At 43.6% G+C, this 576,716-nt stretch overlaps 2 protein-coding genes and 1 long non-coding RNA gene across 9 annotated transcripts; 2 read left to right on the top strand and 1 right to left on the bottom strand.

Moving 5' to 3' along the window:
* Positions 1 to 93,774: 93,774 nt before the first annotated feature.
* On the top strand, positions 93,775 to 95,956 carry LOC138299777 (uncharacterized). The gene is made up of 2 exons (XM_069238367.1): positions 93,775 to 94,164; positions 94,267 to 95,956. The coding sequence occupies exons 1-2, from the start codon at positions 93,775 to 93,777 to the stop codon at positions 94,894 to 94,896; spliced, it is 1,020 nt and encodes a 339-aa protein (XP_069094468.1). The 3' UTR covers positions 94,897 to 95,956.
* Positions 95,957 to 113,581: 17,625 nt separating this feature from the next.
* Positions 113,582 to 537,091, top strand: EFNA5 (ephrin A5). 7 transcript variants are annotated; one of them, XM_069226310.1, is made up of 6 exons: positions 113,582 to 113,653; positions 425,356 to 425,648; positions 503,873 to 503,938; positions 504,392 to 504,469; positions 515,763 to 515,888; positions 532,335 to 537,091. In XM_069226310.1, the coding sequence occupies exons 2-6, from the start codon at positions 425,360 to 425,362 to the stop codon at positions 532,454 to 532,456; spliced, it is 681 nt and encodes a 226-aa protein (XP_069082411.1). In that variant the 5' UTR covers positions 113,582 to 113,653; positions 425,356 to 425,359; the 3' UTR covers positions 532,457 to 537,091. The 7 variants fall into 7 exon arrangements, with proteins under 7 accessions (XP_069082411.1, XP_069082373.1, XP_069082391.1 ...); XM_069226272.1 differs by lacking the exon at positions 113,582 to 113,653 and adding an exon at positions 148,882 to 150,012; XM_069226300.1 differs by lacking the exon at positions 113,582 to 113,653 and adding an exon at positions 295,208 to 295,542.
* LOC138285862 (uncharacterized) lies at positions 303,674 to 338,746 on the bottom strand. The gene is made up of 4 exons (XR_011201653.1): positions 338,731 to 338,746; positions 315,706 to 315,761; positions 303,979 to 304,084; positions 303,674 to 303,884 (listed from the first exon to the last, which is right to left on the bottom strand). It is a non-coding gene; the product is annotated as an uncharacterized lncRNA (long non-coding RNA).
* Positions 537,092 to 576,716: the final 39,625 nt, after the last annotated feature.

Raw genomic sequence — 576,716 nt, 5'->3', positions numbered from 1 at the left:
GGTGCCCTATCAAGGGATAACACCTATCCCTTCAAAAGTTTACAAAGTAAACCAAAACCTGTAAGAATAATTACGTGAGGCACTCAAAAAATTAAAGACAAAGCATATATCCACGCAGTTATAATGAAGTATAATATAAAATAATTTTCAATCAAATTCAAAAGCCATTCTTGATGTGTAGTCCAGTCCACGTGATTTATTGAAGACAATCTTCCAACAGCTTGAATCCCAACAGTCCATTCATCGGAAAATCACACTATATTCCAAGCCAACACGTGTTTCGTCATGGGGAACTAACCCAAACGACTTCTTCAGGGCTGGAAATTGTAAGTAAATCACTTGAGTTAGGAACCGAAATGCTTGAATAATAACCTGGGTATTCAAGACCCATAGTTACCAGATAAGACCAAGGAACATAGAAAAGTAAGAAAAGAGAAAGAAAGTATTCCCCAACAATACACCTGAACGCCTTACAAGTGAAAACTATCCATAAAAACGTATTAAATTACACTATATCACACAGAGTAAACACCACCGAGGGGGATTTTTACTATCAGAAATGGTATCCCTTTCCAGTAACCACTATACTCCTGCAAACCACTATAACCATACCAAATATCCGTGAAAGAAATTATAAGCAATTCAAAAGCTGTTGCACTTACACCAAAATGAATATTTATGCCAATAAAGATTGTAAGGTGTCCATATTTGTGAAAAAATGACCCAAACATCATGCAAAACACCACATGATCAAATCGTGCTAGCACCCTACACGGTTGACCGAAACTAATTAAAATACCTTATTTACAACAAGAGTATAACACACTTGTATATCAATATCCGTGCAGATATCGTTCCAGTGCCATCCGTCAATCATAAACAACACAGTCTAAATCTGATGAGAAAGTAAACACATATACGTGATTGGTGGTATAATCATAAACAAACAAACATTATAAGTGTTTCTCAAGTCAAAAATTAATTGTGTAAATAATATTAAAAAAATATAGTCCATAATACCTTATTCCAGTTCTTGGTGGTTCAATAAATATCCCCAAGAACACATCACATTATTCTCCAGTTCACCAATCACTGACCCGATAACTACGAAAGAAAATCCCCAATGAATCTATTACGAGTGACCAAATGCCCGAACTGATTAGTCTACGCACTAATAAAACAATAAATATCTGCTCTCTACATACAAAAAGCCAGAACCAGCAACTTACCCTTGATGATATAAATCCTGGCATCTCCTGATCACCACGCCATAGCCGCGAGTACGCTGACTGCGGTTACAAAACCCGGAAGTCACTATAAACGCTGCGAACGTCATAAAGATCGAGAAAGGACAAAACTCCAAAACATAAAAGTAGGACCACTGGTCCTGTAATTTCCTATAGAAAACAACAAAAGTCATTGCCACTAACTGATGGTTAATAACCTCACACACCACCCAGATCACGATATTCTACAATTAAATATAAACTCCAACACCCTTTGGAGTTACAAATATCCCAATTTAAACTCTGCCTACAAACCGATGGGTGAGAAACTGATGAGCAAATTGAAAAATATAAATTTAAATCACCACCATAGTGCTCGTAATTCCACTATCCAAATATCCCACATGACATCATCTGCCACAAAAACGGTCATATTAAAAGTTTATTGACACCATCCAAGTGCCCATAAATATGGGGAAATAAAACCAAAAAAGAAAACCAACCATAGTAAAGATGCACAAAAGGAAAGATATAAAGAGAAAGAAGAAATAAATTCTAGAAATCAAAATGAAGAAATACATTTCAAAGAAAATAATACACATAAAGATGACCACAGTGATGTTGAAATCACATCACAACATGAGCAATATATAAATATAAATCTCTGTTTGAAAATTTTGGTTGTCCACTCAAGTGACCCAAGAAGAGGTGAAGCCCAATTGGTAATATCAACAAATCATACAGCTTACAAAGGTAATATATATGTTTTACAAACAAAACCCATTGCAAAAAACATCAAATTGTTGCTCTGTTTAACAATAAAATCGCTATTCACTTCCCAGAAAATACTCCAACTCTCTGTCGGAGTTGAGTCCCAATTCCACAGCCCTCAATCTCATTATCCGTAATGCCTCCTTTTTTCATAAGGACAATTCTCCATTGCCCCCCCTCGTATCCATAGGGACATGCTCAAAACCAAAAAATTCAAAACTTTTGTGAACAGCTTGTGAGTCACAGGTTAGTATATGTGCCACAATAGGATATCTTACATCAGAATTTTTAAGTACTCTAACATGTTCACTAATTCACAACGTATCATATAAATAACATATGAGGTGTTACAGTCAATTGTTGATTTAATTGTAAAAACACGCCCGACAGTAGAAAACTCTTTAATATCATGGCATGCCCAACGACATACCCCACACTGTCTGCACTTGAAAAATCCTGTCCCTCGTAAAGATAACCATGTACTATTGGGCATAGTAGTAGTGAAACTAGGACTCAGAATATTTTTCAAAGTTCTACCTTTACAATACGATGTAAGCACTTTTTCTGGTATTATATTCTTTAGTGACTCATCTTGAAGTAATATGTTCCAATGTTTCATCACACATTTCTTCAGAATCAAAGAAGCATCATTATAATCTGTTACAAATCGAACTTTGTTGGATTCCTTGACAAAATTGTTTCGATCTTTAACCTTTAAAGTGTCACTTCTCAAAGGTTGTCTAGCTCGATGTTGTGCCCTCTTAACCACATTATTAGAGTAACCTCGTGCTCTAAATCTCTTACCCATATCATCGACAATATACAAGAATTGTCCAAACTACAATTACGTCATGCCCTCACCAGTTCTCCGAAGGGAATTGATACAATCTGATGTTTGGCGTGTGCACTCTTAGCGTGTAGAATAGAGTTACACGCTGTGGCTTCGCGAAAAAGCCTACTTTTAATCTTACCATCGGCAATAAAAAGTTCAACATCTAAAAACTCAATGTTCTCAGAGCTAAATTGGTAAGTAAATCTTACGTTCATGGAATTTGAATTAAAGAACTCACAAAATTGAATCAGTCTGTCCTTGCCACCAGTCCAAATCAAAAAACAATTGTCTATATAGCATCCACAAAATAATATGTACATCTGCCATTGGACAGATTCAGGACCCCAAACCCATTTATCCTCAAACCACCCCATGAAAAGATTTGCATACGAAGGGGAGAATTTGGAGCCCATCGCTATACCCTGTTTTTGTTGAAACCAGTTTTTATTGAACAGTATTTTTTTTTTTGTAAGAATCAAATCCATCATTTCAATTAGCATTCCTGTATGTTCCCATAGGCTTGCTGATCTTTTATTAAGGAAATATCGTACAGCCTTTTGTCCTAAGTCATGATTAATGCAGGTATACAAAGACACTACATCCAATGTAACCAATAGCATATTGCTCTCCCAATCTATGTCACTGAGAATACTGAGAAAATGTGTGGTATTTTTAATAAAGGATGGAAGATTGTATACCAAAGGTTGTAGAAAACAATCAACATACTCAGAGAGTTGCTCAGTGGGACCCAATATACCGGATACAATTGGTCTACCCGGTGGAAAAGGTAGTTCCTTATGTACTAGTGATACAGAAGCTTCTGAGACACGTAGTATATCCGACACACAAGGGGTTGGTTTTTTACAAGAATTGAGAAGAATAAAACAGGGCAATTGGGAAACAAATCAAAAAAGGAACTGGCCAGGAAAACCAGAAAGGGAAAAAGAGGAGGCAAAAACCGACACATATTTGGGAATGAGGACAAGGTCACGAGACAAGAAGAGTTAAGTATATGTACAGAATTGGAAAATAATGTGGTTAATTTGTCCAATAAACAGTTATCGCATGACATGTTATCACTTTTGAATAAGGGATTGGGATTTTGCCCATCATCCGTGGGGGATATTTGTAGATCAAAAATAGACTTATTTAAATTTGTGAGAAGGCTAAAATTGAAGAAATATTTTGAAACACATATATCGGGCGCGGAGCATGCGCCGTCAGATAAGGTAGCATTGAGTAATTTGTCAATTCAAGACATTCATGATACTATGACAGTAATGACAATAGCAGATTATGAAGAATACCCAATAACATTGTCTAATATATTACAGGATTTGAATATACCATCAGATTTGCATATTACAAGTGGCTAGAGACAAAAATCCAACTGGATGCCAAGATCTGTATTGGACAGTAATATTGAGACATTTTTTTATTTAGTATGGCAAGATCTAGACAAGGAGGAGAAGAAGAAGAGATATTTGAGGAGACCTAATTTGAAGCAATCAGAAGGTATTGCACTGAAGACGCTAAAGTCGGATACGGATATAGTTATCAAAAGAGCAGACAAGGGTGGAAATATTGTGGTTATGAACCGTACAGACTATGAGCAAGAGATATATAACCAACTGAGTGACAGTAACTGTTATGAAAAAATTTCATATAATCCGATACCAATTCTGACAGGGAAATTGAATAGGATGTTAAAAGACTGGAGGGAGAGAAATTTACTAGATGAGGAAGAATATCAATATCTACTGGTACATCGTCCTAGATTCCCATGTCTGTATACTCTCCCAAAGATACATAAAGAATCGGAGTTTCCGCCTGGGAGACCGATTGTCTCCGGTATGGGGGGACCCACTGAAAGGCTCTCCGAATTTGTAGACATATTTCTGCAACCGTTGGTGTCTAATTTGCCCTCTCACATTAAAGATACGAAACATATATTGAGCTCATTATCAGATATCCAGTGGGAACCCGGAATGATTATGGTAACTTTAGATATAGTAGCGCTATATACTAGCATACAACATATATGTGGATTGAAAGCTATAGAATACATTCTGAATAGAAGATCTGCGAGCTTACTTGAACATACGCAAATGATATTGAGTATGATAGGTTTCATATTGAACAACAATTACTTTCTAGTAGGAAAGAATTGGTTTAAACAGAAACAGGGAGTAGCAATGGGCTCCAGATTTCCCCCCTCATATGCCAATTTGTATATGGGGTGGTTTGAGGAACATTGGATCTGGGGCCCTGGAACAGCGAAATGGCATTCATATATCTTGTACTGGGTTCGATATATCGATGACTGTTTTATGTTATGGACAGGAGATATAACAGCTCTAAATAGTTTCTGTGAATATCTCAATGAAAATGATGAGAACATTAGATTTACATACAAGTACAGTGAGTCTAGTATAGAATTTCTAGATGTGGAGTTATTTGTGAATAATGATAAGATTGAGAGTAGATTATATAGAAAGCCGACATCCTGCAATACTTTGTTACATGCATCTAGTGCACACCCTAAGCACCAAATAGAAGCTATACCATTAGGAGAGATGGTTAGAGCTCGTAGAAACTGCAGTAGAGACTCAGACTTTCGTGATGTTATTGAAAATATGGGTCAAAGGTTTGTTACAAGGGGATACTCCAAGACGGCGATAAAGAAATCTTTAGAGAAGGTTTTGAAAATTCCTCGCTGGCAGACACTCAAGCCATACACTAAGAAAGACAAGGGAATAAAGAAGGACTGTACTCAGAAAGTAAGGATTGTTTTAGATTATACAGAAAGCTCGCAGAGTCTATTGAAGATAATGAAGAAGCATTGGTCATTACTTACTTATGATGATACACTTAGGAAATTTATTAGCACTAAACCAGATGTCTCATTTAGGAAGGGAAGTACTCTTAATAATATTTTGAGCCCCAGCTATTTAGTGGATAAGAAGAAATCAGATTGGCTTACAATACGGAACACAGGTTTCTACAGATGCGGAGCCTGTGCAATGTGCAAATGGGCCTGGCAAGCCAAAAAAGAATTTGTAGATATGTATGGGCAGAGAGTGAATATAAAGACACACATAGATTGTAATACGAGATATGTTATTTATATGATTATCTGTAGATGTGATAGAATTTATGTGGGGAGCACGATACGTCCTTTAAAAGTAAGAATATCTGAACACTGGAGAGCGATTAGACAAGAAGATGAAAGATACCCAATTGCTTCCCATATGAAAACATGTGATGCACAAGGGAACCAAAAAACATTTAAAATTTTTGGTTTTGATCATTGTGAATTAAATCCGAGAGGGGGCAATAGAGAATTGGCCCTACGTAGGAGGGAATCAACATGGATTATGCGATTATGGGCGGTGGAGCAAGGGCTGAATACAGATTATGAGTTGGAGTACTTCCTTGGAGATAGCTAAGATGAGACATATAATCTGATATTAGGTTTGATTCTCTAGTGATATGTAATTTTCAACTCTAACATATTATGTTAGTATTGGTTTAGAATGAACAACAGATATTGACTTACCAAGTTCATTTCATCTCATTTCTCTTTGATTATTATTAGATATGTTATAGATATTATATCAATAGTGGGAAATGATGTTGAGAACATATGCAGGTCGTATAAATCATATGGTGAAATTTATGGGATGTATGGAGAATATGCATCATTATGTGGAGGAGATAGTAAAGCATAATATATGCAAATATTTGGATTGGCAGATGAATAATGTGAGATAGACCGATTATTTTATAAAGTATACACTACTAAAATGAACAAGGAACACGTGGTGCCTTTTAGGATAGTGACAGCCTTTTTAAGGCTATTAGTTTGTATTTTGGTTATTCGATAGATAGGAAGTAGCTAAATAGTTGGAATACCTTAGAATGCTTGGCAAAATATTGATTGAAATACGTATGCCAGTACGCTAGAAAATAGTAAGAGAAAGGATAGAATATAGCAGCAGTCCGTTTTCTATTTTGACAGCACACGGACGCAGAAGAAAATGTAGTCCGTCATTTGTGTCGACTAACCACGTGTACTTTAAAGGAAACCGAGTCGGGTGCACTCGGTTTGATCAGGAAGGATACGGCGAACCCGCGGTGAGGGCGCACTCGCTAAAATGGAATGAAACACGGTGTATATAGAGGTGGGGAAAAGGTTTGGGACTGAGAAGGAAACTGAGATTTAATGATAATATGGGGCTATAATCTGACTGATATATTATATTGTGACAGATACCATTTCACATGCGGCGATTTGCAGATATGTATACACACATGGAATCATTGCAGGAGAGGAGGTGAGTGGAATACTGATAAGAAAACAAGACGAATGGGTCGTGAGATAAAGAGAGCAGGATTGTATATATATAGACACACGAAGGTACTTATTTTTATTTTATTTTTATTTTTATTTAGTTTTAGTTATAACGAGTCGCGCTGTGGAATAATACAAGGATGTAATGTGTTGCAGATGATATAATTAAGGAGAGATAAAGTCCCCATGGTACCATGTGAATTATTTTGTGTTATGTAAAAACTTTTTAGCCAGAAGGGCTGTACACAACTATGATTGAAGTGTTTACAGTTAGGGACAGAGGAAGGCTGTTCTAAATACATTTAATAGAACTTGTTGTGTTTGGTATTTTGAGACTAGAATATTTTGAATATAATGATATATAAAGATGAATATTCCAATGTAATATATACCATTCTTTACTAGGAGAGATGTACACTTCCCACTATTGATTGTTGATTTAATGTTGTAGTATCGGTATTCTAACTTGGAATGCATTGTCTAGTTTGATTTAGGTTACATTACTCTAAACTGTATCACGTTGGGAGGTCCTGAAGAAGTCCAGGGGTACTCCCCGGATGAAACACGTGTTGACGGACATCTGTACAAGTAAGAAAGGAGAGACTATTAGGAACAGGTAAAACTAAGAATTTTTTTGGGAACTTCAACAAATGAATATATGATTGAATTTATGGATTTTCTTTACAAACAAATTGAAACCTTTTGGAACTATGAAGGAGCAAAAACCATATGGAACCGTTTACTATAACAATTAAAATAGAATTTGAATTTGGACAGCTGATTTCAATTTGGATTTGGATCTGGACTTAAGTGTAAAGGAATGAACTGTATAGAATATGGACAATAGATTTTGATTTGAGATTTGATTTGAACTTGACTGTAAAACAATTAAGCATCATATTTATAAAGTATTATTTGGTTTTGAAATATATTAATGGGATACTTCATATTGAGATTGTTAATTTAGTCTTTTTCACGTGTGCCTTCACTGTTGGTATGTATAGTGTTGGTTAATTAGTTTAACCTTTGGGGGTATTTAGAGGGTGTGACCCTAGTGCAGTGCACCGTGACATAACAATTTTGAGGTTTGGATAGAGAGTATTGGGGCGCCATTACTCCTTAGCATCACCCTCCATTATCAGTTAGTTCCTTATGTACCTTAGGTAACGTATAAAGGCAGGGAAACCTTGGATGGTCTACCTTAAGATAAAAATATTCATCCTTATTGAGTAGTCCCTGTTGTTGCCAGGCAAGTAGCCTACTATTGATTTTATGCATAAGGTTGGGAATGGGATTATCACTCACACTTTCATAGCACGTCCTGTCATTTAATTGCGACAGAATCTCATTATCATAGTCTAGTTTATTCATGATAACCACATTCCCCCCTTTGTCTGCCCAACTACACAGATGCTACACCAAGCAATGTCATTACACACCAGCACATAACAACACATACTGACAACAACATGTAACAACACCAGACAACCAATAAACAAATTGACACTACCATACAATGAGGCTAATTCCACAACATGCTAACACCACACACAACGCATAAGACATAGCCATCACCACAAACCTGAACCTAAACCCGGACACATTCACTACAATCACACAAGGGCACACAACACCACCATTACACATCTCTACACAAACAATACATAATTGTGCTACCGACATGCATGTAACAACGCAATCATATCCTACACACATTACACAGCTGACAGTGGAACAAATGGCAGGGCCACACCCACACCCCACACATGCAGCCCATGCACAACAGCTGTCACAACCAACACACACACATCATCATCACACAAACCAAAGTCCACAAACACCAAACTGCCATGTAGAAAGAAAGAGAGGACAAGTATGTAAACCACGAATCCAACAACATGTTGGTCCTGATATATTAATAAATAATAATATAATTAAAAAAAAAAAACTATGTACAAATAAAAGGCCAATGGCCAGTCCGAAGTGCCAAAGGCACAAATGGCACCTTGTACAGCCCCAGCTTGACTTCTGACTGCAAAATGACCTCCACATGGTAGGGGGCATTAAAGGGACAGGCAGGCACCTCAGGGATTGGAGGGGTGTGGAAGGGGGGTTGGGCTTGGGTTTGGGAGGGGGGTCCTTGGGCTTGTGTTTGGGTTTGGGAGGGGGTCCTTGGCCCTGGGCTTGGGATGGGTACACTTCTTGGCAGGGGGAGGGGCATGGGCACTAGCCGGGGGGCAGGGGAGGACTTGGAGATGGAAGGGCCCAAATTGGGGAGGGAGGAAGAATGCTTGGGGGGTATCATGGGATGGGAGAGTAGTATTGAACAAGGAAAAATCTGAGAGGAAATGTTTTTTGACACACAGGGTGGTCATGACAAAAAGGATTGGGAGTGGAGGGAGAGGAAGTGGTAGTAAGATGTGTGGGTTCGATGTTTTGGGTGAAAGTGCGTACATGGAATGCTTGTGGGTGCTGGCTGTCTGTTGAGTGGTTGAGTGCGGATGTTTAGGTGGCTTGGGAGGAGGGGGGGAGGTGCAGGGAGATGCCATGCTGAATGGGTTACTGTCTATTGGGGTGGTGTCTACAGGTATGGTACATGTGCTGCATGTGGGGTGTCAGTAGTTGTGGTGGGTGCAGATGTGGTGACTGGGGTTGATGTCTGTGGGTCTGATATTGTGGTGACTGTGGGTAAGACAGGTGTTGTGGCGGGATCTGCAAATGATGGTATGGTGGCTGCAGGCATGTCAGGTATAGTGTCTGTGAAGGCGGGGGTAGGAGGAGTCATTGTAGGTAGTGGATGTTGTTGTGTCTGCATGTGGGTGTTGTTTGTGTGCATGCTGGTGGTGGGTCTTGTGGTGCTTATCAGTGCTAACCTTGTCTGTTGAGGTGGATGCATGCTTGTGTGTATGTGTGCTTTGAATGGGTTTGAAGAGAGGGGTTTGGGATTGGGAAGAGGTGGGCGGAGGGGGGACGGTAGACAAAGGAACACTTGCTGCAGTCATTGAGGAGGCCAGAGCCTGAAAGGATCTCTGGAGGGCAGCCAGGGCACAGTGAATGCCTTCCAGGAATGCATTGCTCTGTTGGACTTGAGTTGTCAGTCCCTGGATGGCATTCACAGTGGTCGACTGACCCACAGAGATTCACCTCAGGAGGTCAATAGGCTCCTCACTGAGGACAGCAGAGCTGACTGGGGCAGAGGCAGAGGTGCCTGCGGCGAAGAAGATACCCACCCTCCTGGGTGAGCGGGCAACTGGGTGGGGAGCTTTAGTGAGGGCGGTATTAGTAAGGGGGTGGTGGACAATGATGGTGCTGGGGTGGTCTCAGATGGGTCCGCCACCGCCAGGGAGAGTCCACTGGAGGAGGATTCCGAAGAAGAGTTGGTACATCCAGTCTCCCCCATGGCTCTCCCCTCACCCTCTGTCCCACTGGGTCCCTCTGCCTCACTGGTTCCAGCTTCCTGGGTCCCGTGGGCTGCTGCTTCCCCAATTACCTCTGCCCCTTCTCCTTCTCCTGACGATGCTGATGCACACAAATAGAGAGAGAGAGGGAGGGAGAGACAGGGAGAGAGATAGGGCAAAAATGGGTTAACATATAGCTCTCATACACACTGGTTAACAAGCACAACTGTGACAATACTTATCCTGGCTAGGCCATTGCAGATGCCACTATACATTACCTACATCATATCACAACATTTCCCTTCTACCAACACCTGTATTGTAACCCTCACTCCTACATCAATACCTAAGTAGGACAGCACAATCGGAGTCATCCACATGAGGACTACCAAAGCCCTTTCTGCTGGCACAGCACTCCAGGGATGCAGTATAATATGTATGCCGGAATACATATCATACCTCTCCATGCCCCTATCAGCCATTGGATGTCTAGCTGACTGAACAAAACAATACTGGCCACTACTGCAACAACACATGATCAGACCATGACCTTTGAAACAGATTCAGAGCACTAAAGACAACTCTACTCACAGTCCACACTGCACATGCCTGTCACATTACATGCCAGACCAAACACTCAGTACAATGATACCAATATGGAGATCAACAATGATTTGGCCATTACAAATCACACAGCCAAAGCTGACATCTGATACCCATTAGAATAGTCTCACCCAATCATAGAGCTAGATCATCAGACACCAAGAACTGTATAGACCAACTGACCATACTGCTACACGCATCTAAAAAATCCCATATAGCGTCTATGACACATCCATACACAATCACTGAGGCACTCATTATGACATTTGTGGTAAATCCTGATTACCACCATGCCGACTGATGCCAACATAACGCTGCAGATAACCGCCAACCATATTATGACACACACATACCAATCCTTCACTATACAGCCACACACACAAGTCCTCCAGCCCAAACGTCAGTGATAAACTGGCAGTAGCAAATCCCACACTGTTACGCCAACAGAACAACAGAACAACGCCCACAGCATTATGACCCACGAATCACCGCAGCAGACATTCAATGGCGGTAAACCATTGTCGATACATACCGCCGCGCTCAAAATACACACACTCAAACAAAACAACACCACATTGGACAATTCAAACTACACACACCTGACACACATACACAAACCGCACCCACACCACTATAAAACAGAAACCCAAATTAACCACCACCCTTTACGACTAGAAAGAATTGATACCAGAGAGAGTCAGCAAGAGCACACACAGAACCAGAGCCATATAACATCATCACCTATACACCACCCACGCACTTTACATCACACACCTCAACACATCACCCCACACACCCTCACTCACACCACTTACACTACACCCATGGCACCACAACGACACCCCAGATTCTCTGAGGAGGAGCTGAGTGTCACGGTGGAGGAAATCATCCAGGTAGAGCCACAGCTATTAGGATCACAGGTACAGCAGACATCCATAGCTAGGAAGATGGAGCTATGGCGGAGAATCGTGAACAGGGTCAACGCCGTGGGACAGCACCCAAGAACAAGGGATGACATCAGGAAGAGGTGGAACGACCCATGGGGGAAGGTACGTTCCATAGCAGCAAGACACCAACTAGCTGTACAGAGTACTGGTGGTGGACCCCCACCTCCTCCCCCACAACTAACAACATGGAAGGAGCAAGTCTTGGCAACCATGCATCCTGAGGGCCTGGCAGGAGTAGGAGGAGGACTGGACTCTGGTAAGTCAAATCTCTATTACTATCACCTCCCCACCTGCATGTCATCACAAACCCCACCCCTACCCTCACTCCCATCACTTCACCACCTCCCACATACCCCAACACCACAACCCACTCATCCCAATACCAAGCTTTGCATGTAACACCAATGCATGGACACCCCTCACAGACTTGCATGGACACCTATCACCACTACATGCACACTGGAGAGAATCACCTAGCCCAACAAATAGCTACTCACTCAAAGGGAAATCTGCCAGGGCAACAACAACCATAGAGGGCAACACACCCATGCATATGATGTCACACGCAGAAACAAAAACACTGCATTTACATTCTCACAGGACCCCAGCCAATGTCACAGGAGAAGAGGTGCCAGCAACATCCAGTCCCCCCCCAGAAGCAGCCCACAGTGATCTGGATGACCAACCTGGCCCATCAGGGATCTCCGGACAGTCGGTTACCCAGGCACACTCTCACTCCACCACAAAGCCCCCCCCCTCAGGAAACACCAACACAGCACCCACCCAGTGGGCCCATACCTCTGTCCCCGGGACATGTCAATTAGCAGTGTGTCCACCACTACAGGGAGCCCAGGCCACCCCACAAACACAGGACGATCAGGGACCTGGGGTCAGTGACAGTGGGCACACGGTTCAGGGGACAGAGGGACAGGACAACAGGGAAGATGGGAGGACTGCTGAGCGACAGGGGAGGACAGGCCCAGGGAACCAACTCTCCAGGAGGCACTCACTGCGATCCTAGGAGCATACCACCATTCCCAGGAAACGATGGGCCAGACCTATGAACAGCCATCCACCTCCGCTGCCGCTAGTGGACAGGAGGCCCCGCCACAGGACCAACAGGCCACCAGCACCCCTCCCCCTGCAGAAGGAGAACCACCCCGCTAACGTTCCCTGATCCAGGCAGAAGCCAGAGACTGTTGCAAGACCCCGCCAGGAAATAAGACTCTCCTGATGTCACCCTTGTGTCCCACTCTGTAACCCTGTCCACCTTGAACTGCCATTGCTCCCCTTCTCATGCCCCCTTGGACAGTGCACCTGTGATACAAATAGACTGGACTTCAACATGGACTTTCCTCCATCATCCCCCCAGCCCATTGCACATCCCCTTCTACCTCTTAGCACTTAAATAAACACCCTTTGAAAAAATACAAGTATGGAGAATGTCAGATGATTTAAGCATGTATTAGTGTAACAAGGTGTAAACATTGAAAATCAACTGTACAGAAATGTATACATATGAATGACCTGTAGTTGGCTGCAGTCAACACACCAGGAGTGATAGTGGGGCACAAATATCTGCAAATAGAGATGCCAAAGTGTACAGTGAGCGGCCATAGAAGTGGGAAAATCAGCCTGCCAGTGACAATGTCAAACACAAAACTGTCAAATAAATGTGAAGTTACATTGTCTTACCTGTGTCTCATTGGAAGTATTAACTAATTATTGCACTTCTGTTGTCCTCATCCTCATTCTCTGCCTCCTCATCTTCACTGTCCACAGGGTCCCCTGCTGCCACACAGTCATCTCCAGCCTCCTCCTCCTGCAGAAAAGGCATCTGGCGACGTGAGGCAAGGTGGTGCAACACACAGCATGCCATGATGACCTGGCAGACGGGGCATGGCCTGACGCCATGGCGCTCGCAGCCTCTTCGTGAGGCACCCGCTCCAAACTCCCCATCCTCAGGTTTGCGACAGTCAAATCCGCCCCAAATGGGAACAACAAAGAGCGGAAGGTGTGGTGACCCCCACGGTCACTTCAAAATGAGATTTGGAGTTCGGGAATATCATTTCTGAGCTCCGAAACGAGCCAAGGGGATTCCGTGGCAGGAAAGAAGATGGCGGCCGCCATATCCTTCGCAACTCCACCGCAAGCATAGAATGGGAGGAAGAGGAGACCCCCGCCGCGCTCACTGCTAACCCTCTGACTCACCTCCAGCCTGCTGCGCCGGAGACGGCATTGGGACACAGCGAAACCTGCAAAGGGGACGGACCTCCAGAGCAGACTGGTCCCGGCAAGCTCGACCATATTGAGGTGAGCAGCGCTTACCCTCGGCCCCATACAGGGCGCAAGTGAGCGGAGCGGAGCTAATAACTTAAAAACCGGGAGCACAGCATGCGGGCCCCTGGCTTGGGGCCCTTGATAAACAAACTCAGGGGCCTCCACCTGCAGACCCGGCTGGGTGCCACCGGGGGCGTTTGGAAGTAAAGCCTTGCGGCCGGAAGGCCATAGGGAGGCCCCAGATAGCAAAGAGATGCACCCCTAGTACTGACAACTGCCCAGGGGTCACAAAGGGATCCGGACCCCGGCGGGGTCGAATTCCATGACCTTGCACGGAGTGAGAGACCCCGGAAGAGACATGGAGCGGGTGGACCCCGCCGCATCGGGGAGAGTTGCACACACCTACAGAACCCCTTGGGAAAAAGAAAAGCAGAGCGCTAATGTCCAGTTCGGGGGGCAGGGAACGAAGTTGTCGGGCCCCCCTGCTGGAACCCCCTGGAGAATGGACCCTGAGGTCCCCTTCCCACAGACTCAACAGTACACCAGCGGGGGCACTTAAAAATCAGCCAAATCAAACGCGTTACCAAGGGGAAGCCACAACTAATAACGTGATACACCCCCAATATTGACAATCTCCTGAGGGGAAAACAGAGATCCAAATCCAAGAGAAAATTACCTCCAAAGCTCAACACAAGAGAGGGTCACCGGGCCCACATGAGAACTAAAAGCGACCCTCCCAGATCATTTTTATCCCCAAAGGGAGCTTGTGGGTTTTGAAGATAGCATCAGACTCTGCCTCCTCTCTTGGGCAAATAACAGCGACCTGCAGGAAAACCACTAACATTGAGCACATCTACAGTTCTGTAAAATGGGCAAAACGGGCAGACGCCGCGACACAGACTGCAATACTGGCCATCCCGCCAAGGCGTTGTCGGAACAAGAGAACCCGATGAAACTTGCTCCAGGAGAGGAGAAAGAGAAAGAAGAACCTACCCTTCAGGACGTGATGCAAGCCATAACAGGCTCCAGAGTTGCCCTAGAAGGGAAAATAGACGCATTGGCAACTGACCTAACAGTGCTCAGGGATGACCATCGCCGCCTGGCAGAAAAAGTGAATACCACGGATAAGCGATTGGAGGAACTGCGGCCTGAAATAAAAGGCAATTCCAAACTAACACATCAAATGGAGAAACGAATCAGAGAATTAGAACTAAGGGCTGAAGATGCCGAAAATAGATCATGCCAAAACAATATCCGAGTCATAGGATTACCTGAACGATCTGAAGGGTCCAGCCTGGTAGAATTTCTTGAAAATTGGCTTAAGGAGAAGGTGGCAGACGATGGCCTATCCCAGTTCTTTGCTATAGAAAGAGCTCCCAGGGTCCTAACATGCTCCCCCCCACCAGGAGCTCCTCCTAGACCAGTAATAGCCAGATTGCTCCATTACAGAGATAGGGATTACCTACTAAGCCAAAGCAGGAAGAAAGGAGACTGCATGCTTGACAACCATGTGATCCGTATCTTCCTGATTTCTCTAAAGAAGTGCAGAAACAGAGAGCATCCTTTAGGGAAGCCAAACAAAAACTCCGTAAGATGGGGGTTCAATACGGGATGTTTTACCCAGCCAGATTAAGAATAGTAACCACATCTGGCGCGCAATTGTTCAGCACGGCGGAGAAGACTTGGAGCTGGATCGATGAACAACCGACCGGAGACAAGAACCACACTCCTGAAAATCGTCACTCGGACCGCAAAGGAAAACACAAGCAAAATAATTCCAGTAGACGGAACAGCCCATCTCCATTAGAAATTCTGAAAGAAAGACAAAAAGCTATGGAGGCGGCTGCTTCCCTCAGCGGCTCAGATCACGGATCCCCCAAACAATCCCAAGACGACATAGAACAATCTGAATCTGAGCAAGAATCGGAACTCTCGCTTGCATCCGATAAACAGGGTCCAGATGTGACTATGAGGACTTCAGACATCACCATCCGATGGACAATCAGGAAATCACAACCACAGAGACACGAAAACCTGAGGAGGAAAAAGCATGCTACACCTATATCCAAATCAATGAACACTGACAACCCTGCGGAGTAACCCACCAGGATACAAATAATTGAACAGAACACAGATTTGGGGATATGAAATCCCCGTGTGATAACCTCCCGAGGGTCGGGGAGAGGACGCCTTGCTATGCTCTCAACACCACCTCAGAGCACCCCCCACATTGATGGCCTGGTTAAAGTTTTTTCACTAGTTTGGGCGATAGAGGTTTCTACTTTTGTCCTGGGGTTGGGGAGTTGGATAACCACAGTTTTGGGGATTACTATGGGTTTATATATTTTTCGAGAACCCTTACTAAAATGAAGGATTTACTCATGGATACCAATATCATGAAGGAGAGATATGCGAGCCTCTACCCTCTGGGGCTCGCCCGAACCAGGGGGGAAAAGTTTCCAACATGACAACGCCAAAATCCTACAAGTTCCTTACGTGGAACATCAGGGGTATGCACTCAATGGTTAAGAGGTATAAGGTCTCTTCATACCTACAGAGGAGGGGAATTCAAATAGCCATGCTCCAAGAAACCCACTTAACACAGACAGAGGGTAAAGCCCTCCAGAAAAGATGGAGGGGTCAGGCGTACTATACCTCTTATTCTGCATACTCGAGGGGTGCTCTGATTTGGATCCGAGCGGGAGTCCCCTTCCAAATGACAGATAACTTTACAGACCCTGAAGGGCGATTTGTGGCAGTCAAGGGCAGATTAGAGGGCAGGGAATTAGCCTTGATTAATGTATACGCACACAACACTGATCAGGGAGAATTCCTTACACGACTAACTAATTTACTAGCACCATACCTACAATCCTCAGTGATACTGGGAGGAGATTTTAACTGCGTGGGAGACCCTAATATGGACAGATCACACCCTCCCCTACCCAACTCCCCCTGGTGAGAATAGCTAGACAGTTCACTACCTGGCAAACAAACTGGGGCCTAGTTGATGCCTGGCGGAGATTGCACCCCACTATTAGAGACTACTCTTTTTTCTTGCACCTTCATGAACTACATGTAAGATTAGACGCTTTCCTCTGCTCACCTGATGTATACTCACAAATTCCAGACACAGAATATCTGTCCCGCACAATTTCAGATCACAACCCTCTTTTACTAACCCTGAAATGGGGGTCCATTGTTCCCCGTATCGCCATGTGGAGGCTCAAGCCCGAACTATTAGAAGATGTCTCCTTTTGTGCTGAGCTTCGCCAAAGAATGGTGCAGTATTTTGAGGACAATGACGCAACCCCTGCTAATCCACTGATAGAATGGGATCCCTTTAAGGTGGTAATGCGTGGGAAGTGTATAGCAGAGACAGTGGGGATACGCAGGACTTTACTGGGTGACACGGAACAGGCTGAGGCCAAACTGCGGGAGGCAGAGAAAGATAGACCTGGGAATCCTCACCTACAAAACACAATGCAGGACCTTAGGACCGAGGTAGCTCTTTGCATTGAACGTCTTCGATGCTTTGATTACAAAAATTACCTCACCCGGGCACACGTAGAGAGAGATAGGGCGGGCCGACTCCTCGCGTGTGTGGTTTCACAGTCCGATAGATCTCCCCCCATTATGGACTTGACCTCGGATCTGGGGACCCACCTATACGAACCAGAACAGATTAATACCCAGTTTATGGCATTTTATGAGGGCTTATACAAAAAAAGACTCAATCTTAATAGAGAACAAACTGAAGACTATTTAACGGAACTACATTTAAAATCTTTAGAACCTGAGCTTACAGAACCATTAGAAGGTAACGTCACACTAGCCAAAATTAATGAGGCCATGAAAGGAATGGACAGAGGAAAATCGCCTGGCACAGACGGATTTCCTATCGAATTTTATACTACCTTTGCGGATATTCTTTCCCCAAGGTTAGAAAATATATACAAAACTGCTAGGGACCAGGGCCTATTGCCGGAATCCTCCCGCAAGGCAGTCATAGTTCCCCTTCTCAAACCAGGCAAGGACCCAACAAAGGTGGGAGCTTATAGACCTCTCTCCATGTTGAACCTTGACTATAAAATCCTTAGTAAGATCCTGGCAACCAGACTCCTCCCACTGATGCCCTCCCTGACCAGACAGGGGCCCAGTACAGCTGGTAATATCCGTAGACTAATAGCCATCATGAGAGACCTGGCTCCCAACGCCACGTCTTCGGGTATTTTAGCAGTAGATATAGAAAAAGCTTTTGATAGCCTGGATTGGGATTTCCTCTACACAGTTATGTCCAAACTCAGATTTGGACCCAAATACATCACCTGGGTGAAGCTACTCTATACTGACCCCTCTGCCAGAGTCCGCACAGGACACACAATATCCAACAAGTATAGAGTTGAGCGCGGAACCAGAACGGGTTGCCCTCTCTCTCCTCTATTGTTTGCCCTGGCAGTGGAACCACTGGCTGCTGCGGCTATGGTGGGAGAGGGAGGCCCGGGTGTACTAGCTATGGGCGAGAGACACCATATAGCCCTCTATGCAGACGATCTTTTAATATTTATGGATGATATCCAAAGAGATCTACCACTAGTACATCTAATGCTTTCCAGCTTTGAGGGTCACTCGGGATTAAAAGTGAATTGGGATAAAACAGGATTGTTTCCACTTAAAGAACAGCAGTCACCACCCCTGAACTTAGGTTTGGTTAGATGGACACCGAACGGTCTCCCCTATTTGGGAGTGAAAGTTTACCATGACTCCCGGGATATTCTAGATGGTAATATCGGTGGCACAATCCGTTCCATAAAAACCTGTATGGCATTCTGGCAAACTCTGCCACTATCAGTGGCTGGGCGAATTGCGATCCTCAAAATGATTGTGTTGCCGAGGTTGCTATACCATTTCTCAGTGCTTCCGATCTGGATTCCTAAGACCATTTTTAAGGGACTGGATACCATGGTAATTTCATTTATATGGGGAAAAGGTAGGAGGAGAGTGGCCCTGACAAAACTCCAAAGGCAATCAACGGATGGAGGCATGGCAGCCCCCTGACTTCGAGACCTACTATCTGGCGGCACAACTACAGTGGTTGGCGCACTGGATCTCAGACAGACTACTTGCAAAAATGAATGCGAGGGCATCCACCCCACAAGAGGCTAGGCTGTTTGAGATACTCCTGAGGACCCCTGGTGATGGGAAACAAGATTCTCCAGAATTAATAATCCTAAACCAGTGCTGGAAGACCTTTTTACGCAGGAACAGAGTAGAGACTCCCTACTCTACGGAGCTTCCCCTTATGTCCTTGCAGCCAATAACGCAGGGGGGCACTCGGATTGAGCTAGGGAACTGGACGGAAGCCGGGATTTACACAGTGGGCATGCTCTTTAGGGATAACAAACTGATGACGTTTGAGACCCTTAGGGTGGAATATGACATTCCAGTGAGACACTTTAAAGGCCAACATATGTAAACACTGGTGAGAGAAGGGCGCAGAACCCCCTTCACAAGCAATCTGTACATATCTAAGATCCCCAAATGACAAATCCAAAGTAGTCGCAACGCTCTAGGGGCTGATGAGAGTGGACAGTATAGCACCCTTGATCTCTCTCAAAGATCTCAGCCGAGATATCCCGGAAGAAGAATGGGGACACATCTTGAAGAACCTTCCAAAAGCGACTTGAAACGCTAAATTTAAACTTACAAATTTTTACGTACTGCACCAAGCCTTCCTGACCCCAGCCCAGATAAATAAGCACTTTGGTAAAGTGTTGCCCGAGATGCGGGTTGATCGGCTCTGAGTTCAGCCACATGTTCTGGGAATGTCCCACCCTAGAACCCTTTTGGGCGGAGGTATGCCGGACCCTGGCGCATCTCCTGAGTAGGGAAGTGAACTGCTCCATGGCTAATTGTCTCTTACACGCCTTTACTCACTCAGTCAAACACAAAACCACAGATAGATTCCAGGACTTAGCTTTAACACTGGCTAAGAGAGAGATTGCATCGAACTGGAAAAATCCCAGGGGCCCCAGAGTACCAGTATGGAAAAGCGAGTTACTTAAATGGGCAAACGCGGAGGGAATGCTTCTCCAGCGTGAATCTAGGAGAGGGATCAGACTTCCTGAAATGGCAGAGGGATGGGAAGTAATAATGGATACACTTAGAGCAGACACCGCACCCTAAGGTTCCCTCAGTTGGTAACACCACAGACAGGATAACACACAATGACAGGGGACACGGCTCTCAGCCGTTAGTCAAAGACCGGAATATATACCCAAAACTACGATGACGAAATAGTTGACCAAACTCTACCTAAATATATCTAATTACATTTAAATCATTACATGAGACACTTCGAGAACATTACCAACACTTGAACATGGTTCTCGGAAGAAGGGGTTAGGAAGGGACCGGGAGGGGGGATTGTTATTATTGTTGTTAATATTAATTCTGCTTAAACATTTAGATATTACCAAGCCAGATTGTTGGATAACATTGCTATACAGATAAAACATGTATAAGAATTGTACCTCAGAGGGAACATATGTATGAGAAGAATCGACTAAGCTAAAATCTTAAAATCTGTTAAAAAAAAAAATGGTGACCTGGCAGACCTTCTTGGATGAGTAGTACAGAGATCCACCTGTTGGATGGAGGCAACAAAACCTGGCCTTTAGGAGGCCTAAGGTCCTCTCTATAATTCTTCTTGTTTGCCCATGTGCCTCATTGTAACGTTCCTCTGCCCTTGTTCTGGGATTCCACACAGGGGTCAGTAGCCATGAGAGATTGGGGTAACCAAGGTCACCGAGGGACAACTGTTAGCCATACACCAACCCTTAGGGCCCACACCATACCCATACACCAACATCCACTGGGTGGGAACCAGGGCTCAACTATTAGCCACACCCAGTGCCTCTGGAATTGAGCCATCACATATGGGATGCTGCTATTCCTCAGGATAAAGGAGCATGCACATACCCAGTGTGGGAAAGTAGCCTCTTTCTAGCATGGTTACCCCCACTTTTGGCCTGTTTGTGAGTGTGTGTCAGTGTGTTTTTATTGTGTCACTGGGATTCTGCTAGCCAGGACCCCAGTACACATAGATAAAAACCTACATGTCAGTGTGTTTTGCCTGTCAGTGCTCATAGTTTGTGGCCTAATATGTATGCCTGTGTAGTCCCTAACTGTGTCACTGAGACTCTGCTAACCAGAACCTCAGTGCTTATGCTCTCTCTGCTTTTAAATATGTCACTGTAGGCCAGTGACTTAATTTACCAATTTCTATTGGCATACTGGACCCCCTTATAAGTCCCTAGTTTATGGAACCTAGGTACCAAGGGCATTGGGGTTCCAGGAGATCCATATGGGCTGCAGCATTTCTTTTGCCACCCATAGGGAGCTCAGACAAACCCTTACACAGGACTGCCATTGCAGCCTGCGTGAAATAGTGCACACACTATTTCACAGCCATATTCACTGTCACCTATATGTCTAACCTTCACTTGCTGAAGGTTAGGTGCAAAGTTACTAAGTGTGAGGGCACCCTTGCACTAGCAAAGGTTCCCCCATATAGTTCAGGGCCATTTCCCCAGACTTTGTGAGTGCGGGGACACCATTACACCTGTGCACTACATATAGGTCAATGCATATAAGTATCTTCACAATGGTAACTTCAAATATGGCCATGTAACATGTCTAAGATCATGGAATTGTCCCCCCATTCCAACCCCCAGTACTGCCAAACCAGCTCTCTGAGGCTTGCACTGCAGCTACAGCTGCTGCCTCCTCACAGACAGGGTTCCCAGGAAGGCAGAACAGTCCCAGGAAGGCAGAACAAAGCATTTCCTCTGAGAGCAGGGTGTTACATCCTCTCACTTTAGGTGTTACAGGCTGGGGAGGGGTAGCCTCCCCCAGCCTGTGGAAATGCTTTGAAGGGCACAGATGGTGCCCTCCTTTCATAAACAGGTCTACACCGGTTCAGGGACCCCTTGTCTCCTGCTCTGGAGGGAAACTGGACAAAGGAAAGGGGAGTGACCACTCCCCTGTCCATCACCACCCCAGGGGTGGTGCTCAGAGCTCCTCCAGTGTGTCCCAGACCTCAGCCATCTTGCTCTGCAAGCTGTATCCACTTTGGAGGGCTCTGAGTGACCAGTGCCAGCAGGTGACGTCAGAGACCCCTCTTGATAGGACCTGATAAGGTAGCCAATCAGGGCTATTTAGGGTCTCTCCCAGGAGGGTGTACATCTCCTTCGCCCCAGGCACCTAAGGCCCCACCCCAGTTAGCCCTGCTGCCCTGAGGAGGCTATTGACCTCCTGCGATCCATCTCTGTTGGGCAGTCATCCATTGTGAATGCCATCCAGGGGCTGGCAGCCCAAATGCAACAGACAAATGCATTCCTGGAGGGCATTCACACTGGCATGGTGGCCCAACAAATATCAATCCAGGCTCTGGCCTCATCTCTGATGGTAGCCATTGTCCTTGTTTCTAGCCTCGCCCTCCAACTTTCTCTACCCAATCCCATTCCCCTCAACCCCAACCTATCCCAAGCACACTGTAAGACGAGCAGGCACCCATGACAACACACGAGTGGACATGGCAAACACAAGCACCACACTTCATCCCACAGGCACTCACACAAACACCATCCAGATGCAGACATACCAACATCCACTGCCTCCACTGTGGCCTCCTCCTCGTCCACCTCCCTCCCAGTTGCGTCTACACTCACACCTGCATGCACTACATCCTCATCCTCTACCTCATCACCAGCACACCTATTAGCACACGCCCCTCACTGGCAGTCACTAACCCCCACTTCCATGCACACATCCCCTGTGTCCTCTTCCACTGTGTCTGTGCCCCCTCCTCCTAAAGTGCACATATGCAAGCACTCAGACACCCAAGAGCCACTCACCTCACAACAGCAACCACCCCATGCATCTGCACCCAAACACAGCAGACAGACACCTTCTACAACCACTCCCTCTACCTCCACTCCCAAACCATCTCCCTCTTCCTGCCCTAATGTCCCTAAGAAGCTTTTTCTCTCCACCTTTTACCTCTTCCCTACCCCTCTCCCCGTCCCTCACGTCAGGCCAGGGTGGTCATAACTCAGCCAAGCACCTCAGCCACCCAGTCCAGGGGCACAGTAGTGTCCACAGCTACATCAGGTGGGAGAGGATCCCGGGCACCAGGCAGCCACACTGATAGGGTGCCTCCATCAAGTGCTGCAAGGAAGGGCAAGGAGGCACCCCCAGCTGCTGCAAGGAAGGGCAGGAGGCACCCCCAGATGCTGCAAAGAAGGGCAAGGAGGCACCTCCCGCTGGTAAAAGGAAGGGCAAGGAGCAGTCCCCAGCTGCTGCCAAGAGGAGCAAGGACGCATCCCAAGCTGCTGGCAGGAAGGGCAAGGGGCCTGCACCAGCAGGCAAAAAGGACAAGAGGCCTGGTGCTGGGACTCAGCCGGAGCCCCCACCACCAACCATGGTGGTTCAGCCGTCCGAGGCCGCAGGGGATGGGCTGGATCCTCCCCCCACCACTGCTAGCACCGCCACCAGCACCACTGCCAGCAGCAACAGACCCAGTGGGCAGCCGTCCGAGGCTGCAGAGAATGGGCTGGAGCCTCCCCCCACCACTGCCGGCACCACCACCAGCACCACTGCCACCACTGAGCAGCCTTCACCGCCGGCGGACAGTGTGTAGTCCTGTGTCCATGGGCTGTTGGGTGGCCTAGCCCCTGCAAATCCTGGGGGTCTGACACCCAGGTGAGAGACTGTGACCTTGTACTCCCAAGATCTGCACCACGGGGCACAATGCCCCCTCTAGAACCAGTGGAAGAAGCCATCCACTCACCCCATCCTTCCCAGGAGGAAGCACACTGGGCACAATGCCCCCTCCAGAACCAGTGGAGAAGCCATCCACTAGAGAGACTGTGGCCTTGCACTCCCCAGGACCAAGCAGTGGGCAAGTCACCCACTTGAGAGACTGTGGCCTTGCACTCCCCAGGACCAAGCAGTGGGCAAGTCACCCACTTGAGAGACTGTGGCCTTGCACTCCCCAGGACCAATCACAGGGCATGTTACCCCTCCAGGACCAGTGGTGTTGTACCATCTTCTGGCTGATGTGTCCCCCCATTCCCCATCCCCCTGAGGTACCTGTTTATTTTCGACCTGATGCCCCTGCAGTGTTCTCTCCATGTTGTTGCAGGAGTGAGGTTGGGCCTTGGACTTTGTGATGTGGCCCTGTGGCCCACGGACATTGAGGACTGGGCAGTGTCCCTTGCATTGTAAATATGTATATACTTTTAGATTTGGATGCACAAATTTCACCTATATTTATCTTATTACAGCCTTTTTACACTATAGTAGTTGTCCTTGTATTATTCCTGAGGGGTACGGGGTGTATATGTTATGTTAGTGCATCTGGTTGTGTGTGTGGTGTTGGGGGTGGGGGTGTTGCGTGCTGCATATGTGTGTCATTCTCTTTTTCCTCCCCCTCCCCTGTGTGCTAGGCGGCAGTACTCATTGTGGCCATCTTCGCCGGCATTGGTGTTCGTAGTGGAGTAGAAGGTAGAAGAGCATGGGGAAGACATGCAACTTGGGCTCCATGGCGGCGTGGTTCTTCCTTGAGTGTCCAGAGGTGAGTCGTTTCCCTTCTGTGCAGTGTTTCCACCAGGCTTTTGATGTCATTGGTACTGCCCCGGAAAGGGTGGCGGATAGGTGGGTCATATTACTGTGGGTGGTACATTGTCTTCCGCCTGGCTGTTGGCAGTTACTGCTGTGGTGCCTGTTGGTTTCGCCCTGGCGGTCGGTGTGTCAAAGTGGCTGTCTGAGCGGTTTCCGCCGTGGTCATAATTTTCATATTTATTACCGCCGGCCTATTGGCGGTATTACCACCACTTTATCTCCGACTGCCAGGGTTGTAATGAGGGCCAGATTGCAGTGTCACACCAGAGGTTCCTCAGGAACACACATATTACACCATGGTCCACTTATAATGAAACCACATGGAGTCACACCTGTCAGACTGCACAAAATGACAACTCCACCCTCAAAGACCAATCCAGTAATGACAATACCATTCAAAGAGGTCAGACAATACACATTTCAGACTGTAAATGTCAGGATGCATTAGGCACAAATGGACCAACACCACTGCCTGTACACCATTTACACATCCTACTACTACATGAGCCGGCCAGGGGAGACTAAAAGCAATATTAGAATCACATCAACATGCTATGTGACATGCAATAGGCCAACCTCTCCTATTCTGCCACTTCAGCTTGGCCAAGGAAAGCAGAAAAGTCCCAGCCCATCAGATGTGCCCCCAACTTAACATTAGGGCATGATGTTGCCAGTAACTCTGCAATGTAGCACATCAATTGCTAGCCCATTGTTATACATCCCATATACATACCATGCTGACATATACGAGACCTGTCAAGGCACCTACCACCTCTAGTACCATTCCAAAGGTTTAAGGGTACAATCCCCACAAGTATTGCACCTAGGAATAAACAATGTCTCAACCAGACCTCAGCAGTTGTACATGTAACAGTTTCCCACTTAGTCTACCGTCACCTTACAGTCAGCAGATCACCTATATATGACAATGCAGCTATCAAATCAATGATCCAGTCCCATGAAGGCAAAATCTGTAGTGTAATTTTGATGGCAGACCCACATTCAGTTAAAAACATTACCAGTTTATGATGTATTCAGTCCCAGTGATTAAATTAGAGTCACACAGTAGCATATGCAGGTATAGCTACACAGATGGGAGTGGACTGACACCTCAGAGCCACAAATGCAGATGGATGGAGCTAGTTATACTCAATGCCTAGGGCGATACTAATACAGACATCCTTTGCATAGGCATGATGGTCTCACACATGTGGCAATGTCATGTGAGCATCTCCACATTCCAGACATGGAGAGGTACTTCAATGGAAGACATGCATCCACTTACAGTAAAGCATGCCAACACATCTACTATCTATACTCAGCCACCATGCATAATAGCTATTTCCAATAGACGATACACTGAATGTCAATACAACAATATCACTTTGCCTGCATTGAGGCCCAATATCCCTATTTAGGCCAGTCAAGTGCCAGGATCCAGTCTGTACTCACTCCATTGTGACTGCTGTGCTGCCTTCAAATGCCCATCCAACTCAGCTTAGGCCACTGCCAAAATGCGGGCCATTAGTGGAGTCAGGGTCTGACAGGCACCCCACCGTCGCTGGGAGGATATCACAAGCTGGGCCTCAACAGTCTTCTGGGCCCAAATCTCAGGTCCTCTCACTGTTTTTTGCAGTGGGTGCTCCACCAGCTGTGGGTCCCAGGGTCTGCACTTGCTTGGCGATGGCATGCCAGATCCCTTTCCTCTAGCGTTCACCTGCATGGATGACACAGACAGAAGGAGAAAGTCAGGTTCACATGCCCCATACCAACAGCAGTGGACAATACTCACCTGACTCACCAAGTGCCCACACATACCCTTCCTCTCAGCTCACATGCCTCTATTCCATGCCACCTGCATGCATGTGCTCCTTCCCTAGTACACTTACCCTTTACATCATCACACACACCCCTCTCACACATGACTATGGCATTGGGTTCACCTGTTCCTCTGGTGCCTCATACAGCTGTCCATAAAGGGGTATTACCCCGTCCACGAGCTTCACCAGCTCTTCTCGGGTGAAGGCTGGGGCCTTATCACCTGCAGGACGTGGCATTATGGCTCCCAGAGACTGGACACAGCAGCTCAGCTCATGGAGGTCTTGCTTGCAGGAGTGTCAGGAGTCAAGTGAGCAAGGTGGCAGAAAATGGCGATCACGGCCACAGCGTACAGGACCGCCACCACCGATGGCAATCGCTATTGGCCCCAATCCCCCTTAGGCACCAATGTTATCCAATGAGAAGTTGTGTGACGGTTGTGACCACTTACTGCCATGACGACATATGCTAGCGGACTTAGGTCACTTCCAACTGTCCTGTGAGCAGGCCAGGTGGATGCCATTCTGTGTACATATCATACCTTGCAGTTCCTAAATAAGTGCGTCATGCACATTTATGTGCAAAGTGCGGAGTAAGCCTGTGTTGTGCCATCATAGTTTAGCCAATACATGTGACATGCATGTTACTGTGATGCTTCAGCTTGCCCATAATGGTATGTGTCAGCAGTGCGACACATGTCTACAGTGTTTGGTGTGTGCGATGATTACATGTACTGCCTACATGTGGAAGTACTCATCACTCTGTACATTTTCAACTCTCTATCCTAGATACCCTGCCATGAGGAGAATGAGACATGCACAAGTGTACCAACCATTAGCTGACCTTGCTACCATGAAGGACAGACATATCATACAGACCTGAATCGTCAGACCGTCATGGATCTATGTGGGCAGTCGGAGCCTGATCCCATACCTCTCATACATAATCCCTATGCCATCCCTCCACAGTAGAAATCCTGTCATTGCTACACTTTCTTGCCACTGGAACCTTTCAGAATACAATGGGCTTGACAGCTGGGATGTCACAGCCCATGTCAGTCTTGTGTTGAAGGATGTACTTTGTGCTTTACTGAAACACCTGGACAGCTACATCAGGTTCCCCCAACGTGCAGATTTGGCCTATGTGAAGGCAGACTTCTAAGATGTGGGAAACATCCCTCATGTGATAGGGGCCATAGATGGCACCCATATAGCCTAGGTCCCTCCCAGTGCCAATGAACAGTGTACAGACAAAGTAAGAACTACCACTCGATCAATGTCCAGGTGGTGTGTCTCGCAGACCAGTATATCACACAGGTGACAGTCAAGTTTCCAGGATCTGTGCATGACTTCTTCATTCTGCGGAACAGCAATGTCCCACAAATGATGGCACGACTACCCAGAGAGAGGCCTTGGCTCATTGGTATGTATGCATTTGGATGTGTGTCTCTGGTATTACACCTGTCATCACATTGTTCCCTGTGGCTCTACCTGCACTGTAACAGGTTCTCCCTTTATGCACAGAGGTGACTCTTGCTATCCTAAAGTTCCCTGCTGTTGACACCAGTGAGGTACCCTGCCACAGAAGGGGAACTCCATTTCAATGAGACCCACGGAAGGAAAAGGCATGTAATTGAAAGGACATTTGGACTTCTGAAAGCAAGGTTCAGGTGCCTAGACGTGTCTGGAGGTGCACTCCTTTACACACCCCAAAAGGTGTGCCATAACATAACATGCTCCACAATCTTGCCCTGAGATGTCAGATGCCATTGCTAGCTGATGATGAGGAGGCAGCTGGACCAGTGGCTGGTGACGCAGACATGGAAAGTAATGAGGAGGCAGATGAGGATGCTGCAGCTGACTCTAGTACTGAGCTCATCAATCAGTACTTCCAGTGACAGACAGGTATGCTTGCTGTGTATTTGCAAGTGAAGTGTATCCACATTGTTTGTTGACAATGGTCCTCCTGATTAGTTTCATCAGTAGTGTTGTGATGTGTTTCTTTCCCTATGTGTGTGTTGGTGGAGGTGAGTGCTTGAATGTGAGGTGCTGAGTTTACCTGTATCTTATCCAACATGTGTACTCACTGCAGATTGCTAAATTCACATTTCCTATGTTCAGACCTGCGTTGAGCTATATGTCCTGCAGTCTCCTGTCATGTTATTCCACCCGCTGACTGTGTCTTGCATATCAGTGCCTCTGCTGCCTATGGCTTGAGGCATTCAAGCTCATTAGCCGTTGGTAACTGTATATAGAATGGAGTTTTGCACATAAGAGATGGCAGTTACAGTGTATTGTCATGTATTTCCAGTTATTAGGGATGTAGAAGTAATATCTGTTATGCCCTGCTTCGGTCGCAATCTACACTGGGCCTTCGATCCTGATGTAACTCTGTGTCATGGTCTCTTTTGCAGGTTGGATGAGTGAAATCACTGTGGTGTGTGCCTGGACTGGTAACTTCCTTATATCTGCCCTGGGACATATCTGTTGTACTGCGTCTCCTGCAGAGGATGCCTCCTTCTGTTGTCCATTACACTGCCTGTTGGATTAGAGGGGCATGCCCACATCACATTTTGATGACAACACATTTGTACATGTTCAAATAAAGACATTTATGCAGTTGCTGTGATCAATAGTGTTTATTGGGCATACAGGGAATATGTGAACAAACAATCTATGGTGCATATAGTGACAAACAGGTGATGAGTGGGGTCATGGTAGTTGTAATCATCAGAGTGGGTGGCACATCTGTAGGTAGCACAGGTCCAGTGTCCAAGGGCCATGGGAAAATTGAGTAATGTCATTGAAAAGTCAACAGAGTGTCTCAGTGGCACACGAGGGAGAGAAGTGAAGTTGATGATTTGCACTAATAGAGGTTTTAATAAGACATGACATCAGATTTGTGGATCAAATCAGCAATGGCACTCAGTATATTGTACTCGACATTGGACACTAAAGTTACAAGTCCGTTCATGAGTCACACAGATCCTCCAATCCAATGCAAACTCATCATTTAAAAGTTTATTGTTTCACTTTTTCTAGGGATAGGATCAAAGGACAGAGTGAGACAGCCAGGAAGCAGGCTTTATTCATTAGGGACTGAGGTAAACCATACAGCTTTTCAGCTGACAAGCACAATAGGTGACTCAAAGATGTTCAAAGTAGCAGGCTACTGAGTGGCACTTCATAGAAAACATCAAACTCTTACAGTAGTACACTTGAGTAACACACACACAAAATTGTGACTGGTGGGGGAGTGACTGTCACATGTAATGTGTGTGTAGGGGTGTGTGGGTATGTATGTGGGCATGTATAGCCCATGCTGTGAGGACCGGTTCGGTCCTCAATGCGCCGGTAAACACTGTCAGTTCCAGACAAACACTATCCTTGTGAGGACCGGTGCATTTTGAGGACTGGTTCCCAAAGTGTGTTTAAGTAGTTTTGAACATGTGCATCAAAAAGGATAAAAGTGCAGTCATATTTGTCTTGGTCATCTTTATAACATTCCCTACTATCAAGGCACGCGTGGAGTTAAAATAGTAAATGCACACTTCATTATGGTCAATGGCCAGTCCTCATAATTATAGGTTTGTCATGGGGGGGGAAGGGTGTGTGTCTGTTGGTGAGGGAGTGATCAGAAAGCAGAAGGACAAGTGAGGCTCCTGGCCAAAAATAGCGGCTTTAAGGGTGAAGTTCTTGAGCACCAGAAGAGAGCCATTGGTCATAGATGAGTATGGATAATGCTAATATTTTTAAAGAAGGTTCCTGTAAGGCCCTGTGGATGTTCATTTCCAGTCTCTGGAGGATTATAGGCAAATGGTGATGTACTCCAATGGGAGTGAGATGTGGGACAGCTGGATATAAGCAGTATGAAGTTTGCCACTCCAGCACATACAAAGTTGGCCTTTAGAGATGCTGGGGATGATGAAGTAGATAATGAACTATTTCATGCTGAATCCTGAATCATTTCAGGAAACCAGCTACCAGTCAGCACAATGAAGCATGGAGAAGGGTGTCAGATTTGTTGTGCTAAGTAGTGTAGGATGCTTTGTTGCAGACAGATATGGCAGAAACTGATTATTTCAGAAAGGCCAATGTGCTTGACAAGCTGTAGTTTCTGAACTGTAGAGACATAAACGGATAATGATCCCGAAAGTTGGTACCTGATGGGGCAGGGGGAAAAAGAGATGGTTTGTTGGGAATATAGGTGGGTGTAGGGGAATACATTGTGAGGAGAGAAGAATGAGGCTTTCCTTAGTGTCCAATGAAAAAGGCAAAATCAGTGGCAATTAGAGGAAAGAGAAATTTGGTAGAATAAGGCAAATACACAGATCCTCTTTGGCCATTGACAAGGGCAGTGAACTGGTCAGGTGGCAAGCTGGAGAACTAGTCAGACAGCATGCCGGATTCCATGAGTCAATAAAGGAATTCCAATGGTCTTTTGCTTGCAGTCAAGATTGAGAGGGTACGAAAGACAGTTGGTGAAAGCTAAATTCTCAATACCCACATACACCAGAAGTGTGGGAAGCCATTTGCTCATCCCACGCAACTACCCAGTGCTGGTGCAAATTCTCCTGTGTTGTACCTTTACGAGGCCCCAGTAGTACTGTAAGGATGCATAACGATTAGAATGTGTGCTCTGCCTCATTGGAAAATGCTAGACTTTTCCTGCCCATACTTTCACATGCCAGCTGCAAATGGCAGCTTGTTAGGGAAATTTTAACTGATCAGTCACTGCAATGGCCAGAGACCTCTGGAAATATTTTGGCCTTTGCATTAAATAAAGCACTGAAAGAATAGTTATTCTGGGATAACAAATGTAAAGCTGTAGGTGAACTGTTAATTTGTAATGAGTGCAGCATGAGCCTTTGTTGTGTAGCATGGGTAGTGCAGTGGATGGTGGATGTAGGGTGAGGAGATTCAATACAAACATTTCATATGTGTTCTCACATTTTGGAGTTGGTGCTGAGCCCTCCCATGACATTAAATGTGAGCATGCCAAATGTCAAGGCAGCGTAGTCTTGAGTCCTCCTCATGCTTCCACAATCCCCCACCAGACACTTCCTGCCTCTTATCCTGCTCTTGCAGGTTCCTGCTGTGACGGTTTTCCTGCCTTTCTCTTCCTACTTTTCCCTTTCTGGTTTTTTTTTCACTTTCTTGCGCTTATTAAATGTCTGCTGAGGAAAAAAAGGCTCCAGTCCCCAAAAATGAGTTCCAGTGTACCCCACGGGCAACCAAGGGATCACATTAAGCACTGGCAATGGCTTAAGACCACAGGAGTGGCACTGGAAAATAAATATCTGTTGCTGGTAGTTTGAACACGGGAAACTGCAGGTGATTAGTGCTTTGGCACTGGCAGGCTTCAGCTGCGGAAGGACATTAAAGAGAGCTGAAGTTCACACACAGAGGCTGAGGGAGAGTGGGGCCATGCTTGGCTGTGTGGTGGCACAGTTGCAGGCCATGCAGTATCCCCAAACTCGGTGTCTGCCGATGAAGGTAGGGCACAATACATGGAGTATGGTGTCAAGTACTCAAAAGACCACAAGGGCCATTGGCTAATTTATTTTATAACATCCTACGTCCGAAGCCCAGACTATCGACTGAGAGGCAACAAAGTATAGGAGAGCCCGAGTGGCTCTCTACATCCCTCCCCTATTTAAGTCATGAGTCCCCACCCTCACACAGGTGTTGCAACGAGAGATAGAGAGAAAGGAAGAGAGAGAGAGGCAGACAGAAAGAGAAAGAGAGAGAGATGGAAAACTTAAAACTAACATTGGTAGAAACCGGCCAAATCAGCACATAAAGGCCCTCGTTACCACAGGCTGGCGGTACTTACCTCCAAATTATGACCATGGCGGAAAGATCTCCGAAAGACAGCCAATCTACCACACCAACCGCCAGGGCAGAAACAACAGCCACCACGGTGGTAGCCGCCTACAGCCAGGCGGAAGTCAAAGTTCCGCCCACCATATTAAGACCCTGCATACCACCACCTTTTCTGGGCTGGTACCAATGACATCAGAAGCCTGGAGGAAACAGAGCACAGAAGTGAAAGGACTCACCATTGGAGACACAGGGAACAACCACGCCAGCATGGAACCCGAACTGCATGTATTTCCGATGATATTCTACGTTCTGCTCCACCACGAACACCAACGCCGGCGAAGATGACGATGGTGAGGACAGCCGCCTAGCACACAAGGGAGGGGGAGGAAAAAGGGAGTAACACACTTGCACCACACACACCCCATACACACAACCAGATGCAGAAGAAAGCAAGTTAATACCTCTAAATTGGCTGAATAATGCAAGGACAAAACACATTTACCAAAGTGAGTGTAATAATATCAACACAGTATAAAAATAACTTAGCCAATGTTACAGATATCTACAAATGTGCAGAAAAAGGGAAACTGCCCAGTCCTCAGTTCGAGTGGGCCACATTGCCACAGGGCAAAGTCCAAGGCCCCACTTGTCACCTGCATCAATACAGAGAGAACACTGCAGGGGCATCAGTTGGCAAATAGGCAAGCACCTTGGGGGGGGCACCTCAGCCGGAGGTGGAAACAAGACCACTGGTTCTAGAGGGGGCAACATGCCCTGTGCTTCGTCCTGGGGAGTGGTGGGCCAGAGCCTTCCGAGTGGGTGTCTTGCCCACTGGTTCTGGAGGGGCAACATGCCCTGTGCTTGGTGCTGGGGAGTGATGCGCCACAGTCTCTCCAGTGGGTGTCTTGCCCACTGGTCTTGCCCACTGGTTCTGGAGGAGGCAACATGCCCTGTGCTTGGTCCTGAGGAGTGATGGGCAACAGTCTCTCGAGTGGGTGTCTTGCCCACTGGTTCTGGAGGGTCAACATGCCCTGTGCTTTGTCCTGGGGAGTGATGGGCCACAGTATTCCGAGTGGGTGTCTTGCCCACTGGTTCTGGAGGGGGCAACATGCCCTGTGCTTAGTCCTGAGGAGTGATGGGCAACAGTCTCTCGAGTGGGTGTCTTGCCCACTGGTTCTGGAGGGTCAACATACCCTGTGCTTTGTCCTGGAGAGTGCAAGGCCACAGTCTCTCGAGTGGGTGTCTTGCCCAATGGTTCTGGAGTGGACAGGCCGCACAGCAGCCCAAGGAGTCAGGATCACATTGCATCTGCCGGTGGAAACGGCTGCACTGTGGTGGTGCTGGTGGTGATGGTGGTGGGAAGCTCCTGCAGATCCCCTGCACCCTCGGATGGATGCACTGTGGTGGTCCTGGTAGTGGTGGTGGTGGGAGGCTCCTGCATATCCCCTGCACCCTCAGATGGATGCACAACCATGCTTGGTGGTGGGGGCTCCGTGACAGCTGCTGGTGCAGGCTCCTGGTCCTTCTTGCCTGCTGGTGCAGGCTCCTTGCCATTTTGGGTGGCAGGTGAAGGCTCTTTCACCTTGTTGCCTGCTGGTGCAGGCTCCTTGCCCTTCAGTATATGTGGCCTGGAATCCTTTCCACCACGAGTAGGGTTTGTGATAGCATGGCCATCCGTGCAGGATGGGGGACGGGTAGGGAAGAGGTCAATGGTGGATAGGAAAAGTTTCTTAGGGACATTGGGGCGGGAAGAGGGAGAAGGAATAGGAGTGGAGGATGAGGGAGTGGTTGTTGGAGTTGTCTGTCTGCTGGATTTGAGGGCAGGTGCATGGGTTGTATGCTGTTGTGAGGTGGATGGCTGTTCCATGTACTTTAGGAGGAGGGGACAGACACAGTGGGTGAGGACACAGGGGATGTGTGCATGGATGTTGTGGAGGTGTCTGCCAGTAAGGCGTATGTTCTGCTTGGTGTGGTGATGATGCTGGTAGTGGATGCTGATGTAGTGCAAGCAGGTGTGAGTGTGGACGTGACTGGGAGGGAGGTGGTGGAGGGAAAGGAGGGGGAGACATTGGAGGTAGTAGATGCGTCTACAACTGTATGGTGTTTGCGTGAGTGCTTGTGGGATGAAGTGTGATGCTTGTGTTTGCCTGTCACACTCTTGGGTGTTGTCCTGTGTACATGCTTGTCTGGCTGTGTGCTTGGGATGGGTGGGGGGTAGAGGAGAATGGGACTGGGAAGAGGAGTTGGAGAGGGGACGGTAGAAACAGGGACAATGGCTGCCATCAGAGAAAAGGCCAGAGACTGGATCGATCTCTGTTGGGCTGCCAATCCAGTGTGAATGCCCTCCAGGAATGCATTAGATTGTTGCATTTGGGCTGCCAGTTCCTGGATGGCATTCACAATGGTTGACTGCCCGACAGAGATGAATTTCAGGAGGTAAATAGCCTCCTCACTCAGGGCAGCAGGGCTAACTGGGGCAGGGCCTGAGGTGCATGGGGCAGAGGAGATGCCCAACCTCCTGGGAGAGCGGGCATGGGCAATTCGATTAGGGGCTGCTGGGAGGGCGCTGCTGGTACAGGGGGTGGCGGCTGTACCTGTAGCTGGGGGGGTCACAGAAGTGTCCGCCACAACCAGGGAGCTTCCTTCGGAGGAGGTATCTGTGTCTGAATTGTCCCCTCCAGTCTCTGCCACAGTTCTCCCCTCGCCCTCTGACCCACTGGTGCCCTCACTGTTGGTGGACTCTGCCTCCTGGGTCCTGTGGGATGCAGCTCCCTCCATCGCCGGTGCCTCTGCTCCTCCGCCGGATGAGACTAATATACATAAGGACAGGATGACAAGACAAGAAAGAAGGGGAGAGAGACGAAGGATACACTTGTCAATGGCTGCACGAACACCACCATTGGCGTACACAGCACCCTCACACACAGGGACCAGGCCTACACACTATGCATTGCACCACCACTGATATCGCTAGCCACCAAGGCATGAAGAGGGGCACACACCGCCAACTGCAGCACACCTGGGGACCCATGCAGACCTGACCAGTAGTGGATGCTTACAAGCTGGGTAGGCCGGAGTATCCCTTCAGAACCCTAGCCACTAGAGGACCTACGCTGCTATGTCAGGCCTGGCCTAGGGGCACCCACTGACACACAGCCACCACCCAGATACCACCCCACCAGAAGTAAGTTGTAATGATAGCCACTGTACTCACCCCCTTGTGGCTGCGCCAGTATGCAGGCCATCAGGGGGATCAGGGTTCGAAGGGCATCACTTCCTCGTTGGGAGGCCATCTCCAGCTGGGCCTCCGTCCGTCTTCTGTGCCCAGCATCTCAAGTCCTCCCACCGTTTGGGGCAGTGGGTGCTCCGCCTGCCATAGACGCCACGGTCCGTACCTCCTTGGCAATGGAACACCATATACCCGTCTTTTGATGGGCGCTGACCTGCAGAGGCAATACACACAGGAAAATACCATTAGACAAACAGTCGAACCTGTTACACATATGGCCCACCATACCCATTTCCATCACCATTGGCACACACATTGCCCAGCACACAGCGTGTACACTGCAAGGAGGACATCCACCCCCCTTACACGTGGCCTTCACATACACAACTCCATGCTTTCATGACACATGCATCGTGCCCACAGTGTACTCACCTGTTGGTCTGGAGGCCCATACAGCAGTCCGTACTGGGGTAGGACCCCATCCACCAGTCTCTCCAACTCCTCTGAAGTGAAGGCTGGGGCCCTTTCCCCGGGCACACGTGCCATGGTAGGTTCCAGACACAGCTCACAGCAGCACATGTAGTGTAGGTCCTCTCCTATGGAAGGTCAGGTAGCAAGTGAGGAATATGATAGAAAATGGCGGTTATGTCCGCAGCAGTGCATACCGTCACCGCCAGCGTAGATCACCATTGGCCACTGTACCCCATAGGGCCCAATATTAACCAATGAGGAGTTGCACAGCAGTTCCCGACCTCCTTCCGCCACGGCACACAACATCAGAGGAAGTACCTCATTCCACCTGTCCCTCCACACAGGACAGGCGGACACCATTTTGGGGGGGGCAGCCCTATGGATTCGTGCTGCGTCACTGGAGAAATAGGCACATACTGGACAAATCACACTGACCCTTTACAAGTTTACAGATTGCAAACTCCTGTTGTGGCTCCAATGTTAATTTTGTGACAGCCTCCTCACTCTTGTGTCTCTTAGATACCTACCGCTGCGGATGAATAGGAGATGGAGACATACCCCTGTGTACAGACCCCTTGCAGACTTGACAACACTGGAGGACAGGCACATTATCCTCACCTATAGACTTGACAGGGCCACAATCACAGAGCTGTGTGCCCAATTGGAGCCTGACCTGATATCTGCTATCCGTCACCCCACTGGGATCCCCCCTCTTGTGCAAGTGCTATCTGTACTCCATTTCCTGGCAACTGGTTCTTTCCAAGTGACAGTGGGCTTGGAAGCAGGAATGTCACAGCCAATGTTTTCAATAGTGCTGACAAGAGTGTTGTCTGCCCTGATAAAACACATGTGCAGCTACATTGTTTTCCCCCAGGCTGAGGATTTGGCCACTGTGAAGGCCGAGTTTTATGCAATGGGACATATCCCCAACATAATTGGGGTTATTTATGGTAAACATATTGCATTTGTCCCCCCCCCAGCAGAATGAACAGGTTTTCAGGAATTGTAAGAGTTTCCACTCCATGAATGTTCAGATAGTGTGTTTCATGGACCAGTACATCTCCCACGTCAATGCTAATTATCCTCGGTCGGTGCATGATGCCTTTGTCCTGAGGAATAGCAGCATTCCAAATGTGATGGGCCAACTACAGAGGCACAGGGTGTGGCTAATAGGTGAGCCCCGGTTCCCACCCAGTATGTGTTGGTATATGGGTATGGTGTGGACCATATAGGATAGTATATGGATAAATGTTGTCCCTCAATATATGCAGGGGACTCTGGTTACCCAAACCTATCATGGCTGCTTATCCGTGTGAGGAATGCCAGGACAAGGGCAGAAGAACGTTATAATGAGGCATATGGGTGCACCAGAAGGATAATTGAAAGGACCTTTGGCCTCCTGAAGGCCAAGTCCCAGTGCCTCCATCTAACAGGTGGATCCCTGTGCTACTCACCCAAAAAGGTCTGCGACATAGTAGTGGCATGCTGCATGTAGCACAACCTGGCCCTGAGACACCATGTCCCTTTTCTGCAGGAGGAGAGGACTGGAGATGCCCATGTGGCAGCAGTAGACCCTGTAGACAGTGAGGATGAGGAGGCAGAGGATAAAGATGAGGGCAACAAAACATCAGTTATACAACAGTACTTTCAATGACACACAGGTAGGACAGTGCAACTTTTTCAATGACGTTGGTTGTAATCTGTGTGGCAGTAGCATGCTGATATTTCCCACTTCTATGCTCACTTACTGTTCCCTCTGGCAATTCATTTTGCAGATGTTGGTGACCTGACATATACTCCTGGTGTGATCACTACAGCCAGCTACAGGCCATTGATCTATGCTCATTCTATGTACAGTTAATTTGCAATGTTTGTACCTGTTTCAAAAAATACATATTTGATATTCATAACATACTCCAAATAGGTTTTTTTTCAAAGGGTGTTTATGGAAGTGCTAACATATAGGGGGAAAGTGCAATGGGATGGGGTGATGATGGAGGAAAGTCCAGGGTATTGTTCCAGTCTGTTTGTAGCACAGGTGCATTGTCCAAGGGGACTTAGGAAGGGGAGCAATGGCAGTTCAAGGTGGACAAAGTAACTGAGTGGGACACAAGGGTGACAATCAGGAGAGTCTCATCTCCTGGCTGGGGTCTTGGCAAGTGTCTCTGGCTTCTGTATGGATCACAGGGAACATTTGCAGTGTGGTTCACCTTCTGCAGGGGGAGGTCTGCTGGTGGCCTCTGAGTCCTGTGGTGGGGCCTCCTGGCCACTAGCTGAAGTGGAAGGCTGTTCAGATGTATGGCTAGTGGCGGGGGCCCACTGGTGTTAGACTGCCTCCCTCATAATGTTGGCCATGTCTGCCAGCACCCCTGCTATGGAGATCAGGGTGTTGTTAATGGCCTGCAAGTCCTCCCTGATCCCCTGGTACTGTCCCTCCTGCAGCCGCCTGTTCTCCTGCACATTGTCCAGGATCTAGCCCATTGTGTCCTGGGAATGTTGGTAGGCTCCCAGGATCTTGGAGCGTGCCTCCTGGAAAGTCGGTTCCCTGGGCCTGTCCTCCCCCTGTCGCACAGCACTCCGCCCAGTTTCCCTGTTGTCCTGTGCTTCTGTCCCCTGAACCGTGTGCCCACTGCCACTGACCCCAGGTCCCTGATTGTCTTGTGTGCGAGGGGTAGCTTGGGGTCCATATAGAGGTGGACACACTGCTGATTGACGTGTCCTGGGGACAGAGGTGTGGGTACGCTGGGTCGGTGCTGTGGTGTTGGATCCTGATGGGGAGGCTCTGTGGTGGTGGGTGACAGGGCTTGGGTAACCAGCTGTCCAGTGGTCCCTGATGGGCTAGGTCGGTCGTCCAGATCCTGAAGACAAGATTTACTGTCATCACTGTGGGCCTCTTCTGTTGGGGGACTGGATATTGCTGGCACCTCCTCTCCCCTGACATTGGCTGGGTACCTGTGGGGATGTAAATGATGTGTTATGGTTTATGTATCTGACATATTGTACATCTGTGGCTTCCCCTATATGGTTGGATTTGCCCTGCCAGCTTTCACTTGTGTATGTTAGTGTATGGTGGGATTGTTAGTTCTCTATGCTGTGCATGCTTTAATGATGAGTGTCCATGCAGGGCTGTGAGGGGTGTCCATGCATTGGTACAGCATGCAGGGCTTGGCATTAGGATGAGTAAGATGTGATGATGGAGTGTGTGGGATGGAATGGAGTGATGGAAGTGAGGGTGAGGGTATGTGATGGCATGCAGGTGGGAGGGGTGATAAAAGTAGAGAGTTGACTTACCAGAGTCCATTCCTCCTCCGACTCCGGCCAGGCCCTCAGGATGCAGTATTACCAAGACTTGCTCCTCCCATGCTGTGAGTTGTGGGGAAGGAGGTGGGGGTCCACCAGCAGTGCTCTGGATAGCGAGCTGGTGTCTTGCTGCTATGGAACGTACCTTCCCCCGTAGGTTGTTCCACCTCTTCCTGATGTCATCTCTAGTTCTGGGGTGCTATCCCATGGCGTTGACCCTGTCCACGATTCTCCAACACAGCTCCATCTTCCTAGCTATAGATATATGCTGCAACTGTGCTCCAGATAGCTGTGGCTCTACCCTGACAATTTCCTCCCCCATGACCCTTAACTCCTCCTCTGTGAAACGGAGGTGTCCTTGTGATGCCATGGGTGTTATGTGAGGTGTGTTGGTGAGGGTGTGTTGGGTAATGTGTTGGTGTTAGACCTGACAGCCTTAGGATGGACACCCCTAACTTTTTGCCTGCCTCCGTCCACTTTTTGGACACTGTTTTTGCTGGTTTTTAGACTCTGCGCACTTTACCACTGCTAACCAGTGCTAAAGTGCATATGCTCTCTCCCTTTAAACATGGTAACCCTGGATCACACCAAATTGGACTATTTGATTTACTTGTAAGTCCCTAGTAGAGTGCACTATATGTGCCCAGGGCCTGTAGATTAAATGCTACTAGTGGGCCTGCAGCACTGGTTGTGCCACCCACTTTAGTAGCCCCTTTACCTTGTCTAAGGCCTGCCATTGCAAGGCCTGTGTGTGCAGTTTCACTGCCACCTCGACTTGGCATTTAAAAGTACTTGCCAAGCCTAAAACTCCCCTTTCTCTACATATAGGTCACCTCTAATGTGTGCCCTAGGTAACCCCTAGAGCAGGGTGCTGTGTGGGTAAAAGGCAGGACATGTACCTGTGTAGTTTACATGTCCTGGTAGTGTAAAACTCCAAAATGTGTTTTTACACTACCGTGAGGCCTGCTCCCTTCATAGGCTAACATTGGTGCTGCCCTCATACATTGTGGAAGTGGTAGCTGCTGATCTGAAAGGAGTAGGAAGGTCATATTTAGCATGGCCAGAATGGTAATACAAAATCCTGCTGACTGGTGAAGTTGGATTTAATATTACTATTTTAGAAATTCCACTTTTAGAAAGTGAGCATTTCTCTGCTCTTAAATCTTTCTGTGCCTTACAATCCACGTCTGGCTGGGTTTAGTTGACAGCTCCTTGTGCATTCACTCAGACACACCCCAAACACAGGGTACTCAGCCTCACTTGCATATATCTGCATTTTGAATGGGTCTTCCTGGGCTGAGAGGGTGGAGGGCCTGCTCTCACACAAAGGACTGCCACACCCCCTACTGGGACCCTGGCAGACAGGATTGAACTGAAAGGGGACCTGGTGCACTTCTAAGCCACTCTTTGAAGTCTCCCCCACTTCAAAGGCACATTTGGGTATAAAACAGGGCCTCTGCCCTACCACCTCAGACACTTCCTGGAGAAGAAACCTGAACCAGAACCTGCACCCTGACAAGAAGAACTGCCTGGCTGCCTAAAGGACTCACCTGACTGCTTTCGACAGAGGACTGCTGCCTTGCTGTTGCCCTGCTGTCTTGCTGCTCTCTTGCTTTGCTGCAGAAGTGCTCTCCAAGGGCTTGGATAGAGCTTGCCTCCTGTTCCCTGAAGTCTCAGGACCAAAAAGACTTCTCTCTTGCAACTGGACTCCTTGTGCGGCGAAAGATTCGACGCACAGCTTGTGCCACGGTGAAAAATTCACCGCTCGCCGAACCGGAATGACGCCACTCGACATCGCGAGGAAAAGATTGACGTGGCGCCTACGGTGCGACCGGAACTTCGATGCAAGGCCCACCTGGGACAACGTCGCCCGCCTTCCAGAGGGGAAATCGACGCAGCGCATGCCGTGAGGGAGAAATTTCCCTGCATTGCCCACCAGAACGACGCAGAGCTGGTTAACTAGCCCAGGATTCCATGCACAGACCCCCGGGGCATCTGAAAGCCCCGCGACCCGAAGAGGAGACCCATCCGCACGCCGGAAATCGACGCAACATCTTCCCCGCATGGAAAATAACGACGCAAGTCCGTGTGTGAAGGGGCGAAACCGACGCACTCAACATTTTCCATGCATCTCCTCCTCGGCCCTTTGCGGAGATTTTTCACTCAAACCAGGTACTTTGTGCTTGAAAGAGACTTTGTTTGTTTTTAAAAAGACTTAGAACACTTTATATCACTTTCCAGTGATATCTTTACATTTTCTTATTGCATCTTTTATTGTTTTGACCTACAAATATCCAGATAAATATTATATTTTTCTAAACACTGTGTGGTGTATTTTTGTGGTGCTATATTGTGTTATTGTATGATTTATTGCACAAATACTTTACACATTGCCTTCTAAGTTAAGCCTGACTGCTCAGTGCCAAGCTACCAGAGGGTGGGCACAGGATAATTTGGATTGTGTATGACTTACCCTGAGTAGACTGAGGGTCCTTGCTTGGACAGGGGGTAACCTTACTGCCAACCAAAGACTCCATTTCTAACAGTTGGGGTATGTGATGTGGAGTGCGTGAGAGGTGTATAGGTGTGAGAAGTGTGTGGCTTTAGTTGAGTCAGTGGTCGGGGTGTCTCTCTGGTGGCAATGCTTTGTAGTCGTAAAGGGTTGTGGGTAATGTGGGTGAGTGTTTTCTAGTGGTGTGGGTGTGCTGTGTGTATGGGTGTCAGGTGTGTGTTGTTTGAATTGTCCAATGTGGTTTTGTTTTGTATGTGGGTGTCCATTGTGAGTGCGGCGGTATGTACCGCTAATGGTTTACCACCATTGAATGTCTGCTGTGGTGATTTGTGGGTCATAATGTGGTGGGCGTCATTCTGTTGGCATAATGGTGTGGGTTTTGATACTTCCAGTTTATCACTGACCTTTGGTCTGGCGGATTTGTGTGTGTCGCTGAATTCTGTCGGATTGGTGTGAATGTGTCATAGTATGGTGAACGGATATCCGCCGCCGCGGTAAGTTGGCAGCCATCAGCGTGGCGGTATGTGGGATTTAACACCAATGTCATAATGAGGGCCAAAGTCTCTTATCTGCTGACTAGGCACTGGGCTGGGCCGCAGGTTGTACCTCTCACATCATTCGGGCAGGCCTCTCGCTCTCTCATCACCACATTCGGGAGAGAGGGTCCCACCCTTTCAGGCGAGGAGGTGCTCGGTCTCTCATGTTGCCTAGCCTCTGCCAGACACGCTGCCTGCACATCTTTGCCTCTTGCGTCCTCCTGGCTTCTGTCTTGGGGCCAGGCATCAGCACCACAATCTGGCAGCACCACCCTTTGGAACCAAGACACATTTCGGGTGAGATGCCGCCGATTCCAACGGGCCTTGATCATTGTTCCTTCCACTTTCTCCACCACCCAGACGTCGGTCTTAAACAGAGTCCTGAATTTCTATCCGAAATGGCGTTCTTTATGGATGACCCGGTCCCTCACGCGCAGATTGGGTTGTCTCACCCATCGACTCTCACTGGCTTTCAGGTTCATTTGGAGTCTCTTCCTTTGTGCCCCAGCCACATCCAATGTCGCTGGTTGACAGTCTTCCCCAGTCGGGGTGCTGGAATAGCTCCGTCGTACTGTGGGGTGTCTGCCGATAGGCTCACAAGAATTTATGCAGGCAGCATTCAGTGTCCTCACCTTGGGCTACCCTTATCTGCAGGGCTCTGTTGAGTGCTTGTATAAACTTCTCGACGTCGCGGTTCACCTGAGGCCACTGTGGGGTAATCCTGCGGTGCCTTATGGCCAGAGACTGCAAATAGTCTTGGAACTCTTGCCCATGAAAAGGAGGTCCATTGTCCGTTCGCACGTCATCGAGTAAGCCGAGCATTGCGATTACCTTCTCAGCACTGGCCGAGCATGCTCAAAAACTCTACCACTGGGAACCGGGTGCAGGAGTCAATCATGACAGCTGTCAGATGGCCATCTGGGAAGCTTCCAATCTCCAGACTTATTCTGGCCCATGGTCATGTGCTCGGTGGCTCAGTCACCACAGGAGCCGGATTCCAGGTGGTTATTTCACATGGGTGGCATTTTCTCACTTTCTCGTTGACCAACACATCGATCCCCGAGAACCACACCTTGCTTCTGAATCTGGCTTTGGTTTTTGTGGCCCCTTGGTGTACTTGATGAGCCAGCTCTACCACCTGATCTTGGAGCGATCGCAGTATCACCAACCACTGGCTCCTAAGTAAAAGCTCCTTACAGCTCACCAACAGCTCGGATAGTACCCTCCAGACCAGTTGCATTTGTTTGCGCTCCTCGGGGTCAAGGGGCCTGGCACCATCTAGGAACCCGCTTCCATTGTCGATTCGGTAGTGCTTCCTTGGCCTTGCCAATAACCCTGCTTTCTTTACATGGATCAGTGATCTCCTGCACCAACAGGGCTGTGGGGCAGGCCAACTGGACCACCATGCTTATGGAGCTCTCCATTTTCTCCTCATCTTCTCCCTGATTATGGAGGGATGACGCTGGGGGATGTCGTGAGAGGTAGACTGCAGGGTTGTTAACCCTTGGACTAGATGACTTGAAACCTGTAGGGCTGGAGGAGCACTGATCACCTTTCGATCCTCAGAGGGGCCAGCCTGGCAGTGCCAGCGAAGAGAAGCACGAGTGGCTTGTGGTCGGTGACCACGTGAAATTCATGCCCGCATAAATACAGATGAAAATGCTGACAGGCCCACTTGATAGCGAGTGCCTCCTGCTCGATCTGGGCCTACCAGGCTTCTGTCGCCAACAGTGCTCTGCTTGCGTAGGCAATCGGACGCATTCTTGGTGGCGTTGTTCTTGGAGCAAAACTACCCCAAGTCAGAAGGGTTGACATCTATCACCAGTTCCGTCTGTTTTTGCGGGTGAAAGTAGACCATGGTCACTTTGTCCAACAAGGTCCTTTTGATGCCTTTGAACACGCTGTCCGCGTCAGGGCCCCACTCCCATTTGGGGTCAGCTCTCATGAGTTGTCGGAGAGGTTCGACCATTGTGGCCAGCCGGGGAATGAACCTCCTGCAGTAGGTGGCCATGCCGAGGAAGCTCTTTACTTCCATGGTGCTTGTGGCACTGAGGCTTCTCTGGTGGCATTTACCTTTTGGGGGTCAACCTGGAGTCCGTCTCTGGAGAAGATGTACCCGAATAACTCAACGGAGTTATGATAGAATGCTCACTTCTGGTGTAGCGTTAGGCCTGCCTCATGGAGTCTCTGGAGCTTGGACCTCAGGCTCTGATGGTGTTTTTCTAGTGTCTTTGAACAGATGAGGATGTCATCACTAAGATTGATTACACCCACCAGCCCCAACAGAGTCTCTCTGATTGCATTATGGAATACTTCAGCGGCTGAGGAGACCCCGAAGCTGAGCCGCTTACAGCGGCGAAGTCCCACTTGTGTGGAAAACGTGGTCATGTTGCAACTATCAGGGTGTAGCTCCAGTTGGTGGTACCCAGAGTTCAGATCAAATTTGGAGAACCACTGGGCTCCGTTGTGGTCAGCAATTATGTCATCCATGGTTGGGGTGATGTGGCGCTCTCGTCAGATGGCCTTGATGGGTAGTCGCATGTCCACACACAGGCGGATGGCTCCCGGTTGTTTTGGCTTCGGGGCGATTACGAGGGGCGACACCCAGGGCGTCAGGCCCATGACTTGTTTGATGAACCCCTGTTGTTCGAGAGTCTGGAGTTCTTGTTCCACGAGCGGCTATAGATGGAATGGCACCCTCTGATGTCTCAAGGCGGTGAGCTTGATCGCCGGGTCAACATGCATATAGAACTGTTTTCCTTTTAGCTTGCCCAACCCTTTGAAGAGCCTCTGGAATTCAGCCAGCACGGTCTCCGCATGGGAGTCATGCAAAGAAGACCAGCTCGAGGTCTTCAGCCTTGTGGCAGCGCAGCAAAGTTCCCTTTTTGCCATCCGCTACATAGAACCTCGCTCTTGTCGAGTGGCAGGTACTGCTGATGTCTACCTTGATTGCCCCACTCAGTGGTATCGGGTCTTGGCCCCCATAGATGAAGATTTTTGTGCGATACAGCAGGAGGGGAGGCGGGGCAACAGCTTGTGGTACTGCTCCATGACCATGACATTCACAGAGGCGCCGGTGGTGTTGAGGGCTTTTACCAGGGCGTAATTCACATTCACCATGCACATGCATGGTGACCTCCATTTTTTTTCTGGCCGCCGTGCAAACGAGATAACAAATATGTCCTCGTCCTCTTCATCCTCGTACTGTGCTCTTCCTGGGCAAACCACAGAGGCCAGCATACCGGTGTCTTTAGCAGGTATAACTTGGTGTAAGATGGCACTTCTCGCTGTTGCAGCTCCAGGCCTGGGCTGCCCCCCTCAGCAGACCTTGGCGAAGTGGTTTGGTTTTCCACACTTCACCAGGCACACACCTGGTGTTTTGTGGTCAGAGCCACAGTTTCCCCAGCCCCCGTCATTGAGCTTTCGGGGGTGAGGGAGTTGCCGGTTTTTCGGGTGCCCGTGGAGATTGTCGATTTGTTCCTCTTTTACCGGGGTCAATTTTGTCGAACTCTGCGCCAGGGTGGACCGCCCAAGGGCCACTGCCATGTCCTCTGCAGGGCTATTGGACAGTTCATGTGAGTGGGCCAGGATCAGGATTTCGTCCAGCGAGATGCCAGGCTGTCGCAGTATGAGCTTGCATAGTAGGTTGGTGCGACACCCTTGGATCACTTGGGCCCTTATTTCCCCATGCTGATTAAGCCCTGTGCACGTGCTTGCGAGTTTGCACAACCCCGCGTAAAACATGTCCACTGACTCTGTGTCGGTTTGCCTAACCTGTCTTAGCTTGAATCTCTCATAATCGGGGTTGAGCTGGGGGTCAAAGTATCAATTAAGAGCATCCACGGATGCGTCAAAGTCACCATCGCCGCCTGTGTTGGGCGGCGTCTCAAACAGTTCATAGAGCTCATCGCCTCTGAAATGTAGCATGAGGGATCTTTGGAGTGTGCCATCCATTTCCTGGCTGGCCCAGAAGTATTGTCTCAGTCTGCCGAGCCAATGGTGCCATCGTAGCACGGCTTTAGCGGGGTCTGCCAACTGTCTGAAGAGAGGCAATGCTGTGACTGATGTGCGTGCCCCCATGTTGGGCGCAGCATGTTGGTGGTTAGCTTGGGGTAGTGTGCTCATCTTTCTGTAAGTTGTATGTTTTTTGTTCCCCTTGAAAATATATAAATGTTCCACTCTTCCCGCCTCTTCTTACTGTTATCTGTTATTATTTTCTTCCTCTTTTTTCAGATTGTAGCCTAGACTTTAATTGTCATGTGTTATTTTTTTTTCACTTAACTCTTCACCTGTGTGCCACTGGGGGACCGCAGAGCAGCTATTGAGGGCTAGATATGGGTGGAGGCCTCCAATCCTAGCAGCGGGCACCATGGGAGGCAGGCTCTGGGGTTCTCTCAGGGAGGGTGTGCCGGGCTGCTTCCTGACCTTTCCCGGCATGTGTGGAACACGCTCCTGGCACGATGCAGCCCACAGCCACCTAATTCGCTCGACTGTACAGCTGGGCGGGGCTAGTGACTTCCAGTTATGCCAGCGCCTGCGAAGCACCAGAGTTTAACGTGTGGGCCATGATGAGGCGTGGCGCCAGCATGGAGTCCAGCCGCAGTTGCGAGGTTGTCAGGCGCACCCCTGGGCCAGCAGGATCGTGCATGGGCTGCTGTGCACCAGCGGGATGCCAGGGAGGGGCAGTGCGCCGGAGGACCGGGAGGCGGGGGTCGTTCTTCGCTCTCAGCGCCAATGTGGTGGCACAGCTGCAGGCCATGCGGTATCCCCAAACTCAGCATCAGCCGATGAAGTTAGGACACGACACAGGGAGTATGGTGTGCCATACTCAAAAGACCTCGAGGGCCGTCAGCTCAAACATCCTACGGCCGAAGCCCAGCCTGTCAACTGAGAGGCAACAAAGTATAGGAGAGCCCGGGTGACTCTCTACAGACTTGGAAGTTCAAGTCCCTTAGAGAAGGGACTATCTACCTGCAACTGTTACAGCTGTTCTGTGCAATGTTAAGGAGCAGATAGTTAGAAGAGGGATGGGCTTCTCGAACTTCGGCTGAGCAGGGGATTAAACACGAGGAAGGGACCACCTTTCTCGCAATAGGGAAAGGAGGCTGCGTGTCCTCTTAAGCAAGAGAATGCCTTCCTGTGCCTGATCCTGCTGACCTGTACAGAGTTTTGGTACTGCCAAGCTGTCTTTATATCAACGAGCTGCAGAGCGTGAATGACAAAGTGAATGTAAATATATTAAAAAATATACAAAAAACACAAACAGAAAACAAACAGATCGGTGTCTGTTGGATTATATCACCTTTACCAGAAACGACTCTGTAAGTAAAAACATGTTTTTCCAAATGGGTTCTATGTACCTGTTACTTATTTTGCCTATTAGACTTTTGTTTGCAGAGTGGTAGTAAGTACCCTGCTGTTCATGCTGTTTGACAATCGAGTAAGGAGAACCCAAGACAAATCTTTACCGCAAACGTATTTATTCCAACAGCAGTGAAAATGTTCATCCGCCAAAGAAAACCTTAATTGGATCAATAAAAAAGGTGCTTCCATTTATTGACAGTTTGTACTCTCGGCAACCCAGGCAGAGGCATCGTCTCTATTTCTCACGAACCGGAGGAAGAGGCTAAACACCACCTTGCCCACCATAAAAAGCAGATGAGACTGAAAAGGCAGACGGTGCGCTTTGCTATACTGTTAGTTTTATGCCCCTGAGGCATACACATATTAGCAGAAGTGATTCTATATTCCACACATCTTAGAATTTCCAAATTGGTTTGCGAAAGATAGAGTTCAAGGGAGAGTGCATTTGCACAGTAGAGCTTTGCTAAGACAGCCAATTATTTAGGTTTCAAATCTGTGTGAAAAAGAAGGGTCATACCCTCTCCCTTATCAATAGGAGGCAGACATAATTTGACCTGTAATTAAAGTAACACAAAATATACAGAAACACTTATTCTTGAATATAACGTGAGTATGACTTTTTTTTTTACAAATGATTCAAGAAAATCATTAACAAGAGAAATAAGTTGAATGCATTGAAGACTAGCACAGCTCTGTTCTCTTACACATCACATGAAAAAATACATCCCAGCAGCACCAACACAACAATCCTCTGCTCGGACATGTATCATGCTTTGCAAGATGACTGCTGTTCCATCTTCAACTGTAAGAACGTTAGCACCCCGCTCTCCTCCACTAGGCAGGAATGTATTTTTAACCACCACTTGGCGGAAGCTGTCATTTATGTAATAATTTGTATGGGCACTGGCGGCAGTGATAAATATGGACAAACCTTACGTTTATCCATTGCATTACCATTGTTTCGATACTGGCAACAGCGATAGTGTAAATATACTCTATCTTAGCGCACTACTTGGTGGGAGCCGACACATTTTAGGGACATTATTAAATAGCATCATTTATTAGCCTTTTTAACAACTAATTTCCTAACAGATTGCTAAATAAACACTGATGACTTGCTAGACATCCAACTGCCACTTATTAATACATTCCTATTAGGAATTTTAAGCTATATAGACATCCGATGAGGATATCTCTCTCCTGCGACTCAATGCATACAGATTGATAATTTTGCTGGATCACGAATGCCCGTTGTTATCCCTTTGGGGCCCATCCTTTAATTTGAGGAGGGTAAGAAATATTCCATTACAATTTGTGATAATTAGAAGTGAACATCTACACATTTCACAATTTTTGAGAGCACCAAAGGTGGTTCCACTATTGTGTTTGATTTTCACTGGCATACATTGATTTGCACCATGTGTTGTCATACTATTGTGTGATTAGTAATCGCTTCGTTCACTCTTTAGGCTTCTGTTCCACAAATGCCACATAGTTTACCATGACAGTGAGGATTACGTATGATTTTTTTCTAGTTCCCGATGAATCGCACTTAGATCTTTACGACTAGCATAGTGAGCAACATGTTGACATTTTCATGTCAGGCAGTGTAGGGATTCCAACTTTGCCCTCGACAAACCAAACCCCTAGATGATAGGGTTCTTGACACAAGACGCCATATTTGAGTAGGGAAAGAGAGACATTGCTCTTACTTTCCCCTCACCTTCTTTGTTTTTAACCTTGACAGAGGCTCACATTCTCAATAAATATTAATTATATGGTTTCACTAGTGAATTTTAACAGTTTAATTCCACCAATCCCACATTACTGCATTCACCACCAGCAAAGATCCCCTGGGGGGGCCCGTCAGGCATTGCAGTGCCGGCCTGACGAGGAGCAAAGCCGGATGATGAAGCATGTCACCGAATGGTGAGTGAGGGCTCTTGTTCCCAATCTGAACACTCACAGGGGCCTACTGATTTCTCCCAGACTGGGTAGGGATTAATCACCTCCACTGTGTAACTGTGCATCCATTTTTTAATAATTATCTGGGGGTATTTTGCACAGGACCAATTAAAAAATCTCCCAACAGATCAGCCCTTCTTTTACTGTTAAGTTTAAGAGCGGCCATCATTAAAAATCCCTTTTAGTTTGGTCAATATAGGATTTGAGTTATTCGCAATCATATCCTTGAGGCCGCTACTAAGGAAAACCCCTAAATATTTCAATTTTGAATGCAGCCGTTTAAATGGGAGGCCTTCGACAGAGGCTATAATAGGAACCGGAGTTAGCGGAAGGGCTTCACATTTAGTCCACTTGATTTTATAACCGGTGAATTTTGAAAATAAATTTAATTGAGAAATTACAATTTTTTCAGATGATATTCTTTAATTTCCCCAGCAGTAGTGCTGATGACCTTAATATCAGCATTAGATCTTATGGCAATAGCAAAAGGTTCCAAATCAAATAAAAACAATAATGGAGAAAGAGGACAACCTTGTCTAGTACCGCCATGTATATTAAAGTAAGATCATGTAAACCCACCACATGATATAGATGCAGTGGTTAAGTGATACATACCACTCGTTAATGTAAGAATACCTTTGCCAAAGCCCATCCTTTTCATTGTACAAAATAAATATCCCCATTCTACCCTGCCAAAGGCTTTCTCAGCATCTAATAAAAGAAGAATATTCTCATCTTTGCTGTTCCGTAATTGCCATAGTAAATGCAAAATAGTACAAAGATTATTAGTAGAGGATCGGCCTATGACAAATACAACTTGAGAGGGATGTGTCGTGGATGTGATTACTGACCCAAGTGGGCGCTCCAACACTTTAGCTAGAATTGTAACATCTGAGTTAATTAATGAGATTGGTCTATAGAGCATTCTAGGGGTCTTTACCTGGTTTAGAAATTATCATAATACGTGCTCTTAAGAAATCAGAAGGTAAATGACCCAGACACAAAGCTTCATTAAATACAAAGACCAATAATTGGACGATATGTATTGTAGTAATTTTATAAAATTCAATCAATAAACTATCCTCCCGAGTGACTTACCAGTAGCCAAAGAATGAATCACCCTCGATGCCTTTTTCACTGGTTACCTCTCCCTCCAATTCTTGTTTTTGTTCTAGATCCATTTTGGGAAGATTAAGTTTGGAGAAGAAGGCAGTTTCATTATAGGTATCTGAGCAATCAACAGAAGTGTATAAATGTTCATAAAATGTCTGAAATCTAGAAAGAATCTCTGCTGGGAGCATAATTAGGGTACCTTCAGAATTTCTAATGGCGGGGATTGTTCTAGAAGATTATTGTTGTCGTAACTGATAAGATATAACCTCCCAACTTTTTTCCCCTGTTCATAGTGAAGTTGACGAACATAAAATAAACAGTTTTCTGCAAAGAGTATTTAGTTCGAATTTTGCTGATAACAATTTTGTTAAAAGTGTAGGTCAGTGAGTCTGGGAGTAGATTGAGGTCAGGCGTAAGATTTCCTTTTCCAGTGTAATTCTGATAGCATTTGTATGTTTTTTAACCAGGGCAGTGTCTCTCATTATCATCCCTCGTAATACAGCCTCCGCAGAACTCCAAAGTGTGTGTGCAGAAGATACCGAGTTATTTTCCTTCAAAAAACAATTCTAGGTCTGAACATAACACTTGTTTCTCTTGTGGAGTTTTAAATGAGGAAATATTGAGTCTCCATGGAGATTTTGGGGCCGTGAGAGGCCCATGTCAATACTAATATTAATAAGATCATGATCTGAAATACTACAGGAAACAATTTTTATATCAATTACTAAATGTAAAACATTAGTGGATATCAGTAATTAGGCAATTCTTGTACAAATGGAATGAGGACATGAAGTAAATGTGTAATCCATTTCAGTTGGATGAAATAGTCTCTACAGTTCTTGCTAAGAGTAATCATTAATGGAATCTTTTAGCATACACCTATCCTTATTACGTTGTGTATCTGGTTTACCAGCTCTGTCAATGAAGGGGTTAATAGTGACATTCCAATCTCCCCCAAGCAACACACATGTATTTCCAAATACTGCTAGTAATCTGCTGACTTGGGCTATGAAGATAAGCTTAGAGACTATATGAAGATATATTGACCCCACTATTAAGAAAGTATTAGGAATTAACAAAAATATAACAACCTTTATGATCTTACAATGTTTGTGTTATTTTGTATGGTAGATGTTGACTAAAAAGAATAGCAACTGCACATTTTCTAGATGGTGTGTGTGTGTGTCATCAGAGATTTTGGGAGTAATACTTACATGAATTACTTGGCCTACCCAATAACATTTACATTTTTCACTTTCTAAAGATGTGAGATGGGTTTTTTGCAATAAAGCTACATCCAGTTAATATGGCCAATATATGTCAAACTCTTCTTTGTTTAATAAAATGTGTCAATCCATGTAAGAGTAGGGAAATCATTTTCAATGGTTTAGATTAAGGAGGTTCCATGAGAAAAAAATAGTGAGTTGTGAATAATAGATAATGGGAAGATAAACTTAGATGTACACATTATAATGTTAATATGAATGTGAAATGAATTTGGAACAACAAAAATCAATGTTGTACTGATATAAAAATAAATATGGTGTAATCTTATACTATAACAAAAAAGAAATATATTTAAAAAACAATGATCAAGACAAAGTCCAACAATGAGGGCTCAGACTATGTAGTACAGGCTACAAACTTTTAAACTATTAAAACATTTAACTGGCGTAGAGCGTGTAAGGCAGTGTGAGAAAGGAATACAATACTGCAAGCCTAGTAAATAATCAACATTAACATTCAGTGTATAAATAAAAACAATAACTTAATACACTAATTAGAAGTATTAGGCAAACCAAGTACATTAAATCTTATACATTCAGAATTAATTAACAATAATGTATATGTTGAATATAATGCTAAATAAAACATGGAAGGAAATGTGCATTAGTAAAAAGAAGCGAAAATTTGAAAAAAATCAAAAAAGAAGGGAAGGAGATTAAAGAAGAAGATGAAGACAGAAATAAAGGGAACAACATTATAATTCAAACAAAAAAAGCAGCATTATATGAAAAGAAAAAAGGACATCAAACAAGAACACAATCATTCAATCATTACTTCTGTGGCAATGCCGATTTTGCTCGATTGTTGTGAACCCTTTCCAGTTTTCAATTTACTACCAGAAGCTCAATTATGAGGCACAGTTTTCCATCCACCAAAATCATGTGATTCTGGAGGGGGGGGGGGGTCACTGCTCGAATCCTGAGTTGTCTCAGGGTGTAGATTTGTGTTACAATCATGAATCATCTTCCTCTAGATCGTTCAAAAAAGACAAATTGTGAGGATCAAAATATTCCTTAGTTTGTCCTTAATACGTTACGAGAATAGTCAAAGCTTCCAGAAGACCATACGTGATATCCCTTTTCTTTAATCTAGGACGTAAGGTCATAAATTGCTTCCTCTTAAGATTAGGGGGAGCAAGGAAATCAGCAGAAATGATTATCTGTGCACCATCATGATGGTATGGACCATATTTCCTTGCAGCCATTATGATTTGATGAGCCTGCTGAGAATGAAGACAACAAGCCAGAATATGACGAGGGTGAGAGGTGCGAGCATTATTCTTTGACCACACATGGCATGCTCATTGAAATTCGAGTTGTGGAGAGAAAGTGAGCTTCGTCAAGTTGGGAATCACATTAATGAGAAATTGCATCATATCATCCTTCTCCATCTGTTCTGGAAGACCAATAATTCTAATGTTGACCCTTCTGCTACGATCATCCAAATCAATTGTCTTTTGCTGGAGATAGCATATGTCATGACCATGTTCAGGTAGTTTATTAAGCTGTGATTCAACCTCATTGATTTGACATTCTACTAATTACAGACTCGAGTGGAAGTGAGCAACCTCGCTCCTAAGAGATTGTACTCCCTGAGTGTTCACTAATACAGCATTGTTAACCGAGGATATTGCATTTTTAATGTCCAAAAGCAAGTAAAGAGTCCATCGCTGTTGCAGGAGTATCTGGAGAAGTTGCCATGTTGGATGGAGAATCCTTATCAGATGGAACTGTCGTTAGGGCCTCACTATATAACAGATGTCTGATATGCTTATATTTTGACAGAGATATGACTGGCCTAAAACAAAACACAGAGTTTTCTCACTCATACTGGACCCTTTCCAAAAGATGGCCTTTCGGAGAAGTGGAGTATGTATTATGTAGTAAATAGAACCAATGGAGCAGCAAGTAGTTTCACCAACCTAATGAGCTGAGAAGCAAGATGATTTTCAGATAGGCTTCTCTCTCTTCATAGCATTTTTTCACCATTTCTCCAAGCTAAGACAACAACCAGTTTCGATCAGCTGTAGTATTTGAAATTGCAGCAAAATACATGCATGGGCAGCACCCATAAATAAAAGGGACCAGATGGAGCATCAAGTATCTACAGAAAGATAATAAATTGAGAAGCAATGTGGTTTCCATGTAAGCTTCTCTGCCCCCAAAGCATTGTTGCACAACTCTTTCAGCTGTATAAGCAAACAGCTCTGTTAATCTTTAATAGTGTATTGTAATTAACTGCAAAAGCCATGCAAGAGCAAGAATCATGAAACAGGCACACTCCCTCATGTACATGTCGCATGTCTAAAGAATTTTCGGACAAGTGCTGGATCCCGAGCAAGCTGAATCAAAGGAGCGATGCTCCAGTGAACTTGGCCCGATGAATAAAACATGTGCGTGCATGCAGACAGTTACACAGTAACTTAAAGATTGTGTGCCACACGTTACTGTGAAAAGCTCCATTACCCATTGTCATCAGACATGTAGACAGTGATCCTCTCAGGAACGCGTCTTTTTTTCCCCTCATGGTGCAGCGTAGCATGAAAGCGAATTCAGGAATCCTTTATAAAAAACGCATACCGAACAAAGATTAAGTGTTCCACATGTGCCGGTAACACTCCAGTCAGCATTTCTCTCACTGAAAAATTACCAGATGCAGAATTCTAATGAACAACGGGTCCGGTCTTGCTTCCTTCTAGGAAGCCTGACAAAGAAGCCACCATTACTCGTGGCATTATGTGTTTGAATGCTACCTTGAGTGAGTGTCAGTGGTTAGGCTATTTGCAAGCATTCTTCCCATCGTCTTTTGAGTGTTTGATTAACAGTAGTATGCCTGAAAAGCTAACATTGATACAGCGTTCCAAGCCTACTATTGCCAATGTGTTGGACACTGGGTTTTTGGTAAGGGCAGGTATGTGCCTACACTTAACAATAGGCCACAATCCCCCACTAGGCCCAGTCAAGGTCTCAATGAATTAATCCTTGCTCAACTCTTGTTAGCTTGGCCCACAAGCAGTTAGGCTCAACTTAGAAGACAGGTCTGTAAAGCATTTAATATCAACAAAATAGTGCATAAGTAAAACACAACACACAATAAAAATCCAAAACCAATGTATAAAAATATGAAATATATTTGTATCTTTAAAATGACACCAAAATGACAAACATCCAATGTAGGGAACCAGAGAAATGAATTTTCAAAGATCAAAGGTAAAACTTGCCCTTTTGAAGCAAAAGGCGTTCAAAGTGTTAAAAAAAAAGGTTGCACTGGATAGGGACAAAGTCCAGAGTTCAGGGTACCCAAGATGTAGCACTGTTTCACTTACTTTCAGAAGTGTTTCTTGATTCAGGAAAGTGGTCTACAGCACCAGTCAAGTGTTCAGAGGGTGTTCAGAGAGCACCTCTTCAACTTATGGAGCTTGCTGCAAACTTCTCCAAAATTCTGGCTCTTCTTCCAGAGGTCCTTTTGGGTCATTGAAGTGTCCACAAACTTGAACCAAGCTTCCATAAGCACGGAGATGCTCACTGGGGCTTGGGACTACAATTCCCAGAATGAACCTGGTTAGAATCCTTAAATGGTCACTTGACCCTGGTAAGCTGGGCTCTTCTTGCAGGACCTGATGCAGAGGACTCTGGCCAGCTCCTTTGTACCTGTAGCTTACAGGGAGTCCACCCCTGAAGGTGCAGAGGCAAAGTGCTTTTCTTGGTGAAGCCCAAAGTGTGCAGCTGGTGCAGTCCATGTGAGTGTAGTTCTTCAGCTGCAGACCAAGGGTTCAGCAGGGCAGTCCTTCTTCTCCAGTATCTTCTTCCAGCAGGGAATACTAATTGTGGGCCAGCTCTGCCATATTTATCCTTGCTCCTGGGTTCTGAAGCATGGGGTGCTCCCGTTCAATAGGGCCCAGGCCAACACCCTCTGGAGTGACCACTTTCTGTGAGGTGTGGCAAAATCAATCCCAGGAAGGAACATTCTCTAAGTATCTAACATGGAGAAAATTCCTCCCTGGAGGTTAGATCTTGCTAAGTTCACCTATTTGTGTGGCTAAGTCTCCCTTAATACACCCCTTCCAGCCCCTCACCTAATCTAATCATTCGGGCTCCCATCTGTCTGGGGGAGCAGGAAATGGAGGGGTCCAGTTTCTGTTCCAAATGGCTTTCCCTCCTTTGAAGACCAGTTTGGCTACTCTTCCCCATCCTGCTCTACCATCTGCTGCAACAGTTCACCTCCCATCAGATGCTTCTTTTGTCTCAGCCAACACCACTTCATACCTCATTAAGGTAGCCTGGCTCAGGCTGCCAGAGGCTGACCAATCTGGAAACGACTCTATAAGGCTGAAACTGGTAACTTTCAGAAAGGGTTCTAAATCTCTTTCCCTGTGCTAGTTATAATACATTCAACATTGGCAAGTTGTCAGATTTATCATAACATTTCATTTGGGACCAAACATGATGTATTTAGTTAATCTCTATTGGAAATAAGATTTTCTTATTTCAAAATAAAGAATTCTAATGTTAGCTTATGGAGCCTATGACTACAATGGGGAAAATGAGTTTGGCTGTTGTTCTCTCACCAGGGCTTTTAAAACATCTTTTATAAAGTCCCCGTTTAAATTTATACTGCACCCAACCCTCGGGGGCAACTAGGGCAGAACGTAGAGATGACACATGCAAAAATAAGGTAGTTTGAGAGTTTGGAAGTACTTTTAATTCCAAAGTTGAATTTGGGATTCATTTTAACTTAAAAGCATGCAGCAAGGCAGGCCTGCCTTTACAATGACACTGGTCACTACAGCAGTGCACCTATTGGAGCGCTAACTACACTGGGGTCCCTAAGCCTGCATGCCCTACCATGTAGTAGGGAATTACAGGGAGGTTATCAGAGCCAAATATAATTAGACCTAATTTGCAAGTATCGTTTTAAACAAATCACTGGCCCTAAGACTGCTTAGCAGTGCCCAGGGCACAGTCAGAGTCAGAAAACACAAGTATCAGCTCAATATGGGGGCAAAACGTGAGGGGGCTCCTGCAATCAGCCCAGTTTTCTCACACAATGTTTGTGAATTTCAGAAAGTGGTATATTTGAACCTATTCAAAGAGTACTTCTTTGGTTGCAGGTTTACTACATTTTTGGTAAAACCATCACTATATACTTTTAAGTTTCCAATCTAAAAACTGAGCAAGGTAAAACCTTTTAGTGAGAAGGGTGCAACGAGAAACACTAACACAGACATAGCAGACCTGACTCAGGGCTCCCAGACCCAAGTACTGTTGGAAAATGGATTATTGGGAATGGCAGGTAAGTACCTACACTTAGCAATAGGACACTAACCTCCACTTAGGTCCAGTTAGGTCTCAATAAATTAAACCCAGCTCAACCCTTGGTAGCTTGGCAACGAGCAACAAGGCTTAACTTAGCAGACATATGTTTAAAGCATTTAAAAATCAGAAAACAGTAAGTAAGTAAAACCCAAAACACAATAAATATCCAACACCAATTTATAAATATAGAATATATTTTTATACTTAAAATTACACCAAAATGATTAAAATCGTATAAGGGGAACTGGAGATATGAATTTGTAAAGAATTAATACTTTTTAGTGCTTAGAAACTAATAGCGCCAATCTCGACTGGGGCAAAGTCAAAGTTCGAGACTGACCGCAATGGAGCCCTGCTCGGCTACAGTTTGCAGGAGGCCTCAGTCAAAAGTTTACCTTTGGACTTAGTTGTTTTCTTGAAGATTTTCTTCAGTGGGACCAAGTCGCCAGTCCAATTTGACCTCCTGGAACCCTTCCTTGGATATGCGTCGCGGAACCCTTCGGTGGAAATTTTTACCTTTGAACTTAGTTGTTTTTTTCGAGATGAAAATCCTTCCACTGGGGCAAACCTGAATCTTGATCTGACGTCCCTGGAGCCCTCTTCGGACACACTGCCTGGGAGGCCCCAGTCAACTTCCCACGTTCGGCCTTAGTCACTTTTTCTGTGATTTTCTTCACTGGGACGAACCTGCAAGTCATGCCGGGTCACGGTTGAGGCAAGCCGCTAGAGTTGCCGCGGCAGGATGGTCCCTTTATGGGGCTTTTTTCCAAAAGTTCCCCAACCTTCTCCAACCTTCTGGATCTTCTTCCAGATGTTCCTTTAAGGTTCTTTTGAGGTCCACAGCTCACCCCAAGGTTCCAGAAGCTCGGAGATGCTCCTTGAGGGTGTGGCCTAAAACTCCCTACAACTCAACTGGCACAAACTCCTTTTTGGCCACTGGACAATGATTAGCTGGTCAGTTTCTTCAGGAGTTGGTGCAGGGAACTCTGGTTAGCAATTTTTCACCTGTAGCAAACAGGGAGTCCCTCCCTGAACCAATTGGAGCCAGGCAAAGTCCTTCTTGTGGTGAAGCCCAAGTGTCCAGCTGGTGCAGTCCTCCTGGGTGCAGGTCTGCCAGTTTTTTCCTTGCTCCTGGGTGAAAAACAGGGGGGTCTTGGTTCTCCAATCAAGTGCAGGTTTCTTCCCACAGGGATGCCCACTTCCTGGGAAGTGTGGCAAAAATCAATCCCAGGGAGCTGCATTCCTCAAAAATCCACCATGGCAGAAAGAGATTTTTGAAGGCTACATCTGGCTGAGCCCACCCACTGGTGTGGCTAAAACTCTTAAACACACCCTTCTACTGCCCTCTCCTAATCTAACCAGGGGGGCACCTAATTGTCTGGGTTTGCAGGATGTGAGGGAGGTGCTGGGTTGCTCCAAATGTCCTTCCCTGCCTTTGAAGGCTAGTTTGGCAGCCCTCCCCCTTCCTGCTTCCCTATCTGCTGAGGGAATATCTCCTCCCCCATGCACATCCTTTTGTGTTGAGCCAGGCCACTTCACACCGCATCAAGGTAGCCTGGCCAATCAGAACAAAGCTGCAAAACACTGCAGGGCTGAAGTTGGTAACTTTTCAGGTAAAGTTTAAAACTCTTTATCTGAACAAGTTGTATTAAATCCAACAATTGTAAGTTGTGGGATTTGTTATAACAATTAATTTGATACCAAACTTAAGGTATCTGACACGTAAGGGGACTTTATAAATTAAAGTCTCCCCATTCTAGCCTATGGATGCCATTTACTGCAATGAGGGAAAATTAATTTGGCTGTTTTACCTCACCAGGGCTTATAAAAATATTTTTATAAGGTCCCTGCTTATACTTACATGGCACCCAGCCCCAAGTTTAAGACTTTGGAACTTCTTTTAATTCCAAAGTCAAAATTGTATGTAACCTTAATTTAAAAGCAGCCAGCAAGTCAGGCCTGCCTTTAAAATGACACTGGGCACCTCAGCAGTGCTACAATGGGTGCACTACCTGTGCTAGGGTCCCTAAACCTACATGCCCTACCATATACTAGGGAATTATAGGTAGGTTGACTTAGCCAATTATAATTAGCCTAATTTGCATACCGATTTTAAACAGAGCACAGGCCCTGGAACTGGTTAGCAGTTCCCAGGACACCATCAGAGTCAGGAAAACACCAGCAAAAAGTGAAAAATGGGGGCAAAAGTTAGGGGGCCTCTGCAATCAGCCCTATTTTCTCACACTTACCATGCCAAGAATGTATTTATTTGATAGTGTCGCACCCCAAACGACCCCTTGAAGCTATGCCCCTGGCACTAGCACCCACTTGTCTAAAGAATTGCCCATTTTAGAGGATAACATGTTCCATAACACGCTAACCAAAACATAAATACTCATGGAACTCCCACCTAGGAAACAAAATGACTGGTTACCTGGTATTTATGCAGACATGGGAATAAGCCTAGTGGTATTTCCAGAAATGTGGAATAGTCACATGTGGCTTAATGAGAACAAGAGAAACAGGAACAAGCCATGTTAACAACTAGCGGACGTCCAACAAATAAAAGCCCTGAGGATGCTCCTTTCACTGCTCTTTTTCCCAAGAATCTAGAAAGATAGTATACGTTGTGTTTTACGACCAATTGCTAACACAAAATAAAATAATGTAACATTTGATAGATTATGCAATGATGAGGACGCACCACTTGCACTTTGAACAATAGCTCTAATTAATTGCTATGCTTAGTGACTAGTGGATGAATTTTAGCTGTGCAGATCGAGGAAGAAAATATGTTGACAATGCTAAGTTCAAATAAAATCCTCACTGCAAACCAGTCTTGTTTCCCAAGCGCTATCAGTTCAAACTACTTTTTCTGGAGCACATGCAATGTAGCTCCCAGAGGCAGCCTTGGCCCATCAGGCCTTCAAGGATAAGGAATGTGTCCGTACTTTCTTCAGTAAGAACAAAATTGCTTTCACCCCCATCAATCATTTTCCATCCTCTTTGAGCAGACCAGGTATTTTTTTCATCAAACTTCTGCCACTCATTCTACTGATTATTATGCCTTTTCAGTAGCCAAATTCTACTCTACTCCCAGATTAAAACTCCAGCCACACTTCTAATTTCCCCAACAGAAGTAAAATAGACCACCTTATCATAGACCTATGCTGTTACGTTTTGAGCACATGGAAACATGCATCCCCAGTACTGAGAATCCAATACATCCATATGTCACTGCACAGAGGCCTCTACTTAGAATTAATGAATGAAGCTATTTCTAAAGTGCACAGCTACTCCTGGGAGTGTCCTGGTGGGAGGAAATGGACACAAGCTAGACTTCAAATCAGTATGCTGCCACCAACAGCCAGGTTTTCAAAACCTTCTGAAAATGAAGTTCATTGACCACTGATGAGAATATCACCACATCGATTGAGGCAAGAAAAAAGTTAGCGTAAAAATAGGTTTTAGTTCAGAGTAACTGTCACTTCAGGTGGTGGGTTCTGTGGTATGTACCTGTACCACAGAACACTCCTTTTGATATATGTGGCCATCCTACAGAGATGGCATCCGACATACAAAGGCATGCATTGTACACTTACTACTATGGGACCAAACTACTTACTCACATATCATGGCATCCCAGGAATCAACACACTGTCTGCACTCACTCTGGGACTGTCATTTATGCAATAAACCAGCACAGGACAAATATGATCTGTGTGAAGGTGACAAAAAAGCTGTGGGAGTGAGGGACCTGTCATGAGTCAAAGACACACATTGACAATAATGCTAAAAGCACATATCGACTAGTTTAGGGATTTACCTCAGTACCCATTCTTAATCTAGTCAAAGGACTGAGGCATTCAGGGCAAGTTTTGTCTCTACAGCATCATATTGTCTGCATGCCAGGATCCGTTGGTGCACTGGGAGTGGGCACAGTGCCATTCTGGGAGATACATTTGATAGGCCCTGGTCTCTGCGGAGCACACAGAACCTACATGACACTCAATTGCCATCACTTACATGCATGACAGTACATCATATGGCCATCAGCAATTTGGCATGTGGTGTGTGTGGCAACCTGAAGGGCAGAGTGAGTCAGGATATGGATTCCAGACTACAGGTTGGCAAGGCCAGTTGTGTGGTAAAAGATCTGTGGTACTATACACATTGTTTACAAGAATCTCTCATACAAGATGCATACACAGCTCATGCTGTCAAGCATACATGTTGTCCAACAATTACAACAATCATGAAGGAAGAGATGTCATTGGATGGTACTAAATTCTCCTTAGCTTGTTATGTGCATCCAACATAAGGAGGATCTAGGACCCCAAAAACATCACACAGCACAGTTTGACTGAATTTAACATGTAGTACCCGCCATCAGTGCCTGCATATTGTCCATCCCATTTGTCGAGACGGGCCACTCACCTGAAAAGCAGGCGGTCTACAGGGGCGATGGTATGCTCCCCGACCTCCTGAGACACCTCTCTGCACTTCCTGGTGGACACAGAAACCCTAGCAGGTGTCCAAAAAGGAAAGGGGGAGTGGAAGAGAAAGAGAAAAAACACTGCCACGTCTTGCCGGTCCAGCCAGGCACCCTGTATCTTCGGGGTGCAGGTCGTTGTTGACAGAGTGATAGTAGAGTTAGTGCACTAAACTTCCTTGAAACTGATTCTGTCTTTCTGATATGGGCACAGGAGCGGTAGAAGAACACCGGGATGCTCCAGCACTTTTTTTGGACAATAATAAATGTTAGCACAATTACTAACACTGTATTACCAAAAACCCAAACTGAGTACCATCACAATAAGTACTGCAACACTAGGGCTGGCTTCACAAAAATTCACTGTCGTACACTACAATTAGAACTGTGGTTGCAGTTATCATGCACAAGGAAGACAAAAAAGGGCATTAATTATATCACATATAACTTCCTGCATGCATAGGGTTAAACTAAAAGGAACAAAAACAATCCAAGAAATGCAAATGTCCACTCGAGGTTTAAACAGTTAGGGTGGCACAGTTTGGTGTGGTTTCACTGTGTGTGTGAAAAACCCTTCAAAAGCAAATTCCTCAAACCTGAAACACAGGCATGAATGACACAATTTAAATCCAAGAGTTATGCTATTAGAGAAAGAAAAGTCACGTAAATGCTCTTTTAAAATTGCACTGTCACTTTTTGTAGTACTTGAGCTCAAGCAGATTTCCTGAAGCACATTTAGGCAAGTAACTACAATAATAATGTAGAATGTTCAGAAATGCATTTGTCTCTTCAAGATAAGCACTCTGGCAAAATACGAGGTATGAAATACACCAGGTGTTCTAGGAAAGCGTGGCGCTCAAAGAACAAAGGGCCAGATGTAGGAACCGTTTTGCATGGCACAAACTGCGAAATTCGCAGTTTGCGCCATGCAAAACAGGCATCGCGATGCACATTCACATTTTGCGAGTCGTTGCCGACTCGCCAAATGGGAATGCGACTAGCAAATAGGAAGGGGAGTTCCCTTCCTATTTGCGATTCGCACCACGATGCTGAATTGCTTTGTGACCACGAACGTGGTCGCAAAGCAATTCGCAGTTAGCACCCATGTGAAGTGGGTGCTAACTCATTCGCACAAGGGAAGGGGTCCCCAGGGGACCCCTTCCCCTTTGTGAAAGTCGCCAAAGCTATTTTTTCAGAGCAAATGGTTTCATTTTTTCATTTGTATTCCAACTCGTTTTCCTTTAAGGAAAACGGGCTGCAATACAAAAAAAAAACAGCTTTATTAAAAAAGCAGTCACAGACATGGTGGTCTGCTGTCTCCAGCAGGCCATAATCCCTGTGAGTGCAGGGAATCGCAAGGGGGCCGCAAATTGCAACCCACCTCATTAATATTAATGAGGTGGGTCTTTGCGACCCCCTTGCGATTCGCAGATGGTGTCATGGACACCATTCTGCATATGGTTTTGCGACTCGCAAATTGCGAGTCACAAAACCATATCTACCTACATCTGGCCCAAACTCCCTGGAGAATACTCGTCACTTAGCTGCAGTCTTTTCCGAAGTGCTGAAGGAATGCCTGGTGTCAGCTGGTACAGGAACGAAGAAAAGAATTGCCTCAAAAGTACTGAATATGAGGGTGACAGCAGGGACTGGACTGCCAAATCAGATGCTGAGATCAGGAAGCCAAACAAAGCCAAGCAGGGAAGCATGCTTCACTCTGCTATTTAGAGCCAATCAGGAAAGCAGTTGAGTTTCCACGTGTGGATGAGTCGCCACACCCAATTAGAAGAACATGTCTACACCCACTCACATTAGTAAACAATCATTGGTAAAACAAGCATTGATAAAACCACTTATGTAACACAGCACATTATGTTGACTTAGAAACATGAAGGTTTAACCAAAAACAGAGATATGATTTAACCCTAATCCCTGGGGATGCTGACAGATAACACAGGAGGCACCTTGGGGATTCCTGACACCATTGATGCCACACAGACTGCAACAACAGGCACACAAGAATTGTAACTGGCACACAGGACATCATTGTAGCCTGTGAGGAGAGGAAGGTTGGTGAAGTACAGAACAAATCATGAACATGAGGTATTTACCTGCTCCTCTACTGAGCCATATAGCTGTCCATACAGGGGTCGGACCTCTTTGACAAGCCTCTCCAGCTCCTTTGGAGAGAAAGCAAATGTTCTATCAACTGCTTGACATGGCATGATTGCTCCCAGAGGCAGCAGACAGCAGCTCAGGTTGTGGAGACAGCAGTGTCAGGAGTCAAGTGAGTAAATGTGCACAACATAGGTCGTCACCGCTGGCGGACACGGCCATTGAGCCATGACCGCCACAGGCAACAACGTTAGTCTATGGCTGTGTACACTGCAATTGCAACAACCCTGACATCTTACACTGGCGGTCACGGGCGGTTGCTAATGTCCAGTGGAGTAGGTCAGGCATCCCCATTTTGGCGTCCTGAAATGCTGCACTGGGCTTTCTAAACTGTGTCACACCTACAATACCTGTTTTGTAGCATCACAAACATCCTTATCATGTCTTGTCATGTAGGTCCTTCTGACCAACTACCATTGTAGTCGGTTCAGGGCACATATGGCATTTTACAGTGGTGCACAGTCCACCACCGCCGACAGTCATTTTAGCAGTTGAAATATACATTCACATTTCGAGGGGCAATAGTGTTGAACATCTATGAGTTTTGTTCAAATCCATGTTTTGGACACATGTCGAAAAGCATGGGGGTCACATGTGACCCTTGTGTAGTTTGCAGCTGTGATGTGCACTCGGTGTCATGTCTATCCAGTCAAAAATGCTTTGTCACATGATATCATTGGCATGCATCATGTATGTTGCTGCAGACACACTGACTAATGTCACAACTCATGTCTTGTCACAGATAGGTACCCTGGGAGATGGGAAAGCGACTACCGTCTACTGCCAGACCTTCAGACCATGGAAGAACACCATATTATCATGTACTACTGCCTGGATAGTCAAATAATAGTGGACTTAAGCCGTCAGTTGGAGCCAAATCTGATGCCAGCTATTAGTTATCCAACCAGCATATCACCCATAGTACAAGTCATGTCAGTATTGCATTTACGAGCCACAGCGTCCTTCCAACATACAGTGGCCCTATCTGCTGGTATGTCCCAACCTATGTTCAGTGTGGTGTTGAAGGATTTTCTCTCAGCAATGTTGAAACACATTGACAGCTATATCAGGTTCCCCCGACGTGAGGATTTAGCCAATGTAAAGGCTGACTTCTATGGTTTTGGCCCCCTCTGACATGTGGTGGGGGCAATTGATGGCACACATGTTGGATTGGTGCCACCGCTGGCCACTGAACAAGTCTATCGCAACAGAAAGAACTTCCATTCCATCATCGTTCAAGTTGTCTGTTTGGTAGATCTCACATCTGTGCCCATTATCTGGGTTCAGCCCTTAATTCCTTCATTATGAGGAACAGCACGATGTCACAACTGCACCCGGAGAGGACCTGGCTGGTTGGTAAGGCACGTATGTCCTGAATGTGTGAGAGCATTGTCAGGTGCTACAATCATGAAGTGAGTGACTCATTGTTGCACTTCTGTCCCATTCCTTGACAGGAGACTCAATATATCCAAACAGTCCTTTGTGATTGACACCGCTTAGGAATCCAATTACGCCATGGAAGAACACGGAGGCCAGTGGAGTGGGCTTTTGAGCTCCCGAAGGCCAGATTTATTTTTCTTGACCGGACTGGTGGAGCCCTCCTCTACCCACCCAGGAAAGTGTGCCAGATCGCTGTGGCATGCTGCATGCTCCATAACATTGCTCTGCGGAGGAATAGTCTATACATCCCAGAAGAGGGGGAGCCTTCATTGCCACCGGGTGAGACTTCTGAAATGACAAGTGAGGATGACAGTGGGGAAGAGGAAGGAGCTGACTTGCAGGAAGATCTCATCAACAGCTACTTTTCATGGGTGTAAGTATGTCATGTGATGTCTAGACTTTGACTGTACAATGAACTGTACTTGTGAGAATGTGTGGACTTGAGTGTTTTGGAAACAGCTAGGGAGCTGATATTGTCCAATATTCAGCCAAAGGCTGCTTGTTAAAATAGCTTTTGACACATCCCCACCTTGATGATGTTGCTTTGTCTGTGTCAGTTTCCTTGCAATGTACTTTGTTTCCCAGTTGCTTGCTATGTGCCTTATGTCATAGGTTTGGTTTCAAGCCTATACTCATTGTTTTGTTCTTTGTATAACTTGTTCAACATGGTATCTCCATGTGGCCATTTCAGAGTTGTGACATTGGCAGGTATCTGATGCTGTTCTGACATAAGTGGATATGGAGTATTCCAGGCGATGTAGGTTGCAGAGTTTGGATGTATGAGACCTGTACCAAGAGAGCTTGCACAGTATTTGGGTGGAGATACAGAAGTGCACATTAGACTTGTTTTGTGTCTTGTAGTGGGCCTGATGCATCATTTGTGTTATAATGTGTTCATAAGATATGTAGTCCTAGCTTTTGACCAAGTACTTTTCCATTCACATTGGCTAAATACTCTTTTTTCTCTGACCAGTATATAGCCGTAGATATTTTTCATAATTGTAGGCCACAGTGTCTCTGCCACAACACTGACATATGTTTGTGCCATTCCACCAGATGCATGGTCATTGGATTGTGATGGGCCTGTGATCAGGGACTGTTGTACTGCCATCTGTCTGTATCTTGGATAATGTGATGTTGGATTACTTTGGTGTGGTATGTGATAAGGCTAAAGCTGGTGACATCAACCACTTTAATGTTTTCCTATTCTACAGGACAATGTCTGACAATCCCTTTCCTTCCTTCCTGGGTCTGGGCATTTGTATCTTGAAATATGTTCTTTAACTCAGTATGAGTCACACATTCTTGTTTATAAAAGTCCTGAAATATTGACAGCCTATGTGCTGTACACAGGAATTACATTTTTGCTTTGACCAGACACTGGTACTAATGTGTTTGTGTGTAATGGTTGTAATCCTGAGCTGGACAATGTGTACCTGTAACACATCCCTCCTTGCACATGGTCTCACATCTCAACATGTGAAAAAGTTAATAAATTAAGCAAGCAGACAATGAGTTTCTGATGAGTGAATTTAGTACAATGCTAATGCCGAAAATACATTTGGGACATTGAAAAACAAAGCAGTAAAGTAAAGGTGTCAGTCATGGTGAGTGAAATCATTGCAGTAGATGCCACACCATAGGGAGTCTAAAGTCCAGACTACTCCTCCCATTTGAACTGGTAGGTGGTTGAGGATCAGTCAACACAGTGAATGTGTAGCACACAAAGGAGGTCCTTAAGTAAGTGGGTTATTACTGGCAGTGGTGGGTGTCTTGTCATCTGCTCCTACTGAATTCTTTGCTGGACCTCCCCACTTGCGTGGTGGGGGGATCTGCTGCTACAGAGGCAGGGGTGTCTGAGGCTGGGTGTTCCCCTGGCAGGGCATTTCTTCCAATGGCTGGCACTGATGTAGATGTGTCTGGTGTTGATGAGCCAAAGGAAAGGGTAGACTGATGTTGAAAAGCCCTGCTCAGGGTGGTGTGAATGTCCCTCAGCACCCCTGTCAGGGATGCCATGTTGGTACTGTGGGCCTCCATCTGTTCTCACATGTCTTTGTGCATGTCCCGCTGTAGCTGCTGATTTCCCGTAGTTCGGTCAAGACGTGGCCCATCACGCCTTGGGACTCCTGATAGACCCCCAAGACATGGCTGATGGTGTCTTGGCCAACAGCAGCCCAGTGGCCTCATCCTGCTGACCCACAGCATCCCTTTCACGCACCCTCCTCCCACGGGTCTGTGCCCTTGCCACAAGGTGCCCTCTCCAGCTGGTTCCTAGACACTCATTGTCGGAAGCGCTATGCTGCAACTCAGGATACAGGACTGGGGGTCACAAGATGGTAGACACTGTGCTAGGGACATAGGTTGGGGGTGAATGGTTGCCTATGATGTTGAGGCAGCTGGGCTGGCAGGTGTTGATGTGGCCACAGTGAGACTCACTGTTGGTGTCTGACCAGGTTGCCTAGATGGGCTAGAATCGTCCTCCACGTCCAGATGTCCAGAAATGTCTTCTTCACTGAGGTCTTTATCCAGTGAGGGGTAGTGGCAGTCTCTTCTGTGGCCTCTGTGTGCCCAGTGGCAGCTCGACCTGTACAGTGTTACTGGTTGTATTGTGACATCTAACTCCAACAGTTTATTGTTACAATAAGCAGAGACCTTGTACAAAGTTAACTTAATCCTATTGTGGCAAGTATCCATGGTATTAGTTGTATTGACATGACATTTGTGAAGCATGCCAATTCCATTTAAGTCAAGCAGCTGCTGAAATGTGCAGATCATTAGAACTTGGGAGGATGGCCTGAGAGATCCATCTTGCCACCAGTGCAGGCAAAATAGTGGCTAGGCAAGATATGGCTTTGACCAGTTTGAGACCTAGTTGATTGTGTTGCCAGTAGACCCAGGAGTTTGTTGTATATGTGACTGGAGTCGTCATGTGGTCAATGCAGTGTGAATGTGTCTGCTGTCAATACCATTCTGGTTATGCATCTTGAGGCCTTAGTGATCCTTGTTCTGCACACTGGGTAAGGTGTCATTTCTGTCCTCAAAAATGTAATCTTGGAATAGTAAGTCAAGATGGATCTATGTTGACAGAAACATCTGTGATTTGGGCATGATCTGTGCCTGATCTCTCCCTAGTGAGTATGCTTCATTTGAGAGTTGAGAAACAGATGCTTTGTAGCACATGACCACTGGTCTGGTGTTTGAAGTTGGAAAAACAGTGCCTCTGGGAGTTGCAGTCATGTAACTCCCTACACTACACACACTTGACAAATGTTGTCCTCCCAGGTGAGTACACTTAATTTGAAAGTTACCAAACAGGTATATTCATGCAAGTGACCACTGGGCTTGTGGTTGGAGTTACAGAAATAGGGCCTGCTGGGAGTTGCAGCCAGGTCACTCCTTCTACATCCCAACACTTGACAAATGGTATACTACCATGTGGGTACACTTCATATGATAGTTCATTTATGGATTTATTTGGGCAAGTGAACATTGGGCTGATGGTTGGAGTCACAGAAACAGGGCCTTCTGGGAACTGCAGTCAGGTCACTCCCTCTACTTCCTTACACCAGACAAATTGCATGCCCCCAGGTGAATAAACATCATTTGAGAGTTCACATATAGATGTATTTGGGCAAGTGGACAAGTGGACACTGGGCTGGGGGTTGGGGTTAGGGAAACAGGGCCCATTGGGCTCTGCGGTCAGGTCACTCCCTCTACTTCACACCACTTGGCAAATGGAATTCTCCCAGGTGAGTAAACTTTATTTGAGAGTTCACTAACAGATATATTAGGACAAGTGAACCCTGGTCTGGTGTTTGGAGTTACAGACACAAGGCCTCCTGGCCTTAGCAGTCATGCCAGACCCTGTTCTACACACACTATACAAATGTTATCCCCCCAGATGAGTACACTCATTTGTGGTTTACCAAACAATGGTATTTGGACAAGAGAACATTGGACTGCTGAGTGGACTAACAGTAACAGAACCTCCTGGTCTTAGCAGTCATGTCACTCCCTGTACTACACACACTATACAAATGTTATCCTCCCAGGTGAGTTCACTTCAATTAAGAGCTTACAAAAAGAGTATTTGAACAAGGACAACTGGTCTGGTGTTTGGAGTTTCAGTAACAGAGCTTCCTGGGAGTTGCAGTCAGGTCACCCCCTGTACTAAACACACTATACAAATGGTATCCTCCCAGGTGAGTCCACTTTAATTGAGGGTTACCAAACAGATGTATTTGGGTGTGTGACCACTGTGCTGGTGGTTGGGGTACAGTAAACAGGGCCTCCTGGCCTTAGCAGTCATGTCACTCCCTGTACTACACGCACTATACATATGTTATTTCCCCAGATGAGTACATTTCATTTGTGAGTTACTAAACAGGGGTCTTTGGATAAGTGAACACTGGTCTGGTGTTTGGAGGTAGAGAAACAGCGCCTCCTGGGAGTTGAAGTCAGGTAACTCTCTCTACTACAGACACTATACAAATGCTATCCTCCCAGGTGAGTACACTTTAACTCGAGAGTTGCCAAACAGGAGACTTTGGACAAGTGAACTCAGAATTAGAGAAACAGTGCAGCCATGTCACTCCCTCTACTTCCCACACTTGACAAATGGTATCCTCCCAGGTGAGTACACTTCACTTGAGAGTTTAGGAACAGGGGGATTTGGACTAGTGAACTCTGGTCTGGTGTTTGGAGTTAGAGACACAGTGCCTCCTGGGAGTTGCAGTCAGGGAACTCTCTGTACTAAACACACTATACACATGTTGGGTATTACATATCTGTACATAGACTGCATTTGGGTTTGAGCATACATTTATATTTTGGGACATACCATGGATCTTGGAATGTGTTTTTGTTATTTTGAGATTTTGCAAGCCCCATTTGGACATATGGCATGTGATGGACCTTGGTAACTGTGATGTTGGTCCAATGATACACACTGAGAGCGTTTAAGCTCAGATACTCTGGGTATTGAATGTTGGTGAGGTACATGAACAAGACTCCACTCCCCCAGGTATTCCTGTCAAACCCTTTTGATGCACGATGGCCGAGACCTCCTCCTCCCAGGGGAAGAGATGTAATGGGGCACTGGGAGGGCAACAACAAGTCTTCTTTGCCTGCAGCTGACGACTGGAGACAAGGGAACAGACCTTATCCCTGAGATTGTTCCACCTCTTCCTGATGTCCCAGTGCGCAGGGTGGTGCCTACAGCATTGACTCTGTTGACTATCCTGTCCCACATTTTGAGTTTCCTACTGAGAGGAGTGTGCTGGACTTGTGCGCCAAACAATTGTGGCTCTACTCTTATGATTTCATCCACCATGACTCTTAACTTATCTTTTGAAAAGGGTGATTTTTTAAATGTGACGTGGTGGAAAAAAACTATGAGCAACAGTGACTCACTAAACAGGGGAAGTCTAAAAGGGTGTGAATGGATAAAAGTGTGTGCAGGGTGTTCTATAGGATAGTGAAAAAAGGGTTGCCTAGTATATGTAATCTGTGTAAGAAAGGCGCTCTGGCTTCTGTTTTTTTCTGTGCAAATGCAAAGGATTGTGGTCTGTGAAGTGGTGTGTTTTATAGTGTCCTTTGCAGGTGGGTCAACCATGACAATGTGTGTCAACTGTGTTGTTTTCAAATTCATCCAATGTGCAGTCGCCGGTTACTTTGCTGACCGCAAACCTACATGGTTCGGACCACCATTGGCTGACTGCCATGGGGGACCACCATGGTGACTGTGTGCTTGTAATAAACTCGGTGGCTGGTCGCGGTGCTGATGGCACTGGAGGTCAGACTGCGTATACACACAGCCACTGCTGGTCTGCCTTTTTTGCTTGGCAGTCGGCGGATCTGTCTGTATAATTTGTAATATAAGCCGTCAGTCAGGTGAGTAAAGGAATTTTTTTCAAGGTTCAATTGAAACAAATTGTTTCTGTTTCTCAGTAGTGATAATTTAATTATAGTGATTCTAGCTATTGGTGTATCATTATAGTTAAATGCTATGTAGTGATATACACCATATTGTAAAGGTGCAGCACAGATTTTAGATGAAAACAATACCTATCAATGTTATAATATGCATTGCTCCTTGTTCGCTCCAGATTTATGCTTTGAGTCAATTTGCTGGTGTGTGCATTCAGCCAAGAAAGATGCCTTGTTGAAAGGAGTTGAGCATCTGCTGAGCAGAATGTCCTCTCTCGAGTGCACCAGGAGAAATGGGTTTAGGGAGCGCATTACTTTGAGCCTCATGAATGATGCCCAGAAGGAAGAGGATAAATGCATGGGTGAAAACAACCAATCATTTTAAAAAAATGACATCCATCAAAACATTATTCCATTGACTCTTCAAAAGGAGTTTATTGCTTCCTTAGTCTTGAAGGATACCTCCTTTCACATCTGAATCCTGAACGACCATGAGATATTAATCCGTTTTCCCATCCAGACACAACATCAGTCCTGGACCTTAGCCTCCTGTAAACATAGAGGCTGTTCATCGGGATCTAAATAACAAAGACATTGTTTTCCACATTTAACCAGATAACTTGATGATCAGTCTTTTTTCCAGCTCCCAGACAGATGTCCCTAAAAGGGATCAATGAAGGACTTTTGACCCAAGGAGTTCTAAACAAACAAAAATCTTATACTGTATCAACTGTATTGTTGATCATTCAGATAAGATTTGAAGATGATCTTTCTTCCAGAGACTCAAAAAGATGGCCTGTTGAATCTGGTCAAGAGAAATTAAACGTCTGCCTGAAAATGCTTGAGGGTAAATGGGAACATGATGTGTATGGCTGCATAGGGTGCTGAGTAGCACAATAGTTTAACCATAGGTATTCTGGCCTTACAGGCTTTACCATTGCCAATTCCATTGTTTCTTGCAATTAGACTCAGGCGTGATTTACAAAGGCAACTTACATTTTTGTGTATGTTTACACTTTTGTATAAGTTCACTACTTTTTGGTATTCACAAACTCCGCGTGTAAGTTACTACTAAAAAACATTAGCAGGTTCAGCACTACACAAAGCCAGACACTGGTACTGCAACAGACCCCCACAGAAAATAATGGAGGTAAGAATTTTAAGGATTTGAAATAATGTTTGAAAAATATTGAAGTTTAAATTAAATGAAAATATAAATTCCCTCAGGGAGGAGTGCTACTCCTTCAATTAAAGGAAATTCGTGCCTATCCTCCTAGCTATCAAGATGTTTGCTTTACCTGTCCAGGAGCAAGTGGTGGTGATAATGCGGCTCACTGATAATGTGCTGATTAAGGGTTATTTGAACAAATCAAGAGGCCACACATTTCAGGGCTGAGGCAGAGGTAGCATTTCATGCAGACTACTGAGCGGATCATAATTTAATTTTACTCTTGAGAGTACAAATCAGAGGTTATAGTGTAGGTTATAAAGCAGGGATTTTAGATATTTGCACCGTTGCGACGAAAAACCCCCGCCATGGCTCGGAATTTTGTGCACCCCTTCCCTGTGTTGGACTCTAAGCAATACTCTCTTTATTGTTAGTGTTTTGCCTCACCAAATATTTAAAAGTGACCATTCCTGGGTGTGAGAGGCTAGTAGTGGTGGCAGCGTGTTTATAGAAGAGAAACAAGGCTTTTAAGCCTGTTAACTGCAAAAGAGAATTAATAATATCCTCTGCTAGTAATTTTTGTACCAAGTTTCCCTTAACTGTATCTTTCATTCTTTCCACAATCGGCATGAATAACAAATAGGTGATTGCTCTGTCTGTATGTTGTACGATCATGTAATAATCACTGCAAGTCTGTAATCCTGCAACAAATATCTGCAACGTGCATGTTGTTTTGCTTACTGTTTTGAAGTGCATGTTGGTCCTGCCATTTATTTGGAACTTCTTGACCTGGTTTTGACTGCTTGATTTTTTGTCCTCACTTCCCATTATTCTTGGTGGCAGCCATCTCGAGCAGCTCTAGCTATAAAATGAAGCCCAGCCCTGTCTCACACACTTTTCAAAAGATTTTCCTGCATTCCTCTTGAAATTGGTCCCAGCAAATGCCACGCCACTTGAGGTGAGATTAAATCAGCGATCTCTGGTTGACAAAAGTGTAAGAGAGAACATTCTCACCCAAGAAAATAGAAGAGGTAATGGAGCTGCCCACGCACCTCATTGTTAACAATATCTTCAAAAACAAAAGAGAAAGTGCACCACCTACATGAGAAAAAGGGATCTACTGTTGAGCATTAGGTGAAACTATAATTATTATAATAAGAGATTTGTCATGCAAAAAAGAATAATGAAGAAAAGAACACTATTGAAAGAAAGGGTATATTTGGAGTTGCATTTGCAAATGAAAAAGACATTGCCGATAACATATTAGAAAAATATTCCAAGTTACCATATGAACTTGAATCAGACAGAGCATGTGTGAACAAAGAATTTCCTGCCAAAAATAACAAGCATTAGCAATTCCAATAGGTCTGGCTTTAAAGGAATGTTGTATGGTAATGTGAAGCACTACAAGATAGACATATCTTTGTTTGGAAGCAAAGAACTGTTGAATAATATTGGTGTAGGTTAAAAGGTCTGGTGACAGTTACACTGTCAAGCCAGACCTAAAAGTCCATGAAGGTTAATGATTACCCTGCTCCTACTTGTGCTGGTGTCAGAGAAAAATAACATAAATTATATAGTAATCTAAGACAACTTGATAGCATTCCAATGTCATGTTTGTGCCCATGAAAGTTCATGCTACAGGAAGCTGGATAAGTAAAAAAAAAAGAAATCACGGTTGTGTGGAGGGTAAGCAGGTTTTTGTGGAAGTGACAATTTTTCCAAATTCAAACATTTTCTCCTGGCTCTCAACATGTTGGTGGAGCCAAAGTTCTACTCTAGTGATGCTCACATAAATCTCTGGTGACAATTCGACTTGGCAAGTGTACCCACTTGCCAGGCCTAAACCTTCCCTTTTCATACATGTAAGGCACCCCTAAGGTAGGCCCTACCTACCCCCATGGGCAGGGTGCAGTGTATGTTTAAGGTGGGACATGTACTGACGTCTTTTACATGTCCTAACAGTGAAATACTGCTAAATTCGGTTTTCACTGTTGCAAAGCCTATCTCTCTCAGAGGTTAACATGGGGGCTGTCTTTAAATATTATTAAAGTGCAGATTCCCTTTGAGATCAAATACAAATGTGGAGTTTGGGGTCTCTGAACTCACCATTCAAAATTACAGCTGTTAGTGGAGTTGGTTTTTAGATTGTTGGTTTGAAAATGCCACATTTAGAAAGTAGGCATTTTCTTGCTTTAACCATTCTGTGACTCTGCCTGTTTCTAGATTCCCTGTCTGGGTCAGTTTGACTATTGGACTGTTTGTGAATCCCCTCTAGACAGTGGAACAAAGGGAGCTAGGGTATAGCCTGCATTTCCTGATGAGCCATCTGTGCTAGAGCGGAGGGAGCAGTGTGCTGAATGGGCTGTGCCTGCCCTCTCACAATGCAGTCTCCAACCCCCTGGTGTATGTCTGGGGCCTAGCATGGGCAAGGCAGGATCTTGTGAACAACAGAGACTTCCTTTCAAGTTTGCCAACTTCAAAGGCAAAAAAGTGGTATAAGTATTGGACCCAAAACTCCCTGAAAATTAGATCAATTCCGGAACCAAGAGGAACCTCTGTCAAGGAGAAGAGCTGAAGAGCTGAGAAGTGCTGCCCCTGCATGTGACTGTGCTTGGTTGGGCTATCCTGCAGTTCCTGCTTCTGCCTGTGAAAGGGGACAAATACTGGACTTTGTGGTATATTCCTGCATGTGAAGAAGCTCCAAGGGCTTAAACTAAGCTTGCCACCTGTTTTGAAGTCTCGGGCCATCAAAGACTTCCTCTGCCAGCACCTGGACTCTCTGCTGAGACTCCTGTCCTGCCCAGTGGTGCCCTATCCATTCCCTGCGCCCTTGAAAGGTGAAGTTGGCAGAACAAGAGCTAAAAATCCACGCACAGAACACCGTGCGCAGAAATTTTTGATGTACCACCTGCAACGCGGCTGATAAATGATGCGCCGCTGGCTTCGCTGCTAAAATCAACGCTCCTGCATCATGGATGGAGAAACAACGCACAACAACCGCTTGCGGCTACAGATAGTGACACAAACCCCATGCAGTGCAGTTTTCTAACACCGTACAACTGGATTTTCCACGCATCGTCCCTGGGTGTCAAAGTCAACCTGACTTTGTGGGGATTCGAGGTGCCCCATCCGGAAATTGATGCATCGCTCTTTTGCAAGGGAGAAAAACGATGCATTGCCAACTCGACCAGAGAAGAAACGACGCATGGCCTCCCTTGCGAGTAAGGAATTGACACATCGCTGCCTTTTGTGATGCACGCTCACCCGTGCTGCTTTATTTTTTATGCTAACCAGGTACTTTGTTGAAAACTACAGTTTCCATTGTTTCCTATGGAGTAGGACTCTTATTCTTTTGAAAAATTCATATTTTAGCTTCTGTATGTTGGACTTTTGTTCTTTTGGTCTTGTTTGATTTAGATAAGTATTGCCTATTTTTCTAAACTGGTGTTGTGTCCATTTTGTGGTGTTTTCACTGTATTACTGTGTGTGGTGGTACAAATACTTTAGACATTGCTTCTGAGTTAAGCCTGCCTACTCGTGCCAGGCTACCAAGGGGGGAAGTGAGGGTTAACCAGGTGTGATTATCCTTTGCCCTGACTAGAGTGAGGGTCCTTGCTTGAACAGGGGGTAACCTGACTGACAACCAAAGACCCCATTTCTAACATTGGTGATCAGCAGTGAGGATTGGACTTGTATTTGTACTCGACATACAGTGATTGAGTGTACACTACTGTTTTCAGTGCAGACCATTACGTGACCACATACTACTTGTTTTTGCTTTTGCTCTTTTGGGACTTTTTTTCCCCTGCTTCCATATTTTTGGTGATCACTTTATTGATTCTTGAACATCTCATTGGGAACAATTTTTTCTGCCTTGGAACTTTGCACTTTTGATTTGCCATCATGTCTCAATCTGGAGATTCACCGGCTGGAGCTGTTTTTGAAATATGGAAACTGGAAAGTTACACAGTTGCTCAATTGAAACAGTTCTGTAAGGACCTTGCCTGTCCCATTAAGAGCTCCACCAGGAAGGAGGAGCTGCAAAAGGCATGGAGGGCCTGGGTGACAGCCAAGAAAGCTGGGGGGCACACAGAGGAGGAGGGTGAGGATGAGGAGGTGCAGACTATACACAACAGTGTAGTGGGTGGACCTGTTATGCCGGGGGGTATCTCCCGGGCAGGTAGCAGTCTGTCATCCAAGGGTCTGACTCCTGAGGAGTTACAGGACAGACAGGCAGAGAAAAGTCACCAGATGGAATTGGAGAGGCTCAAATGGAGATGGAAGGGAGGAGTCTGCCCATTGAAGAGAAATTGTTACTGCTGGCTCATGAGCTCAGTTTGAGGGAGCTGGATGAGAGGGGCCAGTCCAGTAGGGATGGTGGCAGCAGTACCTCAGTGTAGCCTGAGAGAAGGATAAACATTCCTAAAGAATTAGTGAAGGACTTTATGAGGGAGGATAATGTATGGTTGTGGCTCAAAGGGTATGAGTCTGCTCTCCATATGAACCTGGTCCCTGAGGCACATTGGGGGGTGGGTCTGTGGAAGTACTTTGAGTTAGAGAGGAGGGACACTCTGACATCCTTAGGGAATCCTCAGGGACTCAGCTACACCATAATGAAGACTCCCTACTCACAAGATATGGTTTAACGCCTGAGCAGTATAAGAACAAGTTTAGGTCCTACAAAAAGAAAGATTGCCAAACTTGTTTGGAGTGTGTAGATTCCTTTTGTATGTCACTGGACGATTGGGTGAAGGGCAGTAAGGTGACAATGTATGAGGGGCTTTACCATTTAACTGCTTGGGAGCATTTATACAGTCTTTGTTTTCTAGAACTGCGCCAGCACCTGATTGACAGCAAGCTGACTGACCCCGGGAAGCTTGATCAGGAAGCAAACATTTGTGTGACCACCAGGGTCCAGAAGAGGTATGGGGGGGAGACCATGCCAAGGTTGGGCAGGATCCCTCTTAGAAGAAAGGGGGGGTAAGGGTAAGCAGGGGGAGTTCTCTAAAGGGCCCCAACCTAGTTCCCATGGTAAGGATTCCCAGCCCCCCAGTGAAAAAAAACATGGTTCTCCACAGACAAACCTGCAGAAGAGGGCCCCTGCAAGTGTTATGCATGTGACCAGGTGGGTCATGTGAGAGGGGATCCCAAATGTCCCAAGGGGACACTGGCACCAACTGTTGCTCAGTCACAGCATTTGGCCAGTGTAGCTCTTGGGGAGGAGTTGGTGCCAGGTGGGCCGGAGCTAGCTGAAAGGACCCTTGTCTCACTAGGGGACAGTGAGATGGTCCAGAGAACCCTTGTGCCTGAAAATACTAAGAAGTACAGGCAGTGGGTGACCTCAATGGGCAGAAGGTGGAGGCCACCAGGTGCTGGTCACGATTTACAGCAACCCCAATGCACAAATACCACCATGCATAGAGCGATGGGGATATGCCTCATGGACTGTGACTTCAACATAATGCACAAGCCAGGCAAAGAGCACAACCCAGCCTACTACATGTCTCTGCACCCTCTGCCCCGGGCACCAGAAACACCCTCCATAGCTGAGGAGTACCTCAATTTTGTGCTCCGACAGAACACATCTTTCACGATTATGATGGAGCAAATGGCACAGGAGAACACGGCAGATGCAACATTAAAAGCGGTCAAATCACTAATGCAATAACAGAGGTGGAGACGTGACCACCAACAGTGTAGTAGGGGAAGGGGTCAAAGAAAGAGGAACTATTAGCCTTCAAACAGGAGGAACTGAAAGCAACGAAACAACAGATATTGCTCTGTGGCACAAGAATAATAATACCGAAGATACTGCGACAGTAAACAGTTACCCTTGCCCATGAGTCCCATCGAGGCACAATGACAACCAAAAAAATGATGAGAGAAAGTATGGTTCCCAGGACTTGACTGTCTAGTGGAGGAGATGATCATGAACTGCCATTTCTGCCAAATCACAGGAAAGCCACCAAAGCCAGGGCAACTGAGCATGTCTGACCTCCCTGAGGCGGTATGGACCACATTAGTAGCAGACTTTTATGGTTCCAAGGACACTGGCAACTACCTCCTGGTCGATATTGGCGAATACTCCTGTTTCCCCTTATTACATCATGTCATCAACTTCAGCCACCGCCACCCTCCCGATTCTAGATGACATTTTCGCAGCATGGGGTGCCCTGCTGACACTAAAGACAGACAATGGAACCTCATTTTCAGGGGATGAGTTTCACAAATTCATAGCATATCTGGGAGTACATCATCAGAAGATAAGACCATTGTGGTCCCAAACCAATGGCATGGTGGAAAGGTTCATGGGCACCATAATGAAGGCTATGCAGCCGAAAAAAAGCTAACACAAACATCTGTAGGCCAAGCATTGTGCCAAGAACTTCTGGACTACCGTAACTCCCCGCACTGTTCCCCAGGGTGATGCCCATCAGAACGAATGCTGGGAAGAACAAGTAGGACTCGTCTGCCTCAACTGGACGTCAAGGCACCAACAGATCATGATAACATTGCTGCACGTGACCGAGAAGCAAGGAAAAAATGAAATGCTACGCTTATGTTCGTCATCATTCCACAGGGCTTGGACAACAACTTGGAGACTGGGTCCTTGTGTGCCAACGACAGGCACGGAAATCAGAAAGCCCTTTCTTGAGCAGGCCTCTGAGAATAACAAAGATCAAAGGGTCAATGATCACGACGGAGGCTGGGTCATACTCCATCACCAGAAGCAGCTCTCACCTCAAGGAGTTCAGGATCACCAATGATGAGGAAGGAGAACTATGGCCCACTGTCGGTCGGAAGGCCATAAGTGCAGGTGCTGGAGGGACAATGGAAATGGTGTTGTCAACTGGGGACAGACATCCCCGGGCTGAAGTCACAAGTGAAGACATTGGCCAAGAAACAGGGAGATCACACCCAATGCGAGGAAGCCCGAAGCCCAAAACACTGATTGAAGAGCTATGATGACTGCATTGTCTCGCTCTTTCTCTCTCTCTCTCTCACTCTCTCTCTCTCTCTCTCACTATATCCACATATGTCAGGTCGCCAACAAAAAGGTGGGGAATGTGTATATTTTGTCAACAAAAGGGGGAGATGTTGGAATGAGGCATTAGGACTAACCATCCACAGCCCACAGACCAGACCAAGAACTGGACACCACTTTGGGTCAGTGAGGGGATGGGTGTATATATAGGTGGAAAGAGGACACACAAAATAAATACAGAGGAAGAATAAAGGTTTCAACCAGCATCCACTCACCTGGTCTCTGTGTGGTTTCTTTTGATGGGACGGGACAATACTACACCTCTCATCTGTTGTTGGTTTGATGGTATGAAGATTGAGAAGTGAATATATGTGTTGTATTGGAGTAAGTTATCTTCTACAGCCCTCCCAGGGGTTTGGGTTGTTCAGGGAACAAAATGTTTTGTTGCATTTTAGGCAAACTGGGCTTGCCTAATACTAGTAAATATTTGAATGAGTTGAGTAATTAAGTTTTATCAGGAGGTAATCTAGCATTCCTCGTCATAATGTTCTCATAATTATGCTTATTTCCTCCATTCCTTTTTCAGCCACCCTACTGATGGAGTTGTTGGGAACACTAGTAACTCAAATGTGATCTTTTTGTGGTGTTTATCCTGCTCATAGAACCCAAGAGTATAGCTGATAACAATAGCAAGCAAAATGGAGTCATTTCTTCCAATTTCAGCCTTTTTGATTTTTCGGCATTTCTTTTTTGAAGCACCTCTTTAAATAATTTGCCACAGTATTCTTTCCCTCATGCCAGTACAGATGATTTCACGCCACGTTGTACTTGAATTTAAGAAGTGTGTTATGAAACTGGTATCTGTGGCATAATTTAGGTGACCATTGAAACTATTAACACCAGGCATGTCAGCTTTTTTTGCAGAGCCTTGGTCAGGCATTTTGTGCACAGCCCACATAACACAAGCACCTGTTTCTTAGTTAAGTATCCTCCAGAAAAAGAGGAAGCACTGTAGATCCAGCATCTAGCACCATCTAGCGCTATAGACCTGTTAGCTGGCTCTTCATGAATCAACAGGACAGGTTCCCTACAAAATCTATAAATAAACTTTGCACCTTCAGTGCAGGCACGTAACAAACATGGATCCCGCAGAATAATGCCTCGGTTGCTTATCCCTGTGATGGCCCTTGGTAACACTCCTTCTCCTATGTTAAATGAGTTATTTAAATGATTTCCAGCTCTAGTCTTGTATATTACTGCATCTTCCTAACATACTTATAAGCATGTCCTCTGGAATTCACTGGCAGCAGGGGACCAAAGAAAGCTGCAAGGGAAGACCAGTGCGGAATGGAAAAGCAACGTCAGCCCCACACTGAGCGAATAAAGGCAAATTATGCAGCCCACGCTGTGGCATTATTGTTAGCTGTTTTGCCATTTTAAAACAATGACACAAAAGAGAATCAAGTGCTATTAAAAATACCTAGGTTTCTGAGTATACAACGCGACGCACACCCAGCACGTCTTACTGAGCATATTGTTCAGCAGCAATTAATAGTGTTCTCTTGCATAGAAGCACACAGATGTCATTCTAGTAGCAGTGTCGTACCGCCCAGAGTAGAATCGATTGTCTAAAACAAATACATTGTTCAGCTCAGCAGAAACAATCTATGTGTACACACGTGTGATAAAAGGTGGCTTCAATTATTCTGCATGTTCCAATCGTTCCCTAAACCTGCCTTCAGTTAGATGAGTTTTGCTCATACTATAAGACACCAAGGACCACGTTTTTCCATGAGGCAGCAGGCCTGACAGAAAGCGAGAATCCTTTATATTCATGTCGCACAGCCTTTAGCATTAAAAAAAAACGACCTTTAAAAGAGTTGTTATGAATTCCTAAATCTGCAAGCCTTCTTGAAATAACTGCTATTTTGAAAGTATCTGTGATGTAAACATGAATGTGCGTGAACAGTGAAGCAAAATGCGCTCATGGCCAACCCTGTCTGAATTATCTTTAGGTATTTAAGGTAGCACAGATTCATTTAGAACTGAGCTTACACAACCAAAGGCCCTTTGGACAGGGTCGGACTGACCTATAAATACATGCCAATAGTCTCGATTCAGGCGGGAGATTCCCAATTTTTAAGCACAAAAGAAATGTCTTTATTTTGGCTTTCTCCTGCCTGAAATTGCCTCTGTGCCAATAGAAGTCAATTGAAGAAATACCTTCTCCCGATTTTGTTTTTTAAATCTCCCACTTACCTCTTCTAAAATGTTGGTATGTATGCCTTAAGGGCAATCAGACAGTGCCTGATTGCTTCTCACACATCAGAATGTGGGATTTTTTTTAGCAGTTTTGGGCCTGTTTTATAACCACGTGGGCCATTTTTTACTTTTGATTTTCCTGATATTACCACAAACATGGCCTGCAGCAAACGCAGTCTCCCATAGCTTGCAAAATGCTGATACAGAATGTCTACGAGTTCAAAACTTGGCTCATTTGCAAATGTGAGCCACTTGTTTTAGCAATCTAGTTTGCTAATAGGGGTCACTTTTATTGTGGTGCTGGGACTATTTTGTGTCCTAGTCAGACCTTGTCTCAGAATGAGCGAAGTTCCCACCTCAGTTTAGAGAACCTTGCCATGTCAGTGAGGACCTCTTTAGGTAAAGGACTTCCACCAGTGCACCATGAGCACTTCCAACATAATTTTTTGCAAGGTGTATGCATGTTGAGCATCCATTGCCAGGTGATTTTAATATCATTCTGCTACTTTTTGTTAAAGTCTAAAAATCGTTATGGAGAAAAGGTTGCAACCAAGCAATTATTTTTCTCCTTTGGCCCTTTATGTAAGTTAGTGCTACTCAAAGTACGGCCGTATCGCCTGGAGCTGCATGTGTTTACTTTATCAAGCACTAACATTCATAAAGATATTAAATAAATGGCAAGCGTTTATTTACAGGCAAAGTGAAGTAAAAAAAAAGAAAAGAGGCACCAATTTTTTTTAAAAAAAGTGTATTTTATTAGCATGCAGAAGCGTTTTGCCTTAGTACATCAGATGTAAATCAGTGCATGGAGAAGGTTTTTTTTTTTTCCATCACAATTTTCAAACATGAATTTAGAAACATTCATGCATCCGTCCAACCTGACAACAATGCCAACAGTGAGCTGAGAGGCAAGTCAGTGGTTATGTGCACCCTCTGGCTTACCTGGGTTGCTATTATACTTGAACAACTTTATAGTTTATGAAATCAAACACAAGAGACGGTTTTATACAAGGCACATCCTCAGTCATGTATTTCAAGGTCCTATTATATGTTATAATAATGAAGAAAAAGTGAACAAAGTGAAATAAAACAAGTGCCTAGGATCACACAATTTGGTCAAGTGGGGAAGCTGAGATTGGTCCCAGGTGCAATTCATCCACTACTAGATATACGTGTTTCGCTTCCCCTATCCCCACCTTATTCCACCACGCTTCTGACCTCAGTATGGCCCTCTGTCACACCACAGACCGTACTTTGTGGCCCCTGGGAAAATGTTTGTGAATACCTATGATATAAGTAAAGTCTGCATTACATATTTTTTATGAATGCAAATAACATTATTTTGGGTCCCCTCCCAGACCTTATAGTGCTCGAAATACACACTGGGATTCTCCTGTGCTTTCTATCCTTCACCAAAACAATCTACAAAATTAGTTATCACTGTGAAAAAACAGAAGAATAAAATAAACTTAAAAACGTACATAAAGCCAGGATTATCAGTTCACCCTGTGACCTTTTACTCACACATCTTGATAAAGAGATCGTACATGAGCTCAATGTTACATAGAATAATGTTTTCTCAATATTAGTCCTTGTGTGTGTCCCAAGCCTTTTTGTTTACTTTTCCACTGCTTTTCCTGGGACGCTTTACCACACATTCCACACATTCAGTACCCTTGGTGTTGCTCTAAGCCTCTCCCATCTCCTTGCAAATCTCAAACCGTGCCCTAGAAGCAGTCTTCCTTTGAAATGTATGTGCCTTGTGTCATGCCCTGCATTCCTTTAGAAATGTAAATGTCTGTTCTATCGCCCCTCTGCCTCTTTCTCTCCATTGTATTGAGATTCAAGAGTCTCCACTAACAGCTATATTCTCACCAATGCCCGGGGCTTTTCTACAGCCTTTGGTCTGCAATCCACTGAAAGGTCTGAATTCGGCGACTGGGATGGAACTGACCAGTTAAAATAAACAGCTATTGGCGACCCGGTGTAAGATTTAAGTGCTTAGAGCTTCCCTGGAAGTACGCCAGTAACTAGCTAGATTCAGAATTTGTAATGGCACTATCTTGCGTGTGAGACAGCTTGTTAGTGATTTCATTTAATTTATTCATCTGTAGTGGTCCTGAACAAATGATTTATTGTGTTGGCTTGGCTGCACGGAGGGAGAGGATAGTTAGGCAAAGAACCTTCTGTCCTTTTAGATGGGCCTATTTTTGGAACTGAGAAAGGAGCTTGCTCTCGGACGTTTTTTTCTTCTTCGAAGTTTTCTCTTGTAGAAATGTTTCACATGCTCGATGTGAGCTGTAATCTATGCTTTGTGATGGATATGTAGACTTCTCATAACAGGATGTACCCTGATGAAAATGTTTACATGTTCAAAATGACCTGCAACAGCTTTTTAGTCCCTGAAGTGGGTTAAACTTTCACACGAGCATCATTTTTCAATGTTTTTGACATGCACCGTGTGGCTGTAGTGCAACTGCGTTGTTTGTTCTGGGGTCACTCATCTTGACCAGTGCTGGCCACTCCACTTCCGATTGTGACCCTTGCATTGTCCTCTAATCCTCGTTTGCCCCAGCCCCTCAGGTTTCCTCGCATTGAAGTACCATTTTGGCTTGGTCACTCCTCCTCTTCTGCCCCTGCTCCAGCCTGGGCTTTTATATCCCATACTGTGGTGTCTTCCCTGTTGGAGCCTGCAAGTGAGTCCAGGGCCTGAAATCCTTCCCTTTTTCCCAAGATTGTGTTCCTCTCATACCCTCCCTCCTCACTTAACCTAACATCGTCCTCCTATAAGCATTCTAGGATGTTCCTGGGCTGACCACAGCAGCTACCTTAGTAAGTTAACACCTCATAGGCTAATGCAACGGTTACTACAATAATGTCCATCTCACCCTGTCCATACCACAATTTATACGTTGTTGTTATGTTGATTTTGTAATACACTAATCATGCAAGAGAGTATCCAGGTGCTTCGACAGGTGTGTAGGTGTGTGATCCACAAGTGACTTACACAAAGAGTTGGGTCTTCAGCTTCTTGCTGAACTCTAGAAGTGAGGAGGAGGTGCTGTTATGTTGAGGAAGGTAATTTCATGTCTTGGGTGTGATGTAGGAGAATGAGCAACAGCCAGTTTTGTTTTTGTGAATGAGAGGAGTAAGAGTGACTGGCATTAAGGCAGAGCATAGATGCCTGGAGGGTTGGTGAAAGTGTATGGGGTTCTTTAGGTATTCTGGTCCTGTGTTGTGTAAGGGCTTTAATTGGCTGTGCTCATAAATGAGGGCCTGTGAAACTTCCTGAAGTGCGGTGTGATGTGGGTGCCGCTTGGGAGGTCAAGTGTGAGTTTTGCTGCGGTGTTCTGGAGCAGTTGTTTGGAGATTACAGACTAGAGAGTGCTGCTGTAGTCCAGCTTGCTGGTGATCTTTGCTTGCATTATGATCTGTCTGGTGTTCTGAGACTGTGGAAGCAGGAGGGGCACACTGCGATGAATTGAGCTGTCATTCTGAGCTTGTCATATAAAATGATCCCTAGATTTCTTGCATGGTTTGTAGGTGTCCTAACTCCGACAACCCAACCACCAGGTAGAGTCCCATGGAGAGGTCCTGTTGCCAAAGACCATTTCTTTCATCTTGTCAGAGTTGAGCTTCAGACAGTTGGTTCACATCCAGTCTGCTACCATGGTCATGCAGTTGAAGTTCTTTCTGGTGGTGGTTGTCTTGTCCGTCAGGGAGAGGGTGAGCTGGGTGTCATTAGCATAGTGACAGTGATGTCTTATAATCAGATGATTTTGGTGAGTGGTATCATGTATATGCTGAAAAGGGTTTGGCTGAGGGGCGATCCATGTGGTGCTCCGCATATCAGTTTCTTCGTCTCTGATGTGAAGGGTGGCAGTCTCTCCCTTTCGGTTCTTACATTGAGGAAGGAACAGATTCATTTGAGAGCAGATCCTTGTATGCCAGTCTTGTGGAGTCTTCTGTTGAGGTTGTGGTGGGAGACAATGTCAAAGCCCTCAGAGAGGTCAAGCAGGGCAACTGTTTCTCCTCAGCCCAGGATGATTTGAATGTTGCCAGTGGCCGCAATTAAAAAGACGCTGTTCTGTTTTCTCTTTTATAACTCCTTTATTGTCATCAAGATATATACATCCAACCCTGGCAGATCAGAGTCAGCAACTGCTCACTGACTTACAATCTTTTCCACATTTCCTATTCTAATTCCATGTCCTGTTGCTAAGCAGTCTTTAGGACCTTAGTATTCTAATACCTCTTAATACAACATATCACCCTTCGAATATTAACAAAACTATATACATGAACTACCATAAACCACAAGAAAAAGAATCCTCTTTACACAAACTTTGCATAGCGTCACCTAGTGTATACCTAGTGTATTACACACTAACACACAATACTATATGTACTACTCTGTGTAATAATCTTTCAGATAACCTGTTTTTTTATCACTCTTTCTTCCTTCCTCGTCCGCATCACACCCCTCTCATCACTTCTTCCTTTGTTTCCATAACCATCCTCTCTCCACTCTTGCATTTTCAAATCATTACATTTGACTACACTTCTCATCTTCTATCTCCTTCCATCATCCAATTCCACAATGTATCTCCTTACTCTGATTACCTGCTTAGGCGTAGACCATTTGAATAAACCCTTTCTGGTTCCTTCCCACAGCCTGGTCCTCACCCAGTCCCCAACTGCAAACCTACACTCCTTCCCTCTACTCATCATTCTTCCATCATAATTTCCTTGCATCTTCTCAACCCGACTTAACAATTTCCTTTCATCTACCTCCTTTACCTGCTTTTCCCATCCAACTGGGTACAGATTTGGTACATGGTTTTCTTCATTTTAATAACATTAAAGGTGTCTCCATTGTATGGAATATGGAGTGGTGTGATAACTCCACAACAAATTCTTAATCTCCTTCTTCCAATTTAGCCCACTTTGAAGAGACAATTGTATATTTTCACTTAATACCTTGTTGAACCGTTCCACAAATCTATTTTCCCTAGCATGTGCAACAGCTGCCTTAATGTGCTTAACACCACAGCATACTAAATAATCTTCAAATTCACTAGACGTAAATTGAGGACCATTATCAGTCACTACATTTTCAGGACAACCTTCTCTTTTCCATATTTCTTCACAGAACTCTATGATCATACTTGACTTGATATCTTTCACCACACTAACTTCTGGCCATTTGGAATGATAATCCATCATGGCAATTTCATAGCTTTTCCCACTTTCATCAAATTCAAATGGCCCACACACATCCATACCTACCTTCTGCCATGGTTTGCACAGAAACCGCATGGGAACAACAGGATTTCTCTCACTAACAAGTCTTCTTACTACACGCACAACACAGACAATTCCTCACATACCTTTCCGCATCCCGATCTATACCTGGCCACCAGAAATCCTCCCTTGCTTTCCTCTTCATACCTGACATACCCCATGGCCTTCATGTATAATTTCGAACTCTTTCTCTCTTAGCTAATGTGGCACAATCAACTTGTCCCCTCTCCTTAAAAGACCATTCTGTTCAGATAGTTCCGACCACACATTCTTATAATTTGCCACCATCATGGCATCCTCCTCCAGTTTCGACCAATGCCTGTCCAAACTCTTCTTCAACATTTGCATTTCCATATCCTCATTCATTGTTGTCTTCCATACATCTTCAGGTATAGCTTTAGTTTTACATCTTGTATGTCCGTCACCAGCCAATCTTCATCTTTATTTTCAGTAGTCCCCTGCATTGGCAATCTTGACAAACAATCGGCATTCGCATTTGCCACACCCAGTACATACCACACTGTAAAAGTATACTCTTGCAATCTATATATCTACTTAGCAAGTCTCGAAGACGCTCGACTGGCACGCTTCGAGGTAAAAATGTAAATTAACGGTTTATGGTGTTGAAGGTAGGAAAGTATTTAAAGCTTTGCTGTTTGTGAGTGTTATTATGAATGGTGAGGGGGGATCGGATGAGGAAGTGGATGAGGAAGACGTGTATATTAACCCCCAGGGTGCCACAGGCGAGCTGGTCTCGTCCAGGCACGCGGTTCCCGTGTGCCCTGGATGAGACCAGCTCGTCCTGCACCCGGTCCACGGGGTGGAGCGCTAGTGCTCCCCCCATGGGCCACCCACCCACACCCCTCCATCAGGGATGAAAGGGGAATTGCCTCCCCTTCCACCCCGACCCCCCCACACACCCCCAGTGATGTCTGATGACGTCAGCACGGAAGCTTGATTCCAGTGCGATCCTGGAAGAGAAATGCTTTTGCATTTCTCTTCCGACCGGGAGGTGGGGTGGGAGAGACAAGAAAGGAAAGGAAAATCCCTTCCTTTCCTTTCTTGTCTCTCATAGCATTTCTGCTGCCCGATCGTGATGCGTATATATTTCAAATAAGGGGAGCGGCCCCTTGGGCAAGGATCGCTCCCCAGGGGGGCAAATTATTTCTAGGCCATTTCTAACCTCCCTGGGAGCAGATCAGCCTATTATTATTAGGCCGATCTGCCCCAGGGGGGGCAGAAAACCACTAGACATCAGGGCTATTTTTTTTTTCTTTTTTCTTTTTTTATGTTTGGGGAGAGACCCCTTAGGCAAGGGTCGCTCCCAGGGGGCCAAATTATTATTAGGCCATTTATACCCCCCCCCCCCCCGGGGGCAGATTGGCCTAAAATAATTAGGCCGATCTGCCCTCAGGGGGGGATGGGGAGGGGGGGGGCAGAAAACCACCAGACACCAGGGTTAATCTTTTTTTGTTTATTTTTATTTTTTATGTGTGGGGAGCGACCCCTTAGGCAAGGGTCGCTCCCCTAGAGGGTAAATTGTATTTAGGCCATTTCTGCCACCCTTGGGGGCAGATCGGCCTATTTTTGCCAGGCCAATCTCAATCTGACCCCAAAGGGGCAGAAACCTCTAGACACCAGGGATTTGTTTTTTTGCATATTTCAAATAAGGGGAGCGGCCCCTTGGGCAAGGGTCGCTCCCCAGGGGGGGCAAATTATTTCTAGGCCATTTCTAACTTCCCTGGGGGCAGATCAGCCTAATATTATTAGGCCGATCTGCCCCCAGAGGGGGCAGAAAACCACTAGACATCAGGGCTATTTTTTCTTTTTTTTCTTTTTTTATGTTTGGGGAGAGACCCCTTAGGCAAAGGTCGTTCCTGGGGGGCCCAATTATTATTAGGCCATTTCTACCCCCCCGGGGCAGATTGGCCTTGCGATCTGCCCACAGGGGGGCAGAAACCTCTAGATACCAGGGATTATTTATTTTATTTCACACTTGCACATAAGAGGAGCGGCCCCTCGGGCAAGGGCCACTCCCCAGGGGGACAAATGATTTTTAGGCCATTTCTGCCTCCCCTATGGGCAGATCAGCCTAATATTATCAGACCAATCTGCCCACGGGGGCAGAAAACCACTATACACCAGGGGTAAAACATTTTTGTTTATTTTAATTTTTTTGATGTTTGGGAGCCAAAATATTTTTAGCCCATTTATGCCCCCCTAGGTCTAAAATAATTAGACCGATCTGCCCCCAGTGGGGCAGAAACCACTAGAAACCAGGGATTATTTATTTTATTCATACTTGCGCATAAGGGGAGTGGCCCCTTGGGCAAGGGCCGCTCCTCAAGGGGGGGAAATTATTTTTAGGCCATTTCTACCCCCCAGGGGCAGATCAGCCTAAAATAATTAGGCCGATCTGCCCTCAGGGGGGGCAGAAAACCACTAGACACCAGGGTTAATTTTTTTTTGTTTATTTTTATTTTTTATGTGTGGGGAGCGACCCCTTAGGCAAGGGTCGCTCCCCTGGAGGGTAAATCGTATTTAGGCCATTTCTGCCCCCCTTGGGGGCAGATCGGCCTATTTTTGCCAGGCCAATCTCAATCTGACCCCAAAGGGGGCAGAAACCTCTATACACCATGGATTGGTGTATGTGAGTGTTTTTTTGGGGGGGCAGCCCCTTGGGCAAGGGTCGCTCCCCATGGGGGCAAATTACTGTTGGCTATAACTGCCCCCCTTGGGGGTAGATTGGCCTATTTTTGGAAGGGGGCAGAAAGCCCACCAGAGACCAGGGAAGATTTTTTTTTCAAAATAAGAGGTTGGGGGTTTGGCCATACCCCCACCCCAAATAAATGGGGCCAAAGTTGTTTTGTCCACCAGTAGGCAGATTGGGCAGTTACCCCCGATCCACACCCCGGTGGGACAGAAAAACTACTAGATGCCAGGGAATAAAAAAAATAAAAGAAAATAGTGGGGTGGTGGCTACCAACCAGTATGGGCCTGATTATGCCCCCACCCGAACTGAAGGGGCTAACAGTCTTTCAGCTCTCCCCCGCACACTAAAACATCATATCCCATGGCAAGCAAGAGGACATTTGATTGTTTTTGTTTTTTGTTTTACATTTGGGCCATGAGAGCTTGGTAATTCTCAAAATCGTCCCACTTGGAATGGTGAGTGCTGCTTTTTTTTTTACTTTGGGACGCTGCCATGTAGAAAAATACACTAGACCTAGGCACATCTGAAAACTAAACTTCTGGTTGATTCCATGGTGGTGTGCTTCACATGCACCCTGCACCATTTCCTTACCCACAATGCCCTGCAAATCTGCAACTTTGCTGGAAAGCACACATTTTTCCCATATTTTTGTGATGGAACCTTCAGGAATCCACAAAATTCCTTCCACCCAGCATTGTCTCATCTATACCGATAAAAATTCTGCTGCACTTGTCAGCCTAAAAATGTTTTTTTTAAACTGCTTTTTGGACCCACTTTGGTTCCCCCTCAATTTTGACATGTTTTTGGCTCTTCCCTGTCACAAGCACATGGCCCACCTACACAAGTGAGGTATAATTTTTACCAGGAGACTGATGGGAACGTTGGGTGGTAGGAAATTTGTCCCGGTGAGGTGATCCCACATAGAAATGTGGGAAAAATTTGATTTTTTAGCTAAATTTGAGTTTTGCTGAGGATTCTGGGTAAGAAAATATTGGGGGATCCACGCAAGTCACACCTCCCTGGACTCCCTCGGGTGTCTAGTTTTCAGAAATGTCTGGGTTTGGTAGGTTTCCCTAGATAGCTGCTGAGCCCAGGACCAAAACCACAGGTCCCCCCGCAAAAACAGGTAGTTTTATATTTGATCATTTTGATGTGTCCAGATAGTGTTTTGGGGCATGTCCTGTTGCGAGCACAAGGCCTACCCACACAAGTGAGGTACCATTTTTATCGGGAGACTTGAGGGAACGCTGGATGGAAGGAATTTAGTGGCTCCTCTCAGATTCCAGAACTTTCTGTCACTGAAATGTGAGGAAAAAGTGTTTTTAGCCAAATTTTGAGGTTTGGAAAGGATTCTGGGTAACAGAACCTGGTGAGATTCCCACAAGTCACCCCATCTTGGATTTCCCTAGGTCTCTAGTTTTCAAAAATGCACAGGTTTGGTAGGTTTCCCTAGGTGCAGCTGAGCTAGAGGCCAAAATCCACAGGTAGGCACTTTGCAAAAAACACCTCTGTTTTCTGTGGAAAAATGTGATGTGTCCATGTTGTGTTTTGGGGCATTTCCTGTCACGGGCACTAGGCCTACCCACACAAGTGAGGCACCATTTTTATCGGGAGACTTGGGGGAACGCTGGGTGGAAGGAAATTTGTGGCTACCCTCAGATTCCAGAACTTTCTGTCACTGAAATGTGAGGAAAAAGTATTTTTTGGCCACATTTTGAGGTTTGCAAAGGATTCTGGGTAACAGAACCTGGTGTAAGCCCCACAAGTCACCCCATCTTGGATTCTCAGAGGCTCTGATTTAAAAAATGGACAGGTTTGGTAGGTTTCCCTAGGTGCTGGCTGAGTTAGAGGCCAAAACCACAGGTAGGCACTTTGCAAAAAACACCTCTGTTTTCTTTGGGAAAATGTGATGTGTCCACATTGAGTTTTGGGGCATTTCCTGTCATGAGTGCTAGGCCTACCCACACAAGTGAGGTACCATTTTTATTGAGAGACTTGGGGGAACATAGACTAGTAAAACAAGTGTTATTGTCCCTTGTCTTTCTCTACATTTTTTCCTTCCAAATATAAGACAGTGTGTAAAAAAGAAGTCTATTTGAGAAATGCCCTGTAATTCACATGCTAGTATGGGCACCCCAGAATTCAGAGATGTGCAAATAACCACTGCTCCTCAACACCTTATCTTGTCCCCATTTTGGAAATACAAAGGTTTCTTGATACCTATTTTTCACTCTTTATATTTCAGCAAATGAATTGCTGTATACCCGGTAAAGAATGAAAACCCACTGCAAGGTGCAGCTCATTTATTGGCGCTGGGTACCTAGGGTTCTTGATTAACCTACAAGCCCTATATATCCTTGTAACCAGAAGAGTCCAGCAGACATAAAGGTATATTGCTTTCGAAAATCTGACATTGCAGGAAAAAGTTACAGAGTAAAACGTATTATTGTTATTTGCTGTAGGAAACCCTTGTAGGATCTACACAAATTACCCATTGCTGAATTCAGAAATTTGTCCACTTTTCAGAAATGTTTAGGTTTCCAGGATCCAGCATTAGTTTCACACCCATTTCTGTCACTGGCTGGAAGGAGGTTGAAGGCACAAAAAATGGCAAAAATGGGGTATGTCCCAGTAAAATGCCAAAATTGTGTTGAAAAATTGGGTTCTCTGATTCAAGTCTGCTTGTTCCTGAAAGCTGGGAAGCTGGTGATTTTAGCACCGCAAACCCTTTGTTGATGCCATTTTCAGGGGGGAAAAATCAACAAGCCTTCTTCTGCAGCCATTTTTGCCCATTTTTTAAATGAAATTTTCACTGTATTTTGTCTAGTTTCTTGGTCTCCTTCAGGGGAACCCACAAAGTCTGGGTACCTCTAGAATCCCTAGGACGTTGGGAAAAAAGGACACAAATTTGTCATGGGTAGCTTATGTGGACAAAAAGTTATGAGGGCCAGTAGTAGGAAGGGATACCTTTAATCACCATATTAAAAGTGACAGTTATCCCGCCCCGGATATGACGTCAGATCCGGTGGCTGGGACTTCCGTTGTCCCTGAAAGCCCTCCCCGGAAGTGACGTGTGTGCATGGGGTTGTCAATTGGGCTGGGCCCTCATGTTGTCACGTGTTAGCCCTGTGTCTGGGTCCTAGCCCCTGGGTTTTGGCCTATGAGATATGTAAAAAGTATGACTTAGTGATGTGCACGTGGTTTCAGAGCTTGAGAGGGACAGGTCTGGACATGTCAGACATTCATGCCCAAGTGCCAATTAGGGGCCCTCATGGTGTCACGTGTTAGCCCCCCTTTTTTTGAAATGTTGCATATAAGGAGCTGGTTAGAACCGGCTGTCAAACCGTGAACCAGGGTTGAAACAGTTTGGCAAGGTGCCATGAAGAGATACAATCCGATCGCAAGAAAAGCAGCCTCCTCAGGGGCCCTGAACACTATTGGTAGATATTACCGGACCCTCGCCCCTCTTACGATGGATGAGAATGCACAACAGGATGTCCCTGCCACCCAAGATACCGATGTTACCGGTTTTGAAGAGCAACTTTGCTACCGGCTTGAAAAGCTCAACCTCAAGGCTGTGTCGACCCAGATATCCCCTATTAAGGGGCCCGACAGCGACAGCAATGCCTCGAAAGATGAATTAAGTGTTGCATCTAACTTCATAGACATTGAAGATGTTGAAGAATGTGTAGCACCACCGAATTCGCCCATCTATGAAGACATGGGCGACCAGGAGGCCACCGAGTCAGAGGCCGTTATTGTACAGCCGTCAGGTGTAAGCTCCGGCACTGTTTCTGCCCCAATGGACCTCTGCGACTCCCAGGATTTCAGAGGAGCCTCTGAGTGTGATGCGAATATGGAGGTTGGTAATGACAGTTTTGTTATTTTTTTTTTTTATGTCTGTATACTCTAATGTCATACATTTAACTAATAATGTGTCTTGTGCTTTCTGTTTGAACCCTAGAACGTAGCTGAAGAAAGTGAGCCTCTAGAAGGGTCAACTCCAAAGGTTAACGCCGTAAATTTTTACTGCTTATGCTGTTCCAGACAGTCTGGAAGTGTTACAAGCCAGAACAAAGAGCCTCGTAAGAAATGTGTCTGCACCTACACTAGCCGCGATTTTGAAAAGGAAGCTCCGGGCGTACCCTGGGCCACCATATGGCCAGTTAAAGGTTTTGCAGCGGCCGCTGTGAACGCCTGTGTTAAACGGGATTATTATGATCTTTGTTACGGGCATAAAATTAATGCGCCTCAACAGGATGCTCATGAATGTTTATACGATGCATACACACCAAGAATAATTCGCCACATTTGTAGTCGGATAGACCCTCACCGGGTATATAGGTTGTTAAGGGTTGTGTATGGGCTGTCGGCTGTGAAGAAAGGTGTCCACAGTGATATGATTAAGGTCTTGGCTGCGGCTGTCAATGAGATCCGATACGCTGCTGAGCCCTGCTCAAAACTCGACCGCATGCATGGTATGTGTCCCCACTTTGACATAAGTATGTTAGAACGGGTTATAAAAAGACGAATGTGTGACATTTATCATAAAAACAGAAGAATGAAGTCTCTAGCCCCACGAAAGCTGTTTTAGAAAAAATAAAATAAATTAATTAATTAAAAAAAAAAAAAAAGTAGACCATGAATGTGTTACTTAACGCTCCATACTTACTCACTTTTAGGCGGGGAATCCGGGTATCGAGATGCAAGATGCCTATGAGTTACAACCGGGCTACATCTGTATCGGGAGATTGATTTTTGTGCTGGTTAAAGAAAGAATAGCTGAAATACATCCTATGACTCTGCGGTATCTGAACATTTCGGAACCTTCAGCCTTGTTGCAATGTAGCAGTCATTTGTGTATCGCCAAGTGGTGTATCAATGGGCGGCTAAACGCATCTGTTGAATGCCGGACCTCGGACAAAGACCACATTCGAGAGTTAAGACTTTCACCTGAGACGGGGATACACGAGGCGTTGGTGAACATGACTGAAGATTATGTCACAAATAAAGGTTCGGAATGGTCCTGGTTAGAACTGTATGAACTGTTGAATTTTGTCAGTATCCTGAGTGTTCAGAGTTATAGGCGTGGGGAGCGGGAAGTCCTGTCTAGAGCTATTGAGAGTATAGCCATAAAAATATCAAAGTTTGTGACGCTTAGCGTTTGTGAAAGGCCATACTCTGAGTAACATGTGTAGTGGGGGTTGTACTATGTATACGTTTGTAAAAAGACCACAGCGGTCCAGCGTTATGACATCTATAAACTCTGTAGCACAAAATGTCAAATACACGTTGGTTGTGTAGCCCAGCACCATTTTTTATGTTTTTCATGTTTAATAAAATGACCTTACACAAAACAAGCGTCTTTCATTTCGTGGTGTTGGTGGGAGACAACATGACGGATGCGGATTTAAGGAAGCTTTATTACGATAAACATGGGGTTGGAAGTTTCGGAGGTTCCGAAGCTCTATTTAGAAGGGCTCGAGCTGAAAATGAATCTGTAAAACGTGCCAGTGTGAAGACTTGGTTAGCTGGGGAAGAGGCTTATTCGCTGCACAAACCTGCCAGGAGGCGCTTTAAGAGGCGGGCCACCGTTGTTAACGCACAGCTCGATTATCAGTGGCAGGCCGACATAATCAGTCTTCAAGATCTAGCAAAACATAACGATGGCGTCATGTATATATTAACCGTCATAGATGTCTTGTCCAAATACGCCTATGCAGAGGCATTAAACGATAAAAGTGGTACCAGCGTTACAGCTGCTTTTAAAGACATCTTCGCTAGCGGGCGTGTGCCCCAGAAACTACAAACAGACGCCGGAAAGGAATTTTTAAACAAACATTTCCAAAAATTATTAGACCTGCACGCTGTTCAACATTTTGTAATGCACACAGAGGTAAAGGCTGCTGTTGTAGAGCGTTTTAACCGTACTTTAAAGTCGAAGATGTGGCGATATTTCACCGCCAACAACACCTACAGATACGTGGATGTTCTAAAGGCTTTTATAGATGTTTATAACGCCACCTACCACAGGACAATCAAAATGGCCCCTGTTAAGGTAACAAGGGATAATTCGTTAACGGTGTGGAGAACGGTGTACGGCGGGCGTCTCACGCCGAAGGTCAAGAAACCGAATTTAAAAGAAGGGGATCATGTCAGGGTTTCAAAGTTGAAGGGGGTCTTCACCAAAGGCTACCAGCAAACATTCAGCGATGAGATATTCATAGTGGAAAGTGTGCAGCTTAAAGAAGGGATATATATTTACAGGTTAAAAGACTACGCTGGGGAAGAGGTATCGGGTGTCTTTTACACCGAAGAGTTGTAAAAGGTGCCCTACGATCCGAACAGGGTGTACAGGGTTGAAAAGGTTCTGAAAAGGAAAGGGATCGGTGTCCGGAGACAGGCGTTGGTCAAATGGCGTGGGTGGCCCGAGAAATTTAACAGTTGGGTCCTGGCCAGCTCATTGCACGTTGTGTGAGGTCAAGCTGTAAGCGCCATGATGGAGAACTCCCCTTTTTATATCACGCTGCCATCCAATGCTTCGAAGGACATGTTCCCAGACAATCAGATTTCGAGTTATACGGTGAAACTTGCAAAACCAGTGGATTTGAAAGGTCCGTGGGAGGTGGCACTAACGGAAATACAGTACCCTAGAACTTGGAATACCTTTACAAAGGCCGATGTTAAATTTCATATAAAGCGCCCTCAGGATACCCTGACCTATCACCTGTCTTTCCCACACGGCTATTACCCCACCGTAGCGGCGGTAGTCGAGGCCATCAACAAAACTATAGGCAGCATCGAGACGTATGCGAATATATATCTGGTGTTGGATTACGTTAGAAGAAAAGTGTTTCTTAAAGCCCCTGAGCTCAGTACTGTGTTTAAATGTAGTGGTAAATTACAGCGGGTTTTAGGGACAGTACAACATCAACAGAGGCAGGTGGATCCAGACCCTACATGTCCCGATATTAACGGCGGCTTTTATACACTCTACGTTTATAGCGATATTGTAGAGCCGCAGAGGGTCGGGGACAGTTATTCACCTCTGTTGAGGTGGGTCCCTGTGCAGGGCGAAAATAACACAATGGTTAATATACAACATCACAAACTCGACTATGTTGCAATTTCTAAAAACCATTTTGACACTATAACCATCATGGTGTACAACGATCAGTCGGAGACGGTTGCCTTTAAATACGGGAAAGTTATTGTCAAGCTTCATTTAAGGCCACGGCGCGAAGGTGACTATTAGACAGCTGCAATGGTCATCATGAAAACCTACGGGGATCCCTCTATGTACAGGGACTATTATAGAGTTCAGGTGGGGTATGGAGGCCCCCAGCCCTACTTTCAAGGGGCTCCGGTTATGTATGGGGCGGGATTGGGTGGTTTCTTCCGGAGCATGTTTAGGAGAGCCATGCCCTTTTTGAGAAGAGGGTTCGAAATTGCAAAACCTCATGTTAAAGCGGCTGCTACAAACATCGCCCAGGATGTCGTGGGTCGTGTAACGTCTGCGGTAGCTGAACGCATGAATAGACAGCCCCAAGAAGGAGCGGGGTTGCTGTATAAAGCGCATGGTGGTGTTAAAAGGAAGCGCAGGGCTTCGAGGCGTCGGGGTCCACCAAGGCCCTATAAGAAGCGCCGGACTACTTCAAAAGGCACTCACAAAAGAAGAGCCGTAAGACGGAAGAGATCGACCAGGAAGAAGAGAACTCGTTCTAGTGCGAATATTTTTTAAAACATCGATCATGGCCTTCGTACACTGTGCATCGGGTGAATGCGCCAAATCTGAGTTAGATCTGTTTTCTCTCAAACCCACACAGACTAGCATTGAAAACAGTTTTTTCATGGAAGTGTCGCCGATGGCCGCTCTGACACCCCTTGCACCGATAGAGTTTTATGTGTCGGGGTCCACGGATATGTACCTTGATCTCAACAACACTCTCCTGCACCTCGTCTGTAAAATAACCAAAGCGAACGGTGACAACATCGAGGATGATGCTAGAGTGGCCCCGATAGCCTATCCCATCGCAACAATGTTTAATCAAGTGGACATTAACCTAGGCGATCGCCTTGTCACACAGAGTGATAACATGTATGCCTACAGGGCATACATAGAGAGTATTCTAAATTATAGTCGCGATGCGCTGGACACACATCTTTCAGCGGGGCTCTTCTACCGAGATACCGAAGCGCATTTGGAGAACGCGGCTTTGGACGGTGACAATGAGGGATTTAAAAAAAGAGCCAGCTTCGTCGCCGGCAGTAGGCATTTTGACCTCCTGGGACGTGTACATTCAGACCTTTTCTTCCAAGACAAACTGTTAGTCAACGGTATCGATCTTAAGATCAAACTCAATCGTAACAAAGACGCTTTCTGTCTCATCAGCGGTGATGCACACCAGTATAAACTGGTTATATTGTCAGCGAGCCTGTTTGTAAAGAGAGTGAAAGTGTCCCCAAGTGTCAGACTGGCCCATGCTGAAGCTTTACAATTATCGAACGCCAAGTATGCCATTGAAAGAGTTGCTCTGAAGATATTCAGCATCCCCGCCGGAACCCGATTAACGCAGCAGCAGAATCTATTTCTGGGGCAGTTACCGAAACTCATCATCATAGGGTTTGTGGACAATACCGCTTTTAGTGGCGCCTACAACTCAAACCCTTTCAACTTCAAACACTATGATATCAACTATGCTGCTCTGGTTCACGAGGGCGCCGTGATCCCCGCAAAACCTTTCACACCGAATTTTGGAGCATCAAATTTTGTCCGGGAATATCTAGGACTGGTCTCGATAACGGGGAAACAGCTGAGGGACTCTGGAGTAGTTGTTTCAAGAGAAGGGTATGCTGCCGGCTACACTCTGTTTGCGTTCGACCTGACGCCGGACATGGAAGATGGCGACCATTACAACCTGATCAAAAACGGAAATCTAAAAGCGGAAATACGTTTTACACAGGCGCTGGCGGCCAATGTGAACATGGTTGTGTTCTCGGTATTCGACAGCGTTATCCAGGTCAACCACGCCCGTCAGCTTATGTTTGACTACCATTGAAAGAGTGTAAAATAAAAAAAATAAAAATTTTAATTTTTTTTTAAAATATATAAAATGGACACTACGGAGATACGGGACTTCTTAAGTAGACATAAACATGCTAAGAAATACTTTCTAGGGGTATACCTTAGCGATGGACTACCTGAAAAGATAGGTCCAGAAAGGCCCCGCACCCTCGTCTTTAACACCGATCCCCATTACAGGGGTGGTGCACATTGGGCGGCTCTGTTTCTGGATGTGGACAAGGTTATAGTGTTTGATAGTTTAGCCGAATTCCCTGAGCATGGTATTTATACAAAGCCGATATTCAAATATGTAAAAAAAGCATCACCCACTGTTGTGTATAATAAACTTCGGGTACAGGATCCTATGGCCATCACATGTGGGGAACATTGTATATACTTTATTAGTAAAATGTCTGAAGGTATAACGTTTAGAATTTTTTTTAATCTGTACTCAGACGATCTAGTAAACAACGATGATGTTGTTATGAAATATGTGAATGAAAACTCTAGGACAATGTCGCACGTTGTTAAAGCAGAATATGGTCTTTGTCAAAAGTGTAAGGTACTGTAAAGCTGTTATTTGTACTTATGTGTGCCTAAAAGAAAAAAAAACATCTTAAACATACTTTCATCCGTGGCATTTTTTTTTTAAGACACACTGCGCACATTTTCAAAGCATTTATAAACAAAAAGATGGCAGACTCCTGATGAAAATTTAAAAGTGTTTATTACAAGCATGTTTCAACACTAACATTTACAAGGTTAAACATATAAAATGAAGCATAATTTTTCGAACCGTAAAAACTTTTAACAAAAACTGTACAAGTGTGCAAAATTAGAGCGGTAGCCAGGTGTTCATTTTGAATAGGCTCTTTTTAGGCTCCATAGGAAGAGCAGCACGGTTCCGAACGGGTGTTAGTTGTGGAAAGAAAGGTGGTGTCGATATAGCGGGGCTCCTTGTAAAAACAGCTGGGGCCGGATCTTTTAATCTTTCAAGCTTACGGCGATTCTCTGCATTACCGATAATCGTGGAGGGAATGTTGAGTTCCGCAGCTGCACTTAGGAACTGCTCCCAGCCTCTAGGAGCGTCTTGTGTCGATAGGGTTTTACCATGTGTGAGACCCCGGACCAGATCATACATATGGGAACCAGCAATCGGCTGCCCTTTGTAAACGAATTCGCCCCGGTCGTTCCAGGTGGTCAAATCTTTAGTAGTAGTCATTTTACTGAGCAACATTTGAGCAGCCCCTCTATATTTCTGACTGATATTTTTTAAAAGGTCTAAGACAAAGGCATCCGTTGTGGTTGTGTGGCCTGTGTCTTGAGACACCATAGAGGGTCCTGGCTGCTGTTCAGCATCTGGGGTATACAGCGTCAGTTTGTTTTTTTCAGAGGTTAGCTGCTTGTAGTATTGTAGAAAGTTTTGAAGGGCTCCTGAGTAAAGCCCTGCTTTGTCGTGGGGTTTTAAATCAGTTCGGTTCAAAATGGCTTTGATTTCAGCATCGAGACGCTGCGTTTCGTTTTTGCGTATGTCCCAGACATCCGTGGTAGAAGGGCCCAGATGTTCCAGTTGTTGCCGGGGTACGAGGTACATTTTGTGGGCGTGCTCCATCAGGACCTCGACAGTAGCCCTGTGATTAGGGGTATAGCTATACCTAGCAGCGACCCTATAAAACCGCCAGACTGTTTGACCAGTTTTCTTTTGGAAAGGAGCGATGCCCTCTTATTGCTGAGCTTCTTAATAATGTGGCGCTTCTTCTTCAGAACGCGGAACTGGCTCGTTGATATCGGGACATTACCTTTTAGGGTGTTTAGGGCTATTTCTGAAATGGCGGCCACTAGATCATCCGAGGCAGCGCAAAGGATTGCTTTTCTTTTAGAGGGGCTGGCTGTGATCAACATTTTTAGAAGGCCTAAATTACGCCGCAACCTCGCAGACATTGTGGTGTCCTTATATTACAAGGTTTAGAGTGTAAATGTTATAAGTATCTTTTTACTTGTTCTTTTTATAGGTTTTGGGCATTGTTTTAGGCGTGTAGGCGACTGGGAAGTCAGGGGGTAGTATGCCGGCTCGTAGTCTGTAGTCTTCAAGAGTGTTGGGTTTCAAATCCACCAGTAAGTAACCATGGGGTTTTGCTGTAGCATCGTTAAAGGCCTCCATGAAAAACGGGGTGTTTCCGGGGTACATTTGTTTAGCTATAATGGAGATCTGAAGTTTGTCTCTGGGGTTTTTAAATAAGACCAGGTATGAGGCGTTGAGAGTTATGGATCGGCTGCTCTTGCCCTTGTAAAACAGGTTCTGCACTATATAACATATGCTCAGATTACGGTGGTGTGAATATTGCGTAAAAGCCCGCTCAATCTCGGGGTGGTCCCCGCCTTCACGCATGAGGTCATCCACCACGACCATGTTTACAAGTTGTTTTGGTAGCAAATCATCGTTGTTGAGATTATCGGGGATACCCTCTATAAACCGAATGTGGGGGAACTTTAGGGTGAGCTCCGTGTAAAGATCCTGCCAGCATGAATAAAGCCACACAATGTTGTTTGGGGTCTGAGATAAAACACCGGGAGCATTTTCTAGCAGTTTCTTTATAAAAAAACTTTTACCGCTGTTGGAGGGACCTGCTAAAACGCAGGAGAATGGGTGTTGTAGTCTAGTGTCCATGTCTGGGTGGAGTTCGCGCCTCTAATGTCATTTAGTAACCGTAAGGCAGTGTTTTGTAGTCAGATGTGAGGACCCGTTTGTCAAACACTACTCTTAAGGTTTTATACATCGGTTGGGTTGTAATTTCCCATTTTTTCTTGGACCTGACAATGCCCGGCTGGTTTACAACAATGGCTTTGCTATTTTTGTGATCGCTCGAGGCGGAGTATTCGTGCACCAGACCCTTCAGTCTGTCAAAGTTTATTTTAATCGTATTGTTGACGTTTAAAGTGATACCTTTGACTTTCATGCAAACCTTGTTGTTTGAGGTCTTATAACTGTACGTCTTAGGGCCTGATGAGGTAAATTCCTGTATATACTCCCCCTTTTCGAGCTCGCTGGTCAAATCCCCTAGATAATCACCCAGCGGAGGATCTTCATCACCCTTTTTACTCACAAAGATAACCGAGTCAGTGTCATGGTACAAACACCGTTCCTGAAGCTTGTCCAGCAACCTGTAAAGCTCTAGCCTGGCGTGAGCGGTTGTGAAGCAGGCTATAAAGATGTTTATATTGTTACACGTTGTGGGGTACTCTTTGGCGTATTTCCAGCATAGAACGGCCGTCTCGTCGTCAATAAATTCACAACTGGATATGTCATAAACAGGTGTGAATATGTACTTAAAAAGCTCATCTGGATCTGTGACGATGGAAGTGTTTGACAAATTGGTACGTTGTGCGAACTTTCCCCACAAGGAATTGAGACAGAGCTTAGCTAGCTGACGGCGGGCGGGGTTAACCTTAATGAACGCCGGTCTCAGTTTAATACCCTCGCGAGCTTTGTAATCAGCGATATACTTTTTCTTTGAGGGCTCATCGACACACCATTCTGGATACCCCGAGGCCTCCTGCTTGTCTCTGAGAAACAAGTTGATGTACTCAGAAAAGAGCTGGGTTGTTGTGTTTGGAAAGTGCCAGACTTCCAGGATTTTACCTAGGCGATACCCTTTCTCTAGGGCCGTCTGCACCTCGATGGTGCACCATGTCCCCTCCAGCACCCTCTGCTCATCACTATGCCGACACTCGCTAAGCTGTTTACTTTCAACGCAGGTACGGCATAGGGGGAACATTAGCTTACCCTCGACTCTATAAGGGAGCACCGGAAAGTAAAGTTTCCGCGGTGGGTGAATCTGACACTTAATGATTCCAAAGTACTCTTTGAGAGGTTTAAAGTTCTGGTATATGATTGTAGGATGGCCCATAGGGTACAACTTCACCTTGTTCACAAACGGATACAGACTGGTGAAGTCGTAGTAATGTATTTTCTCACCAGGGCCAGCTACACGGTACAATTGAATGGCGTTTGTACGCCCGCCGAATAAGGCGTCACGGGGTTCCAGCGGTGAAGGTAACTGCTGGCTCTTAATAAAAGTGCTCAGTTCACCATCTTTCGATAGCTCAGTTACCCAATCATGTTCCCATAGAGTTCTCAAAACAAACCCACAACTCTCAATATACTGCGCCTTCGCCATAGTCCTGCGGTGCAGATGTTCAAACGAGGTTCCCTGCAGTCTATTAAACTCATGGGGCTTGTAACACTGAGGGCAGCCATGGTAAAAACACCCGTTGAACTCAAAGGCCGTTGGTACGCCGTTAATTAATGCATACCCGTCTAGATAGTAGCGACCCAGCCGGTATTCGCCACCCTGCAGAGCGTGCTGAATGAAGATGCTCTCACGCGCAGAGACGTACATGAGCCACTGAATAGAGGGGGTGGAGTAACGTTTCTGCTTGCCGTTATAGAGGTCGGGTGGTACTAAGGCGATAGTTTCAGGCAATAAAAACATGTGTTTATAAATAGACATGCACATTGAAGCCAGAGTAATGTTTTGAAATGGGTCCAGGTATACAGTTATTTTTTTTTTACTCTTGAGTGATTCGGTTTCAACAAACAGGACCCGCTTTGTCATCGCCACAACAACATCTCTGAAAAGGTTGCATGCTTTTCGCAATATCATAACATCCGCCTGACAGTATGCTTTCAATTCAGTTTGAAAATGAAACCATTTTTCACGGTTTTCATCGTACCACTGTAGAAAACTCTCTTTTTCAGAGGGCATCATGTACTCGCAACCATAACTGTCGGGCGGAGGCATAGGGCCGCTGTAATTCTGATTAGCCCAGGTGTTAAAAAAGTGAGGGAAATAACCTTTACAGCCTTCAAACCCAAAGGCTTTTGGCAGTTTGCTCAACTTCATGGGCAGAAAATTCAAGGTGTCTATGAACCTAATGTCAAAAGGTACAACCTTAAGCAGCATTAGTTTGGAACCTTGGGTTATGAGACTAATGGGCAACTTTTCATGTATCAGGTCACGGATAATGAAGAATGAGTCATATGCTTTGGAGTTGTGAGCCAGAAATGTAAAATCCTGGTATCGAGGTTGCATGAACGTGATGAGGAAATCATTCACGCAGGACCGTCCTTCAAACTCCCAGCTCTCATCACCTGTTAGATGGTGGGCGTAAATATAGTTTGGCTGGTGCACACCCGTCTCTTGCGTACACTCTATATCAAAGACGATATAGTCTTCTGTTTTTTTTGGGTAGTGACTTCTGAGCATGTAACACTCATGTGTTGTTCCGGCTATAAAAGCAACGGTACACCTAGGGCATTCCATGCCTTTACATTCATGGTCGACAGGTTTATAGCGATCGCACGCCCCACAGTCGGCTTTAAGAACACATTGGGCTAGGCCGATGTGCGTGATTAAGCAGTCTTGCGACCGACAAAACAGCTTACACTTTGTGCAGTTCTCTTTCTGAGCACTGTCATTGACACAACCGTCCCTCTGACACATTTTACAGTGAAATTCACACTGGTGTTTGGTCCGATTGTTGTATATATGATCGCAATGCTCGCACACATACTTGGCCCCTAGAAAACCCTTCAGGTTCAAGACACCGTAAAAGTGGTTTTCATGATGCAACACATACACGGTCTTGTTTTTCACACTTTCATTGGTAGTGAAGTACTTCCAAGAACCGGCATGGTATAGAACTTTAACCGTCACGGCAAAGTGGTTCTCAAAAAGGCCCAGATCCCCAAAACCGACCATTTTGTCAGTCGGTATCTGAAGTGCCTCATGTGCCGCTACAGCCATCGACATAATGACGGCGTCTGGGGTAGAGCGGTCCATCAATAAACCCGCAATGCTTGCGGCCAGACACATGTTGGTAGCTCCGGTATTAAAATCGAGCAACCACCGAGATTTCTTGCCAATGATTTTACTGTACATAACGCTCTTTAAGGCTCTGGAAGCACCACCCTCGCGACCCCTAACAACGAGGGCGATGATTCTAAAGGACCCGTACGCCAATAATTCAGCCTTGCTCTGTAAAAGTTTAGATAGGTTTTCTAAAAACGTTACAGCGTCAAACACATCCCGAGATGACCGTCTGGTAAACAGGGGACTATTGAGACCCTGTCCCTGAAAACGCATCTGAAAGAAATCATTAGGACCCACATCGTGTAGCAATCGTTCGATTAGCGCTTGCACAGCCTGATGTATAGCTATAATGCCATGATCTGAGGAGTGTAGGCGATCTAGGTTAACAAACCTAAACTCCTCATAGTGCTCTGTAGCGTTAAACCGCTCTACAACTCGACTATACCGTCTCACACTTTCCATAAATACTGGTTCTGAAGCCTCAGTTTGAGAATTACTGGTTGTTGGAGAGCTCACAGGGGTATGGTTAGATGTAGATGTGTTTTTAGACCTTCTGGTAACGCAGAGTCTGGCTTTCTTTAACTTTTTTATTACAGCCTTGCGTTTTCTAGAGCTACCAAGCCACTTTGGCTTCTTATGGGCCCATCTGTTTTTTGGTAACTGTCCCCCGCCGATCTGAACAATATTTGTGTTGTTTACAAATGGTGACACTGACCCTACACCTACTTCGGATGGGGCTCCTCCAGACTGCTTAAGGCTGAGACGGCTCGGACCGCCACCCCCAGAGGACCTGTAAAGACCAACAGCACCTCCTAACTCTATATTTTGAGGTCTTATGGGTGCTGGTTTTGGGGGTTGACATGACCTCTGACTATTGAGCGCTCGTAAAACTCTTAGAGCTCTACTAAGTAGGTGCTGTGGCTTCTTTTCATATTTAGACCTATGGCCCATTGAACTGGTAAAGGTACCTCTAACATTCCCCGTGTATGTACGCGCGCCTAGTCATGATGGTATGTTACCCATGGCTATAACTGTTGAAGCGCAAGTTTGGGCCATTGTGTTTCTACACCGAGCCATCAGCTGTCTTAAAGCCTTTATGCTAGCTCTGGATGTCGCTATATTACCGTCGTTCTTACACAGTTTTAAAGTTTTTAGACGGAGCTGGCATTTTAATTGTCTGAACGACTGATGGATTTCTTTAATGTAGCTGTCTAGAACTCTAGCACGGTTTGAAAGGTTGGTTTCAAGGCTCGAACTTATGACATTAGAGGTATGATTGCCAACTCCCTGAGCCACCCCGGTTATAGGACAATGGCTGGCGTTATCACCACCACTCACTGTTGCTGGACCAGGGCGGGACGTAAAAACAGGGTTCCAGTGTGAACACCCAGGAGTTTGAGAGTCCTGATCATCGCTCGAGGGTGTTCCAAAACTCTGATTTTGCGTTCCGCTACACCCTATACTGCTGTTGGGGTATATTGATGAGGATGGTGAAGACCATTGCGCACGGGCACTTGGCGCAGGACTGGTGGGGTCGTATGCCCCCGGGGGTGTATCGGGGGACATCAGACATGGGGATGCCGGGGCTTCAGAACTTTGGGTAGTACCAGCTAGAGCCTTAAGAAGCTCTATACAGTGGGAGTAGGGATCCTCTGCAGGGTGATCATTTTCCATGGAGGGGTCACATAACACAGAGGGGATAGTTGTACACCCTGTAGGGGTTGGGGTGTGGCCAGCCACCCCGGTATTAGAACTCTGGGCCCTAGGGGGAGCCGGTTGTACCTTAACAACATTTTTTAAAGACAGGTCTAAAGGTCCAGATTGCAGCTCTGGGGTCTGGAACTTCTTCCTACGACTCTTTAAGGACAACCGATTTATTTTAGGACTGTTGCACTGTTTTGGGGACCCTCCAGAGACCTCACACGGTACAAACAGTTGGGCGTTTGGTGTTGTACGATTGATACTGTCCGTTTGTCCATGCCCCATCCCCGGGATATCTGTTGCAAAAGTGTTCGCTGTACTAGGCATTCCCTTTATGACGGTTGGTGTGGGGCCGTTAATAGTTGTACCTGGACCATGATCGGTGGCTGTAGAGAGGTTGCAGGGTGGGTCTTGATGTTCGGGCTGGTTCACGTGTACCGATGACGCGGTGGGGTTTTGAGCAGTCCCAGTGCAGACCTTTAAAGACGACAGCCGCTGCTTAGGCTGAGGGCCGACGTCTCCGGAGCTCTGGGGTGATGATTCTAGGATGTAAAGATAGCAAAATACATATTAGGGTTAGTTATAGCCGGTATACCGGTGGGTGTGAAAGACGTTTAGACACACTAAGGACAGTATACATCAGCCTCTACATTTTCTAAAAAATCACCTTTGGTTTTTCGGCTTGAGGGGCCCTTCTTAATGGGCGGGCCGTCCTTAGAACCAGGGGACTTCCTTTTGCGGGGCTGGCTTTTAAGCTTTGCATCCAAATTCCGGATCGCTTCATCCACAGGGACCCCTCGGGATAAAAAACATAAAAAATAATGTTACACATACAAGATAATACATAGACTATACGAACTCACTATGATGACCAAATATAGGTCTGATTGTAGGGCTTGTTAGGTTTTCAGAGAGGGTTACAAAAAGAACCCTAATATTTACCTGCAGTAACGTTAGCCTGTGACAAGGTGTTTGACCCATCTTGAACATGAAGGATTTGTTGGAGAGAGGCAAGCGCACACCTGAGTTCAGCATCATAACCTATGCAAGCACATGGGTTCCCATTAGCAGTAAAATAAAAATAACATTCCTGACAACGTCGTTCAGAACGACCAAGGGCCTGTAACTCACCTTGCTGCACGGTCTCCATTTGCACAGGGGGTTCCCCAGACTCTTGACAGTCCTGTGTACAAGAGAGACAGATTTACCTTTAAGCACCCCACAATTCATCTTCTAGGGCAGAACCCTTCATAAAAGCACACCGAGTGTTGACATTTTTTTTTTTTTTTTTTTTTTTTTAAATTTGAGGAAAAAAAAAAAATTTAATAATTATTTTTTTTTATATATATATACATATATATATCAAGATTCAAATTGTTGAATCCCTATGTTCTGTAAGTATAAATACATATTGACAACTGTAAAACTTTTCTCAAAAACTATACACTGTTTAATAAACAAATTCCACATGGTGGCGCTCTTGCATAATACGAGCTCAAAGATTGTCTCTATAAGACATAGCCAGGAAACTGGATCCTAGGAGCCATGCCTGGTTTTCACCTTAGCTGAACAAGGCTGTGAACCATGTGTGGGGGGCGGAGCTCAGTCTAAACTCCTAGCTGAGCCAATTCCAACACCACACAGTCTTTGTTTTAAAAAAAAAAGAAAATGGCCGGATGTGGATGCAACATGTGTGAGGTCCTGGGTTTTTTCAAGGCAACAAAATCAGATCCAATGCCATCCTGAACTAAGGTGAGTGGGCTGGGGTACTTGAGGGGTCTGAAAAGCTTTTAGCAGGGATAGTTATTTTTTAATCATTATTATTTTAATTTATTTAAATATTTTTTTTTATTTATATGCTTTAAAAAAACGACCTTGTAGGCCCCTAAACCCCTGGTCACACTTGCTATATATATATATATATATATATATATATATATATATATATATATATATATATATATATTTTTTTTTTTTTTAAAGGCTGCCACATGGCGGCCTGGGGGTCTCTGAGCCCTGTGCTCAGGGCCCTCATATTTGTATTTGTATTTTTATTTTATTTTTTTAATGCTGCCCTATGGGGCCTTGGGGGCCCCAATTCCAAGGCCCCCAAAACGCTATTTATTTATTTATTTTTTATATTTGTATGGGCCCTAGGGCCCTAGCGCGCGAGGTCAGGGCCCCACAGACCCGGGCCTCGCGCCATTACTATATATTTTTTTTTTTTAAAACAAGCAAATGCCGCACTCTGGCGGCAAGCGATCGGATCCCCGAGACCTTGGGAACCCCACGAGGTCTTGGGGATCCGATCGGATGGTTTAATTAGAGAGAATGCCGCGCTGAAACACGCACGGCATTCTCTCTAATTAAACTTTCAACGCGGCTCTCAGAAGCCGCAGGGGTGTTCCCCAGCGGCTTCTGAGAGCCGCGTTGTAAATAATCCCATTTTTTATTTTTTTTTAAACTGCCGGTAGAGGTCTCCGAGGCTGTAAACGCTCGGAGACCTCGTTATCAAGTTAGGAGATCTCTTCACGGAGGCAGCGCGACCTCCGAGAAGAGATCTCCTAACTTGATAACGCTGTCTCCGGGCGTTTACAGCCTCTGGAGACACGCGTTATTAACTTAACCCGAGCTGCTTTCAGAGACAGCCCGGTCTCTGGGAGCAGTTTTGTTAAGTTAATAACGCGGGTCCCCAGAGCCCAGGACGGCTTTGGGGACCCGCGTTATTAACTTAACAAAGCGGCTTTCAGAGACCTGCAGGTCTCTGGGAGCAGTTTTGTTAAGTTAATAACGCGGGTCCCCAGAGCCCAGGACGGCTTTGGGGACCCGCGTTATTAACTTAACAAAGCGGCTTTCAGAGACCTGCAGGTCTCCGGGACCAGTTTTGCTAAGTTAATAACACCGGTCCCCAGAGCCCAGGACGGCTTTGGGGACCTGCGTTATTAGCCTAGCACAGCTGCTTTCAGAGACCAGCAGGTCTCTGAAAGCAGTTGTGCTAGGTTAATAACACCGGTCCCCAGAGCACAGACCGGCTCTGGGGACCACGAGTTATTAACCTAGCAAAGCTGCTTTCAGAGACCTGCAGAGACCTGCAGGTCTCTGGGAGCAGTTTTGCTGAGTTAATTACTCGGGCCCCAGAGCGCAGTATGGCTCTGGGAACCTAGTGATTAACTTAACAAAGCAGCTTTCAGAGACCTAGTGGCCTCTGAGACCAGTTTTGCTAAGTTAATCACAAGGGCCCCAGAGCTCAGGCCTGCTCTGGGGGGCCCTTGCTATGAACATTTTGGCGCTGCTCTCAAGAGGCCTCGCGGTCTCTTGAGAGCCACGCCGCAAAAGTTCATAACCTGGGCACCCCAGAGCTATGGTTGACCCCTTGGAGCGTAGTTATTAATTTTAGAGCTCTGCACCCCGGAACTCATTGCGCTGAGCTCTAAAATTAACAACTAGGCCACCCCCAAAAGCTCACCACTTAAACACACTATTGCGGCCATATAATACTGGCCCATACCATAAAATACACATAAAAAAATACATAAAGAGCCCCATAACATTTCCTGTACAAATTAAATACAGCCCCACCACTAATACCATTAGCTACACAACCCCTGAACCATGACGTACACAATAAGCCCACCATACTGCCATCAAAATAAGTGCAACCCCACAAAAATACAGGCCCCTACATAGTCCCAGAACCAATATGTACATATTAAGCAGTCCAAATACACCCCACATCGTAAGTGCACTCGCCCTGAAATACATGCCTATACATTGCACATTAACCCACAAGTACCAATTAAACAACCCCGCCCCACAAAACAAGTGCAGACTTTAAAAAATACCGGCAGATACACAGCCCCAGAATCAGCAAGTACACATTAAAAGAACACCATCCCACAAAATGAGTGCAGATTTTCAAAAATACATGCCCATACACAGGTCCAGAACCAGCAGGTACAAGTTAAGCAGTACCAATACAATCCCCAAAATAATTGCGCCCCCATAAAAATACAGACAAATACATAGCACAAGACCCTACTAGTACCATTTAAACAAAATCACCCCACAAAGTAATTACAGTATCTCAAAAATACACTAATAGCAGCTTTTACATTTTTTTATTTTTTATTTATTTTTTAAAAGCAGGCATTTTACATCTCTATGTATAGTTAAACAGATTGGTGCTAATGTCATTGTTAAACTTTAGTAAAACACATACACACACCACACTGTTACAGACCTTAAGTAGAAGATGTTCAGCATCACCAGTCTGAGCTCTGCCCTTCATGTTTCCAGCCATTATGTCCTGATACAGCCCTGCTTGCCACAAATGTCAGTATGTAGTTCAGAAAAAAGAGGTCAGTGAAGGTGGGGGGCTCTTATACCATGCTCACTGGGGTAATTATGCCTGGGCTCTATGATTGGTGGGACCTGGAAATAGACATCTGTTATAGGTTAGCAATAGTTGGCCTTTGTTGTGTTTCAACTTTTAATTACTGGGTCTGTTTTCTAATTTAACCCCACCTCTGTCACCCCTGGAAAGAATGTAAGCCCATCTCTGTTTTAGATTAGCCATGCCACAACAACCTCTGTTGTGTTTCAAACTTTTAATTACAGGGTCAGTTTCTAATTTAACCCCACATCTGTCACCCCTGGAAAGAATGTAGGCCCATCTCTGTTTTAGATCAGCCATGCCCCTCAACCTCTGTTGTGTTTCAAACTTTTAATTACCGTGTCAGTTTCTAATTTAACCCCACCTCTGTCACCCCTGGAAAGAATGCAGGCACATCTCTGTTTTAGATTAGCCATGTCACAACAACCTCTGTGGTGTTTCAAACTTTTAATTACTGGGTTAGTTCTGGGACCCCCTGAAAGAATGCAGGCACATCTCTGTTTTAGATTAGCCATGCCACAACAACCTCTGGGGTGTTTCAAACTTTTAATTACAGGGTCAGTTTCTAATTTAAACCATCTGGGACCCCATGAAAGAATGCAGGCCCACCTCTGTTTTAGATTTACCTCTCTACATTGATAGGCTGGCTCTAACATAAGCAGCATTTGACCATTCCCACTTTATTTATTTTTTGGATTAGCCAACAGTGTGGAGGTTTGACCAGACCGCCCACTTTGCAGCCCTGTGCAGAGGCCCCCTAACTGGCACTTGGGCATGAATGTCTGACATGTCCAGACCTGTCCCTCTCAAGCTCTGAAACCACGTGCACATCACTAAGTCATACTTTTTACATATCTCATAGGCCAAAACCCAGGGGCTAGGACCCAGACACAGGGCTAACACGTGACAACATGAGGGCCCAGCCCAATTGACAACCCCATGCACACACGTCACTTCCGGGGAGGGCTTTCAGGGACAACGGAAGTCCCAGCCACCGGATATGACGTCATATCCGGGGCGGGATAACTGTCACTTTTAATATGGTGATTAAAGGTATCCCTTCCTACTACTAGGGCCTAAACTGCCCTGCCCCAAAAAGCCAAAAAAGGCCTGCACCTGAGGGGGAAAAGGCCTGTCAGAGAAAGGGTTAAAGCAATGGGGGTGTTAGAAAATCATTACAGTAGAAAAACAAGCATTGTTGTGGAACGTCATGAGTTTGTTTTCAAGAAAACAAACTCCCCGTGAGTCTATTGATCAGTATGTCAGTGCATTGCGGACTTTGGCAAACACATGTAAATTCAACGATTTACATGAGGAAATAATTAGAGATCAATTGATAAATCATACTAAAAATATAAGAATCCAAGAGAAGTTGTTAAGTTTGAAAGATCCGTTGTGAGATGAAGCGATAATAGTTGCAAAACATATTGAAGATACTTCACGATACGTTAAGGAGTTAGAAAAAAAGATGCAGTTGACATATTTGTACAAGCCATTGAAAATGTAAATATTATAATGGAAGCAACAGTAGTGGGGATGTAAAGAAAAGGCGTTATAGGTGTGGAAGCATTAAACATTTGGCATCTTCAATGACTTGCCCTGCTATGAGTGCCAAGTGTTTTAAATGCAACAGAGTGGGACATTTCTCTAAAGTATGCTTCAACAAAGCCAGTTTTCTTTTAGCTGTAAAAATAGCCCCACCGAAAGCCTCTAAGTAAGTTTCAAATGCCTATTGCCAATCCTCCCAAGCCATACTTGGTTCTCCAGGCAATGCCAAAAATGTAGGTGGAGGTGCTATTGATTGCATAATGTGATCTTATATAATCAGTATATATATAGAAGAAAAAAAAAACAGAAGTAGTCACCATAGTCCACACGCTGTAGGCACACACAGGTGTGCCTGTCACCCTGTCTACTCAAAAGAATTCCTTGAAACGCTCCTCCACTCAAGTACAAAACTGACTGTTCCTTGTGGCTCTGCAACCGAAAACTAAACACTCTGTGTAAAAATCGTTGTGCGTTCCTCCAGCCAAATATAAAAATTGTTCTCTGAAACTCCACCACTAAAAATAAACTCTCCGTGTAATATCACTATGAGGCGTCATTATGAATCAGATGTCGATTACACAAACAATCAGTTTTCTAACGGCGATTCCCCTTGTTTCCCTGACGCCCTTCTGACGACGTTTCTTTCCACAGGTGATTCCTCTCACCACCATGATGTCAGTCACACTTGATGCACGGCTCGAGAATGTTGCAAGCACTCACTTCGAAAAACAACATGTGAGTGAGAGTAAGTGGTCCCTCACATTAGCGCGAGGTAAGCACTTCGTTAAAGTTTATGGGAGAGGTAAGAGCTTCGTTAAAGTTTGCATAATTTCCTTTCCTTTTTCCTTTTTCCCGTCTTTACGTGTTATTACCTGATTCCAGCTGACTGTCGCCCATAATTTTTTTTTACTGCAATTTCATGTGTAAACACCGTTCTTCCCACATGTACCACAGACCAAGGGTGTTCCAACCTGTACCTCCTCACTGTACTCGGTTTCCTGGATACACCTCTGCACACTGTCAATACTCCTACCACCTCTACGATAAGTTGAGGCATTTAAGCAACACGGCCAGTGTGAACACACAAGTTTCTGCAGCATTGCTTCAAAAAAATATATTGCCAGGGTCTGTTCACATGAATGGATCCCATCCTCGTTGCCACTTTAAAAAGACGCCTGTTCCGTTTTCTCTTATATAACTCCTTTATTGTCATCAAGATATATAGATCCAACCCTGGCAGATCACAGTCGGCAACTGCTCATTGCCTTACAATCTTTTCCACATTCCCTATTCTAATTCCATGTCCTGTTGCTAAGCAGTCGCTAGTACCTCAGTGTTCTAATACCTCTTAATACAACAGCAATGAGTGTCCTGGAGACTCTACCATACCTCAGCAGATGGGCTTCTTTCCCCCATGAGTGTGATCCAAACATTGTAAACTTATAGATTAACATTGCCATCATGGATTGGAATTCTGTTTCTTCTGGGGGATTCCTATAGTACTGCTTGCATCCTAAAAATACCTTCCTGGTCTCATCCTGTCTCACTCCTACTAAAGTCACTATTACAATTCCAGGTGGCTTAACAATACCACCAGGGTTCCATGGCGGATGCCATACATTACCTACTGGTGACTTAACAGTGCTTCCTGGTGCTGATTGTTATGACTTCTTGATATATTGAACATAGTACTTACTGGTTTGTTTAGCAATACCTTGAAGGCATAGGCTTATAGTTCTCGTTCACATTCTTCTTTTATCAATTCTAGGCATCTTAACAGTGTCTGCATGACAATACTAGATGGCTTAATAGTATCTGTCTTTGTCAGTCCTAGGTGGAGTCCACATTGCATTGTCTGGTTGCTTAATCAGGCATCCAGGGTTAGGGTCCTGGTGACTCCTAGCTAGACCCACATAATTTAACACATGCTTACCTCTCATCAAGGGTAGCTTCTTCCTTATGATGCAGATCACCGTACAGATGACAAGCATTTGTTTGTTTATCTGTGTCTATTCTCACACTCTCTGCGGTTCAGAGATATATGCTGCACAATGTTTGGAGCATGTCGCTGAGCCATGTGCAAAATAAAACACATCACAAGTGCAATGGCCAATGATAGAAGCCATCTTGGCACCCCTACCAAGTAATTAATCAATTGACCACAGAGAAATCTACCTTGATCCTACAGTGCAAATTAGAATGGATGAAGAGGCCTCAACCACTAGTTGTGTCATGCTACATCATCGGCTACCTCACCCCACCATTGTAGATTGAAACTACCTAGGGAGACTCAACCTCATTAAGAGGAAGTACTTAATAAAACGAAATGAACAAGAGGTCATGCAGGTAATTTAAAAGTACCTTTAGGTAAACCCAGGGTAATAGCTTTGTGTGGTTTTCACTAACTTTTGCCTTCAGACCTCCTGTTTTTGCTGACTTTGTTTTTGCTGGCCTTAAGATTCTGTGCTAAAGTGCTTGTGCTCTTCCCCTAAAATGAGGTAAGAATGGGTTATCACCAATTAGCATATTAACTTACTTCTAAGTCCTTAGTTGAGGGCACTACATGTGCCCAGAGGCTGTAAATTAAATGCTACAAGTGGGTCTTTTAAACATGACTCGGGCCTGCCACTGCAGAGCCTGTGTGTGCAGTATTAAATTGCCATGTTGACCTGGCAAAGTCAACCTTCTGCCAGGCCCAAACCTTCCTTTGTAATACATATGTCACCCCTAAGGTGGGCTCTAGACACCCCTAGGTTGGACATGTACATTTAGATTTTACAACTCCTAGTAGTGAAAACTCTTAAATTAATTTTTCAATACTGCAAGGTCTAAGTCTCCCATAGGATAACAATGAAGATACCTTGTTACGCCTTATAAGCGTAATTGTGAAATGGGAAGAGATATCAACCTCCCCCCAAGTCTGGTGTCCCTCGAATCACAACTTAAAATCTTAACTTAGGATGAAGTCGGATTTAAAATTGCAATTCTGAAAATGCCACTTTTAGAAAGTTGTAGTTTTCTCACTTTAGCCATTTGGTGCCTTCCTCCTGTCCCTAATCACATGTCTGGGGCGGAGTGGCAGCTGAGCTTTGTGTATTCCTCCTAGACAGCCACACAAAATGGGAGCTTAGGTCTAACCTGTTGGGTCATGGGCCGTGATGGGGCATCCTGGGCAATATGGAAGGGAGGAGCTGTGCACAACCTCACTTACACATGAATTGGCTGTGTCCTGTCCACACACAAAGGGCTACATAACGCCCTGTTGTGAGTTTAGAGCCAGGGCAGGAAGGACAGAGACTCTGTGCACTTCAAAGGTATCTCTTTGAAATCTCCCCCACTTCAAAGGCCCAACTGGGTATATGTACTGGACCTCTGACACTACCACTTCAGTACACTTCTGGACCTGTGGATACTCTGCCAGGAAGAAGGACGGCTGTTCTACTGAAGGCCTGTCACTCTCCTGAACTGCTGTTTGCTGGACTTGGACTCCTACTTTACTGTGCTAACTTCTGCCTGCTGCCCTCTTGCCTGGAAGTGAGAACAACTAGACCAGAATCTCTCCAACCCAGAACCTAGAATGAGTCCAAGGGCTAGTTGAGTGGCCTCCTGATCTGAAGTTTCAGAGACATAACAGATTTCCAACCACCAAGTTCCTGCACCTGGACTCTGCCATCCGTGAGTCCATCCTGCAATGTGGTGCCACCCCAGACCTGAACCTTTGGAGTGTGCTGAAGGTGCTCGCTCCAGTGAAATTGATGCATTCTCTGTTGAGGGAGCAGAATCATCGCATCGCCGCTGGCGCGTGGAGAAAATCAATGCATCACCTTTCCTACGTGGGTCAGAATGGGCACACACAAGATCGCATTGTTGACGTAGCTCGCATCTTGAAACCAGTGCATCCCCTTCAGAACCGACACTTTGGCACTTTTCTCGGCACATTGTCCTCTCACCCCATTGACAGCAGCCTTGGCGACGATGTCGAAAGTCTGCATCGCAGTCTCTGCGCTCATCGGAAACAACACATCGCCTCAACTGCCCAATGCATACTCACACTGATGCATCGGGAAGACATACTCTAGCCTCACCACATCTCAGTGCCCTCCACTGCACAGTTCAGAACCAACGCAACACAATGCAACCCAGATTTAAGGTACTTTGGTTCACTGGGCCCAAGTGGGTCGCAGTCGGCCTGAACTCTTCACGTTGTTCAAGTTTGGTGCAAACAGATATCCCCGGTTGACTCTTTTGGCTTCTAAGAGCTATTTTACAGTTTATTCTTTGAAAATTCATAACTCAAGTTCTATTTATTGGATTTGTGTCCTTTTGGTGTATTCTTTTTAATTAAGTTATATTTTTCTAACCTGGTGTGGGATCCTCTTTGTGATGTGTTTTTACTGTTTCTCTGTTAGGCGTGCTGCACAAATACTTTATACATTGCCTTCAAGTTAGTCCTGATTGCTCTGTGCCAAGCTACCAGAAGGAGAGCATAGGTTAATTTGTGGTTTGCTTGTGTTTTACCCTGACAAGAATTGTGGTTGTAGCTTGACCAGAGCTCACATGCCAGTCTACCAACAATCCAATTTCTCACAATGTTTATTTGCTAGTACTTAAGGTACAGATATAATCAATGATAGGGAATGCTACCCAGGCACATTGACCCGCACATCTTAATGAGCTGATATGTTTCTGCACACATACATGCCAGCACTAGTCAGGGGCATCAGTTAGGACCAAATCTCTATTCCTTGCACTAAGTTAGGAGGGGAAAAGGGCAGAGTTGTCAAACCATGAGTCCTACCTTGAAAAAACAGATAATCATGGTTCCCTAGCTATGGGAATCTACAGCTCCATAGTCTGGGAGGAGGGTGTATCCTCTGTAGTTGCACATTCATCAAGAGAAATACTGTCGAGAAACCTAACTCACCCCCATTATGCAGCCGCTCTTCTGAACCACATGCACCACACTCAACATCTCCCACATAATGCATGCTGTCTAAAGGAGTGCCTATGAATTGATGGATATCGAAGAGATTCATGGCCTCCTCTTGGAGGAAGTACTATAAAAATGCTTCAATACAATACAATTTAAAAAATGCACCATCTCAGAAACTCCGGTTCCAAATGTTTCTTATATGCCCTTTCTGCAGCTATGATCATTGAAAGTGACCGCTGTACTCTACATAAGTTATTACCATTGAAATGTACAGTGGAAACTCTGCCTTCCATGTGGTTGTAATACCATAATACATTGCAATATTTCTTTTCTAATTCCTGCATTCTAGTCAAGTTGTTCAGCCTTGAGAAAGTCACGAGATTGATGTAAGATACCCCTCCTTTTTGTTAGACTTTTTGTCCTCCAATTCTGCACTGCTTCTGTTGAATACACTATTACACTGCACGGCACTGGTGTTTATGGGCAATCTTCTTGACCAATCTAGCTGATTTATCATTGAGATTTATTGTTTCCGCTTCCCATCAGAAAGCAACCCTATTACAGATGTTTATATTGTCTGCAAACATATAAACCTACAAATGTCTACTTCTTTACCTAATCACAAGACGGGTACCCTTCAATGTGGCACCACACTGCCCATTCCACGAATATGTACAACTGTCAGTCTGGTCACATGAGTGTAGCACTTGTTCAAATGAGGGAGAGGGTATATTTCAACTTTTTTCAGAGGTCTTGGATATAAAACACACATTTATAGTTTTTGGGGCCTCACACACCCAGTTTGCTTTTTGGTACACTGGAATACTTTCTTTTTGGAGGGTTTAAAGTATGCATTTTAGGCCTGGCTTCAGAGTGACTATATTTTCTGATGCAGAGAAAAAGAGTTTTCAGAAGCACTACTGTGAGAGGGACTTTGGATCAGCCCATGGGTTGATTTCCATGAGTACATAATTTGATTAGGCAGAACTTATTTTCTTCTGCTTTCAAAAGAGTACTTGTATTGCTAATTTTGCCTAGATTAAAAACTTAAGTTCAGTACAGCAGGACAGAGTTGGATAGAGCGACAAGCCAATGATTAAAGCAAAAGGTCTGCTATACGTTATTACAAAGGCAGTAGTAGACCTGGTGTATTTATTATGAAAGCATTTTTAAAGCTAATAGGCATTTAAGGGTGGATTTCCATTGGACTGTGCTAAAGCCTGTAAAGAGATATTGGTGGTCATTACAACCCTGGCGGTCGGTGTTAAAGCGGCGGTAAGACCGCCAACAGGACGGCGGTAAAAAAATTGGAATTATGACCGTGGCGGAAACCACCAACAAAGACAGCCACTTTAACACTCCGACCGCCACGGCGGTACAAACAAACAGCTTGGCGGTCCCCGCCAACAGACAGGCGAAGGACAATGTACCGCCCACAATATCACAACCTACCAATCCGCCACCTTTTCCAGGTAGGATTCACCGCGAACAACAACACGGCGGAAACAGGACTTCGAAGGGAAAACGCTCACCTCTACACACCCCACGAGGAACCAGGACGCCATGGAGCCAGAGCTTCACATTTTCCCAGCCATTATCTTCTTGCTCCTCTACCAGGAGCACGAACGCCGGCGGCGAATACCACGGTGAGTACTGCACCATGACAGAGGGGAGGGGAGGGAAAAAACAGGGACACACACACGCAACACCCCCACCCCCACCCTCACCCACAACAGAACGCACACACCAGTTACACCCCCCAAACCCCCGGAAGAATGCAAAGACAAAAATAAATTAGTGTAACCATTGTAATCTATTAAAATCACGTACGCAAAAATATATATACACTATTAACAAATATATACACCAAGAATAGAAGTCCAGGTATTTCTCCATTTAAGTCCGTGGAACACTGGGCCCACACTGCATGGTCGAGGCCCACACAAGGTACCCGAACATGACGGAGAGAACACTGCAGGGGCATCAGATAGAAATAAAACAGGCACCTCAGGGGGAAGGGAAAGGGGGGCACCTCAGCCGGTTGAGTGCGCAACGCCAAATCCACGAGGGGTCCCCGTGCCCACTGCCCAATCCTGGGGAGTGCAAAGCCACAGTCTCTCAAGTCTCTACAGTGGGTGGGTTGCCCACTGTTCAATGCTGGGGAGTGCAAAGCCACAGTCTCTCAAGTCTCTACAGTGGGTGCTTTGCCCACTGTTCAATCCTGGGGAGTGCAAAGCCACAGTCTCTCAAGTCTCTACAGTGGGTGGGTTGCCCACTGAACAATCCTGGGGAGTGCAAAGCCACAGTCTCTCAAGACTCTACAGTGGGTGGTTTGCCCATTGTTCAATCCTGGGGAGTGCAAAGCCACAGTCTCTCAAGTGGATAACAGTCTCCACTGGTTCTGGAGGGGGCTTGGTGCCCAGTGTGCTTCATCCTGCCAAGGATAGGGTGACTGGATGCCTTTCTCCACTGGTTCTGGAGGGGGCTTTGTGCCCAGAGTGCTTCATCCTGCCGAGGACAGAGGTAGTGGATGTGATACTCCACTGGTTCTGTAGGGGGCTTGGTGCCCAGAGTGCTTCATCCTGCCAAGGACAGAGGTAGTGGATGCCTTTCTCCACTGGTTCTGGAGGGGGCTTTGTGCCCAGAGTGCTTCATCCTGCCAAGGACGGAGGTAGTGGATGCCTTTCTACATTGTTTCTGGAGGGGGCTTTGTGCCCAGAGTGCTTCATCCTGCCAAGGACAGAGATAGTGGATGTGATACTCCACTGGTTCTGGAGGGGGCTTAGTGCCCAGTGTGCTTCATCCTGCCAAGGATAGGGTGACTGGATGCCTTTCTCCACTGGTTCTGGAGGGGGCTTTGTGCCCAGAGTGCTTCACCCTGCCAAGGACAGAGGTAGTGGATGTGATACTCCACTGGTTCTGGAGGGGACTTTGTGCCCAGAGTGCTTCATCCTGCCAAGGACAGAGGTAGTGGATGTGATACTCCACTGGTTCTGGAGGGGGCTTGGTGCCCAGAGTGCTTCATCCTGCCAAGGACAGAGGTAGTGGATGTGACACTCCACTGGTTCTGGAGGGGGCTTTGTGCCCAGAGTGCTTCATCCTGCCAAGGACAGAGGTAGTGGATGTGATACTCCACTGGTTCTGGAGGGGGCTTGGTGCCCAGAGTGCTTCATCCTGCTCGTGGCAGAGTCAGTAGCGTCAGTGCTCTTGGCGCTCATGGGCCAGCGGTGCTTGTGGCGGCGGTGTCCTTGGCAGCGGTGCTTGTGGCGGCGGTGTCCTTGGCAGTGACTCAGCTGCTGGAGGTCCTGTCTGGGCCAGCGGGGCTGGTGCTGGCGGTCCTGTCTGGGCCTTCGGGCTGGTGCTGGTGGTCCTGTCTGGGCCAGCGGGGCTGGTGCTGGCTGTCCTGTCTGGGCCAGCGGGGCTGGTGCTGGCGGTCCTGTCTGGGCCTGCGGGGCTGGTGCTGGCGGTACTGTCTGGGCAGGGAGGTGAGGGAAAGAGGTCAAGGGTGGACAGGAAAAGTTTCTTGGGAACACTGGGACGGGTAGCTGGAGGGAGTTTGGGAGTGGAGGAAGAGGTTGTGGTTGTATGAGGTGTACGTTTGGTGAAGGTGCATGCGCTGGAGGCTGTCGTGAGGTCGTGTGTGGCTGCTTTTGTGTACCTTGGGAGGTGGCGTCACAGACACACTGGGAGAGGACACAGGGGATGTGTGAATGGTAGTGGGGACTGCACGTGAGCGGGGTGTGGTGGTGTGTGTGCTGGTGATGGAAGTAGAGGCTGTAGATGTAGTGCATGCAGGTGTGAGTGGAGACGAGACTGGGTGGGAGGAGGGAGACGAGGAGGAGGGGGACACAGTGGAGGCAGTGGATGTTGCTATGTCAGCATGTGTGTGATGTTTGCGTGAGTGCCTGTGGATTGTGTGGTGCTTAGGTTTGCCTGAGCTTCCTTTGTGTGTTGGGGTGTGTGCATGCTGGTCTGATGGTGTGCTTGGGGTAGGCTGAGGTACAGGGGTGTGGGTATGGGTGGAGGAAGTTGGAGGGGGGAGGCTAGAGACCGGGACAATGGCTGCCATCAGTGCTGAGGCCAGAGTCTGAAAAGCTCGCTGAAGGGCTGCCTGACCAGAATGAATGCCCTCCAGGAGTGCATTGGTTTGTTGCAACTGCCTCTCTACACCCTGGATGGCATTCAAAATGGTAGACTGCCCAACAGTGAGGGACCTGAGGAGGTCAATGGCCTCCTCACTGAGTGGGTGAATGGGGCAGGGCCTGAGGTGCCTGGGGCGAAGGAGATGCCCACCCTCCTGGGTGAGCGGGCACGGGGCAAAGGCTGAGGGGCTGCTAGTAGGGCGGTGCTGGAAGGGGGGGTGGCGGCTGTACCTGTAGATGGGGGGCTCAGAAGGGCCCCCCACCACAAAGGAGCTCCCATCAGAGGATGAGTCCGTGTCACTGGTGTCAGCTCCTGTCCCCGCCGTGGAGCTCCCCTCGCCCTCCATCCCACTGGTGAAATCAGACTCCGTAGTGTCGCCCTCCAGGGCCATGTGGGATGCAGCTCCCTCCTGCTCCGGTGCCACAGCTCCTCTGCCTGATGATGCTAATGCACAGAAAGACATGTTGAGTGCATGCATTACCGCTACCGTTGGCGGACACGACAGACACAGAAGCCCCCAGCACTACGCCGCGCACTTGGGATCCACTATGCAATCCCTGGGACATGGCCTACAAAGCTATGGTCGACATCTGCACACATGGATGTCACAGGAGCCTGACTAGGTGTAGTTGGCACTGTACCCAGGTGGGGTGGGGTGCCACAGGGCCAGCCTGAAAAAGGGGACCTAACTAGCACACTCACCCTGGCCTAGGGGAACCAACAGCCCACATCCCCCACCCAGACACCTCCACTGCGCGCAGAATTAGCAGAATGAGAGTGTACTCACCCCCTTGTTGCTGCTTTGATGCCCTCAAGCGCCCATCCAACTCCGGGTACGCCACCGCCAAGATCCTGAACATCAGGGGGGTCATGGTGCGACGGGCACCCCTCTCACGTTGGGAGGCCATCCCCAGCTGGTCCTCCGCCGTCTTCTTGCTCCAGCGGCGAATGTCCTCCCATCTCTTATGGCAGTGGGTGCTCCGTCTGTGATAGACCCCCAGGGTCCGGACATCCTTGGCGATGGCACGCCAAATATCCTTCTTCTGGTGGGCACTGACCTACAGGAATTGTACAGGGGTAAAAGAGAAGTTATTACCAACTGCACTGTCACAGTCATTGGCCCGCATCCCTACCCTTGCCATGTGGCACGTGCACTCACCGTCGTTTCATGCACGCCTCATTCTCCCCCCCCTGTCTTTCATCCACCCCACTCCACAGAGGCATAGCCCATACAGCATGCTCCCAGTGTACTTACCTGTTTGTCTGGAGGACTGTAAAGTTGCGTGTACTGGGGGAGGACCCCATCCACGAGTTTCTCCAACTCCTCCGATGTGAAGGCAGGGGCCCTTTCCCCAGACGCACGAGCCATTGTCTCTTGCAGACTGAGGTCACAGCAGCACTTGCAGTGTAGGGCCTCTCCTGTTGAAGATCAGGTATCGAGTGATTGAACAGATAGAAAATGGCGGTCACGTCCACGGCGGTGCGTACCGTCACCACTGGCGTACATCGTCATTGGCTCCTGGGACCCATAGGGTCCAATGTTAACAAATGCAGAATTGCGCCGCGGTCTTCGACCGCATACCGCGACGGTGTACAACGCCAGCGCAGTTACCTCATATCCCCCTGTCTCACTTTAAAGGTCAGGCAGCCGCCATTTCAGGGGCCCACATGGCTCTATTTTTAACTGCATCACACATACCTAGGCCTTGCCTCAACACTCATACATGCTAATTTAAGATTATGAATCGCGTTCTGTGTAAGCTGTGTGTACGTACCTCTGAGTTGGTTGACTCTGTGCTCGCTGTTGTCCTTCATAGGCACCGTCCGCTGGGACATGTGAGGAGATGGTGGCATCCTCCGGTGTACAGACCGCTGGTGGACCTGTCGACAATGGAGGAAAGACATGTAATCATCACCTACAGGCTTGATCGTGCCACAATCCTGGAACTGTGTGCCCAGTTGGAGCCAGACCTGATGTCAGCTATCCGCCATCCCACAGGAATCCCCCCTCAAGTGCAGGTGCTGTCAGTACTCCATTTACTTGCAAGTGGGTCTTTTCAAACAACAGTGACCATAGCATCAGGGATGTCCCAGCCTATGTTTTCCAACGTGTTGTCCAGAGTGTTGTCTGCCCTGCTGAAACACATGCGGAGCTACATCGTTTTCCCTCAGGTGGAGGATTTACCTACAGTGAAAGGTGACTTCTATGCCCTGGGACATATCCCCAACATCATAGGTGCCATTGATGGGACACATGTGGCCTTGGTCCCCCCGCAGGAGTGAACAGGAGTACAGAAACCGGAAGAGTTATCATTCAATGAATGTGCAGATGGTGTGTTTGGCAGACCAGTACATCTCCCATGTCAATGCCAAATTCCCTGGCTCAGTGCATGACGCTTACATCCTGCGGAATAGCAGCATCCCTTATGTGATGGGGCAACTCTAGAGGCACCGTGTGTGGCTATTAGGTGAGCACCTGGAACCAAATCAGTGGAAATAGTTGTCTGGGTCTGGGGATATCCCTACAGGTTAGTGTGTGTCTAACAGTTGTCCCTCACCTTTTTCAGGTGACTGGTTACCCCAACCTGTCATGGCTACTGACCCCAGTGAGGAATCCCAGGACAAGGGCAGAGGAACGCTACAATGAGGCCCATGGGCGAACTAGGAGGATTATAGAGCGGACCTTAGCCTCCTGAAGGCCAGGTTCCGGTGCCTCCATATGACAGGTGGCTCCCTATTCTACTCACCAAAGAAGGTGTGCCAGATCATCGTGGCCTGCTGTATGCTTCACAACTTAGCTTTGCGACGACAGGTGCCTTTTCCGCAGGAGGATGGTCCAGATGGAGGTGTTGTGGTAGCTGTGGAGCCTGTGGACAGTGAAGACGAGGAAGCAGAAGAAGAGGACATCGACAACAGGAACTCGGTTATCCTGCAATACTTCCAGTGAGACACAGGTAAGAAGACAAACCTGCCTACTACATGTAATTTAACACTACTTCCTGTCTACTGTCTGTCCTTTTCACCCAGTGTATGGTCACTGAGTACTCACTTTCCCTTACGATTTCACAGATGTGGGTCCCACTGTGTGACATCTGCTTTGTTTCCTCATGGACTAGAGCTGTGTGACATAGGTATGTTGACATTACAATTGAAAGAACATTTTGTCACTGTAATTGCTAATACACTATTTGGACATCACAGACAGACTCCAGATTGTTTTGTGCTTTAAGGGAGTTTATTTTAGTGCTCAATATTGAAGAATGCTGTAAAATGGTGAGGGGTGATGGTGGAGGAATGTCCATGGCAGTGTCCAGTCTGTTTGTTTCACAGGTGCATTGTCCAAAGGGGCATAGGAAGTGGAGCTGGGGCAGTTTGAGGACGGACAGGGTGACAAGGTGGGACAAAAGGATGACATTCAGGGCGGTCTCATTTCTTGGCGGGGGTCTTGGCATCGTTCTCTGTCTTTGTCCTGGATCTAAGGGACCATTTGCGGGGTGGTTCTCCCTCTGCAGGGGGTGGGGTGCTGGTGTGGTGGTCCTGTGGCGGTGCCTCCTGTCCACTAGCGCCGGTGGAGGTGGTGGGCAGTTCATCGTCCAGGCTAGTGTCAGGGGCCCCTTGTTGTGCCACAGTGTCCCTCCTGGTGTTGAGGACTTCCTTCAGCACCCCTACGATGGTGCCCAGGGTGGAATTGATGGATCTGAGTTCCTCCCTTAACCCCAAATACTGTTCCTCCTGCAGCCGCTGGGACTCCTGAAACATGGCCAGTACCGTTGCCATCGTCTCCTGGGAATGGTGGTATGCTCCCATGATGTTGGAGAAGGCCTCGTGGAGAGTGGGTTCCCTGGGCCTGTCCTCCCCCTGTCACACAGCAGCCCTCCCAGTTCCCCTGTGTTCCTGGGCCTCTGTCCCCTGAACGGTGTGCCCACTACCACTGCCCCCAGGTCCCTGTTGTTGTTGGGGTGGTGGGTTAGCCTGGGTTCCCTGTAGTGGTGGACACACTGCTGATTGATGTGTCCTGGGGACAGAGGTATGGGCCCGCTTGGTGGGTGCTGTGCTGGTGTTTCCAGAGGGGGGAAGCTCTGTGGTGGCCTGTGACTTTGTGTGGGGAACCGACTGTCCCGAGGTTCCTGGTGAGCCGGGCTGGTCATCTAGATCCAGTTGGACAGAGCTGCTGTCATCACTGTGGACCTCTTCTGTTGGTGGTGTGGACATGTCTGGACCCTCCTGTGCGGTGACGTTGGGTAGGGGTCCTGCAGGGGTGTAAAAGCATGATTATTGCATCTGTATGTGCCATGGTGTGCAATGGGTGGGTGACTGTGTACCCCAGTGCTTGCATTCCTGTGTGGGACCTTGTGTGATGATGGTTTAGGGGGGTGTATGGGTATGTGCAGTGGCCATGCATTGGTGATGTGTGTCCACGCTTTGGTGTTGCATGCAGGGCTTGGTGTTGGGATGTGTGGTTTGTGATATTGGGACATTTGTGAGGAGTAAGAGTGATGGGGGTGAGGGCGAGGGTGGGAGTATGTGATGGCATGCAGGTAGGGTGGGGGATATAGTAGTTAAAGTTTTACTTACCAGAGTCCATTCCTCCAGCTACTCCTTTGAGGCCCTCAGGATGCAGAATCGCCAAGACTTGCTCCTCCCATGTTGTTAGTTGTGGGGGAGGAGGTGGGGGTTCGCCGCCAGTCCTCTGTACCGCGATGTGGTGTCTGGATACCACGGAACGCACCTTCCCCCGTAGGTCGTTTCACCTCTTCCTGATGTCATCCCTATTTCTTGGGTACTGTCCCACTGCGTTGACCCTGTCCACTATTCTTCGCCATAGCTCCATCTTCCTAGCTATGGAGGTGTGCTGCACCTGTGATCCTAATAGCTGTGGCTCTACCCGGATGATTTCCTCCACCATGACCCTGAGCTCCTCCTCAGAGAACCTGGGGTGTCTCTGCCATGCCATGGGGTGGTGTGGGTGGTGTGTGGGGTGGTGTGTGTTGTGATGTGTGGGGTGATATTTAGTGGTGTGTTGTGTGGGGTGCGTGGATGTTATGTGGGTGATGGTGTTGTGTTCCTGTGGATGCTTGTTTGTAGATTGTAGTGTCTCTCTCTGTGCTTCGTTCTCAATTTGTGGTCGTAGGGGTTTGTGGGTGATGTGGGTGTGTGTTTTATATTGTATTGGATGTGTGGGAGTGGTGTGTGTATGTGTATCAGGTGTGTATTTGGAATTGTCCAATGTGCCTGTGTTTTGTAAATGTATGTGTATTTTGAGCACCAATGGAATACCACGGTTGAAAGACCGCTGCGTGGATTCGTGGGTCGTGATAGTGTGGGCGTATTCCTGTTGGCGTGACGGTGGAGGTTTTGTTTTCACTAGTTTATCACTGACCTTTGATGTGACGGACTTGTGTGGGTGTCTGGATTTTGGTGGATTCCGGGCTGTGGGTCATAATGACCGTGGCGGAATTCCGCTGCTGCAGCGGTGTGTTGGCGGTCTTCTGCACGGCGGTAAGGGGCTTTTACCGCCAATGTTGTAATGACCCCCATTATGTTAAAAGGAATCTCAGACATTACTGTAATAGGCAAGGCTTTTGGTGTTCATTATCGGAAACAATCTTTGGGGGACTTTTGAGATGGGGCATTGTCAATTGTAATTATTATATATATATATATATATATATATATATATCTGTCTGTCTGTGTGTGTCTAATTTTATAACTGTATGCCTGATTGTTTGCAACATTATGTCAGATGACACTGCTCTGTGTATTATGACATGTTACCAAAAAGGCAGTGAGACTGACTTATTAATTATGAAAATCATATGTTAAAGTCAATATGCCTCTAATAGTGGATGCTTAGTGTAGGAAGCTGGCCTGGTGTGGGATGAGCACCTATGTTGTTATCACCTTATACCAGGTCCATGTATCCCCTATTAGTGAAGTGTAGGCAGTGTCTAGGAAGCCTCTAGAGGTATCTGTGGATGAGCAGCCAAGACCTATCTAGGAGACACAGACAGCTTATGTAGTCACACAGCAGTTACACAGATGAAAGAACCACACAGTGTTACAAAAATAAAGGTACTTTATTATGGTAACACAAATACCAAAATATTTTATAGGCAATACCCCAACTGGAGGTAAGTAAACACACTATTATGTACTCATTAGGAGTCCGTGCTTAGCATAAAAAGGCAATAGAAAACAGTGAAAGGATAGATAATACTGAAAGCCTGAGGGTGACCGAACAATATACTAAATAATTGGAATGCGAAAGTCGGGCCCCCACCAATGAAGTGGCATTGATAGAGGGGAGCTGGAGGAACTTGTAAACCCACAAGGTAAGTACCAGAGCGCCCCCCCCAGCGACCAGGAGAAGAGAGGTAAGTATTCGTTTTTTCCCAAACCCACCAAAACGACTTCAAAGAAGGATAATGCAAGACCTAGACAAGACTGTGAGAAACCCAAAGTGGATCCTGGAAGAGGAAGACCTGGAAAGGAAGGGGACCAAGTCCAGTTCACGTTGGAGTGTCCATTGGTGGCAGGAGCCATTAGTCACCCGACTGTGGATGTAGGACTAGGATGACGGTGAATAAAGACAGTAAGTGGTGTAGCACTGAAGCAGCTGAAGGGTTCCTGAAGTGATGCAGTCGATGTCCGTGGCCGGAAGAAGAATTGCAATCCGTCAGTAATGTGGAAAAACCACCAACAAGCCTTGGCAAAGATAAATGTTGTTAAAGAAGAAATGCAGGGCTGCCGGGGACCAGCAAGGTCCAGGAAGACTCAACCCATGAAGGGGAATCTCGGGTGGCCCTCAGCAGTGAGGAGAGTCACAGGAAGAGGAGGCAGCACTCACAGGCGGCCCACAGGCTCCAAGCATAGGAGTCGAGGTTAGGCCCACGCAGCACACCTAGAAAGGAGACCCACATCCCGGGAGAAGCACGCAGAGGGCTGAGCATCACAGGGAAAAGTGCTGGGGGCTGGGGATTCACAGAGCTTGATGATCTCTTGGAGGAGATGCCAACAAGCCTTGGTAGCTGCAAAAGGCTTGATGCACGGGGGTACTGTCCTGCATGGAGACTTACCATCTCCAAAGTTGGACAGCAGGCAGAGAGGATCAAGCGGAACACTCCAGACCACCACCCGTGATGCAGGACCCACACAGCTCTGGAAGAGAGGAGATCCATGCAGCTGGTCGTCATTGCAGTTGGTGCCTGCGAATGTAGGGGAGTGACTCCTTCACTCCAAGGGAGATTCCTTCTTGCTTCTCATGAAACCTGAAGATTCCCACCCTCAGAGGATGCACAGCTGGGGAAATGTTGCTATAAGGAGCCGTGAAAACAATGTTGCAAGCAGAATTGTCGGTGTGGATGCAGATTGTTGGTTCCTGGAGGGTCTGGTTGCAATTCTAGTGGCCAGAAGATGAAGTAAACAATGCAGAGGAGTCCTGCTGGAATCTTGCACATCGAATCTGAGGACCCACCCAAGGGAGAGACCTTAAATAGCCCTGGAAGGGGGATTGGTGACCTAGCAAGGTGACCATCTATCAGGAGGGGGCTGTGACATCATCTACCCGATGTGGCCACTCAGATGCTCCCTGAGGCCTCTGCCCACCTTGGATTCAAGATGGCAGAATCAAGTGGTCACCTGGAGGTGCTCTGGGCACCACCCTTGGGCTGGTGATGGACAGGGGAGTGGTTACTCCTCTTTCCATTGTCCAGATTAGTGCCATAGCAGGGACTGGAGGTCCCTGGACTGGTGCAGACCAGTTTATGCAATGATGGCACCAAATGTGCGCTTCAAAGCATACTAGTGGCTTGGGGAGGCTACCCCTCCGAAGCCATGTAACACCTATTTCCAAGGGAGAGGGTGTTACCTCCCTCTCCCTTAGTTCTGTCTTCCTCTGCTTGAGCTGGTCAAGCAGCAGGAGGGCAGAAACTCATCTGAGGGGTGGCAGCAGTGTGTGCTGCCTGGAAAACCCCAGAAAGCTGGTAGGAGCAATGCTGGGGGTCCTCTAAGGAGCCACCAGAGTGCATGGAATGATACAACCAAAACTGGCAACAATATTGGGGTATGATTTCTAATACCAAACATGCCTATGTTCGGAGTTACCATTATGTAGCTGGACATAGGTAGTGACCTATGTTCAGTACATGCGTAAAATGGCGTCCCCGCACTTACGAAGTCCAGGAAAATGGAGCTGGAGTTCATAGGGGCACCTCTGCTCATGCAGGGGTGCTCTTACACACAGGTACCTGTTCCCTGCCCTCTGGGCTATGAGGGCCTACCATAGGGGTGACTTACAGTGACCTGGTGCAGTGACTTAAAGTGAAAGGGTGCATGAACCCTTTCATGCAGGCTGCAATGGCAAGCCTGCAGACACATTTAACTGGGCTACAATGGGTGGCATACATCATGCTGCAGCCAATGGGGAACCCCTGGTGTTCCAATGCCCTGGGTACCTAGGTACTATATACTAGTGACTTATATGGATGCACCAGTATGCCAAATGTGAGGTGTGTGAAGTCCAAGCAACCACATTTAGAGGTAGAGAGCACAGTCATTGGAGTCCTGGTTAGCAGGATCCCAGTGAACACAGTCAAAAGATGCTGACATAAGGCAAAAAGTGGGGGTAAGCATGTCAAAAAGAGGGTACTTTCCTGCACTTAGTACACAGTGTTGATGCCTATTCTTAATTCCATAACTACATACGTTGAAGTTACATATATCTTGAGGGTACACATATGTGGAGTTAAGTATCATAAACCAATACTTATCTCTATATACGTACCAGGTCGATATATTGTCCTTGATATGTTTGGCCCACGACATTTTTCCCTCGATATTCTTGTGACAAGCATTATGCACTAGAGATTTAAAGCCAATGGAAAAGGCAACTGCTGTGATGAGGACACAATTTAATTATGCTGGTCATTTTCCATGATTGACACAGAAAAACATGTTCCAGCCATAACTTGGGGCACAACAGCATTTGCATTCTCTTTGTTTAAGTTAATGTGGATTTATAGAGCGCACTGTCACCTCAGAAAGGTCTCCAGGAACTGAAAAAACATAGGTGGAGATGACCTGCTATAGACTGAGTAAATACTTTTTTTTAAAAATTCTGGACGATAAAGTGACAAAACTGAACAGAAGTTAAGAGACAAGGCATTCTATAGTGAAGGGGCTAGAATAGAAAAGGCTCTGTATTGGTTTTCTTTGGGATTCCAAAAACCAGGCCAGCTGCCTGGTTTTTAATAATCTGAAGACTATGTAGAACAGAAGCCTTTATTCCAGAGCAAACAGTACTGTAGTAATCCAGCCTAGACCCAACAAAGGCTGAGACCACTGACTTCATACTGTATAAGGCGAGTGGTTTGGCAATATGTCTAAAGCGGTGTAATTGAGAAGAACAAAGTGAAATAATAGCACAAACCTGATATATCACTTGGAGATCATGATTGATTTTGACCACGAGACTCTTGACAACCGGACTTGGGAGAAACACTTGCCCATTAAAGAGGGCCAAAAGGAATCATTCCAGAGCAACAGATAGGACCCTAGGACAAGCTTCTCTCTTTATCAGGATTCAATTTAGTTCAGTGATTTCCTATCACTATTTTAACTATTTTTATTTCCGCTATGCATGTTTTCAGGGAGTTGTCATTTGTGAAGTTGCCAGAGATTTCAATGAAAGTAAAATCCATTTAATTAATAACATGTATGAGGCAAATGTAGGCCTAACTAAATGCTGCATTTTAAACGTCCATTTTCCTTTCTAAACTTTGCATGACCCGCATTTGCTTGACTTGCTTGATTTGCTAATCTTAACAAATCCCAAACTGCTTTAGTTCAGCAAAAATGGTTCTATTCTGACTTTTGCACTGCCTTTTTCATGACGCAACTTCCTATGCGAACAAAGAATGTTAAAATGTATATTCATTATTAACAGCTTGACCTGCATCAGTATTTAGTGTGTGTATATATATATATATAGAGAGAGAGAGAGAGAGAGTATGTGTGTGTGTGGGTGTGTGTGTGTGTGTGTGTGTGTTGGTGGGTGTGTGTGTGAAATATACGTACTTTTCTTTTTTTAAAGAAAAACCACTGACTGGACAACAATTTATTGAGTGTTGTTGTTCTTTGTCAGGGACAGCAGCCCCCAGGAATGTTTTGTTTTAAATATTAACCCTACTTTTCCCAATGGACTGAATCCCTGAACCCGGGTAAGGGTTGCCTTGAGTTTAACCAATCTTAGGGCTGGCGCTTTTGCTCTTGGGCGCTGGAGTGAGTATACCTCTTGCAACAGTACTCTAAGTACAGTAAAAGACGAGGACGCGATAGAAGAGGTGTAGAGTCAAGTGAGGTCCCAGAAGCTGTGCGACAAGTGCAAGAAAAAGAAAGAGGAGGGAAGGTGACAAGCCACAGGCAAGGGACAACAGGCACATCCGAAGGAAGCGCCACTGCCCGAGCCAAAAAAGGGAGAGGTGATGGAGGAGGAAGAAGGGGCGGACCAAAACCTCTTACGACCGGGCAGGATAGGCAAAGGCAAAGGAAGAAGAACTTCTACACCACTAAGAAGAAACTCATCACCTCCCAAGCTGAGCAACAAATTGCATTACATTACAAATGTACATATGCAAGTAGATGGAAATACCACATTAATACAATGATAATGTAATATTGAAAACAATCAAAATCACCGGGAGCACTGCCAGAATTGAAGAGTATTATATTTCTTTAAACATTGAGAGTTCTCATTTATATTTGCCTAATTCAGGCAAGATCTCCTATTATCTGCATTTCCTCTTACCACTAAGGCCCCTAGTGTCAGTAGCCTGGATGCAGATAGGGGAAATACTGGGGCCAGAATGAAAGATTCCCAGATATATTGCCGGATGTTAATCCAGCCTTCACCTGTTTTGGTACCCAAAATGGGGATTAACTATGCAGATCCAGAAATGCAAGATCCTTTCCATATGTTTACCTCCAAATCAGGGAACAAACCTGACCTGATTTACCTTCTTCTCTGAGCTGGTGGTAAATCTGAACACAGGGGAGCAGGTGGTGGGATATGGAAGGTGGGTTGTTAAGACTCGAAATGCCTTCTGGGGGATTGGGCAGATCCTTGTGCAGGAAGGAGAATCACTGTGTCCTCCTCCTGTGGTGTTGCAAAGGGGCCAAGTGGGGACCAGGCTGTGCTTCAGCCATCAGCCCCATTCAACACTGGTGTTAACCAGGTGCGAATAAGCACAAAGTGAAACTGGGTCTAGTTTTCCAGCACCCTATAATCCCAGTTGTGTGAACACTGAGAATTTGTAGTCCTCAGAGTGATATTCCATGTGGGGATACCACTCCACCAGACTTAAAATGGAGGCCTAAAAGTAATAAGTTGTTATATGGCTACACTGACATTTAAATGCTGATTTCATTGTCATTTTGAAATTAAAAGGAAGAATATTCCATATCGGTGTTATAAGTAACTTGTTTCATTTATCAGATTTTACATTTGTTTAAGTCCAAAGATTACCACTTTTATGGTGCGAGACCCCTCAGTAATATGCATTCACTTTATAATAGATTTCAAGGTCAGGGGATGATCATTACAACTTTGGAAAGTTGAGAGCTTCTGTATGGCATAGGACTCCATCGCATCCCCAGAGCATGACTGTAGTGTCCCGAGTTCTCATCATCCAGGACATTGTGTTTCCATATCTGGGAAAGTGAAGGTAAACCCTGCCTGCTGTCTCCCAGGCAGGGAACAGAGCTTTGCTCCTGCCCAGGTGAAAGCAATTAAATATGCTGCTCCCGCCTGGGCGAGAGCAAAGCAATGGTGCCAGCTTCCCCCAGCACCCAGTGCGGTATTGTCAGGGGAGCCAGCAGGGGCCTCAGCGGTCTTGGGGCTCACACCACATCCTCCAATGATGAGTTGTAGATGGCCCAGGTGGGCACCGGGACACTCACCAGCAAGTGGCTGACTTCCACCAGGGGAGCCAGCTGGGGCTGCCAGGGGCCCTGGGACTTCCCTTGTGGCCCCCAACAAAAATGGAGTTGTGGGTGCCATGGGTGGGCACTGGAGCACCCACTTAATTAAAAAATGCCTGCTCCCACAGCGGAGGCTCTCCCCCATGCTCCCAAGGAAAATTATATATTTTGGTGCCCCAGGTAGGCCTGTGACACCCACAAAATGAACACTACATGAGGGCCTCTTGCCACTGATTTATTATGCACTGCCTCAGAATGATATGCTCCATAATGCCCTGCAAGGGCTTTTTAAATATATTTTTAGAGCCTGTTTGTGTCCCTGGAAGTGGTAGGGGTGCCATTAGTCCTTTTTCTAATGTTGTGGGGTGGCCGGAGGGAGTACAAAAAAGATGACAGTAAACATTCTGGGTCATTACACCCATGACCCCAGAGAGCATACCATATTTTTAAAGCAATCCTAGCTGTAGCTCTATGCTCCTCGGCTGGAGTGCAGAGGCCCCTTATGGTTTTTTTCTATGACTGCACTTGCTAGCTTGAAAACTGTTAAAAACGACTCAAAGATGTTTTTAATAAAACTTTGTTATACGTTTTTCATGACAAACATTTTTATTAAGCATTTCACTGTGTGATGAAATATATATGTGATTATGATTTCTGGTGTTTTTTTAGAAAGTGAATAGGTGTGCTATAAATATATGTTGATATGCTGACTAATTCATAAAGCCAATAGGCCCACTTTTTATATTTTGGTGTTTTGGCCTGTTGACAAAGTCAGTAGGTCTACCTTACGTAAAATGACTTTCTTAATACTGTGACATAACATAGTCAGCTGTGTGCACCTGTGGGGTTTGGACGCCAGGCCCAACCGCCACCCTCTGCCTGCCCCCCTCGCTGCACACAGCCCATTCGCAAGGAGAGGGTTTGACACCAGCAGGGGGTTTGGCTCAGGACCTAGATGTATACAGTCAAAACCACGTTGCTCATGGCCAAAGGCTGGGTGTGGGGTGGATTTGACTGCCCATGAGTGGTTGGATGCAGGGCCTGGCTGCAAGCTGGGCCCTGAGGCCAACCCCATGTCAAGCACAGGCCAAGGTCATGCGGTATGGAATTGGCTGATGGTGGGGGTTGGATGCCTTCAATCACCTGTGTACTGTGTGGGGTTGCATTATGTATTATGTATGGTAATAATTATTACTTTACATTGGAAAAAAAAACTAGAAATTCCATTAAAAAGTGACATTATATTTAGGTATGATAATAGTATTTAAACTTGCGTTAAAAAAATCCTTAGAAATTCCTTGAAAAAAACAAGGTTAAAAGGACATCATAGTTAGCTTAAAATGTCAGTTAAAAAATACCATTTGAAATTAGCAAAACCAGTGAGATTCGCCAATTACAGTTATCTCAAGGAACTATCATTTGTGAGTTTATAGTTGGTATATGGCAACTCTCCACATTCTGAGATACAGTGCACACAATGCAACCAGCAAGTAGGATACCATCATAATTTCTGAGACATGATCCACCTTCAAAATATGTTAACTCGTAGTCAATGATTGGTACATTAGTCAAATCAGTATGGGGTTTGGTAACGACATAAGCCCTCATTACGAGGCTGGCAGTCGCTGACAGGGCAGTCCGACCTCCCCATTATGACTGTGGCAGAGCCGCCACAGTCCAACCCTCGACACCGCCAGGCTGCATTCAGCCTGCAGCCTGGTGGTTGTAATCCGCCAGGGCAGCACAGCCAGCAGTGCTACCCTGGGGATTACAAGTCCCCATCCGCCAGCCTTTCCATGGCGGTAAACACCGCCATGGAAAAGCTGGCGGAATGGGAGAGTCGGGTGGGCCTCTGCACTGCCCATGCACTTGGCATGGGCAGTGCAGGGGCCCCCATGCGCAGCCCCATCGCACATTTCACTGCCCGAATTATGGGCAGTGAAATCCACAACGGGTGCTGTCGCACCCAACGCACCACAACATTGCCACCGGCTCAATTATGAGCTGGCATCAATGTTGTTGTAAGTGTTCCACTGGGCCAGCAGAACACTCCTAATATGGCGGGCAAAAGACCTCCAGTACTGGCAGCCTTTTGCCTGCAGTGGCTTCGGCGGCCCTGTGAAAGGATCGCCGAAGTCGTAATGAGGCCCTTAGTCATGAGGATCTACATCTTCACTAGTGGGCGGTAGAGAGGATGTGTTCAAAGCAGAACAACAGACCAGGGTGATAACAGAAGCCAACAATAACAGTATTTCACATCAGGATTATTGGGCGGTGGAGAGGTGCTAGCTTTTTGTGCTGAGGAGTGCAACCACAGAATGGGACATATTAGCAGTTAATGGGGAACTCAATACCAATACGATATTTTCATATCATTCAATATGATTTGCATATGTCATCCAAGATCGTAAACATGGTGACAGGCCAGTCATCAAAGGGTTCAAAGTAGACAAATAATAAGCTATGTGTTCCAGGCTGCCTTACATTATACCATCTATATTATGTGTACAACGGTTGTCATAAATATGCACAGGTATTCTCGCTTGGCAAATTGATTTGACTCAGTTTCATATACACAAATTAACATGTCATAGCTGTGTCTCCTTAAAAGATAATTTCCACATTTTTGCTTTGTTCTGTTCAATACTAGCAACCTAATTGCTCACGATTATAGATAGGAATTGATCATACTGTTACCACCCTTTGACATATTTACTGTAATATGACCAGATGTATAGAACCTTCAATGTTACTATTTTCTCTAACAGATTGAATAAAATGACCAACAATAAGTGTTCTCAATAATGGAGTTATTGTGATTATGTTCACTAGGTATGAGCTGTCTTCATATGTCACTTACTGGCACCATAATATTGATAGATTAATCTGGTGATATTGCACTTATAGGAGGATAGCTTACTAATCATTCCTTGTCAGTATCTGTCTTACTAATAGCACATTCAGTGCATGAATCAGCAATAATTAATAAAGAGAATCACCAAGTTGATTTTAATCTTTCACATTTAACTCCTGGATAACATTGGTTGAAATCTTTTTTGTCTCTTCTCTTGGATATTACCCATACTCCCCTCACAAGGGGATGCCCCTAATTGCATCTTCCTTTCTTATATCTGCATCGAATTCGCTGGATACTTCTTGGCACTCCTTCCTCCCTATGTCACATCAATTAATATGCATGACACAAAGCTCTTAGCTCTTTCAATAGCATTCTCACATATTGAACCCTAACCATCTATATCTTACAGCCTTGAAAAAGCCCCAGGTAGACCCACCACAGGGGGTGAAACACGTGTCGGCTCTTTGTCTTATTGTCTTAAACATTCACAACCCTTGTTTGAAATGGACATCAATAAATAACCTTGGACTGAAAGGCTCTCGTATCGAATGTCTACGAACTTTGCTTGAATTTGCAATCAATAAAAACTTGAATTCTTCCAGTGTGTATTCAATCTTTCTTAACCTCAAGACTGTGACTGGGGCAATATTGGCCCATAGCACATCTGATTACTCATGACATCATCAAAAGGGGCATTCTGAAAGGAAGAGAGAGTTGGGCCATGGCAACTTGATTTTTGAAATAATAAGCTATGGCCTTTTTCTGATCTTCATACGTCTGTACAAACACCCCAAGTGCAAATCCATTACATTCATGACAATACAAAGTAAAAAATGTTTGGTATAATCAGGAACTCTTCAAGCAGGTGCAGAAGTCAACAATTATCACAAGTGCATTTTTGGCATCACTAGACCACTGCAGGGTTCAAGGGTGTCTTTCCAAACATTTTTTGCAAATGCTTCACCATTTGAACATAGCCCAGAATCCACTGTCTACAGTACCCAACCTTTCACTAAACAGATTGTACCTGAGAAACAGTTACAGGGCATGGCAGCTTACAGAAGACTTCAACTAGTTCAGACAACCATTGTGGCTAGCCCACACAAATTTCATGCCCTAGATATCTTACCCAGAGAAAGTAGATCTGCATATTCAATTCTGAAGCCTTCTGCCCTTTATTAGCCAATTCAGTAAGGAGATAAACTGAGTCCTTCTTGCTATGATGTAGGGTAATGGTGGCAACAATACAATGTCTACATATTGCATTAAAGTAGAACACCATGGTAAATACTTCCTCAGAGTCTAAGAGAAGATTGAAGGGAACTCTGTAAATCCTTGACAGAGCTGGATCCACAAAAGTTGAGAACCTTGCAATATGAATGAGAAGGGATACTTGCTTTCCTCCTGTATAGGGACTGAGAAGAAAGCAGAGCAAAGGTTAATCACTGTGAATCATTGGGCATTGACGGGATGCAAGCAAGAATGGTGGTGGGATTGGGAACCACTAGGTAGCTAAGAATGACTCCATTATTAATGGCTCGAAGGTCTCAGATGAATTTGTACACATTGGCTTTCCCCACCCTACATAGTGGGAGAGGTGACGTGTTATATTAACTAAGAAAAAGTACTAAAACCCCTTGTTTAATCAAGTCGACTATTACAGGCAGATTCCCTCCTCTGCTTCACTTTTTAAGAGGTACCGGGGTATCTTAGGGAGCTTTTTCTGTCAACAAGGCTTCACCTTCATGGGTTCCATTGAGGAAACTAACCCCACAGCGTTTGCCCCTTTGGACCACACTGTGGGCTCTACTTCTCAAAGGTACTCGGTCGAATCAGCAGACATCACGACCTTGCTCCTTTCACATGGGCACCTTACGCTTTTACATAGGAACTGGAGTACTTTATGTTCTTGCTATTAAGGTAGATTTACAAACACCCCTTCTGGAGTACAACTGAGTTTATACAAAATGTCTTGTCTAACAAATTTGTGGGGAGGTTAGGCTTAGCCAAAACTATTGCTAATCACTAACGGGTCCTACAGAAATGGATATGTGGTAGATAACATACTGGGAAATGTGTTAATTGGAAATATTGACTGCTTTAGTAGACATGCCTGAGAGAGTTAAAGAGGGAAATTCTTAAGTCATTAGAGCTGAATGACTACCAACAGTGTCAATAAGGCAAATACTGCATTTACAATTAATGATACAATTGAAGTGAGAGTCCTTCTGATCTCCTGGGATAAGGGTATTCATCAAATATTCGAAACCTCTCGGGCTGTCCTAAAGTTCAGGGTAAGTGTTTTGGGCTACCTCATGATAAACAGCCTGGTAGAAACAACCTGATAAATTAGACACACTATTTGGATAATCTCATTTTGAATGTTCCAGCTAACCACAACAAAAACAAGACCTCCTGCTCCCAGTGCCTTTCCCCAGGCACTTCTGTTCCTTCTTCCAATTCTCCCATCTCCTGGTCCTCCTATCCCACCCCTTCTACCTCCTTTTTGGGACTCCTCGTCTTATTTCCTTGACTTGACCTCTGAATATTTTGAAGTTTCCAATACATTATTCAATATTTATTTTTGTCTTGTGGGGCCAAGCAATGGCTAGTGATTATCATAGGTTCAGCTAACTTCATTGGGGCTGATTCACAAACTGCACTTTTGAGTTGATTAGATTTACACTTTTCAGTAAGTTACTACTTTTTTTATGTTCACAAGCTGCACTATTGTGGTAAATTATATTTTTGTAGTAGCATACACTTTTGTAGTAAGCCCAGCATTACTTATGGCCAACCAACTTCTACTGCAACACCACCCCCTTAGAAATTCATGAAGCTAGGGACTTAAAATAAAACCCCAAACGTAATAGTGTTAAATGTCATTAAAGTAGTTACAAAAATAAATACATATAAATTAACGTCACAAAAAGATAGAAAGCAGTATATAGTTATTACTTTAATGTTTAATAACCTATTTTGTATTTAAAAAATAATGTGACAATAAATGTACTGACTGTTGGCAAACATTATATGCCAGGGCCTACCTTAATCAGGGATGGCTTGCTCTGTCATCATCGATTGTGTTCCGAGAATATGGCACCTCGAGCCATTTAACAAATAATGTAACAAATGTTCTAGCATTGTTACATTGTGTTTAATTAAAAATAGCAAGCAGTTTAGCAAAATAATTAAAAGACAACTGCCATTTCAGGCGACCAGAGCTGCCACTAGAAAAGGGTCTGATGGACTGTGGTGCTAAGGTACATAAAATTAGGTTACTTTCAATACAAGTCTATAGAACCTACCCATGAGCCAGAAATGTGTTACTTTGAACAAAAAAGTATGGCACTACTTTTAGGTTAAGGAAGACTCTTGGCCCCTTCCTAACCAATAGGGTAAAAGTTCCCAGGAGTACCATACCCACTTTTACAGCAGTGCCCTGTTCCACACAAATCCAGAGTGCCCCTCACTCATGAAATCCAAGATACAGAAAACTTTTCCCCTCTGCTTGTGACAGGGGAGGAACCTTTGAAGTAAATGAAGTTCCTGAGCACAGCCCAAGTGTTCTTTCTGCTAGAGGAACAAAAACACCTCCTCACGCCCAGGCCTTTGTCCCTGTTCTAGGAACAGTTTTCATAGCTCATTAGGACTACGTACTCACAGGGACACTACTACAGAACTAATACAAATTTAGCCTTCAGGAGATTCAGTCGGGAAAAGGTAACTTTCTAAAAGATACTTTTCTTTATTATTTATTAAGGGTTTGAATTTATCATTGATTTGGGCTTTTAATAAATATTAAAAACAGTGGTTTATTCATACTTTTAGCTGGTCCCAATCCTCTAATAGCAGAATTATTATGTAACATTACTTCCTAGTGCAGAGCTTCTCTATGAGCCAACAAGCCTTACTACAGTGAAAATAGGTTTTGGGTGATAGTCTCTGTAAGAACATATTCACTTTAAAATTTTTATATGTCCTACTTTTAAATACCATGTACCCTGCCTTGCGGGCTGCAAGGACTACATAGAGGGGCGTATTATTAATATTTGAAAGGAATGTTTTTCTCCTGTCAAAAGGTCTTCATTTGACACATCAGGCTGCTGGTTTATAGTGCAACTACCAGGCTGCAGTGCCAGGACTGGAGTAATATTTACCTGGTCATACTACTGGATGGCACAGTAGTGTTGTGATATTTAACGTTCCATGCCATGGGTGTATTTTGGGTGCCATATAATATGGCCTTATAGGAAAGTTAAGTGTGCCATTTAGGAGTTAGCCACTTTTGACATGCTTTTGGGGTAACAGCACAAGCACTGGGTCTGGTTAGCAATGTCCCAGTTTACAGGTAAAAAACAGCAGTATCAGTCCACACAAAATGGGATTTAGACATACCTGTTTGATATGGGCAAGACGCCCTTTGCTGGCAAGACCAAATATAGTCTGTGAAAACCCAGATGGTCATCAACCAGTGCCCTTGATCAAACAAGTTCCCATTTTCCTGGATGCAAGAATGAGTGCCTTTCTGTCCAAAAGAGCTAAAGACTAACTAATTGTACTGCTTTCCAGGAGAACCATGAGAATGGAGTTCCTGTGATCTCTAAGGTAGTCTTGTGTATGGCTTAGAGTATTCGATCAAACGTCAATTTTCATACAAATAGTTGATTGGAAAAGTATATATCTTCATCAGAGGTTGCTGCTAGTGTTCATGGTTGTATTAAAATATATTGTGATTGTCACAGCTCTAGGTAGGTCTCAATAAGTTATAATTGGCAAGTGACTCATCTCATGGTATAACTTAAATTAGTTTGGTGCACACCTCAACTCTTTGTTAGTATCTGAATATTTCTTTGAAGGACTGTCAGTTATGTTTTGTTCCTCTGGTTGCACTCAGATAATAGATGTGAGGAAGGTGATGGGATAAGACAAGCGAGAGGTGGGGGAGGTGAGAGTGTCAAACCCTCCCCTTTCCAATAATTATTACTTTGTGTAATTGTTGTAGTCAGTTGAGTGAATTATCAACTCACCATGACTGCTCTGACCTCAGAGCAGCTCTCCATTGCTGACATAGCCCCCTCCCATTCTAAGCCACACCAGACTGCCAGCCATCAGACACCACCAAGCCTTGCCAGTCTTCATTAATACTGTGCTTCACTGTGCTCTGATTCGCTTCTCAGGACTGCATTGTGTGAGGAGTTGCCTTTGGCCCCTCTGCACTGCCAAACCCACTGTAGGCCAAAGAACCTTGTGCTTAGGTCTCTCTCAAGCCTGCCTCAGCAAGCCAACTACCTGGTTCGACCGCCCACGCCTCTCGAGTGAGCTCAGAGCAGCTCTCCTCTAGGGCCACAGTCCAGTCTTCCCCGAGGCTCAGTGTCATGCAGGGAAACCTCCGGCACTACAGCTGATTTCTGGTATTCAGAATGTCTATAGTGGGAGCTCCAGGTTTCAGGGCGAAGGACTGGAAGTTTATTTCTGCCCTGCAACATATTATTTAATGTTGTATTATGTTATGTTGTGTTACTTTTTTCCAGCTTTCAGGATGTTGTGTTGTGTTATGTTATCTGTATTTGCAATGTACACTGTTACTTGGGAGGATATCGTCAGGTTGAAAGAGGATGCTGGACTAGCTTGCCTGGGACTGGCGAGAGGAGGTCTGTTCGATGAGCAATGTCTTCAGCTTCTTGTAGAACTCGAGAATTGAAGAGGTGACTCTTATGTGTAACAGCAGGCCGTTCTAGGCTTTAGCGGTGATGTGGCAGAAGGCATGACAGCCAGCTATAGTTCTGTGTATGCATATACATTTAGAGTTTCTCTGCAGGCTGGCAGCTAACAAATCAGATATCCCTAAGCACGTCTTTATTACATAATGGTCAACAATGTCTTAAGTGATTTGGGATGTAGATTGAGAAGAATCTTGTGGGATTTCTTAGAGTTTTGTGACTATCCATGTAGTAAAAAACTCGCTTTAAGCTATACATTAGTGTCTAAATGAGTGTATAGATTAAAAGAATACCATCATAATATATAAAAGTGAGAAAAACATTGTAATACAGTTATCTACACAATAAAAATGAAAGCAATCAGCATACATAATGACTAATCGGGGGTCTTTGGCCCCTGGCCTGAAATGGAACCAATATACACAAGAACTGGCAAAGCCAACAGGTCTTGCCTTTGGGAACTATTGACTTCGCCAGTGCTGTGTAGTATCAGCAGCAGCTACAAAATAAGAAAGAAAAAAAGGTGCAATGACGAACTTGCTGCTGGTAGCCATGTCATTTTGTAGGCATGCATGCTATAGCATGGAATTTAGGAAGTTTTATTTAAAAGTTTGCATCATTAATGATGCCCCTGGACCTGGACCAAAGCATTCTTTTGGAGGGCAGTGTGGGCTCTCTCCCGAGCCATCCAGTGGCCCTTGGAACCCAAACTCCCAGGTTTGGACGTCAGTGTCCTGAGGACCTCATCCTCTGAGACACTGTCTTGCTCCTTGCCCCAGAGAGTGAGGGCAGAGAATACAACTCTAATTACCTGTCCAGAGCCTTCACGGCAGGAAACATAGATTTGCAGTCTCCGGCAGGGTCCGAAGCAAAGGCTGCTTCCACCAGGTAGGAGCAAAGCAAGAGAGCTGGCTCATGCTGGCACCAAGAATGGGTTTTGGCTAGGGAGATAGCAGGGGTCGTTGGGGGCCTTGAGGGTCCCTTCTCTGCCCCCAACATTTTAGAAAAGCGCCCCCCCCCCCCCCAATATGGGGGGAGCGTGGCCCCTTAGAGGTCGGGGCTGCCGGGGGCCGGACCCTCTGCACTAGTTGTGCACGGGCTGGCCTGTTTCTTCCGCCCGCAAGTAAGCAGAAGTAACACGTATGAAGGTGTGTAGGACCTGCGTTGCCGATCCGGTCCGAACCGCCGCGCGCCAGTGGGGGGCTTTATAAGCGCCCCCCCCCAGAAGGCTCAGCCTTCTTCTTTTGGCACAGCGGAGGTTTAAGGGATAAAGGTAAACCAGTGTCTTGCGCCAAAGCTAACCTGTCCGCCATTCGTTTTTTCGCCAAACTCAGGGATCAAGATTCTCAGCTAAACTCTTTTGTCATTAGGCAGGCTCTGGCGGGTTGGTCTAGAACAGACGGTCCCAGGTCAGACACTAGGCGTCATATAACACCCCCCTTACTAGAAAAATTATTGTATGCAGTCACTGCAGTCACATCTTCGCCTTTTGAGGCTACCTTTTTGCAGCTACTTTCTCAGTGGCTTTTTATGGGCCATTCCTCATTGGTGAGTTAATAGCAGCCTCCAAGAGCGACCATTCAGGAGGACTCCAGTGGGCCGATGTGCAAATCAGTGCAGATTCTATAACAAGACAGCTGCGTAAGTCCAAAACGGATCAGTTAGGTAAGGGAGCACGTATTGGTCTCCGGGCAGCTTGTGGTTCACTTTTATGCCCTGTGGGCAACTTAGCATCTTACTTGGCGGTTCGTCCCCCTGATAGGTCCACCGCGCTCTTCATTCATGCAAATGGGGACTGCCTATCTCGCTACCAATTTGCAGAGATACTAAAAGTTACACTACGGGCAGCGGGAGTTGAACCTCCTGGGTACTCTCCCCATTCATTTAGGATTGGTGCAGCTACATTGGCAGCAGGTGCGAGATTGCCAATGTCAGAGGTGAAAGCCATTGGGAGATGGGCTTCTAACTGTTACAAGCGGTGCATTAGACCTGAGTTGGTATTATCAGGGGTCCTTTTCTTTTTGTTACGTCTATAATTCCAATACTGTTTCTCACGCAATTTTCTTTTATTACAGTCGACGGCACCTCATGTGGTTTGGGTCCTAGGGCATTCGTTCATTTGTCGGCGGCCTACAGGTTGCAACAGCTCCGTAAACCGAATCCGGCAGCAAGCCAAGACGTGCCTTCCGTTGGTGCAGGGTTGGCGGCAAAGGAATCGACCAGCTGCAGCAACTTGTCGCATTGGCCCGAGGACATGTGGGACTCCAGTCCCCGGACCTCATCATTATTCATCTTGGTGGCAATGACCTGGTGCGCATGGGACGGAAGGCACTCAGGGAAACTATCTTCCTGGAAATTACTAAACTAGCTAACCAATTCCCAAATGCAGCCATTGCTTGGTCTCATATGGTGCCTCACAGAAATTGGGGCCCAGGCATTAAAGCACAGACAATCAACGTGTCAGTTAGGAGACTCAACGCTGAGATGACCAAACTTTTCCCCGGTCCAGGCCGATTATGGAACATTCCTCAGAAAACTTCTGAAGGGTCCTGAGATGTTCCATAGGGACATGGTTCACTTGTCGGATGCCGGTACAGACCAATGTATGTCTGATATGTGGTTCTTCTCTCAGAGTTTGTTTTCAGGTGGGGAGGGCGAAGGACCTTTGGGGCCCTGGTCACCCTCGTGGCGGGAGAAGAAGTACTAAAGTAACCTGAAGCAACAGAGGGGTCCCCAAGGCTGGGTCCCCGGTATAACACCAGAGATAGGATCCTGAAGTCCTGGACCAACCTGCGGATGTACACACCAGATTGGGGGTAGGGAGCCCAGATCACTGGGGTGGTTACGGGGCTCCTGCCCTTGGCCGCCCCGTTACACCTCTTGGCTGATTGGTGTTTGGAGAGGGGGCGGAACCCTGAGCATGTGGGCAAGGAACGGAGGAAGCAGGGGTACCGCCCCCCTAGGGATACAGGTGACATCCAGTTCACCTGTGTGGTCCAAAGGAGGTTTGGGACAGGAAGGGATCCTGTCACAATTGATTTATGGTTACAGATAAAAATGTACGAATTCATTTGATATTATTTTAGATTTGCTGTGAAAAGTTTCTTGAAGTGATTTCTATGAAAAATATGTGTGTGATTTGGTTATTAACAAAGTAAATAAAATAAAAACTTCTTCCAACGAAATGACGTGTTGGTCTGTGTATGACCAGTGTTGGGGTAAGGGCCTGCTGGCGGTCTCCGAGTTCTATGGAAAAGCGCCCCCCCAATATGGGGGGAGCGCGGCCCCTTAGAGGTCGGGCCGCCGGGGGCCGGACCCTCCGCACTAGCACTAGTTGTGCGCGGGCTGGCCTGTTACTTCCGTCTGCACACCTTGCGAGGTGTGTAGGCGGAAGTAACACGTATGAAGGTGCGTCAGACCTGCGTTGCCGATCCGGTCTGAACCTCCGTGCGCCAGTGGGGGGCTTTATAAGTGCCCCCCCAGAAGGCTCGGCCTTCTTCTTTTGGCGCAGCGGAGGTGCAGATGGACTGCAGCGTTTTTGTCCCACCCACCCTCTCCCTGTTTTATTAGGCGGAAGAAGAAGCACTAAAGTAACCTGAAGCAACAGAGGGGTCCCCATGGCTGGGGCCCCGGTATAACACCAGAGATAGGATCCTGAAGTCCTGGACCAACCTGCGGATGTACACACCAGATTGGGGGTAGGGAGCCCAGATCACTGGGGTGGTTACGGGGCTCCTGCCCTTGGCCGCCCGTTACACCACTTGGCTGATTGGTGTTTGGAGAGGGGGGCGGAACCCTGAGCATGTGGGCAAGGAACAGAGGAAGCAGGGGTACCGCCCCCCCTAGGGATACAGGTGACGTCCAGTTCACCTGTGTGGTCCAAAGGAGGTTCAGGACAGGAAGGGATCCTGTCACAATTGATTTATGGTTACAGATAAAAATGTATGAATTCATTTGATATTATTTTAGATTTGCTGTGAAAAGTTTCTTGAAGTGATTTCTATGAAAAATACGTGTAAATAAAATAAAAACTTCTTCCAACGAAATGAGGTGTCAGTCTGTGTATGACCGGTGTTGGAGTAAGGGCCTGCTGGCGGTCTCCGAGTTCTAAAAAAAAAGAGTGGGTGCTCCAGATGGCACCAGGGAACCCACACATGAATAACAATGGCCACCACCTGATGGCACTCAGAAACTGTATTTCAGTACCCCTTTTTTCTCAGCCCCGGCTTAATTGATCACCCCAAAATTTTACAGTTTGGAGCTGAGGAGGAAGAACTTTTTGGAACACTTCTTGAAGTGTAAACTGCACCAAAGTTATAGGAAAAGAAAAAATGCTGCTCCCTTGGACACGTTTCCAATTATTGCTACCCAGTGGCCCCTGCCACTGGGTAACAGACAGACAGACAGATAGATAGATAGCGTCTCAAAAACGGGACAGGACAGACACAGAAGTAAGCCTAAAGACTTACTGTTGTCTGGTCTGTTCTGTTTTTTGAATCCTCAAAATCTGGTCACCCTACATCATTTAGTCAACCCTGAAGCATAATGTTGTTGTCCTCTGCCACATAATTCCAGTGGCTCTGCCCTTAACACTGCCTTGTTCTGGTCTCTACTGCCTCTGTACCCTCGTCCTTGACCCTTATGTACATCACTTAGCAGGAGCTTTAAGACCGCACCATGAACTCTGACAAAAAAATGTCCGATGTCGCTGCTTTTATACAGTCTTGCAGTGAGCCACTCACCAACATCCCTCGCCAGAGAAGGGTTGTTGTTCCAGTTCCAGTGCAAGGGGCTTATTTGAGGATCGGGAAAAATAAATAGCCACACAAATGCATCTTCTAAAGTGAAAAATGCATCAAAGAAGGCTGAAAAAGTGTTAAGCGATATATACAATAAACCAAATAATTATCTATTCTATAACCTGTATCTCTGTTTTATAATGATTTATCATTTTGTAACTCTAGAGCTTATGTATCTACGCTTGGTAATATTTGGTAATTCTCGAACGCTCTGTAACTATCCATGTAACGCCGTATGTCCTACTGTAAAGCACTCTGGCGCCTCTGGATAATATTCGCGCATTATAAAAAATGCATACATAAATTAATGAATTGTGTCTCAGTCACATCGATGCAACATTTTCTTGTGTTGTGTTTTTGCAGATCCCGCGTGCTGGGTGAGTCCACCACACTGCAGTCATGCGTAGTTTTCTTCTTATATACATTATTGTACTTCCTCTGTAATGCACAAACTGGATAAAAGTCCGAGGGTACGCATTTATGTAACAAGCACCCTTTTCAGGTCCGGCCACACATATGCGCTCTCGCACTCAATGCAACACGTTAATAAATAATAAAAAAGATGAATACAGACTGATGAATAAGGGGGCATTTTGAAGTGTTTCAACAAAATGCCCACTAGAGGGAGTCTGGGCGCTTTCTAAAAGACTAGAAGAGGCAAAAACACAAATCAGATACAGTAAAATAGCCGGTGTGTGATGATGAGCATGGGGGTGGGGAGGGATAAGAAGCAGAGATGGAAAATGAGACTGGAAACCGTGAGCTGTGCGTCCTCTTATCAGGGCTCCTGCACGGAACGGTTTCTAAAGGGATGCACGGTGCACACTCCCCCATTACAGATGCGCGCCACAGCGCTGCGCCCTTCAGTTGTTTTGCAATCACACGTCGTGGGCGCTTTGTTATCTACGGGGAGGGGAAGTGTACACACGCGTTACTCACTTGCTTCCACAAAGGCAGCTGGCTAGGTGTAAAGATTATAAACTCATTTTCAGCGGTGCATTGTAAATTGAGATAATTATCCTCATTGTAAAATTGTGTACCATCTTCACACACCTACACAGCGTCACATGTACGCAAGACAGAAGGTGCCTAATGGAAAAGATGCATAGGTGCACACCAATTTACTTTGCAGAACCCATGTGGACTACTTAATTAAAAAGCAAAGGCATACATTAAATGCACGCTGTCACACAAGGGTTTGTTGAAAAAGCTCAAAATTCACCCAGCTTTGGTGTTCCAATTTGCAAACGAAATTGCATTGATCCCGACACATCCTTTCCAATAGCACCTGATTAAGTGTCATCGGCTGTAGAGGTTAAAGAAATACATATGGGGCACTGCTCTCGGTGATTAATACGCCGCGCCCTCCAGGCTGCAGCTGTGTGTGACACCACATCCCCCCGACGGAGAGGCAACCCCCCGCAGCTGGAAGCCTCCAGCGGGTATGAACCATCCCAAATCGCTCTGTAATTCAATTAGTCATGTTTCAAGGAGGGAAAGAGGCGTGGTTTATTTTCTTTTTTCTGGGCGCTGGAAAACGCCTCTTTTAGGTCAAGCGGTCCAATCAGAACTGAGCCCATAGGAAAAGGCGATCTGGGAGCACAGGGCTGTTGCTGGCTCACAGATTTCTTTTTTTTTTACCCTTATGCGAGTGGCTGGTTGTAGGCAGTGTCCAGCCGTGTCTCCCCCCAGGGCAGCGGAGGGACAGCTCCCCGCGGCACTGGAATTACCTGCCGCCGGATGAGCCTGCCTCCTGGAGCCGGCCTGGGATTGTGAGGGAGGGACGAGGAGACAGACGCCTTGTTATCATTCTTATATTCAGCCCCTCATGCGGGGTCTCCGAGCCGCCCATTCAGAAAAAAAGAAGGCGTGTCACTGCGAGGATACAGCCTGCTTAACGCCACCCTCTGCACATTTTTTCTCCTCTCCAAAACTGACTTTTGCCCCTCCAATCACCAGGCAGTTTTTGATTTTCGTGGACTTTTTTTATTTTTTTGTGTGGAGTGGGCTGCCTTTTATCTTTAGCTGGTGTGCCTGTCTGCTGCCCGAGGAGGAGGGGTGCAGCCGCCTCACCCCCTGTGAAGTGCCGAAAAGGTTATTTATTATTTTTTTTGCTGCTGTTGTTGTTGCTGCCTCTTCTGATGTCAAGGATTTTATTTGGTGCGTTTCTCACAAGTTGCTGTCTCCCGGGGACTGAGCGCCTTTTGTAGCCGAGACTTTCCTTGCGCGCCCGTGGCTGGAGGAAGGGGCAGGGGAAGCAGCTCATCTTTATGCATGTGACTGGTGGCGGCCGGCGGCCAGGGAGCGGCGTCTGCCCCCGGAGCCAGCGGGGCTCGGGACGCCTTCTATAAAGGGACCCCTCGGCTGCAGAGGAGGGAGCGGGGCGCGCACACCCCCAGCCATGCCGCGCAGCGCGCCGCTGGAGCCGGGCGAGCGCTGATGCAGCCCGGGAGTCCGCGGGGCCGCTAACGGGGCCACCCCCAGCCGGAGGAGCCGGAGCCGAGGAGCCGGGGCCGTGAATGTGACAGGACAGCCGCCCGCTCGCCGCCGCCGCCCAGAAGCAAGGAGCGCCGCGATGCCGCACGTGGACATGCTGGCGCTGATCCTACTGCTGTTCTGGATGTGCGTCCGCAGCCAGGACCCCGGGGCCAAGGCGGTGGCCGACCGCTACGCCGTGTACTGGAACAGCAGCAACCCCAGGTACGGGCAGGGGCTGACTGTAGTGCACTGCGCACGGGGGTAGGCGTTCTGCACAGAGCATGCACTGCACACAGCGTAAGGAGCCAGTGGACGCTCAGATGGACAGATCACTGTGCACATGGTGCCTCTTCCGTGGTGCGCACACGTTTTACTGCACACGATCCGCAGAGCATGGTGTACTTTGCGCTGAGTAACTGCTGCCTTGTACACAATGCACGAAGCATCGCAAGTTTCACAGGCACTGCACACTGAACAGCCCGTCCAGTGGTTTAAATGTGAAATAAGTTGTGTGCACCATAAATGCAACGTTCTATGTGCACTTTGGTCTTGGCACATAGTATTTATGGTGCACATAGTTTATTTCGCATCTAGATCACTGCACGTGCTGATCGCGGTGTTTACTGTGCTCATCTCTTACTGCAAGACCGCACTTTCGCACAACGCAAAAAGCATGATGTACACAGTTCACATAGCATGTACGTTTAACGGGCAATACAAAGGGACACGCGCCACTAATATACAGCAGACAGTGCACATGGGGCCATACACATAATGAACGATAATAATCGGCACGTTATGCACACGCCCTGGGCATCATACCTAGCAGTGCTGTCCGCACACAGAAGGTTCATAAACACAGCTCGAGTCCTGCCCTTCTCCCAGCGCATGTGACAATTTATGCCGGGAAGTATTACACACACCGTGCAGTGCTCATACTATGGTCGGAGCACACACATTCCACATAGGATGCAGTGCGGCGCACGCAAAATGTTTGATGCGGTACACCTTGGTTGTGCATTAATACAAACAGCACTTCCCGGCCATGGCGCTCCACATACGCCGACCTTATGATCTAGCTGAGCTCCGTGCAGCGCAAGCCGCACGGTATACACAGCGTGCGTGTAGTGTACCCTGTGCACATCACTCGCGGCGTGCGGAACAACTCGGACATGCGGTCGTCCCACGCACACAACGCACATATCACGAACCCTCATCGCGCATAAACCTATTTCTGACTCCACGCTGCACATACTCCGTACACGCATTCTGCTGTCTTGCGCGCACTGCACAGCCCTGGGAAGGTGGACCGAACTCACTCACTGCACGGTAGACTTCCCATGTACCGCGCTCTGTATATGTCAGCAATGTGCGCGGTTTTTAACTCCGGATTGAGCCGTTCCACAGTCTGACCAGCTCTGCACGGCACAGAGTGTACATAGTCTTGTATGGCGCATACAATAACCGCACACCTGTACTCTCCCGCGCACTTTATGGACTGACATAGAAGGCTCAGGTGCAGACAACCGCTTCGCAGCGGCCGGCTGCACTCCACAGCGCCTCCACTCAGGAGGCGCCCGGCTCCAGAGGTACTGGGCACCCAGGGTGCCTAACAAGAGGCAACGTCCTGGCACTGCAGCAGGCATCTGTGTCCGACTTGCTGTGTATCCCGGCCGGGCACTTCAGATGTAATGTGCACAGTGACCCATCACTCCTGCGCTGCCAGGCTGCCTGTGCCATCGGGTGTGTGCACTGTACCATCTGTGCACAGGTACACTCGGGGGTACCATAGGCGACGAGGATATTAGCCCGGTGCATGGGAGGTAACAAAATTGCAACAAGTGCCCGCTTCTGCCCACTCACTGGACCCTGCTGGGAGACGGGGCGCACCGCTCCGTGCCTTGGGGTACTAGACATGTTTAGTATGTTGTTGCGCATCGTGGCGCAGTGATAGTTTGGAGCAAATTGGAGTAAACCAGCGCTCCGCACGTGGCACGGCGGGTCCAGAGCCAGCGTCGGAGGGGCCCCCCTGTTGCAGAGGTAGCTGTGAGCCTGTGCCCGCTGCCTGGCAGGGCGCCGGTACCTGACGTGGGCGCAAGTCTCCCAGAGTTAGATACATAGGAGTGCGGTGAGACCCAGTCATCTCCCGAGACACCAGTCGTCCTCCACCCCGCGCGCACTACCCTCCTCCAGGCACTCTCTGACTTGGGTGCGCTCACTAGTGCCGTTCCGTAGGCAATAACCTCCTAATGTCTCACGCTACACCCTGCGGGGTCCCCTCCACTCATGGCCCCCTCGCTGCATCGCTCCGGCTGCCCCACGCATTGCTGTCTGTGGTGCCAACCTGGACGTGAGGTGATCCAGGATAGACCGCGGCGTGGGCGCACACGAGGTGGCACAACAGGTGCCTCGCGGCAAGGCTGTTAGTATACCTTTTAAAGTAATCGTTTGTGCATTTACATTTTGAAATGTTTCAGTGCCACTACTTTGGTCCCTGGCGGCCCTCCCCACAGCCCCACTGTCATTTCTCTGATTGCGCCGGGCTGATGGGGGTCCTGCGCCTTGTCAGGGGTATTAAGCGCCGCATTAATGCCCGTATATCACGATGAGCTGGCGTCAATGTAAAATACATAAATTCCCACTGACCTCTTCCTTTCCTGCCTACATTGGATGTTGGCCACTTGGTCTCTGTGTGCAGTTATTTATTGCTTTACTGAGCCTGCCGAACACAAGTGCGAGGTTGGCTCGTTAGCGGCACGTGGGGCTTCTTGGCGCTTGGTAATAATCAGCCTATGCTGAGCGGTATGCGGGAGTCGGCGCCTGGAGTTGCGCTGTCAGCGCACGGTGTTTCCGCACGGTTCCTCGCCGGCTTCGAGGGGCTATTCAGCAACAGGCTGTGATTTTTTACAAATGGGCACCGCACATTCTGTGGGAAAGGGATATTCTGATGGCGAACCCGTCCCTTTCCCGGGATAGCTACTAGACGGCTGCTTAGCTCCATGCCCTCGGCTGGAGGGCGAGCACGTCATTTATTGAAACTGTATTTTTGTTAAACGTGGCCCAGTCGGGCCCTGACGTCGGTGGTCCGTTCAGGTCTGTGAGACTTAGTCGAGGCCTGTCTTTTAATTACACAAGTCAGTTTCTGACGAACTATCGGGAAGACATAGCAGCAAAGCACCTGAGTTTTCAAATTACATGAAATTAGGATGTTTCACATTTAAATCAGATACGTAAGTGCATCGATATTCTATATACGTTCATATGAAGTAAAAATCTGTGCATACGGTGTAGCTGCGCAGGCAGGTCTTGTATATATAAACAATCCGGCCCGAGTACTGTGCTTGAAATGGAAATAAAAAAAGCAGGTACTCACGATCCCAGAGTACCCGTTTGCAAATGAGTGCAGGTACTCTCCCACTATAAGCATTGCACCATTGCAGAGGAGTACAGGTCCCCCCCCCTCCCCCCCCCTAAAATTGAAGTGCAGGTTCTGAGTACCTTTAAGGCCCCGTCCATTTAAATCACTTCCCGGGTAATGTCTGGAACAGAATCTGTGCATCTTAGAAGCCTTCTGCCCATTAAAGGGCACACAAGCTTTTCCAGCTTTACACCAAGGATTTCCAACAAAACCCTCCCCACAAGAAGGACCCCAGAAACACTGAAGAGCTAGCCCTGGCCAATATCCGCGTGGAAGCCGTGTTTTTTCTCATTTTTTATACTGCCAATTCCCATACTTCAGCTCCTTCTACCTACCCACAGCACGTAGAGGCGCCTGCGACCGCTGCACGGGGCATTATGTGTGTATGTATATATATATATATATATATATATATATATATATATATAAAACACAAATATACATTTCTTTTCTCACCTCCTTCCACACACACATATTGTAAATATGTTACTTGTCTAGGTACTTTTATTTGTATAAAAATCGTATTTCACTGGTCCCTGTGAAATATGGGTTTCATCATCTGAATGGCAATCTGAAAGCACTCTCTGCACAGCTTTACTGTCATCTATTGATTAATCAGCATACTGTTCATAAAACATGAACAAAGCCTTAAAAATCCAATTCCTATCAGTGCCCAATGATAGCCATAACATTTTCAACAGTCTCTCCGTGCTACAAACAAAACATGGTTTATAACAAAACAAATAGTATTTTTTCTTTAAGTCTTAAATACATAAAAAAATTCTAAACACACCCAACCAGTGTAGTCCAATATTTCACATTCCGTTCTCAATAAACATTTACATGTTAGAAAATTACTCTGTTTTGAAGCTTACTGCCCCAAAATGACAGCGTAATATATCAAAAAAACATATAACAGGTAACATGTAATATGGTTCTTCTATAGTGCCATCTTAGGGTACGAGGACGTTTACAAACTGCCTCCCCTCGGCATTGTAACATACATTAATATACTGTGTGTGTGTGTATATACATACATATATATATATATATATATATATATATATATATATATATATATATATATATATATATATAATAATATATCTATATAGGGAGAGAAGAGGGCCCATGCACAGATATGTGTATAAACACAAACTATATGTCTGTACAACACTGGTAAATATCCTCTCACAGTTTACCTTTGAAATTTGAGTTTTACTGTGAAAAAAACAGCAGGTTTTACTGGCTGCCCTGCTTAGCTCCGGCTTCATGAAAGTGCTCCCCCTCCACCGCAATGGGATCACTATGTTTAAGGTCTGGTCACCTGGGTACTATTTTTTCCTGGTTGAAACCAGATGTGAAGAAAGCCTTTTAACCTGTTATGCAGTAGAGTGCCTTTGGTATATGTTGTAGCTCCTACTTTTACCGGCATGGCTGCCTGATGTGGCTGGTTGGTTTGAGATTAAAGCTTTGAGTTTTGTCACAGGTCACGTTTTGGTGGGTTCTCACTGCCTGTAGAGCAGCAGCCTGAGCTTCCCCATGGTTCTGGCTGCTGTCAGTGACTTTAAAAGAACACAGAAACATTTTTAACTCCATCGCCCAGTTTGCTTGCTGTAGTCTGAAACCGACACAGCCCTTTGCCTCAGTTTTTAAAAGATTAGAAACGGCAACATGGCGCTTGGATACTTCAAAAAGTGCAACATCTGATGCAGAGTAGCAATAAAAACACTTTTTTGTAGCTCATTGTCTTGATGAAAGTAACAATGAAATAGCACTAGTCATGTGTCTTGCTAGGACGGCTTCCAGTAATGTATCACAAAAGTTTTGAAACTGAACATTTTCTATGCACGGAATTGTAATGAGCAGTCTCATTTACTTTTGTCTGTAGGTTGTGACTGTTGACTGAAAACTGACCAGACCAACTTAGATAACTGTTCTAGTATTAGGGGTGTGTGAAATTTGCTTTTGCGTAATTGTGTGAAATCTCAGCAAAATTACAAGCAATTACCCAAAGTGGAGATCCATCATTTGGTGCTATATTTTAGCGTGAAATGTGTCCGTGTCAATTTTTGAGGCAAGGATGCATTCTTCAGTAAATAATGGTGCAAAAAAAGTGCTGCTAGCAACAGCCAATTGCGTTTTGGTTGTTTGTAAAACTTGGTGTCAACGTGGTAATTTTCATGTAACAAGCGTAATGCAAAATTGCTGAAGTTATGCCAATTATGAGGTGTAATTTAAATTTCGCTTGGGCCTACCTAGTATATCCACAAAAGTGACTGGGTCATTCATGTGCATAGACAGGTTATTTGTAGCAAATATCTTAAAACACTCAGAAAATTGGCCAATTATAACTAGCATTCTGACAGGCTTACTGCAGGATACTTGTTGGTTCTACATAGCAAACTGGCCACACAACACTAGTCAAGTACATCTGGCAAATTTGGGGAGTAAGAACGCCTGTGCTACGTGCTGCCAACTAGCCAGTTACATATGGCAAATTTATTAGGCTTTCACAGCAAATTAACTGGGAACACATATTACAGTGGATATGTATATACTACCCACTTGCTAGCTATATGCAATCAGATACTAGCCACAGAAGATAAACTGATGGAGTATGCATGTTACACTGGCTTGGTACACACGACATGCTGGCTCAGAACACAGAAATCTGTCAGGCCCCATATAGAAAAGTGACTAACTACGTATATCAGGTTGGCCATGGCAGAAGGGGCGCGTATGACATACGGGCTGGTTACTTCTGGCAATCAGACTGAGTAGAAATGGCAAACTGGCTAGGTACATGTAGCAATCTGCCAGGAGATGCACTGCAAACTGATATGCGTGGCACAACTGACCGAGCACTCGTCGTGGACAGGCTAAGTCTTCCTAGCAACAGCTTTGATGCTTTCTGTGTGATCACAGTCCTTCAGCCCTTGCGCTATTAAAAGCCCCTTGGTCTTTATTCACTATGAACTGCAGGGCACTGCTTTTATAATTTGTTAATTCGCAGCACTACCTTGGATTGATAACCCTTCTCGCTCTTCACTGTCCACAGTGTGTATTTCTAGCATCTCCTTGGTCTTAAATTGAAAGCAACGGCTTGACTGTGATATTTTTGGGAAAAATTGAGCTGAGGTAACTCAAGTGAGTGTGGGGTCTGACACTCCTTGTGTGCAGACTGTGACTTTTGAAGCAGTTCCTTAATCTGCAGTGAGACAGCAGAAGACAGGCACAATCCAAGCATTTTCTGTGCCCCGAACTATGGCATGACTATTTGTATTTTTACAAGGGCTTCTGCTATATCTGATAAAAATATATTAACAGTGCAGCCATATTTATTAAGAGTTCTGCATGTGTATATGTGTGATAGCTTGGTCAAACAGAGGACCCTCTTCATAATCCTTTTCCAAGTCTAGTTGAAATCCCAGTTCACCAGTTGCAAATATTTATTACTGGGTTCAGTTGCTGACATGTGGGCATTGTGAGATCCCTGGAACTGGCATGGATAACATTTTGGTTAAATCTACTTGCACCATAGAACTGGTTATTGGTGTCTAATACAGTATTTTGCTTTCAGACAGTATTTATATAAAACCAGTAGAATTCCCCTCTTTATTCTTTTTGGCATATAAAGGTCAATTCATTACATTATTTTCGGGGGATGTCTTACTTTAGGTGTGTGGTTGGCATATTTATGAATTTTTTGGAGCAGATGACATATATCAGCATTATGATGTCCGATGGCGAAGGCCCACTGTAATTCACCTGGATCCAGCAGCAGCATGTGCCTCCTGAGATCTTCACCAAGGTGACCACCTACATAGATGGACTTCACAGTTGTGGTCTTTAACAACCATGTGTGCTTCATAGACACTTCCTTTATGACTTTTCTGAAAAGTATTGTACTCTTCTTTTGGTGATAGATTATAAAACGTCTAAACAGCAATAAACTTTCTACTTTTCAGAGTAGGTTGGTAGAAACCATGGAATTCCATTTTTTGGGCCTGAGGAAAGAAAGGTAGAGTAGCAATGACTTGTGCTAGTGCCTCTAAATGTCGGTACTTCGCGAAACAAGGTTAATTACCTAACCGCCAAGTAAACTTTGTCCCACACAGCTTTTAATAGGATGAGCGCTGCAGACTGGTTACCTCTCCCTTAGGCGGAATTGACTCTCTTCCAGTAAAGGCTACGCTGATATTTGGAATGTTTACATGGATTTTTCTTGAGAAGCTGAAGTGCCTCTGGTGTCAAGAAAGTGCCTGCAGCCAGAGCTGGTATTCAACGTGGAGTGTGCGCACAGGGAGGCCATCTTGAACGGTTGCTTTGAATTCATTAGAAGCCTGCAATTAGCAACGCACAACAATTAAAAGTCGTGGCGGGTCACAGGAGGAAACAGAGCATTCTTTGTACATTTCATAATCGTTCAAAAGATTCTTCATGTGCACGCACAGCATTTTATTGAGATATTTTGAAATATCAGGTATATGCTCTACTTTTGGTTTTATGGCTTGTTAAACATTAGGCCCAGAGGTGTCAATATTTAAATTATTCCTGTACAAGTTTTCCAACGCTCTTTTAAGTTGGCATATGCTATTAAAGAGAGACTATTCCAGCTTTCAGAAAGATCGTTTAAGCTTTGGATTAACAGCCGTAATTTATTTGAAATGCATAATTATACATTAAAGTCATGAAAGTTAGAAGAAAATTGCTTCGGTGGAGGGCGTGCACTTCGTTGCAAACTTATTCGCAACAAAAACGTTTTAGACAATGTATCATTAAAGTTGATTTATAATTAAATGATTTTCTGCTTATCCAGTGTAATATACTTCGTGGCGTACCTTTTGGAGTTTGGTTCCAAAGAAAGTTTATCTGTGAACAAAAGTAATCAGACATTTAAAATTACAACGATAGCTTTGCTAGCTGAAGGGCAACGCTGAACACGATTAATTGAAATAATTGTGTTAGCAGTCTTTGACACTTTAATTATTTTTAGATTTTTGTGGCCTGCTAATGTCTGTACAACAAAAATAAGTCCCTGTTCGAGAACCGTCTTTCTGCATCAGACGCGGAGTGATATGTTGTGTCCGAGCAGTGGTCCTTGGGATGTATGGTGAGTGCCAATGCAAAGAGTTAGAGCGGATTCATGCCCAGGGACTAGGAGCCCTGTGAGGCTGGTATCGGGCTGATCGACAGGGCCTCATTGGCACAAAGCGTATTAGGCCAAGCGCCTCCGCGCCCACTTGTTTTACAGATATGCGTCTAGCATCGCGCGAGTTTCTGGGCCTGTGTTGTGTTACAGGCGTCAAGAAAGAGAGCTTTTCACAGTTTCATTATGCTCTGCGATTTGTTTCTCGCCTGCAGTACAGGGCCCTCGCGTCTAGAAGTTCGCCATCCGTGTAATAAGTGAGGCGCTCCTTCTTCTAGGCGCCTCCAGAAGCACGCCCGCCTCCGGACGCACTGTCCGAAGTTCATCACTCATAGCTTAACTGATTTTAATAGTGTTTCTCTAACCCCCGACGCGCTGACAGACTCCCCGGCTCTTTTCAGACGGTGCCTCGTAACCAACTTGCTATTTCCCCCTGTGAATCCCACACAATGAGCAATGCTTTTTACAGGCCTCGACCTCTGAAGGGAGGGCACATAGCGGAGGGGCGAAATCGCCCCCTAAAAGACTTCCACTTAATCTTTTGCAATGTCCCTAATAAAGGCGCCGCACACCCAGTGAAGCCCCCGGACTGCTCGAAATGCGGCGCTAAAGATGAGATTTTTCTGCTGCCCCGTGATGCTCCGACCCCAGCAGTCTGCGGCTCCACGCTGGGCCGGGAAGACGAATGCAACAATTACAGCCACACCACGGAGGTACCAGCGTCGGCACAGGCCGTATTTAATAATACGTTTGCTGCTCCTTCCCCCACGCATTTTATTTATATGCAGTATTATGCATGCATGTCACACGCTGCAGGCCAGGCACTTATCGAGCTTTTTGTCTCACAAGCATGATTTTAAGTGTAACCTCCAAGAAAAACTGCTGGATAATATTGGGAGGACCGAAGTATTTTTCAGCAAGCCTTCAAATCTTGGCATAGAAGGATTACTTCACAGGCCTGTTTTACATTTCGTGTTTTCTCGCAAAATTTAAAGATTCCCCATGAAAAAAGTGGCGCACACAATTTACGACAGCCTATTTTAATATTTTTTCCACTTTTCGCAGTTTATTTTCCGAAGCTCAAATCAAACTGGGTGGCAGAGAAGCGGATGTTGTCTTTAGTGGCAGAGACCATAGAATTGTTGTAGGTAAATTGCCTATGGAGTGTCGTGGTAGAGGTGGGTCCTGTGTGCCAAGAAGGAGTTTATCAAGGATGATGGGGGGGGGGAAAGGGGGGGAGGGGGAAGGAGTGTGGCAGATGTGACTGCGTGAATACAAAGGTGAGAATCCATCTTGTGATACTAGCATATTCAACAGAAAACAATATATGCTGATGGGTTGAATCACGTTATGTGGTGTGTAGATAATCTCGCAAACACTGTGACTGTACAGGATAACATACAAATGTACTATACATAGAGTCATGTACATTTTAAAGAATTTATTACTAAATTACAGTTCATATAAGCCAACTGGTGCCTTGAAAATTAATTGCAGTAAAGCAGGGATCTTCAAACTGGGGGGCCTCAAGTGATCCCAGGGGGGGCACCAGGCTCCGGCCAAAAGAAGCATTTCACAGATAACAGTGTTTTGTTTTAAGCAGAAACATGTTATTGCATTTTTTAAATGGCAACAGTACTTACCTGCAATGTTAAAATATATCTAGACATATTTAAACATTGCCATCTTTATAAAATATTTGTGAAACATTCTGAAGGGGGGCCCAGTGAATTTTATTTTTCTCCTGGGGGGGCGCAGCATTAAAAGGTTTGGAGACCGCTGCAGTAAAGTGTTTTACTGTGCCAAGAAAACCCCGAAAACCTGGTACACACTATATTTAAGAACAGCTATCTCAGAGAAGAAATAAGGTCTCATTTTGTTAATATCTCCATGCAATGTTTTTTAGACCCTCATAAGCTACAGGGCAGCATCTTTGTCGAAAGGCTCATAGATTTAGAACTGGCACATGCAGGTAAGAGTTGTTATTTGAAGATGTTCTCTTCCAGTTGATGAGATAGCAGACTGAAGATAAAGTTGCCACCATGCAATAAGTAGTGCCCTATGGGATCCACATTAACATAACACAATACAATATCATCACGCGGGCTTGAGTTGCTCTTCCATGAAAACTTTCATGGTGAAGAAAATTAAGGCAAGATGTTACAAAAACAATATTACAAGATTTCTATGATTACGGATAAATGTCAAGCTCCTTTTTAGCACTTTAAATACATCCATATGCTTCTTCCATTGTGAAGCATTTGTCAGATCTTAGACTTTTATGAGAGCTTTGTTACATGTCTACATTGCCTTAGTGAAAACATACGTGTATGTCATGTGTGTATCTGTGTTTAGATGGATTCAAGGTGCCTAAAATTAAGTCGGTGTTTTTTAAAAACAATGTTACAAGGTTTCTACATTTTCGGATAAATGGCAAACTCTTTTGTAGGACTATACAACATTATATACATGCATACGCTTCTTCCATTGACATTCTTTGTGAGGCTCGCCCTGCACAAAAAAATTCAAGTGCAGCAGCATTTCTACACATTTGAATTTCACTAACTCATTTTGACATCAAATGTCTAGACTAAAATTGTGCCGGTAGTAGTATCATGTTGTTATAGTCGTCACAATAGTTGCCAATTAATTTAGTCATTTATGAACACTTTTCAGACCAGCCCTTAAATTGAACCCCGATGGTAGTGTGAGCGGAAAGGAGCTGAAATACTTTGTGAAGATAGCTAATTTAAATGAATCACCTCAAGTTTTTTAGCATTTACTAATTTAAAGGATTTCAAAATATGGTTTGGAAATTCACTAGAGAATTATATGTATATCTTGTTCACAATCCTTGCTTCACACGTGTAGTGTGTGCATTAATTTTGCAAAAAATACATAGAGACGAAGGCATTACATCTGATGATAAAACATTTTTTAGGGCAGAAACAGATTACACTGGTGAATAAACAGTAACATGAAGTATTACTTTGCAGGGTTTTGTAGCAAACACAAAATTTGAAGTTCAAACGGCATTAGGCATTAATTTTTCTGTTTTCCATTCTGATTTCAGTTTAGCAACCAAAACTAAATGCCCACGCCCTCTTTCTGGGTTGAATCGCAAAATGGCTGCCGTGTTTTCTTCATAAAGACGGGGCGCTTCACTTGTACTGAATAGGCATTTCAAACTGAAAGTACATTCAAAAGTCCCTTAGTATTTCCAGTTATTCTGTACAGTGTAATGTCCTACAGTAAGCTTCTTGTAGCTACTATTTCCTTTGCTTTTAAAGGTTGGTCCAGCTGGTTATTAATCAGAAGACTTTGCATTCATTTAACGCAACACTATATCATCAACAGCCTATTATTAGGAAATTCAAGAGGCACCAGTTATCCATGTACATGCTCACAAAGGAGAAATAATTAGCTATCAAAATATTAAGTTTAGGCTTTGTTGGGAGGCGGGGCATGAAGACAAACTGGTAGGATTGTAGAATCGTGCTGGCAAACTGAATATTTTCAATAAGTGCTAAAACGTTGATACATTAACAATTTTTAAACTATTTGCACAAAAAGGTGATTTTAATTGCCGCTTTTGTCAATGTACTGGCAAACTAGCCCACTCGGTCTTGCAGAGATGAAAATACACACTCTTTTGTAATAAATGTTCAAGCCTTTATGAGGTTCTACACACATGATCACCTCTGCAGGTAGTAAATGGAATGTTCTTCTCTGTTACAATGTTTTTTTTTTATATGGGGGAGGTAGAATGTTAAAAAAACTATTATTAAAATCTATAAAAACCATCTGTATTTCCCTATTTTTTCATATCCTAAATATTCTCTGTTTTCTGGAGGGGAAACTACAGCCTGAATTTACGAAAGAACCTGAAGAGGAGCTTTCCTCTAGAAACAATGCCAAACCAATAGCACTGTGGTTATCGGCTCCCCAACCGGTCTCGTGAGTTCAGCAGTTTTCTACTTTCAGGTCCAGAAATCTAAGTTTTTAGCACATAAACTTGCCAGAGTTCTCATCTCCTGAAGGCAGAAGACAAGAAAGATTTTTTAGCAACTCCGTTTCAAATTTTTAAAATTTTCATTTGGATTTTATGCCTCCCGTGCATTCATGACCCACAGTAATCGGCATACTTTACCATGGATCTTGCGTTGGTTATTTGATACATGCCCTATATTTTCACTAGCCAGGGAGAAGGCTCATAAGAATATCATTTTACAAAATAGGAAAAATGTAAGTGTTGTTGAAGCACAAATCGCCTTGCTCTATTTCAACACATATACAAAAAACGCTGTTCTCAGTTCAAGGCTCATATTATTCAGCTCTTGCATGATGCATGTCAGGGAGGGCAGAGAGCAGGTTGGCTTCTCCCACTGACATAATTCCTGGAAGAAGAATTGTGATGTGTGAGCAAAAGCTGCTGCTATCAGTTCCTTCAAAGATCCAGCAGTGAGCATCCTGTTCATTGTTACTGCCCAGATGAGCAGTGGCGAGAAAGGCAGTAATGCAATTTTTACATTTAAATGATGTGCAACACACAGAATCATATGTCCACACTTAATTTTATATGCCATTACACGCTTCTGGATTCCACTCATGATTGACACCATTATGTGACATCTTTCTGTTGAATGAAATAGGTCAGATTATGCCTGCTGTGCCACAAGGTTAATAGTAGTTTTTTGGAATAGGAAACATTTAGGTGGTTTGTTTTACTTGTCGGCTCTATGGCCAATTCCTTTTTTTGTTGCCAGAGTGAAATAAACATAATCTTGTTCGCTGATACCAAGTGCCCATTTTAGTTACACTATTTACAGAGGTTCTACAGCTTTGTGGGTGATTGTGGGATACACACAAATTCAAAAACAAGCATTCATCAAACAAATACACAAATGATGAAATATCTTATTTAATTTACAAACAAATGTAAAAAATTAACATTTAAATTTTTGGGCAAAGTGCGGCTTTTCGAAATTTAACTGAGGCCACCCATCTTCCATGCTATATTCTGTTTGATGCATTTGCACTGCTTCCACGAATCCCAAGGACATCAACTTAATTTTCCTTCACATTTACGTTTACAATTTTTCATTTTCCATTTTGCTTCCTTATTTATACACACGTCATTGATCTGGTAATATTTTTTTAATGTCTACAGTCACGGACTACATGAGTAGGTGCAGCAGAAACCCAGTGGTCCCTGGACCACAGGTTAAAAACCACTGCTGTCAACAATCTGGCCTTGACTGCCGTATGAAAATTGAGAAGCACAGACGTTGTACATGGGTTCATGGGGAGAGAGTTCCAGTGACCAGCTGCCCAAAGCCAGAAATCTTTTCCTCTGAGTTTACTGTTTCATAAAGAGTTGCCAGATGCAGATTTCAGGATTCTCCATGTTACGCTTTTGTGGAAATATTTCTATAGGAACGCCGGTGGAGAAACATAAAAACTTTGCTATGTAAAGTACGGAGCCATAAATAGGATACATTTCTGCGTTGACAGTCATTGCAGGGAGCACTCCTAGAAATATGTGGTTGAGTGTCCTCAATTTTCGGATCAACAGACAATGGAATTAGCTCTGGTGCACAAGTACAGGGCATTGCTGAAAGCAAGTCAGTCAGAAACAAAGGCATTCACATCCAGCAAACGTCTTCCAGAGCTTGTGCCTCTTGCAGTGGATAGAGACATTTGCATCAAGGCCATGTGTGATAAGTAATTCCTCAAACACAGGTCTTTAGCCTTTAACTAGTTAATTGACCAAAAATGTCCCAGAAATGTGGTTGAGGGCAGAAGACTTAAACTCTTTCAGTTTAAATCTGTGAAACGTCCAAGCTACCCTTGGACCTCACTGTATTTAAAGTTTTCATCTATAACTTCCTGCAAGTTATTAATGTCTGTCAAGTTGGCAATTGGAACCACTTGGTTGCTGAATTGAAAATATAGCAAGAGGCTAAGCAAATTACATGTTTTCTTTCATTTTGCCCTAGAAAAGTCCCCTGAACCAATCACCTGTTTTTGTGTGAAACTGTGAAATGCCACTGCTTTGCAGCGTGTTGTACCTGGTAGGGGGCACCAATCATTGACATATCTTTGTCCTTCATTGATAGTAATGCCAGTGAAAGATCTTTTATTTGACATAAAGTAGTTTTGAGTAATGAGTAGTCTATGAGTTACACTCCCCTTTCTACTAAACTATTTTATGTAAGGCAGTGATTCGCAACCTGTGGTCTGGGGACACCTGGGGGTCCGCAAAGCTTCCTCAGGGGATCCACGACTGCTTAGAAAATAAAATAAAATAATATTAACAGATTAGATTCCGGTGGGGGGTCCCCGGGTTCCAATAATGATTCAGTTGGGGTCCACAGAAGTCAAAATGTTGGGAACCACTGATGTAAGGAATAGTGAAATTAAGGCTTATGCTTGTGCCACATGTTCAGGAACAGGCCTTCAAGAGCCTGCTTCTTGGGCAGAGAGCTAAATGTTGAAAGCAAAAGTCCTGACCTCGTGGCACTCATTGGCCATTCTGCTGCTTGCCCCACAATGCATAGTTGCATCTCTGCAGTTGCTGCTAGACCAGCTGGTCTTGGGTCATAGGAAACGGTCTGAAGAGCTCTTTACATGTTTTCAGTACACTGCCTCTTTAGTGTTGCTTCTTAACTCCATGGTCTAGACCTTCAAGAATAAGGATACGTTGTTTCATTGTGTCATAGCTTTTCTGCCACAGTTAGCAATGATTTCAAGACTATCGTCTGGAATTTTCTGGTACGTTTCCGTGAAGTGTGCTTTGTGCTGATACGCATGCAAACATGGTGGGCCTGGCCTTCCTTTATGCATCCATGCTTCCAGATGTGCTGTCGTTGGAGTCGCTCAAAAATCCACTCCTAGTACCGTAAGAAGCAGACCCTGTGCTCCAACTGTACAACAGCAACACTCGTCCCACTGGCCTGTGGCTGTATCTCACACAAGGCTTACAGATTGCTCAGCTATTGTCTTTTTTAACCATAGCCTTCCTTTCTATTTTTATCTGTCTCTTTGCTAAACCTCGTCATCCTTTTTGTCTGCTTTGCTTTCCTGTTGGCCAGTTAAATTAAATCCTGGTTTTTGGACGAGGAGTGGGACAGTTCAAAGAGTAGTTCTCCAACAAGTGAGTACTTTTGTGTTCGATCATTGGAAAGACCAGGAAAAGCTAGGTCTGCTAAAGATGCCAAAAACTTGTCTAACACTTACTAATTATTTAAGAAAAAAGCCCTCCGTGGCAGCGCGACTGCGTCCTTGACAGCATCGTTGGAACCTTGTCCGCTGAATGCTCGACGCAGCTCATTAATCCTGACCTCGCTAGAGGAAGCTTTAGCTGACGTTAGGGCACATGTTTCAGTTTTCTGTAAATTAAGAAATACATTTTTAAAAATAACATGTAAATATAGTCTTTCGTTTGATGCTGGTGGAACCACCGTGCTTAAATTGTGCCCTAATCGCTGGATATGACAACACTCCAAGCTCTCTCCCATCTTCTACCGTAGTAGGCTTCTCGTCGAGGCCTATCAATTAAGCATAACATCAGTAAATATGCAGGTTGTTGCTGCACTGTAGGTGATTGGCAGCAGATGAAATATTGCTAACTGCGCTGTTTTTTTGCTTACAGGCAGTTAGGTGTGCAGTAGAAATAGAAATAGCAACACACACAGATCAACAGCTTCACAGTTCATTGTTGTGGCAAGCCGTGTCGATGGAATGAAAAGGTTCCAGGGCACCTCTCCCTTCCAGAGCTGCCAGTCACTGCCGGGTAGCTTCCAAAATGGCTGGTGTACCTATAATGAAGCGATTGCCATTAGTTTGTTTTTCCGCACTATGTAGAATAAAGGAAGCGGGGGTGCTGGGCTAAGCTTTCAGTGTCAGGGTACATTTTTAAATAATTACACAGACTGCTGTCACTGCCATCACCTCTACTGTTTGGGTAAAAGACACAAAAAGAGTCATATTTGTGTGCTGAAAGAACTGCACATGCGCACATCACCTCCACAGCCCTTTCAACCCTTATTGCTCCATGTGACAGCCGTATTTTTGTTGCATGGATCTGCTTTTTAGAGAAGGAAATGTATATTTTATTCTGTTGACGGAACATCATGCCTCTCCGAGCCTGCAGTGCTCTTTGTTTTCTCTTCCTTTGTTTTGTGCCAGTTAGGCAAGTTAGGGAAACGAAAAACAATTAGGAAAGGTGGCAACAATGCTCAAATTATTGTCTACATGCCAAAGCTTGCTTATCCTGCCCCCTGGTACACATCTCAGGTTCGTAGGTATACATTTTTGTATTTCTTCGTCTGTAGAACGGTTCAGACTTTTTGTCACTGACTGACAATAGAAAAAAAAACAGGGCTGATCTAGTTTTTTTTTAAGTAGGACTCCTGGTCTCCGAAAAGCTAATTTTTGAAAGATCCTTCTGGCCAGATACAGCTGACTGTGCATAAATGCACTTCACAGTGCATATCATTTTTGTAATCAATTATTAATTAGAATGTATAGTTCAGGCCAGTTCTGAAGTTGGGTGCAGTCATTTCATGCCTAAAATTTCCAAAATCCCAGTGGTACCATTATTTGTGGAATGTAGCTTTCCCACTGGATTACCAGTCATAATGCCATGTAGACCCCCAAACAGAGTGAAGACTAGCATATGGAAATCGGTGTTGCTCTACTCATTTTTGTATGAGGTTCCCAAATTCCAGGCCTTTGTGCAGGGACAAATTCCACCAGGTCTGACCTGGAGAATTGATCCCGGTATTGCCAGTTGTAACTGCATAAGGGTTCATAGCACATTAAACCCTGCACATCTGCATATACTCTATGTTTATTCATTACACTTTCAGTATTTGAATAGAATGACATTGAACATGTATTGGAATGTACTTTCTGAGTTGAGATGAAGAAGCGTAGTCTCACTTGTGGTCTCTTATTTCTCTATATGTATATCTTAAGAACTCTCTATTGCCTTTTCACTTTCTTTTCAGAACCATATCCAGTTTTCTTTGTAATTGTAATGGAAGGTATTGCAGTTGACTTTCGATTGTTATTTGATTATCTTGTCTCCGACTGGGAAACTAGATTATAAGGGTATATTCTTGTACAAAGCTCCCCCATGTTAAAGGCGTGGCTTCTCTGTGCTTGGGGTTGTCCATTTAAATCACATAGGGCCTGCTGCTCTCAGCCATCAGCAGCACCAGGAGCACGATCATCCCTACGAAGGTCTTCTAACAGTAGCTGTCAGCCTTCTACTGTTCTGCAGTTAGGCGAGGATCACAGTGCCACAGGAGCCTTGGATTGTGGCTGATTTGCTTGTGGCGTGCTTTTATGCAAATTAGCAAATTGTGCATAAAGATTTTCACATCACTACATTTTGTTGCGGAATGGAAGTGGCCAAAGTGTGCGCTCCTGCTCCGCTGACCACCCTTCTACAATGGGTGGTAGGTAGTTATTGTAGCATTTTTATGTTCAGGGTACGTTTCTTAAAATGTGTTTGCTAATTACTTGTGTATTACTTGAGGTGCTAGCAGCTTATAACCCACTACGGATGGCAGCAGGTGGTACAGTAGGCACGTCTGTGGTGAAGAGTGCCTTGGAACAGCACATGCACGCTGCCTGCCCGCCCTAGCAAATGGTGAAGGAGCAGCTGCCTTCATAATGAACTCTAGAGTTGGTGCACCCACAATCCCTGAGCAAACAGCTTGGGCGGAGGCCTGTCAAAAAGGAAGTGAGATCGTCTGTCTTGAAAGCTTTTCTAACAATCTGTCTTATTTCATCCCTCCCAGGTGTACCCTTAATTTGCTTCAAATCTATTCTGTTTTTCTTTTATTCTGTTTGTGAGCTAAAGCAATGGAGGGAGAATTTATCTTCCCAATATGGGGCCCAGCTGCAAGGAAGAAGCCAAGTGGTTCATTTTACACTGGAATATAATTCCCGGATTTGTTTTGAGAGTAGCAGGGCCCTCGAGCCTCGGATCGATGTTTTCAGTAGATCCCTTATCTTGCGTGCCTTTATTTGTCTCCTTCTGTGGCCTCTTTGTTGGGTGAGTGCTTCTTGGAGGATGGCGTCTCTGCTCCTTTGCACTGACAGCGTTTGGTTCCAGGGCATTCTATAGGAGCCTCGCTCTGCATACTCCGTGATTGTGGTTGATAACCCATCAGCCAGTGGCTGATTGATGCTCTATAACTTAAGAGGTAATTGTACCCCAATAATCGAGGATATCTCCAAAGAGCACCAAATAAATCGACTTTGCTCTGCATATTCCTTGCTCATGCCATCCTCGATGCAGTGAGTGCTTCACGTGCTGAGGACATCTCACATTGGTCTGCTCTGAAGTACAAGTCAATATTCTGTGCCCAGTTTCCACAGTGACAAGTTTTCTTGATAAAAAACCAAAGATATGTATTATTTATTTGTAAAATGCTCTGTGCCATTTTGCTGCTGCTTCAAAGCACTTGCGTTTGGCGGATTAGGGGATGTCCAGGTCAGGCAGGCCCAGCAGATCGGACATGCTGGTAAGTGTCAGCTGCAAAGATCAATAATAGGGATGCAGAAGCAGTCTCTACAATAGCCTCCTAGGTTTGAGCTTCACGGTGATAATACTGATAGGAAAGCTTCTCATAAGAGAAGAGGGGATCCTGCCCATCAGGCTTGTGTGCAAGTAACTATTGGCCATATGACTGGCTGGTGCTGCAGAAAGAGTCGTAATCGCAGGGCACTGAATTGACCTAACATATTACTCAAAGGCAGTGCAGAACGGGTTAGTCTTAATCCTCTTTAGGAATACAGGAACTCTTCCTTCATCCCGCGGGCATCTGCACAGAATTCAAGAGTGTGGTGCTTTGTACATGTAGAGATTTACTTCTCAAAAGGTTGTATGTGCTTACGCAGAGGACGAGGAGGTTAAACGTGGCTGACTGGAGAGGATTCTGGCAGAATATTGTGCTTTAAATATCGTCCTAAAAATAGACAACATAAAATTGTGAAGGTAAATGTATGTGGGCACGTACAGATTTACTATTCTTTTCTCCACATCTACTTACCACAATGATATCTATCTATCTATCTATCTATCTATCTATCTATCTATCTATCTATCTATCTATCTATCTATCTATCTATCTATCTATCTATGTCTGCCTGCCTGCCTGCCTGCCTGTCTGTCTATACATATGTAGTGTAGGCAATATTGTGAAGGTAGGCTACTATTCCTAATGCCACATCTACCTATCTTGCGATATATGTATGTTTGTTGCTCTAACAGCGCCAGAATAAATCACTGTTTGACGCTGAGCACAGGTACGGCCGCAGTTTTAAACAGTTACCTTTCTCTAATTGGGAGACAATGAAGAGAGTGGGTGTAACATAGTAGTCAGGGAGGGAGTCATATTTAACACTTTCAATTATGTCTGCCACATTGCTTGTTCATGCAACGTGACTGTTATCTTGGAAGTATACAGAATAACAATCTAAAATGACCATTTGCCACTTTTGGTTTTGCCAGTGCTTTTGCAGCATTGGCAAAGCTAATACTGGCAACCAACAAACATTGGCTAAAGGAGACGAGGGTTTTTTAAATGTATGTATTTATTTATGAGGACCAGGAAGAAAATTGCTTGTCTGTCTTAAATGCATTTTTTCACAACTTCTGTATCTTTTTTGTTTACTTGCTTCTTATTCATTGGCATGTGTGGTCTTTCCTTTCTTTTGTGTTTGTCCCTTCCCTGGAGCACAGACGAATTACTGTGGTGTTACCCTGCTCTCTTTGTTTAAGCACTCCTCAAGAGTGCGTGCGTTTCCAGCTGTCTCCATAGAGTACCTTTCTTTCCCTCTCCACACTACTGTCTCTTGCCTCTGTGGTTCTTCCCTTCCCTCCTCCGTTATGGGCTCACCCTCATGTGCTCTCTTCCACCTGTGTTCCCCTTTTGTTTCACATTTGCCTCTCTCCCTCCCCCTCATTCACTCCCCACACGCTCCGCAGTAGCCTCCCTCTCACCCGTTGGCTCCCCTGCGCGCCCTCTGTATTGCTTCCCCCACACCTGCACCCTCCACTGCTTCCCGTCCCTGATGTTGCTTCTCCGACCCCTGCCCACGTTGCTTCCCCCTACCCGCTTTTGGATCGACAAACAAAAAAGATAAAACGCTGCTTCAATTTGTAGGCCCGCTTACGCATGCGTGATATGAACATCTGCATAATAACACACAAGGCTTTTTTTTTCTTATTTAGTCATGCTGTACTTTATTAGCTATGCAGTGCAGTGCCAAAAGATCCTGGCAAAGTCAATAGGTCCAAAAGATAATACGTTTTGGTTTTGACAATGCTTGTTATATAAAGTTTATAAACTATATAAGTGACATTGTATCATTGTACCTGTAACTTTTCCTTGTCTCTTTCATAAGCACATTCTGTAAAACGTGCAGCAGAACTAAATTGCTTATAATTTAGAAAACATTTCTAGTAAAACAGCCAGATATGAAACATTTTTATTGAATGCATATTTGGCTGCATGCTTTCATTTTTCTTCTTTTTATGTCACATGCTTGCACAAGAAAATGAACAAACGTAACCATAGGACAATCAAGCTAGGGGGGCTGCAAATACTAATTTGTTATATGCTTCTTCATTTTTTGTGTCTTAAGGTGACTAGATCATTTTGAAACTTGAAGGTTCATATCTTGTCAGTCAGTTGGCTTTACTTTTTAGTGAAGGGTGTGTGTATTGCTGATCTATCTTGGGTGAGTGTAGTTGTAGGGTAGTTTAGTATGTTATTAAATGGAATATGGAGACTGCACAACACATAGCTGGGATGTCACTGTACCACAGACGTGGAAAGGTATAGTTACATGGCATGTTCATAAATATCTCACTATGGTGACATAGGCTAAAATTCATGGAAAATACACTTCTTTTCCTGCAGAGGAAATACATTAAACATACATGAAACGTTCTCTTGAACTAGAGGTTTCCCATTGGCAGAATCTAACAACCTTTCCCACAATCCAAACTCCAACTAAGCAGGATATTTGCACACAGTTTAAATGTTCATATGCAGGCACCATAGTTTAAACAAAAAATTTCTTAAAGGAAAGGAGTGTAAGTTCTTGATGGAAAAATGTTACTTTCACTAAGATGAAAAATATGCACTGGCTCTGTCCTCAGTTTAATTGCTCCCTTCTGAAAAGGACAAGCAAATCCCGCCCCTTATCATTAGAAAATAGTGGTGACTCAAGCCGAAGTAAATCCATACGTGTACTCCGGCCACCATTTTTCAGTACTCTGTGATGCCAGAGGGGAGTGGGCAAATGAAGTGAGTGCTATTTTGATGAAGTGCTGTCGGTGATCCGTGAATCTTCCCTTTTGGGTGGGGGTGGGTGGAGTGTCTCTCTTCTCGTGAACTTCATAAATATTTTAATTGCCTAGTCTATGGCTCCCTAGCAATAATGCTCTATTAAGCTTTTTAGAGGATCTTGCTGGGATAGGAACAGTTATTCACTCACTTTATTTTTCAGACGTGGCTTGCGGTGCTGTAAAGGGGGGACAAAAAATGGAAAACATTAAAATTAAAATTTTAAAAAAGTACCTGACTCCCCACCGCTGCACCGCTCTTCTAGCTCCACTTGCAGGCACAAGCTCCCAGCCTGCCCTGCGGCCAATCGTAACGCTGCTGGCAGCATGAAAGCAGTGTTAAGATTGGCCAGAGCACCCTGGCCTTGCACTCCCAGGCAGACCAGGAGCCTGGGCCTGCAATCTCCAACCTGGCACTGTGTTGTCAGTGCGTATGTGTGTTTGGCCGGCCCGAGAGAGAAGTGCACAGCACCCGCCCTCCTTGCCCATCATCCCCAATGGCCCCCCTTTTAAAAACAAAGCGATAATAAACATTGTTTATTATCGTTTTATTTGTAAAGGTTTGCTGCTGCTGGCGGAGGGGGGAGGGAGGGGCGACGCTCCTCCACCGTAGCGGAGGAGCAAAACTGCTTATTTTTGGCAAAATGGGAACCCTTTCATGTGTGCTCGTTTTATTCATCTCTATGTCTCATCAGTCCGGTACAAATCAAAAATGGGAGGCTATTAGGGAAACTTGTAAAGACAAAGGGGGTTATTCTAACTTTGGAGGAGTGTTAATCCGTCCCAAAAGTGACGGTAAAGTGACGGATATACCACCAGCCGTATTACGAGTTCCATAGGATATAATGGAGTCGTAATACGGCTGGTGGTAAATCCGTCACTTTTCCGTCACTTTTGGGACAGATTAACACCTCCTCCAAAGTTAGAATAACCCCCAAAGTGTGCACAGATGTATAAATGGGAACACACTTTGGCAATGCCTGTGCAGTCACATTTTCACTGTCAAAAAGCAGCTGTCAAACATGCCTGACCTTTGTGACATTCTGAAGTTCATTCCCTCTTTCTGAGGTGTGGCTAGTCAAAGGGCGTGTGTACTTGCTTCAGTAAAGCTGGCAAAAAGGTCAAATGTAAAATTGTATTTAAACCAGCATTGTGGTTATTTTTTCCTCATGACCTTTTGTAAGCGATGTTATTTCATGATACCTTTTTTTCATTTTTCCTGAACTTGTCACTAGTTTGAAAACACTGGTAAGCCGGCAATGGAAATGTTTTAACGAGCAGTAGAAATAGTCACATATTTTCTTTCTTGAGCTACTTTTTTTAATGTTTCGCCTACCAGCACACTGAGCTGTCTGGTTGCGAAAAGACCCATTGCCTATTTACAGTGAGCTTAGAGCCTACACATTGTTTAACATTGGTTGGCTTTAGAGCCACACTCATTTGCTTGCTTTTTAATTGTTAGCTTGTGCGGTTCCGTCCCCTTCTTGAGCTGTCCCTCTTCTTGCACTTAGCACATTATTTGTGCCCTTTCACTGCTTACCTTTCAGACTCTACTTTTTAGGTCTCTCCTACTAGACAGCGCATGCACTGCCTGTAACAAGACCTATTGTTACCTTACAGTGGCCTTAGAGCCCTCAAATTGCTTGCCATTGGTTGGCTTCATTATGACTCATTTGCTTGTATCTTATTCATTAGGTAGTTTGGCTTTCCTTCCTCCGATTATGTTTGTCCCTCCCTGGAGCCTGGATTCATTATTCAGGCGCTACTTTTTTCTTTTCGTTTGAGCACTCTGTTAGAGTGCATGTATTTTCCAGGGGTCTCTCTGTTGTACTTCTTCCCCACTCTGCCACACTTCGTGTTGCTCTCTCTCACGTTTGTGCTTCTTTCCGGTCCTGCTCTGTAATGTAATGTCTTCATGTTTTCTCACCAATGTGCTTCTCCCCTCAGCTCCACGTTGCTCTCTTGCATGTTTTATTTACCTGCCCCCTTTAATGATGCTATCTTTCCTGTTTTTTTGCTTCCCTCCTCACACCCTCTATGTTGCCTCAATGTTGCTCCCCCCTGACAAGCACACCTTCTTCACCTCTGTGTTGCTTCCCTCGCCCTCGTGTTGTGCCCACTCACTCTGGTCCTACATGATTTCACCCCCTCCATTTTCCATATTGCCCCCCCCGTATTGTGTCCACCTCTGCTCCATGTTGCTGTTTATCCCTTGTATTTCTCCCTTTGCCACCTGTTCTCACCCTCCTGTAGCTTCTCACCTGCTCACCATCTTTCATCAACCCACAATCAGGACAAGCAATTCCTAACAGCTGCTGCACACACACTAACTAAAGAACGTGTTTCTGTGAAATTCATGCATTATTTTCTTTATTTTAAGTATGTCCTTTACGAGCCTGTAGTGTGGTGGCAAACTATATACTTAGTATTCTCAAGACCCTGAATTCAGTCACCAAGTTTGCACTAATTTCGGCTTCCGTGCCAGCTTCTTGACTCCCACAGAAGTTGAGAACCTGCATGACGTTTCAATCAACTTAGCCAGGGAACTAATACTGCAGCTTCACTTTTAAAGGGGTGCAGTGGCACCAAGAGCCCTGGGACGTACAAGCAAGCCCTAATGTGTCATTGTAGAGGTAAGGCCCTCTGCTTTCTTTTACTGAAGTATAAGACTCCCACCTCTGATACGCAACACAAACTGTGTTCCTGCTCTCCCAGATACATTGCAGCGTGAGTGCTGCAGAGGAGCAAAATGGTTGCTCCTTCTTTCTGCACCACAAGTTTTAGATTTGACCCCAAAGACGCCACAGTTTTACAACATCACAATTTTTAGGTCTTGCCTATAAGACAGCTTTTAGCTTTCTGTAGGTTTAAGCCCATTGTGGACCACAGTGCCTTAAGTAGGATGAAAAAGGTGGGGGGTCTCTAAAAGGGATGTGGTCCAAGTAATTAAGGACGTGGCTGAAAATGTGAACTACAATCCTTTGCTTTTCATAGCATGCTTTCTCATCAGCATTTAGGTGCCTCTTTGGGAGTTTTCTGTTATTGCATCTAGACATCACACAACAACAAACATATGCCTAAAACAAGCCATACCTACTGGCTTTGTGAGTGCTTAGTAACTGTTTCATATAAATGAGTAACAACAATTAATTTCTTGTAAATAATTAGAATTAGAATAATTAGAATTGGTAATTACAAATGGTACATTTGTCACCATCACTCTGCACACTGGAAAGAGGCCAAGGATTTAATGAGTATGTAATATCAACACTGTTGTGGCTCACAGACTCAGTGTCTTCAGCCTCAACCCGAGAGCTCTTAATCATGCGCCTTTAATAACACCTTCCACAACCAGAACTAACCTGGACACCTAAATCTTACTCAGCTGACTTGTACCATACACGCGTTGGGAAACTCAACAGCTCAGCCTTTTAGCTCGAGACCTTTAAGGTTTGCCATTACTTAGTAAACTCATTTCCAAGTCCAATAGAAAATTGCACCAAAGCAAAGAGAGTTTACAAATGCTAACAATTTCAAAGCTATTAAGTATGTAAACTATGCAATGTATATACAGTACCATTTTGCCATTTTTGGTTGGGCAGTCCATGAAGTTGCATGTTTTTAGAGGTGTCTCCCTTATGTACTTCTTTCCACCCTGGTGTTCCACGTTGTTGTTTCTCACTGTGTGCTTCTCTCCCCTAGCTCCATGCTGTGCTCGCCCTTGTGTGCTTCTGCCTCCTGAGTTGTTGTCTCACTTCTGTGCTTCTCCCTCAAGTGCTGCTTCCCCCTTCCACTTGCCTGCTCCCCAATGCTGCCCACTTCCAGCCTCTGCTCCCCATTGAGCACCCTCCCCCGCAGACTTTTAAAAATGTATTTATTTTTTTATGAGGACCAGGAAGAAAATTGCTTGCCTGTCTTAAATGCACTTTTGCACACCTTCATCTATATGTTTTTTTAATTTATTTAAGGATTCATCTCAGTTTGTTACATTTCAAAAAATGTGCATGGATCTTTTTGTAGGCACACAAGTGTAAAAGAGCATCCACAAGACTAGAAAAAAAAATGGCTGCACGACACATCATCTCGTCTTTTTTTCAGCTTTCCGACATTCTGCACAACATCTTGGCGATGCTGTACAGCATGGCTAACTGGCGTTGTCAAAGCCAATAGGTCCCGAAACTGCGTCCTACTGCCTTTGCCAATGCTTATTTAATATACCTTCAAGAGCAACATAAAGATCCAAACATTTACAAGTGAGGGAAAGCAGGTATGCGGGTATTATGATGCTAAATGCCTATTAGTAAAACATGTATTTTTTAATGTGTTCATTCATCTTAAATTTGTAGATTTATGAAGTTTCAGGTGGTGGAAACGCAATAACTCTAGGTTTGTCTTTTTTTTAAAACAATTTTTGGATGTATTAAGCGTTCCTTGAAACAAGCGCACTAAAAGAACTCATGGTTTGACCGAAAGTTGTGAACTGTTGGTTTCTATGGCAGACAGCCATACAGCTATGGCTGTCTCTCTCAGCCTGCAGGTCTAATGTAACAAAAACCAGTAGCAGAATAAAGAAAGCTGTTCTATGTGATGCAGGCACTTGGAGCATTTGGATTGTGAGGATTAGGAGATAACGGAAGGACATTTTGCTCTATCCAGTTTTTAGAGTATGTACTTTTCTAAGGAGTGTGTATGACTTATGGACAAACATGACAACCCATGACAAGCGTTGAATTCAATAATCCGGTGGATTTGTCAGCTCTACTTGTTTTACCCCCAACAATATTGGTACAGATAGCGTTGAGTAATTACTGAAATGTTTTTCCAACTTCACACTGCCTGAAGTACTTAAAAATAGTTGGAAGAATTTTCACCTGCAAACAAAGTTATGTAGAATATGCAAAAATGTGCATTCTTGGCTGAATGTGTAAACATGGCAAAACATTGCGTGCATACTTAATTTCCTCCCGCCCCTAGTTACAATCCATGTGACATCATTCTTTATCTCCAGGGCCACGGTTTAATGGTCGGTCCTATACCTTTTTGTTTTAAATAGGAACTTAAAATGCAGCAATGTCAATGTGAAATCAAATAGTGCTCGTCCACCATCTTTGAAGAAGGCATTGCAAGCAAGGCTCTTTGAGTAATAGTTGCTGAATCTCCAACTGGTACCAAAGACAGAAGATATTCTATTGTGCACGGGTCTTTGTCTGTCTCTCTGCCCCTCCAGTTTGCATCCCTGCTATTTTTCTGTGTAGAGGAGTGGATGGGGTCTTATATGTGTAGCTCTATGTTTTCTTCTTCTGAAATTCATCCGAGTAACTTCCCGTGACTCCCTACTGAAAGTTCCGCTTGGAGGGAGCTCTAAAACAGAAACTCCAAACTGCAGTAAATATTGACTGGGTCTTCTTGCTGAGCCCTTCTCGGAGCCTGCATTGGCAGCTTGAAAGACGGCCATTGTTCCCCCACAGCCATCACTCCATAGCCAGGGCTGAAGTATGCATGTGTTAGGAACCGAAGAAAGGCAGCGAGGGGAAATTAAACAGGGGGAGCAGCTGAACTCGTAAATGTGCAGCGTAGAGGAAAGAGAAGCCTACAACAAAAAGGGGCAGGAGCTTAGGCTGGCCTACAGAAAACCTTTGAGAGTCGGCTGAAAAGCATTGGCTGCCCTCTTTTGGAGCGCAAGGTGAAGGATACATGTAGCTAGCTGTCTGTGTCACTTAGTGCTTGGCGTGACTGAGCAACGCGTTCTGTGTGTGGCTCCTGAGGGGGCGGGGGTGAGCCCTTCAGAAGGCGGTATTTACTTTCAATATTCCATCTCTAGCAGGCAGCAGCAAAATATGTTTGTTTTGTTATTAGTTGGTCAAATCAATATGCTGCCTTATGGTGGATTCATTGCATTTTGAGATACGGTCAGCATACAGAAATACAGTTATTAAGAAAATAGACAGTCACAGTAAAAACGGATGATTTTGTGTGTCAAAAGGGTTACTTGTCATTAAGGGTGAGACGCATACTATCATTGTGGAAACCGAATGAGTTCTGAGAATACTAAAAGAAAAACTCCAAAACATATCCTTGCTGTGATTTGTGAACATCGAGAGCCCCATTCAAACAAGCATTTACTCATCTATGTTCAACTTAAATGTGTAATTTGCTTCATTTACGAGTGCAAATTCAGTTTTGCAGTTCACAAAACGTGAATTTCCACTCGTTAATTGGTTTATATAAAGACAACATTACACCAGTATGCAGAAATACCATGGACATTTGATAAACCCACGCATAAATGTGAGTTTGTGGGTGTTTATTTAACAAGGTTCTCTCTCATCTTGGATGCGGCTGGAAATTCACCTCTATCTTGGTTAGACATAAATCCTTATTTTGGATGGGAATGGTGAGTTACCACCCAAAAATGAGTGAGCTAGAAGCCGAACGGTTTATCCAAATGGAAAAATGCTTTCCCGGTGGAGAAGAAAAGGATTAACATGTGCAAATGCACTTGTAGTAAGCATTTACACATGCGTAGTTGCACAACATAGGTTCGGTACATTCAGTAAAGCATAGGCAGCCTTTGAAGCATGTGAGTATACCTGTAAAGGCGTGGCCAGGAGTCCTCGTGGGATCCTTTGAAATAAAAAAAAAAATCTGTAAATGTCCACCCAACTGTAGGTGTAAACTTAAGAGTGTAAATGTACTCTTGTTAGTGAACTGGGGCCTGCAGTGTCAAAATCTATTCAACAGCAGTAAACTGAATGAATATTTTTTTAAGGCAGAGGCAAGAAGCATTTTTTTTCAGTGATAAGTGATAGCCCCTTACATAACACATTTCTTAATGCATTGCTTAACTTCAAGTGACTGAAAAAATGGATATCCAGTAGCCATTGGCCTGCAGCATGCATAGGGGACTTGCCTCTGCCCCACTGTGTAAGCACTTTATGATTCTGCCGCAGTTCTAGAGCTCATTTATTCCCTGTTTGTGGTACAGTCGGAACTCCTAAATCTTTGTAGAGGAACCGAAACTTTGGAAATGTTTAGCATTCAGTTAGTTATAACAGTAAAACAAAGCTACATCGAAGAGCGAAAGGAAAAAAGTCACTTGATAAACCTGCTTGCATGAAGATCGTACTAATGTGTGCTCAGACAGGTCAGCCAGCATTGAGTGCAATAGACTAATGCACCTGTTAAACATCAGGGCGTGCTTTACATGGCAATAGACCCGCCTGAGCGGATAAAACCCAATCTAATTTATATACTGACCCCGAAACCTATTCCAGCATCCGTTCCCTCAGCGATTTCCAATTGCGATTCATCTTAATCAGTTCCTCGGCTTGATTGGAGCAGCTTCAACACATCTCCCGGGGCGGTGTGGGTTTTCATGGACCAATCGAAGGCGCGGGGCGCGATGAAGGATGGGTTTCGAGGAGGTTAGGGCTTGTTCGAAGGCAGGCCGTTTCTTCAAGGAGATTGATCGGGGCTCACCTCTGAAGTCGTTTCAGGCAGGTCCATGCACGCCCGGCTACGGCTGCCGCATCCAGCACTTTGTTAAACATGATCTGGGCGCATAATAACAGACCTTTATTTTCTGCTATCAGATTGAGCGAGGCACACTCAACTTTGACCTTTACTTCCGCACCAATCCGTCTTTTTGTCCCTTTCTGTTTGCCTTTGTGTGGCTAGGATGCTGACTTCCTTGTTATCCGACAAAATAACTGAAAAGAAAGGTTAGCTTCTTTTTATTTCTTATGTATGTAGCCCCGATGTGTTTTTGTTAAACAGTTTTTTCATTAACGACACTGGATTAAAATGACTCTTAAGTTGCTTTTAACCACTGCCTACTCACTTTCTTATCAGTCATTCATGGGTAGCTAGGCGTGGTAAACGCTATTTCTGTGTTTCTGTTTGCAGCGCATGTGCACTGCTGTGCATCCCTGGTGATTTAATCAGTTTTTTTTTATAGTCGTAAGCATTTGCTTTTTTTACTTCTATTAGCTGGTTATTTGGGCACCTTATCTATCGCTGTGTTTTAATATGCATCAGCCTCTAGTTTTAAGAAATAGTGTTTTACAACACAAACAGCGGCCCTTGTAGTTCCCAAAAACAACTCCATCTAACTTTAGTAGGGCATCAGCGATGCCAACAAAAGGTGAAGAATCATCACCATAATTCATAACCTGTGGATCGTGATTTTGAATGCATTGCACTCAAAATATGTAGCAAAGTTGCATCTTGTTTTATTTAATTCCAACCTATAAAGAAATGTAGCCTCCCAAAAACAGTACAGTATTGAAGAAGTAAAGCAAGGCTGAAATATTGTCACATGACCCACAGCATGATTGGTTGAATTAATTATTGAGACATTTTGTGTGAACGTGTGTGCATATCCATTTATAAACATATCCAAACATACATAGCTGACTGAGGTAGGGCCACTACCGTGATATGTAACTAATTCTGTAAGAGTACATATGGCCACTACCGTGATATGTAAATAATTATTTATGACACTATAGGGCCACTACCGTGATATGTAAATAATTATTTTTGACATTATAGGGCCACTACCGTGATATGTAAATAATTATTTTTGAGGCTATGGTGCCCTACTGTGCTACGTAAATAATTCTTTATGAGGATAATAGTCAACTCAAAAACGCATGAACCCAAATAAATGTTGCCATTGTAACAGTGTTAAATCCCTTTACCGTCTGGAAAACTAGATAATTTATCCATGCATGAACAGTGTAATATCATGTTTATTTCACTATTCACTCTGCTCCAGTGTCATTCAAAAACCAGAGCTTTGGTGCCGGGACAGCTCACTTTCTGTGCATTTGTGTCTCATGATCCTGGTGTGTTCAGAGCACTTGGAGCATGACAGAAGGGCTTTGGCCTGGCCTGCAGCCTAGTCCAAACCGCATTCAGACTGCTTATACGACTTCAGATGGTCTGAAAATATGAATCTCTATATCATAGGTTTCATCCCATTATTTAAAAAAAAAAATCAAGATTGGAATTTCTCTCTAAGGAATTACCTTTTTAGGGTCGAGTGCAAGTGCTCTAGCCTGTTTTAATCTCTCTGTGGGCTTTTAACCACGCTCACCGCACGCCCATCGGTTTCGTTGGCTCATGGGCTTTCCTTTTAAAAATCGCTTGATTTTATTTGTGAACGGCATGCATAGGTCATGCCTTTTCCAGTGTTTAGCCCTCCTCGAGCGCTCTGGCCAATTACTGAAAACATACGAGGCTCCATGTTTTCAGCATGATTTCTGGAATACTTTTTATTTCCTACTCAGCGCAATCTCTCTGCACATTCGCCAATACGTTTGACTGCGAGTGAACTTCTGTTTTATTTTGTGAGCTCCTTCATGCTCATGGCATTGCGCTTTAAATCGGCTCGTTTATGTAAAACTGTATTACTTTTCATTTTCATTTTATGTGGCAATAAAAGTCCGGTTAGGACTTTCCAACTCTAATAGCTTTAAGTTGAGCAAATGCAAGACCCATTGCATTGCAAATGCTAGTTTTAATTGTGTTTTGTACATTTTTTTAAACCACGTGTATCTAGTCATTCAGAAAGGCGCGTCTGAAACCTTTAGCATCACACACAAAGGTCTACCAGTCCAACATCAGGAGCAACCTTGAGACATGCTGTCATGCATTTCCTTTACAAAATAGTAAATACTAGTTCTTTAAATATATGAGCCTACTGGGTCTGAAAGTATTGAACAAAAGGCCCTACGGGTGTTATTGGCTAGACTGATTAACTTAAAGTGAGTGCGGAAATTCACTGGAAGTCATCTGTACCTCAAAAGTCATGGAGGATGTTGCTAAAAAGTGATCCTCGTGTTCCAGCATTTGATTTGGCTCTTCGTGTCCACACTGAACATTTTTTTTTATCAATACTAGAGAAGGATCTTATTCATTTGGTACACCCAGGTTGCTACTGAAGCATAGATCGTTGTCCAAATATTTTTGTCCCATAACCAAAGAAGGTGCAGTCCATACAACGTACTTTGACTTTGAAAAAAGAGAGCAGTGATCTGAATTATATGTTAAGGATTGGTACCAAAAGTAGTCATAGGTGTGCAGCTAGGTGCACAGCTTTGGAACAGTGGCAGACCAATTCCCTTCAATCAGAGTATGAGTTCACTGTAACCCAGTACCACGCTGCCCGTGCACCCATCAGCCTTCGTTTGTGTCTCTTTGGGGTTACATTTAAGCCACTTCTGCCCCATCAAGTGACTTCCCCTGGTCCCACACCCTATGACTTATCATCATGCAAGTGATCCTGAACAAAACAACATGAAACTGTGTGGCATAACAGTAGTAGAGGAGGGAAGTGAGCTCTGGGAAATGCATAGAACCCAAGACACCTTCAAGTCCTTTCCTGAACAGGTAGGTTGACTGCAAAGTGGTCATCTGATTCCTGGCAGGTCATATCCTTCTTAAGTCAGCCACTGTTGACTGATTGTGTTAAAGCTCTCAGAGATCTTGACTAAATGGGCAAAGATTTGTGCCTTGTTTGTGGACCTTTGGAAATCATTCAGTGTGTACTTGTGGGAAGTCCTAGTCTCTTGTCCATCACAGATGTCAAACTGCATTGCATCAGAGATGGCTGAAGCTGGGAGGTCAGAGACTGGGTGATAGGCAAAAGATTATCATCAAAACTTAATTTCTAAAGAAAGTGTCATGCAGTGTCTATTTGCAGTGACAAATACCCCACGTTGGAAGGGAAGACCTGACCAGTAGGACTAGAGATAGCAAATCATAACTTCTAAAGAAGATGTCATGCAGTGGCTATTTGCGGTGACAATCCATATCCATCCCCCACACGTTGGAAGGGCAGAGCTGACCAGTAGGACTAGAGATAGAAGAGTCTATTGCTGTCCCAAAGATAGTCTTGAAACTTGAGTTTTACAGCAAGGTTCTTTGAAAATTTGCAAAGAACATGCCTGTTGTCTCTTACCTAGTTGTGGTCTACACACCAAGCAACATTGTTTGTTTTACTCCTGCCTTCATCATGTTCAAAGATGTACATGTAGTGAATGGCTAGCTAAACATGAAATGCCATGCCATTCTACATTTCACACTATTCCTACAAAAAGGTCCTCACATGTTAAAATAATTCAACCTAAAAACACGGTACTCATAGAATTATGGGACCATTGCAAATCATTTGTCCAGAAATCTTTTTCTGTTAAACTGTACATCGATACTGTCACATGGTGTGATGTGTAGCGTCATTTTTGGCATTCAAGATGCAGTGTAATGATATACAGAATGCTGTCTGCAGTGCATTAGGAGAGGGTAGGATTACATGGATTTTTAACAGCAAGTCCATCAGTCTCCAATTCCTTTTGCTTGGTTTCTGAAAACATAGTGCGGAGAAAGAGTAAGACTTATACATGTACATTATAGTGCTTCATGAACACCAAACATGTAAAATTAAATAATGCTACATGAATTGGCGTTTTCTATACTCACTTTACTTTGTTTTATTTTATGTATAGAGCACCTAAGCCTAAATGAGGTGCATAAGAAACGATAAGCAAACATTAAAACGGTACAAAGTAAAGACCATAATACAAGTGCACAAAGACGGCAATTGAGCTGTGCTAGAAAAGCAAATTAGAAAGTGTCATGGAAAGCCACACAAAGGAGATGGGACTTCTGAGATACCTGAGAAACATGCCAAGAACAGGAGGAGCAAACAGCGGGACGAGTAGTTTCACAGCAAAATTTAAAATGAAATGGGGCCGGCAGGAGGATGCTGGAGACCAGTCTAAACGCAGAGGGAGAACAAAAGGAGTGAGAAGGGCTACAGAGTAAAACAGGAGGATTAAGGTAAGGAGGTGCCAGGTCTTGGACATATTTAAAGACAATGCATATGAAGCACAGGTGAATATAAAATTAGAAAGGTAGCCAGTGAAGAGAGATAAGAAGGGGAGAGTCTTGGAGTGGTGGGCAATTCAAGGAAAAGCAAATGGTGGGCTAACAATCGATTTTAGAGGAGTGAGTGAATAATAAGGGAGGACAATTCATAGGGTAAAACAATAGTCAGTGCAGGATAGAATGAAACTTTTAGTGGACTGGAGAGTTAGGGCTGATTAAATATTACAAAGGTTGCATAGCTGAAAGCGACAGGAGCAACAAAAAGTGGAAATGTGATGAGAGGCGAGAGTAGAATTATAGATAATGCTCAGATTATGGCAGAAGAGGAAAGATAGAAAAAAGAAAGAGGGCATAATGATGGGAGATTGTACAGAAGAAAAAAATCCCACTCCTCTGGGGATTGAGATGTAGTGTTGGAGAGGACATCCAGTAGTTAACTACTGCAAAAGAGATGAGATTGTGTCACTGATAGGATGGGTGAAACAGTAAAAAGAGATAAAGAGCTGGGAAGCACCATACAAAGATAAGAAAGTTTAAAGGGAGTGGTGATCGCTTAGATGAGCGGTCTAGACTGAAAAGAGATAAAAAGAGAAAGGGGACAAGGACAAACTTCTGGGGAATTCCCATTAGGACGGTAAAGATATGGGGAGGTAGCCCCAAAAAATAGAATATGTGCAAGCAGAGAGACAAGAGGACAAACAAGAAAGAGCAGTGCCAGAGATACTCAAAATAGAGAGCAGGATAAAGTGGGCGTGTGTGTCGAAATAAGCGGACAAGTCTAAGAGGGTGAGAAGTAGGGAACATTTTAAGTGACAATAAGACTACAGATAGAGATGACCTGAAGTGCAGTGTCCATTGAATGCACGTGACAGAACCCTAATTGAACAGAGCTAGAGTAAAGAAAGTTGGTGGTGCACAGTGCATTACGAGAGTTTAGTCAGAACAGTGGAAACAAGTGACGGGGTGAAGAAAAAGAAGTAATTAATTCTGGTAGCATGTTTCTTTAGCAGAAAGAAGAGCAGAATCACACTGAGTGAAGAGATGAGAGATAGGCCTGGTCACATAGAGCACGGGTTACCCGTTGCCCCTCTCCCCTATGGAGGGAAACCTGTCACGATTGGAGAGAAGACGGAAGCAGTGAAGACTATCAGAGGAAAAACACTTTACAGCATTGTTGAAGACTTGGTTAGAGCTGGTGTCATGTTCAGGCAAGGGAGAAGCGATAGAGAGGGTCAGAATAGGCCTACTTGTAGAAGTTTGTATTGCCCTCTCATCTCCTTCAAAGGCTGAATAATCTGAGAGTTCCTGAGTTGATTCGGCTTAATGAGTGTCGGATTTATTGCCAATCCCTGGTTTGTGTGTGATTTACATATGTTTCTGTTCGTGTTTACATGTGTGAGGGGCTTCTCAATTAGCAGCAAGAGAGGTCAGGAACTCTACGTGTGAACTGTCCCTTAGACTGGCTGACAGAAGAAACTACTTAAGAAGAAAGTTCATGGTGAGACAGTCCTCTGCCAAGAGAGTAAATTCTGAGCACAGCTAAGTTTTTAAGTGGGCAGTGGCTGACTTTTAGCCTGCCTATTCAACCCAGTCTGGGAGATCCATGTTCTGATTTTCACGAGTCCGGTTTGTCTCCTCCCAAGGGTTTGATGTGAGGATGGTGGATCTCCGTGTAAGGAGGCGCTGAAGGACTATGCCCATTCTTCAGGCAGTCCTGCCTTCATTTAGCGACTACATCAGCCATCACTCTGAGTAGAATGATCTTGATTTTTGGCGGGTTACAATGACACAACAAAGAGGATATGTTGAATGTAGGCCGCTTGCAACAGATGAATGACGACTCATTTTGTAGAACAAAATGCCATTTCGTTTTTTAAAGGTTAATTAAGGTTTTAAGCTATGAATCGTCAAAAGTGCAGAGAAGTAGTGATGCGAATTTTGTATGAACCTTTGAGCACGGAGCCTTTCCACGAGACTCGGAGAAATGAAATGAAGGGCGGAGGAAGTCATTCCCTGGGTAAATGCCTAGCACCGGTGTAGCTGCTTATAACATGCTCATTGAGTTCTATATCTGGAGGCGCTACTCCGAACTGAAAATATTACCTGCAGATTTCACGTTACCTCCTGTTCTTTTCCTTTTATGGGCGTTCATTTTCCACCACGATTGCGTATTGATAATCATTTACAGTATTTCTCTGGTGTGGTGAATTCACGGCAATCGCTAAATGTGACTTAATCGGGATGACAGCACATTTTTGCCCAGAAATCGCCTCACCTTGAACCATTAGAGTGCTTATGGATAAGCCTTCTTTCTACCTCATTAACCCCGTTATCCTAATGAGACAAAAAGACCCTTTGAGGATCCAAACTACACTATTTTTAAATGGAGCCGGTGTGAGCCCGGAGACAAACTTAACCTTGAGAAAAATAAGGAAATAGCGTATGTGTATTTTAAACGCACACTTAGTTTGAGGAAAATAAGTTCCTGCAGCTGCACTTGTTGCATTTAGAAAAATTGCAACATTATTAGAGGACGTTATATTTCGCTGCGTTTTCGTAAACTCCAATATGTGTTTGCATAGCTTGTATTTTTCAAAAATATATGTTCCTTTTTTTCTATCTGTTTCTCTCTCACTGCATTCTCCTGTCAAGCCCACTTCATAAACGGGAGCAGCTGGAGGCCTTTTCATTGGTATTCAGGGATTACCCCCCTTCAGGCTTTTAATAAGCCCTGATGCTTGAAATGGCGGTTAGGGTGCGCTCGGAGACAATGACGATTCAGTGCTGGGGGGCTGAGAGCTCTTCAGTGGCCCAGATGGCTAGGGTTCAGTGGGTTGGGAGCCCTCGTCCTCCCCAGAGCAGATCACTGGAGCTGAGAGTTTATTTGACTGTTGTGAGCATGGGGAGGGGGGCTGGGGTGGGCGAGACCTCTAACTGTGTGGGTTAGACCGTATCAATTTACAGATAATCAGCGCTGTAAAAGCAGCGCTTTAATCACCCCGCTGCAGCAGAAGTAATATAACCCCGGGACCGCATGGTGCTCTCGTGTGAGGGTGAGGCGCTATTTAGACGGATAATGCCATGCACATTCACAACAACGTCTGTTATATTGTTTTGTTTACTCTGAGCGATGGATGGTGTTGTGGCTGCCAGGAGTGGGCCGAACCCGCCACTGCTGAGGCGGCCTGCACAGGCAGACTGGGCTGAAATTGCAAGTGTTCCCGGGTACCAGATGGGCTGCCGGGGAGAGGACTCGAGCAGCAGAAGTGACCTTCACACGGCCAATTTTTAGCAGGAACAGATAAATGTTTCAGTCTGATCGTGGCCAAGGATGCTGCTGTGTTTTCAGCGTGCATCGGAAGGAAGCTGTGCGCAGTGGCGGGCTTCCGTTTCCTGTAGGGTCAGCCGCCAGGCGGGAGGGTTTGCGGGTGGAATTTCGGGTCAGTAAGTTGCCGCTGATTAGCCCGGTGGCGCGTTGATGAGGGGCACAGTGGCGCTTTCCATCGCCTGATCTGCCTGGCTGGGCAGTCCCGCACGAAGGTGCTTATTACCGAGCAGCTGTTCCCCGTCTGGGTGGACAGACATTCGTTTTTTTAATCTTTATTCCCCCTGATGGCACGGAAGCTAATTTGCGCCTCTCTGGATGAAGGCTAATGCTTGCTTAAACGAGCTCAGAAGTGCACTACATAAACAGACTGCTGGTCCCTGATCTCCTTTGCTCCAGCAAAGCAACCTTCTCACATCAAATTTGATCAAAAATATTGCAACGTTACATAATAAAAAATAAAAATGAGTAAAGTAATATGCACAGGAGACTCCATGTGCCTGATACAAAGGTATCTGACACAGCAAACACACATGCTGCAGAGGGTGGGGTTGCCAGAGCACTGGTATTCGCATATGCCAGATACAGCTTTTCCATAGCTTTGTTTAGAGGACGGTGGAGTTCGGGCATACTTCCAGTGGCTCAAACGGCCAAGGCGATGTATTATTGTAACCATAAAGTACAGACCCTGGCATCCTGGGCGTGGATATACTCTGCAGAGTAGACACTCACTGTGTTACAGAGCAACTGATTAGAGATATTGACCTCGACAACTGGGTGAAGCTTCAAGGTGCATTATCTTTGGTGCGTTGGCATTGGATCCGTGGCAAAGAAATCATGTACTGTACAGAACAGCCCAGCATTGCAGGGTGCGAGAGCTGATACAATGGCGGCTTCACTGCGAAGTCATCCAAACATTTCTCAGCGAGTCATGCACTTACTGGTAGCATCTTGCATGTATTGGCAAGTCACGAGTTGGAGTCTCTGGTGGGCCAGCACAGTCTTTCATCCTTCCATCTTCCATTACCATCACATTTAGTGAAACATTTGTTTTGGATGTTACAAAAAAACGTGTGGTAACACAATTTAATCAAAGTTATTATTCTGGCAGTGGTTGTAGCAGAAGACTTTTTTTTATGACAACAGAGTTATCGATTGATCATTGTGTTCACCTTTTCATCCTTTTAAAGATTTGAGACCGTTAATGGCTCTTAGCGGAGCTGCGATTCGCCCTTTGCTGTGTGCATCTTAGTTGTCTGTGGTTTGCATTTCTAGCTTTGCAGAACCATAACCACCCTGGTGTGCTATTTCTGCTGCAGTTTCTGCTGTGCATTTAAATTATTGAGAAATTAAAATTACTGGTACATTTAACGGTAAAGCACTTCTAAAGGCTCTAAAACGTTTATAATATAGTAATTCAATCACCCCTTACAGACTTCTTCGCAACTGCACATTCACTTAAGAGAGGCATTTCGCAGCAGGTTAGGGGACAATTTCAAAATGGAGTTCCTAATTAATGGGTTTTGTTACTAAGAAGAAACTGTCCTTGCATTCTGACTCTCCTTCATCAGCGGCCCATTGACGCCTATTATCATAGGACTAAAGACAGGAGGATTATCATACATAGATTACTATTGTCTTTATCTAAAGATTTTACCCCAAAATCAAGGCAGAGGAGGGCAGTCACTGATTTACTCAAATTACCGATAGTTGTGGTGGGGGGGCAGGTGTGGGGTGCATGTGTAGCGCCTCTCACAATTCATCCACCACTAAAACCAGATGCCTGATGTGTTGCTTGCTAGAATCAGGTAAAAGAGGAGGTTTGCAATGTGTACAAATACATGATGAAAAGCCATGACTGAGCAAGTCAACACCGCCCGAGGAGAATGGTTGCCACGCTCCATTTGAAATCTTTACTCCATGTCCACCCCTCCTCTCCTTCTAGTTGGCCTCATATTCCTGAACTACCCTTTGCAAGTTATCCCTCCGTTGAGGAAATGATTTGTAAGCAGGAAGTTTAATATGGTGAGACAGGCAGCCTACCTGCAAATAATGTTTCATTAGAGTCTCTCAAACTGACAACTGTGTCTGCAGCGGTGGCACGCTCCTCCGGTGAGGTCTAACGATCCTCCTTCCTGTCACAGGTCATGTTCACTGAGAAGTTTCCTCTTAGCGCTTATTAAACTATAAAGAAAAAAATGCCAAGAATAAAAAAATGCACGCGGTGGGAAGGTCTGCGTTAATATGTGTTGAATGACACTGGGATACCTCTGTTTAATTAGCTATCCAGGCAGGTAGTGTAAACATGTCCTTGCTAGGCAAACAGATTCAAATTCTGTTCAGATGCGAATGGCAGTTTGTTTTCCATCAACAAATAGAGAGTGCATCTGAAAAAGGGCATTTAGATGAGGATATTGCTGGTTGCACCTTGACTTGGAAGGGAGCGTGTGCAGGCCCTAAGGGGACTGTTGGTTTCCACGAGTGCGGTGGAATCAGTCAGATGTTTGTGTAGCATGTCCTACTGGGAGAGCCGGTTTATATGTGCGGACCAGTGGCAATTACATGTAACTAGGCACATGGAGATGGTGACCTCTCATGACCTCTAGGCCTGTAAGTGGGAAGCTGGGGTTTGAACCATCAGACCTTGTTTGCTAAGCCCAGACCATTAACCATGAGATTGCAAATGTATTTCATAACCTATAAGACACACTGAAACGTTTGTGAGACGTGTGTGCATCAAGTAAAAAGATGTGTGCTGGGACATGGTGCACCACAGATGAAGATAAAAAGGACACACAATGGATATATTTTAATCACCATATGTTCTCAGTGATACAGACCCTCTTACTTCTCGTGCAGCCAGTTATGGCTGGTGGGATCACCAGGGCAGTACTCCATATGGAGCGATAGGGGAAAGGGTGTCTATGCCAAATCAAAATAGTTTTTTATAGTGACCTCGACTGAAAGTAGCAGCACGCAAAGGATTCACAGTTTCTCTGCACTCAATGATTACAGTGATGTGAATTGAGGCCTAAAAGGCAGGAATACTTATGGAGAAATGGAGGTTTAGACTCCACTTTCCAGTTGCCAGGTCTATCAACCATAACAGTGTCAGGCAGAAACATGAATGTAGTTTGCTGCAGCTCTGTATATTCACTCGCACAGGTCGTAGAACACACCTCTCATTTTACAAATGAATTCCAGAGTTGAAATATATTTCTGGCATTTGTTGTTTTATTTTAACTTTTAACTTTCCATCATGAACATCGTTTTCAACTGGTTATGCCCTCTATTTTCTCTATGGCTTCCAGCAAGAATTCTCAGAAAGAACTCTTTGACACAGACATGATTTAGGTTGTGCCCACGTTTTTGGCTCAATTTTGTGACTTTTCACTTAAATTGTATTTCTTTTTATCAGCTTATGGATTTATTATTAGTTTCACTTTTTATGACCTTTTATCTTTTTTGTGATTCCAAGAGTTAGGAGATGTTACTTGTTGGGAAGTAATCAGGATCAAACTTCATATGATGTCACTTCCTGCGATATCACTACAGGACGTTCCCCAACAGCTCTGATTTTGCTGAAATGACGCTACCACATCCTCCATTTACTTCTCCAGCTCTACCTTTATAATGTCTACAGGTAACTCTCCTACTGAGGTTTCCCTGCATTTATAGAGCTCATGAGGTGGAGTGCCTCCTATTTTCTTCTTTTTTACATGGCAGGAATGCAGGAACCCTGCAAGGGTGGAGCTCCAGTCTGTTAGTACACCATCTCATTCTACCATTGGGGCTGGTATGTGACACCTAGCACTGGTGGCTTTGACTCTCATTTGGCCTTTTCCCTCTTCCTTGGCTACAGTGTACCCTTGCAATTACTGATTCATACTCTGGCATAATTTGAATTTGCACCAATAACTGCCAGCTTCACTTCTTTTCATTCGTAATTTAAATTGTTAGGGTTGCAATATTTAATGCACCGCCCACCATGGCTATGATGCTCTGAGGTCTAAGACATCCTCAAGTATTTCATGATAGAAAATGTAGTGGTAAAATATTCCTGAAAAAAATGGTTTCGTGCTGCTTTGCCCACATGTTGGGAGAGTTGGCCATTGTAGTTGCTGAATAAACTTTCTCAGTCACCACATTTGCACTGATTTTCTGTGATGTCATTTTCCTGCAGTGTTTATGATGCATTCATTCAGGCCACTGGCGATTCGATACAAACTTAATTTGCAATATGGAGGCCTCTCTGTTGATGGCAGTAAATTTGTTAAATCCAGCTTTACTTCCTGGGGCGGTAACATTTGGACGCATTCGTCCAGGACTTGTCCAGTGTAACCTTACCTTTATTTGCTGAGAGAGAGGAAGGACATCTGATCTGTTTTACAAGCTCTTCTGTGTCTGATCACCATCCGTGATCATGTTCAGTGAAGGGAGTTTAGGGCTGTTTCCTGTTTAGTCCCCTGTTAAAAGCACCAACGATTTCAGGGTTAGAAGTTCTGTCCCACTGGATGTGACATTTCTCAAGTTCGATGAATTCCTTGATCCCGTTGTTTCTCGCCATTCCACCACTTTCCAATGCTGTGTGACCTTAGTATTGTTAAAAGTTGTCGTCCTTTGGTGTACCGACGTGGTTATATTCTGCAAATTATGGACAAAAAGAGCCAGCAGAATAAAATGCTATTTAAAATGTTGTTAGTCGCTGCTAAGTCTGATTGAAAGGGTGTTTTTTCACCTAAGCTGGGATTTAGGAAGCCACAGTCTGCACGCTTAGTGTCCCTCTGCTACTAAATCTCTTACTGGTAATTGGCTTGATTATGTACACATAATACCCTCGTATCACGGTGCAAGAAAACAAAAAATCCTGTAATGCCTGTGAGTGGTGCTCTTGACAGAAACCTGAGCTGCCCACTCATGCATTATATGATGCAGATTTCTGTCTTTGGAAGGTACAGCAATGGAGCATTTATTGGCAGAGATAAAAATGTAATGCAGATTGGCTTATTTTGTAACATAATGCAATGCACAGAGACTAATATCTTAGGTTAATTGGACATTGCTTGCAGCTTGCTGGCCAGTGGAGCGTCTGTAATAAGAGCAATATTTTACTGAGTGCTCGGTGTTGCGGATGTGCAGCACACATCTCTAGTGTAAATATGATATTACATGTTTTGCTTGTAAATTTTCTAGTAAAGAAAATGCGGAGTGTGGATTGTATTTAAATCACGTTGCACAAAATACTCTCACACACGAAGCTGACAGATCTTGCTCCTACTTTTTGGACCCTCAGCGCATGCAGATGATTCAAAATGTTAAGTCCCCCAGCAAATGCAGATTTCACCAGTAGTCTGGAAGCAGCTGATTTTGACTTTTTCGTGACACACACATATGAAAAGGAGAATGTTATGTATTTTCAGTGACGCTGAGCAGGAGTACAGCCAGTCGGTAGTTTCAAACCTTTTCACCTATACTGCACTTTTAATGTTGACTAGCACTTGGAGGGCTTCTTTTTGTGCATCTTTCCAAATGGACCTCTCACATGCCAAATAAAAATGTCACTTGCCACCTGACACACTGTGTAGGAAACCGCAAAGTTGATGGTCCAATTCTGGGTACCGAAGGCTTTCAATGAACTCTCTCCTGCTAGGTTCCAGGTAGTCAGAGTTACAGATGCATCTAAGGCCCTTCGCAGACTATTTCCCATGAACTCTCCATGGCACCCTGACGAAACATTTTGCACTGGATTATTGGCCTGTGAAGGAAGTGATAAAACATTTCCTTGTATTGAATTTGAGCACGCTCTAATATTGTGGGTTGTTTACATGCCAGGCATTCACACGCATATTTGAAGGCAAAACTTGATGGGTGTCTATGGCTGCTCTGACGCAGTCTGTATTTTTAGGAGTATCAGCGGCACTGCACCCCCTATATTCTGACGTCCCCCCCCATTTATTTCTGGAGAATGACAGCTCATATCCCTCTTTTCAATTTTTTTCACATAGTTTTCGAAACTTAGGTGCAGATTCACCAAGGCATTAATGAGTACAAACGAAGTACTCCTGTAGTACCACTTCACATACCCTTTAATTTCTTCATGAACTGACCCCCAAAACATCTAAAATGGGATTAGAATGAGAATATTCAGAAATCAGTCAAAGTAAAAATAGAAAAGACTCTGCCCTCGCTGCGGTCTATTAGGAAGTTGGACCTTTCAGGCCTGAGTCACAAAGGTATTTATGAGTACTCCTGTAGGACTGCTTTGCATACTGATAAATGCGCTGGTGGATCGCAATTCTGCGGAAACTGCCCTGCTCCTCAAAATCTGCTGAGCACCATATGTGCGGTACTCAGAATTACAGCCAGGACATTACAGACGAGTGTTAATCTCTCGTAAAAGGCGCCACATTTTCTCAGCATTAGTTAATCTGTCTGATACTGTATTACACCATAAGGATTCTGTCACGTTGAGGTTTGGGCTCACTTCAGTCCTTGTTAATTAAAATGAGTTAATGTGAACCGTCTCGCTGACAGTCTCCCTCCTCCCTAAGGATGGATAAGGCTTGCCCAGTAAATTCGTTGGCCACTGTAATCTACCTCACCCCCACCACCCGCGCTATGTCCGCCCCTTGCAGGTCTGAATGCTGAGGTGGTAAAATTACATTGTAAGACAGCTTTGTCTGGAGCAAAGAAGCATTGGTTTCCATGTTGTATAGTATTTAGGACTTGAAATCATCATTGATTATCAGGACCATGAAGTGCACCCCTTTGGAATCCATGAAAAGGTCAGTTCTAATAGGACTGCTTTATGGAGAGCAGGGCCAGCCTGGGGCACCAAAGGCAAACTGGCAAAATGCTGAAATCCTCCCCATTGCTTCCTCTCCTTGCTCTCTCTGTTTCTATCCCTCCATTCTCTCTTTCCTTCTTTTTCTCTTCCCACTCTCTAGCTCAGGCCCTCAGTTTCTCTCTCTCTCCAAGCCCCCTGCGACTGTTGCATTGAACTTCGGGGAGCTCAGAAAAGTGACAGGGCCAGGAGTAGCGGCCCCAGGCGTTTAAAACTGGCCTCAGGTGGTTCCAGCCCGCCGTCCGTCCTAATATGCGCAAATCACCTGAAAAGGAAAAGTGCATGAGTTACAACATATACAGTAAATAAATATACCTTCCAATTTAAATGGCCCTTATTCCATACCAAAGATTCTGCTCAGACTGTGTTTTTTGAAACACAAGACAGGGCACAGAGAATAGCCTCTTAGGGCAGAGCACTGGGTGCTACATTGAAGCAGAAGACAACACTTGAGATCCTAGCGTCCTTGTTTGATCAGAATTGTGATTCTGAGCAAAACACTTTGTTGCTGTGTGGCAGAGCTTAATTCGAACCAGTGTTTGCCGGTTGGGCCCACTGGCACTTATTCTTGGGGACAGGATGTTACTTTGACACAGAGCAATAAAGGTAAAACCCACAAGGGGGAAAGTTGGGGAAAAAGAGACTGAAAAACCGCGCCATGGGGAGAAAGCGGGTATCTGAAAGAGTGAGATACAGTGGCAAAATGTGTCTGGGAGTGTAGTACAAAGGTTTGCGGTGAATCAAGACTGAGCAGCGTTGGCTTTAGGCACCTCTGACGTTGATAGCTCTGGCCCCGGGCTTCTGTGCTGAGTTTAAGGCCTGGCACTTATTTATATCATTTACAAATTAAGCACTGCTCTGTGCCACAGTTCTGATATCAGCCAACAGAATCTATTACAAACAGCTAGAGTTACTATTAAGCTCTGTGTAAAAGACAGAGGTGCACCGACTGCCGTTTTCTGCTGTACAAGTCTCCCCGTTTAGCTGTTTGGAAAGTGCTATGGGTTTAACCCACTTGCAGACTGTTTTCTTTTCCGAGAAACTTGGCCTCGTGTACTAATATTTGGCAGCGAGCAATAACGAACTCATTTTAACAAATAGCTAACAGTATTTTTGTGACTTTGGCTACACCAGTGGTCCAGCACGTATGGCTGTGATTAAGGGCGCCTGTTATTGTAAGCACCCCCCCTTACCTTCACACAACTGCATCCAATATATATATATTTAACCCGATTTTATTCATATTTTTTACCTCATGTTGATCGGGAACGTTCTTCGGGGACGTGGAGACCTGCGCCAGTTGCCTTTGCTGTTGTTGGCCTGTGCCTTGTGCTTTCCGCTCTCAGCTCCTTCTTGTTCAATTAAAATGACACCTTTACAATCCTGATTTATTTCACGATCTTGGGAAGAATGGCTGTTTGAACTAGGTATGGTGTTTGAAAAATAAACATTTAGGCGGCAAGGGCGGAGACTGGCTAGGATTCAAGCTATTGAGCCCCATTTCTTGAACCGTGTGCACAAACTGCTTGAATGGTACCTTTTCTTTTCTGAAATCAGTGACTGTTCACTTTACCTTTCTGTTCCTCACTTATCGTATAATACATGAGCAAAATACTTTTCAGCTAAAACATAATTTGCCTTCGTTTGAATGTATTTTCACTTCTCTTATGATGTCCTAGTATGGCTTTACAATGTTACCAGTAAGGTGCTCCTTTCTCTTAGTAACTGTTTCAGTTTCTAATAATTTTATGCTCGTTCCATATGCTTATATGGGGTGGTTTTGCTCAGATTTCTTTAGTTTCTTTATTTTGCTTGCATTTACTTTCACTTTTCATCTGCTCTGCATCTCAGTCCAGGCAGTGATAAAAAACACTTGTGTCTGGCTGTGAAACTCTTTACGCAGAGCAACAGTCTCTCAAATAAATAAGGACTACATGTCGTTCTCAGATTCTTGCTCCGGTAAGAACTAGGCCGAACCCGTGGCACCTGTCCCGAGGCTGGGCCTGCCCTATCAGCCCGGTACATCCCGCCGCCCCTTATATCACTGGTAAAAGGAGCATGTCACGCAGGTGTCTAAATAATTTACACCTATAATCGGCCTTTATGTTGCATTGCCGAGCCAGGCCTCTGTTATTCTAGTGCATAATTGATGGTGCTCAGAAGTGGAAAAGTTAGAAAAGCGGAAGTAATGCGATGCGAAAGTGCAGCGAAGCGGCTTCAGCTGGCGCGTCTTTTCGGGCCTAAGCTGGCCGGGATCGCGTGCACGCGCCCACCAAGGAGAAGGAATCAGAAGTAACAGATATTGACTTCCCATCTTGTTAGTTGTGCTTTTGGGGGGAGGGGGGTTCCTTCAGTCGAATCATGAGATTTGTTGCAGAAGCAAGTGTGAGAGTTGTTCAGTTCACCCGAAAGGTCTTCCAGCTTCCTGAAAGGTCACAGGTCACGTTTCAATGGGAACTGCGGCTCCGGGATAAAGTCTTTCTTGTCTTTGGCCCTGTTGGGGGTTGACATGCAAAAATAGGAAACTTTTCTCAGCAGCAAACAAAGAAATTCCATGAAGTAGGTCAATGGAAATATTAGCAAGGGGTCAGTTTATTAGAAATTAGGCCTAGTCCTTGAGTATTATTTTGATATATGTGGTTAATTAAATAGCAACCTTTCACCCACAACCTGTCATTCAAAAATGTGTTTTTCCTACCCTCACAGGGAAGCAATGATCTGCAGCTATAACTGAGTAAATGTGTTATAACACCCGCCTGCCCTCAAAAGCCTGAATAACCCATTATGCCACCAGGAGCCTTATTTTGCTTAAGAAGTGGCAGAAATCCAAATCTGCTACAAATGACCCCTTTCATTTCATGGCCTGACAAAAGCATAATGGTCGGGCTAGCGTTTTGTAGTTTTTCTGTTCTGCAGCATTCACTTACAAAATACAGTGTATACATACAAGTTATGTACAGCGATGACAATATTGTGGAATGTGTGGTGACAACGTGACCGTATATAACATGTTTTGTTGTTTGCTGTCTATATCATACATACGTTCCTATGGAGATTTGGGATCTATGAGACCAAGATTGTTATGATTGAGTGCACTGTTGTCAGAGGGGGCCTTAACCTTCTGGAAATTACTTGTGGGGTCTGGTTTGAAGGCATTCACAGGAGTCATGCTCCCAAGAGGGGAGCTGCATAGGTCAGACAGAGATTGGCACAAAGAAAAAATATTTCACTTGGGAGGTGGTATAGCAGTGTTTGGAGTTTGTGACGCATTCTTGAAATAGACAATATGAGATATGACGGTTTTATAGGAGGCACTCAACTGTGAGAAAAATGGTTTTAAAGATTAAGGATAGGTATGAATATTAGGGCTTTTTTCCTGAGAGCCAGTATGTTTATACATGTTTGAAATATGGTAGTGTATTTAGGAATGTCATGTAAAGTAAACGTTTTTCTGTCACTTGCTTCCAGATTTGAAACTTACTGCCACTGAAACTAAGATCCCACAAGAGGGTACTAAGATTACGTCTGTTTGCCATTGTTGACGTGTAACATATGTGTTCAATGTTGACTGACCTAGAAGTCAGAGCTTGCTTTGTGGACCCTAGAAGTTCTTAAAATAAAAGAAATATTTAGTGGTCTTTCACCATCAGTAAGGTGGCATTGACACAGAATGCACGGTACAATTTGATTCACTGGACGCAATGTGGGAATGTGTTGACAACAACAAAAATAAATAAATAAAAGTGTCAAAGTGAGATGGAGTCTACATACACCATTCAGAAAGAAAGGCATCGTCATAGGCTGGAGAAGTGGATAAATGACATTTAGCAGGAGAGTTCTCCCCAGACAAAAACAAGAAAAGGATGTGGAGTCCCTCAACAAAACGAAAAAAATAAAATATAAAACATGAAGTTAAATAATTGATATTTGATGAACGTTAATGTTATTAAATCAAACAGTTATTTGGAGATGATGATAAAAGTGTTGCAGCAGGATGTGCTACAATTAGTTTCCAGTTTTAACTTCGGGAGTCACTGCATTGCAAGCTGTACATCGGGAGTCATTACATCGGAGGCAATGTTTGCTTCAGTAACACCAGGAGTGACTACCTCGCATATATAGCCAAAATCATTAATATTAAAATGATATATATATATATATATATATATATATATCACGGCCTGACATTACAAAGGTAATAAAAATTTATATAAATTATAAAAAAAATGAATACTAATGAAATAAGGAAAAGTGTATAAAAATTCAAAATAGAAATATAAGGAAGGGTCATCTATATATGTCTGTATTTATATATATATCTATATATAAATATTAATATCTTTATATACATACACACACACATAAACACATTAATGTATATATATTTTTAGGGGGGATTAAGTCATAAATACATACATGTGTGTTTTTGAATATATATATAGTGTTGTTTTGGGGCAGTAGGCTGTAAAGTAATATGACAAAGGGAGTATAGAAAATGTTTACTCCTCATCACCGAAAAGGTTGGTAGGTTTGGGGTTACTCAAAAAGAGAAATACGTTCATTTTTTTTAACAAAGGGGGTGGTTGCATGCTTTACATCTCCATTAAAATACATACATATATACATATGTTTATTGAAAAAAAAAAACATTTAAAAAAAATAAACATAGTTATACGTGTATGTATACATATATATAAAATATATAACACTAATTCTAAAACTTAGCTGCGAAGCTACAATGTAAATGTACAACCAATGTAATGACTTGCAGTGTAGTGTCCACCATGTAATGACCCCCCATGTATTTGCTTGCAAACGAATGAACTAATGACCGGTAACCCCATAGGTCTTGTATGAATTCACTAGCAAGTGTGTGCTAATGGAAGGAACTGCTGCAGCCCTCCCACATGGGTGAACGGTTCAGCCGAGTGTCTGGCCTTTGTGGGTCCAGCATCAGTCATGTGTTTTTAAAAACTGTAAAATACACCCTGTCTTCCCCCAACTTATGCTGGATTACTCCTCTTGTGAACACGAGGACAACATATTGATCAAGTCAAGAACGGATAATCAGTACCAGAGGGAGGATGCTTTTCGTCCTGGGGATTTGGTCAGTGCTTTTTATAGACTATATTTTCCCAAGCAAGCCCCAGGAAGGTGTCGGTGAAGCTGAGCAATACTGTAATCGAGAGCATGCTGCTATCACGTACATAGAATGCTTGGAATGAGCATTGTGATAAAGGTCTCAGCCTGCTAAAAAGCTTTCTCCATCGCTGGGGTGTTTTTTCAAGAGGTCTTTAACTGATTAAGAACACAACTTGTGCAGAGCAGACACATCTTGGTGGGACTGTGTATCTGTCTTTTCATAATCCTTGACTATTCCTGCTGTGGCGGTATATAATGCAGGACCAGGCGAGGCGTGGGACAGTGTGCAGCCCTAAAGAGAAGTGCAAGATGAGCAAACACGTGTGCATCTTATCAAGAGCTCTCTTCTGTTTTTTGACCTGATTTTACATAATCCATTTTAAAATGTCAATAGTGTGCAAGTGACATTTTGTGGTCTTTCCAACAGAAAATGTCCGCTGAAGAGGTATCATTTGGCCAACAGTAGGTACTCTTTAACATGATATATTGTTTCTCTAATGGAGGTCTCTGCAAGCAAAGTCGCTACTTTCATTAAAAAAAAACCAAAACATTTATACACATTTGCCCTGTCCTAATGATGAAGGTAGTGAGGATTGATACTTATTTAATGGATACAAGTTTTGTCGACCTGCTATTTTAATTATCATACAATAGATTGAGCACCTGGCCATTCCATCTTTTTGGACCATCAGGAACAAAGGTTATTTTGCTTAATGCTATTTAGGGGCATTTTGCTATTTAAGACAAGGCCATATGCATAACGTAATAACATACCCTATGCCCCGCTTTTGTCTCATGCCAAGTGCTCCCACTCAGTGTTGGTGCAAACAGTAACTGTCCCTATCGTATTCCTGCGATTTGTCTGTTACTCGGTTGCACTTATGGCAACGGCTCTTATCGTACCCAAAGAGACAAGGAACGCACAAAAACATAAGAGATCATTACAGTATCTGGCCTAAAGAAGAGTCATTTTCCTATTCAGCATGGAATGGTCGTAATGAAGCAGGCTGCATCCACGCCTATGAAAACAAACATGGCCGCTTGTGCCAGCAGGCTGGGCGCCATTGGAATGGCAGTCGTCCATAGCACTTAATCTGAGTGCCACTGCCACATTGCCACATTTAGGCAGTGGTAACAGGCGAGATGTGCTTTCATCGAAGTAGGTGAGAGCTGGGTCTCATCTGTGAGCACGTTTTTGGCTTAAATATCATGATCTTTCTTCATGGCCTAAATACTTGCTCCTTATTTAACTAAAATATCTGCTTGCTACAACTCGCAATGGGGGCTTTAATACCGGCAGTTGTATGCTCAATGCGTCCCTGTGAGAATTCTTCCTGTGATGAAGTGGCTAATAACTTTTTATTATTGATCTTAAAAATACCTCATCCACGATTTTAGGGAGCATGAACTTTCATGACTCCGAGGTCCTAGTTTTTGGGATACACACACACACACACACACACACACACACACACAAACACTTACTTTTTAATTGTTTTTTTTTTATTTTTTATTATTTAGGCAAATATTAGGATGTAGCCAAAAACAAGAAAAATGTATCAAGAGCAAAAAAAGACCCACAAAGATAAAGTTACCCATACAAAGATTTTTATGACCGAAACTTGAGGACATCTCTCACCAAAAAGGTAGTTGCATAACTTTCAGAATGGTGCAGTAAATATTTTAATAGGCTTTAAAGAAAGGAGCCTCAATCCTCTTTTAAAGTAATAATTGCAGTGGAGTCCCATGCCACAGCACTCAAAAGAAAACAGAGGAGCAGTAATTAGACTCCCTGGAGACTAGGCCCGCACCAGCTTTTTTGCTCTGTGTTTCAACAAGTCGTCCTCTCACAGGGCCTCCGTGCAGTAACGGTAGCTGGCTGGTGCGCCCCTGGGAAGCCTCCTTAGCGATCAGAACCCTTGGGAATGCCTGTGCGGGATATTTTCAAAAACAAAACAAAACTGTTCAAAACAAGTATTGTTACATGTTGTCTCCATAGAGAAGCGTTCAACTCATCACGTTGTTTCGTTTTTGAAAGGCCTCAGACTTGCCAAATGAAAGTGCGCATCCCACATTCTGCACCCAACAATGACACGAGGCTCAGATTGGGACGTTGATTGCATGCAGTCCTCTTTAAGGGACCAACCAGTGAATGAGGCCACAATGTCCCTCTAAATCCAGCTAAGCGCAGTCTGGTATCTATGATGTTGGTGGTTGTTATTGATGCAACATTGACTCAAGAGAGCTAGATTGTTCTTCTGCTCAGTTTAAGTAACAGTTGTAAATATTTTGTTGGCATAGCATAATTTAAAATTGACACTACAGTCTGACAATTTCACTCACCAAGTAAAAAAGAAGTGAGACTAATTACTCTTTTTGTTAATTTTAGAAATCGTTAAATGTTTGTCTAGTGCATTTATAGCTATAAAATATAAAAAAAGTACATCATATGTTGTGATGTAATGATGACTTTGGGTACGAGCAATGTCTCATACACCTTAGCTCCTTTCTTCCTTTTCTTTTGTGTCTTCTCCCATCATTGTTGCTTTCCATCGCCCTGTACCAAGAGCATAATTATTAATTACTTTTACCCTCTCCAGTGTCTGTTAAGGTTCTTTTTATTTTGGTTTATATTTTATTTTATATCTTATAATCAATGTCTGCCATAAGGCCACAGCTGCATGAATTTATTTTTATTTTGCAGTAAAGCCATAGACTAGGTATGCCTTTCCACCTGGTGGTATGTGTCATTGTTGCGCAAAACCATTGCACAACAGCGTAAGCCAGGCATCACCACCATCACCACCTGTCCAGAAGGCACTGCAAGGACTCCAGCGGGCTATGCCACTGCCAGGCCTTTTCCATGAGTTCAACACACCCTTGGTGATTGCTTAGAGACATAGTCACCCTTGTACCTTACAGCAGACTCCGGTCCTCAAGAGCAGAGATGTATTTTCTATGGCCCGCAGCGTACTTTGTGACTATATCAGTTGCCTTTCATAATTTTTCAACACAATTAATCACTGTTCATTTGCATTCACATTCCACTTAAATATCAAAAACCAAAGAAATGTGGTGGAGAACTATTAAAGTTTAGAAAATGTAACTAGCATTAGTCAAATGATGCATACAACTGAAAGGTGATTCTAGGGATCTAGCAAATTTTCTCTTTATTTTGAAATGAAGTTACCCCTCCTAAGTTCCCTCCTCATTTATTTTTATTCATCTCTCAAAGAAGGGGCAAGGTGCATGGATCAGTTCTTGGCCAAGGAAAGACACCGGTACACTCACAGCATCAGGGCCTTCACTGGTTTTACTTTCGACAGTAATGCCCCCCTCTCCCACCTACTGCACCTTGTCCATAGTGAGCTGCTGAAGCCTTGCTGCTTGACATAATTTGCTTCCTAGGACACTAGTACTCTTTAAACTGTTTGGGAATGTGTGTTGTAGGCTTGAAATACCTCTATCGGAGCTGCCTTTAAGTCTGAGCTCAAGCCTGGTCCACAGCAATAATCCCTTTTTTTTAGATTTGATTTTACAGCTGAAGAGGTATTGGGGGTATTGTAGTGATAATGCATTTCTCACATGTAAAGAATTATCAAACATCTTCTTCCCTTTCCTTCTCTGGCTCTCCGGTACTCTTTGGTACATAATCCCTACAAAGCCCTGTGTGTAGTATATATTGCGAAGATGTGATAGAAACAAACGCTGGTGTATTTGTAGCTAGTAGGACATTAGAGCTTATCACATGCCATTGATTGCAAGCAATCCTTTATTAAATGTCTGCATTAGTTCAACATTAATTTCGACATTAATTCCTACGAAATCGCAAAACAGTTGAGAAGCGATGTATTATGGTTGCTTCAATTCCACCTGAGTTAATCATGTTTGTAAGCTAACTCGCATATTCCGTATTCCGAGCTCCAAATATTCATTTTAGGTGCATTGCTCTGCCAGTAAAGCCTGAAACTGTACACAGCCAATCGTCCAATAACCAGAAAATGTTTCTTTCTCAAAGCCTAACATACAAACCAAAATGTATAATTCTGCTTGGAGGTGACTTTGAAGTACATAAGATATAAATATGATTTCATATCATGTATCTTTGGTGGAGATTGCTAGAAATCAGCCTTCGCAATTCATAATCAAACCTTTTTCTAGCATGACTTATTCCGTAGTCCTTCACCTAATGTCTCTATTTGTGCACAGGAGATGGACACTCTCTGATAATTGAATGTGTGAATACTCTTACTAACCATACCAAAGAGCTCAACCATCTCTCTTTATCATAATCACCTACTGTTTGCATATTTGCGTATAGGAGACACATCCTGTCCTTTGTCAGCAGGTCAGCATGACCAATAGTCTTGCTCAAAATTCTCAGTCAAACATGTTACTTCCATTATCATTCATGTTAAACATGTGTAACTAACCACCAACGCAGCATCTTCAGTGGGGGCTACAATCACCTCAGTGGTTTTAGACATTCAATAGTTAATATGAAAATAGTTACACACACTTGTGTGTATATGTGGGTCACATGTAGAAGCTACCCCCGTTATAGAGTAGGTTTAATCTTGTGACTTAAAGACCATCTGAACTGGTTTCTCTTTTGACCTGGATGAAAATGTCAACATCCTTCTTCTCACCTTAGTTGTTGATGACCTTTGTTGAAATTGAAGGGCCACTGGGATTCATTCTGTTGGTTCCATGAGTTTTGAATTTCGAGATTTTTGTCTTCTGGAGGGGTTGGTTGGGATTGATTGTTGGGGGCACATTGATGAGATGAAGAGATGCTGATCGGTTGTGAAAGCACTGCCTAGACTTGTGGATATCCTACAAAGACGTGACCTTGGATTGCGGTGCCCAGATGGTCCGTGTCTAGGAGCTCAACTCATTCAACCATCACACTGAATTAGAAGACACTGCAGTTGTGATCCTAAGAGGTTGCGCCCTACTCTCAGTTGCCACTTTGAGTGCTCGAGCGCATTCAAGCATCAAATCTTTCCGTGATCCTCTGCCTACACTCTGCACGCAATCGGTGCTGAGGAAGAGAGAGAGGCTTGCTAGCATGGAAAATTATTTAACCCAGCATTCACCATCCTGAAACAAGCAAGCTAATAGCCCAGCCATGGTATTTTAGCACTCCAATATTCCATCCCGTCTAAGTCCTTCATTTTATAGATATGGCCTTGAAATCTGCTTTATTTGTAGAAATAATGCAATGCAAATTGAAACGTGAGGCTTTCAGAGAGAAGATTTATTTGCTTTATTTTTATCTGGTATTTTAGTTTAGTTTGAGTAGATTCTTAACAGCTGCAGGGAAAATATTACCGCCCTACTTGTGTCAGTATTTCTTGCATTATATTTGGTTTGCATTATAGCAACATTTGAATACATGATATTATCCGGTACACAATGCTACTTTCTAGTAATGTTCTCAGCCTTTCGTATTTGTTTCTGTTGTTTGTATCCTTTCGTTTGCTCACTCTCTGGTCAGTATATATCAATGTATGCATTTATGAATGGCTTTAATCTTAGCCTTCTCTTATTACATGTTCATGCGCATGCATATGTAAAATTCTGAATCTAGCTATATCTATATATATTTAAATAAATATGCATACACATCTGTGTCAAATTTAACTGCATTCCTATCCTGAGCATGTTTTTAGGTTCAAACAGATTATACTACTGAATGTCAACACAAACAGTATAGCGGTATACTAATATTGAGGACAGAATATCAAGGAAAATAATATCAATAGGTAAATTCATATTACTACTCCTAATTCCACATCTACGTACCTTGAAGATATATGTATTTCTTGGGCATATTTATTTGGAATTAGGCATAGAAAATCTTGACTTACCCATCTATATTTTATTTTCTATATTTTATTCTTGATATTCTATACCCATCGATATTGTTGATTCGATAATCAGGGAGCACACCGTTCAAGCAAACATGCACTCTCATATGCACTTGCTCTTCTCTCTCTCTCTTTTCCCACCTTCTGTCTCTCTATATCTATCTCTATATATGTGTGTGTGTATATATATATATATATATATATATTTATATATATATATATATATATATATATATATATATATATATATATATATATATATATATATATATATATATATATATATATATTCTCTGTCTTCATGTCCTTTGTTTGGTGTTAGATACACAAAACTGAACAGCTCTTCTGAAGAGAGCAACACATTGCGAGAGGAGAGGATCTGGTGTAACAACAAGGGCTGCCGACTTTGGAACTGAGAAACCAGGTTTGAGTCTTGCTGTTTGTTGGCTCAACACCCTGTGATTCTAGGCAAATCAATTATTCTCTCTGTGCCTAAAAAAACAAAAAAAAATAATGTGTTTTGTGTAATTTTAACAGGTGCTCACAGAAAGCACTCCAATCACTTTGTGTCGAGGTTGTGCTACATAGAACTGCAAAAAAAAATGCATTTCTAATTTTGATAACATGATCGTTTACTTGCAAGAATTTGTGACAATCAGATCACTTTCGGAGGCCCTCAGTGAAGACGTTTTTGGAAACTCACAAAATGACTAAACAAGGCATTTACTGTCTTCTACCAGTCGTCTGTAGGAGACAGTGTTTGTGTCTATGAGACATCCCTTAAAGTTATAAAGCCCCGTTAATAGCCTGCTTTGCTACTCAGTTAATGCGACTAGTGGGGAGAAAGTATAAAACGACATAGAGCTTTTTTCTTTTGTTAGATGTGAAAAAGTGTTTGTCTCATAATCACTTTGAGGCCCATTTCAGATGTGTAGGTTTTTGTTTCGCATGTGGAGTTCTTCCATTGGATAGCTGTGCATTCGGTAACATAGACCTCAGATTATGGGGCGGGGGGTGAAGGTGACACAGACTGAGCTGAAAGGCCTGTGGGGCTGGGGTGGAGTCGGTCACCTCAGATCAGAATGTGTGTAAGGGCAGAGTAATTTAGGTGCTAAGCTCGCCGCTGCGTCCTACATACCAGGCGCATCTTATAGGCGCATATTGCTTACTAGATGTGCCTGCTGCGTGTCATTTTGTCCTCTGGAAGGCAGGTATGGCTGGTGCACATTTGTTCAGGTGTCCAGTTAAGGCCCTGAACGAATGCCAGGGCTGAGGCAGAGCCCACCATGTGCCAGGTGGATGCTTTGTTCCGAGTGACGTGAAAGTGTTGATGCATCTGTGACTTGCTTGGCACCTGTCCTGCTGTTATTTTAGAATCCTCAGCTTGCTTGGGTTGAGTCTTTTCTTATTAAGTTCCTGCTTTCCTGCTCTGAGCGAATTTCAATGCAAAATGGTAATTTTAGGCCCCTAACACTTCGACCACCAAGCTGCACGAATGTTTGCATTATTGCTTCCATTATCAATCTAAGGAGTATTTCCTATAGATTAGCCTACGCAACCATAACTGCAGATATGCACGTATCAGCCCCACTCAAATCGTGTCCATCTACAGCCAGTCATAGTTCCTGTGTCACCCGGTGCTATGGCGAATGCAGGTATGACACAGATTCTGCACGCGGAGCCACTGTCTCCCTAGTGTTTCACAAACTAAACATTCTTTACGACCGTTTTTATCTCACCTGAGTTTCATTAACCAATCATTAGGCCTTACTTTCTGTTATATTACATGCGAAAAGGGGTCTTGCTGCTAGGAAATTCGTACGTTCATGTAAATGCATCGAAACTGTGAATTAGAGCCCGCGGTTGATACTTAGCATCGCTCCTGTGAATTACGGTTTGAAAACTGATGTTTACCAAAAAATACAGCCAAACACTTGTTATTGTTCCACGGTGATACATACATTGCAAGTAGCGGAATTTTAAGTTTCAGAATGGTTTAAAATCTTATTTTTGTACAATAGCTCAGAGCCGTAAATTATGCCTTGCAACCCGAATACGTTAATTTATTGACATTGCACTTCCTTTTATCTAGAAATGCATATACATCGACCTGCCTCTCTTATTGTCGAAACACAATTTCGAATGCAGGCAAACACATTTTCTACACAGCTTCAGGAAGACGTGCGAGTATTTGGACAGAAAGTTGATGTAACAGTCACAACATCTGAGCGCCCTCTGAAAGTGCACCTGCGCCCTCTGATATATTGTCTGTGGCCGCGGCTCCTGTTTCATCCTGCAGGAGTCGAGGCTGGAGGGGAACCCCCTTCGCAGAGGGAGAGCGCGGCCATCCAGGTAACCCCCTTCGCAGGCGTCACCGCGGCCATTGAACCCCCTTCGAAGACAGACGGACCTTGGCATCATTCGGAACAGGAAACCAGAGTAAACCACACCGTCTTGTGAAGCTCGAGCGTTTGTCATTATGATTTAGTGTGCCTGCAAGTATTTTTTATTGTTACTCTCTCGCAGTCTCTTTATGTTTTTGGAGGTAATATGGCAGAATTACGGGCTATCAATTAAGACCGTGTAGTTTTTCGGCGACCTGCCTCCAAATCTTTCTGTAGTTTGCTGCGAGTTATGTTTAAATGACTTAATGCATTGTTCGCTCACACTTTAATGGGCTGTTAAGTCTACAAACGCCCTTTAAGTATAAATTGCCACTAATGATTGAGGGCGAGGCAGAGAAAACACTGCCATATGCCGCCCGTGATTTATTGACCCACAGTGCCCTCTGCAGCCACGGGGTCACCGGCCGAACATCTGGAAATGTCGGAAACACTTTCTGCCCACTGATGTCATTTTCTGCTTTGATGGCACTAAGAACGATAGAAAACTATAACAATTTGTCTAGGCGGTCCGTCATTTGTTTCGTTTGTCCCAAAGGTTTTTTACGCGGTTATTGAAATAGCACAAATGTATTTACAGTGCTTGTTGATCCTATGAGGTAAGGCTAGCCATGTGTCTAGGCAAGTTTTTTTTTTAGTTTTTTTTTTTATCAGTGATTGTTGTTTTTTTCTGCCATAGGCATTGGAGAACATGTATAATGGGTTGGTTTCTTGAGTTTTTAGGTTTATGTGCACATGTTTATGCGCTTTTATAAAAATGAGTTGGTTAAGCTAGAAGCCCACAGAGAGAAGGGAGAGTAGAATACTCTTTAAGAAGGTGTCATGTGCCCTGTGAGTCCAGCAAGGGTCCAAGGAGAGATCCGTTGGGTGGGCAACCACAAGTCCAAAGGTGGGACTCAGTTGACATGTGTGATAGAAATATCTTGTCTAGCTTTCTGTGCCCAGATATATGCTGTTATCTGTGTATTGTGCGCTTTAATGAATATGGTAATTACGATTTCATTGTGGAGCTGTTGTCCCAGTTTAAATAGAGCCTGAGAGTAATTTTAAAAAGCGAAGCAGTCTTGGGTCAGTAATTGTGTAGTAGTTTGCAACACAGAAGTTGACAATTCCTTCTCCTATGACCGGAAGGATATATAGCTGTCTTTGGAAGTCAGTAAAGTCCCTTCAAAGGATGAGTGTCTTTATGGGGAGATATCAGGTCAGAATAGCTACATCAGTGTCACAACAGCAGCGGGGATTTCACAGCATGTCCTCTGTAAGTGTAACATACAATCAGATTTGCTGGTTGTGTTAAAGTTGTTGTTCAAGACGTAGTCTGTTACCAGAGGTCATAATAGAAAACAAATACCGAGCCAGAAAATGGTACAACAATAATAATGGTGCCTTCAGAATGCAATACAACAGTTGTTCCCCCAGACGAAAGTGTTTTTCCAACTCTTGGCTTGCTGCATGTACATGAGGGTACTAGTTAACATCTTCATAAAATGCAATTTGGATAGATAGATATATAATTGTCATGACATCATTTTAAATGTAATGAGTTGTTGGCAGCGGAGGTCACCAGAAATATTATTGTATGATTCAGAGCTCGTTGCAGGATAATATGGATTTCTATTTTGGAGTGCTCTGGTAGGCAGTAAGGATTTGGGACTGATAATTTGTGGAAGCGGGGAAATGGAATGGTAGAGGAAGATCTGGAGCTGAGTATGAACGCAGAGGAGAGTGCTGGAAATGGGGATGTGCTCTTGCAAGACTCGTAGATTCCTTAACACTCGTAGATTGCACAATATTATCCAATGAGTCTATATTGAAAGTGGCTAACTAATTTATGTTCAAAAGTTCGAACCCAGTTTGGAGCAAAGTGTAGATGAGCAATATCAGTCCGTTGATCCAAAAAAAGAACGGCGGAAGTAAGTAGGAAGTCAATTGAAATACAGCTGAAGTTAGTCTATGCTGCAAGATGTCCGCCTCGTTACATGTTAAAAGGATTTCTATAGTTTCCATTGCTGGAAGCACAAGTCTTGAGCACAAACCCATAATCATTTCTAACATTAACCTGCTAAACCGCAGACATGGATATTGTTGGCAGTAGTCTACAAAATGGACATGATAGGCTTCCAAACATTTTAGAAGTGTTTTTTTTTTTTTTTCACTTGTGAATAGCCAAGTAAAAGCTAACATCTTCTCAGGTTTTGTCGCCAGGGTTTTGTTTGCTCACCCATATTAGCTAATGATGAAAGGATGCATCCTCTGCGTTGAGATTTAGGCTTCCATACTATATGAGAAAAATACGTTTTTATACTTTTAGCACAGTTCATTCTTGCAATTTTGTTTCCAGTACCACGGTGTTTGAGATTTGAAGGACCCAGTACTCATTGTGAGTGGATTTTTTTTACTGTTTGTCCACTTAGCTTGATTTGATGCCATATATAATTCCAACGGGCGGAATATCGATGACGCAAGCATTCATCATAAATAAGGACTGCTGTTTCAAACACTTTTGCTGTCTCAATGAGACAGGCTTTGAAAATATAAAAAGCATGTAAGTTTCAGTAAAAACTTTTGAATCTGCCTTAAGTTGTGAAGGATTCATTTTCTACAGGCTATCTGCGGCCCTAGGTTTTCACAGAAGCTGTAATCTTCAATTGATGGCTTTTGAGTTGCCATTTTTAATCGCACCCCTGATTGGCTCCATTTATTTGACGGCCGGAGTGCTAAATCTAAAATGGGTCAGCAGCTACTCTGGAGAGAAGAAAATGTCTTCCTAATAATGGCTCAATTCCTGGTGCCTTATGAGGGCGCTTACTGCTTCTGGAAGGCGCGATAAGATTGATGAAGCAAGTTGTTGACGATCCCTTGATAAATGAACAGTCACCTGCAAAAGACTGTATTTTGGCAGGAAAGCCAGCTTTGGCCCAGAACCAGTGCCTGGTATAAAGCCACGAAACGGGTAATGACAGGGCACCAAGTATATTATTCTTTCATTCCGTTCTCGAATATAATTTGTGTTACCCCGAACAATAAATGGAGGTTTTTTTTCAAAGAAGTTCATTTTACAAATATTGCCCTATGCGCTATTCAGAATATTTCACGACTAAATGTAAATTACCCTTTCCTCACTCTGCTTAGGTTTTGCTCCATGGAGAAGTGAAGAACACTGTTCTGAACTATTTGAGTGGAAGTAAGGCAGCTTAGGCAATTTCTTAAGTTGGTTCAAACCATGAGGTCCCTTTTTCTGCTTAACTAGTATTGCAGCGAATGCAGGGTTCTAATGTATGGATGGTGTTTTCGAAAATCACTGCACCTTCTGGTCAGTGTTTTCTGTTCTTTGGTGTTTGTATTTTGTTTGTATCAGCAGTTGGGGAACTTTATTATGAGGAGCTATAGAGTATTATAAAGTTGTCAAAAATAGCTGCAATGGCAGCTAAACAACATTGAAATGCGTGATGGAAAATAGCAAATTAGGTGGGTCTATACGGGGAAGCATTTTGGTAGCCCATTTAAAGTGGTGGTTGGCAGGTTTTGCACAATGCTAGCCCATTTCGCCTCTAGGATGGTGTTTTAAGATCAGCACATGTTGGTACCAATTGAAAGTTTTAGTACCATCTGCTGACCTGCCTGCGGTTAGTGTGACTGGTAGGTGGCCTGTTCAGGTTCACCTAGGGCAGTAGCTGAGGTGATGATTTTAACAGAGAGGACAAGAACTGAATGGTCTATCGGGGTAGTACACATCCCTGTCTGCCAGAGCAGGGCGAAAGTATTTTGGATCTCTAATAAATTTCTTTAGTCGCTGCTAGAAACTGGTTCCAACACGGTCAGAATCTACTGCCCTATTAGTTGAAGAATCATACTTTCGAAAGGTAACTAAAACCAACTAAAATATTTAGTTTATTTCTTAATTCCTATTTTTCGTAATCTAGTTTGTGATCTTTAATATATCATGACATAGTATTTCAGCTGAATATTTTGTGATTACATTATATCCTACTTTCCATTATTAGGTTTTATTTCCTTGAAATATTGTAATTGAAATGACAAAAAAGGAAACCTGTATTTTGAAAAACAAAGTATTACCCATCCACCAAATACGTAAAGAGCGTTAACGTTGAAGGGGTATTATTAATAGTTGGTCCCCTTTTCACAAAAAGTTCTCAAATTTCTTGAACACAGTTTACAATTTATTGCTGAGGAATACTGCAGGTTGCTAAGGAAAATGCAAATATGATGAATAGAGTATTTGCTTATTGCTTCTGCAGTTAACTTTAAAAGACACTCATTACTGCACACATTTGTACACAAGAACCACCGCAATTTTCTCTCTGCTTAATGTAGGAGGATTCTGTTAATGGGGAAATTGCTCATAATGAAACCTCAATAGTATTCAAAATTAAAGGTCGACATTTGAAGGAAAGTTATTCTTAAACTATGGTCCAAGATTTGTGAGGAAAATATCTATTTTTTAGCGAACTTAAAATCCCAAGTCTCATAGAAGCCTTTGGAGAAAATACACGTCAGTTTCCACACAAGCGCCACAGACGTCAATTCTAAAAAAACACTACATTGTTAGGAGCTTTTTTTTTACCGTAGTTGGCTTATTTTTCTATTTACGAAGAAGTAGCCACCACCTCATTAAAAAGGGACATTTGATTTCCTTTGTGAATACTTTCCTGATCTTCTTACTGCAATCTTGACCCAAATGATGCTAAATAGAAAGAGGGAACGGTGTTAATCTGATCTCTTCAAGTACTCCAAGTTCCATCGAGGCATAAAGACAAGTGGAGTGCAAAAAATGTGTCTAGGCGTGTTTGTAGAACCCTGTGGTTTGGAGTTAATCTTTTTTTGTAAAGGTTTTCCTGATCCTGACTGTGGACAGGTGTTAGAATGGTTGCGCGCTCTGACAGGATCAGAAGGTTAGACAAACTGGCCCAAGACTTTAAATTGCACAGTTTTCGTATGTCAATTGAATTATCATTATGCGCTACGAAAAGGTCAATCAAGCGTTGGGGAACCTTGCTGAGTCTTTGGCTCCTATGGCTCAGAGGGCAAAGTTTTGATTGGGTTCGTTTGATGATCGTTCTTTGCACTGGGATTTAGAGCGAGAGATGGGATGTTAGCACCACGAGGCAGGCTTAATGCTGTAACCAGATTTAATCTCTGCGGTATCATTCTGTGGAACGGTGCCTCATAGCCAGAGTTTATTTTTGAGAATTTATTCTGTCACTAAGTAATCCCTGCTCCAGGGTTAGTACTTTGATTTTGACTCAGATATTTAACCCCTGAAATAGCAGCAACTGGAATTCTGCTGAGCGCCGTACCTGCACTCTTTGAAGCAAGCGGTGACCTGTTGAAATTGAAATTTTAGTTTCATGCAGGCGTACTCTTGAAGAAGGGGATAGAAAGCAGTTGTAGAGTACAATATTGCATGGTTGATTGCAACACTTAAAAATAAATTCTCATCTCTTGTGCATAGGCCGCTCACAGAGGGGAGACCGCTGCGGGTCCTTCACTGTGGATGGCTTCACGTGACCACATCTTTGCAGTTGTGACGTTCATGCAAAAGATAAAAGTAAAATCATTGGACCTTAAATGACCCATTTCGTTAACTCCCTGAAAGAGGCGGGCTGGCAAAGTAATTGCTAGGAACAAGCTGGCAGCGTGTTCCTTCCTTTATAGAGCTCTACAGATTTCACAGCCTGCAGCATCACCAAGGAGTAGCACAATGCATAAGCATCACATAAACCCAGATAATTGAAGTTTATGCCGCCGAGTGAATAAAGCTAATAAAAGCTACCTTGCACAAGGTTTTCCCTTATTGCTACTTTAATTTTTATTGCTGAAAAAAGTGTTCAACTTACCGAGGGGCACTGGAAGAAAAAATAAGAGCCCTTCATTGTAACAAACCTCGCTTTTTTATGTATTGCTACAGAAAATTACTCTGTTGTGTTATTGCTATGTTAAGTATTTTTTAAGCAGTTCAATTCCCATTATGGTTGTCTTTCTTTTCTTTGGTCATATAATGCTCAGGGAGATTTCTGAGAGCAAGCGGGAATTAGTATGAAAAAATTAAACATGCAGGTGGCTTTAATAGCTCGATACCTTCAACAGTGCAATACATTGAATAATGCAGTAATGATGCAGTGTATTGGATGGTGCCGTTCAGCCCCTGCAGGCGAGCAGTTTCATTTGCCAGGGTGGCTTTTGGGGTCACAGTCTGTTTTCTAGATTAAGAAGCCAACATTTAGCTGCAGATTTGAGGCTGTACCTTTTGTTGCCGAGTAGATGGATGAAGCTCCGCTCCATCTTGGCTTGTATGCTGCAGTGCAGATACTGCAAGACGGTTCCTTGATTGACGTATGTTTAGTTACAACATGTAATCGACCATTTGGGCAATTTAAAGTGAACATTGTAAAGACAATAAAAGAGAATTACAGAGGGTCTTGATCAACGCTGGTAAGTAAAATGTCCGCAGATTTTTGCTGATATAATCAGATTTTGAGCTGCACTTGTGAGTTTCGTTCTTTGAAAGATAGTTGACTATCGTCCAACACCATTATAATACAGTCTAATAATGGACCAAGTAATTATTGATGGTCTTTGTGCAGTGGCGTAGCTTCAGGGCTGGGGGGTGTTTGTGGTGTTACACCCACAATATAAATGTATTTTTTGATAAATAGCAAGGGGACATGTGCTTTCAGTCGGGTATGGGGAGGTGTCTTGGTTTTCACAACTCATTTTTACGCACACACTTTCTCCTCTTCTCCGTTTGGAAAGACTTAAAAAATGTTGGTTGTTTCAAAAAATCGATGTGCTTTTTCTCACTTAGTACCCCTACCAACCCGCATTTCTCTTCTTTTCCGCTGCCACTTAAGCCCCTCTTGTGTGCCCTGCTTACTGTATAATGTATTTAACATTATGTGCCAGCGTGATTGTTGGGAAATCTGAAGCTCACATCGCCCCATTCTTACTGACCAAGCTATGCCCTGGCCTTAAAGGAGTAAAATAGTTAACGCTCTTCTCATAAGCACGGCTTACTACCGACTTTCTACGGTAAAGTAATAGCAGCTGAAGACATGAGTCTCTTCTTGTTGAATTTCATGCGAATCACAAAAAAGAAAGTTGAGGGATCATTTGATATTGTTGGCTTTGTAAAAAGAGGTGTATACCCAATCATAAAAATGTAAAAAAACAAGTGCATCATGTAAAAATAAATACAGGACATGTTGAAATGTGTTCTTCCACCCGCAAGCAAAGGTCTGCCTTGACCTGTAAGATATTTACTTGGGCCATCCCATAATATTTTTCGTGCTATTTTATTTGGTAATTTTTTCCTTACAAATCATTGAATATGCTTGTGTCTCTGCATGAGAATGACATATTAAATACAGCAATTGTTCTTGTTGTAAGGTTTCTGAATCTAAATTGGCTTTAAACACGGTGAACAGGCAGCGGAGCCGTGGAGGGTGACAGCCGCTTTTTGCTTTTTAGCTTTTTCACTTGCTTGTGGAGACAACAACTGTAACCACATTATGATCACCAATTATTTTAAACGGTGTTGCTTTTGTATTGTTTTCTTTGATCATGTTTGCTGCTGAAAATCAATGGTCTGTATAGAGTTGTGCCTTCCTGATTGCAAATACCATATTGAGGGAAAATACATTTGTTGGTTTTTGTTTACAGATCAAGGAAGGAGATAGATTCCTGGCTTCATACAGATTCATTAGCATCCCTTCATATTATCTTTCATTTCTTATTGTGAGAATGGCTTTATGGAGCCTGCTGCTGTCCCTTTTCTCTCATTATTGTTGCCACCTAAGTGTTGTTCTCTTTGTCTCGCATTTGTGGCGAAAGAGTTAAATTTAAAGATGGGGGGGAAAAGCGTGACGAGTGCTCTTCTGCGTCTGTCATGGTTCCTCCTTCATGCTTCCATGCGTATGCCAATGACTTGAGACAGAATATGGATGGGGGCGGGTGAATGGGTTTAAGTGCCCAGGTCTTGTGACCATGCGCTGCCTGGGCAGGAGTGTCTCGGTGGAGCTCCCTTGCTAGGCTTGGCACGCAATGCACAGGAGGGAATGAGAGTGACACACAGACCGAAATATGCGCTTCTTGAAAATCCATTATTTGTCATAGAATATCCGACATTCCTACCCCACCAACAGGAGCAGTATAGAAATGTCTATCTTCTTAATGAAGTAGAGCCAAGATGCGGCAACAGTCTTTGCTGCAGATTTGCTGGTTGCCACAACATTGCTGGTCTCTCCCTTGGATAAAATAGAGAAAAGTGGTGGCAATATGCATTGCCGACACTTGGCTGCTTGCAGCACAACTGCGGGCTTCTGAGCATATTTCAGTTCTCAATATTTAAAAATGTCAGAGAATGGTTGTAAAAAGGTTGAAAGTGTCGGTCTGTTCTAAGCAGATGGTACACGTTGACATTGGATACGGATCCAGGTGATCCAAACTGCCTGTTCTATGGCAGCCGTTGTACAACTGAGTAACACCTACTTATATGTTGTAAAATGAGCACAATGCACCACAACAGTGGCCATCTGATGGTGTACTGGATGGTGCCTTACCTTTATCTGGATATTGCTAGACAATCTGTCCATTTATTTTGAAACATGTGATTCTGATCTTGGTCTTTGTCCTTGTGTAAAATGTATGGAAAAAATGTGGACTGTAAGACTTATTTTTAAAGACTTTATCAACTGTGTTTTCTTTATCCTTAAAGTAAATAGCATATTTTAATACAGTTGCTAAGTGAAATTCAATAAATCATGCAGATGAATTCATATGTCTTTACAATTTTTTTAATCTTCCGAAAAAGCTCCAAAATGTGAGTGGGAAAGAAGACGCAGCAAGTAGAAATTAGCAGTTCATGGAATTTGTGTTTCTTGTGACCTAAAATCTCTACTTTAGTTCGCCTCGTGTGATTTGCACTTAAAAGAATTGTGAAATTACACTGTATTTTAGCACGCAATGAGTTAAGGAACTTAACCTCTGTTCGTATTTGGTTTTGTATCTGTCTCCCTGGAAGATCAGACCTTGCTCGTACTCCTTTTCTTGATGACATACAGAAAAGATGGCATCTTTGTTGACTTAAGGTGTTATGCAGGTGGTGATCTTCCTGCATGAAACAAAAAAGGAATATGGTCTATCTCTTAATCCTGTGACATCAGATTGCTTCTTCCTCAAAAAAAATAATAATAATAATTCTTATATGCTCACTTCCTAGGATTTAGAAGAATTTTTGTTGCTTGAACCAACACATTTCTTTTACTGATCCTATTAAAGAACTAAGGCTGAAGGGACCTGAAAATATATTTATTAAATTCTATGTATGTTGAGACACCCCGTGCTTTCTGCTGCTGCTTGAATCGAGACCGGTGGATCCTCTAGCTGCTTCTTCTGCTGCTTAGCTTGGCAAATTATTTTTCTGCCAGACATGGAACTTAGTAGCGGATTGTTGGGCTCCACCTTCATTCCGTCCTCAAATTCTTTACCCCTCTTCAGGCTAGGTAATGGTAATTTCGCATTTGAACGTGGTGTCAGCAGATCATAGCTGCCTTCATTGGTAAAGTAGGCAGGATTTTTCTGGGCAGCACCTGGCAGATTTAGATTTGCTAGCATACCTCACTAGTACACAGACCACCCTACTCCCTAACCTGCACACATGCACAACTGAAAGGAATTAATGTGAGATCTTTGGTATACCCACCCCCAAGAAGCAGGCTATAGCAGGCATGTGAATGACAAACGCAGCAACTCAGAGGGATGCTTATACAACGTTTGTTAACCCTTAAATAACTTTAAAATGTAGTTATTGTATAATTGGCCCTTAGATTGCGCTTCTCTGGAACCAATGAGAATATAATTGGTGCAGAGACGTTTGTTATGCTTCAAGGGCGCACATAAAACTGTACCCATCAAAGGATTGAATTGAGACCCCTTGAACCTGAACCTGGCTCCCTGGAAGATGACTGTTATTAGCTGGTCTTTATTTATATATATGCAAACACACCAGAAAAGAAGCAGCATGATTCCATCATTAAATTAGGAAAGAATACATTTTGTTGCAAGTAGAGTGCATCCCGTATTGTAAAGTGATTAGCTACGTTTGTTGCGAGCACATTTAGCCCTTGCTGCAGTGTGCGTGGACGTGAGCCGCATTTCTCTGACCAAAGTGACCTTTCTAAGGGTTCTGTATACCCGCTGAATGACATGATGCAGCACGAGTGGTGATGCCAGTGCTGCATGCTTTGTGTGGCGTAATGCATTGTGGAATCACAGTATAGAAGTTACGATATTGACTGTACTTACATCGATTCCACAATATTGACTATCAACATACTTTTAAAGTAAGTAGAAGTGATCTTGGACGAGTAAATCTATACTTCCCTATGCAAGCTTACCCTGACATTAACATTCATGCAGCACACCACCGGTACTGGACTTTGGTTGTTGCCTCCTCCTCCTCTCCGCACTGGGACACATCAAATGCAGAAAACAAGTCCTTCCTATCAAAGACGTCATCCTAGGGCTTCGACCAGTTGGTTAACATCACACAGGCACGTCTTATTATTTTTGAATAGCTTGAATAGCCAGAAAGATATTCATAGTTTCCTAGACTATGGATGGAGCTGTGTCTAGCTGCTAATAACTATACTTTTAGTGGACAAAACTATTTGGATGTCCTAATGAAATGCTATCCAGAGTGTTGGTTACTTGGATTCCAGCTCTGCTGGACTGATTCAGATGAAAAGTAAAATTCCTTACGGCTAGGAACAGGAACATGGCCTTATTAAGTGACAGTTGATCATTTGACATTGTAGTGCCTTAAGAAATAGTAGATTAAATGCATGCCTTTGATTTAACATACATTTCACTCATAGTGTCAGATAGCAACGGCGGCCAAGAAATTATAGCAGGCTTTTACAACTCCAGCCTTCAGCTCCCATCTTTAGTCTCGGTTCCTTCAATAGGTGCTGTGATAGACCCACATTTTGAGAACTTATTCCCACTAAAACAGTAAAGCAGATCGAAGGTGTGCAGTGTGGATGTTTCCCTCTTCCTGCATGTCTTAGCTTTTTGTAAAAACGTTTAAAACACCTCTACCAGAATATTCATGTTCACAGAGGTTTCACCAATGACATTTGTGCCGAAACCATATTTTCTGATGTCACATTGTGGAATATTCATAGGTTCATCCAGCTTTGTGGGTTTTACCATTGTTCATTACAGAGCTCCACAGATTTTATTTCCTCATCTAGTGGAAGTAGGATTGGCAATGCCACACGCCCCAGAGGTATCAAATTTCCATATGTCACTTTCTCTGGCTACATTCAGCAGTCAGGATTCTGGTGCCATTCGTCCTGTTTTATTTGTATCATTTCTTAGTGCTTCATTTACCCCTCAAACGTCCCTCCGGCTGGCACCACTGAGGATTCGTCTCGTGGGCTCATCTGCTTTCCAAGTGGTCCCGCTCAGCCTCATGAGTGTGTCCTCTCAGTTGGTTGCCGATCAGAGGTTTTATTGTGATACTGAGTTATCACAATGGTTTTGAGTGAATGATGCTTGAGGGATGAGAAATCCATCTCTACTGAGGTTCTGCTTCTGGCCTTTTTAACTTCACTACTTCCCAGGAAATTCTCCTTGTGCTATCTCAGACAACGCAATATGTGCGTCCTTACACCCAATGAGAAATTAAAGATGGATGGTCTTACTGAAAGCGTGCTCCAACTAGCCTCGCCCATACTTCTTTGTTTGATTTGTTTCATAATCTGTTGTATTTTAATGGTACAAAATTAAGTATCTAGTTGTGTCACCTGTAACATTTCTGTTATATCCCTACAGGAAGTTGAGAAAAACAACATGGTAGTTTCTAAAGAACAGTTTTATTTGCATGCTATTTGGATTTTCTAGTTTATGCCCCTTTTTTCAAAAATCCTCTGCCACTTGTGTGCTTAAAAAGTATGTCAGATAATATTTTGTAATGCAGAACATTTTAAGAAGAATATCAGAATATCAGAAGGGGTTCATTGCTGCAAAAGTGACATGTTAAAAATAGAAATCTGTTATTCAGAACACCGCCTTAGTAATTGTGACGGTGTTGCTGCAGGTTTGTTAGCCTTTGGGTCGATGACAGAAGAAGTGTTTGCTAAACAAATGGCCAGTGAAAAAAAAACACACAACAGAAAACATCCTTAACCTAAAGATTATGAGGATTTTTTTATTGATATGTTTTTGTTATTATTTTTCAGCGATTTTGTTAAGGCACTGCTAAGCCCCGAAGAGTGGCCGGTGCTTTACAACAAACGATCATAGGATAAGAACCTGCACATCTGAAGTTGGTATATTATGTACAGTGGTTAGGTTAGGCTAGGTTAGGCTAGCGAGAGACATTTGTGGTTAGTACTAGTATAATCATAAGGCATTTAAAAGCCATATTCATTAGTAGTTGGCAGCAAGGTGGGGATTAACATAGCCTCAAGCCTAACCCCTTTTCTGCTCATTAATCATAGAAGAATTGTGCTTGGAACGTGCACCATAGAGTGAGTTGCCGGAGCCTGTACACTGGTAGTGTGGGTAGTAGACAATGAGTGGAGTCGCTGAGGCCAAGCAGATGCTGTTTGTACAGATGGCACACTGCTTCAAGCGCACCAACAGTGAAGAGGGTTGAACCTCCTATTTTGGAGGGAAGTTATTGATTGTTGGTGGAGTGTAGTGTGGTTTCATGCCAATCAGAGCTGTGCCTATTGCGCCATCCCACTGCTGCTAAACACATTGTGCATTCTTTGGCAGTGCACATACAGCCACGGGCATGGGCATTGGGTTTGTGAAAGGTTTTAATCCCCTAGTCTGCATAAAGGTGAGCGCTGTTTGCTGAGAGAAGGTGAGCTGTGCTTCTCTGATCATTACAGCTCACTGCAAATGTTTCTTTTTGACTTTGTTTGCTGATCTCTGTTAGCAGCGCTGTGTGGGGAGCACAGAAAACTTCCAAGGACGTTTTCTGTCTGAGCAGAACTGCACTTCTTATGTGCCCCAAAATCGTCACTTCCACACTGTGTCTGAAGGCCAAAGTCCGCCATTGATGTACCTTTCTTCCAGTGCAACAAAATGCCACCAGTGGCGATGAAGCACCCCATGCAGCATAAACACGTGCTGCTGCCCATGAATGCCGGACCACTGGTTCATATCTCAGTCTCTTGTATCCTGGTGGCATACAGACCCACATAAAGTATGTAAATAACAGCTAACTCGATGATGTACTCTGATGTGGATGGTACTCTCATGCCTTCACACTCTTCTTGTGGTTTTGCTTGCGGCTGATTCTAACATGTACAAATGGAGGTCAAACGCACACCTGTATTGTGCAGTTAGCAGTTTGCAATTAGGTTACCTCATGATCTGCTCCACATAAGATACAAATTTGAATTACACCAAGACCGATTCAAACTGCCATCTTTCGGACAACTGTAAATTGAGTACCACTGATTTGGGTATTAGTAGCACCTGTTCTATACAATGCTTAGAAGCGACAGGAAAGACTAGCTAAAAATGTCATTATTTTACACCACAAGCTTTCTGAACCTGCGCAGTGGAATATTACGCTGTTATTTAGCCAGTAATTTTTCAGTTGTAAGCGAGCACCACAGAGTAAACTGACCACGTAGAACACTACCTACCCCGCTGACATCCCTGGATTAGTGTGGCAGTGTGAGGGATGTAGCATGGTCTGATGCCGCTGCTTTCACAGGTTCAATGGGGCCCTGTAATCCCCTCCAGTGGGGGCCTCTGCATAGAGGTTATCAGATATGCACTCAATTGGAACAAGCAGCCTGTGCTGTGCATCATTCATCTATGTCGTCTCTTTTTTAAATTATCTGTGTCTTTGATACCTTTCCCATTCTAAACTGACCTGCATAGATATCAGTACACAATGGGGGGGCTTGTCCTGTATGGACAGGACAACAGTCCCCAGGGGACCTGGCTGTCTCTGCCCGATGAAAGGCGGACAGGTTCCCAAGTCATTCGCTACCGTGCCTTAAAAATAGGGAGGGGTCGTGAGGGGGCAAAGGGAAGGGGGAGCTGAGCACAACAGGGTTCTTCGGTGGAACAATGTCTCCTGTGTGCAGCCTTTAAATTGTAGACCTATTTTCTTCAGGGATAAAACTGAAACCTTAAACCTTGTAGAATATATTTGAATAAGCAAGACGCCTTCCCTACCTAAAAAAGGAAAAAGCCAGTGGCAGTTTGCCATTTTAACAGTTTGTGTCGATGATTTACAATGGCTTAGAAAAGCATACGGGCCATCAACAGCGCCCTCCAGAGATATAAAGAAGACCACCACCCTATTTCTAGAAGTTATGTTAACGTTTTAATATATTTGCACGATTACGCTACTTTTTGTTCCTTGTATTGCCACGTTTTAGTTTGATTTGTAGTTACTTTTTTTATTTATTTAAAAAGCTTTTTGTGTGCTTCAGCAAGTCACTCGTGGGTAGTTAGCTATGACCTGTCTGCAAGATGTGCTCGGGCCTACCCGAGGCGTCTAAAGATAAAGTTCTGAGCTTTTAAGGACGTTCTAGAAAAGCCAGCTCTATCTTTCCACCCCTCGGCTCCCTGCTCGGACGTTGTTTTCCTTTTGGATTACAGAGTCAGGATTCCACATAATATCCAGGGGTGGACTGCAGGATAAACAGAGAAACCACATCTTGACAGCTGCTTCCAGTTAGCTAGTTCCCTTCTTCCTTCTCTCCTCCAGCCTTTAAAAGTAACTGAGAACTTCTAATTTGTCCCACATGGCTCCGCTCCCCACGGGGCTGTTGTCTCCGTTGCCTTGCTGCTTCTATTTGATCCAAAGAAAACATCTACTGAAGAATAAAGCGGTTCAGACAGCCGCCCCCGCCCCACTGCTTTTCAGGTGTCCTGGCAGGAAGTGGAGCATAGATTATGTTCAGAACATACAAGGCTCTGGGTGGGAAGGTCAGGTCAGGGCTGAAGCCGGATGCAGTGTGCCTGGCAGAAAGGGAGGTCCTTCTAGCCTGGACCCTTGAAACCCACTTGCCTTTTCGAAGTAAATACCTGGCCACTAATTATTTTCCAATAATGCAAGCCGTGCATGACAGTAGCGCCACATGGCCAACATGCGTTCAGTTCAAACAAGCATCACGGGACCAAAACAAATGATTACCCTAGGAGCCAAGGCTGTGATTTTTGCTATCACTGATGCAGCCACTGTGGAGAAGAGTATGGGAGTGAGACGCAGGCAAGTATATCTTTGTGAACGCCGCATTCTCTAAGAGGGCTGATGTGGTGATGTGCAGGAGGAGGCTGAGCTAGAACTTTGCACAGACTTTGAATACTAAGGGCCTGATTCACAAAATCTTTGCTATTTGTAGGTGTAACCTATGTTTGTGGTACTCCTGGCTTACTCCAAGAGTTGAGGAGCACTCCTCGCATTCTCCTGGTTTACTTGTACGCTTATTTCACAAAGCTAAATCAATGTCTCCTCATTTGTAAATGTATGCCCACGCATAGGTGTAAATCTCTGCATAGATACAGTTTACTAGTTCTGGGCAGAGATTTACTTCTGGCAGGAGTATGTTACTGTTACCCGATCCCTTGTGTGAGAGGGTGGGGACATGTACAGTTCAAAATAATACCATAGGTTACTAGTAAAATAATGATATATTCTAAATGCACCTCACCCAGAAGTTATTAATATAGTGTAGACAGAGTTCTCAGCTTACACTATGTACAACTACAAATTGAAAAACTTAGAGAAACAGGCATCACCTCCAGAAGATAAGAACTCTGACTAACACTACTACTGGAAGCCCACAAAGGCCCCACTTTTGGCCCTGACTTTTACCCCTTTTTCTGCAAGATGTTGCAGGATCAGATTTCAACTAAGTTCGTGTTATTCATGAGAGACTAAGAGAGAGAAAGAGAGTGTGTGTGTGTGCGTTTGCATTTGTGGTATGCAATATATTATGATTAAGGCTCCCAATTTTCAATTTTTACTGATTTTTTACAGATAAATAGAAACAGAAATAATTTGTTTCCTGTCTGTATCTCTAAAAGCCGAAAAATACAGAAAAGTGGCCTTCTTTTGAGCGACTCCCCATGCTGCCTTTTATAAACTCCAGGCCACCAGCCCAGCAGCTAGACAGCATGTGGAGTTAAAAAAATGGATGAGATTTCCTTAAATGCAGGCATTTGTAAGCATATGTTGGTAATATTATGATAACATTTACCTGTGGATGTAATGTTTTGTTGTGTTTTGCTGCTTAATTTATTAAAACACAACACATAACGAAGTAGGAGTCCATGTATATCAGTTAAAAAATTGGAAATATACGATTTTACCACTGAACTCATTCTCAAAATACAAAATAAATATGGATAAATACCATTAAAATGGCCAAAAAATAAACATGGATGAATACTGACAGAATGTTGAAAAATAAACATCATAAAACCGGGAGCCATGGTTAAGCTGTTTCTTTGTGTTTGTGAATATGTGTGTCAGAGTGTGTTTGTTTAATTAATTAACACTTTACATATTTGTAATTTTTTGTGCAGTTACATCTGTTATGTTTACATTTTTATAATGTGACTTTTAAAGGGGTATGCAATGATTACAGTTGTATTACTTCTTCCATTTTTATTTTATATTGTAACTTTGTTAATGTTTGTCTAATGTGATGTGTATAAGTGTCTGCAATGTTAAATGTTTTTTTACATTTGTAATATCAAGTGCATATCTTTTATATTTGTGCAGTGTTATGTATATAGGTGTATGCAGGATCAAAATGTATATGCCTATTTTAAAAAATTCGTTTTATTTTTATGTCATTCGTTTTGTTTTTTTAATATATTTTGTTGTGTACATGAGTGCATGCAAAGCCTAAGCCAACATTTTTTTTTCTTGTATGTCGTTTTATTTTTTAATGTGTTGGGTTTTGTGCTGATAATAGTATTTGCTGCATTCATTGCATTTTAAGTGATTCCCTTGCAGTAATTTGAGTTGTGGGTGATGTACTCCAAGGTTTGCCTGCATTAGATTTGAGCTTTAATGGGCTACAGAGCTACTAGAATAGATGTGGATGTAAATTTACTGAATTGCAAGAGATCTACCCTTTTGTAGTACTCCTGAAATTCAGGAGTAAACTTTTGAGAATCAGGCTCTATGTGAATTTGGCTGAAGGTTTAGGACAGGCATAGTAAATCTCAACCTGCACCTTGGTGAAATGCATTTAGTGGCACTTGAAGTGGAATTCAAAGAGTATTATTCCCCATACTCAAAAATTGTCCCTAAGTGTGAGATGTGGCTTTGATGTCAGGCAGATGAGACATATAGCAGGCCTATTGCAGGCCTATAACTGAAGATACTTCTTGAGACACAGATGCAGTTGCTGAGCTGACTGATGAGTAAACACCCACTGTCCGGCTGGTCTTCTGATGGAAGCTCAGATAATGGCAGCTGGCCTGCCAGCCATCAGCATGGGTGTCAAGGAAAAATTCCATGGAGGCGTTTTGAGGAAATATAAATAGCTCATGGAATTACTAGAATGGGGCTCTCTTACATTCCCGATGTGCCACCTTCTGCCCATTACTATTTTTCTACATAAACCTAAAGGGCCATAAGTGGCGGGGCTGTTTCTGAATGTGTTGCAGTGCCAGGCAGTACAATCAATTGAAACTGTGGTTCAGGCCTCCTTTTATATCATTACAATGCATATATATTTCATTAACTTTTTCATATGAAACGAGAGCTGCAATCAGCCTTCCCTACAGGGCTGAATTGGGTGAAAAGAAATTTTAAAATGGTTGATAACAATTGGAAATTGGGTCTGAGCCACAAGGCAGGGTTAGTTTTCACATATGCCTTCTGGTGGGAAAATGCTGATAAGTCAGGGACAGTATCAACTAATTTTACCCCTTAAAATCTACTTTTGTTGCACAATCTAGTTTGGGCTTTTATTGTAAAGTCCATCAATGTGAGCTGCAAGCTCCAAATAAAAGACTTATTGCAAGAGAAGCAACCAGTTTGTATTAAAAAATATATTATGTCTCTTCTAAAAATCTATTATATTTTACCAACTCCCTCTTAAAAATGTTACTAGGACCCCCGAAATTAGGAGTCAGGAGTGCTTCGTACACAAGTTTTCGTGCTGCTGCAGAAGGTAAATCTAGGTAGCCAACGAGCTCGCCACAGCTCATCACGAGTAGTGACTGCGACATCTGGTGGGGCAGCTGCCACTCAAGACTTTGGTCGAAAATTGATTTTCGATAATAAAAGTCTTCTACAGACAACAGTTATGAAAGTGCAGTGGATTTCTGACCAAATGAAACAAAAAGTCTCGCTAAAGTCTTGAGGTGAGCTCTGCTGCCTGACTCATGGCCAAAAACAAACCGCAAAAGTAGGCGGCTAACTCCATTTTTAGAAGTGGCAAACTTACTCTTTCTCGGTATTTTCACTTTTTGCCAAGCTACTGCTGTGCCTTTGCATGCAGGACTTTGAATTTCTGCTCCAGCCCAGGACTGGTCATTTCTAATTGTCAAGCTGTCCGCCTTCCTCTCCAACGATTTGTTTGGGCTGAACAAAAATGAGAAAAGGTTTGATTACACTTCAGCAGTTTACTCGTCCATTTTATTCTGAGGGAATTTCATTATAAATTCTGCCGAGGCAGGCACTCCCTCTGCACATAATCAGCAGCTGAGGTTTTTTTCTGTTTTTTGCTCACTCAGGGCCTGTTAAAATGTAATATATTGTACATCCTCCATGCCAGGTGGAAATCGCCCATCTGGAGGCCGCTATCTTCTGAAAGTAGCAGAAGATCACACAGCGAGAAACCAGATTGCGCACAGAGCTGGAATATCTCACCGGGGTTCATTGTTCTCTTGGCAAGTAAGTGGTTTTAGATGTCCAAAAAGGGGTTATCAGAGCTCAGATAATGTGATGCTCATGGATTCAAATTCCTGTAGGTGACTCATCCTTTCACCTTCCTGATGTAGGTACAGCCACAGCCATTCTCACGAGGCCCCATAAAAACCAGTGTAGTTGACAGTTACAACTAGTCCTGCCAAGCTTCCGCTGAGTTTTTTTGCAAATCTACTGCTGCTGTCCTGCTTCAGAATCACGAGGAGCAGGACATTTGTCCTACAGAGAACATTAAAAATACGTAGTAAACCTACTTTACAGTGACTGCCTCCTCCCCTGAGCCTATTAAAGCTCTTGCCCACCCTAAACATGTATAGTTAAATAGAAATAGGAGAGACACTGAAAGCTCAAGCCTGATGCCTGCCTCTGGCTTAGTTTGAGGTCCCCTTGTATCCTCAGGCCCAAAAAGAGCTGCACTTTCATATGCCTTCTTCCTGCTATCAAGGAATTAAAAACAAAGCAGTGACCTTCGTTGTATAAAATACGAGAGAGAAAGAGAAACTGCTTGACCCCATTGTGTGATCCTAGGCAAATATTTTATTTCACTGAGTCTTTTTTTTTCTTCATCATCATGTATGAGAGCACTTTCAAATAGCTGAGTTCAGGATGTTCACCCGTTGCTTTGGAGTCAATATACTATAATGTTGCTTGGTGCATATTAAGAATCTGTGCCAAAAAAAGGGTATACATGACCACTGACTTGCCTCTTAGTTCACTATTGGAATTATCGTCTTTGGGGGTCATCATTGACCTCTGTACAGCTCTTGAAAGGGAGCTGTTTTCTTACCACTATATTGATTTTGTTTTGTATTATGATCGTTAAGCGTTTGTGTTCCAGGCCGCCCACATAAGCAGGAGACGCAGGTTCAGCATTTGTTGGATGTGAAATCAGCGTGAGGCATGACTATTGAGCAAGAAGCTAAAAATCCTCCCAAATTCTGCATGCAGCTAAAAAAAAAAGTCAAGGACTGTAGGTGTAAGATTTATGTTTGAAGCTGCGGCCATTGACAACTTTTAGGACAGCTCAAGTATGCCAACCAGTCTGAACACAACCATGGCCAGTATTTTTGTTTGGAACTATGTCCCAGACTACTTACCTTTCTCACAAATCACCCAAAGAAAAGCAAAGGGGCTTTTCTGAAGCTTAAGCCTTTATTTTGATGTCGCTAGTGCGTACATGTCCATATCTACGCAGCCACGCAGTGCATTTTCCAGATGGCTTTTTGCCAGAGTGTGCGTGATTTTGGCGAGAACCATGACCCTTGAACTCCTGCAGCGATCTGGTGTGCCACAAATTAATGACTAGTGCTTGCTCGTTGTTCTAGCTTCACAGTCTTTGCATACGAGGCATCTGCAGTTGTTTTGTTTCTAGTCACTTAGCAGCACTAATTTAAAGCAGCAATGCTATCAAATCTTGTTTTTTTTATACAATCCCATTGGCAGTTCAAACAAACAAAAAACGTCCACTTAACACTTATTCTCAGAATGGTTTCATGTTACCTTACATGATGAAGTAAGTGTTTGAGGGTTTAACTGTTCTCTTCATTATAAAAATGAGGTTGCTTGGATTTTTTGGGCGATTATCAAAACCTGATGGCATTTATTATTACCTCTGCCGCAAGCAAAAAATGCGCACAACAGTAACTGGTACGATTCCAAGAGGCCTAACAAGAAAACTCAAGAACAGTGTAAGAGGGAGTATATCGCTGCAGTATTGTATTGTATTGTGTATTGTACTGTACTGCAGCATTTATGTAGCACTTTCCACCTGTACGGGGGCGCTGAAGCACTTGCCTGCACGACTACCACGCTATGCAATGTGGGGTGTGTGTTTGGAAGATTGCTGTCTTTGTTTTGATCCTATGTGGGAAGTGTTTCTGTGTCTTGTGTGATGACCATCAAAGTGTGGTTATCATGTTATGGGACAAAGCGCATAGCAGTGTGTTGAATAACAAAGTGAGAGACAGATGCACAGTTTTATGGTTTTCAGTTTGCTGGTAGCTTTGAACAGTTCTGCAGGTCCCTTTGTGGAAGTTCAAATGATATGGCCTGCTTAGCTGGTTACTGTACTGGGTTGTACAATCTGTGATTTTGTGTATAGTTGTGGTGCTGAGCTGGCATGGTTAGCGGGAAACAGAAAAGTGGAGACATAGGGTTGGGATGGGGCATTTGTATTGTCCTCCCATATATGAATGTCTCTGTGATATGCAAAGAATCGGTCAGCTTGCATAGATATTTGGGACTTGCAGCGGTGGACTATATTAAAGTCCTCTAAATTGTCCAGCAATGTCTGACAGATCTCTTCAGTTATTCCATGCCTGTTAATTTGATGATGGCTGTTTTTTTTAATGTACAGTGCTAGTTATGGACAACCCTCAGATCAGCTATGTCATATAGGAATGTAAGAAGTTCAAGTTACAGTTTGCTGCTGACCGCCATGTATTATGGTGTTAGTATTATTGGGGTCCATAACTGTTATATATGGAAGTATATATAAAAGTGTGAACCATAGACAGAGCCACTGGAATTATGCGATTGTGCAGTTTTTGCATAATTATTTTTGCTGCATTTGCCACATATTCCATCATCTGCTGCACAATCTGCTGATTTTAACAAAAAATAATTTTGTTTGCATCTCAAGCGATTCAAAAGTTACAAAAAAACTCAGCGATATGTGTTGCCCATCAGTAATAGGCCCTTTGCAAAGCTGGAGTGGTCACCTTTCTGTTGCTTATCGCTATTTTTGGATGTTAAACTGGTACTAATGAGGTGCTACCAATGCCCATACAATGGTATCAAGTTTAAAAATGACAGAATAATGAAGTAATACAATTACAAAACGTGCTGCACTATGCTGCATAATTTGGCTTTTCTTGCTGCTTAATTGGCTGAAACCTGCCACATATTTTGGCCCACTTCTGCCACATAATTCCAGTGGTCCTGACCATAGGTTAGCCCTTCTTAGCTTACCCGCATATTGAAAGTAGTTTGCTGGTTGGGCTGTTTGCAATTCGTGAGTTGTAGGCTGAGGATTGCTCTAGAGGGTTTGATTATTTTCTGGACTCTTTTGCCAGGATGTGGGTGGTGCAGTTATCCAGGGAATAGCCATGTTTTCAACTGTCTTCAGAAGTGTATATGTCCTAGGAGCTGATAATACTGGCTAGTGGTGAGTTCCAGAGCTTGACAGGCTGTACTGAGAAAGCAGTGCCCCTACGTACTTCTTATGGTAAGGTGATATGATAAAAGGAGCACCCTGGAGTGCAGTGTTATGTTTAATTTGTATTGTTTGAATTTAACTTGTAAGTATAAGGGGTTGTTTTTCTTGAAAGGCTCTGTGGACAATTCAAAGTGCATTGGACATTGCCCTTCTCGCTGTAGGTAGCCAGCCAATGGAACCATTTGTAAGACTGGAGTTAGGTGTTGTCTTGGGTGAAAGGGGAGAAGACGCACCAGCATTTTGGATGAGTTGTATTTAGCCTATAATGAACACGGTGTGCCAGGTTATAGGCTGTTGACATAGTCAAGCTTGGAGAATATGAGTGTAAGGATGGCTTCCAGTTTTTGTTGGTGTGCAAGGAAGATGCAGCAATGTTTTCATTGTGTAGAAGGCACTCTTGGTTATGTCAGCATGCATTATCAAGCTCTGGTCTGAATCCATGGTTACACCTAAGTTTGTAACTTCTCTTGCTGTTGTTGGAGGGGATTCAGGTTCCTTAGGCCATTTGTTGGTAGTTTAGTAGATTTGCCATTGTACACGGCTCAGAATCTCTGTCTTTGCAGTATTGAGCTTTGGATGGTTATTTATTATCCATGTATTTGTGGCACAAGACAGTCACTGAGTTGTGAATTGTAGAAGTCTTCGGAGCTATCCATTTTTAAACTAATTTGAGGGTCACCGGCATAGTTGTAACAGGTGAGGTTGTATGATTTGACCAGATTTGGTAAGATATTAAATAATAGCAGGGACATGTAGTCTCTGGCAATGAAGAGAACTACTTTGTGAGTGGATGTTCTCCTTGTGAAAAGGCAGAATACTGTCACTTCTTGTGAATTTAGGCAATAAATGAAGCAGGATAACCCATTGGCCTACGCTGTATGTGGTAGTGGCAGAAGAAAAATGTGAATGACACAGAACCAGACCAATGGATAAAGAGGGCTGGCAGAAAGCCCCGATAAGTAAGGATATTTATACATGCAATTTTAGTAATTAAAAAGGTCTTTGCTAACAGCAGAAATAAAACTGTAGTTTTACGTTAGAAAAACCACGTACAGAGAACATAAACAACAGAGGCTACAACTTAGAATGAAGTGACATTTGTCTGACGTGAACTATTATTTAATATTCAATCTTGAAGGAAGTACCAAGTAATGGTGACACGATGAGTACAGGGCTAACCCATGCAGCAAATAAATAGATGGGAAGTAGAAAGCAGACCTATGAATATGAAATGTTAACAGTGAACCACAGTCTCTGAAAGCAAAGCCCGACTGCCTGCTTTTCCATGCAGATCTCCTTCCACGTAGGCCCTCCAGAGTCTTCAGCTTTTCTCTTTCAGAGCGAAAGTCAGCTGTGATCTCGAGTCATAAACACGTGTACCTTCAGGACAATGGGAAACTGCACTTTTTAAACATCTGTAAATCTTTTTAAGCCATGGTGCTAGGGTAGAAGACTGGAGCCATGTGGTTATTTCCAGACTTGGCCGTTCCGACAGATATCCAGCTAAGATAATCCTTCTGTTTTTATTTTATTTTATATGTAAAGTTATAATGTAAGCATTGGTTTTGCTTGTCCCAATTTTTGGTTAGCCGGTTCTCAAAACAGGCTCGGCATAATATTAATTTCAATCCCAATTCTAGGCATATTTTAGGTTGGCTTCAAAAAATGTAGGGTTGTTTACTCAGAAGAAAACGTTTGCCATTTAAAAAACATTAGTCTAGGGACCATAGTTATTACAATAAAATAGCAAAAAATAACAAAAACTCTCATTTATAGTGAGCAGTGCAATCATAACCGCCCCCATGTACTGCCCATGACCTTTCATATGGTGTCAGATCTGACATGGTGTATGAGCTCTTAACCCCCAACCCCTCTGCACATGCCCTTCATTTGCCACCTCCTGTTCTCAGTCACACCACCTCAGTGACATTGTGACCTTTGACATGATGAAATAATTCTTTCTGTGCTCATCCCTAATACTCCCAAATCCTGTTGCACATGGGATGGGCTCGGTTGACCAGTTTTATCTTAATGCTAAATTGTAGACAAATCCATCAGCAGCTTTTGCAGAGAGCCAAATTTCCAATAGGACTTTAAATGGCAAATACTTATTTTTTATCATCCCAAATGTCTCCTCCAAGCCCCCACCCCTGACAGATATGCCTGAAAAAATTAACCCAAGCTGGACAGGACATTTATATATAAATGCACACAAAGCTTATTGAAGTGTCTAAAAATATGTGAGCTTTCCTGATGTCTCCTAGCTTGTTGATAAAATCGTCTTAAACATGAGCCTGGTAGTTTATCTAAAAGCGATAGGGATTAGCCACTTTAAGTGGGATTGTCACCTTCTGGTAAGTGGCCCCACTTCATCTGGGCTTCGTTTCCTGGTGTGACTAACCTAGCAGAGGCCAGGGTAGAAAAGGAGCCCCTCTGTGTTGTTGAGCCAGATATATGAAGGTCCGTGACATGGCCAAGGGAGTAAACAGTGTGCGGAAATGATATAAACTTTCAGATGAGGCAGCACGGTCGCCGGGTGATAGTACTGTCAAGGCAAGCACTTGAGGGAATACTCACAGCTAGAGCTCGGGGCTAGAGTCTGGGTTGTGGGAGCACCTATTTGTGATCATTTACTTCCATGCCATCACCAGAGAACTGTTACCAGTCACACGTGTCATCCCGCAGCAACAGGAGAGAGGGCTTTATGTTCTCTTTTGGTTCTTGCACAGAGCATTGACCGAGTATACTTCCTAGACAGTCAGATAATGACTGTGGATGCTCTCTCTTGTCCGCTCCAACAGGTCATAGTAGAAGCTAGCACACGCCAGTGATCCTGTGGCGTTGTCGTGGAGAGGCACCATATGCCTCACGGGTTGTTCTATTGGTTACTTTCTCAGAGACCTGAGATATTGTTTGTTTGCCCTACCTGGTTATACATTATTGAATTTGCATGATGTATTTATTTTTTTCCATTTCTCCACTTACCATAGAAAATTAATCACTTTTCATTCTTAATTAGGTTCCATCTGCTGCTCCCATCTTCGTTCCCAAAGGTTGCAGGGATTATTATATTCATAAACCCATGCAGCTGCATAAGATTTGTTTTAAGAAAAATTGGTGTTCTTCTCTCAAGTGATGTTCATGTGTAAGGAACAGCTGTAGTTGGGAAAGATTCTGCTTTCTGTGCCCTCGTTTCTCTTAGGTGGATCTTGTCTCAGCTCGGAAACTGCTTCACGCCTTGAGCTAGGAGTTGGTGATATGATTCTTGAGAGCACCTGGGTGTAAACACACATCAATCTGCCCAATCCAGCTGTATATCATATGGATATACATGTGCATGTATCAATTCATAAGTATACTTGTAAGCCAGAAGTTATTTTCATATGAACTTTATGTTACGAAAAGGATGCTTTGGTAGTTAACATGAAATGCACTGTCTGTGCCCAGACAGTCCTGGTTATCTATGTTTACTCTATCTGCCCATCTTCTGTCCCGGCACTATGTAAGCTTGAAACAGTGTATACACAGGACTAGGAGATTTCTAACTTTCCTTAGTCAGCCTTTTTTTATCCAGTGAATAAGATTGGGCAAAAAGGCAGATTTGCAGCATTCTTGATGTCCCATGCATACGTAAATTTGGATGCCCATGAGTGGGTCATTTCCATACAACCTTGAATGCCAGCAGCTGCAGCGTGATGTGAGAGATTGCGTAGGGAAGTGACAAATACAGGGAGTGCAGAATTATTAGGCAAGTTGTATTTTTGAGGATTAATTTTATTATTGAACAACAACCATGTTCTCAATGAACCCAAAAAACTCATTAATATCAAAGCTGAATATTTTTGGAAGTAGTTTTCAGTTTGTTTTTAGTTTTAGCTATGTTAGGGGGATATCTGTGTGTGCAGGTGACTATTACTGTGCATAATTATTAGGCAACTTAACAAAAAAAAATATATACCCATTTCAATTATTTATTATTACCAGTGAAACCAATATAACATCTCAACATTCACAAATATACATTTCTGACATTCAAAAACAAAACAAAAACAAATCAGTGACCAATATAGCCACCTTTCTTTGCAAGGACACTCAAAAGCCTGCCATCCATGGATTCTGTCAGTGTTTTGATCTGTTCACCATCAACATTGCGTGCAGCAGCAACCACAGCCTCCCAGACACTGTTCAGAGAGGTGTACTGTTTTCCCTCCTTGTAAATCTCACATTTGATGATGGACCACAGGTTCTCAATGGGGTTCAGATCAGGTGAACAAGGAGGCCATGTCATTAGATTTCCTTCTTTTATACCCTTTCTTGCCAGCCACGCTGTGGAGTACTTGGACGCGTGTGATGGAGCATTGTCCTGCATGAAAATCATGTTTTTCTTGAAGGATGCAGACTTCTTCCTGTACCACTGCTTGAAGAAGGTGTCCTCCAGGAACTGGCAGTAGGACTGGGAGTTGAGCTTGACTCCATCCTCAACCCGAAAAGGCCCCACAAGCTCATCTTTGATGATACCAGCCCAAACCAGTACTCCACCTCCACCTTGCTGGCGTCTGAGTCGGACTGGAGCTCTCTGCCCTTTACCAATCCAGCCACGGGCCCATCCATCTGGCCCATCAAGACTCACTCTCATTTCATTAGTCCATAAAACCTTAGAAAAATCAGTCTTGAGATATTTCTTGGCCCAGTCTTGACGTTTCAGCTTGTGTGTCTTGTTCAGTGGTGGTCGTCTTTCAGCCTTTCTTACCTTGGCCATGTCTCTGAGTATTGCACACCTTGTGCTTTTGGGCACTCCAGTGATGTTGCAGCTCTGAAATATGGCCAAACTGGTGGCAAGTGGCATCGTGGCAGCTGCACGCTTGACTTTTCTCAGTTCATGGGCAGTTATTTTGCGCCTTGGTTTTTCCACACGCTTCTTGCGACCCTGTTGACTATTTTGAATGAAACGCTTGATTGTTCGATGATCACGCTTCAGAAGCTTTGCAATTTTAAGAGTGCTGCATCCCTCTGCAAGATATCTCACTATTTTTGACTTTTCTGAGCCTGTCAAGTCCTTCTTTTGACCCATTTTGCCAAAGGAAAGGAAGTTGCCTAATAATTATGCACACCTGATATAGGGTGTTGATGTCATTAGACCACACCCCTTCTCATTACAGAGATGCACATCACCTAATATGCTTAATTGGTAGTAGGCTTTCGAGCCTATACAGCTTGGAGTAAGACAACATGCATAAAGAGGATGATGTGGTCAAAATACTCATTTGCCTAATAATTCTGCACTCCCTGTATGTGAGGGGAAAAATAACCCGCAATGCATGTTTCCCTGAACATTCAAGTAACTTGGTGAGACGTACGGGTTGGCTAGAGTCATTATGTAGCTGGCTCTTTGGTGTGGCATGGAGAATGCAGCTGTATTTCTTTAATAACATAGCTGGATGGAGGGAAGTGTGTGCTGTTCATCCGCTGTGGTTATGGGTAATTCCTCCCTTAGATTTAAAGATTAAAGAGTAAGGGACAAATAACACTTTTGTGATGCAAAAACTGTGCATTGCAGATAAGCATTTTTCAGCCGCATAACGGGTCTTATAGTCTGAGTGTTATAGACCCGGGGCAGCAGTGCAGGTGTTGTTCATTTCAGGTACTTATTAGTGCGCTGGCCCCCTACATGCATGGCTGGAGGGGCGTGGCCTGCTGACAGATGCAGGAAGCACATGGTACGGGAGATGCCATCATTGTTAAACCTAACAAAGGGATGCAAATAAAATGTGTACACACGTGCTGATGCAGTCGGCGAGAGGTAGTGGAAGGCATCGCCACACAGCAGAGAAGGATCGGAAACCGGGCGTTCGCTTTCCTCTTACACCGGCGTCTAGGCCACCAGGGGCAGGAGCAGGCAGAGGAGCGCATCCTGCCCACCAGGGATCAAGTACCCGCCTCTGATACCTCCACCCCGGGCGGCTACTGAGCTGCTCCCGTACATTCCAGTGGCGTAAGCGGCATCGGGCGAACCACCCGCACTGCGCCAAACTGGCATCTGTAAACGCTTTCCTTGCGCGTCACTTCGACGAGAGAAGGCATTTTAAGTGTCGCTACCCTCACGTAGCCGGCTTGCAGTTAGCAGACTCCTGCTGGGTATGAGGAAACCTCTGGATAGCACACAGCCATGGGTACGAGACGACCAGGCCTGTGTGAAGCAAGTCACCCTAGTCTGCACCAAGACCTGTGTCTAGTGACTCTGGAACTTGTGACAGACACCTGTGTCTGACTCCCATACCCTGCCCGGTGGCCTAGTGTGAGAGTTAAAAATGGCACGCTCGAGGCCGGTGGCGAGGGCGGTAAATATACCGGCTATGCCTTGCTAGTGCCTAGAGTTATCCCAGCACAAGGCGCGTTCCCAGCGAAGGCCCATTGGCAGCCTCTTGAGTCGCCGCAGCCTCTGGCACGGCTGTCGCTGCAGGTTGCATGTGTGGGTGAACATCTGAGCAGGAGCCCGATGCGTCAGACGTGTTGTTGCGTCAGACGTGCTGTTGCGTCAGACGTGTTGTTGCGTCAGACGTGCTGCCGCGAAGGTTTGCGCTCACGTGGGACTCGCATTATTCGCAGCTTGCAGTCCTCCCTGCTTGGGCCCGTCTGTGTGAAGGAGAGGGGATTTCAGCAGTAAGCCTTTAGATGAATTCCTTCCTGGGCAGGGGTCATAGGTTGAGAAATTGAGGAATCAGCAAGGCAGGACAAACACATTTTTTGTTTACTCTATAAGGATAAAGCCCAGAGCAAACACGTCCAGCGGACGCCCCATCGGAGCAAGCGCCTTCCTTCTTCGGGGATTAGGAGCGTGGCTCTTGCACAGACGAAAGAGATGTGTGCACGCAGTGGGAAGGAGGCAGACCACAGCAGGCGTGATGAAGGGGTTAAACATGTCCTGTAGAGTAACATATGTGAGAAACACGAAAAACGTTTACAGAGGGAAAGATATCTGGATAATTTAACTAGGCTGCTCTGTGTGGGTGCCAGACAGGCTTTAATGCTGGCTGACATCCTGCCACAGACACTCGTTGTTGCACTTTTACTGTTTGGTGATATATAGAAGTGCTAAAAGTATGCAGGCTTCTTAGCCAGATCTGCAGAGGAGAGGAAAGTTTATCTCTGTGTTGGAAAAATGTTCTTTTGCAGCTGGCATGCAAGATCTGCTAACTCCTTTTTTAGCCAGGCCAGATCAAAGGCGTTTTTTAAATAAATCTGAGGAAATGCACCTCTCCTGCTAGAAGAGTTAGTAAAATGCTGGAAAGCAACTGGCCAAAGGGAAGGTATCAACTGTGGCACCAAACTACCGCAGGAAAAGGACGTGCGAGGAGGTGAAGGAGGATACATTTACTGGGATGACCAAATAAATACAAAGATGGCAAAGGATGCTAGCGGGTGAGGCTGACTAGGTACCCTCGTAGGATAAATGATACAGAAGACATCACTGATGTCTCAAAGGCTAATGATGTCTCAAAGCTAATGTATTATACACCAGGTGGGTCAATAAAATGGTTTCCTGCCTATGATGTACCGACGTTTATATTGAACCTACGACAGCAGACGTCAGCAGCGGCTAGGAAAATAGGAGAAAAATGTTTGTATCAGCAATTCTTCTAAAAAAAAAAGAAACAAACCTTTTTTTCTTTTCTATTAAGACCCTTCATTTGGAACCGACGCGCACTCTAATTGACAGATAGAGGGCTACTTTTCATGTCGCCTCCTGCGGTAACCTGTGAGTCACCCATTGGATGGCTGATTTGTAGATACCTATAGACTGGTGGGTGGGGGGTCTTAGTGAAAGAGCAGGTACCAAGGCTAATGTAGCTAATCCGGGAGGATGGTGAAACAGAGAACTGCTATCTAACTCTCTTCATCCTCTTAAATCTGAACTCACAGAAGTTGGTTGCCGAAAACACCTGACATTTTGGATTTGTGAGTTACTCTGAGTCCCGTGGCCTTAATGACATTATCCAGGCACTTTATTTTGGCTATACATCAAAACCGAGTAATTGATTCTTCTTGCAAAGAAACTGTCACTCTTGTCTGATGATGTTGGACACGTCCTTCACTGTTGCTGCTGCCACTGTGATATGGAACTTATTGTCAAGAGAGCTTCTGAAGGCCCACAGTTTCCTGGGATACTGCAAATGTGGATTTATGGTAGTCCCATCTTTATCAAATTAATATCAGTGACTTTTTGTTGTATCAGCATGGTTCAGTTGCGCTAAGGCTATACAACAGGCAAAACTGTGGTGGTGAATATTTGCCTCAATGCCCATTTATAGCCTTGGCTGTCTATGTCTCAGCTCAAGCCCATGTAATAATTTGACATTTGACTGAAAAAGTAACCGAGTCGAAACGTGATTTCTGAATAAATATTCAGGATGACCGTTTTTCCTTTCCACAAATTGAATACTGAGCAGTCGCTGTCTTCTTCTTGTTGAAACTTATCATTTTTTTGTTTTTCCATACAGCTTCAGACTGATGCACAGGTTTATTTTGGACACATTTTAAACACTCATGTTGCCATTTTGAGACAGACAGGCGGTCCACTCCTTTCTGTGACTGTGGCAGTAGGAAATAGATACGGTATCTTCCTCCAATCAGTCACTTTGAAGCGCACATAGGTTCTATATAGTTTTTAATAATCTCTCTGCTGCAGAGTTTAAACCAGCCTTCCGAAAGACGGATGCCCAGACGAATCTCAGTTTCCTGTAAACATGACTTAGGTAGAATCAGCCAATTTCAAGGAAAATTAATGTCAGCAGCACAAAACCAGAATAAGGAAAATATGAATACAACTAGAAGCCGAACACCAGTTGGGGAAAAACAGCCTTGAGGTAACTTTTCCTCTTTAGACATCAAAATGTGTTTTGGCCGACTGACAAGAACATAAGATCAGGCTGTCCACATTTGAGGTACAGGGCGACTGACTGAAGGTCTCAGAATCCTGCCACGTGTTTTGACAGATCATAAATTGGATCACGGATGGGAGGCCAGTGCCCACATAAGCAGTGCCTGTTCTCTAATATCACTCCCAGGCAGCCATGCCGCTTACTCTTGTAATTTTCTGCCAAGCCATACTTTTTAATTAGTTGGCGTGTGAGCCAGCGAAGGTCACTGTGAGTTTGTCAGCTTTGCCTTTGCACATGTTAGAGGGACTTTTTTTTAGTATCTGAATCTGGATTTCATTAGGTTTCCCTTCTGGTGATTGGCACCTCGAGGTCCTCCGGTGATTGGCACCACAAGGCCTGCTGCTGTTAGTTTAGACACCAACAGAGAAGTCATCTTGCCTGACATCCTATGACCCCCTTGCTTATTTTCATAGCAGTGAGGGATGAGCTGCTTGAGGGGTGAGAGATACACAAGGCCCAGTTGTCACGTTCTTCTCAATACTGTAGGAGGCACAGAAACTGCAGCATAGATGGAAGAGCTTTGGCAGCGGGGTAAACTCGCTTCTTAATCAGCGCCGTCCTTAGCTCCAGGACCTTGTTGCAGATAGCATCCCCTGTTTCAAGCGTAAATGAATCCAAGCAGCGTCCTCCGTTCGAAGTATGAACATAGTTCCTCTGTGGAGGTAAGTCGTGACTCTCCACACAGTCCTCTTGAATGTCTCGCCAAGAGGGATCGCCCATGCAGCACAGAAAAGTAGTGTGGGATTAAGGAGACTGTGTGCTCCCCCCAGGCTCTTTGAATTGTGGTCTCACATGTTCCAGGCTTATTCCCTCCCATGAAGCAAGCTTTCGCGCCGAAAGGATCAGGCACTCGGATTTGCTTTCTTCTGTGATAGAAAACTCGGCTTTCTGCTGCACGCGTTCTCTTGAGCACTGCATCTTTGGAAAAAAGCCAGAACCAGGGTTTTAAATAAACATCCTTTAGTTAATAAAGTGTTAAGTGTTTTTTCGAAGTGTAGCATAACATTTTCTGATCATTGTGAGACATAGAAGTATAAAATACAACACATTGCACAAATAAGACAGAGGGCATCCCTTCAAAAGGCGGTAAAAGGGTCCCATGGGTCCCACAAGACATACCCCTGCAGTGGGTGCAGTCACACACAACACCCGCCTGCAATAGATCTCCTCCCCCATTTCAAATGCTGGTCACATTGCTGCCTGCACAGTGAAACAGCTGCATGTGCTGCCCTCAGTACAAGCGTACCATTGCACAGCGCTGGGGCTGTTGATGGGGCTTGTTGACCCAGTGTGCGCTCACCTCCCCCAGTTAAAGATGCGCTGCAGTGCAGACCAGGGCAGTGACCCTATCTGTGATATGGACCATGGTCATTCTCCAGTGTTTTAATTTGAGTGGATGATCTGGGGAACTCCAGTTGTTGAAGACTATTCCTCTGTGTTTCCTTCCTATGCTTCTTCTTCTGCACTCACTGCACCTTCTAATACATGCAGCTTTCATCCAGTTTTACCTGAAAAGTGGTCTGGGGGATCAATGTACCTATAATAATAATTTTGGGAGGGCTTCTACTGTGAACATGACATCCAATTACATTATTTTTTAAATCTCTGCGTTTGAAGACTTTTCATCTCTCACTTGTTAGATTGCATCATGCGCTCGATTCCCATGTGAACAGTTGAGCTGGCATTTTGCACACCAGACTGGAACTCTGTAACATTTTAGAACACTTAGTAGTCATAATATTCCACTATAATCGTTGTGCAAAACGTTTTAAAGCTGTGGGAATTTTATCTGGTATTAGTACGCCTGAAACAAATGTACATGTATGCTCAAACTTCCAAATGTGAGAAAAGTTGATTGATTTCGAAACATGTTTGGTTAATGTGCTTATTGAGTACTTTGAGGGGTGCTTTGTGGTTCAATATGAAGATCAACAATCTGGTTTCTGCACTAGGCTTGTGCTCTCTCCCTGTTAAACTCACCAAGTACCACAGAACATCCAGGGTCAGCGCCCCAGATCAATTTGAACATTGGTAATTACAAACAAGTGGTACCAAGCTTGTCCGACTCGCAAGTATGGACCCCTGTGGTCTGCCTCATGCATCGACCACACTTGAAGTTTCTATATTTCTGTCAGGAAACGAGTTATTTTGAATCCTTCCAGCTTGTTGTGTATTATTTCTTTCTTTGCTGATTCTTTGGTCTTGTGGGGTCCCTTTTAGGTCTCAAATTGGTAGTAACGGACTCTTGAGTGTAGCCGAGTGTCTCACTTTATTGTAGGTTTTAAGGAGTTGCTTGAATGAGTTTACCAGTAATCTGTCTTTTTAATTTTTATTGTGATCGTGCTTCATCTCCACCTTTTGCCATGCGCAGATTGTTCCGTGGCAGAGCACTCGGAGTAACCAGTTGGGTGTGCAGAACCAGCTGTGGAGGATTTCCTTCACAACACAGTTCACGAGGAGAGCATCTGCTCACCCAATTGAGGCTTGTTTTATCATAAGCCTGGGAAGTCCTGCTAAAACAGTGTATCTTGCTGTAGTCCATGACACAATCTTAGAGTGAGTACGTCTCCACTAGAAGGTACATATTTACTTTACTGTTGTAGTGACTTGTTCCTGTACCACTCTCAAGTGCAGTTTAATACATTTTCTTCAGGTGTTTAAGATGGGCTAAGGAGTGGGGTAGCTTGTGGGTTCATGATGTGGTGGTGCATTCATTGGATAGCAACATCCGCATTATCGTGTTTGCGAAAGTTAAAAAGAACACCTTCCATACCAGGGGGACCGAACCTCTTTTTCTGCTGAACCATCATCCAGGATTCTGATGTATAGGTTAAACTCAACAGAGGAAGCAAATGCAAGAGAAAATCTTTCAAAAGCAACCACCCGACCTATGAAATGAAACAGGTAATAGATAAACGTATGAAGTGTGACAAAGGCAAGGTTACAGAATGTAGCAGAAGGTAGTGTCGAGAAAAGAGACATTACAGGCGGACCTGCACTTGAGCATGATCCCCTTTATTGCTTAGTGAAGTGAGAAAGGCAGTAAAGGTTGCCTGGGTGGAGCAGTCTTGGGAATGATTTCATTTTATGTGTGGAATCTAGTGATTAACAATATAACACTTTGTGAGTAACCCTTATGAGTGTGCAGTTCTAAGAGTGCGTATGAACATGAGTGCAGCTTAGATAAAGATGTAAGAATGCCCACCCTCCAGTCGCCACAATAACAAGTGCACAACCCCTTGTGCAGCAATTGAGACTGTATGAGAAATGACCCAAATAGGAGATAGACCTTGTCCATCATGCGCCATAGGTTGTGTTCTAAATGTGTTGTGGATAAGTGCAGCCCAGAGTTTTGTTGTCATGCTTGCCTAGCTGACTGGCCCCGGTCTCTGAAAAGCAAGGTACAGTAGTTTGGTTTCTTCCTAACTGGAGTGTAGTTGCGTTACTCATTTGTTGAGTGTCTCCCCATGGCCATTATCCTATAGGTTGGGTGTTTTCTATGCTGCTTTAATGATAACTCCGTGGGTAGCCCTTGGGAGTTCAGGAAATGCTTCACAGAAGGTACACATTCATATCTGCCGGTGTCCCCGTGACAGCCTTTTCTTCTCTTTTGTTTACCAGTTGAAATATAACAATTTACAAAGCTTGGATTTGAGTTTATCTAGAATTTTTCGAGGTGTGATGGCTGTTTTGGACTTTTGGAAATTTCGAATTGTTTGTGAACTATGATGAAAGTTCTAGTTAAAATGTAAATGAATCTCACAAAACATAAGTGAATTGAGTTATGAGAGGCTGGGGTTAAATAAGAGAGCGAATGGTGTTCTACTTTGTTATTGTGGGAGTGGCCAGTATGCCCTGCATAGTTAAAACTACCTCCAACTTCGGTGAAAATCGTAAACTAAGATAGGACTGCTGAGCAAAAAAATCTCCAGCGCCAGACACCAGTATATAGAAAAAATCCGTCAGTTTCGGAGCCATGGACCATATGTCCTTTAACAGAGACATATTCTTTATTGACGAAAATGTACGTGTGCACTTTTGACTCCAACAGGAAACAGGGCGTCATTTTCTCCTGACTCCAGTCACTCACCATCTGCAATAATGCCCTTGCTCTGTCTTCCCAACGAGCACGTGCTCTTGCAGCCCCGTAGTGCTAAGCAATGGCTTCTACATCTGGTAGACGGATTAAGTGGAGAAAAAACAAAAAAAAACATAGAGGCTCAAAACCAAATGCAGTCAGTTGGGAGGAAGAAGACCAGTGATTAGAGGGAACATTGGGAACATGCTTGGATTGTTTTCTTCCTCCTGGGAAGCTGGTTCTCTGAAAGATGTGCTGAAAGGCGAACTGTGGTCACTCTTCCTCCAAATTACTGCTTTTTGTTCAGCCCTGCCCAGCACGTGCAGACATGTATTTTCATCACAAAATACATGCTCCACATTGTCTCTGACAACTCTCTTGGACTGCTGGCGCCATCTTGATAGGAGCTTCCATGTTGTTTTATTGTGTTTCCAAGCAAGTGACATGGGAACAGTACCACGTCAATGCTACGATGAACAGTCCAGTCTCCAGCAGGCATCTTATGTTGGAAATACAACTGTAGGGTATAGGAAACAGAAACAAGTTTGGACACAAATGAAGACATTTGCTGCCCGGGAGCCGTTGTGTTGATCGTTTGATCCCAGAATTACAAGTGCTGACAAACTGTCAATAAATCAGCATGTACACGTGTCTTTGATTGAAACAGTTGTGTTTGACTCCGTGTGGTGTCAGGCATTGATTTATCACCAGATTTGTCTTGTGTACTTGGCTCTGGAGAATATGTTCTTCGGTGGCCCGTGATGCTTGGTGCCCTCTAGCAAGACGTTAACACACAAAGTTGTTGGGCATCCGTGTGATTCGTTCCTCCTCTGCCTGGAGACAGCTTTAAATGAACGAGCGAATCATTTTCCTGTTGGCTGTCAGTGAGCCTAGTGAGTGAATATGAGTGATTTTGAATTAGCGGATAAATTGAGAATCAAGAGATAGAGGCTAGAACAATCTTTGAGGTTTCTGTGTTATTTGGTAGAACACTGTAGACAGACTCCTTGTGGCTAAAACTAACCACATAAACTGTAGGAGTCCACTCACGTCCGTGGCTTTTCTGTGCAATCCTCTCAAACTAACTTCTGTTTCCTTCAGAGGGATCCCAGGATCCAGTGTCTGAATGCATGCACCGGACCAATGCTGAAATGATGCGGATCGGGGCAGAATGCCAGGTGTGCCAGCTGGTGACTTTTCTGTGTAAAAGAAGCATTCTTTAAAATAAGAACAGTTTCTGTAGGTATGTCATGTAACTCGCACTTGTTTCCCTACATGTAACCTCAGAAGAAGGAATGTGTGAGATTTTATCTAATCTCCCTGTTTTGGGAAGCCCAGCACTTGTTTATACAGAGAACAACATTTTGCTATTTCTGAATTTTTTAATTGTTTTTTTTACTGTGAACTTCAAATGCCTATGTAAATTCAATTATCTTAGCTTGGCCATCTTGCAGCCACACTTAGCACTATACTTACTAGTTATTTTGTTAAGTTTGCTGTACCCTCAGTGAGCCCGCTTTGGCACCTGCCTCATGTTCTCTACCTGAGTTGTGAATTCTTGTTGGGGGGGGGGGAGTTGGGGCTATTTTCCAACTAGCTCTATACAAACTACGTCCTATTCTAGGCATCAGCCAGTGAATTATCTCAACAGCACTCCAGGAGATGCCCAAAGAAAATCACTAGAGAAATGTAAAAACAGATCTGGGGAAAGAACATAAATCATCCACTCATCCACTGAAACGTGCTAGCAATGACCCTGGAATCATAGATTTATAGAAGTTTATTTGACGAGGTTTGGATCATATGATTTGTAAAGGTTTATAGAAGACGTAAGATGTGCAAACTTAGCAGAAACCATTAATTCTGTGAATGTTTTCCTGATAGAAAATAGCGTTACCTTGGCGAAAGGGTTCCATGAGTATATGGTGTAACCAATCAGCCTTGTCAGTGAACCGTTGGCCTGGGTGCACACAACATCAGTGATATCAGTCTGTTGCCTTCCACGAGCATGGTGCGACAGAGGTGGTATGAGGGTACCATCAGGGGTAGCTGATGCAAGTAATATTTGTGAATTTTTCCAAACTGTGGTATTTACGGTTTCAGGATGTGCCCATCATCTTGCAAAGGCACAAAGGTGCCCCTCGTATCCCTTCACTGTAGAGAAATTCGAGGCGGTAAGACAGTAGAGATCGACAGGCAGAGATTTAAAGATTTTCTACATCATTACCGAGAAGGTTATGTTTTGCTACTCTGAGACGTACACCAAGTTAGATGCAGATGTAACGAATATTTTGGTTTTAGACTCCAAATCTGGGTGACCTTGTATTGGGGACATTGTCTGCTATGCCTGTTACTCCTGTGTTTACTATTTATTTTTTGGAACACAGCCTGGGCTCCGTATCCAACAGCTTGTTACAGCTTAACGGCGGATCACTTCCCCAAATGGAGAGGACGGGTGCGTGAGTGTCCTCCTGGGGCAGCAAGTGGTTCTGTGGTCTTTGGTGTGGAACAAAAAGCTCCTTAAGGGCCAAACTCAACATGCCTGTGGCTTATAGGCTCACAAACTGGCATGAGTTCAAAGAAGCATCCTTTCTCATAAGGTTAATCAACTGACGTGACAAATCTTTAATAGTTACCATTGTAGTACGTTTCCACAGTTCATTTAGCGCTGCGTAGCTTGGGAGAGTGCATTTCCCATCTCCACCTGCTCTTACACGCACACAGACATATCACTTAAGAAAGAAAAGAGAACGCAGCATCCAGTTTGGAGCAGTTGTCTGGTTTTACAGTGCGCGCAGAATCTATTGGCTATTCCGGGAGAAGATTAGTTACAAATGATTTGTTTGGTCACGGGCGAAAATCTACTTTCTTACAGTGGGAGAATGTATTACTACACGTGCATTCCTTTTCTTTCCCTACTGTTATTGCATGTCACTATTCTGTGGCTGTTGTGGATATGAAACTCATAGTGTACAAGTACTGTTTTGAGACTGTAGTCTAATGAGAGGTCAAGAAGGGCCAGATCCATGTCAGATTTTCAGGGAACACAAAATAAATATAGATTTGCATGAAATAAATTTAAATGAAACTCAAGTCCTTGGTTCTCCGGAAAATATGGCATCAATTCAGCTCTCCAGAAGATTGCACTTTGGACACAGCTGGCCCACTGAGTACTCTAGTACCCGGTTCCTATTTACCACCTGCCGGTAGTATTGTAAACACCCTGTAATTACTGAGTAACACGCTAGTATTGGAAAATGTATTTGTAGAGTGATTGTTGGGATGTTTTATTAATTGATATTGAGGGGAGAACCTAAGGTTGTGCATGGACTGAAAATAATACAGATGCCATTATCAAATAGTTTTATTTAGCAAGAGTTTCCCACGGCCCTCAAGAAAGCAAGCTATGGGGTTTGCTTTAGTGGGCATTTAGCAACAACATATACAAATGTAAATGCATGTACAGATGTCGCAAACAAGGTTCTCACTGGCCTTTTGCCTCCATTGTGATAAGCGGCTGATGAGGAAAACATAATGTAGATTGGACACAAAGCTTTTGAGAGAAAAGTCCCATATCTCCTCTGCTACTTCGGTGAATGTTCATATAAACTATAGAGACACTTATATTTCTGCTCCTTGCAGTATGTGTGAAGAAAAGCAGATGGATAGGCAGTGGCACTCTGAAAGGTAGAAACCATGGTAAATATCACTCTAGCATACCAGCAGTGCTCAAAATTGTGGCGCTGAATGGATGCAAGGCTTCTTGCCTTCGGTTGCAGTTGCAGTGGTGAACTCCTGCCTCTGAAATCCTACACAAAAATTCTCATTATAAAGCAAGTTCCTCACACTGCCCAGGCCAAACGTGCCTCAGATTTCTGTAAAATAGGGTCAAATGGTAATGATGAAAACCTGCAATTTAGTGCATGGAACAGATCTCTGGTGCACAGATATTAATTTTCTGTTGATTGTTGTCAGTGCTGAGCTAGGCTATTCAACCTTTCACTCAGCCTCCAAGAGGGCAGAGCAAGCATTGTTTAGAAGTCATTTTGAGACGCTGCCCAAAACGTGTCTTCTAGAATGTCGATGACAAAAATATTGTGTGGACAGAATATTGTGCCAAAAATATCGATAACCAAAATATTGAGAAGGTAAGAGCAAACAGGTAAGTATAGATTTACTATTCTTAATTCCACATCTATGTACCTTGAAGATATATATTTCCATGGTAGATATATGTTTATTATAGTAAAACTTTGCTTGCCCATAGAAACGTAACTTCAAAATATTTTTGTCCTCGACATTCTTGATGTGATATTTTGTCCACACAATAGTTTTCACTCAATATTTTGTCTGATCACCTCCCCAGAGCCATTGTGTTGTCTGCAGTGTGGACTCTGAAGGGATAACACAACAGACAAAGGCACCTATAACCTGTGGACAATATAAATATATCTTCAAGCAATTGGTTAATGAAAATCTCAGCAGCAGTCAATTTACAAAGATCTTTTATCACATATACTTACTTTTCTGATTCTCTGTATTGATGACCATGCCTTACAGTGTCATGGATTGGTTTTGTAGATATTTGTATATGTCTCATCCTCTTGCAGAATATGTTTGTATTTATTTCTGAAGCAGTAAGTTATTGCTTTTTCGGTATACACCATGATCTTTTTGTTTTCTGATTCTCATAACTTCTCTCATACCTTGATTTACTGAACACAAGTTTACCTTCTGATAAAATTTGGTTGCACACACCCCGCCCCCCAAAATAAAAAAAAGAAGAAAGGCACCTGTAAATGGCAATGTTCTGCTCCAGGGAACCAAGATAGGATTTAGGATCTTGGGACTGTTAAAGTGTGTGGGTGTGGCTCACAGTTTGGATCCTCTTTGCCTTCTTAGCCTTTTGTGCCCAGGGAAGAAGCTAAGTGCCCTTGACTGCTCCGCGGACCATGTTCATGGCTTTGAAGATTATCTGCTGTTGCTGTGGGAACCAGTGCCAATCAATGAAATGGGGGCAGGAGGGAGGGGAAGAGAAGTCTCTCCCCTCCCCTTCCACTCCAATTGCAGCATTTTAAGTACATCTTAAGAAATTGGATTCAGTGCAGAGTGCCGATAAGAAGCAATGACTTGGGGAGGGGGGCAAATAGGACCCTTCCGATAAATTGAGCATAGATAGATGCTTCCTCCCGTTCAGTTTCCCTACAGAACAGTGCTAAAAATCAATAGCTACAAAGCAAAATCAATAGTTCCTCCACCTTTATTTTATTGCATCTACTGTGCAGTGCCAAATGCTCCCCAAAAGACCCAATTATGGTGTAAAGATCCTTTATCTGCAGTTTTCAATTTTTTGCTCAACGCACGCTATGGGGAACAACTACCTCGGATTCTTTTTGAACCAAGGCTAATCCCTTGAACTGCTCTCCTGTAAGATCAAGCTATCTGAGAACAAAGCACAGGCCTCCCGTTACCCTGTGTTGTGTGAAATTGGTTCTGTGTTGACATAATAAGCCCTGCATGAAATATATATGAAAGTAACTGAGGTATCCCTGGCCCTGCCCACAAGAGGAGTCCGTAACCACTTTCTAAAATATGGCTCATTTTGACCACTCCGCAGTGTATGTAGTGAACATAAATGAGAGATTGTCTTCATGAAACATGAGTGGATCATTTCCTGCAGTAAATTTCTGAGCAGCTTATTTGATTGCGGTGATTTTTACAGTTATTGGGCTTTTCGGACCAAAAATGAGAAATAAACAGGTCAGACATTGCATCGATGCTTGGTGTCTTGCTACTGTGACCTTCCGCGTGAAATGAGAAGAAGGTGATGGTAGCACAGCAGTACATCCCTCATTAGGGCTGTGCTCTACGGCGCCTGTTTTTAATGAGTTGGACTGTGGTTGCAATAATGATAGGTTTAGTGGGAGTTTGTATGAAAAGAGTAGCTTGATGTAGTGAAGCACCTGTGGTGTCAAAGACCGGTGGCTTATGGGAGGACAAGTCACGAGGGAGTACGGCTTTCCTGGAAGAGGTTGCCATAGTGAGGCTTGGAAAATAAGCAGTGAGGTAATTGATGTTGATAGAAAAAGAGTGAACAACTGTCCGATATGACTCTTTCCCCTAGTTTGGGAGGCAGTGTGGGAGATGTCATTTTTATATGTTTGTATACAGTTCATCAGTGTTAATGTGAATAATAGTTGTGGCTTGGAGCCTGAGAGCGACGTCGTTCGCACTCTGTATTTCCATCTTTCATTTCAATTTGATTAACCACCCGTGTCCAGTCCCAGGATGAAAAAGTATGAAAAAAGTGAGCTTCATCTTATTTCTCAGTGTTTTGGGGATTAGCGTGAAATGGTGTCATGCTTTTTCACAAAAATATATTTTCCTTTGGAAGCGTACAAAGCAGAGAAGATGTCCTCTGACAGACCCTTCCAGATTAGACAGAACTGCCCTCTGAAAAGCCTTTGTTAGTGATGAGTGCAAGTCTAGGCTGGAAGTAGGGTCTACACTTTGGTCAGCATTATCACATTTTTAATATGTAAGCCGGCTTAACTTGCCCCTTCTAAGCCCTTTAAGATCAAATCTAAGCAGGCGTTCATACCAACAATTGAGTCTCGCTAGCTTCCTTTCTTCGCCTTTGCAGTGGTCGAGGCTATGCCTTGTCTTCTGAAAGAAGTCCCTCAGAGGCAGGCATTAGAGTAGAGCTTGGGCTATTGTCTCCTCACAGCTTCTGGCCTTGGACTTTTTATAATAGGCATTAGCCAGAGCCTGAAATTGACGAGACATTTGAGAAGCAGACTTGAATTTTGGAACAGAACTGTCCTTTATGGATTTTTTCCATTTAAGGAAAACAATCTTTCTCAGAGCAGAAAGGATGCGTGCTAATCCCCGGCCATCTGGGACATGGTGGAGCCAGAGGTTGTTGGCACTGGGTCACGTCGCCTATGTAAACTGTCAACTTATTTTCCTGTGTAAGGCATATCGAGTTGAACCCAGCGAACTTTGGTACCAACCGCAGCTAATTGTTAATTTCTCCAAACGGGAATGAGCTCATATTGATGTGTTTTTGGGGACAGCTGGTAGATTCCCAGCGCTAAGGTTTGTCAGTGTGCTGCTATGAGTTTGCCACTGGAGAATGAATACTTTTGTGTAGTATACAAGGATGCCCGTCAGTTTCAGAGTTGTTGTAAGGTCCGTGGATTTACAGTGCTGGTGATATAAAAAACAATGTGACACCACTCGTGACAGCGCATTGGCCTGTGACAGGCATCCATGCTCCTTGATGAGGCATTGCAGCAGGTATATTTAATTCACTGCAGCGTGCTGCTGATCTCCAGTGAGACACATCTACCCCACATGATAGTTTAATATTCAGTATGTGGCATGCGTGTGCTCTGCAAAGAACAGGCATTTTGGCAGCAACCAGTGTACAGGACTACTCATGCTGGGACAGTGAATTAGATTTAAATCAGACTGAATGTTAGTCGGTGATAGCTTAGGTTTAGAGTGAGCCTTTTCTTTTTTTTCTTTTGGTTGTGCCCTCGGTGCTCCATGTTAGTGGCACTTTACACTTCTTTTGATCTAAGGAAATCCTGTATTTGACCTCGTGTGTAACCATGTTTTAGCCTGAAGTAACTGGCTGTCTTGCTGGTACCGCTACAATCGGGATCTTATTTCAAGGCTCAGTGAGACCAGGTATGTTTGTGGAATTAGCAGGCTAGTCACTGAACTATGTATGACTTCCGCTTGTTCAAGCACCAGAGGCTCAAAATCTAGCCAGGTCTGGGATGGAGACAACACCCACTGCTGAACTTCTAGCAACCCTCTCTGTGGGTGTGCTGAATTTGAAAAACTACATCTGTCAGACTCTGTGGTATGATTTTAAAGATGTGATAAGATTCAACATGCAATATCGGATATAAAAACTGCGGTTCATAAGAGTGGATGGCAGTGGGTGCAGCTGTTGATTTTCTGTGGCCTCAATTTCATCTTCTGATCCCACTTTGATTTTTTTTAGCACCCGCTGTTTTATCGTCGTAAGCTCGAGTGACTTACTGTGCTCTGCCACAGCTAGGCTGATGCCCTGTCTGTGCACAAGGAAATTGAAAAATCAGCATTTGAGGCAGGCCATAGCAAGTAGGACTGCCTGAGCACACGGGGAAAGGAAGAGAATATTTGTAGCCATGGAGGATCCACTGTCTCTTCTTGAGGCAGAACATTTCTTAGACTTGCTGCCAACACAATCTGCTGTCTCAGAGAGGTCTGTAGTGACATACGTGCCTTTATATTTTAAGTCATTTAACAATGAAATGCTTGGTGTGTGAAGAAGCAATGTGAATGTTTGCTATTCTTTCAGATAAACAAAAGGATGATTTACATATTGTTTTGTTTGCAACAGCAATCTCTAAATGGAGGCCAAAACTCTGCACATATGCCACACTAAGTTGAGTGGAGTTGTTGCTTTGGATTCAGATTTGTAAAGCAGTGCTTATTTTGCCTGACATAATTTTCTTTAGCAATTTTAATTGGCGTATATTTTGGACAGATTTGCCTTGTTTTGGTGATTAGAGGAAAATATAACTTTCAAAAAACGATTTGTTTTGCATTTGGGCAAAACAATCCACCCAGTACTATCCTGAAATGTTGCTGGCTTCCATGTTCTTTTATTGGTACATTTTGGCATGCAGTGAGTTTGCATGCTTTATCAAAGAATGAGGCCAGACCTAAAATACAATACATTGGTTACGTAAATTCAGGGGGGGCGTCTGGATTTAAAAATTGCCTTATGGCGAGAGATGCAGCCTTTGTAGAATACTGGTGTCTGTGCCATGCCCACTGTGCACTAATGCCATTGCTCAAGAAATCCACACTTGATTTTATTAGGAAAGTAATTTGGAATAATGATGCTCTTTATGAGAAAATATTCTAGAGAAGATATTCTGGGTGAAGAAAAGAGTTTGGGATGTGAGGAAGCAAAGCAGTGAGGAGGGCTGCATCTGTATTTTCGAGGAGGCAGGTGTTTGCTTGTTGTTCATGCGCTAAAGATGTCTGTGGCTTTTAGATCTGTTGTGATTAAGCATGGGGGATACAATTAGATGGATTTCATTTTAGGCCGATGCTCCGTCCCGCGCCATCGCTGTGCGTGAGCGTGTGTTGTACTGATACCACACACTTGTAAGAGCTGGGTAAATTGTACTGTTACAAATCATCAAGTCTTCAGTAATAGAAAAGAAGCCGCCAGGTAAGACTGTTTTAAGTAGTTCTCACAGGTCTTCGTGATAACTTCATTATGCATGGCAACAACCTGTCAATAGCTGCAGATGGAAGGAGCGCCTGCAGTGGGTTCTCTTTTTACAAGCATATTTTGCATAAAAATTAAATTGAAGAGTTATTTCATCGCAACCTGTTCAGTAGCCTGGAACGTACCCTGTGCCTGGAAATACTGTGCTCGCACAGATGTGGAGCAGATGCTGCCCACCAAGAGCGCAAAAGTTGCCGGAGTTCCTACCTACAAGTAAATGTCCAAAAAGAGTGTTCTTGTGGCAAATTCCATAAGCTTGCTGTTGTGACCAAAGTTACTAACTTTTTGTTGTATTCAGAATCTAAGAATTACTAGTAGCCCTAGTCTGGACAAAAACGCCATTAGGCCTGGTTCATGCCACTGAAGTTGCATCTGTATGGATAAAGAACAACAGACCTGCATTCTTCAGTTGGTGTAGTTAATTAGTCACAAAGTAAGGGAGAGAGACACAACATACTAATCCTTGCGGACTAAAAACTGACACAAACGACAGCTGCCATCCAGAGTGTTGAAAGCTTATAAAAACAGAGGGCACCTCGGATGATTTCTGAATTATAAATAAGATAAAAGGGATTGTGTTATGATGAGCTGGCAGTAATGTGGATGAATGTGTAGAAAATGTGGCACATAACAGATCTTCCATTGCTGACTAAGCATCTAAGCAAAGACGACCCACCCACAGAATGAGAAAGTCCCCCTAATTTGAGAGTGTCTAATATTCAGTAATTTAAGTCATTTCTTGATCTGAAGTGACCGGCGTGCATATACCTTATTTTAACGGAAATCACAATACTGCTTTCAGAGGGAAATTGAAGACCTAAAAACCAGACTCAGAAGTTGTGCATGTTATTGTCTTTGCTGAACACCAAAATAAAATGGTGCAGAAACTTTATAGTTGAAATAGGAAACTCACGCCTGTTTTAACAAATACTCTCTTCACATTAAAAACCATTAGCAACACAAACAGCATTTGAATCAAGAACTAAGTAACTCCTAAATGCCTCAAGTAGTTTTTAGTAGAGATCAATCAGTTGGACCAAGTGGTGGCAGTGCGTCTGACCTATATGCAACCGCAATAGTCTCTTTGTCGCTGCCCTGTTTTCACCTGCATGTCTCCAGCTCAGTGTGCGGAATGTAGAGGCCATGCAATTCTCGAGAGACGTTAGGGACCTGACGAATTACGTACAGACTCAATCATAAGGATCATAATAAGCTTGTATGAAGTTTGCCGTAGTGTAGCGGTAGGTAAGAACTAGATATGTGGCGCTCCTGACCCGTTTCCCGGACACACTAATGCCATCACATGAATTTATGTTGTCTACTGTAAGTTTTCTCACCATGTAAACAAATCAACCCGCACCATTTTTGGGCCTAGTTCCCCCCTCCGTCTCCCAATGCCCCAACTACTCTGAATCTGTGGTTTTTATTTTTTTCTAGGCTAACAGTAATGTACCCAATCTGGGATGTAAGCAAAGGATGAGATGTTAGCTGAGTTGGTCAGCATCTGAATCCAGTAATCATTTTCCTGGGTCGCTGGGCTTCACCAGGGATATTTGGGGTATTATTTAGCACTGTCTTTGTTAGGGACAGTACTAAAAAATACCCCAAATTCCGAATTCAGATATTCGATATAGAAATATAAGAATTCCGATAGTTAGTGGAAGTAAATGATCAATTACCAGAAAACAGACTTGGGGGATGTTAAGCGTTTTGGAGGTGGAGGTAGTTTTCTGCATTAATATTGATGGGATGCATTGTGACGCATCACTTTTCAGCTGATATAAAATACTGAGTATAAGTCCAATCTACCTCTAGAGGTCTGTTTGATTTTAATGTGGGTAATCAGCAAGACCCAGTCTATAAATAGTTATTTGTTTGTAAAATATGTCTAAATGTCAAGAATGAATGTGGTTTTAACTGCAATGCTTAAACAAATGAAGAAAAAGTATTGTCTGAATTCAGTTTTAGTGCTAGGTGAAAGGTACCCTTGGATTGTTTTATCATCCATGCAAGCAGTTAGTTGGGCTTGGTTTCAACTCCTGTGGTACTAGGGCTTCGGCGTCATCCACTGAAGAGTAGGGAGAATGACTTCTGTGCATAGCAACCGGGTTTCCATGGGTGTTCTGTCTCCTGGCCTCTAAATGGTCAGTGTAGTGAGACAGAAACCTGTACATACTCACAGTTGAAAATAGTTCTGTCACATGCTCAGTTTGGAAGATAATGTTGCTTTTTGAGGATTTGTTTGAGAAGAGAGTACCATGTATTTTTTGAGAGAGAAGAGAAGCAATTTTTGTGGAAGAACATGTGTATAAACTTGTGGTCAGATCCCTGCACAATATGTAGGCCATTCAAATACTGACATTCATTATTTCAAATGTTCTCTGGTTATTTATTTCCACTGTAGGATATGAAGCGACCCTTGTGAGTAGAAGGTTGACCGGTTTGGCTGCTTTCTACTGAGCTGATCTGGTTTACATGAGCTGAAATGCAACCATGAAAGCGGAGAGGGCCTGGGTGCAGTATCTTGTGTTTTGAGTTCCTCAGTGTATTTCTAAGCTTATTCCTGGTCACCTTCTCTGTCTTTGTGTTTGAAGTGGCGAGATGGGAACAGGATGAAGGTCGAGGTCCCTCGGGAAATTGGTAAGACATTAGCTGGACAGCATGGTTTCAGCCGCGTGACTAAAAGGAATTAATTGGATCAAGAGGCTTTTGGTCAGATTCTTGGGCTTTTGTGTGGGGAGGGATGCTGGGGTGGGGACTCTTCAGCACAGACGATCAAAGAGGCTGCCAACAGGTTACGCAATACGTACTTTAAACGGACCGCTTTGTCATCAGAGCGGATGGTATCGAGTGGAACATACTGGGCAGCTTCTCTTAAGCAAGCGTTTCCAATTGATGATGGTGGGAATATGCCACAGACAAGCTCATGACTGTGTTGCACAAGATTTTGCGTCCCTTGCTTCTGCCCGCAAGAAGAAGAATGATTCCTCTGGGTGGTAGCGATGCCTCTGCTCCGAAATATCAATAGTATTCCTGTCAGATTGGTTGGCAAACGCCCAATTTAGAAATTAGTATTAAAATGATTTATTTTGCAAGAGAACCATTTTGTCTCTTCCACTGTGTCTGATAAGAACACAGACTATCAGTACATAAATAGGAGTGTTCACAAAGTATTTGCAGTGTCTTAAAGGAGCAAGGTAGATTGGGACTTTTCAGATTACTTGCTCTGGGCCAACAAAGGTCTTTCCATTTGTTTTCCTCCAGCCATGGTGAGTTGTTAGTTCCTGCCCTGGGTAGTTTGAAGTCCATGGCTTCTTCTCCAGAACATTCGGACGCTGAACCAGTGGGGCTAGCCACACATGCAGAAAGGAAGGAGTTACACTATCCATAAGCAACAGCAAACTAAAGGCAGAGCCTGGTGCTAACCTTCCTGACCCTCTGTGGAGTTTGGGTCTCTGCTCGGAGACCTGCATTAGCCAGGAAGTGATATGGGGGGAGGCGGTGATACGTGATATTTAAAAGGGTGATAGCATTTTGTGTTCCAACACTAAACATGTTAGAGTGTGGCATCTGCCTGCTGTCTTAGAAGAGTTGTGTCAGAAGTATGGTGGTGTTATCTGCATTATTTGTGACTTACGTGGTACGGTAATGTAACAGACATGTTGCCTTCCTGTCAGCTCACAGAGTATGGCTGTCTGTTTATGCCGGATCAGGGAAGATAACCTCAGTTTAAGAAGGAAACTAAGTAAGCCAACCTTCTGGGGCCTGTACCATCTGGTATCAGCCCACTCAGGTTATGTCAAGTTGTTTGTGTAATCAGCCGATATCGTATCTTGGCATTTTTGGGCAAAGAAATGAAATTGGAACCTAGAAAACACGAGTAACTTGAGAACTGTGATGTCAAACCTTTGTGGTCTGCAATGAGCCCTTAACTTTCATGTAAGGAAGAGTCCACCATAGTCTCTATTGCATATGGTCTCTAAAATACTAACCTCCCGCTCCCACAACATGTTTAAAATTTAGCATGCCACCCCTAAAATCTTGAGGCTCTATCTACAAACCCTTCTATAAAGTAGTCCTCTAAATCCGCAACAAAGTGTCCTATGCTGCCTAAATAGTTGTCCTAAAAACACAATATCCACTAAATCCACGGCTTCACCTCTTCCCAGGGGAGTGGAAGGGGAGGTGCAGGAGGGAGGTCTGTACCCCACCCTCTTATAAATGGTCTTTAAAGCCTACCAGTTTTTTTTTTTTTTTAATGCCTTTTTATTAGAAACGAAGCAAGCAGTAAGCAGACAAATAGATCACATGTTATCGGAGTTTGACATGGCCTAAAATATTACAAAGTGCACAGTATTGAGACTTTCCTGCTCCCCCACCCTTCCCCGTTCCACTTCTCAGAGTGCGCCAACTGGATTAGGTCAATTAGTTGGAGATCCCCTCAGTCCAGTCTCTGCATAGGAAACGGTGCTTAAAAATACATTGACATTATATGTGCCAAAAATTCCTGTGGGTGCCACCTCCCCCAAGCACAGCTGTGCAAAATAGCACCTCACTGTTTATATAGCATATAATGCTATCATGTTTCACTTTTTAAGTTCAGAAGTTGCCGAGTATTCGTGTTATTCGGTGTAACAGCACTCAGTATATAAACCTTGGGAAAATGAAAGGACGAGTTTGTCCTGCTGGGGTTCAAAGCAGGGACTACAGGTCTCACACGAATGCAAACTGAATACTTAACTCATTGGATCATTTGTTCTAAAAGGGCGAGCAACCTGTGTAAAGGAAATACCGTTTGGATGCAGGTGGGCTTTGAACCGCAGTTCAGATCGAATCCTTGGTTCTTATGAATTGTTAAATTTATTTTCACTGGTGGACCACCGCGATGGGGTGGCTGTATAATTTGGCTTTGGGCCCCTAAGATTCCGATATCTCACAGTCTGTTCATAGGCCTTGGGTAGAATAGGGTGAGGGGCTGGAGGTGGTGGTGGTGGGGTTGTCTGATCTCCCTGCAATGTCTCGTGTTAGTAATAAACTGCCTCTTTACTGATCGACGAGGCCCTGCGTTTCACGTACCAGCACCGCCGGATTACCTTCCACCGGCAAAGTCACGCGCTCGACGCATCGCGTTTTGTTTTGGCCAACATGTTTGTCTTTTCCTGGCGCACTTGAATGGGATTAGTGTGATCGCAAACGGTTCAGAATAGTCATTGTTTTTCTTAAGAGCAGTTTTTATAGGCGGCGGACGGCGCTGCATCTCGCCCCGTCGCCTTGCTGTAGATGCTGAAGGCTCAGGGACGCAAGAAGGCCGTTCGCACAAGAGCCAGCAGGGGGCGCTCCTGCCAGTGAAAGAAAGATGTTGAACGAGGACCGATATTGCGCGGTTATTTTTGTTGTTCCGTGGAAGTTCAATGTTAAGTATTTCACCGCACAGAGTGTGAGGTTGAGATTTTATGGAGTTCGCCCTCTTTAGTTTAACTCTCGTTAACCCTGGGAGGAAGCGCGCGTGATTTGGTGGATGGGAAAGGTATGTGTCACAGGCGCCCACAGACCGCCTGCTCCGTCATCGGCAGCCGCAACCTGGAGGGCAGGCAGCACCTGCAGGGGCCCGGGCTAATTTGGAAGGAGGTAATGGGGCCGTCGTATGACACCGACGCGAAGGAATGTCACGTCTTTCATCATTTTCGGAATTGAACAATGGCTTTTTACGGGAGCACCAAGCACTCTCTTTTCAAGCTTGGAGGACACTCGATCTTGCTCCGCACAATGTACTCCAACAGCGAGGCAGCTATTCGTTTTTTGGGGGAGTTTGCGTTCGCATCAATAACTCTTTCAGTAGCAATTTCTGGGATCCTTTGCAGGGAGCTATGTCATTTAGGTGAGCTGAGGCTCCCACAGTTTGTGAATGCAAGGCTTTTTTTACGAGAGCTTTTTATCTTCGTCCCGTCACAGACCTACTCGGTTAATACTCGTATTCTTTTTAACTGAGCGCTTGCTTCAGCAGTTTTAAGGGTTTCGCTGCTATCTACCTCGGTGGTAAGCGTGGCATCGTTTTGGAAGAGTGAAAGGCCGAGTGGGCCCTGCTGGGAACTGAACCTGTACTCTGGAGAGTTAAACAGAACCTCTCAAAAGCCACTAGTGATTTCCCACGCATCATTTATTGTTGCCGAATTCTCTTTTTAGAAGTGCAAATACGTAAATGCATAATTTTTTGGAGGGTTAGCGGTGCCAATAAGCAAGTCAATGGCTGAGCAACTACCTAGAATCTGTTAAAATGTTCAGACATCTGAAAAAGTGCATCACGTGTGAAAATAATTAATGATTTATTTCCTTAAACACAGGATTCCATATTTATGCACGTGACTTTCACCTTCACTTGGGGCCTCTCAGAAATCAAAATGAAACTGTAGACTGTTTCCCAGGCCTCCACACGAAGATAGTGGGAGAAAGGAATGGATGAAGGCTAATGTCCTGGGGCCAAGTTGAAAAAAATATGTAGTCCATCATAGATAAGCTCACGAGGCACATGCAACAAAGACACTTAATTACACGCCAAAGGGGATGACTTGGCATGAGCAATAGCCCTAAACTAAAAATCCTGGGGTTGTGAACTGATAGCCAGGTTTTGATGAAACTGCACATTAACTCTATATCTAGTCTCCATAGAGCACACCACTTTAAAGTAAAAAAAAATACACATCAGCAACTGATTGGACAATCTTAACACCAGCATTCATAAGTGCAAAGCCATGCCACTGTAATATGCTATCTGACGTCATAAATATCTCATTACGAAAAACAATCGACAGACTCTACAAAATGTGGAGAAGACAAAACCTTGCATTGCTCATAGCAAAACATTACCAGGGTCCTTTGAAGACAATAATAGCTTTATTCGGCGTCGCTGCTCCCACATTCAACCAAAATAGACAAGCATTTGCAATGCAACGGGTCTTGCGTTTGCTCACGTTAGAGCTGATCGCGTTGTAAACTCCTAACCCGACTTTTCATCTATCGGCAAAAGTGCTTTTATGTACGTAACCAAAAAAGTGAAATAAACTGTGTAAAGCGCTCGACTTCTGCCAAGCGAAGTCGCGCTAGGAAAATAGAGAAAAAGTAGTCCACGATCCAACAGAAAACAGCGAGCCTCGCATGTTTTCTGTACTTGGTCGCTGCGCTCGAGGAGGGCTAGCCACCAGAAAAGGCATGACGTGTGCATGCCTTCCACTAATGAAAGCAAGCAGATTTTACTAGGCAAGCCCACGAACCAATCAAACACACTGACGTGACGTCGACAGGGCTCCGAGCCCTTTTTTAATAACTAAAGCGTCTCGCTGCGATACGCATGCGCGAGCGCATGCAACGCAGGCTCGACCCTAAAAAATGCAATGAAACTCTGTGTCCTCTACGAGACACGATTAGCTCATGCCCTCACCTCCTCTGACCTGGCTGCATATAGCACACAGGAAGAGAGACAGAGGAAGGTTCCTGTGTGCTCAATGAGGGGTGATCAGAGTTTGGGTTGAATGCTTCACTGACAGGCGAGGAGGTAATCTTGAGTAAAAGCTATGTGAGAAAGAAGCTAGACACTATTAATTCAGTTTTATCATGTGATACAATCCATTTCCCACTGACAGACGGCGTGTCCAAAATGCATTAGGGATAAAGGGATGATTTGTTTAATGGACATAGTTCATTCAATGCATAACAGAACTTCGTAGAACAACATGAAAGTATGCAAAAATGAATATCATGGATCCAAGATGAAAAGGATAATTTAACTACATTTCTTGGATTACGTCTGGTGGTTTCGGCCACTCATTTATTAAGATGATTACAGCTCGTAGTGTAGTGCATTGAAGGGACGTTTTTTTTAGTTAATGGGTAGGTTGTTCTTTGACTAATGTTTGACACCCTTGGACAGAGGGCGTACCCTGATAGCATGCCAAAGTTTCAAAAACAGATTTGTAATTCAGAAAGAACTTTGCAATGGAATATAGAAACATAGTATTAATTGCTGTTTGCAAGAGTCACATTCCCTTGGGATAGGCCACCTATCACTAAAAGCCTAGTCTGTCTCCATCTCAAACAAGTCCTTAAAACAATGTCTATTGACGTTGTGAATAATGCACAAGACACACACTGAAAAAACCTCCTCCTCCCAGAAGTACTCTTCAGGGAACTTCCCATAGTCACTTGACCAGGCAAGCACAATGAGACAGTTGCCATAGCACGGCACAGAAAATCAAAATTAATGCTAATAAGGATCTACTCCAGACAATTAAGCTACGGTTCACGGGTGCATCCATTTTGTCGCTTGAGAATTATCAGGTTTTGCTCCATGTGCCTAGTCCGTTTGCATGAAATTCCAACAGTGTGCTTTTGACTTTTCTCAACCCCTCCAGCTGAACGGATGCCCTTTCGTTTTGTACCATGAAAAGAGCCTGGGGGTGAAGATGCATAAGTGAAAGCTTGATATGCATATTAGCAGAGCTGAGGTGCAGAATTTGACAAGGAGCAAAAGCCAGTGAAGTGGTGGTGTGAATGCAAGGGTAAAGATGAAGACATGTAGGGTAATTAGCATTAGAATGGAGAGAAAAGGCGTCACAGTGAATGGGTCTGAAGACCCTTCTCAGCAGTCAAGCTCGTTCTGTGAGGTGTGGATTGTTATGAGCAATACATTATTCATATCAGATTTCCTGGATTGAATGCAGTACACAATGTTGCATTGCTTGAGTTCATGCATTTGGTAAGAGAGTGGAGATCTGCTCATGATAATCTAATATGATTAGAGTAGCTAGAGAATTGGCGACAAAGGGCTGGCACGTAGTCCTCAAACCAGTACCGTGCCCTGAATCTCCATTCATCAGGCTCTCAGCTGCTGCAGGCCCCAGAGTACTCATACTATTTCCCTCTGGTTCATGCTGGCCGTTGGTTCTCAGACTCAAATACCTCTGTTGGTGGGAGATGTGTTTTTCCCATTAATCTCTAGGATTTGGCATTAATCAGGCAGCTAATGACTGATCTTTTGCCAAAACATTCTGAAGAGTTGAATTTTCTGTAAACTGCCTCACTTTTCCCACTTAGAAGCGATGGTGAATAATGAGCTGCAGCAGTTGGTCCGTGGTACCTGTACAAGGGGTCCATGGACCAAGGTGACCTCTATCCATTTTTTTCTGTCAATAATATTAAGCATTATGAGTTAACTAACTGTATAAAGATGTTTCTCCTCCTACACAGATAATAGTTTTGCCAAGAAGCAGTAATACTTGAAGTCTGCCTCATTGCGTCCCAAATGTATTGGATAAATGTATTAATAAAATCAATAACCATATGTTAAAAAAATCATAATCATTTAAAAATGTTTATAGTCATACTGTGGTTGCTAGTTCAGGAAGGATCATGTGTGAATGTGCTCCACCCTGAACTTGCAGTCAGCGTCTGACTATTAACAATTTTAATTGCTTATGGTTTCCAAGAAAATAATCTGCATCAGCACACTTAGTTTTCTAAGTGCTCTGTGATGTATGCTTGTATACACCGGTAGATCCCTGAAAAGGCCCTTCAAGGCTGCACCTTCCCGCATCCGCTGCGTTGCATTGCCAGGCATTTACAGACTCCAAGAACCTGCACCTCTTGTATTGGCAAGGGGTTTCAGTAGAGCTGTAATACTTCCACTGGCTGAGTATCAGTTCCCAGTAGGCAGCATGTATTCTGAAAAAAGTTGCACCAGGACTTCTTGATTTTATGCAGTCTCTGCCTTTGTCCCCTACTGATACCGATTCCCTACATGGTCTTCAGAATTGCCTACTCCAAGCTTGATTGCTGTCCTGTGTCTGTTCAGGCTAATGTCGATCCAGTTACAACTTCTCTTCCACCAGTTCGGGTGGGAGTGCTGATTTAAGATGATTACCTATTGATTTGAGAGCACAACATGGGTCTTATGCCAGTGTGTAGGATCTCTCAAATTTAAACGTTCAGTCTCAGAGGAAAATAGATGTGCTGAGTTCAAATAGTGCATAGTGTATTTTTATTGAGGCACGAAATGGCTTGGGGGTCCCTGGCTTACAGATGTGACTCAATGGAGTCTGCAGAAGTGAAAAGTTTAGAACCACTGTGCTACAGCATTATGTCAATCATTTGAGGATTGCCGACCTTTTCACAATTTCTAAACGGTCTGTGCCTACTTCTAAGGTGACACACCAATTTTGGATACTAAACATAGCAAATTGGTAAAAGTACTTGAGAATGGAGGACATTTTAAAAGAGCACGCCTCCCCTGCCATGCAGAAGACTTTCTGTCTTCTTTATGACAGCTGGTATGGTTTGGCCAGCCATTCAAGCCAGTGTCTTACACTTTATCACTTTGACTCCTAACTTTGGTAAGGACTCTTGGATGGGCCTTTGGTATTCCGGTGCCCTAAGTTGTTCAGCATGTATAGTCCATCCAGTGTGATTTTTTCTACTTGTAGTGAAGACCCCATAATTGGATGCGCACACTACCTCATTTCCGAGTACAAGGTGTCTTTGACGCTTCGGATTTTCATCCCTACTCTCCTCTACCTTTAAGTGCAGAAGCTCCACATATGGGGGGGGGGAGTTCAGAAATTGACCTATGAGAACTCTGATTCATTTTCAGGTTCTTATGAGGTGTGTTGCACATACCTGCTAGTGGGCAGATCCGCTGGCCTCGGACGTTACTTGGCAAGAGTTACTCTTCCTTGCAAAGTAAGCACCTTTTCGCACTCTTATTTAAAGTAGCAGGTTATGAGTGTACGGTGATGTCGGCTATATTTTGGTCATCTTGGCAGGGTTTAGGAGTTGTACAGCAGTCATTCTTGAAGGCACCCCTTCTCTGAAATTAAGAACAGGGAAGTCCGTGCTCAAGTTTAAAGTATACCAGGCACGAGCAGTTATTTTGCAGAGGTTTAGAATCCCATTCATGGCAGATACTTAGCAGACTGTCCATTTGTACCAAACGTAGAAGGTACATTATATAATAGTCATTTTTGCTTACATGTGTTTCCATGGGTAACCACAATAGTGCTAGACCTATTGACTTTACCAACGGTTGTTTTGTTTGAATTGGCCGTAATGTGTGCTTTCCTTATATGTTTGTGTGTGTGCACTTTTGCATTTGACTTGCAGACAACTCCTGACCAAAACATTGAAATAAAAGGCTGTTATGGAAAAAGCAAGACAAAAAAGGATATTTTTTCTTATACAATGCATGGTATGAGATCATGCTTATAACGTGCTCTGATTTAATGTACCTTTGAGATGTAAAACAGGCCCTTTTGAATTTCATTACAAAAACCGCGTAGAAGATGTAAAGATTCATCAGACAGCAAGTAGCATAAGGTGAGTGAAGACTACTCCTCTTGGTGGATCCAAAGCCCGCTTAGAGTGTACTTTAAAGAGTTGGCCACAGTTGGTGTTCCAGACAGCTGCAGTGTCCAGACCAACCAACCACTCCTCTCTGAGCCAAAGCTCACCTTTATGTTTAGTTTAAGGAATACAGCTCCTCTATCGAGCAGGACCCAAGCACGCTGCGTTTAGCGTTGAGCTGTATCATGTCTCTCGAAATTCCAGATGGCATTACAGAACCAGGTTACATGGATAACAGTTATATATTCTGTACACTTACTTATATTTAACATGGTTTAATATTGTGTTTGATTTTCTACTTTTACTTTTCGAACTCAATGGCTAATTTCCTCAATGCACAGAACATCTAAGAAAAGACCCATACTGAACAGTTGGCTCTGCATAAAGACTCCCCGCGTTACAAGCAAATTAGTTCCCACGAATCAGTTCCTTTAGTCTCCCTGTCCTTCTCAGTAGTCTGTTATTTCCTTTTGTTACGCTAGCATTTCGTTCCCCTTAAGTATATAAAGTTCAGGAACCTACATTCCATTAGCTCCCTTTGTTAGGACAGTTTTCCGCTCCTCAAGAACAAAGCGAACAAGAACCTCCCATTGAGTGAGCCTCCTTTGTTAGCCCTGTATTCTTCCCAGCTGTCAGAACCTCCATTGCAGCAGGCAAAACACATATCGAAATGGCAACCTAAAAATAAAACGAATGCCTCAAGTACCATTAAGTCAAACCTAAAAACGAATCACTCTCAGTAGAAAGCATTCTACTGAATGAAGACTGACTATATTTTCTGTATCCTTTCTACCACAGACAACCAATTAGTGGATTACCTTATTTTGCTAAATAGCCCAATAAAGGTGCAGCGCCTTGAAGCAAACTTTGTTTTATGGCTTGCTAGAAAAAAGATTTTACAAAAGTACATGTTGGTTGGTTCCAGACTCTGTGATGTCACCAGCCTCCTTGATAAATGAGTAGCATTATAATATTGGGGTTCTTTGAATAAATAATTGTGAAACGAAAAAATATATATATATTGGGGTTTACTAGAATAGCCCCTTAATAATCTGTCCAGGTCCTTGCTGGGCGAGTGGTTGAATCCACTTGCCCTGTACTTGTGTTTACCTCTCACCCCGTTTTGTAACTTTGTCTCTTGCCTGTCTCCATGGATTGTCATGTGTCTCGCCCTCTCTGGTAAAATCTGGGCCCTTCCTTTGTGGACACCAAGGCCAGAGGCACTGTTGTATGAATTGCAAACTGCGACCACTAGAAACAATGTACCTCTTGTCCTGATGGAGTACCACAGCTCAGCGCAGAGACAAAACGGAGAAAAAGTACACCCAGGGGAGGCTCGAGAAACATTCTCAAAACTGTGCTGAATACTGAGAGTGAACCTAGTCCCTTCCCTGAAACTATATGGGAAATCACTTGTTCCCTTTGACTTGTTCTATGGACATCTGGATCTGCATGGAGAGCTGAACTCTGATGACTTCCTTTTTGTCCATAGGCTCTTTCTAGTTTGGCATTGCACTCTAGATTACAGTTATCTCAAAAACACATGCAAAGATAGTTACTTTTGTGTTTAATTCAATAAAATTGTCTTACTGAGAAATAAAATATACACCCTTTTTCTACAACAGATGCCATACCACACATTGGCAAAGCCTTTAGGTCTTGCCAATTCAAGATCGATCTATTGGCTTCAGTAATGTTTTTAGACAAGTTGCACAGCAGCACAAGCTGCTTACGTCATGAAAAAAAGGGCTGTGACGCAGCCAGTGTTGATTGTGTAATGGCACTTTTTAAAAAAGCCATGTTGGACAGCAGCCCGTGCTGCTGTGCGAGATGTTAAAAAAAGTGGTGGAGGGGAGGATCACGATGGAAGCATGTGGATGGGAAAAGCAATATGAGGGAGGTGCAGGGGAGCAGGGGGCATCAGATGGGGGCAGAAACATGGAGAAGAGATGGACAAGAGGGGAAAGAAGAAATAGCAACTCAATCACAGTGCGAGCAGCAGACGGTCACTAATTAACTTGAATCAATCTTTGCTTGGTCCATGGTCCACAGAAAGGAACAGAAGTGATGCTTGGTCTGCACTGGCCTATTAGGAGGTAACAAAGAAGTGTGAAACTGAAACTAACAAATGGTAAGCAATGGGCAGGCCCATATAGTCTTGCAAACGAGAGGTTTGATCTAAAAAATGTTTCACCAGCATTGATTGTTCATCCAGCTTAGAAATGGACTCAAATTGTTATTTCTTGGGTCTGATCAGCATGCTTTTACTGAAACAATTACTTTGTGTGTCTTGGGGCTCACTCCTAGTTCACAACAATTCTGGATGCTAATTATGCAGCTACTAGATACCAATTCTGCAGTGTGTGGTAATTACTATGTGTGCAATGTGTGCATTCTTATGAGTTTCGGATCTTGGAATGGTGATGACAAGCTAATTACAGGTATTTTCTTGGGTTCTGCGGTGCGCTTAGTCACATTTTGCACATATGCCTGCACACTTTTTGCTAGCTTTTACCTGGTGAAAAGGATACAAGCAAACACCTCCTTGATGCGCAATTAATGCCCGAGTTACAATTCTGCTTTTGGTGCAAACTCATGTTTGTGCCTGACTAGGAACTCGTACTTGGAAGGGTATGAGGCCTGTCGTTTATGAATACAGACCATTTTCTTAACAGTTGTAGTTCTACCACACAGCGATTGTCATTTAGCGAATATTCAAGTTCAAGCTGTCTTCACCATTTTACATTCCTACTAAACAAGCATAGCCAGCGTGCACACCTATACACTAACCACATCCCTGTATTACCGGCACCTAATCAGCATAACATCAAACTAGCGACAAATAGTCAGTGGCGTAGCAAAGGTGTCATGAGCCCCGGGACAAGCATGGGAAATGGTCACCCATTTTCCCAGGGGGTTAGTACAAAAAGAACCACCATAGTGGTGGCGGGGGCTCTTCACCCTCGTAGGCTATAATGCCATTGCACTTGTTTCACAACTGATTGCTGTACTCCTTGAAATTATATGTTTGTTGAAATTAAGTTTTGGCATTAAGTAGATTCCTTGTCCATACCACCTGTGTTTTGAAGCCAGTACAATTTAAAAAATATATTTCGCTGTGTTCCGGGTCTCCTCCGACAGAAAGCAAAGATCCAAGTAAATGTGGCCGTTCATCGTGCAGCACGCCAGTGAAGTGGCCGTAGACAAGCTAGAGTGCAAGAAAGTGTTGCGGCCATTCGCCAGCAGAGATGGTTGCTGATTCTCCAGGTTGCTTGCTCTCATGGCCCATCAACAGGAGTGAAAATTGATTACAAAATTTTCAGGAGACTTCTTCCATCTGTAAAAGGTTTATTAAAAAAAACACATGTAAAAGGTACAGAGCGGCAGCATTCCAAGTGCTGTGATCTTCTCTGGCTCAGCTTGTGATTGACAAGAGCATGTGATACATGTTGTTGAAGTACAAATGCTCCACTGCCTATCTTCCTGCTGAATTATAGTACTTCGTAGAACAGGAAGGGCGCTTTGACCAAGCTGCAGGGGGTTTTCATCATCTTTTATTTAGGAACACATAAATTGCAAACAATATTACTCTTTTTTCAAAGAGCCTGTGATAATCAGACCTTTTATTCGTAATTGCGTTTGTGGTGGGCTTGGGGAGATCTTGCCCACGTCAGCGCTATAATGCTGGTCCCCACATGATTGTGCACGATCCTCACAATGAAGTGCATTGTCCCGTTGAATCAGTCTAGTCAGCTGACTGACTGAGCATTCAGAGGCTTGGCTAGCTTGAGGTTGTTGTAGACACCTTCCACATGCACATAGTCCACACTTACTGATAGGTTTTGGAACATGTTTTGTTGTTCCTTCTCATTAGTTTGTGATTGGATGTTTTGAAGTTGCTGTAGACACTTAAAGTTGCCCACAGCTGTATCCGTGTGTTTTAGAACACGTTTTGCTGCTTTTTCTCTCAGACCATGATTGGATATCTTGCTGGTGACGTACACCTAGAACGCCCCCATTCACTGATACTTGCTAAGAGTATGTTTTGCTGTTTCTTCTCTTCAGACTGCGATTGGCTATCTTGGGGTTGTTGTAGACATCTTGAGCGTGGACGCAGCTGGCTTTTACCGACGACCCTTGTGATGGAAGATCAAGGGGCCATGTCGGAGCTGTGGCACCCGCTGTCCTTTCACAGTGGACAAGCTGGTAACCTTTGCCACTGTGTAATCCTTTCTAGCCTGGAGGTGGGCGCTTTGGGCATCATTTACCTGTTTATGGAGTCTCAGGAAGTTTAGTACTTCCTTTTCTTAACCAGGAGACGCTCGATTGTCACCAATGAATCAAATTGAAGGAAAGAAAAGAAAATTCACACCCACTTAGATGCCTGTAAAAACAGCTGTGAAAGGGATAAAAAGAGCCCGTCGGGCGTAGATGAAAAATTGTGGGTTCACGAAGGCCTGTGATGTGTCAAGCTTGAACTGGCCTGCAAGCCGCCATCAAGGGGGGTGCCGACTGGGATTTATTGTGTGCTCTGCAGCATTCCTCCACGGCTTAATGCTGTCGTAAATGAGCTCCTCACGAAGTCGGGGTTGGAGGTCAAAGTGTAGTGCCAGCTGCCTGACTCGCCACAGAACAATAGCAGCATCTTTCTGCACATAAGAAAGGAACATTCCATGGCGGTGTTATGTCAGACCCCGAGCTCACCTCCCTTCCTGCACTCATTGTGACCGCGTGGAGGGGAAATGTTCTGTCACTTAAAATTAACCTCCTTGCCCACTGTGTTTCCCGGTAGATCACCATGAATATTGTCCATTAGGCAGTGAAGACGAACACCTCTTGGGATGGTCTGCATGTTTTCCCGGCTGTTCTGGAAGCTCGATCCGTTTCCGGCCACGTTTTCTTGCTTCCAGGGTGAGTGCCTTTTGAATGGTCCCGGAGATTGATGCATAGTTGACGGGTGCGGTCTGAGGTGTTGGTAAAAAAGATTTTTAAAGCAGAGAGAATGTTCTTATAATATGTGGAATGAATATGGCATATATTTTCTTAGAACTAAATTAAGCAAAATGAACACTAACTGGAAAATGGCTTTTATCTGAGGAGTGTTACGTTTATTTACTCTGAGCTCAGATAACTAAAAAACACATCTTCCGCCTTGTTTCTGAGTGAGAACCCATATCCCTCGATGATTCCATCATTGGCTTGGTCTCTTGTAGCATCCCGTGTAGAGACCTATGAGATCCATCCCCACAAATAGACTTGCATGTCCCCACTATCGCCAAAGCATGCCCTTCCCATGGCCAAGCCCCCAGCCCCCTGCTACCATTCTTTTCAGATTCCTTCATACAATAAACATTATCAAACATTTAAAAACAATACAGACTCTTCAAAGCCACGCAGCCAATCTAATATGTGGTGTGTGGAAAGCAAAACAAGCCTAAAACACTCCATCTGAACCCAACCTGATCAAAAAGGGCCCTCAAAAGGATGCTTCTCCCAGCAGTAGCAGTGGAAACGTGATCCAAACAATATACGCAAGAACTTCCAACACTACAGACCACCTAGCCCTCTCTGCTGCGGGAATCAACTCACAGACCAGTGGTACAAGAAGCCCATGTGTTGGTGAGGGGCACAACAAAGGCATGCCATCGTAACTGAACTGCAGCTTCTGCACCGGTGGTTCAGAAAGGAACCGAAACATGATTGTTCTTAGACATCTCACAGTCTTGGAAATTAAAGAAACAATATCTGCTGAAGGCCAGAAATCAATAGGTGTCGGTGTTTTATGTTTGTGAGATAGTTCTACAGGGTTATCAGCTTCAGAAATGCTGCAGCCGGCCAAGCCTGGACTAGTGTGACAAGCTTTTCTGTGATATAAACAAATCCACATTGGTTCATAGGTTATTGCTGTTCAGGTGATCATCTCAGAAATAAGTATATCATCTGCAACATCACAGAAAAGTGGATGGGTTTCCAGACTCCAACTGTGCTTAGCCTTTTTGTCATAATTTGTGGGAATACTAATTATATTATCACCTTCTTATTCCTGAAGGAGCGTACACAATCCTGGTGACCACACGGTCACGTCAAGTGCTGATATCCTATAGCCTAACCAACTGTTATAGACATACTGGTTCTGGCTGGTGGCAACCACATGGCCTCCGTGACTAGGCGGTGAGTATTTCCATCGCGGTGCCTGCTGAATTAGTCACAGAGCTCCGAACAATGCAGGGCAGTCCATGTCTAATTTTCTTTAGGCTGTGGTAAGACGTAGCTCTCCAGATATTCAAAATGTGTGCTCGGAGACAGAAATTGTGTTATGGGCAAATATTAGCTGAAATGGGAAAGGCCAGCAATGTATTGGAAGAGGAAATAACGAGAAGTATGCATGACATTTACATAGAAGATTATCATAAAAACATTGGGTTTGCATGCATGTCTGTTCCTGTGCATCACATTATTGAATCAGGGTCACAATAAGCTTAGCTTCTCAGTCAACAGTGCACCTTGGCAACAGGGCTGTTTTTATGTTGGTGGTAGAACGCTATTATAAACTTATTCTTTCATATAATATTTCATGGTACATCATGCCTGCCTTTCTGTTGAGTTTCTCACAGTTACTTCATTCTCCTATTTTCAGTGCACTCAAAAGGTTTTTGGTGGGAGTGGGAGGTTTGTGTTGCGATTCCTGCAAAGCATCAATTCGTTCCAGTACTGCTTTCCTTTGTGGCTTTCTGCTTGAGCCACTGTGGCACGCCATAGACCTGGCAGTGCACGCAGGGGCCCTGCGGCAGCCTGTGCCAGCTCATGTCACAGCAAGGGTCACATGCAGCAAAGCGAGGAAGAGAAGAAAAGCAAAGCACAGAGGTTTCTGGTTTCTCGGAGGGGCTCGTAGTTGGTGTGGGGGTATGGCCCCCATGTAATGATAAAGCTTAACAACTTGTACGAGCAGTGAGCGGCCTTGGTTGACCATGTTAAACAATTGGCAGGCTTGTGTTTCCCACTGTCCGTTATCTGAGAAGGGTCTGCTGGGAGCATGGGTAGAGATGTGAATGGATGCTTGTGGCAGGTCCTGCAGGGAGGCCCTACACCTTGAGTGAGGCGTGCAGTGAAAGAGATCTGGAGACAGATCAGCCCACAGGCTTAGAAACAAGATACAGGTAACTTCATCCATTTCGAGGGTCAAGTGAATATTCCTAGCAGACTAGATAAAGCTTAATTTTCCTAAACATTGTTACTCTTGGCTGGTGCGCTAATGACCCCTGCCTTCAGAAGCACCTGTATGCAGGGAATCCTGGGAACCTATTTGCAGCAAAAGCTATCTTCATTTCATCCACTTATTTACATTACAAGTAGTGATGAGAGACTACCAGAGGGCACCGTTGGTTTTACCAGGTTAAGTAGTAGTGTAAACAATTAGTTCAGGCTGGCTCTTGGCGGCAACTTTTGTTGTGTGGAAGTGTTTGTAAGAAAGCCGCAGATCCTTGCGTAAGAAGAAGCCTGTGATTTCTGCAGAAAATGAAAGAATACCACTTTAGATAGTACTAGGCCACAGACCTGTATTGATCTGGTGCCCTACAAGATTATAGGATGGGTGGCTTCGGGAGGGCCACATATATGTCCGAGTGGGGCACTGAAGCTGATTGGGCAGCAGTATTTTTCATATACTCCAGCTGTTTTGGAATAGAATGCTGAACAGTGAGTCAAAGGCTTGCTGAAGTAAACCACATGCCTTTCTCCTAAGAAAATGAGTCGCCAATATGGAAGTCTCTGTTCTGTTCTCTTTTGGACCTTCATGATTCCTTGAGCCTTTACTTTACACTCTTCTGTCCAGCTCTATGCATCACAAGTCTTTACCTTCTCATGATTCTCACATTTAATTTCCTCTTCTCCGACACTTTTCCTTCTTCCCTCTATCTTTCTCCTCTCTCTGTTTCTTCTTCAATGTTCCCATCCTCTTCAGAGCTTTCCCATCTCTTTTTCTGTGCTATATCCATCATCTCTTAACCTGTAAAACTTCCATATCACCTTCCACAAAGTAAACTCTATCAATATGTTATGCATCCTTACTCGAAACCCTTGCATTTTTCTTTGGAAAGCGTTTTCAAGGGCTAACCTGTGTGGTTCCAGCTGATCAGAATCTGAAAGGAAGCCAGGCCTCCATAATGAAACTGTATTGATTTTTAGAAGAAAAAAATGCAAGCTATGGATTTCTCAGTTACAATGGGATTTCTTTGTTGTATGTAAAATATTGAAATCCGATAAAAAGCGGTTTGGTGGGTTTCAGAGCAAGCCGCAGAAAGGACAGTGTTACCCATGAGCCTATCATTATGCATCGAATTATCCATTATCAGTGGTGGATGGAACCCGTCTGCCGCGTAGGCGCATCGCAGCTATGGGAGTTCATGCGTGATCTTGCTGGTTGAATTGCTGGAGCGAGAGAAGGGGAGTTTCTTTTCAAGAAAGATACCCACCCTTAATGCAGTGTAGCCTTTTCTTTCCAATATCTCACCAGTTAAGTTTCACTTATAGAGGAAATGTGCTTCTTTTCACTCAGACCCTCATTTGCATTTGTATTGCTATGAAAAGGTGGGTTGTAGTCTAGATTATCACGTCGTAAATATCATTTTACCACAACATCGAGGCCTAGAATATCAAAGTCACAAATATTGGGGGTGGTAAAGGCATACGGCTTGGTATAGGTTTAATTTTCTTAACTCCAGATCTACATACCTTGAAGAAATACCTGTCAGTGGAGCTAAAGTATAGTAAACCTGCAATGACTTCGATAAACGTGCCTGTCGATAAAACTGTGCAACCCTGAACTACAGTCAGTTTATGGGACACGATTGCAGAAGGCTGGGGAGGATAATCACAAGAGGTAGGACAATAACCTCCCCACTGGGAAAAGAGACTTGTGTGGGGAAGGCGGGAAATAATAACCCAATTTCACGAAACCAATTGGATTTCATATATGTTACATACCCAGAGAGCAATAGCACCTTCAGGGAAGCTGGAAGAGCAACTCTCAGTGCAATTGACCCCTTCCAGGTGGCTTAGTTCCACATTTTGACCCCCTGTTCCCAGAGATGGTTAAGTCAAGGACAGATCGTTCACCATACCTGCCCACACAGCCTTCAGAGCAGCCCCTGCTGCCTTTCCATGGATTTTCCCACTATGGCTGAGCCTCTCCTCAGATGCTCAAGAGTCAGGGAAGGTGTGATTTACAATTCAGGACTCTCTACTTGAGCACAGACAGTGTACAGCTTATATTTTTGTTTTACACAAAAGGCTATAGTTGTGTGTGACTTCACTCATATAAAACCATTACCACTAAAAAAAAAAATATACAAGCGGAGCACTTCATTTAGTCTGTGACAGTGAAAAGCACACATTCTAAGTGTGCTACCCAGTGCATACCGCCATTCGTTTTAAAACGTTTTCGCCTTTGAGTGAGATCTTAGCTCAAGAATTGTATTAAGTATGTAAGACATATATGTAAGTTACTTTAAGCATTGGATTTGCTCATGCATCTTGTGAGCGGGTGAGTGTGTGCACCTGCTGGGAATGGGAGGGATCAAGCTTTGGCCTTGTTGTGTATGTCAACCAAACTTTAGAAGCTGGCCGTGCAGGTACCAAAGAGGAAACCGGTCTACTGCTTGCCTTTGAGCCATCAAGAATCACTTCACCAAAATGTCATGGTGACAAGTGATTCTCACAGAATAGAGTCGGTTCAAGGAAGCGCCTTGAATACTGCAATCCTCTGCATCGACTGAGGATTCTTAAAGATTGTGCCAGAGCAATGAAAATTGCACCTCAAAAACAGCATCACAGTTTAAGGACAAATTACAGCGCCGAAGAAACGTGTGAAGCAAGTAATGTACAGGAAAGACCCTTTTCAAAGTAAGTTTACATTGCTTGTTTCTTTACTAGAAGGTGTGCACTGTGGTAGGTTGCATCATAACAATAGATGTGTATTTTTGTTATTTTTGGACTTGCATGTCTAGATACCGTATGTCACCTCTGTGATTGTTGGTGTGATTTACAAAGTCTTGGTGCATATGGAAAGTGCACAAGTTCCTGCGCGATCACATGGGCAAGTTCTGTGTACTTAGACTTGCATGGTGCGTTGAGGCTCCAGTTATGGGCTCTGTGATGGCTTGCTCGAAGTGTATGTCTATTTGGTAGTGGATATGTTTAGTTGTAGCAGGTTTGTTTTCTTGAAAGAGCTGTCTGAGCATCTTAAAACTTCTCGATATAGTGCTTCATGTGCGCAAATTCATTTATCTTGTATTTAGAACGCAAGAGTCAGCAATGATGAGTTGCAATTGGTAGCATTGAAATATGAAAGTGTTACCAGAGTTTCTCGAAAATATTGCAGGCTAGTAGTCTGTAAAACTGGTCATTTAATCACATTGAATATATTTGCCAGTGCAAGTTTTGCAATGTTTTCTGTGCACTGGAAAAAAAAAGTCTTCCTATTTGTACAGCAAACCCGCCAGCCATATGTTTGCTCATTCTGGTTTGGCACCACCATATCCATTGCTAACTGCTGTATGTTGACCTGGCCTCTCTAGAACTACTGCTGTTGAACACCATTAAAACCTATCCACATGCCTCAGCCTTGGCAGTCTGTTTGCTTCAAATCCCCGATCATCAATCATTTCAATTATTTACATTATTACAAATGACACCATTTATTGTAGACTCATGTTGCACCTTGCCTCAGTCCCCCAACCAACACATATTATCTCACCCACCAAGCAGAATAAAGTCCATGCCTTTGTAACGTTTAAAGGGCATAATGCCAAGTGCAGTTATTTACCATACCTCAGACGAGCCACTCTGGGTGTCCAATCCAGTGAATCCCAGTTGGGCCAAACCATGACAGGTGACAACTCCTTTGCCTTCACCTGCCACCTTTATTTGAGGGAATTCAGGGTATCAGGACAGGAACACTGACCCCTGGCACAGTCCCACTCCCCCCAAACCAGTGAGCGTCAGGAGAAGCTCCCAGCAAAGGCTCTGAATACGTGCATTCATTCCTGCAGCTCCTGGCTGTAATTCCCTTCTTGAGCCGACACTGGGGGTAAAATAATGATGTCAGTATGACTGTGAGGTACAGTGTGTGAAATTGTGGTGTTTCAAAGCCAACCATGAGCCTGCCTCAGGTGCGACCATGTTATGCTGCACATCCAATTCCGACTCACAAGCAATGCAACATTAACACCATGGCTACACTTGACAATAATTACTACTCTCACAGCAAAAGCATATCCATTGCTATGTGAAGGGGTCTTTGAGGTTCAGAAACCTCATGCATTGTATCATTGTTGTGTTTTATTTTGAGATAGCTGTCTATAAGGCATCAAAACCGGAAGTGTTTGGATATTTAAGATCTACCTAATTTTTTAATCTTTATTTAAACGTAAACGTGGGAAGGAAACTCCTATCTGTTTTCATGAGTTATTAGATTATAAATGTTTTGGAAGTTTGGATGCCTAATGTGTTTTTCTGTGCTAGTTACCACATGTAATTAACCTTGTCTTTTTGTGATTTTTTGTGTGTGGTGAGAAATCTTTCCTCCTGGCGGCTCGTGGACCAATCGGAGTAGTGTTATAAAGTGTGGGAAGTGAGGCTACCTTGTGGTGGGGAGCTGTGGGTTAATTTGTATAGCCCTTTTTTTATTTTATTTATTTTTGGATTTTATTTGGCTATTTGTCAAGCTCAAATCTGACCCCAGAGGTCAGTGGGGCACCATATGTTGTGAGGGTGAACCATAAAAAGTGGATAACAACGGTACATTGAGATGCTTACCAACCCCTAGGGTTATCTTCTAGTAACCACATTCACATTTCAGTTATTGCATGATACTTTTGAGGTTACTAGTATACTTTTCAATTAGTCTGTGTTCTTTTTCATGGGTTGAACGGTGTGACGTGGGCAGGATAAGGTGGCCCAATATTCTGGCTGCTGCCTGGTGTTATATAACTTTTACATTGGTTACAGGAGACGGTCAATTTGTAGACATTACAGATAAAGGCATGAGCAAAGGTCTGGAGGTGCCTTCCCCTTAAGGGAAGACTTGTTCTCTTCTGACGTTGAGTGTGGCAGTATATGAAGTACTAATGAACTGTGTCCATATGTAGCGTCATTAACGGAGCATAGTGTGACTACCATTGATGGTTTGTATTTGCCTATAAATCCAACTTAAAATGTTCCAACATAGTTGACCATGTGCACTGTTCTAAGAATACTCCCACTGCTAATGTGTTGGGTCCTGTCCACAGCTCAATTTAAGGGGTCCCTCCCAAGAACTTGTTGTTCAGGTCTACATTTCAGGGAGTGGTGGCTGACACTTTGACCAGTTAAGATAACTTTCATGGGAAGAGCTAGTGTAAGTGGCTAAGTGAAAACTCCATCTCTTCCTCAGATGTCCTCATTGCATCCAGAGTATTGATGTAGAATATTATACCATACTCATCTGGACAGAGCATAGGAGCTCTGACACATACATAGGGCTTGTAGGAGCTGGAATAGAGCCTGAAGGACCTGGTTTAACGCTTGCATGCTGATGTCATGAAGTTTTTGAGTTTGAGGGTGCTACAAAAAGTAACATCAGTGCTATTTCGCATTGTGACTAGGACGTGCCTCACTTGTGTTTTTTCCCCAAACAGATTGGGCTCTGATTTCTCCAGAGAGACACTTCTTTTCTTACTCTCAAACATAACAAGCCGCCTAAGTGAGAGTGAGAACATATGCATTGTTGTGCTTTGTAATTTACTCTTCATTACTTTGCTCCTCAAACCCCCCACCAAAGGCACTGTTGTTTTAAAAACATTCCATTATAACTAATCCTTTTCCAACAGATTGTATATTGTTGCAAATTACAGCATGGTAGAAGTTTATGAAGCGCAAATTACCTTTATTAGTGACACAATTGGCAACTTAGTATTCAAGAAATGCCGAACTGGCGAAATGTTAATCATCCTGCGTTTCCAATTCAAAATGGCTAATAAAATGTGAGCTTTAAACAACCCAGGGGTTTTCAGAGGATGTGATTGGCTGTCCTGTTGCGTAGTTCCGGTACAACAGCTGTGTTCTGTGTTGTTTCTCCCCAGTCGCGTGCTGGAGCACGTGGAAAGAACATGATGTCAAAAAAAATAATAATAATAACCTGGAGTTTAGATTTAAAGCATGTAATACAGTGAATGATGTTTTTATTCATTTAGGACCAAAAAAAGTCAAATGTATCCTTTGAATACATTGGAGGACACCCTGTTATTCCTGAGAGTAGCATGATATAATGTAGGGAGGAGATTTCAGCTGCAGACCTAATATAGTTGTATGCCAACTATTAAACATATAGACGATGTGGGTTTAGCAATACTCTCATCAGGAGCAAGATTGGATTAGGAGAAACAGTGCGCAGTGGAAAGTAAGGAAGGACAATATAGAGATTTTGTCCGATTATGAATCTAAGAGAGAAAGATAATTTAATTATCATACACAGATTGGCCAAGTAATTTACTTCACCTCGTGTGTTGAGTGTGGTGGAACCGCCAAGTAGTAAGTTCAGGCAGAGCTCAAAAACAACCCCAAATAGGAGTAGCTGAGAGTGCGTGTTTCTCTTCATGGGCTTGGGCATTTTTAGCTTCGAGCCTGTGAGTGTATGTGCTAGCGCATGCTTCTTGCTTGCAAGACTGTTGTTTACAGTGAAGGTCTTGGAGCCCACCTGTCTCTTACCATTTGTTAGCTTATCATAATTTCCGTTCCTGTCTGTGGAGCAGGAACCAAGCACTGATTGAATCAGTGCCCGCCTGCTGCTCCCAACGCGATTGAGGTACTGTTTTGTTCTTTTTACCTTCTAGTGCCCTGCAAACAGAGGGCTTGTGACTGGCAAAAATGTGCCCAGCAGGACAACTATAATTCTAAAGTTTTATTTTTTATAGCCAACTTTCTTATATTTTGCCAAGTCGTCTTTTCCCACTTTGCACTCATGTTTTCTTTTGATTTTGCTTGTGGGCGCTGTTCTCAAAACGTGACATTTATCTTGTTCTAAATATTGAAAAGCATTACTATTTCTTTATTATATGTAATTTCTGAAATGATGCTTTAACACATAATCATGCAGTACATCCCAGTCTACCCCACTCCAATCTACCCCATTACAATCCACTCCATGTCACTCCACCCCACTCCAATCCAAACCACTCACCCCAATCCAATCCACTCCAACCCAGCCCACACCAATCCTCCCAACCCACCGTAATCTAATCTGCCACACTCCAGTTCACCCCACACCAATCAAAAACAATCTGCCCCACTCCAATCCACTGCACTCCAATCTGCCCCATTCCAATCCAACACAATATGCCCCAACTCAATCCAATCCACCTCACCCCAATCCAATCCATTCCACTCCGTCCCAATTCACTCCACTCCAGTGCACCCCACTCCCATTCAATCCACCCCACCCCACCCAAACCCTGTCCACCCCACTCCAACCCAATCTGCCCCAATCCAAAACAGTCTCCCTCACTCTAGTCTGCCCTACTCCAATCCAAAACAATATTTGCCACTCCAATCTGCACCACTCCAATCTGCTCCACTCCAATCTGCCTCACTTTAATCCAAAACAATCTGCACCACTCCAATCTTCCCCACTCCACCCTGCCTCGCTCAAATCCAAAACATTCTGTCCCACTCCAGTCCAATCCGCCCCACTCCAGTCCAATCCACCCCACTCCATTACAGTCCACCCCACTCCATTACAGTCCACCCCACTACAATGCAGTCCATACCACACACATTTATCTAATCCATCCCAATCCAGCCCAGTCCAACCTACCCCACTCCAATCCAATACACCTCACCCCAGTGCAATCCAGCACCCCAATCCACTCCAGTCCAATCCACCCCACTCTATTCTGATCCACTCCACTCCAGTCAATCTCACCCTACTCCAATCCAACCCACCCTACTCCAATACACCAACCCCACTCCAGTGCAACCCAATCCAATCCACCCAGTCCAATCCACCTCAGTACAACCAAGTCCACTGTTGCCCAAGCCACCTCATTCGAATCCAATCTGTCCTACTCCAGTATAATCCAATCCATCCCACTCCAATATAATCCATCCCACTCCAGCCCAATATAATCCTCAGTAATCCACTCTAATCCACCCCACTCCAAACCACCTTAATCTATCCCACTGCAATCCAGTCCACCCCTCTCCAATTAATCTACTTTATACAATCCAACCTACCCCACTCAGTGCAATCCATCTCACTCCACTGTAATCCACCACAATCCACTCCAATCCATCCTACCTCACAGCAATCCCAGTCCAGTCCAATCCAACCGACCCATCCCAGTGCAGTAAACTCCACTTCATTCCAATCCATCCAGTCCACCCCACTCCACCCCACTTCAATCCAGTCCACCCACTCAATCCAGGCCACATCAGTCCAGTCCAATTCAAATGACTCCAATCCACCAAACTCCAAGTCAATCCACTCCAGTCCAATCCGCCCCACTCAGTTTACTACATCCATTCCACACCAATTCACTCCAACCCACCCAATCCAATCCAGTCCAGCCCAATCCAGTCTCACACACCCCACCCCAATGAAGTCCACCCCACCCTACTCCAATCCAATCTATTCCACTGCGGCTCACCACATACCAATTCAATCCACCCCACCGCATTTGAATCCACTCAGTCCACTCACCCCCCTCCAACCCACCTCACTCACTCCAATCCACTACTCCCTACTCTATCCCAATCCAGTCCTCCCCACCCATCCCAGTGTAGTCTATCCCATTTCATTCCAATCCATGCAGCCCACCCCACTCCACCCCACTCCAATCCACACCACTCCAATCAATCTACCCCACTCCAATACAGTCTACCCCACTCCAAACCACTTTACTCCAATCCAATCCACTCCAGTCGAATCCACCACACTCCAGTTTAGTGAATCCAATCCAAACCACTATAATCCAATCCACCACACTCCAGTCCAATCTATTACATCTCACTCCGCTCCAGTCCAGTCCACCCCAATCCAATCCACCTCCCCCATCCAGTCCACCATATCCCTGTCCAATTTGCCCCAATCCAATCCAGCACACTCAAGCCAATCCACCACACCCAATCCACTCCACCTCACCCCAGTCCCCTCCACTCCCATCCACCCCACTTCAATCCAGCCCAGTCTGATCATCCCTCTCCAGTCCACCCCACTCAAATCCAGCCCACCCCACACCTTCCCAATCCAAACCACCCCTGTTGCCTGCTGAGTTGGATTCTTACTGCTGGTAATTTTTCAAGTTCAGGACTATAGCCCACATGTTTTAGACCACATGCTTAATTACAAATATCAAGCTTAAAAAATCCCAAATATCATACGTGTAAGGAAGATTCCTTTAACACCCTGCTTTAAGACATCCCTCCAATCAGTGCCGTAGTTTCCGACTACCCCTGTTGTGGAATGCTCAGTCTTCTTTAGCTTGTGGTGCTTGTGAAGGTAACTGAGGGAGTGGTAGGCTCTTCAGCTGTGAAATGAACAGACTCCACTTCTGATGGCGTATGATTCATGATCTGACATCATTAGCGTATCACACACGCATGTAAGGTCAGGGGCCCTTCTACTGAGGAAATCAGTACTCGGAGAGCAAATGGCTCTTCGTGCAGTGTGTGCAGGATGTTTACATGAGTGATGTTTATTGTGCGTTAGACTGAGAATGAGGCACATTGTCATCATAGGGAACAGCAGGAGAGGAGTGGGGACGGGGAGGCTGGCTGAGTCGGTTTCCATACTGTGCTTTCTTTCTCCACCATGAATTCAATAAAGTTATTATTTCACTTGTTCCCTTTGTACATTTATGCATAGTCCCGCGCGCACTTAAATTAATGCATTCGTTAAGCAGCTCTTTGAATACGTTAAGCAACACATGTTTTAAAGCACATTCCAAAAAGTATGCCAGACATTATTAAATCCTCCTCGGATACCCTTAATTCTGAGATAATGTAGATTGCTGTCCTTCACCATAAGAGCCTGAAGATGAAGTCTGGTGGGCACAATGATTGGAAACCGGCTGCATCCTTACGCCACTCATCTATAAATTCATAGCGCCAAGAAGCTGTGTGCCTGCAAGTCACGCTTTGCTTTATCAGTAAATGATTAGATTCGACGGCCGCCCTGTAGCACTACTCATTTTGTACTGCTGTGTGCGTGTGGAAGGTCTGCTGATATTTTGCAAGGTCAAAAGGGATTGTTTCCTGTTTGGGATTTAGATTTACATCAGATAGCTAACTCAAGCACTCGAGGGTGCCTTACTGTGAAGGGCTTCGGTAGAAGGTTTTCCACACAAACAACCCTTTGTCTTTCTGTTGGTCTCTAACAAAGGGAATGAAGCCTCCTCCTCCTGGGCTGGTTGTCTCTCAGATAATCTGCTGCTTTATAAAGGCTTGTCTAGAAGCGGCTTCTCCTAGCTATCTGCCACTGTCCTCCATGTTGCTCCAGGTTTTGAGACAGGCCAACATGTATCTGTGAAAATGAGAAATAATGACACTAGGAGAGAATTCTAATAGCATTGGTAGAGGGATTAGAGCATCCGGGCAAGGAGCCGCTCTCGCGTCGGCAGAGACCGCCATCTCAGTGACTTCTTCTCTGCTGCGCTTCCATCCGTCACTCCTGAGACACAGAAGAAGGGACATATATGAAGTGTTCTGGGCTTGCTTGGGCCTTAGCAAATAGCCATTCATCACACTGCCTGCTTTAAAAGAGGCTATTCATTGGCATGTGAGAACATTACAATTTACCCAGTGTTCCCCAGTGTCGGAAAGAGTCACATGGTCAGAACAGAAACCAAAGAGAATCTCCCCTTCCGCCTCAGTGCGCTTATTTGTATCTACTGCTGCACTGGTGTTGCAGCTTCAGCCCAACATGCTTCTGTTTCTTGCAGTCCCTCTGCTCACCATTCCTGCCCCAAGGACCACAAAGGCTGGTTTATAGCAATTAAAGGCACAGAAAAAGGGCATGGAAGCTCTTTTTCAGCTTCTCGGGTGCAGTGCACGCGGAGTATCGCTGGTGAATCATTGTGTTCCAGGGATCAGGAATAAGCGCTGTCCCAACAATTTGCTACCTGGACTTTTCCTTGATGTGTGGCCTCCAAGACAGTCGAAATATGCTTTGCAAATAACTGTGGAATTAGTATTGCTATGAGTTTGTGCCATCTCTCTTGCTCAGGAAACTGCACGAATTTTCAGGCCTTTGCCATTTATCAGCGAGCGACTTAATGCTTATGAATTCAGAGTTTGGATACCATGGGCACATGACCTGTGATTACTTGCAAGAGTAAGTCAGGAACTGGCCCCCCAACAATCAAGCTGCCCTTCATCATTATTGTTCATTTTTAATAACTCACCAGACCCACAGAGTTGTAACAATTGCCCCATTTGCCTTCAAAATCAGCTTTTGTAGCAGATGTCACGATGCCATCCAGAAGTCATGGCCAAAAAACACACAACCTCTGAATTTACTCTTACTGTATTTTTTCTATATGTTGAGGCTGCAATGTACATAACACCCATGTATGCCTCTTCTTTTGTTACCTTTTAGTAGTCTTTTTAGAAATGTTTCAAAACCTTCCCCAATAACAATAAGCAAGGAAGTCTGAGTGGTAAAGGTCAGCAAGCACAGATTGGGTTATTGAGAACACCTGGATTAGTTAGCCACTAAAGGCCTTCCTTGGCCAAGATCCTTTCTGTACACCTTTAACTGTTGTTCTCCTATGGTGTCAGATAATAGACAGTCTGGAGCAGGGCGGCTGTGTGTGGTACACATTGCAACCGCTGCTGAGGCATGACTTTCCCTTTTAAGCATGATTACTCAGAAATTCTTGTTCAGCTTAGTTCACATATGTTTTTTTTTTTAACTCCACTGGGACATTTTTGGTGTGGGCAGCTTTTTTTATTAGATGAAAAGAGGTAACATTATATGCTTTCCTCTTCAAATTGTGATACTCTATTCATTTTTATTCATCCATACTTTGTATTTACCAAACCAGCATTTATGCTGCAGTTACAGAACATCAATGACAATTATCCAATTCAGGCCCAGCACATACAAAGCTTAAAAACTGGAAGAATTGTTTGTTAAACAGGACCTCAAAGTGCGTAGCCCTGCTGCCTTTACAAGCCAGTACTCTTGGAAAAGGATGTGGTTTTGGTGAAAAGCAGTGTTGGGTTGTGTGTCTTTCAGATTTTTGTATATTGGAGGTGAAGGTTGATTGGTAGCAGGCAGAAAGCACAAGGCTACATGGCCAGCTGAGATGGTTCTACTCACTTCCTTTTTGATTCTTTGCTTGTAAAATAAATTCCTTTTGAATTTGAATGAAGGAGAAACATAGAAATGCGTTATTTAAATATGTGTCCACACAACCACACTATTCGGTGGAAATGTCAACACTTCTGGTAAGATATCAATTTTTAAATTGGTTCTTGGAATAATGACATTGCAAAAATTGACGTCACTTTAACCAAGAATATATAATGCTATTGTCCTTCTTCCCTCAAATGTTATTTTAATATATTTTGTAGTGTTCCTATGTTCACAACTTCTTTGCTGGGAACTGTAAAAACATCCAGCAGGATTCACAGGGATTCAATATTTGCTTTTTCAAAGCACTGACACACCATGCTTTGAAACCCGGCACTGCCCATGTATTCACAAGAGGCTGCTTGTCTCCCAGGAACAAACCCTTTTGCGGTTGGAGGGGTAGATGTTAGCTGGGAGTCGCTGAGGTCACGCGAGGTCACGCGAGAAGCGCTCATCCTCGTCCTGACTGTTGTCAGGCGCTCAGAGTTGCCGTGGACACTGAGATACAGGAACCCCTTGCTGCTCAGTGCATTTCTCATAAGACATAAAAGAAAGTCTCTCATGAGTGCTAGGGCTATGTGGTCCATCTCTGTTTCAATGTAACAAAAACCTTGGCTCATTTCTCCCTGTTGAACAGCATTGATTGAGCACACTGGTCTGGTTGATTATTTCTTTGTTTCTCTCTGTAATATCCCCTCAAATAGGTTCCGAGATTTTCCAGTTTGAAAATTAAGTGATACCAATTTTTTGCCCATTAATTGATGCCTTTATAGTTCATAGCTCCATGAAAAGATTAGTTGTTAGTCCTTCCCTGCTTCTGGAGAGGAGAGGAGTTTGCAGTCATTATTTTAAAAGCTCTGTGTGTGTGCGCATAGAGGGGTAAAAGTGCAGCAGAGTGGGACTATAAGAGAGAGGGGAAGAGGACACATTGAAGCGACGAAAGAACAGAAGAGTAACAGTGACCTCAATCAATCAGAGATTGCTAAAGAGCAGCTAATCACCTTTAGGGTCTCAAGGCGCTGTTTGTGGGCGTGCTGCTCAGTCGAAGAGCCAGGTCTTGAGGTCCTTCCTGGACTGTGACAGCAAAGGAGTGACTAAAGGGCACAGAAGTAACCTTTGCATTGAAAGGGTGGGCATATAGGAAAGACCAGACCTATGACATCAGCAGCTGGAAGGGTTGAAATTGAAAGGAATCAGAGCTGTGACAATAAACGAGGGCAGAGGATCGCATTGGGCTGGTGGAGAGCAAATGGATTCGAACAAATATTTCTGAAGAGAAACTAATTTTTTGTGCCTTGTTGCATGCATAGTTTTATGGGCTCTGTAAGTGAAGAATGCCTCATTAATCTTCTTAAAAATGAAGGAGATGTCTAACAAGAATATGGATTTCAGTTGTAATATAAATGGACTGTGGATAGACTTAAACACATATAAAACTATCGTGTTTAGCAGATCACATTTGTTTTGTACCTTTCTTGAGGAAAAAAAGTGTACTTTTGTTAAATTGTGTGCAGTATATGGTAATGGAAAGAAGAATTGCTACAAAAACACTTTCCTCCATATTCATGTGCTCTATGAAGAGCCTTCCTTCCCATTTTTGAGGTCCTGGCTGCAGAAATATGTCATTTATTTAGACACTGTATTACTGCCACGAAGTGCCATGGAGATAAGTAGCTGGGAAGTCATACAGGCCTTTCGTTGGCGGAGGTAGGGTTTTCCATGTCACTTAATCTCTAGTAGCATCCCTGGGAGGAACAATCTTCTGTGGGTAAGGAGCTACACTTTGGGACAGACTGCTGTGTTTCCGCTTTCCGACCCAAAGAACTCAACCAGTTTGTTTTTTCAGATAGAAGTTCCTCCTCCTATTATGTCCAAGTTTTGATAGTATGATCATACCTGGATGCAAGTTGAATTGCACTTGGCATTCTGCAGATACTGGTGCCTCACTAGCTACTTATCTGAGGTGCCCCAATCATTAGAGGGCATATAAGCTGTCAATCTGCTGTCTGTGATCCATCCCAGTTCTTCACTCCACTGGCTATCAGTCTCGAGTTGTCTTTCAGTCATGCTTTTTGAGCTGCTTGCTGATAGCCACCAAACTACCGGCTGTGATCTACCTCACTTCATTATTCATATGTCCCCATCAGAGTTGGCTTTTTGTGCGATCCATCCTTTAGATCACATTTGCAATCTCCCTTCCTAGAGATGTGGTGGTATGAATATGTTTGCACCGGTGGGGGCGTACTGTTAGCAGCTAGTGTTGAAATGTTGAGCGTCGGACCCTTGTGATTTACAAAGCAACCTCTGTCCTCTCACAAAAGTACTCCACCTTTGAAGTGGTACACCATGATTTGTACAGTATAAATGAGTCAATTCACTCCTAAGAGCGATACCTCATATCTAAAAACTTACAGTAGTTTTACTGAAGCATTCCACCTCTTCGCAGCCTTTAGTGGTCTGAAGTAGATCTGGTTGGTTCTCATCATTCAGCTAATACTTCAAAGAAGCCTTGCGGGCTTACTCACTTTCTGTAACAGGGCATCTGCCAACAAGAAAGTTTTCGAGCCAACACATTGCTGCCTAAAACACCACCCTCAAAGCCTGTCTATGTACCCTTTGAGGGTAAAACCACGCTTACCCAGTAATAAGTGAGCACATCCAGCCGACCCGCACCTCTCACCCCTTGGGAAGACTCACCCAACAACCATGCCCTCTGCGGTACAGAGATGCATAGTAATTGACAAAAGCCGTTGCTAATTCCGAGTAATCTTGTCGCTGTATCTTCCAAAACTGGACTGGAACCCTGTTTGCAATCAAGTGTTTGCTTGTGTTTGAACATCAACTTGAAACCACTTGTGAGCGCAGGTTGAGGAGCATGGAAGAATGCGGGGACAATAGGAATGCAATGACAAACCTGGACTGTATTTTGCTATGTGCATGTCAGAACTGATGCTTTAAAGTTGACTGCTGCTTTTTATTCAGATTTTGCCATTTGGCTAATGTAAACTCATGGATGTTCAAGCCGGTGTGTGCACCTCTCATCCTGGCAGTAATTTACATAAAACTAAAATTCAATAAAGCATAGGCCCCACTGATGTATTTATTTCAGGGGAAAATGAATGAAGCATAACTGATGTAGCCACCATAGCACTTATAAGTGCTTGTGTGGTGGTGGTGTATGTGTTTGGACACACACACTCATATAAATAATGATAACCACGTATACATGCGTATAGAGACATGTTTGAGGCACGCGCATACACATACACACACTTTCTCGCACACGCACACTTTTGACCTATGTGTTTAAGATATATGTACTCATTTGCTTGTTCCCTTCTAATAAGCTTCCTGTTCATTCCAAGAAAGGTCACCGAAGAGGAAATTAGAGGAACCCCTTGAAACAAAACATCCTTCCTGCACAGCTGGCATAAGTGTAGAAAATGGATTTAATTAAAACCGCACAGTGATGGCAGGAGAGGCATCTGAGAGCATGCACCCAGGGTTTGGTCTGATCAAAGAACACTTGGAGTCATACCTAGCTACATGGCAAAGTTATTTCATCCTGACAAGAGGGCGCTGCGCAGAAATCAGTACCGCTCAAGCCTGGTAGAGGAGTCTTTACTATTATGCAGTTCTAATGTTCCAGTACAAGGTCTCTCTATTTGTTTAACATTTTATTTATGTATTTATTTAAAAAACGTATTTTAGTGCACCCTAACCCGAGAGGCAGTGGAGTGCTGGACAGTTATAAGGAAGAGCAAGTCAAGTACAATAATTAATCCAACAGCAATAAATGTATTTTAATTAAGTGTTTCTGACATTATTTTTGTGGAACTGTTCACAAAGATCCCGGAGTTCCGAAAAGTTAATTTGTTGCATCACTGGAAATTTGAGCTGGAAATTCACTCTCCAAGGCAGAATAAAAAGGAGTCTGTTGAGGCAGTCGCCAGTAGGAGGCTCCCAGGGAGCGCAGTTCTGGATACTACAATTTTCAACGCTGCATCAAAACAAGCTGTTATTTTTGCTACAAAAAGTTTCCCATAAGACTGAGATGCTTTAACAAATTGCACTAAACTCTGTGCAATCTTTTGTGAGCTGTAAAAAGTCTCGCTGGGTTTTTATCGATTCCCCTTACTGCGCGTTGCGTATCCTTTTTGCAGTGATAAAGCCTTGCATTACACAAGTTGAAAGCAAAGTTCCCTGGTCTTGGAGCTGCTGACACAGCTTTGTCCGTAGACCATCAAAGCAAGACATAACCACTTGTGCATGCAGTGTACTCTGTTACTGTCTATACGGCAAACGCATGCTTTAGGATATGAAGATAGGTGCAGGTGGTTTGCCATTCCTGGTGCTCCACACAGGTACCGTGCAAGCAAACGTGTTCTTCATGCTGGATGGCGAACCCTGAACCTGTCTCTGAGATCCTGCAGAGCGCATCCAGACCTGTGTAGATGAGTGTCTGTGACTTGCTTCCATTGAAAGCACACGCTTCTTATCATGGCTAGGTGAGGTTGGGATATTGGGGAACATAGGGCCGAGGCTGAGTATTTTGAGCCAGTAGCGAGCAGGCAGTGTACGGTCTCAGTCGTGCCCATCACTGACAGGCTCTCCCGCTGTGGGACAGAATCTCAACCAGCCTAGTTCAGGGTTCTGCAAAGACGGTCCTGGAGAGCCGGGTCCATGCCAGGTTTTTAGCATATCCACATTTAGGAAAAAGATGTTTCAGAAATCTACATTTTTCTAAATGTGGATATGCTATTATCTTGCATGGACCTGGCTCTCCAGGACCTACTTTGCAGAACCCTGGCCTAGTTGAAGAGTTCGACCTTCAGAAGCATCCTGATGTTAGTCTTAGAGGACCGGTTGCTGGTAAGGTGGCAAATGGAGTGTTCTGTGTGAAGATTGCCCCTGTGTTGTCCTTTCCACTGACTAAGAGCATGACGTAACTAGCACAAAATGTGACATGCCCGAGACTGCCACTGTCCCTGGTCTGCAAGTAGACAGATGACAGCTGTGTAAACAGTGAATGTGGTTGGCACCTTAATTACTGTCATTGTATAGTCTTTGCATGAGTGTATGTGGGTGGAAAAGTTAGAGACAAGATTTGGATGTGGTTGTTGGTGATTTCTTCCAGGGTGACAAGAGGTGCAGTACGAATCCAAAAATGGGTTACGGTCCCTCGAAGCACAAAACATTTAACATATGCTATACTTCTTGATTTGAATATGGTTGGCCCTGGTGAGGGTTGAATAAAGGTGACTGCATTTAAACACCGCGTTGACGCTGCTGATTGTTCAGGCAGTGTTCCAGGATTTACTTTGCTAATTGTGTCAGCAGGGTATACTCAGTCATTATCAAAACAAGCAAAAAATGTTACAGGAAGAAAAGCTTTAAACCTTTGTCGACCTGATCTTCACTAAAAGGTGTGAAGTGACGAATTGCAGAGAAAGTGCAAGGGGGAAAGAAAGAGTGAATTCAAGAAATGCACTCTGAATTTTAGGATGAGCTTTTATATTGCTTCTTTAATTAATAAAAAATATGTAGGCTTCATCTGGACTTTGTTCCTTTAACAGACTTGTCAGTTGTTAAATCGCTACAATATTATTTGGATTGCCTGAAGCAAGGGTTCTCATACGATGTTAAAGGTGGGAGTATTTTAATCCCTTATTCTGGAAGTTGGAAAATGGGAGTAGCGAGGGTCCAAAGTTTACTTTTCATTGCAAAAAAGTTTTTAAGTCTTTGATTTTGCCATTTTTTGCATTTGTTTTGCTACTTTCCTGGTTTTCCCTTCCCCGCCTACTATTTATCTGAGTCCATTTTCACGCTAATAGAAATCAGCCTGGCCCAACATGAACCATAGAATGTGCTCATGCTACTTGTGTGGTTTTGTGTCACAGTTTTGTCACGGCACATTAAATTGAACTGAAACTCCTTTAAGGAAGAATGCCCTCCCCTCAAGTTAATTTTGATGGATGGTGCATACAGTGAACTTATATTTGGCGCCTGGCATTCTCCACATCATTTGTCAGCTGCTTGGTTGTTCATTTTCTTTTCATTTATCTGGTGTTCATCTTGGTAATCTGAATAGCCATAGGTTGTCCTTCTCTGTTGTTACTGCATCAGTCAACCATCTGTGCCGCAAGGGGGTCTGAGGATCGTAAGTTGGAAAGTTGCCATTGTGTTTATCCTAAGAGTTTGCAGAGTTGCAGAAACAAGCAGATCAAATGAGGCTTTCTGCAACAAAATAACTAGCACAGACTACACATTTGGTGGACGTCGTTATCATTTGTTACACTATTTCACACGGCCTGACCACTCAATGCAACACAGCAGCAGGTGTGCGTGGTTCTGCCAAGATTCTGCCCAAATACATTTTCCTTGGAATTCTGATGACTGCCAAGGAGAAAAGGATTTTATAGTATGACAACACTGCTATCATCATCTAGTGCTGGAGACAGTCCTGCTGCAAGTAGATATCTACAATGATACACACATTTGGAAAAGAGGTGCTTGCACCAAGACAATACACATTCATCTACCTCCACACATACGCACACACACACACACACACACACACTCTCTCTCTCTCTCTCTACTTATACAGAAGCAAACATTCAATTGTTAATAAATGAACTTTATGCACAAGCGATATACCCATATAGGCATGGACTGGATTCTGGATTTTTAGCATTTTTGTGTTTCTCACTGCATGGATGCATGTAGACAAAGACACACAAACACAGACCTGCACACATTCAGATGCAAACACAGTAACTAGTTTGTCCATTACTTAAATTATTAGACAGTTGGTCTAACTCGACTGTTGATGCAACTGCCCTGCTACATAAACACATACAAGTGTGTGTTTGAATGCAATTTAGTTATTCAACCAAACTGCCCCACCACCTTGGCCCACTCCTCTGTTGCTCCCTCCTTTTCCACACCCCAGTCTAATGTTTTCATGTTTTTCATATAGAAATATATGTATTTTTTAAAAATTTTATTTTTTTACTGCGCCATCTTGGTTTCGTCAATATAAAAAACGACGCTTACATCACACATAGGCATCATGATGCTATCGTGCATACATCATAGTGCTGTGCACACACACCAAAAGGCGCGGTCACCACAGCTGCATCAATGCACATTATTTTTCCTTTTGCTCGTGCAGTAGTGTTTCTGTACAACATGAGCAAAAGGTATTGGGAGAGGCAATAGGTCTCAAAGGTGATTACCAATTTGTCCATCCTTAAAGTATATGGCAAGTTAAAATGTGGAATTGTTCACTGTTGCCTGGTTTAATTGCTCTTATCTGTGAGCACCATAGCAGTCTTATTGGTGCAGACAGCAGCAGGGCTAATATTTTGAGATCAGAATTCAGGCCCAGCCACGCAGTGCCATTCAGCAATTAAACGGTGTTTGATGGCTCTGTCTGCGGCTCAGGTGCACAGGCTGCCGTCTCTGGTTGACACTCTTTATAGCCTCGTAAAACTGGGCCCCGGGGAAATCTAGCTCCACTAGACTTTCAAAATGGAAATAGCTGCAAAAGGCCTGGATAAAGAGCAGTGCGACACTCGCGGCAAATGTAACCCCGAGATGCGCTTAATTCTGCCTGTTTTTATGCTTAGTGAAGAGGGGCCGCCCACGCACGAGGGCGGTCAGTCTGCAGGCCTCGGGGTCAAGGAGCTCGCGCAGCCGGCATACAGGATCCCGGGACGGTGGCAGCCTGAGGTGGCAACCCCTGTTCAATCCAGAGCTGGTTGCCTGACGAGGCCACTTCCCTGGTGCCTTCATGGGATCTGCCTTCACTTTATCAGAAACGGAATTCTCTGCACGAGGCGTCTCACAGAGAGCGAGCGCGAGGCGCGCGGCGGGAACATCTATATTTAAAACCTCAGACTGGGCTTCTCCTGAAACTCACACACGCGGCCCTGCCAGGGCTTTTATGTTTTTCTTGGCAGAGGTGCTAAATGTTCTGCTCATTACACGTTTTAATTGCTCGGTTGTGCACGGAATTCAGATGAAGGGCCCAGGACGCCTGATTAATTGCCCCCTTTTTATCCCGTGCATATGAGGAGGGCACAAGACAGGATGATGACGAACGGCCTGGCTAAGTGGTGCGCAGATCGATAGAGTGCTGTCCATTTGGGTAATGGACGTCTCTGTCATATCAGCTGTTAAAGAATTCAGTCGAAATGGGTCCCCAAAGGTCCACAAAGCAGAAACCATCCAATATCAAAACCATTACTGCTCACCCTGATGCAGAGAGCTGGGTCTCCGGAATACTGATAGTGTGCATCAGGAACACAGGGCCTCCTGGAGCTGGCCAACAGCGGCATGGCCCCGCAAGGGACATGCTTACCTCGACCTTTACTTACACGTGCATGTGATGTGTGCACGAGTACAGTACATGTTAAGTGTATGGGATGTGTGTATCCAACAACGCCCCCCTATGCCATACAGAATTACAAACAAGCACAGCATCTGCAGTTTGCACCCAACACACAGAAATGTGTTGTGTAAGAATAAACATTAGAAACTTCCACGAACACCAGAAGCAAATAAGGGGGTATTAAAGAAGCAGAAACGATGCAATAACGTGGATGTGATTTTGCTGATGTAAAGGACGAACAAAAAGTGCGACAGCTTGTAAATAAACAATAGAAAACTAGTAAGGGGCATAACTAGTGAAGAAAGACTACAATGTGCCACGCCTAGTAAAGAAGAAAGATGGCAGAAAAAGAAGTCTAGGCCACCCAAGAAATGTTTACATCTTTATAGCAGCATGAACTGTACATTGTATTTGACAAACCTAGATTCACAACAAAAAACGTCCAAGAAGCTAGGAGATTTCCTCGCAAACTGCTTTATATTTTTCTAAGTAACCCCATTTTTGGAGATAGGAATTTAGTAACAGATAGTGGAAATTCCTGGCCTTGCTGGTTTATGGTGACACAGGAGGGGAAGTCAGGGGTGGCATGGCTGAAGGGGAGTGGAAACTTGTGTTTGCCAGTGAGAAGAAGAGTGAGAGGCTGAGAGTGAGGTCGTGGGAGGATCTGGAGGAGTGTGGAGTTTGGGTCAGGAATGTAGAAGGAGTACACATTTAATTGTTTGTATATTTGATTTGTACACACAAATCAATTCTTTTTTGTTTTTCACAGCAGCAGGCATTTTTTGTATTGTTTTGTCAGTGTATGAATGCAAGGTTTAAACCCATTTACTTTTCCAATGCTTGATAATGAAGTTAACATGGTACCTTCAAACTTTCCTGACATCTGAGCTTTCAGTATGCATCGTTGTGCTTCGGAATATGACAGAATCATTAACAGTGTGGGGGTTAGTTACGAGTTTGCTGCCTTGTTCTCTGGAAATGCTCTCGCTCCTTCTCTGGAAATGCCCCCAAGATCTGGAGCTCAATCTCGCCGCAACCCTCCTCGTCGTGCTTCAAACAAGACCTCAGATGTCTGCTACTCAACAACTACTGATCCAACCCCCTTTGACAATTGCAGTCGGGGAGGTCCCCTAACAAAATGACTACGCAGTCCTGAATCTGTCTCCATCCACATAGTTGCTTGATTGTTATATATTACTGTATCATTACTCTGGACTACCTTAATGCTCTGTTGCTCTATAATATTTTTCTGTCTGACAGTTTTCTGACCGTTTTTAACGCACCTGACTTTCATCATGTACTTCCTATGAACTTTTTCTCTAAACATGTAAAGCACTCTTATACCCTTTGGTCTTGACAGCGCAATATAAACTCAAAAATAATAAAACCTAATAATAATAAATAACAAATAATAATTGTACGTTCTTCTTAACATTTGTGGGACAATGCAGCACTGGGAACCTTGTAGGGATGTTGTTACCCACGTCCACACAAAATGAATGACTTTGAATGTATTACCAAAAGGAAGACACTGTTTTGTTTTTCAGAGGATTTAACAGACAGGTTGATTTTCTTCACACTGCCCATTTTGAAATATGTAGGTACACATTCACCTGCACTGTCCTTCCTGAACGTCCAACTAGAGGTTCGCATTTTTCGATCCGAATGTGTTCTCCACTCCTGCTGTCGCGGGCGGCCTTCACGCTTGCTCTGTCTCGCCCTCTTACACATTAGCACATGCTCCTCAGATGACTTGCAGCAGAGCACATACCCATGTGCACTGCCCACCTCTGCAGACACATGCTCTTGCACTCAGAGAACCTTTAGCCCCATACCATTTTATTTTATTTGATGAATAATCATTACATTGACCTCAGCAACAATTCAATTAAAGCAAATCTTGATATTTGCAATTCTGGCAAAAGCTGATGACTGTAATGCAAAGTGTGATCTGTGGTCACTTATGAGTTCTAACCTTTTAATGCATTTTTTAATTAGTATTGTGACCACGAAAGGCAGCGTTTTATTGAAATTACTCTTCTTCAGTTTCACATTTCAGAATTGGTCACAGCTGCTTGACTATGGACTAGAGGTGGTTCCTGGGGGTTACTTAAAGAGCTTCTCTGTTAGCTCTCTAGTGTGTGGTCTGAAAAGACTTTGAGTGGATTTTGTTCTTTCCTTGATAATTCTGTTTGCACCAGGAGTATTTTCGGAGTGTTGCTTTAAGAGTACATTGGTATATAATATACTAATTATGGTTTATGCATGGCTTAATTTCAGGTGTATCATGTCTCTAAGTACACCTATTACATAAACATGACATTAAAGAAACAGTAGTCCCATGACATACCGAGTTTGGTGCCACAACACAACTGGTCCTCCTTTTATCAGCTGTGTAAGGCCTATTGAGTACGCTAAATTTTCTGGGGCAGGAACCTCTGCCTACCCCTGGCTCCACCCTCCTTTCACGCAGCCCTTAAAGCTGATGCGGGGCCAGCCGAGCTAACCTGTGCAATCATGCTCACTCTGTGATTGACTTGACATTGATCGGGAGGTAAGACTGATCAAGAGATCTTATAAATTGTCCTTCACCTCTCAACATAGAGGGCTTCTCCATCAAACTAAGCAGGTGGTTTAATGGAAGATTTGGCTGGGCCTCACCAGAGACACTTCCGCAGCAATGTCAGATGGCCACTGACCGCCATACTTTGAACTATTAGATTGTTAGCTTGATTCTCTAATTAATACTTGCTCATCCCGAAAAATGCAGTAGGGCAGCAGATATCAGTGTGGACTCTGCAGAAACATCATAAAACATCCATAAAATATTAGTAATTCAAAAGAGTGACACAGGGTGAAAAGTAGGATGGGATCTGTGAATAAGTAGCAAGGGTTACAGCGACACAGGCAGATAGTCTAACACTCTGGTACGGGGCAGATATACAAACAGCCTAAATCCTGTCATGGACTATACAACCTGTGATCAGTTTGAAGACAATAGGTTTGAGGTAATAAATGTGACCGTTGTATTTTCTCATTAGCCGTTCCTCTGAAATCACTATTTTTCATGGGATGGCCACCTCCCTCTAGGATATTAGGGACACTGATTCAGTCTAGGGCTTTCCTCTAATAATCTGATGCATTCTGGGAGTTGTAGTCTTGTTTGCTTCCATTGAAGTAATTCGGCTAACGCATCTAGAAACAGTGTGTTTTTTTGGTGAAGAGTTGAGGACTAGAGGCAGTGGCCTTAATTACCTGGAGTGAGGTGGTCGCCCTAGTTTTTCAGAACAGAGATGCTTTGTGATTAATCAGTGTTAACTGTAATGCTTTTCAAAGTGAAGTAGAGCCTGGACATAAAAGCCTGTGGACGATTGGCCGAGTCAGCACAGACTGAATTGCCTCTTCACAGGTCGATGACCTCCGCTAATAGCATCTTCAGTCCTTTTGTTGCTTCTGTTTACAGAAGCGGCATTTTTCATAGTATAGCACTTTACGTTCTCCCATGCCAAAATCACCCAATCTTACACAGGCCCCTTACCCCCTCCCCTGCTGTCCAGTGCCACGATGTCCTCAGCCGCAAGAACAAACTGAAGATCCAGTAATCCACTTGCAAGTCTGAAAGGTTTGCCTCGCGCCTGTGGCCACCCTTAACACGATGCCTTTGGCATGGTTACAGGCAGATTCCTTGAGTGAGGGGCTTCTTTACAGTAGATAGGTTAATGTTTGCAAGTAAAGTTTCAGACTCTGAGTGGTCTGGTTAGGTCATTCGTTTTCACCATTAATGAGGTCACGGCCTGAGGGCACGACTAACACGATGGGTCAGATATCCCTTCCCCCTCACCAAGCCTTTTAGCGTAAAGAAGAGACGTCGCCCCTCACAAATAGCTGCCTGCCCCCAGCAGCCTTCACTCGGTGTTGCTTTATCTGTGACCTTTGCTTCTCTAAGATAAGGAGGCCGGTATCTGGTGTCCACTGAGCCATCTGTTTTCGGCGAGGGACACAAACAGGCCCGACGCCATGTTCGGCTCTTCTGTGGCACAGGCACTGATTTTATACAAGGACCTCGCATCAGTGGCGGCCCATGGGCGGTGTATGTTCACATTGAGGTGCCAGGGTTGCGAATAGACAGTACGTCTGCCACGTGTTTAGAAACAAATATCAGCGGATTATCGATTCCTGTAGATGGCCGCTCTGGGTGCTGCTAGTGAGAAGCATTTTCCTGGACAAATTAATAAACCGTTCTGAGAGAAGATAAGCGGCAACTAGGAGGGCTCAGTAATGGCCAGAGACACGGGGAGAAGTAAAGAGACTGCGATAATCCTTGGAATATCTCTTCGTAAGAAGAGTGCAGGAGGGGCCAACTTTGGGCATGTGTACACTTCCCACGTGATTGCTCCCCCTCCCCACCGCCCCCGCAGTGTGAGGTAAAAGTTACAGACGTGGGTTGATATTTTAGTTTGCTTTTCGTGCCCTCGGTTGCCGGTGTCTCTGGCGCAGAGGGGTATTGAACCAACAGTGCGAGAAGCGCCTCTCCCCGCGCCGAGGTGGACTGCGGCTCCTTTCCTACTCGCCGGTTGTCTAGCTGTTGTCATGCGTCGAGCATCAGGCAGCGTTTCAGAGACGGGTTGACAATCTCCTTCAATGACTGGCAACGGGGCAGGCCTGCTGCGCTAAGGTACATTAACCACCCGAGCTATCTTAGCTCTACGGTAGAGCCACACTGGGCAGTTAGCATCTCTTTCCGTCAGCATGGGCCTGGGATTAGGCCTAGGCCTTAAACTCCTAGCTTGGGTGTTTCAGTTCTACGGTTACAACTTTAAACACTTTGAACTGTAAGCAGTTTAAGTTTTAATCGTTGTTTTGGTCACACAACCAGAGCGCTGTTTCCTCTGTAAAAACGGCAGCGGGGCATTTTCTTCTTGCCACGAGCGGCCTGCTTGTGGGCAGAGATGTCGAGGCCTTGCATGTGCCAGAATGTCTTCACGCTGCGTTTGAACCCTAACCCGGGGCACTTCCCGTGGTTTGTTTCGTCGTTTTCAAAGGCATTCTAGCCATACTTCGCCACACACCATTTCTTTGCGTGCAAACAGGTTGGCAAACATTATCCTGTCAGTTTTATGAGGCGCTGTCGTCGCTGCCAACACTTTCTGCGCGAGAGCAGAGGCGGCGCTTTTGGTGGTTTTCTCGCGTGGAGAGGGCTAACTAGGGTGTAACACACCGCAGACTGGGTGAGGGATTGGAGGGCATAAGAATATGTAAGTACAGTCCTTCATTTAGATTAGCCCATTATCTTTTGGTATAGTTTAAAAGCAAAACCAATTCAGCGCATGGACGTGCTCTGCACCAAATGATATAGGGTTCACAAAATGATGCAGGAAGTAAAAGCAAATCTGGCCGCCTAATGCAACATATTTTGTGAGAGTTAATTATTTTTCAGTTTTTGCCCGTTAACCCTGTCCAGACAAATGTTTCACTTCATTATTACCAGTTTAGCATCCGAAAATACAGCAATAATCAATGGAATAGTGACCAGTCAGCCTTTTCAGAAGGCAGTCCACTGCATGGCAACACGTCTGCGTTTTAGTAACTTTTGATCCGTCTGAGATAGAAAGTTTTGGGGTAAAATCTGCAGGTAGCAGATTAGGTAGCAAATGCTGTAAATCCACGATCAAACGGAAATAGCAGTAGCTTCAGAATTATATAACTCCTGTGGCCATGTTATTGTGTTACATAGATTTGTATAGTGCTATGTCCCCTAGTGCTCCCAGTTTTGGGGCGTTCACGCCCTGATCGCACGGATTTCACCAGCTGAGTAGGATCAGCTGAAGTGTGGGTTCGGTTAATGTGCTGCTTTCATGCACATGCTTGTTTAGGAAGGTTAGGATTATGTAGTTTTTCAGTTTGACCACAACACACCAGTCTCGATACAGTTTTAATGTTCTTGAAAACAAATACTGTCCCCGATGCCTCTGACAATTGTTTTACCTTTTAATAAACACGTATTTGTGAAAATACAATTTAAGGCTTTTGCTTCATTATATCACTATAACCAGCTGCCTTGTCAAGGTGTCACAGAAGGCCACAAGAGGGCCCCAGGCTAAAAAAATGGTATCAAACTACCTTATTGCTAGAGCATTAGAACCTCCGAAATGGCAAACTCTTGTTTTACCTAGGTCTATGAAAAACCTTCTTCCACCGCTGGTAGGTACACTAACAGCTTGCTCACACAAAAACCACAAGATGCAAGCAATTACTTCTAATGCAGTAGTTGTCTGTTTTCCGGAATGTTCAAGAGAAGCAAACACAAGCAATTTAAAGCAAACTAGTAAATCCACTAACGCTCTTCTGTGTTGGAATCACCGATTATAAAATAACAAGTTGAATTGTAACCTTGTACTGCGTACTTAAATATTTTGAGTTGCAATGCATTTTAATTATTTTCAATTAGACGACTGAATAGAAATGGATTGGAGTGGGAGGAGACCAGATATTGCTATCCTAATTGCGTGCAATTAAATGAGCCCCATACCGCTAGTTACCTGCCTTGGATGCCTGATGCTTGCCAAAAGTGCCACCATCACACAGCTCGAGCTCATCTGCATACAGAATAAGCAGGAGCCCCTCATTTGTCATTACAAGGGATTTATTTCAATAAAGTAATAAAGCGCAGGGATAACGGATAAGCACACTTAAACCCTTGGAGCATTACCGCAAGCATGTAGGAAGTGGACAACGTACACGGGGAGCACTGCATTCGCTGGTAATGTCAGCTTCACGTGGGAAGAAAAATGTCCCTTTTCTACATTTCTCCCTCTGTTCTTTTCTGTTTCAATGGCGGGGCTTACAGGACTGCACACGAGCCTCACAGATTGGCATTCAGGTAGTTTGACTCCGCCTTTCACTTATGAGGGAAAAGCATTGAGGTTTCTCACCTAGGTCCATCACCATCTCCGTAAAACGTTTGTAGAACCCACAACAATCGCAAACCACCTGATTTGTAGAAGACTTTAAAACCTAAGTAAAGTTACTAAGTGAGTCCAAGTCACCTAAAACCCAGTGCTCCAGTCTTGGCAAACACTTGTAGCTTGGTCATGTAGTCGAATTAGTGACATTAATGAAAATCAAGAATACAGCTACCAGAATGCATGTGGTTGTCAAATAAAAGCTCATGTCTGGAGCATTGACTACTTTTTATGAATAGATTCACTTGGTGTCTGTATGCTTAAGTTACCTATTAAGACTTCCAAGATGAAAAGTTGTCATTCGTTTATCAAGGGTTGGTGGGTGTAGGTGGCACTCTTGAGGGGTGTGGGTGGCACTCGTGAGATAAAAGGGCTCTCTTCTGAAGGACTGCACTCAGCACAGTAGTGCAAAGAAGTTGCTGTTTTCCAAGGAAGGTGTTTTATATTGTATGCAATAACTTTAAGGCCCGAGAGTGTCCCCCATGTGTTTTCCCACACTGAATATGTAACTCGGCTTCAGTTCGCCACTTGGCCATTTTTTGCCTGTTCATTCTCATCTCGCTTGATCCTTGAGCCTCATTTACTTGTTTGTGTCTTCTCCTTTTTTGTATGTATATTTTGGACTCATTGACCAGCAAGATGGATCCTGTGGCCTTTACTTAGCTCTGGGGAGGAGACTCTGATGTTACCCTCTTCACCGTGCAGTTCTACAGCTATTATACAATGTTACATTTGCTCAAGTAAAATGTTACATTTGCTTAAGAGAGGTGCCTATTGTGCTTCAACACTCTTGGACACTGCCCTGTGGTAGACATACAATCCCAGTCACATGCCCGATGGGATGATGCATGTGCCGGTTTGAAGAGTGTCCTCTATGGCTTCTCATGGGTCATTGCCTATTGTATTAGTAAGAACCTCTGTCTTTTAATCTTGTCTGGCACTCCACTTGTATTAAGTAGGATAAAAGCCTGTCCATCTGTCATTCTGAAAGGATCATGAACTACAAAACCTAATCATGGGGGGAGAAGGCTAGCTGAAAACACCTAGCCATTGGAGTATTAATAGTAATGGAACGCTGCCATCACCATGGTTAATATTTCTAATTTGCAGTTGCCATATTTATACGGTCAAGTTTCACACATTTTAGGTGGTTTGTTTTGAGACATAAACTACTGGTCTGGCAGTTGATGCCAATGTCAATTAACTGACTGGTGACTTTATCACCTTGGTGTTCTTTTTGTTTTGCCACTTTTCCATCAGGAAGTGCTACCTGGCACTGTTTTAAACCATAAGATGCAGCTGTACCTGCCTACTTTGACCCTTTATCTTGACATTGGCTTTGAGGGGGCTCTTATTGTAGGCAGTGAGAGGAGATGCGTTGGCTACAGCCAGGACTGCCCACTCTTGTGAAGTCATGGCAGCAGGGCTTTAAGTGCACTGGGGCTGTCCAGGTCTTTGACCTGGAAGTAATTAAATACTGACATTGAAACATGTCTCTATTGGGCCCTGTCTCCTTAACGTTTCTGGTAAAAACACTAATCAATTTCTGAACAACTAATGTAAAAGGTGTTAAGGTAATCCATGTCAGTGATTTTGTTCCTGTTTAAGTTTCATATTTAGCACTCTTAGGGAATACAATATTAACCTATTTCCAGGATTTTGTGTTTCTGTATCTTTTTGTGTAGCACACTACTCTTGTATAGTGCATACTTTGAACCAAGTTACCTTCAGGTGTTTTTTAAGGGCCACAATTGAGAGTTCTAGAGTTGAGGCTGAAGGCACTGCGTGTTTCTCACAGTGCCTGTCAGTGCGTCAAAAAGATGTTCTGAATACATGATGATCCAATCCTTGGCCTCCCTGCAGAGCACACAGACCATTGGTTACTTATTCCACTTACAAATGTGATTCTATGCAAATGTGTGTGAGAGAGGTACACAGTTGTAAAAATATTTACAAGGCGAAATTTAAAGAAAATGCAGTGCTTACTGGTTAGTAGTTGCATTGTGTATTTACTGGGTGGTAAAGTGACGAGAAGGAGACCAGAGGCGGTACAGTCAGAGGGTGCTGAAGAGAAAAGTGACTTTCTTGTGAGCTCTGCAGATAGACGAGATGTGGAGAGAAAAAGGACATACATGTCTAAAAGTCTAAAACAAAGTGAACATATTGGGAGGGAGGGAGACACTCTTAAGGCCCCTGCACATTGCACAGAGCTCAATAATATTTAATTCGTAGTCTTAATTTCAGAATTGAAACATTTTCAGTAATATTTACAACAAGATCATTGTTGTTACTCATTTATCGTAAACAGCGAACAGCCATTGAAAAGCCAATAGTCCTGGCTGGTTTTAGGTGTATGTCTTCTGTTCTGTTATATACCTGGATATAATAATCTAAAGCTCAGAAAGGAAGTAAAATACATGCACGCTAAGGAAATCACAGAAATTAAGTTTACAAGTTTAATCCACGCCCCTAATTAGATAGGCCACTTCCCCACGTTTTCATCCCATTTAAAGCCCTGCTTGGCATCGAGCTGTTGATGAAATTAAAAACTAAATCATCCTAGTGTTGACAGCTTTAAAATAGCTTGTCCCATTTCGGTGCAAAAATGGAATCACAGGAAATTGAATAACACTTGTTTTCAGCTTTATCTAGGGCAAACTCGACCTGAAGTCATTTGGCACTTTACATGAGCACCAGCTGCATTACAGAAGTTCACATAATTTTTTGGGCACAGGCACATTAAGGGACCTGGTCCAGAAGCACTTAAGTCAGCAGCTCTGGCCCTAACGTGTCATCCTCACAATTTCAGAAATTCGGCCTCCGTTCTTGGCTTTCCAAACCCTTCGCTTGCCGAGGCTCGGGAGTCCCAACCAAGATAATATCAAGCAATCTTTGTTTCAAAGAAAACGTCGCGCCTCGAGGCAGGGCTGCTGGGCGCAGGGAAGGGTCCGATGCTACTTTAAGGGACGTTTCTCTAGCTAGACGTCGGGCACTCTGTTCCAACCTGCGGGATCCGCTCCATTAGCAACGTTTTTAGCTCCACGCCAGCTGTGGTCTGTGTGCCACCTCGCAGCCGGCAGCATGCGGCATAGGTTGAAGTACTGTACATGAGAACCGTTATTGTTACACCAAAGTGACAAAGTGATTTATGAAGCGTCAAAATGGCTTCCCTTTGAAGAGGCCCCGCTCTGCGTCTGTCTTCTCTGTTCACGGGCCCTCTGACAGCGGCACGCTGTCCCTGTAAGGCTCTTCGGCGGCCTGTGGGCCTTCCACGCTGGCTGCCACCCCAACCTTATGTTATTTTAGAAAGGGGACTACGCCGTGAATGGGGAAGCTGGTGCGAATAGTAGCGGAAGTGGCTGCACTTCATCGCGGTTACACTCACTTCGTCACACCTTACACAAACATGGCTGCGGGACTAGCTCGAAGAAAGGAACCGCGCCTTGTCTAGGAGCGTCCAGTCAGCTTTCGGTTGTCTGAACCGAAGTAAATCCCAGAGTATTTATTTTCACTGCAAATATTTAAAACATAATGTTTAAACAGGGGGTTCCACCTTCCGGCTATGGTTTAGGGAGGGCCATCTGTGTCAGGAGGGGTTCAGGCCGTTTACACAGTCCTGGGTAATATCGAACTGGCCTTAAACATTTACAAAGCATTAGCTTTTCAAGAAACAGATTGTTTTTCTTTTTTACCAGGTGAGTTTACCTTGTTTCTTCGTCTGTCCGTGATTGGGAGATGCAACAAAGGTTCCACTTATTTCGAGGTCAGTATGGGCCAGATGTAGCAAAGGTTTTTACCCATTCTGTGTCTATGGGAAAAAGTGGTCGTACATATGGCCCTATAACACTAAAAATACAACTAACAGCGACCACGAGTAAAGAGCACAGCCTGAACTGAATTGTTTCTTCGTAGCAGGCGTTGCTACTGCAGCGACTTCAGACGCCTTTTTCTCACTGTCCTGCCAGGGTCGCTGCTGTGGTGGTACCCTCCAAAGGCCAGACACCCCCTACCATCATTAACTTCCTGCTAGAGAAAGGGCCAGGGGAAGTATGGCCTAGCCTTCAAGCAGCACTTCGTGTCCGCTGAGGTGGTAGACACCTCTGTGCACAGAGGCCAGGGCTAGAGAAGGTTCTCATCTAAGCTACTCACCTTTTGTCATTTTCACACTGCACCACTGGCTATAACATTAAGCAAGATCTTGGTTTCTAGGTATTTTACTTGCTTGTAGCGGCTTCCAATGTGAAATAATCAGAGAGTACTGTAATTGTATCAGGAACATCTCAAACATAAACTGCTGTATTTAGAAGAGTACAGTCTAGAGTCCATTAGAGACCACACTATGGGAAATGATAGGGTAGAGGAAGTGTAAATGGCGCAGTCCAGTGAATAGTTGGTTTTACATTACAGCTATTCACAATTTGGTGCACACGATGATCATTTTCTTTACCCATAGCCACGCCATTTTTTGTCCTTTGTGAAAGCTGGGATTTTAACCCAGGATTTTACATTCCAAGATTTAGTAACTGAGGCTTAGCCCACATATTCATGAAATTGCCTGGTTTTTGTGGGTTCTTCAGAAGTCCTGTATTTCAAGATCAGTTATTGTATATGAGATACAAGATGAATGTTGGAACATACCATTAACAAAAATAAGGACGATTGGGCGTCTGTCTAAGAGTGGGTTTATAATGCAAACATTTATTTTCCACCTGCTAACAGAAATCCGCAGTTACCTGTGGTAGGATGTGACAGAGCAGAGGTTGACCTTGCACCACCTTCAGGCACTGCAAGGGTCAATAAAATATAGTTTTGCGTTTAATCGAGATTGCACCCCCTGAAACATGGCACAATACAAATAAGTTCACCTGAAAAAGCTCAGTATTTCAGGTTGTTCCTGCCCTGTCCTTCATTTTTGACAAGTAAGGAAGTAACCCTCGAGTTTGCAAAAATAACTTCTCGTAATAATAGGCCATGTTTCTTTTTCAGTAATCATTGCCCAGATTTGCACAGCATAAACTGTGCACGGCAATCACACTAAATATGTGAACTCGTCCTCCCCGACGTGGCTTGCGGTTACTCTGAGAAGAACATCAGTTGTCACAACGCATGCTTTTACAGGGCATACCTTTATCACAGGGTATGCAACGTGCTGACCTTTACCACGCCTTAATTTACATTGTGGTATTTAAAATGGATTTGTTGTTGTAACAAATGGAAATATACATATAACACACACGTATATTTTATATTATTTTATATATATATATATATGTACATATATATATATATATATATACACACACACACACACACACACACATACACATAAACACACACATGCACACGCGCACAAACCCAGGGACATTTTTACTGTATTTGAACAATTTTTGAATGCTTCTGACTTTTGCATGGGATGGCAATTAGAAAAGAGCTGTGGTATGCTGCAGGTGATGTTGGCTGCCTGTCACACCTGAAGGGCTGACCTGTTTGTGCACCTACCTAGAACTGGTACAGGAGAGCAAATATTGCTAATTTATAACACACTTGTCCTATGGTTATTACACTCGTGAGTATTCATGAATGACCTTCCTCTGTTATGATTGGGCCGCGGGGCCCTTGCAGTGTGTGATGATTGACTTTGTCTTGCTATATAGCATGCACATTGGAGTCTCTCCCCTTCATGTGGTTTGGCTTGGGATGGCACAGTTTTATTTGATAGATGACACTTACTCCACAATAAAATTGTGACAGATGTTTTAGGGGTGGAGAAAAACGATAGTTGTCCAATGTTTTCTTTCTTGTGAAATTTCACTTCCCTAACCAAAACAACATACACTTAAATGTCATTACTGAAAGCAAACAAAGGCTTGTGCTTCCCAGGACACATTTCCTTGACAGCTGGCAGACGGGCCCTTAATATGGAAGCGGAGGCAATCCTGTAACTGCTGCAGCGCCACCTAGTGTAGAACCAAAATCTTTACGAGGCCACGACCCACGATGAACCGCTTGGCTGCCTTCTGACATTGCTGCTGTGTCGATGCTCTGCTGAGTAGATCTGTTTGGAAAAAAAAAAAACAGTCAGTGAGTTGCTAATGAGAGCTGTGAAAAATGCTTGCAGGAGATTTTCTGCAGGTGCTGCCATTACTCACCTTTCCTGAGCTTGCGAAGACTGTTCTTCCCTCCTTGCTTACAACTGAGATTTCCCGACTGTAAACTGTTGAGTTTTGGTGGGAGCTATGAGATAAAATTGTACAACTGAAAAAAAAATTCAAATTGTTATCCAACCCTTCATATAAACGCACATTTCGACACATATCACTTTTAAAAACTCTTAACTAAATAAATAACCTTAGATTGTATGTAGGATGGGACCTTTAGAATACTTTCCTGCTACAAAATTCTTAAGACCGATGAAATTATGCAGGGCCGAGGTTTTAAATGGGGAAAAAAAAGGAACACGATTGTGCCTCGCATAGTTATCTCCCTAATTCTGGGAATTGTTAACACTATCCCAATCATGTGCAACAACCCCACAGAGAAGTAGTGTTTGCGCTTGGCAGTAGCTTGGCGTTTGATGTGCAGTGCGGTACATTTCATGGTGACGGTCAGAATCTGACTCTCCCCACAGGTAAGCCTGGGTGTATTGTAGGGGTAGCAAGGCGTAGCCAGCGGCTGCCTTCTATGTGCCGCTATGTGACCTTGTACCACATTGTGACCGCTGTGAGCTGTGTATTATGATTGTTGTTTTTTTTTTTTTTTAAAGTTTGCCTATCTTTAAATTTGCTTTTTTTACTATTTTGTTGGTTGCTAGTTAGTACCACTCACTGTTTAGGATGTCCTGCAGGCTTGAGTTTTTAATAAAGATTGTTTAAGAAGATAAGCAGATTGGCCCATCAACAGGGCCAGAGGTTGTGAGATGTCACTTCTATGATGTGGTTAGTCTCGAAGGGGCATGAGCTGTCCCTACTTTTTGAAATACTCAATGCAATGATCTAACTTTGAGTTAGAAAGCCTCTGTAACTCTGGTTTGTGTTTCTCTGCTCAGACTATGGATACAGGAGTGCTGACTTTGCTGTTGCTTTCCTCTGCCTTCATGTGATCTTTGACACAACTGTATCTGCCTGCTCCTTGTGTTCCATTTTAAATTGGAAGCGCCTTGAGGCAGCTGTTTCTGCCGTGAAACACTATACATAATATGAGTAATTAAGCTTGGCCTTTTAAATACACAAGGGCACATATGATAGAGACCATCTAATGATCTGTTGGCTAGTTTCCAGGGCCTGCATGTGTGGATAACTGAGCACCCAGAAGGTTCGACTTAGCCAGGGTCAGTTGTTTTAGAGCACTTTGCTCTGAAAGTCTTAATCATTTCCCTTCAGAGGACATAAAGGTCCGGTTAACTCTTCAGAAATGCTGGTCACAGTTGCCTTTACTATTACTGTTTATCAGTTTATTTATTTATAACACACACCTAAATTCGAGGGGTTTGAAGGGATGTGCAGTGGGCTAGTTTGCCAATCATGATCTCTCCTGAGGCCATTGACAGGTGCCTGATACACAAATATGGCCCTGAGCTGAAGGCATTCTAAGCTCTGCGAATAACAAACCAATATTACTGTAGTTTTATAGCCAGTTGCCGAGACTACAGGTATTGTTAAAGGCTGTGTGCACCACCAGGGCCTTTAACAACCAGTTTAGCCTAAGGAAAAAGGGCTATAAAGCTTGTAGAACATTCCATCCATTGAAGGTGGAATGTTCTGAACTGAACAGGGAAGCAAAGAAAAACATGCACTGGAATTTACATGCTCGTCTAGGGCACCGATGAATTAGTTCTGTCTTTATCTACTTTTGTCTTTTAGCCTCGCAGCAACCGTGTTCCTCAGCTTCACGACAATGCGCTGCCTCCACCTGTGTAGTCCTAGAAGTCGTTTTCACTTGCACTGTGATTTCTGAACCTCACTGCTACTTGGCCGCAGGAACAACCCGCAGGCCCTGACCATGAAATAGCCTTAATTTGTCAGGTAGACATGTGCTTTAAGCTGAGGATTTTAGTAACCAGACAGAACCTTGACGCAGGAATGTTGCGATGTCCTAAAAGCAGTGCAAAACCTTGTCCCGCAGAGTTGCATCTTGACTGGCGCCACTCTGAAATGTGGTGTGCAATGTAATCACAAGTGTAGTCAGGGAGACTGCAGGAGTACCCTCTGCTACATGAACCTGTGAGCCTGAGTGAAGTTTATTAACGTGTTACAGTGGACCCAAGTGTCTGAAAATATTTTTGTCTCATTGCATGTTTGCTGGCTATGCCAATGCCATTGGCACCTTTGCTCTAATAAAGAGGCCTTGGACACACACATATTGATGACTACCATCTGTTATAAAATATTCTGTCATCACACTCATTAAGTAAACCCATCCCCTTGACACTGTGAAATGTGACACGACTGCCAGCCGTCGCCTGTGTTCAACTTCCCACCATTTTATAATGAAGGACTGTCCTACAGCTGTCCACTGAAAATTTGAGTAGTGTTAGGTATTCCAAATGGTTTATTATTGGTATATTCATGTTTATAATAGCCATGCGACACCTTGGTTCGAGGTGGAAGCAAATGCACGCACTTAAAATGATAACCAAGTAGTTCTGTGGTTTGAGTTGCCCATACCCAGTTTTTCCAATGACCGTGTGCAGGTCATGTTAAATCCGTGCGTTAATAAAATAAGCTGCTAATAATTCGTTCCTATGAAACCTTTGTTTTAACAAGAGCTCTTTTTAAGTGGCCCTTTTTCAGGGAAACCTATGGTCCGAGCAGGGCTGCCATAAAGGTCGGTATAATGTATTTTGGATAGATAGGAGTCTGGGTTCCGTAGGGTTACTCTTTCTTCTAGATTAGTCAGCGAGCTTCTTGTACACTTTTCATTACTTTCGGGCAAGACACTGCCACCATAATAATCTGAAAGAACTTTGAGAAGTCAGCCAGACAATACATCAGAACCTCTGCATGAGACATACTCTCCAGATCCAAAATCATCAGTTTAGAGTTTACTCTCACTGGTGACCTCTTTGAGGCCTGATTAACAAAACTCTTGCTTACTCCCATATAAATCAGTATGACAGAAACTTGGTACGGCTGGTCAGGCAGGCTGTAGATGGTCTGCATTGGTACTGGAGAGGAAGAAATAAAAATCCATCCCTCTAGTTAATGATCCTGCAGGCACTGATGTAAAAACTGCCATGTGAACCCCAATCGTTTCCAGTTGAAACACTTGGGAAGAGTTTGCTACTGTCATTCAGAGAGGCCGGATGACAATTTGGTGTACAGCAATTTGTTTCCTATTTGAGGCCATCCGCTATTTTATAACTTCAACAGAACTTCCCCATGTTGGTGCAACAATGTTGCAAACACAGAACAAGCAGTGTCTTGCAAATGGTTACATGAAAGCAGTTTTTTGTTGCAATAAATCAGCAACATGTTGTAATTGAATTTACTTTAAACGTCATAGCCATACGATGTTTATCATAAGAAAGACAAGGTGATATGTAATAACCATCAGTGCTTCTTAAAAAGTTTTTTATGGTGCAGATAATCTCATTGGGTACATCTACACTCTTCAGAAACCCACACTCTTAGGAGATTCCCACAGCACCCTTGCTTGCTCAGTATTTTCACGCATCTATAAAAGCTGCTATCCTCACTAGATACAAGGTGGGTCTTGAGTCATATTTCAGACACCTTACACACCTCTTCAATATTCAGGGTTGCCACTTGGGCTGTGTCGTTTTGTTTGATGAACTCTACTCCCTGGACTCGGCAGAAGGACAAATGCACAGTTTGGGCAGAAATCTCTTGACTAATATCCATGCTGGACTACACTGCTGCCTTCCTGCCTATCTTCCCACAGGTAGCACTAGACAGAAGGTCAACGGCACGCTCATCACCTCTCTGACAACTGGTGCATGCTTACAGTCGATGACCAACGTTTTTTTTGTGTGTAGACGCAGCTCACCCCTGTCTTAGGTGTGAATTAGTCCTGAATTTCCAGGAGTCAGAGGTAAACACGTGCGTGATTCACAAAGCTTCTTTTCTTCTCCAAATTCAGTAAGTAAGCCAGGCCGGAGCCTGGACTGGGCTACATTACTGATCAGCGATGAAGCTTGGTAAATCAGGCCTTTAGCTCCCATAGCAAGCGCTGTTGGAGGCTGAGGAACATCCGGGATGCATGCAGTGGTATAGGGCAGTCACGTGGAGAAGAGGCACATGTTCCTTTAGCCACACCTATACCTTGGACACATTTATAAGGGGCCGAGAAGGCTTAAGACATATGTGATAGTTTTGGGGGAGGTTTTTTGTTATTTATGTGTCTTGGTCCCAGGCATGCTTTTTGTTTTATAATTTTATATAGTGCAAACATGGCTTGAAGGCATTAGAGCTCTCATACAAGCACCAGATTACATTACACAAAGCCAGAATTTTTGTGTTTTTTTTCTATTTATAAGTAGCACTCAAATTTCAGTGCAACTTTCAGTGAAAAATGACCTTGCAGATTGCAGCATTTTTAGCAAGACAACAAGCAGTGTAAATGTTAGTGCAGAATGGATACTAGAGCCCCTTGCAGTGCTTTCCCTCAAGTGTCAGCTGCAGCAACTGACGCTAGGGGACTAGTGTGGTGTAAATGGAAGACTGGCAAGATGCTTCAAAAACATTACATTATAAACCAACATATTAACATCCTAATGAAAGCCAATTATTTCACATTAGCATCCTCTGAAAACAATTGCTTGTAAGGACACAAACTGCTTGCCTACCAGATGTAAAGATGAGAGAGAGGCTTGGCGGGCCCTCTGATCCCATCTGGATGAGCAAAGACCAGAGCCCGATTAGCAGCAAGAACACTTTCTAGGCATTTGCATAATTTGCTAATATAATGGAAAGCACAGAGGGGTCCTTTCAGTCACTTGGACCGCAGTGAGCTCGTGCGCACGCGGCTCCTTTGATTCCCTTGAACTAAATCCAATCGGCGCGGGTAATTCTGCATGCAGTGCTGGTTACCCAAGTACAGGCCCTGCAGATAGGCTATAAATGCTTCTCTCTCTTTTTCTAAATGTAATTGGTTGCCAAACAAATACTTCCTCGTTCTTGTGCATGGTCTGCACAGTGCTGGGAGTGGATTTTGAGAGCTCCCTGATGCAAGGTACACTACTGTTTGCAAGCAGAGAAGTAATGCCATGTTGTGGAGGAGGTCTGCTTTATTTGTCTGATTAGTTGATCTGTTTCCCCAACTGTTGCTAATTAGCTGAGAACATGCTATGTAATCTTTGAAAGCACCCGCCCTCCTAGTTCTTGTATGCTGCTTTGTAAAGAGTTCTGCCGGGCCATTATTAAGCCCGGCCAGCACTCGGAGCTCGACCATCAAAAGATGTGTGTGCATTATCAACCCTAATGCACACGCACCAAAGGCCTGCCAATCACACCGACCTCTTGGAGCCTTGAACAAGTCCAGCAAACAAGGCTCCTGTTTCTCCAGAGGCTTTTTATTTTCAAATCTGCTTTTGGAGTGGGTTTCTCCACTTATTTGCAAGTGTATGCAAACACCGGAGGAGATTAAGAACATCAAGCAGGGCCTCTGCTTTTGTTGCTGAATTCTTTCCTTCCTAAATTGCCTGTGAAAGCATTTTGAATTGATTGGGTAGGCCTCGCTCCCATCACTTACAATGACGCTTGTACTGGCTTGCTTCTTTCAAATATTCTAAAACAAATGGTGTGCGTATTTTGTGAGTGTGTGTGTGTTTTGAAGATCTATTGATGAAAAGAAACCACAATAAATGTTGGTGTTGTAGAAAAGTCGTGTAATAAATTTGATCAACATACTTATATTTTTTGAAGCAGTGTGGATACATGAATAATCACAAACGCACACAAACAAACTACGTCGCTCGCTTTCTCTCTCACACACAAATGCACACTTTGACCCTTCCTACGCTCCAAGGAATATTTTCTTTCAGGTAGCACCTTTCCTAGTTCTCTGGTTCACTCATACAGAAGCCCTGCCCTCATATTAACATCATTTGAAGCCAGTAAGATCCATGTAATTAAGAATGATGTCTCAGGCCAAACCTCGAGGTCGGTCAATGCTCTCCTTTAACATACCTCACACTTAGGCCCTTTTCCATATTGTGACTTAAGTCTGTGGGTACAGAGAACATCCGGCCTTTCAAGGCCTTACTGCTTCCATTTTTTTCCTAATAGCTGAGGATTGTACTGCCCCCGTAGTCCATGCAGTGTCAGGACTCATTAATGTATTAAGACTGCAAGCACCATCATTGGAAAGCTCCAAGCAACCCATCCCCCTTTTCACAACCTCTGCCTCCTCCTCCCACATCTTGTAGTCCACTCTTCATACGAGATACCTGTTAATCAAAGATGCTCCTTGGACATGCTACTGAGAACACATGATTACTGGTGATAACTGACTTTGGTTTGTTGCCATCTTTCTACCTTGTCAGCTATGCCACCCTCCTTGACCTATTCTTCCTAGCAATAGTTTTAAGGCTGTACTGCTGGGAATTAAGTTGCCAATGTCACTTCAAGCACCTATGCTGCTGCCCGCAGAGAGCCTTGGGGCTCTCAGCTCCTATCCTACTCATTTACATTTTATATCTTTCCACTCACAAAAATGCAGAAAGATTAGAGTCTTATTCAATTTCTGCGTGGTCAATCTCTCCAATGAAAAAAGAGCAACCCACACCAAGCTGGGACGTGGAGTAACAATAGTTAACTCTCAGACAATGAATGAGGATGTAAAATTTGACACAGGCCAGATTCTTCTGCTCTTTGTCATATTGGCATCACCAAGGGGAGCCACTGTTTTGACATGCTATACAGAAAGTCTTCAATACAGTTTCAGATCCCTATGACTCCTGGGCACATGGATGGGAACAGAACACATACACATATCTCAATACCGTATGAAGACACCTCTCACTCCTCTGACCCCTCCCTTCCTTTCTGTAAACGATCTTGGATAGTACGCTTAGTTCCTGGCCTTCTACAAAGATGTGCTACCCTTCGGCAAGGTTTGCACAATACAGATTACTTACACAGTCTTAGATTGATTGAAGCCAAGACAGATGGTCCACTTCTCAATCAATCAGTCAATCAATCAATGCTTATAAAGCACGGCTACTCACCCGTGAGGGTCTCAAGGTGCTGGTGGGAGGGGACTTCAACCGAAGCCACCAGAGTTCCTGGCGCTGGGTGCGGTCTAGGCACGGACGGGCGCAGATCGCCACCATTAAGAAGGGGAGGGGAGTGGGGAGAAGTCAGCTGTGAGGCGGGGGCGTGAAAGGTGCTTCGTGGGGGAGGGGGCAGAAGGAGAGGGGAGAAAGGAAAAAGCACAAAGGAAAAATGAGGGGTGATAGAAGAAAAAGGCAGAAAATGCAAAAGTGAAAGAGCGACAGAGAGAAGAAAAGGCAAATGATAGAAGAGAAAGGCAGAAAATGCACGCGTGAAAGAGCGACAGAGAGAAAGAAAAGAAAAGGAAATAGTTACTTGTGATGGCCACTAGAACACCAGGGATGAGGCGCAGGGATGAGCCTTCCGGGTGGAGGAGGGCCTTGAACTGAGAGTCAAGAGACTCAGTTCATCCAAGGCAAGAGGCAGAGGCAGCAGCAGTAGCCAGAGGAGCTGGGGAGGGCAGCAGACACCGACCAGGAGGTCAGTGCAGCTGCCCTCTCACAGCACTGCCTCCACCATTAAGAAGGGGAGGAGAGTGGGGGGAGCAGTCAGCTGGGAGGCGGGAGGGCAGGAAAGGTGCTTCATGGGGTGGTACAGGGGGCAGAGGAAGAGGAGAGAAAGGAAAAAGCACTAGGGAAAAACGAGGGGTGATAGAAGAAAAAGGCAGGGAATGCAAAAGTGAAAGAGTGAAAGAGAGAAGAGAAGAAAAGGAAAATACTTGTGATGGCCACTAGACCACCAGGGATGAGACGCTGGGACGAGTCTGTGGGTGGACGAGGGCCTCGAGAGTCAGGAGGGGAGTCCATCTGCGCTTTTTAGAGGCCTCTTGCAAAAGCCTGAAGCAGTTCGATACACAAGTGATATATTTGGGAACTAAAAGCACATGGTGTGATTTATTTTTGTCTCACAGTGACTTCCTGAAAATCCTATGGGGCGGACTCTTATCCTGCCATGTAACTGCCAATATCATCCCACAGCACATTAATGTAGTAAATTGCCAAGTCCCTCGGTGTATCACACTTCGGTCCCTCCAGAGTCTAGGACACCAAAAAGTGATTTAATGGAGGTGACCGACTCTGCCCAAAACACTGATGAATACTTAGGCCCAGGCTTACAAATATTTAGCTTCAGGGTTGCATCACTTTTTTAATACAGCCCCAATGCAAAATGTATTTCTGGATTTACTAAGCCTCCGAAGCCCGATTAGCATAACATTGCCTGATGTAGTATTAACAGAAAAAAAAAAAAGGTCACGCAAGGCAGCGCCGAGGAAGCATTCCATGGGTGAAAACCGGTAATTCCCATGCACCCACCCATGGATTTAGTAAAGGAAGTAAACTTGGGTTTGTGCCAAAATGGTGTATGCACCCAAGACTGGTGTAACAAGGAGAAATATCTTAATTTCTGCTTGTTAGTCCCTCTTTCTATGTGTGCTGCATTCAGCAGCAAATATAGAAAGGGGAATATGCTTCTACGGATTGTTTTTATGCTGAAACGTATCTCTTTCTGCACAAAAACAATCCTGCGCCAGAGAGAGCGCATAAATTCACCACATCCAGGGCCACTGGAATTATGTGTCAGGAGAGGGACAATTTATCGGCACAGTTAAGTAAATTATGCAGCAAGGAAAGACAAATTGAGCAACATTATGCAGCACATTTTGAGTTACATTATTTAGTAATTTCTAAACTTGTTAACAGTGACTGGGCATTAGTTGCACCTCATTAGTACCACTTCAACACATAAATATAGCAGTAAGCAACAGAATGGTGACCAGTCAACCTTTGCAACAGGCCTTCCTTTGTGCATGTCTTGCTGCATTGTGAGTAACGTTTGAACCGTTTGAGCTAGAATTGTTTTTATGTTCAAGTCTGCAGATTACGCAGTAGACACTGGATTCGCTGGCGAATGGCGCAAATCTACAATTACGTGAAAATCACTGCAGTCGTATAATTCCAGTAGCCCGGACCATATTTTGATTTGATGCATTTCTGCTCTTACTTCACACACTGCAACAAGTTGCCTTGCTGTGTTGCATGAAAAGTTAGTAAATCCGGCCGTCAGTGTGAATTTCACTGCGTTGTTTATCTATGTTGCAATGGACAGCATCCATCATATAAAATCAGTATTGCTCTGCCCCCGCGGAGACAGCCCATCCAGAAATGTTAGGCTGTGTTTCCTCCCAAGCCTCCAAAACTCACTGCTCGCCTTGTTTTGACATTTTTATTTAGACATTTCTAAATTTTAGTCTGCAAGCTTGCAGCAAAGTTACCCGAGTGGGTTAAAAAATACCAGTAGAGATCTTCCCACATTTTGAAAACCGGTTTCAGTGAACAGCTATGTCTAACTAAAAACATTGAGAAATTATTTTTTCTAAAGTGGCTAAAGTATGTTTTCATAATTTAGATATTTACCAAAAATGTATTTCTCACACTTCGAGTATTATGCTGAGGAACAGCAAGAACTGAAGTCCTGACAGCAAAAGCTTGTGAGGTTTGGGCTCTTGCAATCATAAACTCCCAAGTCATATTCACCGAGGTGGGCACACATTTCAAAAGTTCCAATTCTTTCAGTCTCCTGCCCATCGGCATGAAATATGACGGGCAGTCGCATAGCGAACCCCCAGAAAAACGCAAGTCACGGGTGGTCAAAACGGTAGGAAATCACAATTTAAAACACGTACACGTGTGAAGAAAATGTAATCAATACACTGTTACTATTAGCTGTAGCTTGTCCTTGGCTTTCTTTTCACAAATCACTTGAGCACTGCACTTTGGTCCAATTGATTGAGTTGAAGTGAACAAACCCCAGAATGAATTTGATGCTGGCATGTAAACCCAAGACTAGAAACACGGGTGGGCATATTCTCTTTGTAACCCAAATAAAAAGCCCCTTTGAGGCGCCATATGTTATTCGGAAAGTGGACTGTAGTTTCCATTTAGAGCCATCAGAATCAAAAAGCTTGCACTCTCGAAACTCATCTTGAGTTCTGTGCATGACTTGCAGCTGCAACTAACTCATTTTTCTTCTGTATTAAGCCCCTAACATCACTGTTGCTTGATTTATCATGGCTTCATAACAGCGATTTTTTTTGTTTACATTATTTATATAGCACAAATCTAAAAGGAAGCTACAAAGCGCTTTTGTACACCAAGTGTGGATTTCATCTACGAGTTACACAATTACATTTTAAAATATTTATAATTGCATTCCATCGAGCGTTCTTGCACATCAAGTGCGAATGTCCGCCTTTGAGTGACACAAATGTGCCTTTAGATATTCACAATTGCATTTCACATGTTTACATTTTCCAGCACATAGACATTAAGAGGGTTATTACAACTTTGGAGGAGGTGTTAATCTGTCCCAAATGTGACGGATATACCACCAGCCGTATTACGAGTTCCATAGGATATAATGGACTCGTAATACGGCTGGTGGTATATCCGTCACTTGACCGTCACTTTTGGGACGGTTTAACACCTCCTCCAAAGTTGTAATAACCCCCTAAGTGACTTGCCCAGAATCACAGGATTTTTTCAGTCAAATGCAGGGGCCACATTAAAACCCAGGTCCCCAGGATCCAGTCAGCAGCTTTGCTAATAGACTACATCTTCTCCCTGCCAATCCTTTCCGTATACACCTGTAGACTAAAGTTCTACAATGTTATGTTATGACACTGGCATTTGTATAGCACACAGGCAGCCATGAGCTTCTCCATGTGCACTGTTGGGTGCCTGTGGTGGTGTTCATGTCTTTCCAACTTTTCCATCCCATACCGCAGTCTGAAAGTACCGGTGAGGACATGCTTAGGGTGTTTGGTCCGCATGTAGGACCCTGCGATCTAACGTGCTTGCTTTGAGGTTGTTCAATAAGTGAATACGTAAATAGTGATCTTATTGAATAGTTGGCAGGTGTTATGAAGTCGTTGGATTGCAGTTGTATAGTGTTGATTCTAGAGAAAATGTGGTCAGAAGACTTCATAAATTTTTCTTTGATTGGTAGGGCAGTAAGGCGCCCTTTCCTGTCGGTCGGATATTATTTTGTTGGGTATTGCCACCTACGTAATGTCACAAAATTGTCATTCTTGATAGCCTTGTCTGGCACGGATGAGCTGTGTTGGATGTATTTGAGATGTTGGCACAAAGCAGCGCAAGCCAGATATTGATAATCGTACCAATTATTTGACTCTTAACGAGCGATACCTCATCTAATAACACTGAGTTTGCATAGTGTTAGCTCCCGTGAGCACTGGAGCAGACATTACAGGCTAGCGCCGTGGGTTTCTTACTCTTGTACCCATGGACATATACATACAAGCGCTTATTTCAGTGGTCTGGAGGTTTTTGAAAATGAAGGATCGAGTCAAGTTGGAAAATACAGTGGAATTATTTGTCGCCAATAATAGTTTTGTTACAGGCATTTTGTGATTTATGCTAGAAGTGCTGGCTTGCAATGCAAGCTGCGTATTGTGCACATGCAGCTCAAGCGCTTGTCACAGTATCAGGCAAGCTAGCTTTTAACGCTATCATTACAAAGCTCCAAGGAAAAGGTAATTGCTCTGTTGTGCACCTGAGAGCAGAGGTGCTAAGGATGACAAAAGGAGCGAGCGTAAGAATAACAACTCACCCAGCAACTAATTACCTTGAACACAGGGCTCGCTCTTCAGCATGGAGGCTTCTCGCCTCCCTGCCCACGGCCTATAAATATAGAATTATTTTTAGTATTTTCAGCCAACAATTTGGATGCATCTAAAACATTGATTTGCCTTAGAACCGATTGACAATAGTGGCCATGCTTAATTCATGTATGTTGATAACAGCTAAACGTGTTCACATAATAATACTTTTCATGGAAAAAGTATACAATTATAACAATATCATATCATGCAGGGCTTAATTTGTACCTAAAAAAAAGTAAGTGCCAGGGTCCTTCAAGGGAGGCCACAGCAAACTGTATCACCTATTGCCCCTGCTAACTCTGCTCATGACAGTATCAACACAACTGCTGACCATCACACTCCTACAAGTGTGACAATTCAGATTATTCCACACCCTCAAAACTATAATAATGATGTGAAAGGCAGGTATTGTTAATTTATGATGTGTACTGACATATTAAACACTCCTGTTGTGCTTGTCTCGATTTGACAGACAGCGCCACCATGTGGTGGGCTGTCAACAGAGCCAGTGCTGACAATTAAGTTTGGGTGCGAAGCACCGGAAACCACCAGCTCAAATTAAGCACTGATATTATGGCTGTACCCTCCTTTAAGGTTTACCCTGCAAAATTCACAGCATTGTATTGCCACCCTTGGTGGCAGTGGAAGGATTTACACTGCAGCAAATCAAAGGACACCCTACCATTTTCTGTCCCTGACAATTAGGCACATGTTTTGCTCATGCAGGCTCTCTGCTGCCCCCTGACGGAGACCACCTAGGCATCTGCCTATTATTGAATTGTCTTCTTCAGTTCCTAGCCCTTTTTCAAGGAAGGATGCTTTGGATTTCTTTTAGTGGAATTCTGTTTGCTGTAGGATTGCACAAACAACTTTTTTTATCATCCGCTGTATGGAGTCATGGCTTGTTATTAACAATATTATCTTCTAGCGGCTTTTCATCGGTGCTGTAAAAACATGATGTTTTCTTGCCTTGTTACACATCATTGCAAGCCTCAGTATCTCTTTTGTTTACATTCTCTGCAGCCGCATCTCTACTAAACCTGAAACGAAAGTCCCTGGGGCGCTTGTCAGGAGCACATAGTCCCAGGAGACAGGCGCTCCAGAGATATGTTGCAGCTCAGGTGGTACAGCTTTTCATTGTGAAGGAAGACTCAATGTTACTGGCAATAAGGGCAGGCTTATAACAATACAGAAAAGCATGAAACGGCTCACATGCAACAATAACTATGCATTATGACAGCACAGTTTTCCAATTTATTCTTTATGTTATTCAGAGTTGACTTGGGTTGCCATGTATTAGATTTAACATTTCCAGTTGAAATTATTGTGAATAGGCAGTAGGGAATGACAAGTGCTTCAAAGTTTAGATATTTTCCCCTAACTCGCCATTTAAAGAATTACCAGGGACTGATAATTAAATTGTGTGTTGCAGTGGAGTGGTGTGTTTTCTGAACAGGTATAGAATATTTTTGCTAATTTACTGTTGAGGGTGACAATTTGGGCGAATTTCCAAATCCAAAGTCTGAATTTTGAAGAAATAACCTATTGGGTATTCATCTCAGTTTTTTCTTCTGAGGATGGAGGACTTGACCCCGTCCTGTCTGTGGCACTTATCATTGCCCTTCATCTGGTGAGAGAGTCTCTTTCCTTAGTTTTGGAAGTGGTGACCCTTGGACCAACGTTTTCTTTGGTCTTCCGCTGATGAAGGAGATTACTGAATAAATTATTGGAACAACAAAAAAAATATTTAATAGAAATGGTTGAATCAGTCGTAACCAGTACTTATTACTCTGGCAAAATTCTATTCCACTGTTTTTAGGTCTCACCTAAACAGCACATTTGTGCTGTTGCTACGTGGGGTAATATATGCAGTAAAGGACTTGGAGCCCCGCCATCACTTTCTATTTGCAGGTTTGATTGAAACTCATTTTATCTGGCTTGTAATTGGTTAGCACAGCTATGTCATCACTTCCTTTTAATAATTTGGAGCATGGACAAAGTACAAATTAATTTAGTTTGATTTGTGTCTTTCCGCGACTGGCGCTGTGCTTATGAGAATCTTTTTTGTTAATTTTCTCTTTTCTATTTTTTATCGCATTGGCATTGTTATTTTGTTTCTGCCCAGCACTTTTTTTTTTATGGGCATTGCATCCGCATTTTGAAAGTATCCACATATTTTTCCACTAATTGCATTGGCATTTCATCTACATTAGTATTTGTTGTAATCCCGGACTGCTTTTTTTTGTATCGGCATAGCAATGGCATTTTTAATGTGTCCGCATTTTTTTTCTGCTCCTTGTTATTAACGTTTGCTAACCCTACTTTCAAACAAGAGCCCGTTATGTCTTGCTTCTCAAACCGGAAGTACAGCTGCGCGTGAGGTGGAAAGTACAGCTGTGAGAGAGGCACAGGTACTCAGGAAGTGTGTTGTAGTAGGCACGCCTTCAGAGAGCCTTTTGCTGTTGTGGCGTTTTCTTGGCACACAAACACATCTGTATTTGTATTGATTCAACAACTCATGCGGAAGTCATGGTGAGATGTTTATTTGTAGATATAAATTTCAGAAAGGAAACCACCTCTTCCTTTCACAGCACAGGATACAATCATACACACACTTCACTGACTTCTAGCAGGTAGCTTAATTATTCTTCAGGTAGTTGTGATGCAGATAAAATTACCACTGAGGTGTAGTCTGAAAGTCTAAAATAATAGAGCATCACACACACAAAATTGCAGAGCTTCTCTTGTGACTCACAATACCCTCACTGTACACAGAGGTGACAAGAAATGTATCTCATATACAGTGCTTCTCTCCACACATCTAAAATTGCGAAGCACTTGCTGCTATACAGTTTAAGAGTAATCAATTTACTTATCTCGGAATGATGAAAGACTGAGCCAGCCCTGCCGGGGTTCAGACTTGTGATGTGAAGCTCACCGAATCTTTCAGTGCCTTAACCTATGTTAAGCATGGTGGCCTTTTACAGTACTTGTGCCAATCGTGGTTTTTGAACTTGGTGTGTCTGGTGGCTGTTTGGACTGAGTTGGACTACTACAAGTTGCCTAGTTGCCTGTAATGATGGTGTGGTCTTTCATCACCACACATCTGGATGGCCCGATGGTCTTTTTTAGACAGCAAAGACCTTTTAATTTTACTAATATTATATGTGTAATACACTTACTTATTGGGCCTTTCGGCCAGCCCTCTTCACTGGTATGTTGTTGTGATTCATGTTTTTCTTCATCTTGCTACATCAAACAGCAGGTAGTGGGTAAGCCCCCTTCAGCCATTGTCTAACTTCACAGTGAGTGACCCTATCCAGTTTGTTCCGAAGAGTATTTCCACAAACAAAGTAGTTCCCTTTAGTGCCAGGGATCTTTATGGCAATGTGTGTTTTGTGAGTCCAAATAAATATTTCTGATACAGTAAATATTTTTCTTTTATATTGGCAAGGGCCGCCCATCTGCCCCAACAATAAAGTTAGACTAACCTCTGTCAAAGCAGAAGAACTATTGTGAGACATAAAAGGCAGACAGACAACGTCAGAACTAATTGACATTGCCAGTGCTTGTGTAGGCCAATAGCTTTTTAAAGTCTCCTAGTCCTGAGATATATTGTTAGTTTACAGTGGTTTTACAGTCTGCACATTACTTATCTTTGGTTGACTTTATTGTCTCTTGCATTTGCTTATTTCTTATTCTCTAGAGAGTGTGGACTTTCCTTGCTCTTCGCACATTTGTCCTTCCGCCCTGTAAAAGCATTATTTGTGCCCTTTCACTGCTTACTTTACAAGCACTACATGTTTTCTTTTTGTGTTGTTCCTTGCATTTTTTTCTTTGTAGTTACAAATCCAACACGGATTGGTAACTAAAACGAAAGTAAATGGCCATGTCATTTTTGTAGGCAGGCGCACGCATGATGCACCCACCTACAAAATGGATGTGGTTGGCTGCATCAGAAGTATTTTTTAATATATATTTTTTAATTCTTTAGCCACGGTGCACAGCATCAGGGATGCAAAATGGATACAGACCATTGACAAAGCCAATACATCCCAAAGGTGAGACGTGTTGGCTTTGCCTGTGCTTGTTTGTGATAGACTGTGCCATTATAGTCAGGACCAACCACATGCAAACCAGTCTCAGCCACAACGTAAAAGGTGCAGTACAGCTTTGCTAGTCCTTGTGCCCCCTCACCTCAAACACAAGCAAAGCTCAATGCATTTCAGACTCATTCGGCTTTATTGGTGGGGTGCGGCTCTAGCCCTCAAGCCACAGCCCGCTGAGGACACAGGTCTAGGCATATCTGTGACACTTTGTTTTACTCATACACCAAAAGAGAGATAGGCACACGTGCTTGAATCGATATTAAACACTGGTAATTACTCTGGTCAGGAGCCTGTTCCATCATTTTTAAGCCTGTTGAGTATGCACCAAGAGTGTTTATCAGTGGTTAAGAGGCAAGATTTTAAAGCAGTCTCTTTGTTGCTGGGTGGGTGAGTGTACTATTGTACCCAACAGTATGTGTGTTACATACTATCAAGAAATGTGCAGTAACTAGTGTGTGTGTATACGCAACAAAGCAATTGCCCCATGCACCCATCCCTAAGATCTCACGAATAGTGCAACTGTGGGATCAGTGACAGCCCTCCATGTCACTAGAACTTGCTTCCTTAAAATGCACCTCGCGTGGCGTTGCACTTCGAAGTTCCGATGTAGAAAAGACTGAAGAAGTGCAATTTAAAACTCTTCCTGTTCATGTCATCTTTCCCAACGGTTTTCAGGAGCCTGAGAACGAGCAAATGGAATCTGAAATCCAACCCGTGCTCTAAAAACATTGCGCTCTCCCACTGTCGGCTGCTGTTTGCATATCCCATATATACTGAGGTCTGTCTTTGAGCCCTAACGAGGGAAGTTTTAGTAAGCCCTGCCATCATAAACTTTATTGCTAAGTTCTGTTACGGGTTTCTCTCCAACTTTGTGCTATAATGAGCGGTTAAACGCCCCCACTTCGCCAGCCAGTCCTCTTGAGTTTAGCATGTTCTATAAATAGGGAAGCTGGGCCTCGGTGCGGAATGCACATTAAAGGGTCATGCAGCTGTAAGGTATACTAATATTTAATTTATGTACGAGAAAATTATTAATTCGATGAGGATCTGTGATTGTTCCCAGATGGAAGTTCAGGGAAGCCAGTGTGTAGAGCCAACAGCCGTAAAAAATGGAGAGACTTAAGCTTTACAAAAAATAAGGCCATTGAGATGCTATTTCAGAAGTTTTGCCTTGTGGTGCACTTTAGGCAGACCCGGGATCCCCGTCTGAGGTCGATTTTTGAAGATACCTTCACCTTTCCTTCTTTGAATTGTGCTCACAACCAGTGCTTGAAATTGAAAAATAGAAGTGCAGGTATTCTGTGCCAGAGTACCTGCTTGTTTCCGAGAAGTGCCGGTACTCTCCAATTAAAAGCATTATGTTTTTCCTGAGATGTGCCGGTACTCTCCCTCTCAAAATAAAAAAGTGCCGGTACTCAGTACCGGCCCATTTAAAGCACTGCCCACAACACACCCAGCTCCCTTTTTAAGTCTCAGCACATGGTTAGTAACCAATGTGCACGTGGAGGAGCAGACGGACAAGTAAGTGGCTTAACAAGAGGACAGAAAGAAGGGGGTGCCCTATTTTCCAGCCAATATCAGTGGGTATGAAACATCTCTTTTACAGTAGATGCGTCTGGATATCAGCAGGTGTGAGCAAACAATGGCCCTTCACGAAAAGAAACTGTGGACAGTTGACACTCATTTTTTACCTGAAATAGTATTTTGTTGTCTAAATCCGTACCATAAAAGCAACCTATTTGGGCTGTGCTTTCTTAGCCGGTGGAAGGGCTAACCCAATAGCTACCGTTTAAATTGGCCCCTGACTTAGTGACTCGATTGTGGGCGCCCACGTCCAAGGTCAAAGAGCGCACCAGTGAATGGCTGCGGAGAGCCAATTTGTCAGCACGGGCCTTTGGGGCTGGGGAGGTAGCCTGAGACGTCCAGCCAACCTCGCGGAGTGGAAAAAAGGATTTCAGACAAAACAGTAACCTTTTCTTCCTCCAGACGTGTCCATAGGCAAAGAAAACACACACATGATCGCTTCCTGGTGGGATATTTAGACGTTTCCAAAAGATAGATCTTTGTTGAATTCCCAGGCGGGGATCACACTCTATTTAGTCTGAGGGGCTGAATGGAAGCGGCCTAGCTGACAGCAGTGCTGTGCTCGCCGCTGTTTTGTTTAGCTTTGGAGGCTCGGTGCAGCTCAGCGATTATGATTTTTCACATGTTCAGCAGCATGTGCGAGGAGAACTTTCTTCTGAGGCAATGAAGAGCGCCATGTAATGGCAAATAGGACTGAAGCAGACAAGGCCAGGATTTGCTGCACCACATAATGGATTCTCTAACCATAGGCCACACTATGCATGAGGCCTAAGTAACTGAGCCATTCTAACTCTCAGGTCTGCCTACCTCTGCCCATTCTCTTCCATGGTTTACCATCTGGTGATTAAGGGACTCTATTACGCTTAGGCACAAGTGAACTCGCACATCATGTAATATGATGCCAGAGATCATTTAAAATTCATTCTTGTGACGCTCATTTCAATGGTTTTTGGGTAAGATGTTAAATTTAACCAAAATGGTTTCTAGATTTATGTGTTACATGGATGAATTGGAGCTTAGGGCCATATGTACGAACACTTTTTCCCATTGACACAGAATGGGTAAAACCCTTTGCTACATCTGGCCCTTAATTCGTAATGGTCAACATGATCTTTGACATGGAATATATGTTTTCCGTACGTAGCGGCAGCTAGTATAAGCACATTGTTTCTTCATATTAGTTTTACGAGTAACTATGCATCTGTGTGTAGGTATACATCTCCTTAGCTTGTCTCCCTGCAGCTGCCGCTTCCGTCCCCGTCACCTTCAGCAATGTCATCAGGGAAGCAGTGTAGCTGTGTCGCTTTGCTTCAGTCTCCTCTGAATGAAGCAGCACATTTTTGGGACAGGCTGCTCTTCTCAGAGAATAACCACCGTTCCCTGCGGACCCAACTATTGTCTGGCACATAGAGATGTTTTGGAGCAGTGACATTGCATTGCCTGCATTCAGCTCCTCACATCACTGGAGCTGGCTGGGCCTGAGGGCTGTGTGGACACGTAGCTTTCATTCACAGACCGACGTAGCTGTTGAAATTAAACAACTGATTCAAAATGCATCCTCGTAACTTCGTGCATTTTGTAAGTAAAAGGAGTCATTGTGTCATGTTCAAGTAAAATATGTTGAACCTTTTAAAATCTGTTTCTTTTTGTGTTTCCGATGGTTTTTCCTCAAAGTACTGCACTTATTTTGACATACTGCTCAAGCATGGCAGGGTACCCTCCTAATGTGGAATTTGACGGCCAGCAAAACTACGTAATCGAATTTGACTGCCAGCAACAGAGCCCTGTGGCTGCAAATACCGCAGGGCCCTGAAACTCCCCTGTGGTATTTGCAGCTATCCCTGATAATTGCTGCTATTCATGCACAGGTGCAATTGATGCTACCATGGAGTTTATCTCCTTTATAATGTAGAGGGCAGAAGGAGATGATGGCAGGTGGAATACATTTCCTGTGCCTGAAGGAAAAGTAATCTAACTGGCGTGTTGAACCATGAGAAGTGGTTAATGGTATGTGCTCACAGAAAGGGAACTGTCTTCATTGGGTTATATGGATTCACAGAGCCTTAATGCCGAGAATTCTTACTAGAGTGTCCTATGCCTACTGATGTGCATGCATTTCTTTATGTTAACAAGAACTTATTTCCTTGATATAAGACTTTATCAAAACTCTCTCTGGAGAATCTCTTTCACTCTGCTCACTTTGGCCACACCTCCCTCCGTAAATATATCTTCCCAGAAGCTCTTAAGATAGACCAGATCCTCTCACAGCAATGGCATTGCCAACTACTGGCCCATCACTCACCTACCCTTCATCACCAGGATCAGTGGAAAAGCAGCCTATGCTGAAATCTAAGATCACAACAAACTTCTCAGTCAACTACCAATCTGGCTTCTCATCATGCTGCAGCATGGAGGCGTTATTTACAAATCTTAGATAATGCCCTTCTCACTAGAGATGCAGATGATCCCTTCCTCCTGATACTGCTTGACCTCTCAGTTGCCCTCCACACCATCGACCATCCCTCCCTCGACCACACCCTGAAGATGCAAATGCAATTCACTGTAAATATCCTTTACTGGTGCCCCTCCTACCTTTTGAGATGACACTTATTTGTTCAAATGGACTCCTGTACGTCCCAGATGAACCCTATCACCTGGAAAGTTCCTCAGGGTTCCATCCTTCTTTCTGTATCATCCCCAATCTCTGTATGGGCCACTTGGGGCTCTTAATCACGATAATTGCATCAAAATTCATCAATATGCCAATTATACACAATTCTTATTGAAAGTCTTCTCTGCTCTAGACATCCAATGCTGCAAACACTGCCTAGACTTCAACCACGACGAGATGCCCAGCACCTACTAGAAGCACAGTCCCACCAAAACAGAAATCCTATTATTTGCCAAGCACATCAAGCAAGAAATAGTCTAAACCTGGCTCAATAACAGAAACCATTACATCTTCAAATGGCAACTTTAACCCAGTGTCAAGTCCCTTAAATTCATCCTAAACATCAACATTACCCTCATGAAACACACTGCAGAGAAAACAGAGATGGCCTTGTACCAGCTCTGTGTACTGAAGAGAGGTAAACCGCTCGTCTGAGAAAGCGACTTCAGGACTGCTGTTCAGACCCTCATACTTTTGCATCTGGATGGTGGAAACAGTCTATTCCATGGCCTCCCAGAATTCACAGTGGCCTCCGCGAGGACATCCTACATAGTGCATCATGTCTCATACATGGTCAAAACAAACATGATCACTTCCCTGCTATCCATGGAACGCCACTGGCTTACCTTCATGTCCCGCACCATCTTGAAAACAAGCTGCATCATTTACGACGCCACCCTGACCAGCACTCGGCCTATTTGGCTAACAAGCTCATCGTGTCAGGTGGCACACCCCCTTAAGACGGGAGGAAAAAAAAACTTTAAAAAAGAAACCATGGCTGCAGGCCTTTTCTGACAATGCCAAAGGATCTGGAATAATGTTATTGTATTCCTCAGGACCATTATAACACAATGTAAAAAGAGAGTTGAAGACCTACCTCTTTAAAGATCACTACATCATGATGTATTAACAGTACACTTATGCTCCCATAAACAAGCCAGGGTGACTGGGTTCTTGCCTTTGACCCTGTTCTGCGCTCTGCTGAGTGTTGTTGAAGTTCGAGTAACAAATAACACACAAGTACTTCATACCACACACCAACTGCTTTTAAGTGCTTCAAGTAACAGGTGTTATCATTACCCAATGTAATGGTGCTCAGTTTACTGAACTTCTGATGGAACAGAATACTGCTTCAGCAGGTTCATTATTTGGACATCGTGGCCTACCGATCACTGCATGTTTCAGTGGTGAGCGTTGAACTCACCGAAACATTCTGATATCTTAGGGCTGTATGTGTAACCTTTATCCCAGTCATCATGTCCCCGCCTTCCGTTGTCAGCGCCATTTTAGAGTCCTCCGAGCTTGATGTGGGTAAACTTTGCAAGCTGCGCGTGATTGCACGCGCCCATCTGGCGGTGGTGCAGCTCTCTCCGTGCAGACCCTGGATGGGTGAAGGATGGCAGCGCATGTGCCATTAGTAAGCAGATGCATGCAATCAGTGAAGCGCCTTCCTGCCTCTCAATCTGCCAGCTCGCTGCGGTGATGGAGTGTCGTATGCCTGCAAGCCATTCCATCCTAAGGCGATAAAACTGCTCTCCCAGGGCCCATTCATCATATATTTCCCGTGGCATGTGATGGAAAGGAATGCAGGATGCATGGTTTTATGCCCTTACAGCACACGTCCCTTCCAGCTCTGGGCTTCGCCGCCTAACGCGCAGACACATGTATGCAGCACACATCCGCACTGGCGAGCAAGGCGCTGCCTTGTGTTGTCGTTTGTAAGACTCGAAGCTCAGAAACGTGCTCGCTGGTTTCTTATTTGTTTGATCTTCACTTTGTCTCCGTTTACTCGTGTCTGCTGGTTGCCGTGCAACGAGGAAGAACATGGTTTTGTTGGTCTGTCGTGTTACGGACCAATTTCATGTCCATTATTGGCACTGGATTAGACGACTGCAAAATAGCTGGGCACCCCATTTCATTGCGGACATTTTTTTCCTTTTAAACTTTGGAAAAATAGCATCCGGAAATGAGCATAGCATTCCACTCTCGTGGCACCACAGAAAACACAGTTGAAACAGATTCATTATCATCATGTTCGTTTGCTGTCGGTTTTTGTGGCACAAAAAGGATCTCTTAAAGGGTTGCTTTCTTTATGTGCTGTCTAAGGCCCTTTACAAAGGCACTGAAGCTAAATAAATACAACCCAATGATGGCAAAGTGATTGAAAAATATATCGGTTGTAGCGTTAAGGACCGAGTGTAGGCGGGTTGGGTACAAGAATCAGAGAAGAAATAAGTATGGGCAAAGTCAATTGGTCTCACTTTGAACTATAGGCTTTGCCACTAGTGTACAGTGCCTGCAAAATAAACCCCCAAAGAAACAAGCATTTGCACTGTAAAAGGTCTCGCATTTGCTTGAGTTAGAGCTATTGGCGTTGTAAATTCATAACTGGACTTTTCTTGCCACATAAATAAATCAACCCTGCCTCATAATTCCTACTTTTCCTACCACATAATTCCAGTGGTGCTGCATATAAGGAAAGCACTTCCATTGACTTCTTCCTCTATCTGCAGCCAAAAATAGAAACATTGCCATTTGGCATCCTAATTTAAATCTGCCATGCTAATTCCAACAGAATACTACTTTCACCACCCCACCTTCACAGTTGCTGGCTAACACAATTCCCCCAAAAAAGGCATGACAGCTACGGAGGAGTAAAAAGAGATCTAAACTAGAAGGGTCACTCAAACATATCAAGAGTGTTCAAAGAGTCATAATGTAATAATGATGTTAAGTTGACCTGAGTCATGATCATAATTGCAACAAGGAGAGATTACTAGAACACACACACACACATATATCATGTAAACCCAATAAAAACCTTTATCCAAAATACACTGCAATGAAAACAGCATTTGTAAGAAACATGGTAATGTAACCAACAACAGGCGGTGTAAAAGAGGTTGAAAAAATAGAAATAAAGCCAGGCTGGGGACAAGGGACAAACACACGAAGGAGAGAGCAACATAGAGTGGAGGAGAAGGGAGAAGCAGACAAGAGGGAGAAAGCAAATATCAGCACGGGGGTGAGAAGCACACACAAGAGCAACACATCAGGCAGAGAGGTATGAAGCATACTCTCATGGACTGCTAAAAGAAAAAAGTAGTTCCTTAAGTGTGTACAGTGGAAGGATACTATCCATCCATCTAAAATGACGGTAAAGAACATATGCTCCAACAGAGGGAGAAACAAACGAAGGGGAATGCAAGTGACTGAATAAGAAGCACGCAAATGAGAGTGACAATAAAGCCAATCATTGGTAAGCAACAGCATGGTGTTAGACACTGTAATTTTTTAATAAGTCCACCATAGGCCTTTGGAAAACAGGAAGCTTGCTCCGTCTGGTAGGTGAGCCATAAAAAAGGTGTTTTTACTCATGCCAGAGATTTGATAGCACTGTATTGGCATTAATATGACCTTGCAGTGCTGTCAGTTTCTGGTAACTTCATGCCCGGTTCCCCAATATTCCTTCAGAGTTCAGAGCCTGTTCTGTGTTTTGTGTTCTGTTGGAAGTTGCAGTTTTTAGGTCGAGCATTGCAGCGTGCATGCGCTGCTTTCCCGACGTGTTGGTGTGTATATGGGCTTTTAACAACACCCACCTCACGCCCATCACTACCACTCGTTCGTGGGCTTGCCCTTCAAAAATCCTTTGATTACATTGGTAAATGGTTTACCTTTGTCCCTCCTTGGGGAGGTTTAGTTACCGCCTTGGCCATCGCCCCTGTTACATGGCTAATTACACTTTTGCCTATAAGTTTAACCGTGAGCGAACTGCTTTTCTTTTTATGTATCTCTTCGCGCTGATGCTCATGGCGGCCGTGGCGCTGTGAATCGGCTCCCATATGTGAAAGTGTTTAACTTTCAATTATCAATTTATGTGGCAAGAAAAGTCGGGTTAGTTTATAACGCTAATAGCTCTAACTCGAGCAGATGCAAGACCCATTGCATTGCAAATGCTTGTTTATTATTGTGGTTGGTGCTGTTGTGAGCTCAGTTACTATCAACAATATGTAATATCTGATATGTGTTGTATAGATGCTCAGTGTTCTTTATAATATGTTCTGTTATGTTCCTCCCACCACTAGAAGCAGATTTACCTATTCTAACCATGATTGCAGTTATTCTTCCCACTATTAATAATGCTCTGGCTATGCAATGTAATCCTCTTGGGAAAATTCAAAATTGTTCATCTTGTAACTTGCTTGCCTAATTATCCTCAAGCGATGTTTATTATTTCTTAACTGAAAGTCGATTTTGGTCTCCTGTTCTCTGATGGCATTATAAGCAGGCTTTATAAACAGCCTACCAAGCATGCCATTTATTCAAAATGTATGTAGTACCCACCACTTTTCATGGAGGAGAGGGGTAAAGTTATGGAGAGAATGTCTCCATGTATGGTAACCCTTTTGATTAATTTATCTTTTTGTATTAATTCTAAGGTTCGGTTCTTGGAGGTGTGTAACTAGCGAGAATGTGGACAGAATGAAAATAACTTCTCTCTCCTGCCATATTTCATAGCCCCGGCCAGGAGAATTCTAGTCATGGGAAATGCTTGTGTATTATGAACTGTCTCAGTTGGGAAAAGGGAATGGCAACATTTGATGAAGAACACAGCCTCTTTAGTTAGACCATCCAAGAGTGGTATACAGATAAATATGAATCTACCTATCAACATTGGAAAAGTGTTCAGTCCCATCTGGCTCTCGGCCATTCAGAGGTAGGGTTCCTCAGACAGGCTCCTTCATTCTTTGGGAACAGTTGTTGTTGGCTGGAAATACAACACTCTACAGTTACCATCCCCTGGTACCAGAAACTTTCTTCACTTCAGAAGTCGTAATTGTAGCCAGCTTTCACACAGAAGACGAAGGATGCTTATCTGTGCCTTGTGTTCAAATTAAGGGACGATTAGAGGCCTACAAGTGAGGGATGATGTGGTGACACTCGTAATTTTCCATGTAATTACTCTTTGACGCACAAATCTTGAGGATAGTCAAGATAATTAAATAATGGATGAACTAGTCAAATTTACAGTACCATTAAATTGGTTTGTATTACTAACATATATGTATAATGACCACCAGACCAGTACTGAAATACCTCTGATGTTATAATTGTTTGATGGGGAACCAGTGTGGGTAGAGGGGACAATGAAAGGTTGAGATAACAAATATGAGTGTATCTGCTAGAAAGGTAGAAAGTGTATCAGTGATTTAATGTGAACTCTCCTAAACTTCTGTAGCGCTCCATTCAGTGAACTGGGCATGCATATTTGTATTTGTTTTATTGTAGATGTTTGGGGTGTGGAGATAAGTTTTACATACCTATTTTTACTTTGTTTACCAGACATGTATGTTGTTTTCTAACCAACCTTTTTATGTTTCTGTTCCTTTTCATTGTTATGCTTTATTAGTGCTGTTTCTCTCTGTTGTTTAACACTAGCGTGACTGGATGTTAAGTTGAGCATAAAATTTATGTAAGTAGGAGAACATATATCTGTTCTGTCATGTTACAGAAGGTAAAACCAATAAAAGTTTACTGCAAGAAATGGATGAAAATGAATGGACAGAAACGTACGCACTAGACTCTGATGAACTTGCCAACGACCAGCCCATCACTCACCTACCATTCATAAGCAGAATCATTGAAAAATTGGTCTATGTTCATCTTCAGTATGATGTTAATTATAACCATCTCCTCACAGCTGCCAGCTGGGCTTCAGTTCACGCATCAGCATGGATACTGCTATATTACACATCATAGATGATGTCCTTATGACCAACATGATGGTGATCCTGCCTCCTGATAATGCTGGACCTCTCAACTGCCTTTAACAAGTAGACCATCCCCCCCTAATACGCACCTTGGAGTCCCGATGGGGATTTGTTGGAATGGCTGTTTTTGCAGGGTTCTCCCCATACTTTTTTACTTCTTCCTCCTATTGTTTCTGACCTGTTTTTGCTGGCTTTAGGACTCCGGGCACTCTACCACTGCCACTGCTGACCAGTGCTAGAGTGAAAGTGCTCTCAGTCTAAATTGTATTTGTGATTGGGTTATCCATGATTGACATATTTGATTTACTAGTAGGTCCCTAGTATTGTTCACCATGTGTGCCTGGGACCTGTAAATCAAATGCTGCAAGTGGGCCTGCAGCACTGATTGTGCCACCTAGAGGAGTAGCTCTGTAAACACTTCTCAGACCTGCCACTTCAGTGTCTCTATGGGCAATTTTAAACTGCCATTTCGACCTGCCAAGTGCACCCACTTGCCAGACCCAAACCGCCCCCTTTACTACATGTAAGTCACTCCTAAATTAGGCCAACGGCAGCCCAATGGGCAGGGTGCAGTGTGTTTAGAAGGTAAGACATGTACTGGTGTGTTTTACATGTCCTGATGATGCAATACTGCTAAATATGGTTTTCACTGTTGCAAGACTGGTCTCTCCCATAGGCTAACATGGGAGTTACTTTGAAATATCTTTTAAGTGTAGTTTCCCATTGGGAGCAGATCGGGATGTGGAGTTTGGGGTCTCTGAACTCACAATTTAAAAATACATTTATTGGTGAAGTTGTTGTTTGCATTGCAAGCTTGAAAGTGCCATTTTTAGAAAATGGGCATTTTCTTGCTTAACCATTCCGTGCCTCTGCCTCTCTGCTGAATGCAGTTCTGGGTCAGAATGACAGTTGGGCTGTTTTGCATTCACTGTAGACAGTCACACAAATGGAGCTGAGGTGTGCTCTGCATATCTGATGGCCCATCACCAGGCTGATGGGTCTTCCTGAGCTAGAGTGGTGGGAGGAACTGACATTTGCACCTGAATAGGGCTGCTGTGCCTGTCCTCACACAAAGAAGTCCCCAACCCCCTGTCTGGGGACTGAGCAGGGTAGGGCCTGGGCAGGGTCTTGTGCACTACAAAGAGTTCTCTTTGAAATGTGCCTGCTTCAAAGACAGAAATGGGTTTAAGTACTGGACCTCTAACATCACATAGTTATAACACTTCTGGACTGAGGACATTCTTCCAGGAAGAAGAGCTGGATGCTGTAGGAGGGAATGCCACTGTGCCTGTTGCTCTGTTGTGCTGGCCTTTGACTTGCTGCTTCTGTTCTGGGAGTGAAAGGGCAGGACTCTGCTTTCTACATCCTGCTTTCCAAGGGCTTGAACTAAGCTTGCCTCCTGTTAAGCAGTCTCAGGGCCATCAAAGACTTCACCTGTCAGTGCCTGGGCTTGTTTGCTGAGAGTCCTGACTTGCCTGGTGGTACCAAATTCATTTCATGAGCCCTTGAAGTGAGTTCTGGTCCAAAAAGGAAGAAACTAGTATATCATCTTCCAGAATGACTTAAGAACTGGCATCGCTTTCTGACCTGGCGCCACCACCTGCACTGGAGCCATGGTCCCTGCTGAGTTGAATGACCACGACCTACAATGAAGGCCCGACGCTGCCGCCGTGCTTTCAAAGTCCCACCACAGCATGAGTTCAGAGTGCTGTGTCACTAATGTCCATGGCACCTGACTCCGCCGCAACACCTGTGGCCCTGTGGTATGGTTGCAACACCACAAAGTAGACGCCTCGCGTCTTGACCTGCTGGATTCATCAAACCTGATTTTTCATAAGGAACTGCTGCCTCGCCGCCAATGCCAGATCACCTCCCCTGCAACCGTAAGGAACTGACACTTCACCTCCCCTGCCTAACAGTAGGAAACCGATGGCTCACCTCCCCGGAGCCAGTAAGGAATCGATGTCGCACCGGCTTCAGCGACGCCTCCCTCCTTGATGCTGTGCAACTTCTTGGTTTCCTCAATCTCCCAAACTACTCTAACCGGAGTTTATATGACTCTGTGACCGGCCTCCGCTCCCTCATAGTTGGCGCCGGGCTGTTGGAAGAGACGCCGTCAAGACGTTGTGATAGCCCCAATTGAAGCTATTGTGTTTCTAAGCACTATACTACATTTAATCTTTAAAAAATCGGACCTTTACTTGTGTATGTTAGATTTTCGCTGTTTTGGTCTTGCTTTACTCCAATAAATATGGGCTATTTTTCTAAACTGGTGTGGAGTATGTTTGTGGTGTTTACACATTGTAACTGTCTGTGTGCGTGTGTACAAATACTTTACACATTTCCTCTGAGATTAGTTGAACTGATCGTGCCAAGCTACGAAGGGGGTAAGCAGGGTTTCTCTTCGCTGTGTGACTCCATTACCCTGACTAGAGTGAGGGTCCCTACTTGGACAGGGTGCAAACCACTGCCAACTTGAGACCCCATTTCTAACAGGATTTACCAGCAATGCCCTGCACTGGTTCTCCTCCTGCATTTCCACCCAACACCAGTTTGTTCAAATGGACAACTCCAGGTCCCAAAATATCCCTATCACCTTTGGAGTCTCCCCAGGTTCTGTACTTTTCCCTGTCACCTTCAGCCTCAACATGGAGCCGCTCGGTACTCTACTCACAGATAACAGCATCCATATTCACTAACATGCTGATGATGTACAACTCTACTTGAAAGTCTCCTCTGCTTCAGACATTCAATTCTTCAAACACTGCTTGCACAACATCCATATCTCGATGTCCAGCACCTGCCTGAAGCTCAAGCCATCCAAGACAGGATTATTCTTATTTGCCAAGAACAACAAAGAAGAAAGAGTACAAACCTAATCAGTGACATGAAACTTGATGGATTTGAACCCAAGATTTCACTGAATGCAGTCACTTGGGTTCACCTTGAACACCAACCTCACCTTCAAGGAAGGCATTGCAGGAAAAACAAAGATGGCCTGGTACCAACTCTCACTACTGATAACTGTTACACGGCTCCTACCAGAAAGAGATTTCAAAACTGCTGTTCAAACCCTAATACTCTTGCATTTACATGCCCTTCTCTATGGCCTTTCAGACTCCACCCCAAACCCTGCAAGGGTCATCTTACACACCGCAGCATGTCTCATCCAGAGCCTGAACAAATATGATCACATCAATCCCATCCTAAGTGTAATACATTGGCTCTTCTTGCCAACCAACACCATCTTCTACATCATTTATAAAGCCTCTGGTGGTTTTTGGCATCCCGCAGCTAAGACACTATCAGATTCCAGACTATGAAGCATAAAAATAGAAAAAGTAGCCAACAGACCTTTAATCTATGCATCCCAGATCTGGAACAACATTCCCGTATCCATCAGTACTGCCCAACTCTGCTTCAATTTAGCAAAAGAGTTGAAATAGTACCTCATTAAAGAATACTGCATCACAGTGCATTACCCATCCACAACCCATCTACCTCTGCTGTCACTCATTGACTTTACACTTGTTTTTGACCCTGTACACTGCTCTGTTGTCTTTAGACTAGGCACATTTCTATAGAAATACCACATACCTACTAAAAAGTAAAAGGCATTTCTTAAGGGAAAGATTAAGGAATTATGAGTGAGGAATAAGATATGTCAAAAGTTTGGTATGGAGGGTCTTCATTCTGTAAAGAAAAGTAAAAAGGATTGTTGCAACAAAAAAAATGGTGAAGATGAAGATGAAATAACGATGAGGTAGCAGGGTCAATCTCTTAAAGATAAACAATGGAAAAGAAGAAATTAAACTCAGATTTCCCATAAAAATGTCTGAGATTACTGCAATTTTTAATTAAATTAAAATATCACCCGGAGAGTAGTACAAGATCAGTGTTTATTCTCAAAGTGATTGACATTGAGCAGAAAAACTAAGGAAATAAATGTAGCTGGAACTGCGCATGCCACTGACACTCACAACAGAAGCCTCCTTATCAGAAGGGAAGACAGTGAATCATGCTGCTGTCATGTGACCACTTCTTACATGTGTAGGTGGACACCATATGGGAGTGAGAGTCATGTGCGAACGCAGTTGAAACAACCTCAGGTACAGTCTGAAGTTCCTGCATGATGACTCCATTGCCCCTTGCCTGAGGGACGTTGTACTTGTGCAGTGCTGATGTGATAGACACATGGCAGATGGCAGCGGAGACTCCCCTGATCCTCTGCTGCACGGGTTAGTGACTTCCTGTGCAGCTGTATAATAAAGCTTGGGCTCCAAGGAGGCTCAGATGCTGCTTATTGGGAATCATAATTATTCTGCCCTGGCTTGCAGGCATTCATCGTCAAACCAACACTCGATCTCCGAGCCAAAGCCACTTATGCGTAGCTGGGTGTTCGATCCGACTTATTGTAGTGTAGCTGCGAACTTCTGTTCGTCTCTTTCCATGTATACGGTAACTGTGCATTAAAGCTTTGGCTGTGGTTATTCATTTCAGTATTGTGAGCAAACGTTTCCACAGCAAGTATGACAAGTGCTGAAATTATCAATGTGTGAGCTACAGAAATAGACAATGAACTATTTCTTCGGGCCTTAACAATGATTTTTGCCACCCTCTGATGTAGTAACATTTTGCTGGCTCCTACCCCGCCGCTACTCCCCTAAGGTTGGGGAAGACATGACAAGCTTTTACAGGTAGTAATCATATTGCTCCCCTGCTGGTGATTCCCAAGTTACCACATAGTTCTGCAATGCTGTCAAAATAGCCTTATCCTCTCTGCCATGGTTTCACAAGAATGATAGTGAAAAAGATTTACATATGTTTACATCTTCCATCCAGTGAGCTTCCTGTCGGTCCACATTTCTCCCAGAGTTTCCCTGACTTCTGTCACACCCCGATCGGGGAAATCCTCATGTTCTCCAAAGGCTACGCCGTAAAGGGCTCTGTCATCCTCCCCCCCTGAACTTCAATCATCAGCTTGTGCCACACCAACTGCTCCTGCCCTTTTACAAACTTAAGATTCTCCACCTATTGCCTCATCCACAGACCCTGATAACACAAACAAAACCCAACCTCAAAACCAGACCCCAACAAATCTCGTTTTTCTTCAGACCCGAACAATCCGAGCTAGTGTTGCAAAGAATCGAGCTCAACTAAAGTATGGGCCCTACCCGACATCCCCTACCATGGACACCAGTCCCTGGATTGGGTAAACCCAACAATCTGTGGCCCACATTGTGTGAGCATGTGCTTTTCCCTGCACTTCAAGCACTTATGACGATATTTCAGAATTCTCACCAGCTCTGTACTATGTTATAGGACCAGCATGTGCCAGCTGCCCCTGTCTGTGCCCTTTCTGTTACCCTCACCGCAGCTCAGGTGGCACACTTCCAAAAGTACTTATAAATAACCGGCCAGCCGCTCGCTGTATAAGTCGATGGGTATGGCTGTTCCGGCACCACCATCTGGAAGAAAAGCTAATTTTCCAGCTGCCCCCTTATACTGTCTGCCTCCTCTGCCAAGTGCACCCTGAGCTCCTCATCGTAGCGCACCCATGCCATTCCCCCAAAGGTCATCTGCTCCTTGCACACTATGGCTACATATTTGAAAACCGCGACACACCCCGACAAGTACTTTTCACAATAAACGCTCTTGTACATCAGGAAGGCCATACTCCAATTTTCAATATTAACTGGTACCTTTGGTCTTCAGGAGAGCTCATACTTCTCATCATTTGAGTCTACCTTAGTCTTCACCTCCCTATCCAACAACTTGAATAATTAAATATGTTCCCCTTTCCGTATGCGCTCCTTTCCTGTCACCAATAAATGAGCCCCCAAAGGCTTTGTGATCCCCATATAGGTGCTTGGTCTTTCATACATTCTTACTTTTTTTCTTGTCCCCACCCTGCCTGTGTCCCCCCTCCCAAGTCCACCTGAGAGGACTGAGACACCCCCCAATCCCCTCCTGCCACTTACGGTCCAAACCCCGCTTCCATGCCTGTGCCCTGGTCCTGAACACAAACACACTAGCACTTCTACAAATGGAGATTGTGCTTTCTACCTTCGTACTCACCCCCCACTTCTGCCTCCACCCCATTCTCAACACCTGACCCCTCCCCCCCCACAGGAACTCTCTTACCTGGCCTTAGAGCTAGGGCCCACACTGAAGCTGTCTGTCTTGGTGCAAGCCACAATTCCGCTGGCTGAGACATTACCATCTTTTCTACTGCTGCTGTAACAGACTGCAAAACACAAAAATTCCTCCAAAAATTTGTGTCACTCTGTCCCACTATGCCATCTGTGGAGCCCTCCACGAATCGCTCTCATACTGCTCATCCACAAGCTCCCCTTCCTCACGGTCATCCTCATCAAAATCCAACTCCCATTCATCACTGTCACCGATCATACCACAATTCTCACTGGTGTCAGGCACCTCACCGTCACCCACACTAGTACAACAAAATGCATTTCATAAAGATTCTGTGAAGTGTTGAAATCTGCAAGCTGGACGCAAATCCTATACTTTGCTAATGTGTCACCCCGTTCACCAGCTGCCATACTGACTCGATCTCTGACTTAAGACCAAGGTTCCCAGGCCATACTAGACCCTCCCAGCTGTACCACCATTGTTGATGATGTTGAACCTGCCTGACCTGTCAAACCTGAGACCTGTGCTGTGGGGTCGTGGTACCAAACCCACTTCCCTGGACCCCCATCACTAAATACCTCCCCCTCCATCCACAAAACCGAGAGCATCCTCGACAGGGGTATCCCATCGCCCCCTTCTCTCCAAGCTCCTCCCCCCTTTCCTCCTGTCCCCTGACTTAGCTGTGCAGCAACCCTGGCAGTGAAATCACTTCCCAAAACCTCAGTCTCCACAGGTGTCATGACCTGCCCCCTACCTCCCCCAGAGGCATCCACCGTCATCTGTCTCGACCCCTGGAATCCAGAATCTTGAAAAGGCACAGGGGTGCACCCCCACCCCCTCTCCCTTCCTCTCTCCACACTCTGCGAGCAAGTCACTCTCCCTGACTCCCCCATCCCTAATTCTCAATTCTGTAGCTATCTATTCCTCCAGGCACATGTTAGTCGCGTGCCTGCCTGAGAGGGCTGGAGAGATCCAAGGTGCCTGGCAGGTCGGAAACCCTGCCCCACACAGAAACAGAAAACACCTTCCCCATGTGGTCTTACACCATCACCGCACTTGCGGGTAGCATGAGAAATGGAACGCTGAGATCAAAAGGAGCAGCAGGGGCCAACGCTGCTCCTACTGCTCTGGGACATGGCACGCAGGCCCTCGACTGCCAGCCCGCAGCACCACCCCGGGCCCTCCTTTAACCGCTTTCACCCCCTCGCTACTTTGAGGTTGGGATATGGGCATGCCATAACAGCAGTGGCGACTCCTCCCGCAGACCCCTGACACAGCCTCCCCTGCTCCATACTCTCAAGGACCCCTCAGCCAACAGATCAGCCCTCCTGGTCTCCCGCAGTGATCGGTGGGCCTGCCATAGTCTCTCTATCTGAGATGCCATTACAAAGACGAACTCACTCCGAAGCTAATGCACGACTAACAGAAATCCATCTACAAATTTTGCAACACTTCAGAATGCGCTGAAAAAACTATCACACTTATCAAACCACTGTTCCTGCTAGCTGGTGCGTATCTTATAAAATGGCACCTGCTAACAGACCACTCAGTAACTTAAATACACCCCCCAGCCACCCCTGTGCAAATTGGCCAATCCGCTCGCTCCATGATGTTGGACTCTACCACCCGCCCAGGACTCCTGGGGGGACGGGTTGGGGGTGGGGGGGGGGGGATAAGGTAGGTCATTCTGGTTATTCTCTCTGCCTACCAGGCTAGTTTAAAGTTTAAAAACTGATAAGGTGCGTCATTAAAATAGCTAAATCTCTACCTTTGAGTCACCAGCCAGGTTTGGTCGCCCTAAACATTGTTTTGTTATATTTAAATAGCTGGCTCTGTAATATGGCCAGGGTGCTCTGGGGGTTCTCTCCCCCTCGCGCACCCTTGACTTGCCATGATATGAGGCGACATTATGCATCTCACTGCTTTGAAACCTCCTCCTAGCATTGCTGCCGGGCTGGCAGAGTTGATAAAAGCAAACCCGACTTGTCACAGAACCATGCTAGCTAAGGTGTAATCCTCCGGCCCCTGTCACTCAGGGAAGAGTAACATGTTGGATGAGAACAACTGATGTACTACTAGACCGGAGACGCGTAGAAGCAAAATTCTGGAGGTAGGAGTATGGCTTTCGGTTGTGTGACAGTATTCTGCTTCAAAAATTGGTTTCCTGTAAGGCTGCGAGTGCAGAGTGCCTTTAATATTCTGAGTGTCTTGTCTAGCACAGACTAGTGTTTGTATTTCATTCGGGTCTTCACGCGATGCAGTCACTGGGCGGGTCCTCCCCTCCCTGAGGAAAAAAGAGATGCACACCTTTTGCATTAAATGAGAAGTGACGCAGCTTCTCTGCCAAAATTGACCCAGGGGAAAAAATAACCTAGAAGGTTTACCTAATGTAAAAACATTCATTTTATGGCAAACAGGGGCTAATTATACTAAATGTAATGTGCTATGTGGAGTTTATACCTGTAATTTACGTATTGACTGTCCAGTCCCCGTCCTCTTCACAATCGCATATGCACAGATCCTGCTCTTCTCGCATAGAAAACACACCCTGAAATCGACCGCGCTGACCTTTCTGAAATCATTAGTGATCTATTAATTTGACCTTTCCTTCGCCTCATTACCGACCTTTATGGCTCCCTGAAATTCTTCTAATGCTGATTGCTTAGGAGCAGTGGTGATTCATGGGTGATCCATTCTTACCTGAGGCGGCTCGCTGTCCAGCACACCCTTGTTATATGCGCTCCATTACCCCACTGTACCGCCAATTGCATTCGTTTGCTTTCTAATGCTTCGTTTTCTGGGTCCGGAGAATGTCCACTCATTTCCGTGGTTTGATATAGTTTAAAGTGAGCGCACTAGTGCACTACTCACTTTTTTGTGCAAAGGACGTCGAGGTCATGCCCTGAACAATGGAATTCTTCAATCCTTAGCACTTTTAGAACAGTGCCCCAGGGCGTAACTGCAGCCCTCCCTTCCATGTGAAAGAATGCTGCCTGTGACCCGTGTGTAACCTCTGCACCGTGCACCCTACCCGGGTCACGCAGTAAAAAGTAGGAGGTGGTGTCAATTGCTAGGAGCGTCAGATTCGTCCATGACGAGGGCTCCTTGCTTCCCCCCTAGGCTTTCATTTCACAGGTTGGTGCATTCTGTGGTTATTGGTCGTGGGAGGCATTAAAAGATCCTCTTGACGAGCCATGATACAGGGAGTGCAGAATTATTAGGCAAGTTGTATTTTTGAGGATTAATTTTATTATTGAACAACAACCATGTTCTCAATGAACCCAAAAAACTCATCAATATCAAAGCTGAATATTTGTGGAAGTAGTTTTCAGTTTGTTTTTAGTTTTAGCTATGTTAGGGGGATATCTGTGTGTGCAGGTGACTATTACTGTGCATAATTATTAGGCAACTTAACAAAAAAAAATATATACCCATTTCAATTATTTATTATTACCAGTGAAACCAATATAACATCTCAACATTCACAAATATACATTTCTGACATTCAAAAACAAAAACAAATCAGGGACCAATATAGCCACCTTTCTTTGCAAGGACACTCAAAAGCCTGCCATCCATGGATTCTGTCAGTGTTTTGATCTGTTCACCATCAACATTGCGTGCAGCAGCAACCACAGCCTCCCAGACACTGTTCAGAGAGGTGTACTGTTTTCCCTCCTTGTAAATCTCACATTTGATGATGGACCACAGGTTCTCAATGGGGTTCAGATCAGGTGAACAAGGAGGCCATGTCATTAGATTTCCTTCTTTTATACCCTTTCTTGCCAGCCACGCTGTGGAGTACTTGGACGCGTGTGATGGAGCATTGTCCTGCATGAAAATCATGTTTTTCTTGAAGGATGCAGACTTCTTCCTGTACCACTGCTTGAAGAAGGTGTCTTCCAGGAACTGGCAGTAGGACTGGGAGTTGAGCTTGACTCCATCCTCAACCCGAAAAGGCCCCACAAGCTCATCTTTGATGATACCAGCCCAAACCAGTACTCCACCTCCACCTTGCTGGCATCTGAGTCGGACTGGAGCTCTCTGCCCTTTACCAATCCAGCCACGGGCCCATCCATCTGGCCCATCAAGACTCACTCTCATTTCATCAGTCCATAAAACCTTAGAAAAATCAGTCTTGAGATATTTCTTGGCCCAGTCTTGACGTTTCAGCTTGTGTGTCTTGTTCAGTGGTGGTCGTATTTCAGCCTTTCTTACCTTGGCCATGTCTCTGAGTATTGCACACCTTGTGCTTTTGGGCACTCCAGTGATGTTGCAGCTCTGAAATATGGCCAAACTGGTGGCAAGTGGCATCGTGGCAGCTGCACGCTTGACTTTTCTCAGTTCATGGGCAGTTATTTTGCGCCTTGGTTTTTCCACACGCTTCTTGCGACCCTGTTGACTATTTTGAATGAAACGCTTGATTGTTCGATGATCACGCTTCAGAAGCTTTGCAATTTTAAGAGTGCTGCATCCCTCTGCAAGATATCTCACTATTTTTGACTTATCTGAGCCTGTCAAGTCCTTCTTTTGACCCATTTTGCCAAAGGAAAGGAAGTTGCCTAATAATTATGCACACCTGATATGGGGTGTTGATGTCATTAGACCACACCCCTTCTCATTACAGAGATGCACATCACCTAATATGCTTAATTGGTAGTAGGCTTTCGAGCCTATACAACTTGGAGTAAGACAACATGCATAAAGAGGATGATGTGGTCAAAATACTCATTTGCCTAATAATTCTGCACTCCCTGTATTATTGACTTGTAAAATGAAATCCCGAGGTTGGAAAGGTAGTGCCGGGCTGAGATGGAACTCCGCGGCGTGCTTTCTGTTGTGTAGTGTCATGTTATGTTACGGCCTACATGTCTGCCTTTTCCATGGCTGTGTAACACTTCACCGGATAGCTCTCGATGCTGAAGCAGTCAAATGTGACTGCTGCAGTTCATGTCTTCCTAAATTATTACTTAGGCCTAACTTGGGAAAATATTGATGTGTAACATAGATGGATGTGGTACAAGTTTCATTTTGGAGTTAAACTTATGGAAATTCTGGTAGATTGTCTTTTTATACATTGTTAGGCAATGATCTAGCTATTCAAAGAAAAACAGATATTTATTTACATATATAAATAGACCGACGGACCCATCATGTTTTTTTCTTTTCTTGCGTGATTGTCCTCCCACAGTTGGTCTTTCCTCCTTTCTCTTACGTGGTTGTCCTCCAGTGATTTCCTGACGTTCTTTACTCTTGTGCGATTGCCCTCTTGCGATTGGTTTAAGCAGGTGGCGTCCTAAATGATAAGCAATTGGCTCGTAGGAATATGTTGCTGATCGTTTTGATCAGATTGTAGCTCTGAGTGGACACAATAGATGATTCTGGGATACCACACCCATCAATATTCAAAGCTTGCTGCTCACCAGGCACAAAAGTGCTACTAGACCTCAGCAGCGGAGGACATGAGCTAAGCAAATGTTCAAACTGTGACAAATATATATATTGCTTTTGCTTGACTTAGAGTGATATTGAGTAGACCATGTGTGTTCCTACTGTTTCCAAACAATCCTTGTGCTAAGGACAGCTCCACTTCAAACATTTAATGCTTGTAGATTCCCGATTGCCTGCATTCCTTGGCCACTATCACACGAAGGGGGTTATTACAACTTTGGAGGAGGTGTTAATCTGTCCCAAATGTGACGGATATACCACCAGCCGTATTACGAGTTCCATAGGATATAATGGACTCGTAATACGGCTGGTGGTATATCCGTCACTTTACCGTCACTTTCGGGACGGATTAACACCTCCTCCAAAGTTGTAATAACCCCCAAATCGTCTTACGTTTTTGTTTTAAGGATAAAGTTGACAAAGCAGCCTTTGCCCTTTGAATGCACGTGACCTATTTAACAAAAAAATAATAATAATTCCAGTCAACACTAAACAGACACAAAAACTCAATCAAGCACACCTGAACTGTAAAATTGTAGCATGCACAGTAGAGTGTGGATCTATGGTGAAAGGTGCGTACAAACACATTTTTAGGTCGAGTCTTCACTATCACTCGTTCATGGACCTGCATTTCAAAAATCCTTTGTAATAATTGGTAAATCCTTTACTTGTTTCCCTCCATGTTGCGGTTTTGTTACTGCCTTCCAGACTGACCCTGTCACAGGGATAATTGCACTTTTGCCGATGCGTTTAACTGCGAGCGAACTTCTTTTTCATTTTGTGTCTCCTTCGTGTTCATGCTCATTGCAGCTATGGTGCTTTGAATCGGCTTGCTTATGTCAACTGGTTTACTTTCCATTTTTAATTTGTGTGGCAAGAAAAGGCCAGTTAGGAATTGACGACTCTAATAGCTCTAACTCGAGCAAACGCGAAACCCATTGCATTGCAAATGCTTGTTTATGGATGGGTTCACATCCTGTAATCTTACTATGCCACAGTCTTCTAGCCATCCTGCTTCGCTCAACATAACACCTCCTAACTCCTGCCTCTGAAGTGCAGATCATATCTTTCACTGCTTTGAATTAGGCCCATTTCTTGTGGTCCCCACTTGTGAATAATGTATCTGTCCTGCAGGAACTCACACTACCTTTCAAATGCATGGTTTTTGATTGAGACCTTGTAAAAGGGCGTATGTATTTAAACGTGTATTGGATTCAGAAAGGGACAAGTTTTTTCAGTAATTTGGTCTATTAGGTTTTCTTAGTCAACATATGCAGGGGGCATAATGTAAGTCTTCAAGAACTTCTGGGCTGATCAAAAATAATCTGTTGTTAGGATTGTAAACATGCACTTCTGAATACAGTGTTTAATAGGTTTACCTGCCAGATTTTAAATCTATTATTTTCACGTTGCATTGATCACCCAGTACCTTGTTATCGGTGAAAGTGCTCAGCTGAGTCGACCCATAATAGCCAGCGGCCTCTGGCTTGACACATTGATGGCCTGATTGGAGTGCAATCTGTTGGAAATGGGGAGAACGAATTAGAAAGCTGAAAAGGGTGATCTGTTTATAAGGGTACTTTATGTAGATTAGATCAGTCATCTAATTTATCAGTTTACCAATTTCACAGCAGTAAAGGTAATGGCAAATTAATGACATTTGATATAATTTATTAACGGTACAAGTGCAAGGGATCAATACATTCAGTAGTTAGAGGCATGCATAATTCTAATTATAGATAGGTAATTACACACTGGATTAGAAAAACATTTAAGAAAATGACCCGGTCTTTTACCTTGGATTTTCTACTGATTTTATGAGGTTAACCTTGCTGTGGGAGGACAGCTCACTTAATTTTTCTTCAGTTCTTTTCATCCATTTTATAACAAATAATTTGTAGGTAAAGTGCAGCTCATGTAAATGTTTACACTTACACCCCCACACCATATTTAGCCATTTAAAAAAGTTGCCTTTGAGTTTTTGTACTTGAGTGGCCACAAGGCAGGACACAGACATTCTGTTTCTTACTTTGTTTTGATGTTTTGTGTTTTAAAGCAAGATTTCAACTTGGTTGTAAGCTTTTCAATTTAACCTTAATAAACCAAATGAACCATTATTATTTCTTGGGGAAGCCAGTCTCTACTAACCAACTGCACCATGTTGATGACAGCCTTAGAACAGCATGATTGGAGCTCCCCGACTCTGAAAGCTCTACGGTGTCATATAAATTGTAGGGACACGTTATACGAGGAACATACCATACAACACGAGGACACAAGATATCACTCATGCATCCATATAATCAACTTTCTGTTTGTCACGACCTTTGGAGTTCATTTGGCTTGAAACCTTTTAACATATAGTTCTTAAGGGTCACTCCTTCTACCTGTTTACCATTTTATGTGCACATTTTGTCTTTCCACACTTTGAAAAGTAACTGAAATAAATATTTTAAAAAATGCAAGCAAATTGGAATAGTGACAATAAGAACAAAATATATCAAGCGAAAATAACACTCTAGCCGCGCTGTTTGAGCGGAGGAAATAAAGACATAAGTAGCGGTATCTCTAAATAGTAAGGTTGTCTCTTTTTAGCAGTAGGCATTGCCAAACAGATCACAATGGTTCTAAAACACAAACCTAAGATGGATAAACTTAGTTCTCCGAGCCCTAATCAGTAATGTAGTGGCTCAAGGGGTGCTTCAGCTCTATCATCCACTAGGTTCAAGTGAATATTCCTGGAAGCATAACTGTGATGCAGGCTGAGGGACCAGACAAGGAGACAAGGCATCAGGATAAGTACACATGAATAAGTACATAAAGAAATCACGATTCCCAGGATTACTTTACACAAGGAGGTAACCATGATGAAGTTGATGGTGTCCAGTATGTTTCCACGGCTGGAGATGATGATTACTCACTCATTTGTGGTGTCACGCTCTAGGGAAGAAACACTTTACACAGGTTTGACATCCTGTCTTTGTAGTTGCTCATGATCATCTTTTTCTTTGAGCCAAGCCATAACTTTGCTCCTGAGTGCTATCCAGGGTCCTTGCCTCTTAACTCTACTCTTGACAGTGTAGGATTGCTTATATTTTAATCAATCTGAGTAAGATTCCTTCTGTAAATCAGCATTGGCTTCTTTAAAAAATGTCACCAGTCTGCGCTTTTGCCTTGCCAACGTGTCTGGTATGGAGGCACCAGAATCTGTTAACGGGTCCTTCAGCTTCTTTGATGTCGTCACGAAGCTGGCATGCCCATCTCTGTTACAGTTTGATTTCCTGTGCTAACGGCTCTCTGAATTATGAGAGGATTTGCTATTTTTCTAGTTGGCCTTATATTGTTTGTTCTTCTATTATACCTATTAATTGGTTTTGGTATTAATAATAGCATCTTATTTGCTTGAAGATTAAATAGTAAACTCTGAACTTTAGCTTTCTTCATTGCAATAACACCTCACATTTGTTTTTGCATTCACAATGGAAGTTCTAATTCTTTTCTTTAAACCTCCCTAGAAGTAAGGGATCAATCCGATTTCAAACAGCATTGCTTTGTGGTCCTCAGGGCAGTTATAGCTGTTATCGCTCACATTTTGTCTGGTAACCTGCTTTTTTACAACTCAGAAATAATTGCTCAGAAATCGTTTTGCCTGACCTTAGGTCACCCAGGGCAGGTGTCTAGGGGTGATATTATATTTACCTACAACTTCTTTGACTATAAATAAAATTGCTTGGATACACTGGAAAAGTTTAATCACATTCTAACATCAGATTAAGGTAATTTTAAAAATAAGTCACATAACCTACAAACAGAACATAACTAAACAGGCGGTACGCATACTCTCTTAACATATATGAAAACACACAAAATCAAACATAAATAGATACCGCAAATAAATGTGGAGTTTTGCCTTTTTATGGGCATGCAGTACCCTGGAAGGCTGGCCTGTAGATTGCCAGTGCACCAAGATGGTAGAGGACAGGAGAAATGATGGAGCCAGGGGCGTACCTTCACGGGGTTGTTTGGGGTGTTACACCCCCCTAATAAATGTATCTTCTGATAAATGGTTGGGTGCAGGTGCTTTCAGCCAGGTATTGTGAGATGTCAGTTGGATTTCAGCAGGAATATTTACATATACACAGACGAAAATACACACACTCTCTCACTGGCTGTTTTGAAAGTCCTCTACAATAGTGATTATTTTACAGAATATTGTTTTCTCTCTTACAATTCACATTCATCTTCCTTTCCACTGCCTCTTAGGCCCCTGCTCATGCATGCTAGGTGTATAATGTATTTAAATCATATATGCCAGTCTGATTGTCGGAAAATCTGAAGCTCGCAGCCTCACCCCCAATCTTATGCCCCTGGATAGAGCACAATGGGTGTCAAGGTAAGAGATACACTGGCAAAAGTGAACACAAACACCAGACCCAGCTGAAAACATAACCAAGCCAGAGGACAAGGAGGAGATGACCAGGTGAGTTTTAGAGGGTAGAGACATAGGGAGAGAGGCCTGAGAAAGCAGAGGTACAGAAGTTGATTAATAAAACCATAGTGTGTGAGGACATAACTAACAGCTTTGTACCGAATTAGATGAATATTATAGCTGTCAATATATGGAAGGTATATTTCAAGACCATATTTCTTTTTTATTAAAAACGAAACCTTTCCAGTCTAAGGTTAATAATTGATCTTTCATGTCAGTCGTACTTACAGCAATGTGATTAGAGTACCTTCTCTTGTTTTCAACATCTCTGTAAGACTGTCAGCGAAATGTATATGCAGAACAGGAAAAACACCCATTTTGTTAGGACTCCCGAGACAGTTGCAATTTTGGTTTTGAAACTGGCTCAGCAACGAAATGGAATTGTTGACTTTTTCCTTCTTGTGAAGAATACAGATTTTGAGGCAGTAAAAGTTGGTGATATTCTACAACTATTTGTGTGATGACAGTTGATGAAACTTCAAAACTCCATTTCACAAAATACTCAATGAAATTGTGCTAGCAGATGGCATTCAATGTCTGATTACCCATAACAATGCATGTTATTAGGCCTTTTTGTATTAATAACATTATCTGCTCCAAATTAGGAGACTAGAGTGCAGCTCTATTAAAAGTGTGGGTGGGAACTATTTTCAAAAGTTTTGGAAGTTTAATGTGTACCTTTGAAAACACAAAGCCCCTCCAGTGTGGGAGGACAGACATTGAGCCCAGTGTTAGTTGGTGGGTGGGAGGGAGGCATGCAATCTTGAGCTGAAATTGTGTGGGTAATGTGGTTGAAACTAAAACCTGTAGTGTTCCTTTTTCTCCTACACCCTCAGTTCTGCATCTGCAGGATAGCTTACAATGATAAGGTTTCAATAGTTGGATTTTGTTTGTCTGACAATATCAGCGAATCCTACTATGAAAAATACCAGAATGTTTAAGAACAGTTTTTGGAAGCACTTGGCAAGAAAACAATTGAAAATAACCACATTGCATTTACAGTGAAACACACTACTCCTAAAACAAGCATTTGCAATGTTATAGGTCTCACATTTGTTTGAGTTAGAGCTATTGGCGTTGTTAATTTACAACTGGAATTTTCTTGCCACATAAAGTGGTCAACCCAATTGGTCAGCATAACTTGGCCCTCTCTGCCACAAAATTCTAGTGGCCCTGAATATAACTAAAGCACTCCCATTTAACTTCTTCCTGTATCTGCAGCAAAAAATGAAAATATTGCCATTATATTTTATATATGTTTTAATATTATTATTTTGGGGTCCCCCTCAACCTAGTGTGGGGACTCAGAGATGACCTAAACAGAAAGAGCACATCCTGTGGTGAGTTATGGGAAAAAAATATTTTGTAAAAGGAATGCCCCACAGAGCATTATGGGGCGAGTTTCTGAGTGCAGCGATATATTGTAATATTTTGACTGTAATGTTCAGAACAGCCGCTAGAAGGGCACTGCTATAAAAATAACATTTGTAAGAAATATGGTCAGGTAACCATATAGTCAGCCCCTAGAGATCATAACCACTTGAAAACAGAATGGCATAATGCAAAGCAGTGTAACCATATATTTGGCCACTAGAGGGTGTAGTGCATTACAAATTTTGAGGCCTAGCAGGCCTACTAGAATAATATTACAAACAAGGCCCTTAAAACACAAACTACTCCCAGCTGTAAAACAAATGTTCCAGCCATGAGAGAACTTAAAAAGACACTGACTGGTGGGAGGGGTTATTATTTTTTTGTCGGTCCTCCCAGCTTAGTGCAGGGACTCAGAGATGTCATAGACAGAAAGAGTGTGTTGTGCTGAACATTTTGATGGTGGCTCCATTGTCCTAGGACCACCACATGGTGAGTTATGGGCAAACATGTTTTGTAAAAAGGAATGCCCCACAAAGCATTAAGGGGCGAGTTTCAGAGTGCAGTGAATATTGTAGTATCTTGATTGTAATGCTCAGAACAGCCCCTAGAGAATGCCATAATAAAAATAGCATTTGTTAGAAACATGGTCATGAAACCATATAGTCAGCCCCTAGAGGGCATAATGGCATGAAAACAGAATAGCAGAAGGTAATGCAGTGTAACCATATGTGCAGCCCCTAGAGGGTGTAGTGCCTTACACATTTTCAGGTCTAGCAGGCCTACTGCAATACTATCACAAACAAGGCCCATAAAACACAAACTACTCCTAGCTGTAAAACAAAAGATCCAGCCATGAGAGAGCTTGAAAACACATTGAATTGTGGGAAAGGTTACACTTTTGGGGTCCCTCATTCCAGTGTGGGGACTCAGAAATTTGATAGAAAGAGTGTGTCATGCCGAACTTTTTGATGGTGGTCTCATTGTCCTAGGACCACCACACAGTGAGTAAAGGGCAAACATGTTTTGTTAGAGAGTGCCCCGCAAAGCATTATAGGGGAAGTTTCCCAGTGCAGTGAATATTGTAGTATCTTGATTGTAATGCTCACAACAGGCCCTAGGGGACACCATAATAAAAACAGCATTTGTAAGAAACATGGTCATGTAACCATATAGTCAGCCTCGAGCAGGCATAACAACATGAAAACAGAATGGCAGAAAGTAATGCAGTATAGTCATATATTTAACCCCTAGAGGGTGTAGTGCCTTATGCATTTTAGGCCTAGCAGGCCTACTGCAATACTATTACTAACAAGGCCTTGAAAACACAAACTACTCCCAGCTGTAAAGAAAAAATTCATGAGAGAGCTTGAAAAGACAATGAATGGTCGGAAAAGTTACTTTTTTGCCCCCACCCCCAATCAGAGATGACCTAGACAGAAAGATTGTGTTGTGCTGAATGGGTTTGTGGTCCTATTGTTGTAGGACCACCACAATGCCAAGTTAGGGGCAAAAATGTTTTGGAAAAAAATGTCCTGCAAAGTATTATGGGGCGAGTTTCCTGAGTGCAATGAATATTATAGTATCAGCTGTCCCACTGTTCCCGGAGAGACACTTTGAGAATTTCTGTGTTTTTTCTTTGTTTAATGCTCCAGTTTGTATTTTCTTAAACTGTTAAACTTGTTAAGTGGTACTCATGTACAGCGTTCCTGAGATCGAGGTCACTTCCTATGAAACCTCACATCCTCATGTAAAGCACTCCTTCGATCGAGTTTGCGCAACATGAACAAGCTTGGAACAAGGAAGAGGAAAAAACAGCATATGGCCATGCAGCGTGAAGCGGGTGAGGCAAAAGAAAAAGGTAGTGCGCCACACTAAGGTATATGGCCGATCATGCAGTAATCCAGGTAACAGGGTCAGTCTCCAAGGCAGTAACAAAGCAGCCTCAAGGCGGGACAAACATAAATCATTTACCTACAAAATCAAGGGAATTTTGAAAGGCAGGCCGAGGAACAGATGAAAGTAGTGGGCATGAGATGGGCCTGTTGCAAGCCCACACATGCAGATAACAACATGTCGAGAGACAGCACTTGCATGCTGCCTAGGCCCGACCTAACTAGAAGCCTAATGTTTGCTGCTGAAAATATACATGCAAATCGGTTAAAATTTAACAAACCTAATCCCACTTTTCCCTTCTACTCCAGACTAGTGTAAAGCATACCATGTTTTTGATTGAACTGAAGGGCCATTTTTGCGTCTTGCAAAATCGAACTGCCCCAGTAAATGTCAACAATTTAAAATCTTTTTTGCCTAGATTTGCAAAGGCTTGTGTGCAGCAGCAGCACCTTTTGTAAAATGTAACCCTTGAGATGTACATGGACAAACTGAGGTGCTGTTGCTTCCATTAAAATATGTATTTTATTTTTATTTTATAGTTCTTTTTTTAATTCCCTGCCATCGTACAGGTGGCGGGGAGGCAGAGTCTGTCATTGTTCACGTGCCATGCGTGCCAGTGACGCTAGGTTATGTATTCCCCTCCAGCAGCTATGTCTGAGAGTGAGGGTTACATTGTATATTGTTGGGGATGTTTAACGATTGAGAATTCCTGTTCGCTATTGTACTCGGACTCCTTACAGGTTCCTTTTCACTATTGTACTCAGTCCACCTGGCTCCTTGAACGCTCTTTTGTGGGAATGTTGCATTTGTGAGGGACCTTGTTTGTCCTAGTCGAGCCCAGCATAAGTAGTGCCCCCACTGTCTAGGGCTCCTTGTTGAGAATGAGGATTGTACTTATTAGAGCTCATCTCTAGGATAGCCTCTCTCACCATTTCTCATACAAATGGTGGATCCTGGAAAGGCTCCCTCTCTCGTTTTATTGCTCTCTCTTACTCTCGGTCTGTCTTCCTCACTCTCTCTCGCTAGTTCTCTCTCTTTCTATCTCTATGACCCTCCCTTTTCCCCTCCCTTTCCTCTTGATAATGGAAATGAGTGCAAAAAAAAGTTCTCTGTTTTCAAAGACTGCAAGAGCTCTGGGGAAAACATATCTTCTTTTATTTTCAACTTGGACAAAAATCAAAGATCACATGCACTGTTCTTGGCAAAGAGGCAATTACCTGTAACTAAAACACCACAGACCACACTGTGAATGCTTATGTGCCTCTTTCCCAGGGATACTAGACCTGTAGCCTTGGTGCAGACTCAAGGATAGGGACTGAAAAATGAGTACTGAAGCTGGGTGCTTGATCTAAGATGTGAGCCACTTTCTTTATCAATCTCTGCAAATTCCCAAGTTACTGTGCCCAACTGCTGCAAGCAAAGAACTGAAGTCCTTGACCCCACCCCTGAATCCATCATGTTAGGGCTTGGTGCATCTCTTGCTATCTGAAGATAATGACTACAAACTGTTTATTTCGTGAGTGACTCAAGGTAATGTTCATGCATAGTCAGTACTTGAAATGGAAAAATTAAAGTGCAGGTACTCTGTGCCAGAGTACCTGCTTAGAAGTGCTGGTACTCTCCAATGAAAAATATTACGCGTTTCTTGAGATGTGCCAGTACTCTCCCTCTCAAAATAAAAAAGTGCTGGTACTCAGTACCGGACAGTACCGGCCCATTTAAAGCACTGTGCATAGTTGTTGGATGAGGCATCGCTTCCTTAGACTACACTACAGGGTAAACACATTTGGTTTCGGTTTGTGTTCAAAAAGTGCATTTTCGTACTTGTGTGAGCTCAGATCAGGAAGGTACAGTTATCCAAGATAAGGCAGTGCTCCAGGTGTGAACAAACGTGACAGGGACCCAGCCGTGATTGGACAGAACGGTAGGACACTCCTGGATCACGTGCTGGGTGACAGTGCTCCCCTGCACTCTTCTCTGCCCAGGAGTTTAAAGCTCATAGGATGCTGGCCAGTTTGATTGAGGGGAGCTTTGCAGGTCGCTGTGGTGCTCCAACCATGCCTGGTGATTGCGGAGCTCTGTATCCTCAAGAGTGGTAATACCACTTGTTTTTAAGTGCATCCTTTCATTTCCATTTCATGCCACAAATATTCCAGGAGCGTCCTTATTTGTGAATATTTTCCTTTCTTTTTTTAAATAATATCTTTATAATGGAACCGCAATACTAACACAGTGTACAATATGCATTCACAGGTCTGAGTGTCACGTGGAAACTGCTGTACCCTGACACTGAACGTCTGTAGGGGCACTGTCCATCAGGGACTGAGGGACTGACCTGCTGGGCCAAGAGTCTTGTTAAATGGTGTCCCACAGAAATTGCTTTTTTCCATCTGTGGAGATTGAAAGTGTGTTAACAGGTGAAACACATACAGCGAGCCATCACTGAGTGACAGAGAACTCAAGTAAGAGCTCAAACGAATTATGGCTAGAGCAATAACCCACCCAGACAGCGAGTGCTTTCCCGGTTGAGAAAAGCTGGTGCAAATGAGCCAGCAAATGACTGGGCAGAGTTTTAGATGGGTTACAGGCAAGCAAAGAGATTCATATTTGCATTTAGCTGAAGGATCTGTTTTTACGCTTTTTCTAACAGTGCAGTGTATTGAGAACATTTTGTGTGGAATCCGATGCAGGGACAAGAACACGCAATCTCTGTCATTTTTCTTCCTTTTTTATGCTACACATCTTTCCTGCAATTCTTTCTCCTCCAGGAGGCTCGAGCATATGCATATATATTTGCTTCGCAGTGAACGGGTCGATAAGTTCCAATCTTTTTTTTTTCTTTTCGCTGAAAACCTTGAGTAAATTTCATTTTTCCAGCTTGCTCCTAATATCCTGTTCCACTGGAGTGTACATTTAACATCCTGAGCCTCTTCTGCAAACAGCGCTTTGCAACAGCAAAAATGTATCAGAAGCAACATTAATTCCGGTCCTCCAGCGGGTCAGACTCTCAAGCGTATTCATCCCACTCTCAGTATGGATCTGGGGAGGGTCAGTGAAGAACAAAAAAATCAATCACCTCCAGCCGTGCATGCACAGGCAGACTTGATTTGAGGGATCGTGTTGGAGAAGCGAAGAAAAAGAAGAAAAAGGAATTCCTGGGAAACCAGCGGAAGAATCTAGCAAGGTAACTCTTTTGGTGAATGCATACAATTCAAAGGGCATACGTGTCCACAGGAGATCTTTATATTCCCAGAAGCCTACAGGTTTTAGTGCCAGCAGGTCCACTGATCCAGGCGTCCTTTATAGATTGATAACTTGAGGACCACTGAGTTGGCCAGGAGCAGCACCTGCTTTCACCATCTCAAGTTGCTTCTGTTTTCATGGTGTATTATTTAGATAACCTTCTAATTAGATTTTTTTGGGCTGTTTAAGAATAGCAAAGGCTGCTAAATCTACCACACCCATTGTTTCGCAGTCAAAAAAATGAAAGGGATCACCCAGTGTTCCACAGGAACCTGGGTATCTAATTAGTATTGTAAATATTGGTTCCTTTGAATTATTTGCTCCTTATTCAGTATGAATGGGGCTATTATTGCTAACCTATAATTAGCAATATTTATCAATGCATCAGGTTGGAAGTTAGCCTAAATTCACAGCTAGTAACATCAGTGACTTTAAATAATCAGAATCCACCCATGTATACTGCGAATACTGATAAATATATTGGACGTCTGAAGCAATCGTATTCTCAGTAAGCCCTACTTAATACGTTATTTGGTAAAAACAAAGCAGCGTGGTTCAGTAACATATGAAGCAGTGCAAGTAAAGGAACATGCAGTGAGAAATTTGCACAACAAGAGTGAAAGATTGAAAGCTTGATTTTTTCACTGAACAGAGCAATCATTTCTATGGGCGTGAAATTTCAGTGCCTAATGCCTGATCCTTATGTAACAGTAAGGAGAGTCACGTCGAAACATGGTTTGTTGATGTTTTGTTCCATTTATGCTCAATTATGATGAGGTCTTCCTGAGAACTATGGACGTAGACCCCTAAAGAATCAGGTGACCCAGGTACTACCAAGATCTTAAGCTAGGAGACTATCTTCTAAAAGATAATAAATTGTGAAAAATATATTTGTATTTTTGTATGTATGTTGCTAGCTTGCTCATGTCCCAGATCCCATCAGAATATTTAGGGGACCCCCCCAGTTCACCTGTCACTAATGGATCAGATATTAGTGATTATCAAATGGTTCAGAGGAAACCATTGTTTCTCAGTAATCTCTTAATGAGAAGCACCATGACACTAGAAATAGGTTGTGTCTGTCATGGGTATGGCCATGGTTACTGGTGATTTGGCTTGGCATTTTATACGTGCACACTTTGAGTAGTCATTTCCAACAGCAAGCTCCTAGCTATCTGATTGAATGATTCCTGCATTTTAAATTTCTGAGACATAAGGTTGGGGTGTCTGCCATATTGATTGTCCTCTCTGACAAAGGATGCATTGGGTTAAGCAGACTGGTTTGAAATAGAACACAAGTATTGTATGTTTATGCGCTAGTTCACAGGAAAGTTGAATCCCAGTAAATGGAAAGTGTATTTTTTACCAGAGCTGCGTTCTATCCACACTCTTGTATGAATCAGAATGCTGGATGGCTGGCAGGCAGAATAATGCAGGATGACAAAGTGTGACATCACCAAACTGTCAGCCTGCTACACCAGTAACTTGAGAAGAATATTATGCATTTTCTGGCTGTGAACTTGCTCAGCAACAGCTGTCTAGTCAGAATTTAGGGCCATTTATACAAAAAAAAAATTGAGGTGGCAATTGGCCTGATTCACAGAATTGGGCCGTTTGAGACTGCAAAAAAGGTTTTATAAATTTACAAAAGCCAAATTGCAAATCACAGTTCGGTTTTGCGAATCAGTGTTTGGAAGGAATGTGTTTAGGGAGTCACTTCCTAATACTGATTCACAGTGGTATATATGAATGTTTTGCAACAACTTTACAAGTTGCAAAACATAATTTTTTTACTGATACCTCAGAGGAGGTGGGAACTAGTCGCAAATGTTCTCCATGGAACCCCTTCTTCTCTGTGAATATTGATACAAATATTTTTTAAGAGCAGGCAGTGGTCACACGGACCATTGCTTAACCCTAAACGCATCCGATTTTCCTTTTTAGGAAAGCAGGCTGCCTTTAAACAAAACAAGAATGCTTTATTAAAAAGAAATCACAGACATGGTGGTCTGCTGGCCTCAGCAGGCCACCATCCCTGTAATGCCTGCAGTTCTTAATGTCACAAATAATATGCATGAGGTAGATCTATTTGCGACCCCATTAAGAATCACAAAATTCAACTGATTGTGTTTCATTCATTAGGAATAGCAATTTCCTAATTGCAATTCACAGAAAAGCACAATTAAATAATCTCTATTTCTAAAATCTGAGCATATGGCCTTTACTCCTCTGCATTCCTGCTGCGTTTTTGCTGCGCCGAAAATGGCAGCTTCTTGAATAATAACATGCCCAAAGACCTTGTACAATGTGTTGCTTCTTCCAGTGTTCGAGTTTCTTCCATGGTAAGTGCTATTAAGACATTTCTCCACACTTGTCATGTGTCCCTTGCTGTAAGGGTTGGTCCTATGGAGTAACTATACTTTTAAGCTCCATTAAATAATTTGTTGGTATACTACTTTGCTGTGCATTAAATTATCTTAAAAGGTTTTCCATATCCCTGGCATTCTCTGGTCATTGCACAAGTGAATATTGAGATAGGAAGCCTAATTGGCAAAGACTTCACAATACAGTAACTGCACCGAAGTCATGACCATCTGATCCAGTTGGTTAGTGATGGGAGACAGCAGCAATAGAATTGTTATGTCCCACTTCCTTCCATGTAACCAAAAGAGATGAAAGTTGTCCTGCAGAACCCATGACCTTTTTGAGTTTCAGTCAGGTAATCTTACATTTTTATTCACCATAGACCAGGCAGATTGTTTGGTTAGCAAGAATTACATCCATTTCTTCTTCATTGCTACTAGCAGGAGTGATGTTGTATTTGGTCTTTGTGGAGTAAAGTGAGGGCAGGGGATGTGTTTTAAAATGAGATTGCTGAAAGAATTCAGAGGAAAATATGTGCATATTTGACTAGTTTTGATGTGAATTATTCTTAGAATTCTTAGTACTCTTGGCTCAGCTGTTTAAACGTCACTGTGTTCCTAATGCCCTTGATGATATTATGTTAATACTAATAATACCTAAAATCAGCAGCAAATTAGATGATTTTTGAGAACCTTACAAATATTTATCATTGGGGACTCAAACCCCTTAAGGGGTAACTTGAGTGAATTAAAGATTTGAGGAAGTGTGGTATTTGGCTTATCTGTATCAGTATTAATGTGTCCTTTGATTACTTCCATGGAGGCGGGGGGGGGGTGAAGGGAGTGGGAGACTGAGAGCACCAAATTGACTCATGTAGTCCCCAAAGAAAAAAAAGGGAAATGCAAAATACCTCATACTATGGATGAGTTGGACATGAACCTGCAATAATGAAGTTTAGTTCTCAGAGCCGTTATTGAAAACTTTGAGCAACGCAAGCAGTGTACATATACGCCATATACTTCCGTAGGAATGGCCACTCACGGTATTGTGGAGGTATTCAGAGAGCCTAGAAGCTCTCTAATCACTAATAGGGTGGATGGCACATCTGATGATTTTCAGCGGATGTCTGAATCCAATAGCTTCTAAAAAGCACCCTTACTGTTCGTTTAGTGGTTGTGTTCAGTAATTCGGGGGTTTCATTCTTTGTCCAAAAAGATCAAACTTGCGAGGTGGATAAAATGTGCTCCACTCAGAGGGTTGTAAGAAATGTGATTGTCTATTCTGCAGCTCAATCCTATGTGGCGCAGGATTCCTGTGAATTCTCTGTAACATTACATGCCTGTCTCAGTAACTAACGGCTCCACAACTCTTGCAGCAGGCGCACTTCAGGACAACTCAGGGCGATTGTAGACAAATACAAAAAGGGATGCTACTGAAGTGCAAACCAATTGCCAACGGACTTTTCATATCATAGCAAAAAAAAAGAAGAAAGAAAAAAATGATGTCTAAATGTTGTAATCTCCACAAAGAAAGGAGATTATAATTTTTAAACTGTATGAAAGTATGTGCCGATAATATGGCTTTGTTCACAGCATTACATTAAAGAAGATTAAAGACGCCGAACAAGCTGCTTAAACACTGTAAACTAATTAGTTCAACGAATTGTTTTCCCGAGGTTCGTGAGATATGAAACATTGGCACCGGCGCGTGAAATACACTCTGCATCAGTGCTCTTTTCAATTTATTTTTCTGTTAGTTTCATATGTATAGAAAAGAGCAGCCAACACCAGGAGAGGTTACGGAGGGAGACAGAACGGCTGTCAGAGGATGGAAGCTGCCATTTTGGCACCGCCGGCCTGGAGCGAGAGTGACTCCCAGGACGTCGCTGCATAAACACAATTGCTGGCTTCCCGGGCCGGCCTGCGCACGTGACGTCATGGCGCGAGCTCGACAGACACCCTGCGCCATTCTGAACCCTCTCGACAGCTTGAATGCAAAGTGAGTGGGCGGGTTATTAAATACGAGGGCATGCGGATCAAAGGGGCAGCTTGTTCGGTTGCTGGTTGCCTGACTCCCGGTCCAGTATCCCCTGTTGTCTCGCGGGCTGACAGATTTCCCAGGTTTTCGGCTTGCCAGCGCATTAGCTCCGTCTGAGCTCCAATTCCCACAGGCTAACGTTCAAGTTGGCCTTCCAGCCAGCAGCAGTGTGGGGATATTTATTTGGGCGGGCCGATGTCCCTTTTTGTCTGCCGCCTTCTCATGTTTGTGACTGTATGAATGCAACATCGCAGAGTCTTGTTTTATCACGCAGTACTTCCGAAGACTGTCACTTTACAAGCTTTTAAAGCACTGCCTCTCAAGTCGGGTGCTGCTTTCCATATTTATGTGTGTAGATGCTATTACAGCCCTCCATACACGCATGAATATGAAGAACACACATAGGGCTTAGACCCAAAATGAAGAAAACCCTAGCTGTCACATGTGCTCCCACAACATTTTTGTGAATGCAGATAGTTTCTAGGCTACTTGTGTTGCAGTGGCATACCAGAAAATGAACCATGATGAATGCCGATGCAAGACAGTAATAGCTAACAGGATACATTATTTCTGTCGAGAGTTATTTTTATAAAGAAAATGCATTTCAGCTACTTTCAACATTAAGCTTAACCCTGTAACCAAATGTATCCTAAACGCATCCCTACCACTAACCCTAATCCTCAACCTTGCCCTTACACTAACCCTGTCCCTACATGTGACCTTTAACCTAAGGCTAATTCGAACCTTGATTACTACAGTAATGGCATCCCTGTTAATAAACCTGCCCTTCTGAAGACCCGTACCCTTTTTTATTCATAACGAATAAAAACATCAGTTTTGAATTGATCTAAAAATAAAATTAGTTAATATAATATCTACATAATACTATTTAACTGTAAAAGCCTCTTCGTTTGACATAACTATATTTTCGACTTGCTGGCAGCGACTGACTGCTGAGATGGGGTCCTGAAGAGGAGGGAACCCATGCATCACACAGATAGTGTTGAACTCCCGGTGTTGATGATGAGAAATTTACAAAACAAAGATTCCAATCAGAAATGTTGTTTATTTTACAGTTTTTGCACAAAACTTATACAAGTGTTAAAATCTGTGTACCCACCATATTTTCCATGTGTGTGCTTTTTACAGAGTCCAAGAAGGTGCAGTAACATTAAATGGTGTTTTACAAACCAGCCTTTAAAAATATGGCCACTGGAAAGAAATGTGTGAAGATTGTGCTCTTCATCATCACCATTAAATCTTTATTCAGCTTGTATAAATCAATAAAGAACATAATAGATAAAGTCCAGCAGAAAGTAATAAAGATAACACTCCAATTAAAACCATACAAGACAAAAAGCATAGAAATAGCAGTATTTACAATTCCAATCAAAATAAGTTACAAAGTGGCACCTGCATTAAGATATCATTTCCTCACCATATTGCTCATCCTAATAGCAGCTAGTATAAACTTATGTGCCATCATGCAGATATGTTCAGATTGTAATAACTGCAAATAATACAAAGCTTAATTCTCACATATGATCGCACCTTTAAATATGTGAGAGCAGCATTTCTGCAGTACAAAAAACCTATTTTGTTTAATTAAGTAGACTAAAGTTTGCTGCATGTATCAAGAATCTAGCCCACATACCCATGAGGTCTACCCCACATAACCTGGGACTTTTTTTAGTTTACTAACGACATTGCCCTCAGGGCAGGAGTGTTTCTTAGTTTGTTTAAACACTCAATTTTAATAAATATATTACTAAACCATCAAGTGGTAACATATTGTCATCTACACACAGTAACTTTCCAAGAAATGTCCAAAAACCTCTCCACTAACTTGCAGGTTTACTGATAAAACTACAAAGTGTATTACCAATCTGCAAAAATTGGGTTTCAGAAAACATGTCCTTTGCACATCAACATGTAAAGTATTCTGATTTGTTTTCATCCTATCAAAATAATTTTTTAATCACACAGAAATATAAGGGCTTTCACAAGTACTGAAATATATTTTTCAATGTTTGCACAGTTGACTTAGTCATTTAAATGTTGTGTGTTAGGAAAAACCTGTCACCCTATATTCTTTTATTTTACATTCTAAGCAGCAGGTCACACAGTTCACCTTACAAAGTCCTGGAACTCTGTACTCAGAAGGAAAATTAATTGTAAGAAAAACTGACTTTTGACGTCTACCTGTGAACACAGAGTAAATGTGACCTAAGAACAAGATTTAAAGGCATCTTTTATTGCCTCTCCACTTTTCAACTGAACAGAACACCTGTTCATTTTCAACTTCCTTGCCAGAAGTGAGAGAAAGTATGAAAAATAGCTTGACCTGATCAAATAACACTCGCCAATGCGAGTGGTCGAGTTAATTTTTCGAGCCTGTGGATTTTTCGAGCCCTGGGACACAATTGTCTGCCTGTAGCAGTGCAAGGATACTTCTGGACCCCACCCTAGGCACATTTGCATGCACAAGTGACAGGCTTGCATCCAGACTATTATTGTATAAACAAAAAAGGAGGGGGGCAAGTACACACCCTTCTCTCACTCCTCGTTTAATTCTAATAGGGTAGGTACATTCACCATTAATCCCATACCTGTCACATCTTCATGTAATTTGACTAAGCACTGAACCAAAGGTGCTTCTTGAAAATTGGTACTAAAACTGAGTTCGAACAGGACTTTTGTGGGCCTCACTGCGCCCCTTAGCAGATTCACAATTTGGGGGAGCCCATAAATCTGCATTATAATTGAAAAGGACGGTTGGGTTCCCATCCGGGCTGAGTGCCTTTTTGCTGGCAATGCGTTTCAATGCAGACTTGACTTCCCCTAGAGTGATCGGTGCCAGCTCTGGGGTACCATGATGGGGAATATCCAGCCACAGATTGTTGCAGTTATCTAGGTCAGAACTGCTGTCATAGACCCTGGAGTAATGCTCCACCTTCTTAGTTTGTGGTCTGGTCACATCCAAAGATGTATTACAGGTGTCCCCCAAAAAAGGGGCATTACTATTTGCAAAAGAGACAAGAGTCACTCTTAGTGCTAGCTACATGATGCTGATCCCAAGCTTCCTGCCTTACGACTGACTTCTTCTTAGTTATTGTTTTTTTGTACAGTCACCTACATTGCCTTACTTCCCCCACCACCGTGGGTGTCCACTTGAGGGCCAAAATTAGATTTCTGTGTGCCAGTGAGCAAGCAGCATCAAACCACCTCTGCGGAGGGTCGCTGCCGGTATTCTGAAACGTTACCATTTCAATTAGAGTGCTGCAGATTTCATTTTATGCTTTCAGAATGCAGGCAGGGTCTTTATCATCTGCCAGGCACACCAACAGCTGGTTTCCTTTTCTAGCTGCAAGGTCAGCTAGGAAGCCTTTTGGGTCCACACTTGCCCGTTTGAGATGAATACCCCAGTTGGCCACTATGGGTAGCATAGAGAAGGCAGAGGCGGACTGGACCTTGCCCACGGATAAACAACGAGCCAATGGTTTGTGATCACTCACATAACTAAGATCGAAAAATCAACATCCTGGTGTTTATATTTCTCTGAGAAAATAGTGAAACCAATTAGGCTCCCAAACACTCTGCCAGTGAAATATGTCTGTTTACTCTTTGGGGTGACAGTAAAGTCTACTATGTTCAAAGATCTAAACTCTGATTTTTTTACAAGTGAAAATCTTACTGAATATTTCTAACACAGTAATGTGTCATAACTTAGCAAAAACAATCTTCACTGTTCTTGAAATGCTAATGTTTTTATCTAAAATGGACAGTTAGGTCCACATTAATTATTGCCCACTCATACAGAAGGTACCATGTTGTAGGTGTTTCCGCTCTAAACATTTCCAATAACAATGCTGTCTTGATGTTTGATTTTCAAGGTCGGTTAGTGGATGCAGGTTGGTTCATTATACATTGAGTGTAATGTTTATCACCCCCCCCCACTTCGTGTGTTTATGAACAAGCACTTTTTAGGGTAGTATGCCTGATGAAAATGAACCAACAGTAACTGGTGTTTTGAATGTTGGAAATAAAGTTGGATTCTAGACATGCTTTTTCTGTTGAGAACATGGCAGGACCAGGCTCCTGTCAAAACCAGGTAGTTTAATACTTCCTGAATGTAGAACGGCATGGCATTTGAGGAGCTTGCAGGTAAGGGAGGCCATCATCTTCTGCCCACCTATGAGAAGACCTCTCGTCCAAATAAATTCAGACAATATAGAGGCCAGCTATTTTCAATGAGTCACTGAATCACAGACAACCAATCTAGGCTGCATCACCATCCAACTTTGTCTGAACCAGGAGCAATCAAGCTAATTCTTTGTGATTACCTACAAACTTAGAGGGGATCCATAAAGTTTTGTGGTCTGATTTTCCATGCAGTCTGGTGGTAGTGGAGAACTTTGTGTGAGAGTTCAAGCTATCCTGCCTTATTTCTTTTTGCGTACTGTAAAATAAGCCCAGAAAGCCAAAACAGGAGGATTATTTACCCACACCTGAGTACTGGGTAATCTCTGACCTTTCACACTAGCTTTTCTTACATGTGTGTGGTGCTCCAACTCATTCCACCTTTGACAGGCTGATTATGTCCAGAGCCTACTTTTACCCTTTGCGAGTTAAAGTTTGCCGAGCATCACACCTTGCAGCTTCCCAGCTGCTCCAGGACTGTTTCCCAATCACTGGTCTGGTGCTCATGTATTCGCCTGACAACAATACCACGTTTGATTTCCTCCTGCCCTACTTTCAATTCCTCTGCTGTCATTTCCGTATGAGCGTCTTGCGAACCTGCGCAGAATGCCATAGAAATGTGATGGTATTAATTTAAAAGAAATGGATGGACCAGGAAGGGAAAAGCCAGTGAATATGGTTGTGGCCTGAAAATAGTTGCAGCTAGGGCACGAGACTCGAGGCTAGGAATTTAAAACACGTGAATCCAATTTCCATTACTACTACAGAATTTACCACCAGTCCAGCAAATTGTCTTCGCACCATGTGCTCTATTAGATATACAGCCAGCGGTTCTAGATGTTTTATTAATTAGTTTGTCCCCACTAATGATACTGACGTATTGACTTGATTATTGCTAATTGCTGTTTCACGAGACATAAAAGACTGCACATGCAAAGCCTGAAATTGCACCAAACATCCTACACTAACAAGCGGATCAGTGTACGCCGCGGTGGCGGGCGAGCCGTAAAGAACATTCCCTGCTATTGATTACCTTCCCAATTCAAAATGGTGCTTTGGAGCTCATATTCAAATGGCATTTTCAGGGCTGACATCCTGCACTTTATACCACGCTTTCCGTGAAAGGGACTGAAGTTTGCCTTTGTCACATCACAATACCCCTTGCTAATGGAACCCTCTCCGCCGACCGTCTGCTGAAATATCGGTGGTAAGGCATGCACAATGCCGAAAAACGTCAAGGAAAACCCGCCAAAGGTATAAATGAGGATATTTCGCTCTAAAAAGCTGACTAATGAAGTGAGTCAACCCACTGACAAAGGCACATGGGGAGGTGAAGCGAGTGCGGTCCTTTTTCAAAAATAATTAGTTACTCAGGGACTATTGAGCGTTCCAGAAGGGAGGCCACGTGACTCTATGCTATTTAGTCAGAACGATGAAATCTTGTTAGCTTCTTTACAATATTCCTCAACATTATAATATTCTTGACAAGCTCTCCAAAGTTTGCCACTTGTATGCTATACGATTTTCCAATCTGACTTTTATGACTTTTTGCATAAAATTTATTGTGTGTCTGAGGCTCACAAATCTGAAGCTGCTTAACATTTCAGGCTGTATCCATTATGCCGCTCTGTCATTTTTCCCTTCATAGACATCTGTGAAGATATCTTTTGAAATTTACAAAACCTTTTGTGACTAATCCCACAGGCTGACCTGCAGATAAAATCCCTACCAGTGTTTGTTGCTGCTAATTACATAGCAGGAAACCTTTGGGAATCAAGCCTTCTTCCTTAATGAGTCTGAGCAAGCAACCAAAAGAGAATGTGCTGCATAATTTCAAAGAGAGGAGAATTCCTGCCTTTGTGAATTTCATCTTTTCCGTAATCTTGAACAAGGTGCCTCAGCAACAGAATATTCATTCCCGATCCCAGTCGTGCTTCGGTGGTGTGTATGACTGCCGGCTGATGTATAACAAGGAGGTGAAAGGAAGAGACAAAAGAAGGGATTAGCTGACACTCAGCCAATCCCTTTGTGATGTGGTGTTTGTGGGTCAAGGGACAACGTGAGGTGAACAGTATTTTAATATGTGCTGTTTCCTTTGGTCATGGGTTTTGTTTAGGACTGCCACGTGCCTTTATCGTGCATCATACTTCTGAGAAGCCCCAAAGTAGAAAAATCGGTAACATTGGTTTTAGATCATTTTGACAGCCACCTTCAAACATTTCCTTCTTTTATGTTATTGCCCTTTGTGGACTATATATTTGTTTGGGCTAACTAATATTTCACAAAGGTTACATCTTTTGTCATTTACAACATGTTGTGCTCAGTTTTTGTTGGTAAATAGTGGCTAGCAAGTGTGTGGATTGGATTCTGCAAAATGTGTGTATGTCTTACATAACTAGAAGAAATCCCAGTTAACCAGTTAGACACGATTTCTTCTATGTCTAGTTATGTCCTGGATATAGATAGTTCAGTGCTGAAAAACGAATTTCTACAGTTGAGCCAGCAGAAGCAATTGTAACTTGTCAACTGAAAGTTACCTTTTGGGTACCTTTTACGAAAACCATTACTGCCTGTTGATATCATTTTGATATTAACAGGCACTAACCAAAGGTAGTTCTGTCAATGAATTTTCTTCTGTTCCCTATTCCAGCACCTACCATAGTGCCGATGTTTCCCTTTGCTTTGGTTCACTGATTACAGAACTTCTTAAATCCTAGCTACTGGAAGTCTCAGCAAGATTTTAAATGAATACTGGCAAGTAATTAGCAAGTTCTACAAGATCAACTATTATATTCACATATACAGTTATGTGTTTTTTGATCTTGCCTCAACTGTATATGCACTGCCACTTCAAGATATTTCTTTGTTTAACAATAGGCCTAGAGGCTGTCCATTGCTTGCCATACGTTAGCCTCATTGTCAGTCTCATTTGCTTGCATCTTATTAGTTAGCTGTCCTAGGCTTCCTTCCTCTCTGTGTATTTGTCCCACACTGGAGCATGGATTCATTACTTGTATCCCGCAACTCCTGATTTCTACTTGCTACTTTTATCTTCGTGTGTTTAAGCACTGGACCAGAGTACATATTCTTCAGGGGCTCTCTCATGTACATCCCCCCTCTAAGTTCTTTCTTACCTCCCTCATCTATTTTGCTTGCCCCCACCTGCCCACCCTCATCCATGTTGCTTGCACACCCTCTTTTGTGTTGCATGCCCTACCCTCTTTCGTGTTGCTTGCCCTACCCTCTTTCGTGTTGCTTGCCACACCCTCTTTTGTGTGGCTTCCCCCACCCTTTTTCGTGTTGCTTGTCCCAGCCTCTTTCGTGTTGCTTGCCCCACCATCTTTCGTGTTGCTTGCCTCCAACCTCTTTCATGTTGCTTGCCTCCACCCTCTTTCGTGTTCCTTGCCCCCACCCTCTTTTGTGTTCCTTGCCCCACCCTCTTTAGTGTTCCTTGCCCCTAGCATCTCACCCTCGTCCGTGCTACTTGTATCCACCCTCTTTCATGTTGCTTGCTCCCACCCTATTGCATGTAGCTTGCTTCCACCTTCCCACCCTCTTACATGTTGCTTACCTCACCGTCCAACCCTCTTACATATTACTTGCCTCCATCCTCCCACCCTCCTTTGTATTGCTTGCCTCCACCCTCTTTTGTATTGTTTGCCTCCACCCTCCCACCTTTCGTGTTGCTTGCCTCCACCCTACAACCCCCTTAAATGTTGCTTGCCTCCACCCTCCTTTTCCTTACGTGTTGCTTGCTCCCACCCTATTGCATGTAGCTTGCTTCCACTTTCCCACCCTCTTACATGTTGCTTACCTCACCTTCCAACCCTCTTACATATTGCTTGCCTCCATCCTCCCACCCTCCTTTGTATTGCTTGCCTCCACCCTCTTTTGTATTGTTTGCCTCCACCCTCCCACCTTTCGTGTTGCTTGTCTCCACCCTACAACCCCCTTACATGTTGCTTGCCTCCACCCTCCTTTTCCTTACGTGTTGCTTGCTCCCACCCTATTGCATGTAGCTTGCTTCCACTTTCCCACCCTCTTACATGTTGCTTACCTCACCTTCCAACCCTCTTACATATTGCTTGCCTCCATCCTCCCACCCTCCTTTGTATTGCTTGCCTCCACCCTCTTTTGTATTGTTTGCTCCTCCACCCTCCAACCCCCTTACATGTTGCTTGCCTCCACCCTACTTTTCCTTACGTGTTGCTTGCCTCCACCCTCCCACCCCCTTATGTATTGTTTGCCTCCATCCTCCCATCATCCTTCATATTGGTTGCCCCACTCTCTTTCATGTTGTTTGCCGCACCCTCTTATGTTGCTTGCCTTGCACGCTCCCACCATCTGCTGTGTTACCTGCCTTGCACTTACCCACCCTCTTTTGTGCTGCTTTCCTCCCTTGCTCTTTACTGTTGCTTGCTCCACCCTCTCTTGCTTTGCCTACCCCTACCCTCCCATCCTTTTTCGTGTTGCTTGCCCCACTCACCTTCTTTCGAGTTGTTTTTCCGCACCGCTTTCAAGTTGCTTGCCCCCAGCAGCCAACCCCTTTCAAGTTGCTCCACCATCTTTTTAGTTGCTTGCACCCTCCCTTTTTCATGTTGCTTGCCCAATCCACCATAATTCCTTTAATTTCTATCATTGCTTACCCCTACCAGGCCATCATAAAAAAAAAAATAGAAAAAGCAGTATGACATGGACAGCACTGGCCATAACATGTTTTTTCCCCACCAAATCCTCCATCAGTGTTGAATTAATGTTGCCTCCTCTTATCCCTCTCTGTTGCCATCTATTCTGCCTACCACAAATAAATAAAAAAAAAACAATATGACGCAGCCATTGCTGGCTGAATTATTATGTTTTTGTTTTTTTTTGTGGTTTTTTTAACCGTTAGCCATGCCGCTTAGCAGCTGTACAGCTGTGCAACATGACTTAAAATAATTGACAAACCAATAGGTCCTATCCTGTAGGCGAGACATATTAGCTTAGCTAATGCTTTGTTCGTTTTCAGATCCTCTAAATTCATAAGTGTCAGTAACAGTTTAAGCAAAATTATTTTTAAGATTGAATATAGTTAATTTTCTTTTTACCTGTGTTACAGATATACAGTCCTCTTGGTCCTGCAACTCCGTAGTCTGGCCACATTTGCATGTTTCAGCTCTGTATGTGTAGCTTAAAAAAGACCAGTTGTCAAGCAGGAAGTCCCCTTTGTTAACTCTACTTGACCTCTGTGCCACAGTTGTCTGTACATAACTTGACTGTGGTAAGCCCCAGACAGAGGCCTTCTAGGTGTTCTTCTAGGCCCTGCCGAGATATCTGACACATTACCTTTCACAGCACCTTGTTGGCAAGCTGCTTTAACGAATGCAGCCTTCAGGGACCTGCATTTAATAAAAGAGGTGCAGAGTGATGGCTACAAAAGATTGAACTGGCTTTTAGACAAAACAGAAATGATGTGCATACCTGGAATTCAAGGCCGTTGGAAAGCCTGTATCACAATGTTGCAGATGTGCGATTTAACAGGCAGGAGAAGATGAGAATGTGCAAAGGTGAGTTAGATGCAGACAGGTGGTGTCAAAGCCAACAGGTCTAGCTTTGGAGACGTATTGGCTTTGCCAGTGGTTTTTAACCATGCTGCACAGGATCCACAATTCTGTCCAGCATGGCTAAAGAACTAAGAAACCTAAAGCTTATTACTCGGCTGTTTTTTTCCAATTTAGTTACAGATGAATGGATCAGTAACTAAAAAGAAAAAAACATGTAAAAGTGTTTTCTTTTTAAAACGTGTGGGTCATAGCAATACAGGGAGAGGTGGCAGAAGCAACACGGGGATGCGGATCGGAAGCATCATAGGGGTATGGGGGAGGTGGAAGGAACATGCGGACACAGGTGGGAGAAAAGAACACAGAGGTCTCAGATGGGGGAAGCAAAAGACAGAGAACGGGAGAGGGAGAGCAAAATAAAGTACTAAAGCTAGCAAATTAGTGTGACAATGAAGCCAACCAATGGTTAGCAATGGGTGGACTCCACGCCCACTGAAACCTAGCAATATGTCTTGTAACAGACACCTCATGTGCTGTCTAGTAGGCAAGTCCTAAAAATATATATCTTTACAGCAAAATGTAAGAGCATTGAAAAAGAGGAATCTTTCCGCCAACACAACAAATGCATGATCATTTGTTCTAACTGCATGAAAGAACTAAGTGTAGCAAAATGTGAGCTGTCAAGTTCGTAATGATAAATGTTGGTCCTTTGACATTTCCCTCAGGGGATAAAAACAGCACCAACTCTCATTATTTGTTCATCATTTAATATTGGTGAGCATGGTACCTTGTACATCGACGTGCTATCCAGTTTGGCAGGATGAAGCTGCTTGCCTTACTCGCTTTTATAGTTTAATTTACATCCCGCAATCTGCTTTGCACATTTGAACATTACATTTACATTGGTGCTTGTGGGTACAGGCAACATGTAATAGTTCAGTATGATTTATTATTCACTACGTTGTTGGTGTAGTAAATTGGTGGTGTTTCAGACACAGGTGTTAGTCTGAATCGGCTGCATAGTTACAATTTAATTAGATTCCACAGGAAAACTTAATTGACTGTTCCAGAATTCGAACCTATAATCTGCATTCCATTTACCAATGCGTTGTTTCCATTTGTATGACATTTCTAAGTTACCCAAGTGATTAAGCATATACACCTGATCCTTACACGTATTTAATCTCTTATTGAATGATGGAATGTTTCTATTCCCTTTCCACTGGAAACTCGGTTATAAACTTAAAAAATAAGAGTTTGGCCCTACATAGATCTCCCCCGTCTTAATTCCCAGGGGCCTCTATACATCACAAAAATACAAGTTATATATTTGCATACGTTTATTCAAATCCCCTCTCAGTTGTAGATGACGGCCCCCTCCTGATGACATCAGTGGGTGTGGGGAGGAGGACGTCCTCTGTGATTGACCCCTCTACCTTGCCCAGCCCTGTCATTGAACTAGCAGTGTACCTTCCCTCCTACTCGACCTCGTTAAAACCGTAGAAATAACCACTTTTAGATGTGAGCATGGCCACTGACAGGCCTTGTTTTCTATCCAATTTGAAAGTTAATGTATCCCTATCAGAACCAAAGAAATGAATTAAAAGAGCTATGTTCACTGCCAGGGTAGGGGTGTCTTTTGTTTTGTGGGAGTCGATGATAGTTAGGTCGAAGACAAACTCACCCTGTATAGGTACGATGGGTTACAAACATGACACTGTGCGTGGCACAGGTTTTTGATGGCCTCTGCTGCCTAGTGTATATCCTCTGGGTCTACCGTCTCCGTTATGACAAGCAGTGATGGTGCCTACCTTCGTTCGAGCACACACAGTGCCTAGATCACCTTTGGCAGCGAGGCTTGCTTTTAACTAGTAAAAATAACTGAATTAATAGAGTTGAACGACGATCGACATTAAAAGCCGAAAGCAGCGATAGAGGCAGTGTTGACATAAAAGCCAACTCAGTATATGCCATCTGCCAGGAAGATGTAGGCTTGCTCCCGACAAGCTATCTGACTACTAAATGCATGTTCTTGCAAAGGGCTTAGATGGTGCTTGACCTGTCACTCACGCTATTGCAGCTGTACACTGAAAGCCACAACTGAGGAGACTCTTTTGGGGGCGCCAATTCGGTTAGCTTCATCGGTTCTGTTCTCTCTGTGGCATTTTGTCAGGTAGGTAACAACACATTAGTCAGAAGCCGGACATTCTTTGTGTCCACCAGTCATTCATTCCGTGTTGATAAGTGGGGCTCTAGTTCCTTTAAATTATCCGCTTGCGGACAGGAAGAGTGATGGCCCTGGTGTTTTTATTACCACCCACTATAAAAAGCCTCCCTTCCGAGTGGAAAGAACACCCGTTCTGTTGTTGATATTAGACGTTTATTGTAACGAATCCTGAACCTAACACAGGGCTCCTATTTAGAAAACCTGCCCCTCGCCCCTTCTCCGTGTAGGCCCAAGGCAGCTTTGAGGGTCATTGCCCTGGCCGGTTGCTTCTCTTACGGTGTCCTTTGTGGTGAAATGGCGGCCTGTGCCTGTCCACTCCCCCTGCTGAGGGCGCACTCACCCTTCCGGGGTCCCTGCGCAGCTGCTTCCTCTCAGAGGTCAAACAGCGCTGAGCTGTCATTCATCAAGGAGGCGCCTAGTGCTGTGAGGTATGAGGGCGATGCTGGTGTCCCCTGTCCGCAGAGGGCGGCGGCTTTCTCCCGGCTGACGACCCGTCTGAAGGGCGCGTTAACTGGAGGAAAGGGCGGGGGTGCTGCGGAGGTCCACAGGCACCCACTCCTCGAAACCAGCCGTGATGCCTACAGTGGCCGCGGCCACGGAACCCATTGCACCCAGAACCCATAGCCAGGTGGTTGCTCTTACAATCAGCTGCATTCTGGGAATTGTAGTCTTGATCCATTTTAATTGAGCCAATTGAACCAACACACTTGCTAACAAAGGTATATAAAAACAAAGTTCAGGAATAGAAATGTAGTGTCCTGGTGAGATGGCGCCATCTAGTCACCCAGTGGCAGCCAATCTCCTTTTGCTTTCTGGGACTTGCAGTCCCATTGCCTTAATGGGTACAGTGAGGCTGTAAATCCCCCTAAGGAGAATAGGTCGCTTCTTCCAGACAGGCGGAAAAAACGGGGCCTGACTGCGGCTATCATCTTTGGAAACCAGGCGAGAATTAAGGTTTTCACAAAAGTTGAAGACGGGGTAAGAGTTTTTTTTTTTTTTTTGTTTCGTCCCCGCCCGAGGACATATGTTGACGGAGCGAGTCTCGCAGTTGAAATCCGCTGCCCTCGTCCGCAGGTTAAAAAGCGCCCGCGGTTACCATCACGTAACCCGGATCAGCTTTCACTGGAAGAGGGCGCAGCGCTCTGAGGCATTATGTGCCTTGTTTAATGTTGGAAAGGTTGACCTTACCAGGCGGACTGGTTTCCGCATGAGATTTTAGCTTGAGGGAGCACTCACTTAAGGTGGCTTAAAATGGCTGCTAAGAAACACTGATTTCATGTCCTAAGGCTGTACATGGTTCGCCTTAGTGAAGATGCGAGAGAGGTCAAACAAGCAGATATTCGAAAATCACATTTGAAAAGAAGCATCTAGTCTTTAAATTATGTTGATTGAAACTTGCATGGATGAAAACGGATAATGTTCGCACGCCTGTGTTGACTCCATTAATTTTACTGAATTTTGGTAAGTGTAGAACCATGGAGAAAAAGTGTGAGTTTTCTGCAGTTTTCCATGTCCACGTTTTCTATTTGCATTCTGGGCCTTGTGTGGGGCGCACTGCACTCCATTAGGACGGCCTTTTCAGTGCAAGTGCTATGGTTTTTGGAGTGTTGCTCCAGTGGCTAAACATTCCATTTTATTATTTTTTAAAAGGATGTGCGGCTCTTCAGCACCTCCATGGGATGCTTGATGCAAGCTAAACCACAGGATACAACGTCCATCTCTTAGGCAGGTCTGAAAATAATTCTGTGTGTGCCATGTGGAACTCATGAGGACTGGACACCACCGGTCTTGATAGATTTTCTTCTGCCTCTGGGGAACCGCCAACTTCAGGAGTCATGCCACACAGAGAAGAGCTTTCCATGAAAGTACAGGAGGCATGCATGCGTGCGCCTTGGGGCAGGCCATAGACGAGCATATGTTAGAGGGCTTCTAGTCCCATCCTACCTAGTTTTCCTGTGTAGCAGAATGGTGACGGTTTGAACAATCTTTATAGGAAAAGTGAGTCAGTCATTTGCTGCCAACTATGCGAGTGTTGGTTGAACAAGAATATATGTAAATAAGGAACTAACATTTCAGTCCAAGTCTACTTTCAGTGGTGTTGCAAGGGAGACTGGGGCAAGCAAGGATATAATATGGCCCGCTCTTCTCTTTTAGTGATAAAAGGCAGCCTTAAACGGGTGCAGTGGGCCCCTCGCACCCCTCGAGCCCAGTGCCACTGAGCATGCTACACTATTGATAGATACTCCCCTGTCTAGTGTTTGCGTGTAGGGATGTTGGGATAAGGGGTTGGTCACTGCAGATCAGTGTTATACTTTTCCTGCTTTTACTTTTCTGAATACTGCCAGTGAGTGGTCTGGATACACACGCATTACCAGACACACTGATGTTCCTGAACACCACGGATTGTGGGGATTTCTCGGGATCGTGGTATTTTAGCCTTTAGTATGTATTCCCGAACAGGCAAGCTGGACTCTGCAGCAAAGGCTGTACGTGTGTGGTCAGGAAAAGCAAATGGTGGAAAACTGTGTTAATTGCTTCGGATGTCTCCGCACTGCTGGCTTTGTTTACAAATGAGGCCTTGAGCTAGCTTGTCCGCATTGGTTCATTTGGCTATCCATTGATTTTGACTGAACTTTTCCTATGCTGACTGCTGTGGCGTCATGAGGCGAAGACAAGGCGCGCTCATATTGACTCCTGTATTTATGATGCAAATCGGGCTCAATAATGCAGCTTCCCTGGTTTGTTTCTTTTTAAAAGCTGCACCATCAGAAACCTATTAGAACGGAGCAATGTGAAAACCTGTGCATTTTTAACATTTTATTTCATTCTTTATAGGTAAACAACCACAGCAAGAGAAACAACAGTTTATTTGTAAAACCATAGTATTAGACGCTCGTGCCCCCCAGTAGCATCCCTTAATTGTTGTCACATATTCTGGTTGGCCTTGGATGTATGTGAGGGAGGGGTTTATTTTCATTGTGCCCTCGATGTGCTTCTGCAGTCCAACCTAAGTAGCCATTCTCTCTATGTTGTTTGTTACAGGCATCTTAGGATGAGAGAACCAACCTTACCTTCTGGTGCTTCACCCTCTCTCTCTAGGGTCCCTTCAGTGATTTAGGGAATGCACCGATCCAGAGGGGCTGACAAAAATTCGGGGTTCTGTGGAGACAAACCAACTATACTGTCGATTTGCTTGGTGAACTGCACCTCTGCTCTGGCTCTGACTAGTTTATATCAAGACTGCATTAGAGATCCGCTCCGCCCTAAGGGGACTTAGGCTATAGCCAGATGGTTACGCGTGGCCCTGAGAAGGACCATAGATTAGAGGGGAGGGTTGTGCCTCTAATGTGCAGGTATCCTTTACAAGCAAGAGCATGCCCCATCTGTGTGATTAGCGAAGCCAGTGGATGGCCAGTGACCTCCGTGCCATTCTTGGCCCTGGAGGAGAGCGGCCATCTTGAGAATGAGGACGATAGAACAAAGACAGGGAGACTGCTTGTTCCAATCCATTAATAACATCCCCCTGTTCCATTAGGAAATTGGTGTATCTGGGTAGATTTATAGTGCAGGTGAAAAACATATTCAAATGGATACTGTGCTCAACTTACTCTAGTAACTAGAGCACGTTGAGTGAGAGGTAACAGGAAAAAGGTTACAGGTAGGTAAATTACCAAGCTTCAGTCTGTAAAACATTCGTTCACCTAATTTCACTTATCTAACAGCTTTCTGCAGAAAGGATAGCTTCGGTTGCTATAGCAATCGGCCACAACATTAGTAAAGTGCTGTTAGGCTGAAAGCAGTTTCTTTGCATTAGCAGATAGGTTTTCCTTTCCCGAGCACACGGACGCGGCTTTTTATAGGCAATGGCTCCCTTTGACTGAGGCGTCTGGATTTCAAAGGCGACACAACAGCCTTAGCATGAGTCGTATCAGCCTCAGCTTCGGATTATTCCGTGGCTGCAGTGTGTTTTTTTCCTGCTGATTCATAGCTGTCATGTACTTGACTGGACTTCAAAGCTGCTTCTGTGAGAGCTGTGAAGGCTCGGGCCCGTGGGACCCGCGCTTCCCTCCCGCCGGTGGGTGACTCCCTCGCGCCGCGGATTATTTGTAGCGTCGCGCGCCGTGGGTTTAGCAAAACTGTCAGAGCGGCTAAGAGCTGAATTATTGGCGCTTGTTGTTTAAAGCTCAGCCGGGAGAAGAAACTGCTGGTGTAGAGCCCGACAGAAGAGCTGCGCAGGCGCTCTCAGCCGTGTAGAGGCAGCCCGTATTATGTATGGAGAGGGGGGAGGTTTCATCCTGTTCTTGTCCCGAAGAAATGATGCAGATGTGCATTCCAAGTGAAACGTCCCAAAAAGGCAGGGTATTGTCACGGAGCGCAGGAACTTAAGCTCCTGCGCTCTTTATACATCTTTTTGCTTGTGAGTATCTCGATGCTGCTTTTGTTGGTGCGGGAGAGTGTATTTACACGTATTATGAATGTGTTAATACAGGTTTCCTTCCGGGATAAAAAGAGATTTAAATTTAAACTTAACAAAAGATCCAAAAACGTAGTATATATTAGTTTGGGCTTACTATACCCAATTCCACATATATGTACCTTGATTGTTAATGCTTAACCGGTCGTAATTATGACCACAGTATTTTGGGAGATTGATTGTTTGCCCTTGATATTCTGGCATATAACCGTGCATGCCCTCAATTTGAATGCTTGTAGACCAGGTTTCTCAACTTGCAGATGTTCGTGTCTGGCACCTCCCAGTGGCAGCAGCCCCACTGTTCATTTGTCATAATGATAGATTATCCCCCGCACCTAGTCATATAATGCTGCTTACTGACTGCCATGGCTCTACAGGGCAGTGGTCTTATAGTTAAATATGTCTACACTTATTTAAACTTTGCAGTTAAGTTCTGTTATTGTTCTAAAAATGCAATCGGATGCATGATGCCAAACATACTATTCTGGTCAGGCAGGCCTTACTAACATGTAAACGTATCTATAGCATGATTATTAGAATTTAGGGTGGGGGTTTTAAAGAACATTTTGAGTTGCTTTCCTTTTGACATATACTCCCAGCTAGGATATTAATCACAAAGCATGTTAGTGATGGCCCATTACAGAGCGGTTCACGGCTGCTCATTTTTTTCACCTTAAAACAAAGCTTTGTTATTTGCATAATACTTCTTTTGGCCAGAGCCTGTTGCCCCCCCCTGGAATCGCTTGAGGCTCTCCAATGGGGGCCTGACCCCCAGTTTGAATACTCCTGCTCCAGGGTAGCAGCATCACCATAATACGTTTGCTACGGTTACGTGGTTAATGACCACCCCACCTTTATGTAGCCCAAGGCATTCACATGAAGTGTTGGTTTGTTCACAGTAACATTTTTAAAGCATGGGATTAAAAATGGAGATAATAAATGTGGATGAACGACATTATGAGGCTGCGAACCTTACAGAACAGTAGTTGTTGGAATACATGGCATTCGGGAAACGTTAATTATGGATCTAGTTCACATGAGGAAAAAGGGATATATTGAGAATTTGTTACTGAGGGTGAGGATGGAGCAATTCTCAGACATTTGTCGAATCATCAAATAATTTCAAGCATACGGCATCTAATCTGCGTCAATCATAGTTTTTTCATAAGCACTCAAATGCATAACATTTGTATGTGCGGAATTTCCACTCATTTGGAATTTCAGCACATGGAACTGTAGCACAACTGGGCATGGGCATTTTTTTTATTTATTTTTTGCAACGGGTCAAATATTTTGGCCCATGGAAGAACACCTTAGTGTACACCCCAATTAAACAAGACAGCATTTCCAAACACACTTACACCAGCTGCCTTGGCATGATACATTTTAAAGCATGATTTGTGGTAGGAAACTACTTACATTTTTTTGATGAATAACCAAACACTTACAAGTTGTGGTTGTTCACACTTAGGAATTGTGAATGTTCATCAACATTTACCCAGGTACATACTCACCATTATAGCTAATTGCGTGAATGCAGAAAATCGAACCCACTGGCAGGATTTCCACATCCACGAAGACACTTTCCTCATAGAACATTATGCCAGTCCTGATACTTTAGATCGGAATTGGATATCTGTGTGTGCAGATTGATAATTTTGCATGCTTAAGTTGACCTTTGGCGTGCAAAATCAGTTGTGTCATGGGCCCATGTGCACTTACCAGAGATGTGCCTTTACAGCCTTTCATTCCTGCAAAGTATTTCTTACATGTCCAGTTTCCCTTACTGTTCGAGCCCCAATTACACAAAGATTGTGATTTTGTCAAGCATAGCTATCTCACTACCACATGCCTAGTGCACAAAGATTTGGGTATTGGCAAGGACACATTATTTGAACAACTAAAATCTACCAAGAGATCAAACCATTCTTAATTGAGTTAACATGTCATGTATACCCCAATGACTTTCCAAAATGCATGTAACTGCATAGATCTGCCATTCCAGGCCTGAATTTATTAAAATTGAAGCCAAGGCCCGATGAATGTTGATTGTTCTCCCCAAGAAATGCAAACACAAGCCTGCATGCACAGCAAATCTGAAAATCGTTCTTCCGTACACCATTTCTGTAATGTACAATAGTTGCAGAAAAGCCTCACTGTAATTGTGCATCTGTCAAGATGATTTTTTTTTTAGTTGAATTACACTCATTTAAAAACAGAATCCCTTTCATCCTGTGTATAAATATTATACAGATTATCTCCAGCACAATTACTGTAATGAAATCCGTCTTCATTACCCGTCCCGCAGTTTAGGCGAAACAAAGCATTTTGAAGAACTATGCTGCATTTGTCGCAGCTGTAACCTTTTCTTCTTTTAAGTATGAATCTTAGTAAATCGAGATGTGTTTAGGTTGGATTCTGTAAGAATAGATGGGTTAGGTATAACAATTTCTATACAAACTAAGTTTTTAGAATTATAAACACTTTAAATGTTAGTAAAAGTGATTACTCAGCTTATATGACATCATATACGAAAATATGTTGATCCTACATTGCAGGGACTTTGCCACATGTTACCTATTTTCTTTAGAGCAATATTGACAGTGTTCAGTTATACTGAAGAGTGCTCTTGCTTTTCAAAGTAAAATGAAAAAGTTGAATTTCCTTATTCTCCTAAAATAACTGTCATTTCAAAGCATTTGTCTCATTGCTTGAACAATAATATTAATACATATGTGTATATGGAAATTGGTTTTATGTTGCTCACTTCTTACAATAAAAAGAGCATTATAGTGTTACAGATGACATAACCTTCTCTATGCAGTATTGTACCACCTGTCAGGCAGTCTGCATTTGCAAATAGAAGCCACAGTGTGGTGCCCGAGAAGCCTAGCCTGTCCTCTACCTACACGGGGGGGGACCTGTAACCTTCTGCAAGAAGCAGACCGTAATCCATTACCGTGAAGCCCATCTCCTTACCCTTATTGAGGGCATTACAAACAATGAACCGTTGTTCCATTCAGGAGCTCACAGTGTATAGCTCTAATGCTCACAGCATGTTATTGTTATGTTTATTTGTATTATATACAATTCACCGGGAGGGTATCCTTGAGCTATTCATATGTTCATGTGAACCCACATTGCTGTTTGTGTGCAGAGTATGATGCCTTCAAAGCACAGTTCTACAGTTCAGGTAGGTGTAGGCAAGAGAACAGGGCGTAACATATGAAGTCCATTGCTTGGCTGTATAAAAATCGCGTGTCCTGCATTAACAACTATAAAAAAAAGTCCTACATTTAGTCCCCATAGAATTTTAGAGTACCTTGTATATCTGAAGAAGAGTTACTAATTCACACGCCATGATGCAGTACGAGAAGACCTTAACGGAAGACGCATCTGCACGAGATTTCCTCCCTTTCTCAGGTGGACAGTTCACTATACAGAACATCTTCCTGAACAAGTATAGCTGAAATGTGCTTTCCCGAATGAAACCTTGGCCCAACACCAACATTAAATACCAGGGCACTCCCTTCCCTTACCATTCCTGGAAATACAAATACTCATCCTTTTAGAGGAGTTGCGTAGTGTGTGAATCAAGGTTATGGACATCATGGACAATATTTGTGAATATCTAAAAGGTTTCACGTTGATGGGCATGTGCCAGTTTTCATTTCCATGCTCACTTAACCTCTCTTGCCTCCTTTTACCCCTCTGCGCCTTATCTGCACTCCGACCATAGATCTAGTCATGAAGAAAATGTCACCTATTAGGCAGCCTTTTCGCAGTAGTTGCATGAACAAGTGTTTGTGTTGCTACTATGCGTGCTCAAAGCCTCCGCACACCTTTGTTTAATACCCCTGGCACCGTTATGCCTACCTGTTTGTTTTTATTGATGGAGCTGGCGAGTGCCTGTTAAACAGAGTCAGAGAACAGCATGACATTGGTTTTGTTGTGATGTGGAAATGTCAGTTGAATTTTCTCTGATTTCCCTTCTTTTTTTTCTTATGGCCTACCCTGATATTGCTTTGAAGGGGAAAAAAAAACATTCGGAAGAGTGGCAGGAAAGAATCGATCGAAAGGTCACCTCATGCAGGGCAGGGAGGAAGTTATTCAATAGAGCCCTGAAGCGAGAGGCGAATTACTGCTTTCAAAGCGTCTTAAGAACATGTACAACTATTTTGTGAGCAATTCAGCCTCCTTCCTGCGTCTTTCTCTAAAAAAAAATGTGGCCTGGGACTCAGACTTTCAGAGCTTACGTTCTTTCTGGTAAATAAGTTTACACATTTTAAAAACGGATAAATCGCCATGACCATCCTGGGCCAGGAGGTACCACAGCAATGCACATTGCTCGACATAAGAAAGATTGCTCCGAGGTGCATAGATTGAGAACCAGCACACAGCAAAGACCAGAGGGATACAGTGTTGTTTTATGGGAATGCAAAGGCCATATAGAGTGTTGTCCACCATGGTCTTAGAAGTATAGAGTCTTGCTTGCCTTTCGCAGATGTGTATTTACAGACCAGTTGCGGAAGTCCTTCGGAGAATATATGGCTTAATGATATTCCGAGAATGCAAGTCAAAGCTCTGGCCACAAGAGTGCTTGTTCAGCGTAGTCACCTGATGCTGGGCGCAAGAGAGATGTCAAGTGGTACCAGTAAGACATCACAGATTCTGTAGTGGAAGCAGTCACTGCCACACAGCCTAGATGTTTGTTTCTCAAGATACCTCTGAGTTTTTGATCTATCACATTGTGGATCCGCAGACTCTCTTTAACGTTTGGTTGTAGTGAATAATCTCTGACGGTCACTGATCTTATTAAAAGAGTCCACATCAGAAGCCAGTGCCTTGTACTATTATTAGATAGCTCGGATATCAGCTGAAGGACATGGCCTACTTTAGTGATAGAGGAAGATGCTTTGTACAATGGCAAATAGGCAACATTTTTGACAGCTGTTACTTAACAAAATGACACTTGTTCAAAGATACATCACTAGACACATACAAAAATCACTATAGGGCTTCGATTGTCTTTTTTCAGAATACTTTTGGAAGAAACATTCTAAATGGAAAGATCATGGTTTGAAGTACTAAAAGTATCCATTCAATTTCACTTTTCTTACCACCTAACACGTTTTTGATGACATCTTACAACATTGTAAATCATCAGTGATAACAAACACCATTCATCAATCAGAATAGATAATGTGTTGCCTCTAGTCTATTTGTTTCGATTTTTTTATGGATCTTTGCTTCGATTTGGTTTGCTTAACCAGACAGAGGTATCTCTCAGCATGTTGTATTTGCAGGGATTGTGTGCTTTCACAGAACTTCTGCAACATATTCCTATCGAGGTAGAAACTTAAGTCTGACTCTAGCTGTGCACAGCATGATCAGCCAATTGAATGGCGCTTTATCGGTCCAGTGAACTGCTTTAGAGTTTCAAATAAGAAGCTGTCTTTATGAATGCCATACCTACCGCTGCCTTTCTGCTGGTGAGGAAGAAACGTAAGAGCGCCTCATCTTGTAACGCTAGATACCTACTCTGCTTCCCTTCTACACATGCCACAGCTTTCCTTCTCCTCTGCTAGACACCCTGCTTTGGTAGAATTCACACATCAAGCATTGGCTTTTGCTGCCTACCCGTGTTGATCCCTCTTTTTCTACACCTCCATAGCCACCACTCACTACCTCACTATCCGCTCTTACTTCCTTTTCTGTGTCGCTCTGTCTTCTCTTTACCTCTCACTTAATCACTGTACATCTCGCTCTTTCTCTGTTGTAATTAACTACAATCCCAATTGAGTCCAGTCTGCTGTCTTTTTTGTTACTATCTCTGTCTGTCTGACTTTCCTTGTCCCCCATTTCGTTATTATCTTTGTCTCCCACTCTCTTACTCAATTCTATATCTCACATTCTGTCTGAGTAAAATTATCTCTCACTTCTGACCTATCTGTTTCTCCCCCTCCATTCTACCATTTAAATCTCACACAGTGTTATCTCTCTTAGTTTCTCAAGCTAATATTCCTGTTTTCCCATATTTTGTCCCTCTTTCTCTTGTTTAATGTCCAAGTTTTTCAACTTCGAAACTGGAGCTTCCAAGTGGAACACTTGCTCCCTAAAATCACGTGGTTCTAGTCTAGTCTTCCCCTTAAAGTGTAGATATAGTTATGTGTGTAGTGTGTACATATATGTGGGAATACCTATTTATACTGGTTCTTATATTCAGGTATCAGCTGGACCTGGCTCTCCAGTACTGCCTTTATACAGAACTTCATGTCCTAGATCTCCAACATCTCCTGCAACATAGACCCCCCTCTGACCTGCAAAGCATTGAAGAGAGGGTATGAAAGAGTTAATTTGGAATCACTGGCTTTGCAGCTACCAGCCACCGTAATTTAAAGGTATCACCTACTGTACCCTCATCTACCACCAGTAACCTTCTGCACAGAAACAGCCTAAAGTGGGAAAGCAAACTAGAGATGCAGTGGTTTCTTCTATGAAACAAAATAATGAACTGATGGTACTTTACAGGGATAGGGATATTTTGTCAGGGATAGCGCCTGCTATCTATGGCATGTGTGGATACTATAGTTAGGGATTATTAGTAGGGCTTCCCTGCATATCCCAGATCTTTTGTAGATTCAATCTCTGGCTAAATGGAGTACACCACAGCAGCCTGAGATCTGATTTTTTTCATGTTGTCTGTATTTTGGATCCTGGCCAAATGCAAAGATGCATGGCTAACAACCATTTCACCTTTAGTATAGTTTAAAAGTCTTAACATATAGTTGCTGTTATTTTCTCAGTTTTAACTTTGACTGTCACTTGACACATTTGAGATTTCACTGAATCCGTTCCTCGGGTATGCCTTCTACATGATAGATCCCTCTAAGAGTTCATTATTCACACCTGTGTGTGTGACGTTACTACATCAATGTATGCTACATCTTTTCTGTTCTTGTAGATAGTTCACGGTCCCTTGACAGCGGAAACATTTAACAGGCAGTAATGGCAGACGCAGATGGAGCCCACGAACCTTTGCTCTGTGGCACCGGGTCTTCATTTCATCCACTTTCAATGCCATTTCTGCCTCATCAATATGTGCAAAGCAGCAGCAGAGTCAAAAGCAGGTACACTCTGGCTCTTCACAAATCACTCCTTTCACAGCGTAACAGGCAGAGAGTTAAGTGAGGGCATGGTGAGGTCCACGGATTGTCTGATTGGCAGAGGAATGCCATGCCTGAAAGTAATTGCTTATGGATATAATTCTGCTCGATATATTCACTGCCTTGACAGGCCAATCTTGCCAGGTTCAAAGCAGGAATACACCCAGAAACATTTACTACACTCTCTAGCCATTACTCCCTGTATTACAAGAGTATTTCACTTCCAATGTGACCCCTGCGTGAAATATACAGAAGTGATTCCCACTGGCTGTCCATTGCAAATGCATGAATTACAGACACATTCTGTTTCTCTGGACAACACAAGGAAAACAACAGTGTAAACAGACGAACTTACAAGGATATGTAAACCTTCTACAAGTGTGTGTAAAAGATGATTTTGAAAAGGTATTGGCCATGTCAAGTGAGGTTGCGCACCCTTAGGCTATGGCCGTTTCACTCATCCGCATCCCTCCCTCGTTCACTCAATTATGCAGTCATTTGGTCACATTAGGATAAAGGACTAAAGAGCCATTCTACTATGATTCTCCATAGCCAGTAGAATCACACTGCACTGACCACTTAAAAGAACCGCCTTACAATGGTTAGAACTCATGTGCTCCAAGAAGATCCCCTTCAGCTCCCAACTGTAATTAGTAATACATTTATTTCAACTCATAGACACACTTGATATTCTGTCACAGCCTGCTGCTTGGTGCTATTGTTTCTTGACATTTGGCATTGGAATTTTCTTTGAAAAATGCATCCTTCTGCGAAAATTGTTAAATATGAAGAAAAAAAAACTTTGAGCAAGTCAATTCAGTGTGACAAATCTCAATAAATAAGAGAGCTTTTGTACGATTTAGTGGAACATAGTGGCCTATAATGAGATCACGCTCCTTTTGATGTCATGCGTGTGATATTGGGTACATGAGCTAGAATGACGCTCACATTGTAGCCACTACATCTACTAGACGGGTTGGGGAGACACGAGGCAACAGATGCTTATGACTGTAATCCGGTGAGTCTTTCACATAATTGGCCTTTTGCTTAAAATGGTTTTCAATTTTCATTTGAATCACACGTTTGTTTCTCAATCCTGTTCTTCCAGTTGAAGAGTCATTGGTTATCCTTGGTGCTAAAGAAGCGACCGGCAACACCTTGAACATAACTAAAAAGTGTAGGAAGTTAGAAAGTTTACGGAGTGCGAAACACTGTGTATAGGTTTCGTACAGCTAACTTGTTTCTATGCAAGATGTTTCCTTTGCTGGGCTGCAAGTACTAAAATGATTCTAACAAGCGAGTTACCCACCATAAGGAGTTTCCTGTGTCAGTTTCTTAGGGGCAGAGTTACTTCTGCCCTAGGAGTCCTGCCAGGGCCACTGTTGCTATTACATGCAGACTGGCTACATGGAAACTGGTTCACTTTTTCTGCAGTCCTTTTGGTTAGTACAGAGTATCCAGAGCAGATTTTCGCTTTGGGCAAAAAGCTCTTGATGTGAATGTTCATTTGTGATTGCACTGCATCGTCTAGGTTACCAATGCTTGGTACTATTTGCTATAAAGCGTGTGGATCTGTACTAAGAGTGATGTCAGAGGACAAACCTTTACTTCCAGTATCAATGACTCTAGCTTTGGTATGTTCTTATAAATCTGATCTGCCTCCGTCTACTGAGTATGAGATTGTAGCTTGCTTTTCCTGATGAAAAAAAGAAAAAAAAGGTCTTTACATTCTTTTACCTCCTCTGACATCTTGGTTACCCTTTTCTGCCAATTCTTCATGTATTGTTTCGAGACGGCTTATCTAATGGGGTACTCCTAGGAGGAAATTAGTAATTTGAGCATTGCAATGCTGAAGCACCAATGATACAGGTACATAACTTGTTTTCATCTAAGACGGCACAAGGAGACAATCGGTACACTGATATTTCAAAAGACAAAAGTTTAAGTTAATGCTAAAGATGACTACAGGCAAATAAATATTTCAGTTTTTCATGTTGATTAAACTAAATTTGAAGTAGTGGTGCTACGAATCGTTTCCTTCATATCCCAAGTATAGTATTCAGGTCTTCTTAGTGTCTAAAGATCTAGAATAGTGCCCTCGCCATGAGCTTGAGTGGAAAGCACCTCATATAACCTCGGGGGTACATAGCTTGCATGCGGATTGTATTCTTGGGGTTGTGTAAAGTCGAAAGCCTAAAAGAATGCTGATGCTCTTGAAAGGGCATTCTGATAGATGCAAGAGAGCGGGCACCAATGAATCGAAGCCGAGGATGGGAACAGCTCTGTTCTTATGTACCCCAAGACCTTATGTACATGAAAAATAACGCAACGCACATTTCTCAGTGCTGATAGACAAACAAACCTCCATCCTCAGGGAATTTCTGCAAAGTTTCTCAATGTTTAATTGCCAGGGCGTGATTTGGCCTCCATCTTGGATGGCTGCTTTTCTTGTGATAGATGCTTCGTGTATACAGAGCATATTCTCGCTGCCTGGCGCTCTCTTGTGTCTTCAAAGACACTGCCTGTAATACTTCTAGTTGATTGCATGATAAAGAGTGCCTCCACCAGAGACTCGGGTCCCATGTTACAGTGACATCAACTGCTCCTTGGGGTGTATTTCATCACGTTGTACCTGCAATGTGATTGATCGGTTCCTTTTTGGTGTGCAACATTGTTAAAATAAATTATTTGTTGCATCCTATGGGAAACAAAGTGCAAAAAGACAAACATTTCTGTAGGACGTGCCTGAGCCCAGATTTACAGATTAGAACATTAAATGCCCAATGCTTAGATGCTAATTCCCTGTAGGATACTATTAAAATACCAGTATAGCCAGGAGTCAGACAGGCTGCCATAGTTTGAATCGCATACTTAGTATCTTGATAGGAACGAGCTACAATTACTCTAGAGCTGAAAAATAGCTTCTTGTAACTAGTTAATGTATGGTTTACGTCCCGCTGCTACTGATCAGTGATGTAACATGACCACTGTTCATTGCCATCATTGTGTCAGAGGATAGCAAGCTGAGAGCTGACCTCTCTAGTCATTTTCACGATCTGCTGTGGAAAAATTGTAGCTTAGAGTTGTAGACCATGGCAACTGATTAACTACAATGCTTTTGCCCGCATAGTGAGAAACTGTGTTGTAAATACATTGCACTGGAGAATGAAGGTCATTGGAGAAGGAGCACTTGTACCCAGGATATATCCAATCACAGCATTGAGTTTACAATTGGTGAAGTGGGTTGTATGCAGGGGCACTGGAATGATACGATCCTGCGGCTGCAGCTTTTTTTTTTTTTGCATAATTATCGATTTGCCACACAATCCATCTGCATAATCTGCAGACTTTATCAAAAAATGTGTTTCTAGCTCAAAGATATCTGAAGTTACTAAAAATGTGGCAGCGTGTTTGTGCTCAGCGGAAGACCCTTTACAAAGGCTAACGGTTGCTTATTTCTATATTTTGTTAAACTGGTACTAATGAGATGAAATCTTTGTCTTTACAGTATTACCATGTGTAAAAAATAATGAAGTAATACTATAAAGAATTAAGCTGCATTATGCTACATCATTTGCCTTTTCTCGCTGCATAATTTACTTAACCTTGCTGCATAATTTGGAGCTCCCCTACAGAATTTTAGTAGCCCTGATTATATTATACTCTGTGGATGCATTGCCCAAAATGCCCTCCTGTGGCACTGTCGCTCTGTTTTGCAGTTTACTCTAACATATTTACACTGACGAAATGCTCACGACAACTTAAATATTGTTCTATACTGAGGTATCTTTTGTGATTGTTACCCTGTTGTTTACTCCTTCCGCTACCATGTTTGTAATGCTGCAAGTAACTGCTGTATTATGTACTTCTTCCTTTTCAGTGTACTGGTATAGCGCTCTGCAGATCCTTCCACCCCTCCAGACTTTCTCCAGTTATTGTAATCTCACCCTTGTCCTAGAAGGCGTCCCATTCAAGTGCCTAGGAGCCATTAGTTTGTGTAATGTGTCCTACACAAATAAATATACGGAAATCTGTTATGGAAAAGCCCTATTTTGTATACATAATCCATTTGTCTCTTGGTGGAGGTAGAGTGCCTCACCTTGTCTGTAAGTCTCTCTGGTAAAGACAAACGTGTGCCAGCAATGGGACTGCTAAGGTTCGGAGCACTAGCGGCACATTTGGCGGTCTAGGCAAGCGTGGAATCCAGGTGTTTTGGCCACTACATGTGGTGCCTATGAGCAGACTTGGGGCGCACCAGAGCAGCCTTATTGGTTTCAGGGTCAGTGATCATGTAGTATCTGGGCATTTTTGTCCAATGGGAATCTTTTCAATTGAGCAGCTCTTTTGGATGTAAAACCTCCTTTTCTAAAATCTTCCACTCCCTGTGACAGTAAAAAAAAAAAGACTAATTTTAAAGCAATTCACTGGTACTGCTATAGCAAAGCGAAAAAACGCAAAGAAAAGATTGAAGCAATCTGAAATGTTATTCCGCAGGAAGAACCACCAGGATGTGTAAGGACTGATGTTAACTGTGCACTCGTGTAAGGACTGATGTTAACTGTGCTGCCCGGCAGCATGGGAATGCCTAGCAGTGGTCCTTCACGGATTTCCCGGCTAGCGGGATCAAGGCGCTGAGTTCTCAGCTCATTCGCACTTTTGTAAATGAAGCTGTGCATTCAGAGAGGACATTTTGTCATCCTCAGGTGAGTGCAGAGGCAGAAATATCAGATATCTTACTTTTGATTTAGTGAAGAAGGCAAAATAGAATAAGCACGGCATTAACTAATTGCATCAAACGTTTTTTTGGACACCAGAAACCTTTAAAGATATCGCGTTTTAATTTTTATTATTTTGAGGCTTGCTTGTTGCCCAGGGCAAGGTTGTGGATGAGAGAATTTCTCAGTTTTCCGCCACGTATTTCGTCATTGATTACTGATGAAATGGACTGTTTTGTGTTCTCAGTGTACAACAGGCTTGCTCACGGCTTTGACTAGTCGCTAAAAAGCAGCATAAAATCAGCTGTACATATATATATTGAAAAACAGCTCCCTGGAGTGAAATAACTTTTGCCTCCACCACACAATGTTTGGTGCCCCTGGCGTGGAGGGGCTCTGTGCTACTTTCAGAGCCAGGCAGAGAAAAGACTAGGGGCAGACAGTCTAGATCCACTGAGTCTGAACTCCATGATCAATAGTGCTTAGAAACAGGGCCGTCTCTTCTACAGAGTAGAAGCCGCTTCTTAAAAAAGCAAAGCACGATCCAGGTGCATTGCTTTCCGAAGGAGAAGTCTTTCTTAGACTAGCAACTCTACGTGAAGCACAGGCGGCCTTTAGGTCAGCCTCTCGCATAGTTTTCAGAAATAGGAGGGCATACGCAGGAACTGTTAGAAGGGTTGGGAGGGTGGCAAACTTCACTAAGCTTTGTTCTGTTTTTGCATTGCTTGAGAGCATGAGCTTGTAAATCCTGGATACCATGTATAAAAGTGGAAGGCAGTATGCGGTGGGCTAAAAAAGTGAGGCTAAGAAGTGAAGTGAGCTTCCTGTTGGAGTAAGTGTTAAGCTGTATACGTCACTGTTCTTTGTGATATTTATAAACTTTTGTACTTATGTTTGGCAATTGGACATATGTATGTTTCTAAAACAAAATGTGACTAAACATGCACTGCAGTGCTTGAGGAACCTGAGGCAGGTCATGGAGGAGAATTAGGAGGGCCCGCCATATCTCACTTTGACCATTGTCAGGTCCTGTTTCCTCTTGCACATTCAGAGATGATCATGCTTTTGGTGTAGTGCCCAGTTCCTCCTTAAATGTAGCACCTCTGTACTGCAGTAAGTTTCACGTGTCCTTTATATCCTTTAGTCTGTAGCATGAGCTAATGTATTCTGATGTGTTGTGGTGTTTGTGGTATATTACAGTACAGTGTATTGAATTTAGATGGCGTGGTATTTTTCATGCGTTTTGATGTAGTAACTGAATGTTTGATTTAGTGTAGTGTAACGGTCGATGGGTGGGAAGAAAAGCTATGATGTTAAATAATGTTTGGTAGTATTATGGGATGTTATTGAATGAACATGTCTCATGCGATGCAACGTGGTCTGTGTAATATCATTACACCTCTGATGCTTGGATCAGTGTGTACTATGTTAGCTTATAGAGTACAACATTGTGGTGTTGCATTTTGCTGTATAATGTTGAATATTATATGGTGAGGGGTGATGAAATGTGGTATGGTATGTTGATAAAAAGGTGTGCACGTGGAGTGATTTTACTTTGTTATGTGTGGGACAGAGTTATGTGTGGTATTCTGTTGGCTGGATAGGGGGCAAGTTGCTTGTTTGAACATACTGGGTGCTGTATTGTTTTGGATGATTTGGTGCTTTTTAGATAACGTAATAGAGAAGGGCACTGGGGCAAGGCTGGTGGTGATTTGTGGTGTGTTAAGTATTGTGGAGAGGTGTGATCTTTTTTGTGTGATTTGCGATGTACTGTCTTGAGGCCTGCTGTGCTTTCTCTATGTGTTATACGTGTTATGGCCTACTGGTGTGCATTGTAAATTCAGTGTTTTATTATTTTGCTCATGATGGTATCTGGAGGTGCAGTGAGATATAACATGTTTTAGTTGGAATTGATCTCTTGGTAGGGGGTGTGATAAAGTATTCTGTGGTTTTAGTGTAGAGTTTTGGATGTGGTACAGTGTGTGGTTTTCTGCTTTAGTTCAACAAGTGCTCGTCATTTGCTGGAATATTTTTCTCAGGCTGTTCGGCTCCACTCCCAAGGGCTGGATCTCTATATGTCTTTATCGTCCTCTATTCTGACTTTTTTTTTTTACCCCTGTACTTTGCCTTTCTATGCCTAGTTACCTTTACTCCTATCCCTCGTGAGTCCTTCTGACCCTGGAAACCTAGTGGCTTTCCTACCCCAGAGGTTACTTACATTGGAGTCAATCAGCGCTATACAATTCCAGGTCCATGTGACTCCCTACAAGATCGATGCGCTGGTTTATCCTCCTCCCTTAGTTACTCCAGAGATGCATCACAGTTGGGTTTCTTGCGCATTTTACTTCTATATGTGTTCCTGTGACTCTGCACCTTTGCCTGTGTCTCCATGCTTGTATTTTTCCTGAGTCTGTCTCCCTGTTCAAATATTTTTATGTTTTTCTCCTTTTCCAAGAATGCATGCCTGCCCATGCATTTTTCTTTCTCTCATCCCATCTCTCTTTTCTCAGTGTCTGTGCCTCATAATTGTTGCTTTTGCTGGTGAGACACTTAGGCTTGCCGTCCGATGATTTGCACAGTTATGTTTGACCTTTCCCGTGTGGTTTTTATCGACTGGGTAAAAAGCCTGATTTTGGGTGATTTCCTGTTACTTACATGGCCCTGAATTGCACTGTTGTGACACAGGGGTCCATTCCACATTTCTTTTGTGAGGACCGAAAACTGTTTGCCAACAATCCATTTCATTTTGAAAGCAGATCTCGTGAGTGCAAGGGCTTATCTTGCTCTCTATGACAGAGCTTCGCATTAATCGGCCTTGCTTAGCCAAACTGATGTTCTTTTCCATGGTGTGCTTGGCAAGTGGAGCAGAATGCTGTGAATTTTACTTGCTGTACTATGGGTGGCCAGTCTAGGATTTGCAGGGCTGATTATATGTGTCATTTGAAGGGTTTATGCTTAGCTTTCTTGGTGATGCCCTCTGCATAATATTGAGTTCTTCCACAAAGATTTGCTGGAATCTCTAAGACTAGCAAATTGATGTGGTGCAACCAGGACACTAATTGAGAGGTTGTGATTGACGAGCTTTGGGTATATGCCACGTCTCATGGAACGCAACATAGAGTGTAGGGGGCTATACTTACTGCTAATGTAGGGTTTTGATAATAAGTCCCAGTCCATTTTACACCACGATTTTGACTGCCTTTGTGTGTTTAGGAATGGTTACTGTACAAGATTTTACAAGGTCGGACTGTCATAGTAATCTGATTCCTCATCAGGAAAAGGAGAGGAAGAAAGAATGGCGAATGGGTCATTGATGGATACCTAGTCATGGCAACTTTTACTGCTGTGTTTTTTTGTTAGCAACCCTTGTGTACTGCTTTGCAGGCTGCTTGCTTTAATCTAGTGGTTCCCAACCCAGGGTCCGGGGACCCCTGGGGGTCCATGAAGCATCCTCAGGGGGTCCGCGACTGCTTAGAAAATTAAGTAATATTAATAAATTAGGTCCCAAGCTTTCAGTAATGACTCACTGAAGGGTCCCTGGATTCGAAATATGATTCAGTGGGGGTCCCCAGGTCCCAGTAATGATAAAGTGTGGGTCCACAGAAGTCAAAAGGTTGGGAACCATTGCATAATCAATTTGTCTACTGAACTTTACAAGGTAAGTTCGCTGAATTTCCCTAGTCTTGGTCTCTGTTTGTTTGCCTGTGATGAATCACCATTATTAACATGCTGAAGTCTCTGTTTCAAAGAGTATTTAAAAGCAGCTTATTGACCAGTTACTAGGGGGTGGAGAAGTGTTCATCATAGGCATCTTATGTCCCCTTCTGCAATGCAATAGGAGTTGGGGAAGTCAATAGAAATGTCATTTCACATTTGTTACTACAGGAGAACTTCTTTATGTAAATAAAATGTTTTTAAAAAATAGGGTGCGATATATGTACAAACAGGTTACAAGTGGGTGCAAATTGATTACCAACTTTTTGTGACCTTCATTTAACTTTGAGGTGTGACCTACGTACTAAATAGTTTGCATCACAACATTTCCTTTTGCAGGGGATCGCAAAACATCGTGCTGAATGAAAATGAATTAGGCAGGTTACAGTTTGCGAATCCCTGTGACTTGCTGCAAATGCAGGGATGGAGGCCTGAAAGAGACATTGGACCTCCGTCCCTACATTTGCATTCCCAAACGCGAAGCATGTGTTTTAAAGCACGGGACATGTGCCGAAAAAACCGACAGGAGCTGTTTTTTTTTCATAGAAAAATGTTTCCTCTTTTGCTAAGCATCATGGGGACAGGAAGTGGTGCTCCTAACCTCACTCCCCTTCTGTCCCGGGCTGCCAACACGATTCCCAAAGCAGAAGCTATCCTACTGTGACAGCTTCCCCTTTGCAAGTCTGCGACCATCCCAAATCAGGGGGTAAGTAACTGATTCATGGTTTGCGACCACAACTGCAGTCACAAACGATGGATACAGACATTTGGAGCTCGTAAATAGGGGGGCTGTGCACTGTCCATGCCGGTGCCTCTTTGTGATTAGAAAAGGATCACAATACGAATTTTATGAGTCTTTGTGAAGAGCTTTTTTGCACATTGTAAAAATGTAAAAATCCCTTTTGTGCTGACAAACACTGTGGGTTTGCGACCTGCTGGTTTTGCTATTGCAGAGCTATTCTGTACCAAAGCTGCTCTTCCAACCACGTATTACATAGAAAAAGGTTCACACAGTTTGGGAATGCAGAGGCTAGAATTATTAAAAAAATATTCTTTACAGTACCCATAAACATCATTTAACTGAAATGTACTTTCCATGTTTTCAAGGTAAAAGTTAAGACTGCAACTGCACTTTAAAGATAACCTGCATGCCAGTGATTTGACAAACAGGATTTCATTCTTGCTTCCAGTGGAGGGAACTTCTCGAACGTCCCTAAGGCAGTGGGGCAGTAGCAAGCGGAGAGGACACACCTTTGCCTCTGGGACCTCCACCTAAGCTGATTTTAATCAGATTGTCCTCCTGAAACAAACCTGTACGACTGAATTCCCCGTACTTGGCACAGTTCAGGTTTGACGTATTGTGTCAGCCCCGAGGATGTGACTCAGCGTGGAGTCTGACTTCTATTCACCAACACTTACGAAGACAAGCTGGACATTCGAGACTGCAGCCTGTGCGCGCAGGTGACAGGCTGGCCCCGCCTTGAATGCGCCATGAAGAGGCGCCAACAGACGCCCCAGAGCTACAGGTGGAAGAAAACGAAGGCTGCCCCTTTGTGTACATACAGGACATGAGAGGTTAAAAGATGCTTAGCTTCACCCCAGCACAAATAAAGAGACTGTGGGTGGGGTTGTACTAAGGGGGCGTTTCCATTTTCTGCTTATAGTGTTCAAGTCCAGCTGCTTCAGGAGCAGCTCATACCTGTGGCGCTTGCAGTTCAGCTCACTTTAAAGGGGTGACCCCCAAGTCACCTTCAGTGATTAGACATAGCACATAGAACAGGATATCACGAAGACTTTGGACTGAAAAAAGTCTTATTGGCCGACATATGTGTTGTGTGTGCGAGGTTGCCTGTTGCAGCTCCATGGCGGAATTGTAAACCTTTCTGGTCATCATGTGTGAACCTTAGGATTGCCGGCGCCACCTCTGTCTAGGCCATCATTAACGCTACAACGACGGTTGCTTCTTTTTTTTAACAAAAATAATGGGAACTGTTTTTATAAAAAGTAAAAAGTCATGGTTATGTGATTCCCCATGTATACCCCGTCCACTTCCACCTCCGCTTTCAACGAGCAGTGTTTTACATCAACATACCCAGCTTTATGAATTGATTGTGAGTGTCATTGAATTCTGTTATTACAATCTTTCATAGCTTGAAATTCTTCAAGCATCTATTACACATTCTTTAATTAAAATAATGCAAATACTTTACACAAGTAAGATAGACACTAGTGTTACCACCGCAGCGTCGGCTTCCAGTCTGTTTGTACCGATACTTCACGTTACAGTGTGGTCACTTTCTGTGGCCCTGCATATGTGCATTCACAATTCTAATTTGAATCATGCCCTGCATATGTGCATTCACAATTCTAATTTGAATCATGCCATTGGCTGAGCGCATTTCCCGTCTTGCAGGCATCAGCTTCTGTGTTGTAAGTGTTGAGGGCAACCAGAGTATCATTTACCAGGGCCACCGTGGGGTTCATGTTGCCAGTGCTGAACTTGCTCATCCCTGGGCCACCATTTTAAATGGGTTAGAAGCTTAGCTCTTCCGCTAACCCTTTAGTGCCCCAGATGGATTCCCCTATTACTGTGGTCCCCCCTCGCTCCCGCTTAGCAGCTCACGGATGCAGAGTTTTTCGTGTGCAGCACTATGCAAAAAGCGATAATATTAAGTCTGCATGTTCCTACATTACAGCGAGCAAAAGGAATGCACAAACTGTGCACTTATTGTGGAATATCTATTGAGGAGATATAGATTTATCTTTAAACATGCAATCAAAATGCAAAAAAGAATAGAATACAACTTCCATGCAAAGTAGCCAGTGTGGATGTTCAGAAATGAGAAGATCCTAATTTTCTTTTAGGGAGTTTTAAGTAGATTATAAGAGAGACAAATAGACATTAATATGAGGTACTGAAAGTGTGCTAAAGATTATTTATATTATATGCAGTAAACATTTATTGATTCAGTTTAGTATAAATTATTTGACATACATTATTCAGTACTTGCTCTGGCCTTTTTGTGGTTTATATGTTTTCCCTGTGATAAATTATGATTGGAGCTCCACTTAGGACAAAGGCAGTGGATCAGCATTTGTTCTCGTGAACATGCAGGATGTTTTATAATGACAGAGGAGAATGTTCGAGATAAGCGAGAAAGGGAGAGGAGATGGAGGGAGGGAGACGGACTGAGATGGACATCGAGAGAGGGAGGGGGGTTCAATAAAACACAAGACCTGCTGTGAATATCATCAGAATCCCTGAGCACCATTTTGCACATTGCCCATTATATAGCTTTATATCACGTGTTTATTTTAGAGATGTGTTGAAAAACGTATTCTCTTCAAAGTGCAGCTAACAATTAACACCAAGTGGAATTAGAATGTTTAGGGTTTGTTTACCATTCATGACTAAATTATTAATAAAATAATGGACACTGCATATGGGCCAGCAGATTTATGTGATTCTATGGCTGCATTGTTTACCACTTAGTTGTGGATTTGCTACCTAATTTGCAGATTTAAAAAAAAAAGTGTTCCGTATAAAATAGATCAAGAATATATATTTCAATCAAATGTGCCAAATAATGCCACTTTTCTTGCTGCTTAATTCAGAAAACCTTGCTTCACAATTTTCTCCTTTTTGCCACATAATCCTAGTAGCCCTGACAATGGTTAAGCTCAGCAGATTGGTTTGGCAGGCTGCTATTTTGATGATAAAGCCCATATTTCATGGGAACCACTAAATACTTTCCATATGTCAGGGTTCCATGTACTTCATAACTACAGGCCAACTCGTAAAAAGGCTATTGTGATCCATTCCGCTCGCAAATAGGAGGTGCGTGAAAGGGGCATTTTGCTCCTATTTCTGATTTGGAAAGGAATGTGTCAGTAATTTGTGCTAGCACTTATAGCTGATCCCCAAGCTGGGTTAGGTTCTGATTCACAAAGGGGAAGGTGTCCATTTGTAACACCTTTACCTTCGTGAATCATGCTGGCAGCTCGGACGAGGTGTGTATGGGAAGGGGGGTTGATAACAAGCACTGCCCGATCCTCCTGATGTCTTCCCATCCCAGAACCATTTTTTTAAAAGCATCACCTTCGTCTTTAATGAACATAGGCTTCCTCACAAAAACAAAAAATGTATTGTCGCTTTGGAAAGCAGACACAGGGATTAAGGTCTGCTGTAACTTGCAGGCCTCCTTGTCTGCATTGGCAGTCAGTCACAGGGAATCACAAAAATTGCATCTATCTAATTACTACTCATTAGGCATATCATTCTGTGACCTCCTGTAAATGGACATTTTGTGTTGTGACCCAATAGTGCAATGGCTGCATAGCAAATTGCATTCCCAGGCAAAAACCAGTCAGTGTGCAAATTGCACATCCTTAGTTTGCGAATCGGAGTGATACATCTGGACGCATGAGGCAGAAGTTTGGATCCTAATCAACTTTGTTGACAAAAATTACTGATGGGTACTTCTTTTGTAAATGTATTCTTATTTGAGCAGGATTGTTATTCGATGTAGATGTGAGCCTATTCATTTTTGTAAAGATATGGAGGCCGCGACCACTCTCCACCAAAGATATTTTGCACAGCCAAGAGTTTCCCCCTATTTTTTTCCTGTTATTCTAGATGTCGGAACCACTGCTAGACAAGCTTCACAGACAAGAAAAATATAGCGTGAGCAGCCCCATTGCTGCCAGCACTGAGTCTTTGAGATGAGAACGGAAGAACATTTGTCATTTCAGATCTTACAAGGTCACTCCAGCCTCCCATATTCATGAGGCGATACAATCAGCTTTAGAAATTCAGGTTAGTGTGTACTAGTGACTACTCACCGGAAACTGTCCTCTAAAACAGAGGGTATTCGAATTCATTAGTGCGAAATAAAATGTGTACTTAAAACATGTCATAAGGATGAGAATTACAAATGCAACCCCCCCTCAAAAAAAAATCAAACTGATCGGCTAGTCAACCTGAAGCCCAGAACTGCTTTGATTGTGTCCTCCCTGCACCGTGTGAGGGCCACTGGATATCCGCACACAGAGCTGTGGGGTAATTGATTTTTAGGAGGGTGACTTTCAATTAGCCTTTACTGTCAGCAGGCTCTCTCGGAATGTTTGAACATAGAAAAAAGGAAACAAGTGACCAGGACTTCAGACATCATAGTTGTTTTAAATGGCTTTGCTCAGGGATATTGCAAGGAAATGAAGCTGAAAGCTCGATTCTCACTGTTCCCTATAACGGAATTAGAATTATACCTGACAACAGGTGCGTGACCACCATACGTGACGGAACTACGCACAGTTAGCACACGTGTCATGTTGGCTTCATACACGTTTCGGCATTAAAATTGATCCCATCCTGTTGATTTACATAGACGTGACTATGTACACCTATCTCACTTCCAGTGTACAGTGTCAGTGATTTCATGAACTTTTATTAGCCCAACAGGCTTTATTTAAAATTATAATCCTGGTCAGACCAGCTTTCTCTGTGGCGTGGTAGTAGAAGCGACCTCGCTCATTAAGGTGAAAGCTTTTTTGTTACTCTTGGGATGAACAGTCAAGGATAGACTGCTAAATCCTCCATAATCCTTTACTCTTCTGGAAGTAGAACCTAATAAAAGTAAAAGGTCTCGGGGAAATGATCTACAAAAATGTAGGTGAACCAGGAGCTCACCTCCAAGCAGTTTGTTATATAAGTGGTGTATACAAATAGCTCGTTGTGGCTCGCGCCCTGATTGATTGGAGTGGTCCTTCCCTGACCTCGAAGCTCTACATAATTTCCCAGTGCTGAACAACTTAATTCAATTTAATAACCAAGCTGGGATTCTTCAACAGCATGGTCTGGTTTTTAAGAGAATAATGGATGCTGTGCTGAGCTCGCTTCTGAATAGCTAATGCCGACCTGGATGCATCAAGTGCCCCCCGCTTCACCTCTGGCCCTCCAATTACTCAGCCGAGTAGTGGTGAGAATAGATTAGAAAGAAAGTGCCACACTGCTGCTCTGTTTTAGCGCTAATGGAGTTGAAGCGAATTGCAGAAGAGGTACTTTTTAACAAAGAAACATAGCTGAAAGTAAGGACTCACTAAGCCACAGCAACGCGTGCCATGCGTTTAGTATCATAAGTAGTATTAGTGCGAGTATTAGAATGATCTACAGCATAGGTACTCACCAACATTTTCCCGGGGGCCACAAAGTATGGTCTGTGGTGTGCTCAAGGGCCGCATTAATGCCAGCACAGCGGGAGTGTGCCTTTGTGGGGGGTTAAGATGGGCATAGGAGAAGCAAATCATATGCATGGTGTGGTCAGTGAGTCATTGAGTTATTTTAAGGGTTTCTTTCCATATTGCCCTTTAAATTAAGCCCTTAATCTCTAGAAGAGTAAGTGCTGTGGTATTCGGATTCTAAATTGTTATCCCTCTTCCGCTCCTTGGGTAAGACTTCTCTGCGTGCTAAAGCTACCTTGAGATAGACAAGTGTAAAAATGAAGTAATTTGATCATTGAATTGAAATGAAAAAAAATTGCAGAATGTGAAACCAGAAAACTTAGGCTCAGTAACAGCTTCCCCACTTGACCAAATTGTTTGGTCCTAGGCAATTGCCTAATTTCACATTCCCTTTTTCTTCATTATGACATATGAGCGCTTTGAAGTACACTAGTTCAGGATATATACTGTACGAAACCTTCTCATGTGCTTGTTTTAACAAATACAATGCACATATAATGTTGCCCGTGTATAATACCAACCCGTACCACCCAGATGGTTCCATGTGACAACTGACTTGCCTCTTAGTTCACTATTGAGGAGGCATGAAGATGTTTACACTCAATTTTGAAAACGGTCAGTTAAAAAAAATACTTCTGAATGGACTGATCGTCTGATGTACTAAGGTGAAATGCTTCTGCATGTTCATGAAAAACTCACTTTTTTTAATTCTGAAGTGACTTTGGGCCCGATATAGAGTTTGGCAGAGAGGGTTCCTCCATCACAAACGTGACAGATAGCCTGTGCATCGTAATACGATCCCATTATGTCCTATAGAACTGGTAACATGCAGACAGGACATCTGTCACGCTTGTCTGCCAAACTCTAAATCAGGCCCTCGGTCATTTTTACATGTTTCTTGCAAGATGTCTTGAAAAGTGAATGTGTTCCTAAAGGTAATGTTTGCAGGGCACCTGATTTGCTTCTTTTCTTTTACTTGAGATAGCCTGTAAATAAACGCTTGCACTTTTTAATTAACATCTTTTTGGTTATTGCTTTCTGAAGTATACTGCTGTCCAGTGCAATCATTCAGCTGGGGGCCACATGTGACGATCAGGAGTGCTGCATGCGACGGAAGGGCTGCATGCGACGGGAGGGCTGCATGCGACGGGAGGGCTGCATGTGACCCCGGGCCTTACTTTCAGTGCCACAGATCTACAGTATGAATTGTTCTCAGACATACATTCAGGCAAGTGGTCCTTATTTGTGACATCATCTTGAGTCTCTCAGACATTTTGGATTTAGACATTTTTTTAACGATGTAGTCCATCCTATGGAGCTTTATTAAGAAAAGGCAGGTAGCTTTGGAACTATCCTGAGTTCAGATCGGAGGGAGCATTGGGTAACACAAGTTCAAAGTAACAGGTTTGCCTTGCTTTCTTTCAAGAGTTGGTGTGACGTACTCCGAGAAGTTAAGGACTTATTCACATCTCTTCACTGAGTAATCTTTGTGAATCATACCCAGTTTTATTACATTTGCATCTTGAGATGTGCCTCTCAAGAGATGGTATTCCTGTCCCTTGTCAGCCAGCATTTATGTTGTCAAAGAGCACATTGGAGGCTCTAGCTGGACAGCACCTGATGTGAGCGAGTGAGTGAAATATTCTTATGGGTCTTTTGCTGAGCTTGTCTGTTTCCACTGTTGAGCACCAGCAGTCTATTTCTCAGGAAGAGCCAGATCTACTAAAAACATACTCTAAAAAATCGGCCACAAATTGTGCACTGAAGTTCTGGCTGCAAAGTTTTGCTCCATATAGTTCCAAATCACAATTTGAAAGGTTCGCAACAGCACACCCCTTCCAAACTGTGATTCAGTATTTATTTCTAAACCCGTTTTGAAAGTAGGTAAAAGTTCACCAACTCCTAAAGTTGATTTAGTACTTAGCAAATGTTGCGAATTGGAGGGCTTGCGAACGATAAATGTTTAATACATCTGGCACTTAATCATCTTGACATCCATTTTATTCTTTCCATGGTAACTTGGGTGCCAAGTGATTGTACGTGGGGCATATGGTGGGACGCCGGGCTGGGACAGGGGAAGGGAGCTCGTCATGCTCCCGTCCCCACCCTGGGGTCTTCGTGCTCGATGGGGATTGAGCAAGGGTAGCGCGACCACGGAAGTACTTAAGTGCTTCCAGACCGCATGGGATGACGACACCGCGTTGCGTCCCCCCTTTAAAAAGGGTCATCGGTGGGCGAGCGGGTCTCTTGCTCCCGCTCACTACCCGTGTGAATAGGCAGTATGCTCCGCTGCAGGCCTTCTCCACATGATCTACCCCCAGCTGATAACTTTGGAGAAGGCATGAAATGATCACACATGAAGAGCTTACCCCTGGGCCCTTTAGACGGAGGGAGGGGCAGGGACTGTGTGACTTTAGCAGTCAATCATCTCTTCAGTAGTCACTGGTATTGGGATAAGCAGGAACTGATTAAGTTAGTGAAAGCAAATCGAATGTATTAGCGGACTCTCTTAAGGCTAGGCATCTGAAAATTTGTAAATACCATGTACAGTTTATGGGGGGGGGGTCACTGCATAAAAGATTTTTGATTTAATGTTGATTTATGTTCCTTAAAAAATAATACGGCGGGGAGTTCACGACTTCCAAAAGTGGTGTTGTTGTACAAGGTGAAGTAATGCCATGTTGGTGGTTTGAGGTGGGGGGGATGGGTCTGGTATTAAATGGTGGGGAGTGGGCGGAAGGCCTTGGCGATACCTGCACCATATCTGTTTAATTTCTTTATTTATTTTGTAGTTGTCTGCATTGCTCCATTGAGTGTAGATTTTACGTTGTCCCTAAAGTTACTGTAAAAACACTTGGAGACAGGAGACATTCTTGCTTCAATAATTACAAGGTACTGGATAACTGATAAATCAGCAAGAGTGGTCAGAAATCATCGCAGAGGTCCCCCCTTAGCAACACTATATTATTTAATTATTGTATTCATAGATAGCCTCTAAACAGTGAAGCTATATATTATTTTCTCAGTTCTTTCTCAACAGGACAGCAGGTTACTTTTTGAGCCCCATAACCTTCTTTTGTGAGCAGTGGTCAACTGTGTAAAGTGTTTGGTAATAAGAGCTTCCTGCATTGTGACAGTGGTGATTGGATTCCATGTTTTGGCTCCTGTAGGCCTTTCTAAACCCCATCCCTTCTGTAATAATAACCGTCGCAATTCAGTAAATCCCACTGCAGTTCAATACAGCATCCCATACCACAGTTTCACCAATTATTTAATCTCATTTCCTTATCTATTGTGTTACTTGGTTCTTCCATACCACTCTTTAGCTCGTGGTATGGCTTAGTAGTGCCTCGAGTTGCTTTATTGATACCTTGTCACTTGGACTAGGCTGATTGGCACCTGAGGCACTGAAGGTCATGTCCGTTTGACTCGCAGTAGACTTGGGCCCTGTGCGTCTGCCACAGATCCATGTTACTGCCTCTCACGTGTGTGCTTCTCACAACCCTGCTCTTCCCGCCCTCCAAGATGCTCACTCACCCGCCCACAGTATTCCATATTGTTTACCCAGATCCACGGCCTCGGTGTTGCTTTCCCGTCATCTGCTCTAAAAACAAACAAAAAAAACATTTTTTACCTGATCCAACTCGGACAGAAAAAAAAAGTTAAAAAAAAAAAAAAAAATGTCCCCATGTCATTTTATAGGCGCACGGGTGTGCTTGGCTACAAAATAAAGCAGCCAGCTGCGTCGTAGGATTTTTTTTTCTCTTTAGTCATGCTGCACAGCATTGGGGATGCTGTACAGCATCGCTAAAAACCATTGGCCAAGCCAGTAAGTCTCAAAGGCGATATCTACTGGAATTGCTAATGCTTGTTCATTTTTCGCTGCACTGAATAGTGAAAGGGCTGCGCACAAAAGGAAACCGAACCTCATCGGTTCAGCAAACTTTAGCAGTGATTAAGTCTGAAGCTTTAGATTGACTGAGCTGGGAGCGTGAACGCATAATTACCGTCCACAGGTTCTTTGGATTATTGAAAGGAGGGCTGTGTCCAGGTGTGCGTTGTTGTTCGATGTTGTGTTGTGGCTATCAGGTGTAGTAGATCCAGTTTAATTGTCTGCCGTTTTTTGCACTGGGACATTCTCACCACAGGTGTGGTGCGCTGATTCCCCCAGGACTCGTGACACCTAAGCACTGCCCCAGCATTGTGCGAGCCTAGATTCCAAGAGCACAGGAAACCCAGTGGGCTGTAACTTCTGTTTTAGTAATATGGCGTGTCCTTCGTGCCACGCATGATTTCCACGGTCCCTGGAGCATTCGTTTGTAGTATTATGTTCCTTGTTTTAGGCCAATTGTTTGAAGTACAAGCTGTCAAAGGATAAGACTGGAAATGGGTTTAAGTTTCTCTGTCTTTGTTTAATGTGTGTGTTTGTATATGTGTGTATATAAATATATATATTTTATAATCACATGCATTTAATCGTCGTTTTTTCAACCCCTATTCTATGTGCAGTCTGCAGACGTTTCTTACTCTATCTCCCTTCCTAGATTGATGAAACTGTTTGTTTTACTGTTGGCTTAACCAGTGCTTCAGAAGTAGGGTGCTGATTATTTGTGTAGTGGCTAGAAGGAACCCTGAGAGTAGTAGGCCATTCAGTAGACAGGTACTAGGGGACTACATTTAAGCTTTTGTGTAAACTAATTGAAGACATTATTCAGCTAGATGGTTGTTGGGGATGTTTATGAGGTAAGTTACTCTTTCTCTCTTTTCCGGAATTGAAACATTTGAGTATTGTGTGTGTGCGGTTTGTGAATGTAGCCATAAAGATGTATGACGTCAGAGCAGAAGCTTGTTTTGTCGAAAAATTTAAAAAGGTGACTGCTGGAGCCCTCTATTGTTGATGGAAACACGATCCAGGTTAATGTTATAGTCTTTCCAAGAGACAGTAGCCTCAGAGAACGAATTTGAGCTGTTGCAATGCAGTTTTCTAAAAAAAAAAAAAAAAAAAAAAACTTCTCTGATTGGATATTCAGGCCAGGAAAGAAGCACAGTTGGAAAGAATGCTTAACTGTAACGTCCACGTGTTATGTTCAATATTTCAAGTATACTGGGGATTTATAGGCAGCCACAATGTATATTTATAAAACAAAGCCACTCAATTCCAAGAGAGAAAAAATGCAATGGTGAGCCTTGGAATGATTCCTGTGGGGAAAAATGTAACCATGTTTTTCATCACAACTCCTGCTTGAAGCATGTAATTTCAGAGTTGCTTTGGGACCCGGATGCCCCCAGTTGGCCCCAGCCCCAACACCAGGCCAACGAAAACCGACAAATGCAGACTCACTTTGATAGTGGAAGAGTTTTTTTGCAAAATTGGTCATATAATTCCAAACAACACTGGGTAGGTTCAAATGTAATTAGTCAAGTTCACAATTTTAAATTCATAACTAAACAGAACAAATCAGAGCAAAGGATGCACACCTAAATCTGATTAATCTGGCAAAGCAAATTTTTACCAGACAATTTCCCAACACCTCGCCATCCCTTGTCCTCAGGGTTCTGTCCCCCCCCCCCATCCCAAACACCAAGCTGCCATGTGCGTGAAACAGGATGCTCAAGAGCGGGAACACCATGTCCATCCTAGCAATCTGGCCACCCTAGCCCCCAAGTTGGTGTGTACATCCGCTGGTTGGTTCAGGACTGCAGGATCCTACCCTTAGTGTTATCCAGGGGACCATGCCTTGGGGACACCTCTGTTATTTAGGGGTGAGTTTAGTATCTCAGCTCCTGCTATGTCAGATCCTAGGGATGGGATGGTGGGAGACGATGATGACCTCTGTCCGCCAACGCCGCCTAATCCACAAGAAATGGCCTTGGCCCGATCTGAGGACACCTAAATACCCCTTTGTGGATGTGGCGTCGGCAGGCAGAAGTGACGCGCCTCTTGCACGACTCCCTGCTTCCTTCCGCCCCCCCTCATCTCGCGAACACGGCCGGCCAAAGCTACAATGGTGTACAGGGCCCTTGCCACAGCGGCCCCAAGTCCTAAATGCCGGGTGGCGCTCTGTCACTGGATTTGAGGGTTGAGGGGTGCAATTGAAATTGTCAGTGACTTATATAAAATCAATACTATGATAATGTGAACAGGCTTTCTGTATCATATTGCAGCACACACATTTGTGGAGTCTTCTGTGTAGAATCTTCTCTCTCAAAAAGACTGGTATGGATTCACAGAGTTTCTATGTTATTTCACCAGCAGTTTTATAAAGAATGGCTTCTTCACATAGCACAAAGTTATGCATTGAAGATACATGGCATCATGTCCCTGTGAATAACCATTGTAGTTTACAGTCAGGGCCACTGGAATTATGCAGGAGAGGAGGACCAAATTATGCGTCATGGCTAAGTTACGTGGCAAGAAAAAACATATTAGGTGCCACAATTTGTGATAGTGTTATTTTGTCATTTTTAAACTTGGTTAACACTAAGAAAACATTTCACCTTGTTAGTGCCAATTTAAGTCACAAATACATCCATTAGAATCCCAGAATTGACCAGTCAACTTTTGTGAAAGACTCCTTTTTAAATTGGAAAGATTTTTTGTTAAAATCTGCAGGTTATACATTAGATGTTGGATTATGTGGCAAGTGCAGAAAATCCATATTTATTAAAAAATATAAAAACACAGCTGCAGAATCGCATAATTCCAGTGGTTATTGTTGAGATTGGGAATCGAATTAGTTCTGGGATACCTGAACAGGCATGCCTTTTACCCTTTTTTGAAGGTAAGGAGAGCGGGATATTAATGCGTTGGGTTGGAGAGAGCTCTACAATGATGTACATGTGTTCACTGTAGTGGGGACGTGTTTCATGTGTAATTACATTCTGGAGGATTCGTACAGTTTTGAGCAGCAATCTGTGGGAAATCCATGGAGGGTGTAAATTGGGAAAAGAAAGCCATTGTTGCAGGTGAGTGACTCTTATCACCTTCTGTGTGGTGTGATTAACGTAGACAACAGACATGGCAACCCTTAAACTCGTCCAAGTTTCACATTCACTCTTAGGTCGTGTGAAAGAAATGAGCCACCAGTAGAAGGATAATGTCAATCAATAACAGCCCACTCTACAACCTCACCTTAGAGGTCCAATAACAGGTGGAGTTATGAACCCTGCCAGTGTTACTTGCTTTTTTGACCTCCGACGGATTAGTGGCAGCGTGAACAAGGCAAGATTTTAGCTTGGTTCCTTAAGATCTTTATACCGCAACCAGCCATTTTGTTACCATATGTATTTAACAAGATAGTCTCATGTCTCATTGCAGACTTCAAAATGTACCCTTGTGACATGTAGGACCTGATGTGCCCTTGGTTTGTGAGAAGGTCTGGCGAGACTTGCTATGTTGGTATGGTTTGCCCCCACATCGTGGCATGCATGACTCTGAAGGCACATTGTACCCAACGGTAGTGCTTCTGTGGCCGTAGGGCAGGCAAGCGTAGAGTCCATCTGCATTGGCTGCTTGTTACCAAACCTGTTAACTACATTAGAAATGCTAAATGGGGCTACTTGTTATTGATATAGCAACTAGCTAATATTGTGAAGGGATAGCACCTGCTTCAGTAAATAAACATGCCTTAAGTGACACCTTCCGTTCTAATGCCATTTGAGGGTTGCCACCTCTGCGGGGCACCATCCTTAATTTACTGCACAGTTGAGTCATCGTCCGCAGAATAAAACATGTCCAAATACCTTTCAAGTCGGATTTAAAAGTGTCGAACTATTATAAATCTCGGAGCGGGCCCCTCCACCCCCACCTGTGAGTGTGAAAGCAGGAGCTCGTGGCAGGCGACCATTGTCCTGTGCCCACCAATAGAATGTAGTGTCGGTTCAGGGCGGGGTAACACGCTAGCCACATTCCAGCTGCATTCCTAGCCTCAGACACATCCTTAACACATGCTGCTATGCAGCTCGGCTATATAGTGAATACCAGGCCCCGATTTATCAGTATTCTGTCATATGATCGCCCCCCAGAACTAGTGCAATATTATGTGCTCAACTTTGCAGCAGCTGCAAACACAAGGCCTCTGCCTCAGCTTTGAGAAGGCGACTGCGTCGCCTCGTTTGTGAAGCTGTCACTTGCCCTTAAAATTACTGACCTCGTCGCCAGTTGGTGACTTAATATGGAATTCAATATTAAGGATTTATGAGGGTTAGAAACTCCCAGTGGCAGCATTTGAAGTATGTTATTCCATTTTCCATGTGCTGCACTCTTGTACGAGAGGACACAACTTTGGCACTTTGTGTTGTGCGTAGGTAGTTGAAGTGTCCAGCATTGATTGTGAAATGATCGCGTTCTGGGGTCAGGCTGTAATGTAAAAAGGCGAGACGCCCTGGAGAAGTTTGTGGGATGTCTCTAAGAAATCCTGCCACCCGCAATGTGTACCTAGGCCAACTCAGTTGCACACTGGCCTTGGGTCAAGCTGTATGCACTTTCTCCCCAAAAGCTCGTCACCCTTGCATCGCAGGGGGCTGCAGGAACATGGCTGCGCTCCCTGTGGGCTTTAAGGGGCTGCGGGAACATAGCAACTCCCCCACGCTCTCCTGAGGGTCTACCAAATGAAAACGTGAACGTTCTTGTGGAAAGGCCCTCTGTTCAATGGCACTGAACTGCTTCCTGTGACGTGGGGCTGCACCCTGGGACACGCGCGTGCTGCTGCTCTCCGGCCAGGAACGCGATGCCCCGGACGCCGCGCGCCACGCGGTGCAGCCGGCGGTGCAGCCCGGGAAGGATGAGAGAGCGGACATCTCTCACAGCAGGAAGGGGCCTCACACATCACCTCTCACTCGCTCAGCCGCGCGCCTTGGCACAGCTCTGCCCCGTGAGCCACGCAGGCGAGGCGAATGCCGAGCGCCAGAGGTTGCGGGGGTTCAAGAGAGGTCCCTTTGAAGTTCAGCTCTCTACAGAAAGTGCAGAGCCGTGAGGAGGCGTCTCGAATCTATCCGAACTCCGCTGCAGAGGGCTGTCTGTCGAGCAGAGGGGCTGGGAGGGCACCATTTTCTCATTATTGCAATACGCATATTATCGGGATTCATTCCGTTGTGTCTTCCCTCCTCGTTCCTATCTATGACTTTGTATCTTCGAGAGCAGTCATTTTATTGGCCTATATAAATATGAGTTTTTTTTTTCTTCTATACTAATAATACCCTGTTTTTATTTAGTACTTAGACAGCAAACGTCTGCTGTTCTTACTCACTGTAAATAAGTGGTTCTATTGTCACCCAGTTTAATGATATTCAGTTTACCCACTTAGGAAGGATGGAAGACTGAGTTGGCCCTTCCCGTATTTTAACTTGTGACTGCAGATGTTATGAAGGCACAGAGTTCTCGGCTGTGCATGTCTAACCACGCCGGGTGAGAGTGGGAGCCATAACCTGCGCTGGCCTGGCAGGCTTTCAGCCCTCCTTCCCCGCTGGGTCCTTAAAGAAGCTCGATGTCTATGGCTGTTGTTAGTATTGCAACACTCTGACAGTACCAGGTATTGCCAGTGTACTTACTATGTTTAATGACGTGAAAGAACGTGCATTGCGAGTTGATTTTATTTGTATACATCCAGGGACTGATTCACAAAGGTAAAGTTACACTTTGCAGTAAATTGACTAGTGTCTTGGCATTCACAAACTACGAGTGTAATTTTACTATTTCTTAGTTTTACGACTGCGGAGTCACTACCACAAGTGCAGAGGATCTCTAAAGTGTAACTTTAGCTTTGTGACACTGGCCCTTCGTGTAAAAGCACAGAAGTGTTTTGAGGGCTTGGTGTGGAAGCTGAGGAGTTCTCTTCCAGGGGAGCAGAGATGGGAAGAATATGGAGACACTACAAAGCATTTGAACCCTGCGCAGCCAGACCCACTAATGCATAATTAGTCTACTTAGGTGTGTGTAATGCACTTTCTCTTCCTTTCATGTGCATTCTTGCCCTCTGCGTGGGGACGAGGTGTTTGTTTAATTCTAACCTTTTGATAGGAGGAGGACAGGCACAAAGATAAAGGAGCGTACAAATTGGAAAAAGTAATTACCCGTACTCAGCCCCTAGAACCCCAACATGCCAACCACAACACGAGAGTTCACCCAGTGAAATGTAAGAATTCCGGAGAAGAGCCAAAATATGTGAAATCTGAGCTTCGATTGTACGGGGCCAAGTTTCATGAAGTCTTATCATCAGCCCCGACTCGGCTTTGAAGATTAACCGTTCTTCTAATCTCCCTTGTTTGACAGACGTGTCTGCCAGTGCAGGCTGCAGCAGGCACAGGCGGGCAGGTGGGCACCGGCTGCTGCGCGGCCACGGAGCAGTCCCTCTCCGGTGAAGGGACCCGCTTCTAGTCAGCTGTGTAATTGTGATGGAAGGTGGCCAGCCCAATGCCGCGCAGTCTTCCGGGGGCCTTGTTCCACCAGACTGGCTGCAGAAAATGGAAGGTTGCAAATAATGCGCGGCTCCGGCTGATTTGTAATGAACTGGTATTAAATGAATGGCCTGGCTTCCCGTAGTTGGAGACTGCCGTACAGCTTTAACCGGGTGCATGCGACCACATCTTATTTTGAACAGCTCTAGCAAAGCAAAGGCTTGTAATTATCATAATCTAACAATTAGCCCGGCATCCTTTCTCGGTGTTTAATTACCCTGATAAACGGTAATTGAAAAGAGGGCCTAATGACTATAGCAACACTTCTATTTCTAGGCCTGGTTGGGCGCCACCGAATGAGCGGGCCTTACTCATGATTTCACTTGTTGAGCCCTGCCCCGATGTATCATTCGCCATGACAGTCTCCCCTGAGATCGCGGTGGTATCTTCCTTCACTGAGTTCAGGCGGGAAAGCAGCCCAGCATGACAGCGCTGGACATAAAAGGCGCCTGGCCACACCGAGCAAGTGCATATCCACAAGAACCGAAGTCTATGATGAAATATTGCAGATTTGTGGGACCGCCATCTGTTCTTAGTTATTGTTCAACTCAGAGTTTGTGCTGGAAGGTAAGGGGCTGCCACAGATATTTTATATATTGTCACGTGCAAAGTGTTTTGTGAAGAAGCATGTTTGATGTAAGCGCTAGGTCCGTTCACAGACATTCGCTTGCTGGCTTTCCATGAGTTCCTGTGTATTTGTGTGCAGCGTTGGTGTTTATGGAGTTGTAGGGCACCTCCAAGTGTGATGAGCCGAGGCTGGAGTTTTTAACAGTGACTCTGATCGACGCCATCTTTGGCAGCCTGGGCCCGTGGACACTGCCCATTGAAGAAGACGTAGACATTTTTCAATAGAGCTCATTGCTGGGTACATTCAAGAGAGGAGGTTCGATCATTGGCAGTGCTATTCCGGTCCTGTTTAATTCAGTGAAGGTGGTCTGTGCTCGAGACACTACCCCCTACTGGTTGAATGTACCACTCAAGGGGTGTTTGGTAATGTTCTTTCTGTCTGCCATGGTTTATCTCGGTACCACGTGGTGAACATCACAATTGGGGCCGACGGGCTTTACCTGCAGATAGGACACAGTCCCCCATTTCCCAATGACTTCGGGGCAGTACATCGGGTACTTGATGCCCTAAGTGGCTGGCACCCTCAACTGTACATCCTTTCTTGTGGCATGCCCTACTGAGGTCTAAACATCTTACATGGCGTAGACAGCTGTATGTGTGGCTCCCCTCGCCCCTTCTACCCGCCCTGCCTCTTAATCCCCAAAGTGGCAAAGATGGTTTATTAGGCTTAACACGTGCACTGGCATATTCTGCGCGAAGTGTCGCGCACCAGCTCACACTCTGGTGTGGCCAGTGCGGCTTCTCGTCCTTCCGAGGTCTGCAAACGGAGAATCATTACAATGAGGTCCTACTAGCGGCCAATGTTTATAGCGCTTCGACATGGGAAAGCTGTAATACGAAGCGCGTTACAATAGCAAGTTATCCGACTGTACTACTCTGTGACTCTCAGCAGAAGCTCGTTCGTCCTCACCATACAGTAACATTAAACTGATTGCCCTTCTGGTCTTCATTAGCTGATATGCGCGCTAATCACGTGGGTGTGGTTTGGTACAGCTCTCAAAGGCTGGCACTAAATGCTGCCTCTGAGCATGCGCGTCCCAGTGGCCGCGATGCCCTTTGTTTCCCATCTCTTGTGCTGTGGACATCCCCCATTGAGAGATCCTCCTCACGTGGGGGCGGCGTTCCACATCACTCGCTCAGGATGAATGCAAGATTGCTGCTAAGGCACTACCGTCGAAAGTGGAACAACATGAGCAGTGTGATTTCCCAAAGAGAAATTCAAGCCTGGGCTTATTCCAGCGTTTTACCCATCGCTAGCAGGCTGGCTGTTACTGTCACGGGTGCAATTTTTCACAACGGGTTTCACAGCTCATATTTCCCTCCTCCTTTCCCTCCTGCAACCCCCTTGCAAATAACCACAGCAAGAGATGAAGACAGAAAGCAGAGGTACAGAGCAGGCTGTAAAACTGAAATTGCATTCCGAATTAATCATCTCTTATTTCAATGGCCAGCCGAGTTATTAAATTGAAGACAGGCCTCTCCTCCTCGGCGGGATTCATAATTATGAAAAAGAATTCATGTGCACAGGCTGCGCTCGCATTTGCATTGATGGATAAACAGCGCTTCGAGATTAGGTTCAAAATGTTTTGTCAGTATCGTGTGTGCTTTCTGCTGGAAATGTCGTGCGTCTTCTTTTTAGTTGTTGCTCATGTCATGGGTGTCTCCTTCTAAATTTAGAAGCAAGAAACGGAAGCCCTTAAACAAATCAAATCCCTGTCAGTCATTGGCTGTGGCCGCTGTGAGTGATGCTCACAGGAAGATGTGTGACACAGAAATGACCTGCTCCGTCCTTGCCTTTTCTGTAGGAAGCTCGCAGTTGTTGTGTCAGCAGCGACTTTACCTGGGCGCCCAGCCCTGAAAACAATCCGTTCGCTGGTTAATGAAGGTACCTTCGGTTCTAGGGAGTGAACTTTGAGACTCTAGGAGAGATCTAAGGAGTGAACTTTGAGACTCTAGGAGATGTCATTGTCTGTCAGAGGGATGTGTCTACAAGGGCTGGAGTCCCAAGGACTTGTTGTGGTACACTGACACATGTAACACGGTACACATAAGAAATGAATGAATCCTCCTTTCTAGCCCCTGACTCTCCCCTCATGCAAGGTCTTCCTTTATTTGATTAACAAACAATATATCTTTTCCATTTGTTTACGTTTTTCTAGCTCCAGCATTTGGAGTTCCCCTTGTAACGATCCGTTTCATTTCATAGTGCGAGAGATGTTAGGAGGGGTGGAGTGTAGGACAGATACTGTGACTTACAGGTCATAGGCGGTTTTAGACACATTGCTGTCTGTCTGATAGTGCAAGAGGTGTCAGGCGGAATCGAGTGTAGATTAGACCCTCCTGCTCACATTCCTTACTCTTTTTGATGGAGAATAGTATAGGGTCGAATGTAGAGTAGACTCTGCAGCCTACATCTCTGTCTGTTTTAGAACCAGGTAGTATATAACTTTGTGTTTGATAGTGTGAGAGCTGTAGAACAGGATCTCCAGTGTAGAGAAGACATTTCAGCTTACTTTCTTTCTGTTTTTGGCAGAGGGTGGTATATGATTGTCAGTTTGATAACACAGACAGTACACAACCTTTGGTAAGTGTGAGAGGTGTGAAGCAGGGTCCAGTGTAGAAAAGACAGAACAGTGTATATACTAATTTTGATGGAGATTGGTGCATAACTTTCAGTCTGATAGTGCGAGAGGCGTTGGACAGAGTCAGGTGTAGATAGACATTACAGCTTACTTTCCTACTGTGCTGGCAGAGGATCGTACATAACTTTTGGTTTGACAGTGCAAATGGTGTCAACCAGGGTGGAGTGTAGAACAGACAGTGTGGCTTACTCACTGTATTTGATGGAGGATGTGCATAACTTTGGTTTGGTAATGTGAGAGGTGTCTGGCGGGATAAAGTGTAACATAGACCTTGCAGCTAATGTGCTTACTGTTTTTGATGGAAAATGGCATTTAACTCTGATAACGCATGAGGTGTCAGGCAGGATTGAGTGTAGATTACACATTGAGCTAACATGCTTTCTGTCTTTGACAGAGGTTGGTATGCAACTCTGATAATGCCAGAATTGTCAATCAGGGTTGAATGTAGAGTAAACATTGCAGCTTCCTGTTTTAGATGGAGAGTGGTACGTAACTTTCTATTCAGTAGTTCAAGACCTGTCCGGCAGGACTGAGTGCAGAGTAGACATTGCAGCTTACTGTCTTAATGTTTTTGATGGAGAGTGGTACATAACTTTCGATTTGATAGTGAAAGAGATGTTGATCAGGGTCGAGTGTAGAGTAACAGAAAAGGATAATGGACGGAGTGCTGAACAATGCAAACACTCACCCCCAGTCACAGATCTGGGTTTAATAATCCATGGTTCTTTTGCTCACCTGTCTAAACTCGGGGGATGGGGGCATGATGAGCGAAAGAACAATGGATTAAACCCAGATCGGTGACTAGGTGTGTGTGTTTGCATTGTTCAGCTTTCTTTCCATCATCCTTTTGTGTTGCTAAAGTTGCCCTAAGTGGGAAAGGTATGCCCAGACGTGCGTCCCGTGCTCACTGTGCCACTGGATTCAAGCTAGCCTGGCTGATGGAGGGTGATACCGTGAAACCAGTCCCAGGATGCTTGTTTCCAGTCGTGGGAAAACCTGGCTTGGCAGTTCGGGCTGGACTGTTCCCATGAGGAACAGGGTCAAGACTGATTTGCATATGGCTGGGTCTAAACTGGGGTGGCGAGGTGAGCAAAAGAACGATGGATTAAACCCAGATCTGTGAATGGGGGGGGGGGAGTGTTTGCATCGTCCAGCACTCCGTCCATCTTCCTTTTTGTGTTGCTCGAGTGTAGAGTAGACATTGCAGCTTAGTGTCTTACTGTTGTTGATGGAGAGTGGTACATAACTTTCGAGTTGATAGTGAAAGAGATGTTGATCAATGTAGAGTAGACTTTGAAGCTTACTGTCGTTGATGGAGAGTGGTACATAACTTTCGAGTTGATAGTGAAAGAGATGTTGATCAGTGTAGAGTAGACTTTGAAGCTTACTGTCTTAGATGGAAAGTGGTACGTAACTTTCAATTTGATAGTGATAGAGATGTTGATCAGGGTCGAGTGTGGAGTAGATCCTTCAGTTTACTGGCTCAGATGGAGAGTTGTTTATAGCTTTTGATTTGATAGTGCAAGAGGTGTTGATCAGAGTTGTGTTGAGTAGACATTGCAGCTTGCATCTCTGTTTTAGATCCTGATTTGCACAGCGTGACCACTGTCACCCAGAATCCTTTACCCATGATATGAATTAGGAAGTGTTGCTTTCATTAGCTATTTCAGACCGGGCCTGTGAATGTAGTAAGATGTGTGCTACCTAGCAGCTCTCCTAGAAGCATAGTACAGGCAGGCGAGTAGAACCATTCTTCTTTATCATTCGCTTGACACTGATTCCACTCTGCGGGATCGACTGCGGCTTCGCGACTGCATCGAATATGGCAGGCATATAACTTTTTCGGCTTCTAGTGCCTTAATAACCGCACTAACTCACTTCTGCTATGCTTCTTGCTAGTTTTATGGACGGGATGAGGCATATTGTATGGGGTTTTAGAATGCAATCCCTACGTTTCCCCTGGAGCAGGTTCACTGCTGTACCAGCAGTATTCGCAATATGCCAATTTAGACCGCTTTAAATATGCACCATCTCCTTTTATAGATACTTAAATGTAAATGCGTTTTGGCCATCGGGGCTGCCGAATGAATGAACAGACACCGCAGGGAAACGTGATAAAAATATACTAAGAGAAAAAGAAGACCTCAGCACACTCCAAACTCTTCAACAAGGTTTTTGCAGTAATTGTGTCTTTTTACGGCTTCTAGTTCCATCTGTTTGTTGACAGCGCAGAGATATGTGAGCACCTGAAGCATAGCATGTGGTTTGTATTCCTTCAGCCTATTGTTATGATCAGGGGATTGCTTGTTCTGCGGAGTCGATACTTGAGTCTACTAGATTCTAGCAACAGCAGAGATTGGAACTGTAGGTCACCTTTAAATACACTAGTGGTGTTCATACAGCTTCTAACAGGAGGTTTATTAGTAGTCATTTTCAACTGTAGCAGCAAAAGAGTGCTGTTTCCTGAGCATTTGTGCTGTCAACATGGCTGCTGTGAAACGCTGTTTCACCTTTATAAAGATGGTCCTCGGAAACAACCAAGTGCACGAAAGATGGACCCTGCACCCGCCAAGTATGGCCGCTCCTGGTGAGGGGGCATGAACTGTGTCCTGTATCTTAAAAGTGGAATACACGCATTGATTATAGTAAGCATTCAGTGTTACTAATTAATACGTTATATGAATGAGGTAGAAATAGGCACACTTCCACTGACGTGTTGTTTTCGTTTGTGTGAGATGCATTTTGGAAGTATTTTGGAGACAGTAAAACTTTATGAAACTTACAAATGAAAAAAAGCAATGCTGCAGAACACATGCATTTAAAACCTGTATCAGTAAGTGTGGAAGAGGAAATGGATCCAGTTGTTTACATCTATAAACTCTATTGAAATATAGTAATTACAGTGACACTGGCTGATAAATGCATAAGACAAAGTTGATTACTTAAACATTACTGTAATTAGTCTGTTTTTTGCAGATAACTAAGGGATTGATGATAGGGTAATAGCTTGAAAGGGTTAAAATTGGAAAGACGGTCGAAAGAAAGTCTTGTTTTGAGAAATGCGTCGTACATATATTGACTAGGATTCCCAATAGTAATGACAATAACTGTAAGGCAGCTTGTCTGCAACATGAGGTCGCCTTCAGGCGTGAATCAGCTCATCTTCAATCTTGACACAGGAGGGATCCTCAGGGTGAGGGCCACAGTCTGTAATGCTAAGAAAACCCAGACCTCCCAATTGCAAACTTGGCAATATAAATCTAATTTCTTGGAATATGGCAGGAGCCAGTAAACTTGCTCAAGAATCCAATCTGGAATCCTTCCTGCAACATGTCAACAATATATGCCTATAGGAAACCTGGCAAGAAGCCGAAAATCCTCTTTCTGGGCCCCAAGAATTCTCAAGTCTAGCAGAAAAAGTAAAATCAAAAGGTCACTCAAAAGGAGGCTTATCAATTTACATAAACACCAGCAAAACCTTGAGCACAAGTAGTTTTGACCTGATGCCAGCCCACATGCTAGCAGTTATTGAAAATGGGTCACTGGGCCCAATATCCATTGCTATCATAATAATAAACATTTATATCAAACCTGATGTGGTACAAAAATAACACCTAGTAAGTATAACTGAAAATGCATTATTAATATTAAGAGCTTCATATGGTGTTACGCCGTGGCTCATCACTGGAGACTTTAACTTAAACATGGCCAATCATGGCAAGCGAAGCATCAGAGGAGGAGCTCGGGATCAAAGTCTATGTGTTCTGCCGCAGGCATCACACTTCATGTCCACTGATAAGTGATACCACACTCCTGTATGAGTCACGAAGGCCCTGCGGCTGAGGGCAATTAATGGAGGATTTCCAAAGGACTCCCCAATGAACATGACCCATAAATCACAGAAATCAGCATCATCCCTGAACTATACCTTTGCCTCTATGGTGCTATTTCACCATATACAGGACTTTCACATAGCAGTAAGATGTTAAAGTGACCATCATCTGCAAATTACAATAATATCAAATAACAGCCAGAATGCTGTTTAAATGAAAAAGCTTGGAGAACAGAATCCAGGGAGCCATTTGCTATGAATAAGATGGTCGAATATATCCATGAAACATTATGAGACATGGAAAGCTAGCATACCAACTGCTCGAGGGATGCAAGCGGATGCAATCTCCAACTGGGAGACCATATAGACATCACTAAGGAAACAGCTGGGTCCTCATCAGTGGCAGACAGGCATGCTGGGAGCTGATAAAAAACGATGGTTCATGCTGGCCCTAAGGCAGCAAAGGCACAAACTTAACTAAGCAGCCAGACTCCTAAAGCTCCAACACTCTGAAAGCGCCCATCTTAGCTCTTTTTTTAGAACTAAGAAAGAAATACAAGAAAGCGTTATGGGAAGCTAAGCTGGCCCACATGGACCAAGAGTGGATTAAAATTGTGGTGGTTTGCAAGGGAAAGAACAGGAAGCTGCTTTGGTCTGTCTTTAATCAACTCGAGCAAGGGTCTGCTGGAGTCCTAAGACATACAGTGTCAGGGGAATAATGGGTATACCAAATCTCTAAACTATACCACAATCAAAAGGCAGCTGAATTACGATCAAATACACTCAGCGAGATTGCTCCCCTAAACTTTGAGGAGCAAAAAATAGAAGGGCGACTACAGCTGTGCAGAAGCAGCAGGGTCCCTGATCCAAATGGCCTCTCTGCAGGAGTATTTAAAAGCAACCAAGGTTTCTGAGGTAGCCAATTATGCAAACTGCATAATGCTTGCGTTATGGAAGACAAGGTACCAGACTCATGGAAAGAGGGAATTTTATACCCTATCTAAAAGAAGGGCCGCCACGGGACCCCAGACAGTTATCGAACGATCTCACTGCTTGACATCAATGCAAAAATATTTGCAGGCCTTTTGCTAGAAAACTTAAAAGCTTAGGCCACAAATATAAACTTAATACCCCTAAATCAAACTGACTTCTGTAGATCATTGCGCACCTCTGACAACCTTAAGCCTTAGCGATGCTAGCCAAAAAATACAGTAGGAAGATACTAGCTTTGTACACTTGCTTTCTGAACTTATCCAAAGCATTTAATTTGGTTGATAGGTGGTTGTGGGTAAAGTTAGAGGATTGTACTATTCTGTCAAATCTGCTAAAAGGAATACAGCTCTTATACTCTGAAAACTGGGCAGGGTCACTGTTGGAGACAGTAGGAGAGGAACTTCCAAAATTTGTATAGACAGAGGCATCAAACAAGGCTGTGTGCTGGCCCCAAACTCATTCAATCTATACCTGGCAGACCTGCGCATGCAATTGGTTGCTACCAGCTCGCATCCTCCCAAGCTGGGCCAACAATTAATAACAGCACTATCATATGCAGACAACATCGTTTTACTGAATCTTTCAGGCACGGGCCTGCAAAACCTGTTAAATCCTTTCCACCAATATTGCAAGGTAAATGAGCTACCTGTGAACCTGGAGAAAACCAAGGTAGTCCTCTTTGGGAACAGAGTAATCAAGAAAAAGCAATGGCTTTGTGGGGAACGGTTGGTGGGCAGAACTGAAGGTTATAAGTAACTCAGCATCTGGCTACAGGTGCACTGGTCCCACCATCTGCATTTAAACATCCTTAAAGCAAGGATGGCATCTTAAATCACATCCTTGCAAGTCCTGTCAACCAAGTTGCAAAGCCCAACTTGGTGTCCATCACTCACCGTGATTAAGGCAGAGTTTCTGCCCTCATTGTTGTATGGCTAGGAGATCTTCCCTGCAAGTTTGCCAACTTCTTGAATGCCGCCCAGAGCAAAGCCTTCCCCCTTACCTTTCTACTGCTGCACAGTGCCTCTATGGTGCAAATCAGGCTGGAATTTGGACTCCAGGAACTGGTGCAAGAGGGGGCCTTTCTCAAATATGCCTCACTGTTAAGGCAGGCAATGCCAAACTTATCAAAGGCCATGATTTGGAAAGAAATTAGTCTTAACATGCCCCAGAATTCAAACAAGTGGTTAGAAAGAATTGCGATGACAGTCAAGCATCTGCAAGCTGATCATCTTTGACACAAAAAAAACTTACCACATAAATCTTTCAAACAATTGTTGAACAAACAAATTAAGCAGCTCTCCAAGATCAATGACATAGTTAAGTTTAGTCTACGTTCTCATGCATGGATGACCATCAACACTTACAAGGTGCCAGCTCCTCAGCCATACATGGTGGCTTTATTAAAAAAGCACCTAAAAATAAAAGTGCTCCATGCTAGACTTGGCCTGCTCCCTTCACTCAATGCAGCCCCAAAATGGTTCTTACCCTCAAACTGCAAGGAGTGCAGGCTTTGTGCATACCCCTGGGAGGACTTTCTTCATATTCTTTGCAAATGCCCTGCTCTGCTTCCTTGGCGTAAAATTTACCTCAGAAACATCTTAAACGCTAATAGCATTAGGACCTGCTGCCACGCAATTCTGTTCTGTCTAAAGAGGCTGACATCTCAATATATGGCATGCTTTGCAAAATTTATATTAATAGCTGATCACCTGCTCAAACAGCCCTCAAACAATCACAAAGGTAGTTTGAACGCACACCATGTTTGACGCCCTCCCTCGTTCTGGTATATTGTCATGCCGTATGACTATTTGCACTGCCCTTTAATTTGACATCAACGTTTTATTCTTTTACTGTGAGGTTCCTGAGCTAACGTAATTAAACAGTGCCACCCTTACAATGAAACACTTTCAGTTTTGGCAGGGTTCTGTGGTTGTTCATTCTCCCTCCCGCCCCCAGGGATGTGGAACTTATTAATATATCTACTTGTCCATGGGACACGTTTCTTCATAAATGTACTTGTTCGGTAACAAAATCCACTTGTCCTTTAGGTGCCATGTAGTGTGGCAACAAATTAGGGCAGCAATCTCATTATGTAAGAGCTATGATAGTAGCCTCTGATAATATGGCTGGGCTCATGTTATAGTAGGGTTTAAATACTAGCTATTCTCTTATTTCTCCACACATGTACATACCGGAGCTGGAGTAACAGTAAGCAATATTTCCAGGGTTGGAATGCCCTTTTGACTCTGTGTACATCTGCTAACTTGCATGGTATATGGGGTCTTCATCAGCCCTTCTCTAATCTTTTCCCATACTGAGAAAGCTTGGAAATGTATTCCTGACAAGGGCACAAGTAACATTTCTTCCAGGGTTGGGAAAGAAGTGGTTGGAGTGAAAGTGAACTTGTAAATGCTCAACATTTTGTCATAGGACGAAATCTACACTTGCATATTTGCTCGTGATAAATTGCAGTTCCCATATATTTTCTAGGAGTAACGTTTCCTGGCCTACTTCTGTAGACTTTTGGTAATTCATTAAAGTTGTAAATCTACACTAATTCAAGGACACATGCAGAGTGTGTGCTTTTGTGACTTTCTTTAAGAATTGGCCCGCTAATTAGGTCTTGACATCTGTTGGCTGGCTTCACCTCAAGTGACAGCATTGACCTCTTTCACAAGGAGCATATCGGCACATGAAGTATTTTTTTTTCAATGACTGGAACTACTAGGACAATGTTTGCTTTTTGAGGCCAAAAATATGTTTTTGTTTTTTTCCAGTGTTTGTTATGAAGATGAGGACCTTGCACCTCCCTCCACAATACAGTTTTACAAAAAACATGTGAAAACAAGGCCTGCATTGACAAACCAAAAGGCTAACAACCAATGTCTCACCTACTGACTTTGTCAATGCTTGTTTATTTTCATGCTTCCCTGTGAATATTCTTTGAAAATACTAGCATGCACCAACACATTTTAATAAATGCTGCTTCAGTGAAATTCTGCATAAAATTTCAAAGCAGTTTAGCAAAACATTTTTTTCTAGTTTCATTTTTTGTGAACATTTTACTTGAAAGCAAAGAATCCTCAACTTTTGCATCTAATCGGAGAGCATTTTGGGAGGGTTATACGTAGCCTTATATTGCTCAACTTTGCAAAAGTGTGTACACATTTTTATACTGAAACTACTTGCAGTTGTGCAGTCCGAGATTACAACATTTCCTAAGAGCAATCACACTAATAATAAAGGCTTTGCATTAATGAACCATAATGCAAGTTCGAGCAGCATTAACATATGGACACAATTATTACCTTAAAAGCAGAAGGTGCCCTTCCCTGATCCATAATGCAGTACTTTAAACTGCCAGCAAAGGGTTTGTGCTGCAGGGTGTTGGTCGAACTTGGTCAAAAGACAAAATAAATATGAAAAACAGTTGTCCTTGACCCCAAACAACACGTCCTGGACGTTGGGTTTAGGAATTCCAACCCCTGCGCCCATTAGCCTTTGCGATGACAAACATTGTAGCATTTGCACTTAGCTGGTGTGACAGCACTGCTGCCTTTAAATCTACCTTTGGGTCTTATAAACCGTTGATCTTGTATTTTTGTACCACTGTCTTTAGTCTTGAGGTGTTCATTGTATCTAATGAATTGTCTATGTTTCACGTTTAACTTTTCTTTGTTGTGCTTGTAATGGTTTTAATCGTACAAATAAATATACCTCTGACAATAACTGTTTGGTCCACTACTGTTCAGTGCAATTTCACTCTCCTGTGATCAACAAGGCTTGTAACATAAAAATATAATTATATTGAAAGATTACTATCATGCTGTAGGTCTGAGGAAGGTAGCCTGACGCCCAGCATGAAAGAGAAACGTAAAGCAAGTCTAGGCTATGGACAGCAACCCCATATCTAAGGGACATGGAGGGCAATGAATGATGGTGATTTAAGTTGCTGTGTACAACTGATTGAATAACTTTTTGTAATGGACACAAATACTTGAAAAATATACTCCAATCAACCATAGATTAATCTTGGTTCATAAGCTGATGTGTACCCTTGATTCTCGCACCACAGGATATATTTCTTTACCCATGTGTTAAACATTTTACCAACACAAATACATCTCTGGTCACCAATATCAGAGTAGATTACAATTAGGGCTCCAGTGTTCTGTTTTTAGTGATTTGCAAGGTAAATACAGACATAAAAGTATTTACTTTCCTGGCTGTATTTATTTTTAAATACTGAAAAATAGGCCTTCTTTGAATGACTTTTTCTTCTGTCAATCATGAGTGGCAGGTCTACGGGTGTACAGATTGAGAGGAGAGAAGATGAAAAAAGACAATAAATTTCGTTATTAGTCTTAATTAAAGTTAATTAAGTGAAGCTCTACATATATGCCATTCTACAATGCAAGTATTTTCAGATAACACAATTGCACTGTATACTGCTGAATACGTTTCGACATTAAAGTGTGAATATACATTTATCAGTTAAACAAATGTGGAAAAATACATATTGCTGCATTATTCAATCGGTAAGCACAAAATTAAAATGAATAAATACAGAAATGAGCAAAAAATGAATATGGACAGTTACAGACAGAAATGTCGAAAAAATAAATGCCATGAAAAGTGGGAGCCCTAATTACAGTACACGTTAAATCATAGCAAATCATTACTTCAGTCTTTTGAAGATGCCAAATTCTGCCCAATTCATTCAGTCAACTAGAGGTGGCTCACCGAAAGCCAATTAAAATCAAAAGTACTGGACTGAAAAGGTCCTGCACACAACAGTACTGTGGGACTTTAAAGGTACGAAACAAATTTTGTGCCTTAAAACATGAAACAAATTAATGGAATTTGAAGAATCAGAGGACCAGATTTACCAGTCCTCTTATCTCTAGCCCCAAAACAGATTTGAAGCAAGATAACAAAATCTGCTGGAGCTGCACACAAAGGGACCCTCCCATGCAGTGTCCTTTGTTATAGCATCAATCCTGTTTTGTTTTGACTTGAGCTTCATATTGTTGCTATTTGTATTCTCTGGGGCATCGTCAGCATCTTTCGACCTTTGTGTAACTGTTTATTGGGATTTTATTGAAGTCTTCATAAATACTAGAATCTCTTTGAAAAGAGTCCCTTCTCAGTTAAAAGGAGACTTGGGTATGATTGTTTTCATCGGTACTGGGGACACACGTTTATTGCTGTGGTTGTAACAACATGTGCATGTGGAGAAAAAGTTCGGAATTGGTATTTTAATCCATTATTGGTTATTGTCTATTATTATGTTGTCCTGTTAAAAAGGGGGTGGGGAGATAATCCATTATGCCCATGTGTGAGATCGTGCAAATGTAGTATTTCATACATTAGTATTTTACGAAAGCGTCACCCATGTGCTATTCCTCAATATATTCTCACGGTTAGTCTGTGCCCAGGTCTCTGGTCCAGACCTCACCAGAGTCCTGTGAAGTTAGTGAGCTACATTTGTTCCTCCTTGTCTTCGGCGCAGCGCCACTCCTGTGGCCACTTGTGGACACAACTGTGGTGATGAGATTGCATGAAGTGGTGCAGTGGTCACTCAGCAACCTCCGTGGATATGATCCGAAAAAGTCCCCAAGTCTAAAACATAAGTATCATTTGAGTGTAACAGCACGTTACATCAAAGACATTTACTTCTACCATGGTCTTCTTACTGGAGAAACATGGGAGGTCTCCAGATGTCTTAGCTCAGCTCCAAGTTGTGGAATTTGACTCTGGAGTCACTTCAGTTTAATTTTAGATTTGTTTCGAAAATCTTGCTTTTTATTTCTAGATTAGGTTTATTCATGACATTATGAACGCAGTTTGGCATCATGACCCATATTGTTTGTTACATAAATGTATTATTCTTATTCTCTCAGGCGGGTAAAATGAATGCAAAAGAATTAAAGGGTATATGCATTGTAGAAAGTAAATCGATTGTTACAGAAGGAAATTAAACAATTAAACCAATTAGTGGAACAGTTGGAACCAAGCCTCTGCTAGTACAATGTGAGGATGACAGGTGTCCCAGGAAGGAAGAAAGATCCCATCTTGAAAATGTTGTTCACAAGCTTGTGAAATCAGTTAAGTGCCATGAAAACTGAAAACTACACGAGTTTGACATAGCACACTAAGCCTGTGCTAATCCACCACCACCTGGCACCCTTCTAAGAACAATAGTAGTTAAAATTGCGGGATTACGACACAAGATAGTATTCTGCAACTTGTGCAAACTGTAAAAAAAAAATTGGGGAGAATACATGTACTCATTTCTTTCCATAATTACGCCGTCTTGAGAAGAGAAGAAGGCTAGACTTTGGTAGGCCAAAGATCTGCTTACAGCAGCAGCACACAGCAGGCCACATTTGCTTGCAGCTATTCCAGCAAAGTCTGCTGTGCTCCCCTTCAGACATTACATGTTTTTTCCAAAGACACCGCAGCTTTTAAAAACACCCAGTACTTTACAGTGTAGCCACACATTCCCTAGGAATATTTGCCAAATTCCCCCCCACGCACACAAAAGATTATTTAGTTGGCTGTGAATAATACAAGAAAGTCATTATACTCTACACAGAAGTGAATTTCTTAATTTTTTAACAGTAAGCCTACACAGATAAAGCAAGTTTTAGAGGTTTACTAGACAGATTCTCCTCTATTGTAGATAAGCAGTAATACATTCCTAAAGTCTGAGAGATTATGCCAGATGCCTTTTGTGGTGGCCTTCGAGGATAACTTCTGTTTGCACTCTTTATCTTTCCACGTGGTAGTGGTGAGCAGGAGTGAGAACAGTTGTGGATAGAATGTACCAACAGGGGGTGGGAGGTGCTATTTAAGGATTTATATGGGAGAACATGTAATAATGTTGAGGAGTTCTAAGGGTCACTCTGGATACTAGTCTATATCAGAAAACAGCAGCATTGTCCGTGCAGGCGTGGATGTCATTCAGTGCTACCCCAGCCTAGCAAAGTCAGCGCAAGGAACACAAAGGCAGGTCATCCTTATGGACCTCAGTTGGGGCTCCACTTTCTTTGTTTTCTGACTTTGTTCAATTACACTAATAGTGAATAATAATAAAGTGTTCACAATTAATGTAATAACAATGGAGTCCATTTAGCCGGAATATGCCTTTTCATGGCTGAGCTAAGTAAAAAATGCTTTTAAATGTATGCTGTGTGCATGCTTGCAGGTCAGAGTGTGTTTATGTGAGAGAGTGTGTGTGTAAGTGTGAATTTGTGTGTGTGTACGTGAAAGCGGAGGTCATAGGGCGTGTTGTGTCACTTACGTTATCCCTGGCATTTCGGTAAATTGACGTCCACGAGTATAGGGCTGCACTGAAGACTACAAGTCATGACGTCAGAGCATTAATATATGGTTGCACTTAATGAAAAAAATGTGTGAACGTGTTTGATTGAAATAAGCAAGTTGGCACAGGGAAATCTTACATGGAAGTTTTAAAATGCCTTATGGAAGAGAGACCATTGGTCGTGCCACTGCATCGGAAAAAATGAGACTAAAGCAAAGTTAATTTTATAAGCAGCAGGAAGTTAAAGATTGGCCAGTGAGATTGCTTAACAAGTAACCCTGATCAAGAGATTGGGTCAGATGTGATCAATTTAAAACAATGCACATTGAGTATCACGCGGGTGGGATAAACTGAAAACGTGTAGTTGTATGCCAGTGGTTTGGAAGTGATATTCCGATGTGCTGGAGGTAGTTTCAGCATGGCAAGTTAAACAAAGACCACCATACATGCAGTGGCAGGGTGGAGGCTTTCTGTTTACATTACAACTAATGGTTTTTGGAGTACGCAGCACCGGTTTTACATATGCTGTTGACAAAGAAACACTGTACATTTTTTGTCAATCAATTGTACCATATGCAAAGCTCTCTGACGCACATTTTGGCCAGTTATAAAAAACGGTAAATAATTAAATACATTAATACATTCGTGTCCTATATTTTTTCATTTTAATTTTTTTTTGTCAGTGGTCTTGTAGATAGGGAACCTTTTGATGTTATACCGTGGCATAGACTACAGAGAGGAGAAGGAAAGTTTGGGTATAAAATATATGTAGTGGAAAGAGTTAGTAATCTGGATGGTAACATGCCTGGGAATCTTAATATCCTAAATGAATTGTGTTATAATGGTGAACAAAATAGTGTACATTTAATCTGCCACCGGTTCCTTTCTTGTAACTACAAGTCTAATAAAAGTGATTTTATTGAGAATATTCCTGGTGAAATTCGTCAACAGTGTTACTGTTCTGAGCAGCCTGAAGCCAGGGAATGTTCAAGCTCGACAGTCTGTGGGTGACAAGCCACTGTCCTCGCTCAGCTGCCCTCTTCTAGGTGCTTGTCGAGAGAGGCAATTATTGTGAACCCTTGTTTGACCAAGAGGTACGACCCCCTTCTTCTATGATTGGTGCCCCAGGTCCGTGAGCCCCCTGCTCTGCAGGCCACACTTTGTATTCTCCACCACACCCTGTGATAGCGCTGCGGGCATTCTTCCTGCCCCCCCCTCGCTCTCTGTAGCTCCCATCACAGTCGAGCCCAGCCAAATCTTCCACGGCCGTGTTCAACTGCTGTATGAGAAAAATACATCTGTTGGCTTGAAATAAAATGGCTTTGTGCGCAGAGGAAAAAAAATCCCATTTCATAAAACAATGGTGCCTTTCTAAATGACTACCTTGAACTGTCAAAAGAGCAATTTTTTAGATGTTCTAAGGTTATACATTGAAAAGGCTCTTGCGACGCACTCGCACACCGCATACCACGGCCTGTACACTGCAGACAAAGAGGGGGCCTGGCATGTATTTATATGCGATATCACTCTCCACGTTTTTGTGTAAAGGCAGGCGTCTTTCCGCTGACAGCTCTCATAAGTGCCAGAGGACGCACATATCTCTAAAGCTAATGATTTAGATAAATGTGAATTCTTGTAAAATGACTTCAGGTCAGGGAGGCTTTTCGAGGAAATTGCAGGGCTGTCCGGTGGATAGTCGCGCACAAGGAGATAAGGGACTTTCTCCCTGGATCCTTCAGCAGTTTTTTTTTTTTGTTTTTATATTTAATAACCTCGAAATGCCTTTAGGAATGTGTCAGAAACCCCTCTCCCTTGCTCTAGATGCATCCACACCGAGTGAGGGGATCACGGCTCCATTGTAAAAATTACAAGGACTGTGGAGGTGACAAATTGGAGCCTCACCAGGGGTGTGTGGACGTGTTCCTCGGCAGAAGTGAGGCATTAAAGCGAAACCTGCCATTATTCTTTTATTTATTTGTGGGTCACGTAAGATGTCCCAGTCCTCGGCATAACCTGCTGCTAGGGCATGAAACGAGGTGGGACACTGGGCACACTTTCACATCAACTTCCATCTTAAGCGCCACAGTATGTAGGATGCTGCAATAGGGCCCAGGGGAAAGACCTGGCACCATATTACAAATAATGCCCTCACACCCGTTGCACCCCCAGGGCATTGTATGTAATATGATCCCTAGTGCAGATCTCTGCCTTGGTGAGAAAAAATAAAATGGATTTATTTTTTTCAAATTGTGGGGCAGGATTATTTCTCAGCTACTTGTGTTTATGCATGTCTGCAATCATGGAGGGTTGGTTCGTTAGGAAAGGTGCAGTAAGGTAAATGTCACCGACCCTGTGCCTGTGTGAGGGAGGCTATGGTGGATAAGAGGACAGACCACTGAAGAGGACTCTACAGGTACCCTCTGGAAGACAATAGTCCCAGGCTGCCACATCAACAAATCCTGGGAGTCTCTCCTCCCAGGATATCAGTTAGTATAAAGCAGTGCTACTGTAGAGGATGTAACAGACTTCTGCTGTCCAGGTCAGGATCTCTGCAAAACTCTACACATGTTCTACTCTAGTTATGTTTGTGGTGATGGGTCAATCCTTATTGCATAGATCCTCCATTTTCAAGCCTGGCTAGTTTCCTCAGTGTTACCTTTCTCACAGTGAGATGTTGCTTCTGCCCACCATCTTCAAAAAGACTGCTTGAGCCATACAAAAATACTTCAACTCCACCCACGACTTTAACAATCTTATGTCAGCGTGGGCTCACACAGGTGCTGGGTACCAGAATGTGTTCCATTGTGCATCACCCTGCTCGAACATCTAAACGCCTTGTGTGATCTTATTAATTAAATGCTTCGGCCAGAAGCCCATCTTATCTGGCACCGGTTCAGAGCTTTGAGGTTAGGCGGAATGCCAGCAGTTCACCTGAAATCCTTTCATAGTAATGTCACAACTTCTTCCCTGTGTTCTTTGGCACAGGCGTTTCATTACTAACACATTTTTGTCAAAGCATTACTGGTTTTTCTTGCATCTTAAAGAGCTGCTAGCAATGAAGAAATAAAGAAACGTAAATTTCAGCCCAAGGTAAAGTCAGGGTGATCTACTGGAGCCAACTCTGTTTGTACCGCAGAAATGAGAAAGTCTGCTTTTTGCTGCACTCAAGCAGCTGGATGAGGCAGAGCCTGAATGCAGCCTGAAGGATAACAAGGGTTTTTGTTTTAAGGTAGTGTGTGTATGCTGTAGTGCAGTGAGGAGGTAAAAACTGGTGCTCGGTCAGAGTAGAGCGCATTCATTTAAAGCCCAGTTAGCACAATATGCCATTCTCACAGTCGTCAACTTTTGGTGGCTGTTGTACCAGTGATTGAGAATAAGACTAAAAATGTGTTTCCCATCTTCATGTTTTTAGTGTCTAAAGTGTTTTAGTAGATTGTGAGGACTGGTGTGATACAGAGCATTGGTGGTATATGCAGGGATGTTTGAGGTTACAAAAGTTAATGAATGAGGTGGCATTACGAGCTTGCATGTCAGAGAAGCTCAGCGTTCACTGACCCCTGTTTTCAAGATGGAAGATTTGCATCTTTGTCCCGGTGCTATTGACTTTTTTGCTCTGGGGCTAGCCAACACCTTTTGATTTTAGTAAAACTATGTGTATAATATACTTACTTAGAGGGGCTCCCAGCCAGCCCTTTAATTTAATTGTTCAGTTGTTGTGCCATTTACGTTTTTCTTCCACACCCCACAGCATACTGTTTGGAGCAGTGGGTCAGCCCACTTTATTAGTTGTTTAACTTCACCATGAGTGACGACATTCTGCTCTTTTATATTGGTGGGTATCCAGCACCTCCCACAACAATATAATTTTGGAAAAATAAAACATGACAAAACAAGCATTAACAAAGCCAAAGTGATGTCAGTCAGATTTTTTAGCTTTGCCAATACTTGTTGTCTGCATCATCAAGTTTTCCTATGCGAACATTTATATAACTGAGAAACTATTTGATTTCAGGATCTCTTCCCATTTTGCCCTCTCAATACAGTCACCAATGCACTCCTACATCATAGCTCAAGATTGAAACCCTGCTTGTACGTATATTTTAATGTAATTGAAGTTTTTTCTGTCCTTATGCTAGGTGTTTTTTCTCCTTATGCTGTAATGTAGTTGAGATCTCCCCTTATGGGTGCAGTCTAAAGAATGTAAATATATTGCAATGCATATTAGCAACTGTAAAGTGTGTAGACTTTATGGGTATTTCTGATGTTGCTGTTTGATGCCAACAGAGGCCTAACAGATGTGTCCTGCTTCTCCTTCTTGATGCCAGGTTCATGAGGGGTGACTACCACATCGACGTCTGCATCAACGACTATTTGGATGTGTTCTGTCCTCATTACGAGGATTCCGTGCCTGAAGACAAGACTGAGCGATATGTCCTCTACATGGTGAACTTTGATGGCTACAGCTCTTGCGATCACACCTCCAAGGGCTTCAAGAGATGGGAGTGCAACCGCCCGCACTCGTCCAACGGGCCGCTGAAGTTCTCAGAGAAATTCCAGCTCTTCACCCCCTTCTCCTTGGGGTTTGAGTTCAGACCCGGCAGAGAATACTACTACATTTGTGAGTATATAGATGCGGGCCATGTGGTTTGCTGCTAAAGGAACACAACCTTCATTGCAGCTGTTTTAGTGATGTTTCTATTGCTTACATGTGTCACTGCACACGTCACACCTCCATCGTACAGTGGCTGAAATACTTCTTTTTGTCCCACGCATGCTGGTGCATGCCATCCTGAAGTTTTAATAGTATGGTGCTCTTAGAATATTTGGGACTTTAGGTCCAAGTGTGATGTGGTGTGGAGAGTGGCAGCATTCTTGAAGGGCACAGATACAGTTTGATCAGCTTATTGACTGTGTTCTGCATGGTGCGCTCTGTGGCTTTCCAACAAGCCTCCGAGTGTTCCGCCCAGAGTTGTCCGCATGCTAATAGCTGCAGGCTGTGGAGCGACAATGGCCCAGCTACTGCAGACTCGTCTTTCTAGTTGACCTTTGCACCCGGAAGCAGCCATTAAAGCCCATTTCATCAAAGGCATGCAGTATACTGGCGGCTTCTCGCCTTTAGACTCGTTTCAACCACATTTGGGTGCTTTTAGACCCATCAGAAGACACCGCTCCCTCTGCTAGAACAGGATTTCTTAGCACAAAAAATGTAATTTCTTTAGTAACCCATTTCTCCTCTTTATTTTGAATCTTACTGGAAAAAAAACATGAAGACAGTTTGAGAGCCAGTATACGAAGTTTTTTCCTGGAGATAATTATTCAGTAAAAAGAAAAGTGAAGTGGTTTAATTATAGCCACCAGAATGTTGAAAGGCTGCATATTTGGCTTTCTTTTCTAGCCACCATTTTAAAAGACTACAGAAACCCAAGGGCAGGATTAAAGCCCATGCGAGGTTCCAGAGAGCCCAGATGTGGTCAGATGTACTTAGAATTTGCATTGCTGAGCCCAAGCAGAGCAAAGAATCTGGATATGCAAATACAAAATCACAATTTTAAAAGTTCCGAACGGACATTTAGATTGGTGGCTGGCATCGTCAGCTGTAGTCTCCACTTGTAGTGTCCTCGCAAGTGAGTGTGTCATTGCTGTGCAACACCTTGTGCAGAGCATTGAATGTTCACCCGCTGACAGGGGCGGGCAGCTTCTGCTCCACCTGGCACACCTGCTGGCATCTTCCTGGGCCTTTCCTAGGAACACAGATTTTTGGAGTTTCACAACCAAATAAATATTAACACCCACGTTTAGCAGCAGATTTTATATGTTTCTTATGCTGAGCATTTAGTGGGAGATTTAATGAAAGATTAAAGTTACAGTGTTGACTCCATTCACCTTTTCCGTGAGAAGGTTCTGAACTTTATTTGCCTTCGGACTGTCTGCTGCTGTCCCCCACTCGTGGTGGTTTAGTGCAACGTCTCGGTGTGAAAATGTTGGTTTTGGTTATACAAATCAGTGTACTAGCATCATTACAACTGTCAAGGGTAACCATTCAAAGTGCTCTAAGACGTCACCCCTCTAGATTCTTTCTATAATGTTAGCAGGAGTATCAGAGTATTTTTCGTGAAGAGGTGATCACCTTGCACTTGTTACTGTTATTCATGTAAAATAAAATTATGTTCTTGTTGACCAGGCCTTATTAATCTATCTGTTAACTGTTTTCAATTTATTAACAAAAGAAGCAGTTCAATGCACAATTTCCCATTTCACATGCTCATCAGTCAACAAGTGGTAGGGTCTTGTCAGGCTCATAAGTTGATACTGCTCACTCAGTAATGAAAACAAATCCTGCAGAGCACCACTCGTTGATGCACACAGTATTCATCTCTATGTATCAATAACGTGGTATCTTTGTACAATGTATCCATAACCTTCTAAGGATCTGCAGGGGTAGCTAAAAGCCTATGTTTTGTCACATCATCCTTGTGGCGATTTGTTCCCAAATCTGTCCCTCTCTTCACAGCAAAAGAAGTATAATTCCTTCCTGCCGCATGCTTTTAAAATACATGTTTTTCCCTCAAATGTTGGGCAATCAGTGGAATCTGTTACATCCTCAGGTTTGTCAGTCACAACAGTCAAAGGAGAATGTTCTTTCTCCCCTAAAATCAGAGAAGTTTTGTACAAAGCTTATGCTTTATATGGCAGTAGCAGTACTAGATTTGGAGCTTTACCTCTGAAAGAAGCTAAGGACCAGATGTAGCAAAGGTTTTTACCCATTCTGTGTCGATGGGAAAAAGTGTTCGTACATATGGCCCATAGTGCCCACATTTCTATGAGGTTTGATGCATACTATAGAACATCTTTGGGGCAGGTTTCTTTAAAATATCATTGTCAAGCTGCTCCTGATTCACAGCTGTGTTGCAAGGTGATGGCTCTCACAGCAGGTCGCAAATGGGCTCTATCCACATTGGAGTATCAAAAATTATGGCACAATGAATTTTGCGATCTATGCACCTGGCTGTAGTCAGTCTTACTGAAACAGTAATCAGGGACACACAAAAGGGGAGCTCCTGCCTAGAAATATCTTTATCTTGAACAACAGAAACTACAGTCTCACCTCTCACGTTTATCTTATCCCAAATCACAGTGATAAGGAAGAACTAATCAGCGGTCCTTTGCTAACACCCCTCATTGAATTTCCTAAGTAGTCTTCATCCTCCACACTTCACTGTCTGGATCACTACCTTCCAACCACAGTGCTGTATGTATGAATTACACATCCACTGTGTGAGCAAACCATATCGACCATGCTAAACTGGAAACATCCAAAATGGATCCCACTGGTCCTAGTATACAGACATTCACATCAGTAAGAGTTCTGATATGTATGTGTTCCACACACTTACTGCACATACATGCACTCAACACATGGAATGTCGGCACAAGATTTGTAGTTTCACACATCAGAACTTTACATGAGAGAAACCAGTAGGCTCGCCTCTACTTGACACAGAGAAAATTAACTTATTATACTACTGATTTACAACTTACCACCATCAGTCTCACTTAATATGATACTCCAGTTGCATGTACAGTAATCCCATGCCTGGTATGGGGCACACTGTTTGCACTCCTCCAGGTCACAAAACAGGCCCTTGTCCTCAAATTACCAGTGATAGGTTTAGGCCTCTGTGCAAACACTAGATTATTGTAGTGTCAAGGCCTATCTAAAAGTCAGGATACCAGTTTCATGTGCAGTCGAGGACTCTAGCCCCTTCAACATGTATTGGACATTTCCGTACTAACAAATTTCATGCTTGGAAAGATTTGAGAAGATAAGCCTTTGTGTCTACACCCTTAAGTTGCTTCTGATCATATGACACTGGCTGTGTGTTAGCTCCGGCTATGCCTCCAGTTGCGAGATTCGGACCATTACTATTTGGGAGTTTGATTTTGTAAAACAAAAAAATCAGCTGCATGAAACCTGGGGGCCACTCAGCAAACCTTCAGTGCCCTCTTTGGAGCTATTGTGGTGACTCCGCTGAACACACAGAGATCTCTCCCAGGCAGGTGGAGGTCTCTTGGCGTAGCAGGATGTAGTCCACCAGGGAAGCCTTAGTTCCTAACTCTGCCCGACTGGCAGATGGCATGCCACCCACCAATATCTCATTGAGGACCTTGGTCTCAGCATAGCTTGATCTCACCTCCACATCACATCCAGCTTGTCGCTCCAGTTTATCACTCTGTGCTGCTGCTGCACCGCTTACACTTTCTCATTGTGGACATTCCGTAGTATTTCATCTTTTTTTCATGGCCATCTCTTAAAAAGAATGTATGTGTTAACTTCACAATATTTCCCCCTTAGGAACGTGCATGATTTTTCACAGGTACAATGTTGTTTTAACATGTTAATTCTTATTTTTAAAGGTCATCGCTGGTTTCCTTGTCAACTAGGAGGTGCTGCTCCCTTTGTACATACATATATTATGATCATTCTCAGACACATTTGTATTAGAAAGTACATTTTATTTACTGCATTGTTGTGTCAGTTGGATGCCTTGTGCTTGCCTGTTGCTGACAATGCTGCAGTCAAAAAGTGCTTTATTCAGAGTTTCTTGTACCTCGAGGGGTTTCCCATTTAAATGAGTCTGCTAAGTTGCAACTGGAGTAGACTCTGATTTGCTAATGGCACATACCCATTGGAGGCACATGGCTACACGGACGACTCCCCACACCTGATATGTGGAGCTTTCCTTTCTTCTTTTGGAAATGTGATTGGCCTTCTGTCACCTCCTTAAAAAAACTCTTATGATGAGTATGCACGTCTCAGAACGTTGGTAATACATGGAAAACCTGCCCGCCCAGTAATAAATCTGTATGAATTTTCTTTAGGCTACTTTTCACCGCCAATTCCCCACTCCTGATACTTTTTTCAATAAATCATGTAAGGTAAAAAAACAAAGGGATATGTGGTGCATGGACATAAGCATCAGGGCTGCGGCTTGGAGAAAGCGTGAGTATGAAAGGGTATGTATGTCTCAGAATATTCAAATCTTTTGCCTTATGATCGTCTGATGAACATTGAGAAGGATGTTATCCGCTGCGAGTTGCTTCTTGTTTGCTTTGGAAACATGAGAAGACCAAGGGCAGCTTGTTTAGGGCCCAGATTTCACTACATGTCTCCACTTTGAAATTCATTCTCATCCAGTAGTTTATTTTTGTATTTTGGTATTTCAACAAACATCTTTTCAGATCCATCACGTTGTTCCAAATAACTTTAGTTATCGTCTGTACAGGACACATCCACTCAAGGTTTTTTCGCACTGTATATTAGATGTATGTGGTTACCTAAGTCAGTGGAGCTCCTTCTACTTGCCTTGGGAGGATGAAAGACTGAGTGGATCTTATGGCATTTGAACGTGTAGCTGTGAGATCAAGCAGACATTCCAGTATTTTATTGAATTATCTGTTTGTGCCAAGATAAGATTTTGAAATAATATTTTGAATGATCGTGTCTCTGCTTATGTGATTCTAAATGCTTTTACAAATGTCTATTTGCTGTCTTGTGTTGTAAAGGGTTATCAAATTAACATCTCAAGAGAACTCACAAGGCATTTACAACCTTTGAATATGTGGCAATATATATGCCAATAAATCACTACTCTTGAGTAATAAATATTTATTAGTAAATAGAGTATTAGAGGCTTCATTCATTGCCGGAAGGGAGTTAACTCGTGGAGCTATGGGAATTCAGGAGGTTGTGCCAGTGCTTAATCTGAGCCAGTGGTTTTTGGTGCTGGCACTTATGAAAGTCTGCCACATGGTGGTGGTATTTGTCTCATTAAGAGGCGAGTATAACAGGAGTTGTTTATTAATTCACTATATACTGAAATTGACTACTACCTGCCGCCTAAGCCATTCTTATAACTTTGGAGGCCTGGAATACTCAAAATGTTCACATTTGTATGTGTGATGCTTAGTAATTGTGTTGTTGCTGCAGTTGGAAGCGCTGGCAAGTGTAATGGGCAGTGCAAGCAGAAGTGGCCTCCTGAACAGGGCCCTGGCGGTTACATGTTCACAAATTAAGCACGCATGTGTGTGAGAGCACACAGTCGTGCTTTTCTTCTCTTGGAAAGGGAAGCAAAAATACCTTTAAAATACATTTATGCCTGGCCTTGAGTGAAGATTAAAGAATTACTCACAACAGGAAAAACTCAAGAATGAGGCGAAATATACAGTGAACCTGTTAAAGAGAAACCTGAAACCCTTGCCAGAGTCTTAATAGATTTTGACGTCGGTGGTGCTGTTCAAATTCTCCAAGGTAATATTAAAAGCTGTTGAATAATTTGAAGCTCAGCAGGAATCTCGACACACTTATGAGGATTTTAAAAAACATTGGTCCCTGTTGTCAGTTTTTCTAAGCTATTGTCCTCTTGGTAATAGAATGAAAAAATAATTATGATGTGTATTAACTTTTGCAAAATGCAAAACACAGATGGGGAACATGAGAAAACGCTAGGGGGGGCATTACTGTTATTCTCAGCTTCTTCCAGTGCTTCTGTGCTCCGCTCAGTCAGCAGGCATCGCAGACATGCCCATTCCTGCACCTTCTTCTGGGCGGTGGCATGAGATGCTGTGAATATCCAGTACCTGTCCACGCGTGCCATCAATCGCGATTCTGCCTCACTGAGTTTGCAGGGTATTTGTTGCCAGAAACTACTGGCTTTGTATAGCAAGTTATTATTAAGACGGGAAAAATACAAGCTAGGAAATTTTAACAGTAAAAGGTAACAGTAATGGATAGCCAAATAAACTAGCGTGAGTAGCATGTGCTGGGCACAGTTAAAGGCGTCACAATATACCATAAACTCTCAGGGGTCAAAGGCAGCCTAGAACCCCAACACCATAAGATTATCTAAACTTCTCTTAGCAGTTCTGTATTATTAAAAATAGTTGTGTTCGTCCTTACTCTGGTAATTATGTCAGTCTTGCCAGAGGTAATGTTATGACATAAGAACCAGATACTGTGCAGTTTTGTCTTTTCCGAATTGCTGTAAAGGATGTTAGGTTAAGTATTGGGGCTGTAGTCCGGGAATTTCAGTGAAGAGGAATGTTATTCTCAAAGAAAACATATGTACACAAAAACTGTTTTAGGATTTCAAACCCAACATCAGACCCAGCTCAAGCAGACATAAAAATGCATCCCTTGTAAAAGAAATCCTAAAAGTACACCATCCATATATTCTCTCAAAGCATATGTGCCCCTGGAAATGTCTGCAAATGAAGCACTTTTGTTGCAGCTTCTTAATGTAGAGGGTTCGTTCATAGCCTCCAGTTCTGTATTGGAAGAGCAGTAAAAGACAACTGTTGGGTAAATAGTCCTAAGCTGGACATTCTTGAGCTTGAACAATGATGTTCATGAATACTGACCAGGACTGTCTCATTTACTCTAACTGGTATAACCAATGTCCTTCAGTCACACATTCTTCTTCAGAACTGTAATCTGATGATGTCCTTAAGTCAAAAAAACATTGTAGATAGCCCTTATTCTCGGAGAGTTGGCAAATTTGCATCTAAATTCTATTCCAGTTTTCCTTCTGAATTAGATTTAGAAAGTTCAGGTGGCAAATTTGCATCTGAATTCTATTCCAGTTTTCCTTCTGAATTATATTAAGAAATCTCAGGTAAAAAGAGTGATTGGTTGCTTCCTGTAGTTAACATATCCTTACCTGTTGTTACCAGCCTCAGCAAAAATAGATCTGGCCTAATAGATCAGGCGCACTTGGTAGAAAGTTCTGTAGCTGCACAGTTCCTCGTTCTTTTTTCCTCGCATAACCAACCAGTCACTGTGAGGGCTTAGCAGCTCGCCTGTTTATACTTTCCCTTCTCCACCCTGCACAGTAGATACATTTGGATGCCCTCAGTCCAAGTAGAACGTCTGTGTATCGGAACTTGTCGAGGTAGAATCTGTAATACTAAACCCTACGTTGGTTTGTACTGCATAACCTAACATGCATTCTGAAGAGAAGTAGGGCTTAGGCTGGCTCATTATACAAACCAACTGCATGTTACCTGCATGGTTGCAAAATTATAATAATTCATAGTGCACAAAATACAGAAGTTATGGAAATGTGTCTTCAAGTAAAAACATTCTTAAATTCTTAGTGGTGTGCTATGGCTACAACCATTATGTGCACTGCTTAGAAAGGTGGTTGTATGTACACATGCTTTTGAATATTTGAAAACACTGTCTTTTGTTTCTTGAAGTACTAAAACTCATTCATGGAGCATATATAGAAACATAATATGCACTTATATTTCTGCCCTAAACCAAAATTGTGCAGCCTTGCATTGGACAGTAACTAACCAAGCATTGGCAACGCCAACTAGTCTTGCTTTCAAACAAGTGAGACCAATTGGCATTGCCAATGCTTGTTCATAGTAGTCTGTCAAGACTAATAGTGTATCTTCCCCATTTGTGGTGTGTTTCACTAGTGACCACTAGGTGGCCCTGGAAGGTAGCAAACTGCTGCTGTTTAAACGTGGCTCAGTTTACAAAGCAACAAGGAGGATCAGAAAGAATGGCAAATCTACAGATTGTGAAAGCCAGAAGCTCTTGGGGGAGGGGGAGGGCTGGGGGGGGGTTGTTATAAAACCGAAAGGGAGGAAAGCAGAAGGCAACTAAGATTTACAAAAAAGCTATCCAATCTTGAGTAAGGATGGGCTCTGTGGGGTAGGGTGTACAATGCTGTCTCCCAGTTGGAGCTGTCTGTTTGCAACACTGCAAAAATTGAAGCCAAATGAATTAATATGGTTGTTTTTATGATATGTTGCGACAGTGCTACCTCCAGTTACTAAATTGATTGTTACCTTTTAATTATTAAACTGATGATGCTTATGGGAGACAGTCAAAAACTTCTTCTGAACCTCTGATTGAGAATAGCTACGCCAAATAAATAGGTTTTATATTCATCCACACAGTTAAGAATCAAGACATCGCGGTTTGTGGCAATAACTGATAAGGCCTCGTACATCTTCGAACTTTGATGAGCACAGTCCCTCTATTAATATTTCTGTATAGAGTCCAAGCTGTCTAGACACTTGTTAAATTGTGGTTTAACTATGCAAGCAGCATTTGTCTGGGCATAACCCCCAAAACACTCTAGTGCAGTGGTCCCCAACCTTTTCACTTCTGTGGACTCCCATTATATCAATACTGGAGCCCGGGGACCCCCACTGAATCATTATTGGAACCGGGGGACACCCACTGAGTCAATACTGATAGCTGGGACCTAATATTATTACATTTTTTAAGCTGCCGTGGACCCCCTGATGAGGCTTTGCGGATCCCCAGGGGTCCCCGGTCTACAGGTTGGGAACCACTGCTCTAGTGCTTTAACGTCATTGAAATGGTGGTGCATGGTTTGTCCCCTCTGTAAGACTGAAATATCATATTCCCCAGCACTTTAGGCATTACCATGATTGTTAGCAACAAGCCAGGGGATGTTGCAATGCCCATGTCTTATGAACTTTGCCTTTAAACACTTCGCTGCCAGGCCTTTTCCCCCTCCTGTGCCAGGCCTTTTTTTGCCTATTTGGGGCAGTTTGCGCTTAGGCCCGCATAACTTTTTGTCCACATAAGCTAACCAAGCCAAATTTGCGTCCTTTTTTTCCAACATCCTAGGGATTCTGGAGGTACCCAGACTTTGTGGGTTCCCCTGAAAGAGGCCAAGAAATTGGCCAAAATACAGGGAAAATTTTGTTAATTTCAAAAAAATTGGAAAAAGTGGCTGCAGAAGAAGGCTTGTGGTTTTTCCCCTGAAAATGGCATCAACAAAGGGTTTGCGGTGCTAAACTCAGCAGCTTCCCAGCTTTCAGGAACAGGCAGACTTGAATGAGAAAACCCAATTTTTCAACACAATTTTGGCATTTTTCTGGGACATACCCCATTTTTGCAATTTTTTGTGCTTTCAGCCTCCTTCCAGTCAGTGACAGAAATGGGCATGAAACCAATGCTGGATCCCAGAAACCTAAACATTTCTGAAACCTAGACAAAATTCTGAATTCAGCAAGGGGTCATTTGTGTAGATCCTACAAGGGTTTCCTACAGAAAATAACAACTGAAAAAGAAAAATATTGAAATTTAGGTGAAAAAAACATAAATGTTTCTCTACGTTTTACTCTGTAACTTTTCCCTGCAATGTCAGATTATCGAAAGCAATATACCGTTACGTCTGCTGGACTCCTCTGGTTGCGGGGATATATAGGGCTTGTAGGTTCATCAAGAACCCGAGGAACCCAGAGCCAATAAATGAGCTGCACCCTGACGTGCGTTTTCATTCTATAACGGGTATACAGCAATTCATTTGCTGAAATATAAAGAGTAAAAAATTGCTATCAAGAAAACCTTTGTATTTCCAAAAAGGGCACAAGATAAGGTGTTGAGGAGCAGTGGTTATTTGCACATCTCTGAATTCCGGGGTGACCATACTAGCATGTGAATTACAGGGCTTTTCTCAAATAGATGTCTTTTTTACACACTCTCCTATATTTGGAAGGAAAAAATGTAGAGAAAGACAAGGGGCAATAACACTTGTTTTGCTAATCTATGTTCCCCCAAGTCTCCCGATAAAAATGATACCTCACTTGTGTGGGTAGGCCTAGCGCCCGCGACAGGAAACGCCCCAAAGCGCAACGTGGACACATCCAAATTTTTGGAAGACAACAGAGGTGTTTTTTGCGAAGTGCCTACCTGTAGATTTTGGCCTCTAGCTCAGCCGGCACCTAGGGAAACCTACCAAACCTGTGCATTTCTGAAAACTAGAGACCTAGGGGAATCCAAGGAGGGGTGACTTGCGGGGCTCGGACCAGGTTCTGTTACCCAGAATCCTTTGCAAACCTCAAAATTTGGCTAAAAAAACACATGTTCCTCACATTTCTGTGGCAGAAAGTTCTGGAATCTGAGAGGAGCTACAAATTTCCTTCCACCCAGCGTTCCCCCAAGTCTCCCGATAAAAATGATACCTCACTTGCGTGGGTAGGCCTAGCGCCGGCGACAGGAAACACCCCAAAGCGCAACGTGGACACATCCTAAATTTTGGAAAAAAACAGAGGTGTTTTTTGCGAAGTGCCTACCTGTAGATTTTGGCCTCTAGCTCAGCCGGCACCTAGGGAAACCTACCAAACCTGTGCATTTCTGAAAACTAGAGACCTAGGGGAATCCAAGGAGGGGTGACTTGCGGGGCTCGGACCAGGTTCTGTTACCCAGAATCCTTTGCAAACCTCAAAATTTGGCTAAAAAAACACATGTTCCTCACATTTCTGTGGCAGAAAGTTCTGGAATCTGAGAGGAGCTACAAATTTCCTTCCACCCAGCGTTACCCCAAGTCTCCCGATAAAAATGATACCTCACTTGTGTGGGTAGGCCTAGTGCCGGCGACAGGAAACACCCCAAAGCGCAACGTGGACACATCCTAAATTTTGGAAAAAAACAGAGGTGTTTTTTGCGAAGTGCCTACCTGTAGAGTTTGGCCTCTAGCTCAGCCGGCACCTAGGGAAACCTACCAAACCTGTGCATTTCTGAAAACTAGAGACCTAGGGGAATCCAAGGAGGGGTGACTTGCGGGGCTCGGACCAGGTTCTGTTACCCAGAATCCTTTGCAAACCTCAAAATTTGGCTAAAAAAACACATGTTCCTCACATTTCGGTGACAGAAAGTTCTGGAATCTAAGAGGAGCCACAAATTTCCTTCCACCCAGCGTTCCCCCAAGTCTCCCGATAAAAATGATACCTCACTTGTGTGGGTAGGCCTAGCGCCCGCGACAGGAAATGGCCCAAAACACAACCTGTACACATCACATTTTTTCATAGAAAACAGGGCCTGCCTGTGGATTTTGGCCTCTAGCTCAGCCGGCACTTGGGGAAACCTAGCAAACCAGCGCATTTATGAAAACTAGAAACCCAGGGGAATCCAAGATGGGGTGAATTGTGGGGCTCTGACCAGGTTCTGTTACCCAGAATCCTTTGCAAATCTCAAAATTTGGCTAAAAAAACATGTTTTCCTCACATTTCAGTGATAGAAAGTTCTGGAATCTGAGAGGAGCCACAAATTTCCTTCCACCTAGCGTTCCCCCAAGTCTCCCGATAAAAATGATACCTCACTGGTGTGGGTAGGCCTAGCGCCCGCGACAGGAAATGGCCCAAAACACAACGTGGACACATCACATTTTTTCATAGAAAACAGTGCCTACCTGTGGATTTTGGCCTCTAGCTCAGCCGGGCCCAGGGGGGGCAGAAATGGCCTAAAATAAATTTGTCCCCCTGCCCCCCCGGGAGCGACCCTTGCCTATGGGGTCGCCCCCCCTTGCGTGACATTGGTGCCAAGGGGGGCAGAAATGGTCTAAATACAATTTGCCCCCCAGGGGAGCGACCCTTGCCTAATGGGTCGCTCCCCATCTCTACAAAAACAAACAAACAAACAAAAAAAAAACACAAAAAAAACAATTTGCCCTGGTGCCTAGAGGTTTCTGCCCCCCCGGGGGCAGATCGGCCTAATACAATTGGCCGATCTGCCCCCAGGGGGGGCAGAAATGGCCTAAAATAAATTTGCCCCCCCAAGCCCCCCGGGGAGCGACCCTTGCCTGCAAGGTCGCTCCCCTTGCGTGACGGCGCAAAAAAAAGATCCCTGGTGCCTAGTGGTTTCTGCCCCCCTTTGGGGCAGATTGACCTACAATCGGCCAATCTGCCTCCAAGGGGGGCAGAAATGGTCTAAATACAATTTGCCCCCCAGGGGAGCGACCCTTGCCTAATGCGTCGCTCCCCATCTCTAAAAAAACAAACAAAAAAAAAAACCCACAAAAAAAAATTTGCCCTGGCGCCTAAAGGTTTCTGCCCCCCCCGGGGGCAGATCGGCCTAATACCAATAGGCTGATCTGCCCCCAGGGGGGCAGAAATGGCCTAAAATAAATTTGCCCCCCCACCCCCCCGGGGAGCGACCCTTGCCTGCAAGGTCGCTCCCCTTGCGTGACTGCGCAAAAAAAAGATCCCTGGTGCCTAGTGGTTTCTGCCCCCCTTGGGGGCAGATTGACCTACAATCGGCCCCCAAAGCGGGCCCCCAAAGAAATGGTCTAAATACAATTTGCCCCCCCAGGGGAGCGACCCTTGCCTAATGTGTCGCTCCCCATCTCTAAAAAAACAAACAAACAAAAAAAAAAAAAACACAAAAAAAATTTGCCCTGGCGCCTAAAGGTTTCTGCCCCCCCCGGGGGCAGATCGGCCTAATACCAATAGGCCGATCTGCCCCCAGGGGGGCAGAAATGGCCTAAAATAAATTTGCCCCCCACCCCCCCCCGGGGAGCGACCCTTGCCTGCAAGGTCGCTCCCCTTGCGTGACGGCGCAAAAAAAAGATCCCTGGTGCCTAGTGGTTTCTGCCCCCCTTGGGGGCAGATTGACCTACAATCGGCCAATCTGCCTCCAAGGGGGGCAGAAATGGTCTAAATACAATTTGCCCCCCAGGGGAGCGACCCTTGCCTAATGCGTCGCTCCCCATCTCTAAAAAAACAAACAAAAAAAAAAACCCACAAAAAAAAATTTGCCCTGGCGCCTAAAGGTTTCTGCCCCCCCCGGGGGCAGATCGGCCTAATACCAATAGGCTGATCTGCCCCCAGGGGGGCAGAAATGGCCTAAAATAAATTTGCCCCCCCACCCCCCCGGGGAGCGACCCTTGCCTGCAAGGTCGCTCCCCTTGCGTGACTGCGCAAAAAAAAGATCCCTGGTGCCTAGTGGTTTCTGCCCCCCTTGGGGGCAGATTGACCTACAATCGGCCCCCAAAGCGGGCCCCCAAAGAAATGGTCTAAATACAATTTGCCCCCCCAGGGGAGCGACCCTTGCCTAATGTGTCGCTCCCCATCTCTAAAAAAACAAACAAACAAAAAAAAAAAAAAACACAAAAAAAAATTGCCCTGGCGCCTAAAGGTTTCTGCCCCCCCCCGGGGGCAGATCGGCCTAATACCAATAGGCCGATCTGCCCCCAGGGGGGCAGAAATGGCCTAAAATAAATTTGCCCCCCACCCCCCCCCCCGGGGAGCGACCCTTGCCTGCAAGGTCGCTCCCCTTGCGTGACGGCGCAAAAAAAAGATCCCTGGTGCCTAGTGGTTTCTGCCCCCAAGGGGTCCAGAAATGGTCTAAATACAATTTGCCCCCCAGGGGAGCGGCCCTTGCCTAATGCGTCGCTCTCCATCTCTAAAAAAACAAACAAACAAAAAAAAAAAACACAAAAAAACTATTTGCCCAGGCGCCTAGAGGTTTCTGCCCCCCCTGTGGGCAGATCGGCCTAATACCAATAGGCCGATCTGCCCCCAGGGGGGGCAGAAATGGCCTAAAATAAATTTGCCCCCCTCATCCCCCCCCCCAAAGCCCCCCCCCCCGGGGAGCGACCCTTGCCTACAAGGTCGCTCCCCTTGCGTGACGGCGCAAAAAAAAGATCCCTGGTGCCTAGTGGTTTCTGCCCCCCTTGGGGGCAGATTGACCTAAAATCGGCCGATCTGCCCCCAAAGTGGGCAGAAATGGCCTAAATACAATTTGCCTCTCCAGGGGAGCGACCCTTGCCTAAGGGGACGCTCCCCATCTGTAAAACACAACAACAACAAAAATCCCTGGTGCCTAGTGGTTTCTGCCCCCCGTGGGGGCAGATCGGCCTAATAAAAATAGGCTGATCTGCCCCCATGGGGGGCAGAAATGGCCTAAAATAAATTTGCCCCCCAAGGGAACGACCCTTGCCTAAGGGGTCGCTCCCCTTACGTGAAAAACAAACAAACAAAAAAAACTCCCTGGTGTCTAGTGGTTTCTGCCCCCCTTGGGGGCTGATTGGCCTCATAAAAATAAGCCAATCTGCCCCCAAAGGGGGCAGAAATGGCCTAAATATAATTTCCCCCTATGGGAGCGACCCTTGCCTAAGGGGTCGCATCCCACACCTAAAAAACAAAAGAAAACAAATAAAAAAACAAACCAAAAAAAAGTATCCCTGGTGTCTAGAGGTTTCTGCCCCCACTGGGGGCAGAAAAGGCCTTAAAAAAAAAAGACCCCCTGGGAGCGCCGATGGGGGAGGTTGTGTGATTGTCAGCGCGCGCTCGCGCGCTGACGTCACAGGGGGGGTGGGAGGGGTCGGGGGTTGAAGGGGAAGGGATTCCCCTGTCAGCCCTGACCTAGGGGGGTGGGGGGGCGGCCCTCGGGAGGAGCGCTAGCGCTTCTCCCGAGGGCAGCATTCAGGACGTAATGGTTACGTCCATGGCGCCACACGGGCGCTGCCATGGACGTAACCATTACGTCCGTGGCGGGGAAGGGGTTAACTTAATGGTTTTTCTATTTCTTTGCAAGAAACCGAAACATTGCCTAAATATATGAACACTACAGCCCTAATCAGTAAGTTACTAAAGACTCAATTTTACCCGCATAATCTTTGTTTTTTCTTTGTTATTCAGTCCTAGCACCAAAAAACATTCTTGCCTAACACATGCTCAAGAAAACAGGTACAACATAACCAGACTATAAAAAGATAGAAGACACAGACCTATATATAGAATAATATTGCTGTAATGACAAGCAAACGCAAAACAAATTCTTTGAAACCTAGGAGAATATATGGTTTCACTTACAGTAAAGATGGTATTCATTTTTGGGAGTATTATATTTCTAATTAACATAAAGATTTACTGATGGTGGTGTGCATGGACTAAAAAATACTAAATACTTGACATTCTAGTTTCTACAAGTCATTGTGTTTACACCAGATCATTTCTGTTTGTGTTGATAATCTGTTACTGTATTGACAGCAGGTGCCCATGGGTCGAGTCAAACAGGACAGACTTGATCTTTTAGAGGATAATTGCAGGTGTTTGACATTGTCTTTGTCAACCCAAGAGCACTCTTGACATTTTCTGGCACTTTGGAATATATGAAAAGCAATACAATGTTATCTTCAACGGGAAAATATGTGTGTAATCACAATTTAAGTAGACAGCGGCAACAAAACAGCCACTGGCCGTTCGTATTCTGAGATGAGGCACCTATTGGATGTCACTGCATCATATGTCAAGAGGGTTATCTCTGTGCTTCATGCCTTGCCCTTTCTCGCCACGATCAGGATCGCCCTTGGCACCACAGAGGGCATATATGACCTTTATGGGTGGAGGTGAAGGCTACACAACAGACTGCCTTTTCTAAAGGATGTATGGTGACTTGCTGATGGGGCCAATGTTTTCAGTTTTATCTTGCCTGACTGTCCCTTTATTCTCATGTACATTCTGTCTGCTTTCAGTTCTCAATCAGTCAGTTACCCCTTTGCCAATAGCCTCAATTACTTAGGCAGATGGCATATTCTCTCTTTGTATTCCTTTATCTTCTGCTCTTGTAAACCTTCACTACTGGGGTCCATTAATGATGGACGTACTGGCGTGGAATCCCTGACAATTTCTAATCCCCATTACCTATTGCAGGTTGCCTGTCACTGTTTACAATAGTTTACATCTGTGCCGTGGTGCAGTGTATGGATGTATGCCATATACCTGCATCCTGGGTCTGCTAAGAAGTGTGAGGCCAGCATTCATTATTAATGAATGACATTAATCAAACATGGACCTAGCCACGTGGGCACCGTAGCTCTTCACAGCTAACAAGGACATGAAACAAACTAAGGCAGCAGTATAGTTATCGAGCAATGGTATAAATCCTTCAGGCAGAATCTGTGTAGGTTGGTTTGCAGGTCCTTCGACACAATAGCAAAATAGAGTTTGCTATCTGGAAGGGTTCCACCTTCCAGCGACCCTAAAAGATATACGCTGGTTATATTAGTAACATTTTCAGAAATGTAAAGTTCAAATCTAGATACAATAATATTTGTGCATCAGAACAGTATCTTAACGTAGTATGCCTTATTGTAGTTATAAACTGTTGCATGCACGCACACAGCACCCCATTTTTACAGTTATAGCCAGTTTTGTAAAGTTTGCAGGCAGGATTTGTGAAATGTCCTGAACGATAATCCTCAATTTACGGGGGTGTCTCTCGCTTGTGCTCATTCCAGCTCAGAGATTAAACAGATTCTGAAACTAAGTTGCAAAGTATTAAGATGTTTTAAAAACAAATCCAGCAAGCAAATGTGTTTTGTGTGAAATTTTACAGAGTCCATAATGGTGACATGTTTATTCCAACAGGAATGTCTGAAATGAAGAAACTAGATTCTTTCCGATAGCCGTGGCCCAGACCTCTGAGGTCAACTTTGCCGACAAACTTGTTAGTGATTTCTGATTTTAAGCTGTGCCTTGCAAGGGGTAGTGCCTGAGAACAGAAATTTCTTGGTATGACACATTCCAGTGCTGGGCTTGGTAGACTTTCAGGGTATATCTTCAAGCCTAGGGGGATACTTAAGAGTTCAGAGACAAATGCTGACACATGAATGGCGTAAATTCAGTCTATTTTCTGGAAATTCACCTAATGTGAATCTAGTCTTGGAATGTGCCTTGATTACTGGATAAGGGTTAACCATCACTCAACTGATGAAATGGACGATTTACATGTACAGGGGAAATAAAAGCATAGTGGACAAAATGCACAGCAGCATTATCTGGATGAATGTATTTGTTTTTTGTCTTACTCCTGAAACACTAGTAATAAACGTTTTTGTTGCACATTTTCTACACCCTGCACTAAAATATGTGCACTAATATATGTGTAACAAAAAAACAAAATGTAAAGTTGGTCTGTGAAGCCCACTCTCACTGTCAGTTTGTTATTCTTAATTCTCTTCTGTCATCTTCAAATTTCCCTGCCATCCTCGAAGGAGGTGCAACTGGAGATAATTTAGTTCACAGTATGTTACAACAAACTAAATTGATGTATAAATGGTGGCCGTGGCTCTTTGAATCGGCTCGCATTTGTCAACTGTTTTACTTTTCATTTTCAATTTAAGTGACAAGAAAAGTCCAATTAGGAATTTTCAAAGTTAACAGCTCTAACTTGAGAAACACGAGACCCATTGCATTGCAAATGCTGGTTACCCTTCCCCTTATCTACCGCCTGGAAAACAAAAGTGTGCTTGTGACCCTCTAGATAGGATCAGTATCCAGCCTGTCTCCTCTGTCTCAAAAGCTGCAAACTCTGGGTGTCCGTCACTGGGTCCTTGAATTCTCCTCTCGCAGTGCATAGGGTTGGGTACAATGTTACTTTCAATTGATGTCAATTGGGGCTGTGTAATATCTTTGACCTGTGAACCCTCTCTGGTCAACAGGCCCCAACCTTTGTGGGTAGGAGCTTGGGACTACAATTAATTATGTGTTTGTGTCTGCCCCAGTGAGCAACTTTGTCTGGCAAGGGGGTGTTCTAAAGCAGAATACTAGTGATCACAACCCCCTTTATGGTTTGTCTGAATTTCCCTTGCAACAGGGGCTTACCGGTGGTTTTAGGCCCGGTTGGACTGAGAGCAAAAGATCAGGGAGGTAGGGTCTGTTGGCAGCAGGCTAACAGCCCACAGGTGGTTGTGAGCGTGGTGACCAACAATTATAATTTTATAGTGGGGACTACTCTGGCAGAAACCCCCTGAGCAGCAGATGTGATTGCAGCTGCTGATAGAATAAATGGCTCCATTACAGCTATTTTGAATAATAAAGCAGGGTCCTCTTCTAAGTATCAGGGCCGTTGGTTTGAAACATATGTAGTGTGGCGAGGAAAACCCTCCAGAGGGCTCTGAAAATGCAGCCTAGAGATAAGGTATGTGTGAGTAGGGAAGGGCACAGTATAAGATTGCGCTGAAGGTGAGAAAGCGGCAGCTTAAATATCAGGCATGGGAGAAGTTGAAAGTTTGCGTGTCGCACTAAGAATTCAGGCTTATTCTAGAAGATTGTGAATAGAGGCACCCTTGAGACTGGTACATCTGAGGGGATGGGCTGCAATATTCCACTCGATGGGTGGGTGAGTCAATTTCCTAGTGTCTATTCAGTAGAGACACTTGGTGATGAAGTGGCTGATCTTGATGACCCTAGCCCTAGGCTGTCCATTAGATTCACCTTGGAGGAGGTGGTTGCCCCCTGCAGGAGAGTCCGATGCACAGAGCGCCTGGGCCAGATGCGATTCCTATGAATCTGTATAAGTATAACTTGCAGTTGTGGGCACCTATTACTGTGAACATTTTGAATGTAGCAATGAGTGTAGGAATCCCTACCTATTGGAAATCAGCTTCCATTATCCCAGTGTTTAAAAAGGGTAATCGCAGTGTCCCCAAATTCTATCGCCCGATTTCACCCCTAGACTCTCTGTTGAAAATCTTGGGCTGCATTGTCGTACAGCGCATTGAGGAGTTGGTGAGCGAGCACAATTTGATGAGTTGAATGCAGTATGGGTTTAGGGAAGGGTTGGGGACTCAGGAACAGTGTTTGAATTTACTCTTGCTGATTGGCAAATACACATGTGCATAGGGGGGCACTCTTTACCTTGATTTTATAGATCTTAGCAGTGTGTATGATATGGTAAATCGTAGTAAGCTATGGGGGTTGTTATCTACAATGGGTCTGGAGAGCCCAATCATCGCGTTTTTGCGATACCTCCCTTCTGGAACAAATGCTTCTGTGAGATACGAGATTCATGGTGAATGCACGGATCCTTTTCATCTAAATAGGGGAGTCAGGCAGGGTTGTATTCTTGCTCCAATCCTGTTTTTTTTGTATACGAATGGCTTGCACAATTTGTTAGTAGATGGATGCAAAGATGTCCCCAAAATTAATGGCTTGAGCATGCCATCCTTGATCCATGCGGATGATGCGGTGCTGTTGGCCTGTACTATGAATGGTCTCTGTGTTGTGGTCAAAGCTTATGTGGACTTTATGCCTGATCTAGACTTGGAGGTCAATATTAGTAAAACCCATGTTATGGTGTGTGGTAAATAGCTAAGCAAAGTGAGGTTGTGGTGATTAACCACCAACAAATTATTTGTGTGTGCGAGTTCCCATATCTCGGGGTGTCTTTTGACGATAAAGGTTCATGGGTGCCCTGTATTGCTAGGGGGTGGGACAGGTTTAATGCCGCAGTAAGTGCCACTTTTGATTTTGCAGCCAGGGTGGGAAACAAGACTATATTACCACTATTAGAGGTGTATAGGCACAAATGCCTTCCGGTCCTTTTGTGTGGGGCCTCAATTTGGGGCTTCCTAGGGAGCACGGCTCCCCACAATGAGGAAAATCATTTTAGCAGAAGGCTACTCTGAGTCAGGCCAAATACTTCTGGGTATTGTCTGCCTGAGGAATTGAACTTGGAGTGTGTGGGTGACAGTACTAGGACTGTGCCCATCCTTTTATGTATCTCTGTGTGGACCAATGATTTTTCCTCCCTGAATAGGGAGGTGATTTGTGACTGCCTGGCTTGTGACCGAGATTTGGCTATCCCTTGTTAGCTTATATTAAACAGTCTGCCACGCTTCTTGGTCGCATGGATATCTTTAATGCCCCACAATGTTGAAAAGCGTTGGGTGAAGGAGAATTTTATTATAATTATGAGAAGAAATAGGGATGTGGAGGAACTAGTGAAACCATCTGTGAGGATTTTTTTCATGTTGAAGATATAGGTGGGCCTGAGATGTGTCTTTTGCTTCACAATGTTTGGGAAAGGGCGCTTACTACTCGTTTTCATCTACGTTCAATTAGATGTAATTTGTGTTTCCCCCTCAGGCAGTATGATCCAAAATCTAGTCAAATCTGCCAGTGTGATGGGATTTCTCCAGACACTTTCATTTTACTCTTTTTTTTTTGCCAGTTTTATGCTCCTTTTAGACTGAGATTCTTATTGCCATTATTGAAGAATAAGGGTTTTGTGCAATGTTGCCCAGTTTATCTTTGGCTACGTATGGTACCTGATGTTGTTGTGTGGGGGTATAGGTTCTTTTTTTAAATGTGCTATAAGCTAACGTAATAGCATCAATTTTTAATATGTCTAATATTTATACAATGCAATTCTTAGATTTTGGATGATTTTGAATCTCAAAATTTTTAACCAATTTCTTTTTTTAAATATGCTTTTTAATTATGTTTTATGTGTTTTATGGGTGTATTTGTTATAACCGAACAAGGAGGTTTACTTACTTACTGATGTCAGTTGTATGTTGAATTGGTCACCTGAGATAGCTCGTAATTGTATGTTGAATTTATGTTGAGATGGTTGATAATTGATTTTTTTAATTAATGCAGTGTTTGACATTCCAGATATATCTTTTGTATTGGTTCATGTGCAATGGGACATTGCTGTAGTTTTGTTCCAGGAAGGTGAGCTGTTGTTGATTGCAAAGCTAATAATATTAGTGTTATTGGAGCGCCAACACTTGCCAACTGAAGTTATTGTAGCAGTTTATTTTGGTTAAGATAGGATGAGTGCAGTGGTCTTTGCTATAGCAGGTGAATTATTTTTTCTGTTTGGTGGATTTTGGTTAGTGTTTGATGTTTTGTGCATGAATCTATGATGTGCTATATCTAATGTTTATTTCTGTGACATGCCTTTGGGTTTTATTGGAGCAACTTTTGGCCAACTGTGTATCATTGATTCCTTGTTGCATGCATGAAGATGCAGTGTAATCTAGTCATATGCCCCATTGTTCAGGGTGAGGCAAGTTTGTTAAAGTGGAAACTATTGCCAGCGATATGCCTGGTGTGCAGGAAGGAGTGAATGAATGTATCAGGTGTCTAAAGTATTCTTTTGGAGTGGTTAAATGTATTTGTTCAAATTACCCTAACCCAGATGATCTTCTTTCGTTGTAGGAAGTGTATGAGAGTGAACAGTGAGGTTCTGTTGGTCGGTGGCATCCCTTTGCCAGCATTATGGGATTTGTTTTCTTGTGGGCCTTAGAGTTCAAAAAGGTCTGACTAAGCTTTGTGATCGAAATTGAAAGGGTTTGCTGATTTTTCGAGCAACTGTAGATTTGTCCTGCAAATGTGAAGCATATGGATCATGTATATATGTAATTTCAAGTACAACACGTAATGATACTAGTGATTTGTGTGTGTCCATATATATATATATATATATAATTATTTTTTTTCACTGAAAGGTTACAGGGATGTTATAGTTAGGCTCACATTTTAAACGTACAAAACCATAGAAATTCACCTGTTATAGTTAGTTTTAGCAAGTAACTATAACTTGTGCCCCAAGGTAAACTATACCTCTCACCCTTGCGAACAGGTTTTTCCATCTTCAAAAAAAAAAGGAGAAACCTCTGTCCACCTACCCTCAACAGGATAAATGTAACTTTAGCACCCTGCTGCCACACTTCCGGTAAACAATATCACCTTCCTAGCATGACTCAGGATTTTTGGTAAATGATATTTCTTGATATATCCCCAGACACGCTGTCCACGTCAGACCCAACTGGGTGCTGTACCCGAGGTAATGTAAAAGTGCATCTGTTAGGCAGAGAGAGGTAGAAAGGAAGGCAATGAGCAAAAGTAATTCTGCAGAGGCCCTAAAAGGTGACGTGTTGCACCTTTGGATAGGCAGCGGTGGTGAGTAAAGTAAATGGTTTGGAAGGATGCCCTGGTAGCAAAGACACCGTGGCTCACTGTAAGGATCGATCTCCTTTTATGTTTTTTATATCACATCGGCAGCCTTTCTCATTTCCTTGCCTCACCCTCTAAAGGCTCTATGTATCACCTATAGGTCTGTCTTCCATCTTCACACTCTGCTGTGAGGTGTATGGTGTATTAAGGACAGTACGTAGTGACAATTCAAATTTTGTTGCGTGGGCTACAAGGTTACAAAAATACACCATAATTGCATTGCCTTAGACGTGTGGCTCTCGCATACTGTGGCACTAAAATGAGATTGGTGAGCCGGTTTTGTTACTGACCCTGTTCTGGAAGGCTCCTTTCTGTGATATCTCTCCATCATGACACAGCAACCCAGCTGGGCCCTGTAATTGGGCCTTTTAATTGAACCGTTATGCTGTAACTGCGGTGTTCACTGCCCATTAAATTTTCAATTTTGGGGACTTGTGAACTGGAAAGAAAGCGTGTTTACAACCTAAGATGTATGTGATAGCAGTGAAGAGACAAGTCACTTCCAAAAGGGTCATGTTAGCCGCCCATACAATTAATGTTACTGTCTCAAACCTAGTCCCTTTTTTCTGTGCTCAAGCGGTAAATATCATAACCTTTGTCATCCCAATGAAAACTTTGCTGCCATGGATTCTTTTCTGAACATAAATAGTTTTTTGTGTGTTTACAGTAAAGACTTATTATTTTTCTTTGTTTTGTGGTGTTCACGACGGTGGCATGATGGCCAGCCTGAGGGAATTGATGGCGTGTGAGCCGTGGTTTTCCAATACTAACTCTAACAGGGTTTGTCTTCAGTGTAACACCACCTGGTCCACTCTTAAGCAACATTTTCCAACCAATACAATTTAAAAGGTTGACGATATCTTAGTTGCAACTCCTGCCTGGCCACATATTCAAGACAGGCTGCTTCAATTAATGGTGTTATTATGTTGCTAAAGGACTCTGATAGGGCTTCAGGACTTTATCACTAAGATGCTGTGCGAATTGGCCAAAAGATTAAAAAAAGCAAGAAAAAATAACGATTGCATGGCAGCAGTGGCCATATCTCTTTGGAGATGCATGCATGGGTGATAAGAAAATGATGCGGGTGCTGTAGTTTTTTATTGACTGATCGGACATGAATTGATAAATAAATGAAAAAAATTAAAAAGTAGTGAAAAAATGCCTTTTTTAAGGTGGGGAGGCAGCCAGGTAATTTGCTGCCTAGCCTTCCTTAAACCATAAAATATTTGGAAGAAAAAGAAGATGGTGGGCGTAAGGAGGTCAGTGGAGGAGTGGGTGGGGAAAGCAATGGGTGAGTGGTGAAGGGAGAAAGCATTCGAGGGAGAGCAACACATGGGTAGAGGCACATGATCGACAAAGCGACACAGAGAAAGGAAGAAGGAGGGATTTTGTCATTGGAAGATGCACACAAGAAGGAGCTTGCAACACTAGAGAGGCAGCGACATCGAGGACAGTGGCTTGTATGTGGTGAATGGGAGAAGCAACATGAGGGAGAGAGCTGAAAAACACATACACTCTCATAGAGTGCTTAACCAGCATGAAAACAATTGTCTAAAAGTGACCAGTGGAAGCATACAAGCCAGCGAATCAAGAGAGGTGGTAAAGAAGCTATGCTCAAGGGGAGGGATAAACACAAGAGCGGCACTGAAGCCAACCAATGGTAAGTAATGGGTGGGCTGCAAGCCAGTGTAAGTTCTTAGTAAGCTCACTACATGTCTTTTGCTATAGGGCTTTAGTGCACTCTGGTAGACTAGACGTATTAAAGGGTGCTTTAACGGTTTCTAAATGATAGGAGGCAAAGGAAAGTAAGTAATGTATTCTGTTGAGCATCCAATATGAACCCTAAGAGTAAAGCACAAGACGAGTGGATGTGCCACGGTCCCCATATGTGATGCTAATGAGCCCTAAGGCCGATCCCTGCACATGCTTTCTTAGCAAGGAATCCACCTGACTTTCGTCATGTACTTCCTGTAAACTTTTTCTCGAAACATGTCAAGTTTTCTGATACTCTTGGGTTTAGCCAGCGCTATATAAAACTCAATCATAATAAGAATAATGAAGGTGAGTGCAAAGAATTTAGGAAAGAAACCGGGCATGCCTTGTGTAATTCTCCGGATTTTAACAATGGCAGAATCACTGATATCGCAGCACTCTTTAAGTAAGACTATTCCTGACTTGGAATATAATTAGGTGATGATCTACAGCTTGGCCAATCCATATTAAATCATCCCTGCATTTAATTAAACACCAGCAGTAATTTTCTCCTTTTATATCCTGACCCCAATACTGGTGCTGCTACCTCTCTGCATCACTCCCGGTATATTTTAGTGAATTTATCATCCATGAATATATTCTTTTAATTCACTATTGGCTTTTTCTAGCTTTTTGTTAATACGGGTAATAAATTGCGGGATGAGAATGGAAATGAACAAAGCATTCCTTCCAACTGAACGTTAATGCCATGCGTGAATGCTGTGTCTTGATTTTAAATTGTTTTCTGCTGCTTGAAATACTAAGTTTTGGAGGAAGTAAAACTGCATAAATTACTCTCCGCCATGTTCCATCGTTGAAAGCGGAATTGGTTATTTATTATAAACTGCAAATGTTTCTCCAAGTTTTATTAACAAGCAGATTGCCTACCAAAGTGCCTCGCTGCAAGACTTTTTTCCTCTTCGCTAGCCACAGAACACAATACAGCAATTATGGGCCCTTAGATAAAGATTAATGGTTCCAAGCGTCCTGTTCTCTGCTCTGCAAACCGCTGCCGCGTGGGGCCTGGGCGTATCCTTCTCTGTGATTCGTTGTCTCTGTGATGACATTATACGATGAGGCCACTAGGTGGAGTAGTTCACTCTGGAGACACAAACTGCTCAACCAGCAACGCACGCTGATGCATAACATGCCCCCGAACTTCAAAATACAATTATTTTTCGTTGCTGTCTGTCTCTCAGATAGGAGTGGCGAAATAGCTATCCCTGGAAAGCGTTCAGCACATTCTGTGCTATACTTTCCTGTTACACATTGGTCTTAATTTCTTTCTCCCCCTCGTACCCTTTGGTTATTTTTTTTGCCTTCCCCCAAGAATTCTTCCGATGACAAATTCACTGTCAAGTGAAAATAAATTGCAAGATGTTTCTGTATATCCGGCACATCTGCAGTTCTCCCATTCCTGTAGGATAGTGCAGGCGCAGCCTATGAATAACAGCACAGAATGTGCCCGCTCATCAGAATGATATGGAGGGAGGTCACGATAATGACCGCTGTGTCCGCTAGTGCTGTCTCCGCGGTTTGTGGGTGCTGTGTCCTGACAACCACTGTGCTCTCACACGTATTGAACGACTGTTCAAGGCTGCTCAAAAAAAACATTTGACCTGCGCCTTATTTTTAATTTCCAAATCTACTAGCCTCTGCTTTTCTCTCTTGAGTAGTTTTGAGGGAGCTGGGACACTGGCCGAAAAGATAGACTTTGTGCAAGCAGTGACAAAAAGAGTTGTGATTTAAGAAAGAAACACAAATGCATTTTCCACTCCTGAATAAGCTCATTATGTAGACATTTGGAAATTAATTGACTGTTGGCCATGACAGTTCTCTGGGGAGATCTGAACGCCTTGAAACCGCGGAAAATCTGCAAACATAACATTTGAAATGTTCCTTGATACCCACCCCCCATTTTCTTTGCCGAAACCCTCCTGCAAGGGCTCATTAACTTCTAATTACTTTTTGTGATATAGTTCTGAAAGGGGCCTGGAAGCTCTGCAAACTACAGTAGCAGTTGGCAGCCCCTCCCTTCTCAAACCGGTGTAGACTTAAACAGATGCTTCCAGGTCATGGAGCACATTCGGTGTGAGGGTCGGATGTCTGAGGTGGGGGCAGATGGAACGAGAGCCTTCTGGGTTAGGGAAGGCTCCGGGCCACGCTGGAAAATGTGTTGACAGCTGCCTGTGATTCATATTTGGTGGTCGTTGAACCTGGCACGAATAAATCTGCCAGCCTGGCCAAATCGTTTGGATGGACTGTCTAAAATAAACAACAGTCAACCCTGTCTTGATGGATTTATGGAAATAGAAACAAAGGAAAATGTGCCCTGTTAGGAAGAAGGGCTCTTTCAAAGCTTTGCACCGCCAGCCAGACCCATGCCTCTGAGTGCACTGTTTCCAACCAGCATCCACGTTCACACAGGATGTTCGAACATATTCCTTCTTGCCAGCTCCTCAGCACGAGACTCTTGCTTGCAGGTAAGAGCAGGCTTTTGTAGCTGGCCGGGAATATCTTTTAACCCCTGCCCCACAAGCTGTTTCACAGAGAATTTGTTGCAGAGCGAAAATGATTTTTCTGATGCCAGTACCGTGCTCCAGCTAAGTTAGACCTGCGTTTCCTAACTGTGGGGAACGAGAATGGAAGTGGTTCTGCTAGTACTTCTGTGGTTAGGTGCAGTTCCCTGTACTTCACCACAGTGGTGTAAAGCAAGTGACCCTCTGATGCACACAGCATGGCGATGAGTGGTGTAACTGTTGGTCAGTACTGACAACTTAACAAGGCCATCTTGCAGATGAATTTGGAATGGAGTCTCCTCTTGAATGGGGGCCCCTCGCACTCTCCAAGGGCACAGGGGCCTCTACCAGACTCCTACTTTCTTTAGCAGTGCATATTGTGTAATTTCTGTGACTTCAGAGAAGTGTTCACTTCTATCCTATTGAGATCAAGTCCTGTATATTGCACCTTGACTTCTTACTTCCTTATGCGATACAACAGGGCGATGCGACTTTTCTTCTTCGAATAGATTCATGTAACATGCAGATGCGTAGCAGACTGAAAACTCGAATGGTACTTAAAATGCAAAGAAGTACAAGCCTGAACCAGGATTTGAAAATGTAGTTATTTCTTTCAAACTAGTGGCAGTATTTTTTGTTGATTATTAAAAACACATTGAAATATGTCCTCACAGCAAGGGATACTAAAAGGCAAAGCTATGTTTGGATGCCAGGAAAAAAGCCCTAGACAAAGGATTGTGAATTGTGTGCTGAGACTCTGTGGTGTCACTGGATCCTTCGTAGTACGCCTACCCATCATCGTCTGGCTTTGATACACAGCGGAACGTTTTATCAGTACTAGGGATTACAAGTAAAATGCATGTATTTCGTGTCTCTGTCTATAAAAAAGTAATAATAAACTTTTGAAAACGTTTCTACAGAAATGGAAGAATGTCTAACAGGGCCATTCCCAATAAAAACAAACACAAGATCAAATCTGAGATTTCTTAACCTATGTGAACAAGTTAACTACATCCAGTAACTATGTGCTTTCCAGGGAAGTTAAAAAGTCCCCTTTTCAGGACCTTGCTAGATCACCTGTCCGTTTGACTCATCTGCTGGCGCTACAGAGTTGATCCCTCATTTGATCTCTCTTCTGTCTTCATGCCCTCAGATTTCTTAATCGTCACCTCTAGAACCTGGTGACGTGGTCAACGACTCACTCCCCCTTATGACGTGCGTATTCCACCAAAATCCACATGCTCCAGTAAATAGCGGGCATCTTCTCCGTGTTTAATTCTGCCAGGTTTGACATGTTGAAACACTATTTTTAGAGATTACTAAATTGTCAAAGCAATTTCCAAATGCTGCGATTGCATGGTCCCACATGGTGCCACGTCGAAAATGGGGCGATGGGATCAGGTCAAGGACTATCAATGTTTCGGTACGGCGGCTGAATGCTGAGATGGCAAAACTTTGCTCGGGCCCAGGGCGGCTATGGAACATCCCCCACAAACTATTAAAGGGCTCACACATGTTCCACAAGGACCAGGTGCACCTATCTGATACAGGGACCGATCAATTCATTCATGACGTGGGCTTTTGCACGTAGCTTGTTTTCTGGTGGGGAGGGCGAAGGACCATTTGGGCCCTGGTCGCCCTCGTGGCGGGAATTGAGATATAAATGTGACTAGAAGCAACAGGGGGGGTCCCCGAGGTGGGGCCCCCGGGAGGACACCTGGGATAGGATCCTGAAGTTCTGAGCCAACCAACGGATGTACACACCAGATCAAGGGGTAAGGGAGCTCAGATCGCTGGGGGGAACATGGGGCTCCAGCCCTTGGCCGCCCCGTTACACCCCGAGTCTGATTGGTGTTTGGAGGAGGGGGCGGAACCCGAAGCATGAGGACAAGGTACAGTGTAGTCAGGGTAACCGCCCCTCCTAGGGATACAGGTGATAGATGGGTCACCTGTGTGGTCCAATGGTGGTTCAGGACAGGAAGGGATCCTGTCAGAATTGATTTATGGTCACAGAAATGCTCATGACATGTAGATGAGGAGATGTAAATATGTAATATGCTTGAAAAGTTATAAGATGTTTGATGTTTGAATAAACCACTTCCAATGTTTAAAAAGTTGTCGGTTTGTGTATTCCTGGTGGGGAGTGGGGGTCGTATGGAGGCCTCCGGGTCCTAAAGGGCAAAGCTATGTTTGGATGCCAGGAAAAAAGCCCTAGACAAAGGATTGTGAATTGTGTGCTGAGACTCTGTGGTGTCACTGGATCCTTCGTAGTACGCCTACCCATCATCGTCTGGCTTTGATACACACCGGAACGTTTTATCAGTACTAGGGATTACAAGTAAAATGCATGTATTTCGTGTCTCTGTCTATAAAAAAGTAATAATAAACTTTTGAAAACGTTTCTACAGAAATGGAATAATGTCTAACAGGGCCATTCCCAATAAAAACAAACACAAGATCAAATCTGAGATTTCTTAACCTATATGAACAAGTTAACTACATCCAGTAACTATGTGCTTTCCAGGGAAGTTAAAAAGTCCCCTTTTCAGGACCTTGCTAGAGCACCTGTCCGCTTGACTCATCTGCTGGCGCTACAGAGTTGATCCCTCATTTGATCTCTCTTCTGTCTTCATGCCCTCAGATTTCTTAATCGTCACCTCTAGAACCTGTTGACGTGGTCAACGACTCACTCCCCCTTATGACGTGCGTATTCCACCAAAATCCACATGCTCCAGTAAATAGCGGGCATCTTCTCCCTGTTTAATTCTGCCAGGTTTGACATGTTGAAACACTATTTTTAGAGATTACTAAATTGTCAAAGCAATTTCCAAATGCTGCGATTGCATGGTCCCACATGGTGCCACGTCGAAAATGGGGCGATGGGATCAGGTCAAGGACTATCAATGTTTCGGTACGGCGGCTGAATGCTGAGATGGCAAAACTTTGCTCGGGCCCAGGGCGGCTATGGAACATCCCCCACAAACTATTAAAGGGCTCACACATGTTCCACAAGGACCAGGTGCACCTATCTGATACAGGGACCGATCAATTCATTCATGACGTGGGCTTTTGCACGTAGCTTGTTTTCTGGTGGGGAGGGCGAAGGACCATTTGGGCCCTGGTCGCCCTCGTGGCGGGAATTGAGATATAAATGTGACTAGAAGCAACAGGGGGGGTCCCCGAGGTGGGGCCCCCGGGAGGACACCTGGGATAGGATCCTGAAGTTCTGAGCCAACCAACGGATGTACACACCAGATCAAGGGGTAAGGGAGCTCAGATCGCTGGGGGGAACATGGGGCTCCAGCCCTTGGCCGCCCCGTTACACCCCGAGTCTGATTGGTGTTTGGAGGAGGGGGCGGAACCCGAAGCATGAGGACAAGGTACAGTGTAGTCAGGGTAACCGCCCCTCCTAGGGATACAGGTGATAGATGGGTCACCTGTGTGGTCCAATGGTGGTTCAGGACAGGAAGGGATCCTGTCAGAATTGATTTATGGTCACAGAAATGCTCATGACATGTAGATGAGGAGATGTAAATATGTAATATGCTTGAAAAGTTATAAGATGTTTGATGTTTGAATAAACCACTTCCAATGTTTAAAAAGTTGTCGGTTTGTGTATTCCTGGTGGGGAGTGGGGGTCGTATGGAGGCCTCCGGGTCCTAAAGGGCAAAGCTATGTTTGGATGCCAGGAAAAAAGCCCTAGACAAAGGATTGTGAATTGTGTGCTGAGACTCTGTGGTGTCACTGGATCCTTCGTAGTACGCCTACCCATCATCGTCTGGCTTTGATACACACCGGAACGTTTTATCAGTACTAGGGATTACAAGTAAAATGCATGTATTTCGTGTCTCTGTCTATAAAAAAGTAATAATAAACTTTTGAAAACGTTTCTACAGAAATGGAATAATGTCTAACAGGGCCATTCCCAATAAAAACAAACACAAGATCAAATCTGAGATTTCTTAACCTATATGAACAAGTTAACTACATCCAGTAACTATGTGCTTTCCAGGGAAGTTAAAAAGTCCCCTTTTCAGGACCTTGCTAGAGCACCTGTCCGCTTGACTCATCTGCTGGCGCTACAGAGTTGATCCCTCATTTGATCTCTCTTCTGTCTTCATGCCCTCAGATTTCTTAATCGTCACCTCTAGAACCTGTTGACGTGGTCAACGACTCACTCCCCCTTATGACGTGCGTATTCCACCAAAATCCACATGCTCCAGTAAATAGCGGGCATCTTCTCCCTGTTTAATTCTGCCAGGTTTGACATGTTGAAATTTTAGGGAGGGTGTCTTTTTTTTTTGCACCAGGCAATTACTGGGTGCAGTAAAGTTTGCACCACCTATAATTGCAAAGTTTGTGCAAACAGGTGTTCCCGCATGTTCTGCAAATTAACCGTCCGCTTGCAATAAAACATAAAATCTTGTTCAAGCTTTAATGTCAAACGTTGAATGCTGACAGTGTTGGTAATACTGGACTGCACTGTAAATATGAATAAAGGAAATTATGAGAGTTTTTTCTTAGGCCTCCTACATCTAGAATGTGTGTAGCATTTCATTAAAATCAGTGTGTGCAGCAATTCATTCACGTCAATGTGCACAGCATTTCATTAACAGCAGTGTGCACACAATTTCATTCACCTGAGCAGTCACAGACATTGCTTTGTGCCTTCGCACAAGCCTACTGACATCTGTGTCCACCTGTCCCAGGAATTGAGAGAACTGTATTTGATTTTCTCTGCTGGGAATATCAGCCATCTCCTCTGTACTTATTGAACTGCAGAAATTTAATTAAAGGAGTTAATGACAGAGCCAAATATGGGGATGAGCAGTGTGAGGTCAATAGAGTTCTGCTGTTCACGTGCAATCCTGAGACATAAAGCACTTGCCCTAAATCCCGCTGCTCGAGGTATGTATTGGTTACGCCTAAAAAGTGTCTCTGAAAATGCAACCTGGAAAGCACTTTATGTATGTAACTATCAAAGGTAATGTCATGTAACTGAGAAAGAGGGTATTAGCAAAGCAGTGATATTTAGCAAGCTAAGGTATAATCAGGGACAGTGGATTTATGCAATTCTGTGGCGCTTTCAGTTTAATTATGGATTTGCCGCTCTTGCCACATAACCGATCACCTGCATACATTACAGCTTTTATAAAAAAATGTATGTTTCTAACTCAAGCGGATCGAAGCTTACTAAAAATTATGCAGTATGTGTTACCGCTCAATGGCAAGCCTTTTTCTTCAAAGTGACAGGTAACCTTGCTTTTTGCTGATTGCTGGATTTAAGACTTAAAAAGTTGCAACCTCTGCCCAGGCAGGGTTAACATTGTAAAAATGATTAAATAATGAAGTAATATTTCAACAAAATAATCTCAATTGCGCTCCATAATTTGACTTTTGAATTTGTTCCTCTATTGCTGAAAAGTTTAGTTTCCCCTCCTATCCCCCAGCACATAATTCTGGTGCCCTCGAGTTTAATACAGGACCGTTAACTCTTGGGAATGTTATCGGTTTGTGGACCAATTGGGTTCATTGCTGAGAAGATGACCACAGGAAATACGCTGCTAGAACGTTGGAAAACCAGTTCCACCCGGCAAGTAGGCTTGCAACCCCCAAGAATCCAATGCATCTAACATACATTTATAAAGAAGAAAAAAGAATGTAGGGACCTCCATTTTCCTGTTTTCTTGCATTTTCAGATGACATTTGATGTGGCTAGTGCAAAAGTGTGAAGTGAGTGCCCGATTGCAAAAAGAGCTAGACTTAATTCTTACGTTAAAGAGATTTGTGGCTACACATTGAAGAAACTGTTCATGCAGTGCAGGGAAAGATGCCTTCACAGGTTTTCTTGCAGGATTTATGCAGTATTGCTTGTTAGGAGTTTTAGTTTCCAGCACTGCGTGGACAGTGTTTATTTATGTGGAGGGTCTGCTCACAGGCACGAGTGTGACACCAGTGACTGCGTACTTTTATGTTACTGAGAGCCCCATTTTACACACACATGATTTCACCGTACCCTTGGCTGTAGTTATGCTGACAAAACTTCCTTCTCGGACAATAGATGGTTTCTCTGGAATTGTTTTCAATCAGAGTAATATGTCCAAAGCGAGGTTCAATCCTTTTCTTCCATAGAAATCTTTTATAAATTGAAAGTACTATTAAGAACGCATTTCAGGTTCAATTTCAAAGTGTTTTGAACTTTAAAAGTAGAGACTATTATCTGCATTATGGGGTTAAATCCCAGAAAGCTTTTGTGGAAACAGTGCTGTACATCTAGCTTGTCAGAAGATCTCTGGCGGTTCAGATTAAGGGCACTGAAGCTCGCAGGCGGGGAGAGAGATGTCTGTGGGCTTAGAGCACTCTTTGGAACACCTGGAACATCGTAAACCATACTCAAGTGAACCGTGCATGTGCTAAGAAGCACATTTATCAGTCTTATTGGAAATCCGAGATAATTCCTTTGGAACAAAAAAAGCAGTGTCTGCTTCCCCATCAAACATCACGTTATTAAAGTGTGCGTATTTGCTATGTGAGCATCTGTTCATACTTGCTCAAACCACTTCTGAGTAGACATTATGCCAAAATTTATGAAGGTATGATGGAGTGGTCCTGCAACACCTCTCCTCAGTAGCTATTGAGCGGCCCAGATTACTGGGCTCCAGAATAGGAAGAATGCAGGTGGTGGGAGCCTGCTACCAGCACGGCACAGGTACACCGAGCACCGTTGTCATGCAGGGTTCTCCAGGGCTTGTGATGCCCAAGTTCACACTACTCCTGGAAATCTGTGCAGTGCCGGAGGCTGCAGCTTCCATTGCAGTATCAAATCAGGGGTCTAACTACAGATGGCAAAATCTCTGAAGTTTTCCATTTTACATTCTTGTGCTTTTCCTGTGCACTGTGTGGGTGGAAAGTGTGTATTCATAGCAGGACTCACTCAGATTGTGGAAAAATGTATAATTCAGCACATAAATATCTGCTAGCTAACTTTGCTTTACAGTCTTTTAAAAATGTTATTTTCCTCCCTTGAAGTTCTTTAGGGGGATGAATTGGTTCCCTGTCAGGGACAGAGTTATGTTTAAAGTTCTCTTTCAGGGGAATAAGAAAAAAACATGTCCCCGAGGCATCTGTGTGGTCGTACACTTAATACAAGTGCACTCCCTGCTGCCTTTGTGTCCCTAAGCATTTGTTTTGTTCGACCTTTCAGCTGCCTCGGTAAAACAGACGCTTTTTGTGTGGGCAGCATGTCTGCTCTGTCCGAGCATAATCCGATAGTCTTACCTTCTGAAACCTGCTTACATCCCAGCCCTGTCATTCCTTTGTGTCCTGCAATGTCCCAGCCAGTGGCCACTTCAGCACTGCAAGGGGCACTTTAGTTTGCTCTGAGCACCTCATATACAACCCCAGCCCACTTACTCGGTGTTGGTTCTGTATGAGACAATATTTCCTTCCTTATAAACTGATAAAAACAATTTCATCCTGGCCTTATCGACACTCACAAAGTGGCAAAGTTCACACAGAGCTCGCCTGAATTATCTCATAAACTGGTAAATGAATCCTGGTGACAGAATGACTGGAAATATTCCAGAGCACTTGGAGCCAGGAGATACCATAAGTGAAAAACTAATGAAAAAGATAATTGCAGTTATTCAATTTCCCTGCTAGGAAGAGGCGCACCACAGGTTCAAGGTCTTTTGACTCAAAGAAAGATCCGATCTGTCTCTGAAATGCCATTAGGTAGAAAAGATGAGGCGGTCCGGGAGATTTGTCACTTGAATAAAATGAAACCTTTGCCAGAGGCTCCATACTCGAATGGCACTGCCTGCACAGCACTACTGCCCCGAGGGAAGGAAATAATGCATCCTTCATCTACGGCTAAAATACGCCCGTGTAGCCTACGAGGGGATCATATACATTGTTCTGATGCAAAGTTCACATTTCTGTCGCAGAGGGTGAAATCCACGGTGGGGAGTACTCAAAATAGCGCCAGTGTTGTAACAAAACTTAAGTAGGCACCCGCTGCAAGGTTCATGGGGGGGGGTGGCCCTCTCCAGACTCACTCAGGAGCTCTCAGGCCAGGGTACTGTGCTGAGGGGGTCCCTGGAGCTCGACACTCCCTCCCACCCACTCCTGCATTGTGGGGCCTGCAGGGGCCTTTGTTGCGCCAGTAGTGATTGAGAACACAACCCTTGGTTTGCAATTGTTTCTGTATGTGCTGGTGTGCTGTTTCACGTTAAAATAGAAACAATCCCCCCTGTTTTATATTGTTTCAAACAGCGCTGGAATCGGAAACAATTTACTCTGGGAACCTATGAATGGGAGGTCATGGTGTCTCAGAGAAAAGAGGGTGGTCTCAAGGGCCAGGGCTTGAAATGCAGAGCCTGCCCGTCAACTTCCACATTTATCTTTTTTTTAAATCTGCTCAAAGAAATTAGCAACAAGGACAAATGTGACAGTAAATCTGTTCTAGTTGGTTAATGGGGTCACAAAGAGGATGCATTTTAAAATGTCTTCCAAGGATAAGACACCTGCTGCTGAGATCTTTGTGTGCCCAACAATTTTGAGGAGATTATAATGTCTACCTGTTTGGACAATATGTAATAGCTGTACCTTGTAATCCTCATTGTCTTAAGCAGCATTTTCTGTACATTTATTTTTACACTTGAATGAATTATTGTGTCTCTATTTGTGATGTAAAGCGCTATGATACCTTACAATGGAATGAGCAGCCCTATAAAAGAGTTAAATACAAATAAATAAGTAGGCACCACTTAGGTCACTCTTTGTATAATTACTTTTACACGCAGATAAATCTTGCATTCTTAGGGTTCATGCACATTACATAGGACATTCAAAAAAGTCAAAAACCTGTCTCGAAGCCATAGATTTGGGCCTGGCTGGAAGTGAAAAAAAGGAAGCCCTCTGCCTGCCTGCAGGTTGCTGCTCTGGAGGGAGTGCACACAACATGCAGGCGCTGCCGAAATCTGTCTCACTGTTGGAAAATGACACCGGGACAGTCCGCCTAATTGCATGCGCCCAGAAGTAGCTGCCCGGACCAGGATCCGGCGGGAACGCCCTACTTCCAAGCACAGGTTTGAAAGAATAATAGAGTGCCAGCATCCATTGTTTCAAAGAGATGAGGAATCAGTTTGGAACAGGTGGGCCAGTGCTCGGTATCCATCTGGCATAACTGCCGGAGCTGCCATGGAGCTGGGGACCTGCTTGGAGTCTGGGCATCAGCTCAGCATCCTGCGATTCTGGGCGAATCTTCTAGTGCCTACCAAAAAAAGTATGTGCGGGGTGCTGATGTAAAGCGCTCCAATACCTTGGGTCCTATATAAAACTGCCCAAAAAAAAACAAGACACTTATAGCGTGATATCTTCACATCCAAGCGTTGGCTACAGTTGCTAGTCAACAGCGCCAATTCCTTGAAGTTTCATCAGTGAACGCGCTGTTGAATTCTCTGTGTGTATCTCTGTTGTGAGTAGGAATTACTTGTTTAAAAAAGGTCATGGAATCAAAGTACCTGGCACCTGAGGTCAGACGTTGGATTGAAAACGCATTCAGCGCGACTAAGCTCCGCCTGCCGCGCACAGCGCCTCCTGCCGGCACAAATGGCACATTCCGGGGGCTGCGCCTTTACATCCGCTGCTGGATATGAAAACTGTGGAGGGCCCTAAAGCGTGTCCGGTTTTCCAAAGTCGCGAGTTTGAGGTTTGCAGTGGGGGTGGGTGTTTCCATGAGGGGGCACAAGGGTGGTTACCCAGACAGCATCTCCGCCTGCTTTATTTTCTCTGCAGAGAGACTGGGGCAGCGGACTCCAGTGTAGCACAAGCACAGCTCTGAGCGCGGACGCTGCCGCGGCGGATAAGCCAGCAGTTATGTTTACTCGGCCGCCTTTTCCAGTATTCAAAGAGAAATGACGCAGGAACGCAAGGTTGTCAGAGGCAGCCGCATTTCATAAATAAAGGGCTGAGGCACGAGACCATGAAGGACTTGCCAGGAACACAGAAGCATTTCTCTGCTTCCAGTCCCATAAAATCCTTCACCAACCGGCTCCTTTGACATAAACTGCATACATTTTCTTTTTAATAACGGCGCTCACGAGCATCTGTCTCATAGGAATTAGGTGTGTTAGTCAAATGAATAATACAGGAAGACAAAACTTCGGCTCATAAAAGATAATTATTTGTGAAAAGATCTAGAGTAGCGCATCGCGGGCACTCGTTTTCCGGATTTCATATTAAACCCTGAGCAAATCACATGGCTGCTGCCTGTGACCGTGGCTGGTTCAATATAATGATTCACTTCTGTCAGATACATTCTAATCAGATGGAATGACGTCCGCAGCTTAGCCCAAGGCCTGAAGAGTGAGATGAGGTCTAGGAGTTTAAAAGCTCTTTTTTCCATTCACATGGTTTTTGATTCGTCTGTTTATTTTAACGAGGTCGACTGCGGTAGATACTAGTGAAATAACACTGCTTAGCGCCAAGAACTTTTTATAGCGTCAACTATGTTCACATTTCACTCTGGCCAGGACCAGCCTTTGCTCAGACCGCATCCTGGGCAAGACCAAATTTGGCTCCCGTTCTTTGCACGCATTTCATCCTAGTTGTGACCTAGAAGTTGCTGTAAAAGGTATACTTAAGCAGACCATCAACTGCAAACACAATATATATATGTTTAGTGGTAGTTCATGACGTTTTACGGTTTCTCTTTGCAAACTAGTAGCTAGCTGGAATATTTTACACAAGAAATAATTCTAGAGGTTTAAATGCTTTCGACTGGGACCTTCATTGTGTGGCTGGCTGCTGTCGTGCGGCCTTGTCCCCCTCACTGCCAAAGTAAAATAAAATGGGGGGGGGGTCTCCAATGGTCAGTCCTTGACAGATTATACACATTTCACCACTCCTGCCCCCTCACCCGAATCGCCCACAGTTCAGCTAATTTCTGCAGTTGTCAAACAAATTGAGGGAACAAGGGGTTGTGAAAGAGACAGGAGGGGGAGAGGATGTTAAACAGGGGCGCCTGTGACCTCTATGAGAAATACAATAATTAACTCAGTTTTGGGCTGAATAACCGAAGCCCGGTCAGAGCAGACAGCTGCAGAATCTGTATGCAGAGAGCTCTATGCGCCCCTCTGAAGGTCAGCACCCTGGGCGGGGGCCCAGCTCGCCGAGGCTGCAGGCCAGCCCTGCCTCGGGCTGCCCAGTGATTCGCAGCGCGCCCTTGAAACATGCAACGATATGCACGAGTTTCAAACCTGGACATGGTCAGGCCAGCGTTCCATCCTGATGCGGTTACATTCAGTGCCATTAAACTGGATTCTTTTAACACCTAATATATCCAGTGCCTAGAAGTGACAGAAGAGAAGCATGGTGCAATATACAAGAACAAGTTATGATTGTCGGCAACTGAAACTCTTTAATGGAATCACTTTAAAATATTGACAGACTGTAGTCAGTTGCACTTGTTAACACGGCTATTAAAAAGTGAATTTCCCCTTGCATAACAGTATGAAATTGGGTGAATTCAGAGTGTCTCTGCACTTTCAGAGTGTGCAACATTATAAAAGTTCCACCATCGTTGTTAGATTGATTACCATTACCGACTTCTATATTGACTTGTATTCTGATATATATTTTTTTAGCAAAGATCCATAGAAATCCAATTCAAACAGTTAGAGAATGTTAAAAGGTGAAAAATAAGAGCAACATGATCTGGGCCCAAGCACCAACGCATAAGCATTGAACGATAATGTGGGCATTATAATGATTTGGGATGGCGAAAAGGTGGATAAGTAGAACGTTTGCTGGGGGTCAAACATAGGAAAGACTAACTACATTGTACCTGTCTCGTGCAACTATTTGACATACTTTGTACATAATGAGGGAAGAGGCATGTTCTGTACACAGGGAAGAAAATAACTACCAGAACAAGGATGCTAAGAAAACATTTCAAATGGCTCCTAATCAGCACCCGGAAAACCATCACGCACATCCTGGTCACAAGCAAGCTGGACTACAAGAACACTCACTTTGCCTGGATCACCAAAAAACTCACCCGAAGGCAGCAGATCATTGAAGAACTCAGCAGCCAGATTTATTCTCAGCTTCCCACACAGCACTCACATCACCCCACGCCTGAAGCAGCTCCACTGGCTCCCTGTTCACAAACGAGCACAATTCAAACTCTCCACCCGCACTTTCAAAGCACTACGTACCGCTGGCCCAGCATACCCCAACAATCGCTTCTGCTTTCATAAACCTTCCAGACACCTCCGCTCATCAGTACTCCTACTTGCACAATTTCCTCGCATACGAAAAACAAGATCCGACAGTCAAGCCTTCTCCAGCATTGCTCCTAGAGCATAGAATGACCTGCTGCTACACAAAAGAACCTCCTCTTTATTTCTTGAATTCCGCAAGAAGCTGAAGTCATGGATTTTTGAGTAGGCCCACTAAGCCCAAGGTGTGCCTAGACTCACCTGTGTTCAGTGCCAGGATACACTCCCAGGTGATAGTGCACTCTATAAATCTGCATAATGTAACAGAGCCTCCATTTGTCCCTCATGGTAACCGTTCGCCCAGTGGTCCAATGCTATTTCTAGCTTTACATTCACATTTATATTCATATTTTGGCGTGTACAATGTTTCACATTAGTTAATGCATTGTGTTCTTTGTATCATAAAGTGTGTCTGCTTTGATGAACACCATTGTGTGCTTACTTGTCTATTATTGCACTTTCAATCAGTGTGTTGTCCTGGAGTTCTATCCATCCTGGTAACTAGACCCTCCTGCACATCTGTTTACACTATGCTGTGCATTGTTAGTCCTGATTGGGCAAGCAGTATTCACCAACATAGCTAGTTAATACATGACATTACTGTGCATGCAGCAGTTTGTCAAATGTCCATCATAGTATAGTATTGTCTTTTTCATTGATGTCCAACACAAGTCCCCGAAAACTACAACTATGGCGAGTTTTGTTTAGAAAATTAAGTGATGGTCCAAAACACTTCCATTTGTATCAGCTGTGTCTAAATCTATATCACATGATTTGCCTGACCATCAGGCATGACTCCAGTCTTCGAGTACTAGAGCTTGGGAGCCCAGATCTGTTTCATGTATTTTTCCTATTTTTAACCTATTTGTCTCTTATTGACCTTCCATATGATTACCTTATTACAGTTCTCTGATGCCCTCTAGCTCTCATTTTTTTCTCCGCCTATCCCCGATTGAAAGGTCAGGACATGAAACGAGGCTGCTGATACCTTCACTGCAACCTAGGGCAGGTCTAGCTAACTTACTCCATTCTTACTCCGTTCAGGAGCAGTCTGTGAAGTCTTCAAGCTCCAGACTGGTACACAAGACTGGAAAGAAGCCAAGACTGTAGTATTGCTCTTTTTGAATTTGTTTACTATATATTAAAGTACTGTAAACTTTGAGAAAAGCAGTGAGAATGATTTATTCCCACTGAGACCATTGAGAAGATGTTATACTTTTGTGCAAAGTATGCGCAGGTGTTGTTTCAACATAGGGTGCATTTAATTGTATTATTCTGGATCTAATAAACACCAGATCCAGGTTAGTGAACTGATAACCTTGTGTAGTGAATGCCTTTCTGTATTCTTACCCACTAGATGAATGGCCTGGGGGTAAGTGATGTGCTCAAGCCCTCTAGACCCTCCTTCTCCTGAGAGGCAGCTTCTCTCAAGCCTTGTTGCCTTGCAGTTTAATAATGCATCATGCAAAGCTGCTGTGTGATGTTCGCTGCTGTGGGCAAGTTTACAGTACATGGGTGGGAAGTGACATGGCAAGGTCTTTTGTCTGCTTTCGTCTGTTAATGGTCTGTCAGGTTTGAAGGGCAGTTAAGTGACTTGGAAGGATGACTGTGGTTGGTCGTGCAGATGAACTGGTGGTTCATCATCATAACTTACCACTGCCACCATGATGTGATCAAGCGCGTCAGCATAGTCCTGTCTCTCTTCTTCCATATCTTCCACCAGTTGTTTCTCCAGGCCATATGGCCGTTCCAGCAGCTAGATGAGAGCTGGATCACAAAAGGCTTTCTTCTGCACAGTCTTCAGCAGTCACTTCCACAGTACAGTGCCTGAGGTCTGAGATGTTTTCTGTTACACGTCTCAGCAATATGGAATCCTGACTTAACATGAACAGTAAATAGCACCAGTCAGTGCGCTTAGTCGGGCAAACTTGAAATAATCTTCAATATCTTCAGGGGCAAGAACAGCAAGAAATTCAACAGAATTATAGAAATCATAGCTCTATAAATGTGTGCTCCAAATGTAAGCGGTTGTGCTTGACTTCAAGGAGATAGTCAGTTATAGCAATATATATATATATATATATATATGCATATATATATATATATATAATTTAAAAGCTCTTAATACCGCATTTCTGCCATTCATTTCCTAGTGCTACAAATAACTGCTGATGTACCCTAATTTAGTGCTACTCAATTAACCTACCTCAGAAGGATAAAAGGCTGATTTGGCCTTGTCTAGGACTCAAGCGCATAACCTGCAAATTACTGCAGATGTCATCAGCAAGTATTTACGTTACTAAGCTGTGTTTTTGGCAAGGACGTTCTGTTTTTTGTGCTTCTGGCTACTGAGTTATTGTACTGAGTGGAAGAGGCATTCAAGCAGTCTGTGAGTGTTAAAGTGCTAATAACTGAAATAGCTTTGACGCCTACATGGAAAACCCCAGTTTATGCAAACAGTCAACAAACGTTTATATTTTTAGTCGAGGTGATGAAAGAGACAGCATCCTACGTGCTGATGCTTTGGTTAACAGCTGAGCACCGAGATCTCTTTTTTGACTTTTCCTTTGAACTGAAATACCATCAATGTTGACCGTATTTGAAGCAAAACTTCCTAAGTGCAAGTCATCTGCGTGCTTCCAGGGATTGGGAAATACTATTCATGGTCCAGTCAGTAGTATCATGCTCGCATCTACGTCTTGGGGCGACATTGTTCATTCTTGGTTGGACAGCTGTAAGAATCTATCATCTTCAATCCATATTTTCCCTTTACTGGAGAGTAGAGATCCCTCACCAACCTTAGTACTCAAAATTGATTGAAACTCGTAGCCTCTGTACCAGGTGGATCAAATAATTCAACAGCTGTAGACCACTCTTTCCCTCTGCTGTCAGAGTGTAATTTTTAACGGAGTGAGCATCGTTACTAAATCATGGGTGATTTCCAGTCCCCATTTACTCATTTTATTTTGAGAACCACATCTATTAGGGAGTGCAGTGCGAGGACGTCTAATTTAGAGGAGGGGTTCTATATTTCTATGGCTTTTGACAGTGGTAGGGTTTTTTCAGGTTCAGGAATGTGTAGTTTTTATGGGTGGGAGATTTTAGGGCTCAGGGAAGGGAGCAGGCTACTAAAGAATTTTTAGGGTTCTAGGATGGGTAGTTTTTAAGGGTGGTAAGGAGTTTTTAGGGTTCAGGGACTGATGGATTTTAGGGGTGATGAGGAGTTTTTTTAGGTTTAGGGATGGGTAGTTTTATGAGGAGTAAGAACATTTTAGGATTCAGTGATGTGTAGATTTTGAGGTTGGAGAGCGTTCTTTAAGGATTCAGGGGTGGGTAGTTTTGGGGGCATGAAGGTTGGGTAGTAATAATATGCAAAGAAATGTATTTTTGTTAAGTGTGGGATAGTAAACATATGTTTAAAAGGGAATGTGTTGTAAATGTGATCTGTGTAGCTTGGTAGTTGTATGAGTTGTTGTAACTCATAGCCATCTACCACAGTAGGGGGGGATTACTTTACATTACTGTTATGCCAGAAGACCAGGGCCATTGGAATTATGGATTCTATGTCCGCTGCGTTTTCCGCATAATTATGGATTTTCTGCACTTGCCACTTACCAAAAAAAAACTTGTCTAGAGCTAATGCATCAAAAGTTAGTAAAACACAGCAGCACGTGTTGCCACATAGCAGAAGGCCCTTCACAAATTTTGCTTGGTGAGCTGTCAGTTGCTTATTATTGTATTTGTGTCTTGAAGTAGTATTAATGATCTAAAGCCTTAGCGCATATAATGGTAACATGTAAAAATTAAAAAATAATCAAGTAATATCTGACCAAATGTTTCTATTATGCTGCATAATTTGCCGTTTCTTGCTGCACAATTTAGTGACCCTACCGCATAATTTATTCCTCCCTGTCGCATAATTCCAGTGGTCCTACATAAAAGAGAAAATTAAGTTTCAAAAATAGACACCAGGATGAAGAAGGGGATTTTTGTGCTAGAGATACTTCAAATGCCCATGGAGCTAAACATGTTTTATCACTGGGCTGCTTTGTCAGCGCGGTACCCTGACTGCTAACAATGTTTGGGTAATATTAGACATCGAGCAGCAGTCTGTTACCCAAGATGTTGGAATGTGCTCCAGTGCAGACAGGCGCTAACACCAGCACGAACATGGCTTGACTGCTCAGACTGGAACTGCCTGGTCAGCTTATTCGAGCCATGTGCCTGTGTGTGAAATTGAATAAAAGTGGATTCTTATTTCACACACTTCAGTGGGAGGGTGTTACCTCCATTAATAAGGGAATTTCCCATTACGCATCTGAAACAAGGTAAATTACTTGAGAGGTTACTAAGAGTTTTAAGGTGTTCCTTGATCCTAGAATAGGTTTTACATCTAAATTAAGGCCCTCTGATTTTGGGGATCGAGCCTGTCCTCACAGAAGCGCTTAAAAGGGCTTTATTCTGCTCTCACCCTGGCTGTGAGGCAGAACTTGTGATGGGCCACGGGTGCTGGTACTGGGCACAGATGCGGTGCACGTAACCCACTAGCCACCTCGTAGGCCATTCCCTGGCAGGTTCATATTTCATCCCAGGGGGAATCGGAAATGATTGAGCGGACAGTCAAAGAGTTTTACTTGTGCTGCCAGTGTGTCCCCTGACTCGGATTCGGCGTAAAACATCTGCTTCTCCATCGGATTCAAGGCCAGCTCCCTTCCGCTGACAAAGGTTATGACTTCAAGGCACTGGGGAATTAGTCTGAAGACTGGCTTTAGTCAAGACCAAAGCCTCGGCTGCAAAAAAAGAAAAATGCAATTACCTCTCCAGAGGAAGGTCAGGCAGCACATGTATCAAATGTCATAAATGTGGCGAGTGTCTGGACTTTTTATGTTGCCTTGCTCGTTTCGCTTCCGTTTTCTTCCTCTTTCCACTTGCGAACGTGTGCAGACAACTTATGCAAGCAGGCATACAGGCAAACTAGCAGCCGTCCATGTATGTGATGCAAAGCACTCCCACACACATTAGACTCGAAGCTGTCCTGTGCATCAAATTGTCCATGCCTGGTGCAGGACATTTTTACCCATTTCCTTTCACCAACATCCTTATGCAAGGACATCCTTATCGTAGAGAGTGCGTGCATGGATGAATGTGTGCAGATGCATACGTGTCACGGTATTATGGTGCCATATATGCATTAAACACACAAAGGGTGATAGGGGGATGCTTACAATAAGTCTAACCACTGGCAAGCACATGGGGTAGTATTCCAAAGCATTGTTCTTTTCCCACCATGCAACCTCAGTTTGGACCCAGCCATATGGAAATCAGTCTTGACCTTGCTCCAGTAGGAACAGTCGAGCCAAAACTGGCAGGCGAGGTACACCCTGAACCAGAGCACAAGCAACCCTAGACTGGTTTTGCTCAGGGTCAAGACTGATTTGCATATGGCTGGGTCCAAACTGACATGGCGGACAAAAGAATGAATGGTTGGAATGGTACCCCATTTGTTTGACAGTGTTTAGACTTATCATAATCACCTTTGGCATGTTTTGTGTAACGCCCCAAGTGGTGAAGGGTATGCCCAGTCATGGATCCCAGGCTCACTGTGCCACTTGAACCAAGCTACACCTCACTGAAGAGCCACTATCAGGGTGAAACAGATCTTGGGTTGCTAGTGTTCTGGCTCAGGGAGAACCTTAAAACAGTCCTAATATACTTTTTTTTATTTCTGGGTACCTCAAGTGGATTAAAAAAGGGAGATCGATTGTTATAAATGATGGATATGGGCAATTAGCATCCTTCAATCAGGTTTGGTCTACTTGTCAGTGGCATGGTAGTCAAGATCTAAAGAAGTCACTAATTTCTTCTAAAATATGTACTCCACATGTAAACAGCATATTTAGACGTGATTATCCTAAAAAACATGACTGTGTCCTGAAATAAGAGCATCACTCTAGCCAAATGTTAAGGAATTTTTAATTGCTCTTTCACACACAGTCAGGTCAGTTACTCTAAACCCAGGGTAGAGAAAAAGGTGTCACCTTGTAGTCACACTTTCATCAAAGGTAGGCCACCTTCACAATTGCTGCCTCCTTAGTCCCTTCGCTGATTACTTCATTGCTTAGACATAATTTCCCATGTTTCAAACCCAATATCCTCTTTTATGTTGAAAACCTAGACTCTGAATTTAGGTTTGATTTTCTACTACCAAGAACTGGTCTTTTCTTAATCTTTGGACTAATGATTCAAAGGAAATGCACAATATCATAACTAGGCTTTAAGTTCTTCATCAAGACCAAAGTTAGACTCCACAAGGTCTAAACACATGACTGGCATTTTTCATTTTCTGCACATTTGTGCGGTACAGTGCGAGACCTAATTAGAGAAAGTTGCAGAAATGTTTGAGTTCCTGTGAGGGATTTCAGAAACAGTTATACTTCTAGTACATGTAAAGAATGCAGTAGCATGTGTTATACATGCCTTATGTTTGTGTGGATTTAATTTGACAACCCTAATGGTTGATGTTAATCAAATAATTAGGGTCTACTTTCATTTCCACTGGGCAGTAATACTCTTGGTGTCTAAGATTTTGATTTCATATTTGCATTGTGTATGGCATCCAGCTTGTAAGGCCTCTACCTATATGGACTTAGGTATTACCCGGCTGTCTCACAAGAGTGGATTGAGGAGAGGTTGCATATTCAAACTCACATGATATGTCTTTGAAGCATCATTGTGTTGAGGAATCTTCTGAAATTTAAGCGATTTTTAAGTTTGCACAGGTGTTCAGAAGTTATTCCAAGATGTGCAATCTAGAGCATCAGAGGATCTGCTCTTTAAACGTTACTAGCCTGACTTCTGACCCCTGATTTCCTCATATTATTTGAATCCTTCAAGGAATCCAGAGGCTCTGCATACAGGGAGCGAGAATTATTAGGCAAATGAGTATTTTGACCACATCATCCTCTTTATGCATGTTGTCTTACTCCAAGCTGTATAGGCTCGAAAGCCTACTACCAATTAAGCATATTAGGTGATGTGCATCTCTGTAATGAGAAGGGGTGTGGTCTAATGACATCACCACCCTATATCAGGTGTGCATAATTATTAGGCAACTTCCTTTCCTTTGGCAAAATGGGTCAAAAGAAGGACTTGACAGGCTCAGAAAAGTCAAAAATAGTGAGATATCTTGCAGAGGGATGCAGCACTCTTAAAATTGCAAAGCTTCTGAAGCGTGATCATCGAACAATCAAGCGTTTCATTCAAAATAGTCAACAGGGTCGCAAGAAGCGTGTGGAAAAACCAAGGCGCAAAATAACTGCCCATGAACTGAGAAAAGTCAAGCGTGCAGCTGCCACGATGCCACTTGCCACCAGTTTGGCCATATTTCAGAGCTGCAACATCACTGGAGTGCCCAAAAGCACAAGGTGTGCAATACTCAGAGACATGGCCAAGGTAAGAAAGGCTGAAAGACGACCACCACTGAACAAGACACACAAGCTGAAACGTCAAGACTGGGCCAAGAAATATCTCAAGACTGATTTTCTAAGGTTTTATGGACTGATGAAATGAGAGTGAGTCTTGATGGGCCAGATGGATGGGCCCGTGGCTGGATTGGTAAAGGGCAGAGAGCTCCAGTCCGACTCAGACGCCAGCAAGGTGGAGGTGGAGTACTGGTTTGGGCTGGTATCATCAAAGATGAGCTTGTGGGGCCTTTTCGGGTTGAGGATGGAGTCAAGCTCAACTCCCAGTCCTACTGCCAGTTCCTGGTAGACACCTTCTTCAAGCAGTGGTACAGGAAGAAGTCTGCATCCTTCAAGAAAAACATGATTTTCATGCAGGACAATGCTCCATCACACGCGTCCAAGTACTCCACAGCGTGGCTGGCAAGAAAGGGTATAAAAGAAGGAAATCTAATGACATGGCCTCCTTGTTCACCTGATCTGAACCCCATTGAGAACCTGTGGTCCATCATCAAATGTGAGATTTACAAGGAGGGAAAACAGTACACCTCTCTGAACAGTGTCTGGGAGGCTGTGGTTGCTGCTGCACGCAATGTTGATGGTGAACAGATCAAAACACTGACAGAATCCATGGATGGCAGGCTTTTGAGTGTCCTTGCAAAGAAAGGTGGCTATATTGGTCACTGATTTGTTTTTGTTTTGTTTTTGAATGTCAGACATGTATATTTGTGAATGTTGAGATGTTATATTGGTTTCACTGGTAATAATAAATAATTGAAATGGGTATATATTTGTTTTTTGTTAAGTTGCCTAATAATTATGCACAGTGATAGTCACCTGCACACACAGATATCCCCCTAACATAGCTAAAACTAAAAACAAACTAAAAACTACTTCCAAAAATATTCAGCTTTGATATTAATGAGTTTTTTGGGTTCATTGAGAACATGGTTGTTGTTCAATAATAAAATTAATCCTCAAAAATACAACTTGCCTAATAATTCTGCACTCCCTGTATTGCATTTGTGAGTGCCACAAACACATCGTTCTCCAACAGAGAGAAGGAGTAGAAAAACACAATTTATTTTAAGCCTTTGTGAAAGTCATACTCTCATATAGACGAATTTGGGATAAACAATCTTACACGTTAACCTAGCCAAGGGTAAATATTTGAATTGCACATTAGTCTAGTCAAATTATGAATGGAGTGTTGGCTTGTGTTTGCCAAACGCTACAGAACTTTGTGAATTAATGCGTGCAGTTGTTTTCCAATGGACAGTATGTAGGTACACACATTTGATTCTATGTCCTTATATGTCCTAACAGGTGAAGGTGGGGCTAATAATGACACACCTTTATCCTGCTATGACTTAAATATCATGGTGGTGTGGGTGTGCTATTTCTTAGAAAAATTGCATAACAATGGCACACCTGGTTTGCAGGGTTCGTAGATTGAGTTAACTTCAAAGTCTAAGGGCTAATTTGAACCGAGGGACAAGATTCAACAGCATTTCAATAAAAAAGATCTAACTCAAAAAGAAAGTTCGAAATCAGATATTTAGAGAGAACCATCAGGAAAAAACGCAAACGCAGCAGTAATCTCATCAAAGCAAATAGGAGGCTCAAATTATCGGGATAATGCAATAATAAGCGAAATGAGTAAAATAGAGCACATCTTTCAAAGGTGCAGCAAAAACATGGAAAATCGGGCAGCATGCTTAGAGACTCAGGGAAAAAGTCTGTCTCGCACCCAAATTCAATGCGCTTGTGTAATTAGGGTGAGCACTGCACCGGTCACACCTAGCACCGTGTTTATGAAGTGGATACAGGGACTGCATGCCTTTGAAAATACACAGAGACTGCAATGGAAATCCCCTGCTAGACTGAGGCGCGTGCAGATTGTCCCAGCATCTCCTTGCTGCAGCAGGAAGTATATATAGCCTTATTAAAAGAAACATATTGGCACCCAGGTATTTCCTCATCAGTTCAGAGTTCAATCAGCAGGTGACATGCCCTACTTACTAATGTAAGAAATGTTTTTTCCGCCATAAGGGTGAAAAACATCCTAATTGAATATTTGCATATCTCAAAGGAGCCATGTGGGTTAAAATCTCCATTGCGCGCGAGTGCTTCTCGCCGTCTCCGCCGTTCGAGTGCGAGGTGTCACTTCTTATGAAGTGCCTGACTCCATAACGTCAGTCCCTCCCTGCAGTGCAGAGACTGACTGCCGCGAAGGAGCGAAGTGGAGCCTTTAATAGAGAAAGTCGGGGTGGGAAGTGTTTTTGTTCCAACAGAGCCGCTGAATTCAGATGCACTGTTCCATATTCATAAGTCGGGCGCTCGCTTCCCTGGAAAAGCCGGACGCGGTCGTTGTGGCTCTGCACCAGCCGCCGGCTCTCCTGGACCTCGTGTGTGTCTGTAGGCCCTGTCTCTGGACAGGCTCTGCACCAGCCGCCGGCTCTCCTGGACCTCGTGTGTGTCTGTAGGCCCTGTCTCTGGACAGGCTCTGCACCAGCCGCCGGCTCTCCTGGCATCTGGAGTGTCCGTAGGCCCAGTCTCTGGACAGGCTCTGCACCAGCCACCGGCTCTCCTGGCATCTGGAGTGTCCGTAGGCCCAGTCTCTGGACAGGCTCTGCACCAGCCACCGGCTCTCCTGGACCTCGTGTCTGTAGGCCCCATCTCTGGACAGGCTCTGCAGCCAGCCACCAGCACTCCTGGACCTTGGGTCTGTCTGGAGGGCCCATCTCTGGACAGGCTCTGCACCAGCCGCCGGCTCTCCTGGACCTCGTGTGTGTCTGTAGGCCCTGTCTCTGGACAGGCTCTGCACCAGCCGCCGGCTCTCCTGGACCTCGTGTGTGTCTGTAGGCCCTGTCTCTGGACAGGCTCTGCACCAGCCGCCGGCTCTCCTGGACCTCGTGTGTGTCTTTAGGCTCCGTCTCTGGACAGGCTCTGCAGCCAGCCACCAGCACTCCTGGACCTCGGGTCTGTCTGGAGGGCCCATCTCTGGACAGGCTCTGCACCAGCCGCCGGCTCTCCTGGACCTCGTGTGTGTCTGTAGGCCCTGTCTCTGGACAGGCTCTGCACCAGCCGCCGGCTCTCCTGGACCTCGTGTGTGTCTGTAGGCCCTGTCTCTGGACAGGCTCTCCACCAGCCGCCGGCTCTCCTGGCATCTGGAGTGTCCGTAGGCCCAGTCTCTGGACAGGCTCTGCACCAGCCACCGGCTCTCCTGGCATCTGGAGTGTCCGTAGGCCCAGTCTCTGGACAGGCTCTGCACCAGCCAGCGGCTCTCCTGGACCTCGTGTCTGTAGGCCCCATCTCTGGACAGGCTCTGCAGCCAGCCACCAGCACTCCTGGACCTCGGGTCTGTCTGGAGGGCCCATCTCTGGACAGGCTCTGCACCAGCCGCCGGCTCTCCTGGACCTCGTGTGTGTCTGTAGGCCCTGTCTCTGGACAGGCTCTGCACCAGCCGCCGGCTCTCCTGGACCTCGTGTGTGTCTGTAGGCCCTGTCTCTGGACAGGCTCTGCACCAGCCGCCGGCTCTCCTGGACCTCGTGTGTGTCTTTAGGCTCCGTCTCTGGACAGGCTCTGCAGCCAGCCACCAGCACTCCTGGACCTCGGGTCTGTCTGGAGGGCCCATCTCTGGACAGGCTCTGCACCAGCCGCCGGCTCTCCTGGACCTCGTGTGTGTCTGTAGGCCCTGTCTCTGGACAGGCTCTGCACCAGCCGCCGGCTCTCCTGGACCTCGTGTGTGTCTGTAGGCCCTGTCTCTGGACAGGCTCTGCAGCCAGCCACCAGCTCTCCTGGACCTCGTGTGTGTCTGTAGGCCCCGTCTCTGGACAGGCTCTGCACCAGCCACCGGCTCTCCTGGACCTCGTGTGTGTTTGTAGGCCCCATCTCTGGACAGGCTCTGCAGCCAGCCGCCGGCTCTCCTGGACCTCGTGTGTGTCTGTAGGCTCCGTCTCTGGACAGCCACCGGCTCTCCTGGCATCTGGAGTGTCCGTAGGCCCAGTCTCTGGACAGGCTCTGCACCAGCCACCGGCTCTCCTGGACCTCGTGTCTGTAGGCCCCATCTCTGGACAGGCTCTGCAGCTAGCCACCAGCTCACCTGGACCTCGGGTCTGTCTGGAGGGCCCGTCTCTGAACAGGCTCTGCAGCCAGCCGCCGGCTCTCCTGGCACCTTGTGTGTGTCTGTAGGCCCAGTCTCTGGACAGGCTCTGCAGCCAGCCACCGGCTCTCCTGGCACCTTGTGTGTGTCTGTAGGCCCTGTCTCTGGACAGGCTCTGCACCAGCCACCGGCTCTCCTGGACCTCGTGTGTGTTTGTAGGCCCCATCTCTGGACAGGCTCTGCACCAGCCGCCAGCTCTCCTGGACCTCGTGTGTGTCTGTAGGCTCCGTCTCTGGACAGCCACCGGCTCTCCTGGCATCTGGAGTGTCCGTAGGCCCAGTCTCTGGACAGGCTCTGCACCAGCCACCGGCTCTCCTGGACCTCGTGTCTGTAGGCCCATCTCTGGACAGGCTCTGCAGCTAGCCACCAGCTCTCCTGGACCTCGGGTCTGTCTGGAGGGCCCGTCTCTGGACAGGCTCTGCAGCCAGCCGCCGGCTCTCCTGGCACCTTGTGTGTGTCTGTAGGCCCAGTCTCTGGACAGGCTCTGCAGCCAGCCACCCGTTCTCCTGGCACCTTGTGTGTGTCAGTAGGCCCCGTCTCTGGACAGGATCTGCAGCCAGCCACCGGCTCTCCTGGACCTAGTGTCAGTCTGTAGGCCCAGTCTCTGGACAGGGCCCCTTGCATGTGAAAACTCTGTAGGACGTTTTAACTTCAGACGAATATGTTTTCTAAATAAACACGAGTTTCCATGGAAAGGTAACTCTAATTTTATGTCTTAGATTGTGAGGCCCGAATTGGTAGCTTTGAGGGCCGTCTGCCCGGGAGATGCACCTTGTGATCCTGGACAACTGTATTTTTGATTCCGAACTAGAAAGTCTGTGGCCTTTCTTTGGTTATGGTGAGCGTGTCCTGCTTAGCCATGATGCAAACTCGTTGAAATTTAAGTTTAAACCAGGCCAGCATTTTGTGCTCTGGCAAACAGGGTGAGCACCGCGTTCACACACAACTTCACTTTTCAGGTTCCTCTAAACTTCGGAAGTAGAGCCCAGCTCATGGTGGGTGTCCCCTATGTGTGCACAACAAACAGAAATGCAAGCTTGGCACAGGAAAGCCCTCAGCTGTGTGCCAACAAACCTTTCTCTGCGAATCTGGGGCCCCAGCCTTCTTTTCCCCTTTTACAAAGAAGATCCCCCAGGGGCAGCGCTCCCCCACCTTTCATACTCCTCTTGCCTCGAGCAGCTAGTACTTGTTCTGCTTTTTGAAACTTGATTAAAGCAGAGGATTCCTCCTTTGTTGCTTGTTAGAGTGTTTTCAGCACTGGGCATACATGCTCCACTAACTTATTTAATTAAATATACTATTAAGGTAGTCTTTGACTTTGCTGAACAGCTATTTTTAGTCCCTGCTTGTAAAATAAAAATGCATATTTTGATATTGACATAGTGCATCTAGACCTTCTGAAGGCCCTGTGGGCATGTGCAACAAGTGAGCAATTGCCCTTCTATTTAAGAATGGGGATTGACGGTTAACCTACCGTATATACTTTTCATTAGGTGCCTAATGCATGCAAATTATCCCAAGAACCAGAAAACAATCTATAACTTCACACCTTAAAACGGGATTAACAGTATACAAACATAAGCATAATAGGAAAGGATATAAGTTACCAATACAACAAGCATTGGCAAATCCGATAGGTCTCCGCATTTGGCTGCTAATGCGGGCTTATTGGCTGATGGCATAAAAATGCCTTTTATCAATGCTGCACAGTATCAGCAACAAAAAGCTTGATGATGTGTACGCACCTATGCATCGTATGCTTCACAGTACACGTGCTTTCATTTGTCTGGGCAAATTGGGAAAAGGGATGACGCAGGGAGGGGGCAGGTAGCAAGGGTTTATTCGGCAGGAGGAAATGGAAAACGGTCCTGAGGGTGGGGTGGAGGAAGCAACAGAGGAGCTAGATGGTGGGGAATATAAAGCAAAGGCCCCTTAGGGGAAAGGAGGAGTGGGGAAAACCATAGAGGAGCTTATGTGTTAGGCGGTGGAGCTGCTATTAAGAAAAGCTGTGTTTTAAAGGAACAAGGGTCCTTATGATCAACAGTCACACATTCAATAAAAATAAAAAGTTAAAACCAGACACAATGTCTATAAAAGCAAATAAAATCACATTTATTAACAAATAAGTCAAATGGTGGTGGAAACAGAAAAAAATCATATAAAGAAACGCAGTCAATTATGTGACACAAATCAGACAAATACACTTTGTCACAAATAAACACATAGCAGCAATCCCACCCTATTTTAAATTACATGTGCAAAGTACAGGGTCAGTACGCAAGAGTCAACAACAGTTCAGTCCTGTAGTGATGCAAGGATCATCATCAGAATGTTACATAATAATGCCTGAGAAGTTTACTCAACAGTAATAGATAAATAACTAGGAGAACGGGAATGGCAAAAAAAAAAAAGAAAGAAAATTAGTTGCCAACCTAATGATACAGTCACATGAGTAATTAAAGATGTAATCTCAATAATCCAGATATTACGCACACCATGGACCGGGTGAGGGGAGTGCATAAATTAAGTCACTAGGGCCTTAAAGTCAGGTCAAAACCCAAAACTATATCTGTAAGTGTGGCACAAGGACCATGAAGGAATAGACCAGTGTGCATGCTCAGGGGGTGATGGCAATGGACCAGCCCACATGGAAACATGAAGAACATAGATACCCAAATAGGTGCTATCAAAAAACAGTCGCCTGCTCACAGTGGGGAATACCACCAAAACTGAACTGAGAAAGTTGCAGTTTCCTAAGAACTATGACCTGGGCAATACGAAGCACAAACCCATACAAGGACCAGGTGCTAGAGGTGCGACCACAATGCAAATGCAATTCAATTCAGGAAGTATAGAGAAATGATCCATATCTAATTTATGGCAGTCTGCAATCAAGGGCATTCCTTGTTATGTCGTAGAGTTATTTCAAGTTTCCATGACTAACTGCTTCCTGGGCTTCTGTGGGAAGACCATTGATGAAGCTTCACTTGTCTGATCTTAAGCTTCTCTTTGCTTCCTTGTTGGTTTTGGTGTATTCCCCTTGAGCTTTCACCTTTTCTGCTCTTGTTTGGATGGTGTTGACTGCAGCTTTCTTTTCCTTTGTCTCTTGGATTTTGCAGAGAGTTGCGGTGGAGATTCAGTTGTTTATGCTGGTGTTTCTTGGGACCCAGTACTTCCTGGCAGGTTGATCTTCTCCCAGTTACTTTCTACTGGGTCTCTATCATCCTCTAGTTCTTGCAGGACTTGAAACTTATTACTGTGGGTGACTGAGTATTCACTCTGTTTCTGTGTATCTTTGAGGAGGATGATGTTATATCGCCGGCATTGGTTTGTCTGTTCCATCCATGATTTTCTTCAGATTTAGCCTGGCCTCAACAAAGTGATGGCCATCCTGAACAGAAGGAAAGAACAAGCCAATGCTCTGATGCAAGACCAGGAAGCTGACTTCCGCAAAGATAAATTCCGCACAGACCACATTGCAAGACTGCGCATCAGCATTGAACACTCAATGGAATGAAAATCTCCTGCAGATACACACAGACAAAGCTGAGAAGACAATCTGAGTAAATAAGGCATATGTTATGTTAGGTAGCATCAAGTAGTAGTAATAATCCAATAGCACATCTGAATGACTAACTGTATGGAGAAAGAAAATGGATGGAATGCAGAACATATCAAACATTCACCCCTAGTCACAGAACTGGTTTTAATCCATCAGTATTTTTGTTTGCCATACCATTCCAATTTGGAGCCAGCCATTTGCAAATCGGTCTTGACACTGTTCCCCAGGGAAACAGCCCAGTCCAAACTGCCAAGCCAAGACCTCTCTGGACCAGGAACCCATCATCAGCCAGGCTAGCCTGAATCTCGTGGCATAGCGAGCAGCAAGACCCACGTCTGGGCATGCCCTTCCCACTTAGGGTGACAAATGCAAAAAGAACAGATGATGGACAGAATGCGGAGCAAATCAAACCTACAACCCCAGCCATAGATCTGGGTTTAATCAATCAGTTTTTTTGTTTGCCATGCCAAAAACTCTCCTTCTTTGCTATCATTGGTGAAGTAAGTGTAGTAGCACCACGGCCTAGGGATGTAAAGGGCCCACATCACGCAAAAACCAACTACTTGCTTTTACATCTCGAAAAATCATAAAAATTTTACTAGACCTGCAGTTCGAGTAACTTTCCTAATCTACTCGACCATAACTAATGTACTTGACCTGTAAATGGGTCTCAATTGTGTAAGCAAATATTTTACTTTACAGAGTCGCCTTTTTCTTCATTCTCACATATGAATGTACCTTCAAATATGTGAGATCAGCATTACTGTTGTACAAAAGTTTTGTGAGATTAAATGGACTAAACATTTGCTCAATGTATAAAAAGAATCTAGCCCACATATATAGGGGACACATGGTCCATTACTTGACTCTTAGTTGACTAATATCATTGCTACCAGAGCAGGAGTGTTTCTAGGTTTATGTTTAAATACTCATTTTTAATAAATATATTACTGAAGCGTGATGTGGTCGCACACTGTCATTTGCAGAGATAAAATTTCCATGAAATGGCCAAAATGCATTACACTAACTTGCAGCTTTATTGATAAAACTATATTATATATGAACAAATCTGTGAAAAATCAGGTTTCAGAAAACATTTATTCTTTGCACATCACTAAGTAAAGTGTTCTGATTTGTTTTCATTCTTTTAAAATATTTGTTTAATCACACAGAAGTACAAACAATAGGCTTTCACAACTACTGAAATATATTTGGAAATGTTTGCACAGTTAACTAAGCTATTTAAATGTTGTGTGTCAGGACAAAACTGACAAAATCCTGGAACTCTGCAGTCAGAAGGAAAATTAATTGGAAGACAAACTGACTTTTGACCTCTGTCTCTGAACACAGAGCAAATGTGACAAGAATAAGATGTAAAGGCCCCCTTCACTTTCTGACTGAACATAACACCTGTTCTTTGTCAGCTTGCCACAAGGGTAGAATTTGAGGCCTGGGCTCTACTTGGTGTAAAGGTCAGGATAATGTGTATTGTTGCATAGAAATTATTTGGAAAACCTGCTGAAACATTTAAAGTGAATATAGCTACAGAGCCCTCATCTTAAAGTTCTTTGGTAAGAGTGTAGAATGCGCTTCCAGCTTCAGATAGCGTCACTGCTTCCTGTAGGTGGGCACCTTTCCATTATATATAGTGCCGTAATGATGTGGGAGGAGGCAGGCACGTTCCATCATGTATAGTGCTGTAACGCTGTAGGAGTAGTGGAGGTAACACCCCATTAAAAAATGTTTTGTGAATACACCAGTCGCGGCTGATACTAGGAAGGGGTTGGGGTTGGGGTTGGTGGGCAGCGCACATCACCATAATGTGCAACTCTGATCATTTATCCTTGTTTCTATTGTCTTGCTCTCCAAATCTGGGAATTAAAAGTAGATTATATGGTGTAATTAGGCTACGGAACGCTTAAAAGAAGACTAATTGGCACATTTGGGATCTATGAAAAAACCCATATCACCTCCTTATACCCCAGTCCTCGTCTCATTCGTGAGATATTGCGCCATGAATTGGACGAGGACAAAAGGACCAGGATTAATGAAGATTAGTGGTAAGAAATAGAGCATTCACATACCCATGTCAGTGCGAGCCACTTCGAGGGGGACTTATTATATTAGAACCAGGTAGTTTTCAGGTGCATACACATGCATGTCCTTCTACCATATATTAACGCCAGAAGAGGGAAGATGGGAGCCCATATATGTGGCATGTTATAGCAATCAAGCAACTGAAGCTGCATCAGCACTAAGGAGTTCAATCATGTAGGAAAAATGCCAAGAGCGAAGATGGTTCCTTTCACAAGTATGTACATATATCAGTGTGTGTGTGCACACATGCATGCTTAGGGCAGTGCCATCAGTTCACTAATCTGGGGAGAGGCACTGTGTTCAGAAATAACTTTTGGTTTTAAAAGCACCTGCTGTTTCTTTGCATGTCTAGCACTTTTCAGGCAGCAATAAAAATGTCAAGATAACCATGTGATTATTGTTTCTGCTGGAAGAGAATAAAGTTTTGTTAAGTAGAAGCTTTTACATCATAAAGTAGGTCTGAGTGTTAATATGCCTGCTGGAAAGAGCTTGTACATGCAGATCACAGAATGGTAATCCACATTGTTCTGTGCATCATTTCCTATATTCTGATTTACACACATAAGAACGTGTGATGCATTGCCTCTGTATAATGTGTGTGATGTAATGTGCTCTGACCCCTTAGGGTTTGTATGCGTAGCTCTATAAAACAAATGAAATGCGTGTGAGAGAGGGGCTGTTGAGGGATGAGTAGCACTGTTGAAAGGTGGTAGTGAGGGAATCTGTGGAGCAGGAGGTCATTGGTGGGGGCGGGCAAAACAGATAGTCATATCAATCAATCAATCAATCAATCACAACATTTGTAAAGCGCACTACGTACCCGTTAGGGTTTCAAGGCGCTGAGAAAGGGGGGGGGGTGCTGCTACTGGTTGAAGAGCCAGGTCTTAAGAAGTCTCCTGAAGGTGAGAAGGTCCTGGGTCTGTTGTAGGGAGGTCGGGAGGGTGTTCCAGGTCTTGGCGGCAAGGTAGGAGAAGGATCTGCCACCGGAGGTCTTGCGCTGGATGCGGGGAACGATGGCGAGGGCGAGGTTGGCAGAGCGGAGTTGGCGGGTGGGGGCGTAGAAGTTGAGTCTGTAGTTTTGGTAGGCTGGTCCGGCGTTGTGGAGTGCCTTGTGAGCGTGGGTGAGGAGCTTGAGGGTGATCCTCTTGTCCATGGGGAGCCAGTGGAGGTCTTTCAGGTGGTGGGAGATGTGGCAGCGGCGGGGTGCGTCGAGGACCAGTCGGGCGGAGGCGTTTTGGATGCGTTGGAGGCGTCAGATGTCTTTTTCTTGGATGCCTGTGTAGAGTGCGTTGCCGTAGGCTAGTCTGCTGCTGACGAGGGCCTGGGTCACCGTTCTTCTGGTTTCCGTCGGGATCCATTTGTAGATTCTACGGAGCATGCGGAGGGTGTTGTAGCAGGAGGAGGAAACTGCGTTGACCTGTTTGGACATGGTGAGGGCGGAGTCGAGGACGAAACCCAGGTTGCGTGCGTGGTTGGCTGGCGTTGGCAGGGCTCCCAGCGAAGTGGGCCACCAGGAGTCGTCCCAGGCAGAGGGGGTGCGTCCGAGGATGAGGACCTCCTTCTTGTCGGAGTTTAATTTCAGGTGGCTGTGTCTCATCCACTCGGCGATGGACTTCATTCCCTCATGGAGGCACCCCTAACTCTAACATTGGCCCTTTGTGTGTGTGCATCTGTGTGAATTAAAAGGCAGAATCCATGTTGTGCGTGTGTGTATTTAAAGGCAAATCCCACCAGAGCCTATGGTGCTAGTGTGTATGGTTTTAAAGGAAGGTTTTATGATGTGTGTATTAAAATGCAGGGTCCACGTGTGTGTGTGTGTGTGTGTATTAAAAGAAGGGCGTTCATGTCAGGGTGTGTGCATGTGTTTTCCATGGTGTGTGTGTGTGTTTTAAAGGCAGGACCCATCCTGTGCGTGTGTGTGTAATCGGCAGAGTCCACAGTGGGCGTGTGCGTACTAAAAGGCAAGCATGTGTTTGTGTGTTAGTAGACAGAGTCCATGTCACTGCAGTGCCCATGCAGAAGTAGTGCAGACCCACTTCTTATGCTTGACGGCTGCCGCACAGTCACCTCTTCCAGCACAGCCCATATCCTGGTGTGAGATTTCTCCTCGCAGTGCCATCTTCAACAAACAAAGAAGCTAAAGATGAAAGTGATTATCAAAATTGCAAGGAAGGCTGTATCAATTTTACTTCAGCAGGAGCTCCATCATACTATATTAGCTTTCTGTCATATTCGCGATGGCTGTCATGTGCCATTAGGGCTGCACCATAGAAGTATTTGTTTTGCCTAATATATTACAAAGCAGTAATCCAATTTCATTTCATACAAGTCATAACGAATACTGATATGATTCATAGGGAAGACGGTAATGTTGTCAGACGTGCAAGACAGCTGTAAGGCTGCGCCACTTCCCGATTGCTGCAAGATTTGAGGCCTACTTGCGAAGACAAAGTAATACTGCATCTCGAGAGGAACAGCTTTCCATTTCGGGAATGCGCCCTTTATTTTTAGCTAAGTTTTAGTGAGGTAAGCTTCTAGGAAAAGATCTGGCCACGTTCAGTACCGAGGGGTGCAGCCCACTGACACGATTTGACTAGCTAGGCAGGAATTCGCCATGGTCTGTCAGATGCTAGTGCGCCTATTTACGCATAACTCCTGAGGCCAATAGCATTTGCCGAAGACGGTATCTTCACCTGTTTCACAGGCGTTTGTAAAAGAATGAGGAATAACCTGCACAAACAACAGTCGCCCTTGTTTCGTTCGGACTGTTGCAGTTCCCTCAGGCGGAGTGTGCCCTTTGGATTGTAAGATGATGAAGGACAGGAAAGCATAAGGGGGTAGGCGTTGAATGGCGACGAAGGAACGTCAAGTCTGGACTTTAAACTTTAAAGGTTTGGTTGAAGGCGAGTTTTTCAATTTTGAGAGAAGAACGATTTGTAATATTTAATGGCGTACACATTGGTGAGACTTTCACACACTGTTAGAGTCATGTTGTCGAGGGCAGCCTTTCAGCGTTAAATTTTACAATTCTAAACATTAAAACAGTTTATTTTTTTTGTCCACATATTCACATCCCGAGGTCTCCCATCCAGGGCGCATGCCCCACACATATTGGCTCGGATATCAGCTGCTGCTAGTTTGCATTGTTCTTCTACCCCCAGACAAACTAACATCTGCCCTTTACAGGTCTTTTTTGGGATGAGCACTAGTGGGACTTTCAGCTACACATTGTGGTGTGGCAATGGACTGCGGGAAACGTGCAGGGACCGTGTACCACTGGTGCATCACTAGAATGCCAGGGGTAATCTCGTAGATCATGTCCCGCTCTTAGCGAGCGGTATTACTCTCACTAATACCTGTGTCCTGGCACAAAGAACGCTTGTGGTAGGAATTGCCATACTCGGAGGGGCATTACTTCCTGTAATCAACCTGCAACGCCTTACCTATGGCAGACATCTACCTGGCTTGCACTTGTTGAGGTGCGTGGGTTTGGTATCTCTCACATCCACCATGCCCTTGAAACGTGAAAGAAGTGTGTACTTAACAATTTTACTGGTTTGTGGCGGAAGATCTTTGGTGGTACTGAGAAGGCAGATGGGTCTCGAGTGGGACAGCATTTAGCAGTACATGATGAAGAGGTAGGGGCCAGGGAAAGATAAAGGCACACCTTCTGTAATTATCCTCAATGTATTCGTTTTAACAGAAGATGAGTCTAAAAGATATTTATCATTTTTGTTATGATAATTTTTTAGTATTGAGCTTTCGTTGCTTGGGAGAAAGTTGGGAGTGTAACCTAAGGTTGTGTTCCTTTTGCTCTGTCTCACGCCACATCCTCGATTAAAAGCTGTCCCAGTGGATTCGCAGGACTACTTTGTGCACTCCTACAGACAAAGGGCTATATTTCTTCATAGTCATTGGTATTGTAGGGCTTTCATGGCACAAGATACTATCTTCACCTGCCAGATGCTGCCCATAGTGTTGTGCTGTTACACCGCAGGGCCACGCATTGGATAAACGGCCTGTCTGGCGTAAGTGTCAGCTTTATGAGGGACCGACCAAAAGGTCCTGTCTCACATGCAAAGAAAAGAAAGAGTTATTTCTTTTTTTATTTTTGTTTGCCACGGGTTACATTATTATAGGGATCTTGGCACGGAAGGTCATGTCCTAACATAACCAGTGGCAATAAATCAAGAAAAAGGTGGAGCAGTACTTTAAAAAATGTTTTCCCGCAAAATGATTGACGTTTTAACGTCGCTAGTTAGTTGAGCAAACCTATTTAATATATATAGAGAAACATAAAGACAGGTAATAAACAAATTAGTCATGTGTTAGTGTCAAGAAAAATCAACCAATATACCTTTTAACTTTAGGTAAACACTCATTTGCCAAAAGAATAGTGCTGCCCTCTTTGGTGATGTAGCGCTGCTTTCATAGACAGTTTTTGTAAAGTCAGAGCATCCAGCGTGATTCTTGTCAGGAGTCTTAAAGTGATGCTGGGATTATGGTTCTTCCTTACCTAGTGTCAAGCCCCGTAAGGACTCATTGAACGCCCTGCCAACTGGCACACAGCAGTTCAAAACTGATTGTAGGTAGATGTTATATTTCAAACAAAAAGCATATTGCGGTAAAAAAAAACATTTATGCCTCTTTTGGTGCTTTTTTAATAGGAAATGAGGCAAACATCATTTGCGCCAGAGCAAAAAAAAAAAAATGACTAAGCGGATTTTCACTGCTTTTTGCATATTTATATAATAAAAAGCGTACTAAATTGTAACAAATGTAAGTAAATGTGATGCAAAATGAGTCGGTTCAATTTTTATTACTTATGTAGCAAAACTAGTGCTAACTCACTTGGGCATGTTTTTGCACAAAAGTTGATTTGTGACCTACAATTTTTGTTAAATTCTCTGTTACTCCTTATCATCACTAAGAAGTAATGACGTGTGTTAGCTACGTTTTGCAGTAACTCCACAAATATTTATTGTCTTTTTTTCCTCTTTCAAAACCCTTTTTAAGTTGTGCCAACTAGACATCGTAAACGCTGCCTGTGGTAAAAAATATTGTGGGGTTGCCAAGAAAATACAAGGGCTTTGGACCTGGCCATTGCTTACCAATGGTTGACTTTCCTGTCACTTTCATATGCCTACTTCTTATTTGTGTCCCAGCTTATCAATTTTTTGTTGTCCCTTTCATGGAGCATTGCTTCTTTACCATCTCTTTTGGTTGGCTACTTTCTATGCTTCCACTACTTGCTTTTCAAGTCCTGTTTTTCTCTTATGGGTTAAGCATTTCCTAGCAGTGCATGTGTTTCCCACCGGTCTCTCTCATGTACTTCTCTCTTCCTGCACTTCCTGTTGATGACTTTCTCCTTTGTTCTTCTCCCTGCCTCCTCCACGATATACTCGCCCTTGTGTACTTCTCTTCATTGCTTTCTGGCCCGTGTTCGTCTCCCACTCCTTGTTGCACTCCCGCCCATTGCTTCTCCTCCCCAAGCCCACCCTCTATGTTGCTTCCCTCAGCCATTTTTTTTCCTCCTTGCTCTCTATGTTGCTTTCTCCACCCACATCCTCCTCCCCCAACCCCACCCTCCTCTTTCACCATTGTTCTCCTTCCCACCCACCATCTGTGCTGCTTCCCTCACCCCCTCCTTCATTCTTTACATCTGTTGCTTCTCCTCCAAACCCCACCTTCCACGTGGCTTCTGTCTCCCACCTGCATCCTCCATTTTGCTTCCCACCATGCCGGTATTGCTTCCCCTGCAACCCTCTGTGTTGCTCCCCCGACCTGTGCGTGAAAAAAAAAAAGCTACTTATGTTTTATTTTATTTACCTATCCAAATTAGCAAATAAAAGTTGTCTTGGAGCATATTAAGAATGCAGCAAACGACATAGTGCACTGCTCTCAAGATCCAGCAGAATACTCTACATTATGGTTAAAGCCATGCTTAATGTGATAACCATCTACTCTGTCGAATAAATTGTGAAGCTTCATCACCTAAGTTAGCTACCACTGGAAATTGATGATCATTGTAAGTAGTTTTAGTCTATGAAATAAGGTGCATAACAAATCCTCCCCCCAAAGTTTCAAATTAAATGATAGCATTTAGGTCAGTACAACTGTATTGTTATTAGTAAAATGTGGACTTTGTGGAGAAGGCACCATCTCAAATGAAGTGTGTATCTCTTCGTGAGTGGCTGCTCAATTACCATTTTCTGTATCATTAATTCAACTGAGGGTGAAAGCAAGGAGACAGCCCAAAAAATTAAATACCCCCTACTTTGAACCCTATGCAGAATGATACTGAGTGAGTCAGGAAGTAAAGCGAGCAAACCCAACATTCTCTTGACTGCTTCCATTAGAAAATCTTGAAAATACTGTGGCTGAATCATTCATTTTACACCTACATTCTCAGTGAATTAGCTCAACCACCTATCAGTCATTCTTTTCGTCTCTCGTCCATTCTTCCTTCTCTTTATCCACCCACTTGTCCTATCTACCCCTCAGTCTCTTCATCCTTCCTATTGTTCATCCATCCATCCCTCATTCATTCATTCTTCTTTTTATCCACTCATCCTTATTTCTATCCATCCATAGTTCTTCCCATCAATCCATATCTTTATTTCATCCAACCATAATCCTTTCTTCTTCCATCCGTTCATCATCCTTATCTCAATCCATCCTTCTTTACATCATTCCATACTCTACTCCATAATTTGGGCCCATCCATCTACGTCTCATCTACCGATCTCTCCCTTCACCCTTCTATTCGCCTTACTGTCCACCAATTCATACACCCATCTCTCCATTTCTCCAACCATCGCCTTCCTTCCCTTTTGTATTCTTGTTGCATTGTTCCCCTTCCTCTCAGCTCTATCGTGCAATTCCTGCCAGTGTCTCCAAACAAGTTCAATTTTAAAGGTTTAGTGGCACTGTCCTGTGGCACCCACCCCCCACTCTAATTGCTAAACTAGAGGGGTGGGGAGAGAATCTCATGACGACCCTGGTAGAAAGAATGAAGGGACCCTGCGTGGGGGGGTTTCTTTTTCGTGTTCCTTGTGAAACAAGATCATAGCACAAATAGGCCTTGAGTGAAGATGACTGTTCTTTTCTTTGATGTGTGCTGCTAATTACAGTTGTCTTAGTGGTATACACCCTCACACTTTTAGAAAACGAGGCTTCCCATCTACTGTTCTTCAAGGAAGGTTGAACACGGAAAGAAGTGCCCAGTTACAGCAGCCGTCCTTGCAAACCACCTGTTTGACTTTTTCAGGCTAGAAATTAACATCGTAAAAGCTGACAGTGCCCTCAATCTAGGGGGTGCGAAAAGAAAAAAAAGGCTTCTAATATCTGATGAAAGACATCCGAAAACAATTCCGTTTCTTGTTTTTTTAAATTCACCTAGTTTTGGTGTGTCACCGGCTTCTGTTACTTTCCATGCTGCCTGTTCAGAAAATACTAGACTGCTCAGCTACAGCTCCACTGCTTGCCACGCGAGATCAACGTCCCTGCTTATTTAGTCAGATTCTCCAGCTGTGTAGCAAAATGATCTTCTCGCGATGCATGCTTGATCGAGCAAGTATGAAGAAAGCGAGTAATGAATCTGCAAGAATTGAGAACTCGATGAGCTGTGCTGTTGAATATTTTTCCACAGTGTGCGTGAGCAGATAACCTCAATGGGAAAACACAAGAGGCATTCATATTATTGCGTTTTAGGAAAAAAGTATTGTGCATATTTTTAACCCACACGGGTTGTGAGTTTTGTTATAAGAATTCTAAGATGTTCCCAAAATTAAAATGCACAATGAATTTTGATTTGAACCGCAGCAAGTCAGAAGTGTCCTTCTGCTCTGACTCAAAGCAAGTGCCTTATTTTATTGGTCATTACGCCCTGGAAGAGGTTTTGATCTGTGCTATCACTGATGCATATTTTGCCACCATTTTCGGAATAGATTGTGAGCTGAATATTAATGGCTAATTCTGCATTTACCTGGCTAATTTGCATACATTTCTGTTGTATGGTAAATCACACAAAAGCCTGCAGGGGAAAGACTTAGCTCTGCTAACAACTAATAGACTATCTTTTCTTCTGACTTGCACAAATTGAGAAATATTGCCTCTGGCCAGTATAATAGAAAACTGCATATTTAATGCTTCAAAGGATTTCCATATTTTTTCTAAAAGGAAGCAGATGACTGTGCTGGTTTTATGATCTCTAGTTGTGAAGCCAAAGCAGGCTATAGAAAATACATATAGTTGTTAGGATTAATATTTGATAAGGTACGTTAAGCTGGGTTAATGTAGGGCTTGACCTAGATGAGCCAACTAATCCTATTGAATAAAATAAGTTTCCAAAGGGAAGTCTTGCATTTTTTTACATTTTGGCTGTTTTGTGTTGTGCTTGATTGCCTAATCTCAAACCCAATGCTTCTTAAAATGGAGGGGGGTGACACAGTGTCATATCAAGAGTAAATATGGCGGTACGTCTTGCATTATCTTTTAAGTTGCACAAACGGGGAAATGAAGCATGTTTTACTCTAGAAGTTAGAATGTCTGTATACTCATACATACTCCTCGATATTGTTACTAGTGTGAACAATCCATGGTTGTCTATGTATGTTATAGCTTGTGTACAGCCCATTTCTACGATTTGTGTGGTCTTGTCTGGTCTTTAGGCATCTTTTGGAATCCAAGTTCATCTGACTGGACTCATTGTTGGTCAGTCATGTTTTTTGTGATAGATCGGTAAAGATAGGGCTGTCCAATGTATTATTAGTAATGGTTTGTATTGGTTAATAAGAGGAATACAACGTGTCTGAAACTATCAGGCATCTTTGCGGTGCACTATGAGTATATGTGCATGTGTCATGGGCTTTTGTGGTTTGGTTTGTTCCAAAGGGGTGCATGATCTCATCGTGCCAACGTGTCGTTGTTCTGCCGAGCAGCATTGTTTACCAATATATGTAGCTTTGATGCGATGTTTTTGACATGTGGTTGTAGTATGTTTAAGCTACTGTGTTCTGAATGGCTCTGAGAAGTATTTTAATGTGGGGAGAGGGCTGTTAAGGCAGAAAATGTTGACAGCCATTATGGGTTTGATGCTGTTTTGTGCCCAAGAGAGTGACAGGATGTTTGTCTAACATAAGTGCTGGTGGAAGACCACTGACAGCCGACTAAATAGCTTATCTACCTGTCGTGAATGTATGTGACATGTTGTAATGCGTTCTCTTGAGCCTTGGCGTCATCTGTAGGAACAATACCAACATCGCAGATAACGCAAACCTGGCAATTAAAGATATAATAAAATCACATCATAGCTATGTGCTTATGGAAATCCTTTAATAAAAGGGTAAGCTACCACTCATTTCACCTACGTAAAGGGCAGTTGAAATGACTCTTTGTCTCAGATGAACTTGCGCTCGTATTGCTCATGTCCTAATGCAGCCCAAAGATGTTTGAATTTGGAAATGCAGTCACATTCTGCCTTGGGGTCACCTCCTCATGTGAACAGGCGGCGTCTCCTATGGGCAGACTGGGGCTTTTAGAAGTGCATAAGAGAGGAGAGAGCAGATGCAAGTAAAGGTTGATGGATGTTGCAATCCAACATGGAAGCCAAATGCGATGAACACAACAGTATCACAATTCTAATGAAAAAAACATCTAGAAGCAGGAAGACCTCAGCTGTAGATCAGATTCAAAAGTGAGAGGCTGAGCCAGGTGTAATGTAAGTGTACCAGTAGAGTAAACCACATTAAAGACAGAAATATGATGTCTGGTACTAGAGCTAGCTTGAACATCTTTGACATACATAGATTTCCGAGGTATAGTTTAAGATTCTGTAAATTGTGAAAAGGGAGAAAATAAGCACAACTTGTAGACTAAAAGCTATAATTTATAGATTTGCTCATTTTTTGTGACCCAGACTTGAATATTAAAAGGCAATAGAGAAGCCTTTTACATTAAAAAAACAATCTACAGAAATCCAGCGACTTTTTACTTCACTAACTTGTTGAGGAATAGAAAGAGTAATTTCTTTTTACTAGCATTGGCAGATAATGGGCCCAAAGCATTCAGTTTTACCGTATAGGCTCAGAGTTACACACCTTCTAATAGGTAACAAGGGACATATTGTTCCACCTTCTGTGCAAAGCATCAACGCTGATTTAAGACAGATCAAGACACACAACGTTGCTAACACAGAGACACAGCTCCCTCAGAAAAATAGGTGTTCACTCATACCACCATGGAATCTATACACGCTGGCTGAGAAATGACTGCCCCTGTTCACACAGTGATGGCACAGAACAACCTCAAGTCATTACTTATGCCACCAACTAATTTAACCACATTAGCAGTGAGGATGCATCCCTTGTTCGTGTACATGCAGCTGTGGCACAGAAGAACCTCATGCTAGAGCACTGGACCTCCCTGCCAACTCTGCAATGGCCATTAGGTCACTACGCTTGATAATGTAGCACTAACAACAACACACCCGTTCTAGCCTTAAGCCAGACCTTTTTTCATATTCATAACCTTTGCTATTTTATCAGAACTGCAATTTACCTATTGGAAACACTCCTCACAGACACCTAATACTGTACATTGTTTTTAAATTTCTCAGGAATGATGTCATGTTAGCTGATACACATTAGGTTATTATCATAACTGACGCTTGTTGGCATAGTTGACATTCTGTCTCACATTTGATTGTCAATTCAACTTCTGTTTTGTGTTGTGGCCCCTTTCAGCTATTACACATTATATTCTGAAGCTCGCCAGTTTTAAAACAACTCAGATAAATGTGACATTTACTCTACATCTACCCTTGTACAAAACACAATGACCTTATATAATAGGGAGCACATATCTTCTGTAACGTTTTAAGCAAAGGACATATCTTCCCCCCCATCTAACTCTCCTGAAAAGTGTAGAACTCTAAGTAAAAAACTTGGTAGAAAGGGAGCTCTTTGTCTTTCTTTCCCTGAGACCAGAGCTGTGTCACTCCTGTCACACACTCATCTTTACATGCTGCTTGCTGATTTAATTTGATATGTTTTGTGCATATATTGCTTCAAGTTTTCAGTCCTTCAAATCAATGGTTTCTGCAATCCTTGGTGAATAAAAAGGAAGTGTAATGTGGTAAAGGAAAGCAAATAAAAAACAGAAAAAGTTGCTAATGTGCACGTTTACTTTTGTTGTTGTTCAGTAGAAAATTGGGCACCCTGTGGAGATGGTCTGTGTATTTCCACATGTAAGTAATTGGGATATAGTTGAAAGGGTAAGTACCCCTTCAAGTAATAATCACAATCCTTGTCCGGGTGAACTCTTAAGGTCACTAAATTAACCTGAGCCCAACTCCCTGGTAGCTACAGAGCAGATAGGCTTAACTTGGAGACAATGTGTAAAGTATTTCTGCAGTACGAAAACAGTAATAAAGTCAAAATGCAAAACAGTACAAATCCCCCAAAATCACAAAAATGAATTAAAAAAGAGCAACAATTGTTAAACAAAATGACACTAAAATGACAGAAATCCAATCAGGGGAACCAAAGATATGCTTTTTCAAATGTTTAAATAGAAATAATGGCAAGAAGCACAAAGTGACAGTGATAAACTAAAGTTGTGGTAGACTGGGACCTAGGCGCAGTTTGAAGCTGACCACAATGGAGCACGGGTCGGATACCCTAACCAGGTTTGTCCTGGTCAAAGATTTTACCTTCTGACTTGAATCCTTTATGTGCCAAATTACCATAGGAGTACATTTCTAAAGCATCTAGGACCTCAGGGGAGGTCCTTAGGCACTGAGAGACTCACAAGGTGGCAGGTAGAGGCCAACAGCAGGGCCCAATCCAAGTCCAGTAGCTACTGGTCTGCTAGGTAGTTGCAGGAAAAGGCCTCTTATAGTTTGTTGTTATGTCCCTGTAGCTTTAACTGGAGGTCAGCCTTATGACCCTTTGGCGACTACGTCTTTATCCTGGGTATAAACAGAGGGGAGGGCCCATTTTCTAGGCTCATATTAGGTCATAAGACAGCAGGTGTAGGCGTCTTCTGATCTTCCACATGTCCAGGATGTTCTGAAGTGGGTGCCTAGAGATGCCACATTTATGTCCAGGTATGAATAGCTCTGTGGACACCCTAACCAATGGGGTAAAGGTTCCTGGGACTAAAAATACCCACTTTGAGCATCTTCTAGATGGATGAAGTCTTTGGCCACACTACACTTGGGCTGTGTGTCTGTGTGTGTGTGTGTGGTGTACTATTGTAATATTAGTATCCACCCAAACCTAACACTAAAATCCAGTTTTAGGCAGTTCGGTACCCCCAACAAACTCAGAGACTTAAGACTGGTAGAACAAAGCTGAGATTTCAGGAACCAGATGGTGACTACAAAGTGTTTTGGTGTTCTGTTTCCCTCCTTTGAAGTGTGCCCTAAATGTTATACGTAAACCTAGCAGGCCTGCCAAACACATTGTGGCACTTCAGAAGAATCTGACAATGTGATGTCAACAAGAGGCCCACTGTGATGAAGGCTGGTCTGGATCGGGAGGGGGGCAAAATAAGGCTGCAGGCCTGGGTGTTAGCTACATCTGCTTGTGATAGGGTAGGCCTCTTCGCAGTTAATCAGGTCCTGAGGCCAGGCCCACATACCATCCTGTCAAGGGCACAGCAATACCTCCCCACACTCAAGGCCTTTTGTCCCTGCCTTTGAGCAAGTCCACACCTGATTTGTGCCTAGTGAAATGCTAACTACTGGCTGGCAGAAGTGGGAGAACAAATTGCAGATTTAGCCTCCAAGGACTTCAGTCAGGGCAAAGGTAAGTCTTTAAAAGTCATCTTTCTAAAATATTTTTTGCAAATCTGACTTCACCAGTGAATTGGGCATGCAATATATGTTTTAAAAAGTCAAATATTAAATTTGTAGTCGTTTCCTAGGTGGAGGTAACATTTATTAAATGTAATATTATGTCTCAGTACTGTCCTATAGAACAGCCAACCCTGCTACAGGGAAAATAGAGTTTAGGGCTTTTTCACTGTAAGGACATTTTTAACATGATACTTTCAGATGTCCTACTTTTAAATACCATAAATGAAGGCAACTTAGGGGTGAATTATAAATATTTAAAAGGAAACTTTAGGCCTGTCAAAAGGGGTATTTTGACAGATCGTATTTGCAGTTAACACCTGCACAGCCTGGCTACCGGTGGTAGGCCTGCAGTCATATTTACATTATTACTGTATAGGATGGCAGTCCACTTGTGACTTTTAACTTAGGTTCTAGGTACCCATTGGCACCATATACTGGGGTCTTATACATAGGTTAAGTATGCATATAAGGGGTATGCCAGTTTCATCAAGAAGGACCACATTACTTTAACTGTGGTTAGCAGGGGATAAAGTGCACAGAGTTCAAGACTAACAAAAACAGTCAAGGAAAGCATCCGGGGGGGCACCACACAAAAGTTGGTAATTTCCAACTTCACACCACATATAAAAGGTATCTCCATACTGATGTCCAGAGTCAAGCTAGCATTGATGTAATGGGGATTTTCAAAACTATCGCCTCCTGAAAACCACAGAGTAGCAGAGTGTAAATATTGTCATACACTTCTCCTGATTCAATAATGTGGTTTATTCCTGTATGGAATAAGTTTCACCTAGTGAGGGCAGGGTAATCTTAGAAAAGGATCTTAGGTGTTCACAAACAAGTATTTAAATCTAACCCACACTGTTATAGTATGGCATAGAAAGCAGGGAGTATAACCTGATGTTGTGGGGACAAGAAAGTCATTTTATACAAGCTGTGAAGCCGAATGCAAAGAGAACAAAGACCTACACTTAAAGGAAACCTCCATTTTATTTATTTGTCCTTCAATAGTATAAAACTGGTGTTGGATTGGAAAAACAAATTGAATACATGATTATTAACAATGGAAAGTCTCTCATAATCATGATATTAAAATCCTGAGTAGGTATAGAAGTATAGTTGATGAGTCTAGTACTCCAGAGGTCCCCAAACGGTTTTCCCTTTTTTCACCATCCTTCACTTTTGTTTATACAGTGATTGTTCCAGATGGAAGCAAGATAGGTAGTGGCCTCACCACCCTTAAATGTAGGGAGTGCAACATCCAGCCATGCTAAGCCTAAGAATATGTGAGCAGTAACAATAACAACGAATAATGTGTTGTGAAATGCATTTGAAAACATTGAGCATATTGTCTATACCCACCATGATTAATTCAGAGGAGGTATAAACTGCTTATGTAGTAAAGCCAAATATTTCATACCAGTATGTCTGCAATTTTGGGCAGCTAGTGAACATATGTACAATGCCAGCACCTGGTTTTTCACAGTGAGGGCAATCATCATTAAGCCAAAGCCCACAATTAGATAATTTAGTGGAAGTATAATAAAGTTTATATATAGTTTACTGTTTTTTTTAAGTTGACAGAAGCAGATTCCCTAAATGAATATATTCACAAACTTTTACTGTTTGAGCATCTATATTCAGCTTTTTATTCCATCTTTCTAACAAAGATTCTATATAATTTGTTGCCATTTCAGAATACAATTTATAATAGAGCCTAAATGTATCTTTATGATTGGCACAGTAGATTACTATATCCCATATTAAATTGATTTGTATCAAATGTATATACATAATCTCGAATTACTCCTATATCATTACAGGAGTAGACTATTTCAGAACATCATTCTTGAAAGAGGCTAATTACAACCAATGCATAGAGGGGGATTAGTGAGGAAGTGGCATGCAAAGAAATCTTTCAGGATGCAGTTCTTGAAGCATCCTTGTGGTGCAAAATGAGTATATACTTTGTTGCAATATATATAAAGAATAATTTGTTATTTTCATGTATTTTGGGAGGTGTGAGTTATAGTTGCCTTAGGGCATGCGTTATAGTTACTTGAAATAACTCTTAACAGCTAAATTTGTATGGGTTTTGTGTGTGTAAATTCAGAACCTAACTATAACGACCCTCTGACCTTTGTGTTCTTTCAGTGAATATATATATATATATATATATATATATCAAAACAAAACCCTTTCAAAAGCGAGAACTCTGGGTGGTTCCCAAGTTTAGGTGGAGAGCAGCTCCAGTAAGGAGCCCCTACAACACCAGTGACACTCTTGATTTGCTCTCACCTCAAATGGCAAAAGACGTTTGACCTCATTATGAGCTTGGCTGTCCCAACGCGGGACCGCCAAACTTGCGGGGAGGACGCCACTGCCATGTTGGCGGCATCCCCCGGACTCTATTGCAATGTTACCGCTGTTCTGAATGGCAGTAACATTGCAATAGAGCGTTCCCGCCAGTAAGCCTGGCTGGAACAGTGCTACGAGATAGCACACGGCTCCCTTAAAGGAGCCGAGTGCTATTTCATAGCACAGAGGGGGCCGACCAGCACCCTTGGAATGCAAAACAGACAGTGCACATTCAGATGGGGCTGTGCAGGGGAGCCCCCACCACTGGTTCTTGGTCAGTCTTTTCATGGTGAGGAAGGCTGGAGGAAAACAAGGTTGGTATCAGCAAGGCAGTGTAGAGTTCAGAGCCGCCCTGGCTGACTGTAACCAAGACCACCGTCAGCAACAATGTTCCCTGCTGGGACGGTGCTCCCCTTGTGGGGCTGCCCACCAGGGTTGTAATTAGGCAGTTGGACCTCCTGGAGATGGTGGTCCGACAGCCAACCCAATTGTGGCGGACCACCACACTCGTTGTGAGGCCCTTTGGAGCTCTCCATGAATAGCACTGTGCTAATCCTATGCTTAAAAACTTTGTTAGAAAAGCAGACTCTTGCCATTTGAATTACATTTTGATTTGAGGAAAAACCTGAATATTGCACTTCCCTACCTAATTCCGTCTTGAGTTTCCCACCCTAATAATACTAAATACACCTTTCTGTTTCACGGAATTTGATGGGGGTTCCATCATTCCATAGGACGACTTTGTACTAGTACCGAAATTTTCCTGCAGGTAAGTTTCTTCGATAATTGCCTTTAAGGCTTCCCTCGGTTGATTGTACATCCACTCATCCTTAAGCAGAACCTAATGTCCTTTGTGAGTTGTTATGGGAGGTAACGATTGAAAAATAAAATTAACAACTCGTTTAGACTGATGTCGTGCCATCCAAATAGATGCGTGTTCGTTGCACACCTACTGCACAGCTTTAGCGTGTTTCCTGATTTTAACTGATACAATGTAATGTACGTACACTGCATTCACTGGATAGTTTGCAAAAAATCGGGATTTGTTTAAGTTAAAGTCTAAAGGGAGTGTGAGGCTGTCCGTGACGGGGGCGGGGGTCTCTGCGGGGATGCTGCTATGTACATATAAGGTTAATCATAAATATAAACGAAGGGAGATTTTGAACCAACTCTGCCGCTGTGTATTTCTTTAGATGGAAAGCCGGAGCTTTTTGAGCAGCTTAATAGTTGCTGCAGGTTTATTGAGGAGTGACACCTGTGCACGCCTCATCATATGCCGGTGTTCACAAGGGAGGCCTGCAGTGCAGAGAAGAACAGGTACGGCTGTAATCACAGAGTGCGAACGCTGTACTGTGCCCTAATAACACAGCAGTTACAGTAAATGTTATTGGAGGGAGCGTTTGTGACTTTGATTTATTGAGAGCCAAGAGCCAAGCTAGCTCTTAGCGCGTCTTAATGGCTTGTCAGGGAGTAAGGGGGGGAGAAACATATTGTGCAGTGCTCCTCTGGTCTGGCGGCTAAAAAGGGGACACCCCATTGCGCGGTACTGAGGCACTCTGCGGCACGCCCGTTGTCGCCTGGACCATGTCCTTTGCCTCACCCGGCCAGGTGTGCGCTTAGCCCGTCCGCCAGGTGACATCGGTAGGTTCCTAAGTGCTTGTGCCCTTGAGGCGCGCGCTGACACGGGAGGGCGCGGCGCGTGGGCTGGCGTTCACGTCATACGCCTCACGCACCAAAATGCCACCAAACAATGCCTCTCACAGTGGTTTGTGAAACTCGAGATGTGCACTGAAACGTAGACCGTGCAAGACTGCATCGCTCGGAACCAGACTCGTCCGCCCAGTGCACTGATTTGCCGTGGGGGAAGTGTAAGGATCACCCATCCGCATTTTAGTGGAACCGGTGAAACATGGTACGGGTTTCGTGTAATGTAACCCCGCTGAAGAAAACAAGCTGTCATCCTCCAAATCATTTGTACTGCAAACATGTGGTATTATGTTTTGAATGGGTGTGATCGCAGTGACAATATTTTCTGTGGCGCATCAAGGCGCGTGTGGCACAATAAGATGACGTGCGCGTGACTTTAATTAAATCTGAGCTGGGTGGTAGGTGCAGGCATTTACCTGATACGTAGTTTGTAAAGGAATACGCGACGGGGCCCACAGTTTCACTAAGCCGCCGCGACCAGCGCAATCTAATGTCAGGCTTGCTGAATCCCACAGCTACATAGACGTAGCCTTGCTTTTCACCTCATTCCTCTTTAATCCACAACCGGACACTCCCTGCACGCGTGCAGGATGCTGCTTGCTCCATTGGTCACAGTTTTCCATCTTTCCCTTCCTTTTTCTTTCCCGCTCGTGCCTTTTCACTTTCTTGCTCTGGGTCAAAGTGTGATGAGGCAAAAAAGTGCTGGTCCCCTAAAACGGGTGCCGGTGAGACCCACATTCAACCACCGGTGCAAACTAAGCACTGGATCAACAGTGAAGTTAAATAGAAGATCTTACCAATTTTGGTAACACAACATTTAAAGAAGCATTCTTTGCTTGCACACTAATGATATCTCACTGCCTATAAAGGAATTATGGGGGTCATTCCGACCCTGGCGGCCGGCGGTATGTTGGCGGTAACACCGCCAACAGGCTGCCGGTGTTCCGCCAGCAATTCTGACCGTGGCGGAAAAGTCACGGTCAGACGGCCGGCCCCTCCACTTTCCCGCAAGCACCGCTGCCCTGGGGATTATGAGTCCCCGACCGCCAGCCTGTCCGTGGCGGTAAACACCGCCATTGAAAGGCTGGTGGTAAGGGGACTGGGGGTGCCCCTGGGGGCCCCTGCACTGCCCATGCACTTGGCATGGGCAGTGCAGGGGCCCCCAGGCATAGCCCCATCGCGCATTTCACTGCCCGAATTTCGGGCAGTGAAATGCGCAACGGGTGCTACTGCACCCGCTGCACATCAACATTGCCGCCGGCTCTATTACGAGCCGGCGGCAATGTTGATGTGCCATTTCCGCTAGGCCAGCGGATGGTAACGCTGTTACCGTCCGCTGGCCCAGTGGAAATGTCGGAATAGGGAGGCATGAATACCGCTGGCAATGGCGGTATTCTGTCTCCCCCGGCCTCGGCGGTCTGGAGAAAAGACCGCCGAGGTCGGAATGACCCCCTATGTGTCTATAAGTGCTTCCCCTAAAGTTCACCTTTTTAGAGTTAATTTTGTTGTTGCATAAGAAATGCAATAAAAATATTTATCCAATATGTTTGCTCCCGACCCATCTCCCTCCTACCATACCTGGCAAAGGTCTTATAGAAACTAATCAATCAACAAGTCACCGACCACCTGAGCAACCATCAGCTCCTTGAAGCCATGCAGTACAATTGAGGCCCAACCATAGTATACAAACAGAACTGATTGCTGCCACAGATAACATGTGCATGATCCTTGACGGAGCAGACACACAGCCCTCATTCTCTGGGACCTCTCTGCAGCATTTGACCTGGTCTCACACCACATCCTCATCAGGCTTCTTCATAATATTGGCATCTAAGGGCCTGCTGTCAGCTGAATCTACTCCTTCTTATCAGATAGATCACAATCTGCCAGCCTGGCACCTTAATACCCAGAAGCCCACCAGCTTATCTGCAGTGTGCTTCAAGGTTCATTGCTCAACCACACTCTCTCCTCTTCGATGCATTCATGTTCTGTCTGGTCATCGTCATCCACACACATGACATCACCATCCTCTCCTACTCCTACTCCAACAACATGCAACTCATACTCTCCACGTAAGTCAAGACCCCCAGCACAAGAAACAAGTCCACTACTTGCATGTCTGCAGTCACTCTCTGGATGAAAGCCAGTGGTCTTAAGCTCATCACCAACAAGACAGAGGTAATGATCTTTTGCAAGAACACCTCACCATGGGACTCCAACTGGTGGCCAGCCAAACTCGAACCAACACCCAGAACCCATGCCAGGAACCTCAGAGTAATCATCAACATCATACTGGACATGACCGCACAAGTCAATGCAGTCGCTGAATCTTGCCTCGACACACTGAAGATGCAGAGGAAAATCTTTTAATGGCTCACAAGCAACACTAGAAAAACTGTCACTCACACTCCAGTATTCAGAAAGTAGGACTGTGGGAACACCCTCTATGCCACAATCGCCAAGCAACTCGCTAGAAGACTACAAGCCACCCAGAACTCGACAGCCAGACATATTATCAACCTCCCACACAGAACACACATCATATCACACCTTTGGGAGCTCCACTGGCTCCTAATATACAAACGTGCTCATTTGAAACTCCTCACACACACTTTCAAAACACTTCGCAACTCATGTCCTTCCTACCTAAACATTTCACTAACCACACAAGTACTTCCGCTTCGCAGGATGCCTAGATGTACACATTCCACATATGCGCAGAGCCAGATCAGGAGGATGCGTGTTTTCTTATATTGTTTTTAAAGTGTGGACCGGCCTACTACTCCCCAATCGGACCTTCCTCTTCTCTTTTTGAATACAACAAGGAGCTGAACACCTGGTTTCTTAGTTAACCAACCTACCATAGGCGGTTTGAGGCACACACACCTGCTCAGCACTAGGACTCTTTCACGGGTGAGAATGCACTTTACAAATTCACATAACACAGGTAAACCTACAGAAAAATGCAAGAAATGTGATAGTATGGGAAAAATGTTTGTGCAGTGTTATGATAAATTTATAGTGCTTATGTTGAGTCAAGGATTGCTATACATCCTGCTCAGAGAATGAATGGGATGAGAGAGTGAGTTGCCAGGTTGATGACGGTCAGCCACTATCAAGCAGAGCACTCTTTGACCTTTAACGTCAGGTAGGGCAGCATTATGTGAAGAGCAGTGCTGTTATCATGGACTCCAAAAACACTCACTTTGATGCACTGCTAAAATCTAGAAATAAAATATCACTAGTTGTATGTCAAGATGCTTTTTTGATGTTCAGCGCTTACGACCCGGGATTTCTTTAAAGGCCTCTAGTTATATAGATCTGATATAAATCACAAAGCAGTAGCAATAACAGATATTTTCACGCCATTTTATATAAAACATATTTTAATTAAGTTGAATGTAGATGTGTAGGGTCTGTCATTTGAATTCTGAATATCCCATCAATGTCTCGGTCAGCCACATCAGAAATGAACATCCTGCTATGCAGTGGTAGGTAAAATAAACAGTTTGATAACTTAATTTGACTTACTAAATCATTTATTTGCAAGCTTTCATGACAATTGTCTCTTCAGGCAGGCTACAGCTATTTTGTGAGCTATTAGCACATCTTTAAGGGAAGATTCCCTTATCTTCACATACATTGTACTTGGGGAGCAACGTAATACCCAGGCAGTGTATTTTAATATCTGAATTGTGAATGTTTTGTGCATAGGTATCAAACTGGCTGCCAAGACGCACACATTTGAACATTTTGCTGAAAAATAATGAGCTATTCTTTGTTCAGACGAGTTGTATGGTTGTAGCAATAAACATCAAACTCATCAAACTACGCCGCCCTGAGAGGAATACACTGGAGCACAGTTATTGATGTAGCTGAATCCAGTTATAGGAGGATGCCCCATTCTAAAATGACTTTGCAAAAAAGGGATAGCCCTGTGAACCAAAGAACTGAAGATATTAATGCATTTTCAAAGAACAGCTGTTCTGATGCCATCGTTTTCGAAAATAAAATAAATCAGGGAAACATGCAGTCAAAATCCCGAGGGTCAAAATATCAAGAATGTTCCCAAAGGTCAGGAAAGGGAGAAGAAGGAAAAACATCTGCAGTTATAAACATGCATTTGCAATGCAATGGGTCTCGCATTTGCTCGAGTTAGAGCTATTAGCGTTGTAAACTCCTAACCAGACTTTTCTTGCCACATAAATAGAAAGAAATAAAACACTGCGCGGTTGCGCCGAAATTGAAAACCAAAAAAACTAGTGTGATTGCGCTATGTAAAACCCAGCGTGATCGCGCTTCATGGAAAAAAAAAAGATAAGGTAGTGCAAAAATCAGGCTGAAAACATCGAGGCTCGTTGTTGTTGACCGGTGCGTTCGGGAAGGGCTAAATACCGGAAAAGGCATGACATATGAAAGCAAGCGGATTTTAAAAATCAAGCCCACGAACCAATGAAAGTGACAGGAGTGACATGGGTGTGGTTACAAGCCCAAAGAGAGATTACAACAGGGACGTAGCGCTTGTGCGCTCGACCCTAAAAACTACATGCATTTGAGACTGGCAAATTATTATGACCACAATCAAGCAGTAGCAGGTGCTCCAAAGTGACAAAACAGCACAGTGTACATGAGTTACGACAAACAATAAAAACAGAAAATGCAGCTCAAATTATCTGAGGTGTGTATGGCTGCCACAATATTATACAAATGTGCTGGGAATGCAGTACCGTGTCAGGCCCATGGACTATATAAATATCGGGCACCCACTCCAGGTTGTCGATGTTATAACTTTGAGTGTTCTTGCTCCTTCTCTCTGTCATGATGTTGACTCTTGGGATTTGACTGTACGTTTCCATGGTTTCTGATGTTTTCCAAACTGATAGCATTAGAACCGCTGTCCTTCAAAACTCTATTATGAAATGGCAGCAGCCGCACCCACAGTTGTAGACCTCTCACTGCTTCGGTAGTAGTTTCGCCTAGGGAAGTGCACTGTTGCTGCTGGGGACCGGTACCTCTTCAGGGTCACATAATAAAATAGCAGCTGGCTATTGCCAAAGCATGTTACACATCCTAAAATAAGCCGACGGTAGAATGTAGCATTTCGGAAGACATCGAGCGGCATGGTTACCACTCTCATCCGAGAATTGTTCCAATTTTGCTCTCCACGCCTGTCCCCTTTGATGTGCCAACATTAACTTGTGTTTGTTTTGGAGTAGGCCTGTGTTTACTATTTTCTTGATGCTCGTCCACTGACCCTATTTCTCAAGGAGGAAGGTGCTAGCGGGGAGGAGGGCTGAGTTTGCTACCCTTGTGCCTTCCCAGCACATTAATGGGTAGACAACTCCATCATTTCCCCTGCAGCTCTAGACAGGTGCCGACTCACAGGCCTGGCTGTAATTTGCATCATGTCTTCCTTGTGATGTGAATTTGTTCGTGCTCGCACCGGACCAAGAATAAACACCTCTCCCTCTGTTTCCCTCTCTTTTTCTGTGTTCACAGCTTCTGCCATCCCCGATAATGGAAGGAGGGCCTGCCTAAAGCTGAAAGTCTATGTGCGGCCAGCAAGTAAGTGCACAAGCTTATGCTTTGAATGGTTGCTTTGTAGCGCATGCCTGCGTTTTATTTCAGTGCGTGGTCTCGTGTACAGTGGTACACGTTTTATTTCTCATTTCTTTGTTCGTTTTCCGTTGTACGTTGTGTGATATCTTTTTCTGTATCTCAGCATTTGTCCTTCAGTTTCCATCAATTTTTTCTTGTCATTCTTTGTAGAGCTTTTTGATATATACATGGCAGTGGCTAACTTGTTGTTTCTTAGACTTGTGCAAATACAGAAAACATATTTAACAGGCACTCAAATATGTGTCAATAAGTTAAATATAAATATATTTCTATATATATAAAAACAAGAAATCGAAAAAAGACACGAAACTCGACTATAAAAATACACAGATAGGAAAGTGGGGGATTAAAACCGTATCTCACTAACATATTTGGCTGTTATCTCTATTTTTGTTATAGACAGCTGTATGAAAACTATAGGTGGTCATGATCGTGTTTTCGATAACGAGAAAGTAGAAAATTCATTAGAACCAGCAGGTTAGTATGCTTAGACGATCTCTTTTAACCAGTGTGTCCCTCCTTCCTTTTCTTTTTCTCTGTCTTCTCTTCTTGCATGCGTTGCATGGCATAGTGGCTCTGCTCTCACATTTTCCTGGTGGTGCTTGTGATGTGTGTGGTGGCTCACGTTCCTCCCTTGCATGTGTGCAATGCATGGTCAACACGCTGATGCTTTTTATTAAAACCTGTCAAATCTGGTGCTGAGTTAAGAGAAGTAAGATCAAGTCAGGGATCAAAAACCGATGCAGTGTCCGTAACTCACCTCTCCCTTACTGGACATGCTGGTGCCATAACACCTTCCCTTCTTGCTGCATGCAAAACCTTGGGTGCGTTCCACGTGGGGAAGCTCACAACTCAAGCTTGTACTGATTTGTACCTACTTGTTTGTGTGGCGCAGTCAAGAATCGGGGGATCCTTACAATTCACAGAGATCATTCAGAAATGTGCTCTCACAAATCACTCATTCCTTTTCATTTAATCAGGCTGCAGAGTTAGCATCAGACATTCTGGCTGATGCCTGGATTCTGTGCAAGTGACCTCTGAAGCCAACGGTGAAGATTGGGCGGGGCTCCTTGTTACATTTTCTATGCATAATATCAAGTGGAAACTGGCATTTGCTGGGGGCATGGGGTTTCGAGACATGTCTACCTAATATAATCAATTGTCACTAGTACTTCAGAATCATCGGGGTCCATTTCTCCCATGAAATCGCACTACATATCCTTGCTTAGAAGTTTTCCTATTTACGATTTTGGTATACGATTTATTACACAAAGGTTAAAGAAAACAGTCATAGTAATCCTGCCCTCCTGATATACCTTCGTAAAAAAATTGTTGTCCAGAGATTTTCATTTTTGATTTGTGTTTTTGGGTCATTAGAGAAGGAATTTAGTTTGGGAAGACATTGCTTGTCCAGGCCAAATTTTTCTGGATGACAGTTCAAAAAAAGGTGGACGTATTGTAGTCCTGATGCAATATTTCAGGAACCATGAGACTTATATACTTCATTTAGGTGTCATAACATAGGTTTTTGGGGGTCAAGTAGTCATATAGAGGCAGAAAATAACTCCTCAGAGCACTCCTTCCTCCATTTTGAAAAATTGCAGCTAGCTATAAAACAGGAATAAGAGACAAATATGGAAATGAAATAAAGAATAATGGTTTTTAATCTTTCTATGTATACACCAAACAATGTTTATGATCTGAAAATGAAAAAAAAAATTGTCAATCCTGTTTAAGACATATTTTCATAGTTCACTTTATTTCCTTATTTCTGCAATCGCTTGTGGTACATTTCCAGAATGTTGAACATTTGAGAAGAGCATATCAACAGGGACATCCTTTTGTAGCACAGGTTTTGCAAGTACATGTATGTGTAAGTTCTGTGGATAGAGACTTTAGACATTTCATACGTTTTAGCACCCCATCAATATCTTCCAAACAAAGTTCTCTCAGATCTTTCTGTACATATGCATGATCCAAACCATTCACACATCTTCTGTTCAAGTAGCACGCTCTTTTAACGTGTCCACACACAGAATATGACATCAGTGGACAGTGACTTAGCGGCACTGATCGCTTGAACTCACTGTAACGAAGATCGCCAAATGTATGACATTCAGAACTCGTTTTCCATACATGCACAAGGTATTTTTCTGCGTCCTTAGAGTTGCATTCTTCTTCTGTCTTCTGTCTTAACCATTTCTTTAAGGACCTTCTCAGGTTCACCAGCTAAAGCTCCAAGCTTTGTTCCAATTTTGCTCATAGTATCCTCACCCATAAGGATATATGCCTCGATAAAAATACTGGGCATCTTTGGGTCCAGTTTCTTGTGCAGAATTTGAAGCAGGATTAACTGTCTTTTCTACACTTGTTCCATAACTTATCCATAACTCTGACAATCCTTGACAGATGAACATTGCAACAAATCTAAGTAGCACAATAATAATATCTGTGTCATTTGACAGTACAATAACTCGATTGGAACCATTTCGAACAGCCCACTCAACATGTGCCACAACACTAAGATCACCATCCTCCAATTTGCTGTTAAGTTCTTGAACAGTATGGCCCATACTTTTTGAAAATATCTCTGCAGGCAGCAACTCCTCATTGACAATCATTCCTCTTGCATTTAGTGAAAATTCAGTGTTCACTGAAGCATCAGCAATATTTTGACGAATTAACATCTCCTTGTTCGATGTTGATGACCAGAATTTATCAAGTTGCACAAGTATATAGGGGTCATATTTTTAACGCAGGCAAAGTCAATTGTTCCACTTGCAGATATTCGTCTGATTCACTCACATTCTTTGACCAATAGTTCATGATAACTGTCAAAGACAATGTGCAGTTCTTGCAAGGTGCACGCTGACTTTGATATCTGTAGAAAAGTCTGAATGACCTCTCCGAAGTTTTTTTATGGATGAAATCTTGACCATTCACATTTGTGAAATATAGTCTACAACAATAGCAGTTTTCAATGAGGACAACTTTTCGAATTTAAATTCTTCAGGTGAATGGTTTTTTGGAACTCTTGTTTGAGTTTGTGCTTTACTGGTTTGGTTGCAGCATCTCCATCAAATGCGTTTGCTGGAAGAAGATCATGCAACAGAATGTCCTTGATAAATTCACTCCTTTCTTTTGCTCCATCCACCTCTCTACGTGCTTGCCAAAGTTTTTTTTTTTTAAACTTGTTTGGTAGTGGCTGGTTAGACGAAACTCTTACTATGGCAATTAAAGCATGGAAGTTTAACTTTAGTGATTATGTCAAACTGATTTTTCTCTTTCAATACAAATCTCTTCTGCTTCAGTTCTGCGTAAGGTTTTGATCTGTGTTCCAGGACATCTAGTAGTTGTGTCTTTATATCTTTATCTTGGTCATATTGGTCACAAAATTCTGTAGTACCCAAGGCTCAGTCATTTCAAAGGGGTTTCCTTGGTGCTGCATGAAATGAAGAAGGCTGTCAACATGCTTCTTAAATCGTTCCCCTCTCTTTCTCACAAGTTCGTGGAGAGGAACAGTTTCATGATGGTCCACTCATTTTGAATTTTTCATCTCTCTGAAAATATTGCAAATAGAAAAGACTTCATGATAAACTAGCTTCCATTGAGCAATATATATATTCACTATTACGTGTCTGACCAACAATTCCTTTGAAGCTTTTCTGTGATCTCTGTATCATCTGTTACAGTTTCATATCTAGAGCCACCGCATTGGGCCTTTTCCCTCTAGTCTTTCATCACAAAATGCCTTTGGATTAAGTTTCTGTACAGGTATGGATTTTCCACCTCTAGCTTCTTCACTTTTCCGAATACCAGGACCCACGTCGTAGGTAGTTTATCCAAACAAATTCGTGAAACACAGTAATCAGTGACTCTGTAGTCTTCACGTGCAGCTCCCAATCACCTTCCCGTCCAGCATGCACCAAGTTTTTCACTATAGCTATTATGTTTAAAACATTACTCCAGTACTTGTAAGGTTCTGATTTTTCTTCACATTCTTTGACAAACTCTATGAACTTGGATTTTGAACTGAGGGAATTGAACATTACCTGGCTTTGGATTATGTCTTTTGAGTGACACCCACCTTGTGCCTTGTTCACTTCTGAGAAAAGATATGCAGAACCTAATTTGTCATTCTTGTTCCAGAAAGCATTCCAACACAATGTTTCTATAGCTTCAGATATGATGAGCATATCTTGTAACAAACGAACACAATGAGTACCACTCAATCCTGACTGGACAGTTTTGCTTCCAAAGAGTTCAGCTTCAATAATTGCAGTGTTTATGCCACATTCACTAAGATAACTTTCTGCACACTGCAGCTCAACTTTTGTTATGTGGAAAATGCCCACCATTGGTGAAAGTTCATCAAATTATACTGGCTTGTTCCTAAAAATGTAAGCTACAACACAGAAAACACACCCTTTGCAGAAAATTGGTAGGATAGGCTGGCTTTCAAGCTGAGCATGCATATTTTGGATTTTTTTTTTAGAGCTGGGTCTACGGTTGCGTAGTTTGTGACTGGAGATGGTATCACTGGTAAGAACCCAATCTTCTTCAGTCGGACGGTAGGCTGGGAAATCAGAGCATGAATTCCAGCCAATGAAGGAACTGGCTTTTCTTCATCCCTCAGTCCGCACCAAATATCAATATGATAAATTCAGTTAAATAGCTGTGCGGACTGCAGTATCAGGTAGAAGAAGATCCATGTCCTCTGCCATGTGCAGGAGGTGCTCACAAGTTCCTACTCTGTACCATGTCCTTATAACTTGTTGATACACCAATCCTACTCATTGAAGTGATTAGCTTTCTACTTTTGCATCATGTGTAGCAGAGTTTACTTTTTGTTATGACTCATAAAACATGGTTTGGAAAAGACAGTACATTTGCACAGCATACGCCTGCCAGTTCAAGGGATTGTCTTCCACTTGTTTGCTTATATATTCAAAGTCATTATCAATGTTGTCAGCTTCTGATCTGAAATCAAGAACTTTAGTTTGTAACAGGTTTGCTTTGCTGATATTGAACAATAATGTAAAAAAATGTTAAGACAACATCAGGCATTCTTGTTGACTCCCATGATTTACAGAGCTCTGGGGCATCCCAAAATTTGTCAACAAGTCTACAATCTAAATCTTTCAGGATGTTTCTTAAAATTGTTCCTGCTGATTTCACTGTATCCTGTGATATTATTTTGGCAGCAAGAACTTCAGGAGTTAAATCGGCTGAGAACACCATAAGAGCTTCATTCTTTTTGTTACACTGACAAAAGTGAATTCTGTCATTGTACATTCTCACCAGAAAAATCTTAATTTCATTATTATGGCTAAAGTCAGTTTCATCAATGTTGACCATTATTTCCCTGATCTCACTGAGTGTGAACCTGTAACCAGCACTCAAGCGTGGCTTTAAGACTTAATTTGCTTTTTCAAAGAGTGAAGCTGGTAGTTATGCTGCTACTGGGAGCTCATTGTACATTCATATTTTTAAATGTATGAACACATACAAATCTGCTGCAAATAGATTCACCTCACTGTTTATATCCAGTACTTGGTTGAAAACTAGCTGCAGATAAAAACATGTTTGCCCTTTGAGACTCACATACTCTCTACTTTGTTTTTCTGTGAATCCTTTTGGCCTTTGTTCTGGCTAAACCACAGATAACACATTGAAGATCCTCTGCTTTCTGATCAGTTGTTGGAGGTGGATGATGGGTAGCTGTTGATCTTCTAAGAGGATGGTCATTGGGTTTGGTTGTCAACACTTTCTCAGTAGAATCTGATTCTTGTTGTGGTTCACTGATTTCTGCTGTTTTTTGACAGTTTTTTCCATTGTATATGACTTGTAGCACTTGTTATAAAGATAAAATATTCAATCCTCTTCACCCATCAGTTTCAGTCTTTTGTTAATTTCATCATGCTGCATTTCTACAGCATCTCAAACTCTCTTCTGCCCAGCTGCAGTTGATGTTAGCTTTTTTTGGGTTGGTTTTGGCAGATGACACTTTTTTTCTTTGTAGAAGGGAGTCCTCAGTTTTTGTAATTATCAATACTCTGAGGATGTAAAGATCCTCTGCTTCCACCTGCTTCGCTCATGTTTACAAATTTGAATCAACAGAAACCCTGAAACAAAAACAATATTAAAATAAATTGCCAAAAGGATGGCTAAAACACATCATCATAGATCCATCATTTTGGAAAATGGTGGAAGGGTTGCTCTGAGGAGTTATTTTCTGTCTCCATAAAACTACTTGACCCCCAAAACCTATGTTTTGACACTAAAATGAAGTATCTAAGCCTCATGGTTCCTGAAATATAACATCATTACTGCAACACATCCACCATTTTTAAAAATGTCGTCCAGAACAAATCAGACCAGATTATCAATGTCTTCCCAAGCTAAATTAATTCTCCAATGATAGAAAAACTCAAACCAAAAATGAAAATCTTTGAACAACAATTTTTTTTTATGGAAGTATATCAAGGGACCAGGAATATAGGGATTTCAGTTACCAATCTCTCTCCATGCTGAAAAAGCATATAGTTCACAAAACTTTGCATTGCCTATTGAAAAAGAATTTAGATGTCATATCAAAAGTGCTGGGAGAAAAAGGGCAGTTTAGCACCACTTCTGAAGCACTCGCATCTGACTAGATTTGGGGCACTATCAAGGTGATCTCCCTATGAGACTGTGAGAAAGCTCTTTATGGATGAGATGCTATTGGAGCTGCACTTTCAAAACAAGACAGTTCAGTCATCTGGCTGCCTGGTAGATTATCGATCATGGTATAATCAGGATCTGCCCGTAGTGTAGAAATATGTCACGGGTAGATTTGATAATGGCAGTCTGCTTCCTGAGAGTGCACTTTCACTGTAGTTACCACAAGTATGATTGGATGAGACCATTATTGTGTAGAATGTCTCCAGTGGGAGTGCAGAACATTAGTAGTAAAATAACTTCTATTTACTAGCAGTCATATTACAAAGACTATTATATATTTATTTTCTTTATTTATATATGTCTGTATGTATACAGTGCAACGAGGACCAATAGGTATCTGGGAGCTTTACAGATAACAGTAGACTGGAATAGAAATGCATCGAAGTAGGCAAGTGACAGAAAAATAGGCAACAAGAAAGAACCTAAGCAGTCTTGAGTCTGCAAAGCTAACAGTTATTTCATAACAACAGTACGCACAACAGGTTTATGAGAAAAGGCAAATAAAAAGCATCAACATAGCGGATGGAACTGTTAGCCCTTTGATTATTAGGAATACTGTTACGTGCTATTTCATTGATGCAAAACAGGGTGGATGTTAAGTGCTAAGAACCGCATCAGATATTGAGTTCCCCAGTAATCGCTGCCTGTTAAACATTAAGAAGATGGAAGTCTTTTCATTAGCCCCAGGATGAGTGCAAGCCTAGCTTTCATATTTACAAGGTGTCTGTGTCTTTAATTTCCTGGCTAGTGATCTTTCTGATTCCCAGGGTTCACATTTTAAGATCATAACAAGTTGGTCATGGATTTCAATTTGCTGTAGCTCATAGATGTCACTTTCCGACTCAAATATTAGACTTAATTATGTTTTTTTAACTTTATGTGGAGTTGAAGACTGCACAGTATGGAGCTAATATTCATTCGTAGAATTTGTAGGTGCTGTGCCATCTAACTTAGGATATATATACATATATACACACACACACACACACACGGCAAGTGCGTCCATCAGGAAAATTATAAGCACATTTTCTGAAAGAAGAAAATGCTGGAAATCAGTTTGTCTGCACCTTATGTGCCAGTGTTTTCCCAATACTCTATTGCTTCCTCAGCATCAACTATGTGCATGCCATACATATCCGTGCATACATGTGATCACTGACATGCTGCACTACAGAATAATTGACCAGATCATATTACAGCAGTAAGCCCCAGCACATGTGCAGACACAATGCAGTGTATGTGCACGTGTAATGTAGATGCATAACTCATTTCAAACAAGGACTAGCAAACGCAGACTCTGCTCAGAAGGTCATTGTTGATCACTGTTGCAGCCCACAGGCAGAAGAGGCTATCGTTTACCTGTGTTCTCCGCCACTGGGATCCTAAACAAGTGCATACTATTAAAAGTATTAATACGTAGGCCATAGGCAAGTTAACATTCTGTATCCAATAACCACTAGGTAATTAATATTTCTAAACAAGATTAGATGTAGTACGTTCATTGCGGATATTTTCAAAGTGCTCCCGTCAACTAAAATGGTGCCAATGAACATCGACGTGTATGTGCCTGCAATTTACACATAAAATTATAGATGAGTAAAAGTGAATTGCTGGGTTCTGGGTGACATCGAATGGGCAACCAAGAGTAAAGCAGGGGTTGTCTATAATGTCACTCACAACCTGAGGTGAAAAACATCCCTGTAGTTCACTTTTTACCAATCAATAATTTATATTATGCATGCTTCCCCCCCCCCCTCCCAAAATATTCTGCCTGGCTTTCAACTGTTACACAGGGGTAGAGGAGCAATGGGGGAGCCACACATATCACTCAGCCCCCTACTCTCTTTGCGTTCCCTGCCTCTAGGCACTGTGCTCCCTGCTCTCAATCACTCCTGTGTCAGGCTCTCAGGGAGCCCTGCCAGAGAAGCCTGCAATTCCTTTATGGGTAGTAACAGTGGTTAACAAGTTCTGTTACCCTGTTGGTTACTTCATGGCGGCGAATTACTGGATTGAGAATCCAGTAATTAACATTACTGACTCTATGAGGGCCCGGCATAATTGAGGTTACTCTTCATTATTCATCGTACATACATGTGCGCCAGGGGTGTACGACCTCAGCTATTTTGCTTTCTTCACTAAAACCACTAACAGCATTAACATAGCTAGTAAGCAAATGTATGCATCTTCTGTTATTGCAGGACACTCATAAGGTGCATGCGCACACAATTCCCTACTGTTTGGTTGTGTGGAAGTGTACCTTTTGAGCTACTCATGTTTTTATCCAATTCAATTTGAGGCTTCCCCAGAGTTCCTTTTTTCCACTTCATTGTTTTTCTTTTTGTTGCTGAGTCTAAACACTTTCATGCTGTAAAAGCTGCCTAATTATTTATTCTACTCATCACCTTGCCCCTTCTTTGATTTACAAAAGAAGTACTTGCTTTGCTTTTGAAAAAAAACTTACAGGGGCAGACATCTACTAATGTACACAGTGACTATATTGTTACGGTGGTTTAGATGCTCCACGAGAGTGTTCAGTTTCACACCAACCAAATACCTCCATTTCTAAAGGAGAGCTATTCGAGTTCTCGCTGGAAGCATCTTAACCCGCACAAAATGTCCGAGCAACACGCAAAGCACTTTAAGATTAATAGAAGAGCGGTCAGATTAATGATTTTAACGTGTTTATGTGCATGGCCATCTTAATGGTCGAAAAGCAGCATAAAAAGCAATTTTTTAAAAAATTAAATTTTCCAGACTTTATGTGCTATTTTGTGCGGAGCTGGAAATTTGTACATCATGTTGAGGACGTGATACTCCTACGGTCAACAAAATTAGCTCACCATATCACTTTAACAGCCCTGCGCTGTCCTATGAAAGTTTTTCACTGGAATTTTGTGAAGGAGGCAGCTGCTTGTGTGAGTCAAATGCTCCAGTATACCAACGCGGTAGAAGTTGTTATCGACTTATTCGGCTCTCTTGCTTAAATCGTGCTTTCCATAGTCGCTGTGGAAAATACTTTTTGGTGTTAGCCATGTTGTTAAGCACGGATAATGATATGAAAACTGCCTCAAATTAGAAACCTTTAAAAAACCTCAGTATTATTCATCTACCCTGGGCGTCCACCCAAGAGTGTGGTTACAACAGGACACCAAGTTTTCTACGATAAAGAAAACGTTCCAGGAAGATGGTGCTCTGAAATGTTACTCCATCAGTGGGAGACACATGCCCCTTCTCTGCAACAAAAAAAAAATTCTACAAGCAGTTTCACCTACTACTTTTGCTCCATATGGGTTGGTGAAGAATCCACCTGACAAGAGATCAATATCTTCTGCCTAATCTTTAAACTCGAGGCTTTATCCACAAAGATGGATGAGTGGGTTGGGAGGCTGAAAGAGGATTTTAAAAAACAAAAGCAACTGCGCAGGTTCCTGTAGTGTCATATATGTGAGTGAGCTCTCTCACAGAAAGGGATCTTGCCCAGCTCTCTCTTTGAAAGGACTAGTTCCTTTGCATTGTCTCACTTCCTATTCTAGTTAATAACTTCTCTTGAACATCTCAGCATGGCAAAACCAAGGCAGTTGCAACAGTATTGTCCGATGATGTAGTAGGCTGCAATGAATGCAGCCTCATGCAACTACTGGATACGGGATCTCCAAGAAGGATGGCCTTGAGAGGATGCAAAAGGATCACATGCCTCATTCAGAGAGAGTTATGGTAATATCAGACTGATTACATTAAAAGGCTTTCATCTATGTCATGGATGGATTTTGCTCAGATAAATGTCTACTCTAATATTCAGTACCAATGGAGGAAAACGTGAAGCAGTCCATTATAAAATTCATCTGAACTGATGACATTGCCGTAAATGCAGTAAATATGCAGAAAAATGCTGCGTAAGGAGGCTGTTTCTGCACGTTATCAATCTGACATTTCGTATTATAGCTTGAGTAAAAATGACTGCAGCCTTTTTGTAGATACTGCAATCACAGAGAAATATCCATGGAGGTAACCTCCCCCAAATTGTCCTTTTGATGAAATACTCAAACATTCCTACCACGTTCTGAAGAACACTGTGCTTCTGTAGTGCACTGAATGATCTTGCCTGTAGTTCAGGGGTGTACCACAGCATTCACTACATCTATTTAAAAAAGCAACCAAAGAAGCTTATAATTTGAGGACTATGGCTTGGGTGGAACCCCTAGTTGGTTAAATAGTCCACAAGACTTCAAGCCAGACAAGTTAGTGCAGCATTTAAGTTAGTATGAACATGTCCTAATGGAATGGAGATTTTATGCTTATGGTAGCAGAGCACGTAAATGAGACTTCTGTAAAAGAAGTTAGAGAATCTTTTGATCACAACCAAACTGAAATGAATCTTGAAGAGCTTAGCCTTCATCTGTCCAAATGAAGACTTTTTGTGGGCCTCCCCTATAACAATAGGATCCCCAAAAACCATTGTCACCCCATTTTATCTTCCATTAATGTCATAGTGGCATAAGGGCGTTGAAGCTGTTTTTTTTTGTTGCCGTTTTTCATTTGATTTCTTTTATATCAGATATTATACTCTGTTCCCCGTCCCTTCGATTACATGGTAGTACTTCAGTTACTGATGAGGTCAATGGTGTATCTAATATATTAAAACCTAAACATTGATCTGTCAGTTGTTGATATAACATCACTGATGACACATATAGAATGTAAACTCTATCCATATTTTGAAGGCAAATTATTCAAATCACATTTCTTACACCTAAAAATATCAGTAAAATGAAGTCCATTCATATGGCAATGAAAATATACATTGAAACTTCCAAACTTTGACAAACTTACAAGATGTTTTTTAAAAAGAGCAGTCCAATAAGGGAGTGTTATACTTTGATTGAAGAAAAACTTATATTAAAAACTTGTCAAATGTGCATGTGGCTGGATTTGTGCCCCCCACAGACTTTCTTTTCTGATCATGCATGTTCAGTGTTTGCTTCCTCCTCTTCCGCATCCTATTTCTGCCTTGCGTGCATGCTCTTACTCCTTCCCTTCCCCCCTCCAGATGTTTCCACGACATTCCCACGAGACATTGGAGGCGGGGCCGAGAACGAGCGAGGAGGACCTGCATGGCAGCGGGAAAGAGGCGGAGGGGCCGGAACACCCCTAAGCGTGACTATGCGCTCGCCAGGTAGGGAGACATTATTGGGCTGAGTTCCATAACTTGGATGTGTTACTGCAAAAATGGGCATACATTTTACCCATCTGTATCACATCCTAATCTGGCACGACATCCAAGTCTTTCCCACACGGCAAAGGACCATTCAAAACAGTGGCATGTGAAAGATTAAGTACTGTAGGAAAATCAAAGTTGTACCTGTCTGTTGCTTTCTCAGGGAAATGCGTGCCATCGAGAAATGTACAGTGATCTGCCTGGAATGCCCATGCAGGGCACAGCACTCTGCCTTTCTAAAAGATCCTACTCCTTTTCGGTTGAAATTATTACATATGCTCGGTCTGACCACAAAATGAAGGACTTTAATTTAAGAAAGTTGCCCAAAAGACTTGAATCCATGAAATCCTGGCAGATCACTGAATTTAGACGGATCTCCCAATTCTTTCGTTAATTTGTTGCCTTCAAATAAGTAGCTGCTGTGTCATTTTTCTGCTAAGTGTCAATCATTTCGTCCATTAATCTTTTGCTGGTTAACATCCAGACACCATGTTCATAAAAGTAGCCGAAAGTGGTTTTACTCTGGCACCTTGCACGCATCTAATGTCTCACTAGTGCTATCCAGGAGGATGATGGCGGAACACCCTGCCTCTACTGAAGAAACTCACTGCTTCTTGTTTGATGTTATTTATTTTATCACTGGGTCTAACGGTGAAACATATATTGATCTTAGATTATTTGCGACACTGTGTCACTATCAAATGAAAACAATAACAGCAATGACCATATGTATCACAAAATGCTGCAACACACAGCAGCATTACAAATGTAAGTGCTATTTTGTGCGCCAGTCTGTTAATGGTGCATTTCGGAGTAGCACTCGACCTATCTCCCTTTGCGGTAAAACAGGTGTTTCTTGCCTTTTTTGGAACAAGTCCTCATTGTAGTCTCTCCACCAATTCAGGCAGCAAAAGGCTAATTGCACTCTTGGGTGTCAAGCTCTTCACAGCACAATAAGTCATTAACCAGACCTGGAAATATTTCATTTAAGATGTTGAAGCTTAAGCCCCCATTGGCCAGTCATCTGGTTATTCAAGGTTGATCTTTGTTGAAAATGCCCCATTAAAACAATTACCGACTTAAAAAAAACTCACAGTCAACCGTATCTACAATAATATAATCATCTTAGTTCAGGGGATTGATCTGAATGTCCTGACGTTCAAGAATATCTTTCAGACCCTCAAAGAGGTCAGATCACTAACTAAAACCCCAGCACCCCACAAACCATTGCTAACCCCTCCCCAGGGCCTGTCCTCAGGTGATACTCGCCCAGTACCATTCCTTCCCACAAAATCGCCAACACTAGGTCCCTCTCCCCACACTCAAGGGAAACTCTTGCCACTTTCAGGCACCATAGACGAGCTCAGTCAGCCCTAAGCTCCCAGCCTATTTTTATAAGGTGAACCTCATAAATACTCTGTCAGGCTTAAAGCACTCAGACAATCATGCACTCTTATCTGACTTACATGGTTTTGAGAAGCTTCTGCTTTTTTATGAATGTCCTCCACTTGACCACAGAATAATCCTAAAGAACAGAGGGTAGACGTATAGCCTTAGACATTGGCACACAAATGACCTGCACTGTCAGCCCTAAGAGACTATTCCTTGTTCAAACACAAGTGACTGATTATCGGTCAATTTAAAAGCTCTCAGAGCAGCATTACTCCACCGAACTCAGGACACAACTCCGATTTCACTGAAAAAATTCTGGCACTGAAAGTATACCTTCCGACCAAAGTACACAAAATTATGATCATCGGTGACTTTATTGTAAGTGTTGACAGTCCTGACTTTAAAACCTGTGGCAGAAAGCGAGACTATGCAAAAACTGTTCTTCCCACAGAGTATTAGCAGCTAGACAAACACAGTTGAACACATGTTCAACTTTATTTTCACATGCAAGTAGTGTACAGCAGCATACATGGTCAGACCTCTTCTTCATCTTCACTAATATGACTGACCTTTGTTATACAGCAATAACATCCTCAAAGACATTACAGGCACTAAAAATATCCCTGTAGAATTATTTCAGTCAATGTACAGCAAAGTAAAAACCTTGCTATCTAAAACTTTCGACCTTGTGTTACAAATTCTACCTCAGTCTGCTGCTCAAGATATCTTAACTCCTTTCAGATCTTTCATGCTCAAATAAGGCATTAAAACACTTGACAGGTGATTCGAGGATGAACTTGCTTAAGTGAGCCATGTCCACCAGAATCGACAACATTAATGGCACAAATCTAAGACGACGACAACAGTTTCAGCAATATACATAGTAAAGGTTACCACAGAAGAGCCAAAAAGTGTTACCCGACAAAACAAGTTACTGACCCTCACTCCCAGTAAAGATCTTCAACTTCTGCTACAATCTTGCCAACCCCAGGGCTCTGAAAAAAGTCCCGTGCTTATTTCAGAAATACTGCAAAGTCTTTCTTGAGGTCTTCGGGCACAAAAATTATAAAATCTGTTACTCCTTATCCAGTACACCAGATGCATCCCCTTATTACCCCACCTTACCACCTTTACTACTATCTGCATTCAGCTCCTTTAATCTCCTACAGACTTGTGAGAGGCTTAGCCTGGCTGCTAAAATAGAAGTGTCCAATTTACATTCAGACCCTTGTTTAGCTGATATCCTGTGGCATCGTTGAAGGATCATCTTTTACAGACTCTTGTTTCACACGTGCGCTCCCCTTGGCAAAAATCTCTGGTACTGTCATAGGTGCACCACCGAGTGAAAATGCATGCAGATGTAACAAATGTGTTCCCTTGTATATCACAACCCAAAGAACATCACTAGCTTCACCTCATGTTTGGATGGTGTACTTGATCCCACGAGCTACAACCCAAGGGACTCTTTGAGCCGACTGACTTTGACAAATGTGAAGATTAAGTGATCATAATATAGGTCACAGACCAGAGGATTAACACTGCAGTATTGGTAGGGGCAGAGGCAGGAAACCATTCCAACAAGCAGTGTACTACACACCTCTATACACAGATTTGTGGCAGTGAGTTGGAACTGTCCTTCTGACGCTGAATTCCTTGACAACAATAGAGTTATTTAATTGTTCCTTGATGAGAGCGTGCTCGCACATAGTGACAGAGGAAGCATTGCCCTGAGCAGATAATAATCTGTTACAGACGTGCAAGCAAAGGGAGAATATTTCCAACCAATTTATGGAACCATTCAAGTCCATACGTATGTTCAGTTCAGAAGTGAAAGAAATCGAGAAGATCCTCCATAAACATTGGTCCTTATTGCATTCCGATAAAGACTTTAAAAATAATATTACAATTTCCCCACAGGTCACATATAGAACAGCTGGATTGCTCAAAGATGTTCTGGTTCGCAGTCTCACTTCATCAACCAGACCATTAGCAACAATATGCTAGATACCAAGAACAATGGCTTCTAGGAGTATAATAAATGGACACAAGTTAACACTAGCAAGCATATGCCTGCGTTTACAAGAGCTGGGTCAACAATGAAATTCCAGATTAACAAGAGCATTGCAAAACTTATTGTTTATGTTTTGGAATGTTTTGAAATGCCCTTGTGACAAAAGGTTCAGCCGAAAACAGAACCTTGAAACAAGTATGGACACGTGAGAAAAACGATCAAAGCAAGTTCATAGCTTGACTCTACAATTAATTGTACCAAGGAAACCCACAGAGCTTGCAGTATTTTTAGGGTTAACTGCATAATTCCTACTCAAAGGCAGAAAATGGAATAAAAGCTGAAACAACTAAAACCAAGAAATAATATTGTCATTAGGAAGAAATACCACATAGGTAACAACTTGGATGAGGAAGTTTTGGAGCCTCTCTAAAACACACACTGTTCTCTCTCTTCCCTTTGTAGATCAGGGTTGACAGCACAGCTCTATGCAAGAACTACTGCTTTCAGTGGTTACAGGTCCTAATCACAAACAGCAGCTTGTACTATGGTTAGCAGTACTACAACGGTACTACTTAAGTACTGTAAAATGCTATTCACAAATCTGCCAGTGTAAATCTCCACCTCATCTACTGTTTCTGTGGAGAGATCCTCACACATGTAAGTTTACAACTTAGTAGTAAATGTGGGAGAGACCAGTAGAGTGTCTTAAAAAAGGGGAATCCTTATACTAAATGGGATGGGGTTCAGAAAAAGTAAGGAGAGGTTTAGAGAGAGACATGCACCACCAACAATAGAGCAAGCCTGTTGCTATTCACAAACGACACTTCTAAAGTTAATTCAACCAAAAAGGGACACATGGCCAGCCACTGTTACTGCCACACCATCCCATAGAAAATAATAAAGGTAGGAATTGAAAATAAAACCTAATAGAAATAATTAAAATAAATTATTTAAAAGTCAGTAATAAAATTCATTTATTGTAATCTGAACATAAATATCTAAAAATAAAAGATTTGTAATTTGTAAAATATTTTAGTAACCATTTTTGAATTTACAAATTAATGTAACATTAATTTCTACTAAAATATATTTACAATACTTTTAATTCTATACATGACTTTTAGTTCTTATTAATGCATATTAGCATGTTTTCTTATGTTTTACTTTAGATTGGATTTTTGTTTTTATTTAAACTTCTGAAAAATAATTCTGTTTAATTTTTTGCATTTATCTTATTTATTTAAAGGTATAATTCAATAGTATTTTAATAGTTCTGTGGCATTTTTATCTTCTTCTACAGTTGAAATAAATATATACAATTAATATGCTTAAATATTTAATGTACACATATTTTTACTAATGTTCTTTCAGACAAATAAACGTTTTTTTTTTTTTTACTTTTCCCTATATTCTACCCTATATTCTACCACAGAGAGACTCCACAGTTATGGTTGGGATTTCTCTATGATAAATTATAGAGAACAAAGTTTATTTGACTTGAAATAAATCATTAAAACCATTTTAAGGTAAATATTACTGTAAAATACTTTTATGTATTTCATTTAAATGTCGAAAATAACCAATGCTACATCACTATACACTTAATTTGTAATTAGATGCCTCATTTAGAGTTTGGTGGAGGGGGTTACTCTGTCACAAACGTGATGGATATCCAGTCTGCTTTATTACAATTCCATTATAGCCCACAGAACTTGTAATAAGGCGGACAAGATATCCGTCACATTTGTGGCAGAGTAACCCCGCCGCCAAATTCTAAATCAGCCCTATAATCTTTAGTTTGAATATCTCAGGTTAAATAAAAATATTTTTCTGAAGTTTAAATTACAAAATAAATTCCCATTTAAAGTTAGAGAATATTTTTACTATACATTAATTTTTATTAAAAGTGACGTATAGAATTAATTATACTTATTTTATTATTATTTTAATACAAATACTGGTACATTAATTTTTCAACTCAGAGTAGGTTACATCATTTTATAACTAATCAATAAGTATGTATTATTTTTAGATATTTTTATTGCCAGGAGATTATATTTATTTATACCTAAGTATTTAAATAATGTAATTTATTTTACCATTATGTCTAAAAGGGTTTATTTTAAGTCGCTATCTCCATTACGTCCTGTGGCAAAGTGTTGCATTAGTGATAGTAGAAGCAATAGTAGTATCAGTAGCTGGCTATTTGTGGTACTGGCTTTACTAATGTTTCTTTCTGACAGTAGTAACGTACACTCATAAATGTGGTTCCGTCCCTTTTCCAGGGGTTGAAGACCTGTACTTCTACTCTTATGAGTAATTTTACACTTGGATTTTGTGAATAGCCCAAAGTAGTTAAGTTACCCAAAAGTGTAAGATACATTACATGTGTAAATTACTCACAAGTGTAAATACCTTTGTGACTAGACCCATAGAGTGGCTTTGGGTGAACCTTTTTCAGCCATTGAATTGATACATTATTAATCATAACATAGGTCATTACCAGAAGAGTGTTTCTCTGACTGAGCGCTATTGCCTTTTAGTTTGGCAGCTAAGACAGACACTAAATCACCACAGTTATTATCACACAAACTTTCTTTATGTTATATGTTCATAGGAGCATAAAGAGCACGTGACTTTTTACTGCAGAAGGTTCTACCATTAGTACCAATATTATCAAACAGCAGAGCCACCACCAGCAGTACCACTAATACCAAATACATTATCGACTTATTCAATGCTAACACTGTTATTAATCAATGCCACCAATTCCATCACCACTAGTGTCATAATCACCAATTCCTCCAATACCATCATCATTGGCAACACTAACTATACCACACCACCACAGTGAATTCCTTTAGAGCGAATACCACTACCACAAAGCCACCACAACACTATTAGCACAACACCAACTCAAGCACTAATATCTCCACCACGATTAGCTTCACCACCAGCATCCACATTATGAGAAGTTGGGTTGATGGTTGATTGGGTGTGAAGCCCGGTCAAGCAGCAATTTCAATCCTTGTCAGGGGAAGGCACAGACAGACCTTAAATTATCCCTCTGGTAGCTTGGCACAGAGCAGTCAAGCTTAACTTGAAGGCAATGAATAAAGTATTTGTGCAGCACTTCAAACAGTAAAACAGTGGAAACACCACACAAAAAGGATCTCACACCAGGTAGAAAAGTAGAACTTAATTTAATAAATAAAAAGGATCAAAATAACAAAAATCCAGTATCAGTCGAACTTGAGTTATGAATTTTTAAAGCATAAACTGTAAACTAGCGCTTCAAAGCAAGAAGCACCAACCAGGGATATCTGGTTGCACTGGACCGAGACAAAGTAAAACATTCAGGCTGACACCATTTGACCACGGGCTGGCTACAGGGACCCAGTTAAGCCTGCTGAACCAAGGTACCTTAAATCCCAGTTGCGGAGCGCTGCGTGGATCCAAAACAAAGATGCCTCATACAGCCATGGTGATGTGTCAGTTCTGAGATGGGGCGAGGCTGCGGTGCAAGATTCTTATGCGTTGACGTCGAGGATCCTGTCAGTGGAGCTTGCAATGTGAAGACTGGTGTCAAGGATGTGTGGCTCAGTTGAGGCGATGCTTCGGTTCCGATGAGTAGTGAAGCTGCGATGCAGAGGTTCTGCATCCTCATCAAGGCTGCTGTTGACGGAAATGTTCAAGGAGCTTGTACTGGGGAAAGCATATCGCAATAGCAGTTCTGAAGGCAATGCATTGGTCCAATGATTCGGCGTGCAGCGGCAATGCAAGTCTGTTGTCAGTTTCAACCCACGCAGTAGCGTCGATGCTCCAGTGCTTTTCCACACAGCAGCAGTGATGCATCAATTCTACTCCTGCAGCAGAGGATGCAGTAGTTCTGCTGGAGCAAACTCCTTACACCCACTTCCAAGGGTCCAGGACTGGGGTGGCACCAGTTGGCCGGGCATGCTCACACATGGTAGAGTCCAGGTGCAGGTGCAAGGTTGTTGGAAGCTTGTTATGTCCCTGAGAGTTCATATCAGATCAGAAGTCCAGCTAGCCTGTGGAGGCACTCTTGGTTCTAGGTTGGAGAGATGCAGGTCCAGATCTTCTCACTCCTGTTCAAGAGGGCAGCAGGCGCACTTCAGCACAGCAATGCAGTAGTCCAGCAGAGTGGCAGTCCTTCAGCAGCACAGCAGTCCTTCTTCCTGGCAGAGTATTTATAGGTCCAGAAGTGTAATGAAGTGGTATCTGAAGTCCAGTATTTATACTTTGGTGTCAGAAAGGCGGGAGAAGCTTCTAGACAGTTGCTTTGAAGTAAAAGGAATTCCCTTCCTCCCCTGCCCTGATTCTAAGCTGGCTGGAGTGACAATATATGGTTGGTAAGCCCTTTGTGCGTGAACAGGACACAGCCTATTCAGGTGTAAGTGAAGCTGTGTCCAGCTCCTCCCTCCCGTCCTGCACAGGATGGCCCATTAGGTCACACCTAAGCTCCCATTTTGTGTGGCTGTCTAGCAATACACAAAGTCCAACAGCAAACTACACCCAGTCATGTGACTAGAGACAGGCTGCAGTCACCAAATGGCTAAGCTAAGAAAATGCCAACTTTCTGAAAGAGGCATTTTCAGAGTTGCAATTTAAAATCGGACTTAACCATAAGTTAGGGTAAGTTTGGGGTTCCACAGACACCAAACATAAAGGGGTCATCTCTTTCCATATTGAAGCTACTCCAATAAGGTATAATAAGGCACCTCCATTGTTATCCTATGGGTGAGATAGGACTTGCAGTAGTGAAAAACAAGAGTGTGTAAAACCTAAAAGTGCATGTCCTACCCTTTTCATACACTGCACCCTGCCCTTTGGGTTGTCCCGGGCCCACCTTAAGGGTACATGTATGAAAAGGGAACGTTTGGACCTGTGAGCAGGTTTATTTTGTCATGTCGAAATGGCAGTGTAAACTGCATACACATGCTCTGCAGTGGCAGGCCTGGGACATGTTTATAAGGCTACTTAAGTAGGTGGCACAATCAGTGCTGCAGGCCCACTAGTAGCATTTAATTTACAGGCCCTGGGCACATGTAGTGCACTTCACTAGAGACTTCTAAGTAAATTAAATATGCCAAGGGGGGGGATAAGCCAATATTACCAGGTTTTAAGGAGAGAGCACATACACTTTACCACTGGTTAGCAGTGGTAAAGTGCTCAGAACCCTAAGACCAACAAAAACAGGTTCAGCAAAAATGGAGGAGGAGAGGCAAAACGTCTGAGGGAACACCACCCCAAGGCTGACAGGTTTAACACACTTTACCACCAATACCATAACCACCACCACTGTACCAACCTCACCACCAGTACTACCGCCCTCAATAACACCACCACCAGTGGCACCAACAATAAATTACACCAAAACCACAAAGCACATCAATATTACCACCAGCACTACTACCAGTTCTAAAAAACCACCACAGTTACCACCAATACCACCACTACAATGTCGGTTCCACCACTAATAGCACCGCCAGTACCACCATAACATATGACTACCACCAACATCATAACAAAGCATTGGCAAAGCTAATAGGTCTGGATGTAATGTGCTATCATTTGGAAACATAATTTTTTCATGCCTGTGTTTGCAAGTATTTACATAGCATTGCCAATGCTTCTTACTGCTATAGACATCAAGGTGCCCCTTTAGCATACCCCCATAGGTTTCAGATCATATTCTTCAGTAAAGTGCAGATAAAACATGAAAGATTTTTCCTGTCCCGGAATACTATGTACCTTAGAATAAATGTAGAATGTGTATGCCTATGGCACTTTACAGCTGTTATCCCCTCTGACTGAGTAATTTGAACCCAGCTAATCTTCCACTTGAGAGTTACACTGCAAGGTACCATACAATGGCTCACCGTTTTTTCTATATGTTTTAATATTTATTGGTTAACGTTGTGATGATGTACTAGTGGTACAATATGAACATCATTTATATCATTACTTTTTCTTACTAGCACTCTTTCATTTGTAGTTTTCTCTTCACATAGTGCACCATACTGTTGATTGACCCTTAAATGGGAATATGTTTAAGTTTCACTTGCTTTTAACACAAGAAGTTACTCTTGCTCTTCGTTAGCCTTGAAATAGAATCATTTCCAGTCAATAACATGGGTTCTTTTCAGCCATTTGTTTGGATAGCAAATAATTTTTAAGGGCATCATTTAAAGTTTGGCAAAGTGTGAGCTCCACCCTAAATTGATGATATCCTTGTGCCACTAAATTCATTCTTCATCCACGTCATTTGGAGGTGGGAAATGGCCAAGTTTTCGGAGGCAGGGTCGAGCTTGCTACGCAGTCGGAAACCTTTGACCCCTCTCTCATCCACCAAAGGGCTCATGGTTAATGTATGTCAGAACGTTCCCCTATTTAGGCTACTACTCTTCATGTTCATTTTAGGTCTCCCTGTCTGCTGCAAGACATTTTGTTAGCTTACAGTGGGCTTAGAGCTTGCCCATTGCTCATCATTGGTTGACCTCATTTCACTCTTATTTGCTTGCTTCTTATTTGATGACTTGTGTGTGCTTTAATTCCCGGTCATGAGTTTGCCCCTTCCATGAGCATGAACACATTACTTTGTCCTTACACTACTTGTTTTTTTATACTACCTCTTTGCTTTTTAGCTAAGTACTGTACAAGAGTGTGTGTGTTTTCCAAATGTTGCTGTGTGCTTCTCTCCCCTCCATCTCTGTGTTGCTCTGTTTCACTTTTTGCTTATGTGTTCCCCTTATCTTTGTGTTGCTGTGTTGAATTGTATGCTGCCTTACCTCTTTCCATGTTTCTGTTTTGCTGTGTGGTTCTCTGCCCCTCCCATGTTGTTCTCAACCCCTGTATTGCTCCCCCATCTCTGTGTTGCTGTGTCCCACCTTATGCTCCCCCGTGTTGCTTTGTCTCGCCGTGTGCTTCTCTACCCCTCCTGTGTCATATCTGTTCCATGCGTCGCTTCCAAGAGTCTGCAGTTATGCTTTCCAACCCACCCTTATTCCTTGTTTTGCTTCTGTTTCCCTGTTCTGTATTTTTTCTTTTTAGTTGTTGGTACAAGTCTAATCAGTTTCTAAAGACAAAAAAAAAAAAAAAAGCACCCACATAACTTTTTCACTTTATAGGCACAGGCCTACGAAATGCCGTGGCCGTCCACATACAAAGTTTTTTTGTTTTTTTTATTTCTTAGCTGTGCTACGCAGCACAGCCCTGCCATCTTGTTTGCCCACACACAATATCTCAAGTTGGTGACAGTGAACAAGGATGAGAACAAAAATAAATAAGAAAAGTAATGTTGTGATGCAAACGTTTATGCAAATATTTATGAACATTATTAGAGGGAGAGAAAGTGAAAGGTTTATGAAGAATAATATAAGGTGTAAATTAGCCAACTTTGTTCCATACTTACTTCTCAGAAAGTAGCTGCTGGTTTCTGTACCTGTCCTTCTTTCCGTGTCAATCATGGCACTCTACAGACCTGCACTTGCTGTCAATATTTCAGCATGTTGGCTTCTTGTCTGTAAATACAGCCTTTCCTATAATCACAAACCAATCATCTCTGTGACCTATCCATCAGAGCACAAGTCCTAAAAAGCAGAAGTGGGGGGACTAACCAAGTTAGACAGTATGCAAGGGACATCATGGCGTATGACATCAGAGTGTGACATCCCAGCGTGTGACATAACACATGGCATCACAACCCATGACCTCACAGGAAGTGACATCACAACCAATTACCTTAGAGGAAGTGACATCACAAAAAGATCTTAAGACTTCACACAATTGTTTTCAGGTCTATAATGAGTAAATTTGAGTGCATTAGAGATTAAACAAATGAGATGTTGCATTGGGTTGTGCCAAAAAAGTGATACAATCCTGATGTAAAATATGGGCTTCAATTTATACGTTAACTTTTTTTAAACTCTTCCACAGAGAAATTAGCAACAATGGAAAACATGGTAGTAAATCTGTTCTGCAAAATTTGTTGCAAAGTCTAGGTTTTAAAATATCATATGGGGTTAAGACACCTCCTAAAGAGAGCTTTGTGTGCCCAGTAAACCTTAGGGAATAATAATAATGGTAAAATAACTCTGGTGGTTAACACATTTGCTGGAGGGATCTGTGTTTTTTCTACTCCCAGTTTTAAATCAAAGTAGCTTTGAAGGTTAATGTGTGTCTTGCAAAGCATGCCATGTGGCATGCCGTTGACAGATTTGTATTTTATGAAGATAGGTAAGTGGGCTACTGCTTTTAATACAGAGATCCTTTTGTTACTTGCAGTTCATAAATTATAATCCTAATATAGTACAGTGAGCTATGAAGGACATGTGACTCCTGCACCTTGTAACTCTCACTGTCTTCTGTAACACATCCTATACATTGATTTACAAACATATATATTATTTATTGTCAATGCATAATGTGTATGTGTGCTGTGAAGTGCTCTAACACCACGTATTGGGATTAAGAGCTTTATAAAAGAAATAAAACAAAATAGTGGTATTTTTTTTTTTTTTGTGTGTGTGTAAATAATAGGACAGACCAATGCATCTGACATTCTTTCATTGCATGCACATCGCTTATTTACAGGGACTGAACAAAGCGAAAACCATGCCTCTCTTAAGTACTGGTGATGTAAAAACAAGGTGTGTGTCTCTGTTTCCCCTCCATTACATTTGCATCTAGATATGAGGCTGTAGATGGCTCCCAGCCAGGCTACTCCAACGAAAGGAGACATGATGGCCTCTTAACTTTCGGCCTTTGTTTAGGGCCCGTTTGAAATTTAAAATACAAAGCTCTTCCCCTCCTGCATGGAACAAACGCACCCAATGTGCCGAAATTGCTGAATGTGTCCCGGTGTCTGAAAATTACGCCGGGCGACCTCAGTATATTTCAGTGGGGCCCGCGCTTTTAGCAGGGTGGACGGTCTCCACTGTGTGAAAATAATGGGTGGACACATCTACATGTATGTTGTCTCAACTTGTGCCTTGATATCCATAGAGTGCAAAGTGAGCAGGCTCAACTACGTTTCCTGCTGCATTTAGGCCACTTTCATGTCTAAATGACCAAAATTAAGAGGGTTGTGGAAGGCCCTATGCTAATGTGCCAACACAGCAGATTTGTAGTACTCTAGGTACTAGAAGCTAAAGTGTTGATGTCCATCTAATTGCACCTCATGGTACTGAAAATTTAGCAATTTAGCATTAACATTTGCCTCTGTACTCATACAGCGACACACTAATATAGAACTATTGAATTCAGTGTACTTTTAAAAGGAGCAGCGATCCTGAGCCAGTGTAGAGATCGGGTGCGAATACGTTTGTGCTTGGTTTTATTCCACTAGAACTAGGACGAGTGGAAATAGTTCTCAGTCCTGTTAGATGTACAGTTACAACCAGGCCCTACCTAATGGTAATGGCAGATATCAAAATGCGCTGTGGGCTTAAAAGAGGTAAATATTCTGCTTGCTAATGTTATTCCCCTATTTGTGTACACATGTAATAACAGGTGCCAAAACACACCTGTCGCCTGGTGCGAATGTCATATACACTGGGACTTCTTATTTATGCACACGTTACTGCCCCCGTGAACTAAATGACTAGTTCGCTGATTCTTTGCAGGGCTCATTGTTAGCCGTTGTGTGTCTGACGCCTCTGACAGTGAAAGGAAGAACACACCGGGGAGTTCCGCGAATTAAGCATTTCTTTAGTAATTAAATACCAATGCATGAGTTTCTTGGTCCATACACTCAGTGAATATAGGACATATGAAAAATATGGGGGAGATGAGAAGCTTCGAAAAGCTGTTCAGGAGCCATGTAATAATCGCTGCTCCATTAAATATACCAGTAGATAGACACAAAAGCAAAACAACATTTTCGTTTCCTGTTAAGGAACTATGCGGATAATCAGTTTTGGGCCTTCTGGTTCTGCTGTTTTACACATACCTTCAGTAGCCCTGAAATGCAGTCTAACTCTAACAAAAAGTCTGGAAACCCATGAAATGTGCAAAACAAATTAGGCACGTTTCAAAATGATTCTTTGGTGGCTTATTCTTACATACAAGCTGCTGTCAGTGCCGTGAGCAGAATGACAGGGAAAACAACAAACACAATGTTTTCAAGCTTGTTTAGACGATCACAATATAATGGATCGGTTTTTAGAGGCAAAACGGGACAAAAGAAAACGAATCTGCTTTTTTTGATTTACTAGACATTTCCGCGCAGAAGGTTCATTACTAGCAATGTTTTCCAAGATTTTTAGTTCAGTGGTATGTGTATGCTGGTTAAGGCAGAAAGTGTGTGATGTATCCAACTTGGAACCACAGGTTCTCGCCCCTGAGATTCCTTTTCCTGTCACTGGATTGGTCACACTTCAGTCTGAGAAAAGAGTGCTACCTCGCCCTTAGCAAGGCAATGCTGCTTTCCTCTGTCGCATTGTCTTGCTATAATGTATAAGAATAATATTAAATAAATAGGTGCATAGGCCCAGTCTCTTCTTAAGAGACGGTACTTCCGAATTCCTAGGTTGTCTAACCCTGATTCCATCCCATAACGTTTGTTTCCACCACCCCACACATCCTGTTTCCTTCTCTCGCACATGCAGCTTCTTTCCCTCCCTCGTTCTCCCTTTGACACTGATTTCCTCCTATCTTTCTCCCTTCTTGTCTTTTGTTTTTCTTGATGCTCTGGTTCAGAGTCCGACAATGAAATGAGCTCTAGTCTCCGAAAGCGTGGCTAGCACCCACTCCGCCTGCGCACATAAGCACTGCTTTGAGTTATAAAATTGTCCATGCAGAGTTTAAAAACCATACTTAGCTATTCTCCTGTTCTTGATGACGTGCCTGTCAGAAGCGGCTAGAAAGCACATGACAGAGCGCGATGGTAGGATTGCTCAGCGAGTTAACCTTTGCCAACAGAGATTCAATCAGCAGCAGGGGCAGAATTTGAATTTACCAAGGTCAGTAAATTGAGCACCGTTAAATTGTTTTACTTGCAGCATCTGCTTATTACGTCACATGGGCATTGCAGAAGTGTGATATGAAGCACTATACCAAAAACAAGTTAATTATATTCCTCGAATTAAATAAATTCGGTCCAATCAGATAGACTCACACCTCTGTTTGCATAAAAATATTGTCGTGGCCTACCCCCATTTTCACTGTTAAATAAATAATGACCTTTCTCTTTTAGAAACTTTTGACTCAAATTTCTGCCACTGCATCAGCCAGGGCCAGCCTTTTGACAATCAACATCATTCTTGATTTTTCTGTTGTTGACAGCATAGTATACTGAAAATATTGGAAGTCCAATAATGTGAGAGAGGGCCAAGTTTATTTTGAAGAACATTGACAATAGGTCTCATCCTTGCAGCAATCTGCATGTGATGGTGGGTGGTTTGGCATGAAGGAGCTGATCCTTGCATGATGAATCCTATTTGTGAGGAATGACACAATCGAATCGACTAAACTACCTTCAATATACACATTTTCTGTTAGATTGAGAAGTAGGTTGTGGTTGATGTATTGAAAAGGTGTGGAGATCTAATAGGAGAACTCTGCAAACCACCCTCCCATTCCTTCAAGGAAATAAAATCTTAATTTGTGCTCAGTTGGGTTGCATCCCAAATCAATGGTGAAAGCCGGATTGCAGGTCAATGATGAGCCTATGTGTTGCCCATGTTAGCCTGCTGAGCCTATCCATGAAGTTATCAGGGTTCCTTTTTTTCAGGCCAAATTAACAATATAAAATTTAGATTAATAGATGTCATTAACGTTGTTGTTTTCCACCCAAACATTCTAAGTGGTATTCTGAAAAATGAGAGGTAAGCTAGTTTTGCTTGTGGTGTCACCTTGACCCTCCAGGTGGAAAACTCCTTATTGGTGATAGCTGCCCATTTTCATTTTTATTTTGGACATCTCCACTATTACCACACTGCATGTCAGCTGATTCCATTAATCAGCTGTGCAGTAGATTATGAGTTATGGAGTGTCACAGTAAATGGCCATCCTCTGTACTTTTCCATTCAGTCAGGTTTTTATTTTTTTTATTTTAACCAATCATGTTTTTTGATTTTCCTCGTGATTTCCTCCCTCAACACCTAAAATCAATATTGCCATCATGTTTTCCTCTCTCCCCCACCTGCCTCTTTCATCCATCTCTCTTTCATATAATCCCATTCAGAAATAAATGTTTGCTTCTCAAAGACGTTTTCCGCCTTCCTCTGTAACACCACCCACTCCCATCCTTTAAAAGTGAATCCATACCCCCACAGAAACCAGTGTCCGCCATCCTACCACCCTCACAATAACACTTGTGATCAGTAGTGAGCACGGAAGGATAGCTCAGGTGACAAGCTGCGCTTGTATGCTTGCTATCACTTTCTGCTTATTTAGATCTAACCCTAGCAAATTTACTTTGGTCCTTAACAATACCATATTTGCTTAACCAGAAACGACAGGGCAGATAACTACCAAAACATTTTAATATGCATAATGTTGACACTAAAATATAATTTTTGCTTGGATTCAGTTTAACTGCCCTAGCAAGGGACACGGCATTTTGGTTAATGTGGGCATTCCCATCACCTGTTTAAATAGGATGTTTGTCACAAAGTATGAGATAAGAAAACTGAAATAGTTTTGTCTTGTATTATGCCGAGTCTGAAAAACGCATCAAAACTAATTTAATATTGTGACTGTGATCCAATTGTACTATTCAACCAGCAGTAAAGAATTTAATTTTATACGTTATTTCATACCTAACAGTCTGTTTTACTTCTGCACGCTCTGTACATTTCATTAATATGTATGCAAATAGAATAAAGTGGGTCTGAAAATCAGAATTGATGCTTGCCTCGCTGGGTTTACATGCAGCCCTTGACAAAATGGTGTCGTCTCCAGCAAGAATGACAAGCTTATTTTGGCGTTGAACATCATTGAACTGTGTATTTTCTTTTGCATATCTTTCGCTGCAGATGATACCATTCACGAGTCTGCTGAGCCGTCCCGTGGTGAGAACTCCGCACAGACAGCGAAGATACCCAGTCGACTATTGACGTCCTTGCTGTTCTTTCTGGCGACGTGTTTGACGTTATAGCACAGTGTCCTGCTTTAACCTTTCATAGGAAAACACCAGGATCTTGGAACATCACAGATCCCCCTAAATGCTTAGCCCAAGAAGGGGACTTTATATTGTTTTTTTTTTTGTTTGTTTTTTGCTGATGTCAAACTGTCTTATTTTTTTTCTCCTGTATTTTCAGTCCAAACAGACCATGAATTTTGGAGGAAAATGTAGTTCAACCGCCAGGATTTCCCCCAAAACGTTTTATGATCCTCCAAGAATGAAAGAACTCCAAATGCACATGCCAAATTCTGATATTGACACTAGTGATTCTTATTTTCCCGTGCAGTCTCCTTTCAGAAATCACATCTTTTCACTCACTGTGTTGTCTGTATGTGGACATGGAACTAGAGTGGCACATGCAGCTGTTCGTGGAGGATGAGGAGACTGGATGGGAACACAGAAGGGATTGGCTCCCCTCGCTAATATTTATGCCTTCTCATTCAGTACTGCCAGGTGATCACGCAAGGCATTCTGTTGCCATACCACAACTGGAGTAAAGACGTTTGGAAAGAGAAATATTGTAACACAGTTTCCTATAGGATTGTTTGTAAGAGAAGCCCCGCTTCCCAAAGGAGGAGCCGCGCTCAATATTTAACTGCCTTTTTGCGTCCTTTCAGCAACCTTGACAACACAACTGGTGCTCCAACAACAAAGTGGCTCTGTCTTAATTACAGTAAATGAAAGTTTATTCCACAATGTCGCCAAAACAACAAGCTTGTCCTGGAAAGAGACACACTGGTGGTGGTGTTGGGATCACTATATGTGGGGGTGAAGTAAGGATGTACGTGTATTTTAAGAGAGGCAGAGCACACAAGGTATGTTGATTTAAGAGCAGATCTCCATCTTTTTTTCTCATGTTGTTGAAACTCAGAGACACATTTTGTGAATTAAGTGACCTTCTTCAAATATTGGCTAGTGTAGCAGGTAACTGGCCATCTGCCCTGGTGTGGGTGGGTTGTTTGATTAGGTTTTTCAAGCCAGGGGTTTGTTGTTGGAATTATAGGCGTAGGCCAAATTTGTTATGAGCTCTGCAACTTCTTGGAACAAACATTATGTGGGTGACACTAAGAAAGCCTTCTTTGAGGGTACCTAGCAATGTGACTGCAATATACAAAGTTTATATCGTTTTGAAGGAACATGTCATTTTTTGCAGTTTTTTTCTACTTTTCAACCTATAAATTGTAGAGAGCATTTTTATTTGAAGGATTTAAAGTAGGTGGACTCCCAAAGACTAAATAAAATATTTTTTTAAAGTTATCAATAAGAATAGGAAAATAATTGAAATAATTTATGCTGACAAGAATATGTATGACTGACCGATTTATCCATTGGAGGCACATGGTATATCCTAGTAAAACAAGAGGTATATCCTGAGTAATAGAGTTGGAAGAAAGACCATCAATGAAGCAGCGAGTGGCCAGTATAGTGCACACCTGATAACTGACCATCTCTTGAGGCCATTGGGAGTTTGCAGGATTCGGCTACCTTGACCACACAAGGGCCACAGCACGGCTTCTTCATTCGAACAAGAGCCCTTATGTAAGGCCCATGCAGTCATTTGCAATGTGAATTTTATTTCATCGCAATAAGAATTGTTTCAGGTCCACTTTTTAGAAGTAATTTGCAATGAATGTTTGATGTTTACATGCATATAGCTTGTCTTGTACCCTGATATGTCTTTGTCCGGACTTTTGTCGGACCCAAGTCAGGCACCACAAAGGAACCACAGAAAGATGTAGAGGGCCTGATTCTCCGAGTGTTTATTGCTTCAGTAAGCATACCTTACTATTGCAAGTTTAGGAATAATAGACACCTCAGAATGGTGGTAAGACACAACAACTACGAGCAGAAAAAGTTTCGAGAAGCACTGCCATTGTTGCTTCTTGTAGTGAAGTGGATGGTATTAGGGCCTGAGTGGCACTGATTAGGTGGAATCGACCCGTGGGATGACATTCTTTCAGATTAAATCAGATCACCTTGAAAAGCAAATCACAATGACTTCTGTAAACGTCCTGGTTTGATATTTACTATCAACTGTTGGCAACCACTAGATGTAACAAATCACCATGAAATATATTGGCCCTTGGTATATGCTTTAAACACATTTTAGCTTCCCTGGCTCCTTATAGGACACGCTTGATGCTCTATGGCTGAGGGTGGGTTGTACCTTTGCACATGTGAAAGTCTGCTCTTTACTGAAGTGCTAATACCGAGCCACGAGTCGTGGCCACCATTAATGCAGCTGCTACAGTGGTAATGGTGTGAGGTACCTCTGTACCCGAATTATGGTATTTTTCCTACCCGGCCAGCTGACCCGTTTTCCTTGCTTGCGTTATTGCCCACGGCAGAGTTGCTAGGTCACTGCATTGTGCCTTTCTGTTGTGGGCATTTAACATACACCAGACATGCTTAGTAACGCAAAGCATGCACTCTTTTTTTTTTTGTCGACTCAAACTCTGTTGCCTGTTCGTATTTCGCACGTGGGCGTTTTCCCTGACTTGGCACCGGTGAGGTGCTTCACTGCACGGAGGAACAAATCCATACTACAAGAGTAACTTGTGCCTGGTCAGTTGCTGAAAGGGTTGACACAAGTCGGTGAAAAGGGCCCCGTAGCTGGATTGGCTGACCTCACGTTGTTCTCGAAACGTTAGCCTTAGTTGCATGGCTATCGTTTTACCTTTACACGATAAGGAAGTACCTTAATGGACTCAGAGCACGCTTCGCATCGACGTTGATGTTCAGCCGCTCTCCGCTGGCCCAGCCAGAGTGAAACCTAGCCTCCGTTTCACCTCATTGTCACTGCTAACATTGCGGGTCTGAGCAGGCCCATAAGGCGCGCTACTGCACAGCGTCACTGCATCTTTTCAGCTCCTCAAAATATGTTTCTTTGGATTCGTGTTGGCATTCCGGATATTCCCACTTGTATAAAGTAAGCGTGAGAAGCAGTTCGTTGGAGGCCGGCTTGAAATTTTTAGTTAGTTAAGTTTCTGAAATTCTCGACTCTGAAGGATGCCAGGGCAAGCTGGAAAGTGCTCTTTGCACCCCCGAGTCTGTGGAGCTTTGTTCTGTCACAGCAGACGTTTTAGCTCCCCTCATGCCTTTCCCAGCCCAGACAGCCCACCCCGTGACCCGCACTTCCTGGTGGTGAAGGGCTTTGCACCCGAGCGCACGGAGATAAGAATCTCTCTTTAGCGGATACTGTGTATCCTTTACCAGACAAGGTTTCGTGTTTGTTTAGAATATTGTTTTGTACTGTACCTTCTTGGATGGCGAAGGAAAAAGACAAAAGTTCAAACAAAAAAAAATGCTTTGTTCTTTCGATTCTGTATTATTAGCAACTTCTGTTGTATATAGTGTTTGATAATAAAGTATTAATTTGATTCTAATGAATTTTTAAGAGAATAAAATCAACTTTCAAGACATTGATAATAAATAAGAATAAAAACTGCACCGATTCTAAGATAGAGCGTTGAAGCATCAAATCTGATCACGGCTGGGAGCTGGAGCAAAAGTCGCCGCGACACCGCAGCGCTACAGAACTCATCTGTGAAACACGTTCACCCGTTCTCACGAGATCATCATGTCGACCGGAAACATCGTGGCGTGTGACGATTAATGTTTTATCCTTCAATGTTGATGGACTCGACGGCGGAGCCCTGTGTTTTTTCAGCATGTTGGTTCTAAGAAGAGGCATAGGGGATTTATCACCTATTGCTGTGTGTACTTTTATTTCGTCTTAGTATAGATTCTTTTGTAATTCTTTTCTTTCCAAGGAGTGTTTTCTCCCAAAGGGCGCAGAGGGGGCTTTGCCGATGTCCTGTATAGCATGTGCATGGACATGATACAAAACCAAAAACGAACAGAGGGACAGGAATGTTTGTTAGTCATTGGGGGGATTGTTTTTGGGTCCAATGTGGAGTTCTAGTTTCCTATTTTCTGTGTTAATACCCCACCAGGCTAGGGACTGTGTATAATATCTCTTGATTTGAAAGAAAATTGTGTTTTATGTTGCTCTGGGGCAAACACTCTTCTGCCACTTTCAGAAACAGGGTCTGCTCCTTCCCTCCATTAATTCAATGCACATTTTTGATCACTATATGTTTGTGCACTACTCCACCAACAGATTCTCTAATTTTCTCACTGTGGTTATACTTCTTTTTCTACATTTCTTCCATTTTATCTCTCTTGTAATTTTTATTTATTTATTTTTTAAGAAGTGAATGAACAGGATGACATCACAGTGCATTTACACCCTCAGCTTTTCCCAGCTGTCTTGGTGCCATTGTCTTTACAGTTTACTAGATGCTGCCATGTTTAAAGCCACCCTTGAGTCTGCAAAGTCCGCTTTCCTTGTTCACTCCTGACATCCCATTGAAGTCACTTGTGCGTGCAACTGGGTATGAAAGTTTAGCTCAGTGTGGTCCTGTGCTTGTACTGCCCCGCTTTGCTGTTTCTTTGCACTTATTGAGTGCTGTTTTGAAATGCCTACATTATATAAACTTAAAACAAAATGTTAAAAAAAAATCATAAGAACTGTATTTGTATATACACGTGTCCGTACAACTATACTTAAATAAAAAAAAATAAAGATTGTCATCATTTTAATAAGTTCTGTAGTTCTTTTTTTCTCTGTTGATGTATGTGTTTACAAGGGTTTGTCTCTCTCAGCAATCATCCATCGGTGATGCCATTTGAATCCTACTTCAGAGACCTAAATTAAGCTCATACAAGGATAGGCTATAGTGCAACGATTCTTCCCTACATATGTTCTCTATCAAACATGTTTTCAGTGGGTTTTCGAACGCTTTCTACCACAAAAGTCCTACATGACGTTTGTGATGGAGTAACCTGTCCACCAAACTGTAAATCAGGCTCTTAGATTACTGCAATGTTTTGGTATGTGCCATTCAATAAGGTAGTATATTCTATTAACCAATCATCACCACTGCTTTCTGTTGATGTCCGGTAACAAACTTACTTTATCACATAGTCTTTATTATCTCAAGTGGAATGTGCTCACAGACAGTAATTGACCAGGCCTAAAGTCAATGCGTTCCTAAGAAAACCTGGGAAATGCACCTTGGTCAATCAGTAACTAGGACTACCTTCCTTAGGTGGACAGTATTGCAGTTGTGAACTGGCATGCCTGCCAGCTTCTCTCGTCATTTTCTTCTAGCCCCATCAGATTGGTGATTTATTTGTCAGCCAAAATTGCACCAGCGAAAGGAGAGGGCAGGAATGCATCATATAATGCTAAATATGGTGCATTCCTGCCCTCTCCCTTTAACGCAGCGCAGCAAAGTGTCTTGCTGTGTTGGGTTGCCTGAAATATTGGTGAATCTGTCCCCAAGTCTCCTTGCACATTGTCAAGAAAATCCTATGGTCGAGTGCTGGTAGATAGCTACCTAGCAACTTGTAGCAAATGAAGGACTCGCCTGCAAGGCCTCATTCAGAAGAAGCCCCCCTACAACAAGCAATTTGAATGGGTTGAAATTGAAACTATTTTATGAAACTTATGCTGATACACTTCTTTTGTAACCCAAATATACTGCTGTAGTTTCATCTCTGTTTTTATATGCTATGGTATATTTTACATCTTATGTATACAATAAACCAGTAAGAATTGGGCCTGTATTAGACAATCCTTTGAAAAACTTTGTTTCATAACACACAAGGGGTTTCCTGGTGATGCACTGCCACACCAATATATAAGGCATATAGCATTAAACGCCAGCTGTGGTTAGGCATTCTGATATTAATGTATTCTTTAATTTAAACACACCAGCAACGTAAATATGAATAATCTTGAAGTGAAAATGTGAATACAGTTTTTACATCCCAACCTTCATTATTTCTTTCTGCCCTAATGGGATAATTAGTCACAAATATTGCTGGTCTGAGTCACAAAGGCAAACTTAGCCTTTTGTGCAAGTTTAAATCTTTTGGGGTATTCACAAACTGCGAGTTTGTAGAGACTCCACAGTCAGGGCAGAGAATTCCCCACATAAAAATATAGGGCAGGTTTACTTTTTCTATGTGTGGAGTTCTCTGCCCCAACTATGGAGTCTCCACAGTTGTAAACTTACTATTAAATCGTTTTTTGTGAATACCAAAAAATGCGTAAACCTACACAAAAGTGCAAATTTACCTTTGTGAATCAGGTAAACGCCTAGTCACAATGAGGTACAAGTGTGTCATTAATCTTAGTGATCCCATAAGGCATGACACTATGGACATAAAAGAGCCAATGCTCGCAGTGCTTATCAGCATTCCCCACAGAGCACAATAGCATGTATGATGGGGTGAATTTAAAATAAATAAAGTAATCATGCACTGGTGCTATTTTCAAAGAGTATACTTATTGACACCATTTGTACTGAACCCAACAATAATTCATTTTTGAAATAGTGACGTTGATACCTGATGCAAATTTAACATGTCCACAGTGTCTATGAAAATGTGTGGAAGTTGTGTTTCCAATGTATTTTTCTCACTAGCGTATGTAACAGTGTTTAAGTAACACCAACATTTAAACAGGATTACTGTAATTTAGCAGCTGTAGCCACTTTTAATACTAAAACATTGCTCTTCAATAAATCTTATCCTTCTTTATTTCCTTACCTGATAAGTCACATGGAAGAAGGACAAACACAATAAATTACTGTAAACAGCATTTCCATAGACTGCACAAATGGTTCACTAGACCCCCACATACAGCAGGTGGGAGTGAAGTGTGTATCTATTAAACAATTCTTTCTATAGCAATTTTGTTCCAGAAGTATTAGGGTATTTCCTTTTAAAAATATATATTTATTTTAAGGTGCAAAGATTGGTTCCAAAAATTGAAAAGACTATACAATAAGGACATTAACATTATTACAAATGAAGATAAACAGTGTCTATACATACAAAAACAATATATAAAAGTGATTGTCCCATAAAGTGCAAGTAAATGTTGTTGAAAAATTCAGCAATTGTTAAATTTCTCATTTGCACATAACCTATCTTTAATCAGACATTCAGTATCAAAGCATAATTATAATACATTCTCCCATTCTTCGGAGTTTCCCATTTATTGGTGTTTAGAGACATTTCATTTGTAAATGTGATTGTCTGAAAGGTGTACAGAGTGTGATAAATCATAATACATGTATTTGATGGTACACTATTGTGTTTAATAATTAAACAAAGCTTTGAACAGATGACCCTCCAAAATCCTTGCAACAAAAGCAAGCTTCAAATATGTGGGCAAGAAAAATTGCCACCTGAAGTACACTAAATAATAAGTGTTATCATTTTTCTTAAACAATATGTGAGACAATCCAAAGAGCTCAGATAAAGAAATTCTGTAATAATAGTTTTATGTCATTAGCATTAGTCAACCGAGGATGGAATGATCTTGAAAAATGTTTGTTTATTGCAATTCTGCTTGTATCATAAAATACTAGGAGCTTGGACCTCACCCACATGTAAAGAAATATGGCTCCTAACTAAGACAGCTCTGTGAAACAATAACTAACAAAGGAGAAACAGGTGATCTTGGGGATATTCTTCCAAGGTCATTACAACACGAAACAAAGGACAGTAGTCTCTGATGAGGACCAACTCAATGGTATTGTCAACGTGCCTTAGGTAGTAGTTCCTTGTAGAATAGAACACAGTCTTTGAAGTCACAGTAATTCTAAATATTCACAAGGGATTGACACATTGGGATGTCTAGTTAATTGCTCTATGTATGAAAATGCTAAATGCTATAGGTCTACTTTATGTGTACTTTTTGTTCCATGATAAGTGACAGCCAGCAAACCAATTTTGTCCAATAATTACAGTTATCTTGAGAAAAAGTAAAACAGAGATTAGAAACTAACTTTTATATTGAGAAGTACATTAGAGTTTTGGTGCCATTTTCATATATTATACTCTGAACCATTTAATAACAATATTGTTTATGAAATAAAAAAGTGGTCCATGGATAACTTTTTGGTTAGACAGAGCTTGCCCTACTTTGAGTAATTGCAGGATCCCAAGATCCAGCACAATTTCTGGTGCACCCAATAAATAAATACATGGCAAAGGCCGAGAATTTAAAGAAATCTGGGGACTTTACATTTGTAAGTATCTCGAAAGGTAGAGAAATATGAATGACAATAACATTTTGGTTTGGCTGTATTTACCAGTGCAAGACAAATTGAGGTTATTCTGTTCGTCACCTTTACCAGTTGCCTTAGAAGTTCTTCATACAATTCTGATGAGATGTGTAGACTACTTTAATCTCAAAATAAATAACCTCATCCATAAATGCCACTGATTCTCCTTAGAGACTCCAAAATAAAAATTATTTGGGTTTATCAAGTTAGGTGTATAGCTAGAAAGTGGCTTAAATTCTTCACCCTCTTTCAATTGTATGTCAGAATTTCGAACACAAAAATATTGCGCATGTTAAGAATGAATCTCACATCCATTGAGATTTCTTCAATAAATTTAATCTGAGAGCACAACCTGGCGTCAGTCTCATCCAAGGCTCCAGATCCAACTGACACCTTTGGAATCCCCTGCGCCTCACAATCTAGAATTCCTTAAGTTACATCACAACACATCCTCTCCTGTTCACTATCAAATACTTTAACAAACATAGGAACAATAATAAACAAAAGAACTACCACAAAATGGCTACTAAATATAAATAAAACAAGCTTACAAATAACCACTAAATATAAGTATATATACTTCAGCTAACAATTATACAATAATGAAATCAACACATTATACAATACTGAGATTTGACATCACTCTCCTTACTGTCTCACAAAGTCCTGCAAATAAGATGGTGGCTTACAAACTCTTTTTCCTAATACTGAATCCATTCCATCATTCTTACTAATCCGTGTACTGCATTTCCACTCTCATCAGCTTAGTATGATGTGCCCACTCCATTGCTTCTGATCACTTTATCATCTTTTATGAACATCAAACCGAGCAGTCTTCATCATCATCCCTCATGCACTCTCCTTTCTTTTGGTACAAGGCCACGTTCCTAAAGTTCCACCTCTCTCCATTATCCAAAATTACAAAAAATGTGCCTACCCGCTGAACCTGAAAAGGCCCTCTCAACTTGAACAATCCTCTCTGAACTCTGCCTGACTTCATCTTAACCCAATCCTCTACTTCAACCCGTCGCTTGGTTTCAACGCTTTGCTTTTTGAAAGTACTGAAACTGGTGTGATTCCCATCATCACCCCATAATCCTTCTTTCAACCAGACTGCAACTAACCTTGTACCTGGCAATCACCCGCCCATAGACACAAAAGGAATTTGTGGTGGAACTCTATGAGATGTGGTGCAATATGTCCATACCATATCAGATATTGTTGCACGGACATCACACTGATTGGCTAGTGCTAATTGAATAGTACTTTTGACCAGCCTATTTGCTCTCTCAGCTATGCCATTCCCCAGCGGATTATACAACGAGGTGCAAGAATGCCTAACACCCCATCCTCTCAAAAACTTCACCATTTCTTGTGGAGTCAATTGTGTGCCATTATCAGTAATAAGAACCAGTGGCACACCTTCTCCTTTGAAAACTGTCTCCAAACATTCAATTGTAGTTCTCATAGCTATATCTTTCAAACATCCCATGATTAACCACTTAGAATGAACATCTACAACAATCACCCTAAATTTCATGTTGCCTGGCAACTCTACCAAAGGCCAAAAAAAGTCCAGGCACACCGTGTGCCATGGTTTGCCTGGATCTTCTAAATTACCTTCCACCTTTTTACCTAATGATAACCATTTTTCACTCTCCTTACACATTTTGCATCTTTCCACCCATTCCTTGATCTGATTATCCATACTTGGCCACCAAAATTCTTCTCTTACTCTTCTGATGGTTAAACCTTGTCCTAGATGTCCTTCATGTGCTAACTGAAATATCTGAAACCTCAACCCTACAGAAGGAACAAAACGATCCCCCTTCATGATTACTCTTTCACCACATGTAGATAGCTCATCAAGCACCTTTAAGTATGGCCTCACAGCAATTGCAAGAGTACTTTCCCTTGCTCCACCACACCGTACCATTCTGATTACATGCCTCATGGCCACATCTTTTTCCATCTCCTCTTTCCACTGCGCCCCAGTGAAATATCCTGCACCACCATGTACTGCACCTTGGACAGATGCCACTGCCCCTTCATTTTCAGCCTCTCTCACTCTTACATTATCAACTGTTTCCCAGTCCAACGACAACCTAGACCAGCAGTCAGCCTGAACGTTCCTCCACCCTTATAAAAATTCAACCGAATATGTATATTCTTGAAGTCTGGCCGCTAATCTGGCCAGCCTAGCTGAACCTTTGCCAACCTCTCCTGGAGCCAAAATCCTCACTAATGGCTTATGATCGGTCCTTATGACAAAAGGTACATACATACGAAAATACTCAGCACCCCACGTGGCAACTAAGGCTTCTCGTTCAATGACAGAATAGTTTTTCTCAGCAGTCGTCAACGTATGAGATGTGAACGCCACAGTCCTCTCTTCTTTACCGTGAATTTGTGAGAAGACCACCCAAATGCCAGATGCACCAGCATCCACCGTAGGCACATATTCCAAATCTTTTTTGAATGCAGATAAAATCCCTGCCTCACATACCTCTCTCTCTATGTTCTCAAAAAAACCTGTTGTTCTTTTTCCCACAAAAGTTTACTACCTTTACATAACATTTTCCTTAAATCTTCTGTTTTTTACGCAAATTTCTCTACAAACGTAGCATAATATTCCACCAATCCCAAGAACGACCTTAATTGATCCTTATCTCTTGGAGCCGGTAATTTGCTTATGGCATCCAATAATGACTGTTTAGGTTTCACTGCACCTTCAGAAACAGTGTAACCCAAATATTCTATTTGCTCTGTTAAGAATACCCATTTCTTCTGATTTAACATTAGCCCAAACTCCTCCAATTTTCTCAACACCAACCTCAATGCAACATTGTGTTCCTCCCTAGTTTTTCCCATAACCAGAATGTCATCTTGAAAGTTAATCACATCATTCATTCCTTCCAGAATTGTTGCCATCACTCATTGGAAGGCGCTAGTGTGGAAGCTAACTCAAAAGGCATCCGCCTAAATTGAAACGTTCCCTCTGAAGATATGAAGGCTGTGAGTGGTTTGGAGTCCTCCTGCAGCCTTATCTGGTGATAGGCACTTCTCAAATCAAGTTTAGAGAAGTACCTCCTATCATTCACTAAAGTTAACAATTCGTTGATGTTGGGGAGAGGAAACCTGTCAGACACAATATTTTGGTTCACAGATTGCAAGTCCACACAGAACCTCACACGTCCATTAGATTTCTGAGTGACAACCACTGGAGAGACCCACTGCAAAGCTTCCACAAGTTCAATAACTCCCTCCTCCAACATGCTCTTCAACAACTTTCAACCCATCTCTTACAGATAGTGGTACTCTCCTCAATTTGTATTGTACAGGACTAGCATCCTCTCTCACCTTGATTTTGTGAACATAACCCCTCAAGCATCCTAGTTTCTCATTAAAAACACTCTTCGCACCACCCAACACATCCTCCAGAGAAAATTCTTCCACTACCACCACTTGTTTTGGAACTCTGGGATTCAGTACTATATTTAAGTCAAATTGGTGCATCCACCCCAAAATCAGAGGTCCTTCAACCGACACATAGACTTCACCCCTCGTAATCCTCAACCCATACTGTATGTCACCCTCCATGTATTCCAAAATGTCAATTGATTCACCGTGGTAGCCTCCCGGATTAATATCTTTAGGCTTGAGTTTGAAACGCTCCCAATACCTTTTAAAAAGACGTTCCGGGATGATAGTATACATGGATCCCAAATCAACCATAAGCTCTATATTTTCCCCACACACATTGAAGATAGCAGTAGGTCTAGACATTCTCCCTTTGTCATTCTTCTGCACGGAAGTGGTATTGATACCCTCATTATTCCTTACCCTGAGATCATTATTTACCATAAGCACTCTATCAGCTACTAAGCTTTCATCAGAATCTTTAATTAGTCCCACTCTAAAGTTCATATTCTTATTTGCTTTGCTATTATCTTTTCATACCCTTGCAAAATGGCCTTCACGCCCACATTTCCTACAAATCTTATTGCAACCAAAACATATTTTTGGAATCTGAATTATGATAGATACTACCACAATGGGTACAGTCGCCTTTGTTTTTAGATGCTGGAAACACCTGCTCTTTTTTTTCCTTCCTCCTAACTACGTTGACTTCACATTCGTCATTGCCCTGAATGTCTGCACTGACAATGGATATAGATCTCATCTTATTCCTCTTGTTTAGTTCTCTCATATAACATTGAGATTCCTTCATCACCTTGGCCATTTCAATGGCCTCCAAGAGTGTGGGATCTTTCACTGCTCAAAACCTCTCTTGTATCTTCTTTTCCTTACATTGAACAATCAACTGGTTGCAAATTAATTCTTCAGTCATATTTCCAAAGCGACACTTAATGGAGAGTTCCCTGAGTCTGGCAACAAATTAGTCTATGGATTCATGTTCAGCTTGAGGATGAGTATAAAATTTGTACCTGGCCATTACTAAATTGACTTCTTTCGCAAATCTATTTTCTAATCTTTTTATTGCTTCCTTGTAGACATTATCCATGGGTTGACCATTCGGGCCCAAAGCCACAGGTAAGTATTTGGAAATTCTCTGGCCCTTGTTGCCTAATGCACTTAATAAATGTGCATTTTTTTCTGGTTGGTGAAAAATTCTGACCATCAATAATATAATTTTCCAAAATTTCTACCTAATTCTCCCAACAGATGTCTGGTGGTCCTGCTTGTGACAGAAAGTGTGGTGCTGTGATAATGTTTCCTTGCAACGCCATAATATCAATGACACTCAATAAATTATTTGTTCATAAACACTATCACACACATATTGTTGGGAATTGGGTCACTCCTAGTAGATAGGAACATTGCAGCGCCGGTCTGACGAGGAGCTGTCCGATGATGAAGCATGACACCAAGTACGGTGTGTGAGGACTCTTGCTCCTGATGATCAGGACTCCTTTACTCCTTCTCCCTATTCTTTTGGAACAGTGTATCATTTTCTATTATTGATAGGAACAATAGTCAGTTTGGTTTCCCTCCGTATAAGAGAACTTCCTGTTTCTGCTACTTCTCTCTGTTATAAAAGTAGGCAATTGTCGGTCTAGCTTTTTGTTTTTTGTTTGTAGTATGCGCGATATACACGCGTGAGATACACACGCAAAAATTCCTGTATCTGCTGTTTCTCCCCGTTGTAAAAGGAGGCAGTCGTCAGTCTAGTTTTTTATCCCATAGAACGTGTGATATACATGTGCGAGATGTACACACGAGAGTCTGTCAGTTTGCACAGGTTCCTTTTGTTGAATGCAATTGTCGCTCTAGTTTTTTTAAAAGTGCGCAGGATGCACTCGTGGGACGGACACGTGAGAAAAAGTTGACTCACCTCTACATGAGTCTGACAAAAGTGAGCGTGCAACGCTCCAACAAATATCGGTAGAGAGCCGATGTCTTCGGTAAACCCAACAATGAAAGCAAAGGTAAGGTGAAAATGAATTTCCTCTGCAATTAAAGTAGAGTTGCGCTCACCGAACACTCAGGTTGTGCTTATAGGTGACACCGCACCATGGACTCCATAACCGCTCATCGCTCGTCGCTAGTCACTCGTCGCCAAAAATGTTAAGAATGAATATCACATCCATTGAGATCTCTTCAATAAATTTAATCTGAGAGCACAACCTGGCGTCAGTCTCATCCAAGGCTCCAGATCCAACTGACACCCTTGGAATCCCCTGCGCTTCACAATCTAGAATTCCTTAAGTTACTTCACAACATGCCACAAATCTATCATAGCCAGGAGATAAATTACCAAAATACTAAAAAGGTAAATATGGTAAGTACAGCTTTACTATTATTAGCTCTACATGTTCTTACCTTGAAGAAACAGCCATTCATCTATCCATTCATGGATGTCTAAAGGATAACTGTAATGTGGTCTGAGTTTGCCATTACAAGTTTTCTGGTGACATCTTAAAGCATGAGGTCAAAGGGTAAGTGGTTTGTAAATGTCACCAGAACTCCAAGATGGCAATATACAACCATACTGCACATTTTACCTGTTATATGTTTGTATATATTGCATGTTTTTTGGTGGGTAATTAGCTTGAAAGGAAACAGCTATCATCAAAATGCAACTACAATGGGCACTGATTGGAACTAGAATATTTTGGTTATCTTTCAATTTCTTGAGCAAATTGTTGAAAAGAATTTGGCAAAAGTGAGGGTCAGTGGATTTAGGTGATTCTGTGGTAGCAGAGTTTACTGCAAAGTATGGATTTGCTGCATTTGCCACATAAATTTGCCACATAAATTGTCTCAGAGGTTACAAAAGTTGTGGATTTCATCAAAATGTTTCTATCCTAAATAGATGAAAACAATATCAGTAGGGAAAATGCAGGTTAATTCTCATTTTGTTTGCAGCATAATTTATATACCTTTGCCACATAATCCTAGCAGTGCTAACAATGTTGAAGCTCTGCAGAGAGGTTTGGGACATTATGATAATGACATTTGTATTTCACAGGCTATCTTAAAATATTTCCCATATTTCATGGTTCCTTGTGAAACATGGGTTTCTGAATAAGACTTCTAGCTGGAGATCTGGAAACTTTTCAGCAGCACCTCTGTGCACTGGAACAGGGCGTAAAGTGGTTCCGCACCAATGCCATTATGCTGCAGAAATTACATGCAGAGCTTATATAGCCACCATTCTGGTGCAATGACATCAGCTCCTTTCCACGTCTCTTGATGTCAATCTAGAGCTTCTTCTGGTCTCTTACAGAATCTTTACCTCAATATGTTTTCCACATTTCTACAATGAGCAAGGGATATTCCCCCTAAAAACAGGTTGTAAGCCATTTAGGGAAAATTGCAAGCAAATGTCGGACAGATCCCAATCAGGTGTGCCTGTAGTAGGTAGGGTCAAGTGATGGCTCCAAGCTTGCAGTGATGCATGTCAGTGAACCAGAAAGCCACCCAGGATGGCTAGGCAAAACATAACATTGTGAAGCATAAGAAGACTCCTCCCCAAGACCACTCCAAGTCACGGTCCAAGTCAAGGTTCAGTCTCAAAATCACATTCTTGTTTTATGAGTTGCCAAAACCATTCATGAGGCCGGTATTTGTCACAATCCAAAATGTCCAATAAGACAAAAAAGAAGCATAACAAATCTAAGAAGGACACAGATCTTTTGCACCACTTGTGTTCACCTGAGCAGGTCCAGGGGTGGCGACATGGTTCTTGATTTTTTGCTGCTGGAGTCTGCCTCCCTTGAAGCTGATCTTGCAGCTAGTTTTGGCACAACCCAAGTTTCCAGGGCAAATTGCCATCCCTCAAAAGATTGAAGAGTTCCACACAGCCATGCTCTGGCTCTTTAGATCATTGCTGATTCCCTCTGGTGCATTTTTGTGCCCCAAGGAGCAGAGAGGCCTGCCATCTGGGATTTCACCAGTGGATTCCCCATCAGTGCCAGTTGACCCCCTGAGGCCATTATAATACCTCTTGCTCCAGTCTGATCTTTGCTACATGCCATTCCAGTCCCTCGGACTTTGACACTTGTACCAGCTTAATCATATCTAGATGATGGGCCACCCATAAAGCTTTCTGACTCTGAGATGGCGCTGGTGTGACCTCAGCCCACATTGTGCCCAATGACAGTTGCGCCACCACTTTCTCTACTTGCTCTGCCACCTCCACAGGGAAGGCAACACAACTTACTTTTACTTTTATGCACAGACTTGGATAATGAGTATGATGCGGGTGGGTAATGAGTTTATCCAACCCTATCAAGATGACAGTTCGTATGATGACTTGGAGGAGGCTAGTAGTCTTGATACCTCCCTTTACATGGGTCTTCTCTCTCTCCTTGAAACAGCCACGGAGGAGTCTGCTTCATACTCCATGGAAATGTGTAAGGCAGATGAGTCCTTGACCTTAAACATCCCTACCTTGGAGGTGAAGACTACCATCTTGACAGAAGTTCTACAACCAGGGTGAACATCTTCTGAGCCCCACTCGTCATTTCACAAGGCCTTAACAGACACTTTATTGGGGTATGTGCTAAACGTTGCTCTGGCCCAGCGGTCATCTACCAGATTGCCAACGACATCACCCTGCCCCAGGCAATCATACTTTTCTATCCCAGCATCCCTCCCCTGAAAGTTTGGTGGTGCAGACATTCACAAGTAAGACCAATCCCAACTTTTTTCCAACTAATCCCCGAGACAGTCTCAAAACATGTCAAAACCTTTGTCTACCAGTTTGATGCTCAGGTCTGTGAATTCCAGCTCTCTGCTGAGGTGCTATTTCCATGCCCTTTGGGACTCAGTGGATCAAGTCTCAAGTCCTCCTAGGTGTCCCGAAGAGCTCTGAACTGCCCTCCCCATGCCATCAAGGAAGGCCAGGATGCTGTCCAGTTCACACGTTCTTGTGGCTTGGACACCACCAATTCCATCAGGTGGGCCAACCACAACAGTGTTGTCTTTTACCTGGCTGTGGTCCACCGGAGCCAAGTCTACTGGTTTTTCTGGTGATGCGCAGTCATCCCTTATGGACATGTCATTCAATGCAACACAGCTGTTTGGGGGCCAAGGCAGACTCCGGTCTCAAGCTGTCCAAGTAGAGCAGGACTATGGCATGCTCTTTTGGCTTACCTGTCCCACGTCACCTGATGCATCAGCCCTACCACTCCTTTCATAGTTTTGCATACTGCTAGCTGATCCAACCCCAGGATGGCACCCAGCAGTTTTACAATTGCAGCCGTAGTGCCCACCACCCCACACCTAGTCCACAATGCCCTCTGAAGCCCGACCCACAAAACCCATTTAGCATGCCTGTAGTGGAGCACTGCTGCTCAGTGGGCAGCAGTAACTGGCAATTCTTGGCAGGTTGACAGGCCATACCATCATATAGGTGGATCCTACAAATTGTTCTGCACCGTTCCAACTTTCTCTGTCTCCTTAATGGAAGACCATTTTTCTGTTTTGCAGCAGGAAGTGCAAGTCCTTTTGGCAAAACGAGCCTTCAAGAAGGTGGGACGTGACTGTTACTGCTGCTACTTCCTGGTACCCAAAAAAGACAGAAGCCCCTGGCCTATTTTAGACCTGCACCCTCTCAACACCTCCCTCTGGAAGGAAAAATAAAAAATGCTCACACTGACCTAAGTCTTGTCTGCCCTAGACCCTGGAGACTGGATGCTAGAATTGAACCTATAGGAATGACTATTTCTATAACCTGTCCTGTCCACCCACCGACGTTACTGGCAGTTTATGATGGGACAGCAGCATTTTCAGTTTCCTATGCTCCCTTTTGGTCCTACCAGTGCCCCTTCAGTGTTAACAAAAGTGATGGCAGTGGTGGTAGCACATTTTCAGAGGTCAGGGGTGTTAGTCTTCCCCTACCTCAAAGACTGGCTGTTGAAGATGGGCTCATCGCAGGTAGTCATCAGCCACCTCCAGACTACTGCAATCCTCCTGTCATCTGTGGTGTTCAGTACCAAAGTACTAAAGTCTCACCACACTCCTTCTGAGATGCTTCCCTGCATCAGAGCCATTCTGGACACAGTGTGGTTTTGTGCCTTTCACCCTGGAACGACAGTCCAGGACATTCAGGCTATGATCCCAATCATTCAGCTTTAGTCTTGGATTTCAGTGAGGTTGATTCTAATGCTGCTGGGACTTATGGTTTCCTGCGTCCTGCTGGTGGAGCATACCAGGTGGCATATGCAGGCTCTGCAATGGGTTGGTGTGGCCATCTGGAAGAGGTAATGATCAGAATTCTCTGGTCTACAGCAGAGTTCTGGCTCCACATCAACCCCCTGAAGCTTAGGGACACCCACTTGGCATTGAAAGCCTCCTTTCCATCACCAAAGGAAGGCTAATAAAGGTGCTCATGGACAACACTACCACCATGTGGTACTGCAAAAAACAGAGCGGGGCTGGGTCACAGATCCTGTACCAGGAGGCCTTGCCTCTGGAATTGGCCAGACCACCAACACATTTTCCTGATGGTGAACCACCCAGCAGGATCATTGAATGCCTAGACAGATGAGCTCAGCTGTAGTCACCTATTGGATGATGAATGACAGTTACACCTGGAGGTGGCATAAGGTCTCTTCCATGAATGGGGAGAACCATGGCTAGATCTGTTTATCACTGCTGAGAATATGCAATTAAATGCTTCAGCATGTTTGAGTTTTTAAGGCATCTCTCACTCTGAGACACTTTCCCCCTTGAGTGGATCTCAGGTCTCCTTTAGGCCTTTTCACTAATAGCACTTACGCCCTGAGTTCTCAAGAAGGTCAGAACTGACCAGGCCGAAGTCGTCCTCGTGGCCTCAGATTGGGCACAGAGAGTATAGCATCCAGAACAAGTGTGCTTGAGCATCTGTCCTCCAATAAACTTATCCCTTCCTGGAGGACCTACTGTTGCAGTGACAGGGCAGGGTTTTACATCTTGGCCTTTGCAATCTTCATTTTCATACATGGAGACTGAAAGGCAAAAGTTAAATACCTTTCACCTTCCTTTGGAGGTGGTTGATCTCATCTTGGAAGCCAGGCGTCCCTTGACAAAAACTATATACACCTGTTGTTGGGACACTTTTGGGGCTTGGTGTGATTCTTTACAGATTTATTCTCTTCAGACCAACCTCTTAGATGTTTCAGCTCTTTTGGCCTTTCTGCAGTTGCCAGGTCAATCTTCTTTGTTCAAATCATCCCATACTGGTATGCCATTTTTGAAATGGTTACAACACTTGTTTCCTCCTTCTCCTTTTGTCATGCCTCAGTGGGACCTTCATTTGGTCATCACATTTCTAATGTCCACCCCTTTTTTAGCTACTTCACAACTGATCCTTACAGTGGGGTAACGACCCTGGCCGTCGGAGACCGCCAGGGGTAATGTAGCGGTACGGAGACCCTAATTACGACCGCGGGTCGGCGGTTTCCCGCCGTTTTAGCCCCAGCGGTGATAATCCACCAGGGCAGCGCTGCAAGCAGCGCTGACCTGGGGATTATGACACCCCTACCGCCAGCCTGTTTCTGGCGGTTTGCACCACCAGGAAGAGGCTGGCGGTAAGGGGTGTCCTGGGGCCCCCTAACAAGGCCCCGGCCAGCTTTTCACTGTCTGCATAGCAGACAGTGAAAAGCGCGACGGGTGCTACTGCACCCGTCGTACGCCCGCAACACCGCTGGCTCCATTAGGAGCCACCGCTGGCTCCTATGTTGTGGCCTCATCCCCGCTGGGCCGGCGGGCGCAAACTAGGTTTGCGCCCGCCGGCCCATCGGGGATGTCGTAATGGGATCCACGGGAGTGCGCCCGCACGGCGGTTACCACCGCCCGCCAAGGTCGTAATGACCCCCAGTGTTCCTTTTGCCATAACATTGGCATAGAGTGAGTGAGCTTGAAGCTTTATGTGTCAATCCGCCAAACACAACTTTCTTCCCAGACAAACTGATTCTGTGGACTTGGCCGTCCTTTTTCCCAAATATGATGCTGTTCCATGTTGGTCAAACCATCATGCTCTCCCTCAACCCTCTAAGGGGAAGAAGAGACTCCATTGCTTGGATTCCAAGAGAGCACTGAGCTTCTACATGGATTCTACCAAAGACCACTGGATAGACAATAAGATCTTTGTGGAGTTCTTGGGAACAAAAAAGGCAAGGTGGTGCAGAAAAGAACCATCTCCCACTGGATCATGCCCTACATTAAGATCTTCCACACATTGGCTTAAAAGCACTTCCAGAAGGACTGCTTGCTCATTCTACCATGGCCAAAGCTGTTACCACTGCATTAGCATTCAGAGTCCTGTGCCAAGACATTTGCCAGACAGCTACATGGGCATTCTGCCATGCGTACATCAAGTACTGTTGCCTGAATAGTCAGGCATTCCCAGAAAGTCATTTTGCCCGCTTGGTCCTGGAGGACTTTCTATTTTGAGTCAGTTTACAGACCAGCCTCCAAATAGGTACTACTTTGGTATATATTCAAAACAAGATGAATCTGCGACTAGATGTCTCTATCAGAACAAATGACTTGTCTTTGGCAACACTGTTTGGTATAAAGACCCTAGCTAGCTGCAGACTTTCTTTTAAACCACTGCATTTTTTATACCAAATGCACAAAAATATGTCTATCTATCTATCTATCTATCTATCTATCTATCTATCTATCTATCTATCTATCTATCTATCTATCTATCTATCTATCTATCTATCTATCTATCTATCTATCCATCCATCCATCCATCTAGATCAATATATAGAGAGACTATATATATATATATATATATTCATATATATATATATATATATATATATATATACATATATATATATATATAACACTGATGAAAACAAGGGTTACAGTGAAGTTATGATTAGGTGTTGAAATTAGGTGAAAATGAATGTTTAAAAAACAAAAATGTTTTTAAATGACACATTATTGTTTATTGAGATAACTATAATTTGTGCCCCCACCATGCACTGTTCATGACCTCACATATTACATCACTCATGACATGTTAAATGACATCATTGATGATGTCGCAAGTAGTCCTGGGGGGAATTATAATTCTGCTCAAAGAATTTGGGTAACTCTGCCTTACTCTTGTAAAGTGGAACTCCTGCCAAATTCCACCAATTGATGCATGGTGGAATTATTCTGCTGTTCGTGCCTTGCAGAAGCAATGAGAGGCTCCACAATGCTCTTATGAGCACAAGCAAGATATGCCGGCTCCTGAAGTGATTTCCAAATGCAGCGGAGCTTTATGGTGTCATTTTATAACCAAAAAAACAAAAGTACACAGTTCCAGCCAATAGACTAGTACAAATGTAAACAGTAAGTAATAGAGTCTATGATTCTGCTCTTATTAGAACAAGAGCCCTCACTCACCAAATGGTGACATGCTTCATCATCGGGCTTTTGCTCCTCGTCAGGCCGGCACTGCAATGCCTGACGGGCCCCTCGTGGGGGCTTTTTGCCGGAGATCTTTTGAGTGTAAAGAATGCCGGTAGCTGAGTGCTAGTATGTGGGATTGGTATATGGGTATGTGAAAATAAAAATGGCTAGAGGTCTGGAAATATCATATTTAATCAACCCAGACCCCTGTCATGATTAAAAACAGAGTGTGGGTAAGGATTAGAAGTAATGTCTAGTCCACCCTAAGAAACAAAAAAACTGTCAGTCCCTGAATTAGGGGAATGTGGAGAGTTAGAGTACAGAACCAACTATACTTCTATCATCGGGGTCAACATGTTTCTCGCAAAAAATGTCTGTTAAGATCGGTGCGATTCGTCAAGACCAAAAAACGTACCTAATCCACATGTTATAACCCAATACGGGATTTCTTCGTACCACAAAAACCTACAAAGAGCAAAAAAACAGACTCAAAATACAAATATAACCATGTGCACAGTGAGCTCATTCCGGTGAGAAACCCTAAGGTGCAGTGTATCACACAGTGAAATATAAATCAAACGACCCCTCTCAATTCAGAGGATGAATCCTTACCCTCCTTGTATTAAAGGATGGGCCCCATCGGGATAGAGATAAGCATCAGTGGTCCAGGCTTGTATAGTCAACTAAGTATAGATATAGATGACATGTCATACATAACAAGTATAAATATCTCAAGGATTATAAATCCATTCAAACTATTCAGGACAAACTTAAATCATGGCTCAAACATGTCCAATAACAGAAAGTCCTAAGTATGAAGATACAGATAGTCACCATAACTATGTGGAATATTGCTAGTCAATTCAAATTGTCAAAATAATCTTAAATCACGAGTCAAACATGTCCAAAAAATGAAATGTGTATAGTGTAGACAATCGCCAGTCCAATAATGTACACCAATAGTATTAATAATAAGGACACAGGGTCATAGTAGTGTCCATTGTTTAATGACAGCCCCCACCAAGGATCAAGAAGGGGCAAAGAAAGTGGTCTGCAATATAGATAGTTACTCTTCTGTTCCTTAAAGAAAGGTAACATAGGACTTACCCCGCTCTTGTGGCCATTGGGTGGATAACCTACCCCTGCTCCGCATCCCAGAAACAGTGAGACATAGCCGGAGAGGGATTTATAAATGGTGGTGGGGCATCAAGCTAGAAAGAGGGCTGGAGAAAAGCGGTGGCCATCTTGAAGGAATTCCCTAACAGTAAAAGAGTGGCGGCCATTTTGTAATGGGGTTAGGAATAGGAAATAGTGGCGGCCATCTTGAAGGAATTCCCTAACAGTAAAAGAGTGGCGGCCATTTTGTAATGGGGTTAGGAATAGGAAATAGTGTCGGCCATATTGTAGAGATGTTTTTGTAACAAAGAAATGGCAGCCATATTGTAATGGAATACCAATAAAGAGGGGGACCTGTGGACAAACAAGGGTGGCAACCAATAGCTGTACCTCCAAAATGGTAATCCCAAAGGAGTGTCTGTAGAAAGATAATAGAAAATAGAAAATATCCCAATCATACTGAAATGAAGTTGCCATCAAGGGGGCATAAACAGTGTAGGAGGGTGCACTATGCAGCCCTTGACGACAGAGGGAGTCATAATAGAATCAGTTGTGGTAACACAATCATAAAATGATGTCGAACCTCAGAAATGGTTATATATTCGTACATCCAAGCATAATGGAGGCTGCCATTAAAAAAAAACTTTATATTGATTGTGATATCTCCATAGTGAAAAGATCGAACCCTGTGACTATCGATTAGTAAATTCCAACCAGGGTATATCATCATTTAGTCCAGTCCGATGTGTTCCTAACCTAAACACCCAGCGTTGTTCTCTCTCAAAGAGTCTTTTGGTACAGTCTCTAGTGTTTGTAATGCGTTCCAATACAACCCATCTCAGGTCGTCAGGTGTATGTTGGAATTCAATGAAATGTTTAGTCAATTTCGTTGCGGCTCGTTGACATCGTATAGTGCTCCGATGCTCATTGATATGTGTTTTGACCATTCTAGTGGTCATCCCGATGTATCGGAAATTGCATGGACAGGTGATCATGTAGATGCAGTTCTTTGTGCAGCAGTTAGTATGTGTCGCTAATTGCCATGGTGTCCTCTCACCCAAGTCTACATCCTGTGTATGTATCGAGAAGGGACATACATTGCAGTTACCCCAAGGATAATGTCCTATAACCACTAACCATGATCTAGATTGTGTGTTGTCACGATTTCGTTGTAGTAGGGGTATAGTGTGTACTTTTAAGTCTCAAATGTTTTTTGTGCGTTTGAATGCAAAAAGGGGTTGCGCTAAAGCCTCACCTGAAATGTTCAGAATGGACCAGTGTCTTCTAATAATCTTCCTAACCTGGTTACTCAAAGGGGAGAAGGTGGTAACACAAGTCAGTCTTGATTGCCGTTCACGTGAATTTGTGTTAAGAAGGACATCTCTTGGGATATTTCAAGCTCCCCAAGCTCCCCACCCGGTGGCCACACGAGCGGGGTAAGTCCTATGTTACCTTTCTTTAAGGAGCAGAAGAGTAACTATCTATATTGCAGACCACTTTCTTTGCCCCTTCTTGATCCTTGGTGGGGGCTGTTATTAAACATTGGACACTACTATGACCCTGTGTCCTTATTATTAATACTATTGGTGTACATTAGTGGACTGGCGATTGTCTACACTATACAAATTTTTGGGACATGTTTGACTCGTGATTTAAGATTATTTTGACAATTTGAATTGACTAACAATTTTCCACATAGTTATGGTGATTACCTGTATCCTCATACTTAGGACTTTCTGCTATTGGACATGTTTGAGCCATGATTTAAGTTTGGCCTGAATAGTTTGAATGGATTTATAATCCTTGAGATATTTATACTTGTTATGTATGACATGTCATCTATATCTATACTTAGTTGACTATACAAGCCTGGACCACTGATGCTTATCGCTATCCCGATGGGGCCCATTCTTTAATACAAGGACGGTAAGGATTCATCCTCTGAATTGAGAGGAGTCGTTTGATTTATATTTCACTGTGTTATACACTGCACATTAGGGTTTCTCACCGGAATGAGCTCACTGTGCACATGGTTATATTTGTATTTTGAGTCTGTTTTTTTGCTCTTTGTAGGTTTTTGTGGTACGAAAAAATCCCGTATTGGGTTATAACATGTGGATTAGGTACGTTTTTTGGTCCTGACGAATCGCATCGATCTTAACAGACATTTTTTGCGAGAAACATGTTGACCCCGATGATAGAAGTATAGTTAGTTCTGTACTTTAACTCTCCACATTCCCCTAATTCAGACATTACTTCTAATCCTTACCCACACTCTGTTTTGAATCATGACAGGGGTCTGGGTTGATTAAATACGATATTTCCAGACCTCTAGCCATTTTTATTTTCACATACCCATATACCAATCCCACATACTAGCACTCAGCTACCGGCATTCTTTACACTCAAAAGATCTCTGGCAAAGAGCCCCCCGAGGGGCCCGTCAGGCATTGCAGTGCCAGCCTGACGAGGAGCAAAAGCCCGATGATTAAGCATGTCACCATTTGGTGAGTGAGGGCTCTTGTTCTAATAAGAGCAGACTCATAGACTCTGTTACTTACTGTTTTCATTTGTACTAGTCTATTGGCTGGAACTGTGTACTTTTGGTTTTTTGGTATTATGATGGGAGTACCGTACACAGGACCAACTTTTCTCTAAACACTCCCGACATATTAGCCCTTCTTTGTTTGTATTCGTCATTTTATTACACCTGCGGACTCAAGAGGTCACAGGTAGAGAGGGCTGCATTTCTAGTAGATTTGCTGCAGCTCAAGTAGATTTTCTACTCACAAAATAAACTTGAAGGCCACATGCTCTTGTGCAATGTGCAGTGCTCTTCACACTGATTCTCAGTGCTCCCTGTGCTACCTCTGCTAAATTGCAGCACAAGCAGAGCGAGTAGCATTGTTTCCACCCATTTCTGGAATTCTGCAGAATCTTGTGGCGTTTTTGTGAAACTTCGTGAAGTTCCGCAGAGTGAAACTCTGCCAGTTGCACTCAGTCCTGATCTTGAATAACATTATTGATGACATCAGTGATAAAATCACAGTCCTATAGAGCACATAGTTACTGCATGTACATGTGTCGGTCGATAGCAATGAAGAAACATAAGCCTTAGAAATATATGTGTAATTGTGCATTTTAAAAGTTATATGGTCACTAAAGTTTGTAGTTGAAAAATTATTCCATGTTAAAGTTAAACAAGGCTAGTAGAGGTGCCCAGGTTAATGAGTTCTGATACAATGTTATGGACAATTTCTGTAAGTTGTGGATGTTTATTTCCAGAACCTAACTAAAGATTTTGAGGTATTGTGGATTTTTGAATGATGTAGAATGTAGGGGTGTCCAACTTAGTGGTGATTTTATCTCATACTGGTGTTGAAATCATGGCTCTGAGGCTGTGTGCAAGTATGCCCACCCCAGTAGTGTGTAGTGTATTTTACTAAACTATGCCGCATTGTTCATAGGACTTGACAGAGTGTGTCTTTGCAGTAACAATTGTATACCTGTCAACGTCTTGTCTTAAAGTTGCTGCAGTTTAAGAGGGGATCTCTATTAAGATGATTAGAAAATAGTCCACAGGTGTAGCGGGTTGAAATACTACAAGCCCACAAACTCAAAAGGGCAGTGTCAGAATGATTGTATTATGTCATCAGAGATGTAATTTGAAATGTCATCAGTGCAGTGTATATGTGTGCATCTATATACGTATATATAGATAGATACGCACACACACACACCATGGAATGGCTGGATTGTGGATTATTAGAATTTGAAAAATATGCCTACAGTATTTCAAGGTTGACCACCCCAATTGTGAGCAGGGTTTGCTCCAGATTTCTAGATTTGTTCCTCTGTGAACATGTTAAAGTTTGTTCCTCCTATAAACAGAATACTAATGATTTCTTAAGTAAAATCAATAATATTCCTTGGCTTAACACCTACATTATGGTTACTATGGATGTTGCCTCATATACTTCCACCAAACATGAATATGACCTTGAAGCTTGTCAGTATTTCTTGAGAGCCCGTACCTTAATCTGTGTGCCACACACACATATGCTAATCACAATCTTAAGGTATTGCCCCACACACGTCTTCTTGTTTGACAATAAGATCTTTTTACAGAAACAAGGAACTGCCATGGTGGCCTCTTTTGCTCCCACATATGTAAACCTATATATTTGATGGTGGTAGAAGGAGGTAGGCTGGTCTGACATCCATTCCCATTTTATGGGTAAGGTAGTGCTTTTTGTGTGTTTTATCGAAGACCTCTTTGTGATTTGGGATAGGGAAGAAGCTCTCTTAGAGGAATACATTGACAGATTCAATCATAATGTGTTCAACATCAAACTTACTGCACAAATGGAGTAAAAACAACATTGACTTTCTTGATGAAAGGTTACCACCAGCATCTTTCAGCAAGAGACAACCTGTAACTCCATTCTTCATGGTAACAATGGACATCCCAAAGCTCTCAAATGGAGTATTCTGTATAGCCAATTGTTAAAAGCATGCAGGATGTATTCTACTGACATGTTATTCCATACTGAAACCAGGACCATGATCAAGCAGTTTGTGAAAAGAGGATATCCTGAAGGATATCCTGATAAGATCTTAATGGAAGTCTATCAGCGAGTAAGAATCGAATCCATTGATGAATTGTTATATGGCAGTCCACAGAAAAGACACAGGGACCAGTTATCACAAATGATGAAAGCAAAACTAAATCTCAGATTTTTTTCTTTTTGGAAGATAACTGTGAGCAAGAATTGATAAGATTGATTCTGAAACAGAATTGCATGTTTTGCAGTATGATGAACACATTAAAATGTAGATAGGTCCACATTCCCAGACTACCCTTCAGAAGGCCAAATCAGAGATATTTTAACCAGGAGCATGTTCATCAACAATAACAATAGGAAGTGGCTGTCCAACAAGAATCGGGGCTTTTGAAAATGTGACCAAGCCATAGGAAAATATATAAAACCTTTGAAGGGAAGCCCTGTCCAATAACTGAAAGGATCACATGTGACACTGAATATGTGATACATGTTCTAGAGTGTGAATGTCACAAGATACATTGCAATACCATTCATAAAGTCAAAGTTTGGATTCTGCAAAATTTAAGGGCTATTAGAAATCAGGATAGAAACAATCCCATGACTAAACATATGTGGGATGTGCACCAAGGAAACATCAGTAGTTTGAGCATCTATGGCATCAAACACAATAATGTCCATCCACGGTGGGGTGATTGTGAACTTGAGCTGCATAGAAATACATCAGAGATGACTATTCTACTGGTTACAGAGAGACCATGGGGCCACAACGATGATGCTTCACTCCATTTTCATATTTAATAGGGGGAACTGTTGCCATGGTACCTTAAGATCCCCAGTGAGACTGTTCCTTTGTTAGTTGTATAACTCTATGGTGAAATGTGAATGTGAATCGTTCTCAGAATTTTAAAGAAGGTCATTGAGGACCAGTATGATTACCAATCCTGCCTGATGATTATACAACAATGTGAATACCATAATATCGGTATTAAGACTTTTGATCTGTTTATGATATTGCTTATATGAATGCCATGTGTATAATGCATTGAACTTGTTTCTAAATAATGGTCCTTTTATATTTGTACTTGGGGAACTGATGGAGACAATTTATGCCCCTGACTGATGTGAGACACATTGACGATTATTGATCATTCCTTGATTTAGACTTCTTTGAATGCCATGCCCTAGTTTTGCACATAGCACTTATAGTGACATCTTTCCGTCAGGACCTTGCAGTAGATGTTTGAGATATTTAGGAGCCCTTGATTAATCAAGTGCATTTTTGTGTTTGAAATGTGTCATACTGTTGGCTCAGACTATGTATTATGTGTAATATTGTGGCCTGAGACCTCGAGAAATTATAAGAGGATTTACAACTGTAGCACTTTTGTATATGCACTTTAGTTGTTGGAGATTATATGCAAAATTTCAAGATCTTGTGAAATTACAAGAGGGTTGATAACTGAGATATGGACATTATATGCAAAGTGTCACACCTGATTCTCTATCAATCACATATGAGAATCCTATGCTATTGGTGATTGAGAGAACATATATTTTAATCTACATAACTCAAGGTATAGCTTTGTGTACATGAAAACATGCTATAGAGCACAAGAATATCTGAGGTTTATTGATGTAACAATATTTTCAATAATAGGGATCCAGTCCTTCTGAAATGATAAAAGTATTGATAACTTTAAGCACTTTAGCCCACAGCACTTTAACTGTTGGACAGGAAATGTGAACTGCCATAACTTGACAAGTGCAATTTAATGTATTGAACACTCAATATTATTATGTACAATACATCATGAGACCATTCCAGAAGATTTGAATGCAGAACAGGTGATCACTATAGTTCTAAAGCACATGACATTGTAGTTGCCAGAGGAAGTGCATTGTTGTTAATGGAAATATTGTATTTGATCATATTAAGTATCCCTTCAAATGACTCAGGTGGTTGTTTAATCTGTTTGTTTCATTTGCGGGGAATCAGTCAATATGATACACATTTAATGTAATTTTGGTATTTTAATGAATTTCACTACTTAGCATTTTACCATCTGATCAGAACAATCTCCTTTGACTTTAGCAATGTAGTATTCTGTCACATCAGAAATCCTTTAATTATTCAGTTGCTTTTGGAAGGATCTATGATCACACCCTATGAAATCCTGGATATTGTATTCTTATCCATCAGAAAATAATGAGAGGTGTGTGATTGTAGGTTGGATATGTTGTATTAATATGAATGTATTATGTCAAAGGCCCTCATTATGAATTTGGCGGTCAGACTGCCGTACCACCATGTTGATAGTTCCGAAAAGACCGCCATGTTTACGGCCTCCCATACCACCCTATTACGAATTATACAATCAGGACTGCCTACTGCCACCCAAAAAAGGAAAATTGGCAGCAGTGCGGAGGCCTGGACATAGTCAGTCTGACATCCACCACCAGCAGCCCTGCGACCAACCACGGACGGTATTACAAGTCCAAAGTCGCAGTGGTGGACACCCATAGTGATCGAAGTACATCAGTCCGCCATCACAAAAGTAATACACAACACCACATTGTACGTATTTGAAAAAAACACAGCTGACACACATTGCCACACTTGATACACCTGCAAAGCACACTATAAAACATACCCTTCCACACAACACAATCCTTCGCATTTACACAAGACTCAGCAAGACAGAGCAACTCTTTGCCCACACTGCACAGGTACCAGGCACCATTTTTTCCACCATCCCATACAACACCCTGCACACACATTTGGCCAGTCACACCCTTTTGCACTACCCCACTTAGGAAGTCACTGTCATATTTTTTTGACATAGGAGTAAAATGTCATCTGTTTAGAGCACATGTCCAGCATACTACTCACAGTAGAAAAATGGAAATGTGGGAAAGGATAGTCAACAGAGTGAATGCTGTAGGCACCACCCTGCGCACAAGGGAGGACATCACGAAGAAGTGGAGCGATCCCAGGGGCAAGGCCCAGTTCCTAGTCTCCTGGCACTATCTGCAGGCCAAGAAGGCTGGCGTGGCCTTCCTGGTGCCCCATTACAACTCTTTCTCTGGGAGGAGGAGGTCTTGGCCATCCTGCATCCTGAGGGCTTGACAAGAATACCTGGGGGAGTGGAGTCTTTGAAGTCTCAACAATAAAATGTCACAAAAATATACTGTCATGCATGCACACTGTCCACCTTGTGCCACCTTCACTGTCCCTCCATTCACCAGCCCAGTGTCCCCTGCCCCAAAGACCCCTATTTGTCAACTCCCAATCAGAGTGTGCTCACCTGGGAGGACAACATTAGCACAGTGGGTGTAGTACAGGGACTGACAGGATAACAACTTCCAGCAGGCACTGTTCCTAGAAAACCAAACACCAACACATTGTCCTCTTGTCCATAGACCCCTGTGTCTCAACTCTCTGTGGAAGTGTACTCACCTGGAAGGATAACATTTGTGCAGTGGGTGTAGGACAGGGACTGACAGGATTGCTAAGGCCAGGAGGCTCTGTCAGTGTTAATCTACTCAGCCAGCCCTGTGTTCCCTGCCCCAAAGACCCCTGTTTGTCATCTCCCGATTGAATTGGACTTATCTGGGGGATAGCATTTGTACAGTGGGCATAGTACAGGGACTGACAGGACTGCTAATGCCAGGAGGCTCTGTCACTGTTACTCCACTCAGCCAGCCCTGTGTCCCCTGCCCCAAAGACCGCTGTTTGTAAGTTCCCAATTGAAGTGTACTCACGTGGGAGGATAACATTAGCACAGTGGGTGTATTACAGGGACTGAGAGGGTCTACAACTCACATCAGGCACTGTTTTTGTAACTCCAAACACATGACCAGTGGCCATTTGCACAAAAACATGTTAGTGAACTCCCATTTTAAGTGTGCTCACTAGGGGAAGAACATTGGTCAAGTTTGTGTACTAGAGTGAATGACATGACTGCAACTCACAGGAAGCCCTGTTTCTGTATATCCCCTTCTGTGCCGCGGACGTAATGGTTACATGCTGCGGCACAGTGCTGCTGTGCCCAGGATGTAACCATTACGTCCTGGGCACACAGCCCAGAGGGAGCGCAAGCACTCTCTCTGTGGGGTTCCCCCCACCCCCACAAGGCAGGGATGGAAGGGGAAGCCCTTCCCCTTCCACCGCCGACCCCCCCACCCCTGTGACATCAGCGCGCGATCGCTCGATGTTTGTCACAGGGCCTCCTCCCATTGCGCTGGAAGCTCAGCTTCCAGCGCGATCGGAAGAGAAAGGCTTTGCATTTCTCTTCCGATCACGTTGGGGAGGCCGAGAGAGGCTTAAAAGGGAAGGAAAGTTATTTCTTTCCCTTTGAAGTCTCTCACTGCGTTTTGGCAGCCAGATTTAAAGCAATCCGGCTGTCAAAACGCCCACTAGACACCAGGGATTTTATTCCAAAAAGGAAATTGGCACAAGGGAGCGACCCCTTGGGCAAGGGCCGCTCCCAGGGGGGGCATTTTTTTTAAGGCCTTTTCTGCACCGGGAGAGAGGGGGGGGGGGAAAACCTCTAGGCACCAGGGATAATTTTTTTGTTTTTGTTTTGTGTTTGTTTAGTTTTTTGTTTTAGAGGTGGGGAGCGACCCCTTAGGCAAGGGCCGCTCCCATAGGGGGCAAATTATATTTAGGCCATTTGGGGCAGATCGGCTGATTTTAGGTCAATCTGCCCCCAAGGGGGGAAGAAACGACTAGGCACCAGGGATCTTTTTTTTGCGCCGTCACGCAAGGGGAGCGACCCCGTAGGCAAGGGACGCTACCTGGGGGGGTGGGGAGGCAAATTTATTTTAGGCCATTTCTGCCCCCAGGGGGCAGATCGGCCTATTGCTATTAGGCGATCTGCCCCCGGGGGGGGGGGGGCAGAAACCTCTAGGCGCAAGGGATATTTTTTTTGTGTGTTTTTTTTGTTTGTTAGTTTTTTTAGAGATGGGGAGCGACCCCTTAGGCAAGGGTCGCTCCCCTGGAGGGGCAAATTGTATTTAGACCATTTCTGCCCCCCTTGTGGGCAAATCAACAGATTTTAGGTGAATCTGCCCCCAAGGGGGCGGAAACCACTAGGCACCGGGGATTTTTTTTTTGCGCCGTCACGCAAGGGGAGCAACCCCATAGGCAAGGGTCGCTCCCCGGGGGGGTTAGGGGGCAAATTTATTTTAGGCCATTTCTGCCCCCCCTGGGGCCAGCTGAGCTAGAAGCCAAAATCCACAAGTAGGCACTTTGCAAAAAACACCTCTGTTTTCTGTGAAAAAATGTGGTATGTCCACGTTGTGTTTTGGGCCATTTCCTTTTGTGGGCGCTAGGCCCACCCACACAAGTGAGTTACCATTTTTATTGGGAGACTTGGGGGAACGCTAGGTGGAAGGACATTTGTGGCTCCTCTCAGATTCCAGAACTTTCTGTCACCGAAATGAGAGGAAAAAGTGTTTTTTTGGCCAGGTTTTGAGGTTTGCAAAGGATTCTGGGTAAACGAACCTGGTCAGAGCCCCACAAGTCACCCCATCTTGGATTCCCCTAGGTGTCTAGTTTTCAGAAATTTGCTGGTTTGCTAGGTTTCCTCAGGTGCCGGCTGAGCTAGAGGCCAAACTCCACAGGTAGGCACTGTTTTCTGTGAAAAAATCTGATGTGTCCATGTTGTGTTTTGGGCCATTTCCTTTTGTGGGCGCTAGGCCTACCCACACAAGTGAGGTACCATTTTTATCGGGAGACTTGGGTGAACGCTGGGTGGAAGGAAATTTGTGGCTCCTCTCAGATTCCAGAACTTTCTGCCACAGAAATGTGAGGAACATGTGTTTTTTTTAGCCAAAGTTTGAGGTTTGCAAAGGATTCTGGGTAACAGAACCTGGTCAGAGCCCCACAAGTCACCCCATCTTGGATTCCCCAAGGTGTCTAGTTTTCAGAAATGTGCTGGTTTGCTAGGTTTCCCCAGGTGCCGGCTGAGCTAGAGGCCAAACTCCACAGGTAGGCACTGTTTTCTGTGAAAAAATGTGATGTATCCATGTTGTGTTTTGGGCCATTTCCTTTCGTGGGCGCTAGGCCTACCCACACAAGTGAGGTACCATTTTTATCGGGAGACTTGGGTGAACACTGGGTGGAAGGACATTTGTGGCTCCTCTCAGATTCCAGAACTTTCTGTCACCAAAATGTGAGGAAAATGTGTTTGTTTAGCCAAATTTTGAGGTTTGCAAAGGATTCTGGGTAACAGAACCTGGTCAGAGCCCCACAAGTCATCCCATCTTGGATTCCCCTAGGTCTCTAGTTTTAAAAAATGCACAGGTTTGGAAGGTTTCCCTAGGTGCCGGCTGAGCTTGAGGCCAAAATCTACAGGGAGGCACATTGCAAAAAACACCTCTGTTTTCTGTAAAAAAATGGGATGTGTCCACGTTGTGTTTTGGGGCATTTCCTGTCAGGGGCGCTAGGCCTACCCACATAAGTGAGGTATCATTTTTATTGGGAGACTTGGGGGAATGCTTGGTGGAAGGAAATTTGTGGCTCCTCTCAGATTCCATAACTTTCTGTCACTGAAATGTGAGGAAAATGTGTTTTTTTAGCCAAATGTTGAGGTTTGCAAAGGAATCTGGGTAATAGAACCTGGTCAGAGCCCCACAAGTCACCCCATCTTGGATTCCCCTTGGTCTCTAGTTTTCAGAAATGCAAAGGTTTGGTAGGTTTCCCTAGGTGCCGGCTGAGATAGAGGCCAAAATCTACAGGTGGGCACTTTGCAAAAAACACCTCTGTTTTCTGTCAAAAAATGGGATGTGTCCACGTTGTGTTTTGAGGCATTTCCTGTCGCAGGCGCTAGGCCTACCCACACAAGTGAGGTATCATTTTTATCGGGAGACTTGGGGGAGCATAGAATAGTAAAACAAGTGTTATTGCCCCTTGTCTTTCTCTACATTTTCTCCTTCCAAATATAAGAGAGTGTGTAAAAAAGACATCTATTTGAGAAATGCCCTATAATTCACATGCTAGTATGGGCACCCCGGAGTTCAGAGATGTGCAAATAACCACTGCTCCTCAACACCTTATCTTGTGCCCATTTTGGAAATACAAAGGTTTTCTTGATAGCTATTTTTTACTCTTTATATTTCAGCAAATGAATTGCTGTATACTCGGTATAGAATGAAAACCCACTGCAGGGTGCAGGTCATTTATTGGGTCTGGGTACCTAGAGTTCTTGATGAACCTACAAGCCCTATATATCTCCGCAACCAGAAGAGTCCAGCAGACGTAACGGTATATTGCTTTAAAAAATCTGACATTGCAGAGAAAAATTGCAGATTTTTTCACCTCAATTTCAATATTCTTTTTTTTCAGTTGTTATTTTCTGTAGGAAACCCTTGTAGGATCTATACAAATTACCCCTTGCTTAATTCAGAATTTTGTCTACTTTTCAGAAATGTTTCGGTGTCTGGGATCCAGCATTGGTTTCATGCCCATTTCTGTCACTGACTGGAAGGAGGCTGAAAGCACAAAAAATCGTAAAAATGGGGAATGTCCCAGTAAAATGCCAAAATTGTGTGGAAAAATTGGATTTTCTGATTCAAGTCTGCCTGTTCCTGACAGCTGGGTAGCTGGTGATATTAGCACCAGAAACCCTTTGTTGATGGCATTTTCAGGGAAAAAACCACAAGCCTTCTTCTGCAGCCCCTTTTTCCATTTTTTTTGAAAAAAACTAAATTTTCACTGTATTTTGGTTAATTTCTTGGCCTCCTTCTGGGGAACCCACAAAGTCTGGGTACCTCTGGAATCCCTAGGATGTTGGGAAAAAAGGACGCAAATTTGACGTGGGCAGCTTATGTGAACAAAAAGTTATGAGGGCCTAAGCGCAAATTGCCCCAAATAGCCAAAAAAAGGCTTCGCACAGGAGGGGGAAAAAGCCTGGCAGCGAAGGGGATATACACAGGCACAGTGTCCTCTTCTCCAAAAAACACTGTTTGTCAATTCCCAAATGAAGTTAACTCACCTGGGGGGATAAGATTTGTCAAGAAATGGGAAGCAGTGTGAGTGGCAGGACTGCAACTCCCAGCAGGTACTTTTCCTCCAACTCCAAACACCAGCCCAGTGTTTTCTCCTCAAAAGGCCCCTGTGTCTTAACTCTCCATTGAAGTGTATTCACCTTGGAGGAAACCATTTATAAAGTGTGTGTAGTACAGGGAGTGACCTGACTGCTAATGCCAGGAGGCCCTGTTTCTAGACAACAAAACACCAACACAGTGTCCTCTTGTCTAAGGACCCCAGGGTCTTAACTCTTAATTGAAATCTACTGACTTGTGAGGGTACCATTTGTAGAGTGTGTGTAGTACAGGGAGGTACCTGAATCTAACCCACAGTTGAAGTGTACTCACCTGGGCAAATTACATTTCACAATTGTATGAAGTAGAGGGAGTGACAAGACTGCTAAGGCCAGGAGGATCTGTCTACCAATTCTAAACACAAGCCCAGGGCACACTTGTCACACTACCCCTGTTTGTTAACACACAGAGGACGTTTAGTCCCCAGGGAGGATGATATGTGGCTGGTACTGAGAACTAGGGGGGTGACTTGAATGTAAATCCTAATGGGCCCTGTTTTGCTAACTCCAATCCCCAGCCCAGTGTACAATTGCCCCAATGCATCTGTCATTGAACTCCCAAAGGAAATTTACTCACCTAGGGAGATAGCAATTGTCAAGTGTTGGGAAGTAGAGGGAGTGACCTGACTGCAACTAGCAGGAGGTACTGTTCAAGTGACTCCAAATAGCAGGACAGTAGTCACTTGTCCAAAATCCTTTCCTGCTAACTCTCAATTGAAGTTTACTCACCTAGGAGGGACCCAGATACAGATCATGCTCAACTTTGAGATGTGGCTGGCCACCTAGCTCCATCTTGAACTGCTAAGCCAAGATTCAACTATTGAAGACAGGAAGGCACCTTACCCAGTGGTAAACAAAAATGATCAACTAGGCCTCAAAATGTATCACCTGAATGGTATTGGTTGCAGAGACATTCACAATGCACTGACAACATGATGACTGCTATCATTAATATACAACAAACCCCTGTTTCGACCTGCATAACATTCAACTAAGCCTCAAAATGGTCAAAGCCTCATCCTGCCCAGCCACTGTATTGCCAACACTGCTAGCAAGATGGAACTCTCCGCCCAACTCCCAATCTACTGCTAAATACTGCAGCTGCTTGTCTTTTATAGAATTGGCATGCTTCACTAATGTCAGCTCAATACAACCAACACCTTTTTACAATAGGATCACCTGAAAATCAACTATGTACACCAGCTGTGCAAAATGTCATTGTTAACGTTTGGAGGTAGAAGTCACATTACCAACAGTAACATTGTATCTGTTACATCAACAGGAGGAGCTGCCACTAGCCAGAGAGAGACTACAGACGAGACTGCCACAGTTCCACAGAATGAAGCCCTCAGTGAACATGATGCACCCGAGCGTCTGGATTTGGAGGACGGATTTGGCCCATCTGGGCAACTTGGACAGACCCCTACAGTGAGTCTCACTGTACCCACATCAACACCTCCCAGCCTGGTTGCCACAATATCACAGGCAACCAGTTGCCCCCCAACCTGTGTCCCTAGGACAGTACCCACAATCTTGTGCCCCCCAAGCCCAGGATCCTGATTCACAGCCTAAAACCTTGGGCAATGATCATCCTGGAACCAGTGGGAGGGAGCACCCTGTGGCATGGGTGCAGGCCTGTAGGGGTAAGGTGCGTGGGAGGAATGTGTTTGGCCACTGGGGTGAGGCCACTGGGGAAGTTCCAGGCCAGGACACCTTCAACCAAGTCTTAGGGTCTATCAAGAGTCCCAAGGTGTGATGGGCCAGGTACCTACTGAACTCAATGAGAAGAAGCAGCTGCAAAGGGACCTCCATAAGGATATGCTACAACAGTGGGAAGCTACCAATACCAACCTGGCCTCCCTAACAGGGGTGCTGAAGGACATTAACAGTACCTTGATCAGGGATTGTCACTAACACTCTACCCCCTTCCTTTGGCACAGCAATACTGGGCCCGTTGTCATTTGTGGCACACACTGGAAGGGAGGTTCTGTCAGGGAAAAAAACCATTACAGAAACTCTTGCCCCTGTAACTACAACTCAACCCCCATGTAAGTGGGGACCTCCAGCAAAGAATTCAGGAGGTGCACATTGCCAGGCACCAACTACTGCCAGCAAGTGTTCTCTTCCTGAAAAAATCCCTTTGTGTGCCACATTTTTCACTTTGTCGACTGTTCTTCAACCACCTTCTATTTCCCATGGGAGGAGTGAACTGACATTGGACTTACAATGCCGTGGCATCTACTACAATGATTTCATCAACCATGACTGAACCCTTCACTTTCTTTTTCTATCAAGTTTATGCTCAAATGTTCAATAAATCCACCTGTCACAAAGTATGTGTCTCTGCTACTGTTCCAATTGTTACTATGTAGGGATATGAGAGCATGTGAAGCAAATTATGAAGACAAGATACTCGTGCGAGGAGTGATGTGTCACAAGTACAGTGTCTGCTAAGGATTACTACCAACACACCCCAACACATTGCTGCAAGTGTTTAGTCACACCATACATTTTATTGCACCATGCAGCACATAGGCTGTCCATATGTCTGGACTGTCAGAGCCAAGAAAGGCTGATCCATATTGGGTCAGGGCAGATATACGGAGGTGCAGTCACCCACACCACAGACAGAAAGGCCCTTGTCAGACATTGTCATGTTGAATAGGCAGAGAAGTGAATGGCATCACTAGATTGAGCCTTATCATGTACCAAACCCAAGTAATCCAACATCACATAATCCAAGATACAGACAGAGGGCAGTACAACAGTCCCTGATCACATGTCCCTCATAATCCAATGATCATGCATCTGGTGGTATGATACAGAAATATGTCAGTGTTGTGATACAGGCAAAGTGAATGCAATGATAAAACACATATACAGCTACATACAGGTCATGCAAGAATAGTGTTTAGCCTATGTAAAGGGGGAATGTCTGGCGTGCACTTGCAGACAACATATTTCATATATGGCCATATCTTCACAGACATGTAGCAATGGGTCCATCACAGCACATTCGACAAGTACAATGTGCACTTCAGTCCTTCCACCCACACACTGTCTAAGCTGGTTTATCACCAGTCTCATACACCCCATATATGTGACCCACATTACCTGGAACAATACATGTCAATTTCCTATGTCGGAACAGCATCAGATACCTGCCAATGTCACAGCTCTGAAATGCCCACATGAGGAAGTCAGGGTGAAGGATACAAAGATAAAAATGGGGCATAGTTTTGGAAACATACTTATTACACAAATCACATAGCAAACATCTGGAAATGAAGTGACAATGACACAAACAAAGCAACATCATCATGGTGGTGATATGTCAGAGGCAAACTCTTCAAGCTCCTTTGGCTCAGTATTGCTGAACATCAGCTCCCCAGTGTAATGGCAAGATACTCAACTCCACACATTTAGACAACTACAGTCCTGCATACAGTCACAGTCATCACATCACATGACATACTTACACTCATGAAAAGTAGTTATTCATGAGCTCCTTCCTTTTCACCCCTGTCATCCTCACTTGGAATTTCAGGAGGCTCACCCAATGGCACTGCAGGTTCTCCTTCCTCTGGGATATATGTGATGTTCCTCCTCAAGCAATGTTGTGAAGTATGCAGCAGACCACAATGCTCTTACGCACTTTCCCAGGTGAGTAGAGGAGGCCTCCACCAGTCCAGACACCTAAATCTGGCCTTTAGGACCCCAAAAGCCCACTCCACTACCTTCCTTGTTCTTACATGGGCCTCATTGAAGAGGACTTCCCCTGGAATAATTGGATTCCTCATTGGCGTCAACAACCAAGGATGGTTTGGATATGCTGAGTCTCCTGTTAAGGAATGGGACATATGTGCAACTATAAATCCCTCATATGAGTAAACCCTCAGCAGATATTGCACACACACGAACAGTACAGATTTTACTTACCAACCAGCCAGGCCCCCTCTGGGTACAGTTGTGACATAAGCTGGTGGATATTGCTGTTTTGCATAATGAAGGCATCACAGACTGAACCTTGGAAATGGGCACAGACATGTGGCATGTAGAGGTCTGCCAAACATAAAATTTGGATGTTTATGGAATGGAAATTCTTTGGGTTGCGGTATACTTGTTCATTGGCATGTGGTGCAACCAAGCCAACATATGCGTCATCAATAGCACCCACCATATGTGGGATGCGTGCAAAACCATAAAAGTCAGACTTCACATGGGCTAAATTCTCATGTCGGGAAACTGCATGTAGCTGTCCAGGCGTTTCAAGAGTGCTGAGAGGACATCCCTCAACACCAGACTGAACATAGGGTGGGATATACCACCAGTTTGGGCTGCTGTATGTTGGAAGGACCCTGTGGCTAGGAAGTGCAGCACTGACATGAGTTGTAGAATGGGTGGTATGCTGTTTGGATGACTGATAGCTGGCATCAGATCTGGCTCCAACTGACGACATAGATCCATTACTGTTTGTCGATACAGATGATACAGGAGTATCACATCTCTCTTCCATGGCCTGTAGGTCTGGCAGGGAACGGTAGACCGTGGTAGTCGCATCATCCCTCTCCCTTGGTACCTAAATGTGACAGGAAATGAGTTCCGACATTAGTCATTGTGTCCACAGCATCATACATGATGCATATCCAGGTTAACATGTGACAATACCTATTATTAGGGATGGGCATGGCAAACAATACACATCACAGCTGTCAATGATGCTAGTTTTACATGTTAGTCCCTTGATTTGCCACACGTGTAAACCACATGTGAGCGCACCTAAATCCAAAATGTGCGTCACATATATCCCTTGGTATGTGACTGAATGCACTGAGCACATAAATGACCATTGACGGGAGTAGACTGTGCCCCACTGTGAATTACCATCTGTGCCCTGCAACATACAACAATGGTGTCTGAGTAGTAGGACCTACATGACAAGACATGAGCATGTATTTGTGCCAAAAAATAGGATTTCAGATGTGTGACGCAATGTTAATATTCCATTTGCACATTTCAGGCCTCTAAAATGGTGGCTGCCTGACCTACTCCACTGGGCATTAGGAACCGCCCGTGACTGGCCGTGGAAGACGTCACCTTGGTAGGCGGTTGCAACCACAATAGACACAGCCATAGACTAATGTTATTGGCAGTGGGAGTCACGAGCAATGGCTGTGTCTGCCAAAGTTTATGATAGCATACAGGGTGGACGTGACTGCTTTGTTCTGAAAAATCCCTCACCTGACTCCTGGCATTGCTGCCAGCAACACATTCACCACAGAGCTGCTGTGTAGCGCCTCTGGGAGCAATCATGCCACATCCATCAAGTGATAGGGCTCCTGCCTTCTCACCAGAGGAGTTGGAGAGACTGGTGACTGAGGTCCTACTCATGTATGGACAGCTCTATTGTGCATCAGAGGAGCAGGTAAGTGCCTCATATACACAGTTTACTCTATACTTCACCATCCTTTACCTCCTCACAGGCTAGTTTGTGCCCATGTGTGCCATATTGAAAACATTTGTCCCTGTAGGTGCAATCTGTGAGGCATCAATGGTAGAGTCAATGTGCAGGTATTGGTGGCCAGTGCCATATGTTGAGTTCATTCACATTGCGGTGTGTGTGGTGTTTTGTGTTCCCTTATCCACCTTGTGTTGGATGCGCATAACTAAGCGAGGTGACATCACAGCCATCCACTGACATCTTTTTCCTCATGGATGCTGCATATGTGAGACTACATGTATGTGCATGACACCATGAGCTGAGTATGCATATTGTATGTGTCAGTTGTGAGTAATGTGTGCTATGTTTATGCTGCCACAGAGATTTCTTAGCACATCTGCCCTTGCTAGACTATTGTTTGTAAGGCAAGTGTTCACTGTATCTGCCCTTCAGGTTGTCACACATACCACATGCCAATTAACTATTGGCCACATGATGCAATGTCATGCATTGAAGTGATGGGAATGTACTGTCATATATGTTCTGACTGCTCAGCCTGCGGAGCCCAGGGCCTTTCGCATGTATCTCCCAGCATGGATCATAGTTTAGGCTGGGGTGGGGATCTCTGTGGCTAATGAACTGTGGCACTGTGCTCACTTAACGTACACCAGCAGATCCTGTGATACGGCAAATATGAGGCTCCGTTGTAAAATGCTGTCCAGAATGCCTCATTGCTTTTCTTAGATTGGTAATGGGTCCAGGGGTAAGTTACTGATCTAGTCCACATGTGCACTTAATGTCATTGTCAATGTGTGCCCCTGACTCCTAACAGGTACCTTACTCCCTCAGCTTTGTTGTCACCTTCATACACATCATATCTGTCCTGTACAGGCTCATAGAATAAATGACAGTCCCACAGTGCAGACAGTGTGTTGATTCAAGGGAGACTATGATGTGTGACGCAGTAGCTTAGTCACATAGCACAAAACGGTCAATGCATGCTTTAGTTTTTTGGAGGCCATCTATGGAGGATAGACATGAATGTCTGAAAGCGTGTTCTGTGGTACAGATAGACACCACAGAGCCACACCCTCTCAAATGGCATGATTTTCTGTTGTTTATTTCAAATGTGCACACAGGGATAGGCTAAACACTTTCAGTACCCACCATACCCGTCCTTTCTTTGTTACCCATTTCTGATATTGCAGTTTGTACTCTGACAGTAGCCTGTATGGACTGTATGCAGAGAGTCATCATCACAGAGTGTGAATGTGTTGGTCCATTAATGCCTAAGGAGTCTACCTTGCCGTAGCCACAGAAGTGTGATGTGTCTCATAGTGGCTCACATTTCTGTCAATTTGGTAGGGCACGTCTCACAAGATGTCATTATGCCTGACTATTCATTGTAGGGTATGAGCAGGGTGGTGGGTTGATCTTCAGATTGGGAAATGTATGCCTTGAGTGATGTCCATGTACTTCTTGGCTTGTATGTGTCACAATTGGGGGGTATTGACAATGTGGAAAAGTTATATCTTGATATAATGGACATGTATATGACTGAACCATTTGTGATAATATTTGTGTTCATGATCTCTTTATTTGTCTTGGGCGTCAACGACCATAAAAAAAAGGGATATGGAGAGCCTTCTCCAAGAATGTGAAGACCCTGAGGGTCCACAGCCAGTGGAGCGCCCACTGCAGAAAGAGGTGGGAGGACCTGAGACACTTGGCCCAGAAGATCACAGAGGCCCAGCTGGGGCTGTCCTCCCAACGTGGGCGGGGTGCATGTCGGAGCATGAGCCCCCTAATGGCCCGCATTCTGATGGTGGCTTATCCCGAGCTTGATAGGCATTTGAGGGCAGCACAGTAGCCACAAGGGGGTGAGTACAGGGCATTTATTTGCCTGTCCCATTGACAAGAGATTGAGTGAGGTTCTGACTGCTACCCCATACTATTATGAAAAAGCCATGTGTCACACAGTGGAGGAGAGATTGTTTGTGCTTACATGTCATGTGTTTTGTACTGTCATGTGTTTTATACTGCTGTGTCTTGCCTATTGGAGCAAGGACATAGGAACAATTGTGGATAGAATCCTCCCACCACTTGCTTGGTAAAGACCACATATGGCTGTGTACATTCCTCAATCAATTACTGACTGTTGTTGTAGAGGGTGTAATTTGTAAGCAACAGACCACTACTCCTCTGTGTTCCAGTCCCCAGGTAAGTAGGTGTTGGATCACTGTCCTCAGCCATGTGTTTGTGTAAATGTGTAGGTTGGCATGTGCCACCCAGAATCTTGTTTTCTCAGTGTATGATGGTTGCTGGTGCCTCACTGCAGTCTGTAATGTGCCATACATGTGGCAAGGCTTACATTGTTCTTCGTGTACAGCTATGGATCAATACTTTCCCTTGGTAAGTGGAGAATGACCAAAACATGGGTTATATGCTATCACGTTTGTCAACATTCCTTGTGCCTACATATCAGCATGTGTCCCTTTATCTTTAGGAAACATTGGTAAGCTGAAGTTTCATGGATGGTCTACCTATGTTGATGGTATGATGTCTGTATTCCCTCACCTATCTGTGCATATCAAACTGTTTCTGTAATAGTACATTTCAATAGGTTTACATTTCATATTGTACCACATATAGGAGTGTGTCACCACTGTTCATTGCCTGACACATTCCCTTATGCATCATAGCATGTTTTTTGGCATGTGCTACTGCAGAAGCTATGAGGGACATGACGGGTAGGCCTAGAGTTCAGAGCCACAACGTGAATTTTTTTTAGCTTGATGTGGCATCATGCTTGAAAATGCACTGCACATGTGTGAAGGATAAGGTATTTGCCCTGACTGTTGGAGTGACATGCAGTTATATTTTAGGCATACATCCACAGACATCTGTGTTTGCATGGCCATGATGGGGTGATGATGTGGCTTCCCATTGGGCAATATGTTGTGGGCCTCCTAGAAGTCCTTGCTGCTTCTGAGTCTCTCCAACATGCAAAGGACTGATGGCTTCTGCAGAAGAATTCAGGTTATGATATTGTAAGAGGTGGCAAATATTAGTGGCTATGACCCTGGGGATTGCTGATTCATTGTGTTGTGTATTTTGGGGACATCTTTCCCTGACATACTGAACATGATATCTGCAGTGTTAATTTCCATGCCACATGTGTGGCCTATCTGTCTGACATTGATGCTACCGCCTTGTATCTATTGGGAAGGTAATCGCTTGGTGAGGTGTAAAATGTTGATAGTTTCCCAGTGTGACATGAGTATTGCCATGTCACCTTCTCCAGGCTATTGTACTTTTACCATCAACCTGGCTAAAGTTTGGACCATCATTTCTTATTGTTGAGACTTGATGTATGTGATAAATGGATGTGTGCATGGCCTTGTGTGGTATCTGTGGGAATAGACTTTGCATTGTCCTACATTTGTATGCCAATAGGTGACTGTGGTCTGCTCCATGGGGCAAGGCTTTGTGGGTGATGTTGTCTCCAAATGTTTGACTGGTCATGGTGATTGCACAACTTCAGCCATGCAACTGCTGTAATGTAGTGAGATCCTGATTTTCCTGTGAGCAACTGTTGCCAGTTCATATGGCATGCACACATTTGGTATGTCACATGTATGGTCCACTTAGGTGGAGTTTCTTGCTGGGGCCTACTTCACATCATGGTAATGTTTACTGATGAGAACAGTTGTTCAAGTGTGTTCATGGACATGTGATGACCCTATTTCTCTTTGTCTTTTGCATCAGCACAGGCAAGTAAAGAAGATGGGGCAAGCCAAGTGGGGAAGCATCTGGACACGGGACCTTGGGTCAAGACACCATGGACACAGAGGGACCCAGTGGCCCAGAGGATGACAGGAGTGGCATGGAGGAGACCAGATCATTGTATTTCTCCTCTAGTGGCCACTCCTCAGTGGCGGCGGACTCATTGTGGCATCCCCCTGTAGCATCCTTGTCCACCACCCCCTGTTCTAT

Source organism: Pleurodeles waltl, chromosome 1_1, assembly GCF_031143425.1.
Source record: "Pleurodeles waltl isolate 20211129_DDA chromosome 1_1, aPleWal1.hap1.20221129, whole genome shotgun sequence".
NCBI classification, from domain to species: Eukaryota; Metazoa; Chordata; class Amphibia; order Caudata; family Salamandridae; genus Pleurodeles; species Pleurodeles waltl.
Note: the sequence above shows the minus strand (reverse complement) of the source record. Positions and strands in the feature narration are given on the sequence as shown.

Bases quoted from the DNA above. Each gene is read 5' to 3' on its own strand.
- LOC138299777 (XM_069238367.1), top strand. From the start codon at position 93,775: ATGGATGAGAATGCACAACAGGATGTCCCTGCCACCCAAGATACCGAT. The intron at 94,165-94,266 runs GTTGGTAATGAC...TTTGAACCCTAG, and splicing joins AGTGTGATGCGAATATGGAG to AACGTAGCTGAAGAAAGTGA.
- EFNA5 (XM_069226272.1), top strand. From the start codon at position 149,888: ATGCCGCACGTGGACATGCTGGCGCTGATCCTACTGCTGTTCTGGATG. The intron at 425,649-503,872 runs GTGAGTATATAG...CTGTGTTCACAG, and splicing joins CAGAGAATACTACTACATTT to CTTCTGCCATCCCCGATAAT. The intron at 504,470-515,762 runs GTTAGTATGCTT...TCCCCCCTCCAG, and splicing joins AAATTCATTAGAACCAGCAG to ATGTTTCCACGACATTCCCA.